This window comes from Balaenoptera physalus (assembly GCF_965194825.1).
Source record: "Balaenoptera physalus genome assembly, chromosome: X".
NCBI lineage: Eukaryota > Metazoa > Chordata > Mammalia > Artiodactyla > Balaenopteridae > Balaenoptera > Balaenoptera physalus.
Genome location: NC_138903.1, coordinates 108,266,874 through 108,773,527, shown reverse-complemented (window position 1 = coordinate 108,773,527; position 506,654 = coordinate 108,266,874). Strand labels below are relative to the sequence as shown.

General features: G+C 38.2%; 4 protein-coding genes, 3 long non-coding RNA genes and 5 pseudogenes across 39 annotated transcripts in view; 6 read left to right on the top strand and 6 right to left on the bottom strand.

Moving 5' to 3' along the window:
* SH2D1A (SH2 domain containing 1A) overlaps nucleotides 1–44,861 on the bottom strand; it is a 174,336-nt gene extending 129,475 nt beyond the window's left edge. Inside the window, exon 1 of the mRNA XM_082446850.1 lies at nucleotides 43,469–44,861. The gene's annotated coding sequence lies outside the window, so the exon portion shown is untranslated. The remainder of the gene's footprint in view (nucleotides 1–43,468) is intronic.
* A 4,155-nt stretch (nucleotides 44,862–49,016) lies between these two features.
* On the bottom strand, nucleotides 49,017–49,360 carry LOC309652299 (thymosin beta-4 pseudogene; annotated as a pseudogene). Its single transcript has one exon. The product of its transcript is annotated as a thymosin beta-4 pseudogene (transcript).
* A 40,092-nt stretch (nucleotides 49,361–89,452) lies between these two features.
* STAG2 (STAG2 cohesin complex component) lies at nucleotides 89,453–207,429 on the bottom strand. 6 transcript variants are annotated; one of them, XM_082446801.1, is made up of 35 exons: nucleotides 206,367–206,385; nucleotides 205,944–206,074; nucleotides 165,923–166,066; nucleotides 162,636–162,714; nucleotides 159,267–159,431; nucleotides 153,624–153,720; nucleotides 148,575–148,651; nucleotides 145,261–145,465; nucleotides 143,144–143,295; nucleotides 140,624–140,697; nucleotides 139,371–139,494; nucleotides 138,472–138,570; nucleotides 138,296–138,375; nucleotides 132,777–132,884; nucleotides 131,711–131,822; nucleotides 127,115–127,232; nucleotides 126,586–126,689; nucleotides 125,448–125,540; nucleotides 125,210–125,299; nucleotides 124,423–124,626; nucleotides 122,809–122,879; nucleotides 122,394–122,481; nucleotides 122,221–122,301; nucleotides 119,526–119,618; nucleotides 117,062–117,236; nucleotides 112,924–113,063; nucleotides 111,355–111,456; nucleotides 109,188–109,336; nucleotides 107,445–107,573; nucleotides 103,579–103,802; nucleotides 100,642–100,831; nucleotides 100,441–100,551; nucleotides 96,904–97,030; nucleotides 95,847–95,924; nucleotides 89,453–91,374 (listed from the first exon to the last, which is right to left on the bottom strand). In XM_082446801.1, exons 3-35 carry the CDS (start codon nucleotides 165,964–165,966, stop codon nucleotides 91,351–91,353), a joined length of 3,807 nt encoding a protein of 1,268 aa, XP_082302927.1. In that variant the 5' UTR covers nucleotides 165,967–166,066; nucleotides 205,944–206,074; nucleotides 206,367–206,385; the 3' UTR covers nucleotides 89,453–91,350. The 6 variants fall into 6 exon arrangements, with proteins under 6 accessions (XP_082302927.1, XP_082302926.1, XP_082302929.1 ...); XM_082446800.1 differs by lacking the exons at nucleotides 205,944–206,074; nucleotides 206,367–206,385 and adding an exon at nucleotides 206,934–207,429; XM_082446803.1 differs by lacking the exon at nucleotides 205,944–206,074 and having other exon boundaries at nucleotides 206,367–206,457.
* LOC309652828 lies at nucleotides 148,665–151,004 on the top strand. The gene is made up of 2 exons (XR_014258901.1): nucleotides 148,665–149,510; nucleotides 149,867–151,004. It is a non-coding gene; the product is annotated as an uncharacterized lncRNA (long non-coding RNA).
* Nucleotides 206,517–358,764, top strand: LOC309652823. The gene is made up of 3 exons (XR_014258895.1): nucleotides 206,517–206,612; nucleotides 215,634–215,687; nucleotides 354,057–358,764. It is a non-coding gene; the product is annotated as an uncharacterized lncRNA (long non-coding RNA).
* XIAP (X-linked inhibitor of apoptosis) lies at nucleotides 239,448–283,809 on the bottom strand. Of its 4 annotated transcripts, none has more exons than XM_082446834.1 (8): nucleotides 283,692–283,809; nucleotides 283,299–283,425; nucleotides 258,575–259,483; nucleotides 257,368–257,467; nucleotides 255,622–255,700; nucleotides 253,754–253,796; nucleotides 250,004–250,183; nucleotides 239,448–243,957 (listed from the first exon to the last, which is right to left on the bottom strand). In XM_082446834.1, exons 3-8 carry the CDS (start codon nucleotides 259,449–259,451, stop codon nucleotides 243,764–243,766), a joined length of 1,473 nt encoding a protein of 490 aa, XP_082302960.1. In that variant the 5' UTR covers nucleotides 259,452–259,483; nucleotides 283,299–283,425; nucleotides 283,692–283,809; the 3' UTR covers nucleotides 239,448–243,763. The 4 variants fall into 4 exon arrangements, with proteins under 4 accessions (XP_082302960.1, XP_082302957.1, XP_082302958.1 ...); XM_082446831.1 differs by having other exon boundaries at nucleotides 249,983–250,183; nucleotides 283,692–283,807; XM_082446832.1 differs by lacking the exon at nucleotides 283,692–283,809 and having other exon boundaries at nucleotides 249,983–250,183; nucleotides 283,299–283,627.
* Nucleotides 246,202–249,975, top strand: LOC309652822 (annotated as a pseudogene). The gene has a single exon. The product of its transcript is annotated as an uncharacterized misc_RNA (transcript).
* Nucleotides 267,138–271,429, top strand: LOC309652740 (partitioning defective 6 homolog beta pseudogene; annotated as a pseudogene). Its single transcript has 2 exons — nucleotides 267,138–267,153; nucleotides 268,242–271,429. The product of its transcript is annotated as a partitioning defective 6 homolog beta pseudogene (transcript).
* Nucleotides 271,573–272,197, bottom strand: LOC309652817 (glycine cleavage system H protein, mitochondrial pseudogene; annotated as a pseudogene). Its single transcript has one exon. The product of its transcript is annotated as a glycine cleavage system H protein, mitochondrial pseudogene (transcript).
* LOC309652826 lies at nucleotides 283,949–299,410 on the top strand. Of its 2 annotated transcripts, none has more exons than XR_014258898.1 (2): nucleotides 283,949–284,075; nucleotides 284,368–299,410. It is a non-coding gene; the product is annotated as an uncharacterized lncRNA (long non-coding RNA). The 2 variants fall into 2 exon arrangements; XR_014258899.1 differs by having other exon boundaries at nucleotides 283,971–284,075; nucleotides 285,733–299,410.
* A 24,916-nt stretch (nucleotides 358,765–383,680) lies between the features above and the next one.
* Nucleotides 383,681–494,005, top strand: THOC2 (THO complex subunit 2). 19 transcript variants are annotated; one of them, XM_082446796.1, is made up of 41 exons: nucleotides 383,681–383,797; nucleotides 402,930–402,988; nucleotides 407,332–407,423; nucleotides 409,570–409,621; nucleotides 412,460–412,543; nucleotides 413,680–413,750; nucleotides 414,616–414,737; nucleotides 415,280–415,413; nucleotides 424,040–424,206; nucleotides 427,337–427,387; nucleotides 433,885–433,977; nucleotides 436,979–437,134; nucleotides 437,737–437,909; nucleotides 439,161–439,356; nucleotides 452,809–452,850; nucleotides 453,291–453,421; nucleotides 453,519–453,620; nucleotides 457,712–457,796; nucleotides 458,429–458,522; nucleotides 458,930–459,010; nucleotides 460,926–461,022; nucleotides 463,043–463,160; nucleotides 464,155–464,334; nucleotides 465,156–465,320; nucleotides 469,434–469,709; nucleotides 470,969–471,110; nucleotides 471,568–471,725; nucleotides 472,668–472,796; nucleotides 473,545–473,676; nucleotides 473,764–473,948; nucleotides 474,451–474,629; nucleotides 474,877–474,979; nucleotides 475,651–476,081; nucleotides 476,286–476,344; nucleotides 477,753–477,884; nucleotides 482,703–482,840; nucleotides 483,187–483,256; nucleotides 483,339–483,496; nucleotides 485,410–485,486; nucleotides 485,962–486,001; nucleotides 493,166–494,005. In XM_082446796.1, exons 1-40 carry the CDS (start codon nucleotides 383,727–383,729, stop codon nucleotides 485,981–485,983), a joined length of 5,007 nt encoding a protein of 1,668 aa, XP_082302922.1. In that variant the 5' UTR covers nucleotides 383,681–383,726; the 3' UTR covers nucleotides 485,984–486,001; nucleotides 493,166–494,005. The 19 variants fall into 19 exon arrangements, 18 of the variants coding, with proteins under 18 accessions (XP_082302922.1, XP_082302919.1, XP_082302911.1 ...); XM_082446793.1 differs by having other exon boundaries at nucleotides 485,956–486,001; XM_082446785.1 differs by lacking the exon at nucleotides 493,166–494,005 and adding an exon at nucleotides 491,093–491,230 and having other exon boundaries at nucleotides 475,654–476,081; nucleotides 477,849–477,884; nucleotides 485,956–486,001.
* LOC309652182 (tyrosine-protein kinase Fer pseudogene) lies at nucleotides 491,022–505,926 on the bottom strand (annotated as a pseudogene). Its single transcript has 2 exons — nucleotides 505,864–505,926; nucleotides 491,022–491,698 (listed from the first exon to the last, which is right to left on the bottom strand). The product of its transcript is annotated as a tyrosine-protein kinase Fer pseudogene (transcript).
* Between the last annotated feature and the right edge of the window lie 728 nt (nucleotides 505,927–506,654).

Genomic DNA, 506,654 nt, shown 5'->3' with positions numbered 1-506,654 from the left:
GAAATGTGGCTGGTATGACTGAGAAACTGAATTTTAAATTTTATTTAATTTTAATTCATTTAAATTTCAACTTAAATAGCTACATATGGCTAGTGGCTACCATGGACCAGCACAGGTCTAGAGTTATCAAACTCTCTGGGTTCAAATCCCAGAGCTGCCTCTTATTAGCTGGGAGACTTTGGCAAATTATTTAACATCTCTGTGCCTCAGTTTTTTCATCTGTGAAATGGGAATAATAAGGATTCTCACAGGACTGTTATAAGGATTCTAGGAATTACTATGTATAAAGGGATTAGAGAAGTATCTGGTGCTTAATAAGTGCTATATATAATTGTTTTCCAATTAGAGACACTCAGTAGAGCAGCATTCCCACAGCCACTGAGAGGCCTCTGCAGAGAAAGACCTTTCTCTGCTACAGAGATAGCAGGTAGAACTCGTTCATGCTTCTTAAACCAGACTTCAGAAGAGATGCATTTCAAATCATGGCCCTTCTCCTGAAAGACTGGGAACAGTGTGTGTGTGGTAGGGTACAGAAGGAAGTGCTCAACCCTAGTCACTGTCTGCAACTAGCTCCTCATCACAGACACACAGAACGCTCCTTGTCCTTCCAAGCTCATCCCGTTACGGGTATGTGAGAAAATTCAGACAGATGTCAGCATCCTCAGTATTGGGAGACAGTGAGGTGTAGCCATGGAAATCTGAATTCCAATCCCAGCCTAGCCATTAACTTACCAAGGTGAGGTTGGGCAAAGGACTTATCTTCTCTGATCCTCAGTTTCTCCATCTATAAAGCAGGGGTATATTAATTCCTCTCTTCCAAGATTGGTATGATGATTGAAGGAAATGATATAAGCAAAGCACTTAGCACAGAACGTGGTAGCTACTATTTTTATTATCCATTCCTGTATGTTGGAATGAGAACCAATCTAAAGTAAATAAGTGAGTGAAGTTCTTTCACAATCCATCACCAACAAATCTCTGAGCTCAGTTGGGGATAAGGCAGTCTACTTCCTATTGCCCAAAAAAGTGGAAATTAACTGTAAAGCCAGGGCTAAAACCCATTCCTACTGCCTCCTAGCCCCAGGCCAGGCATGCACCACAGAGCCCTTTCAAAGGGCTGCTAATTTCTGATGGGGTTATAGAGTGGTTTTTGCATCAATCACTCTCAGTGTAGGAAACAGAAGTGCAAGTTACTTCATTAAAAGCACTCACATATAACTGGATACATTTACATATTAAGCAGGCAACTGAGACTCTAATCTTTCTATTTTATGTACGGCTGTAATCATTACTCAACATCAGAATGCTTGTTAAATACTCAGGATACTACAGAGAACTCTCAAACCTTTGCTAAGTACAGGTGATGATTTGAAAGTGCTCCCATTCACAAGCTGGATGCAGTCTTCCCTCTACATCCCTTGCACCCTGGTGACCATGTGTACAGGCACCCCTGGAGCGCATTCAAGTTGACCCGAAGCATAGACAGAGATATGACTACGGGTCTCTTGGGCCTCTGATGTTTGATGTATCTGATTAGGTAACTATTACACATAGGGAGCAGGTCTCTATTGTTTTGTGCATCATGTTGTTGGTTTGGAAATGGAGCAGAGAAGGGAGACAGAAAATTCCAGCGCTCTGAGCAGCACAGGGACTATTGAGGGTCCAGCACCATCTGCAGTTGTGGGAAGGTCAGTAGTGTGGCTCAGCAGAGCAAAGGAAGGCAAACTGAGTGCCTCTGAGAAACTTGGCCTTCTTATAACGCTGTTGCATCAGACCAGCCCTAAATTCAGCCCTTCCGCTTGAAAAATAACTCCAATTCAAAACCCAATCCAGACAAATACCAAACCAGACAAAGGTGTTATAAGAAAACTATAGGCCAATATCCTTCGTGAACACAGGCCCAGAAATGCTCAACAAATTATCAGCAAATCGAATTCAGCAATACATAAAAAGGATAATACCTCATGACCAAGTAAGGTTTATCCCAGAAATACAAGACTGGTTAAACATTTGAAGATCAATCAGTGTAATTTGGACTTCCCTGGTGGTGCAGTGGTTAAGAATCCGCCTGGCAGTGCAGGGGACATGGGTTCAAGCCCTGGTCTGGGAAGATCCCACATGCTGCAGAGCAACTAAGCCCGTGCGCCACAACTACTGAGCCTGCGTGCCACAACTACTGATGCCCGCATGCCTAGAGCCCATGCTCCACCACAAGAGAAGCCACCTCAGTGAGAAGCCCGCGCACCACAACAAAGAGTAGCCCCTGCTCGCCGCAACTAGAGAAAGCCCATGCACAGCAACGAAGACCCAACGCAGCCAAAAATAAATAAATTTATATTTAAAAAAATCAGTGTAATTTACCATATCAAGAGAATGAAAAATAAAAACCACGTGATCATCTCAATTCATGCAGAAAAGACATTTGACAAAATGCAGATCCATTCATGATAAAAACTTTCAGGAAACCAGGAACAGAAGGGAACATCCTCAACCTGATAAAAGGAATCTATGAAAACCCCACACCTAACATTACACTAAATGGTAAAAGACTGAAAGCATTCCCCCTAAGGTCAGAAACAAGACAAGGATGTCTGCTTTTGCCACTTCTATTCAAATTGTACTAGAGATTCTAGCCAGGGCAATTAAGCAAGGAAAAAGAAATAAAAGACACAAAGACTGAAAAGGAAGAAATAAAGTTGTTTTTATTCACAGACATCATGATCATCTACCTACAGGATCCCAAAGAGTGTACCAAAACTGCTAGAACTAATAAGTGAGTTTAGCAAAGTTATAGGACACAATATCAATATACAAAAATCAATTGTATATCAACTAGAAATTGAAATTTAACAAGCAGCACAATTTACAATAGCATAACAAAAAGGAAATACTTAGGGATAAGCCTAACAAAATATGTGTAAGATTTGTATGCTGAAAACTATAAAATATTGATGAAGTAAATTAAAGAAGACAAATAAATGGAGAGGCGCACCGTATTCATGAATCAGAAGACTCAATAGGGTCAAGATGTCAATTCTCCCCAAATTGGTCTATAGATTCAACACAATCTCAATCAAAATCCCAGCAGGCTTCTTTGTAGAGATTGACAAGATGATTCTAAAATTTCTATGGAAAAGCAAAGGACATAAAAGAGCCAAAACATTTTTTTAAAAGAACAAAGTTTGGGAACTCCCTGGTGGTCCAGTGGTTAGGACTCTGTGCTTTTACTGCCAAGGGCCTGGGTTAGACCCGTGGTCAGGGAACTAAGATCCTGTAAGCTGCGAGTTGTGGCAAAAAAAAAAAAAAAAAAAGAGAGAGAGAACAAAGTTGGAGGAACTATACTCTGATTTCAAGACTTACTATGAATCTACAGTAAACAAGGCAGTGTGGTATTGGCATAAAGACAGGCATATATGGAACTTCACTGGTGGCGCAGTGGTTAGGAGTCCGCCTGCCAATGCAGGGGACACAGGTTTCATCCCAGGTCTGGGAGGATCCCACATGCCAACTAAGCCCACGAGCCACAACTACTGAGCCCTCATGCCACAACTGCTGAGGCCTGCACACCTAGAGCCCATGCTCTGTAGCAGGAGAGGCCACCACAATGAGAGGCCCGTGCACCGCAGCGAAGAGTAGCCCCTGCTCACCACAGCTAGAGAAAGCCCGTGAGCAGCAACAAAGACCCAACGCAGCCAAAAATAAATAAATAAAAATAAATAAATTTTTTTTAAAAAAAGATAGACATATACATCAATGGAACAGACTAGAGGGTCCACAAGTAGATCCACATATGTATGGTCAGTTGATTTTTGACAAAAGTGCAAAAACAATACAGTGGGAAAAAGATAATCTTTTCAACAAATGGCAGACTTCCCTGGTGGTGCAGGGGTTAAGAATCTGCCTGCCAATGCAGGGGATATGGGTTCGAGCCCTGGTCCAGGAAGATCCCACATGCCTCAGAGCAACTAAGCCCATGAACCACAACTACTGAGCCTGCGCTCTAGAGCCCGTGAGCCACAACTACTGAGCCTGCGTGCCACAACTACTGAAGCCTGCACGCCTAGAGCCGGTGCTCCGCAACAAGAGAAGCCACCGCAATGAGAAGCCCGCGTACCACAACTAAGAGTAGCCCCCGCTCGCTGCAACTAGAGAAAGCCCGCGCACAGCAATGAAGACCCAACGCAGCCAAAATAAATAAATAAATAAACTTATTTTTTTTTTAAATGGCACCAGGACAATTTGACATCTATGTGCCAAAAAATGAACCTCAACCCTTACCTCATATCATATACATATATAAAAATTAATTCAAAATGGATCATAGACATAAATGTAAAAGCTGAATCTATAAAACTTCTAGAATAAAACATATTCAAAATAAAACTCTGTGACTTCTGGTTAGGAAAAGATTTCTTAGATACGACCAAAGAAAGAATGAACAATAGAAGAAAAAAATTAATACATTGACTTGCATCAAAATGACAAACTTCTGCTCTTCCAAAGGTAGGCTTAGCAAATGAAAGGTGAGCCACAGACTGGGTGAAAATATTTGCAAAACACACATCTGATAAGGGACATATACCCAGACTATATAAAGAACTCAAAACTTAATCATAAGGACACAAAAAACCCAATTAAAAATTGGGCAAATGATTTGAATAGACACTTCACCAAGGAAGAGACACAGGTGGCAAATAAGCACATGAAAGGACCCTCAACATCATTACTCATTAGGAAAATGCAAAGTCAAACTACAATGAGGTAAAATTCACATCTATTAGAATCACTAAAATTAAAAAGACTGTCCAAGTATTAGCAAGGATGCAGAGCAACTAGAACTTTTATGCATTGCTAAGGGAATTCAGAATGGTACAGCCAGTTTGGAAAGTTTGGCAGGGTTTTTTTGTTGTTGTTAGGTATACACTTACCCTATAACCCAGCACTCAACTCCTAGTTATTTACCCAAGAGAAATGAAGATATATATTCATGTAAAAACCTGTATATAAATATTCATAGCAGCTTTATTAATTATCACTACAAGCTGGAAACAACCCAAATGTCTATCAACTGATGAATGTATAAAATTATAGTACAATCATACTGTGGAATATTACTTGATAATAAAAAGGAATGAACTAAAACATGGATGAATCTCAAAAGCATTATGCTAAATAAAGGAAGTCAAACTCAAAAGTATACATACTATATGATTCCATTTATACAATATTCTGGAAAAGGCGAAACTACAGAAATAGAAAATAGATGAGTGGTTGCCAAAGGTTGGGTATGGGGCAAGGGATTGACTGCAAAGGAGCTCAGAGAACTTCTGGGGGGGTAATGAAAATATTCTATATCTTGATCGTGTTGGTGGTGACACAACAGTAGACGTTTGTCAAAACTCATTGAACAGCACTTTAGAAAGGAGAATTTTACTGTATGAAAATTATACCTCCATAAACCGGACTTTAAAAAACATGAATCATATTGTGAGCCTATGGTAGAGAAAAGGTCTACCAAGCTTGTCTTCCTTAGCTTGTCTTCCATACTGAAGGTATGCGTGTTTGGGAGGAATGTCTCACATTCAGGAAGGACCTCCATCCTTGCCCTGCTTGCCAGAATGCCATCCTTGGGAGGTTTACCTTTTGATTAACAGTTGGGCAAATACTATTTAGGGAAGAATGGAGGAAAGGGAGGAGAGTCAGCGTTGCACAGTTTAGGGCACAGGTTTTGACATCAGACCGATGTGGGTTCAAATCCTAGCTTTGTTATTTCCAACTTCTGTGACCTTGGGTGACGCACTTAATGCTTCTGAGCCACAGTTTCCTCATTTCTAAAACAGGAGCAATAATACCCAGTTATCTCCCTGGGTAACTAAGAAGCTCAAATAAGTAACATAAGTGAAAGTGCCTGACACCAGGTGTAACATAGTGATAGGAGATAACATGGGAAGTAATGTATATGAAAGTGCTTGATAAATGATAACCAATCTTATTCCTAAATCAAAAGATGATGTGCAGTAGAAGGAGAGCAGTCTGGCTGGTAGGAAAGTTACGTGGGAGGGGTTACTGCCTCCCACCTGAAACCACACTCAACCCTGCTCTCCACTTGTGACATTACCCATTCAGTGGGTGACCTCTATTCTGGAATTTCCGGGACAGCCACAGCTCTGGTCCATCCGCTCAGGGGACCACATGTCAGAGTTGGGGAAAAAGGGGGACTGTAGTTAAGGGACACATTCCTAGCCTCTCCCTTCCCCACCCTCTTCTTTTCTTTCCTCTGCACCCCATCAATGGGGATTCGCTGAGACTTCTTTCATATGAAATCAAACAGAACTAGGAAGGTAAATCTCCAGGGGGCAGTGGGGGGGGGGGAGAAGGCAACAAAAAACCCACCCACCTCTGTACAATACGTTTGAACACCAAGTAGAAATTGTTGAGAGATCACCGCTATTCCAGTTATCTGTGACGCGCTCCCCTCCCCGCCCATACCTTCTCCCGTCCTCCCTCCCCCTCTGCCCTCCCCTCCCTTCTCCAGAGGTGGCTATGGTTGAAAAAACATTTGTCTCCCAGCTGATCAACTGGGACTGAGAGGAAGGCAAATGAATTATTTCGGTTCAGCAGCAAGTGCGAGCGTGGGTTTTGCAGCACCCGCCCCCCCTTTTTAATTAATGAACAATCCGGCCCATTGCCGCTCCCGTAGGTATGCAAAACAGCTTCTTCATTTGAAATCCCTGTTGTTGAATGTACTCCGTGGGGCACAATCACATTGCCGCCCCCTGTTTTGCATAAGAAACCGCTGTTTCCAAGATAAGAATCTTTTCATTTAGCCGTCATGAGCTCATCCTTTTTCCTGTGCATTGTGGCTCTGGCTCCTTTGAGTCAATACCCAAACAATGACTGCCTGCGCTCGCTCCGGCATCCTCCTGCCCCCAGCCCCTGAAGACAGAAGGCTGTGGCCTCCGGAAGCCTGCCTAGGCAGGCAACCCAAGTTCTTTTCAGGCCTCAGATGTCAAGAGGGCAAGAAATAAGAAGATTCGAGAGCTCTGAAAATCTTCCTCTGGCTTCAAAGCAGACCCTGGGAAAGAAACCCTGAATGGCATGGTGTGTATGGCAGGGGGCGGACAAGCCGTGCCCTGGGATCGTGAACTTAAACAGCCTGGGAAGTCTAAGGACAGGGAGTGAGGCACCCACCAATGTGCAAAGCTGCTCAACCACTCCTCCTCTGTCCCTGATCATCAGACTGCATCCTGTCCCTGCCCCTTGGTGTGTAACAACACCCGGAGCAAAAACCACACAATGGCGCTGCGCTCCAATCAGAAACTGGAAGGGGCCTCAGATTCTGTGGAATCCAAACCCTTTCCTCCTTCTGCATGTAGGTAAATTGAGGCCCGGGGAGGGGGAGCACCTTGCCTCATGACACTCAGATAGTTAGTTGAAGGGGTATGTGCTGAAACCCCAGTTTTGATGCTGTTTATTCCACCACACATGGCTGCCTCTGGAGGGAATCAAAAACATTTGTGTACAAAGCGCTGAGGAAAAAGATAAGATAGAAGATTAACTGAGATCACGGTAAACTACAAAGCCTATACAAACAGTAGGGGTTTTATCGTTAGCCTCCTCATTTGTAGGAGATATTTTCAAAAGATCCAGGAGAATAGCAAAATTTAACCTTTACCAGTGAGAAAAAATTCTGCAGAAGACAGTGAGTTTCCAGACAAAATGTACGTAGTCACTTTACTTGGCGGAATGGGGCTACATGGCCGCATCAACTCAGCACTCATTATCCCCCCTTCAGGGGGAGGAAATAGCGCAACAAAGAAGTTTTAATCAAACCATAGATAACGAACATGTATCCAGAAGGAGGCCAGGTGCACTGAGGCCGGCAAGAAATGGGGAAGACTAAGGCCGTGCCTTCAGAGAGGTTGAGAGGATAGAACGTTTTGTCTCTGCAATTTGATCATAAATCCCTTCAGGGCAAAGCCTATGTATCCTTGGTAACTTCTAGCATAGAAGAGCTCACAGTAGGAGTCTAATCTATCCCTGATGATTGGTTGGTTGACTAGGAGACACAAGACCTCCCACGCTGACTCTGACGTGTTCCCAGCATTGCTTTTTCTCCATGTTTGGTGGAGAGGAAACTTTATTACATTTCAAACAAACAGTTCCCCCAGGGCCCTGAGAAAGCTCCAGTGATTCCCAGTGCGTTTAGCCCTCTGTGGCCCTCAAGATGGGAGGGAGGCGTTTTCCTCCTAGGCACCAGAAGAAGTAATGTTTCAATGCCACGAATGATACTGCTGAGAAAAAACCACTGCATGGAGTCAGAAGGAAAGATTTCCCTCACCTGCTTATCAGTTTGGGGGAACATAAATCTTATATCATAGATCTAAAAGGAGCACTAGAGCAAAAGGCAGGAGACCTGGGTTCACATCCTAACATGGCCCCTCACTAGTGTCAGGGAGGAGGAAATTTCCCTCTTCCCCTTTTGGTTCTTTTAGTTGGTCAAATAATTTAAATGACATAAAACAAATTAATAGGAGGAGAAAATCAGATTTAATTTTGTGCATATGGGGGCTCCATAGGACTATGAGGCCCATAGGACAGTCAGGTAAAATAGGGTATATATGTCATCCTGGACTAAGGAGAAGGGGGTAAGGGTCTGGGACTTCAAAAGGAAGGAAGGCAATTCACAGGAAGATGAAAAAGAGCAAATGTTTGTAAACAAATGTTTGCTGGGCCCTACAGAAACAGTGGGACACAGAGGGAAATTTTAACAAACAGACTTTGCTAGGTTCCTCCCTCTCCACCACACCTAGTTCATATTATGCTGTAGTTATCCGTGGTGATGTCTCACTTCCTACAACAGGTCCTCTATGTAAATTCTTTTAGGCAGTTAGAGGAGAGGTCAAAAGTTCTTCCTGAGGGTTTTGGGCCTTGATTGTTTTCAGCTCAAAATAATCTGCATGCCAAAGTGGCACATCTTGGGATGGCCTGCCCTGAACCCCATCAGTAGTTGTGAGATTTTGGCGAATCACCTCTCCTCTCTGGGGCTCAGTCTCCTCATCTATAAAATGAGGGCACTGACTAGACATTAGTTTCTCAAACTGAGTTTTGGAAGTCTAACTCTTTTCAAATGTGGGGCCAAATAAATATTTTTTAAATGTTTTTTAAAAATAAATAAAAATAAGTGAGCTGTCTAGCCATGAAAAGACATGGAGGAAGCTTAAATGCATATTACTAAGTGAAAGAAGCCAATTGAAAAGACTACGTACTGTATGATTCCAACTATATGACATTCTGGACAAGGAAAAACTATGGAGATGGTAAAAAGATCAGTGATCTCCGGAGGTGGGGGTGGGGACAGATGAACGCAGAGCACAGAGGACTTTTAGGGCAGTGAAAATACTCTGATTGTTATTATAATAATGGATACATGTCATCATACATTTGACCAAACCCATAGAACGCACAACACCAAGAGTGAACCCTAAGGTCAACTATGGACTCTGGGTGGTGATGTGTCAACGTACATTCATCAATTGTAACAAATGTACTAATACTATGGTGGAGGATGTTGGTAATGCGGGAGGCTATGCATGTGTGTACCTTCCTCTCAATTTTGTTGTAAACCTAAAACTGCTCTAAAAAATCAAGTCTATTAAAAAAAAAAGAACCACTGGACTGAATAAGTGTTTCTAATTATAATATAATATTTCATGATTCTATGAAATCCAATTTGTGTTCATGGAATCTGCTTTAAAAGGAACCAGGGTGTTTGCTATTTAAGACAACTCCACTTCCAGTTAACTTTGGTGAATTGAACACATGCACTTAGCTCCTTCCTGAGACCCCACAAAAAAGGAATTAAAAGGCCAAACACCATGAGGACAAAGGAAATGGGAAGAGAGGCTACAACAGGCAAGACAACACCCTCCCCCCACCTACCTCGAACAAAATGTGGAAACTAGAAAATGGATAAACGAGTAGTAACTGATTTAGCAGACTAAAGAAAGCTGAAACCTAAGGAAGCTATTTGTACTGCAAACCCCAAAAGTCTCAAGAATTAAATGTACCAGGTATCTCTGAAAGTGGGAGTATGGAGTTGGAATCAGGATGATTGATTGAACATATTTATAAGGAGCAGCTAGTTCCCAGATCCCTTCCTCCATCTGAGTAAAGGATGAGACACTTAAACCAAGCACGAGATGACATTCTGAAAATAGGGATTAAGTTAAAGTCTGCATTCTGATCATTGAGACCTCCGGTCCCTTTCCTTGGCTCAGTTCCCCAAAATACTGGCAGCCAAAGTTTACACACTCCAAGTTGGAGATTGGAAGATTCTACTCTGGGAAACTGACTGAACCCAGAGAAATAAAACAGAGATTATACTGGAAAAACAGGCAGTTTGTCAAATTATGTAGGGTCTTGTAGGTCATATTAGAGTTTTTGGATTTTAGCCTTAGGGCCGGAAAATCATCCAAGGGTTTTAAGAAACAGAACAGCAAGATCAAGTTTGCATTTTTAAATGATTAAAAAGGAGCTAGTGTGGATGTTCAAAGACAGAGGACTCTGGACCACGTATTGGCCAGTTTCAATCATGTTAAAACACAATTGCTTACTTTCCCTTTCCATCTTCCCTTCCAAGCTTGGAGGAGTCAGTGGCAGTGAAGAGAGCTGCCACGTGGAGACACATCAGTGGTATGCCTGCTGGTGCCTGAGGATATAGTGCTAGGGAGGGATACAGGAGGTGCTGTATGGAAGGATGTCAGTATTATCCCCAGTGGCACCCAAGGGCATGGGATGGTAAGGGGGAGAAGAGGGGAGCTGCACAGAGATGCATTGGAGGTGTGCCTGTTAGTGCCCAAAGACATGGGTTGTTGAAACAGTATAGGATGCCGCATGGAAGCACATTGGCAACGTGCCTGCTGATGTCTGAGAATGCAGAGTGCTGGTGGCAGGGCGCAGGGGTGGTAAGTGGAGGAGAAAAGCTAGTGTAGTTGGGAGACTGGTTGTATTAATTGAGCGAATAACTGAGGATTATATTGAAGATAATAAGCACCAGGTTTCTTACTGTTGGAGAATATAGAAAAATCATGGAAAGGAGCAAGACCAGACTGAACCCCAAGATTCTGAGTTGAAATTGGAGGTTTTGATATGAACCCATGCTTTTTTAACATTTATACTCAGAGAGATGGAGAAATGTATTTATCTATGTGTGTGTGTGTGTGTGTGTGTGTGTGTGTATTCTAGGCCCTCTTACAGACTAGCTCTATCTATAAGAGGACCTAGAGGCAATGACAGCCTGTTAGCAATGAGCACACCAAGTACCCAGATCATGGTTTATATGTACCACCCTCCACCAAAGAAAATGAGCAAATACTAATGGGAACATGTCAAAAGAATACAGCTACCACCTTGGGAGAGGCTCCCAACAGTCAGATCTGGGACAGTTTGAGCATCAAAATAAATGATAGTAATGGATTACAACCGATTATATAAAATTGGAATCCATGAGTCCATATTGATATAAACGAATGAATAAATAAATGGGGAATGGGGCAGACTGTATTTTACAAAGAAGCCCACCACAATATATTCTATCCTACATGCCACTCTTACAATGTGATGTTAACAACTTTCCCACTGAGTGGTAAATGCTATGTCCCCTCCCCTTGAACCTGGGTGGATACGTGTAACTTCTTTAAACAAGAGAGTACAATGAAAGTGAAGCCCTGTGACTTCTGAGGTTGTATCAGAAAAAGGCCATGCGCTTTCACCTTACTCTCTTGGGATGCTTGCTGTTGAATCTCAGTCACAATGCTACAATGGAAATCAAGCAGCCACATGGAGAGGCTTCATGTAGTGGCTCAGGCTGACCAACTGAGGCCCTAGCCAAAAGTCAGCACCAACTTGTCAGCCATGTGAGTGAGCCACCTTGGAAGTGGATCCTCCAGACCCAGTCGACTGCACTGGTTGATACATCACCTTGCCCAGATGCAGATTCCTGAACTAGATCAATGATTATTGTTTTAAACTACTAAGTTTGAGAATATTTTGATACACAGCAATAGATAGTTGGAACAGGAGAGAATCCCATTTTTTCTTTATAGTAGAATGCCAACTGATAAGTGTAGAAAGATTGATGGAACTAGAAAATCACTATTTGGCCACCATGACAAATAGTGGTTGATTCAGGAGGCTAAGGGTGGCTGGTGGAGGATTGATGAGGAACAGGACGTTGGCATAATCTGGGAATATCTCCCCACAAAATACTAGTTACAAAGAGAAAAAAGTAGTGTCCTTATGGTGGAGAAACCTGCAGACACCAACGTGACCAGGTGATCAAGGTTAACGGTACCAGTGACAGGACAGGTTGGCATTGTGTGCCCTCTGATGTGATGCACTGAGAAGAGCACAGCATCACTTCTGGGATATTCCTGCCAAGAAAACATGGCCTGCGTCTAGTCCTAAGGAAGCATGTGGGTCATCCTACAAAATGTAAAACCAGAAGTTTCTAAAACTGCTAAGGACGTGAAAGATAGGAAAAGACTATGGAACTATTTCAAATTGGAGGACCCTGGGGACTTCCCTGGCAGTCCAGTGGTTAAGACTCCACCTCCCACTGTAGGGGGTGCAAGTTTGATCCCTGGTCCGAGAACTAAGATCCCACACACCGCGCAGCATGGCCAAAAAAAAAAAAAAAAAAATCAAATTGGAGGAGCCTGAAAGATATGACAACTCAATGCAACACATGTTCCTGGATGGAATCCTGGACCAGAGAGGAAAATGAAACATTGCTGGGTCAGTCTGGGGACTAGAGAAGGAGAAAGAGAGCAAGTGAGCACAAATGCAGTGAAATGTTAACACTTAGGAAACTAGATGAAAGGGATATGGAAGTTCTTTGTACTGCACTTGTGACTTTTCTGTAGGTTTGAAAACATTTCAAAATACATTATTTTTCAAAACCACACAATTGCTTATTTTACCAAACCATTTCAGATCAAAGGCTCATTGCTTAATTTCAACCTCTCAACCAATTGTATTCGTCAGGGCAAAGAGGTAAAGATATGGCATGCCTAACCCCAAACCACAGGTATGCAAATCACATTGCTAACCAGGCCCCAATTCATACTAATTCATCAACATTTCCATGCCCAGTGCTGCATCAGCTCTCTCAAGTCCAACTGAGACAGCAGGGTTTGCAGACTTCACTTCCAATGTCACAGGTGCTCATTGCACAAAACAGCCCCACCCCTGCTGTGATGTAACAAAGAGGTACTCCTTTGTGGTAATAGTCTTTATCTGTCATCTGTTAGTCTTTGGCAAAAATGTAACATATCTCTTCAATGTCCCTCTGATTTATTTTCTGCATCACTCTTCCTCTGTCACCTCATTCTCTGCTCCTGCTGGCCTGATGGCTTAGGGGGTAGTTTTGAGGCTCGCCCTCCTCAATTAGCATCCTACATGTAGGATCTTCCCTGTCTTCCCCCCAAAGTGTCCTGCCCCTCAAACACATAAGTTTTGTTTTGTTTTGTTTTTGTTTTTTTATACATTTATCTATTTTATTTATTTATTTTTGGCTGCATTGGGTCTTCGTTGCTGCACACAGGCTTCCTCTAGTTGCAGTGAGCAGGGGCTACCCTTCGTTGTGGTGCGCAGGCTTCTCACTGCAGTGGCTTCTCTTGTTGCAGAGCACAGGCTCTAGGCGTGCGGGCTTCAGTACTTGTGGCTCATGGGCTCAGTAGTTGTGGCTCACGGGCTCAGTAGTTGTGGCTCACGGGATCTAGAGCGCAGGCTCAGTAGTTGCGGCGCACGGGCTTAGTTGCTCCACGGCATGTGGGATCTTCCCGGACCAGGGACGAACCCGTGTCCCCTGCATTGGCAGGCGGATTCTTAACCACTGTGCCACCAGGGAAGCCCAAACACATAAGTTTTACAACAGGGATATCCAAATAGTAGCTATATGAAAGAAATTAGATAATATGAATAATTATAGAATACAAATTAAACCACAATGTGGTTGTCATTAATTGTAAATTAGTACAGTCTTCATGGCAGCATGATGGTAATATATATTGAGGATCATGAAAATATTCATGCCTTGTGTCATGCATTTTGATATAATAACCCTACTTTTAGAACTTTTCCCAGAAAGATTATTCAGAAGCTAAAAAGAGTATTATTTGTGATAATGAAAAGATGCAAATAATATAAATGTGTGGTATTCATGTATTCTTTCAACAAATATTTACTGAGAACCTACTATGAACCAAGTATACAATAGAACAGAGTCACGTTTAAATATTATGATAAATTGACACAACGAAATGCTACATTACTGTTAAAATACTGAGTAGAAAAGAAATATTCATAGGAAAACGTTCATGAAAATGTAAAGTAGAACACAAAATTTTATTTATTTATTTTTAAAGCAGCATTATTTTTTTAATGTTTCTTTCTTTATTATTTATTTATTTATTTATTTATTTTGGCTGTGCTGGGTCTTAGTTGCGGCACACAGGATCTTCGTTGCGGCACACAGGATCTTCGTTGCGGCATGTGGGATCTTTACTTGCAGCATGCAGACTTCTTAGTTGTGGAATGTGGGATCTAGTTCCCCGACCAGGGATAGAACCTGGGCATTGGAAGCATGGAGTCTTACCCACTGGACCACCAGGGAAGTCCCAGACACAAAACTTTATAAACACTATGTAAAACTGTGTACAAACTGTAAATTATAATAAATCCAGAAACTTCATTAGATGTATAAGTATCTCATTTAAATGCTCACAGAAACTCTAGTATTATTGCCCCCATGGCACAGATTAGGAAACTGAGGCTCACAGGGATTATGAAAATACAATACTAGAATGTTAGTTCCAGAAGCTAATGTTTTTGTCTGTCTTGCATCCCCAGTGCCTAAAACAGTGCCTCGCATACAGCAGACACTCAATAAATAGTTCTTGACTGGCTGAAGTGACTGAGCCATGATTTGGACCCAGTTCCCCTATCTGAAATAAGAACTTCACTCAAATAAGCTAGACCCACCAGGACCATGGGGGAGTGAGTACAGAAATGGGTTTAGGTAGCTTGAGTCCTTCCTTGTGTCGTGTGGGCCTCACAGCCAGGCCTCTTCTTTCCTTTCTCGTTTACTGCCTGCCCTCTGGTGGAGGTACTAAGGAGTAGCAGCAGTCAAGGAAGAAAGGGCCAGGGTCATCACTGATTGGACAGATTACCTATGTCTTATCTATATGTAATTAACATCCAGTTTTGTCTGTTTCTTTGTGGTATGGAGACAGCTACACAGATTTTCACCAAATTTGCAGGCTATGTTTAAGATGGTGTGATTTAGAATGCATTGTATTGACAAAACTAACTTTGGGGACCCTGAAGGGTGCCTTGGTTATTTTTTCCTTTCTTAGTGAATTATGTGGCCCATCATTTGAAAGGTTTGTATGAGTTAAGAAATGTACACCTTATGAATTTTGCTAAAATAAAATGTCATGGATGAAGAGGACATTCCAAAATTGCATTAGTTTTTCAAACTTATTAATTTTAATTTTGTTTTTTCTCTGAACACAAAGAAATTAAATACCACAAAATTCACACCAAAGATTTGTAATAAATATTAGCTTCACGTCACCAAGAGCATTTTTAAATGAGAATTTTAAGAGAGATGGAAACCCAATTTGAAAGGCATACCCATGTGAGGGCCAGTTGGAAAGATAGGCTCTTTCAAGGGCACATGAAAGTGCAATGAGAAGAATGCTTGGTGGACGATCAGGAGAATCATGTTCTTTCACGGCAGTTGAAACCAAAGTCCAGTTCAAAGAGACACTTGGCCACTGATCAGGAGATATGTGAGCTGTGAATTCAGATGCTTCTGCTAGAGAAAATAGTGCCTTTAAATTTGAGCTCCAAATCAATTATGCCAAGGAATCTACACCAGTTCTATGTCTGGAATCTGAAAGGAGAGCCTAAATGTTCCAATGAAAAGGTCATGTCGGAGCCAATTACTAAGCCCCCAAAATTGCTAAAATCTTTATTAATGAAGCAGCATCCAGAATTCCAAGATCTTTAAGATAATATCAGAGCTTAAACTGTATATTTCCATGGGGTGCAGTAGAGAGGAATCAGTATTTAACTCCCCCAAACCACTCGTTCCCTCAAACTACCCCTTCATCTTTTAAATGCCTGAAATACCGAGTATCTTTCTCCTCATGGCTATTAATAAATCACAAGCACAGATGCTTCAAATAATCAACGTTGTTTTGTGATGGAGCTACTTCTCATACAGGCAACACTATGTAATGTGTTCCTGAGTGGTTAGCAACAGGGATCTACACAAACCTCACCAGAATATAACAATACATATGACCTCCAAAGAAACTCATTACAAAGTTAAAAATTATTACAGCTCTGAATTAAATATTTCAGTTAGAGAAAAGTATTACAATTCCAACATTCATGTTTTTATTGTTTCTATTAAACTTTATTTAATGATAGTTAATAATTAACTCCCAGTGACGCACTGGGAGTTTCCTAGAGTCTCTTTCTTTCCTGGCACTTATAATGAAGGCTTGTAGAGTTAACCCCGGGTTTTCTCTCTTATTGACAAAAAGAGATCAGCCTGTTAAGCACTTGGAAAGCCCTCCCCTCTGACTGGCACAATGCTTGACAAATAGTAAATACTTAATAAATATCTGCTGAATGAATGAATGAATCACCTTTACTATATGAATTGGGGTTTTTTGGTTGTGAATAACAAAATCCAGTTCTGGTTAACTTAGGGAAAAAAGAGGGATTTAACTGAAGGATAGATACAGGGGAGCAAACAGGTTTAAGAAAAGGCTGGCGAACCCAGCTCTCCAGAAACCAGGCAACTCCAGAAGGTGTTGAGCAAGAACTGCTTAGCATTTTGTCTAGTCTCCATCACTCTACTCACTAGCCAACTCCAAGTGGAAGCTTCTAACTGACCCAGCTTGGGTCCACATCACTGCTCCTGAGTTAGGAGAGGACAAGGTATCTTTAATATTCCTGCCAGACTTTATCCATTACATATAGAGAGAATGTCCCAAAATGAAATTGACGTCCTCTGGCCAAAAGTAGGTAGAATGGATGCAGGAAAGGAAGGAGAAAGGAATAAAGTATTTTTCTAAGGGCTAAGTAAGAAAGTACTTAGGAAGAAAGTACTTAAAAAAGTAAGTTCTTAATAAGAAAAATTACTAAGTAATGTTTTTAAGTATTGCCCTAGAGGTCAGGCCTCCTGGGACTCTCTATGGGGGACAAGTCATTGACCCCAAAACAGGGAAATTACTTTCAAAGGGATATTAAAGTGAGAGGGGCTTTTGCTATCCAGTATCAATATAATGCAAGGAACTGAGAGGAGGTTTCATTGCTTCAGAAGAGTTGATACACTATAAAATGTAGGCAGGTACAATGACCTTTACCATGTGCATTCTCAGTAGGGATACTGAGTAGACAAGAGGCTGTGACCTGAAAGACCTAGTCATAGTTTGTAACTCATTTAATGATCTTTATTTAGTAAGACTTAACCACTCTTGGGCTTTAACTTACCCATCACCAAAATGAGGTTAATAATACTTGCTTCACCCACTGTATTAGTCAGGGTTTGCGGGAGAAACAGAACCTATAGTGTGTGTGTGTGCGGGTGTGTGTGGGTGTGGGTGTGTGTGTGTGAAGAGAGAGAGAGAGAGAGAATGAATGACAGAGAGAGATTGATTATAAGGAACTGGCTCACACAATTATGGAGGCTGAGAAGTCCTAGGACCTGCAGCTGGTGAGCTGGAGACCCAGGAGACCTGAAGGTGTAGCTCCAGTCTGGAAGTCAGCAGGCTCAAAACCCAAGAAGAACCAGTGTTTCAGTTTGAGTCCAAAGGTAGGAAGAAACAGATGTCGCAGCTCAAAGGCTCAGGCAGGAGGAGTTCTATGTTACTCACACAAAGGTCAGCCTTTTTATTCTGTTCAGGCCTTCAATTGATTGGGTGAGGCCCACCCACATTAGGGAGGGCAGTTTGTTTCTGTTTCTCTGGAGAATGCTGACTAATACAGATTTTGGTACCAAGAAGTGTGGTACCTCTGTAACAACTACGTAAAATGTGGAAGTGGCTATGGAACTGGGTAATGGGTAGAGACTGGAGGAGTTTTGAGGTGCAGACTAGGAAAGGCCTAGATTGCCTTAAAGGGACGGATGGTAAAAATGTGAATGTTAAAGACGATTCTGGGGAGAGCTCAGAAAGAAAAGAGGAGAGCTGGAGAGAAAGCCTCCATCTTCTTAGAGAACACATAAATATTCATGAACAGAATGTTAGTAGAAATATTATTAAAGTTCATGGTGTTGAGGTCTCAGAAGGAAAGCAAGAAACAGGTTATTGGAAACTAGAAGAAAGGTGATCTCTGTTATAAAGTGGCAAAGAATCTGGCTGAATTGTGTGGAAGATAGAATTTATGAACAATGAAATTGGCTATTTAATTGAGGAGATTGCTAAGAAAAATGTTGGAGGTGTGGCCCAGGTCCTCCTGACTGCTTATAGTAAAATGTGAGAGGAGAGGGAAATTGAAGAAGTTGTTAAGCAAAAAGGAATCGGAACTTAAGTATTTGGAAAATTCTCACCCTGCTCATATTGCAAAATATGAAAACGGATGTTCTGAGGAGAACATGTACGGCGTGGCTAGACTATCACTCAATAAAGAGATGTTGGGATTAAACAAGCAGAAACACTGCCAGTTCCCACTGAAGGGGGAGAGAGGCTTCAAAAAGAAAGAAGGCCGTTGAACTTCTTGGGGTCTATAGGGTGGGATCATAGAGCTATCTGGCTGTGAACGTGTGTTATCCTTCCACAGGAGAGAAGAATGACTAGAGATCATTAGGGCCACCACTCCCACCACAGTCCCAGGGGACAAACTTGATTCCTCCTCAGTTTTTGAGGGTAGGCCCACCTCTCAAGTTTCAACAGACCAGGTTGCCACAACCTGGAGCAGAGCCACAGGGGCTGGAACACCACCCAGCAGAGCTTCAGGGGTGAGAACACCACGTAGGGCCGTGGGGACAACACTGCAAACCCCAGTTGGTCTGGATGGCAGGCTTATTTTCAAACCTCAAGGTCTAATGGAATTTGCTAGCTTTCAGACCTGCTTGGGACCTGTCACCCCTTGCTTCTTTCCTATTTCTTCCTCTTGGAATGGAAATGTCTGTCCTGTGCCTGTCCCACTGTATTTTGGAAGCACATAACTTGTCTGGTTTCACAGGTTCACAGCTGGAAAGGAATTTTGCCTCAGGATGCTCATACCTGAGCCTCACCCATATCTGATTTAAATGATATTTAGATGAGATTTTGGAATTTAGAGTTGATGTTGAAATGAGTTAAGACTTTGGGGGCTGGCTATTGAGGTAGGATGAATATATTTTACAAGTGAGAAGGACATGAATTTGGGGGGACAAAGAATGGAATATCATGGGTTGAATGTTTGTGTCCCTCAAATTCTTATGTTGAAACCCTAACCCTCAGGGTGGCTGTACTTGGAGATGGGGCCTCTAAGGAAGTAATTAAAGTTAAATAAGGTCATAAAGATAGGGCTTTGATCTGACAGGATTAGTGTCCTCATAAAAAGAGACACCAGAGAGTTCTCTCTCTCTCTCTCTCCCCATGCACACACCTAGGAAAGGCTGGGTGAGCACAGAGGAAGAAGGCAGCCATCTGCAACCCAAAGGGAAAGTCCACATCAGACACCAACCTTGCTGGCACCTTGATCTTGGATTTCCAGTCTCCATAACTATGATAAAACAAACTTCTGTTGTTTAAGCCACCAAGTCTATGGTATTCTGGTTTGGCAGCCCTAGCAAACAAATACACCCACCATGAAAAATGTTGAGACAATCAAATAATTTAAGAGATACAAAAGTGCCTTGTGGGGAAAATAGTTAAAATAACTGCATAGGTATAAATATCATTGTTTTTATGTCTATAATTCAAATAGAATAGGCTACACTGACCATCAGTTGTTACAGAGGAATCTCTGAAAGACCTAAGTGTGAAAGACGACTACATTTTCAATGTTATTATCAAAATATGTACAGGGAACATTTCAAATCAGTGGGGAAAGCATGAATTATTCAATGAATTGTGTGGGACCATTTGGAAAAAAATAAAGTTAAACTCCCACTTTATGCTAAACATATAAAAATTCTACTTCCTTTTAAAATCTACATTTTATAAAAAGCTCAATAAGATTAGAGGGAAATGTTGAAAACATTTTTATAATCTTGGGATGGAAAATATCTTCTTAAGTTTCAAATTCAGAAGCCATAATGGAAAATATTAACAGATCATACTATGTAAAAAATTTCAAATTCTGTACAGCAAAAAATAGTGCAAACAAATTTAATGGACAAGCAACAGACTGGGAGAAAATATTTGCAGCATATAAAACAAAGGATAAATATCCACCAAATATAAAGAGTTTCCACAAATTAATAAAACACCAACTATACAATAGAAATATAGTCAAAAGATGTAAACCGGCAATTCTTTTCATTAGAGGGTTTTTAATACAGTCACAATGTTGTGCAACCATCACCACTATGCAAATTCCAGAACATTTCATCATCCCAATAAGTAACCCATTCCTCTCTACCCCAAGCCCCTTGCAACCATTAATCTACATTCTACATAAATCTACAATCTACATAAATCAGGGATCCCCAACCCCAGGGCCACAGACCAGTACCGGTCCGAGGCCTGTTAGGAACCAGGCCACACAACAGGAGGTGAGCCGCGGGCAAGCAAGCAAAGCTTCACCCGCCGTTCCCCATAGCTCCCCATCCCTCACATTACTGCCTGAACCAGTGCTCACATTACCCTCTGAACCATCCCCCCACCCCCGGTCCACGGAAAAATTGTCTTCCACAAAACCCGTCCCTGGTGCCTAAAAGGTTGGGGACCGCTGACATAAATGTATGGATTTACCTATTCTGGATATTTCATGTAAATTAAATCATACAATGTGTGACCTCTCGTGTCTGGCTACTTTCACTTAGCATAATGTTTTTAAGGTTCATCCACATTGTATTATGTATCAATACATACATCATTTTTATGGCTGAATAATATCCCATTGTATGGATATACCACATTTTTTCATCTATTCGTAAGTTGACGGACATTTGGGTTGTCCAAAAACACAAGTTTTTGTGTGAACATATATTTCTAAATCTCTCAAATATATACCTAGGAGTGGAATTGCTGGGTCGTTTGGCAATTCTGTTTAATTTACTGAGGAGCTGGCAAACTGTTTTCAACAGCGGCTGTACCATTTTAAGTTCCCACCAACAATGTAAGAACATTCCCATTTCTCACATCCTTGCTACAACTTGTTATTTTCTCGGATTTTTTGTTTGTTTGATTTTATATAGCTATCCTAGTGGGTATAAAGTAGTATCCCATTGTGGTTTTGATTTGCATTCTCCTAAAAACTAATGATATCAAGCATCTGTTCATGTGCTTATTGGCTGTTTGCATATATTCTTTGGAAAAATGTCTATTTCTTTGCACATTTTAATTGGTTGTTTTTCTTTTTGTTGACGAGTTGTAAGAGTTTTTATATATTCTGGATGCTTATCAGATATATGGTTTCCAAATATTTTCTCTCATTCTGTGGATTGTCTTTTCACTTTCTTGGTATTATCCATTGCAGCATAAAAGTTTTAAATTTTTATGAAGTCCAATTTATCTGCTTTTTTTTCTTTTGTTGCTTGTGCTTTTGGTATCATATTCAAATAACCATTGCCTAATCCAAGGTCACAAAGATTTACATCTGTGTTTCTTTCTAAGCGTTGTATAGCTCTTACATTTAGGTCTTTGATCCATTTTGAGTTAACTTTTGTATATGTTTTAAGGTAGGGGTCCAGCTTCATTCTTTTGTGTGTGGGTATCCAGTTGTCCCAGCATCATTTATTGAAGACTATTTATTCTCCATTGAACAGTTTTGGCAGACTTGTCAAAAATGAATTGACCAAAAGTATGGGTTTATTTCTGGATTCTCAAATCTATTCCTTTGGTCTCTATGTGTATACTTATGCCAGTACCACATTGTTAAGATTACTGTAGCTTCATGGTTTTGCTTTTTTTTTTAAGATTTTTTAAAAATCTATTTTAAAATTTATTTTTCTTTATTTATTTTTGGCTGGTTGGGTCTTCGTTGCTGCGCAGGGGCTTCCTCTAATTGCGGTGAGCGGGGTCTACTGTTCATTGTGGTGTGCAGGCTTCTCATTGCGGTGGCTTCTCTTTGTTGCGGAGCACGGGCTCTAGGCGCATGGGCTTCAGTAGTTGTGGCACATGGGCTCAGGAGTTGTGGCACACGGGCTTAGTTGCTCCACGGCATGTGGGATCTTCCCGGACCAGGGCTCAAACCCATGTCCCCTGCACTGGCAGACGGATTCTTAACCACTGCGCCACCAGGGAAGTCCTATCCTTCATTCTTTTAATATGAGAATGTTAATTAGAGAATATTAACATCCTCTAATATGGCATATTACATTGTTTAATTTTCATATGTTGAAACCACCATTGCATACCTTGGATAAATTCCACTTGGTCATGGAGTATAATCCTTTTAATATGCTGCAGGATTCAGTTTGCTAGTATTTTGTTGATGATTTTTACATCTATATTCATAAGGGATATTAGTCTGTATTCTTCTTTTCAGTGGGATCTTTGTCTGGCTTTGGTATCAGAGTAATACTGGCCTCATAGAAGGAGTTAGGAAGTGTTCTCTATTGTTCTATACTTTGGAAGAGTTTGAGAAGGGTTGTTGTTTCTTTCTTTAGTGACTTTTCTGAACTAATTTTGTAAGGTTGGTATTCTTTGTCATGTGTGGCCACTGAACTCCTTCTTCCATACACTTAGTGGTCAGCTAGTGATTTAACAGAGAATTCCTTAAATGCCTGGAACTACAGCAACAATCTCCTGGTCTGTGCAGAGGGGCTCTGTGTGTGTTGTGCTGAGCCATCAACTAGCAATCAGGCAGTTTACAGCTCTGCCTGACCTTCCCTCCCTGTTTCCAGATCCTCGAGGTGAGCCATAGGTGAGAGCTTACAACCTTCTCAGATCTTTCCTGAGCATCTGCACAGCCTTGGGCATACACGTGGCCTTGTAGATTCCCAGGAATACATAGCTTTTCAAAGCTCTTTTCCCCCAAAGCATCTCATTTCCCAGCCTCTCCTCCCAAGCTTTTCAGTTTTCTATTGTTTGCTACTACAGTTATCCCTTACTCCAGGGAGCAGCAGCTAAAAACACTTGCCTTTAAATATTTTCAACCAATATCCCCTGGGTAGCCACCTTAGCCCTGGGAAAGTTCCAACTTAAGTAAAATTAACGCAAGCCTTTTGAGCTAATCCTCCAGGGAGATACCAGATAGGTCAAAATATTAACCACAGTTCTTTGAGAATAAGGTCTGTTCTACTTCCTCCAGTACTGGGTGCTTGTACCAGGAATATGGGCTCTTGTCTTCAAGGCCACTGCCAAGCTTGGGGTAGGGAGTGGTACCAGGGTAAGTTTAAATGCCACAAATCTCTCTTACTGAGATTCAGATACAGTTTCTTGATTAAGTATTCCCCTGGTTGTTGTAAGTATTTGTTTAGTTTTCAGAGTTCTGAAAAAGTTTATTCTGACGGCGTTCACAGGTTTTTTCATTGTTTTTATGGAGGGATGGACTTTTGGAGCTCCCTGTTTTGCCATTTCACTGATGTTTCAGGCAATTCTTAAGATGAAAAATAGGTGATCACTCGTCATGAATACCAGGTGTTCAACCTCATTAGTTATTAGTGAAGTGCTGATTAAAATGAAGTTATCCTTGGTCTATTAGTTAGCAAAAACTAAGAAGATGGAGAATATCTAGTATTGACAATAATGTGTGAAGAAATAGGCCCTCACATGCTATTGGTGGTATATGAAATAATAACTTTTAGTGTGTAGTTCGTAATAATCTCTCAAATTTTTCAATGTGAATTCCTTTTAACTCAGTAATTCCACTTCAAGGAATTTAGCTTATGGATTCACTCACACACATGCATAAAGATATATTTACAGGGATGTTTTTTGCAAGATTGTAATAGTGAAAATCTGAAGGCAAACAGGGGTGCCCAATAGGGGAATGGTTAAGTAAATTATGGCATCACAGACCCTGCAATATACACCCTATGGTGACAGAAATTCCAACCTAACATCATCGGCAATTGGCTTCTTCTTCTGCCCAAATCTCAGATGGGGAGGCCAAATATTCTTATCTTATAGTGTCGGGGGGAGGGTGAGAGAATTTGGGACTTGGAGGGGAGAGCAAAATCCGACAGCAAAATAGCCATGTAGAGGGAAATGGGGCATTGAAGATGAGTCCCTTGTCTCCACTATTGTTCTGATTCGATATCCTCAGATTCAGCCCATGAAAGCAAGTAATAAACCAAGATGTGTAGTATAATCCCATTTGCCTGTGTGTGTGTGTGTGTGTGTGTGTGTACTGCATGCATGTATATGTATTTATGTATGTATGTATGTAAATTCACTTTAATAAAAGTGGATGGAAACACACAAACTAATAACCGTAGCTACCTCTAAGAAGAGAAATGGGGGAATGAGGAAGGAATGAAGGACTCTCACATTTTACTCTATGTAACTCTATGTTATTTGAACCTTTAGAACAGCAGTGAATTCAGCTCACTAAAAAAAATCATCTAGTTCAAAAACTTGTTTAAGATAAGCTTTTAGACAACATTAACACACATTGGGATGGGGGAAATCAGTAGTAGCCCCATTACCCTAGCAGCAACAAGCATAATTAGAGAATGCCAGAGCCCAGCGTGAATTTATAGATCACAACCTCAAGAGATGTGACTCGCCCAAGTTGACATAGTGAGTTAGTGACAAAGTTAAGTGTACAACCCAGGTCTCCTCAATGCCATAGGAAAACTGTATTCGAAAACCAGAGAGAAAACTGGAAATGATAGTAGGAACCAGTGAACCACTAAATCTGAGACGTGTGCCGCCCAGTCCTCCATCTCAGTGAACAGTGAAAGAGAGGAGGACAGAGGCTTGTTACGACACCACGGAAGGTATCAGGTTGGAGGTGTTCAAGAAGAGGCTGTGCATTTTGCCTTCTCGGAGGCCTCCAGTGCTGGTACCTGTCACTTAGAATTCCCCCAAAGAGCTGTTTGACAATTAGAAAAGGAAATTAAGCGCTTCAATGGTATCTGCGGAGTCACCGACTTTAAAAGAGCCCCATGCCATGTTTAGCTCTTCGAAGCAACAGCAGTAACAAGCTGTTCTCTCTCTTCGAGGTATACCTTTTTACTAATTGTTTTACTCGGAGAAGCTAGGAGGGGGGTGGCAGAATCCAACTCTGGCTCATTTGAGTAAAAAGGGAATTTACTGGAATGGTCTGGTCGGTGGTACACTGGTAAATATTTAACAACCAGCTCTTCAGAAAAACAACAACAAAAAATCTGACTCATACGGTTTACTTATTTTCATCATATAAATACTCCCACCATGGCCAATTGCAAGCTACTGATGTGACATTATCTGATTCCCAAAATTCCTGAAAAGTTAACAATAGGCCCTCAGAGCTGATAGGGAGAAGCTCACAGGATGGAAGGGAGACAGAAGAAGGTCAGCAACTAGGCAGTACCAGAGGGTCTTCATAGCAAGAACTACTCAACATCACAGTCGGGTCACCACCATATTAGCCTCTCTACGCAGACCTCTATACTGCCCCGACCACCTCTCATAGGCTTTATGCCCTGTAGGGGGAAAGTCACTCATTCACCTCAATATCCATAAACTATGCAATCCAAAACTAATGCTCATGGCCACACACTTACATCTCAAAATACCCTTACTTCTGGGCCCCAGTTCATACTTGCAAGCCCCAAGTTGCAAGGTCCCTTCCTGCTAGCTCCTAAGCTGTAGAAAACGAGTTTGTAACCAGAAATTGGGGCAACATCTAAATTCAGGGTTTCTTACTGTTTTTTGTCTTTTTACAACATTTTCTTATGGAAAATTCCCACACACATATAGAAAGTAGAGGGAAGAGTACAATGAACCCATGTTCTCAATAATCATCAACTTATGGCCAATTTTGTTCCATCTATATTCCCATTCTTTTTTTTTATGGAAGAAAAGCGTCACAAGAAAGATCAGAAGAGTGGTTAAGACTGTTACTTGGAATTGGAATAACCTGGTAAAATAATAATAGTTACAATTTTCAGCGTAACTATGGGTTAAGTGCTTTACATAAATTATCTTGTCAGATCTTCACGACAGCCCTGCTAGATTGGCATTATTATCTTAGTTTTTCAGATGAGGAAATTAAGGCTAGGAAAAGTTAAAAACTTGCCCAAAGTCAAAAAGCATTAGCAGAGTCAGAATTCAAACTTGGAAGGTTATAAACTATATTGTACCAAAGTGTTCATGGTGCTTGCCTCAGGATGGCAGAATTGTGGGATTTTACTTTCTTCTTTTTGCTCATTTTCCCTTATTTCTCTGGAATTAACATTCCTGGGCAGCATATCGGTGCAGACACGCTGGTGGGCGCTAAGATGTTTTCTTTCACAGGCACAACTGGTTTGCTGCCAGTGCGTCCCTTTGAAGCAGCTTCAAGAAAATGCAATTAAGCAAGCTTCTGGACTTTTTTTGTGGGGTCTGTGAGGAGTAGAAGTGAGCTCAACAGCCATCATGGAGCTATTGCTATCATGTTCCCAAATGTGGTCTGAGCTCAGTGGACTACGTTCAGATAAGCATAGCATCCCGGCCAAAGAAAGAATCCCTCCAACTCTCTTCCACACCAGTCTGTGTGCACGATTGAACCCAATGCCAATTTGACTGCATCCAGAAGACTGACCAGGAGAGTGATTAATATAGAAACCACGTTAATGGATCAATGACTGAGCACCTACTCTGTGCCAAGCCTTAAGGTATAGTTCCTGCTGTCAAAAAGCGGACCGTGAGGACCAGCTGAGGGAACTGGGAAGTATGTCTAGTCTGAAAAAGCGATGGCTCCAAGGTAGAGGGAAGGAACGAGGTCAAGCAGAGTCTGAAGCTTGTTTTAAACTCTTGAAAGGAACGTTGTATAAAAGAGGAATTGACTTATTCTACCTTATTCCAAAAGGCAGAATAATTCATACCTTGAGAACACAGCAAAATGTAGTCCACAAACAGCACTGGGAAGGGCTATAGTTGGAAATTTGCTAGGCCCCCTGTGATGGGATATAAATAATTGAGGAAAGGTGAACTTCTGGATTGAGCTGAAGGTCTGGGGATAAACTAAGCTGGCAGACATGTGATGAACATCTCACTTCTGTCCACCCAGCATCTGCGTCCCCTGCACTTCTTAGGATTCTATTGTACTGCCAATCACTAGCACACAAGGATGCGCATGTGACCCGAGCTAGACCAACTTAACTCCCTCTTCTAGGAATCTGACTCAAGGGGAGACACATAAGTGCCGAAAGAGATGGGAGTTGTGTAAATCAATGATAGCGCTCTAAAGATGTGGTTCATGAGTCCCCACTCAGAAGCTTCTCTGGTTTCTATCCTCTTAGTGCCTCATATGTGGGCTGCAGTGAGAACGTGGTGAGAGCAAAAGTGTACCTCACTCAGGCCCCAGTTATCAAACCTGGAGGAGACTGGGTCTCAAGAAGAAGGCAGCTGCCCAGTTATCAGAAGTGGGACCTGAACTCGAGGCTGGCCCAGAAGCAAGAGTGACCTGAGGAAGAGTGTCAGAGTGCTGGCTTACCATCACCGACTTCCCTCTGGCCTGTGGTCAGGGTGGGTCCTAGAGCCTGGGACAGAGCTGACACTGTAGCTCAGGAACTGGATGATCCCCTAGTAAATGGTCCCAGCAGGGGGAGTGCATCAGTCAGGGTTTAATTCAAGAAGCAGAGACGCTAGGAGTGGCCCTAGCCACTAGGAGCCACTATACCTACGTATATATCCTGTATATGTAGGTTATATGGGTTTGCTACAGAGATTTGACATTATATAATTGTGAAAGCTGGTTAAGCATTCTCTGGATCTCTATCAGGCTGTGGTCTTTGCATCGGATATTCCAGCTTGAAGTCCACAGGGCAGGCAGTTGGCAAGGGAAGATGGATGTGAAATGCAGCAGAGCAAGGACACGCTGAAACCCACAAGCACAAGCTGAAGCCCGGGAGGACAAACCAAAACCCGCGTCAGTTCTGGTCGCCACTGACTTTGGTAGTATGGGTGTCCTGAGAAACACACACACCTGTCCCAGGAGTTGGAGATGCTGAAGAGAGATCCGTGGGAAGGTGGGGCAGTGGCAGGACCAGACTTTGCCTCATACCAACGAAGTGAGTCAACAGGTGAGCAACATGTATGAGCTACAAAATGGCTACCGCTTCACACAAGAATCTGTCTTCCCTACACAGGGAAGGAAATTCTGGGAAAGGTAGTTCAGCTTAGCCAAGTGAACATGCACAGTAAGGACAGAAGTAGAGGCTGGAAACCAGGAATGGCCTGATGGGTAGACTTCAGGCTAATAAATGTTACAGGAATAACTGTCAAACAACTTGAGTTATCTGATAATTGTTTTGACTATATCATAAGTCAGGAAGCTCCTCATCTCTGGATGTATTCAAGTAGAGATTTACAGCCAAAATATTTGGAATACTTAAGACAGCTAGGATCCACACTTTGTTTTTATTTATCTTATTTATTTTTGGCTGTGTTCGGTCTTTGTTGCTACGTGCAGGCTTTCTCTAGTTGCAGCGAGTGGGAGCTACTCTCCGTTGCAGTGTTTCGGTTTCTCACTGCAGTGGCTTCTCCTGTTGCAGAGCATGGGCTCTAGGCACACAGGCTTCAGTAGTTGTGGCACGTGGGCTCAGTAGTTGTGGCTCTCATGGCTCTAGAGCGCAGGCTCAGTAGTTGTGGTGCACAGGCTTAGTTGGGCATATGGGATCTTCCCGGATCAGGGCTCGAACCCGCGTCCCCTGCATTGGCAGGCGGATTCTTAACCACTGCGCCACCAGGGAAGCCCCACACTTTGTTTTTAGAACAAAAAACATCATTCATCTGGTAGATGAATCGGAGGTAAGACTTAAGAAAGGGAGACTAGGGACTTCCCTGGTGGCGCAGTGGATAGGACTCCATGCTCCCAATGCAGGGGACCCGGGTTCGATCCCTGGTCAGGGAACTAGATCCCACATGCATGCCGCAACTAAGGAGCCGGTGAACTACAATTAAGGAGCCTGTGAGCTGCAACTAAGGAGCCCACGAGCCACAACTAAGGAGCCTGTGAGCCGCAACTCAGGAGCCCACCTGCTGCAACCAAATAAATAAATAAATGAATAAATATTAAAAAAAAAAAGAAAGGGAGACTAGCTAGAAAGCTATGTCAGTAACATGGGGGAAAGGTCATGAGAACTTGAACTGGGCCTTAGTGGTAGCCATGCTGTGGGGAAGAATGGATTTGGAAGACAAGTAGAGGGAGACTCAAAAGGACTTAGCAATGGATTTGAGGTAGGACAGTGTATTCATTTCCTATTACTGCTGTAACAAACTACCACTAATTTAGTGGCTTAAAACAACAGAAATTTATTCTATTATAGTTCTGGAGGGCAGAAATTCGAAAGGAGTCTTATGGATCTAAATTCAAGGCTTAGGCAAGGCTGGTTCTTTCTGAAGTTTCCAAGGGAGAATCTGTTCCCTGCCTCTTTCAGGTTCCGGTGGCTGCCAGCATTCCTTGCCTTGTGGCTGTGTCACTCCAATCTCTGCCTGCACGGTCACATGGCATTCTCCTCTTCTGTGTCAAATTTCCCTCAGCCTCTCCCTTTTAAGGACACTTGTGATTATATCAGACTCACCCGGATAATTTTCCCATCTCAAGATTGTTAATCAGGGCTTCCCTGGTGGCGCAGTGGTTGAGAATCTGCCTGCCAATGCAGGGGACACGGGTTCGAGCCCTGGTCTGGGAAGATCTCACATGCCACGGAGCAACTAGGTCCGTGAGCCACAACTACTGAGCCTGCGCGACTGGAGCCTGTGCTCCGCAACAAGAGAGGCCGCGATAGTGAGAGGCCCGCACACCGCGATGAAGAGTGGCCCCCATTTGCCACAACTAGAGAAAGCCCTTGCACAGAAACGAAGACCCAACACAGCCAAAAATAAGAAATAAATAACTAAATAAAATTTTTTTTTTTAAATGTAAAAAAAAGATTGTTAATCGTATCCGCAAAGTCCCTTTGCCATACAAGACAACATTCACAGGTTCCAGGGATTAGGGTGTGAATATCGTGTGAGGAGCAATTATTCACCTATCACAGGTAGTAAAAAGAAGGAAGGCAACTGTAACTCTGGGACCTCAAATCTGCATGACTCAAATCATGATAGAATTATTAACACAAGTAAGAATATCAACAAGAAGTGAAAACAGTTTGGAGGAGAAGTGTTTAGTTTGGGCTATGTCATATATAATATGAGGGATTGATGGGACATCCGTATGGAGATGCCCAGGAAAAAAAAACTAGAAGCTTTGGAAAAGTATCTAGGCTAAAGATAAAGACTTGAGAGCATCTACAGAGATATGATAGAGGAAGAGTATAAAGCCTTTGAAGGTAGGGCTTAGACACTTATAGTTCTATCCTTGGTGTCTAGCATGGGGTTTGGCACATAGTAGATGCTCAACAAACGTTCATTGAATGAATGGATGAAAGTAAGCTCCCAGAGGAGAATGGCAGGGATGGGTAGAGAGTATGGATGAAGGAGTGAGCTTTGGCTGGAAGGAGAAAGCTTTCTTCTTTGAAACAAGAGGTAATAAAAGGGGGAAGAGGAAGCTATGCAAACTAATTTTGAAATGGACAGGATATATTGCAAGATCTCACTGGACAATTTGGGGATTACAAAATGGAAGGTGAAGTCATCAGTAAGAAATGTGACTGGGATTGGATTGAGGTTTGAGGAAAGTAAACCCTATAATGTCAGGACTTGAAAGGACCTTGGAGAGTATCTACCCCATAGCCCTCATTTTACAGATAGGGCTTAGAGAAAGGAATGTATTTTCTTGGGTCACCAAGCCAAATAGACTTTGGTTCAATTCATGCAATAAATATATATTGAGGGGACTTCCCTAGTGGTCCAGTGGGTAAGAATCTGTGCTCCCAATGCAGGGGACCTGGATTCAACCCCTGGTTTGGGAACTAGATCCCACATGCCACAACTACAAGTTTGTAGGCCGCAACTAAGGGTCTGCATGCCGCAACTTAGAGCCTGCATACCGCAACTAATACCCGGCACAGCCTAAATAAATAAATACATACATACATACATACATACATACTAAAAAAAAAAAAATATATATATATATATATATATATATGTATTGAATGCTGACTCTATGCCAGGCAGAGCCTACGCCAGGTGTGGCAAGTACAGTGGAGAACAAGGCAGACTTAGGCCCTGGCCTCATGGAGCTTTTAGGATAGTGGGGAAGACAAAGTAAGCAGGGTGCTAAATGCTATGGTGGGAAAAGCTTAACTTGCTTAGGGGAGCATAAAGGAGGAAGCATGAGGGTCAACAAGAAATGAATAGTGCAATTGGTGAACTGGAATACCAGCCCAGCTGAGGGTAAGACGGTATCTTGGCTGTTAACCGGGTAGCAGTTTCATGACTTAAATGATATTTATAATTCCGAGGAGAAGAAAAGAATGCAACTCCCAGGACCTTGACTTGGTCCAACATTCCTTTGTACTTGGCTCTTTTCTTCACGTTCCTCAGGCAGACCAGAGCCACAGGACGGGGAGCACTTCAGTACATTGAGTGGTCAACTGGTGGACTAAATCCTATACATTTGAGCAGATGAACAAATAGGAAAAAAAATTCAAAAGCTTTGTTCCACTTGTCCAAGGACACCCAGGATTAAAGAAGCTGACAGAGCAAGGATTAACTTCCCAAAGAAAATGAGGTTTGCAATGAGATTTGATGTCCACAACAGGCAAGATTAACAGAGAGGGCAGTCCATTTTGTTCCACTCCTTTAATATGTCATCACATCTCTCTTACGGCCAGTTGTGCCAGAAGCCAATAATAACTTAAGGCAATTATGTTTTGGAAAAGAACAAATTAAAAGTGTAAAAAAAAGTATATACCATTTATCTAGCGTGAAGTGAAACAATTAAACTTCTATTACTTTTCTAATTAAATTCTCCCTAGCCCCTCACTTTACCTATCATTGGAATACACTTCTGCCCTCTCTAGGGTGTGTCCTCTCACAAGAGTTCAACAAATCTCAGGGGTACATATTCATTTCAAAAGGTCAGTGCTGGTTTCTGTTGCTTTGAGGAAAGAAAGCTGGAAGCCTGCTCGGTCCACCTAGGAAATGTTTTCTTCAGCTGTTGTCGCTGTTTCTACAACATGGCATTGCTAGAGTCCAGCAGTCCAACCCCATCCCTGGTGTCATGGTGGTTGAAGCTTGCACAGGCACAGAAGCTTCTCTGGGTATTGGAGGGGGTGGCAGCAGAAGTGTTATATTCAGGTGTGGGCAGGGCACGCCACCCATAGGCCTCAGCCTCAGAGCCTGTCAAGCCGGAGTAGTAGCAAGCCTCCATCTGCATTCAGATGAAGAAGCCAGAACACTCTGCAACTCTTTCTCTTGAGGAGATGAGTTAAGTTTCTCAAGGAAGAGGGTTAGAATGCTGGAGGGACTTCAGAACAAGTACTGGGGGGACATGAGAGAGAGAGGGGTTGAGAGAGACAATGCAAGGGGACACCCCTCTTCTGAAGGCCTAAAATGGTGAGACTTCCTCCCATTCTCTTGTGTAGTTCTTGTGAAAGATAAAGCAGAGCTTCCCGACCGACGGGCCTTGGCACACTGGGTGCTGTCAATGGGTGAGAAGTGGGCAAGAATTTTTTATCTTTTCAGGGTTTGGAGCAACCAGACAGGGCTTGGGGGAGCCAGAGCCCCCAGGCCAGTCACCACCAGCTGCTAGCAGCCTTGATAGAGTTTTTTTTCCTTCAGAAGACAGAGCCTGTAGAACAGAATCTGGAATTTTGTCCTACAGTCTTCACGGGCAGCCAGCACTAAGGGCGCTTCCGGCTGCTCCACTGTTTCTCGCTGAGTGCACCCGGGACAGGGGTCTGAAGGAGGTTAGGGGAGAGAGTGAGGAGGGGAGCTGCTGGGTGGCACAGCTCCAGGTACCAGACTCAAATCCATGTCTTCACACGCCACATACTTAACGTCTGTTTGATACACCCTTTTAGTTGCATCCAAGTTAGCCACATGTGACTGCATGTGTGTGCTGCAAATTGTAGCATCATCGTTATTTTGAAATACCGCACTTGACATGAAAAGGTTCGATTGGAATTGAAATCCATTTGTGTCCTCATAAGATATTTCATCATAGTATTTATCAATGAAAGAAAATGAAAAGCTGTTAGACTCTAAAGATAATTTCAACTGTTGTAAATTTTGGAATGACTGTAAAACACAGTTTAAACTGTCTTTATCACCTACTTGTGGGAACAAAATTCCTTGTCAGTGGTGACCTGGAAGAATTCAAAGAGTCATCACTAAAATCTTGATAGGGAATTGTTCATAATCATTTCAAGCACAACACCAGATGTAAAATGTTATATTGAAGGAAGCAACCTCAAGTTTTTCATGAAACATTTTTGAAAATATTTTACTTATAAGTTTGACATAAATATTTAATATCTTCTTGAATATTTTCTATTCATTTTTCTAACTGAAATTGAATGATACAAACAAGTAATGAATGTTTTCCCATATAGACACCCACAAATCCCCTCCAGCTTACCCCCAGGTGCCATACAAATGTAATCACTTTCCATTTGTGTTGTGATGTAAAAGAGTTGGGAAACACTGACATAAAGTCACATTAAAATAAGAATAAGAAGAGAGAGAGTTGCTTAAACCACTTTATTAATCAGGACTCATTTAGTTGTAAGTGGTAGAAGTTCAACTCAAACTAGCCTGAGCCAAATAAGCAATGGGGGTGGGGGAGTACCTTTATTGACTCAAGAACCAAAAATGTATAAATGGCAGGGATGGAGCTGACCTCAGTGATGACTGGCTGAAGGGACACAAATACCATTAGCTGGCTCTCGCTCACTATCTCTAGATCTCCATTTCTCTATTTCTCATTGCTGCTTCTCTTGGAATGTTTACTTTTCTACCTCCTGCTGTCAGATTTTCTATGCAAGGTAGGGAAGAAGGCTTTAAACAGATCTTGGCTTATATCTTTACAGCTCGTATCCTATATTAGTATGAAAAATTCTGGGGAAGGATTCTGATTAGTCCACTTCAGGTCAGGCGGTCACCTCTTGACTAAGGGTACAGGATCTGTTAGCAAAAGAATAGTCACTGAAGGAATCATGACTCAGATAGCCCTCGAATTTTTGTTTTACAAGACCTACAGTGTAGTTCAGTATGCCGCTGGTCTGGAAGAGACAGGATTGGAGGGTTTCTGGAAGGGAATTGTATCAGCTTACAGATTACCTTCCAGGATTCCAATTGTTATAGGGCTGAGAGGGCACCAGTCCTACCTGGGTTAATTATTAGGTGAAGCCACCAAATAGCCTGAGAGGGAAACTACAGATGGACAGATGGCTCCCCTAGCATAACAGACTTTTGGATTAACATCCCCGATTTCTCCTCTGTATGGTAGCAAGGCCCTTGCTACACCTGTGTGTATCAATTAGGATAAGCTAGGATCTGCTAGGGTAACAACCCTCAAATCTCAGTGGCTTAAAATAACAAATATTTACTTCTCACTCATGCTTCATGTCTGTCATGAGTTGGCAGGGCTCTCTGCTCGTTAAGATTGCTCATGGACCCAGCGTGATGGAAAGAGAAAGCTCCAGAGTCCTACCATTGGTAACTAAGTGCTCTGGTCTAGAAATGACATATTACCACTGTCTTATTCAGCTTGGGCTGCTATAACAGAAAACCATAGACTGGATGGCTTAACAGAGATTTATTTCTCACAGTTCTAGAGGCTGGGAAGTCCAAGATCAAGGTGCCACCTGATTTGGTTCCTGATGAGAATTCTCTTCCTGGCTTACAGATGGTCTCCTTCTCACTGTGTCATCATATGGGAGGGAGAGAGAGCATCTCTCTTGTGTCTCTTCTTTTCTTCTTCTTTCTTTGTTATTCATTACTTTACTCTTTTTTAATTTTTTCACATCTCTTCTTATAAGGGCATTAATCCCATTCATAAGGGCTCTGCTTTCATGACCTAATTACCACCCAAAGGCCTACCTCCTAATACCGTCACACTGGGGATTAAGGCTTCAATTATGAATTTTGAGGGGACACAAACATTCAGTCCATAGTAACTACTCACAACCTACATGGCCCCACCCAACCCCAAGGAGGCCAAGAAGTGAAATCCTACCATGTGCCCCAGAGAACCTGAAAAACTTGGTTAATAGCACTAATGTCTACAACACTGGTTTACAACTGTACATATTGGAAAGTGGGTGGTTAGAACTTACCAAGAATAATTACACGAGTAACTAATTTCTCAGGATTATTGTACCTGACCTTAGAAAAATCCAATATGAAAAATGCAAATTATTAAACCAGATCAAGTATGGGTTACTTATTCACAATGCATGAATTATCTAGTTTACAAAAGGATTCAGCTTAGAATCTCCTTAAAACTTTGATCTTTTTTAACACAGGTAAATGTTTATTTAGAGATCATTTACTAAAGAATTCTGCAACCCTTGTGTTGAAACTTAGGTTAATTCTTATCACAAACCTTTGAATTTTTACTGTACCTTGCCTATCTCAGTGTTTCTAGGACATAACATATAAATGAATCCATAGGTTCTCTGGGGTGAGTTGTAAAGGGTTCATGGTTAGTTAAACTCCAGGAGAAGACTAAAAGGCACAGTAAAATCAAAGCTGTGACATTCATTATACAGAGGGTAGGACAAGAGTAATCTCTTCCTCCAGCTGTAAAGTGCCCCTTTTTCTTTTCAGAAGTGGCTGGTGGGATTTTCCAAGGAGACTCCGTAGTTGACATGTTTACACATTAAAATGAATAACAAAGACCTGGGGAGAAACTTTATTCCCACAGCAAAGTTGTTATAACAATAACCCAGTATTAGCATACGGCCATGCCTGCACTCAAGAGGACACCCCACACCACTATAAAACAAGGGCAAGAGCACGCTTCTCATCCGGTTATCTTTGCCAGTGAGCCTCAAAATCATCAGCAACCAATCAGCAACAGCCAAACTTTGCTACCTCTGGCAAGGTGAGCTAAACAAAGCATTCAATCAACCTCCCTGCACACAAACTTTCAATCAGCCCCTGGGGCTGCTGCTTTATCTACTGGTAAGCACTGGGCCAGCAAAGTTGGAGGCCTCCAAAAGTAGTAGAAAACTTGGCACCAGTCCTCATGGAATTGGCATTCCACTTGAGAGAGACAGATGTGATATGAAGAAGAAGTTTAAAAATCACTATGTTGTGCACCTAGAACTAACATAGTGGCATAGGTCAATTATACTTTAATTAAAAAAAATCTCTGTGATGCAAGAGGCAATGGCCATGACACTGGGGACCCAAAAATGAAGAGGAAATGCTGTAGGTAGTGTAAATGAATAACTCTACTAGTGTAAATGAATAACTGATCACTAGAAAGTGATTCCTGCACGTATCTTTATGATAACATTTATTACACTGTGTTGAAATTGTCTAAAAAATTTTGTAATTACAAGTATGAAAAAAACAGCCTTCATCCACACAGGCAATACTACTAACCTACCAGGAACACAAGCACCGCCACTGCCCTATTGCCTCATCCTCCAACCCCTGAACTTGGCTGCTTTGCCCTGTGTGTATCTGGAAGATTGTGCCGCAAGTATGGGTCAAATTAAACAAGAAAATCGGTGGGAGTTCCTTCCCAGGAAAACTCAGCAATTTCTTTGGAGGCTGAGGTACCGGGAGAATCCTGACATCAGGAGTTACAGAATGTCTGACATTCATTCATTCCTTTACTTAGTAATTCATTCACAAACGTTTATGAACACCCATTAATTGCTAAGCCACGTGCTAGGCATTGGACAAGACAGACGTGGTGGTCTCTGCCCTTATGGAGCTCACATCCTGGTGAGGAAGACAAATAAACTGTCCTTTCTCCAGGGGATGGAGAGAGCCCACGTGACAAATGACCTTGTCAGTGCTGACCAGAAAGTTCCAGACTGGGTGATGAAGATTACATTTCCAGTGAATGTCAAAATTGCAATTATGTTAGGCATTAAATCTAGGTTTGGTATCATAGGCCTTAGCACGAGTGACGCTATTTTGGGCCTGGAGCTTTTCTTTTTAACAAGGTAGTGGAGAGCCTTGCAAACCATGAAATCAGAACTTGGACTTTATCCTAATGGCAGTAGGAGTGGGAGTGAGTTTTTCTAAAAACAAATGGCTCCTTCCTCTACACCGTGTGCCACAGCCATACATCTGACAGGCTTGTATTTTGTGGCTAAGAACCATACATTTCCACTTATGTTTTATGACACAATAACTTGCAAGACAGGGAAAGAGCCTCAGTTGTGCACCTCTGTGGTAGAGACTTCTCACGCTCATTGATGTCTGATTCTCCTCTCCTTCCAAGCACATAGGAGATTACACTTCTCCATCTATCATGAACTTGGTCAGGGCCATATGGCAAGTTTGGCCAGTGGCTTACGGGCTGAAGTGGCATGTATCACTTCTGTAACAGAGTATTTAATTACTTGTGCAAGATCCTCAAACTCTCTTTCTTCCCATATTACACCAACTAAGGTTAAAACAACCAGATGTTTAAGAGGGTACGATTATTGGATGGCAAAGTCGCCATCAGTCTGGAGGGAATAGTTACCACATAGAGGTACAGTTGCGCTAGGAAGTCCCTCAGACCTACATTGGATATGAGAGACAAATACATCTTTGTTGCATTAAGGCACTAACATTGGGAGTTATTTGTTACCATGTCATAACCTAGAATATCCTCAACGAATGTCCCTACAGACTTGGAGGGACAGGAGGCGGCAGGTGGCCAGCTTTAACCAAATTGTCCATTCTTCTCCTTTGCCTAAGAAGCAGCTGACTCCCTCCCTCCCTCCCTTCATCCTTTTTTCTGATGGATTTTCTGTTACACAGAGACACTCTCCCTCCATTTCCCATCTATACCCACTATACAAAATTCCTCGTGTTAAAACAAATTGTTCTAAAACTCAATATTTTAAGATGCTTCTTTGAAATATCCTGTACTTATATCAAATAATGAATGAAAACTTGCTAGACAGTGAGCACTAATTTTCAAATTTAAAAACCAATAGAGAGCCCCTTCAAGTACCACCCTCTTTCTTATTCATATTCTTCCTTATTCATTATTCTTCCTATTCAGTAAACACCTCAGCTTGGGCTTCTTAGCCAGCCAAAACACAAGACCAAAAAATGTAAAGCTAAACAGTTGCCTCCATTGTACTAAGGGCAATTAACCAAAACAATTGCATTTCTGGCAGGTACTGGTAGAATGGAAATAGCATCATTGGAATAAAATATTGCCACAGAGGTGCCTGTTTTTTATAAGCAAATGTGTTGGCAAGACCTATTCAGCAACAGGCAGCTTTTATGAAAGGCAGCATTGCAGGTTATCAACTTTTGTTCCATTTAAACTATCCAAGGTTGGGAACATGAACAATGGAGGAAAGAGTCAGTTGGACTCTGCCTGTTATGATGGAAAGTTAGCAAGGTGCCTAGAATGAATTGTGAGGTCTAGGAATTTTTTGAAAATATTGGTGCATAGAAGTTGAGAAGGTTGTTATTTACAAAAAACAAGCACAGAGCTTGGAAACTGGAAATGTGAATCCGTCTTTAATTCAAACTGCTCCTTCCTGGGGAGAGGTTGGGGAGAACCCTTGAATGGGCCCTTCAGTTCCATACATGCGAAGCAAATAATGATACTTTGTTTGTTTTGTTTTGTTTTTTGGCTGCGTTGGGTCTGCGTTGCTGCACGCAGGCTTTCTCTAGTTGAGGCGAGCGGGAGCCACTCTTCATTGCGGTGCGTGGGCTTCTCACTGCATTGGCAGGCGGATTCTTAACCGCTGCGCCACCAGGGAAGCCCAGATGCTTTGTTCTTGAAGGAAACTATGAAGCAACCTGAATGAAGATGTTTTTAGACTGATGAACTGAGTTCTGTTGGGTAATGTAAACTGTTGCAAAAATCGTTGGGTGTAGTTGAACTAGAGTTACCTTATGTTTCTGCAGGTTTTTGTTTTGTTTTCTTTTTTTGCCCTGGGGAACTGTCCTTTGCCTTATAACTACTGCTTATTCTTGTGGAAATATATCTTCACATACAGGAGATGAGAAATTGAGCCTGAAAGAACAGACAGGAATGGCTCTCACCTTGCAGAAGAGATAGAAAATAAAATGGGATGGAATTAAATGCTAGCTTCCTAATTCTGGTCATTGAGGGCTAGATTATTTGGACAACCCTCCTACTGAAAACAACTGAAAACCCTGGATAAAAATATAAAAATTACCATCTTAAAAGCATAAAAGACCCAACAAGACAGTGTGGAACTACCAGACCAAAAGTAAAGGGAAAATATTCACCGGAGAGGTGAATAAGAACAAAAGGAACTTCTTCCCTGGGGGTTTTTGACAATTCCAAAAATTTCAAATTTTCACATTGGAAACTCACAGAACAAGTGGCAGCAGGACAGAAGTCAAAGCCCAGAGCCTTCACAAACAGGAGACTCTCCCCACAATAAGCTTGGACCCCAAAATGCTACACCCTCAGGGAAATGGTGAACCAGAATTGGGACAGTCCTTACATAGGATACAGCTCAAATCTGACTCTCTGGGTCATTCTGAGAACTTCAATCCTTGAACTAGACTTAAGTCAGTCCCATATTGCTGGTACCCCCAAGTGCCTAACAGAAACAAATCCATATCCTCTTCGGAGGAAGACACCTTTACTCTTTTTTTTTTTAATTGAAGTATAGTTGATTTACAATGTTGTGTTAGTTTCTGGTGTACAGTAAAGTGACTCAGTTATATATATATACATATATATATATTCTTTTTCATATTCCTTTCTATTATGGTTTATTACAGTATATTGAATATAGTTCCCTGTGCTATACAGTAGGACCTTGCTGTTTATTTTATAATTAGTTGTTTGTATCTGCCAATCCCAAACTCCTAATTTATTCCTCCTCCACCGCCTTTCTCCTTTGGTAACCATAAGTTTTTTATATCTGTGAGTCTGTTTCTGTTTTGTAAATAAGTTCATCTGTGTCATATTTTAGATTCCACGTATAGGTGATATCATATGGTATTTGTCTTTCTCTTTCGGACTTACTTCACTTAATATGATAATCTCTAGGTCTATCCATGTTGCTGAAAATGGCATTATTTCATTCTTTTTTATGGCTGAGTAGTATTCCACTTCATATATATGTGTGTGTGTAAATATATAAATATAAATATATATAGACCACATCTTTATCCATTCATCTGTTGATGGACATTTAGGTTGCTTCCATGCCTTGGCTATTGTGAATAGTGCTGCAATGAACATTGGGGTGCATGTATCTTTTCGAATTAGAGTTTTCTTTGGATATTATGACCAGGAGTGGGATCGCTGGATCATACGGTGGGTCTATTTTTAGTATTTTAAGGAACCTCCATACTGTTTTCCATAGTGGCTGCATCAACTTATATTCCTACCAACAGAAAACACCTTTACTCTTGATCTCAAATTATTCTTACAAAAAAAATTAAATACAATGAGCGACACACAGTCCAAGATGACCAAGCACACAAGGAAACTAGACTCCAAGAGCAAGAACCAGTAGAAATAACCAACAAAATCAACATTGCATTTTAAACAAAGTGCAAAAAACATGATACTAAATAGGCTGCAAAAAGGACACTTGTTTATAGTAGGAGAGCTGAAACAAGAAGGCAGAGCATCACCTTGTTTGACCTCAGCTGGGAACATGCACATCAAGTGACTCAAATTTTTTGCCACTCTGCACATGTCCAGGAATGCCCACAAAACACTACAAAGTATTGATTTTGCGGTTACAAATAAATTTTAGCAAGTAGGTGAATTTGCAAATATGGAATCCACAAATAATGAGGATTTACTGTATTTCATAAGAGTTCCATAGAGAGAGGAGAGAAAGATTGGACAAAGAGAATATACAGGAAAGTAATGACTGAGAATTTTCCAGAACCTATGAAGGAATAAACAGATTAAAGCAATAAACAGATTAAAGAAACCTGATGATTCACAAGCAGAATACATATAAAGAAAGATACTTCTTCACACATCACAGACAGCACAACTAAATGTACAATGGTCCTGGGGTGGTTCATGGATTTTTAAAAAATGTGTAAAGGACATTATTGGAATAATTGGGGAAATGTAAATGTGGACTTAATATTTGGTAATAATATTGTATTAACATTAGCATCCTATAATAATTATTTTGTGGTAATACAGGAGAATGTCTATGTTCTCAAGAGATACATACTGAAGAATTAGGTGTGAAGTGTCATAATATCTACAATGTACTCTTAACTGGGTTAGTGTTAACAAGAAAGAGAAAAAGAAGAGGAAGAAAAAGGAGGAGAGAGGAAGAAGAAAGGAGGAAGAGAAAGAGGGGAAGAAAATGAGAAGAAGAAAGAAAATGTAGCAAAACATTAACAGTTAGTGAATCCAGGTAAAGAGTATACAGGCTGTCAATTTCTCTGTAGGACTGACAGTTTTGAAAATTAAAGGAAAAAACTATACAAACAAGAACAACAATAAAATAAAGCAAAATTTGATATTGAGTGAAAAAGGAAACAATAAGAAAGTAATGATGACACTGTTCATTTTTTACATGTACTTTTTGGTAATTCCAATTTAAATTTTGAGATGAAATAAAGACATTTCTAGACAAGCAAAACCTAAGAGAGCTTGCTAGCAAGAGACTCACACTAAAGGAAATTCTAAAAGACATACCTCAGGCAGAAGGAAAATTATTCCAGATATAAAACCTGAGATTTAGAAAGAAATGATGATCAAAAAATATATATATATATATGTATGAGTACATAGGTAAGTGTAAGTGAATATTGACTATATAAAATGATATTAATAATTCTTATGGAGATTTGTGAAAATTAAATAATAACATTTAGTAACATGATACATTTATCCCAACAAGAAAAACACAGGCTAATTTCACTAACAGAACCCAATATGCCATAGTTGGATATAGTCATGAGGTATAGTGAATATCAAATATGAGTAATGGAATTTTTTAGCATAGCAACTTGTTTAATGTATTATAAAAGGAAGAGCTAAAAGGAGAAAGTTTAAAATACAAGGGTTTTAGGATTAATATTATGTGAAGCAAAATTCATTTTAAGCATGAGTCTCTAGAAAAGGCAAATCTTTTTTTTTTAGATTTTTGTAACATTTTATTTTGACATTATTTCAGACATAAGAAAGTTGCAAGAATGCTAAAAAAGAATTCCCATATACCTTTCACCCAGATTCCTCAAATGTAGATGTATTACCACATCTCTCGCTCTTTCTCTCTCTTTATTTACACACACACACACACACACACAAAGATAACTAGAAAATGTCCATATGCTTAGGAATTTGAAAATAGACTTCCAAACAACCCAAAGGTTAAAAAAGGAAGAAAGAAATCATAAATTATATTAAAATAAGAAAATATATTGAACTGAATGATAACAAAAATTCTAAGTATCAAATCTTGTGGGATTGTCCCACCAACAAAATTAAACAGATATTGATAATTTACCTTATTTGCTTTACATCTTTATTTATAGTTTAAAGTTTTCTTTGTAAGAAATAAAATATTACACATATATCCCTTTACCTCCTTCCCTTCCCAGAGGTAACTACTACCCTGAAATTGGTGTGTATATTTCCCATGTATGACTTGTACTTTTACTACCAATAAATGCACTCATAAACAATAAATAACTTTGTAATATCATTTTTTTTTAACTTGTGGGAAATATTGCTTACAGCAAACCTTTTTAGCCTTAAGTATTAGAATGAATCACATTAAACTGCCAATATTTGATCATCATTTTCCTATAAAAAAGACAATTTTATATAGCCCAGCCTAATATATATATGTATATATGTATATATATAAAAGGCTGAAAATCAATGAATTAAAACAAAAACCAAAGTGCAGAAGAAAGAGAAAAAAATAGAGACTAGTGACATAGAAACTATACATAAAATAGAAAAAATCAACAAATCCAAATTTTTTGAGATTAATAAAACTGGCAAAATTTTGGTGAGATTATTCAAGGAAAAAAGGAAGAAGACATAAATAAGGAAGACAAGATCAGAAATGAAAAGTAGATTTCATGCATATGTTGAAAACACTTTTAAAAGGGACTTCCCTGGTGGCACAGTGGTTAAGAATCCACCTGCCAAGGCAGGGGACACGGGTTTGATCCCTGGTCCAGGAAGATCTCACATGCTGTGAAGCAACTAAGCCTGTGAGCCACAACTATTGAACCCACGTGCCACAACTACTGAAGCCTGCACACCTAGAGACTGTGCTCTGCAACAAGAGAAGCCACCGCAATGAGAAGGCCACACACTGCAACGAAGAGTAGTCCCTGCTCGCCACAACTAGAGAAAGCCTGCGTGCAGCAACGAAGACCCAACTCAGCCAAAAATTAATTAATTAATTTTAAAAACACTTTTAAAAAATAAGTAAGATAAAAATGACTGAAACTGACTTGAGAAGAAATAGAAAATTTGAACAGATCTATAACAAGTAAAGAAATGGTATCAGTAATCAAAAACCTTCCAGGAACTTCCCTGGCAGTCCAGTGGTTAAGACTCTGTGCTTCCAATGCAGGGGGTGCGGGTTCGATACCTGGTCAGGGAACTAAGATCCCACATGCTGCAGCATGGCCTAAAAAACAAACAAACAAAAACAAGGGGAAAAAAAAAACCTTCCAATAAAGAAAAGCCCAGGACCAGATGTCAATACTGGTGAATCTTACCAAACATTTAAAAAATAATTAACACCAACCCTTCTCAAACTCTCCCCAAAAAATAGAATTAGAGAGAATACTTTCTAATTCTTGAAGCTAGCATTACCCTGACACCAAAGCCAAACAAAGCCGTCACAAGAAAGGAAATTTACAGACCAACATCCTTTATGAATATAAATGTAAAAATCCTCAAGAAAATAGTATCAGACCAGATTCTGCAGTGTATCAGAAGGATTATAAACCATGACCAGGTGAGATTTATCCCACAAGTGCAAGGGTAGTTCAACATAAGAAAATCAATCAATGTAGTAATACGCCACATTAGTAGGATGAAGGAAAAAGTCTACACAATCATCTCAACTGATGCAGAAAAAAATTTACAAAACTTAACACTCTTTCAGGATAAAACACTCAGAAAACTAGGAATATAAAGGAAATTTCTCAACCTGATAAAGGGCATTTATAAAAAATTAACAGCTGACATCATACGCAGTGGTAAAAGACTGAAAGCTTTCCTCCTAAATTCAGGAACAAGACAAAGATATCTCTTCTCCACTGCTATTCAACATAGTACTGGAAGTTCTAGTCAGGTCAATTTGGCAAGAAAAAGAAAAGGCATCCAGGACTTCCCTGGTGGTGCAGTGGTTAAGAATTCACCCACCAATGCAGGGGACACGGGTTCGAGCCCTGGTCCGGGAAGATCCCACATGCAGCGGAGCAACTAAACCCGTGTGCCACAACTACTGACCCTGCGCTCTAGAGCCTGCAAGCCACAACTACTGAGCCCACGTGCTGCAGCTACTGAAGCCCACGTGCCTAGAGCCCGTGCTCCGCAACAAGAGAAGCCACTGCAATGAGAAGCCTGTGCACTGCAATGAAGAGCAGCCCCCACTCGCCACAACTAGAGAAAGCCCACACGCAGCAACGAAGACTCAACGCAGCCAAAAATAAATAAATAAATAAATTAAATAAATCTATTTTTTAGAAAAAGCTACAGTTTAAAAAAAAGAAAGAAAAAGAAAAGTCATCCAAATTGGAAAGGAAGAAGAAAAATTTATTCACAGATGACATGATCCTGTATACAGAAAATTACAAAGACTACAGAAAAATCTGCTTAGGCTAATAAATAAATGCAGCAAATTTGCAGAATACAAGATCAACATCCAAAAATCAATTGTATTTCTATGCATTAGCAATGAACAATCCAAGAAGAAAATTAAGAAAACATTCGCATTTATCATAGCATCCAAAAGAATGAAATCCTTAAGAATAAATTAAACCAAAGAGGTCCAAGACTTGTGTGCTGAAAACTGCAAAACATTGCTGAATAAAATTAAAGAAGACCTAACTAAATGGAAAGACACCCCATATTGATGGATTGGAAGGCAATATTGTTTAAGATGGCAATACTATCCAAAGTGATCTGCAGATTCAAAGCAATCCCTATCAAAATTTCAAAATTTCAAAATTTCCTTGCAGAAATGGAAAGGCCAATCCTCAAGTTCATATGGAACTGCAAAGGACCCTGAATAGCTGAAACAATCTTGAAAAAGACAAAGCTGGAGGACTCACACTTCCTGGTTTCAATACTATGAAGTTACAGTAATCAAAAACAGTGTAGTATTGGCTTAAGGGCAGACATACAGACCAATGGGACAGAACTGAGAGTACAGAAATAAACCCACATATCTCTGGCCAATTGATTTTCAACAAGGGTACCAAAACCATTCAATGGGGAAAGAATAATCTCTTCATCAATTGGTGCTGAGACAACTGGATAGACATACGCAAAAGAATGAAGTTGGATCCCTAACTCACACCATATATAAAAATCAACTCAAAATATATCAATGACAAATATAAGAGCTAAAAATCTTAAACTTCTTAGAAGGAAACATAGGAGTAAATCATGTTCATTAGCAATGGTTTCTTAGATATGACACCAAAAGCACAAGAAACAAAAGGAAAAAATAGATAATTTAGACTTCATTAAAATTAAAAACTTTATGCTTCAAAGAATACCAGCAAAAAAGTGAAAAGAAACCCTAAAGAATGAGAGATAAATATTTGCAAATCATATATCTGATAATGGTATTGTATTCAGAATATATAAAGAACTCTTAGAACTCAACTGCAACAACAACAACAAAAAAACAATTAAAAAAATGGACAAAGAACTTGAATAGACATTTATCCTAATAAGATATACAAATGGCCATGTAGCATATGAACAGATGCTCAACATCTTTAGTCATCAGGGAAATGAAAATCAAAACCCCACAATGAGACACCACTTCACACCAACTAGGATGGCTATTAAAAAAATAAAACACAGAAAGTAACAAGTGTCGGTGAGGATGTGGACAAATAGGATCCCTCATACATTGCAGATGACCATATAAAATAGTGTAGCTGCTGTGAAAACCAGTTTGATGGTTCCTGAGTCAGTTAAACATAGAGATAGCATATGACCCATCAACTCCCCTCCTAGGCATATGCCCAAGAGAAGTGAAAACATTCACACAAAAGCTTGTAACAAACCTTCATAGTAGCATTATTCATAATAGCCAAAAAGTAGAAACAACTCAAATGTGCATTGACCAATAACTGGATAAACATAATGTGGTATATCCACATAATGGAATATTATTCAACCATATAAGGGAATGAAGTACTGATACATGCCACAACATGGGTGAATCTTGAAAACATTACACTAAGTGAAAGAAGCCAGACACAAAAAGTCATATATGATTCCATTTATATGAAATGTCTAGAATAGGCAAATCTATAAAGATAGGAACCAGACTAGTGTTTGCCAGTGTGGCTTATGGGAGAGAGGAATGGGAAATGACTAATTAATGGGTACAAGGTTTCTTTCTGAGGTGATGAAAATATTCTGGAATTAGACAATAGTAATGGTTGCACAGCACTGTGGATATATTAAAAACCACTGAAATGGTATACTTTAAAATAATTGAAGTGATGAATTTTATCTCAATTTTTAAAAAATTCCTAGGGCCATTAACTCTGATTATGCTAGACTTAACTACTGATCCAATATGGTGTCTGGCACCTATTATATGCTCAATAAACATTTATTGAATGAATGCTCAAGTGAGTAAATGAATAAACAGAAATACCCATCAAGCATACTAGATTGTAATCTCCTTCAGGACAGACATTTTTGTCTGTTCTGTGTATTTTATTCACTGCAGTATTTCCCAGTGCCTGTAACAGTGCCTAGCATGTGGTCAGTATGCAATAAATACTTCCTGAAGGAATGGATAAAAGAGTTTTGCTGATCTCTTATAGGGGCTATTGCCTGGGTGGGATCACAATAGTCTAGGGTCTGATCCTCACTTCTGGAGGTCTAGAAACTTGGTTCAGTCAGGGTACCAAGACTTGCTCAGTCTCTACAGAACTACTGCACACTAATCAAACTGGCAGGAAGTTCTTTTTTGTGGTAGGGCGCTGGTGAAAAGAGTAACTTGAACAAATTATTATTTTCTTAAATCAAAAAGAAAACTGCCATCTTCTTCCCTGTAGAGGAGATTCAGAAAATTCTGCTGGATCACATTCATTCAGGGAGAGTGTCTTGAAGAGTGCCTCTCTCTCAAAGGAGAGGAGTGGAGCTAGCTAATACTCTAAATAAAGGGATAACAGGATCTTTCATGTCCTCACAACATCTGCCCCTCAGGCACGCAGAGCTGGGAAAAAGACCATAGAGCGTAGAGCCTTCTGGGGTGGAAGGGAATGAGAAGGGAACTGCCCACTTTCAGATTCTAAGTTCAGGAAACCTGTCAAGTTAGACCCAGCCACAAAGGCCCTTACCAAAACAGTGCCCTGTTTCTCCACCCCCAAGTCAACACAATTATCAGTCTTCTCAATTTTTTTCAATCGAAGAGATAAAAATGATCTCAATGTTGTATTAATTTGCATCCCTTTGATTACTAGTGAGGTTGAGCATTTTTATGTGTCCATTGACCATTTGGGTTTTTTTTTTTAATGAATTACTCTTTCATATATGTTGTGGAAATAAAACCACAGCCTTGGAAATTTTGAAGTACGGCTTTTGTCATGGATCAGCATGCAAGAAGAAACGAGAGGGATTGAGTGAAACCAACCAGAATTCAGCAACTATCACACTCTCAGATCTTAGCACATCACTTCTACATTTCTTTTCAAATGAGTACAAAGATCTATCCCCGTATCTTTTCATGTATTCTTTTGGGATCCACAGGAAAGGGAGGCCATTGTGCTCACAAGTAAACATATTTCAAAAGGTAAATGTACATTTGAAAAGCAGTTGAAGTATACATTTTGAAAACAAGGGCAGTCAAAATAAAGATGGCAAAATATTCATCTGAACAGAGATTCAGATTATGTATTTGAGAAAAGATTCAGTCTTGGTCCAGAAAAATAAAGGAGATTAAAAAAATAAAGTATTAGAGGATTTTTAGTTGAATTTTTTTAACATCTATAATACTTGACAAAGTTATTTGATTATGGAGAGACTAATCAGGTAATCAACATCCACTGGCCATTTTTAAATTCTGGTGTTGGGCTTTTTCTTACTGGATTTAAAAGAGCTCTTTATATACTAAGTAAAATTTCTCTTTATCATAAATGTTGCAAATATTTTCCACAGATCATTGTTTTTATTTTAGTTTTCATGTGCTATTAGGAAGCTATACATTTTTTTTCAGGTTTTAAAACTTTTTATTTGTATATTTAAAAAGTGTGCATTCCAATAATTAAAATCATTTGAACAACAACAAAAAAATGGCACTCCGATTAAACTGCATTTTATAGTCCACAGGACACCGTGGACCGGCTTGCTTTTTACTCTAGATTTCACTGTCGTCCTGCCCAGCTTCCTCCTGCACCAACAAGCAAGTTCTTTTCCTTCCTTGCCAGCCAGACAGGCAGATGGGAGAGGCAGGCGCAGCCTTCGTTGTCAGTAGTTGTCCATTCTCTGATGTGAAAAGAGGCAGCACAGTCATTTAAACTTGATCCAACCTCTTTGCATCTTACAAAGTTAAACAGCTAAAATAAGTAAAATAAGAAGGCAATGCTTGTGGAATGTACAGTGCATATTGGCGGCGCACGCCTCATTACAACTCGCCTGCTTGCTTCTCCTGTTCAATCGTTTCTTTTGAAGGCAGTGGATTTTTCTCTTGCGTTTCTGTTTTCTTCAATTTCTACTTATCAAATTTCTCTGTCTCAGCCATATCAGGTTTATCAGACATGGCTGCCGAGGAAGCGGAGCGAGTTGCCAGCGAGCGAAGTCCGGCTTGTGCGGTGGTTGCCGCCGAGTAGGAAGCTATACATTTTTTGTTGTTTCTGAGTTTAGGATAATATCAATACCTATATTTTCTTCTAATATTTGTTTTAATATTTAAATCTTTGATCCATCTGGAATTTATTTGGAATAAGGAATGAGGTAGGGATCAGTTTGCCCCCGCCCCCCCAAGGCTAACTAATTGTTCCGACATCGTTTCCTGAAAAGTCCATCCTTTCTATACTGGTTTGAAATGCTACTTGCATCATGTAATTAATTTCCCAAGAGATTTGGGTCTGTTTCTGAACTCTTTATTCTAATTTATGAATTTTAAGTGGAGTTCTATTTTTCCAGTTACCATTTTATTTCTGCTCACCACTCTGAATATTCCTTTCCTGATATCATGGTATCTCTAAGACCAAGTCAGAAAACAACTTGGTAAGCATGAAATGAGAATAAAAAGAAACACATGGCTCAGGAATATTTCATCCAAGCTATATGTACCATCCTTGCCCAACAAGAGAAAACACCTCTCTAGTGATCAGTGGTATACAAAGCCCTTTTGAGATCTAGCTCTTGTCCCTTTCCAACATCATCTCTGGCCACTTCTCATCCTCTCCTCCCATCACCATTTGCCTATAAGTATCCAAAACATCTTGTCACTTCACATCTTCTTGTCTTACACTTGCTATTCATTCTGCCTGGGAGCTCTTCTCTTCCTTGTCCACCTGGCAAAGTCCTATTCAAACCTTTTACACCCAGTCACACATATAAATTGTCTGTCACTCCTCCCACCCCATGATGTCCCTTAAAAGAGTGAACTCTTTGAGTCAGGGACTATCATATTCATATTTGTATTTCCGATGCCTAAAACAAGGAGCACACAGATGTTCAACTAATGTTTGTTGAATGAAAGAGTTAATTCAAATCATGCCAAAGTTACCATTGTTAGAGGTGTTTTTCTTTTCTTTTCTTTTTTTTAACATCTTTATTGGAGTATAATTGCTTTACAATGGTGTGTTAGTTTCTGCTTTATAACAAAGTGAATCAGTTATACATATACATATGTCCCCATATCTCTTCCCCCTTGCATCTCCCTCCCTCCCACCCTCCCTATCCCACCCTTCTAGGTGGTCACAAAGCACCGAGCTGATCTCCCTGTGCTATGCGGCTGCTTCGCACTAGCTATCTATTTTACATTTGGTAGTGTATATATGTCCATGCCACTCTCTCACTTCGTCCCAGCTTACCCTTCCCCCTCCCGATATCCTCGAGTCCATTCTCCAGTAGGTCTGCGTCTTTATTCCCGTCTTGCCTCTAGGTTCTTCTGACCATTTTTTTTTTTTTAGATTCCATATATATGTGTTAGCATAAGGTATTTTTTTTTCTCTTCCTGACTTACTTCACTCTGTATGACAGTCTCTAGGTCCATGCACCTCACTACAAATAACTCAGTTTCGTTCCTTTTGATGGCTGAGTAATATTCCATTGTATATACGTGCCAGGTATTTGTTTTTCTCTTTCTGACTTACTTCACTCTGTATGACAGTCTCTAGGTCCATTCACCTCACTACAAATAACTCAGTTTCATTCCTTTTGATGCCTGAGTAATATTCCATTGTATATACGTGCCACATCTTCTTTATCCATTCATCTGTTGATGGACACTTAGGTTGCTTCCATGTCCTGGCTATTGTAAATAGAGCTGCAATGAACATTGTGGTACATGACTCTTTTTGAATTACGGTTTTCTCCGGGTATATGCCCAGTAGTGGGATTGCTGGGTCGTATGGTAGTTCTATTTTTAGCTTTTTAAGGAACCACCATGTGGTTCTCCATAGTGGCGGTATCAATTTACATTCCCACCAACAGTGCAAGAGGGTTCCCTTTTCTCCACACCCTCTCCAGCATTTACTGTTTGTAGATTTTTTGATGATGGCCATTCTGACCGGGGTGAGATGATATCTCATTGTATTTTTGATTTGCATTTCTCTAATGATTAGTGATGTTGAGCATCCTTTCATGTGTTTGTTGGCAATCTGTATATCTTCTATGGAGAAATGTCTATTTAGGTCTTCTGCCCATTTTTGGATTGGGTTGTTTGTTTTTTTGATATTGAACTGCATGAGTTGCTTGTATGTTTTGGAGGTTAATCCTTTGTCAGTTGCTTCATTGGCAAATATTTTCTCCCATTCTGAGGGTTGTCTTTTAGTCTTGTTTATGGTTTCCTTTGCTGTGCAAAAGCTTTTAAGTTTCATTAGGTCACATTTGTTTAGTTTTGTTTTTATTTCCATTTCTCTAGGAGGTGGGTCAAAAAGGATCTTGCTGTGATTTATGTCATAGAGGGTTCTGCCTATGTTTTCCTCTAAGAGTTTGATAGTGTCTGGCCTTACATTTAGGTCTTTAATCCATTTTGAGTTTATTTTTGTGTACAGTGTTAGGGAGTGTTCTAATTTCATTCTTTTACATGTAGCTTTCCAGTTTTCCCAGCACCACTTATTGAAGAGGCTGTCTTTTCTCCATCATATATACTTGCCTCCTTTATCAAAGATAAGGTGACCATATGTGCATGGGTTTATCTCTGGGCTTTCTATCCTGTTCCATTGATCTCTATTTCTGTTTTTGTGCCAGTACCATACTGTCTTGATTACTGTAGCTTTGTAGTATAGTCTGAAGTCAGGGAACCTGATTCCTCCAGCTCCGTTTTTCTTTCTCAAGATTGCTTTGGCTATTCGGGGTCTTTTGTGTTTCCATACAAATTGTGAAATTTTCTGTTCTACTTCTGTGAAAAATGGCAGTGATAGTTTGATAGGGATTGTATTGAATCTGTAGATTGCTTTGGGGAGTACAGTCATTTTCACAATGTTGATTCTTCCAATCCAAGAACATGGTATATCTCTCCATCTATTTGTATCATCTTTAATTTCTTTCATCAGTGTCTTATAATTTTCTGCATACAGGTCTTTTGTCTCCTTAGGTAGGTTTATTCCTAGATATTTTATTCTTTTTGTTGCATTGGTAAATGGGAGTGTTTTCTTAATTTCACTTTCAGATTTTTCATCATTAGTGTATAGGAATGCCAGAGATTTCTGTGCATTAATTTTGTATCCTGCTACTTTACCAAATTCATTGATTAGCTCTAGAAGTTTTCTGGTAGCATCTTTAGGATACTCTATGTATAGTATCATGTCATCTGCAAACAGTGACAGTTTTACTTCTTCTTTTCCAATTTGGATTCCTTTTATTTCTTTTTCTTCTCTGATTGCTGTGGCTAACACTTCCAAAACTATGTTGAATAATAGTGGTGAGACTGGGCAACCTTGTCTTGTTCCTTATCTTAGTGGAAATGGTTTCAGTTTTTCACCATTGAGTACGACGTTCCCTCTATGCCTACTTTCTGGAGGGTTTTTATCATAAATGGGTGTTGAATTTTGTCAAAAGATTTCTCTGCATCTATTGAGATGATCATATGGTTTTTCTCCTTCAGTTTGTTAATATGGTGTATCACGTTGATTGATTTGCATATACTGAAGAATCCTTGCATTCCTGGGATAAACCCCACTTGATCATGGTGTAAGATCCTTTTAATGTGCTGTTGGATTCTGTTTGCTAGTATTTTGTTGAGGATTTTTGCATCTATGTTCATCAGTGATATTGGCCTGTAGTTTTCTTTCTTTGTGACATCTTTGTCTGGTTTTGGTATCAGGGAGACGGTGGCCTCGCAGAATGAGTTTGGGAGTGTTCCTCCCTCTGCTATATTTTGGAAGAGTTTGAGAAGGATAGGTGTTAGCTCTTCTCTAAATGTTTGATAGAATTTGCCTGTGAAGCCATCTGGTCCTGGGCTTTTGTTTGTTGGAAGGTTTTTAATCACAGTTTCAATTTCAGTGCTTGCGATTGTTCTGTTCATATTTTCTATTTCTTCCTGGTTCAGTCTCGGAAGGTTGTGCATTTCTAAGAATTTGTCCATTTCTTCCATGTTGTCCATTTTTTTTGGCATATAGTTGCTTGTAGTAGTCTCTCATGATCCTCTGTATTTCTGCAGTGTCAGTTGTTACATCTCCTTTTTCATTTCTAATTCTACTGATTTGAGTCTCCTCCCTTTTTCTCTTGATGAGTCTGGCTAATGGTTTATCACTTTTGTTTATCTTCTCAAAGAACCAGCTTTTAGTTTTATTGATCTTTGCTATCATTTCCTTCATTTCTTTTTCATTTATTTCTGATCTGATCTTTATGATTTCTTTCCTTCTGCTAACTTTGGGGGTTTTTTTTTTGTTCTTCTTTCTCTAATTGCATTAGGTGTAAGGTTAGATTGAGATGTTTCTTGTTTCTTAAGGCAGGATTGTATTGCTATCAACTTCCCTCTTAGAACTGCTTTTGCTGCATCCCATAGGTTTGGGGTCGTGTTTTCATTGTCATTTGTTTCTAGGTATTTTTTGATTTCCTCTTTGATTTCTTCATTGATCTCTTGGTTATTAAGTAGTGTGTTGTTTAGCCTCCATGTGTTTGTATTTCTTACAGATTTTTTCCTGTAATTGATATCTAGTCTCATAGCATTGTGGTCGGAAAAGATACTTGATAGGATTTCAATTTTCTTAAATTTACCAAGCCTTGATTTGTGACCCAAGATATGAGCTATCCTGGAGAATGTTCCATGAGCACTTGAGAAGAATGTGTATTCTGTTGTTTTTGGGTGGAATGCCCTATAAATATCAATTAAGTCCATCTTCTTTAATGTATCATTTAAAGCTTGTGTTTCCTTATTTATTTTCATTTTGGATGATCTGTCCATTGGTGAAAGTGGGGTGTTAAAGTCCCCTACTATGACTGTGTTACTGTCAATTTCCCCTTTTATGGCTGTTAGTTTTTGCCTTATGTATTGAGGTGCTCCTATGTTGAGTGCATAAATATTTACAATTGTTTTATCTTCTTCTTGGATTGATCCCTTGATCATTATGTAGTGTCCTTCTTTGTTTCTTGTAATAGTCTTTGTTTTAAAGTCTATTTTGTCTGATATGAGAATTGCTACTCCAGCTTTCTTTTGATTTCCATTTGCATGGAATATCTTTTTCCATCCCCTCACTTTCAGTCTGTATGTGGCCCTAGGTCTGAAGTGGATCTCTTGTAGACAGCATATATATGGGTCTTGTTTTTGTATCCATTCAGCCAGTCTATGTCTTTTGGTTGGAGCACATAATCCATTTACAGTCACTGTAAACACTGTTCATCACTGTTTGTTTGCTCTTTAGTTCTTCTAGGTCCTTGTTAAAAGTTTCTTGTATTTCCTCCATTCTATTTCCAAGATTTTGGATCATCTTTACTATCATTATTCTGAATTCTTTTTCAGGTAGACTGCCTATTTCCTCTTCATTTGTTAAGTCTGGTGGGTTTTTGCCTTGCTCCTTCATCTGCTGTGTGTTTCTTTGTCTTCTCATTTTGCTTAACTTACTGTGTTTGGGGTCTCCTTTTCGCAGGCTGCAGGTTCACAGTTTCCATTGTTTTTGGTGTCTGTCCCCAGTGGCTAAGGTTGGTTCAGTGGGTTGTGTAGGCTTCCTGGTGGAGGGGACTAGTGCCTGTGTTCTGGTGGATGAGGCTGGATCTTGTCTTTCTGTGGGGCAGGTCCACGTCTGGTGGTGTGTTTTGGGGTGTCTGGGGCCTTATTATTATTTTAGGCACCCTCTGTGCTAGTGGATGGGGTTTTGTTCCTGTCTTGCTAGTTGTTTGGCATAGGGTGTCCAGCAATGTGGCTTGTTGGTCGTTGAGTGAAGCTGGGTCTTGATGTTGAGATGGAGATCTCTGGGAGATTTTCGCCATTTGATATTACGTGGAGCTGGGAGGTCTCTTGTGGACCAGTGTCCTGAACTTGGCTCTCCCACCTCAGAGGCACAGCCCTGACGCCTGGCTGGAGCACCAAGAGCCTGTCCTCCACACGGCTCAGAATAAAAGGTAGGAAAAAAAGAAAGAAAGAAAGAAAGAAAGAAGAAGATAAAATAAAATAAAAGTTATTAAAATAAAAAATAATAAATAAATATTAAGAAAAAATTTTTAAGTAACAAATGGACAGACAGAACCCTGGGACAAATGGTAAAAGCAAAGCTATACAGACAAAATCACACACAGAAGCGTACACATACACACTCACAAAAAGAGAAAAAAGGGAAAAAAATATATATCGTTGCTGCCAAAGTCCACCTCCTCAATTTGGGATGATTCGTTGTCTATTCAGGTATTCCACAGATGCAGGTACATCAAGTTGTTTGTGGATCTTTAATCCGCTGCTCCTGAGGCTGCTGGGAGAGATTTCCCTTTCTCTTCTTTGTTCTCACAGCTCCCGGGGTTCAGCTTTGGATTTGGCCCTGCCCCTGCGTGTAGGTCGCCTGAGGGCGTCTGTTCTTCGCTCAGACGGGATGAGGTTAAAGGAACAGCTGATTCGGGGGCTCTGGCTCACTCAGGCGTGGGGAGGGAGGGGTACGGATGCGGGGCGAGCCTGCGGCGGCAGAGGCTGGCGTGACATTGCAGCAGCCTGAGGCGCGCCGTGCGTTCTCCCGGGGAAGTTGTCCCTGGATCACGGGACCCTGGCAGTGGCGGGCTGCACAGGCTCCCGGGAGGGGGGTGTGGAGAGTGACCTGTGCTCGCACAAAGGCTTCTTGGTGGCAGCAGCAGCAGCCTTAGCGTCTCATGCCCGTCTCTGGGGTCCGCGCTGATAGCCGCGGCTCGCGCCCGTCTCTGGAGCTCGTTTAGGCGGCGCTCTGAATCCCCTCTCCTCGCGCACCAGGAAACAAAGAGGCAAGAAAAAGTCTTTTGCCTCTTCGGCAGCTGCAGACTTTTTCCCGGACTCCTTCCCGGCTAGCACCGAAGGCCGAGCCTCAGCTCCCAGCCCCCGCCCGCCCCGGCGGCTGAGCAGACAAGCCTCTCGGGCTGGTGAGTGCTGGTCGGCACCGAGCCTCTGTGCGGGAATCTCTCCGCTTTGCCCTCCACATCCCTGTGGCTGCGCTCTCCTCCGTGGCTCCGAAGCTTCCCCCGTCTGCCACCCGCAGTCTCCGCCCGGGAAGGGGCTTCCTAGTGTGTGGAAACCTTTCCTCCTTCACAGCTCCCTCCCACTGGTGCAGGTCCCGTCCCTATTCTTTTGTCTCTGTTTTTTCTTTTTTCTTTTGACTTACCTGGTTACGTGGGGAGTTTCGTGCCTTTTGGGAGGTCTGACGTCTTCTGCCAGCGTTCAGTAGGTGTTCTGTAGGAGCAGTTCCACGTGTAGCTGTATTTCTGATGTATCTGTGGGGAGGAAGGTGATCTCTGCGTCTTACTCTTCCGCCATCTTGAAGCTCCTCCTCTGTTACAGGTGTTTTTATACTGCCCTGAGGTGGTTTGCATTCAGCAATTTTTCAGAAAAAAGTTTACTGCAACCAATATATCACTCCTTCCCACCCCATCCCATTGGTCTAGTACACTTTGCTGAACTGGGCAGGGGTGAGGATGGGGACAAAAGAGGGAAAAGGGGGGAGGGGAAAATGAGCCGCCTCCTTAATCAGCAGAACCATATTAGACAATATCAGTGGAGGATAATAGGGTTCTAGTTCCATGTGTATTTTTCTGAATTCATTGCTAGTGTAAAATAAGGCATACCATAAAAGCAGCAGGGTATCAATACTGTAATAGCAGGGTATTGAAATTCTTATAATGGAATTAAGTCAGATATGGTGCCGTTTTGATTGGACAAATAAATTAAATAATTTAACTGTTTTCTTATACTGATAGGTACCTTATGGTATAGTTTTGAAACTAGAGACAGTTTCTCTCATAAAATAATGTTCATTTGGGCCCAAAGAGACCTTTATTTGCATGAGCTACATTTCTAAAAAATAAAAATTTTAGTAGCAAATGTGAGCTTTAAAGTCTTCTCAGAATTTTACTAAAAATATGGCTGACATAGAAAAGTACTTACGCATTCAAATCCCTTCTCTCCAGGGACTAGTCATTTTAATCTGGTTTAGACACACAGTCCTTGGAGTCAATTGTACTGTATTATAAAATGACAAAGGTTGACTTGAATTCTGTCAAATTGTCCTCCAAGTTCTCCGTGTAATTTTTTAATCTCAATATTTCACTTTAAAATTTTTCCTCTTGGTTTATCAGCATACTTTTCACCATATACAACCACTATCTAATTTTATAGAAAGAAAAGAAGGTGAGGTTATTACCAGGTGATGAAGACATGGTTGATTTGTGTTAAAACCAGCAGTGAAAACTCCATAATTCATTTTGTTTCTCTTAAACATATTTCTTCGAAGTGGAATATATAAAGACTTCCTTAAAACCTAGTGTATTTACTTTGCATGACCTTTTCTGATGGTATTTTTCACAGAATGATGGAGGAAATAGGAAGGTTTATCTGGATAAATTGCTTTGAACCAGTCAAAGCAGGCAATCTAGCCACTGAGTTATTTCCCCCCTCTGATGATTTGTTTGGAACAGCTGAGGAGGGATGAGCAGTCGCTTTGTATATTTCACTTTGGCAGAGCTGTTCAGCCTCCACCACTGGTCTTATTAGCAGACATCAATCGGCAGGTGGCTGGGATGTCATTGAAGAGAAGGGAAGCAGTGTGATGTGGTAGTGGTAAGCCTCTCTCTGACATGGTGCTCATGGTCCGTTTTTACTTTCTATCTTGGTCTTTTAAAATGTCCTATGTTTACACTGTCATAGAATAAATAGAACCATGACATATTTTACCAGCTTTCCCCCACCCACCATCTTTTATGTGGGTAATCTGATCTCATTAAACTGAGACACATTCATGCTAATCCCTGATGTCATCACCATATCTTACAACAAATACTATTGAACACCATCTTGGCCAGGCTTGGTTAATAATACCCCAAAGCAAGGACTCTAATAAGAAATTTCCTGGCATCAGACCAGCCAGAGAGCTATTTTGGGGTGGGAGGAAGAGGCTACACAGATGACTGGCTCTTCTGGCGGAGTTAGAGTGTCTTTTTCTCAGTATATTCCCTAATCTTGATCCTTCAGTCAACTGAAGATTTATTTATAGGATTCTGCAAGAATGAGGAAACTTGGTATGAGTATAAGCCTTTATAGGACTTTAAAAATAAAACAGAGGATCACATAAAATAAAAATTAAAAAAAGAAAAAGAAAAAGACAACAGAGGGTTTAATCTTTGCCATTAAGACTTTTACAGAAGCTTTCTGGGAACCGAAGTTAGGGGAGACTTCAGAACACTTGGCAACAACCTGAACTAAGTGAGGTAACTTCCAGTGGCCTCTCACCATCTCATTCTACACCTCATCATTCACCTCCACAGACCCCCAAAGGGGCTATTGCCCATACTCTATACTCAAGATCTTTTCGGATTTCCCATCCAAGTTTACCAGTCTCTAGGATAAGATAAACCAATCTATGCTAAGGTATGCTTGATCATACAGTATTCCAAAGAGCAGTTGCACTCAAATAGGGTAGTCCAGATAGCATATGCTTTTTTCAAAAGGAATTTGTGGAGCAATGTTCATAAAAATGACCAGAGGGGATGAGATTGTGTCTTTTGGCCCACCTATGGTGGGGCAGGACCTGGAGGTGCTGGGCTTAATTAGATCACTGCTGCACAGATTTCTTCAAACAACTTCCTTGTTGAGACACAGTAGTTGGACTTTTAACCCTATGCCCTTCCATAGCCCCTACAGTCTTCATACTATATAAGATAAAACTAACACCAGTATGCATTTGCCCCATTAATAAGATGGACCTTGAATCAAAAGATAAACAAAAGTTTTAATTCTAGACATGAACTCCAGTAGAACTTAACATCTGTACTACTTGATATTTAATATTATACTCCCTTGTAGTGTTGGTTTATTTTCTCATAGACACATCTTCCTAACTCAAGTGAGGGCTGAGACCATATCCAATACTTCTTTTCTGCCCATGGTACTTAGCCAAACCTATGCACAAAGTAAATATTCAATATTCTTTGAGGAATTGAAGCAATATTTGATGCTTAACTCTAAGAGGATGTTCAATATCACATGGTTTGTGTGCTTGTGTGGGTTTCACACAACAATCAGATCTCTTCTTTCTGCTCTGCATTATGGTTATCACCATTTCCTTTAGTAGATAACCTGTGAGGTGCCTGCATAGCTCACAGCACTTCTTGTTTCTCTCAGTACTATTCTTCTACTTATATGGATAGGAAGCCACGCTTACAGTGTGTGACTCTGCCTCCATGGTTTCAGTTTATTAGACTAAGTGTCATGTCTGCCAGAGTTAGCCAATCAGATTTTTCTCTCTGGCGAATTTTTCATGGGGCCTAGAGTCAGACAGTCAGTCTCTGTGTAGACAGAGAAACCAAGAAAGTCATTCTGCAAAGAGAAGCAAAGATGAGAGGCCAAAAGAGAGTATGCTTCCTGGGTTCCTTGCTGGCTTTCTGGTTCCTGGTTCTAGTTTCCGCCTGAGACCCACCTACATTCTTGCCTGTAGATACCATGAGGCCTCCACCATTTCCTTTTTGTAAATGACAATGTATAGGTTTTTTGCTTAAGCTGGCTTGAGACACTATTTACTATCTAAAACCAAAATCTTACCCAGTCCACCTTCCATTATCCAAGTCTACCAAAAGGGAGTGAGGCAACTAAACTGGTTGGCTGGCACAATTTACACATCTAGCATTAGAGAGCAGGCTAGGTGGTGGAATGTCTTGTGACTTGTTACACGCGTAGTAACCATTCAGAAATCCAAGAAGTTGTGATCTAAGGCCCAGCCATCATTTACAGACTCAGGGGACATGAAGAAGCCCTAGTCTCATTACCAAAGCATGCTTCTTGTATTACGTGGTTTAAAAAAAAAAAGGTGGATGTGGTTTATGATCATGTTTGAAGCTGTTTAATTTTTTAAATGCAGAATTTGATACTACGAAACAACACGCTAAGAAGAAAAAAATTGAACTATCTCACTCAAAAACTAGAGTTTAACTGCAGCTCACATCTATAGGGAAGAAGGGAAGAAATATATCTGGTGTCCTGTAACTCTCACCAAAGGTGGCAAATATCAGTTCCATGTGAACTGAACATTGGCTAATGACTAAAGGATAACCTATGTTAGAGAATGAGTTTGTATTAGGCCAACCATTACTATTTCATTATAATACGCATATTACTATTGAGGTATTTTCCTTAAAATTTATACTAAGTACCCCGAGGCGAGTCTGCCTACTTCTTTCCTTAATTGTGTTCCATCACCTTACTTTCTAGTCCATATCTAGAGCAGTCCTTTCATCTTTCTAATCTGACTTCTGTTGAGCCTGTCTTGCCCCAAAGGCAACACTTCTCTACCAAAACCCAGCATCCTTCTTTCAAATTGAAGCCTTCTTTTTTTACCCCCAGCTTTAGTTATTTTTAAGTTTTTTTAGTAATTTTAGATATACAGAAAATTTTTTTTTAAATTTATTTATTTATTTATATTTATTTTTGGCTGTGTTGGGTCTTCGTTTCTGTGTGAGGGCTTTCTCTAGTTGCGGCAAGTGGGGGCCACTCTTCATCGCGGCGCGCGGACCTCTCACTATCGCGGCCCCTCTTGCTGCGGAGAACAGGCTCCAGACGCGCAGGCTCAGTAGATGTGGTTCACGGGCTCAGTTGCTCCGCGGCATGTGGGATCTTCCCAGACCGGGGCCCGAACCCGTGTCCCCTGCATCGGCAGGCAGACTCCCAACCACTGCGCCACCAGGGAAGCCCGATATACAGAAAATTTGTACAGAGAATTCCCATTTACCTCCACTCAGTTTCCCCCAAGGTTACTATCTTATATAACCATGGTACATTTGTCAAAACCAAGAAACCAACATTGGTACGTTACTATTAAGTAAACTCCACACTTAGGTTTCACCAGTTTTTTCCACTAATGTCCTTTTTCTGTCCCAGGATCCAATCCAGGAAACCGCATTGCATTCAGCAGGCCTTCCTTTTAATCTGCAATAGACAACCAGGAGCTTGAAGGAAACCCATCTTTTGTGCTTTGTTATAGCAGAGTGATTCTCACTTTTTACAAAACCATAAAGATATCAAACTGGAAAGTCTGCCTAGTAAGAATGTTTGCTGGTTTCAGAGAATATCATCATTCCATTGGTTTTTCCTCCTCACTGCTCCTGAGATCCTGCCTCAGCAACTTTCTTCAACATTTAATGTGGCTTCTTCCATCAAACAATGTTTTCCTTAAAACTTAACAATTTTCACACCCATACCTAGGGGAAATTAGAAACAATGAGTAACCTCCAACAATCGTTTAATAACTCAAACGATGCCCTACCTCTGCAGCCTTCTATTCTCTAAAGAAAACCAGAGTCCTCCCTGGTTCTTCTCATATCCGCTCTTAGTCAAGTTCGTTCATCTCTTTCTAGTATCTCTCTTTCCCCACTACAGGTGCACTCCCCACTTACTGTCGCCCCTATTAATCTTAAAAGAACCCAGCTCACAAATGGAAGAGATTAGTGTTTCTTGGGGCAGGTATGGGGTGTTAGTGAAAACACATGCTGCTATGGATAAAAATCATCCCAGAACTTTTTCAAGTCACATAATCCAGGAAAGTTCTGGAGCAGGGGAATTACTGAATGTCAACTGTAGGGGTGTACTGAAGTATTTGGCCAAAATCTCTCAGCTATGGCCTCACTCTTTTAAAGGCCAAATGTCGACCTCAATATCATTTCTGCCATCCTGGAACACGTGCAGAATGGAATCATGTATGTTACCATCATTTATAATCAGTCTCCAAATGTCAGAAAAAATGAACAAAGAATATCACCTGCATTTATTTTTAATAGCTAAACATTTATTTTCAAATATAGGTAAGCATTCTAGACGTCAGTTGGAGTGAAAAATTTCCTTATATGCTTTATATGTTGAAATCTCTCAGTCATTTGAAGTATAAATGCATATTTATCATGGCAGGAGTAAAATGCTATGATACTTATTGATGATTATGAAAACTTTCAATTTTATGTTCAAAAATAATTATTAGGAACTTACAGTTAAATAGGGAAACATATGAAGTCAACACAATTATTAAGAAAACCTGAAGTGACCAAATAACTTTAAAAGTATCGTCTTCTTTGAGCCAATAATTTTTAAATTAAAGAGAAAAATAAAAATTAGATACCATATTCTAACCTTTGTAGAGTTGTCTTTTGTATTAGCATTCATAACAGTAAGCAAAATAGCCTTTAAGGACTATATTTGATTTTTAATTATTTAATTATAATGAATGTTTTAAGAAAAAGCCTTATTTGAAAATCCTTCATGGTGTATGAAGCTGTAATAAAAGCTAAATGTCAACTTTTCCATCTCAAAATTTTATAATGAAGAAAATTTTCAAAACCATGCACAACACCCATGATAAATTGTGTTCTATCCAAATGTAGTGATGAAGATTGTAGTGACTATAAAGAGAAGGTATTAGAGACAAGTGAGATAGCCAAAGATTGATTCTCACTAAGCAAACTTCAAAACAACAGACTTTACAGGAATGCTTTCAACTTCTTCATAATTTTAGGTCTATGGAGTTCAAAAATCTAAACAAAACTTGTTGAAATGATGCTTATAGACTACCAACGATTTTCAGTAGTTGAAATGGAAGGATTTTGAGATGTGCCCAAGCTATAAGTCCCAGGTACAAAGTTTCTGCTAGAAATTAAGTTACTGGAAAACGTTTTTTTCTGAATTATATTCTACTGTGCACAAAATGATTAGTGATACCATTAGATGTGCTATTTTTTAAGTTTTGTGCATCATACACTTGGACATGCAGAAACACCCAGAAAAAATTTTTTAATCAGACAGCACAATGGATTAATGCTTTTGTTTTACTTGCTTACAGAATCAGCTATTTCTATGTTAAAAAAAAAAAAAAAACTACCTCAAATCTTAGTGGCTTAATAATATAACAATCACTTATTTAGCTCACAATTTTTTGGGTTGGCAGTTCAGTCTGTGCTCAGCTGGGCAGTTCTGGTCTCAGCTGAGCTTCTTCATGTGTCTATGAGCAGTTGTGGGTCAACTAGGTAAATCTGCCTCTGGGGGTTGATTGGATATATACATGCAATGAATACTAAGATATAGGTGGAAATTCATAGATGATTTTAATACCTTGAGTCAATTACATCACTCCATTGTCACATTTCTAGATCCAAAAATTAAAGGCAAATTTTCTCAAATGATTTTAAAAAACAGCAAGGGCTGGTTTCCATTCCTGCTAAGATGTATACACTCCATTCTGTCTCTCTCACTGAATGCAGCTATAAAACCTGTACAGAATGCATGGAACAGCTATTTAAGAACTCTGTAAAGTAAGTGCTAGCACACATCTTGGAAAATAAGAATTCAAAGTACCACCAAATTGGCACCCCTAAGCAATCCTGTGATGGCAGGGGAAACAGCACTGACAGTAGCAGTAGCAGGGACCCATGGAGGCCTAATACTCTCAGAGAGGGGAACCTTCCTCTTCAGGAAGATGTAGTACCAAAAGGGTGAGGCAAACTACCATTGCTTTTTTTCTCTTTACTCCAGACATGGACACAATCACAAGAGGTACACGGCAGAACAGGGTAACGAAAGTCCCAGCTTTCTGTCCAGAGGACCGAATAGGGGAGCCCTAGGAACCAGAAAGGACCAGGGAGTTGGTGGAGAGGGAGGGACTCAGGAAAATGACACTAGAAAGTGGTTTATGGACTCCTTATAGAACTATACACCAAAAATAAAGTAATTTTACTGTATGTTAAATTGAGAAATAGAAGAAAAATAAGATAAACACTATTTAAAATAAAAATTAATCAAAAGATATTACTAAGACCAATGTCAAAGAATCTACTGCATATGTTTTCTTCTAGGAGTTTTATGTTTTCAGGTCTTATAATGAAGTCAATCCATTTTGAGTTGATTTTTGTGTATGATTTTTGTGAGATAGTGGTCTAGTTTCATTCTTTTGCATGTGGCTGTCCAGTTTTCCCAATACCATTTATTGAAGAGACTATCCTTTCTCTATTGTATGTTCTTTGCTCCTCTGCCATAAATTAATTGTCCATATATATGCAGGTTTATTTCTGGGTTCTCAATTCTGTTTCATTGATCTATGTGTCTATTTTTCTGCCAATACCATGCTGCAGCCACTATAGAAAACAGTATAAAGAGAGTCCTCAAAAAATTAAGTATAGAACTACCATATGATCCAGCTATTCCACTTCTGGGAGTTTACCCAAAGAATACAAAAACACTAATTTGAAAAGATATATGCACCCCTATGTTCACTGCAGCATTATTACAGTAGCCAAGGTATGGAAACAAACTAAACGCCCATTGACAGATGAATGGATAAAGAAGATGTGGATGGTATAGAAACACACACACACACACACACACACACACAGAATGGAATACTACTCAGGCATTTTAAAAAGGTGAAATCTTGCCGTTTGCAACAACATAGTTGGATCTTGAGGTTACTATGCTAAGTGAACTAAGTCAGATGGAGAAAGACAAATACTATACAATTTCACTCAGATGTGGAACAAAACCAAAACAAAGTAAGTCAACAAACCAAACCGAACACAAACAAACACATAGATACAGAGAACAGAGTAGTGATTACCAGAGGGGAAGGGGGTTGCAGGAGGGTGAAATGGGTAAAGGGGATCAACTGTGTGGTGATGCGTGGAAACTAAACTCCTGGTGGTGAGCACACTGTAGGGTATACAGAAGTCGAAATGTAATATTATACACATGAAACATATAATGTTACAAACCAATAACAATAAATAAATAAAATTAATCAAAAGGAAGAAAACACCAAGGGCATACAAAATATCAGAAACAAAAACATAAATGAGGGCAGCAATCTTAAAATGGCATCTAAAAAATCTTAAGAAAGCAAAACTTCCAGTTTCCAGTCCAGCATGAAAGAAACTTGTAAGTCTCCACTAGGAGGGAAAATAGTTCTTTTCCCATATTTGATACTATACATTTGGGCAAAGAATTGGGGAGTTCATGAGGAGGCTATAAAACATTTGAAGATCTCACTGAGGACATCTGTGAGTTGTTTTGCCAATACTCATTCTTTCATTCATTTATTCTCTCACTTAACAAGTATTAGCTGAGCACCTATTATGTGCCAGGCGTTATGTAAGTTGCTGAGTTTATGACAAAGTTCAAGACACAGTTTCTGGCCTAAAGGATCTCAGAGATTACTAACAATACAGGTCCAGTTTCCAGTCCAACATGTAAGGAACTTAGAAGTCACCTCTCCAACCTAACAAGTAAAAGGCTGAACAGACTGAAAACTCAGCAACTCTTCTTAGATCCGTGACAGAAATGATGTCACAGGGCAGACTGCTGCTCACCAAATGGGAGACACTAATGGGTGAATGCAGGAGAATCACAACTTACCTGAGCAGAAACTTCCGTGGGAACCAGTGCTGGGCAGGGAAACCTAAGCTATAATTGTCGAATTGCTGGAGGCTCCGTGTGGCCAAGTCTGAGAGTTTAAAACTGCAGGGGGTTAGATTGTTTATTTCAGATTTTTCTTGTTTCTTGAGGTGAGATTGAATTGCTATAAACTTCCCTCTTAGAACTGCTTCTGCTGCATCCCATAGGTTTTGGGTAACTGTGTTTTCATTGTCATTTGTTTCTATGTATTTTTTGATTTCCTCTTTGATTTCTTCACTGATCTCTTGGTTATTTAGCAGTGCACTGTTTAGCCTCCATGCGTTTGTGTTTTTTACGGTTTTTTTCCTGTAATTGATTTCTAATCTTAGAGTGCTATGGTCGGAAAAGATGCTTCATATGATTTCAATTTTCTTAAATTTTCCAAGGCTTGATTTGTGAACCAAGATGTGCTCTATCCTGGAGAATGTTCCATGTGCACTTGAGACGAATGTGTATTCTGCTGCTTTCAGGTGGGATGTCCTATAAATATCAATAAAATCTGTCTGGTCTATTGTGTCATTTAAAGCTTGTGTTTCCCTATTTATATTCTGTCTGGATGATCTGTCCATTGGTGTAAGTGGGGTGTTAAAGTCCCCCACTATGATTGTGTTACTGTCGATTTCCCCTTTTATGGCTGTTAGCATTTGCCTTATGTATTGAGGTGCTCCCATGTTGGGTGCATAAATATTTATAATTGTTATATCTTCTTCTTGGATTGATCCCTTGATCATTATGTAGTGTCCTTCCTTATCTCTTTTTTTTTTAACATCTTTATTGGAGTATAATTGCTTTACAATGGTGTGTTAGTTTCTGCTGTATAACAAAGTGAATCAGTTATACATATACATATGTCCCCATATCTCTTCCCTCTTGCATCTCCCTCTCACCCTCCCTATCCCACCCCTCTAGGTGGTCACAAACCACTGAGCTGATCTCCCTGTGCTATGTGGCTGCTTCTCACTAGCTATCTATTTTACACTTGGTAGTGTATATATGTCCATGCCACTCTCTCACTTCATGCCAGCTTACCCTTCCCCCTCCCCATGTCCTCAAGTCCATTCTCTACATCTGTGTCTTCCTTATATCTTGTAACAGTCTTTATTTTAAAGTCTATTTTATCTGATATGAGTATTGCTACTCCAGCTTTCTTTTGATTTCCATTTGCATGGAATATCTTTTTCCATCCCCTTACTTTCAGTCTGTGTGTGTCCCTAGATCTGAAGTGGGTCTCTTGTAGATAGCATATATATGGGTCTTATTTTTGTATCCATTCAGCCAGTCTGTGTCTTTTGGTTGGAGCATTTAATCCATTTACATTCAAGGTAATTATCGATATGTATGTTCCTATTACCACTTTCTTAATGGTTTTGGGTTTGTTTTTGTGAGTCTTTTTCTTCTCTTGTGTTTCCCACCGAGAGAAGTTCCTTTAGCATTTGTTGTAAAGCTGGTTTGGTGGTGCTGAATTCTCTTAGCTTTTGCTTGTCTGTAAAGCTTTTGATTTCACCTTTGACTCTGAATGAGTGCTGGGTAGAGTAATCTTGGTTGTAGGTTTTTCCCTTTCATCACTTTAAGTATATCCTGCCACTCCCTTCTGGCCTGCAGAGTTTCTGCTGAAAAATCAGCTGATAACCCTTGTGTGTTATTTGTTGGGGGATTCCCTTGTATGTTATTTGTTGCTTTTCCCTTGCTGCTTTTAATATTTTTTCTTTGAATTTAATTTTTGTTAGTTTGACTAATATGTGTCTTTGTGTGTTTCTCTTAGGGTTTATCCTGTATGGGACTCTCTGTGCTTCTTGGACTTGGGTGGCTATTTCCTTTCCCATGATAGGGAAGTTTTCCACCATAATCTCTTAAAAATTTTCTCAGACCCTTTCTCTTTCTCTTCTTCTTCTGGGACCCCTATAATACGAATGTTGGTGTGTTTAATGTTGTCCCAGAGGTCTCTGAGACTGTCCTCAATTATTTTCATTCTTTTTTCTTTATTCTGCTCCTCAGCAGTTATTTCCACCGTTCCATCTTCCAGCTCACTTATTTGTTCTTCTGCCTCAGTTATTCTGCTATTGATTCCTTCTAGTGTATTTTTCATTTCAGTTATTGTGTTGTTCATCACTGTTTGTTTGTTCTTTAGTTCTTCTAGGTGTTTGTTAAACATTTCTTGTATTTTCTCGATCCGTGCCTCCACTCTATTTCTGAGATTTTGGATCATCTTTACTATCACTACTCTAAATTCTTTTTCACGTAGGTTGACTATTTCCTCTTCATTTATTTGGTCTTGTAGGGTTTTACCTTGCTCCTTCATCTGTAACATATTTTTTGTCGTCCTTAAAACTGCAGGGGGACCCAGCCATCAGGGGTCCCCCAGACTTTTGTGAGTTTTACCTCCTGGATCTCTACCAGGTTCTCATAGTGAATGTCAGAGAACAATCCCCTCCTGCTTCCAGCAAGGGGAGGGGAAAAGGAAATACGCTGGAGCATTCTTTTCTCCTTAACAAGCTCTGCCCTCAGGAGAAACTATTTAATAACTAAAGCCTAACTTGCTGGGGTTTTATCAGAGCCTAACTGACCTGGAGAAGGGAAATAAATACAGCCAACTCTAGCCTTCCACCTGGGAAAAAGGAAATACCCAACTCCAGTCCACTCAAGCCATCTTGTCCCACCTAGGGGGGAGAAAAAAAACCTGAGAAGCACATGTGAAGTTCACAGTCCAGAGGGACAGGTCTCCCTTAAAGTCTGAGATCTGTCAACCCCCAAAAAATGCACAACCTAAAAGGTGAGAATTATGTTTTATTTGGAGGAATTTCTGAGGACTTAAACCCAGAAGACAGCCTCTTAGATAGTTCTGAGGGACTGCTCCAAAGAGGTAAGGGAGGAGCCAGGATATATAGGAGTTTTTGCAGCAAAAACCAGGTAGTTGGAACATCAAAAGATTGCTGTTAATTAAAGAAAACCAGACATCTCAAGTTAATGAATTTAGCACTTTTCTAAGTATAGAAAAATGTAAGAGTCTGGGCTCATTGAAATCATTCCTTTGATATGCACCTTAAGGGCAAGTATCCTGCTTTTCTCTATCCTGAATCCCCTCAGGGGACACAGTTGAGGGTGGCTGCAGTGGCTGAAGGCTTGATGGCATCTTTTGTTTACTGATATTGCAGGCAACATTCTTCCACAGATCTAATACAGGACTATAGAGTCCATCCCCTTCCCCCACACCCTACCACCACACCACTAAAGGCTTATTTACAGCCGTTCCTTTTACACAGTACATCATACCTGCCTATCAAGAAAAAATTACAAGACACTAAAGGGCAAAAAAACAGTTTGAAAATATAGAGCAAGAATCATAATCAAACTCAGACATGGCAGGGATGTAGGAATTATCAGGCCAGGAATTTAAAACAACAATGATTAATATGCTAAGAACTCTAATGGATAAAGTAGACAGCATGCAAGAACAGATGGACAATGTAAACAAAGAAAGAACCAAAAAGAAATGCTAGAGATCAAAAACACTAACAAAAATAAAGAATGCTTTTGATGGGCTTATTAGTAGACTAGAAATGGCTGAGAAAAGAATCTCTAAGCTTGAGGATATCTCAATAGAAACCTCCAAAACTGAAAAGCAAGCAGATAAAAGATTGAACCTACCCCCCAATATCCAAGAACTGTGGAACAACTACAAAGGATGTAATATTTGCATAATGAGAATACTGGAAGGAGAAGAAAGAGAGGAAGGAACAGAAGAAATATTTGAAACAATAATTACTGAGAATTTCCCCAAATTCGTATCAGACACCAAACCACAGACCCAGGAAGCTTAGAGAACATCAAACAGGATAAATGCCAAAAAAACTACACCTAAGTATATTATTTTCAAGTTACAGAAAATTAAAGATAAAGAAAAAACTCCTGAAAGAAATCAAAGGGAAAAAAACCACCTTACCCATAAAGGAGCAAAGATAAGATTTATATCCAACTTCTCAGAAACCCTGCAAGCAAGAAGAGAGTGAGTATATTTAAAATGTTGAGTGAAAAAAAAAAAAGAAAACCACCAATCTAGAATTCTGTACTCTGCAACAGAATCCTTCAAAAATGAAAGAGAAATAGATACTTTCTCAAAAAAAAAAAATTGAGGGAATTTGTTGCCAGTACACTTGCCTTGCAAGAAATGTTAAAAGAAGTTCTTTAAAGAAAAGGAAAATTATAGAGGTCAGAAACTCAGATCTATATAAAGAAAGGAAGAGCATCAGAGAAGGAATAATTGAAGGTAAAATTAAAACTTTAATTTTTATTATTCTTAATTGATCTAACATATAATAGTTTGTCCAAAATAATAATAGCAACACTGTATTCAACTATTATGCCTGTGTGTATGTGTGTGTGTGTACAGGCACACCTTGGACATATTGCAGCTTCAGTTCCAGACCACAGTAAAGCATATATTGCAATAAAGCTAGTCTCACAAATTTTTTGTTTTCCCGGTACATATAAAAGTTATGTTTACACTATAGTGCAGTCTATTAAGTGTGTAATAGCATTATGTCTAAAAAAACAATGTATATACCTTAATTTTAAAATATTTCATTACTAAAAAATGCTAATCATCATCTGAGTCTTCAGCAACTCATTATAGTAACATCAAAGAGTGCTGATCATAGATCATCATAACAAATATAATAATAATGAAAAAACTTGAAATATTTCAAGAATTACCAAAATGTGACACAGAGACACAAAACAAACAAATGCTGTTGAGAAAATGGTGCCATAGACTTGCTCGATGAAGAGTTGCCACAAACCTTCAATTTGTAAAGTACATAATATCTATGAAGTGCAATGAAGTGAGGAGCAATAAAATGAGATATTTATATGCTTATGTATAAGTGAAATAAATGACAGCAATAATACAGAAGACCGGAGGGATGTATTAGGATTATCTTGTTATTATAAGGTATTTGTACTACCTGTGAAGCAGTATAGTCTTATTTTAAAGTGAACTTGGATTCTTCACAAATGTATATTGCAAACTCTAGGGCAACCACTAAAAAAAGTTTTAAAAAAAAGTATAACTGATATGCTTAGAAAGGAGAGAAAATGGAATTATATAAAATGTTCAATTAAAACCATAAAAGGCCAAACAAAGGAGAAGACAAAAATAGGAACAAAGAACAAGGATAACAAGTAAAAAACAGTAACAAATATGGTGGATATTAATCCAACTATATCAATAATCACTTTGAATATCAAGAGTCTAAATGCAACAATTAAAAGACAGAGATAGCGTGGACTGAAAAAACAAGACCCAACTATATGTTGTCTACAAGAAGCCCACTTTAAATATAAAGACACATGTAAATTAAAAGTAAATGGATGGAGAAAGATATACCATGCTAACACTAATCAAAAGAAAGTAGGAGTAGTTATATTAATTTCAGACAGAGCAGACTTCAGACCAAGGAAGGTTATCAGGGATAAAGAAGGGCATTACATAATGATAAAGGGGTTGATTCTCCAAAAAGACATAACAGTCCTTAATGTGTATGTGCTCAAAATCAGAGCATCAAACCAGTGAGGCAAAAACAGATAGAACTGCACAGAGAAATAGATGAACCCATTATCATAGTTGGAGATGTCAACACCCCTGTATCAGAAATAGATCCAGCAGGTACATGTAAAAGTATGAAATTAGAACACTCCCTAACACCATACACAAAAATAAACTCAAAATGGATTAAAGACCTATATGTAAGGCCAGACACTATCAAACTCTTAGAGGAAAACATAGGCAGAACCCTCTATGACATAAATCACAGCAAGATCCTTTTTGACCCACCTCCTAGAGAAATGGAAATAAAAACAAAAAAAACACATGGGACCTAATGAAACTTAAAAGCTTTTGCACAGCAAAGGAAACCATAAACAAGACGAAAAGACAACCCTCAGAATGGGAGAAAATATTTGCCAATGAAGCAACTGACAAAGGATTAATCTCCAAAATTTACAAGCAGCTCATGCAGCTCAATAACAATAAACAAACAACCCAATCCAAAAATGGTCAGAAGACCTAAATAGACATTTCTCCAAAGAAGATATACAGATTGCCAACAAACACATGAAAGAATGCTCAACGTCATTAATCATTAGAGAAATGCAAATCAAAACTACAATGAGATATCATCTCACACTGGTCAGAATGGCCATCATCAAAAAATCTAGAAACAATAAATACTGGAGAGGATGTGGAGAAAAGGGAACCCTCTTGCACTGTTGGTAGGAATGTAAATTGATACAGCCACTATGGAGAACAGTATGGAGGTTCCTTAAAAAACTACAAATAGAACTACCATACGACCCAGCAATCCCACTACTGGGCATATACCCTGAGAAAACCATAATTCAAAAAGAGTCATGTACCACAATGTTCATTGCAGCTCTATTTACAATAGCCAGGACATGGAAGCAACCTAAGTGTCCATCTCGGATGAATGGATAAAGAAGATGTGGCATGTATATACAATGCAATATTACTCAGCCATCAAAAGAAACGAAATTGAGTTATTTGTAGTGAGGTGAATGGACCTAGAGTCTGTCATACAGAGTGAAGTAAGTCAGAAAGAGAAAAACAAATACCGTATGCTAACACATATATATGGAATCTAAGAGAAAAAAAAAGGTCATGAAGAACCTAGGGGTAAGACGGGAATAAAGACACAGACCTACTAGAGCATGGACTTGAGGTTATGGGGAGGGGGAAGGGTAAGCTGTGACAAAGTGAGAGAGTGGCATGGACATATATACACTACCAAATGTAAAATAGATAGCTAGTGGGAAGCAGCCGCATGGCACAGGGAGATCAGCTAGGTGGTTTGTGACCACCTAGAGGGGTGGGATAGGGAGGGTGGGAGACGCAAGAGGGAAGAGATATGGGAACATATGTATATGTATAACTGATTCACTTTGTTATAAAGCAGAAACTAACACACCATTGTAAAGCAATTATACTCCAATAAAGATGTTAAAAAAAAAAAAAAGAAATAGATCCAGCAGGCAAAAAATCAGTAAGAACAAAGTTGAACTTAACAACACCATCAACCAGCTAGATATAATGGACATCTATAGACTACTTCATCAAACAACAGCAGAATACACATTATTCCCAAGCTCACATGGAACATTCATCAAGATAGACCACATTCTGGGCCAAAAACCACACCTTAACAAATTTAAAAGAGTAGAAATCATACAATGTATGCGTTCAGACTACAATGGAATTAAGCTAGAAATCAATAACAACAACAACAAAAAGTAGATGGAAAATTCTGAAATACAACCCATTTCCAAATAACACATGGGTCAAAGAAGAAATCACAATAGAAATTTGAAAATATTTTGAACTAAATTAAAATGAAAACCTAACTTGTCAAAATTTGTAAAGTACAGTAAAAGCAGTGCTTAGAGGGAAAATTACAGCATTGAATGCATATATTAGAAAAGAAAAAAGATGTAAAATCAATAATCTAAGCTTCCACTTTAGCATACTAGAAAAAGAAAAGCAAATTAAATCCAAAGTTAGCAGAAGGGAAAAAATAATAAGAATTAGAGCAGAGGGACTTCCCTGGTGGCACAGTGGTTAAGAATCAGCCTGCCAATGCAGGGGACACAGGTTCGAGCCCTGGTCTGGGAAGATCCCACGTGCCTTGGAGCAACTAAGCCCGTGTGCCACAACTACTGAGCCTGCTCTCTAGAGCCCATGAGCCACAACTACTGAGCTTGCATGCCACAACTACTGAAGCTTGTGTGCCTAGAGCCTGTACTCCTCAAGAGAAGCCACCGCAATGAGAAGCCCGCACACCACAATGAAGAGTAGCCCCCGCTCGCTGCAACTAGAGAAAGCCCACATGCAGCAACAAAAACCCAACACAGCCAAAAATTAATTAATTAATTAATTAATTAATTAAAAAAATAATTAGAGCAGAAATCAATGAAAACAGGAAATCAACAGAGAAAATCACTGAAACCAAAAGCTGGTTCCTTGAAAAGATCAATGAAAGTGATAAGCCTCTAGCCAGGCTAATTTTAAAAAAAGAGAGAAGATGCAAATTACTAATATCTGGAACGAAAGAAAGAACTATAGATCTGATAGTCATTAAAAACGTAACACAGGAAGGCATACCACCAACAACTTTATGCCAACAAATGTGATAACCTAGATGAAGTGAACCAATTCCTTGAAAGATACAATCCACCAAAAGTCACGTTAAGAAGAAATAGACGATCTGTGGTGGGAATGTAAATTGATACAGCCACTATGGAGAACAGTATGGAGGTTCCCTAAAAAAACTAAAAATAGAACTATCATATGACCCAGCAATCCCACTACTGGTCATATACCCTGAGAAAACCATAATTCAAAAAGAGTCATGTACCACAGTGTTCATTGCAGCTCTATTTACAATAGCCAGGACATGGAAGCAACCTAAGTGTCCATCAACAGATGAATGGATAAAGAAGATGTGGCACATATATACAATGGAATATTACTCAGCCATAAAAAGAAACAAAATTGAGTTATTTGTAGTGAGGTGGATGGACCTAGAGTCTGTCATACAGAGTGAAGTAAGTCAGAAAGAGAAAAACAAATACCGTATGCTAACACATATATACGGAATCTAAAAAAAAAAACAAAAACAACAAGGTTCTGAAGAACCTAGGGGTAGGACAGGAATAAAGATGCAGACGTAGAGCAAGAAGCAAGAACTATAATCCTGCAGCCTCTTGAAAAAAAACCACATTCACAGAAAGATAGACAAGACGAAAAGGCAGAGGGCTATGTACCAGATGAAGGAACAAGATAAAACCCCAGAAAAACAACTAAATGAAGTGGAGATAGGCAACCTTCCAGAAAAAGAATTCAGAATAATGATAGTGAAGATGATCCAGGACCTCGGAAAAAGAATGGAGGCAAAGATCGAGAAGATGCAAGAAATGTTTAACAAAGACCTAGAAGAATTAAAGAACAAACACCTAGAAGAATTAAAGAACAAACAGAGATGAACAACACAATAACTGAAATGAAAACTACACTAGAAGGAATCAATAGCAGAATAACTGAGGCAGAAGGGGTGGGGAGGAACAATATAGGGCACGGGGAGCAGGAGGTACAAAGTATTGTAAGATAGGCTCAATATGTATTGTACAACACGGGGAATATAGGGAATATTTTGTAATAATTGTAAATGGAAAGTAACTTTAAAAATTGTAAAAAATAAAATAAACTTTTAATTAAAAAAAAGAAGAAATAGACGATCTGAATAGGCTTATATCTATTAATAAAATTGAACCAATAATTAATAACCTTTCAAAACAGAAAGCACTAGGCCCAGATGAATTCTACCAAATATTTAATACCAATTCTCTACAATCTCTTTCAGAAGATAGAAGCAGAGGAAATACTTCGTAATTCATTGTGAGATGAGCGTTACCCTAATACCAAAACCACACAAAGACATTAGAAGAAAAGTACAGACCAGTATCTCTCATGAGTATAGATGCAAAAGTCCTCAACAAAATATTAGCAAATCAAATCCAACAATGCATAAAATGAATTATACACCACAACCAAGTGGGGTTTATCTCAGGTATGCAAAACTGGTTCAACATTCAAAAATCAGTTATTTAACCCATCACATCAATAGGCTAAAGAGGAAAAATCACATGATCATATCAGTAGATGAAGAAAAAGCATTCGACAAAATCCAACACCCATTCATGATAAAAACTCTCAGTAAACTAAGAATAGAGGGGAAATTTCTTCAACTTTTGTAGAAAGCATATCTACAAAAATCTTATAGCTAACATCACCCTTAATGGTGAGAAGCTTGGAGCTTTCCCACTAAGAACAGGAACAAGGCAACATGTCCCCCTCACCACTGTTTTTTAACATCATAAACTCTAGCAAATGCAACAAGACAAGAAAAGGAAATAATAGGTATACAGATTGGGAAGGAAGAAATAAATTGTCTTTATTCCAGATGACATGATTGTCTATGTAGAAAATCTGAATGCATAGACCAAAAAAAGAAAAAAAGAACTCCTGGAATTAATAAGTAATTATAGTAGCAAGGTTGCAGGATACAAGGTTAGTATACAAAAGTAGTCAGTTGCTTTCCTATATACCAACAATGAATAAGTGGAATTTAAAATTTAAAATGCAATGTCATTTACATTACCACACCAAAAAATGTAAAACTTCGCTATAAATCTAACAAAATATATACAAGATCTATATAAGGAATACTATAAAACTCTGATGAAAGAAATCAAAGAACTAAATAAATGGAATGATATTCCACGTTCATGTATAGTAAGACTCAATATTGTCAAGATGTCAGTTCTTCCCAAATTGATCTGCAGATTCAATGTAATCCCAATTAAAACCCCAGTAAGTTATTTTGTGGATATCAACAAATTGATTCTAAAGTTTACATGGAGAGGCAAAAGACCCAGAATAGTCAGCACAGTATTGAAGGAGAGAAACAAAGTTAGAGAACTGACAGTACCCAACGTCAAGACTTACTATAAAGTAGTCAAGACAGTGTGGTATTGGTCAAAGAACAGACAAGTAGATCAATGGAACAGAATAGAGAGCCCAGGAATAGATCCACATAAATATAGTCAGCTGATCTTTGACAAAGGAGCAAAAGGAATACAATGGAGCAAAAATAGTCTCTTCAACAAATAGTGCTGAAACAAGTGGACATCCACATGCAAAAAAGAAAAAAGAATCTAGACACAGACCTTCAAGAAACTAGCTCAAAATGGATCACAGATCTAAATGTAGAATGTAAAACTATAAAACTCCTAGAATATAACTTAGGAGAAAATCTAGATGATCTTGGATTTGATGGTGACTTTTTAGATACAACACCAAAGGCACAGTTCATAAAAGGAAGGATTAATAAACCAGACTTCATTAAAATTAATACTTTTCTGCTCTGCAAAACACACTGTCAAGAGAATGAAAAGTTGATTCACAGACTGGGAGAAAATATTTGCAAAAGACATATCTGATAAAGGATTGTTATCCAAAATACACAAAGAAGTCTTAAAACTAAATAAGAAAACAAAAAACCTGATTTAAAAAAATGGGCCAAAGACCTTAATAGCCATCTCACCAAAGCAGCTATACAGATGGCAAATAAGCATATGAAAAGATGCAACACATCATATGTCATCAGGGAAATGCAAATTAAAATAATAATGAGATACCGCTACATATCTATTAGAATGGCCAAAATCCAGAACACAGACAACACCAGTTGCTGGCAAGGATGTGGAGCAACAGGCACTCTCAGTCATTGCTGCTGGGAATGCAAAATGGTACAGCCAGTTTGGAAGACAGTTTGGTGGTTTCTTAAAAAACTAAACATACCCTTACCATACAATTCAGCAATCATGCTCCTTGGTATTTACCCAAAGAAGCTGAAAACAGGTCCACGTAAAGACCTGCGCACAGATGTTTATAGCAGCTTTATTCATAATTCTGAAAACTTGGAAGCAACCATGATGTCTTTCAGCAGGTAAATAGATAAACTGGTACATTTAGACAATGGGATATTATTTAGTGCTAAAAACAAATAAGCTATCAAGCCATAAGAAGACATGGGAGAATCTTAAATGCATATTACTAAGTGAAAGAAGCCAATCTGAAAAGGCTACATACTGTATGAATCCAACTATACGACATTCCGAAAAAGGCAAAACTATGGAGATGGTAAAAAGATCAGCGGCTGCCTGGGGTTGGGGGTGGGGATGAGGGATGAATAGGTGGACCACAGAGGATTTTTAGGGCAGTGAAAATACTCTTTTTGATACTCTAATGATGGATACATGTCATTATACATTTGTCCAAACCCATGGAATGTACACCACCAAGAGTGAACCCTAATGTAAACTATGGACTTTGGATGATAATCATGTATCAGTATAGATTGATTGATTTTAACAAATGTATCACTGTGGTGCAGAGTGTGGATAATGGGGGAGGCTATGCATGTGAGGGGGCAGGAGGTATATAAGAAATCTCCATATCTTCCACTTAGTTTTGCTGTGAACCTGAAACTGCTCTAAAAAATAAAGTCTATTAAAAAATATTCAGAAAATATTTTCTTCAAGCCGTGCACAAAACTGACAGTGCTGAGAAATTAGTGTTCCTGCATCATAATGTCAAAATTTTTTAATGTGAAAAACCTCATTTTTAAACAAAAATTTAAAATAATTTTTCAATAAAATTTTGGATTTACTCTTCTATTGCAGAAGTTTTTTCTACGATAGTGTTATTTAGTTTTGGCCTTAGCTTCAGGAAAATATTGTTTTTAACATGTGGCCATTTAGCATTTTGCCTAAGTGTATATTCAGTGCACCTCTAGCCACCAAGTAAACAAGAACAGCAGAATCACTAGGAATATTTCACTTAACCCATTGTAAGTTTTCTGATTCATCCAATGGGCACGTATTCTAGCTCCTCCTCAGTTTAGGTGTACCTTCATAACTTAATATCACTTTTAAAAAATCAAAGTCACCATTTTGGGTAGACATTCCCCAACATTTATCAAGTTCAGCACTAACAATCTTATTCAGTAAGTCAATTCATACGGTTACCTGGGCATACCTTCTACAACTAGTTCCTCTTCGGTGGCTGGCTCATCAGGAAGTCACACTGTTCAAAGCTAAATCTTTCCTGCTGTTCTTTTTTCATGGCAGACTTGGTTACTGCTTTAAATTTTTTCCAGCCTAAAATTGCTATAGTGTTGCTCTCTACTTTAGAATTTGGGGATCTGATTCATCTGTGTGCTAAAGCAAATCCCAGCTTAATTCTCGAGACTTATATTGGCCCTGACAGTGAGTATTCCCTTGGCCTGCCTTCACACTGAAGGGCAGTGGCTTTCTACTCCGGGATGGGTTCTTGTTTGGGTCATCTTTTACTTAGGCTGACTTTTAAAACACATGGCCCTGTACTTTGGCAGACACAGACTAGTTGTGCTCTAAGGACTTGTCAGACTGCATACCCTCAAACCCACAGTTGCTCAACTTATCAAAAGCTCTGCTGAGAGAAATCAAATTTTATGGAGGATTGCCTGAAGGCTATGAAGTCCATCCATTTCTCTGGTCTAAAATTTATCCCTGGATAAAAGTGTACCCCTGAATACAAGAAAACTGTATCCCTGGACTGAATTGCTTTGGCCCCGACTTAACTGCTTTTTAAAAAATTGAGATATAATTCACATACCATAAAATTCTCCTATTTAAAATGTACAATTTGGGCTTCCCTGGTGGCGCAGTGGTTGACAATCCGCCTGCCAATGCAGGGGACATGGGTTCGAGCCCTGGTCCGGGAAGATCCCACATGCCGCGGAGCAACTAAGCCCGCAAGCCACAACTACTGAGCCTGCGCTCTAGAGCCCGTGAGCCACAACTACTGAAGCCCGAGAGCCTAGAGCCCGTGCTCCGCAACAAGAGAAGCCACGGCAATGAGAAGCCCAGGCACCGCAACGAAGAGTAGCCCCCACTCGCCGCAACTAGAGAAATCCCGCGTGCAGCAACAAAGACCCAACAGAGCCAAAAATAAATAAATAAATTTATTATAAAAAATAAAAAATAAATAAAATGTACAATTCAATGTTTTTTTAGTATATTCACAGAGTTGTGTAACCATCACCACAGTTATTCTTTGGAACATTTTCATCACCCCCCTCCAAAAAAAATCCCATACCCATTAGCTGTCACACCCCCTTTCCCCTCACCAACCACCACCATCATCCACTGCAAACCACTTCTCTTTTCTCTTATAGATTTGCCTTTTCTAAATGGTTCATGAATGGAATCATCCAATATGTGGTCTTTTCTGACTGGAGTCTTTCACTAAGTATATTTTCAAGGTTCATCCATGTTGTAGCATGTATCATTACTTCATTCCTTTTTTTTTTTAATAAACCACTTTACTGAGATAATATATCACACAATTCTCTCATTTAAAGTACACAATTCAATGGTTTATAGTATATCCACAGACTTGTGCAACTTCATTCCTTTTTTATGGATGAATAATATTCCATTTGTGGATATGCCAAATTTTACTCATTCATTCATCAGTTGATGGACACTTGGGTTCCTTCCACTTTCTGACTATTGTGAATAATGCTGCTGTGGAACTACTTTTTTTTTTTTTTTGGCCATGCTTTGTGGCTTGTGGGATCTTAGTTCCCCTACTAGGGATCGAACCTGGGCCCCTGCAGTGAAAAGAACCAAGTCCTAACCACCGGACAATCAGGGAGTTCCCTGGAATTACTTCTAATGAATTGCACTTTAGCATTACACTAGTAGCTTACACTGAGGGATGTCACAAGAAATATACTAGAAATGTGAGATTTTTGACAGTAAGTAAAATTTATTGCCCAGGATCCTATTTATAAGAATTCATAAGAGTTAAGCTTAATCTGAAAAACTGGTTTTGGTTTAGATGCTTAGAGACACTGAATCCTGTAACTATTTTTTCACTCTTGGTGTTCACCTTTAGAAAGCTCGGAAACAAGTTTATGGCCCACTTCTAGCAGGTATAGAGGACCTTGATTTTGTACTTGTAATTGTCTTTTGTCCTGCTTGCTTGCTTATTTTTATATTGTTGTATTATCCTTTTATGAACAGCATGGGGTATAAACATTAGTGGCCATTTAGCCCCCTCTACAAGTCATGACTAAACAGAAACAAGGCCTTGAATATTGAGAGAAAGCAAACTAGAAGTCATTTGGGCAAGAGGACATTATACACATCCTCTTAACTTTCAATAACTGCCTTCAAGGCAGAGGTGGAAAATCGTAAGTTACGAAGACATAAATTAAAAAATCATTTTACCTTTATCCACATTTTCTAAAATGGGATCCTAGAAATAGTAGAGGTTCTTCAGTTAAATGTTTTCTACCAGAGAGTCAAACTACCTACGGAACTCATTTGTTATTTTCATCCATTTCACATATAGGGGTTCCATGTACAATTTCAGTTTACAAAATAGTTCTAAAATGTTTGAAAAATCCCTGGGAGTGAGAAAAACAAGAGACAGGGAGTTGGAAAACTTGGGTTTGCCCTTAACTTGCTTTGTTATTCCCTGGGCATGCTTTCTTCTGTGTAGAACGAGGTGAGTTGGATTAGAAATTTCTGAGGTTCTTTCCAGCTCTGCCACTCTATGATAAGTCACAAAAATTAAATAGCTTTCTGAATGCAGCCACACTACCAATTATTTAACAAGGCAAAATCTTATTTAAATAGATTGCATTGATTTAAGTTTGAGGAGTTCTGCCATAGGGGAAGTGAATAAGGCATCAGTGGTGTTCTTGTTGCTTTTTTACTTAAACTCTTGAATTAAAACCATATGTAGTTTTTAAAACAATGGTAAATTAAGTGGTCTTCCAAAACCGTATACTGTCTGCATACGATCAGTGAACTACCTAGTCTCTTTATTTTGTACTAGACATATTGTTAACCTTCCTTGTTTCCACGGACCACATAGTCCTAGCTTAAAGCTAGGGATAAGTGATTCTTTCTTCCCTCTCCCTCTCATCTTCTCCTCCCCTCCTCCACCCTTCCTCTCTGCTCATTCCTTCCTGTTCAACATTTTGCTATGGAGATTTTCAAACACAGAAGTTGAAAGATTTCTACAATGAACACTCATATACCCACCACCTGGAGACTACAACATTTTAACTACACATATCTATCCATCTAATCCAGCTCATCCATGAATTACTCTTATTTTTGGTACGTTTTGAAATAAGACAGCAGTTCATTTCACACCTAAACACTTCAGTATAAATATTAACTAGAGTTAAATGTTTGTTTATGGTTTTTGTTATTAGGTAAAATATAAATAACGTGAAATGCACAAATCTTAAGTCTAAGCGTTTGAGTCACACAGGACAAAGTTTATCCATCACCACATATTGTTCGCTTGTGTCACTGTCCAGTCAATCCTGGCCTCTACACAGTGGAGACAACCACTGTTACGATTTTTTCCACCATTTCTTTTTATTGCTGAGTCATATTTACTGTATAAATATACCTTGGTTTACTTATCCATTTTCCTGTTGATGGAACTTGGGCTATTTCCAGTTTGGGGCTATTATAACTAAAGCTGCTATGAATATTCTTGTTCAAGTCATTTTATAGACATATGCTTTCACTTCTCTTGGGTGAACACCTACGAGTAGAATTGCTGGTTCATAGGGTATGTATGTGTATGTTTAGTTTCCTAAGAAACTGCCAGACTTTTTTCCAAAACAAAATAGCAGTTTCACTTTCTCCACATCCTTGCCAATATTTTATGCCGTCAGTCTTTTTGATTTTGACCATTCTGGTGGGTGTGTAGTGGTATCTCATTCTAATTTGCATTTCCCTCATGACTAATACTATAGAACACGTTTTTCATGGGGTTTTTTTCCCCACTTGTCTATCTTTCATGGTGAAGTGTGTGTTCAAATTTTTGCCCATTTTTATTGGGTATTTATTTCATTTGAGTTGTCAGGAGTTTTTTTAAATATATCCTGGATACCAGTCCTTTTTCAGACATATGTTTTGTATTTTCTCCCACTCTATAGCTTGCCTATATATTTTCTTAATGGTGTCATTTCAATAGCACAAATTTTAAATTTTGATGCAGTCTATTTTATCAATTTTTTCTTTGGTAAATATTGTTATCTATGTCCTAAGAAACCTTTGCCTACCACCAAATAACAAAGATATTCCCCTCTGTTTTCTTTCTTTCTTTCTTTCTTTTTTAAGATACTGATGATGTATTTTGTTTTGTTTTTTTTTATAAATTTTATTTATTTATTTATTTTTGGCTGCGTTGGGTCTTTGTTGCCGCGCGCAGGCTTTCTCTAGTTGTGGCAAGCAGGGGTTACTCTTCGTTGCGGTGAGCAGGCTTCTCATTGCGGTGGCTTCTCTTGTTGTGGAGCATGGGCTCTAGGCACACAGGCTTCAGTAGCTGTGGCACACGGGCTCAGTAGTTGTGGCTCGCGGGCTCTAGAGCCCAAGCTCAGTAGTTGTGGTGCATGAGCTTAGTTGCTCCGTAGCATGTGGGATCTTCCCGGACCAGGGATTGAACCTGTGTCCCCTGCACTGGCAGGCGGATTCTTAACCACTTGCCACCAGGGAAGTCCCTCCCCTCTGTCTTCTTTTAGAAGCTTTAGATCTAGAATCCATATCAGATTGATTTTGTGCATAGTATGAGATAAGGGTTGAGGTTAACCAGTTATTCCAACACCATCTTATCCAGTAAGATAGCAGAATATAAAAGTAAGATACAGAAATGAATAGCCTTCATATACACAAGCAATAATAGGGGAGATAATGGTAGAGGAAAACCCCATTCAACTTGCAATAATGAAGATAAAATACTTAGAAATAAACTTAACAAGAAATGTGCAAAACCTATGTGAGGAAAACTTTAAAACGCTCCTGAAAGATACAAAGTAGACTTGAACAAATGGAAAGATACTCCTTGTTCTTGAATAGAACAGCATAACATTATAAAGATATCAGTTTTCCTCGTGTTAATTTTTAAATTTAACGCAGTAAAATACTAAAAAGTAGTTGCAAAAAATGACAGAACTTCTCACTGTCAGCCTGGATAACCACATAGGAGTGACATCCTAACCTAGAACAGCTACCTTGGATTATAGAAGAGCAGGAAAAAACCCTCTTATGTAAGCCACTGTATGTAAGCCATTGTTAGATCTTAACAGCAGGGTATCCTGCACCAACTAGTACAGATCAGGTACCTTAAAGCGGCATGCTGCCAAACAAAATAAAGTATTTGGCATTGCCCAGTTCAGAGGTGATCATGGAGAATAAAGAACAAGGAAAAACTTCCAGAAGGAGGATAAGGAAGACAAAGGATAAGGAAATCCCATCCAGAGAGCAGAACGAGAATCTGACCAAAGGACTTCCTCCACTGCCACCCTTCTCTCTTCTGAATGCGGGTCATTGCGGTTATTCTGTCCATGCTGCGCTATTCTATATTGGGTGTTAGAGGATATCCATCTGTATCTGGACCTGATGGAGAAGACTGAGCATAACGCAGAGAAACTAAATTGTGAGTTGCATGTAGTAACTGGATAGGACTTTGGATTGTTTCCCTTGGGGAACGGGGCAAGCACGTCCTAAGAATGGCAAGAGGGATATACACGGATGGCCAGAGGGGAAAGTCTGAGGCAGAGAATGTCAGTGGTCAGCCAAAATCCATTCCTCCCTTCTTCCTGGGCATATGGCTAGGCTACATTTTCCATCCCCCTTGCAAGTTAGGTGTGGCCATATAACAAAGTTCTCTCTAATGAAATGTGAACAAGAAGTGATGTGTGCGATTTTCAGGCGCACATCCATGATCTTTCCCCACCTCCTGTGGGCTAGAATGGCGATGACCAAACAACCTTGGAAGCCATGTATTAAAGATGTCAGAGTTGCCTGCCATTAGCCTGTGTCTTTCAACAACCACATAGAGAAAAGGCACCTGCCAATTTGGAAGAGCTGTCCTGAATTGCTACCAGCGGGAGAAAATTTATGTATTAAACCAGTGAATTGCTATTGAGTCTCTCCTTGCAACAGCTTAGCCTTCTGAAGTTAATACAGAGGCCACTGGGGCTCTCAGAGCAGACAATTCGTAACAAAAGGCTTTTGAAGGTGCTAAAATCCTAAGAAATGCCAGATAAACCTTTAAATGCTATGGAAGGGCCAGTTAAATGTGTCTACACTTATACTGAAACTTGGTACAAAGGACACTGGTCCCAAGAGATTTAGAATCAGAAAATGAATCTGACCCAAACAGGTTTTGGCAGGCGTGAAATCGAGTGCCACGCTCTGCTCCAAGCTTAATCTGAACACCCCATCCAAACCTCTCTCAACTCACTACCAAAGCCATTTGCAAAGGAGTAGATGATGAAATTGGTTGCTTCACTAACAAGGAAAGCCAGGAAATCACTGGCAAGTTTCCATGTGGCATAAGCCAGACCCTGACAGCTATGGAGGTTGGGGGCTTCATATAACAGTTATAAGTTTAGTTACTATTGCACAGGCTATGGGAAAGCCACATGGGAACACCCTTCTGTCGGTTCCCTGAGAGATGGCTGCCAAAGAAATGCATCCCCAGAACTCCACCAAAAGGGTGCGATTCTCAACCTGCCATCAATGAGTTAGCTTGGGGCACAGAGCGAGAAACTGTGATTTGGAGGAGGAAACAAAGCTCTGTAGATAGGTTAGAGAGAATATTGGTAAGGAAATCCAGCAAAATGAAGGTCACTGGGACATGGAAGAGTTTCATTGGAGTGGTAGGAAGGAAGGCCTGATTGGAGAGCTTTCAAGAGAGAATCGGAGAAGAGGAAGTCCAGACAGCAAAAGGAGAAAAACAGGGCAGTGGCTAAAGGGAGATGTTTAATCCAGGGAATGCTTTTTTCCCTAGTTTTGAAGATGGAAGGTTTGCATGTTGTTAGGAATGATCGAGTTGAGGGGAAAACTGATAACGCAGGGAGGGGAGAGAGGGAAATCCAGTGTCTTAGATACAGGGACAGTTTATCCACTGTAACAAAAGGAAATGCAGTGTATACAAATAGAGGCAAGTAGCTGGGTACATTTAGTAGCACAAAGATGAAGAGAGGTGGCTTAAGAGCATGCACTGTGGAGTCAGATGACGGGTTCAATCTAAATTCCATCACTTTGGAGTTATGTGCCTTTAGGCAAGTTGATTTAACCTGTGCATCATTTCCTTATCTGTAAAATGTGGATAATATCAACTAGAAATCTGATGCAAGAATTAACTACCAGTGAAGTGCTTTGAATAGTTTGGCATACAGTAAACATCCAACAAATATTGGCTGTTATTTCTTCAAAATTAGTTATAATTTTGCTATAAGTACCGTAAAATTATTTAAAAGCTAACTTGCCAAAGATTCACTAAACTCCTCCCGCTTATCCTGAACTTAAGATGAAAGAGGTAAAATAAAAAGCAAGTAAATTTACTGTAGCTGACCCTCCATTTTAAGTTTGCTCGATCAGCCCCAAACTGACTTCTACTGAGGAACCTACTTCTCAGGAATTTAATACAACTACACAACTGAAACTGTAGGAAATGTATTATTTTTCTCAATGGTAGAATAAGGCCTAATGTGACTAATCCATATTAGTATACAAATCAATTTATTACACAGCTCATTTAAAGGCACATTACTACTATTATCTTGGATATTTGCCAATTCTGAGAACACTGCATTTAACAATGAAGTGACCAAAGGTACAGCTGTGAATGCCCTTTTTCTTTTTTAAAGCTGATGTGAGGTAGTGGGTGGCCAACTATCTTCCAGTTTTGCCCCACCCACTCCTAAGTGGCTACTAAATAGTTCTTACACCCATGATGGCCACTTTTTAAAAAACTGAAGTACAGGTGACTTACAGTGTTGTCCATGATGGTCATTTATGCTGTCCCCTTTGCCTGGAATTCTTGGCCTTGGTCACCCTGCCCCCATTTCACCTAGCCCACCTTTCAGCTTTTAAAATTCAACTCAAATAGCAGCTTTATTCATAAGTCAAAAAGTGGAAACAACCCAGATGTCCATTAGCTATTGAACAAATAAACTGTTGATACACACAGTATGGATAAATCTCAAAAACAGGCTGAGTGAAAGAAACCTGGCACAAAAGGATATTGTATGATTCCATTCATATCTAGTTCTAGAACAGCCAAATTTTATCTATGGTGGAAAGATAAACAAGAGTTGTTGCAGAGGGGATGAAAGCAGAGATTGATTGTTAAGGAGTACAAATGAGCTTTCTGGATTGATGGTAATGTTCAGTATCTTTGATAGGGGTTTGGGTTAAACAGCTGTAAACATTTGTTACAACTCAGCAAATATATACTTACAGTTTGTGTATTTCATCATATATGAATTTTATACTGAAAGGAAAACATGGTAAATATTAAACTCCTAATGATAAATGCTGGAATATTTAGGGGATAGTGTACCCATGTTTGCAATTTACTTTTTTTTAAATTACATGAAAAAGACATATTGATAGATGGATATATGGTAAAGCAAGAATGTAAAATGTGTTCACTGTAAAATTCAGTGTTGCTGCGTGAAATTTTTCATAGTAAACCGCTGAGGGAAAAACTCAAGTGTCAGCCTTATAGGAAGCCTCCCAGAGCACACCCACAGTAAGTGCCCCTCCTCTGGGCTCCCATAACACCCAGTAAAAACATTGAACTTACCCCATTTTATTAGTTCTGCATCTGCACCCCAACGCCCAGCAGAACTGTAATTAACTTGAAAACAAAATCTGTCTTCTTGGTCTCAGCAGCTGGCACAAGGCTAGGCACACAGTAGACAGTAAGATTTGTTGACCTGAAGTGATGCTTAGTGAACTCATCTCCTAGTTTCCTTATAATCAAAGACCTTGGCTCATTTTCTTTTGCTGACTCATTACAGCTCCCAAAATAATCTATCTGACCTGGAATTCATCCATGTGAATCCTTACAAGTTCCCTTTTTGGCAAGATTTTGAAGACATCCCTTCTGGTTAATCCTACTCCTCTTCCCCAGTCTCTCAACTTTAACAACTATTAACTAGGGCTTCCCTGGTGGTGCAGTGGTTGAGAATCCGCCTGCCAATGCAGGGGACACGGGTTCGAGCCCTGGTCTGGGAGGATCCCACATGCTGCGGAGCAACTGGGCCCGTGAGCCACAACTACTGAGCCTGCGCATCTGGAGCCTGTGCTCCGCAACAAGAGAGGCCGCGATAGTGAGAGGCCCGCGCACCGCGATGAAGAGTGGCCCCCACTTGCCGCAACTGGAGAAAGCCCTCGCACAGAAACGAAGACCCAACACAGCCAAAAATAAATAAGTAAATTAAAAAAAAAATTAAAAAAAAAAAAAAAACTATTAACTAGTAACTATCGATGGGCTCAGGGCTCAGATTTAATTTATATTCTTTACAGAAGCCAGCTGGATAGATATTAAGGACTATGTTGACTCATACTACTCAATTCTATAGCCACCTGGACCCCTTAAAGATGCTCCATTTCCTCACCATGGCACAATGAATATGTGCCATTTTATCTTTATGCAATTATCTATGTAATCCTTATGTATCAAATAGTTTCAATACTGCCAGGACTTAATGCAGCCAGACTGTCTGGGCTTGAGTGCCAACCGCATCACCTACTAGCCATATAACCTTGCCCAAGGTGTTTTAACTTTTTTGTGCTTCATTTTCCTCACTGCCTCCTGATTAAAAAAAAAAAAAAGTCGAGGGGAGGGACAGGGGTGGTGTAGGGGAGGGGGGATGATAATAACATGTTTCACCTGTTGTCATGAGCCTTATTAGTAAGTTACTGCATGTAAACCAAACAGTGCCCAGCTTTTAGCTGTCATTTAGTATGTTCAGTTCCACATCACCAATGGCAGAAGACTGGGCTTATAATATCTACAAAGTAGCCTAAACGACCAGTGTGCCAGTGTTACATTGATATAAATCATTTTTTAAGAGTACAATGCAGGGTGGTGACTATAGTTACCACCTGTATTGTATATGTGAATGTTGCTAAGAGAGTAGATCTTAAATGTTCTCACCATATACACAAAAAATGGTAATTATATGAGGTGGCAGATGTGTTAACTAATCTTTGTGGTAATAATTTCACAATATATGCATGTATCAAATATTCACGTTGTACACTTTAAACTTACACAATGTTATATGTTAATTACATTTCAATAAAGCTGGGGAAAAATGGGGAAAAAAAAAAGGGTACAATGCAGGGAACTCCCTGGCGGTCCAGTGGTTAGGACTCGGTGCTCTCACTGCCATGGCCTGGGTTCAATCCCTGGCCAGGGAACTAAGACCCCACAAGCTGCGTGGCGCGGCCAAAAATTTTTTTAAATATTAAAAAAATTAAAGAGTACAACGCAAATCTTAACACTTTGAAGACTAAGAGTTTTCAATAAGAATTCAATTAGTAAATTCTTTTTCAATTATGGGCTTTCACTCACCTCCAAGCATCAGTCCCTTATCTAAGGGAGGTTTTACACACACACAAACTCTTTCTCTCTCTCACTCTCTAGCTCAGCACACCCTGCTGGTTTCCTTCCTAGCACTTATTACAAGTTTAATTATTTTATTTGATGCTTTCCTTATTTGTTTGCCACACTAGATCTATGAGGGAGGGGCCCTGTCTATCTTGTTCACTACTAGATCTCTAACACATGCCTTAGCATATAGCGGGCATACTCAAATGTATCCTGGATGAACAATGCAGATATTTTAAAGAGCGTTTAACTCATACCAGATAAAAATTAAAGTAATAATGGTCACAGGTTTCTATTTTAAAGTAATAACCCAATTAGGGATTTAGTCTCATTTAAAAAAACATACGATTTATTAAAAATATAAAATGGCAATGCTTTCTATAAATTATTCCCACCCAAACATGTTAAAAGATATGATAACAGGTACACTTTCTAAACCATTTATAGCCACCCTCCTCCTTCAATTACAAAAGATAAAACATACAACATACTGTAGGTTTATTTTTATTCAAAAAGTTACTGTCTCAAGACATAAATACAAATCAGAAAACAGTACAATTAGGACAATAGAATGTGGAGGACAACAGGTTAGAGTAATATATAAAACATTTTTAGCTGGTTGAAAACAAAGCTGTAAGAACTGCTTTCACAAAGAAGTACTCCTTTCAAGAGTGAGAAAAAAAATCAACTTAGGTTTAAAATCATATATACAGTCCTCTCAGCAGTTCTAGTAAATGCAGTGGTGTGAAAAACAACATAGGCAATACTTTTTTGCACATAACAATATTTGTTGATGGAAAATCTGTTAGACAAGTCTGATTTCATTTGTTATTAACCATGATTTAATAAAATAATTGTATTTTATCATGATCTTTAGCTAACCTATGGTTTTTGGCTACCACAGCCCAATGCTTGTTGATTTCTGACTCTAAGAACTGGAAGCCTTTTGGTATTCACCCATCTGAAGATATTCTTGTATTGCAAGCATATTAAGGCATGGAATGATTAAAATAATATACCTCAAGAACTGAGAGACGACTGACAAAAGATAGATACACATGTAATATAAGTTAATATTTTGTTTTAAACGATGTCTAGCTGCCTAAGCCTCGCAAAATGAGTTGATGTCAAAATGGCAAGTAGCCACTTTCTGTTTTAAACTAATTTGTGAAAGGACATAAAATGAAGTTTAAAGCTTAGCTTTCAAAGAATATTATGGGTTATGAATTCTATTATCCCATCTAATTTACATACAGAGGAAATGTACTGTAACCTGTTAGAAGTATCTTTAACCTGAAGACTGCTTGCAAAGACAGATAGATAAAACAATATAAAATACAAATTTAAAAATCATTTTAAAGCATGAACACTCATGCTTTTCTATTTTTAAACATTGTTAAACTTTCAATATATTTCTGAAACCTCATAATTTTAAGTTGGAATTTAAAAGTAAGAAAAAACTAAACAAACTGCGCAATTATAAAATCAGCACCAATTTATATATATATATAATTTTATTTAAAATTTAGATCCCTATTCCCACACTCTAATAAGCTGTATAATTTTTGTTTAGAATTTTTCTGCAAACATACTACAATAAGCTTCTTTTATTTGGAGACAAAATACAGTGGCACTACTGGAAGGAATATCACAACATTACATTTTTATCTTAAAGGACAAGCAAACTTTCAGGGTTGATAATGGGATAAGCATGTTTGAGACTGGTTACCTTCTGGCAGTTCACTGCATCTGGGTATTTCTGAAAAGTATAGAGAAGCTCTTGGATTTTAAAAATATCTTAAAATACATTTTAGATGAAAAAATTGTAAAAGTTCTGCTTATAAGTTTACTTTTCTCCACAATTACAATATTTTAAAAGAAAGCTTTGTTGATTGATGTTTCAAGCATTTAAATTTAGAATGCTAAAAACAATTCTATCCTATAATTTCAGGGTAGGGGAATAAATTCATCCTTAACTTTGTTTCTTGGATGTAAACAAAAATCCAGCAGAGGTCATCATTACTTAGTACACCCAGTAAATAAATGTGAGAGGATTCATGTCTGTACCAAATGCCTCTTCAGATTGTTATATTTTCTTTAAAAAAAGCATGAAATAATTGATTCAAAAGCCAACTAACAGCGCATAAATAAAATATTTACTTTCTAAGAAAAACTGTAGCTTATCATCAAATTGTTTACTTGTCCTTTACTTTTTTCAGGCAAACAAAACTGCCCCTCAAATGCACTTGATCTTGGTAAGTATAAGCACGTCATATTCTCCTTAGAGAAAAATCTGTACAGAATTTCACTGTATCTACCACACTTTATTTTAAAATTTCCTCTTCCACTTAGAAAATGACTTCACCACAGATTTAATTGTGTACTGGTATTAAAACATTGACACCCCAAGAACCTAATGAGAGAGAGGAAAAAAAATCTTGTTAAAATTGTCATTCATTTCTTTGTAAAATATATTACATTGATACTTGGTAATATTAAGTTTAATAACATGCTAAAAATCACTTTGAAAAATTCCCCTCTCCTCAGATATATAATTCTAAAATTGTAATTACCATTAACATATAATGAAATAACATCAGGCCTAATCACAATGCTACTTACCTCACGAATATAACTAAAAGCAAAGATCATGTCTCATTTATATGTTTATACACACCCCTAATGCCTAGATAATGCCCTGAACATAGGCACCCGACATCTGTTGAATGAACAAATGAATGTGCTTCTTGACATACACTTCTGGCACAAGATGTATGGCAAACTCAGTCATTTGCACTGTGAAGTGGTTATAGTTTTTAAAAAGGCATTTGAACATGCAGACCAAAAACATCCTAAAACAATATAAATATGTAGAAAACAGGAAGCTTTCTGAGTGAATGAACAGGACTACAAATTTTAAGAAATCAAATAAGTAAGGTAAAATCTGAGCAAACAAAGTTATATTGATGCTTTTCATTACATTTCAGTTGGGAAAAGAATGTTAAGTAAAATCTAATAATTACTTGTCACTAACTTAAAAAAGTAAAAGCAGGTAATAAATGGAGCAACTCCCTCTCGTTCATTAAATAAGATATAACCTTCAGTTGTATATACTAAAAGTTAGGCTCTTCAATTAAAATTCCAGCACTTACTATGACAATTAAGTAATATTTTAAAATACTATAATAAACTAGTAAAAAACTGATATTAAAGTCAGAGGTAATGAGCTAAGACTGAGATTACGAAGGGCTATTACTTGTAAATTATTAAACCTCACTTTAACAAAAGTCATAGAACTCATGAATTGTTCTGATCTGAATTGAAGGAATTGTGTATTTTCAGACCAGAAAACAAAGATCTATCTCATTGCAGGCTCACTGTAGTAAATTATCAAGTAAAGTGTTTGGAATCCCCAGTAATGAAAGCAATAGAGAATTAATGTACCCCATTTCTTACCTGTCATCCACCAAAACCACCACCACTACTCACCCCTTGCCCGCCCCCACCCAAGTTTCAGGGTTCTCCTTTTTTGGTTAGAGTCAGAATTTGGGTGATTAGAATGTTTCCACCAAAGAGGCCTAGGTGATACGTGATGTTTAAAGATCCCTTCTAGCCATAACACTCTGTGACTCTGGGTAAAGGAAGATCTAATGGTGAATGAAAGGATAAAATCTTAATTAGCAATTTTAGTGTAGAGTGTGGCATGAAGATGAACTCAAGTTCTTTCCAAACCAAGTGCCTACCTAGAAATGGCCTGAACAGGTTTTTTTTTGTTTTCTCCTGTGTTTGTACAGACTAGGTTATAAGTAGATTCTTCTATTAGAACAGTTAAATTAGCTCAATTATACCAAATCCTTCTTTTACCAATTTTATACTACAGATAATTCTAATAAGTGTCTCAACACAGAAGAATGATATTAGTGATACTTATTCTCTTTCTGTGCTAACATAAGCTACACCTGTTTCTGGTGTTAACATTAATGACCACTTAAGCATATACTTTAAAAGTACCAATAGCAAGCTTTGGTGTGTTGAGACAATACTGGCCCACTAGTAGCAGAAAGCAACCACTGGCACAATGGGATAAACCAATGGTGACACTGTTTCCAAATATGAAACTAAATAAATCATAAATCTAGAATGTTGTATATATGCAACCCCAAACTGATCTGCTCAGAGTTTTCATATTACCACTTCTGAATTACATGGATAACATGTTACGAAAAACACATTTAGGATTTATTTAGTATCTATACTAGGATGCTAGTATCTATAGTAAGATGCTTTGGGTTACTTCAGTTAAAATTAGAGAATCTTAGAACTGAGTATAAAAGGATTTAAAGTCCCAATTTTACTATTGTTTTGATGACTCATTTATCATAGGCTTGAGTAAAAACAGACGTAAGCTATTGTAGAAAAGCAAATGCAGATTTTTACATTTAAAAATTTCTATTATTCCACTTCTTAAGTTATTGTTGAGATAATGAGGTAAAGTTTAATGTATACTTTAAAACAAACTAGTATTAACTTAAATATTTATACATGGTCAAAGACAGCTAAAGATACCTGCACTTTTAAAGATATTGAGCACTCAGTTATGTGACTGCTGCCATCATGTGGTAACACTATAAAACTACAGGTACAGACGCATGTGCTCATTTTCCCAATTTTCGGAGAAGCAGCAAAACTATCCTCTTAGTTATAACATATTCAATAAACACAAGAATGCCAAAATTTTTCTATAAATAACAAATAATTATTAGGTCCCTATCTTTGGCCTCACTCAGATTATAGTTTTCCCTAAATGTTAAATGTCAAAAATGTACACACATTTACATTGCTGTTCAACTACTGTAGTAACCTGAAGTGAAGAGCACCTTTTTGCAAATCTAGTAAGAGACTAAGGAAACAAATGCCTACAGTTTTCCTGACTTTAGATGAACACATGAAAAAATAAGGAGATCTCTGCCCACATCAATTTTGACTACAGTTAATCATTCCAATTTCTAAAATATTTTTCTTGGTATTTCTTCCACAGTAGAGGCAGCATGAGATTTTTAAATCAAAAGGAAATCAGGTCAAATTACTACTCTGACACTAAGTTGTATAAAGTTGTATAACTCTGAGCAAGTCACTGAACCACCTCTTCAGTCCAATTTTCTTGAGTGTAAAAGTGGGATCCCACCACCTTTCTTACAAGGTTGCTGATTAGATCAAACTAAATCATGCCTAGCATAGTGTCAGGCACAAAAGTTTTCAAATACTAGCTTCCATCCCTTTTCACCTCAAAGTGATAGTACAGTTGGACTAGAATACAAACCCCTTGAGAGCAGGGGGAGCATCTTATTCATTTTAGTACCAATTTCCAACTCGATAAACTGCGGAATTAATGCATTTCATCATATCTGCTTGAAAAGATCCTCTTTTATTCCTCATCACAATCACTACCTAAATGTTTTATTTAACCAACTGGAAGGTACATACTGCTAGATTATAAGGGAAACCACATACTTCAATAGGCACTTAAACTACAGACTTAAGGGTAGGCCTAGGTCACCTAGATTACTCAAATTACGGTCTTGTTAGAGATGCAGAATGTCAGGCCACACTTCGGACCTACTAAAGCAGAACCTACATTTTAATAAGATCTCCAGATGATTCATATGCACCTTAGAGATTGAGAAACACTGGTTTAAAGGATCCCAAGGTGGCTTGTCCAAAGATTTCTATACCCGCTGATCTATGAAATATTTGTCTTTTAGCTCAAATAGCTGGCCTTATTAATATAAATATGTTAGCATGAGTTAGTTTGTCAAAATTCTTCCAAGAGCTATCTGAAAGCAGATATGAGGCAAGAAGAGGGCAAGGAGAGAATGGCAGAGATAGGGGCACAGAAGGCAGGCCTCAGAGGATGATACAACAGTCACATGAGGCAGGAGGTGTTAGAAAGAAGGAGCATAAATGGGTAGACACTGAAAAGTGAGATAGAAGGGCACTTAACCGATTTATTAATTTGACAAGTAAAACTAAACACCTACTAAGATAGGCAAAACTCAAAATGAATAAACTCTTCACTGCCTGGAGTTCAGTCTATTGAGTGAAGTGTAATATCTTATTTCACTACACCAATCTGGTAGTTATCAAAATAGAAGTATATACAAAGTGTTATGGGAACTGAGAATAAAGTATCTATCTAAAAAGGTTAGGAAAAACTCCGCAGGTAATGTCCAAACTGACTACTGAAGAAAGAATTCACTACGAGGAAAAGGAAAGGGGCAATTCTGACAGAGAGAAAAGCTTTTACAAGGTCATGGAGTCATGAAAGAGCATAGTGTGTCTGAGAGAAACTATAAGATTTGAACCAAGGCATTCTCAGGGAGAACATGGTAAAAGGGACTGATAGAAGAAACAGAATTGACAATACCTAGCAATAACCAATTATCTCAATCCCCTTATCTTTATTACCAAAGCCTCTGTTCAAGTTCTATTTTTCACCATGCCTTCATATTATGATTATGACTATTATGATTATTTTTCTTCTCATTCATCCTATCCAAGGAAATCTTTCTGAAACACAATTCTGATCATGCCGCTCCCTCATTCAAAATCCTTCAATACGTAACTCAAGCCTACAGGAAAAGTCCAAATTCCTTAACATATCACGTCCCAGTTGGCCAGGGATTCAAAGGCACTTTGAATCTGTTACCACCACTGCATAACCCCTCCCCAACCCTACCCCGAAATCCTTCCTGCCTGCCTCTTTTCCTCCTGTCCAGTTGTTTTTATCCATTCTCAATGTATCGTCCCAGCTCTTCAACCTCAGACTTAGGGACTGCCTATTACTTTTGATTTTATAATCTTGAGGCATATTTAAATTAAACCTACTGATTCATCCATAATTGAAGCTGGATCAAAGAAATCAGGCTTAAGTTCTGTTCTCTCTCGTCTGTTCTTTGATGGTGGCTAAGGGAGAAAAAAGGAAGTTAGTTGACAATTGTCATATCTATAATAAGCCAAATAGTAACTGAAAATATTGAAATTATCACTAAGTGTTCACATGGTCCATGTAATTGCAATTGTACCCTACAATATTTCAAATTCTATATATTCAAACTACAGACTGTTTAAACATGCAAAACCAATTCATTCATGGAAAATTATTCTGAAAGATGAAAACTGGAAAACCAATTTTTTTGTTTTACTTTAAAAATGTCTCTCTCAACTTTCCTTTCAAGATACCGAATTACGCTATTCTGAAGAGAAGCCATATTTAATTATTTCTTCCCTTTAAGGAGAATACACCAAGGTATACTGAGAAATGGAATCAGAAGACCTGGCTTATAATGAATCTCAGCTTTACTGCTTACTAGTTTTGTCTCCTTGGATAGGCTGTCTAAGCTTCAATATCCTCAATGCTTTCAACCTACCTCACAAAGCTGAATGAGCTGTGTGGCAAAATGAAATATGTACAAGCATTCTGTATACAATAAAGCCCTAATTGTATACATGATGTAATTATCAAAGAATATATCCTCATATATATTAAATTTCCAAGTATTTTACTTTATTATCTGATATGGAAGTTGATCTCAATAACAGGGTAGATCATATTAACAATGTATTATTCTGATAATGGTAAAAAGATGGCAAATTATAAGGTGATATTATACTTAGTATACTATTAAGCAAAAAAAATCCTTTAAATCTATGTATTCCTAAATTAATCTGAAAGTTCATCATCTTAAATTAGGTCCTAACACCCCCCACTAACCTCACCCTCTTCCTCAATCCCTTCTCACGTATCTAAACTCCTGGCAACTATTTTATTTAAGAATTTTGCAAAACTTACTTTTCATAGCAAGTATTTCTCTCCTCTAGTAAATATCCAACTTAATTTCCAAAAAATCTAAATAGAAAATCCTACAGAATCATTGTATCTTACCAAGTCTATATCCATGGTGTCGAAATCCATCCCCTCATTAAGATCTTCAATCCTCCCTTCTGAGGACATCATAACATCTTCAACAATTGGCTCCTCATCATCTTCCATTAGGCTTGTACCACGCCGACTAGAGAAATACAAAACAAAGTCAAGATCTGAACCAAAGTTGTGACTATTAATATATTGGCAGCAACTATGTGGCTCTGTCTATTCAAGTGTAATGGAAAATGATGGAATTAAAGGTCAGGGAAAATGATTAGGCATTGATCATGTCATCAATGATGTCAAAACCCCAATGTTCACTTGTCTAAAAATGCTAAGGAGTTATGTTTTTTCGATATTACTTCAATATATTTAGCTTGATAGTTCTGATATCCCATTTAGAAGCTCAATGAGAATTTCCCACATGGGAACAGACAAGATACCTCAAATCCTTTTTGAAAGTAGGCAGGGTACAAATTAATAAACAAGTATAAAACAGAGACCAAAGAAATGGCATTTTCAGAATACATATATTTTCATGAACATATAATGTTAATTTTACCCATCACTCACTCACTCACTCAGTACCTAAAATGTACCAGGCACTCACTCACTCATTCACACAGTGCCTACTATGTGCCAGGCTTCTACTGTGTCCTATGGATGCAAAATAAAAGATGAATAAGACATGGTTCCTGCCCTCAAGGAGCTCACAGTCTACTCTGGGAAACAGAGATAATTAATTATGACAAAGTGTGATAAATATTTCAAGAGAAATATGCCTTTAGTGTTATAAAGATATACTGAAAGAGGAGATTAATTCTCCTTCAGGAAGAAATGAGCAACATTTATGCTGAAACTTGCATTCTGTATCCTATAAAACTCAAAACTGAGACATATATAGAAAAGTAAAATAAAAATTAAGACCAAAAATTCTGTTATCACATTATTAAAAGGAAAAAACTCAAATTTCAAGTTCACAAATTAGCCCAGATCAGCATAAAAGAGTCAACAAAATAGTGAAATTGAGGGTGACTTCTTATTCCCCAGTTTGGCTAACATTTCCTTCTTTTCTCACTCATTTAAAGATTCCACCTCAAAAATCAATTATTTATTGAATGCTTGCTTACAATTTACACGATACCATGTTGAGTCTTAAAAGATAAAGATAGCAAGACGTGATGTCTAGTCCAGGCTACCTGGACAAATATGTTGACAATGGTCCCTATTTCCCAAGAGTTCTGGATAGTAAGTGACAATTTTACTATATTTGGTGGAGGCAACTGTGAAGGGGATATGTGTGCTTTGGGGACCACATATTATAGAAAAACAGAAATTCATTCAGCACTTCATTTGAAGTATAAGAAAGATATATGTGATACAAACTATGAGAGAGAGAGGGAGGGAGAATTTGGAAGTGTTTTCAGTTATAGGGCAGATACCATTACAGAACAATTGTTGTAAAACAAAAATATTTTAAAGTCTCAGGCAATAGAACACTTATGGTACAACAACCAAAAGGATCTTCTGGTAATAATTATTTAACTGGGATAATTTCTTAGTCACCTGAGGAAGTTTATCTCTAAGAAGAATTAAAACTAACTACAAACATTGTATCTATATGAGACGATGGATGTTCACTAAACTTATTGTGGTCATCATTTCAGGACGTATGTAAGTCACATCATTATGCTGTGCATCTTAAACTTATACAGTGCTGTATGTCAATTTTATCTCCATAAAACTTGAAGAAAAAAAGTTAATCCATCAATCTACAAACAAAAGAATAATGATAAATGGTACTGAGTAATGAGATGCTGTGGAAGATCTTGGGCACCAGTGGGAAAGTTTTCAGGGGAGACATTAAGGACCAAATGATTGCATGGCAGAATTCTGAAGTGTTTGGACTGGTGACTGGTCAGAAGCTAAGAAATCACTTGTTGAATTCAGCGTGAAATAAGAACATATATTAAAGGGAATGTGGCTATAGAAACAGAATAGGGGACAGAATCAAGGGATAGTATAGAGAATGAACATATTAGACATACTCGGATCAGAATCTATAGATGTGATAAAGTATACCTTGTCTGTAGAGGTTCTTAACACCACTACAGATAACTAAAGTGAATTTAAATAGACTACCACTCATGTGGTAAATGATCATTTCTTAAGAAATATAGGTAAAATTCTCATCATTCAAAAACCAATAAAATGAAACAAAATATAAATTTAAAAAAGAAGGTAACAATTATTATCTCCCAGCATTAAAACATATACCACATTATGTTACAAATACAAAGCTTTCAAACTAAAAACTTAATCAGAATCATCAGATCTTCCCCCTTTGTACCCGTCATCTAAAGACTGCTTATATGCCATTTCTTTTGGAGCCAAAGCTAATAAAGATTTATAAAACTCTCATACAGATTCCAGTAAAAACAAGTATTTGAAAATTAAACTACAATTTTTTTTTAGCATTGGACATTTACTCATTCAATGAACATTTACTTAGTACTTTTTAATGTGCTGAGCACTAACAGGAAACGAAAGTAGTCCCTATTAAGTGGTACAAACTATTATGTATAAAATAAGCTACAAGGATATATTGTACAACACAGGGAAATGCCAATATTTTATAATAACTATAAATGGAGTATAACCTTAAAACCTGTGAATCACTAAACTGTACACCTGTAACTTATATAATATTGTACATCAACTATACTTCAATTAAAAAAAGAGAAAGAAAGAGGTCCCTGCCCTTAAGGAGCTCACAGTCTAGAGAAAGGGACAAATTCATAAACAAATTACAATACAATGTGGTAAGTGCTATAAGAAATAGGAGTATACATAGTGTTATGGGAGCATAGATGACACCACAGCTTCACATAAGGTGACACCTGAGCTTGTTCTTTTATGATGATTTTACCAGTTGCCAGGGAATAGGATATGATACTAAAATGTAGGCAGGGGCCATATTTAGAAAGATCTTGCATGCCATGAGCTAAGGAGTTTGAACTGTATCTTGCAGGCAATGGGGATCCATGGAAAGGTTTTAAGGAAAAGAGTTACATTATCAGATTTTTATTCTAGAACAGCAATTCTTGATGGCAGTGTGAATGATGGAGTGGTGGTGAGGGGAGTGAGGGAAGGGGTTGGTGAGAGGATAAATGGGAGATTTGAGGGAAGAAAACAAGTTAGAAAGCTAATATAATAGTTCAGGTGAGAGATGAGGGCCTGAACTAAGGTAGGGATCAATTAAGATGTAACAAAACTGAATTTTTAGCTATAGTTCTGTGTACCAAAATAAACAAGGATTCATATTTAAACTTTTCCAACAGATCAACCTACGATCAGTCCTTTAGCTAACTAGTTAATATTTAACTTTAAAAGTTTTTTTTTTTCTGTTGGAAAGACCAATTTTTAGTTCCTTGATTATTTCAGCTTAGTTACTCTAGAGAGTTTGCTGAAATTTTTAGATAAGGCACACATTAAAATATGTTAAAATGAATTAGTGAACTTCCTGTACTCAGACAATAAGGCACTCTCACTTACATGGCATGCTGAAGATTAGTTCGCAGTTTAACATAGCTCATTGCTGCTCTCTCCTGCTGTTGCCTTGCTTCCTCTTGTTGTCTTTGAGCTAACATCCATGTTACCTGCGTGCTTCAAGGAGAATTTTATTCTTCTTTTAACTTAACTTTTTTCTATGTAATTAATAAAGTTATAGTACAGAAAATGATCAAATGTACTTACTTATAATCAAGAGGAGTTTGATGATGTTCAGTCTGCATTGGATAGACACTCATGAAACTGTCCTCAGGTCGTAATCTTTTAGGCTCTCTCATAATTGTTGAGGTGAGTTGTGGTGTCTGCATCATAACTGGGGTGTGCAGTGTTTGTTCTCTGCTTAGCCACATACTGTCACTACTACTGCTTTCTTCAGCTGAGAAAGAAAATTAACAGCAATGAAGTTCAGTCACTAATTTTGATTAACCAAGTGTCTGATACAATGTGTTCAGGTCAAAAAACATCTGTTTGCTTTCCACATGCTAGAGCTTGGAACAGAAGGATACAAAGGTATGTAAGGTGCAGTCCCTGCCATGCCTTTACAGCCTAGATGTGGAAAAAGAAAACACAGGCAATTATAACACAGTGTGGTAAGTGCTAAAAGAGAGGGAAGCACACGTAGAATGGGAACAATGAGAGGGATCAGAGCCAGCTACCCAGAAGTTACTTCTGACTAGAGTAGATACTGTGTGGACTGTGAAGTCTCCTAGGCAGGGGGGAGGACATAAGCAAAAGCACCGAGGCATGAAACAACAATGACTGAACCATACTAATTTGCTGATATTCAGCAATTTTTGACCTGCAAAAATGGTAATTTCATATGGTTCAAACTAAGAGTTTAGTACTCCTGGAGTAGGCAGCAAAAGGTAAGGCTGAATAAAGAGACAGGTATCAATTTATGCAAAGTCTTATAAGCTGTGCTAAGGTGACAGGAACTACTGCTGAAGGTTTTACGGGAAGCAATGTGGTGAGTTACATGTTTTAGACAAAGTATGTAGTGGTAGTGTGGAGGGTGGACTTAAGAATATAAAGACTAGTAAGCAAACAGGCCACTTAGGAGGTTAACTGTGTAGACCAGGTGAGTTAGAGGTTCAGAACGTTTTAAAATTTATAGTGGCATGCAGGGAATACATCTTTTAATTTGATAACTTTTCTATTTAAAAAAAGGAAATTTTGGGCTTCCCTGGTGGCGCAGTGGTTGAGAATCTGCCTGCCGATGCAGGGGACACGGGTTCGAGCCCTGGTCTGGGAAGATCCCACATGCCACGGAGCAACTGGGCCCGTGAGCCACAACTACTGAGCCTGCGCGTCTGGAGCCTGTGCTCCGCAACAAGAGAGGCCGCGATAGTGAGTGGCCCCCGCTTGCCACAACTAGACAAAGCCCTAGCACAGAAACGAAGACCCAACACAGCCAAAAATAAAAATAAATAAATAAATTTAAAAAACAAAAACAAACAAACAAACAAAAAACTCCTTTAAAAAAAGGAAATTTTATTTTAACTTGCTATCAAGCCCTAACTATTTTAACTGGTCAGGGACACTGTAAGAGATATTTCTCCACAGACTGGGATATTGGGACTATATGATCAATCAAGTCCAAATCTAAGTTACAAGTTTAAGTTACAAGTTACAAGTTTATGCATTTATATTATTGGACAAAAAGTACTAAAACCATTAATCCATGTGGCAATTTAACAATATGGCCCCTAAAAAAATAAATAAAATTAAAATATGGCCCCCAAATCTTTGACACTCCTCACATTAACAGGTGGGGGATGATGTCCCATTCCCTTGAATCTGTGCCCTGTGATTGCTTGGTCCATAGAATATGATGGAAGTTATGCTATGCCAATTCCTGGCCTTAAGAAAATGGCAGCTTCCAGAGTTCTTGTCTCTTGAGACAGTTGCTCTTGGAGCCCAGTCACATGCTGTGAGGAAGCCAAATAGCCACATGGAAAGGACATGTGTAAGGTGGTCCTGGCAGACAATCCCGCTGAGGTCCCAGCTGACAGCCAGTATCAGATACATCTGTAAATGCAGACGCCTCCATATGATTCCAGTCACCAGCCTTTGAGTATTCCTAGCAGAAGCACCAGACATCATGTCCCTGCTATGTCATAAGTTTTGGGGGTAGTTTGTTACTCAGGAATAACAGCTGGAGCAAATTTTGGCAACTATGCTAATTTGTTTAAAGTTTCCTAAGGAGAGGAAAAAAGTTCCCAGACCCATTTTGAACCAACCCTGGAGTACTAAGAGTCCAAGAGATTCAAGTGTCATAATGTATTCTTAACCCTAAGATTATAGACAGCAACTTATATTTCTATCAAGTTCTTTATGATTAATGCTCTTCTTCATAGAAATTCAAAAGTTGGGACCTCTCTGAATCTGTTGCACCACTTAAACTAGATGATTTGATCTCTTAGGTAATGATTAGCTCTAAAATATTGAGTCCATATCCCTATACATAGAGTATAGTGCAGTGATTTAAAAGCAGGTGCTCTAGGGCTTCCCTGGTGGCGCAGTGGTTGAGAATCTGCCTGCCAATGCAGGGGACACGGGTTCGAGCCCTGGTCTGGGAGGATCCCGCGTGCCGCGGAGTGGCTGGGCCCGTGAGCCACAATTGCTAAGCCTGCGCGTCTGGAGCCTGTGCTCCGCAACAAGAGAGGCCGCGATGGTGAGAGGCCCGCGCACCGCGATGAAGAGTGGCCCCCGCTTGCCGCAGCTAGAGAGGACCCTCGCACAGAGATGGAGACCCAGCACAGCCATAAATAAATAAATAAAATTAAATTAAATTAAAAAAAAAAAAAGCAGGTGCTCTAGAGTGAGACTGCCTGGCTCTGCTGCTTAATATCGGTGTGACCTTAGGGAAAAGTTACTTAACTTCTCTGTACCAGCTTTCACATTTGAAAAATGAGTATGCACCTAAAGAGTTGTAAGAACTGCATTTATGTATGTAAAATGCTTAGAACATGTACACATAATTGGAGGACACATTGTTCAAGATATTATTTAACAACACATATCTCAAATTTAAAAATAAGGTGACCCTTAATGACAATTCAGTCATTAAGGTTTACGGTAAACATAAAGGACAAATATAAAGAGAATAAACTATATTCTTACTGAGTGCAAGCTGCATGCCTTCAACCACTTTCCGTTTTCCTGTAGATGGCTTTGATTTTTTACTCCGCACAGTTGACCCCCGACTGCTGATTCCACTAATGACTGACATGGTGTCATCATCACCACCAGCTAGCAAAGAATTTCGGTATGACATCAGTGGAAGCCACACATCTTCTCTTCGGAGTGACATCTGAAAGGTCATGAACTTTTCCAAGTAAACATACCTTAAAAAGGAGTAGAAACCATTAGCTTTGATACATTAAATTGACATAGCTTTTTTTTTCCTTTTTGTTTATTCCTATAGGCTCACACACTATATAATGGAACACACAATGATTTAATGAGAGTTAAATAAAAAGTAAATTAGAATGAAAATAATGGTTGATGGGTCTACATTTCCTCAAAGCATACAGTAACAATTGAAGGATTATTAGTGTTCTCTTTCTCGAGACGTCTCTGTTCTATCCTAACTTTTACAAGTCCTCTGTTAGAAGAACAAACCTGAGTCATATTTCTGGAAAGAGAATTGGATTTAAAAATTACACAACTTGGGTTCTAGTCCCAGTTCTACCAACCCCTAGCTGTGTGAGCATAGGCATATTACTTCACTACTCAATGTAAGACTCATCAGTACATTGATGAACAATTTTGTCTCTATCAAGATTCTCACATTAAATGAAATAATTCATAGCATTTCAGCTTATTACTTGTTGAGCATCTATGTCCCCAGGCAATGGGGATAGATACAAAGGTCAATCAGATATGGTCCCTACCTGCACAATATTTTCAGCCTGATGGAAGTCATACATCTACCCTTGGATTCAAGTATCACAAGGATTTTATGACTTATATATAATATAGCAATCAAAAATCAACTAACATTTGTGTGACTACTGTGTACTAGGCATTTTCCTCTTGGGTTCTTTAACTTTACTCTTACAGTCTTGTGAGGGAGACATTCTCCCCATCTGACAGATAAGGAGAGAAAGGATAAGAAAAGTTAAGTAATATATCCATGGTCATAAAAATGAGAAAGCAGTATAACCATGATTCAAATCCCAGGCTTTTGACACTAAGAGTTCAGTGCTTTATTGTGTAAATTATGCTTCACACAAGTTTCATCAACTAACTGTAAAGTGCAAACCAAATTTTGCTGTCATAATAATGGCTAATTCGAATCAATTCAGAATTACCAGTTTTGAACACCATAAGAGAAAGGATAGGAGAGATGAGTTACAAACATACTGCTTAGTGTTAGTTGTATATATTGTAAATATATTTCAGCTACACACAGTAGTACAGTACGCATCAAAGTGTGGTCTGGAAGTTGGCTATTAGTCTGAGAACTTACCAGCCTGACACAAGATGTGCAGTCTGAGCCAAAATATACTCACTAGTTGAGAGATTTACAACTATGTATCCACCACAAAGCTTAACAGAACATTCCAGATAAGCAGCCCTCCCTGATGCTATTTCCCTTTGTCCTCTTTCCAGCCACAGAGGTTGCCATTAACCTGAACTTGTTATTTTTTGTCCCCATTTGTAATGTTTTAATACCTACTTGTCTGTAAACATCATAGCACCATTTTGTACTTAGCTTTTTGAACTCAACATTATAATTTTAAAATCTAACCATTTTGGAAGAGTGACGTCAGCTAACACTATGGTGGCAATCATTTTCCAATAATGTAAGTGTATCAAATCAACATGTTGTACACCTCAAACTTACACAGTATTATATGTCAACTATATCTCAATGAAGTCAGAAAAAAATTTTTTTTAAGATGAACGAGATCTGAGGGTCTAATGTATAACATGGTGGCTACAGTTGATGATACTGGGTACTTAAATAGTACCATATAATTGAAATTTGCTAAAAGAGTAGAGCTTAAGTGTTCTGATCAAAAAAATGGTAAATATGTGAGGTGATAAATATGTTAATTAACTTGATTATGGGAATCCTTCCACAATGTATATGAAATCATCACGTTGTACACTTTAAATATATTACAATTTTATGTGTCAATTACAGCTCAATAAACTTGAAAAAATTTTTTAAGATTTTAAAAGCAGATCAATTGGATTGTGTGAATCTTATTTCAATCCCAATTCAATCAAATAAAAGTCATTGATGACATCTGATACTAGAAATTTGAACAATGGGTTTTTAATGAAATTAAGGAATTGTGTTTACTTTTTAAAAATCTAACCATTTTGACCACTGTATAGTATTCCATTGTATATTAATCTATTGATACCATTTTCTAGTTGACAGATGTTTAGTCAGTTTTGAGTTTTTCCCTATTCAAACAATGCAACAGTCAAATACTTTAATAGTTATCCTTCTACACATGTGTAAGAGTTCCCCTAGGGTATCTACCTATGAATGGAATTACTGGATCATGAGGTAGGGAGAATCTTAAACTTTACTAGACATTGCCAAATATCTCCAAAGTGGTCTTGTACCAATTTACTCTGCCACCAGCAATGTATAAAAGCCTCTATTGCTCCACATCCTTGGCAATACTTGGTATTATCAGACGTCTTAAGTTTTGCTAATATGCTAAGTGAGAAATGTTTGTCTTTATTGTTTTAATTTTTATTTCTCTAATTAATAGTGTCAATGCAATTTTGGGGGGGGCGGGGGGGGGGGGCGCACTGCACAGCTTGTGGAACCTTAGTCCCCTGACCAGGGATTGAACCCAGACCCTTGGCACTGAAAGTGTGGTGTCCTAACCACTGGACCACCAGGTAATTCCTCAATGCAATTTTTAACTGGGATAAATTTATACATAATAAAATGCACAGAAATTAACAGTAAAGTTGGATCAGTTTTGCAAATGAATGCAGCCATGTAGCCCATACACCTATCAAGATACAGGACATTCCCATGACCCTACAGAGTACCCTGTATCCCTTTTCCCATTCAGTCTCCCCAACCCCAAGAAGTTAACCACTATTGTGATTTCTATCACCGTTTTGTCTGCTTTAGAATTTCATATAATATCTATACAATGTTTTCTTTTCAAAGACTTTTTTGACGTGGACCATTTTTAAAGTCTTTATTGAATTTGTTACAATACTGCTTCTTTTTTATGTTTTGGTTTTTTGGCCGCGAGGCATGTGGGATCTTAGCTCCCCAACCAGGGACTGAACCTGCACCCCCGGCAGTGGAAGGTGAAGTCTTAACCACTGGACCACCAGGAAGTCCCCAAGATCTATACAATCTTTAAAAGCAAAATACTGGTGGGCTTTCAGAAGACATTACCTATGAGTTATTCATATTCTTCTGTCTTTTTATACCTCAAAGCCCGGGGTTGGGGGGTGGGGGTGGAAGAGATGAAAGAAGATTTTGAGACTTTAATTCCATTTGTTGGGCTCTCTTAGAACGTAAGTCACCATTTTAGAAGACCAAACCATAAAAGTATCCTGTTTAAATGGCCTGTTGAGAACAGGACTTGTAGTTAAAGTACAAAGATAAAAGAGGGGGACTTCTACTTTCCAGTGTAGTCACGGCTCAGGACACAGACTAAGATGCTCCTGATGGATCAGTGATATTATTATCTGTTAAATGCTCCTTCCTTAGTTAGGCTGAGCCAAGAACTCAAATAGGAATACACAAAGTATTCCAGTTACACCTCTAAAGCCACAACTACACTGTAAGGGGAACTCACAGAATTAAAATGGAGTATTATGCATAAAACAGTTATAATCCTTAAATTATAAAATTTCTGAAGTATAAAGTTTTTTGTGCATTAATGCAATCCTACAAATCTAATCTAATCTGAGAGGGAAACCGAGCATAACAATTAATCTTTAAGAATTCCAAAACAAAATTAAATAGAGTATTTCTAGCAAATACATACACTGTTCTTTTGTCTTGTCGAAGTAGTTTAGAAGAAAATTCACTGAGAATATCAAGAAATGCCAAATTTAAAGGTGGATGGCTCTCTCCTTGTGGATTAGGCTCTTTAAAAGCAAATTCTATGCCATCTCTGCAACAAAAACAACAACAAAAAAAGACAAATATTTAAAGGACTACAATACAAAATTGAATAACTTAGGGAATTTCTCTATACTTTCATCCCACTACTAAGATGTTTCCCTTGTCATGCATTTAATCTGAGGAATAGAGAGAATAAGGAGGCTATAGTGCGAGAATGAGCAAATATATTTACATTTGATGCCACTTTTGCTGTTTGTTTTGGTTTTTATTTTTATTTTTTGGCGGGGGTGGGGGGAGTGGGGGGCATGCTGCGCCACGTAGCTTGCAGGATCTTAGTTCCCCGACCAGGGACTGAACCCTCGCCCCAGCAGTGAAAGCGCCAAGTCCTAACCACTGGACTGCCAGGGAATTCCCAACTGTTACTTTCTTTAAAACAAAACAGACACACACATACACACACCAGCTGGTCTTTATTTAAAATGTGGTTTGGTATATCTACATTCTCTCCTCAGTTCTCTTTTCCATAGAAAATAACCCAAATCCTTTCACATAATGATCAGTACATTTTCTATATTTTTCAAGACACAAAGGAGATCAACTATAACACACAGGATCAACTTAAAAATAATGACTCAAGACTATCTGTAATGACCCACTGAAGAGTAAAGTTTAAAAATTAAACTCCACTCAGGGCCCACTTTATATTTATTTAACAATAAATACCTCTATTAATCAAGACAACTACCCAACATTATATATATATATGAAGTAAATAATATATTACTTCTCAAAATAATTACTACATGTGTGGTCCTTAAATATTACCTAAAATTCTCATCCAAAGTATTAAAAGGCATAAAAAGAAATTTGAGACTTTTAGAGCAAAGTGAAAAGGAGAGAGTAAATTAAAGTTGAGGAAGGTATAGGACTAACAAAGAGCAGAACAATTTCTGAAGGGAGACATTTAACACTTCATAATTAAGTAAGCAACAGGAATTTTAAAAAGACACAAAACAGAGCTTTCAATGAAACAGAGCCCAAGCCTCTTGATTTCTCCAAAGGCAAGGCTCTTTATCCACAATAAAGACATAAAGGGTATTAATAACCACATGTTGGTTATGTTAGAGCTCTAAAATATACTTAAAAGTATAATTGATCACTAAATTACATGCCTAAAATAAAATCAGATGATTTCCAATTTTGATAAGGCAAAGAAAACATGCAGACAAAATAAAGATTGTGGCTCAAAACAAGAGAAAAGGTCACTACAAAATAGAGAACAGAACCAGAAACAGAAAACTTGAAACAAAGAAATCAAATCTCAAAAAATTATCTACCCAGCAAGAGAGATTATGACAAAAACTGTTAAGAGAGATTCTATAATACCTGATGAATATATGTTGCTTTTCTTCACGTAATTTATAAAGATTTCGTATGGTTTTAATTAAAGCAAAGACTTTTCTATAAAAGGTGTTTTAGTCCCAATTCATGTGTTAACAGAGATAGCACTATAACTGGTTCTTAAGAAAGGAGACATGCCACAGATTTGTAAACAAGTAATAAAGCATCAATTGAACTTGGTTATTCTAAACAAAGGAGCAAGATACAAAAAAAACTTCATGATTAACAAACAGAAGAGCTGAATAAAATATTTGGAAATTACTTGTGTAGCATAGCAATGGCCTCTCTCGTTTTCAACTGATCGAGTCCAAAAGTTAAAGCAAAACGTCGAGCAAGTTCTTTTATGCCGCTGAATGTTGAGGATGACCTATCAAAATTATAGCCATTTTCCTGTATCATTTCATTAAAAAGCTGTTTGGAAAGAAAGAAAGCACGTTAAAGTTTTTTAATAACTATGGATTATTAACATCTAATTTAAAAATACTACATTTTATATTTAAAATATACTTGATGTTCTATAAATAAGGCATTGTACTTCATTCTAAAACATGGATTTTTAAAAACATGATACAAATGACCAAAATTGTAGCACTTCATATATTCAGACTAGAGGTAGTTATTGACATTAGAAACTCCTTAGATTAGTTATGACAGAATTCTTTTCTGCCGGTATTAACTGGATATTAAAATAGCATATAAAAATATAAAGAAAAAGGAAACCAACTAACAACTATGCTCTTATTGACATTTAAATGATGGATGTTCACATCAAGAACTTTCATCATAAAGCAAAACAAAATACAATCTTTCAACTATCAAGCTGCCAAGATTTTTAACAGATAATGGCTACTACTTAAGAATACAGTGCAATGGGCGCTGATCTGCTGGGAACATAAACTGAGATAACCTTTCTTTCTACAGAGCAATCTGGCAATGTGTAGTGAAAGCTTTAGAATTTTCATGCCCTTTGAGTAAGTAATTGTTATTATCAGACTTTATCCAAAAGGAATGATAACAGTAATATTTGTATACAATACATAAATACAAAAATGTTTGTCTTAGTGCTATTTATAATGGCAAGAATTGTAAAAAACCTCAACATCAAACGAGAAGAGATCTTGGTTAAATTATAGTCCTTCTATAAAATGGAATACTACACAGTCATTAAAAATGCAGAGGAAAGTATTTAACGGCATGAAAGTGTTCAGGATTTATTAATAGGAAAAATTCAGGATTTCAAGACAATGCACAATATGATTTTTTATTTTTGTAAAATAAGATTTCATGTAGGCATAAAAAAGATTAGGAAGGTAAAAATTAAAACATTGTTAAGTGAAAAAAATTAAGGATAAGTTGTATTTTTTCTAGTTTTCCTATATTTTCTAAACTTTCTACAGCAAACAGCTATTATTTTACAGCAAAAGTTATTTAAATGCTGCCTTTAAAACCTTTAAAATTCTATTAATTTTAATAAAGAATATCAAAATATGCAAATGAAATTAAGAACTTTCATACCTAGATCTCTAAAAAGCAAGAAAGTTTATCAAAGTGAAATGGGTTGGGTTATGTTCTGCATGCATTTGGTCTCTACAGACAAAAGTATACAAAGCAAATGATTTTTGCCTAATTAAACATGCCTTGACACTGCCAAAATGAAAATGACTGGTGCATCTTGATTATAAGGTTGATAAATGCTCATTAAAATACATGTGCAAATGTACAAAGAATAAAGTAAAATTCACCTGAAACCTACCAAAGCAAGTTAACCACAGCTAACATTTTGGTGATTATTTTTTCCAAATAGGTACACAGAGATGTGCACAATTTTATAGAGATGCTATACTGCAATCTTTTTTTTATTCTCAAACTATATATTGTAGAGATCTTTACAAATTAATGAATACAGACCTACACCAATTTTAAGCGCTACACAATGGCCACTGCAGAGAAATACTACACAATATATTCATCTAATATCCTATTGACAGGCATTTGGATTATTTTCTAATTTCTTGCTATTATAAATAACTTTGCAATGTATAATCTTCTACACTCATTTTTGCAAACTTATCCTATTTACCACTGTGGATGAACTTCTAAAAGTAGAATTGCTGCCTCAAATGGCATACACATTATAAATTTTGACATATATTGCCAAACTGCCTGCCAGGAAGGTTGAACCGATATACCTTCCTGACAGAACCTGTTTCTCCCATACCTTAGGTAGCCACCTAAGGTTTTGCCAATCTTGCCAGTCTCAAAGCAAAAAATGATCTCACTTGTACAATGTCTACTAGTGAGATTGAGTATTTTTCATTTCCACTTTCATGAACTGTCTATTGCATCCTTTGCCCAGTTTTCAACTGTTACCTTGAAAACTATTAAGTGCTTATTTTGTTAGCCTAAACCTGGTACTCTTCATGTCTTACCTGTTGCAAACTGAGAATAAGGGTCTTTGCACACTGAATTTTGTCTATCTGCCTTGTTTTACTCATTGTTTCTTTGATGATATCGCCATAGTCATTATAATACTAGAAAAGAAATTTGTACAAATTAGGCCTTTGTCTCTTAAAACTATTGGACAATAAGACTAATTTTAGGTTAGTCACATAAGCATATCACAAGAATGTTATTTGGCTAGAATTATGCCTTCAAAGACACGAAAGAATGTTACTAAAACTTCATTATAATCTTTAAACACATAATCCCTAACATCAGTAAATTCAGAAACATCAGACAGTTAAGATCTAATCACATTAAGCTCCACAGTTGGTTTTAAGGAGGTATATTGTTTAACAATAATTAAGTTATACAGATTTTCAGAAATAAAACAAAGGACAGAAACAAAGTTCTTGTGCTCTTTGTGAACTATTAAGACAATGAATGTAATCAGTTACGTTCATAACTTATTCATTGCTAATGGCATGTAGTTCATGAGCAGTTTCCAAATTTATTGATTTGGCTTATAGAAACTAACAGCCTGTTAACAACATTTAAAAGAAAACTTACTGTATCTGGCATTTACATTACACACTGCACAGGAATTTTTTTTCTAATTTAAGATCTTGTTTCAAAATGCATACATTAACAACTACCAGAGATAACAGGATAACCATGCCCCTATATGACTAACAAAATTGACTTTAATCTAGAATACCTAAGTCTAAAAGTTTAAAATGTGCAAAATGACTTCAAAAACAACCTTAGTTTAAAAAAAAAAATCTAACAAGTATCAGGCCAAATAACTTAAGTTCCAAAGTACTTTATTAATGGTTCTATCATATAGGAAAGTATTCTGAAGAGAGAATTAACTAGGTTTTGATAAATGTATTACATATTTTATCCTGTAAAAGCAAAAGCTTAAAAAATGTTTACATTTATAATTAGATTTTACTTGAAAAAGGATTACAGAAAAATCATCACACCGTATTTAGTCACATTCTGTTAGTACAATCAACAATATCCTTTCTACTACTACTTAAAAGTTAAAGAATCTCACATATATTTATGACAATTTGTGAATAACCCACTGTGACTCAAATCAGATTTTCAGAGCTTAAGGAACCTAAGCTATCACAGTGGAACAGATGAAGAAACGCAGGACACAAAAGGTATTGAATTACTCGAGGTCACAAGCTGCATAGCAACCAAGCCAAAACTGTATTATCTAGTTCTCTGACTCCTAAACACTTTTTTATGTTACATCAAGCAGGGGAGGGACACCATCCTGCTGTTTTAAACTAAATCACAAAAGCAATTTCTATTAGTGACAGTTAACCTAAGACAAGCTGTTTGTAATATTCCAAACACAAATGAACTCAATAAACCCAAAATGTCCATTAATGGAGGATCGGAGATATGAGAAAATTTACTGAAAATGTTAAATATTTCAAGAGATTTCTTTTACACTAGAAAAGTAATTTACTATTAAAAAATTCAATGGCAACCAAACATAAAAGCGACGTGAAAATATCTCGCTATCCATTTTTCAACTTTACCTTCATATACTGCTTAAAGATATCTGCAGCTGTATTCATCTCCACCACAGTATATACAATTAGCTTACAAAATGCTGCAAGTAAATTTCTCCTTTTGTGCAGAGCTTCAATTTTACTGGCTTCATCTTCCTGCTGACCATCTGGGGAAAAAGGTTTCCAACGTTAAGCCATCTGTATTTTACTTCAGCCTTATGCGTGTGTGTGTGTGCGCGCGCGCGTGCGTGTGTATGTGTGTGTGTGTGTATATCAAATTCAATATAAAACATCTTTATTTTGGAGAATTTGAAAAATTAGGGAAAAAACATTTAAATAAAATAAAAATTATAATCACTCAATATCTTCATGAATGACCAGCCCACTTATTCCAATACACAAAATTTTTGTGACGTCAAATCAGAAGGCTGTTTAGTGAACATGGAACAGGAACAAGTGGAGTGAGTGAGAGGAACTGATGTTTAGTGAAATCAGGCTAAGCTTGCCTAACACATTAATCTACTTCCCTAGCAGGATAGTTTGACGATGAGACCTGCATATTCAGTATCTGCTGGGTAAGGCTCTTTCTTCCCTAGGGGCAGACAACCTCAGAAATTCTCCTATCCCTTCTAAAGATGACCCCACCCAACCTCAAACCCAACTTTTATTGACAGATACTTCCTTTATACATATTACAGATATTCAGTTAGACTGGCCTAGAAACCATTCTGTCTTTTTAAGGTAACTTCACATATATCTGCTCTGATCCATTATGTGAGATCTTGATATTCAGTTATCAAAGGGACAAAATTATTTCCAAATTCACAGTTGAGAAAGCTGGATTACAGCCTCCAAGTATTGCCAAAGGATTTTCAAATTATTTGATACTGTGCATAAAATTGTAATGAAGCCTTTTACATAAAAAGCTATGCAAAGAATTTTCCTCTTGACAAATTTTACAAATGAAATTACTTACATAAAAAATACTGTGTATAAAATAAGAACTCTTTTTAAACAAGTATTTATTTCACCCTGTCTCTGATAATCCTTGATAACTGCTAGTAAGTAAAAACCAAATTTTAAGAATAGGAATTTAAGACAGACCATCCGAAAAGTTTCTGTTATCAAAAGTGCCTATTCCAGAATGCCAAAGTCATTTGCTTAGACACCTAAAACGTACTGTTCATTCTTTTAAAAGAGTACACTGAACATACAAGCTAACTTTTTCTTAATGACTCTGTGATTATAATGGATTTCTATACAATATTGTTTCCAATCATTGTTTGGTACTGTTCTCAGGAACTAGAGGGATACAGACTTATTCCCCCTACAGACTAAGTTACCCAGATATTAAGAGTTTTTTGAGCCCTGATTTTTAGGTTTCTTCACTTCTTACTTATCAAAAATTAGCCACCGTTTTCTCTTGTGGGGATTAAAGAATGTTAGAGAAGTGTCTAACACACTGGGCCTTTCACAATGTCAGTTACCATTATTATTATGTGTTGCCAGTGCCTCTAGAAGCATTCCCTATTTTATTCTCCCCTTCTAGTCTGATGTGGGCTAACAAATCAAATAACCATGGGTCTACAATACCAGGGGTTAGATGAGTATGAAAAGCAATGGAAACTATCATATGCAGCTGGTGGGAGGATAAAATAATAAAACCACTTTGGAAAATAATTTGGCAACTTGTGGTCAAGTTTAAGATGCACACAGACTATGTAATCTAGCAATGCCACTCAGGTATACAGGCACACCTCGGAGATATTGCAGGTTTGATTAGACCACTGCAATAAAGGGAATACTACAATGAGTCACATGAATTTTTTGGTTTCCCAGTTCATATAAAAGTTCTGTTTACACTATACTGTAGTCTTACAAAGTGTGCAATAGCATTATGTCTAAAAACATGTACATATGTTAATTAAACACTTCATTGCTAAAAAAATGCTAATCATCTAAGCTTTCATGCGAGTTGTAGTAGTAACATCAAAGATCACTGATCACAGATCACCATGACAAATATAATAATGGAAAAGTTTGAAATGTTGCAAGAATTACCAAAAAAAAGACACAGAAACATGAAGAGAACAAATGCTGTTGGAAAAATGGCACCCATAGACATGTGTGAAGGGTTGTCACAAACCTTCAATTTGTAAAAATACACAGTATCTACGAAGTGCAATAAAAGGAGGTATGCCTGTACACTAGTAAAGCATTTGCACATGTGCTCAAGGAGATGAGTATAAGAACATTTTTGTAACACTATTTATAATAGGAGAAAAGATGGAAACAACCTAAATGTTCGTCAATATGAAAATGGATAAAGTGTGGTTAATTCATATGACATAATATTCAGCAGTCAGGATGAATAAGCTATAACCACATGTCAATACTGACAAATTTCACAAATAATGTTAACTCAAAAAAGCAAGATGAAAAATAAAATGTTCAACATGATACCATTTATGTGGAAGCTAGCAACAGAAAATAAACTTTATATTGTTAAAAGATACATAAATTCCTAGTAAAATAAAATTAAAATGCAAAGGCATGATAAACAGCAAATTCAGGATAGCAGTTATCTCTAGGGAAAAAGAATAATGGGATGGGGAGGGATACAAACAAGGGCTTCTTTTGTATCTATCTATTCCTTTAAAAAACAAATCTGAAACAGAGCAAAATTTGACAAATGCTGGTGGTTGGTATATACAAATGTGTTACATTTTATTCTTTTCCATAGAACTGGAATACACTTCATTTTTAAAGTGGAAATAGAAAAACACGAAGTCCAAGGAGGTAAGACAAAGTGTAATTCCAGGAAGCTCCCAGAAAATTTAGGAGTATTGGCAAGCTTATTCTCATTCCTATTTCCTATGATCTAAATGAAGTTGAGGTAGTCCCCAACTAACAAAAGGGTTATAGACCAAAACCAATTTTGTATCAGTTTTGGGAATATAACTATGTTTTCCTATAGAAGTTTTAAAAACTCCTACTCATCTTTTAGGATCCATTTCTGATGTTAGCTTATTTCAATGGTGTTTTGACTCCTACAGAACAGTTAGAACTTCCTCTACATGCCCACAACACTTTGTACCTACCTCTATTACTTATCAAGTTACATTATAATTACTTGTTTTTAGATACGTCTTTTCCACTTGAATTAAATTCTTAAAGGAAAAGACCATGTCTCATTTTTTTTATATTCATAGCATCTAGTATACTGCCTGCTGACCAATAAATGTCAAATGAATGTTAAAAATAAAGTGTAACTAAACCAAGAGCTGAAAGTGAATGGTGGAAAATTCTAAGTATATAAACTTTAGTACATGGATTTTGATATCTGTTTTGGCTACTTAGGTTTCTCAATTCTGTTCTGGTTAAGTTTTTAATACTTGAGAACAAAGCTCTCTATTGATAAAAAATAAGCTACAAGCCATGTCTAGAATTATATATAGTTAAAGCTTTGCAGTGATGTGTCAGTTTATGTATGGACATACACATACTGATGTTATATATCCTTCAAGTTTAACTTCAAATTGGAAAAAAAAAAAAAACACCCCAGAAGAAGTCACCAAATACTGTTTTTCCACGATTTCTTGTTCAAGTAAGGCATCTGTGTATGCAATTAGGGTGCGAAGAGTAACTTAACACTAGGCAAGGCTGGTTTGATTATTTACCTGTAACATTCTATACTGCCCCAGACTTCTACAGAAAAATTATGCTATGAAAGTATACAACAAAAAGGTCATTTATAGAAATACTTTATCCTGCTCTGATTACTTGAATATTGGTATTACCAATGATTAAGGGCAAAGAGAAGTAAATTTTGTTGAGTACCTACCTACTACATGCCCAGGCACTATACTAGTCACTTTGCTCAATTTAATTAACTTGTACAGTTCTGTAAGGTAGCTACAAATTAGAAAAACAAGCTCACAACTAGTGAGAAACAAAGATTTGATTCCAAAGCCTATACTCTGTGATACCACATTGTCTTTACAATGTTACAAGCAATGAACACAAATTGCACTGGAAAATGTACCTGTGTTTCACATTTTAAGAATAAAATATCAAACAGTAGTGTAACACTTTACATTGCTGTTAATTAAATTTGATTTATAGTAGATACACAGATTTAACAAAAAGATGGCAATAAAATTACCTGCACTGTTATTGTCATCATCCTGTTCAATGAAGACATGATCCAGAATAAAGCTGAGCAACTCAGACTGCAATGAAGAATCAGGGGTGTAAACTAATGGCTCTAACATGTCACGCCCTCCTGACATAATCTGATGGCTGAAGATCATCAAAATATCACATAGAATAGTGAAGGCCTAGTATAAAAAAAAATAAAAAAAAAATAAAAAAAAAAAGGATAGCATGCCATAAACCAAATTTTCTCACGAACTGCCGCAAGTAACTTACATATTTAATGTGGAAATAAAATCCAACTTTCTATATTTGAAACTCACAAGAAAAAGCCATGTCTAGTATTTTCCTAAGATTTTAAAGGTGAAGAGTATAATTTTTTCAACAATAACTACTGATATTTGCATTGTGATTTACTAACTGCAAGATAATTTCACAAATATTCTTTTTAGTTTTCAGCAATTTTCTTTTAATTTTTTAAGTGATTTGTACAATATGTTAACATCATCAAAACATGCAATCAGGACTCGATCTCAGGTTTTCTGACTCCAAACCCCACCCTTTACACTACACCACACTGTCTCATGGTATACATTCTCAAATATCAAATAATGTATAAACCTGGTACCATTCTTTTCTTCTATGGAAGAAAAACACTTATACCAAGAAGATGAATATCTCCTAGAAGATCTCTTAGAAGAGAGATCACAAAATCTATAGGACTTTTTAAGCACTCTCATTGTCAGTATATGTGATGATTAAGTAAAAAAAACATAACCAAGTGTAGGTCTGCTTACTAATCATCAGGCAAACCTGACAGTATAATAAACATAAGGCTGAAGTGGGACTTCCCTGGTGGTCCAGTGGCTAAGACTCCATGCTCCCAATGCAGGGGGTCTGGGTTCGATCCCTGGTCAGGGAACTAGATCCTGCATGTCGCAACTAAGAGTTCGTATGCCACAACTAAAGATCCCACGTGACACAACTAAGACCTGGCACAGCTAAATAAATAAATAAGCAAACAAACAAATAAATAAATAAAGCAATAAAGCTGAAGTTATATCTTTTTTTTTTTGGATGAAGTTATATCTTGAGGAGCTTTATAAAAACTCTGCCAGGAGTTTTAAATAGAGTCAAACACTGGTAAAGGTAGTCAGAAGGTAACTGGAAAAAATTTAATTATTTGTTGGGAAGGGATAAGGAAAATAAAATTTTGTGATCACAAAGTCAACAGAAAATTACATTTAATGGAAGACTACTACTAGAAGGACAGATTATAATATAGAGCTCAAAGCAGATTTTAATAATAGCTTTGCCTTTTTGGAACTAACCACATTTATTTTTTCTCTATGCTTTTACCTCTTCTTTTGGTCTCTTCCTCTCATTTTACTACTATAGTAATAATTTATACCTATCAAGATATCTGAGTTTACAAAAGCTTTTGCAACATACACAGTAAGGATACACAGTGATAAGCATGGTGACATTTACTAATTAGGTGAACTGACAGGTCTTGTGAGCTAACCAGGACATATTCCTGGAAGCTGTTAGGAAGACTAATACACAGGCTATTTAATGACCAAATAATTAATCTCCAAGGCCTGAACAACAGATTATATATAAAGGAGATTACACACAATAACCCATAAGGAATTATGTGCTAACACTGTAAGAAATATGGAATATTAAGCTGAGTATCTTGGTGGCCTATGAAAATATATCAAGTAATACTTCATATATTAAGTTTGGATCAGTGTATACTTCATTGAAATTCTATTCTAAGACATTAACTATAAACTCATTTTACTACCTTCTGAAAGTTTGTCCCTCTTATCTGAATTGTAGAGAAGAAAATGTCCCAAGTCCTTTATTGTTACAGTTCAAAACTAAATAGGCTTTTGGTCCCAGGATCAGAAGTTATTTTACAGATGGGAAAACTACCCATGGCACCAAGTAACAATGTATTTCCAGATTGAGAAGCTTGGCAGCAATGGAATCAAGAGGGCATATGTGGTGGGAAGGTAACACTCTGAAGACGGAAGTGATTAAAATTTTTATTTCAAAGTCCACACAAGAAAAAATAACCCACACAATTGGGATGGGCAGGAATGCCAACATCTGATAATACTCTCAGAGATAACTAAACCAGATGGACCTTTCCTCCCTGAGGCATACCTGTTATACTTGTTGCTTTCAGGAATAATTTATGTAACTGCATACACCTACTTTGTATATATGGGTCTGTTTACCATGTGTGGCATAAAGAAACAATAACACAGAATAACTGCAACATGAGGGTAATCTATAATGCTCCACATGGAATTAATGTTAATCTATTTTTTGAGCATGGTATATATACAGATACAAGATATTTCTACTTTGCCCAATTTCAGTATTTCTTAAATTTTCTATATTAGTTCAGATATTTATTCAGGGTTGCTTACAAAAGACTGCTATCTATAGTAATTACTAACCTGTTCTTTAACGGTGGTATTCACGTTGGTCAGGTAATGCTGACATATCTGACAGAATACCCTCATCTGTTTCTTTAAACGCAGCAAGTCCTCCTTGAAAAAATTTAACATGAGCATTTTAAAATACTGTATTAAAAACTCATTCAGTATTTAAGATATTTTAAATTACATAAAACATCACCATATATTTAACTATGTTATTAACTCTGCTTGTACATTAGATTTAAATTCTTTATTATTTATCAAAAAGGAAAACAAAAACCACTTTTAAAATCTCAACAAATTGCAGCCTTAAAAACACCAGGTATATTCATGATAATTAGCTGACATTTAAAAATATTGTTTATATCATCTTTAACTCAGCCTTTTTCAATTTCCATTTCTCTGTTCATTCTGTAATACATTTAATTTACTATGTACTTAATATTGTAGGCCTAGTACTTAAAATCCTCAGACTATTAGTACATGCATATCATTAATGAATATATAAATACTGGTAGTGTAGTAAATATATGTTTTCACAAAGCTGAGTGTTAGACTATTCACTCAAAGCCAAATATCATCACATAGAAAAAGCATCTGTATATAAGAATAAAATTTTATCAAAAAAAAAAAATACCAGGTATATTAACGGATAATATCCTACATGATCTGGGTCCTTTAGAATGAGAAAACTTATATGACTATATATGGCTATCCATATAAATCCACTACCTCAGAATGCTTAACAAGTAAAGATTTATGTTCCATCCTCGCTTTGTAATTTGATGGGTGGCCGACTGATGAATGGAATAAAATAAATGATAAAAAAGGGACAGCATGTTTCATTTTTCATTTGTAGGATAGTGGTTGTGCTTTTTAAAAACAGAGAGGGACCAAAGAAAAATTAGTTTTGTGGTATTACTCCACTTAAGAAAAAAAAAATTTTAAGTGTCTCATAAACCTACACTAAAAGGATGAATCTTTTTTTTCTTTTTCTAAATTTTTTTTAGAATTTTTTCTCTTTTTCTAAATATTTACACCAGTTACTTTAAAATAGAAAACTACTTTATAGGGGCTTCCCTGGTGGCGCAGTGGTTGAGAGTCTGCCTGCCGGTGCAGGGGACACGGGTTCGAGCCCTGGTCTGGGAAGATCCCACGTGCCACGGAGCAACTGGGCCCGTGAGCCACAACTACTGAGCCTGTGTGTCTGGAGCTTGTGCTCCGCAACGAGAGAGGCTGCGATGGTGAAAGGCCCGCGCACAGCGATGAAGAGTGGCCCCCGCTTGCCGCAACTGGAGAAAGCCCTCGCACAGAAATGAAGACCCAACACAGCCGAAAATAAATAAATAAATAAATAAATAATAAAAATAAAGGAATTCCTTTAAAAAAAAAAAAAAGAAAACTACTTTATAAAGATCAGCCACACTAATTTATTTAAGGCATAACCTCTGGCCTGTCTCCTGATACTGGATGCCAAGCGATAGAGTATCAGTACACATTTGGTATATGTAATAGACAAGTTAAATAAAAACAGGTTTAACTTAGAGATTGATTTGGTGAAGAAAACTCAACCAAGCTTCAGTAGAAATAATTTTTGCATTTAATAACCATTTTTACCCTCTTTCCTCTACTAAAAGTATTACCTTTTTTCCCATGTTAATTTTTAACTCAATGATTTTGATTTAGGTGAGCAATCATATTTGCTAATACAGTCACTGTTCCTACTACAAGCTTGATATTGAATTAAACTTTTTGGGTGTCTGACAAAAAGTACACTATTTTAACAACAGTACTACATTGTCTTTTCAAGGGGGAAAATATCCATTTGTAGATATAATTGCATCTTGTGCTTAAAAACCTCAAAAAAATTCTAAAATTATTCTGTGATTTTATGCAAAACAAACTGATCATCAAGAGGATTCCTTTTTGAGGAAAATAACTATGAACAGCTAATTCTATAGCTTACAGAAATTACTTAATATTTATAAAAATGTGCCCAAATAATATTTTTTTTTCTGAGTATAATTTATTTATTTATTTATTTATTTAAACATCTTTATTGCAGTATAATTGCCTTACAATGGTGCCAAATAATATTTAAGGCAACATCTACTACTACAAGTACGAAGTTTAAGTTTCTAATTTACAAATGAAAAAGGCAGTACTGTTTAGTTCAATTACTAAACACATCAAGGATTACCATTACAGATAAAAATTCGAAAGTTCTATGACCTAGTAGCTGGCACATTACACTCAACCAGAAAGTGATTTATCATGAATTTGGAACATCAGTACAGAGATCCTGAGTATGAATAAGGAGATCCCAAAACAATACAAGGCATAAGATCTAGGGACAGGTGGTTTGTAATAATTAATTTATATAACCCAATAGCTGTATCTGTAAGTTTCAAAGGCTCTTGGTCATGATTTACAAAATCTGTAGTTCTTTATGTACCCAGCACTTTTGAGAATGATATGGAAATCCATAAATTATGCCACGTAGAAATGTGATTTTTAAAATTTAGAATCATACCCTAAACAAAACATATGTTCTTTCACTGAATATACATCAAACTACAAATAACTGTTTTTAAAAGTACACATGCCTAAATAGTAGATTAGAAATAATCAAGATTTTATTGAAATGTCTTATGTTTAAGTTTGCTGAAAAGTTAATGCTATTTAATAAAGACGCCACTGAACCACCACAAACCTTTGTAGAGCTGCTTTCAGTTATCTTTGCAAGCTGCCAAAGGATTACATAGTGAGTGCATTGCAGTGCGTGAATAACAATCTATAAAAGAACAAAGAGAACACAGTTAAATTTTAAACGTCAAAAGTCTTCTTTCTCAAAGTTAAATATGTAACATGTAAATAAATAAAAACCTGTTCAGGCATGTCTCCATTTTCAATTCCGGTTTTCAATAGTTTGTAATTACAAGCAAACAAATCCCACTTTGAAAGATCATGGGCACTGTAAAAAAGAATTAAGTTACATTAAAAAGTTAAGCTTAACCACATTTGTTCTGGACTTGACTGTTAACAGAATACTATTAAAGTAAAATGTAGTAAACTTTCTAACATGCGCCCACAAGAACAACAAAAAAAATGTGTATTTTTAAAAAGTATATTAGTTGATAATTTGTTGTTCCCCGATTCACAACATGACTCTATCAAGTACTTTTTCCCCAAAAGCACAAGAAATCCAGCAAAAAATTTGACACTATAATCCCAAAACATGCAAGTTGGTTCTGATTTTGCTACAGTTTTAAGAAATCAGAAACTTTAAGATTCAACTTACTTATGAAAAGCAGTGATTCTCTTCAATGTTGACAATACCTGATATGCATCATCTTCATCAGGTTCTTCACCCTATGAATGTTAATTATATCATATTAAACATTAATAACCACAAAAGTGAAAAATCTTAGGCTATCACATTGGTGATTTCCACACCTTGAAAATAAAGAATAACCTAATTAAAAACCACAAAATAACTCTGTCATTCAATACTTAGACCTGGCCAAATTTAAAGCAAGGTGGCCAGAATAATGGGTCAACACAGAGTTGTTATAACGGATACATTATACCCAAGAGAGAAAAACTGAATGACATTCTCCTTTTTTCCTTTAAGTGATCTTGACACAAAACAATGAAGACATCTACTCTTTCACCGTAATAAATGCATTGGGACAATAAAGAGAAATATATTAGAGGACAAGCAAGAGATCATAAAAGATAATACCTAAAGGACAAAATCTACTAAGTAAATGAAACATAGTGCTCAAGAAAGATATATCAGACCAATTAAAATTAATTTGGAAAAAATCCTCTGCATAAGGACTAGATATACTAATCCTTTTTCTGGGTATCAACTTTCCAATTTAGAGTAACTTAAGTTTTTGAAAATTTTATGAGTCTCACTATAAGAAACTTACAAATTTTTAAAAATACTATCGAACTTACTGTATTAAACCCCAGGTCTCTCAAAAAAATGCTTGTTTTTCACCATCAATTTTTATACAAGGTAAGTAATTAAACTTAATTAACAAACCATAGCTTGATTTTAAATTAACTTGTCCTAATCAGAATCATATCCGGCTAAGAGTAGAGCCATTACAATTTTTAAGAATGTGATCATTGTACATCAACATATTTGCACAAACCTCCAATTAAGCAAAACATAGTAAGCATGAAATGTTATACACAGAAATAAGAAAGTTTAAGAAGTAACTGCTAAACAAAATAACTGGAAATTACAAAAGTCCATATCATTTTTGCAGCATTAATGACCAAAGTGATGTGGAAAAGGCTAAATGCATTAATTTGAGAATCACAACTTTTTACTTTATGCAAATCAATTAACCTGTTAAGTGTACCTTTCCAGAAAAGATAAAAATCACAATAAAAATACAAGTGTATTTGACTACCACACTTAAGCCTCTTTGGAAATACAACAGAACAACAAAACAACAAAATCGACAGTGGCTATAATTTATCAAGGCTTTATAATATAAAAGACCATAAATAAACTTCCAAAATGTTAAGAAACACCCTAATTTTTGAGGTTACATGGCCACAGTCTAGCTCAACTTTTCTGTTCTGTTAACACCCTGTTCCCTAACAGCCTCTTGTTCAACTAAACCCTGGAAACTTCCCAGATCATTTCTTTAAATTAAAAAAAGGGGAAAGATGTTAGCTTTGCTTTCACCTTCTCTTAGTTGCAGATTCTTGCCACCTTCCTATTTTGGTGGATGAATAATAGTATCACGATGAATCATAGAACAAAAAGTCTGAATGACTTTTCAACATACTGCTAGGGATTATCACCAAGACTGGTGACTAATTTGGTTCCGGGGGGTGGGGTGGGGGGTGCGCAGTGGGGCACAGCTGACAAAATACTTGTAATATATACCTCTTGCAGAAAATCTTCAAGAAGCCGGTTAAATTTATCAGCCAACTCGTCTATCAGTTGACTTCTTGAAATATCTACTCTGTTGAAAATTGTGAACTCTTCATTACAGAGTGCGTGATAAGTTTTAGAACACGCTTCCAAAACATCAGTATCTGTGTGCTTCTCTACAATATTCCGGATCTGTCGTAATAAGGCATCCAAATGCTGCAAAATCAAAGTTTTCTTCATTAAAACTAAGGTATATATGATAGGCATAAAATGACTACACAACCGGGATGAAAAGCTTCAAACACAGTAACTTTACAACCAGTAGGGCATACATTAAGTTCTTCTAGTCATAATAAATGCACTGACCCACCCAAACTTATTTCCCCAACTTCAACAGGAATAATATTACCTATCTCACAGGGCCTTGGTGAGATGTTAATACACATAAATACATATGTTCCTGGAACACAGTAAATGTATTCAATGGATATTAGCTGCTTTCATTTTGCAATTGTTATTATCCAGTTACCCACCCCTAATCTCCATAAATGATCAGTGATATAGTCACATAATGGCTAGCAATGATGGTACAGATATGGGCATGAATCAAAGGGAAACCTCATTACTGCCATTCTCTAAATCCACCTTATCTAAAATATATATGGCATACAAGATACAGGTTTCCTTTTACATTAAAAGTTACAAAAACATATTTCAAAAAATATAAATAAACAATATGATGGGATGAACTAAGTTAACAATTTTTCTCCAACGTTTTTTATACACAGAAACACCATACCTTTTCTAATCGTCCAGTGGTATATATTTCCAAATCAAAGTATTGTGGCAATTGCAACAAGTTAGTCACCTTTTCAGCATCTACAGAGTACTTCGAAATAAAAAAAAAAAAGAAAATCATGTCAAAGACATCACAATAATGGTAAGTAAATATTATGATAAGTGCAAAATTCTGTGTGGCACTTCCAAACAAAACTTGTAATTTCTTAGCAACACTCCTGATACTGACACAAACTTACTTTAGCTAATAACTGAGGAAGGGCCACAGCAAAAAGTTCAGTGATTTTTGTCCTATCATCCAACTGGGTCTTCTTCTCCTTTGCTGTTAGCACCTAAGGTAACACAACAAAGTTTCTAAGTATTTATTAATAAGCCCACTGACACTGTTAGGTGCTCAACTTTAAGTTAAGATATCCAAAATAAGTAATGAAATGACATTTTAAATGATGGATGCAAGAATTTCTACTATAAAACTTGAAACCCAAAAGTAACAAAGAGAATAGCTTGCACATTATATTTTTAAAAAATAGCAACACTTTGAATAGGTCTAGAGACAAAATCAATACCCAGTTAGATTAACTAACTCTACCTTTGGATGAAAGGAGAAGCAGTTAGGAAATGTAGTTTAGGAGCTTATATAATAATAGGATTGAGTAGGATTTCAGTCTACTATAAGTTGTGCCATGATCCATGAGTTATGAATTCAACATAAGTAACGACCAGCAATTAGAAAAATAAGAAAAAAAAAAACCACGACAAAATAGAATGCATCACATAAGTTGCAGTATTGTTTGATGAAATTGTTTCAGTTATACACAAACACATATATATAGATGTGTACTAGGTCACAATATAAAAATGTATTTTTGTGCTTCACAAAGTTTGAAAGCCTGTGCAACTTTGGTCTACAATACAAATATATGTGAACTTTGAAATAATGCATTAAAATCAAATCCCAGGAAATAGGAATTTCCCCCATTTTAATGAATGATTATCCTGTTTTTATTTCTAACTTTTATTAAAAGAAAAAGAAAGCAAATCTATAAATAAACCAAAACAGACAAATACACCATTCTAAAATGTTGCACAACATGCGGTCTTAAAGGCAGGGACTGTCAACCACTGTATCTCCTGTAGTTACTGTCAACCACTGCATCTCCTGTAGTTAACTAACAAAGTATCTTATGGAAGGAACATGGATTTCGCAAATTGCTAATGCTTTAAAATTTACTTCTAACACATATTTATAAGCAAAGATCGCCTGAAAAATAAAATTTAAGATTCAAAAATTTGATTATATGGTTACAAATAAGAACTTTAAAAAAGATATTGAAAAAGAGACATATAATTTAGAATACTGAAAATATGTTGGCATACCCTTTTTCCTGTCCCTCTCCCCACAGGAGGATGACATTCAGCAGCTTGTCTAATGGTACAAAGCATTATTTCAATCAGAGCACTCTCTTGTCTGTCCGTTAGCGCTGAAAAAAAAAAATCAGAAAGTTAACCTATTTCTTTTCTTTATATGCCATTTATAATATTACATAACAGTTCCTTCTGCCTGTGACAGAATCTGACCTAATGTACTAAAGAAAATCCCATTACTATATCACAAAAAGGATCAGAACAAGTTAAACCTTCCTAAGCATTACAAATCTGTAAAACACTGCTCCACAATTTGAGAAATGAAAATATGAACAGATACAAAAAAATAAAATATAATAAAACAAAATAAGGAATATTGACAGCAACTACATCTTTCTACATAATATTCATGTGTATGAAAACAAAATTATTCCAAGACTTTGAATCATTATTTTAATGCTAAAAGATAAAGAAATGGAATAAGTAAACTCTATTTTCAAAATTATCTAACAACAAAAATACCATAATTAAACATCCTTACCTTCCTCTCCACTAAGTGGCTCCTCCAGCAACAAGCTATTCATACATTCCCAGTCTTTCAGCAGCTCAGTAGCACAGTCCCACATGCTATCCACAAGGTATGCTGCGTGCTCATGTAACTAAAATTTAAAAAGAGCAATGTGCTCTTAGACAAATATCATACTAGCCTTAATCAAAAGAATGGAAGCTTTGTTGACACCATGTGCAAACTCAAACAACAATTTGTTTTTTGAGGTCAAATGGAAGAAAGGACAGAGAAGAACTGCCTTAGCTTTGCTATGTATAAGTAAACCCTGCTAGGTAGTAACATTTCTCACAATAATCATTAAATCATTCACATGAAAATTATTTTTGAAGAGACTATATGCATGCATATTTAGTACCTGACTCAATACAGTCATCCTTCTGTATCTAAGGAGGATTGGTTCCAGGACCCCTCGTCAGATTCTCCGAGGATGCTCAAGTTCCTTATATAAAATGGTGTAGTATCTGCACATAACCTACACTCATCCTTCCATATACTTTAAATCATCTCTAGATTACTTATAATACCTAATACAATGTAAATGCTATGTAAATAGTTGCCAGTATATGGCAAATTCAAGTTTCGCTTCTTGGAACTTTCCGGAGTTTTTCAAAAAATATTTTCAACCCACTGTTGGTTGAATCCCCTGTTGGTTGAATCCACAGATGCAGAACCCACAGATATGGGGGGCCAACTGTATTACACGGGTGAACTACTCTCAGTTATAAAATATACTACAAATTTATTGTAACTTAATGGGAGTTGTAACGATTACTTAAAATACAAAATACATGATTACTTATCAATTCAATATATAACTAAATCATTTCTCTTCATTCTGTGAAGCTTAAAAAGGTTCTACAGCTTCCCAACTCATTTTAGGGGACAAGCATTACCATGATACCGAAACCCATCAAAGACATTACAATTAAATATATATATATACCAACACCCCGCATGAACATGGAGGAAATGTTCTCAAAAAATTTGCAAACTAAAACCAGCAATATATAAAAAGTATAACAGATCATGACCAAGTAGGGGTTATCCTAGGAATGCAAGGTTGATTCAACATTCAAAACAACAATCAACATAATTCATCACATTAATGTAATGAAAGATAAAATAATCATCTCAAGGGATGAAGAAAAAAGCATTGGACAGAATTCAACATCCGTTCATGATAAAACGTCTCAGCACCCACACACCTATGGATAATTAATCTTTGACAAAGGAGACAAGAATATACAATGGGGAAGAGACAGTCTCTTCAGCAAGTGGTGTTGGGAAAGCTAGACAGCCACATGTAAATCAATGAAGCTAGAACACACCCTCACACCATACACAAAAATAAACTCAAAATGGCTTAAAGACTTAAATATAAGACAAGACACCATAAAACTCCTAGAAGAGAAACACAGGCAAAACATTCTGACATAAATTGCACCAATGTTTCAGTCTCCTAAGGCAATAGGAATAAAAGTAAAAATAAACAACGGGACCTAATCAAACTTATAAGCTTTTGCAAGCAAAGGAACCCATAAACAAAACAAAAAGACATCCTACAGACTGGGAGAAAATATTAGCAAATGATGCGACTGAAAAGGGCTTAATTTCCAAAATATACAAACAGTTCATACAACTCAATATCAAACAAACAACCCAATCAAAAAATGGGTGGAAGACCTAAATAGACATTTCTCTAAAGAAGACATACAGATGGCCAATAGGCACATGAAAAGATGTTCAACATCGCTAATTATTAGAGAAATGCAAATCAAAACTACAATGAGGTATCCCCTCACATCAGTAAGAATGGCCATCATTAAAAAGTCTACAAATAATAAATGCTGGAGAGGGCGGGGAGAAAAGGGATCCCTCTTAACACTGCTGGTGGGAATGTAAACTGGTGCAGCCACTATGTAAAACAGTATGGAGGTTCCTCAAAAGACTAAAAATAGAGTTGCCATATGATCCAGCAATTCCACTCCTGGGCATATACCCAGACAAAACTATAATTTGAAAAGATACATGCACCCCTATGTTCATAGCAGCACTATTTACAATAGCAAAGACATGGAAACAACCTAAATGTCCACTGACAGATGAATGGATAAAGAAGATGTGGTATCAACAGATGAATGGATAAAGAAGATGTGGTACATATATACAATGGAATATTACTCAGCCATAAAAAGAAACGAAATTGAGTTATTTGTAGTGAGGTGGATGGACCTAGAGTCTGTCATACAGAGTGAAGTAAGTCAGAAAAAGAAAAACAAATACCATACGCTAACCACATATATACGGAATCTAAACAAAACAAAACAAAACAAAAGGTCATGAAGAACCTAGGGACAGGACGGGAATAAAGACGCAGACCTACTAGAGAATGGACTTGAGGACACGAGGAGGGGGAAGGGTAAGCTGGGACAAAGTGAGAGAGTGGCAAGGACATATATACACTGCCAAATGTAAAACCGATACCTAGTGGGAAGCAGCCGCATAGCACAGGGAATCAGCTCGGTGCTTTGTGACCACATAGAGGGGGTGTGATAGGGAGGGTGGGAGGGAGGGAGATGCAAGAGGGAAGAGGTATGGGGATATATGTATAGCTGATTAACTTTGTTATAAAGCAGAAACTAACACACTATTGTAAAGCAATTATACTCCAATAAAGATGTTAAAAAAAAAAAAAAAGACTCCACGCTTCCACTACAGGGGGCATGGGTTCGATCCCTGGTCAGGAAACTAAGATCCTGCAAGCCCTGTGGGGCAGCCCAAAAAAAAAAAAAAAAAGAGAGAGAAAGATATGTGTGTGTGTGTGTATACACACATACATACAATGGAATATTACTCAGTCACAAAAAAGAACAACATAATGCCATTTGCAGCAACATGGATGGACCTAGAGATTATCATACTAAGCAAAGTCAGTCAGAAAGAGAAAGACAAATACCATATGATATCACTTATATGTGGAATCTAAAATACGACACAAATGAACGTATCTGTGAAACAAAAACAGACTTACAGATATAGAGAACAGGCTTGTGGTTGCCAAGGGGGAGGGGAGGTGGGGGAGGGAGGGAAGGACTGGGAGCCTGGGATATTAGCAGATGCAAACTATTATGTATAAAATGGATAAACAACAAGGTCATACTACAGCAAGGGACCTATAGTCAGTATCCTGTGATAAACCATAACAAAAAAATATGAAGAAGAATATACATATGTATAACTGAGTCACTTTGCTGCAGAGGAGAAATTAAACACAACACTATAAATCAACTGTATTTCAATAAAATTAAAAAAAACTTCTCGGGCTTCCCTGGTGGCGCAGTGGTTGAGAATCTGCCTGCCAATGCAGGGGGCACGGGTTCGAGCCCTGGTCTGGGAAGATCCCACATGCCACGGAGCAACTAGGCCCGTGAGCCACAACTACTGAGCCTGCGCGTCTGGAGCCTGTGCTCCGCAACAAGAGAGGCCGCGACAGTGAGAGGCCCACGCACCGCGATGAAGAGTGGCCCCCACTCGCCACAACTAGAGAAAGCCCTCGCACAGAAACGAAGACCCAACACAGCCAAAAATAAATAAATAAATAAATAAATAAAACTTCTCAGCAAAAAAAGGTATAGGAGGAAACATCCTCCATATAATAGGTAGCTACACAACACCTATAACTAACAACGTAATTAATGTTGAAATATTGGATGCTTTTCCCCTAAGATCAGGAACAATCCAAAGCTATCCACTCTCACCACTTCTATTCAACATTCTACTGGATGTCCTAGCCAGTACAGTAAGGCTGGGGAAAAAATGGCATAAATGTAGGAAAGGAAGAAGTAAAATCATCATTATTTGCAAATGAGTTGATTGTATATTATAGAAAATACTAAGAATTTTATTAAAAGCTTACTTTAAAAAGTGAATTTAGCAAAATTGCAGATAAGAGGTCAATATGCAAAAACCAACTGTATTTCTATATATAGAAACAATTAGAAAATCTAATTAAAAGGCCCTAACACTGATTAAATAATACACATATACTAAAAATGTATGTTGGGCCCTCTCAAATTCTGGTGAACAGGTAGGTTTTCAACCTAACGGAGACCTAAAAGAGCTGATGTTAAATGTAAATCTGTATCTGCAACAACAATAATAATCACAGGTACCAAATATTGAGAACTAACAAAATGCTAGGTCTGTGCTAATAGTTTTACATGGATTATCTCGGCGTTATCTAAGAAATTATTATCCACATTTTTATAAGGAAAATGGGCTTTGAAAGATTAAGTAACTGAATCAAAGTTATACAAATAATAAGTAGGGAAGCCCAATCGGTAATCAGGTCTTTCTGGCTCCAAAATTCATGCTCTTAGCACTACATATAAATATACTATTTGAGTATCTTACTAACATAGAAAAAAATTTTTTTTGGTGTGGAATTGGTAGAACTCTATTTTATCCAACACTCATTGTGATATTTGGAAGATTTTAAGATTTACATCATTTGAACCCCACCTCCAAATTGTTTTGAACATAAGTATAACATGAACAACATCAACTAACCTCACTTTCCAGAAAGAAAAAAACCAATGTCTTAACAAGGTTGGCATTTGGACCTTGTCGTCCCCTTCTTTTCATCATTCCGTCCTCCTCTGGATCTCGACGACTGAAGAGCCTATGATAAATGCAAAATACTTACTTTTAAAACAAACAAAAATTTCCTAATTTAAAAAAACTGTCTGAATTCCATATTTAAGCATTTAACAAAGGAGTACATGGGAGCTGGGTAGGTACAGTATTTTCCAACTTTATACTAAGTAATTGCTATAAACCTTTTTCATTTCACACTTGGTGGTACTTCTAAATCCTTTTAAATTAACTTCTCAAGTTAGTTGCATTGTGAATTATTTCTTTTTAAAACCCTTACTGAATTTTAAGCAAGCATTTCTTTTTATAGAAGTATCACAATGACTAACCTATACCATTTATGCACATAAATCTATAATAAACATTCTTCTCTTTAAAAATGACATCTTTTCCTTCTATCCTTCTTGAACAATTTATCCCAAAGTCTGAACTCAGTGGCCTCTTTCTACGGGTATCATGATCATTCTTCCTTATAAACAACAAAAGTTATCAATGGATAACAATGAATAGAAAACTGTAGTGTAAATGTTTTACATCATGTACTCTTTCTAATAAATGCTTCACCCCAAATGAGCATTTTAATAAAATTTTTAAGATTTTACAATCTTAAAATCTTACAGTTTAGTCCATGTGGTTCAAATTGTTCTCTTTAAAAGCCATTACATAACATTTGCTAAATATTTTCGGTGATTAGATATTCACACTATCTATACTACCTAATCTGAGGTGTTAAACAGCAACATAAAAGTAAAGAGACTAAAGGATTCTTGTGGTTCTTATATCAAACTGTTATCAAAGTACTCGAAGTAAAACCTTTTATTATTTTGAAAAATTTTTTGTAATGTAAAAATAGGCTTAAGACCTGTACTGAATAATTTTTAATAAGTTATATTTATATATTTTTTAATATAAATTATAACACAATAAATTACTTCCATTAAAGTATACTTTAGAAAAATGAACAACAGAAATACAGATTTACTTTTTGTAGAGAAATTCTCCAGCTGCTACTGCTACTGGCCGATGAGCTGAATAAACCAGATGATAGACATTTTCACAATCTTCTGCAGTAAGAACTTCTTCACTACTCCTAAAAAGAAATAAGCAATAGCAGTTTTCAAAGTAATGTTGTAATTTTAAGCATACTGATTACAAAAATTCATATTCATACATTAAAAAATAGTACACTTTCACTTTTAAACTTGTGTTTAAAAAAAAAAACCTTCATTAAGAAGTTCTGTTGAAAGAAGAAATCAACCTTATTTGATTATCGTCTATCAGTAAAAGCATCCCCTGACAAAACAGCTGAGTATTTTGTTAACACCTACGATCAATGGGAGGTAAAATTAGAGTGAATACCGAGTATAATGAAACATATACTAAGAGAAATAACAATGTGACAAATATGCTAAAGGGAAATGAAGACAAAATAATATAAACTAACGTAGGAAAAAAAGTGGTGGTATGCTAAGAGCTTAGAGTTAATAATCACAGAGAACATTTTGCATGTATTTCATAGTAATATTAAGGAAAGAGACAATATTGCAACATTAAAATATACTAACACCCCAGTTATCTTACAATGAAGAATAATACTTCATTCACCATGTACTAAACACCATATAAGGCAATGCAAAAGCATTTTAGCAAATAATTAAAATTTAAGTGCCAAAGACCTTTACAATGTATCATTAAAAAAATCTTACTAAAATGCAGTGCTCATTTGACTGACCTTATTTTAAAAGAACAAAATAAACCTAACAAAATCTTGGTAAATCAAAGTCATTATTAGGCCCATCAACCACAGTACCCCAGGGTAAACCTTGTTGGGTTCTTCCATAGTGGGACTCTGCATTTGAAGTCCTGACCTCTGGCACCTCTTTCCCTCCTAATATGCTTTTAGTCTACTGTGAGATAAACAATCTAGGTTTTTACCACTACATGTAAATTAGGAATCATAGGACCACCATCAGAGAAAAAAGCCTAAGGATAGTAGATGGTTAGTTCAGGAGCTCAGATCCTTTTTGGTTTTCTGCTGTGCACAAGGTTTCCAGAAGTCTGATGTCTAAGGAAATATTACTTCTTTTTGAGAAAAATGAAACCAAAATGTTAAAAGTTTCAAAAGCACTTTAATTTAAATTAACTCGATGTGTAATACTGGATCATTTTTGGAAAAACCACTTGTGCCATCTTATAATAAAATATATACATATACATATATATTGAATCAAATCTGTGAAACTATAGTAAATGTGTAGTAGTTCACTCATTTTAACCAATAAGGAATGTTCCTGACAAGTTTCAGTTATTAGGTATATACATGGCTGAATCAACAAAAATGGCCATTACCCTTCATTAAAATACCAGAAACAACAAAAAAAGATGTCCACAGGGTATTACGGAGGAAGAGGGGAGAAGCTGTAGAAATATAAGTAGGATACTATTATTTTCTTATTTACTTCAGGATTCTTTCAATATTTTTATAACATGCATATAATAATTTATAATTTTTAAATCCAATTAAAGAAAAATGCAACAGTATAAGTAGAGCACTATTATTTTCTTATTTACTTCAGGATTCTTTCAATATTTTTATAACATGTGCAAATAATTTTTTTTTTAAGGGAACGCTATTTATTTATTTTGGCTGTGTTGGGTCTTCGTTTCTGTGCGAGGGCTTTTCTCTAGTTGCGGCGAGCGGGGGCCACTCTTCATCACGGTGCGCAGGCCTCTCACTGTCGCGGCCTCTCTTGTTGCGGAGCACAGGCTCCAGACGCGCAGGCTCAGTAGTTGTGGCTCACGGGCCCAGTTGCTCTGCGGCATGTGGGATCTTCCCAGACCAGGGCTCGAACCCGTGTCCCCTGCATTGGCAGGCAGATTCTCAACCACTGCGCCACCAGGGAAGCCCCAATTTATAATTTTTAAATCCAATTAAGAATTAAAGAAAAATGCAATTGTTAAGACTGCTCAAAATCCCCCCAGTTAAGTGAATTCTCAGAAAATGTCAGTGTATCTAGAGCTGCCTTCTTTTTTTTTGATTTTTTTAAATTTAATTTTTATTTTATATTGGAGTATAGTAGATTTACTATGTTGTGTTAGTTTCAGGTGTACAGCAAAGTGATTTAGTTATACATATACATATATCTATTCTTTTTCAGATTCTTTTCCCATATAGGTTATTACAGAGTGCTGAGCAAAGTTCCCTGTGCTATACAGTATGTCCTTGTTGATTATCTATTTTATATATAGTAGTGTGTATATATTAATCCCAACCACCTAATTTAAATTTTGAGGTAGAGCTGCCTTCTTTTTAATGACTGCAATGTAGTCCATTTCATATAAATGGGGTTAACAACCATGCTCCTCACAGAGGACTGCTGCATTAAATGAGGTAACCCCTATGAGGTGCTTCTATTAGTTATTATATATCAATTTAATTCTTCCTCTATTAATAATCATCTAGAATATTTCCAAAATTCTATTACAAATAGTACTATGTTAGAGAATGTAAGCATTTTATATTTTGAATAGATACTGCCAAGCTTTGCTCCAAAGAGGTTCTACCAATTCATAGTCCCATCAGTAACGTATAAGGGTCTGTTTTTGCATAGCCTTACCAACATAGTGTATTACCAAACACATTTTGTATCTTTGTCAAGAAATAGGTAAAAGATGGTCTCATTTTAATATACATGTCTCTAAGTACGGCTAAACATCTTTTCATATGTTTAAATTTTTATTTTCTTTTCTGTCAATGATGTGGTTCCTAACTTTTGACTCTTTTCCTATTGGGTTTCTGTTCTTGTTATTGATTTATTGAAAGTGACTCCTATGATGCAAATATTTTGCCCAGTCTGTCATTTGTTTTCTGAGTTTGTTTATATTTTATGTCATATACACATTTCTAGTCTTTTTTTCTTCTAGTTTTTCATGTAGTTAAAATTCAGTATTTTTTTTAATGTCTAGGTTTTATGTCATGCTCAGAAAGATATTGCTCAGTTTACATATAAAATATAAATGTTTAATCCTCCCCTAAGTTTTCATCTAGCACTTTAATGGTCTCATTTATCTACATTTAAACATTTCATCCACCTGGAAATCATTTCTATATAAGGTCAAAATATGAATCCAATTTAATTTCCCCCCAAACAGAACCTGTCACAAAACCATTTATTTTCTGATAGGAAACAACCCTTACCCTACACTAGGTTCCTGGATGCAGTTAAGTTTGTCTCTATTCTTTATTCAGTGCCACTGATTTCTGTCTACTCACATACCAGTGCCAAAATTTAAAAGTTACTATGGTAGGGGGAGGGAGGGATAAATTAGGAGTTTGGGATTAACATATACACACTGCTATGTATAAAACAGATAACCAGCAAGGACCTACTATATATATGTATAACTGAAACACTTTGCTGTACACCTGAAATTAACACAACACTGTAAATCAACTATAGTTCAATTTTTAAAATTAATAATAATAATAAAAGTTACTGTGGTTTTACAATATGACTTAAAATCATACCGGGTAGTCATCTCTCATTAGTTTTTATCAGAATTTTGCTGGCTACTCTTACATGATGACTTTTCCATACATACGAGCATCAGAATTAGCATGCTATGATTTTTTTTTGAAAAGGCCCTTTTGCAATTATTTGGATCATGTTAACAACCTAAATGTCCATTAATAGATGAATGAATAAATAAAATGTGTTATACATACAATGGAATATACTGAGTCTCCAAAAGGAATAAAATTCTGATACATAACCTAACATGGATGAACTCTGAAGACATTATGCTAAGTGAAATAAGCCTGCTACAAAAGGGCAAATATTGTATAATTCCACTTATATGAGGTACCTAAAATAATCAAATTCAGAGATAAAGAGTAGACAATATGACTTAAAATCACACTTGGCAGTCGTCTACAGAGTATCAGTATGGGAAGATAAAAAAGGTTCTGGAGATGGATAATGGTGATGGCTGCACAACAATATGAATGTACTTAATTCCACTGATCTGTACTCTTAAGTATGTTTAAATGGTAAATCTTATATATATCATCACATCTTTTTAAAATGGAAAAAAGTGAATTCCATCACTTTTACATTTTAACATAATAGAATACGTTTTAAATTCAGATTGTTTACAGATAAGTTTCAGTAAATACTAATTTCTAAAAGTGTGACAAGGGACTTCCCTGGTGGTCCAGTGGTAAAGAATCTGCCTTACAATGCAGGGGACACAGGTTTGATCCCTGGTCAGTGAACTAAGATCCCACATGCCAAGGGGCAATGAGCACGCCACAACTACTGAGCTCTCGCACCTCAACTAGAGCCTGCGTGCCGCAAACTACAGAGCCCATGCACTCTGGAACCCGTGCGCCGCAACTACAGAGCCCACGCGCCCTGGAGCCTGCACGCCACAACCAGAGAGAGAAAACCTGCACGCCACAATTAAAGAGAAACCCACGCACCACAACGAAAGATCCCACATGCCTCAACGAAGATCCTGCATGCCGCAACTAAGACCCAACACAGCCAAAAATAAATAAGATAAATAAATAATAAATAAAATCTTAAAAAAAAATAGAAGTGTGACAAAATATGATAGGCATATTTAACACATTCAAGTGTTTAACTTTATTTCAAGAGCATCTGAAGACAGTAAAATTGAAAGGAAACTAGTCAAGAGAATGAGAACACATGAATTCCTAGCTCAGAATTTTCTAGTCCAATGGTTCTCTCTTCCTGTTTTCTCAACTTTACATGAAAAAATTAAACTTCTTGCTGTAAAACCCCAAGTTATTAAAATTTACATCTAGATAAATTTAAACCAAGTATTCTAATGTATTATTTAGATAACTAGACATTAGCAATATGCAATAAATACATACTTACTGTTGGACTTCCCTGGTGGCCCAGTGGTTAAGACTCTGCACTCCCAATGCAGGGAGCCCGGGTTCGATCCCTGGTCAGGGAACTAGATCCCACATGCATGTTACAACTAAGAGCCCGCATGCCACAACTAAAAGATCCCACATGCTGCAACTAAGACCCAGGGCAGCCAAATAAATAAAATTTTTTTTCTTTTTTTTTTTTCAAAATTAATTTATTTATTTTATTTATCTTTGGCTTCGTTGGGTGAAGACCCAACTGCTGCACGCGGGCTTTCTCTAGTTGCGGCGAGCCTGGGCTACTCTTCATTGCAGTGCGCGGGCTTCTCATTGTGGTGGTTTCTCATTGCGGAGCATGGGCTCTAGGCGCACGGGCTTCAGTAGGTGTGCCACGCAGGCTCAGTAGTTGTGGCTCGCAGGCTCTAGAGCGCAGGCTCAGTAGTTGTGGTGCCCAGGCTTAGTTGCTCCGCGGCATGTGGGATCTTCCTGTACCAGGGCTCAAACCCGTGTCCCCTGCACCGGCAGGCGGGTTCTTAACCACTGCGCCACCAGGGAAGCCCTAAATAAATATATTTTTTTTTAAAAAAAACCATACTTACTGTAAAACAAGAGTGAGTAATTTTATTGCTTGTACTGCAACATCATATTCTTTGTCAAGGGTCATAGACACAATTCTATCCTAAGGACAAAAATAATTAAAATATTCTTAAAGGGAAAGCCAGAAAAAATACTTTCAAATAATAGGTAATTTTTAAATACTTCGAGTAATACTAACCTTGAACCGACTGGTAAATAGCTCCAGTTTGGAATTAAGCTCTTTGTTATAATAAAGCCCTTGTAGAGCAGTGAGACATTTGAGTCTTACCTCACCTTGCTGAATGAAACAAGAGGAGAAAATTTATTAAAACTCTGCATATTTTCAACCTGAACATTCAAGATACTTACAATATTTTCTACTTTAAATATGTTCTATACAATAGCATTTCTTCAGAAACTCTCATCTTTGATAATGCAAAAATAGGAATCAATACATAAACATTTAAAACTAAATACCTTTGGAGTTACTACTGCTGTAGGTCAAATGAAAATTTTTTGAAAAGTTTTTCAGAGCAATACTATTGTGAAAGACGATAGTAGCATATTTCACAGTAAGTTTTCCTTTACAGAAAGTAATATTTGTAAGGAATATATACAAAGAATTTCAAGGCTTGTGAAGAGGCAGACTAAGAGAAAGGTAGATTAATTAAAAAAAAATAAAAAAGGTCAGAAGCCAAGTTGTAATTTATAATCTGGCTAAGATACATGTTTATCAAGAGAATCAAAATTAAAGAAATTTTAAAATGTATATAGCACTTACATATTAACAGAGTAAGAATTCTTCTTACTGCTCTAAGAAATGTCTCACCACCACCACCATCACCTACATGATCCAATTGTTTCAGTACAAAATTTTCAAGATTGAAGGCTAAATCAGTGGCCAAGATTCAAAAAACTAGGGGACTTTATGTGATAGAGACCATATTTTCATGGAGCGGACAGAAAAGAATAAAGGAGAGAGGGCTATAGGAATGTGCTCCCAGTTATACCTACATGCAGATAAGTCACTATGAATGAGAGCAGCAGATAGCTATGCCTATGTGTAAAAAGAAAAGCAGTCTATAAGGCATATCTTACCTTATCATGCATAGTCCAACCAACATATTTTAAATAACTGTCATTAAGAAAGGCATCACTATACATTTTCATCCAAATGCCAATTTCTTCAATGCAAATAGCTCGGATTTCAGCTATTGCATCCCTGCATGGAGGAAGGAAAATTATGCATATTAGTGCCAGTATACCACAGGACTTGTGGTTTATTTAAGCAGCGCCAAATACTTCATACCTACTATGAATATACCACTACCTTAAGTATTACTGGGGATTTAAAAGCAGAATTCAAGCATGGCCCCCGAATGCCAAGAGCTTACAGTCTAGTTGTCAAAGCATAATTATCACCATATAAATATTTAAAGTTAAATAAACCTACAAACAGAATCCAATCCCCACCTTTTATACCATGCCATACCCCAGCCTTTGTTCACACCTCCTGGGCATGGTGTGTTCAGACAGCAGGAACACCAGTCTGGTTAGAGAATATTTTCCAGGTGAGAATTAGGTACACCTAATATTGAGGCCAAGCTCAATTTGGATTTGAATGTCAGACTAAATTATTTTGAATTCATCCTGTAGGTAATGGTAAGTCATTCGTGGCTTTTGAGCAGAAGAATGATGCAACAAAAGAACATTTTAAGACAACTGCAATAATCTCTAGGCATGAGAATGATGAGGGAACAGACTAAGGTAATGGTGACAACAGAAATAAAAAGGTAAGAATAGACAAAGGGATATTACAAAGGAAGTATTAACCTGATCCAATAACTGCCAAGTTAAGGAAACGACGGAGAAGTTAAATAAACATGCCACCAAAATTTAAAGAATAGGTTACAGCAGAAATGGTGGTAAGATTACCTATTTCTTTCCTCTACTCATTCAAAATAAGGGAAACATCTCACTTAAATCTATCCAGCTTTTCCCACTGAGTCAGCTTTTCCCACTGAGTCAGGAATCAGAACGTACAGTCTCTACTAACATAGTACCTCCAAAATCAATTAAGTATTTTGTACCCTGACTCCTAATAACAGCAGTAGCCTCCATTTTCTGGGCATCTACAAGTCAAGCACAACATTACCCCATTTTTCAGATAGAAAACAAAGTTGAGAGCAGTTAAGTAACTTGCCTAGAGTGTCTCAATCAGTGGAAGAGCTTAGATTCTAACACTGATCTTACTCTAACATGATTTCCACTAAATTTATATTGCCTAAACCACTAAATATCCAAACTTGAACAGAATAAGAGTTACATTAAAAAAAACTGTCCTGACTTACCGGTATCTATGTACAAACACTCCCTTAAATATTGCATTCATCATATTTTCTATTTCATCTTGATTTTCTTGAAGCTGAAAAGAACACATCATTTCTTTTCAATTGTAATGGAAGAGAACCAAAAGGACATCTAAAAGTTGTTACAAGCACAAATGCAGGTTTCTCCAGTGTTTTGGTTATTACACCCAATTCCTTTTTTTTTTTAACATTTTTATTGGAGTATAATTGCTTTACAATGGTGTGTTAGTTTCTGCTTTATAACAAAAATATGGAACACTTCACGAATTTGCGTGTCATCCTTGCGCGGGGGCCATGCTAATCTTCTCTGTATCGTTCCAATTTTAGTATATGTGCTGCCGAAGCGAGCACCCAATTCTTAATTCCACTAGACAAAGTGTCCACATACAAAAATTAACAGCTGTTGTCTATCAGGTAGCCACAGTCCCTTGATACTTGGAATATTTGTACTTGGTTTTTAATGTTTGGCTGGTAGACTAATTTTTAAAATGGTCACATATTTTCATTGTATAAATGTACATAAAGAAATCTGTTATGTAGTTTATTATAATACATATCTATTATATAACATATAATCAAGAAAGCATAACAATGTTTCATTATCTTGGTGTTTAGCATCTGAAAAATAAGTCATGTTAACTAGTACCTGCTCAAAGAACAAAAACGATTTGAGTAAAATAACTTGGCAAAAAATTTGTCTCCCTGCTAAATATTTTTGAGGGAAACAAGGCTCACTTGAAATAATCAACTAAATATTTCAAATCTTGGTTGACTTATTTACTCCCATATATTTTCAATTCAGAGCTTGAGAGTTAAGAGAAAATTGTTTCAGAGCTTGAGAATTACAAGGAAAATCTTTCACACGCTAAGTATTAATTAGCTTTTAGATTATGTTCTGTTTCTGTAAAATGTTTTTTTTCTTTTCATGAATATAATCTCACATTTCCAAATAATGCTAACAAGGGCATGCACTTGTATGCATTAGCACAGTCAAAGGCACAGGTGGTCTTTCAACATGTTTAAAAACTTAACCCAAGCTAGAAGTATTAATATCTTATATTTGTACAAGAATTTTAAACTCAAAACCCGTTTTTACCTATATCCACTCATTCTATGTTCAGAATCTTTAGAATCAGGCCATAATTTCATGCACTATGTGCATCTAATAAAGCATCCAATGCAATTTATTAACTAAGTTAAGGGGCAAAAAGGTCAATTCTTCATTTCAACTACAGTTGACCCTTGAACAACGCAGAGGCTAGGGACGCTGACCCTCCACACAGTTGAAAATCCAAATAAAACTTATAGTCGGCCCTCCGTATATGCAGTTTCTCTGTATCCACAGTTTCTCCACATACAAGGTTCCACAACCAAAGATTCAACCAACCGTGGATCATGTAAGTACTGTAATATTTACTACTGAAAAAAATCCAAGTATAAATGGATTTGCACAGTTCAAACCTGTATTGTTCAAGGGTCAACCGTACGTGAAAAAGATGAGGAGTTTAGGCATGGTGGAAATGTGGGCAAGATTTTTCTGGCTTTTCTTGAGCAGGGGGCATTTTAAAAAGTTATTGGCTATCTCAGAAATAACCAACTTTTAAATTATAGTTACCCCTACCCTCAAAAAAATGTCAAACTCAAGTAAGTAATTTATGGAATACCACGGCAAATATTTTAACTCAACTGCATTACTAATATTTCTGAAACATGAGACTTTGCCTGTTAGAAATAAAAATAAACATCCCCAATATCAGATAGCAAAATATTACATCACCAATGAAGGAGGAATTTAAATCAAAAACACAACATCAAGGGAATTCCCTGGCAGTCCACTGGTTAGGACTCGGCACTTTCACTGCCAGGGCCTGGGTTCAATCCCTGGTCAGGGAACTAAGATCCCACAAGCTGCGCGGCATGGGGGCAGGGGAGACAACAACAACAATGACCAAAAAACACAACATCGAAAGATTTTATTTATTATTATTTAGCATAAAACTGAAAAAATATATTTTCCTCACTCATAGTTGAATTTGGTGGTCATAATGTTAACCAAGTGCCTCTTACACTACAAAAAAACCAAAAACACAGATTATGACAGCATAAATAGCTTATAAGTTATTTTTCAAAGTGACTTTACATAAGTGAAACCTCATTTCATCCTGACAATAAGCTGAGGGAGGAAATTAGGAGAGATATTTTCACAGTAGAGATGAATAACACTAAAGCATTAATAAGCAGCTTGTCAGACTGGCCCAGGACTCCTTATGTGAAGCCTTGAACTCTTAATCCTAGTCCACACAGAAAGAATATATACACAGAAGGTATTGTTGGCATGAATAATCAACAAAAATAAGTTAGATGTATAAACAACCTGAAACATGTTGTTTAAATTTTTCAAAAAAAATTATCTGATGAACTAGCAAAGTTATATCATAATTAATGGTGACCAAGTTAGTTACAGATTAATAGCTTAAATATTCAGTGCAAAAGTGTACGTACCTCTTTCCGCTTCTGTAGCAGGAGTTCTAGCCTCTCATTGGCTCGTTTTCCAATCATTTTGTTCCGTTCTGCCTCATATTGTCTTTGTGTATTATCCATATTAATGCTAAGATTTAGTGCCACATTCACCAAAGCTGTCATCAACTTCATAGCTATTTTTAAATGGAAAATGTTGAACTTAGTCTCACAGATACAAAAATTTACAAGTTAAGATCAAATTAAGAGAAATTAAAAACAAGATGGGCTGTTCCGCTTCTAACAGAAAAGAAAAATATAGCTGCTACAAACGACAACAACGATAGTAAAACAACAGCTAATATGTATTGAATACTTACTATATGTCAGTTACCTATGCTAAATACTTCTCATGGATTAACTCCTAATCCTTACAACAGCCCTCAAAGTTAAGTATTATCCTCATTTCATTCATGAAGAACCTGAAGCTCAGGGAGATTAAGAAATTTGCCTCAGACTACACAGTTCATATACATAGTTAAACCAAGATTCAAAACTAGGTAATCTGACTCTAGACTATGCTCAAATCCCACTATACTATGATATATATGTCCCCTACAATGACCTTTTCCAGAGACCACGATTCACCTTCTAAATAAATTTTGATTCATACAGCAGTCATTTAGCTATCCAGTAACCAAAGGGGGAGGGAACTTAAGTGCTTTTTATCAAAGTACAGTGTGTAGAAATGTTGGACAGTTTTATCAGTACTTGATTTCCTTTAATTTTACTCTATTACATATCATCATAAAGACAATGGTGCGATTATGAAGGACAGATCTAGATAAAAAGTCAAAAGTACAAAGAGTAAAATATCACTCAATAAAGTGCTTTTTATCAGAGTTCCTCCAGATCTCTACCTTCTGTTACTGAACTCTTGCTACTGAGACAAGACTCACTACCTGTGATTTCAAACTTATTAACTGAAATATCTGAACACTTTATGCTTAATATAGCTTAGTCTAGACTATGTCTCAGACCTGGTTCACTGCATGATAGAACACCACAAAACTAAACCTTAATTTGTGGCTATTGGCTCTCTTTAAAAGAAATTCCCAATCTTCTGCTCTGAGCTATTCCACACCTTCAGCAAACCAGTTTGTCATTCTGATCTAAAATTACCCACCTTACCCCATCATATATGTTTTAATTTACTTTAACTGTTCACAAGTTCTTAACATCAAAGCTACCTAAATTCACAGAGCAAGATCACGTTCATATTTTGTGATCTAAAAGCAAAACCTACAGGGAGATTGTATGCATTTTATTTTTTTTTAAATGGAGGGCTGAGCAGAAGTACATCTTTAATCATAGCTTTAATTCTCTGGGGAAATACTCTAAAGGAAAAAAAATCCCCACACTTAGAGAAAGAAAAATTTTTGTAGAAATCAAAATATTCTATCATTAAGGCTTAGAATACTATAGTAACAATTAATGCCTAGTTGATTTATTCAAACTCAAACCAAAAAGCACATATTCAATAATAGTACTTTCAGCACAAAAGAGAAACCAAAACATTTTATCAACATCAACACTAAAAATCACTGTTCTAGAATTAATCATGTGAGCCTTAAAAATATAACTCATTTCATTAAAATTTAAAGATCAAAGAATTTGACTCAGCCTAAAGTTACTCAGAAGCGTAAGAAAAATCAGCTTTTTGTGGTGTGATTAAATAAGCATCATCCTGTAGTGACCATCATACCAGGAGGGACTATGCTAGCAGAGACTATGCATAAAGGTCATTTAGAACTACATATCCAAAATGACTGTTCCCCAAATTTGCTGTCAGTACCTTCCCTGATAAAACATATTTCAAGAACCCAACAGATCACTATGCCACAGAAAGGGAAAAGAGGTGGATAGGAAACAAGTAGGTTTACCACAAGAAAATTAATTGTAGTATGCCTTCAGAGAATCAAAACTGAAAATATCACTCCATTCCCAGTAATTCGTGAGGGCTGAAGGAGAGGGGAGAGTGTCCTCTTAGGTGCTACTTAATAAACAAAATTAATTTGTCACCATTATTTCATTTCTTTTAATGAAAATCATTTTCATCTCTAACCTAAGAAAATGCACAGAAAATATTTCTAAATACTGACCTGCCAGGGTGCTTGTGTGTCGAAATGCTCTGACTTGTGAGTCAGACAATCCTGTAAGAAGTGAAATGACCGTATCCATCATGTACTCATCATATATGATACTATATTGACACTGCCGTACTAATACGCCAATGAATTCACAGAAACTGGATTTGAACTTCTTCCACTGAGGACCAGCCATGGTAAGTGGATAATCTCCACTATCCTAAAACAGAAATTTTAAACAGCAATTTCATTTAAAACACATGACTTAATAAACTTTTACTTTTTTTTCAAATACCCTAGGCAGAAGCTAAAAGACTCCTTTATCGGACCTCCCTGGCGGCGCAGTGGTTAAGAATCCGGCGGCCAATGCAGGGGACACAGGTTCGAGCCCTGGTCCGAGAAGATCTCACATGTCACAGAGCAACTAAGCCCGTGTGCCACAACTACTGAGCCTGTGCTCTGGAGCCCACAAGCCACGACTACTGAGCGCACGTGCCACAACTACTGAAGTCCACATGCCTAGAGCCCATGCTCTGCAACGAGAAGCCACCGCGATGAGAAACCCGCGCACCGCAACGAAGAGTAGCCCCCACTTGCCGCAACTAGAGAAAGCCCACATGCAGCAATGAAGACCCAATGCAGCCAAAAATAAAATATAAATAAATAAACAAATTTATTTTTTAAAGAAAGACTCCTTTATCTCATCTTTCTTCTGTAATAAATCCTCAAAGTAGGCAGAAGAATAATATGCAAAGGTAGAGGTACCTTTGAACACATCTCTTTTATTTAAGATCAAAATGGATGGGACTTTCCTGGTGGTCCAGTGGTAAAGAATCCGCCTTACAATATGCAGGGGACACAGGTTCGATCCCTAGACAGGGAACTGGGATACCATGTGCCGCGGGGCAACTAAGCCCGCGAGCCACAACTACTGAACTCGCGCCTCAACTAGAGAGGCCGCATGCCACAAACTACAGAGCCCATGTACTCTGGAACCCGCGCTCCACAACTAAAGAGAAGCCTGTGAGCCGCAAGTAAAGATCCCACATGCCTCAACAAAGATCCCTAATGCTGCAACTAAGACCCGATGCAGCCCTAAATAAATAAATAAATAAACAAATAAATAAATAAAAAATCTTTAAAGAAAACAAAATGGATATTCTGAATTCACTCTAACCAATGAAAACATATACCAATTACATACCAAAATAAAAGGCCTCTCCCATCAAACAAAACATTATTCTGATAAGCAAAGATACGGTTACTAAATTTCTATAAAACAAAACCAAACCAACATCAAACCAAAGTTATATGTTTTAATGGATTCAAAATGATGAAATCACATTCTCAGCCAGTCTAATGGATTGATGTATGAGTTATAAATAATTGAAGGATTACAATGTATGTTTTCATTAGCTTCAGGACATCAAATAGTCAGCAGATGCAAACAATGAGATAATTTTTTAAAAAATGGAAATGTAGCTAGAATGACCTGGAAAGACAGGTACTCAGGTACTCCTATATATAAGATGGGGCATTCACCAATGAAGATACATTGAGGTCCTCCATAAATCATTAAAAACAAGCAAGTCATAAAGATAAAAACAGAGATCAATACTACACAGAACCTCTAAAAGTAAGAGTTTCTGACAAGAATGTCCTAGAAACTTAAGGTCATTTTATCAATATGGTTTAGTAAAATTTTTAACAATTAAATTTTGTCGTTAGAGCCATACATTTTTAAAAATTTTAAGTCATGCCATAAACAAGTTGAACTATGTCTGATCTGAGAATAAGGTCCTAATACTTCACAAAAAGGTTTTCTTCCACATTTTCTGATTGGCTCATTTAGTGTTATATTGAAAAGTGTCATCTTAATTGCTGTTAGCAACTTGGTTTGCTGATATTTTCAAATCTTATTTCAGGATTCTTGTTTCAAATAGCTGTTTAGAAGAAAGAAAGTTCTCACTAAAACATTTAATATCAGAAGGTTAAAATAATACCATTCCTCATAATTATATCTCAATTACTTAGAGACTGATTAATAGCACTTAGTGATCATCAAAGCCATTTTAACAACTCTTGTCTATCTTTTAGAATGATAGTTGAAAGCTCCTTCATCTGAGCAAGCAAAAAAAAAAAAAAAAGATCAAATAGAACTCAAATGAGACAAGGCTTTCTACTTGAAAATTCATGGTGAAAAGCTTTAAAGAGTAAAACTACTGGTGCTGGAATACAGCTGTGAACAAAACAAACAAAAATCCCTGCCCTGAAGGAGTTTATATTATAGTAAATCTAAATATGTCTTCATTGGCAACAATACTTCAAAGACATCACTGTGATAAAGGTTCAACTAAAGTCTAAGCTACTACTTATTATGGATTTGTATTATTCTTACTACTCATATTTGAAACATAAATAAGACTTTAAACAATTTTATATATATATATATATATATATATATATATATATATGTATATGTATGTATGTATGTATTTTCCTTTGCCTAAGCTTCCACCTGGTTCCCCAAGTATTTATCGAATCTTCCTTCTACAACATTCTAAGGTATGTTTGTAGGCACTTAATTTTATTCTTCCTTGAAATTTTAATTTTTTGACAAATAGAAACAGCTACCATTTATTAAGTTCTTACTATATGCCAGGCATTGTAAAATGCTAAGGAATTTTTCAAACATTACTGCATTCAATTTTCATAACAGCCTTATAAGTATTTTTAAATTTACTATTTATTTATAAATTTATTTATTTTTATTTATTTATTTTTGGCTGCGTTGGGTCTTCGTTGCTACGCGCGGGCTTTCTCTAGTTGCGGTGAGCGGGGGCTACTCTTCCTTGCGGTGCGCGGGCTTCTCATTGCGGTGGCTTCTCTTGTTGCAGAGCACGGGCTCTAGGAGCGTGGGCTTCAGTAGTTGTGGCACACGGGCTCAGCAGTTGTGGCTCGTGGGCTCAGTAGTTGTGGCTCACGGGCTCTAGAGTGCAGGCTCAGTAGTTGTGACGCACAGGCTTAGTTGCTCCGCGGCACGTGGGATCTTCCCAGACCAGGGCTCGAACCCGTGTCCCCTGCATTGGCAGGCGGATTCTTAACCAGTGCGCCACCAGGGAAGCCCTTATAAGTATTTTTAGCTCCATTTTACAGATGATGAAACTGATGCTAAGACAATTTGCCCAAGGTCACATGGCCATCATTTGATTGGATTTCTACTGCCAAAGCTCTTACCCACAACACTAATATTCAGAATTTAATACTCTGAAGAGTAAATCAAGATCAAGATGCATAAAATTATCATAACATTTAGGGTAATAACTTACCTCATCAAACTCTTCAGTCATTTTTCGAATTATTTCAGAGTTCTGCATATGTCTAAACATTTCTGCTGTGACAACACCTGAAATTTGCAAGTGTAAGAAGTTAATGGTAAATTTAAAAAATAACTTCTAAGTCCATCTCTAACACTAAAATGTCTACAATCGCACAATAAGGTGTACTTCAATATCACCTGATCTTTACCATGTTACTCAACCCTATAAAGCACAAATGCCATTCTCAACATATACAAGAAAACAGCCCCACACTTCTGACAGCTATCATTTTTTCCTAGAACAATCAGCCTTAGCCATTTCTACTTGACTTACTTTACTCATGCCTAGAATGACTAAGACCCTTTAATATAAAGCATATGTCATCAAGCATGAGGCAGCAGCCAGGGTAACATTTAAAACCTTGAGGATGAACCTGAAGAAAATAAGGGAAAGAGTAATAGGTAGACTTCACTTTAGCCAGGTTTCTTTACTAAGTACAACAATATGTAAGGCAACTACATGCCATCATCCCCTCAAAGGGCTTCAAATAAACATAAGTAGTAAGCTGTAGTTCCTGCTCATCCAGAAGCCTGTAATCTAGTTGTAACTTTAAACAAAGAATAATGGGGGGGGGGAGCAGAGAGAAAGGGAAAAATAAAGTATTAAAGTTAGTACATAATAAATGCCCAAATGAGTTGAAAAGCCAAGAAAGGCTATAGCTCAGACAAAAGAAAAAGATCTGGATAAGTAGGTGTTTCTTATAAGGACATTTAGAGTTTTAAAGGAGGATGGAAGAGGCGAGGAGAAAAGATGCACATTACAAGAAGTAGTATAACTGTATCACTTTGCTGTACACCTGAAATTAACACAACACTGTAAATCAACTGTATTTCAAAAAAAATGTAGTAAAAGTTAGCCAGGTATAGGTCAAATATCAAAAAAGGGGTTTCTAGGGCTTCCCTGGTGGCGCAGTGGTTGAGAATCCGCCTGCTAATGCAGGGGACACGGGTTCGAGCCCTGGTCTGGGAAGATCCCACAATGCTGCGGAGCAACTGGGCCCGTGAGCCACAACTACTGAGCCTGCGCGTCTGGAGCCTGTGCTCCGCAACAAGAGAGGCCGCGACACTGAGAGGCCCACGCACTGCGATGAAGAGTGGCCCCCGCTTGCCGCAACTAGAGAAAGCCCTTGCACAGAAATGAAGACCCAACACCACAGTCAGAAATAAATAAATAAATAAATAAAGCCAAAAAAAAAAAAAAAAAAACCATTAAAATGTCTGTTCTTTAAAAAAAAAAAAGAGGTTTCTAGGAAAAAGTTATGAGCAGGAGACAATGCAAGAAGAAGTCATACAAGAATTTCCACTGATGGGGTGTCAGATTTTTTTTAAAAAAAGAAAAAATGTAAAAAGTGAATTTCCTAAACCACATTTCTAATGCTAGATTATTTATTCTTTGCCAGTCTAATCACTATGAATACCATAAATATAGTAACATCTAAAAGAATGTCTTGGGGCTTCCCTGGCAGTCCAGTGGTTAAGACTCCACACTCCCAATGCAGAGGGCAAGGGTTCGATTCCTGGTTGGGGAACTAAGATCCTACATGCAGCACGGCACAGCCAAACAAAAAAAATTTTTTAATTTAAAAATAAAAGAATGTCTTGGTACAGGAACATGAGATTTATTATAAAAGTTAGATATATTTCAATTGACCAAGCTCTATTTTATATATGCATGCACATGTGTGTGTGTGCGTATAAATTTAAAAACAACAATAGAACATCATACTCTCTTTCCAACCCCAAATCTGAAAAGAACAACCGCTATGTGAGCTCCCTCTCTATGGGCATGCAATCTGAAGACCTTCCAGTAGCGTAACAAAACCAGCAGGAGTAGAATAGGAACTAACAACCATTGAGCCGCCTATGCACCAGCCACTTCAGCCCTGGTAACAAGCCTATATAGGAGGTACTATAATCCTGGCTTTACAGATGAGGAAACCGATGCTAAGGCAAAGAGAAGTTAAATAATTTGTATGAGATTATTAGTCTACATCTTGCTGCCCAGCCCCAGGTGAGATCAATTTCTACTGGTACTGTGAAAGAGCCCTTACTTACCACATTAAAAAACCAAATGATTGTTTAAAAATATTAACAAATTTGAAAGAAAGCATGATTTCCCTGACTAAAGAAGCACATTCTCGAAAACCTTTCGAGGGGTTTTTAATTTATATCTAGAGCCGTGGATGTATCTCCAGAACCTTCTCATACTTTACACCCAGGTACTGTAAATTTGGCAGTGCTAGAGAAGGACAAATAACTCAATCCCTGAAATAATTTCTACGAAATAAGCATTTATATATAAATAAATCTCAAAGTAAACATACTGCATACATTTTGACAAACTTCTAAAGCTCCTCCTCTCATCTCATAGACCATATAACAGCCATAAACCCAAATATAAGCAGAAAACAAAATAGCTGTCACAAACTCTATGCATATAATAACTCCTGAGGCAGGTGTAAAGAAGCCATCAGGACATCAGGCCAGTTCCCACTGCCTTAAAAGTGTGGGGGACATGAAGCAAGACTGCTTTAAAAACTGGTAAACTGAAAAGTGACAGCTGACCAGGAAAGAAAGAAGGAAACAACACTGGCCACAGAATCACCAACCACAGAGCAGTCTGAAGCCATTCAGTGTAGGGCCAAACATCTCTCCACATACCTCAATACTGCAGAAGGCATAACTACAGTAAAATAACTGACGCTCATAATAACAATCCTAAATCCACAGGAAACGGTACACTGTATATACTTAAGCATGTTTCTAACTCATTTATAAAAGAATTCTACCAAAATATTTTTGAGTATGTTTTGTAAGTACTTAATGACCTTAACTTTGATTACATGGTAAATTCCTCTTTATGGAGCTTCCTTGCTTCTAAAATAAATATTATAGCAGTGTTTAAATCTACCTATGTTTTCAACACCTTCAATTTTTAAAAATTTTCACAACCTTGTTTGTGACAAGGTATGTCCAAATGTTTAATGGGCAAGCTCCTGATTTATAAATACAGTGATGCCAGAAAAGGAATGTATCTGATAAAGGGGAATGCTCTGACTATGGCTTTGTTTTAAAACTGCAATTCAGAAGCCTAGTTAGGAAACTAAAACTGATCAAACTATGGTATAATAGGTAAGACTGAATATAAAAATTAGAATTTCAACTCATTAAATTATTTCTGGCACCTGTTCAGTTGTTCTGCAATCAACCTTCCATTTTCAAAGAATCTAAAGAGAAAGGACATTGCCCTTGATTACATAACACCACAAAGAGGTACTTGTACCCTTCTACTCCAGAAAGATGGAATGGACATAGACAAAAAAAAATAACATCAACATATCTCATTTTCTAAAGAGTTAATCTGGTTCATCATACTGTCATTACTACAACACTTCCTCTGAGCAGATTCAGTAGAATTTTCTAATACTGATTTACAGCTACCTTTAGCTAAGAAGTAAACTAGGCAACTCTCTGCACTCTAAAGACAAGACATTAAAATTTCTCAAAAACGGCCATATTAACGGCATTATGAAGACCATAGACTCAAGAAGTTAATAAATTTGTCTATCAGGCCTCACATATATAACATTTAATATGCAGACTGCACTGAAAGTTGTGATCGACCTCATAAAATGCATCGGTTCTTAAAATGTTACTTGTTTTCCAATTCCAATGACAGGATTTTTAAAGAAGTTTTGTAGAATTAAAGGAGTAGACATAAGTAAATTGTTTCCTGGGATCTCTTTTCAGATTTGTTTATTAAATCAGTCATTCTTTAGCACCTTAATTTTTTAGATCTACTTTTAGGCAATCTTCCCTCCTCCTAACCTCTAATGCCCATGTTTTTGGTGCCATTTTCATTAAAAAATGTAATACCCTTGGAAAACTCTGTAACATTTATTAGCCTGTGCATCTTCTAGAATTTCAAGGATGGGCCAAGTATTAGGGAGACACAGAATAAATCAGAACCTGCCCATGATCTTGACTAACTCATTTATTGATCCAGATCAGGATGTATGACTCCCCAACTTACACAATTTTGTCTCCCTGGCCAAATGTGTGTGCTACATGTTTTTGTCTCAGGGAAGACATTTTATATTTTCCCTACTCTTACTTCAAAATCTTTTAAAATAAAGTATAAACACTTTTAAAAAGACCCCGCTCCCCACTCCAGTTTCTCTACCTTTTAGGAAAAAAAACCTGTAAGTGTCACCAATACCTTACTTTACTTACTTACCTACTTACTTGCTGTTATTCATGGCACTTTTTAACTCCCTACACTTTACAATTCCCTGCCACTTGAACCTGTATCTCTTCATTATCTTCCTCCTCCCTTCTTAATCCATTTCTTTGCTCCTAAAACCAGATGCTGAAAGTGGGAAATATATCTAATAAAGTAACATAACAATTATAAATTGCCAAGTTTTTTTTTTAAGTTTTTTTTTGTTATATTTATTTATTTTTTAGAGAGCTCCTGACTTAATTATTTATTTATTTACTTTATTTTTTTGGCTGTGTTGGGTCTTCGTTTCTTTGCGAGGGCTTTCTCTAGTTGTGGCAAGCGGGGGCCACTCTTCATCACGGTGCGCGGGCCTTTCACTGTCGCGGGCTCTCTTGTTGCGGGGCACAGGCTCCAGACGCGCAGGCTCAGTAGTTGTGGCTCACGGGCCTAGTTGCTCCGCAGCATGTGGGATCTTCCCAGACCAGGGCTCGAACCCGTGTCCCCTGCATTGGCAGGCAGATTCTCAACCACTGCGCCACCAGGGAAGCCCAATTGCCAAGTTTTTAGTTAACTTTCACATATGAATATAACAGTCTCAACAGACTTTCTCTCTTTGTTCTTTGCTCTTTTTTCCTTACATAAATTTTGTATGGTTATAATGCAAATAACTCAGTATCGTGGCATTAGTTTCCACATAAAGTGCTAATAATCTTTAGATGAAACAAAAAAGAAGAGAACATTTGAGAACATTCTGCTTCCAAAATAAATATATCTTACCTTTACAGCCTGAACACTGAATAAAAAAGTTGATGAGGTCAAGAAGCGCTATATCTCGGTCATGCTTGTATGACTCTATCCAATCATCTACCACCGACTACAGCAGAGGGGGAAAAGAACCATTAGTTTTTCCTAACGTTCTAAGAGTTAATTAAGTCAGATTAAAGTCGTTAAGATTCAACATTAAGTGGTATCACATTATTTCAATAAATACATACACTTGTATACTAAAATGTAAAGTTAAATTTTAACAATAAAATGGAATCAAATTCAGTAAATTAATCACCTGATTGTACATAAATGATCCATCTTCCTTATTTTTGCATTAAAAGGAATCTGAAAACTAAATATGGGACCCAACTCTATAAACTGAAATTTCTTAGTGATATTATAGATATCTTAGAAAATACTGATATTTGACTAAAATATTGTACTAAGTAATATCTAAATATTAACACTGCAATGGAATGAAAATTTTACAAAATTTTTAAAAAGAAGTGAATGCCTGGGTCAATGAGGAAATGCAAATAAAATAACACCTTTCCTCAACAGTGAGCACTAATAGTCCCATATTAATAAGAAATAAGCATCAAAAGAAAGTAGGATAGTTCACGGATCTGGAGACTTAATATTGTTAGATGACAGTACCCTCCAAATTGATCTACAGACTCAATGCAATCCCTATCAAAATCCCAGCTGGCTTCTTAGCAGAAATTGAAAAGTTGATCCTAAAATCCTTAGGGTAATGCAAGGTATCCAGAATAGTCAAAACAGTCTTGAAAAAAGAACAAAGTTGAAGGACTCACACTTCATGATTTTAAAACCTACTACAAAGCTACAGTAATCAAGACAGTACAGTACTGGCATAAGGACAGATACATAGATTAATGGAATAAAACTGAGAGTCCAGAAATAAACCCTTAGATTGATGGTCATTTGATTTTTGACAAGGATGCCAACCCAATTCAATAGTGAAAGACTAGTCTTTTCAATAAACAGTGCTGGGACAACTGGATATCTGTATGCAAAAGAATGAAGCTGGACCCTATCTCACATATACACAATCAAAGACCTAAATGTAAGAGTTAAACCTATGAAACACAGAAGTAAATCTTCATAACCATTGAGTTAGGCAAACCCTTCTTATATATTAGACCAAAAGCACAAGAGACAAAAGAAAAAATAAATTTGACTTATTCAAAATTAAAACTTTGTTCTTGAAAGGACTCCATCAAGGAAGTGAAAAGACAACCCACAGAAAGGGAGAAAATACTTGCAAATCATATATCTGATATGGAACTTGTGCCCAGAAAATATAAAGAACTACAATTCAATAATTTTAAAAAGCCAAATAACCCAATTAAAAATATAGGCAAAGGATCGGAATAGACAGTTCTATACAGAAGATATACAAATGGCCCTTAGCACATGCAAAGATGCTCAGTGTAATTGGCCACAAAGGAAATGGAAATCAAAACCACAATAAGATACCACTTCACTCCCACTAAGATGGCTATAATAAAAAGTACAGACAATAATAAATGCTGGCAAGAATTTGGAGAAATGGAATGCTAAAACACTGCTCGTAAAAAAGTAAAATGGTGCTGCTAGTTTGTAAAAACAGTTTGGCAGCTCCTCAAAAGGCTAAAGAGTTAAGTGACCCTGGGACTCAACTCCTAGGTATTTATTACCCAAGAGAAATGAAAACGTTATGTCCAAACAAAAACTTGTACAATAATACTCATAACAGCATTATTCACAACAGCCAAAAAGTGGAAACAAACCACAGGTACATCAAGGGATGAATGGATAAATAAAGCATGGCATATCCATACAATGGAATGTTACTTGGCAATAAAAAAGAATGAAGTTATAATACATGCCACACCATGGATGAACCTTAAAAACACGCTAAGTCAAAGAAGCCACTCAAAAATGACCATATATTTATAGGACCTCGTTTATATGAAATGTCCAGAATAGGCAAATTTATAGAAAGTAGATTCATGGTTGCCTAGACCTGGGGGCAGGTGAGGAGAAAGTGACTGCTAATGGGCACGAGGTTTCTTTCTGGGGTATTGAAAAAATTCTAAAATTAGATTGTGGTGATGGCTGCACAACTCTGTGAATGTACCAATACTAAAAATCATTGAATTTACACTTTAAAAGGGTGAATTTTATGGTTTGTGAAGTATATTTCAATATAGCAATTTAAAAAAAAACAGAACTAAACAATAAAAGCAGCACTGTATTCCTTCGTGGACAAAAGAGGAAACCACAAAACAGATAAAAACAATTTTTAAATAAACAAAATTTTAAAAATTAAGATGATAAATTACAGCTAATATAAAAAACGGAAAGTCAGGAGGGAAAATGTTTTAAGTTATATACCAATAAATACGGAATTTGGGTATGAACTGAATGAATAAAATATGTACAATTTGATGTACAAAAAAGATAATATGATCACATGAAAAAGAAAAGAAAAAGAAAATATTATTTAAGAATCACCTGGCTCATAGAGATTTACTGGACATATTCTAAAATGTTGCTTAATTTCTAGATTTCAGTCCTTTTCTATATTTTATAGCAGCTTGTGTATGTTAACCAACTCAATTTATGAAAGAAATGTTTCTAAGATGATCCCCAAATATGATATGGGCAGTATCAAGAGAATATATTATGTGATATGGGAGTTTTAAAACATGGCCCCAAGTTGTTTGACATTGCTCCCCAAAAAGAAGTGAGGTCTATGTCCCCTTCTCCAGAACAGAGTGCAGCAGAAATGATGCTTCCAAGAGTAGGTCATAGAAGGCTATTCAACTTCTGCATTGGGTTCTTGCAGCACTACAGAACTAGACACTTCCTCTCAGGATAGTCTCTCCAAACCCAGAAGCCATACTGTACGAAGCCAAAGCCACGTGGAAGGACCATTTGTAGGTACTCCAGGTAACAGTTCCAGCTGAGCCCAGCCTTCAAATCACTCCTGACTAGGTACCAAACATGAATAAAGAAGTCTCCAGATGATTATAGTCCCTAACTGTTTTTGTCACCTCCAGGCATTCAAGCTATCTCAGCTGAGACCCCAGGCATCATGGACGGAAGCACAGAAGAGACACCCCTATTTACCTCTGTCTGAATTCTAGATCCACAGAATCACTAAGCATAATAAAATGGTTGTTCTTTTACATCACTGAGTTTGGGGTGGTTTGTTATGCAGCAATAGATAACTAGAACAAGGGCTATTCTCATCAATAAAGATACAAAAATATTTAATGAAATCTTACAAAAAAATCACATCACATCAAAAAGTTATTCATGAAGATCAAGAAGAGTTTATACTAGAGTTTATATAAGGTGCTGTAATAAATACAAATAAAATACAAATAGTAAAACTAATACAAGCTATCACAATGAAATATATTTAAAATTTTTAATCATCAAATAGTATACTAAAAGCTCATTGAATAAAATTCAACATCTATTATCTAATAGAACTAGGGGCACATGCATGATTTCTTCTTTCTTAAAATTTAAGAACTATTTTAAAACCAACAGCGAGTCTTGTACTTATTCACTCTCACTCATAATCACCGAAATAGGGATATCCTGGGGATACAAAAAAATGAATAATACACAGTCCCCAATCAAGGAATTAACAATCTAGAAGCAAATACAGACATGTGCATAACTATAATACAATATACTAAGTGCTATACTGGAAAGAGAAAAATAACAAATACATTCAAGGGGAGAAGGAGATAGAGTCCAAAAATGTTTCCCCAAAAAAGAGTGACATTTGAATTAGTCAATCCTGTGATATGGAAGGGAGAAAAATAAGACTATTCCAGGCAGTAAGAAAAACAAAAAGAAAGGTCTAGGGGCAGAGAACATATGGCGGCTAGAGAACAGCAAGTATGCCATAAGGAAATCTGGGCTGGAACTTTTAGATAAGGAAGAACTCTTAGAAGTTTGTAAACAGGAGACTTCCTTGATCAAATTTGGTGTTAGAAAGATAACACAAGTGGGAGTACACAAAACAAACTGGAGGTGGAGAGATGATTCAGGGAAATCAATGGAGAGATACTACGGATATACTGCTTTTAAGCGGGAAAGCACACTTAGAAATAGAAAAACAAATGGCATAGAGGTACAATCTTAACATATGACAAACCATAAGCAACACAAAAATAAGGAAAATGTTCACTCTTTAAACACTGAGATATGATTAACAAAAAGAAATATAAAGCTAAGCCCTCACATTTTCTATTAAAAAAATTCTGATGAGCCAAAAAGTTTAAAAAAAAAAAAACAAACCCTACAGACTAGACAAAAATAGAATAGCCTAATTAGCTGCAGATATAAGTTGAGATTTCTGATGTTAACAAAAATGATAAGATATTAGAAAAAAAATTAATGCATTTAACCACTTAGAACAAAATATTATAGAGAAAAGTATAATATAAATATAAAAAGGAAAGTAATGAAATGGTATACAATTTAACAGAGATAATTTATCCCTTCAATAAAAGTAACCAAAAATGGGAACCAGAGAGGAGGATAATTTTTTAAATTAGGAAATGACTAAATAAACCATAGCACAGTAATATAATAAGACATTATTTCTTTCAAAAGTGTACACAAAATAATCATTTAAAACATTAAACAAGAAATAAAATCCACATCCTAATCACAACCATATGAAAGCTAACCATATATGGATAAGTGACAGTGAATTCGAATTTAAGAAAATACGTTGCACTATACAATTGGTGATAGTTCAAAAGCTAACAATTCTTTTTCATTTTACGTGTAAAAAATGTGCCTTATTAGTTCCAATTGATATTTTAAAATTTATTTACAAAACCATATTTAGATAAATGCACATTTATAATCAAGATTTACATTTCAGTTATTCATTAATAACAAAAAGTTTAATGGCTAGCCTTCCCTAAACCATCCATGTGCACCTTTTGTTGATGAAAGTTAATTCCATGAAGGAAAAAAACTATTCCCTATAGCTTTTATAAATTAAATAATAATTTCATTAAGCGTGTATATTGAGTATAGTGTTGATTCACTTTTTTAAAACCATATGGGTTTAGCCTCCAGTGTAAAGCTGAAATGCTTCTACTGTCATAAAATTATGAAGAAACAAAATTAGGATGATTTGACATGGATATGACTCCAACTCTGTACTCTTCTGGTAAGAAACAGCACAAGTAATAAAATTTGTAAAAGACAACAGCGATCAAAAGAATTCACTAAAGTGGACAGTGATTACATTAGGTCACTCAGCCAAGAATTCTGTATGTGCAAAGAACTTCATGCTTTAACAGCCACTATATAAACTCAAAGGAAATTGAAATGTCACAGTCAGGGTTTACATCAGCATATTTTTTGACATATTTTTTATTATATGCCATTAAAAGAAAATAATGCAGCAGAAAATGACTCAAGACACAGCTTAAAGGTCTTATGTCTGAATAGATAGATCCGTTTTCTGACTAGTTTGTTGTTTTTTTCTAATACGCAGTATTAAAAATTTTTTAAACACAATTAGAAAAATCAGGGATATATTTTATATAACTCACTTAAGTTCAAAATGTACAAATGAACCAGGAAGAACACAATAAACATTACCTGCATAGCACTCTTGCCCATTTTAACAACTTCAAACAACATCATGTTTTCCACTCCATTCTGCTGGTGATGACCATTCATTCGGTTTGGACCAGAAGGAGGTTTTCCTCCTCCATTTCCACCTTTGCCCTTTTCTCCTGGGCCTTTTTTGCCTTTTTTACAAGTCTGCATAAAAATACAAGTTGCTTAAGTTATATCCTTATCCTTGAGAGTTCAAAATAAAGCTACATCAGGAGCAGCTGATAGCGTGCATAATTATAAAACACTTAAACCTGACCTAAAGGGGAGTGCCATACACATGCGTCATAATAAAATGATATGGTTGTGACAGCCTCTTTGTGGTATCAATTTTTTTAACTTATACTACCATATACCTCATGTGACCCTGCAGTTAGGAGCACAGTCTCTGTAGACTGACAGACTGCATAGGTCCCAAATTTCTATTCCTGTTAGCTGAGTGATCTTGGGCAAGTTACTTAACCACACTGTGCTTCACAGAGATTTTCTAATTTGTAAAGTGAGGATAAAAGTAAAAAAAAAAAAAAAAGTGCCTACTTCATAGGATTGTTGCTCTAAGGTGCAGACTGTAGTGGGCAGCAAGAATAACAGAACTCTATGAAATAGGTAACTCGTAATTAGTTCAACGTTTTAACTTGATGTCTATTGTTAGTCTTATAAATCATTGCAGTGCATTGACGAAGGAATTCTAAACAGTATGAATAGGTATATCAACCTCTTTCTTGTTCTGGGCCTTCCCTCCAACACTTATTTATCATGAAAGTTCAATTAATGAACACTATGGAAATGAAGCCCCTTTATAAGAAAGTTAACATTGGGTGGAGGGACTTCATAAATCAGCGAAAAGGCTGCCTACATGCCTCAGATATAAAACCCCTCCAACAGCATTTATACCTTATTATTAAAAAAAAAAGTCACTCCCCAACTCGGAGTCCTCATTTCTAAAATGCCAGAGTTCTATCAATATCTTTACAGGTTAGAATAGATGATTTTGAGGGTCTCTTTTAGATCTACACATTTCTATGATCTAGAGCAACAGTCAGCAAACTTTCTGTAAAGTACCAGATAGTAAATATTTTAAGGCTCTGCAGGCCACATACTGTCTTCTGTCACATATTCTTTATTTTTACTATCCTTTAAAACTGTAAATACCATTCTTAACTCGTGGGTAGTACAAAAACAGGCCATAGTTTGCAGATCCCTATCTATAGCCAGATCTACAAATTTATTTCCACTGACTGTATGTTTCTATACTTTGTTCCATAAAGGGTCCTTTCTCCTTCTTCAAGAATCTAAAACCACCCTACTCTTACGAACTACTTCAGGGGCTTCCCTGGTGGCGCAGTGGTTAAGAATCCGCCTGCCAATGCAGGGGACACGGGTTCAATCCCTGGTCCAGGAAGATCCCATATGCTGCGGAGCAACTAAGCCCGTGCACAACTACTGAGTCTGCGCTCTAGAGCCTGCAAGCCACAACTACTGAGCCCACGAGCCACAACTACTGAAGGCCACGTGCCTAGAGCCCGTGCTCTGCAGCAAGAGAAGCCACTGCGATGCCCTTGCACCACAACAAAGAGTAGCCCATGCTCGCCGCAACTAGAGAAAGTCCATGCACAGCACTGAAGACCCAACACAGCCAAAAATAAATAAATAAAATTTATTAAAAAAAAAAAGACTATGAGGTAGTATACTATAGTGGATTAAGAGTATACCACCTTTCAACAGATGTGGGCTCAAATCCTTAACGACTAAGCTTCTCTAGACCTCAGTTTCCTATCTATAAAAATAAAGTTTTCTAATCTACAGTGTTGTTCAAATATTAAATTAGATAACATGTAAAATTATTAGCACAGTGCATGGAACATACATAGTATAGGGTCAAAACATTATTATTGTTATAATAAATCATTGATCTGACGCCTAACACCTCATCACAGCAGTGGCTACTCTATTCAGATGCCACTAAAGACTTATCCCAGCTTGCAAATTAAAGCCAAAAGCAGAGTTTCGGTTTTGAAAGATGATTGCAGAACAAGGAAAAGTGGTTTTCTAATGAATAAGCATATACTACCCACTAGAATTATGGCTGTCTTTGGATAGTCATGAGTTAACATTTGTATTCATTCACATTCTCTCCCCTCCGCCAAACTACCACTTTTTAAGGGACTAAGAATGCATACGAAATTATGAAACACATGGATTATGTGCACTCTGAAAAGATATTCCAAGGACTAGTTAAATAAATTATGTTCCATACATAAAATGGGATCCTATGACACCATTAAAAATTACAGACAGGAAAAATTCACTGATAGGAAAGCTGCTGACAACATGCCATTAAGTTTTAAAAGCAAATGAAACAGTTTGCACAGTATGATTCCATTTAAGTAAAATTCTATGTGCATTTTTATATATAGGTGTATATATACATGTGTATGTTCATCAAAAATGTTTACATATTTAAAATGGGAAATTTTTACTTTGCTCATTGTACATTTCTGCATTATTTGGACTTTTTAAAAGTAAATGTGGATTGACATATATACACATATGTATAAAATAGATAACTAATAAGAACCTGCTGTATACACAGAGAACTCTACTTCACTTCGCTATACAGTAGAAACTAACACAACATTGTAAAACAACTATACCCCAATAAAAATAAATAAGAGAATCATCAAAAAAAAAAAAAAGACCGAGAAAAAAAAAAGTAAATGTGTCATGAGAAAATATAAATCCAAAATTCATTTTGGCAAAGAAAATGCTGAACAAAAGCAAGTCATCTTTTGCACAATGTATTTACACATGCACGGAGTCAAATGTACTTTCCAAAATAGCAAAATGATTTAACCATTCACTAAGTTACCCACACCTCTCAGGCTACCCACTCATACTCTAAACTTGCATTCTATTGACTCAGAACTTCACTTTGTTAGTTTTTATCCTTGACATTACTTATAAAGAGTCACTGTCAACAGTAACCCATTAGACTTAAACGCTTGTAGGTTACATTTTTAGGGTGCTTTAGAATAAGAAATTTACTGATTTGCTTTATATTGGACTACTCACGTACAAATAAAAATAAAGCCAACAGAATATCACATTTTGCTTAGCATACTATGCTTTATAAAATAAACTACTAGAAACAATGACGTATTAATTTCAACTTTATAGTAGTAGAAGTGTTCAAAGGCTTGCCATACCAGTCAGGGCAAAAAAGCATTTTTAAAAGACAACAACATCTGAGACATAACTAAAACAACTATATATAGTATATAATTGTATTTATTCATATATGTATATTTATGACCGTAAGAACCAAAATAAAGACACATATTCTATACTTACTTTTCCTTTGCCTTGCTTTTGGTTTTTTCCTTCAATGTCTTCAAAATCTGTGTCAGAAGAAAAATGTGTTTCTGACTCCCTATGACAAAAAGATAAGCAATTATTTAAAACCTTCCTTAGAAATGTAGATGGAGTTTCTAAATTTTGCCATATTTTCTAAAAGAAAGGCTTGGTTAACTCATTACAAAACTATATTAGCATTAAATGTAATTAAGATGCTTTCCCAAAGCAACACATTGTAGCATATTACCAAACATTTAAAATTATATAACACAAAAACATTAATCTAAAACACAAATGTCTAAGCATGTTTTTATTTTGTTAATTTTTAACCAAAGCATAAAAAGAAAACCAGGGGCTCTCAAACTTTTAACTCTAGGAACCGTGGTGTTCTATTGGAATGGCTGGTTTCATTTTCTGATTCAAAGACCATGGTGTTCAGGTAAAACTGTATTTTAGCACTAGGTATGGGATAATCTTTATTAGGGAATTTTAACAATATTAAGGATCTTATGACCTTTCCTATATCACACAAAAATATTTCATAATCTAAGTGTAACTATACAAAACATGTATTTCTGAAAGAATATACATAAAACATTTTTACAAACTAAATCATTTGAAACAGGGTAGGGAAGTGTGCTAATTGATCAAAATCCTTTATGAAGCAAAAAGCTGTTGAGCTATAGTCAAGAAAACTGGTTCTAGTTAATACGGTACTAGGAAACTGTGTGATCTTGGACAACTGACAACCACTCTATCTTCTCATCTACAAACAATGTTTATGCAGGAAAGAATGAAATCTCTGAAGTCTCTTTAATCTCTAAAATATAGATATATAGTTCTAAGAAACTGTCCCTCATTTTGGAGTAGGAGGGGTGCTTTGTATAATCTGGATTTTCTAAGGCAAAATGGAAGTAAACCAATTTAAATACACATGTGTGATGCTTCCTATATATGTAAACATGGGTCTATCTATCTAAATAGTAGTAACAGACCCACACTTAAATGCTTAAGGCAAGGCATACTGAGTATCAATATTTGGGTCACAATGGATTTTAGAACTGAACAACACACGTAAAAGATAAAGGTTTTACCATTTTAAATGTGTAAAACTATTGTCGGTTTTGTTTAAAATAAATAGAATCAAAGTGTAAGACTATCTTTCTAAAGCTAGTCTTCTCTAACTAGATTTCTTCTATTTCCATTTTTATTGCTATAATAACCAGTTGTCCAGAGGCTGTGAGTTAGGAATACTTTATAAATCTAAAATAATGGTTAAGATGCTAGCAGGGGAAAAAAATTACTATTTATAGCACTTACCTACGAAGTTATTTAAACAATGTATTGAAGATAGTGGCAGTCCTAACTATGTCCTATAATGTTGGAGGAAAAGAGCCTGTAATAAACACCATTTCCCATAGTTAATGCACCAAAAACTGAATGACTACTTAATATTAACCTTGAAACTCATGCCTCTTACATCTTAAGAAGACTGTTGTCATCAATAATCTTCCCACATGTCTATATGGCTTTGCAAAAAAAAATCTGAAAATGGTTTTAAACATCCTAGTGTGTAAGTAGTCTTCTTTCTTCCCCAAGATATCTGTGGGACACTAGCTCTCTTAGAGAGCTCAGTAAATGCTCTAAGTCTGCAATCACTAGTCTTTGCCAACATTCTGATGGCCAAAGAGTAATCAAAGGCTCAATTACATTCTTAATCCTCATCTCCAGGCTATCCCAACTAAAAGAATGAGCCACTAGAGGCTTAATTACTAACTGGAAAACCTTCTGAAGAAAACTGAAGTGAGTAAATGGGGTAAGAGCCTAAAATATCCCCAACCAGAGAAGAAATATTCTTGTGAGTCTGTCTTTCTCTAATGCTTCCTTCTGTTTTTAAGATCAAAAGAACAACAACAAAAACCTATCCTAGGTGAAATTAACATATGCTAATATGTTTACGGGGTATACTGGGTTCACCTTTTAGTGGCTGGAAACTTCATGAGCCATCCATCACATGACTGAATCTTCCACTCTTTTCTCTTTACCCTGCCCCCACCTCACATACCCAATCAAATACTGTCTATTCTACCTCCACAACATCGATTCCCTCTTATCCATTATCCTATTTCAGGCCCTAATTACTCGAGATATTCTAATGGTCAACAGTCTAGTTTATAACGCAAACCTTTTTAATTACCTCTCCTGTATTAATGTATTTGAGAAATTTCATAAGATAATTTTATAGTAGTCAAACCAAAAATTAATTTTTTTCTCAGACTATCCCATATCTTCCCTCAAACAAAAAGAAAAACAAGAAATTTTCCTCAAGAATCTAAAAGTAGAGTCAATATGAACTGGGATTAAAATCACATTAAAAGTCATACTTTGAAATATTGGCAATATCCCAGCAGACCCTTAACACTCTGAAAACAATAAAATTATTTTAAAAATGAAAATCTATAAAACATCAAAAGCAGACACTGGCCACCATTATGTACAAGGATATCTGCTGTTTTCAAAATTTTTAGCAACCAGACTCTGTTTTTAAATCAAGTCTTATAAAGACCCTAGATTGTGGTATATGTGTGCGTAAAGTTAATGGGGTCCACGAGCAGTTTAAAGGTTCACTCTTCACTTAGGTACCTCATGAAACTGGAGCTTAGTATGAAAACCACTACTGCATATAGCAGCTCAAATTCTTTCCTACATCAAAACACCAAAGAGTAATGAGAATAAAAGCTGAATAAGGAGTATAGTAGCTTTTAAGACAAGGGTAAAGAAAATAGCTATGTTGAAGTCACTTTATGGACCAATGAGCATATAATTTGTTTCTGGGGGGTAAAAAAAAAAAAAAGGAAAGCATGTCCTACCCTCCTACATTCGTTGTAGCCTGTCATTTGATTTTAAACAGAAATCTGACATTACATCCTAAATACTATTGCATGGTATATATTCCTTACTAATGAGAACACTTAACATTTTAAGAATTTCATGACACTCCCTTCAAAACAGTTGCTATTGTAAAACCAAGTATGGACTCAAAGAACTGAACAGCAAAAATAATAAATTTTCCAGGATCTGAATTATAAAATATACTACAAAAAAAGGCATGGAATTACTGTTACAGAACCCAATAGGCATTGATATAAACTATTTCCAAGTATGCATGCTATTTTATACTGAAACATTATATCTTCTCAAACAGAAGTAACTTTAACTGAAGTTAATACAGTTCCCATTTTGTGGAAGAAACAAGTATTTAGAAATTATCATAATATACTTACTGAAGTAGATTAAAATCAGTTGGTATTTCTGGAGCTGCTATCATTTCTTTATCATCTTCTGGAACGCCCCAATGTCAGAAATATATTCATATATTTACGTGGGTAAAATGATGGTTTGCTTCTTTCTTCTAAGACAGACAATTCCTTTAAAAGGGACAGGGGGGCGAGGGGCGGGGGGAGAACGCCATATTTATTATAAACACACCAAAAATATTGGGAAGGGTATCTACCCCAAAACTAAATTTCCAAGTGTCTGCTATTGTGTTTTAGTAAATAAGGATTTCTTTCCCTTGCATTTGACTGCTTTTTCTAGATATGGATTTGTTACAACTGTTGTAGCCCCACGACAGTAACAACAAATACAAAGAAAGAAGCTTCTATTACAATTATTTTTTTAAATTTGTTATGATTCTCCAGCCTGGCTTAAAAAGACAGATGCCCTAACTAGGAACAGAATGTGACTTTTACTCATCCTAAAATTTTTATGACAAGTTTAAACCATAATACAAGACGCCTGAAAATTCTATAGCTTTCTGCTTATGATGTACAGTACAGTTAAAAGGAGCTAATAAAAAAAATCTAAGATATAATTTTAAAATACTTTAAAAACAGGTTCTTCTACCACAGAAGAAACATATGGTCCAAAAGCCTGGCTTATTAATAAATAACTACATTTCATGATAATACCACCTGCGTTGAACAGGAAAGGGGAAAAAATGTTAGCTCTGATCCATTCCCTCAAGGAACTTATAATCAATTTAAATACGAATAATGTCATATGGACAACAGATGAATGCCATCTGTGACCAAAGTAAGTTTGGCCATAGGAAGATGCAGTTCCTAAACAAGAGAGTGACCTAAAAGCAAATGACAAGTCTATAACAAAAAAGAGAAAATAGACTGGGTTTGAAGCTCTGAATCTTATGTATAACTTTCTTTTAAAATTTTATGCTTTTATTTCCAAGCAAATCTCATACTTGGTGGCCACCTAAAGACTAAACATATCCAATTAATAATAAATATTCAAATATCACATAGTGATGAACTTCTAATGATCTCTTCCAGCAGAGTAAACTTTATACAAGAAACTGATCATTCAATTTTTCCATTAAGTTTAAATCTCTAAAAAACATCATAAATGGCTACTAATATATAATTAATATACAAAAGTTGAAAACACTGCATTTGCTTGCTCACTCTAATTAAGCTACTATGAATAGCAAAATAATGAAGAGGAGAAACAAGAATCAGTAATATACAAATTAAGCCCTAATCAAGGGTTGTCTATACCACCAATTTGAGTTTCTTTTTTTTCTGAAGAATGCTCATACTGTAAAATCTTTATTTAGATATCACTGTTAGTATAGTCTTCTCACACTAAATCATGGTCCCAGGATTGTTCCCCTCCAAGACCACTAATTGTTAATTTGGTTTTATTTTTATTGCAACCTAAGGAATTATCTAAGTAGTATATCAGAGTTCTGAGACTTGCCATCACATGTAGGATACACTCTAGCCTCCTAAAAGTCCCAACTAATTTAAAAAAGAAAACTGTTTTTTAAAAAGAAAACAATTTTGTTTTTTTAAGTGAGCTGGAGAGGTAGAGAGATAATAAGTTCTAACCAACACATCAGGTCATCTAGATGGCAAGACGGAAATAAAGAGCTTGCTGTGTCTGTCTGCCTACCTGCCCCCTCCCCTCTCTCTCTAAGTATTTTATAAAACCAAACTTGATGCATTCCTTAAACATACAGTTTTTAAGCAGACTTTAAAGATAGTTCATAAATGTATTCTACTAAAGGACATAAAGAATGAATCAGCTCTGAAAAGCAGAGAGCACTAAATAAAATAGGTACTGTATGATATACTACATTCCTCTAAATAGCACAAAATTAATTTCTAGTGTACAAGAAGTCTTGCCAGGTCAAATTATTTTTCTCAAAGTACGGCTATACTAACATGTACTTGGTAATTAGAAACCAAAGAAAACACAAAAGAAAAACAGAATTTATAAAGATGTGAGTCTCCCAGACAAGGTGTCTGTATTTTAAAAAGAAATATCATGCCAGGGTCTGACAGGTTTAGAAAAAATTATTAAACTAGCCAACTCCCTATATCCCAGTGAAACACCTGTTTTTAAAAGTTTCTAAATATTAAAAATCCATCCAACCAAGTAAAAGTATCTACCATGTGCCAAATGCAGCAGTGGGCACTGGGCATACAGTAGTGAACAGGAGAGCAATGATCCTTGCCCTTATGGAACTACCTGTAACAGTAAATGTGAAAATATATTTCTAGGAAAAGGCACCTACCTCTATTGCAACCTATTATTAAACATAATATTAAATTCCATGTATCTTGAGTTTTTACTACTGTAATCATGCTCTAAATAACCAATTTGCCACCAAAACAGTTCTTCATAGCTCAAAAAAATTATATATATTTAAGTTGTTTTGTAATTTAAAGGGGTAGGGGGAACGAAGGATATGTTAGCATTGGTTTGCGTTTTTTTTTCTTCAAGAATATAAACTTTATCTGCAGGAAGAACTTCGAATTTTTCCCTTTTTATTTTAAATGTCTACAGCTATACATAAATACAATTTGCTTCCCCCAAAGATTTTCATTAAAAAATTCACAAACAAGGTCTTTAAATGTACTTAATGCCATTTGACCTAAGTTGGGAATCCCCAAACTGTAAGAATACATAATGCTCAAATAAAAGTATAAGTTTAATAATCAAACTCACCACACCATTTCTGGCCTACTGTATGTAGGTTATTAATTTTTAAGAAATATGCTCAAAGATCACAAGGTGGAGCTCTCACCTAATGTCAAAGAAAAACTGAGATTTTTAGCATTTGTACCAATTCTCTATAACTACCATAAGAGAGTTAACATTCCAACAGCTTTGGAGGATAAAGCACAGAAATGAAATTTGCTTTAACTCTCAATCACTATTACCCTTTTGGGAAAAAATATATCCACTAACAACTAGTTTCTGCTTCTCCTTACTGAAAACTAAGCAAACACATTTATCGATAGGTTGAATAACATACTTTAAAGTAAAACCACTTCCTTAGGTTCAAGTGTGTAATACACTGCCATTAAAGATTTATTAAAATTAAAAAGTAATAGGTGATTATATATATTTTAATTCTATACCTTAAATTCAAATAAACGCTCTCAGCAGTACTGCTTTTGATATAAACAGAGATCTAAAAGCTGAAATTTGATCACCATACTTTTCAAGTTATTTATAATGAATCTATGTTTAGGGCCTGTTACTCAGTTTAGAACCCGAGTTAACTAATTCAATAACAAAAAAACTTTCTTCTTCCACTTCTGAAAACCTGTTGGATACCTACTACTCTAGCACATAAACACAAATATATACTAAATATATATAATTATGCTTGCATCCTTAACTCCAAAAAATGACTTAATTAAAATTATCCACCCACCGCCAAAACAGTAAAAATACACAAAAAACAACTCGTTATTCTTTGATATTGTTTTAAAAACTTAAAGTAATTCTGACTTCTTTTTATAAAGAAATGATTGTTTCAAAGTTCCTTTAATTCAATCCCAAGTGGTTTCAAGATAGAAAATAAAAAGCTACAAAACTAACAAGGTCCCTCAGAACCCACATGTTATTGGGGAGTGGGGGGAGCACTTAAAGTAGCTGGTGTATTAATTCTTTCCCTAAAAATGCAGAAATATTCAACTGCTAAAAGCTAGTAAATTCAGCACATATACCACACGTCACACCCTTATCTTAACACTAGCCCAAAAGGGTTACGTTCTTCTATCTATAAGGATCACATCTTGGAAATGTATATACCCTTCTGAAATGCCACCATCATTATAACGCAAACACTTAAAAATACGAACTACTTAAATGCCCAGCCATGGATTAACTTACGGTACAAAAATGTAATTCATATTCATACACTGAAACTACATATGATGACTGTGTAGCAACATGGGTAAAGTTTGATAAGTTAAAAGCCTTATATTAGGATACAATATTAACCAAAAAACAAAACAAAGGAAAACAGTTAACATATCAGAGTGGTGAAAATGTGGTTGATTTTTAAATTTTTAATTACGATGTTATTGTTAGTAAGAAAAAAAGTAAATTATGAGGGTGGAAATTTATTTTTCAATGTCTTCTCTTAAAATCTGAACTGAGAGGAACTACAAAACTATCTCTGCTGCTAAAACCTGATCTATTCATATTTCAGATACATAATGTCAAAAAGTTAAACATCTACAAAAAGAAACTGAGTTCTATCATAAAATTATCTTTATTATGTTCACCTACTCAAGATTAGCAGGGAACAGAAACTTTCATATGAACTCCTGACAAGACCCAAAGGTATGTTCCTTTTATTGGCTTATCTACTTTCTTAGGAGATAGCAGACAGAAGTCTGTCATTTAGGATGAGACTGTGAAAGAAAAGGGAGACTAGTTCCCGGAGGTATTTAATCAAAACAGGAAAGTCACTATCATTCCATATGTCAAATGATACATGGCAACTTTGAGTACATAGGTAGGGCAAGAAATGAAAAAAGCCTTTAAAAAAGATTTCTCCTTGCTCAAAAAGATATTTTTCCTCCCTCTGTTTATCTCCCTAATTTCTGCTAACAGTCTCCTAAGTAAACGACAGGGTGAAAAGAATGACAAATCAAACAATGATCATGTATATTCAGGCCAGCAACACAATTTTAACCTAGGTGTTTCTTGATAGCATACTCACATTACACCTACCACATAAATCATTTGCAAATATATTTTCCTTTCCACAAACTAGGAAGGAGTCCTAAAGAATTTCTAATGGAAGCACCTGCTCTAGTGCAGGAATAGGTAATCTGGAGAAGGTAGGACTAGAAGAAATCTAAATACGTAAAAGAATTAATAATCCTGTCTACATTTCCCAACTAACCGTAGGAGAGGTCAAATATCTGCCCTTACAAACTTAAAAAAATACAGAAGAAAGGGAAGGCCAAAAGTAAAAAAAAAAAAACTTTCTAAAATAACTAAGTAGACAAAGTGAACACACCTAATGCCACAACACTTCAAAAACAACTTTTACTTTCAGGAAGAGGGGAAGGAGCAAGCTGGGGCAGTCTACACACATCTGGCATCACTATACACTGCCAGAAACTAAGCCAGATAGAACTGGAAACATCCACCTGTTCCCCTCCTATTTTTAAATGTATGATAGTATATGCTCAGCAATCTTCCTTATTTTCTTGTCTACCCACATTCCCCAAAACTTTCCAAATGTGACTCAAGTACTAACCACAATTAGGATCACCTGGCCCAACCTACTCAGCTTGCCCCAGTTCTCGACCATCAGTTCTGATTTCTGTAGAAAATCTAGCACTCCATCGTTAACTTCACACACACAGAGTGCTACCATTTTGAGGAGGGAGGAAAGGGGGGAGATAAGAAAAGGCTTCTGCCTTATTCCTGCAGACCCACTACTCTATCACTCTGTACTCAGTCGTACCCTGTGCCTTAGTCATCCAAGGATCAGTACTCTGCCTTGTTCTTGCGGTAATATATCTACCAGCTCCATCCCAGGAACTGGAATCCTGCCCCTAAACCTACCCTAAAAAGTCTCCCTGTGTCTCTCCAGTTGCCCTAATCCAAATGCCACAATACTGTCCTCCTCTCATCTGTCTACCATACTGACACTGACTGCTGCTAGACACTGGATACCATATCATACCTGATACCATATCATACCTGATACAGTGGACATATATAAACTATCTAATTCCAAGTCTGCTACTTCCCCAGTTTGCCTAACCAGCTGCTGTTGAATAGACATTATCTGGCCCTATCACAAAATAAATATCAAAACAGGTAAATATTTGTTTTATCATATACTATCACCTCAAAAATCATACCTCAGGACTTTCCTGGTGGCGCAGTGGTTAAGAATCTGCCTGCCAATGAGGGGACACGGGTTCAAGCCCTGGTCCAGGAAGATCCCACATGCCGCGAAGCAACTAAGACCGCGAGCCACAACTACTGAGCCTGTGCTCTAGAGCCCATGAGTCACAACTCCTGAGCCCTTGAGCCACAACTACTGAAGCCCACGGGCCTAGAGCCTACGCTCCGCAACAAGAGAAGCCACCGCAATGAGAAGCCCATGCACCGCAATGAAGAGTAGCCCCCACTCGCCGCAACTAGAGAAAGCCCGCGCGCAGCAACAAAGACCCAACGCAGCCAAAAATAAATAAATAAATACATAATCATACCTCAGTCTGCAAGGTCAACAGCTAAATCATGAATCATTTTTTAAAGTACTGTCAATGTTCACTCTTCATCTCACTTATAGTTGAATATCATACTCTGAAGTTAGCCTTCTGCAGTAATTTAAAGTATGTATGTGCTCCACTGACATAACTTTCTGTATGTTAAGACACGAGTAAACAGCAGCAATTACTACTGGGTGCAGTGGCTTTCGACATTTCAGAGGTGAGACAAAATTAGCTGGTATAAATGAATGTCTAGATCTGAAAATCAAATTTACATCAACGAGCTAATTTCATGTGTTAACACTTGTGTAAATGGTATTCAGCATGATATAAGCACAGTGCATCATTACCATCAAATCCACTTCACACTGGGCACCACTGGCTCACTGGCAGATTTCAATCAATAACGGTTATCAAGGCAGATTTCATAACAAAGTTGATGAAGACAGGATAATCCCGCCCAGATTTTGAGGGAAATCCAAATTTTTATTTCATATACTCTGACTGATTACACCAAAAAAACTTTCACATTTATTCAAGGCACTAAAAAGTATCTAAATGAAATCTTGAGTGTTTATTAATAACTCACATGAAGATGGAGACACAATTCAGTTAATAAACAAAGTGTAAAATAAATCATTTTATAGAGGACAGTGGGAAATTTTAATCTAAAATTTAGAACTGCAGTTACTACTACCAAGCACAGTATTTTTTATTCATTTTATTATGGCAGCAAACATAACACACATGCTACATATTTAATACCTTTTTTTTTTTTTTTGGCTGCACCATGTGGCATGTGGGATCTTAGTTCCCCAACCAGGGATTGAACACGCAACCCCTGCAGTGGAAGCGTGGAGTCTTAACCACTGGACCACCAGGGAGGTCCTATATTTAATATTTCTTGTCTCTTCCACTTCTGATTAGGTAACACTTTATTAAAATACCTAGCATTCGCATCCACTTGATATAAACCACCAACCTTCCTACTAACTAACATCCACAGTACACAATTCACAGGCTTGAATTATATTCATATTAAAGTTCAGAAGTCATGTTTTCACAATAAAGTTTATGAACACAGTATAGGTACTTCCAATTTCTCATTTCAAATCTAAAAGGCTGGTAATTCTACACAACGACAATGACAGGAGGGTCACATGTATGTTGTACTCCAAAATTATTTTAATTCTCTCTAAACTTAAACTTTCCTAAATAAAGATTAAAACATGTAAATTACTTTTTAAAAACTAAATCTAAGCCAGATAAAGACACTACAAAGAACGACAGACCAATATCCCTGATGAACACTGATACAAATATCCTCAACAAAATATTAGCAAACCAAATTCAATAGCATATTAAAAGTTATTATACACCATGACCAAAGTAGGGTTTATTCCCGGAATGCAAGGCTGGTTCAGCACATGAAAATCAATTACTGTAATGTACATATTAACAGAATGAAAGGCAAAAACCCCTCATGATCATCTCAACTGATACACAGAAAGCATTTGATAAGATTCAACACCTTGGGACTTCCCTAGTGGCACAGTGGTTAAGAATCCACCTGCCAATGCAGGGGACACAGGTTCAAGCCCTGGTCCGGGAAGATCCCACATGCCGCAGAGCAACTAAATGCATGTGCCACAACTACCGAGTCTGCGTGCCACAACTACTGAAGCCCACGCACCTAGAGCTCGTGCTCCTCAACAAGAGAAGCCACCGCAATGAGAAGCCCACGCACCGCAAGAAGAGTAGCCCCCGCTCGCCGCAACTAGAGAAAGCCCGCGCGCAGCAACGAAGACCCAACACAGCCAAAATTAAATAAATAAATAAAAAGATTCAACACTTTTTCATGATAAAAACACTCAACAAACTAGACAATGAAGGAAAATACCTCAACATAATAAAGAACACTTATGAAAAGCCCGCAGCTAATACCTAAAGGTAAAAGCCTAAAAGCTTTCCCTCTAAGATGAGGAACAAGGCAATGATGCCCTCTCTCTCCACTGCTATTCAACATGGTACTGGAAGTCCTATCCAAAATAATTAGGCAAGAAAAAGAAATAAAAGCCACCCATATCAGAAAAAAAGAAGCAAAATTATCTCTGTTCACGGATGATACAGTCTTACACGTAGAACACTCTAAAGATTTCACCCCCACCACCAAAAAAACTGTTACAATAAACAAATTCAGCAAATTGCAGGATATAAAGTCAACACACAAAAATCAGTTGTGCTTCTATACACTAAAAACAAACAATCCAAAAAGGAAACCATTCCATTTACAATAGCACCAAAAAGAATATTTAGGAACAAACCTAACCAACGAGGTGGAAGACTCAAACACTGAAATTTATAAAACACTGCTGAATGAAATTAAAGAAGTCACAAATAAATGGAAAGACACTCCATGTTCAGTGATTAGAAGGCTTAATATTAAGATGTCCATACTACCCAAAGCAATATACAGATTCAAAGGAATCCCTATCAAAATCCCAAGAGCCTTTTTGGGCAGAAATAGAAAAATTCCTTATAAAATTCAAGGGACTCCAAATAACCAAAACAGTTTAGGAAAAAAGGAACAAAGTTGGAGGAAACACACTTTCTGACTTCAAAATGTATCACAAAGGTGCAATACTAGCATAAAGACAGACATACAGGGCTTCCCTGGTGGCACAGTGGTTAAGAATCCACCTGCCAATGCAGGGGACACGGGTTTGATCCCTGGTCCGGGAAGACCCCACATGCCGCGGAGCAACTAAGCCGGTGAGCCACAACTACTGAGCTTGCACTCTAGAGCCCATGAGCCACAACTATGGAGTCGGCGTGCCACAACTACTGAAGCCTGAGCGCCTAGAGCCCATGCTCCACAAGAGAAGCCACCACAATGAGAAGCCCACGCACTGCAATGAAGAGTAGCCCCCGCTCGCCACAACTAAAGAAAGCCCACACGCAGCAACAAAAGACCCAACACAGCCAAAAATAAAATTAATTAATTAATTAATTAAAAAATAAAAAGACAGACATACAGACCAATAAAATAGAATGGAGAGACCAGAAATAAACCCTTGAATACACATTCAAGTGATTTTTGACAAAGGTGCCAAGACCACTCCATGGGGTTTCTCTTCAAAAAAACTGCTGCTGTGAAAACTGGATATCCACAAGCAAAAGAATGAAGTTGGATCATTCATTATCTCACACCATATACAAAAATTAATTCAAAATGGATTAAAGATCTAAATGTAAGACCTAAAACTATAAAACTCATAGAATAAAACTTAGGGGAATACTGAATGTGCTTAAATAAACATAATAAAGACAATACTCATTAAAAAAAAAAAAAAAAAAAACTTAGGGGAAGAGCTTTATAACACTGGACGTGGCAATGATTTCTTGCATATGACACCAAAAGCACAAATAGACAAATGGGACTACATCAAAACTTTTACACAACAAAGGACACAACCACCAGAGTGAAAGGCAACCTATAGAATGGGAGAAAAGATTTGCAAATCATACCTGATTAGAGGTTAATATCCAGAATATACAAAGAATTCCTACAACTCAACAACAAAAAAATCAAATAACACAAATTTAAAAAGGGACAAAGCACTTGAATTGAAACCAAATCAAAACTACAATGAAATACCACTTCACACCCTCTGGGATGGCTAGAATAAAAAAGACATAACAACAAGTGCCTGCAAGGATGTGGAAAAAATTGAACACTTGTGCACTGTTGGTAGGACTGTAAAATTGTGCGACTGCACTGGAAAACAGTCTGGAGGTACCTCAAAAATTTTTAAATAGAACTGCCATATAATCCAGCGAATCTCCACTTCCAGGTATATATCCCAAATATTTGAAAGCTGGGTCTCCAAGAGATATCTGCACACCCATATTCATAGCAGTAAATTCACAGTAGCCAAGAGGTGGAAGCAGCCCACATGCCCATTAACAGCTGAATGGATAAACAAAATATGGCATATACATACATTGGAATATTATTCATCCTTAACAAAAAAGGAAGTCTTGTCACATGCTACAACATGGATGAACCTTCAAGACATTATTGTAAATGAAATAAGCCAGTTAGTCACAAGAAACAAATACTGTACGATCCCACTTACATGAAGTATCTAAAGTATCAGATTCATAGAAACAGAAAGTAGAATGGTAGTTACCACATTTTGCGGGGGTCAGGAAAGGGGAAGGTGTTTAATGGGTACAGAGTTTCAGAATTGCAAGATGAAAAAGTTATGGAGATCAGTTTCACAGCAATGTCAATTTACTTAACACTGCTGAACTGTCCACCTAAAAATGGTTAAGATGGTAAACTTTACGGGTTTTTTTTACCACAATAAAATAATTTAAATTTAAACCCTTTTATCAAGCAAGTGTCTCTTGTATCAAATACTCACAAGATTTTACCAATCACTTGAGAACACCCTTCTAGTGAACAAGCATACTATACAACATAACTACTGATATCTTTTAAAATGTAATTTTATAAATTAAGACACTGACAATTGATATCTACACTCAGAGTACTGTATTTGTCTCCTATTTATACAGTAAAAAGGAAACAAAGCTTGTATCTTTATGGCAAAACAATCAAAGAAATATCTAGCTTTAAAAAAAAAATCAACTCTACTTAATGCAGTGTGGTGACCTAAATGCGAAGGAAATCCAAAAAAGAGGTGATATATGTATATGTATAGCTGATTCACTTTGCTGTACAGTAGAAACTAACACAACATTGTAAAGCAACTACACTCCAATAAAAATTATTTTTTAAAAAATTGAAGTATTTGGTTGAACAATGTAAGGTAGTCTCAGCTATATCTTTACTCTGGTAAAGAGTTTAGCAGTTTCTTCTAAAAACCATACAGCTCACCACAAAAAAAAGAAATGATAATTATGTAACGGAATAGAAGTGTCAGCTAAAGCTACTGTGGTAATCATATTTGCAATATATAAATGTATCAAATCAGCACACTGTATACCTTAAACTTATTCAACGTTATATATAGATTATTTTGATAAAAATTTTTAAAAATTAAAACCATACACGCATTTGCCATAAAAACCAGCAATCTTATTTGTGAGCATTTATCCCAGAAAACTGAAAATCTATGTCCATACAAAAATGTGTACATGAATGTTCATAGCAGCTTTATTTGTAATAGCCAAATACTGGAAACAACTCTGTTATAGGTTGAATTGTGTCCCCCCCCCCCCCACCAAACTCCTATTTTGAAGTCCTAACCCCCAGTACCTTGAAATATGACTTTATTTGAAGTTAGGTTCTTTACAAAAGTTACCAAGTTAAAATGAGGTCATCAGGATGGGCCCTAATCCAGTATGACTGGTATTCTTATAAAAGGGGGAGCTTGCAGACAGACACACACAGTGAGAATGTCATGTGAAGATGAAGGTGGAGACCTGGGTGATGCTTCTATAAACCAAGAAACCCCAAAGGTTTCCAGCAAACCACCAGAAGCTAGGGAAGAGGTATGGAATGGATTCTCATTGCCCTCAGGAGGAACCAACTTGGCTGACACCTTGATCTTGGATTTCTAGCCTCCAGAACCGTGAAACAATAAATTTGTTGAAACCCCCTAGTTTGTGGTGCTTTGTAATGGCAGCCCAAGCAAACTAATACAAACCCAAATATCCTTCAACGGGTGAATGGTTAAACAAACCATGGTACGTGGAATATGAGTCATCAATAGAAAGGAATTAACTGTTGGGATGCAATAACTTGCATGAATCTCAAGGGAATTACTTTGAGTGAAAAAAAGTCAATCTCAACAATATATACTGTATGATTTCCACTTATGGAACAGCCTCCAAAATGACAAAATTATGGAGAACAGATTAGTGGTTGCCAGGGATTAGGAACAGAATAGAAGAAGGTGAGAGAGGGGGATGAGTGTAACAATAAAGGAGTAGTATGAGGGATCTTTGTGATGATGGAACAGATCTGTATCTTGATGGTGGTGGTGGTTACATCTATCTATACATGTGTTAAATTGCACAAAATTAAAAACACACAAAGACAGTCACACAAAAAAGAACACATATAACTGCAAAATCTGAATACACTGTGGATTGCACCAATGTCAATTTCCTGGTCTTTATATTGTACTACAATTATGCAAGACGTTTCCATTGGTAGGAACTAAGTGAAGGATATACATGGGACCTCTCTCCTGTTTTTGCAACTTCCTATGAATCAAGTATTAATTATACCAAAATCAAACTTTAAAATGTCTAATCAAAATCCTAGAAAAGTTTTTTTTTCCCCAAAAAAATCAACAAACTGATTCTTAGATGAAAAGGTAAAGGAATCAGAAAAGCCAAAACAATTTTGAAAAAGAACAAATTTGGCGAACTCACACTATACACTGTATCAAGGCTTACTATAAAGCTACAGTAATCAAGACGTTGTAAATGGTGATTATGACAGATCAATGGAATAGAGACCTCAAATAGACCCACACACATATGGTCACTCACTTTTTGACAGAGGCACCAAGGCATTTCAATGAAGAAAGACTGTCTTTTCAAACGACTGTATATCCATTTGCCAAAAAAGCTCCTTAATCCATACCTTGTACCATATGCAAAAATTAACTCAAAATGAATCCTAGACTCAAATGTAAAAACCTTCAACTATAAAATTGGGTGGCTTTTTTAAAAATAGCTTTCTAATATGATTTTTAAAATTTATTTACTTTATTTATTTATTTTTGGCTGCGTTGGGTCTTTGTTGCTGCGCGCGGGCTTTCTCTAGTTGCGGCGAGCAGGGGCTACTCTTCATTGCCGTGCACAGGCTTCTCATTGCGGTGGCTTCTCTTGTTGCAGAGCATGGGCTCTAGGCGCGCGGGCTTCAGTAGTTGTGGCACGTGGGCTCAGTAGTTGTGGCTCGCGGGCTCTAGAGCGCAGGCTCAGTAGTTGTGGCACACGGGCTTAGCTGCTCCATGGCATGTGGGATCTTCCTGGACCAGGGCTTGAACCCGTGTCCCCTGCATTGGCAGGTGGATTCTTAACCACTGCGCCACCAGGGAAGCCCTAAAATTGGGTGGCTTTATTTGTAATCACCAAAAGGTGGAAAGCAACCCAAATGTCTTCAACTGGTGAATGGATAAGCAAATTATGTTATATCCATACAATGGAATACTACTCAACAGTAAAAAAGGAATAAACTTCAGATATATCGCGTCAGCTGAATCTCAAATGTATTCTAAGTAAAAGCAGCCACACTCAACAGGCTGCTTATTGTATGATTCCATTTATATGACAGTCTGGAAAAGGCAAAAAAACCTATGGATGTTAAATAGATTAGTGGTTGCCAGGGGCTCAGATTGGGGAAAAAGAGCAACACACACCAAGGAGTTTTGGAGGGATTCGGGGGTAGAGATATTGGAACTGTAATATATGTTGCTGTGATAATGGTGATACAACTATATACATTTGCCCAAACTCAAAGAACTGTACACTAAAAAGAGTGACTTGGACTTTATGTAAATGATATCTTAATAAAAAATTTTTAAATCTGTGTCCATCAGTGCTGTCCCCCCCCCAAATGCTTTCTTCCAATTAATTTCTTCAATATCTATACTAGAACACCAGAACTATCTGTTTTAACCACTTAAACAATATTTAATTCAATGTTGCTCTGGTCATTTTAGTCAATTAACACATAAGCTGTCCCTCATACCAACTGGTACATGATTGCAGATTTTGACCAAAAGCCATATGCATTTGTAATATTAATAAATAATATTAAAATTGGCCTCCATACACAAAGGTTATACCAATTTGTACTTCCACCAGCAACCAACCTATGTATGGGTGTGTTTCTGTACAGCTAAGAGCACCGTTAAGACTTCCAAATTTTTGCCAATCTGCTAAAATGAAAAATGATAATTCAGGTTATAGGTAGGTGAATCTCCCTATACAAAATTTTACTTCACAAACTCAGAAACCAAACATACATTTTCAATAAATCCCTTGTTATTCAAAACCTGTAAACCAGAAGATTTGGATAATGCAGTATTTGCCCACTAATAAAAATCAGGAACCAAATAGGTCTGGCTAAGAAGCGATACTTGTAGTTTTAATTTACACTTCTCTAATTTCCTTATACTTAAGAGCCATTCTTACTGTCTTTTCCATAAACTCTCCCTGCTCATGTCATTTGCCCACATTCCTAACGGGCTGATGACCTCTTTCTTGCTGACTTCAAAAAGCAAAACATTCTCTCCACTGCTTCCAAGGAGACAGATCACTTCCTGCTATAATGGCGTCTTTGCGCAATAGTTATTACATACTGCCCTACCATCTCTCCTAATCTGACCTTGTCCACGAGGGCTTTATCTTCCAGCCCGCTCACCTCCTTATCTACTCCCATTGCCACATACAAAGGATGTTATTATCTTTTGCACTTGAGATTTCTCAGATCAGCCATCCCTGGGCTAACTAGCTCACTACTCTCCATGCTTCTTTGATGCACTACCCACCCCCACCCTTACACATTTTTTGTGATTTGCACGTTTTATGTCTCCAAGTATGTAAAAAAGAAAAAAAGGAATTTAGTTGCAGAGGGCTTTTTTCTGTTCTCCTTGTTATTTCTATATTAGACACAAGAAGAAAAACACCCTCACGCCACCATGGTAAGACCAGAAGTCTTACCAAAATACTTAAGTAATGAAATGGTTTCCGTAACACATCATTGACTTCCCCTGAACACTCATAAGATTATTTTCTAAAAGATTAAAAGTCTTGCCCAATGTCACACAGCTAGTCAGAGATAAAACTCTGGGCTTGAACCTGCCTTCTGCATGTTTGCTTCACAAATAGATGGGTGCCCTGTTAGGATAATCCACATATCAGCTCTTCAGAACAAATGAGATTATGCTCTTAAAGTCCTGTGAATCAGTCAATTTCAAATATAAGAGAGGTGTTAGTTTCCCTCCTCTATGTTTACGTAAATGTCTAAAACTATCACATAGGAAACTCCTGAAATATCTTACACACCTTGTTCAATACATGCAATAAAAACAATATTTTTTCCTTACACTTGTGTACACAAAATGATCTCTAGCAAATCTTGAGCAGCAGAAAATCCCCAACAGCTACACTTTACCATCAATCTTATAAAGCAAATAGGCACTTACTGTTTGTAATTGTATGTCCCCAAAGGGGAACAGTAGCTCCACCACCATACTTATAGGTGATCACGTAATAAATAATGGAAAATTCTATCTATAAGAGAGTGCTTCTCTTAAATTCCAGTGGGCATAAGAATCATATAAACGCTTGTTTAAATGCAGGGTCACAGGACCCACAACTAGGGACTCATTCAGTAGACCTGTATACAAGTGTCAGGCATCTTATATTATTCACAAATCCCCTATGTAGGTGGGTCCAATCCCACTTTAAGAAAAGCTGCTGTTAAGTCATGGAATAAGCAACTTCTGATATACAGAATGACCCAGTTTTAGAGACAGAGAAGGCATGAGTAGTTAGGGAAGAAAAGCAAACACACTTCCCCCTTCCTGCTTGGGCCACTTAATCATCTGAACCTTATTCACACAAATGCCAGAAACCCACAGCTCAATGATGCATTTCCCCCAGAATGTCCTTAAGAAGCTTCCTAAAGTCTAAGCCACCAGTGGTCACCATACCACTCGTCTTTCCACAAGAAAGAAATGTGCCTTTCCTAAAAGATACTGCCCAAGTTTAAGCTAACCACGATTGAAATCTCCACGAAGTTTATTCCATATAGACTTCAATTTGCCACTGGGATCTTCTTCTTTCCAATTTCTATCTTCTACAGAAACACCAGGAGCTGCCAGTTTCTAGAAATTCTGAATAACCCAAGACAAAAGTTTACTCAAATGGAAAAAAGCATTAAAGAGTATATTTCTAAAACTGTGAGTTTAAGAAAAATACAAGATAGCCTCTTTGGACACTTGTTATATTTTAACACCACCAAGCCCCTTCGCAATCCTGACCAGATCCTGCAAAGACCACAAATCAATGCTTTTTTCATTAATGAAATTGAACCTACGGCTGCAATCACAATTTTTGTTTCAGTATTCCATGAAAAGTGCTCATTCCCATCTCTGCTTCTCCAACCTATAACCATAACTGCCCCCTTCTACTTAACCTAAAATCGTTCTTTAAGGCCCAATTAAAATCCTAGCACAGTCAGTTCCTGGTATCCTTCCAACTTAGCTATCCCTCCCAACCCTATCCCCTAAATCCATTGCCTAACTGCCGTTTTCTGTTTACCTAGCATTTATTTCAGCCTTTGAACAATAAATTATTCTAATAACCATAATAATTATCCTTATTCTATTAAATTCTCTCTACTCCAGCTCTTAATGAATTGCTCCTTTCAAGTGCAATACACTTATAGTTAAATTCACAAAATTAAGAATTTCAATTCAAATATTACTAAGCACCTCTGTACTAGCACTGCGATAGCCCTGATGATAAAAATAACAGGCACAATTTTCAAAATGTAAATAAAAGGGTAAAAATGAATAAAACATGAACTCCATTTAATGACCTTAATGCTGAAGTCTGTAGGGTTGACAGGCACTAATGTCTGCAACTTACTTTGAAATCCATCAAAAAAAAAAAAAAAGGATGATCAATGGATAGAAGGGAGCAATGGTCGGGTGGATATTTGACAAAGCAAATATAGCAAAATGTTAAAGGTAGAATGTAGGTGATGGGTATATGGGTGATTGTTGTACAATTATATATACTGGAAATTTTTCATAATAAAATGTTGGGGGAAATGAATAAAACATAGTCATCCCCCACCTCATGAGTTTACAATACAGTGAAGGTGTCACATAAGCAATTACAATTGAGTACAATGAAAGTACACTGGGGACTTCCCTGGTGGCACAATGGTTAAGAATCCGCCTGCCAATGCAGGGGACACGGGTTCGAGCCCTGGTCCGGGAAGATCCCACATGCCGCGGAGCAACTAAGCCCGTGTGCCACAACTACTGAGCCTGCGCTCTAGAGCCCGCAAGCCACAACTACCGAGCCCGCGTGCCACAACTACTGAAGCTCGCGTGCCTAGAACCCATGCTCTGCCACAAGAGAAGCCACCACAGGGAGAAGCCCGCACACTGCAACGAAGAATAGCCCCCACTTGCTGCAACTAGAGAAAGCCCGCGTGCAGCAACGAAGACCCAATGCAGCCAAAAAATAAATAAATAAATAAATAATAATAAAAAAAAAAAAGAAAGTACACTGGCATTGGGAATTCCCTGGCAGTTCTGTGGTTAGGACTCCACACTTTCACTGCCAAGGGCCCAGGTTCAATCCCTGGTTGGGGAACTAAGATCCCACAAGCCATGTGGCATGGGCAAAAAAATAAAATTAAATTAAAATTAAAAAAAGAAAGTACACTGGCATAAATATGCACAGGAAGCCCCAGGGAAGTGGCTCTTAACTGGGTAAGAGGAGCTCGGACATGGTTTCCAGGTGACCCCAATCTAAATCTAGAATGATATGCACAGTATGCTGACAAGTGGATGCAGGAGCATTCTACGCATTAAAAACAGCTCAAGCAAAGAAACATGGAGGCATCAAACTCGTGGTATGTTATGGCAACTAAGAGCAGTTGGATACTACTGCAATGCATGGGGTGTGTGGGGTTGGTTTGGAATGCCCTGGTCAACTCCTTCTGAACCTCAGTCACTACCCTCCCCTCTGTAAGGCACATTCCCTGAAGTCTCTCAGATAATCACTACCTCTTTCTGTTCCTAATGACCCTGTATTTTTAATGTTTTTGTTTCCTTAATTACCTTCTGTATTGACTGTTGACTCTTTGAGGACAAAAACTGCATCTTATATACAATTCACTCTGAAAAGATACAACTGACCCTTGAACAACACAGGCTTGAACTATGCGGGTCCACTTATATGTAGATTTTTTTTTCAGTAAATACTACAGTACTACATGATCCAGAGTTGGCTGAATCTGCGGGGCGGAACCACAGATACAGAAGGCTGACCACGGTATTTGAGCATCCGCAGATTTTGGTATCCACAGCAGGTCCTGGAACCAACTCCCCACAGAAACCGAGGGACAACTGTAGAGTAAAGTCTATTCTTTTGACATAAAATATGCCCTCAATCACATCCCCATGAACTTCCCACATGATAACAACAAAAAATATCTAAGCTAATGTATTATAGAGAAATAATTACAATACCACTTTTTCTGGAATAAAAAACACTAAATTATATGTATGTCCTATGCCCAGAAAAATTCTGCATTTTTAAAAGGCACAGGGAGGGACTTCCCTGGTGGCGCAGTGGTTAAGAACCTGCCTGCCAATGCAGGGAACACGGGTTCGATCCCTGGTCCGAGAAGATCCCACATGCCATGGAGCAACTGAACCCGTGCACCACAACTACTGAGCCTGCACTCCAGAGCCCGTGCGCCACAACTACTGAGCCCGCGCGCCACAACTACTGAAGCCTGCGCACTCTACAGCCCTCGTGTCGCAACTACTGAGCCCACCTGCTGCAACCACTGAAGCCCGCGCACCTAGAGCCCGTGCTCCGCAACGAGAAGCCACTGCAATGAGAAGCCCGCGAACCGCAACGAAGAGCAGCCCCCGCCAGCCACAACTAGAGAAAGCCTGTGCGCAGCAACGAAGACCCAATGCAGCCTAAATAAATAAATAAATAATTGTTGAAATAAATAAATACATAAATAAATAAATAAAATACATAAGAGAGACAGACAAACACACAGAGAATCTACCCTTAACTGGAAACAACTGAAAAAGCAGCATTCTGGTAACTTTTCAAACCACCAAGACCATCATACCATTTATCCAGGCAAATTCTTTCTAACAAGCTTGTTTTAAAATCAGAATATAAATGAGAAATGCAAGAATCAATGGTGCACTGTGTCTTGTAGTACTCACAGATAAATGGAAAAAGAGAAGGAATCAAACTAACACCTAAACCAGTCTTTTTTATGGAAGCAATGAAACAGAAAAGAACACACATACCATAAAATATATCAACCGTAAAGTATATGAAGTAATTCGGAAGGCAGAAAGCAGTAAAGTATTTGCTTTGCTGATTGACAAGACAAGAAAAAGTAATGGGCAAAAAAGATTACAATGGATGGTTTCCCTCATAATACTGCAGTGGGACATATATCTGGGGTTTAAGCCCAAGAACTTGAAGATTCTCAAATAAATCCATTAAGGTACAAAAGTAGTTATATAATATATAGGTCTACTTGCGGTGGCTATCACGTTCAAGAACAAGGAGAAGGAAAAAAAACCTAAAATTCCATTGCAAAATGCAATGGGTTGAATGATAATGTGTGCTGAGAGTTTACTAAAAGAATAAAAAGCCAATAGTTGAGATTACTTAAAGTGTCCACAAAGTATAAGAAACATTATACTGGACCCCGTCATCTAGGTCAAACCCGCTGAATGTTTTAAGGGCAATCAACGTCCTTCAGTGCACACTACACAGGAAGCATATGACCTTGGTTCCCACAAAATGACACACGAAATTACCTTTAAAACACTTAGAATAATCATATAGCATCCATTACACTAATAAATCACTTTTTCTCATTTTTCTTCCCAGGCTTTGTCCGTATGTGCATGCCTGAATGTCTAGGTGTAAAAATTTTAAAACTATAACCACAGAATGGATGTAACTGTGCATAATTTTTTATCTCTATATGCATTTCCACCATTTCTGTAATATTCGTAATAACTACTACTAATAGTTTCAAGAAATTCCACCACATGTGATGTACTATAACCTACTTATTTATTGTTAGACATTAAGATTGACCCCAGTATTTCATTACAATAACTAATACCGCTTCCTGTATACATACTTTACGTTTAATTATTCCCTATCTTATCATTATTAGATCCAAGTAGATCAACACTTATTTTAGGGCTCTTGGTTAGAGATAAGGTGCATGCCTACAATTTTTTGCTATTTGTAAAGTGAGGAGATTTGCACCTGTACTTTGCGTGGTTCCTGCTTAAGGATTTAAAATGACAGATTTGGGCTTCCCTGGTGGCACGGTGGTTAAGAATCCGCCTGCCAGTGCAGGGGACACGGGTTTGAGCCCTGGTCCGAGAAGATCCCACATGCCACGGAGCAACTAAGCCCATGCGCCACAACTACTGAGCCTGCACTCTAGAGCCCGCGAGCCACAACTACTGAGCCTGCATGCCACAACTACTGAAACCCGCGTGCCTAGAGCCCGTGCTCCGCAACAAGAGAAGCCATCGCAATGAGAAGCCCACGCACTGCAACGAAGAGTAGCCACCGCTCGCTGCAACTAGAGAAAGCCCGCGCGCAGCAACGAAGACCCAACGCAGCCAAAAATAAATAAAAATAAAATAAATAAATGTATTAAAAAATATATTTAAAAAATAAATAAAATAACAGATTTATCAAGCACTTAGCTTAGTGCCTAGCACCCAATAAAAATCAACAGGTAGTAGTAATAATATTGAAAACTTCATATCCACTAACGTTTAAGATCATTAACAGCTGTTCATATCAATTTGTATGAATGTTAAATAAAACAATGGTAACGTTATCGAGCATATTCCATGTGTCAGGAACTTAACATACTACACTATCTTTGATTATTTCAAGGTAGGTAATATCCTGCCCATTTTATAGATGAGGAAACAAAGAAGTTAGGTAATTTCCACAAGGTCACAGTTAATGAGGAAAGAAGTCATAGGATTCCAACTTAAATCTGCTAGGCTCTAAGGCTTATGTTCTTTCCACTATCTCAAGCTGCCTCAAAATACATTTAAATGTTTTTGGAAGCTATTCACCATTACAAACATAGATGTGAATCAGAAAAATATTAAGAAACCCAAATACCTTTGTTATCAGACAGCCAGTTCATCCAGTAGCATACACATCTCCAAAATCAAAGACAGGGAAGACTAGAAACAATACAGATCCAATCTGAGGAGAAGACCTGGGTTAGAATCCTGGCACATCAGCTTTGTAATGTTAAATTCATATATATATATATATATATATACATACACACATATACATACACATACATACACACGGGTGTGTTTACATATATATACACACATATATATATGTGTATATATATGTATGTATATATATAGTTTAGAATCTTTAAGGCTTCTTCCTGATCTAAAATTCTATGGTTCTAAAGAACACAGAACCAGAACACATAAGATGTATGTTCTAGTGTTTACTAATTCTAGTTGTGTGACCTTGGGCCGTGTTGTTTGGCTCCTCCAAAAGGGTAATTCCTCATTTGTAAAATAGCATGAATACCACAAGACCTCCCTCCCTAAAGGATTATTATGAGAACAAAGTGGAAGTGCTATGTAAACTCTACAATGCCCTAAAACTACGATGGAATCATCACTACTATTACATTTGACTAACACACGTAATGACCAGCACACTCAGAATTTGGTATTAGGTAATAGGTTCAACACAGGAGAACACAGTGAAAGCAAACATACCTCCCCCTCCGTCAATCCCCCTACAAGATGGTGGCAAAACGGCAATATAGTTTTCTAACTACTCTTCTCACCTGCTTCAGATTTCTTAAATTTTGCAACTTGTAAAAGAAACTTGTCTAAGTTTGGAGATACACCAAATCAGATGCTTAAGAGTAAAAGCTTGTCTTAACTTGTGAAGATAAAACTGATAAGAAAATATGCTAATAGTCATAGCTCACATGATGAGTTCAGACATAGTTACACACAGCAAAAAATTTACTTAATGATCTTTGGAGACTGGTGCCTTTTTAGCCTTATATCTAATTTCTTGTATTCTATAGTAACACTGACAAGCCTCTCAGATCTTTTTCCCACTTCTCAAACTGATTAAAAAAATAAAAAAACAAAAAACTCTGAGACATTCTTAAGTTCAGAAGTTTAGTTACATTCACAAGTAGGACTGAATTTATTTCTGAATATTTCAATCATATCCAGCTAAATTAGTGAATAATTCATTCATTCAACAAGTATTTCTTAAGGACCTACTATATACCAGGCACTGTTAGAAACACTGCAGTTACAGCATTAAACAGTAAAGCCCCTGTTCCCATGGTGCTTAAATGCCAGTAGGGCAAAGACCACAAAGAAATAAGAAAATACCAAGCAGTGGTAAAGCTACCATGAAAATAAAACACGGTGATTGGGTTGAGAGGGGAGCAGGGATCCATTCACTACATTTAAACGTAATATAACATGCATGATCATTTTAACTAAAGCTATAAGTAATACATTTTATGTTCCTAACTAAAGTCAGTCCTAATCCCCAAAAAAATGCTTGCAAATTATTCTATATTTCCACTTGCCCTGAACTTCTCTCCCCAGACCTGAACATTTTTTCACTACAAAGCTGCTAATGTATCTTTAATCACTCTAAAGTTAGATAGTCCAGAACATTCTCAGATATCTAAAGAAGAGTATCTTTTACCATTGGTTTCACAATGCCTTGACACTGACAAATTCTCAGTAGGGGAAGTCTATGAACTTACTATCTGGAAGTAGTCTATGGACTGACTACTACATGGCACAACCATTAATGCAATAATGTAATTATTTTTTTTCAAAGAACGACGTCGAACAGCCAATTTCACTATATCTACCCTGATCATGACTAAGAATAATCATTACTATTAAGAAACAGGCTGAGGGCTTCCGTGGTGACGCAGTGGTTAAGAATCCGCCTGCCAATGCAGGGGACACAGGTTCGAGCCCTGGCCCAGGAAGATCCCACGTGCCGCGGAGCAACTAAGCCCGTGCGCCACAACTACTGAGCCTGCACTCTAGAGCCCGTGAGCCACAACTACTGAAGCCTGTGCACCTAGAGCCTGTGCTCCGCAACGAGAAGCCACCGCAATGAGAAGCCCACACACCGCAACAAAAAGTAGCCCCTGCTCGCCACAACTAGAGAAAGCCCGCGTGCAGCAACAAAGACTCAACGCAGCCAAAAATAAATAAACTAATTAATTTTTTTTAAAAAAAGAAAGAAAAACAGGCTGAACTACTAATAAAAACTTAATTTCACTGTCGGCTGCATTGCTAAGAAGATTACCCTGCAGTGAGAAAAAAAATCTGGGCTTTTCCCACTGGTTCTCTCATACTCCGTTTACAAAACACTTGAGCACAGCTCATCCACAAACTGTCCACTGAATGCAACTTAACATTACTGGGCTAGACAAGTGGATGGATAGATTATTGCAGGTTTCCTAAGCAAGTGCTGTTCGTAAATTGAAATGAACTAACACCACGAATAAGGTGAACAGACATTACAAAACAATACACAAATCCAATTTAAAATAATTAGATACTTCTATTGAGACTTAATACTAAAAACCATCACTACCAGTAATTAACCAGAAAACTACTGTATACTCATAATTAAAAGGCCCTCAGGTTAAACTTAAGTGTTGGCTGTCACATTCAAAATACCTTGCTCAAAAATAAGGGGAAATGTTCATTCTAGCTATTAATCAAAGAAATGCAAATTAAAGGAATCTGAGATACCACTAGCAAAACTGCTTAAAATAACATCTCCAAAGCAGGGATAATGTGGTTACCACACACAGCAACGGTGGGACTGTAAGGTAGGTACGACCCTACTGGAAAACAACACACCTTCACTTACAAGGAGCTTCAAAAAGTTCATACTCAATGACAGCATGATCCCACTGCTGGACATAACTAGATAAGGGGAAAAAACAAAGTTACTCATAGAAGCTGTGCCTTCTAAAACAGAGGAGGAAAGAGACAGACAAATGTACAGCAAGGAAAATAATTAGGTACTTGATGGTATGGCACACACACAAAAAGACAAAAATGTGTAGAGCTAAACTGGTTCTGAGACCCAATTCCAATGTTGTCTTGGGGGCAGGGGTGAGGGGGTGGGGATATCTCATACAGCACCAAGTAATTCTCCAGACATCAGCTGGGAGTTCTGCAATTCAGCTCAATTCTGACACTGTCTACCCAGAGACTGCATCAGATTCCACAGGTTTAAGGGTTCAGTCCTAACAGAACTGCCCCAGCCCAACCCCACTTCAGAGGGCAGTCTCAAGTCCAGGTTGTTACCAGTACTTCTGACCGACTGGCTATAAATTAGAGGTTCCTAACGTGAATGAAAAATGTTGCCTGCCATATCAGCAAACAAAGGATGCTATGGCCATCAAGCCATCAGCCACTACCACTGCCCCGATGGTGAGCCCTGAGGGAACTCAGCATGGAGACAAACGGGCTTCCCACTGCCAAACCCTCAGCCACAGCAGCCACCCTGCAATGGTGCACCCTGAGGGGACTGAGGACGGGAAAGAACAGGATAGTGTCCCTAGATAAGGTGCCTATCAAAGGAATGACTTCAATGAGCCCAGATTCTTGCATCTTCCCATACAAGAAAAGTGCTAAATTCATTAACTTGAGATGTCTGGTCTTCTTTAACTAACAGTAATCTTTTGATGTTCTAACTACCTGTTTTTTGTTGCAAAACTCCTATTTATCCTGGCTCCTCCCTTACCTCTTTGGAGCAGTCCCTCAGAGCTATCTCAGAGGCTGTCTTGCGGGTTTAAGTCCTCAGAAATTCCTCCAAATAAAACATAATTCTCAACTTTTAGGTTGTGCATTTTTTTTGACACTAAGAACCCCTCCTTGGGTTCAATTAATTTGCTATAGCGGCTCACGAAACTCAGAAACATTTTACTTAGTAGATCACCAGTTCATTGTAAAAGGAACTCAGGAACAGCCAGATGAAAGAGATACAGGGCAAGGTACAGGGAAAGGGCGAGGAAGCTTCCAAGCCCTCTTGGAACTCGCCATTCTCCCCAAATTTCCACAAGTTCACCAAACCAGAAGCTCTCTGAACCCTTTCCTGTCGGGTTTTTATGGTGGCTTCGGGATTGATTAAATCATTGGCCATTGGTGATTGCATTCCATGCCCCCAGAGGTGAGGGTGGGGTGGGGGCTGAAAGTTCTAACCCTCTAACCACAGCTGGCTCCACTAGCAACCAACCAGTCCCCACCCTAAGGTGCTTTCTAAAAGTCACCTTATTGATACAACAAAAGATACCTCTATCACTCTGAACACTGAGGAAATTCGAAGGGTTTGGGGAGCTCTGTGCCAGAAATAGAGAAGACCAAATATATACTGCTTATAAACCACAATAGCACAATAGCCCTACGTCACATCAGAGTCAAAAATATATTCCAGATGCATTAAATTTTTAAATGTGGGGGGGGGGGTGAAACAAAAAAATTTCCATGTGGTGGTAGGTTGGCGAGTAAGGTGCTGCAGGGGATATCAGAATATGAAAAAGCATTTGATGTTTTGTATTCTTTTTACTTTAACAATATATACATTATTACGACCATATAAAATATACACATGGCACTCTGTACTTGCCCTTTTGTAACACTTACCATACTTAATTGTAACTGCTTATTTAATATCTTTTTTCCCTACTAGACTGTAAATTCTGAGGGCAGGGACCAGGCCTGCCTTGTTCACTGATATCCCCAGTGCTTAGCACAGTGCCTGCCACTTACAGACACTCAAATATTTGTGGAGCAATTCTACTTCTCAGTATACACACAAAAGAACTGAAAGTAGAGACTCAAACAGATATTTGTATACCATGTCCATGGCAGCATTATTCACAACAGCCAAAAGGTGGAAGCAACCCAAGTGTCCATCATGGATGAATGAACAAAATGTGGTATATACAGAAATGGAATATTATACATCCTTAAAAGGGAAGAAAATTCTGACACATGTTACAACACGGATGAACCTTGAAAACGTGCTAAGTGAAATAAGCCAGTCACAAAAGGATAAATATCTATGCTTCCTCCTACATGAGGTACCTAGTCAAATACATAGGAACACGAAGCAGAACGCTGGTTACCAGGAACTGTTTGAGGGCACAGGGGAGATAGGGAACTGTTTAATGGGTGGAGAGTTTTATTATGGAATGATGAAAAAGTTCTGGAGAGGGATGGTGGTGATGTTTGGACCACTATGTGAATGTAACTAATGCCATTAAGCTGTATACTTAAAATGGTAAAATTTTATATTTTACCAAAATTTTAAAAAATAAATAGTTTTGGATTGAAGCAAGTAGAATTATGAGTAGTTTTTTAGACTGATAACAATAATTTCTCTTTGAAATATTATCCCAAGAAGCAGAAAAGTGAGAAAATTTCGTAAGATAGTCACGTCTGGCATTATTTCTACCCAAGATAGTTTTTCCACAAAATTTGAAGAAAAGTGAAGTGGTTGCCTACACACTTATCTCATATAAAAGAACAGAGGAAAAAAAGAAAAGGTATTCCTTTTCAAAATAGACTCCAGCAAATCCAATCATAATTTTCACAGCTATTTTGAAGAGGACATCAAATTGCAGTATATTATCTAATACCACTCATATTTAAGTACAATCAATTCTTTGATTATCCACAGCTCCATACAAAGTAACTCCAGTAAAATTTTCATTGACTTTTCAGAATGCAATAAGCCAGATATGCCCTCCCTTCTTGTCCCAGACCACTTCCCAGCTTAGTCTGGTAACCTGGGACCCAGGGTGGAAGAAGAACCCAACTCCCAAGAGATGCCACAAAGAAAACAATCTACATAAGGATAACCACTGATTATATCAGCTTTAAAGATAATTTCATCTTGACATAATTGAAACAACAGTTTTTATACTGTATACAATTTAAAAGCATCTCCCAGATGGGAGAACATGCCATCTGGATTCTTTTCAAATTTTAGATGCTTATGGATTTTATGCTACATTTTCCTAGATTTTCTCCTATATCCCTGACCAGTCTATCAATGTTCCTACTTCTTCCTCCTACCCAATTAATAATAAGGTTTTCATTCCCGGCCTTCTGCTCCTCTTCATTTATAACTTCTCCCCTCTAAAGACCAATGTACAGTATGCACAGGGATCCCTAAGGTCTACCTCCTACTCTTATATCTGCTGAACTCCAGTTGCACTAATATCAGCTTAAGATTGAAATATCTAAAAATACAATTTTGTCTTTCTCTCAAAAATCAGCTACCATTTAAATGCAAGAGTATGGTACAGTGTTATCACTACCATGTTCCAACTACATACATTATTGCAACAAATTTTATGAGAAGCAGAAAGAAAGAAAGAGGTATGAATTCCAAGACATCAGAAAATAATGATTTTATGTGCTATCAAAATATTAACTAAAACAATTATTTAAAGTTTCAGTACATAGCAGTTCTCTTTTTTTTTTATACCATACATACATATTTATGTACATATTATGGCAAAGCTAGGAATCTTCCTGTATGAAGCCAACTCCCTGCTTCACAGCTCCACACTGCGCACATCACAAATACACTATAAATGGTCAATGAACAAATCTTTAGGCAAAATGAGGGGTTGAAAGTTAAGACAGTAAGAAGCTGGAAAGCAGACCTCTACTAAGAGATAAAAGGCTTCACAGAACCTAGAAGATGACCTGAGGGCACATACTCCTCCCGGAATTCAAGGCAATTCATGAGAGCAGACTTCTAAAAACTACAACATGAGCCTGCACTGCCTCCCCACTCCCACCCCAAAACAGCCCCAAGCACAATCCTCATCACATCTCTGTTTCGGAAAATGCCCATCTTGGTCCCTTAAGATTAAATCAGTCTAATTCAGGATCAGCTTGCAAGTAAGCCTAGTGGGTCTCGGGATACCACATAATGCATCCACTCAACAAATATTATACAACCTACCTATGTCCCAACCACTGTTCTAGGTGCTGGGGTTAAGGCAATGAACAAGACAAATATTCTTGCCCTCAATGAGTTTACATTCTAAGGTGGGGAAAGAGATAACCCACATAAAACTATGTTTGATAATGAAAAGAGCCATGCAGAGAAATACAGTAAGGAGAAAAGGAAGTGTTGGGGGCAAAAGATATTTTACATGATATGGCCAAGGAATACTTCACTGAAAGGCTAATTACTTGAGTGAGCAAAATGTCCTGAAGAAATGAGCAACCGCACCAGACAGAGGGAACAGTAAATACAACGGCCGAGAGGTGAGAACATATTTGGGCAAATTACTAAATTTCTTTAGGCCTCAGTTTTCTGTAAAATGAGTACAATATCCCCTATACAATGTAAGATGTAAAAGTAGTATATTACATCAAGTATCTGACATACAGAATGTACTCAATAAATGAAAATATTACAGTTATCTGGGGGCCTATCATGCCAGCAAAACCCTAGGCATATTGTCTGGCATACAGAAAACACTCAGAAAAGTATTGTTATCTAATCCCCATAATGACATAAGGCATGCAGGATTACCCATTTTATAGCTAGGAAACCTGAGGATCAGAAATTTTCCCAATCCTCTGCTGACCTATAAAATTCTTATTAGAATGAGCAAACATACTTCACGATTAAAGAGAGGATTTAAAATAAATACACTGCCAAGATGAGGAAACCATTCACATTAATGTCAACAATCAGCAGTATGGTACTGTAGTGCTAAGAACATGGGACACTAATCAGATTGCCTGGGCTCACATCAAGTCTCCACCGCTTTCCTAGGTATGTGTCCTTGTGCAATTTTACCTTTTTGTTTTGCACCTGTTTCCTCACCTGTAAACAGGAAACAATAGCAGTACCTACCTCAGAGAGTTGCTGGGAGCATAAAATGGGTTTATTTTTGAAATCACTTCTATTTCAGTGCCTAGCATATGGAGTTATATAGTATTATTAGTAAAAGCATAAAAGTAAAAAAAGGAAATCATCATCAAAACAGTTCTACTTTCCATGGAGAATTTTAGAAATTGTACAGATACTGGAGATGGAAATGCAACAGAAAAGGGGTGCTGGAGAAAAATGAAAATCAAAACAGAACAGAAGAACATAAAAGTAGCATCATGATGTTATCTGGATTTAGACCAATTTACCTGAACAGATTTTGCTCCCATTAGTCCTTTAGTAGGAACACTACTAGTGAGACATATGCCAACAATGCTTTGGATAACGTTTTGTTTCATAGTTTATTTTATAAGAAGTTTAATTCCTTAAAATTAATTCAGATGTCACTTTACTGGGGATTAAAACAAATTCAATGTAACAAACTTTATCATCTTCCCCCACCCAACCCTCTTCTTAAGTGTTATTTGATGCTTATTACAAAATACGAAACATATCACATCTAACTTCAGACTGAGAATAATTTATTCCCTATCAGCTCTTGGTAGAAAATAAGCCTTTCCCCTACCTAATTTCCAAAAGTTTTCTACTTTGAGAAGTCTAACTTCCTCAGTCTCATCAAGTTAGGATGCTTGCCCGCTCTTACTCTTCCCCCCCGCCAAAAGTTATCACTACACGAATCTATAAATCATCCCACTGGAAGGCAGTGTATCACTGTGTAAAGAAGTGTGCTGGAATTAGGCAGAACTGGATTCAAAAGTAGGCTCTGCCACTAACTAGCTGAGTGAACTTGGGCAAGTCACTTAACTATTTTGAACCTCAGTAAATGAAAATACCACCAACTACCTCACATGGTTGTTTTAAGAAATAAAAATTAAATGTTAGGGAGACTTGCTGTGTAGTAGATCCTATAAATGGTATCCTGTAGATACACAAAGTTTATCATTAATGCAAAGCCAACTAGAGGAAACTGACTATTTCTCTTCCAACATACAGGTCTTGAAGATGAGATATTAATAATGTAATTATAATGTAAGGTTACTTTTCTAGAAAACCTAAGGTTTTAATTAGCATTTCAGAATCTGTATGATACATATTACACAATGAGACAAGAATTCAAAATCAGATAAAAACGTAATTCCTTGTCTGAAAAAGGTAAACTAGTTCTAAGACATAAGTTTGGATATTCACCAATATTGTACATATAAACATTACATATTTATACACACAAATAATTATCTCTCATGTTAGGTTTGCTATTTTTCTGCAGCAACCTGGGTAACTGTTTCAGTCTAACTTCAAAGGTTTAGGAACTAATTCCCTACTAAACGATCTTTTCTAATATAATCCTGTATTGTCCAGATAATCCCTCTGAAATTTTTCAAGTATATTTAGAACACCCAAATATGAATGCAACCACTGAATACTCCTCAATGAATAGTAGCACTTTATGCATTGACATGTAATCAAAACTCAAAAAAGTACATATACTCAAACTGGAAAAATCCATTTGTCATTGACAAATTTGCTTTTCAAAAACATACCTTCAAGCTTCTACTTCCCTGCCAGCCATGGCTACCACCACTTCCTCAATTCTCCTGCCAGGAATAAAGTCTGAGGAATGTCTTTTGGCCTGAATGAGTGGTGGAAACAGGGAGGGACATATCCCAAAGGAAAAATATTATGGCTTTGCTAATATTTCCTACATTTTCTCTACTTCTTTAGCATAGAAAGGAAATTGTCAAAGGTTCATGTTCCCAACTATCTTTAATACTACTTCTTTAAATCACAAAAAAAGGCCTTTTTTAGTAAGAGAATATTAAATGTGTTCTTTGCAGTAACATTCTAATCACCATAAAGTTTGCAAATTAGTTACAAGGCAGGAGATACACTGGTGAGTGTGGAAAAATTCTTGCTTTTGAAAAGAGAAAAACGTTAGAAACCCAGGAAAAGAGGGTATCATATATCCCAATCCTGAAATGGAAATACTACTTTAAATATACCAAACCTACACCATCATATATATGTAGAGAATGAATTTAATGAGTATCATATACTGCTACAAAGACATTTCAAGCTAACACTCCAACAAAGAATCCAAAGTCAAAAAGCAAAACACAAGCATGGATAAATTTAAGTTCCTATTTAAACGCAAGCATTTACAACTTGAGGTAGAGAAAGACACACAAGAGTCCCATATAACAGAGTGATTGTTGATTGCCTCTTTTTCTTTTACACAGAAGCACAATATCACTTTAGAAGGTCTCAACCTTTGGATAACAGTAACTGGTTACAGGGAATGATCATGGGTTCCTTTAACTTAGCTTATTAACAACCACCGAAGACTGAACTGAAGCATTGCAATGCTACATCAACAGTCCTTAATTGTTATTTCCCCCCCAAAGCTTTTCAGAGTAGTCCTTATTTTTAAATACTTGTCACTACTCTTAAATTAAGGACACTATCAAAACTGCATTGATGGCTACTGGTTTTAGCTTAGTATTCTTTAATATACAGTAATCGCAGTACATAATGTTTCCAAAATGGGTTAGTTTTAACCGTTTTGGGGTGATAAAACTCAACTGACAACATTGACTGAGGGCAGAGACTATGTAGTTTACCACTGTATATCCCACCCCTGAAGGCACTTTAAGTACCAGCTGAAAAAACAACGAATGAACTCTTTTGAGAACTTGAATAAATGCAGTTATACATTTTGTACATTAATTTCACAGGGTTCTCACACCTCCACCCTATCCATGGGCCCCATATTAAAACCCAGCAATAGCCTTTTTTAAAAACCAACTGTATTAATTTCTGTAATAAATCAAATCCACAAAATAACCTTTTGTTTACCAGTCATTATGCGGCCCACAAATTCCTTCCTCTGGTCAGATATGCAGTCCCCGCCTTCCAACTTCACGATGGCTTTAATGAACTAAATAAATGACTTTAAGAATTGAATAGGCCTACTTAATAGCCTCTCAGTTGTTTATAAGATAGTGATGCCAACAAAACTTACAAAAGTGAACTAGCTACCGGAAAAAAAAACAAATTCCTCAATGAAATATTAAAATAGCTAAGTATGAAGTCCTCTTAAGATCAGCTGTCTACTACTCACCCTCACTAAAAGAAAAAAAGAGGGAAAAAAAATCTTATTTTACAAAATAGTAAAATCTGTGATTATGCTGAAATCATTTCACCAAATGTTTGAATCATTTGGGGGGGGTGTACCACAAACATAAACAGGCTGGGAATACAAAGCAATTGCAAAAGTCACCAAAAATAAAAGAGAACTATTAATTTTACGAAATGACACATCAATCTCCAGAAGACTTAATTTTCAAATTATGGTACAGAATCAGTTTAACTTCGAATAAGTCTCTAAACTAGACCTTTTTCTTTCTTTTCTAATACTACTTCTCCTTAGTCACAAAACTGTGTCTCTTTCAGCTTTCTTCTCAGAAGAAATGTTCCATCTAAGAGCCCCCATGAAATATCATACAATTCACATTTCCTCCTAAGAAACCCGTAAAGGGAGTCTAAACAATGTAAGGAAAACAAATACAGATGTAAACAGTAAAAGTAGTTATCATGGAGTTTTCTGCTTTTATTTAGGAGGACCTCACTCAGAGAAGTTGCTTTTCAACATTAAGACATCATCACTTAAGTCTTAAGAATCACTTGAAAAAAGCCAACTGGAAATTCTACTGGGTTTTTAAAAACACTGTATCTTGTCTTTTACTGTCGACCCCATACCAATAAAAACTCCTCCAAAAGAGTAAAAATAAACAAACTCTAAGAATATGGCAGTGTAAAGTAATTTAAATCACGTTCATGCCCAAAGAAATCTCCATAGGGGTTTCGAATCTCTTCCTACCACTTACTAACTGGGCAAGTTACTTGGCCTCCTATGCTTTGGTTTTCTCTTCTAAAAAAGGGGGGGGTTTGTTAATTAGAGTCATCATACATCCTAGTTACTCTGGGACAGTCCTAGTTTATACTATTATCCTAGCATGCCATCCAGTTAGTGCCCCCTTTCACTCTCAACAGTATCCTGGTTTGAACAAAAAATCATATGGTCGTCCTACTTCAGAGGGTTATGAAGACTAAGTGAGCCAATACACATAAAGCATTTGTAATAGTGTCTGGCACACAGTAAGAGTACAGTTAGTGTCACCTATTGTTAATGTTAGTCACTGTCAAAGACTTCTTATTAAAGGCTTTGAATAATAATGAACAGAGCTCCTACAATATTCTTTTTTACAAATGAAATTATGCATTTAACTTCCCACATTCAATATTCAATTCTTTAAAACAACTAAGTAGCACTAACTGCTTGAAATCAACACTGACCAATTTATCCCACAGAAATGGCAGTATCAGCAACTGCATTCACTTTTTATCAAATGTAAGTTTTAAGTAGAGGCTATATTAGGGTTACTGACAGGAAAGAAATCATGAAAAGTAAAACCTTGTTTGGCACCAAACCAAGTCCTTTAATATTCTAGCAGCCTTTCTCAACCAGGGTTCCTCATGTTATTAACCACAGAACTCAGAAAATGATTTGAGTGACAATTTCCTGAATTCTCCCAAGAACAGTACATAGCTAGTATCTTTCTAGATGCACTGGAGAGAAACTAATTTATTATATACAATGGATGCCTTGGGGCATAATTCTGTGGTAGAACACCAGTGGTATTCTTGGACTACAAAGGGGAAAATATGGATGAAAAGACTCAATATTGAGTCTGAGTAGAAGACAGTATCACCTGGAAAAAATATTTCCTACAGAATGAAGCTTAAGGAAATGATTAACATAAAATATATAAATTTGACTCATGGCTGTGAAAAGCACTAATATTTTTGGTTTTACCCCATCTCCACTGATTTATCTTAGGCCAGCTATACGATATCTAGCATTCCTTCAGATTAGAAAAGTTCTAGTTATAGTTTATGAAAAGCAGGAAGGAGAAAGAGGAAAAGCAAAGAAAGCTGAGACCAAGATTCTGATCACTAATGAACCAAATAATCCAGGGCAGCAATATTAACTATTACCTGATAAAAAATAAGAACAAGAAATTTTAATTAAGTGAAAAGATGAACTAGAATAGAAAGTAGAAACAGAGAAGGTACTAACACTTAGAAGAAAATATTTTTAAGGTACCATTAAATAACAAAACAATCCCCCTACAGAACCAGAGCAGTGAATTATGAGAGTCACCTAAATTCTCTTTTCAAATCACTCGATAAACATGCTGAATGATTGGGGAACTATTCTCAGACACGTTTAGCTCCATTCTATATAGAGCTTAAATGACAAAAGAAAAAGAAATCAGTGAAACCACTCTATCTACCATAGTATGACCCCCCAAAAATCAAGAATACAATTCAACATATTATCCCATCTAAAAATATATATATATTATTCCACAAACTTTTGTATAATGAGCATACTCAAACAAAACTAAAGCTCAGATTTATTTCAACTATTTCAACTATAAGTATAAAACACAATTTAGACCGTTCATCAGGCAGCAACTCATCTAACCCTACATTAAAAATCTGCATTAACCCTGTACTATACGTGAAAAAAATCTTCATTTTGTAACAATGAAAAGATACATGCTTTCTAGTGATAGATATCCCAAGACCTAACAGAGTTAAGAGAAACTACTGAGTTTAACAAAAAAGTACAAAGGTTTTGAGGCCAGACTAATATGGGTGTGAATTCAGGCTGTCAATTATTATCATGTGACAAGTCATTTATTCTCTGAGAGCCTCAATTTCCCCATCTGTAAAATGACAACCATCTATCTTGCAAGGTAGCAGAGAAGTTTAAACAATACCTGTTAAAACACACAGTACAGTTATTGGCATTTAAAAGTCACTCAAATGGCAACTAAATTAAGAGTTTCTTAGACTATCTCAGGATTCAACAAGTTATAGGTCAAATCCCACTACAACAAATGTTATTCATGCAAAAGTGTAAATAGGACCTACTTTTTCCCCCTCTAACAACATTCAACAGAATTTGAACAATATTTTTTTTTTTTTGCGATCACAAGCTGTTTATATTTACGAGTGTTTGGGTGTTCCTGAAGGATTTAAAGGGATACAGCAGGGAGCCAGTCGCAAAGATTGAACAATATATTTTTATAAAGGAATTTTACCTTTGAGTTGTACATTAGATTATCCAGAGTTTACAGAAATCGCTCTAGTTTGTCTCATCAAGCCTAGTCGTGTATTTTCCAATTAAAATAAAAAAGAACAGACCATCAACATTATTCACCCTCCCCTCATTTGGGGGAGTGGGTGGGGCTTAAGACAATTTCAATAATCTCTAGACTAGACCAACCATATGTAAAGATTTGTTTTCTTCTGGCTAGTACCAAAGATAGAGCTATAGCAAGCGTACATTAAAAATACAGTTCAGGTAGCAGATTACCATAGCTGCTAAAGAGATGTAGTTTTTTTAAAAAATGCACATATACAAAAATTAAGACTCCACCAAGCAACACCACTCATACTGACAAAATATAAAATTTGGTTAAATTAAAGGCAAAGTAGGCAACTCAGGAGACTGAAAAATATCAAGCTGACAATTTTGTTTTCTCACGTATCTTTGGCAAAGAGAACACGCAATAACCGCCACTCATGATAGCCGGAGATATAGAAAATTATTATACAGGAGCAGTACTGAACCACAAATTAAAAGTCCTAAATATGTATCAAATGTAGAAATTACACAAATAAAATACATGTAAAGAACTTTTAAAATAATCTGTATCTTTAAAGTTTCTTCTTTACTCTCTGATAATTAACGGTGTTTCAATATATACTGACACCCATAGATAACTGGGACTATCCCTTGCCTTTGCTATGCTCCCCAACTCCCAAAATAGGTATAGGATAGTGCTCCACTACACAGTAAACTGTTGTGTTCAAGTCTTCGAATAATCTAATAGCGATGTCAAAGTACTAACACAGACCAGTTTTTTTTTTAACATGTGAGACCAAAATGTCACATTAAAGATATGAACCGTATCCCACTGAGATGTAATAGATCACTGTGTCCATCTAATGTAAATTTTAAGCTCGAAAGTTAACTTGCAGCATCAAAAACTGAAGTCTTCCATCTATTACAAAGAACCCAAAGAAGAATATGCTATTCACTGTTTACTCCCTTCCCACACATGACTGTGGGTGGCATCAGTTAAACATGCAGAGTATTAAGCATTACTTAACTGTCCAAGGTGTATTTTCACATCTAACCCTATATTCCCAAAGGATAGTTTGAGCCTGAGCCTGTCCCCCACCCCAACCCACCCATTTTAATTCATAGGTTCTCAGGAGACCACCGACGTCATTAAGGTTCAAAAAGAAAACAATGAAAAAATAATGTATAATTTAATTTCATTAAAATCTTGAGTACTTGGGCTTTTAAAAAAAAATCCTAACTAGACTTCAAAGTTACCAAACTCATAATTTGTTGGTTTAGTAGTTTAGCTCTTGCCTCACAATAAAATAAATCTGAAGTCACAATCCTCAACATTTAAGATTACTCGCATACAAGAGTTCAAAATACATAATCTATCTTCTCTTAACATCCTTCTAAAGCTAAAATGATGAATATGAAATATACAAACAGACTAATATTAACAATTACGAAATGTCTGTCCCCAGCCTAGGGTGGAATTTTTGCTTTAATAATGATTAGGGAACACACTTCGCCAAATACAGAAGTTAAATATCCATTATTTTGGGTTCCCTTTAAAACTCTGACATATGTTCAAAAATACATCTTATAGGGTGCAAAAACCTGCCACTGAACAACACAAAATTGCAGAAAATAAGGCACTTAACTTCAAATGATCTACAAATTCTTTGTAGGAGCAATTTACAAATATACTAATTAAGGAGACCGAGGGTTTTAATGGCAACGCACTTTTACTTTACTGTTGTTGATGGGTAATGGTCAGATGTCCTTAATATAAAACATTAAAATATTTTACATATCAACTTTTAACTATTTACAGCATCAGATGGTTAAAAGTGAGGGGAGGGGAGCTTTAACTCATTTTGTATGTAAACGTTCATTTTCAGATCAATTTTTTAAAAAACCACCCCACCCCCACTGCCTGTCTCTGATACCTTAGGATGCTATAGTTATTTCACAGTGGGAAAGAACAGGTAAGAAGTAGATTTCTTTTCCAATCCTCTTCTCTACCCATTCATTAAACACCAAATACTGAAACTGAATTCAACTCCTACCTCGATCTTCTTACCAGGAATGCTCCCTAGGGCACCCGAATCCCTTCCACTGTCACTTATTCCAACTGCCAAAGCCCCTCCTATTAATAGTAAATCCCTTTCATACTGACTCACTGGAACTCCAACTTAATGAAATAGACACCAAGCAGAATTTACAAAATTTGCTAATGGAATTTTCCTATTTTCAAAGGATTAAAAAAAGAAACTAAAAGTAGAGCACATTCAGACTAAATTACAAACATTTAAAGTTCAACCAATTTATAACCATTTATCTTGCTTATTCTATACTGGTTCAATTTAAATATTTTTTGAGTTTCTAAGTCAGACATTGTGTAATTACTTATACACAAGGCCAAGTTTCCCAGGCAAATAATATGTAAATATAAACTTAAGTCATTACACCAAAATTGCAAGACAATCTGAATGTTTTTCTTCCGAATTTTTTCTGTTTAATTATGGAAACGTTCAAGTACACGCAAAAGTAGAGAGAATAGTACAATGAGCTCTCCTGCACTCATCACCCAGCTACAATCAACTACTCAAGGCCACTTTTGTTTCATCTCTACCTCCCACCTCTCCCCCAATTATCTTCAGAAAAGAATTAAGAGGAAGACACTGTGCTCAGTATGTACAGAGAAAAATCCAAAGATAAAAAAGTATCAAAGACTAGCAAGAAGTCAAGAATCTAACAATGTAACTGTACAGCCACCCTATACAACTCCTTGTTAGGTGGTAAATTTTTTTAAGAATTCGGATTTTGTTTAAAAAAGGGAAATACCCATCTTTAAGAATCTAATAAAGCCAATATGATCCCAAGGACATATTTAAAATTACATCTAAAAGGGTAAATAAGAATATGTGATGAAAATGAACTTAAGCATTTACAATTAGCTTGCATTCACGTAGCACCTTGGCTCAAAACTAAAAAAAAAAAAAAGACTATTTAACATAATGTGTCATAAAATTACAATTCAACCACTTGAAAAACCGCTGAACACTTATGCCTTAACTGGTCCCTCTGATTCCTAATTATAGATTGATATCAGTGTAGAAAAAAACCCAGGCATTTTAACGTAAGTGGTTTAAAATGTTCAAAATTACCCCACCGTTCACTGGAAAACATATGAAATCAAGTCTAAACTACCTGAATTGTATGTCATTAAAGAGAAGTGTATCCACTTTCCAGGGCCGATTTTTTTTTTAATAAGTTCACATATACCCTTAAACGCAACGCGCTAGGCTACAGATAGAATTAGGAGACCGCCTCCTGCTTTTGCTCCTAACCAATACGCAGGGAGAGAAGGTTGGCAGGAAAGTGCTGCGAGGACAGTAACAAACACCAGCAGCTCCCGAGCAGGCCCTGCTAGAGCCAGGAATGACGCACTTCGGTAACCCGACTCTTTCTCCCCTCCACCCCCGCCCCCAGCAGCGGTGCTGACACCGCCAACAGCCCGGAGTAGGAAAAAAGACAACAGAAAAAAGGCAGAGGTTGGACCGCACCAGGTTTCATCAAGAAACCTCGATTATTCCTCTTTCGACACTAACCACTAGGACTAAACAGGAAAAGAAGCTTCGTGCTTAAGCAAGTCCCATCATGGTGGTTTAAGAGTCACTAAATTAAGCTGATAATGAGCCCAATCCACAGAGACAAATACAGGGTGTGGCTGCCGTGAAATACGGCGGTCCGTGGGAGAAAAGGGGTATGGAATTTACACTCCAGTGTGAGGGGAAGATGGGGCTCTACGAGGGGGGGGGAGGGCGGCCCGCGCATTTTAAGGAACCATTTCAAACCAACACGAGCTCTTCGTTTACTTAAATCTAATCGTACACATCAAAAGTTTCTAATAGATATATCACGTAAACTGTAAATAACCATTTAATCAAATACCATGACCCTCAATTAACAAACTACATCCAAGAGAAAGGAGGAGGGGGGGCGGTAGGCAACAACATATAAAACATTTCTAGGCCACGGAAGAGAAAGTCTCACAAACCAGATGAAACTACTAATGCAATATTAAAAATTAAAGCTGAACACTGCAGCACGAAAAATCACACGATAAAACCCATTACAGTTCATGATTAAAAATAAAATGACATATACACCAAGGGGGAGCAGAAACTAAATGTCGAAAGTACAGCGGTTTATAAAAAAAACTGAAGGCAAAACAAGACATTCTCGCGACGGGGGAAAAAGGGGCAGAAATCAACAATACGTTTACGAATGTAGGCCAGAAGAAAATGAGAACGGGGCTCAAAGTTTTGCGGAACTACTTGATGCTGTTTCCCACACCTTCTCTCTCCCATGGCCCATCCGACCCTTTCCGTCCTAAAATCGCCGTCCACAAATCACCGGGTACGTGAGAGAAGAAAAAATAAAGTCGACCCCAAGCAAGAATAAAAGTGTGGAGGGAAAAAGCAGAAGCTGCCTACCTGGGGCAAGGATCAGCTCAGTTCGTGCCTTGAGAAAGACAGTGCGGGTGGGGGTGGGAACGAAAAGCAGCACTAAAACTAAAACAAAAGTGGCGCCAAAACCCCCCAACAAACAGCCTTCCACTCCCGCCCTTCCCCCCTCCTCCCATGCCAGGCAGGCAGGGCCCCCTTCGGGGCAAGGTCTGCACGCGGGGGCCAACACCGCCAGACCCCAACCTATTCAGAAAATTGTTGCCCGAAGAAAACTGACCGAAGTCGGGCCTCGGAAGGGATGGAGAGATCGATGCCAATCGCTTTCCCCGGCAGTTCCCCCACCACGCGCTGGAGATGATGGGGCGGGGGAGAAGCAGAGGGGCCCGTCACATGAATGTTGTTCCCTCTCTAGGAAGGGAGGAAGAGAGGGAGGGAGAGGAGGGAGGGAGGAAAGGAAGGAGGGGAAGGGAGAAGGGAGGGGGCACGAGGGAGGGGTGTGATCAGAGTAGATTTTCCCTCGCCTCCCTCGGTCCGAGGCCCAAATATACACAAGCGAGCCTCCTCGCCTCCCCTCCCCCCTAGGTTCCCAGCACCACCATTTTGCTCTCTTCCTTCCCCTCGCCGCGATGCCGCGCTCTCCCCCACCCCAACCGCGGCCGCCCGGCCTTCCTCCCCCACTACGGCTCGCACCCCACCCCACCTCCAGTTCGGGCTCTCCCAGGCTTAAGAGCCTGCCGGAGAAAAGGCACCTAAATCTAACACTACACCGAGAAGCAGAGCCTCCATCTTGCGCTGCTCCGCGTTCTCCATTTTGGGCCACCCATGGGGGGGGGGGTCTCCGTAGAGGCCCCGAGGGAGAGTGGGGCGAGGGAAGGAAGAGAAAACCTTCAGCGAGGGTAGTCGAAAAGAAGAGTCCTGCGGTAGAAAGCCACTCTAGGAGTAGGAGGTAGGGAGGAAGGGGGGCTGGAAGTTCCTTGGTAGTGCTGAGGGAGCCACTTGGGGGAAGAGGGGAGAAAGAAGGGCTGGGGGTTACGCGGGGACGAGGAGGCTTCTCCCCGCCTTCACTTGACCGCCCGCTCCACGGCGGGCCCCGCTGGAGGCAAAGGAAGAAGAGAGGAAATTAAACGGCAGGAGTGCCCAGTCTCTTTCCCTCCCAACTCCTCTCTCGCGCCCTGTTTCAACCACACGCGCCTCACGGTGGGCCCCGCGCCCTCCGGGTGCCCCTCCAAACTTCTAGAAGCTTCGCCTCCGCCATTTTATAACTTACCTCCCCCCTCAGCGTATACAGAGGCAGCAACGAGACTGTTCGCCTCCCCCACTCCTCCTTCCTTCTTTCTCAGGCCGGGGGCTTCTTCACCCCTGGGCTGGTACAAGATATTTTTCCCTTCCTCTTCTTTACACCCTCGAATTCTACTCAGGGACGGAAGCTCCCGCGGTTCTAGAGCGGTGGGGGGTTTTGAAAGTGGCGGTCGGATCCGGCGGGTTTTTTTTTTTTTCTCTCTCTCTCTCTCTTTTTTTTTTTTTTTTTTTTTTTTTTTTTTTGGTGGCGCTTCGGGATTGTTTGGGGTGTTCGCTCTTCGGCGACTTGGAGGCGAATGGAACGCGCAGGCGCCATCTGTCGGCCGCGAACCCGCGCCCGGCTCCCGTTGGGAGGGAGCGTCATCTAGCGGCAGAGAGTCGCCACTGCAACGCCTGGCCCCCTGCCCTCCCACCCAGCGTCCTCCTCCCAATCTCCAGCCAATCGGGGCCGACTGCCTCCCGGGTTCAGCGTCTCCGACGCCGCCTCCCAACGAGGCGCCCGCAGGGGCGCGCCGCCGAGTGGGGTAAACAAGGTGCCGTGCCCGCGCCTGACTTACTCATTCGTTTAGCAGCGCTTCCGCCGCGCAGCCGGTCGCGCCGCGTTTCCTCTTTCTTTATGGGGGGGGGGGGGTCGAGGGGAGGGCGGTAGGAATGTCCGGAGGAGCCCCTGTGCTGTGGGAAATCGGAAACTGGGCTCGCTGGGGACTCGTGCTTCGGTCCTTTCTGCCCCCCGCGCAGCCCGAGGTGGCAGCCTAGTCGGGCATCACCCTCCGACGTCCACTTCTGTGACAGGCCCCAGCGAGAGGGCCTTCGGCCCTAGATCCCGGACCCTTGCTTCACCGCGCTGCCTACTCCTTCCCACCGAAAGAACTCAACTCGCGTAACTCCGGCACCTGATCCTAAGTGATTTAGGGGGGTTGTTTTTTGAGTTTTTTTGTTTTGTCTTGGTTTGCTTGTTTTTTGCTTCGGGTGTGGAGAGAAAGCGAGCTGATTCTCTACCGGGAAGACCTGGCACTGGAGAAAAAAAAAATTTTTTTTTCTTTATAACACTAGTCCCGTCTCCCAGAAAACGTGGTCTGTCTCTCTCCAGGGTCTAGGAGACTTAGGGAACTGGGCTACTAGGCTAGGCCGGGCGCTGGACCAATTTATTCTCCACTCTTGGGGCGGAGGGGAGGAACAGGACGGAGCGAAGTGGAGGGAAATCGAAATTCGGGCAGAAGGAGTCGAGGAGCACCTACCCGGTGTTTCCCGCCTCCCCCGCTTATCCATAGTCTTCCTGGAAGCGTGGGTGGAGGCGGCCTCGCGACTTCGTTAAGAATTTTGGTTCGTTCTTATCCTGCCTCCTCACCCCTCCCTCAAGGTGTTTGAAATGCGAAAGGATCCCCTATCCCTCCTTCGACCTCAGTTAACTCTCTTTATCCTTCTTATTTATTTTTCTGTTTGTTTCGAATCCAGTGTCCCGGACCTTTGACCGCCGAAAGCTCTCTACGGGGGGGGGGGGAGGGCGGGGCTGTAGGATCAACTCGGGGACGGCTTGTCCTCCGAAGCGCCGCTTTTCCTAGGACGGGAAGAAGTGACCTATTACAGTGTTTCCCTTGCTGTTACAAATTTATACAATAGTGTTTAGTTAATAAGAGCTGTTTGTTTCTGTTTCTTTTTTTTTAATTTTTAGTTAAGCTATTTTAATATTAAATTAGATTTCATTTAGAAGGAAAAAATGTATTTAATAACAAGACAAGTTTTCCAAATGAGAAATAATGCAAGCCCCGTGTAAATCGTGAATTCACCCGATATCGCTTCTAAAACATTCCTAATGCAATATAATGATTATTTTCAATCCTTAAATTATGTCCTTATCACGCCTGTGTCTTAGGATAGGAGAGAAACTCTGTGTTCACAGGTTTTTTAAATTTTTTTCTGCAACTTTAAAAAAGAGTTGTATATTTAATCAACTGAACAATAAAAGTTAAACAGAAACATCTAAATATCAATAACAAGAAATAAAATCTGAGACATTTTTACTTACCTCAGAAACTTTGGGGAGTGGAATACTGTTCAAAATAAATTTCCGTTTCTTTTATAGACCATCTTTGGTAGAATGTTATTCAGTTTTTAACAGATTCAAGTCACAGAATGATGCAGCTAGAACATTAAATAGGGAGTAGTGGAAAATTTACAGTTATATAAGTTAATGCAAAATTCCACTTAAAGTAATAGAAAAATTGGGCTCTGTACCAAATCATTTTACATTAATTTAGTTCAATTGTGCCAATTTAATATCAATTGATATTAAATGATTTCCGTTTTAGTATTAGCTGAAAATTACTGATTTTCTGGTCCAAACATCACATTGATAGTATCTGGTACAAATAGTTTTTCATTTATTTTATAAATTAACAACATTCTCAGCTGATTGTCTATGTAGCAACTGAGACTTCTTTAAACAATTTTATACTTTGAACAAAGTTGAAAAGTTCCTCTGTTTAGTAAACTTACTTTCATTTTGTAAAAAATACCACTGAAGAAAATTAATAAGTGTAACTGGTGTAACATCAGAAATTTTATAGCAAATATATACCAATATTTGAGAATGTTTCACAGTAGCCCCTCTTTTTTTCTAGAGTTCATTCAAAAAATATTTTTTAAACTGTCAATATGTGCAGACCACAGTGCTGTGTGCCCCAGTCCTATCTGAGAAGTGGAATTTATTTCCTAGGGTACTGAAAGACCAAGAGTACACCCTTAGAATTTGAGGACAAAGTGAGAAAATGTCATCAAGTGAACTATGTAACTGATGTAAAATAAGCTTTAATCTTAATTATTTGTAGCATGTCCTTCATGAGATAATATTGTAACGGCAGACGCTTTTGGTGCCTGATAAGAAATACTGAGAAAGTAAAGTTGAATAGTTAGAATATTTGATACTGTGTAAGGGGCAAGACAGTATTTGATGCAAAAATATTTTGTTATTTAGAAATGCGTACCCCACTGTGTAGCAGAGATGATCCTCCAATCTTACCACAGTCTGAATAAAGCATCCCACAATTCTCTTTGCTCTGACTCCATGTAAATGGAGCAAGCTTCTGATTATAATTAAGTTTTCCAGATAGTCTCTTACTTTACGCAGCATACATATATTTTTTTTTTACTGTTTTTTTTTAAGTATTTATTTATTTATTTATGGCTGTGTTGGGTCTTCGTTTCTGTGCGAGGGCTTTCTCTAGTTGCGGCGAGCAGGGGCCACTCTTCATCGCGGTGCACGGGCCTCTCACTATCGCGGCCTCTATTGTTGTGGAGCACAGGCTCCAGACGCGCAGGCTCAGTAATTGTGGCTCACGAGACCAGCTGCTCCGCGGCACGTGGGATCTTCCCAGACCAGGGCTCGAACCCGTGTCCCCTGCATTGGCAGGCAGACTCTCAACCACTGCGCCACCAGGGAAGCCCTATATTTTTTGTTTTCTAACACCATTCTGTATGTTACCTAAAATCCAGAAGCCTAAAGATGAATATGTTTGAGTCCACAGAAATTTAAAATTATGTATATCAAAATACCATAAACAAAGTCAAAAGATAAACTGTAAGTTGTGAGGAAATATTTGCTACATGAATGAAAGAGGCTCATTTCCTTATATACAAAGAACTCTCACAAATCAATAAGATAAAAATACTCCAGTAGAAAACTGAACAAAGGATATAAACTGTCAACTTATTGGACAAGAAATGCACATGGCTAGTAAATATATAAAATATATAAAATAGTGCTCAACTTCATTCACCACTAAGACATGCAAATTAAATACCACTTTTACCAGATTGGCAAGAGATTAAAAAAATTTTTTTTAATTTATCTATTTATTTATTTATTTTTGGCTGTGTTGGGTCTTCATTGCTGCACGCGGGCTTTCTCTAGTTGTGGTGATCAGGGGCCACTGTTCGTTGCGGTGTGCAAGCTTCTCATTGCGGTGGCTTCTCTTGTTGGAGAGCATGGGCTCTAGGCGCGCAGGTTTCAGTAGTTGTGGCACACGGGCTTCAGTAGTTGTGGGTTCACGGGCTCTAGAGCGCAGGCTCAGTAATTGTGGTGCACGGGCTTAGTTGCTCCGCGGCATGTGGGATCTTCCCGGACCAGGGCTCGAACCCGTGTCCCCTGCGTTAGCAGGCAGATTCTTAACCACTGCACCACCAAGGAAGCCCTTAAATTCTGATAATACTCAGTGTTGGTGAGGAACTAAGAATTCTTATATACCATTGGTGGGAGTGTAAATTGTTTAAAAAAAAAGTGTCATAACATGAAAAATTGACCTAGCATTTCCATTTCTAGGAATCTATCATACAGAGATGCTCATGCAAATTATACAGAGATTATGTAGAAGATTTTCATTATAGCTTTGTAATAAAGAGAAACTGACAATGATAGAAATGGCGTCATTAGGGGACTGGTTAAGGAAATTGTGATACATCCATACAATAGGGTTTTATGCCCACCATTAAGGCAATTAAGTATGTATTTATCTACTGATACACAAATATGTCTAGGATGGGTTAAGTGGAAAAAAAATCAAGTTGCAAATAGCTTGTATAGTATGATCCCATTTGTGAATATGTGTACTTAACAAACACATATATGTGCTTGTATAGGCATAAAACATTCCTGAAGAACATACAGGAAACCTAACAGGTTATCAATACCTCTCAGGAAATAGGTGGTACAGGGTTCCAGGGCTTATTATAATTTAACTTTTCACTTTATACATTGTTATGTTAATTTTATTTTATTTATTTATTTACTTTTTACAGTGAGCATGTATTACTTAGGTAATCTTTAAGATCTTGTACTCGTTACTCCAGACAACAGTTTGGCAGTTTCTTATAAAGTGAAGCATACAGGGCTTCCCTGGTGGCTCAGTGGTTAAGAATCTGCCTGCCAATGCAGGGGACACGGGTTCGAGCCCTGGTCTGGGAAGATCCCACATGCCGCCGAGCAACTAAGCCCATGCGCCACAGCTACGGAGGCTGCGCTCTAGAGCCCGGGAGGCACAACTACAGAAGCCCGCACACCTAAGAGCCCGTGCTCCACAACAAGAGAAGCCACTGCAATGAGAAGCCGGCGCACCACAGCAAAGAGTAGCCCCCGCTTGCCGCAACTAGAGAAAGCCCATGCACGGCAACAAAGACCCAACTCAGCCATAAATAAATAAATAAATAAATTTTAAAAAAATAAATAAACATACACTTACCCTATGACCAGCAATCTTACTCCTGACCATTTATCCCAGAGAAATGAAAACTTATGTTTACACAAAAACCTGTACATAAATGCTCATGGCAAATGTACTTTAAATGGCCAAAATCAAGAAATAGTCCAAATGTCTATAAACTGGTAAATGGCTAAACAAACTATGGTACATTTATACCATGGAATACTACTCAACAATGAAAAGGAGCTATTGATACATGCAACAACTGAGATGGACCTCAAGGGCATTATGCTGAGTGGAAAAAGCCAATCTCAAAGAGCCACACAGTATGATTCCACTGTATAAATTCTCAGAATGATAAAATGATAGTGATGGAGAACAGATTCGTGGTTTCCAATGGTTAGGGTTGGGGAAAGGGTGTAACTATTAAGGAGTAATGGGAGAGAGTTTCTTTGTAGCGATGGAACAGTTGTGTATCCTGTTTGTGGTGATGTTAACTTAAATCTACACATGTGATAAAATTTTATAGAACTTGGGACTTCTCTGGCAGTCCAGTGGTTAATACTCCTCACTTCCAATGCAGGGGGGCGGGTTCGATCCCTGGTCGGGGAACTAAGATCTCACATGACCCGCAGCATGGCCAAAAAAAAAATAATTTTATTGAACTACACACAGACACACACACACACACACACACACACAGACACACACACACACGACTGTATGAAAAAACTGGTGAAATCCAAATAATGTCTGTACTTGAGTTAATAGTATTGTATCAATGTCAATTTCCTGGGTTTGACATCATACTGTGGTTATGTAAGCTGTTATCGTTGGGAAAAGCTGTGTGAAGGGTACATGGAATTCTCTGTATTATTTTTGCAACTTCTTGTAAGTTCTAAACTATTTCAAAATAAAAAGTTGTAATAAAAAATTTAATGCTGGTAATAAAAGAAAAAATCTCTGGTTAGTAGAAAGGTAATTACTCCATTATAAATTAATAGATTGAATTTCTCATATACAAATCAACTTCTTGTGAACTGAGGTATAATGACAATTTCTGGAATCCTTATCAATATTCTATGAACTTATATGATTAAGGGCTTGATACTTTGATACTCAGGAGAAGACTGTGGACTGTGGTGTCAACAGGAACTAGACATACCAATAAGCCTTATCTAAAATGAATAGCTGGTACCTACTGAGACATCTCAAATGTTATGTTACTGAATTTGCTGATTTTTTTTCTTACTTTGAATAACATACAATATTTCCAGTATCAGTTAATGGAACTGAAGCTATATCTTTATACGAGAGATTCAATCTCTCACATCCAACCCTTCCTACTTCTCGTCTGAGCTGCAATAATAGTCCTATGCCCAGTTTCTTTTGCATCCAATCCAATCCTGATTAGAATACTCTACCTTACTTCCTTACTTTTATGCTTACTTACTTGCTTCTTTCTTCCTCCCTTACTTACTCTAACTCATTCACTTACATATTCTCTTATTGGCTCACCTGGCCAACAATGCTCCGCAAACACTAATGTGCTTAAGAATTACCTGGGAATCTTGCTAAAATGCAAATTCTGATTCAATGAGCCTGAGGCTAGGGCGGTACCTCAGAGTCTGCATTTCTGACAAACTCCCAGTTCGTGCCCAGCCCACGCTGCTGGTCTAAAGTCCACACTTTGAGTGTGAGGGCCTGAGGACCAAAGTACAAACTCTTTAGGGTAGTTTTTAGTGCCTTCCACAGAGTCTTCTCCAAATCTCATCACTCATAACTGTGAACTTTGCAGTGTCTGTATGGGTCACTGTTGTATCCCCAGTGCTTAGTATTGAGCCTGAAACAAGATAGGTGCTCAAAAAACATTAGATGGATGATTGAAGGAATGAATGACTGAACTAAACAACAATTCCCTGCTCATATACCGTACATTCTAAGCAAACTAAATTACTTCCCATTTTCCTAGAACTTTCCCACGTATACCTTTTCTCTCACTATTTTCTCTCCTTTCCTAAGATTTGCCCCCATTCAAATTCTCTTCATCATTTTTGTTTTTTTGTTTTGTTTTTTGCTTTTTTTTGGCTGCACCTCATAGCTTGTGGGATCTTAGTTCCCCAACCAGGGATCGAACCTGTGCCTGAGGCAGTGAAAGCACAGTCTTACCAATGGACCACCAGGGAATTCCCAAATTCTCTTCATCTTTAAATGCCCAGTTTAAAGGAGAAAAATCTCCATAAAGCCTTCCCCGATGTCCCAGTACGGAAATGATCTCTCTCATTTTGCAAGCCTCCTCCCTACCAGATTTTGAATGCCTTGCAAATAATAACGATAGTGTTCATGTTTTGTTCACATTTGCTATAACCACCATGCCTAGCACAAATGTTAGCATATAGTAGAAAATCAATGTTTATATTAAACTGAAATGGGAGAATAAAAGAATTATCTAGATCAACACTATGTATTAGAACTTTTTGCAATGATGGCAAGTTCATAATCTGTGCGGTCCAGTATGGTAGCCACAAGTAGCTACTGAGCACATGAAATGTGGCTAGTACAACTGAGGAACTGAATTTCTTTTATTTAATTAAAATGTAAATGGCCAAATGTGGCTAGTGGCTACATATTGGACCATGGCTATCTAGATAATTGTAGTTACAATTGTTCTTCATTCAGCAGTATTTACTGAGTACCTCTGATGTGCCAGACACAAAATAGGCTAGGAGCTGATGATACAAACATGAATAATTCATGGTCCTTGACCTCAAAGAGCTTGCAACCTATTAAGAAAAGACAGGATCAAATAAATCCAATCAAGTGTTAGAGGTGCTATTATAGAAGATTGACAAAGTAGAATGTGTGTACAAAGGTGAATATGGGCAGGAGTCAGAAGAGGGTTTGTAAGCAAAGTAAGAGTAGTATTCATCAGGTAAACAAAAGATAAAAAGCTTTGCCCAGGGAGGAGGGCAAACAAAGGCATGGAAGTCAAAGCAGAGAGACCCTCTCCTGGAACTACAAGTAGTTCGTTTGATTTACACCTAGGAATTGGAAGGCAGAGAGCTCTATTAAAAGGAGAGCTGGAGAAGTTTGTGCTGGAGTCATAGGCAGGAGCCCAGTCCCAGAGGGTCCTTGGAATGCCTTGCTAAGGAAGGAGCCGGGTATCCCACAGGCCATGGGAAGACATGGAAGCCACCTGCTCATTTTGACATTTTAGAAAGATGTCTCTGGAAGACAGATTGGAAAGGGTTAGACAGTCTGAGAGGTGATGGGGCTTGGACTAAATAAGCAGTGGCAGTGAAAATGTAGTCAGGATTTAGATAGGGTATATGTGCTTTTTAGCTTGAAATAAGATGATAATTACAGTGAACATCTTTGTTTTGTCTTTATTTGACAATCCATTCGATTTTCCTCTTTTTTCTTTTCTTTCTTTTTTCTTTTTTCTTTTCTTTTCTTTTCCTTTTCGCATACAGAGACACAGCCTTCACTGAATGGCCAGATCTCCATGGAAGCAAAATCGAAACGTGGTATGACTATCTGGAAATTTCAAGGAAAAAACTACTTTCTGCTTAAATCATTTGAGAAACAGTAGCCAAAATAACTCATTCCTATCAGCAGCTAATACTTTCATCACTTAATGCTGCCACTGATCCTAGCTATTTGTATTAAGTAGTGAAACATATCATAGGATTTGTTTACGTAGACAGATGACATTTGCCTTATTTTTTGAGCGCCAACATTTAATAAACAACAACAAAAAAGACATCATGGCACAGGCAGACCTATCAACTCAAACTTATGGATTACTTTAAGGGTCCTATTGTGATGCAGGATTTTTCAATATGTTCAAGAGACATTTATCATTTCAAATCCATATGCATTTAATGGTTACATTATTTTTCATTTTGTTTGTTGCCGTTGTGGAACTGTTGCTGGGTATTCACTTTTATAGAAATAGCAATTTTTGGAAGCAGTAGCATTGTTGTTAGCAGAACAACACACCAACACACCCACCCCAAATAAACATTTTTAGCTATTTCCCTATATTGCAGAAAGTGATTTGGTTAAATTTAGCATTGCCCAGGGACTTCCCTGGTGGTCCAGTGGCTAAGACCCCGTGCTCCCAATGCAGGGGGCCCGAGGTTGATCCCTGGTCAGGGAACTAGATCCCACATGCCGCAACTAAAGATCCCTAAAGATCCCACGAGCCACAACTAAGACCCAGCGCAGCCAAATAAATAAATAAATATTTAAAATAAATAAATAAATGAATAAATTTAGCATTGCCCAGAACCTCCAATAAGACTCTCTTTTATTGGCATGCATGCAAATTTATAAAGCCAAGGTCATATTAGTAGCTAAGAGGGACACTAACTTTAATAGCAACAAAGGCGACTCCTTGAATTTAAGTGCAGTATTTCTTACTAGTAACTACCAATATTAAGTAAAATTCAAATTCTAGAACCACTGTCAACATTTGATGTCTATCATTGGTAGCAAGTTTACTGTTATATGCTGATAGCACTTCTAATGTTAGACTCTAGAAATTAATGCTAGAATTGCTTGTGGAAAGATTAAGAGGTGTGAAGAAAGGATGAAGGGAAATTTGCAAAGTGGAAGAGGGCTAGAGATAGAAACTTGGGAGAAAATACATTTTATCCCCAAAATATAGACAATACTGGATTAGATTCTGGACCAAACCTTTTTTTTTCTCTTTTTAAGCTATAAAGGGCATTATTGGGGCAATTGGCAACATTGAATACAGTCTAGTAGAGTATATAATAATTCTGTAGCAGTGTTAATTTCCTAATTTTGATAATTGTATTGTAGTTACTTAAGTGGATGTCTTTATTCTTAAGAGATACATACACACTGGAGTACTTAAGGATAAAAGGGGCATTACGTCCGCAACTTATACTCAAATGGTTCAGAAAGAAAGGTAAATACATTCTTTATATACACGTTATATATTATGGTAGCATGCTAGAACCTGCCAGCACCAGCTCCCTAGAGCTGATTGTATACATGTCTTCCCAGCTCCAGTTAGTGACCTCACAGTGAGAGCTTGAAATCAGCCATGGTGAGAGCATTTACACCATGAAAATCAGCAAATGCTATAGATCAGGGCTGTTTTTTCCCCTGGAGAGCCAATTGTTAAAACATATTTGCCATGGATCAAAATCAAAGATAACGTCTAGATTCATGAAATTTTTCTGTTATTATAATTTGCTTTTAACCTGAGTTGATACATTCAAAAAGATCTAGTGCTGCTAAATACTCAATAATAATAATAATAATAATAATAATATTTCTAATATGTCATCCTCTAATCACCTGAAAATATCTTTCAAACTTATCTTCCAAAAAAAGTAGGTAAATATATACATTATCTTAGTTTTGTAGTTATTTATTGTATACTGTAAACTAAAAGCGATCACATATCTAACAGTAGAAATCAATTTAGTTATGCCCAAACACTGCTTGCCTCCCAAGCGTCTGAATTCTTCCTGGCACTTTGTGAAGCCTCATGTCTTCCATAAGGTCTCTCTTGAATACCACATTCCACATTGGTCCCTTCCTTACCGTTCATAGAACTGTGTGGAAGGTACATAGAAGAGCATCCAGACTACCCCTCTCGTTTGTCAGAGGAGAAACTGAAGACCAAGAGACTCACGTCCCCAGTATAACACAATGTCCGGTGACAGAGTGAGGAGCACACCGTCCTCCTCTCTTCCCCAAACCCTGAGCTATTTCTCTCCGCCACTAGAGCACACACTTGCCAGACCAGACTTAAATATTAGATCATAGTCTTCTGCTTCCTGGCCAAACTTAGTATGCTTACTCCCTCCGAGAGTAGGAACATCTGTCTAGCACAGTAGATGCTCAATGAATAAAATTTGGCGCTCAATAAGCACTTGATATATCCATTAGTTTGGAATGCCTTTCGCGTACTCTTTTTTTTTTCAAAGATGCCTTTTGATTTATTTACGAAGCTATAAAACCTGACATGTATTTTCTTAGAGCTGTAAATGAAGAGCTGGCTACCAACAATGAAAGTAGATGACTTGTTTCCCAGAGGGTGGGACATCCAAATGTCTAGGTGCCGAATTATAAAATGAGATCGGCCTTGGAATCTTTATTGAGGTTTTATTCTTTGAGATTTAAATATGGTTTATAGAACACTTTGAGAATCAATTTAAAGTCACTTTACAGGGCAAAACATTATAGCCATTTAGGTATTCTTAAAGGAGAAGTGTATTAATTAGTAGCACAAGAAAATGCAAAAACTAATGGCTATCAGAAGTTGTCTGTCCCTATTTATAAAACATAACACTTTCTTACAATCTTCAGAAAGAGAAAATGATAAAATTTGAATACATTTTCAAAAGGACTACCAGATGGAACTTAATGAGGTTAGTAGTCTAAGATCCCAATCATCGGAGACTTTTAACTGGGGTATTTATTCCTTTATGAGTTGTTGAAACATTCTTAAGGTTTACAGCCTACCATTCAGTAAGTTAAGACCAATAAAACAGCCACTTGACCAATTCAGTCGTTTCCCAAGAAGAAATAACAAAACAGAGTTTGAAAAGACATTCATTAGTTACAACTGTTGTGACATAGACCTCAAAACCTTTGAAGTATAGTGATCAGATTTTTTTATACATAGTAGAAAAATTGTGTGCTGTTTGATTTGAGGTCAGGTTCTATCCTTCAATTTGCAGATAACAGTATGTTAAAAATAAAAGGCAATCAAAAATTAATTAATGAGGGACTTCCCTGGTGGTCCAGTGGTAAAGAATCCGCCCTCCAATGCAGGGGACGTGGGTTCAATCCCTGGTTGGGGAACTTAAGATCCCACATGCCGCGGGGCAACTAGGCCCATGTACCTCAACAAGAGGGCCTGTGTGCCACAAGCTACGGAGCCCACGCGCCCTGGAGCCCTCATGCCACAACTAGAGAAGACAAAACCCGCACACCACAACTAGACAGAAGCCTGCACCACAACAAAGAGCCTGTGCCACAACGAAAGATCCCACATGCTGCAACTAAGACCCAACGCAGCCAAAAAAATAAAGAAAAATTTAAAAATTAATTAATGAGACCAGTATTTGCTGTCGTGCCATCATTATTTCAACCAAATTGTGATTTTGATGCTCAAGAGGATAGCTGCAAATGTTTAGAAAGTCACAAGCACTGTTGATTTTGAAGACACTGGAATGGATAAAACACATACATAGTTCCTTTGCCTGTGAAAAAGAAATCAGAGCCATATTTCCTAAAAATGTATCTTTCTAGAAATAGTTAATTAAAAATGGAGAAATCTAAAGAAATTCTCTCATATATGTACACAAGAAGACACGTACAGGCTTCCCTGGTGGTGCAGTGGTTAAGAATCCGCCTGCCAATGCAGAGGACATGGGTTCATGCCCTGGTCCGGAGGATCCCCATGCCACGGAGCAACTAAGCCCGTGCGCCACAACTACTGAGCCTGCGCTCTAGAGCCCGTGAGCCAAAACTACTGAGCCTGCGTGCCACAACTACTGAAGCCCGCGTGCCTAGAGCCCGTGCTCCACAACAAGAGAGGCCACCGTGATGAGAAGCCCGTGCACTGCAACGAAGAGTGGCCCCCATTTGCCGCAACTAGAGAAGGCCCGTGTGCAGCAACAAAGACCCGACACAGCCAAAAATATAAATAAATAAATAAATAATTTTTTTTTTTTTAAAAGACACGTACAAGGATGTTCATTGCCGCACTTTTTATAATGGAAACAACCTAAATGTCCATCACAAAAGAGTAGATGTATTGCAGTATATTCATATGATAGAATACTATGCAGTGGTGAAAATGAACTAATGCTACATGTATCAACATGGATAAATCTCAAAAATGTTATGTTGAAAAAAGCAAGGTGCAGAATAATACTAACACATCATGCTTAGTTTATTATGTTCTAAGTGCTTTGTATGGTATCAACTCATTTAGTCTTTAAAACAACCTTACATTGTAGGTATTATTATGAATTTCCATTTTATAAATGAGAAAAATGAGGCACAGAGAGATTAAGTAATTTGTCCAAGGTCGCACAGCTGGTAACATGTACAGCAGATATTCTAGACTACCTTTGGCTCCAATGTTTGTGCTCTTATTCACTGCACTATACTACCTCTACTACTGATTGTATGATACCATTTAATAAAGCTTAAAATATGCAAAACGATGTTCTATACAGTTTATGGATAGACACATATGTGGTAAAAATATGAAAACATGCATGGAAATGAAAGGCATCAAATCCACAAATGTGGCTCCTTCTGAGAAAGGGAGACGGTAAATGAATGGAGGCAGGAAACTTCAGCTATATCCATAAAGTCTTATTTCTTTAAAAAAAAAGATCTTCAGTAAATATGGGAAACATTTAAGATTTGACAATGCTGGGTAGTGAGTACAATGAAGCTTATATTATTCTCTATGAAGCTTATTATATTATTCTCTCTCTATATCTTTATTTGTAAAACATTTCATAATTTTTAAAACAGAAGTTTTAAGCAGAAGAAATGAAAAGGTATATTATAAAGCCAGAGTATGTGTCTTGGATCTCCAATGTACTAAACAATTCTTATTGTAGTTTTAAATATTTATACAAATAATGCAAAATAAAGATTCTGTGAAATTCAGAAACCCTTTTTCATTTCAGTTGAAATGCACTTGGATATTTAATAAAAGCTCAGTGATACAATCTAAAAAAATTAGTTTCTACAGATAAAAGTAATGTAACTTCACAATAAAATATTATTAGCATACATTCATAAGCACAACATATACAGTATCTTGAGAGACCATGTCCAAATTCAAACCAGAAGTCCACATAACCATTTTGGAATACAATACTGTTGTTTATACATTTAAATTACATTGTTTAAAGAAAGTTGTACTTAATCAAGGAAAAGGAAGGATTCTGAAAACAGCTTTCAGAAGTATCCTGATAAAAGATCAGGTTTGAAAAGATGCATAATTCTGTTTGAATAATAGGACATTTTATTTGTGTAACAACTAATCCCACGTTTTAATTTAAAGGTCAAGTCATTGATTTGGAGCGAGACAGAGGAGAAGAGAGACTGTTCTATCTCCCTGTTTATAGACATTCAGGTAGTTACAGGAGACCTCCTAAAATCTAAGATGAGGTAACTTTCTCTTAATTTGGTGGAAAGGGGGTTTCTGGTTTTGTTGACAACAGAAAGAAACACTTTTATTCTTATTTTCCCCTCTTTAGTAAAACAGAAAATCCCACAGATTTCATGTCAATATCTCTTCCCCTAGAAACACAGACAACAAAGTCAAGAGAGCGGATATTTTATAAATATTCGTGTAGTTTTTTCCCCCTTTTAATTTTTTTTCTGCCTTCCTCTTACTTACACATTTCAAAGCACATTTTTCCTGTCCAGAAGAATTATCCCCATCCTTTAACCTGGGAGTGAGAGGAATTTTCCACTGCAGATGTTGTTGTCTAGCTACTGTGCCCATGAATTATGTTTCTGAAGCATTGATTGTCAATGATTTCCAAAGCAGTATTCACTCCACACTCTGGGGGTCAGACAACTTTTAGCACATCCTCAAAACTTGAAAGGAACATGGGGTTAATTACCATGTTTATGAGACATTTGTTGCCTCCTCTTTCTTCCTGTATGTGTGTGAGCTCACCCCTTTGGTGTGGAAGATCTGAGAAAAGAAGGTGAGAAGGAAAAATCAAAAAATGATAATACCTTTAATTTCTAACAAGGAGCTCCAAATACTGTTATTTTATAATGTTGCATTTGTCTTTGCAAGTGTGAACTGTGATGGGGGAGCTAAGGGGAAGGACTGTGCCCATCATTTAACCTTTCAGTTTCATTATCTGTTAACTGGGAATAATAATACAGGCTTGACATACTTTGGTTCTTTGAAGATACATTTAATAATAAATGTAATAAATGAATATTCTCCTTTTTAAAAATCAGGACATTAAAAAGATAAAGGTGGGAATTCCCTGGTGGTGCAGTGGATAAGACTCCGTGCTCCCAATGCAGGGGGCCAGGGTTTGATCCCTGGTCAGGGAACTAGATCCCACATTCATGCCGCAACTAAGAGCTCTCATGCCACAACTAAGGAGCCCACATGCTGCAACTAAGGAGCCCGCCTGCTGCAACTAATACCCCGCACAACCAAATAAATAAATAAGTAAATATTTAAAAAGAAAAAAGATAAAGGTACAATCCTTGCATTAATAAGTATTCTCCAGAGAAACAGAACCTACAGGATCCATATCTGTATCCATAGCTATATCTATAATCTATATCTATATCTATATCTATATCTATATCTATGTGTGTGTGGAGAGAGAGAGAGAGAGAGATTGATTATAAGGAATTGGCTCAACACAATTATGGAGGCTGAGAAATCCCAAGATCTGCTGTTGGAAAGCTAGAAACTCAGGAGAGCCAACAGTCTAGTTCCAATTCGAGAGCGAACAGGCTTGGAGACCCAAGAAGAGCTGATGTTTCAGTTTGAGCAGCTCAAACAATCAGGCAGCAGGGAGGGTCAGCCTTTTTATTCTATTCAGGCCTTCAACTGATTGGATGAGGACTGCCCATGTTAGAGAGGGCAATCTGCTTGACTCAGTCTACCAATTCAAATGTTAATCTCACCCCAAAACATCCTCACAGACACACCCAGAATAACCTTAGACCAAATAACTAGCAACCCCATGGCCTGCTCAAGTTGACACGTAAAACTGATTATCACAGTCCCCTTGGCCACCTCCCCAACTTGCTCCCCTCCCTTCTTCCCATAGATAACTATTTTTGAGTTTGATGCTCATTCTTCCAGATAAATCTTTTAAATACTTCTACCTAAATAGGTAGAGAAAAATACATAGTATTGTACTGTAGTATTTGACATAAATGGTATCAGATCATACATATCCTTTTGTGGCTTGTGGTTGTCATTCACGTATGTTTTTTGTTTTTGTTTTTTTTTTAATTTATTTTTGGCTGCGTTGGGTCTTCATTGCTGCGCACGGGCTTTCTCTAGTTGCGGCGAGCGGGGGCTACTTTTCGTTGCGGTGCATGGCTTCCCATTGCAGTGGCTTCTCTTGTTGCGGAGCACAGGCTCTAAGTGCACGGGCTTCAGTAGTTGTGGCACACAGGCTCAGTAGTTGTGGCACACTGGCTTAGTTGCTCCATGGCATGTGGGATCTTCCCGGACTAGGGCTCGAACCCGTGTCCCCTGCATTGGCAGGTGGATTCTTAACCACTGAGCCACCAGGGAAGTCCAGTAATTCTTTTGATGGGAGAGAACTAAACTAGCTTAATGAAAACTGATTGTAAAGTTTTAAGCTAGTCTTTTTGGTTTGTGTGTAATCTTATGAATTGATGCTTTTTGATAAAGATTCTTGAGGTAGAGATGGTATGGCAAGAGGCCAGCTCTCCACCCAAACAGGGCTTTTCAGAGTGGCTGTACTTTAGAAAGAATCAACTTAATTCTGGATCCAGAACTCATTTCTGCATATCCAGGACCTAATTTTTTCAGTGAACCCATCGTGATACCGTGTTTCCAATATCCAAGTACTGTTGAAGCCACCTCAGGTATAAGTAGGTAGATTCTTCTTATTTTACATTTTCCAGAGTACTTCATGTTCTTTTTACAAAAATTTCTTCTCAAAGTCTTTGGGATCACACCAGATTATTTGAGCCTTTTGATGGCTGTGACTCCTAAATTAGGTTGTCGTTCATAAATATGAGCTTTGTTTTTTCAGAGCTCACAAACCAAAATACTAATTTTTAAATTGGTTTTTAGACCTGGGTATAAGTGAACAAACCCCCTCATTCTATAAGTAGGTACTATTATCCCTGTTTTACAGATATGGAAACTGAGGCTCAGAGAGGTTAAGGGAATTTCCCCCGGGTCACAAAGCTCTGAAATGGTCGAGCCAGGATTCAGCCCCAGGTCTGGTTGACTTCAAGTCCAGTGCTTTTTCCACAGTATACTGCAGGTTTTCATGACATATTTTCTTTCTCTATCCCCAACTCACTTTGCAACAATATGTATGTATATATTTGAGGCATGTAAAAGGTCAAGTAGATAACAAGTAAAGCTACCATTTATTGTCCACCCATTCTATGTCAAGCACTGGGCTAGGCATGGTACCTTATCTGTAAAACCTCATAACATCCTTCTAAGGTAGATATTATGATCTCCATATTACAGTTGAGAAAACTGAGGTTCAGAGTTTAAATGACTTTCACAGAGAGTGCCACGGCAGGATTCAAACTCATATCTATTAGGGTGCAAAATGTATGTACTTTCTACTACAACCAAGACCTTTCAGTATATTATTGTATTATATTTCTATGTATTATTAATATCTTTATTCTGGTCAAGCTTATATCTTTCTTAGGCAGCCTTTGTGTCCCTCTCTAGCTTCCCTTAATAGTAGGTTTCATTTCATGTCTTACCTTAATGGGGAGGAGTTGAAGGAAGAATTAAACTCTTACTGTTATCTAGTGCCTTTTTTATTAGACTGTTGCATATTTTTTCTTAATAAAATTATTTTGCTTGCATTTTTTAAACTGCTGACAGAACATCAGTAAACAGAAAATTTATCACCTGTGAACAATTCTCTGTTCTTTTCCTTAATATAATTTGGGTCTTTATCAAAGTATGTTTCTAGTTCTATAAGCATTTTTTTATCTTTAAAAAATGGCTAAAACAACAGAGCAAGAAGAATCACTCATAAATTTCAGGAGTCATTCATTCGTTCATTTGTCCACCCATCCATTCAACTCATATTTTTAGAGTGCCTATTATGTGGCAGGCACTATGTTATTTTCTGAGGATAAAAAGATAAATGTGACATAATTTCTCTTCTCGAGAAACTCACAATCAGTGGGGGAGACCTATAGGTAAATTGACAGTTACAGTACAGAGTGATGAGTGCTGTGCCTGAGCGAGAAAATAGTATAGTGCTTTCAATAGTAGATCCTTGGGCCACCTGGGTTCATATCCTGGCTCCCTCATTTACTAGCTGTCACTATAAGAATCTACTTCATACAGCTGATACAAGAATTGAGTTATTCACGTGAGTGATCAATAAATAGTATTATTCTGATAGCCATAAGCACTGGGTGATATTGCAACACAGAAAAGGGGCACCTAACCCAGATTGAGAGGGGGGTCTGGGCAGCAGTCCTAGAGATTGAGTCTTGAAAGAAAACTGGGAGTTACCCAAGCAGAGAAGGGGACAATGGTTTTTGACACAGAGTCTAGCATGGGCAAAGGCACCAAGACATAAGGGGATACGGCATGAGTCGAGGAACGACAAGAAGTATAGTATTGCTGAAATATAAAGGACAAGGGCAGGGGGGCAGTAGAGTGAGATTAGACAGGGACCAAATTGTGGAGGGACCTTGTAATCAGTGCCAAAGAGTTTGAACTTAATCTTGAGAGTGATAGAAATCCATGAAGGCTTATAATGAGGGGGCTAACATCAGCAGATGATTCTGGTGGAATCATGGACGATGGACAAGGGGGCAAGACTAGTATCAGGGAAACTTGTTAATAGGCTGTGACAATAGGTCAAAGGAGAAATGATGAGGGAGGCCCTGGACTAAAGCTATGGCAGTGTAGATAGGAGCATGGGACAGAGTCAAGAGATATTTAGGAATTGTAAGAAGTAGCAGCACTTAGAGGCCATTTGGATAAGGTAGGTAGAATATGTGAATCCTTATTTCTACCATTCACCCAGATAGGAAATATAGGAGAAGCAGTTTGGGGAGAGATTTTCTTTTTCTTTTTTTTTTTAAATAAATTTATTTATTTATTTATTTATTTATTTTTGGCTGTGTTGGGTCTTCATTGCTGCATGTGGGCTTGTTGCGGTGCACAGACTTCTCATTGTGGTGGCTTCTCTTGTTGTGGAACATGGGCTCTAGGTGCACGGGCTTCAGTAGTTGTGGCACACGGACTCAGTAGCTGTGGCTTGCGGACTCCAGAGCAAAGACTCGGTAGTTGTGGCACACGGGCTTAGGTGCTCCGCGGCATGTGGGATCTTCCCCGACCAGGGCTCAAACCCGTGTCCCCTGCATTGGCAGGCGGATTCTTAACCACTGCTCCACCAGGGAAGTCCGGGAGAGATTTTCTTGACTTCAGTTCTGAATGCTTGCAAAATAAAATCTAAATTTCTTAGTACGGCATTCAAGGTCCCCCACGATCTGGCCCCAAATTATATTTTCAACTGTATCTCATGAGTATAGCTTTCCCCAGTCAGATTACAGAAAGTGGTCCTTTCAGGCTGTTTTCCTAAACCCCTGCCTACTTCAAACAGACATAGACACAGGTAATGAGATAATGTCAATGAGATAATGTGATTTCTCTCTCTCTCTCTATCTATCTATCTATCTATCTTTCTATCTATCTATCTATATATATATATAACACAAATGATGAATAAAGAGGTGACATTTCAGCTGTATGATTGTTAAAAATGACATCCAGCGAATTATACCTCCCTGTGCTCATGTCCCTTCACAATGTGATGCTACGACTCCTCCTATCAAGAGGTGAAGTCTATTTCCTCTCCCCCTTGAATCTGGGCTGACCGTGTAACTTGCGTTGACCAGTAAAATGCAGCAAAAGTGACATTCTGGGATTTCTGAGCCTAGGCAGGCCTTAAGAGAACTAGCAGTTTCTGCTTTTGCTCTTGGAACCCAGTTGCCATGGAAAAAAAGCCCAGGCTACTCTGCTGGAAAGAGGCTATGTGGAGAGAGAGGCCATGGGGGAAGAGAGACCACGTGGAGAGAGAGGACCAGGTGTGAGAGTGTCCCAGCTGAGCCCAGCCCCCAGATGACCCACCTGCTGACTGCAGCCACACAAGTGAGCCCGAGAGGACCAACAGAACTGCCCAGCCAACCCAAAGAATCTTGGGAAATAATAAATCAGGTTGCTTTAAGCCACTCAGTTTAGGGGGAGTTTGTTATGCAGCAATAGGTAAGTGAGACAAACTGGCAATGGAAAGGTGAATAAGGAATCCTCCAGGAAGATAATGGAAGCAAGAGCTTTCCAGGCAAAGTGAATATAATGAACCAAGGCACAGAGGAGTCAAAGTGCACGACCTATCTCAGGAAGGGCAAGTGGTATTGTGTGGTTAAAGGAAAACAGGAGGTACACTGCAGGGAGGAGCTGATGAAAGGGGAAGCTGGATGTAAGTCTGGAAGGGAAAAGTCTTGTTACCAGTTGCAGTTTAATGTTATCGTATCTTAGAACATCACACAGGAATTGTGCTTCTCTTGTATTGTTCCTTTCCTCTGTGAACTCTTTTCTCCCAAACCTCCTCAAAGAAATTGTTCGGTCGTTATCTAGTTTCTTCAATGTCATCATGTAGAGATTACTAAGAAACACTTTCAGAATTTAGCTGCCTGCCCAGTGGGTAAGTTAACATTGCCTTTCATTTTTGCTAAATTTTCTTTGCTGTTCATTTATTAAAGAAGCAAACATTTATTGATTTCCTAGCATATGCCAGGCACTTGGGATTCAGAAAAAGTAAGCCACCGTTCTTACCTTCTAGAAGTCTGTAGTCTATTGGGTGAAATTGACAGGCAGTAGATTACAATACAGCATACTTAGCCCCAGAAAAGAAGGAGAGGTTTTCATATAATTATTATTATCTAAGACAATACTGTATTTACAGAAAGAATTGCCATCAAGATCCTTCATATGTTTCTGAAATAATAGACTCTAGGTTTTTAAGTGGCCATGAAACTGTGATTGGCTTAATGCCACCAGATTTGGTAAGAGACCACCTGGAATACTTGAATGTCAAAGTAAACTTTGCGCCAAAAAAGCCGAATTACATATGGCCAGACTCCCTTTTCAGTTACTATGTAATACTTTTCTGAAATCCTCATTTTTAAGTTCTTGTTATTTTTCTTTCACTTTCTTCTTACAGCCTAGGACCGGTTCATTCATGTATAATTTCCCAGGCATTTGGAGGTCTTGGAATCAGTTCTGTGCTAATATTCACAGCCTCTGGATCTGGAGCTCTTCATTGCTTCTTTCCCCCTTTTTGCTTTCAAGAATACTGTTTTTCAATCCCCTCCACCCAGTTTCTTTTCTGGCTCATTAGAAATCACTGTATAGCCCTTTAATTCTTTTATAGTGTACCTAGCTGACAGTTCCATTTTGCCGTGTCTTTGCAAACCTCTAGGAGAGCAGCCCTTCACTTTCTCCCACGTTTTCCCCAATGTGGTAATCTTGATCTTGTGTCTGCTAAGTTATGAGCTCTCTCCTATTCCACGCTGGTGCTGAGATCCCTAACTCAGCCTCCAGGAAATTATTTTCCTTTTTGCTTGGATGATATCCTTCGTCTTTGTGGGGATGGAAAATATCATCCTGTTGAGCCTTCAGGATGTTGTTTGAAAGAATGCTGTTATTTGCCAGGAATATCCGTACAGTAGTTGGACTTCCAGCATATACATTATTCATTATTGTTCAGCCACACCTAGTCTTGCGTATTATACCAATAGGATACTAGGCAGAGATTTGACTTTGACCCGGAATTCTTTTCAGTTCTATATCAAGGTGTTTATTAGTTTGATTCTATCTGAATTACCTCATTATTGACTCACACAGGATAATTTAATTGGAGACTCTTTTAATACTTAAACAGATGGGCTAAGCTGGTTTTTCCCCTTTTATTCCCTCAGGATAATAATTATCTAACTGAGAATATCAGTGGCTACAACTAGAGTCTTTTGCATCTCACTTTGGTCTTATCTACTGCTACCTTTTTGGTTCAAATATATATTCAAAACCTAGACTTAATATTTTTCTTCATTTCCAAAAAAAAATCTGTATCTACATTTGCTGACACTTGATACTCTTAGTGTGAAGATTTAACCTTTATAAGATTTATTCATTTCTCCAAACAAATCTGAAGCAGTCATTTCACAGTGATGGCACCTGGGTTAAGACAAATTTCTGCCCAGACAGCAGCATGATTTCCTCACCCTTATTCATAAAAATAGAATTCTATAATAAAATAATTAAATAGGCATTAGGAGGTACAGTTATTTGTTTTTTTTACTTGAAGTATAGTTGATTTACAGTGTTTCAGGTGTATAGCAAAGTGATTCAGTTATACATATATATATAAAACATGTTCTTTTTCAGATTCTTTTCCGTTATGGGTTATTACAAGATATTGAATATAGTACCCTGTGCTATACATAAGTCCTTGTCTACAGTTGTTGTTTTTTTTAACATCTTTATTGGAGTATAACTGCTTTACAATGGTGTGTTAGTTTCTGCTTTACAACAAAGTGAATCAGCTATACGTATACATATGTTCCCATATCCCCTCCCTCTTGCGTCTCCCTCCCTCCCACCCTCCCTATCACATCCCTCTAGGTGGTCACAAAGCACCGAGCTGATCTCCCTCTACAGTTGTATTTTTTTTTTAATTTATATTTTTTATTGAAGTATAATGGACAAATTATATTAGTATCAGGTGTACAACATAGTGATTCATTATTTTTATAGATTATACTCCATTTATAGTTATTATAAAATTTTGGCTATATTCCCTGTGCTGTACATTACATCTTTTTATCTTACTTATTTTTTTTTAAACATCTTTATTGGAGTATAGTTGCTTTACAATGGTGTGTTAGTTTCTGCTTTATAACAAAGTGAATCAGCTATACATATACATATATATATCCCCATTACAGTTGTATTTTAAAGTTCATATCTTAGACCAACTTTGTCTTTTTCTTCTTTAATAAATTTTACCATTTCTTTTTTTTTAATTTTTAAAAAAATTTATTTATTTTATTTATTTATTTTTGGATGTGTTGGGTCTGTGTTGCTGCGTGCAGCCTTTCTCCATTTGTGGCGAGCGGGGGCTACTCTTCGTTGCGGTGCACAGGCTTCTCATTGCAGTGGCTTCTCTTTGTTGCGGAGCACAGGCTGTAGGCGCACAGGCTTCAGTAGTTGTGGCACATGGGTTCAGTAGTTGTGGCTCGCAGGCTCTAGAGCACAGGCTCAGTAGTTGTGGCGCACGGGCTTAGTTGCTCCGCGGCATGTGGGATCTTCCCGGACCAGGGCTCGAACCCGTGTCCCCAGCATTGGCAGGCGGATTCTTAACCACTGTGCCACCAGGGAAGCCCTAGACCAACTTTAAAGAGAAATAAATATTGTACAATTCAGCATCTTTTTTACTAATTTGTAAACTAAATCCTTTACATGGAATGTTAAGTTGTAACCAAAAACCTTTTTTTCTTCTTTTCTGATTTATCAAACTCTGGTTCTGGGTCAGTCAGTCTTCAGGGTCCAGCTTTCTTCTCTTTATCTCAGCCATGGGTAGTTTGTCTCTTTGCCTATGCTATTTGAGTGGGGCCTAGAAAAGACCTGGTTAACTATTTTAAAATTGAAAATTTTATTGCGATAATTGTAGACTTGCCTACAATTATAAGAAATAATACAGAGAGATCCTTTGTACACTTTGCCCAGGTCTTCCCAGTGTTAACATCTTGTAAAACTGTAGTATTATATCCCAATGGAATATTGACATTGATGCAATCCACTGGTCTTATTCTGATTTCCCCAGTTTTAATTGTACTAATTTGTGTACGTGTGTTTGTGTGTGCATGCATGCATGTTTGTATTAATTTATATACAATTTTATCACCCGTGTAGATTCATGTATCTACCACCACAGTCAAGATACAGAACAGTTCTACACCACAAGGATTCCTCAAGTTGCCTTTTTATAACCACACCCACCTCCCTCTGATCTCCCCTTCTCATTATATAAAAAAAAGTCTGTATTTTGTATCTTTTCAAAACATACAATGGCAGAGCTACTAATAAAATCTATTTCTTTTGATTTTTAGTTCAGTGACCTTTACATCTTGTTTCTTACACGTCCCTTTTTTGGAAGAGCACTGGCTAGGCGGTCAGATTAGTGGCAACCACTAATCCGTCCTCCATTTCTTACATTTCGTCATTTCCAAAATGTTATATAAATAGATAACTTTTCAAAAGTTTTCTGCACTTAGAGTGAGAAGCATATGCAGTGCTACAGTATTTCAAGAACGGTAAAAGCCCTCTTTGTGTTTTTTACTCCATTTGAAGGAAAATATTTCCTACCAGCAAAGTAAAAGAGTAAAATTGACCCAGTCTCTGGATATTTTACTCTGGTAAAGTTCTAATTTAGTGACGGTAACTGAAGCCCTTCAGCATGGGCACTGCTTCAGGCAGTGGTTTCTATTAAAGGAAACTCTGCCCCCTGCCCCCACCAGGCAGTGCAGACAGAACATTGGGGTTGGGGGGAATGAAGGAAAGCTTTTGCCCGAGATTCAGATGTTGAAATTGTAACACATATTGATAAATGACAGAATTCAAAAGGCGCTTAAGAAAAGTTTGATTTATACTCATAGTCTCAGATTCCATTTCATATTCCATCTCGGAACCAAACGTTCAGAAGAAGTGTGCTTTCCTTTGAACATAAAGATGCCACTGTGAATCCAAGGGCATTACGAAATATACGCTTGACGTTGTTTTTCCTGTGATGCGGAGCAATACCACGTTCTCTTGCTTCCTTCTCTCAAATGGCAAAATGGCAAAAGGAGTTTGTGGGAAGGCTGCCCAGGTTAGGGGTCAATGGTTCTTTTCTCATGTGTTCTCAGTTGGTTTTGTTGTTCTAGGTTTCCCCTTACTACCCAGATAGACTTGGATGTTGTCACAACATCTTGCTCCCATCTCCCCTCTTGTTTTCTGCTTGGCCAATCCTAGCCTCTTTCCTCCCCCCACCCAACAACTCAACATTTGGATTTCAGCATCTCTTTTCCTCTCCTGCTGTGGAGTCATCTAAAGAATTTCACCTGCTGGGTGTTTCCAACAGGCCAATTAAAATGGGGGAGAGGGGAGGAGGGAAAGAAGAGGAATAAGAACAGCAAAGATGAAATTATCAAGTATTAAGCAAAGCGAAGAGGGACCTCCTGTTTGGTTTCAGTGAAGCCACTGAGCTGATCTTTTACAATCTGTTGGGACTGGCGTCAGAGAGGAGATAAGTGAGCCAACTGAAGTGGAAAGATTGAGAATGAAGGTAGAGAATGATCTGGAAAACTAAACTCCCCCAAAGAAAAGACTTTAAAAATCCTAAAGCCAAAGGATTAGTGGTCTTTACTACTACTGTGGGTTGTATTCTAAACATTTTAGAGGCGACTGGTATCAGTGGCTAAAAAATGTAGCAGCAACTTGAGAACAAGGAAAACCTACCTGAACTGGGTCATTTTAAATACTTGTGAAAGACTGAGTAGAGGAAACCAGCCTGAGAGACTCACTGTGGTGTGTAATTATGCACTTTGAAAGCGCAGTTCATCCATGGATCTCAAAGCACATTACCAACTTTAATTATTTTTCATAACACCTCTGTGAGACCATTATTTCCTACAGACAGATGAAGAAACTGTCATAGAAAGGGTACCAGGCCCTTTCAATCACACCATGAATCACCTGCTGAGTTGCTCCTGTTCTTGATGTGTTATTTGAATTAATTGACCATTTCCCAATGAAGAGGGAATGCTTGAGCAGGACTTTGAGGGAATTTTGGCTTCTAATTTTTCCTTAGAAGCAATGGAGGCTGAATTCCTTTTAAGATAAAATGCTGTTCAAAGAGTCATTATTTAATGGAATGTGTATGGAAATATATTAAAATATTATTCAAGACACATGCCAGAACACACACAGAAGCCTATAGCATAACAGCCCAAGTGGGTACTTTTGTCCTCCATTAACCTTGCATAGAAAACAAAACAAAACAACACAACAACAACAACAAATATATCACATACAATCATAAAATTTTAGTATCTGAACAGCCTTCAACAATCTCAGGTCCTGTAGCTTTGGTCGCACCACTCTCATGAAACCTGCTCCAATTATTGGGCCACACCCTCATTTGTCCTTCTTTGTTCCTGTAATAATGTTAGTCTATACCACACAATCTAGCTCTGTATCACGCTATGTTTACACTCTTTTGTTCCTTTGATTTGTTTTGAGTTAAACAACACCGTGGTTACCAATGGTCGCTGCATTATGTTTGGAATGGGGGAATACCTTGTGAATGATGAATGTAAATCTCTTTCTGCTACCAAGACTATAAACTGCAGGAGGACCCAGCCTGGGTGTTACTTTCTTCTATCACTTATCTCCCAGAACTTCTGTGTACACCCGCAAGCAATTAATACACACTGTTGGTATGATTGAATAGGATTAAGAGACACTGGTGGAGGTCAACGATGAAGTGAAACAAGGTTTCATTAAACGTATTAAACAAGGTGGCTTAATTTGAATATGTATTTCAAATAAAAAGAAACTTGTGTGAGCCTTGTATATACCGTCCAGCCTCAGCAAAGGCTTAGAAAAGGTGATGGTTGCCTGGTGAGTGAATATCCTTTCCTTTATACCCCAACATACCTCACAAAACCTGCTTTAGAAAAAACTTACCGGTTTCGTGCTCAGAAATTCAAAACCCATCATACCATCTTGAACTTCTCTAATCTGTAGGGGGAAAGAAAACCAAACTGATCCAAAATTTATACCCAAGGAGACCTAGCACACACAAAATGGCCTTGAGGATTCCCAGCAAATGCCTTTAGACCTCTCATTCAAAACCTCCATTTTTAGTCTTCAGATATGTCAGACTTTCTTGATTCTGAGCTCTGCACATGCTTCTCTCCTAGGCAGAAATCCCTTCCGCCACCTCCTTGACTACTGCAAGGGCCCCGTACTCCAGAATACTGCCCCCCAACACCCTCCCCAAAGTTTGAATTAGATACAGTTCCTATTGCCCTTCAGTGATAGGATGGACTCCCTAGCATCTAGCACAGAGCCTGGTACGTAGTAGGTGTTTAATGTTGGTGCATTAAAAGAACAAAAATGAAATTTGTAGAAAGTCAGTATTGATTCCAAATTGTATTATATTTGTCAATGCACAACTTTTAGATGAGGCTTTCCCACTCCGTTCATTTACTAATTTGTTCTTTCATTCCTTCAGTCATACATCTATGTATTGAAAAAATTAACTCTGCTTATTAATGGACTAGACAGCATGCTAGTCATTGGGAACATAGTGATTAGGAAGACATGGTTCCTGACCTCCAAGGTTTGCCTTGGCAACATAGTGAAACATTCTCTTCCTCATTTCCAAATTCTTAAGATCAGAAACATAGTTAATCAATTTTGTTTTTTAGAATTACTTTAATTTTTCAATTCTAGTTGAGTAGACATGCTAAGGACCACATATACCTATTTATTACTTCTATTTGGCTTTGTGGTTTGGTATCATATGGCCAGCCAGGTCTTGCTGTACAAAAAAAAGCCTGGATTTGGACGTATACACTCAAAGTTCAGACAGTGAGGCTGCCAATTTAGCTAATTCATGCCAAAAATTAGCCAGAAACATATTCACTGCCTATAAGAACAGCTCGACTCGTGATTCACCATATGATTTAGGTGAGTCAGGTAACCTCTATGTCTGGGGTTCTTCAGCTGTAAATTATAGAGGTGCTGTGACTATAATGAATGAGAGACACAACGGCATAGTGCAAGAGTACCAGACCAATTATTTTATCCTCCCTGAATTTATCTGTTTTATATAGTCTTATTTTCATATGTTAGAAAACAGAGCTGGCCTGACTGACCAAGTAAATCTATTTAAGGGCCACTTGAATGGCAGAGTTTATGAACACAATTTCCACAATTGTACAGCAACAATTTCTCCAATTATCTCTGTGCCATTACCCATACACTTCTGATTTAAACACAGGAGTAACCATGTAGAGAGTGGAAGGCAAAGAGATAATGTATGTAAAGGATTTTGAGAGCCACGGAAATGGTCAAGAAACTGTATAAGTGAATTTCATCACTATACATCCTTGATTAATCAGATACTGGTCCACAACTGTTTCATTTTGTATGAAACTAACCCATAATTAGTAAACTCTAATTAGAGGAATGATTCCTTGGGCTTATATAGTTTATACTTTTTGAAGCTCTTTCATGTACATTTACTCATATGATCCTTGCAACAATCCTCTGAGGCAGGTGGAGCAGGGATACTTATCCCCATGTATTAATATTTTTGTTACATTTCGTTACATATAAATGACCATACATTGATTTATAACTCATACTAAGTATAGGTCTTTTTACTTAATTCTTTTTTTTAAATTTATTTATTTTATTAAAAAAAATTTTTTTTTGGCTGCATTGGGTCTTCGTTGCTGTGCGCGGGCTTTCTCTAGTTGCGGCAAGTGGGGGCTACTCTTCGTTGCGGTGCACAGGCTTCTCATTGAGGTGGCTTCTCTTGTTGCGGAGCACGGGCTCTAGGCACGCAGGCTTCAGTAGTTGTGGCACGCAGGCTCAGTAGTTATGGCTCGTGGGCTCTAGAGCGCAGGCTCAGTAGTTGTGGTGCACGGGCTTAGTTGCTCCGCAGCATGTGGGATCTTCCCAGGCCAGGGATCAAACCCGTGTCCCCTGCATTGGCAGGCGGATTCTTAACCACTATGCCACCAAGGAAGTCCTTTACTTCTTATATGAGCTATAAGAACATAATGTATCTGAAATATTTACAGTAGAAAACCAAGAAAGGCATAAGTACAGTACATTCTTTTTAGTAGTCAAATAACAAACAAAAATCTAGGTGAAAGAAAAACAAGTTTTTCCAGGTGAGTCAGGTCATTCTCTTAATGATTAACACAGGCCTTTGTTAAATTTCTGCTAGGAAATCCCTGCACAATGTTTATTTAATGAAAAATAAAATAATTTTTAGCAAGTTTTTCTCCACTTCAGATTAATTTTACGGGGGAAATTTGGGGTCTTTGTTTTCAACTTAAGTTCCTCTGAAACATCAGTAATTGTTCATGAACATACTCGTGTGTTCTTTTTTCCTTCCTCAATCCAATTGTCAGTAATCTGGCAGAAGGAGAGCCTAATCACTGCCAAACAAAATTCCAATATTTAATGAGAAAATACATTTTTGATGCTTTAGCCAAAAATGCAAAGTCCCTTATTTAAGCTAATGGAATTCAAAAGGAATCCCTAGTACCTAGTAACGAAATAAAGTTAAAACACAACACAGACTTAAAAAAAAAGCTCAAAAGTTTTTGTAACAAATGGACATTTATAATTTTGCATGTAAAAAATATTTTTGAAACATAAAATTCTCTGAAACAAGAATTAGATTTTGAAGCAAGATCATTTTTTAAGTACTATTACCTCAATTAATTATACCCTAGTCTTTTTTCGAATATTTAAATTCTTCTGGGGAAATAAAAGGGGGAAATAAAGTTTGGTTTCTCTTGGGTTCTTATTCCTTATTTGTTTTGAACCAGTATTCTTCTACTATTTACTCATAAGCCTAAAGTTAACAAGCATAGGCCCGTGCAAAAGATTTCTTATGCTGTAGTCACTAGTTATGGTGCATATAGGGTCTTGGAAATATCAAATTAAACAGAATAAGATTGGAAAAAAAAACTCTAAACAGACCAAATCTATACAAAGCCAAATGGCTAGGTTATGGAAGTGTTTGTTATAAGCAAATTAGTAGTTTGCAGGAAAAGAAAAGAAAACTAAGTCTGACTTTCATCTAGCCTTTATCTACCTTAAGATTTTTATTTTGGATACAGTTAGAGACCAATATTGACCTTAGTGTGGATTTATGCAACTCTGAAGACCTTTAGAGACCTAAAACCACTACAAGAATTTTCTTTTGTGCCACACTTTAAAAATTTCAGACCTAAAAAAAGAATTCAGAACTGCTACTTATTATGAATTAGAGAGGCTGACCACTTCCAACTCTATCATTTGTAGATTAACTGCTCACATTTCACTGAAGCTTTGGCTCTTTCTAGAAGTGCAGGTCTGTTCTGTACAATTTCAACTAATTGCTGTCACACTAGTGCTTATAAGTGAGACTTCAAATACTTAACCCTTTCACTGCTTGATTGGAGGACAGTTTAATGGCAATGAGCAATGTGAGGCTATTCTGAACTTGGCAGTGTAGGGGCTGAAGAATGATTTTCATTATCAAATTCAAAGAGTACTGTATGCAAGAAAATTTTGTTGAAAAGTGGAATCAGAAGTGATTTTCAGGATGTTGCACTTTAAGTCTTCGCATTTTGGTAGCAGGAGAAAATACAGGACTGGATCAACAATGAGTTACAAGGAGAAGAAAGGTTGAGGATGACAGTCATCTGCAGAGAGCTACATCAATTTAACTTACAGGTTTCAGCCATTTAGTTATCTCTGGATTCGGACCCCATACCATATGCCAGTGGTTTTCAAACTTTAGCCTGTATCAGAACCACCTAGAGGGTTTGTTAAAACACTGACTGCTGTATTATATACCGCAGAGTTTCTGATTCACTAGGTTTAGGTTGGGGCCCAACAATTTGTATTTCTAACAAGTTCCCAGGTGATGCAGGTGCTGCTGGTCCCCAGACCACACTTTGAGAACCACTAGGTATCCATACACCATGCAGTTAGCCTACCTTTATTTTTTTTAATTTTAAAAATTTTAAATAGAAGTTTAGTGGATTTACAATATTTTATTAGTTTCAGGTGTACAACACCATGATTCAATATTTTTAGATTATACTCCATTTAAAGTTATTACAAAATAATGGCTATATTTCCCTGTACTGTATGATATATCCTTGTTGCTTATTTTATACATAGTAGTTTGTTTCTCTTAATCCCATACCCCTATCTTGTCCCTTACCTGCTCCCTCACCCCTAGTTTGTTCTCTGTATTTGTGAATCTATTTGTTATATATTAGTTTTATTTTTTAGATTCCACAAATAAGTGATATCATACAGTATTTGTCTTTCTCTGACTAATTTCACTAAGTATAATACTCTCTAGGTCCATCCATGTTGTTGCAAGTTAGCCTATCAACTTTTAATAGGCACCACATTTACTCTACAATCTATAAGCAAACTACAAATGAAATAGTGAGACGATCATTTAAATTTTTTTTTTTCTTTTTGGCTGCGCCACGTGGCTTGTGGGATCTTTAGCTCCCCGACCAGGGACTGAACCCGGGCCACGGCAGTGAAAGCGCTGAGTCTTAACCACTGGGTGCCCAGGGAACTCCCTAGAAGTACTTTTTAAATGATAATATCAGTTTTGAGGGGGTTTATTTACCTTAATCTTCAAATAGGGTGAAAGGGGGAATAAAGTTGCCTTTAATTCTTATTTAGATGTCCATTAAAATTTAGCAGTAATAGCAGTGCTAAAAATTCACAATTTAAAAAATGTTCTAATCTGGTATAGGTATGTAACAAGGTAATTACAGGAGAAATAATATAATGTCTAGGATTTATTCTAGAATGTATCAGCAATAAATAAATAAATTAAATCTAAAAATAAATAAAGGGAGGGAGAGTCCTAGATGAAAGAAGACTGGCAAAATGTTATTTGTTGAAGCTGAATGATGATTACCATGGGGCTCATTGTATTTCCCTTTCTACTTTTATGTAAGTTTGAAAATTTCTGTAAGAGAAAGCTTTGAAAATTCACATCTTCATCAATATTCATTGAAAGTGTAGTTGACATGTACAAAATGTGGACTGCATTTAAAACAAAGTCTTAATGGTGTATCTCAGGTAAGAGTGATAACATAGTCAAGGATTCAATAATCAGTCACTATACAGACTAGGCCTGAAATACAAATCTCAATTTAGGAACTTCCATTGTGGGCAGGCAGGGGTAGGGGAAATAGCCCTCTTCTAAATTTCTCTCTCCCTTTAAAGATCCTTTATTCCCTCACTTTTTATTCCACCAGATTTGCTTGTAGCTTCTGAAACTCTCTGGGCAGCTGCCTCTACAGACTCACAAAAATCCTTCTCTGCTGCCTGCCTCAAAGGGGCAGTGGCTTCTTAGGTCTCTTGATTGTTCAAGCCTTGTTATGGTGACTATACTATATCTTGAGTCAACCAGGCCAATCTTTGTGGGGAGGGGGGGGTTGATATTTTTACACATGTTAAAAATTAACTTTTCATGCACTTATAGAATTCTATAAATTAATGTGAAAGCAGATGTCTTTTTTTTTTTAAATATGATCTGACTTGATGTGTACCTTATTGCCTGGCCCAATGGCATAGGATATATTTAGGAGGTTACATTTTAGTATTTTTAAGTATTTTATTTTCTTCTGAGAAAATGAAACTAAGTAATAAGATATCATTTTAAAGAATACAGCTTTATTGAATAAGTTTTATTCACAGAAAAATAAGCTTTAATCTATGATGACTGCCAGATTTTACAGTAGAAAGCAATTTTCTTAGTTTTCCATACTGATGGAAAGGTTTCTACTAAATGAAAACAGCCATAAAATTATATTCACAAATATAGTACTCTCTCTCACACATTTCACATGATTATTCACAACACTAATACAATGACATAAGAATCAGTCATGTTGTCAGGTTAGATAAAGTATAACAGTAATGAAAAAAATGCAAACTCTTCTAACAAAAATTACATTAAAGCCTTTGTTACATCAAATAAAAAATGCAAATTTGTTGCTAAGTATAGACAGAATGACAAAATATATAGTAATTTTAAATGTTGCATCAATGATACACAAGAATGTAATAAATGCCAAAAAATCTATATGCATTTCTGCAAACTTTAGACTTCAAAATAGAATCTTACCGCCCAAACATTAATGCAGTATTGTACAATTTGAAGCTATATGTATTTAAGATTGTCCTATTGTATTAGTTATAAAGTATCATTTAATATGCAGTGAAGGTTATGGTATACAAGAAAAAATAAACATTTGAGACCTCCCTGGAGAGGTAGCTTGAAGTTTTTCACCTTCAAACTATGTCCCAGTCTGGGCTATCACTAATTAGCTATATAGCTTTGAACAAATCATTTCACCTTTCAGCCTCAGTTGCCTTATCTGTAAAACAAGAGGGATGAATTTAGATACTCTCTAAGGTCTCTTCTAGCTCTGACACCCTATGATTCTATTATGCTGCAAATGAAATTCACATTGTGCTAAGTGTACAAGAGTCAAACTGAAACTGATTATCAAAGTGGGAATAAGCCAACTGTTTCTATTAGGAAAGCTCAACTAAATTTGGTAAGAATATTTTTTTCAAGTTATTAAAACAGGAATTTAAAGATTTTTAAGGACTTGACCTACCTGTTCATTGTAATTTGCATCTTGACTATGACAAACAACAGAAAAGATGAGTAACAGTCACTGAAAGAGTTATCACCTAAGTTTTAGCCCATATTTCCAGAGTCAAGGCATATCCACGGAAGGTAAAAGAGTGTTAGGTAGGGAATTAACATTTATAACAGGTAATTTACACATATGGCCTCCTTGAACTCATAACTTTGTAAGACACGTACTATTCTCATTTCACAGATGAAGAAATGGTTACCTCTTTTTTTCTTTTTTAAAGCAGATTTGGCTAAAAATAACCATATTTGTCAAATATTCCCTCCTGTTTTCTTATTTTTCTAATGGAAATGATACACAACCTATCCTACTTCTCCCACCCCTCCACCCCTTTTCCCCATATTCAACAACTGGGTGAGCAGGAAATAAAACAATGATTTTGGTCTAAAGGGTACGATATGTGGAACTAATGCTGTGGTGGTAGTCTCCATTCAGAGTTCAAAATACCAATTTTATCCACTAAAATGAAAACAGGAAAAAAACTACCAACATTTAAATAATATAACAACAAAAGATCGTAATACACAGGGCCAAATCACATCATATACATTCACTACACCCATCCTACCCCATCTTAGCCCCAAACCAAAGGGAAAAAAAAATAAAAACAAACAAAAAATCTAGTAGGAAAGGCAATACAAAGCTACTAATTAATAAACTGGAATTTATTTTATAAACACTAAACCCATTTCTCAAAAATTAAGACAAGGCTTTTGATCAGCACACCAGATTATTACGAATAAAGATAATTATTTATTACAAAACAACTTGACTCTTCGCATGACTAAAATGTAGTAAAATAGGTGGTGCCTTTTGAAATCTTAGAGTGAACTTTATACAGAAAAGGAATGTCTACATGTAGATACTGAGAACTATTTTGGGAAGGGGAGGCAGAGATTTGGATCTGGCTATATTTTTGACCTTGCAAGTGATCATTCTTTGCACAATTAGATGGGAAGGATCCAGGGCTTTTCATAGTGCAAACACAGACAAACACTGGTAAGTCTTTAAAAATTTGATTAGAAGTTGGAGTGCTGAGTGATTTAAGAACCTGAAGCAACAGCATTTCTAAACAATTCTTAAAATAAACTTGTTAGCCACATCAGCTTCATGTATTAAATTTCACAACTCATGGGGAGAAAAAAGGTCTTGCTTAACTCTAAACATACAAGTTTTAAAAGAGTTTTAATGAACTGAGGCTTCCAGAACTGGAAAAGCCTTATGTTAAAACAATTCAGTCCTTGGCCAACAACTAGATTGAACTAACTACCTGACTTGGAGCTGACGTGTCCTGGAAAACACATTTTTAAAACTTTAACACTTTTCTCCCCTTGTAATTTAAGTTTAAATTTAAAGCTTAGACTATACATGTAAAATTTAACTTAATGAATATATAACTAAACCTAAGTAGAAGAAAGTGCAAAGGTAAAGAACTGAGGATTTACATAGTAAAACAAAAACAGGGCAGTCATTATTTGATTTTAAAAATTCTCATTTAAATTTGCAGTGCTTTAAATGAATATCAAAGTAGTAATCAACAGAGGTTAAGAGACCATAATACTCTTTCTCTTAGAAAATACAACAAAAATATAACTTTTAACAGTTCCACTCTCTAACTTTTCTCTACAGTAAAATGCCTCACTCACCTCTACAACAGGTTGTTGTGAGAATCTCTGCCTGGGTGTTCTATGAAGCATTTTTAAACTTTCATTTTCTTTTTTAATATATACTGGTTCTTATTCAAGTTTTATTTTCTCTTTAATATTCAAACAACTATTCTTCTTTTCATGTCAATATTTTATAATTTCCAAGAGGTTTTTAAGTATCTTGAGAGAACATTTATTTCAGAAGTATCTACTACTATTACTAGACAAGAAAACAAAAAACTTAGGTAAAGACTTGACATTTTGTCCTATATACATCTTAATCATCCTAAAGGTAAAAACGCACATGAAACTTTAAGATACAAGATGATATGAGAATCTCAACATGGAAAGCTGTCACTATAACTACGAGCAGTGTACAAACATGCTTCTACTTTTACCTACATAAGCTGACAGATGTTTAAAATACTGGGTTAACGAAGATCTTTTAGTAAAGTGACTTAGGCAGGCTTAAACTAGCAAGGATTAAGGATGAATCCTTACTAATTAATTGGAAGATCTGAGACATATTTTATATTTCATTTTACAAAATCAGGAATATTTATTTTGAAACAAGAGAAAAAGACATGGTCTACCTGTCAGAAAACTACCACTCAGAAATATTTTTCATCCACAAAGCAGGAAAAACATATAAACATTTAAATTTCACATTGGCACCAAAAAGGTTAACTGCCCTGCCTTCTTGGATTAGAAAAACTGATGCTGAGCAGTAAGTAGTTTTGCAGGCGTTTGAACATGCCTAAGCCTTTAAATCAGTAAAATACTTTCTAAAAATTCTGATTACAAAAGTAATACAGACTTATAAAAAATTCAAACAGAACAAAATAAAAAAAGTGAAAGGTCCCTCCCTGTAAAGCCCCTCTGGGACCCATCCCCCCCCCCCAAAGAAACCACATTTAACAGTTTGGTGCCTGTCTTTCCAAATCTTCTGTTCTATACGTATATAAAACACACACACCTCACTTGGCTCATTCTATACAGTGTTTTGCCACTTGATTTTACACTTAATATACCTTTGACATCTTTCCATGTCAGTACATGTAGGCTAGATGGTATTCAATCATTAAATACCCTTTTAACAATGGCAAAACCATTTTTAAAAATCATCCACCCAAGTACATGTGTATAATTTTAAAAGAAAATGGACAAAATCCTAAAACACAAACATCTAAAAATAATCTCTATCTTTCTACCAGTGTAGAATAGTTCATTCCTTTTTCACACAAAACAAATTATGTGATTGGGGAGATTAACTCTAATCTGTACGTTTACAAAGAAGGCTCCATTTGTTAAGCCTATCTAAAAAGGATGAAAAAGTCAGTTGATTAATTCACTTACATTTAGAAATCTAAGTCAGTATACTACAAATACACATTGTGATCAGTTATAATAATATGATGCTTCTTAGTCTAGGGTTTCAATTAAATAACAGTGAAAAAATAGGACAGATAATACAGCTAAAATCCTGAAAAATCCAGAAATTCAAATTTTAGATTGCTAACTATAACATCACAGTTTACATTTTTTTCCTACTTGGTAGCAAATGCTAATGGAATTCAATGTTGATTTCTTAAAGTTGGTTCACATCACACATTCAATCAGGGTAATAAGAATATAACACGTCTACTGTAGTTAGATTAAGACATAAAAATTTTTTGCTTGAAAGTAATGACTGTGTAGCACATGGGACATTTGTCCACTGCTTCAGCACACTGTTTACAAGTGACCAGATGTCCACAAGGAATAAAAACTACAGCAATATTTCTATCCATACAGATTTTGCAAAGCTTCTCCTCTTGCAGGAGCCTTAGCTGCTCTTCAGTACTAATCTCTGTACAAAGAGAAAAAAAAAGTGTTAATTTTAGACTTTCTTAGTTGTTTAAATTCACTGAAATAATGTGAACCCCTACTATGTGCTAGACACTAATCAAGTGTTGGGAGATAGGATGACTCACATATGGCATCTGCTCTTAAGTAGTTCGCATGCTAGTGGGAGAGAAAGACGTGAGCTGAGGCTACGGAGGTAAGCACATAGTGATAAGTGCTATAATAAAGTTACATACAAAGTGCTCTGGGACAAGACCACAGAACAAGTTCTTCTGTTCAGACTAGCTGGGGAAGGCTTCACGGGTTGGCGGCTGTTGGATGGGGGAGGGGGAAGTGGAAGAGTGACATTTAAAAATAGCAATTCGCTAAGCAGAGAAACAAGGCTTAGGTAAAAGGAGTAGCATATAGAAAAGGCATGGCTTATTCCAGAAATGGAGGGATGGATTCGAGGGCCACTTCTGAAGTGGGACAAGTAGGATTTGGTGACTGGATTTGAGGGATGAGGAAGAAAGGAAATAAAGTCGATTTCAAGATTTCTAGCATGGCTGACAAGGGGATGGTGATGCCAATAGGAAATATAAAAGGAGGTACAGGTTTGGGATTTTCAAGATTTTTTGAGGTGTTTGCACAGCATCCATATAAAAATGTTCAACAGGCAATCGGAGAGTCAAGTCTTGAGATCAGAAGAAGTCAGGGCTAAAGATAGAGATTTGGGTGTCATCAATACACAGGTGGCACTGAAGTTCTTGCTTAATTCAGCCTTTGTCAAACTAAGTTTTGTGAAATGTTAACTAATATGCCATAGAAATGTGTTTCACTGTCATATATAACTATAATGACAACAACATCAACAACAGCAGCAATTAACAGTAATATAGCACTTCTACTATGTGCTAGGCACTATTCCAAATGCATTACATATTATAACAACCTTTGTAATCACTGTATACCAGTGTATACCAAATTTAGCCTCACATGAGAATCACTTGGGGCATTTTTTTAACAATAGATTCCTTGGCCCCATTCACTGAATCTAAAATTTATGGGGTTGAGCACACTGGCATTTGGGAACCATGACTATCAAGTTCAGGGCAGTGTAACAAAGCATATATGCCCTCTTAGAAGTTCAAAATGCATTTCCCTATTTAACTACAGAGTTCATTTTTCATGGCATCTCTTTTAACATTCTGGGAACACTATTCTGAAAACAAGTTTGGGAAACAGTGGTCTAATTTTATTCAACAAATACTTACTGAACACTTAGCTAGGTTCTAGGCATTAGAGATAGAACAATTAACAAATATATAGACCCTGGGCTCCCAATCATTCATAGACAAGTAAGGAACACAAGCAGACAGGAAATTATAATACAGTGTGATGATAAAAAGTAATTATACTGTGTTACGAAGAACACAGGAAGGGTGTCCGTGCACACACACATAAAGGGGAGGCCTCCCAGAAAAAATTATACCTAAACTGGGTCCTAAAGGATGAGTAGGAGTAAAGTAGGAGAGGGAGATGGCCTTGGGGGACAGAAGCAATGGGAGAAGAGGGTTCTGGGCAGAGGAAATGACATAAGCAGGCGCCAAGGAGAGAGACAGAACTACGCCTGCAAGTGCACAGGTAAGGCTTGGGAAGAGAATCTGAGGGGGAAATAGCATGACATTAGGCTACAGAAGGTTAGCAGGAGCCTGATCATGAAGGATTTGGCAACCCATGTAAAGGAGTTTGGACTTGACACCGAGGACCCCAGGAGCCAGTGAAGAGTTTTAACCTGGAAAAAGATATCAGAATTGCTTCAGAAAGGTTTTCTTGATTAGCGGTGGAGAAAAGGATTATATAATATGTTTTTTCTTAAAAGGCAACTTCCTGGGCATAATCAAAACTCAAACATGGAACACAGAGATAAGAAGATAAACTGCCTGCCCCCAAGAAGCTTGTCTAATGGGCAGGAGAGAAAAGAAAACAGTTCCAAAATGATGTTACAATTGCTTTAACAGCAGAGAGAGTAGAGGGAGCTGCAAACTCTGCTATGGGTATTGGAGAAAACTTCAAAGAAGTGACCTTTGAGCTGAGCCTTGAAGGATGAGTTCAAGAAATGGATTTAAGGAACTGGGGGTGGAGTGGGGCATCAGATGAGGTATACAAACAGGAAAAAGGCATTCGGGGCATAGGAAACAACAGAAGTAAAGGGATGGCATTATAAACTGATTTATATGGAAGCATCTGACCAAAAAAGTCGGAATAAAGTATATATTCATGCCATCACCAAGACTGTGGTAACCAGTGCAAGCTAGCCTGCCAGAGGAATATGGAAAAGCAGAGTGACTTGGTTAAGGGAAAGCACTTGAGATAACAGGCTTTCTGCTGCCGTCCATAAGCAGAGGGACTCGGCGATCATGCAGCAGAAGCAGAAAAAGGCAAATGAGAATGAAGAACCCAAGTAACTTCATGTTCAATCCTCTTGCACTTCTCCTGTGTGCCTGGAGCCAGTCCCACCATGCTAGAGTTTCCTCCTGTAGTGCTCACAGGTCCCAGCACGGCATTCCCTTTGCCCTGAGTCTACAGCAGGTCTCTTTTGTGCTTCCTTCCCTTCAGGTAGTCTCTCTACACCTGGGCCAGTCCTGGGGGTAAGGGGACTACCCCTTCCCAGTGTTTTTTAAAAGTAGCTTTGTAATTCCAAGAAAAATAAAAAAAAGGAAGACAATTAAGTAATTTACACATTACTTTTGGATGTAATGCCACAATGAATAAAAAAGGACACTGGATCAGATACCTCTAGTAGTCGAATTTACAGAGACAGAAAGCAGAATGGTGGTTGCCAGGGGAGGGGGAAATGGGAGTTGTTGTTTAATAGGTAAAGAGTTTCAGTTTTGTAGATAAAAAGAGTCCTGGAGATTGATTGCACTACAGTGTGAATGTACTTAAAACTACTGAACTGTACACTTAAAAATGGTTCAGGAGGTAAATTTTATGTGTATTTACCACAATTGTTTTGTTTTTGGCTGCGCTGCGTGGCTTGCTGGATCTTAGTTCCCTGACCAGGGCTGGAACCCAGGCCCTCAGCAGTGAAAGCACCAAGTCCTAACCACTGGACCACCAGGGAATTCCCCACAATTTTTTAAAAAGTAAAAAAAAAAAAAAACAAGAAAAAACAGGAACACTGGACCAGAAGTCAGGAAACCTGAATTCTACTCCCAACTATCTGAGTGACCTTGAGTAACAGCATATCTGCACTTCAGTTTTCTCTGAAGTAATGAAAATTTTATATGATCTTTAAGGTTCCTTTCATTCCGATTGTTTGTGATTCCATGTTTGCAGACCACAATGGATGAAATGTCATGCCTACCAAACAGATATCATCAACTCCACTTTTCCTACCTTATTTCAGGCTTGCATACAGACACTTACTTGAGATGGTGATGGTCTGGGCATTCTTTCCAGACTAATAGTTTACCTTTGGCAATTACTTCCCTCTAGCCTTTAGAGTAACTATTGGGTTCTTTCCTTTCCTGAGGTACCTTTCCCCTTCTACTTCCTACAAGGCCCCCTTCTAGGTCGGGAGGTTCTGGCACATAGCAATAAAGGCAACAGCTAGATAATCTTTGATGTTATTTGCTAATATTTTTACTACATTATTTTAAACCACTTCTAGAATAAACTGATGTTATTAATGTTCCTATCAGAGCAGATTCATGTGGAAAGACAGACTGATAAGAAATGTGTATGGTTTATTTGATTTTTACATTATGTTCTGTAATATACACATAAGGATTAAAGCAAGTGCCTTAGCACACACATGAAGTAAAGGGCTTTATATCATACTATGTTGTTTTTAAAAAGAAAGAAAAAAAGATACTAATTTGGTACTATCTTTAGAAGATGGGGGTATTCTCTGTCACAGAGCCAATGGGATAAAAACTAGTATTGAATCTAGGATTTCTCAATGAGTAACAATAACATTGTACTTTTTTCTAATAACTTCCATCTGCTTTATTTCAATTAGGCCCACCCTCTATTTTGTATAGAATTAGAAGATTCTTAGTGCCAGTCTTTCCTCATCAGCTTTTGGGAAGAGAAATAGACAGCAGTCCTCCATGAGAAGACAGCCTGTAACAATTACTTGCCTCTCAATTTTGTGAGACTAAGGAGCGATCAACTGATGAATTCTAACCTGTGCCCCTGAGAGCTGGCATTTGTTTAGGCTCTCCTTCCCACACTACCCTGGCTTGTAGTCTCAGTAATAAGAACCCCCCACCAACTCCTGTTGGATAGAGGACAAACATGCCCCAATGCACTCTGTCCCTTGTTCTCTTCCTACTGCAACCCACTAAATCTTTCTGTTGTAAACACCTTCAGGTATAAAAACTAACACCTTATCGTCAAACTTAATTAAGCTTCAGTTGTAGTTACGGGGAGAATGGCACAATCATTTGTATCACAAGTAAATGGTTTGTTTCACCATCACCAAGACACATGGAGCTATTATAGGTTTTAAATACATGCATCTTTAAGGAAAATATGCTTTCTGCTGAATCTTTTACATCAACTAATGTAATTTAAAACATCATTAATGTTATACTGTTTTATGACTTATGTAATTATCTGAATAATGTTTCAAAAGCATCTGAAATAACCTAAAGATCAAAAGGGTCTTTAAGGTAAAAAAGAAAAAAGAAAAAAAGTGAACTTTTAGGTTCATTAGCCCTTGGAGAATTCTCATCTTTTGATACAGGTGGTCAAAAGCTTAGAGTTATAATAAAGTACCCCAAGAATGTATTCAGTTTGAAACCTTTTCTTTAACCTCCAATGTTGTTGGCAAGCTCTAGAGTAGCTGTCATCCTTAAAGGAGAAACTTGTATTTTTTATCTTTTTTTTTCCTAAAAGGAGGTTATATACTTCTCTTCTACATTATTTAATACACTTTCTATATATGATTCATAGTATTAAGATGCCATTAATTCAAGTTCTATTTAGCAATATGACCCCTTTATATATTTACATCATATGAAAAGTTGCAGAACACTCTAAATCCAAAGAGTTTCAACTACAAAACTTATAGTCTACACACAATGATAAAAGTTAGTCTTTGTTGTTCTTTATCTAAAATAGAGCACAAACTCACACTTTTAAAATGAATGGATCACTGGATCTTACTTGGACCCTGAGTAGAACAAATGAACTGTAAAAACAGTTTAAGACAATGAGGAAAATTAAAACCAACTGAATTTCAGATGATATGGAATTACTGTTAATTTTGTTAAGTGTGACAATAGTATGTTATGGGCTAAATGTCTGTCTCTCCAAAATTCATACGTTGAACCCCTGACCCACTGTGTGATGGTACTTGGACGTGGGGCCTTTGGGAGGTAATTAGGTTTAGATGAGGTAATGAGGATGGGACTCCATGATGGGATCAAGGTCCTTATAAGAAGAGGAATAGAAAGCGGAGTGCTCTCTCTCTTGGCCATGTGAGGACTTAGAGAAGGCAGCCATCTGCAAGCCTGGAAGAGAGTCTTCACCAGGAACCAAATCTGCCTGCACCTTGGTGTTGCACTTCCCAGCCTCCAGAACTATGAGAAACAAATGTCTGTTGTTTAAGCCACCCAGCTTACAGTACTGTTATAACAGTCTGAGCAGATTAACACACAGTATTAAGGTGACGTTAAAAGAAGTCCCTATCTGTTAGATATTTATTGAAGTATTTATAGGTAAATGATATATAGGATGTCTGGGATTTACTTTGAAATACTACAGCAAAGAAAAAAAGGTGGGGGAAGAAGTGAAACAAGATTGGAAAAGTGTTGACAATTATTGAAGATGGTCAATGCGTACGTGAGGGTTCATTATACTACTCTCTCCACTTTTGAGTATGTTTGACATTTTTCATAATAAAAAGTTTTAAAAAACATTTATCCTAAGGGGAATATGAGAGGAGGGAAATGAATGGGCCACAAAGTCATGTAAGATACTATCCATAATGAAGTGATGTTAGGTGTGTTTTGCTTTTTAAAAACAGGCATGCGTACCTTTCTGTAATGAAGTCTGACCTGATTCATCTTGTGTATTGTCTTTCTGAGCACTCACTAGATCTGCAACCAGAACCTCAAGTGATTTATAGTTGCTCCCAGATGTCTGAATTTTTTCCTCCATTATTTTCTTAATGTCCTTGAAACTGAATCCCATTCGTATAGCTTCTTGTACCATAGGATTTTGGAATATGGTATCATCTGAAATGAAAATTGGTGAGGAAAAAGATCATAGAGTTTAATTATTTTCATTAACACAACTCAACAGCAAAGTATAATTAAAAAGAAAAATTTAAGCAACAAGCAAAAAATCAAAACCAGGGACTCCCCTGGTGGTCTAGCAGCTAAGACTCTGTGCTCCCAATGCAGGGGGCCCAGGTTTGATCCCTGGTCAGGGAACTAGATCCCACATGTTGCAACTAAAAAAAAAAAAAAAAATCCCGAGTGCCGCAACTAAGACCCAACGCAGCCAAATAAATAAACAACAACAACAATAAAAAATCAAAACCAAACCACCAAACCAAAGCTGCTTTGGGAAGAGGATTTAGAAATACTTGGGGCATTGAAGAATCACTTTCAGAATCTTAAAAGTTGAAAATGCAATGAGTATGTATTTTGTAGCATTATGAATTGAGATTAGGTGCTTTAAAGACTACATGAACAGTACAAGATAAGGTAAAACAGATAAGAAAAGGGTTAAGTGCTTCAAAAATCTGAAAAGTGTGGATGTCTTTAGTGAATCACCAGCAATTATTTTGAAAAAATCATGGGAAATAGAGGAAGACCCAGTCTTTGACCTTGAATGTATCAGTTTCCTATCTCTCTGACTTAGTTTCTGCAGCTGGGGGTGGGGGGTGGACTAGATAAGGCAAGAAAGTAAATAGAAAGTCACTTTAATGACACTCAAAGTAGGAATACAGATTGTGTAGTGATGTGCTAAAAGAGGAGACTTCTCCTCTTACTCATCAATTCTACTCTTTGGTATTTTTTTTTTTTCTTTTCCATGCCGCACAGCTTGCAGGATCTTAGTTCCCCGACCAGGGACTGAACCTGGGCCCCGGCAGTGAAAGCGCCAAGTCCTGACCACTGGACCGCCAGGGACTTCCCCACTCTTGGGTATTAAAAATGAGTACATATATCCACCAAAGACATACACAAGAATATTCACAGCACTGTTATTTGTAACAGGCCCAAACTGGAAACAACTCAAATGCCCATCATCAGGTGAATGGATAAGTAAATTCTGGTATATTCAAATATTACACAGCAAGAAAGAAAAATGAACTACTGCCACAGACAACATGGATCAATCACATAGATATGATAAACAAAACATCATCATAATGATGAACCAGAGACAAAAGAGTGCATACTGTATGATTACATTTTTAAGATGTTCAAATCTCATCTATGGTAACAGAAGTCAGAATATAACTTGAGGGTGGATATTGATTGGGAAGGGGCCTGAAGGAGCTTTCCAGGGTGGTGGAAATGTTCTATATCTTGATCTGGGTGATGGTTAGATGGACCTCTACCTCATACCATATACAAAAATTAACTCAAAATGGATGAAAGACCTGAATGTAAGAGCTAAAACCATAAAACTCTTAGAAGAAAACACAGGTGACCTTGGATTAGGCAATGATTTCTTAGATATGACACCAAAAGTATAAGCAACAAAAAACAGACAAATTGAACTTCATCAAAATTAAAAAGTAATATGCTTCAAAGGACACCAACAAGAAAGTGAAAAGACAACCCACAGAATGGGAGGAAATATTTGCAAATCATATACTTGACAATGGACTTATATGTATAATGTATAAAGAACTAAAATATAAAGAACTATTACAACTCCATAATAAAAAAAAAGTAACCCAACTAAAAAAAGGGCAAAGGAGATGAACAGACATTTCTCCAAAGAAGACATACAAATGGCCCATAAGCACATAAAAAAATGCCCAACATCATTAGCTATCAGGGAAATGCAAATCAAAACCACAATGAGATACGCTTCACACACCACTAGGAGAGCTGTAATAAGGAGACAGACAACAAGTGTTAACAAGGATGTGGAAAAACTAACTGAAACCCTCATACACTGCTGGTGGGAATATAAAATGGTGCAGCCACTTTGGAAAACCGTCTGGCAGTTTATCAAAAGTTTAAACATAGAGTTACCACATGACCCAGCAACTCCATCCCCAAACATATACCCAAGAGAATTAAAAACATATGCCCACACAAAAACTTGAACACAAACGTTCATAGCAGCATCAGCATCATTCATAATAGCCAAAGAGTGGAAACACCCCAAATGTCCACTGACTAATGAATGGATAAACAAAATGTGGTATTATCCATATAAAGGAATATTTTCCACCATAAAAAATAATGAAGTACTCATATATGATAAGGGTTGAACTTATATGACTGGATGAACCTTGAAACCACACATTATTATTCCATTTATATGATATGTCCAGAATAGGCAAATCCATAGAAACAGAAGTAGATAAGTGGTTGTTTGTGCTTGGGGGTCGAGGGGCTGCAATGGTGAATGACTGCTAAGGAGTATGGGGTTTCTTTCTGGGGTTATGATAATGTTTTGCAATTAAATAGTAGTTATGGTTGTACAACCCTGTGAATATACCAAAACCCACTAAAGTGTATACTTTATACGGGTGAAATTTTTGCTGTATGAATTATATCTTCATTTAAAAACACTAATCCTAAACCAGAGCAAGAGTCTTACTAGTCATAAAAGGAATAGTATGCAGTATAAGGATGATTATTATCAAGAAATGTTATAGAATCTCTGTTTCTGGATAATTTCAAAAATACAGGCTTGAAAAAATGATTTCTTAAACTACCATTTATGCACATTACAAAACCTTAATCAAATAGTATCAAAGTGGCTCTCCTTCTCTAGCATACGTATGAATATATATAGTATTCCCTTGCCTTCTAATCCTTAAGATACTAAATAGATGATGTTATGAGTATAGGGAGTCACCTATCATCAGACACCAGACATATTCTAAATTAAACTTTACTATTTTTGAAACATGATGCCTAGGTTGAGAATGAGATCTGTAGTGTGATGTAGGATTCAGAAGACCTTCTTTACAGTCCTAGTTCCAGTAATGCTTTGTAATGTAACCGTGGGCAGGTCACTTAACCTCTCTGTTTCTTCATCCGAAAAGTGGGATAACAATATCTTCTTTGTTTCACATATCTTTCTCTGCACACTTTAGTTTTTAAAGATGTCTATGATGAGTAAATAATCTTTGTGATAAAAATCCTCTACCTCTCTAAAAGGTAATAGGAGGTAAACAAACCAAACCATACTCCTTTGTGAAGAAGCTGGGGAAGGCAAAAAGATGGCATGGAATAAGGAAGCAGGAAGGTTAGGGCTGATCATTGTGATGGCACATTAGTAGAGCACTGGATTCACAATCCTGGCTAACTAAAGAAACCCCATTGACAAAAATACACTTAACGCTTTTTGTGATTTTAACAGAAATAACAATGGACAGCCTACAGCTGTTCCTCTCAAACTTGGAAAAACTGTCTAACCTCTGAACCAATGTTCCCAGTATATAAATATCCAACTTAAATTTATAGGCACTTCATTAATTCTTAAGTCTATAGCAATCTCATCTCAAAGAAATATACCTTGAAAGAATCAGTTTACCCTTCCACCTTATAAATAACAAGTATAATAAATTGGCAATGAAATTAAAGTATTTATTTAATAAGAATATTTACCAATTCTTTTAGTTAATGATGGTGTTTTTTCAGCAGTTCTCGTCTAAAATAGAAATATGAATTATAAGTTAGAATTCCTTTTGGTAGAAGACAATTACTTCAATTTGAGAAGTTATGTTAATCATGAGTTTATAAATTAGCTTTATTCCAGTTCAACATATGAATATTCACAAGAGGCATATAGCCTGATGAAGCTAGAAGTTAAAAGATCATCTAACCCAATCCATTCACTTTACAGACAAGAAGCTGAGGCTCAGGGAGATTAAACAACTTGATCGAGGCAATACAGTTCATGGCAGGGCCATAATGGCAACTCTTGTGTCTCATTCTAGTCCAGGGCTCTTTCCACAAAGTACTGATGCCTTGGCCACCCCAGGCCACACTATCAATATAGATACCTTTTTGATATTTTAAATACTGTCTGTGAAAAGTTAAAGACTAGTAGTACAAAACACATTATACAAGTCTAATTTCAGAAGGCTGAGGGATTTAAGTGTTTTAGTTCTTCAAGCCCATTTTCGCCTACAGTGATACTTAAATCAGTTCATCCTGATTCCCTTTTCACAAATTTGCTTTCGCTTAAGAAAAACAAGCACTCTTCAAGATCTCCCCTTTAAGCTCACCATACATTACTGTTTTACTTTAAAATTTTTATTTTATATTGGAGTATAGTTGATTTACAATGTTGTGTTAGTTTCAGGTGTACAGCAAGGTGATTCAGTTTCACATATACATATATCTATTCTTTTTCAAATTCTTTTCCCATTTAGCTTATTACAGAATATTGAGCAGAGTTCCCTGTGCTATACAGTAGGTCCTTGTTGGTTATCTATTTTATTTATTTATTTTAATAAATTTATTTATTTTTGGCTGTGTTGGGTCTTCATTGCTGCGTGCGGGCTTGCTCTAGTTGGCGGCGAGCTGGGGCTACTCTTCATTGGGGTGCATGGGCTTCTCAGTGCAGTGGCTTCTCTTTGTTGCGGAGCACAGGCTCTAGGGGCGCGGGTTTCAGTAGTTGTGGCACAAGGGCTCAGTAGTTGTGGTACAAGGGCTCAGTAGTTGTGGCCTGCGTGCTCTAGAGCACAGGCTAAGTAGTTGTGGTGCATGGGCTTAGTTGCTCCGCGGCATGTGGGATCTTCCCGGACCAGGGCTCGAACCCGTGTCCCCTGCATTGGCAGGTGGATTCTTAACCAGTGCGCCACCAGGGAAGTCCCAGTTATCTATTTTAAATATAGTAGTTTGTATATGTTAAACCCAAACTCCTAATTTAGCCCCCTCCCCACCTTTTCCCTTTGGTAACCATAAGTTTGTTTTCTAAGTCTGTGAGTCTGTTTCTGTTTTGTTAAATAAGTTCATTTGTATCATTTTTGCTCACTGACTTCCTTTTGGTCACACATACCTTCTTTTGGTGTCTTAACACCTCTATCAAGCCTTCTGCCCTGGGAGCGATTCTGTTTCTTCAGGTGATTTTGCATAACTCTCTTCTGAACCATTATATTTTGTTTAGCGATGTAACAGAGTTAATATTTTTTAACAACTACTTTTTAAAGACTGTTTAGGTACACAGTAAAATTGAGGAGAAGATACAGAGATTTCCCATGTACCCCTTGCCCCAGCACATGTGTTCCCTCCCTCATTATCAACATCCTTCCCAGAGTGGCACACTTGTTAAAATCAGTGAACCTACACTGATACGTCATAATCACCCAAAGTCTATAGTTTACATTAGGGTTCACCCTTGTTGTTTTACATTCTATCACCATACATTATTAATCTAAAATACTATACTGTGAATTTTATACCAAGAAATCATTGCAAAACAAATTATGTAATATTTGAAACTATATATTCTACAATATGTGACTTACCAGAGACTCCTCAACTGAATGGGTTAAATGAATATTGTTTATGTATTCTTGTCCCTTCTCTTCTAACAGATATCTACACCTAAACAAATAAAAGGTTAAACTTTAGTAGCTCATAAATTAGTAAAGTATAATTAAAGCTATAACCTCCATCATGTTAATTCCATTAACTTGCTTTTTGATATTTCTAAGGAGCCACAAAATAAAATGTTACTCAATTCCCTATCAAACTATCATTTTAAGGTTAAAAAAATGTTCCCTTTGTTATCCTAATATGCTAATGTCAGTAGAGCAAAAATATCAACTTGAGAACTTTCAGCTTTTACGCAAGTTATTAAATTAGCACCTTGACATTTAAAAACAAGTTTTAAGTAATCTTAATGAGATTTAGAGATTAACCAATTGTACATTTTAAAGGAATTCTTTAGGCTTTCAGCCTTTCCTTTTAAGGCTGTTTAAGGTTAAGATTATTTTCAAATGATCATTCTGAAGTTTTAAGTTGTACTATTTTGTAGGCCAAAAATTCACATCACTGTACACTGTACACATCTGTGTACTTTAAAGAGGCAAGATGGCAAAGAGACGTTTAGAATATGTCATCCTTCTAAGATGCCACTGAGTGTAAGCAGCATGATTATATTATATACTACCACTGCCAATTAAATTATGACCCACCACCAGATGTGTCCTGATTTCAGAGATCTGAAAATGTGACCAACTGTGTGCCTTAGAATCAGTGAGATTCAGTAATATTTATTAGAGGGCGTGATGGATTCTTAAGGAATCTCCTTGGGAACATGGGCTCTCATGCCCAATAGAGCCTACTTCCCGCAGTGGATAAGAATCTGCCTGCCAATGCAGGGGACACGGGTTCGACCCCTGGTCCAGGAAGATCCCACATGCCGCAGAGCAACTAAGCCCGTGCGCAACTGAGCCCGCATGCTGCAACTACCACAATGAGAAGCCCGCACACCGCAATGAAGAGTAGCCCCCGCTCACCACAACTAGAGAAAGCCACACAGCAACAAAGACCCAACGCGGTCAAAAAAATTTTTAAAAATAAAAAAAATAAAGAGCCTACTTCCAACAACAACAAAAGCATACATTCCTTTTTTTAAAAAAAAGTAATTAATTAATTTGGCTGCATTGGGTCATTGTTACTGCACGGGGGCTTTCTCTAGTTGCGGCAAGCAGGCGCTATTCTTCGTTGTGGTGCGCGGGCTTCTCATTGCAGTGGCTTCTCTTGTTGCGGAGCATGGGCTCTAGGTGCATGGGCTTCAGTAGTTGTGGCACACAGGCTCAGTAGTTGTGGCTCACAGGCTCAGTAGTTGTGGCTGGCAGGCTCCAGAGCGCAGGCTCAGTAGTTGTGGCGCATGGGCTTAGTTGCTCTGTGGCACGTGGGATCTTTCTGGACCAGGGCTCAAACCTGTGTCCCCTGCTTTGGTAGGCAGATTCTTAACCACTGCGCCACCAGGGAAGTCCCATACATTCCTAATTTGGTGTTTAGAAATAGAATCATCTGAACATCATAGATATGATACATAAGTAATGAATGGTCACTGGAGAAGGCTTAGGTGTTTTTTTTTAATGTATATAAAGTAGGTGACCCCATTTTTATAAACCTGGTGCGAATTTCAAATGTCAATTGGTGAAGGCAAAAATAGCTGACGTGAAAAGTTATTCAAGTCTTCCCACTGCTTATGTACTGTCCAACTTGCCTGTCACTGAAGGAACATTTAAATACCTTACCCTGGATACCACCTAGCATGTTGTTCCCAAGGGTCTTCACTGGGCTTCCAATCAGTTAGCCCTCCTCCACAGTGAAAGCACTTTACTTTATCACCTTCACCTAAGAAACACACAAGTAAAAATACATGTATTTGTGCAATTACAAGCTTACCCCAAAATATCCTTTTAAATACTATAAAATTAAGCAATTCTAAATTACATGAAAGTCTCATAGCTTAAAAGAAGATATCTGAACTCACATCTAAGTAACAGATAAGATCATTTGAGGAGGAAATACATACTAAATTCACTGATTCAATTTGAGGTATTTTACAGAAGACAAAAATAAAATTTCCCAATTTTTATGTGAAAAATCACAATTGCTTTAACATATGTCATTTGGGGCCATCAATGCTACATTTACTTTTTCAAACTGTGAAACTTTAACAATAAAGTTCAGCATAATGAAATTACAGGATAAGTTTCTCTAAGGTTATAGCTATATGACACTAAACAAACTTTTAAGATTGTTATATGATACTAAGTAAATAAAATATTGAAATAACTTATATTTTGTATTTTGGCACTATTCAATCTTAAAGTAACTGGGTCAGATACATAACGGTATAATTTTTCTGAATATTCCTGGAAGCCATCACACTAATGGCCCTTCCTTCCCTACTGACATGTCTACAGCAGTCCATTTGAAAAGTGCTCATTTTAAGCAATAAGGCACCTTTCGAATATACAGGGCAGCTTTCAAATATATAGTCTATGTACAAAAGGCAGGTATCAATTTTAACATCAGCCAAAGTAAACTCCCTAATGTTAACTCTTCTTACAGGGTTGTTGTGAGGCATAGGGAAAATGCATGTAATATACGTATTGAGCACATATAGTAGGTGTGCAATAAATTATAGTTAGTATTACTCTCAGACCTATTCTTCTATCAGGGATATCTATCATCTTTTGCATGTCATTCTTCTCCAAGACACAATTACATAAAGATAAATATGACTCATAATATGGTAATCTTTTCCATGTAAATTCAGTGGTTATATTACAGAGTCAACATAAGGGTTCACAGAATAATACTAATATAAATAATGATGTCAGCCTACACCTAAATATTTACCAGTTCAGGGGGCAAATAGCATCTATTTACTTTTTAGGAGCCCTGGGATAGTTGGAAAGTTATTTATTAGCCTAATTTTATAATAAAGTTTACCTAAAGCATAAAATCCAGCTCTTGCAAGCTGCTCCTTGTTAACTGAGTATATCCACGTCCCAAATGTAATGATCCGTGCTTCGTAATCTGCCATGGCTGGATTTCTTGGAGGATTTGTTGAATTTGGGAAATTCCTATCAGAACTCACGACATCAGATTCACTTTGAATATTAAAATTCCGGCCCAATACAAAGAAGCAATTAGGAAAGTGTCGCCTGTGTTCTGACCATGCACGATCACAAGGTTCCCAATTTTTCAGTTTCCCGCCACAACAAAAGCATTGTACTTGATCATCAATACCCGTGTAGTAGAGTCCAGCACTAGCTAACTCTCTTGGGGTTAAGTGGGCATAGTCTGGCCAGTTCTGAAATGACTTTAATCTAGCTTCTTCACTACACATGGCAGGGTTCCTTGGGTATATGGTGTCTGATAAATCTACAACCTGTCCAGTTCTCAAAAGATAGTCTGCGTGAGTCTCAGATGGCCTTTCTAAAACAAAATGATTTCTGTTTCCCAGATAGTTTTCAGCTTTGTACTGACCATTTTGGACACCAGGATTTGTAGGCTGTGCAGCATTATTTTCGAAATAAAAGCCATTGATAAATCTGCAATTTGGGGATACTTTCCTGTGTCTTCCAACTGCTGAGTCTCCATACTGCCATCTATCTACTGCTGCATGACAACTAAAGCACCGCACGGTGTCTCCTTCACCAGTGTATAGAAAACCAGCTCGTGCTAGTGTTGATGCTGAAACAGGACTACTACTTGGAAAATTAGCAAAAGTTTTTAATCTATTAAACTCTTCTACAAATTCTTCATCCTTACTGATGTCTGCAGGTACACAAGTTTTAGATCCTTCAAAACTGTTAAAAGTCATCTTCTCTTGAAAATAGGACTTGTCCACCTTTTCTAAAAAGAGAACATTACATTAGGAAATCCAAAAATGTCAAACACAAGCAATATACTTTTGATATTAGGAGTTAACAAATTACCCACTGATGACACAATCTTTAAGAAACATTCTAATTCTAAATACTAGAATTCTACATTACCACATGATTCAGGTTATAAAGTAAAAACTAGCATTTTTGTTTTCTCTTTTAGAGGAAAGTAATATTTAAGCAGGTAGATCAGAACTATTCATTTTTAAGTGCTTATTTTACATAAATATGAAAACTATGTGATGCAGAATATATTAAAATTATTAACCATGCAAAATCATTAATTAGGAAAAACACGAAAGAAGCATAAAATATGCAGATTCTTAAAGTCTATGCATAATTGTTATAATGGATCATTGTATATTCAAGGCATCTAAGTTCAGTTTTTACAATTAAAAAAAAGAATGTTCAGAATATTCTTTATTGATTAGCAAAAGATAAGTTTTATTCACAATGTTGGTTCCAATGTATTCTTTAAGAGCATCAAACGTTTTTGATTTTCATGTATAAACAGAGTCCATTTTTGTTAGAATTGGATCATTTCAAATGTATATAATACTGCCCTCTAGAGGGTGGCTCAGGAAAAATACTAAGTACTTGTAGACCTTAACTGCAGTTACTTTTGCTATCAACTGCCCACGGTCAAGAAACAATCTGTTCAAATGGAAGAGAAGTACTATTGCAGCCTCATTAGAGCTGCCAAATTACAGCTGTGTAATATTTAACCAAGATAAAATACTAAAAGGAACTGGTTGGATTATGAGAAGAGTGGCCAAGATAATTTATCCTCCAAACCTGAACTCTTTTGAAAGTGAAAAATGATGCTACTAATAATTACATTGGGACAAGAGGCACAAATCAGGGTTGCCCCAGGCAAACCTGGTTCTCTAGAACCTCACACTGTTCCTGACACTGTGTTCAGTACATGCTTGCCAAATGCAAAATGAAAGAATGGTCACAATGACTCTGTCTCTACTTCATATGTATAGTAACTGATTTCTTGGGAAGAATTAGCAGCTCTTTTGGCCTTATGTTGGCACAATATGTCTTGGAACATCATCTCTCTTGGAGTTAATGTTCAACAAAAGGCTTCTGTCTTGCAGGCTGGCAATGGACTTCAGTCTTTCCTGGACCCAATTTACAATGGTATGAATTCATATACACCTCAAGAGCTGAGTTATATCTGCATACAACAATTTTTGGAAGACAGTCTCCATGATTTTTGATTATTGTTTCCCAGATGTCTGAAAACATTCCAACACTAGCTTGAAGACTCTTTGTTGAATCAGCATAAGCTAGATGACAAAAACCATGGTTCAAAGAAACCAAGGCTGGCTGATAGGCTAATGAGATAAAATAGGGATATGTGTAAAGTCTTATATTCTGACTTAAAAAATCTGTGGTACAACTAAAGGAAGATGGAATCTTGGTTTGGAAAGAAGTCATGTGAAGGGAAACCTCCAGATTAAAGTCTTGGGATTTGAGTTAATTACAAACTCATCATGAGCCAACATTACATGGCAGCTAAAAAACTTGAAGTAACTTCAGTCTGCATTAACGTCCAGGTGTGCAACATCCAGATTCAGTTCTGCTACATACTGAGTATTATTTTTAATTCTGAACACATTTTAGAAGGGACATTAACAAAGTATAACGTCCATAGAGAGCAATCAGGATGATGAAAATGGTATCCTATGAAGAATAGTTGGAAGAGTCAAGTATTTATCTCAAAGGGAAAAGAAAATTGTAGGGAGAGGGGTGTAGAGGATAGAATAACTATCTAAAAGGCAGAAAAGGGATCCAAATTCTGTTTAGCTTGAGGGCAGAATTAAAGTTAATGAATATAATTAAAGCCAGTAGATTTTAACCCAATACAAGGATGAAGAGCTACAACAATCAATATCAGTATAAAATGGATTGGGTTGTCTTGTAGCTTATGAATTCCTCTCATCACTGGAAGGGACTTTGGCATGGACTAGGAGACAGGATTAAACATTTCTAAGTCTATAATTATCCTGAAGAATAAATGCTGAATATAATCTAAAACATATGAAAGTTACCTTCTCTGAGGTGGTTAAGTTTTGTTTCTCAGGTCAACCAAAATAGAAGTGTAAAATCAATGATCTATTCTCATTTCATAATAGTGAATATTTTGCATGGTTCAAGTAGTCATCCCATTTCAGATAATATTAGATAAAGCTCCATCATTCAACACTAGCAGGAGAATCTCTATTTGAAGCTTTCAAGTGGAGACCTCATCTTCCCAGGGGTTATTTCCATGCTAACAGTTTAGATTTCACTGTTTTGAAAAGCAGATATTTATTCAGAAGCACTCAACTGAAAACTACATATACATTATCAGAGTGTGAGCTTTTGGAGAAGGGTGAGAAAACAGAACTACCAGAAAGGTTAAGAGTAAAAGAGAGAAAACCGATTGACAAAAGACAGAAACCTTGGGACTGGAGGAAAGCGCCAAAAGAAAGGGATGGGAGATGATTTTTAAAAAAAAGTATTTAAGTGAAATGCAGGTGGGGAAGATGATATTTAGAAAATAAGTATATGAGGGGCACAGGAATTGTGAATACAGAAGAAAATGAGGTATGAATACTAGAGAAGGTTTTGGATGTGAAAAGGTCTGAGTGGAATAAAGTATGCTGAGGTAACTTAAGGCCTCTTTGTGAAAGCACATTCAGGCTTTGTACCAGGTAAGGAGAAAAGTAAGAAGGCACACAGAGAGAAAGATGTCCAAGAAAGCTTTGACATAAAGGGGCCAGGCAGTCAGAAATCTTGAGGGAACAGTGGTTGGGAAAAATGGCACTCTGAAAGCCAACACTGGCATAAAAAGAATCAGCAAGCGGTGGTACATGTTTATATGAGGGGTATGGAAGATTTCAAGATGGTGAGATGTTGTGTTTAAAACATAATTATAATGATGACCCAAAACCTATGGGATGCAGCAAAAGCAGTTCTAAGAGGGAAGTTTATAATAATACAATCCTACCTCAAGAAACAAGAAACATCTCAAATAAACAACCTAACCTTACACCTAAAGCAATTAGAGAAAGAAGAACAAAAACCCCGCAAAGTTAGCAGAAGGAAAGAAATCATAAAGATCAGATCACAAATAAATGAAAAAGAAATGAAGGAAATAATAGCAAAGATCAATAAAAACTAAAAGCTGGTTCTTTGAGAAGATAAACAAAATTGATAAACCATTAATTAGCCAGGCTCATCAAGAAAAAAGGGAGAAGACTCAAATCAATAGAATTAGAAATGAAAAAGGAGAAGTAACAACTGACACTGCAGAAATACAAAGGATCATGAGAGACTACTACAAGCAACTATATGCCACTAAAATGGACAACCTGGAAGAAATGGACAAATTCTTAGAAAAGTACAACCTTCCAAGACTGAACCAGGAAGAAACAGAAAATATGAACAGACCAATCACAAGCACTGAAATTGAAACTGTGGTTAAAAATCTTCCAACAAACAAAAGCCCAGGACCAGATGGCTTCACAGGTGAATTCTATCAAATATTTAGAGAAGAGCTAACACTTATCCTTCTCAAACTCTTCCAAACTATAGCAGAGGGAGGAACACTCCCAAACTCATTCTATGAGGCCACCATCACCCTGATACCAAAACCAGAAAAAGATGCCACAAAAAAGAAAACTACAGGCCAATATCACTCATGAACATAGATGCAAAAATCCTCAACAAAATACTAGCAAACAGAATCCAACAGCACATTAAAAGGATCATACACTATGATCAAGTGGGGTTTATCCCAGGAATGCAAGGATTCTTCAATATACGAAAATCAATCAATGTGATACACCATATTAACAAGCTGAAGGATAAAAACCGTATGATCATCTCAATAGATGCAGAAAAAGCTTTCGACAAAGTTCAACACCCATTTATGATAAAAACACTCCAGAAAGTGGACATACAGGGAACCTACCTCAACATAATAAAGACCATATATGACAAACCCACAGCCAACATCATTCTCAATGGTGAAAAACTGAAACCATTTCCTCTAAGATCAGGAACAAGACAAGGTTGCCCACTCTCACCGCTACTATTCAACATAGTTTTGGAAGTTTTAGCCACAGCAATCAGAGAAGAAAAAGAAATAAAAGGAATCCAAATCAGAAAAGAAGAAGTAAAACTGTCACTGTTTGCAGATGACATGACACTATACATAGAGAATCCTAAAGATGCTACCAGAAAACTACTAGAGGTAATCAATGAATTTGGTAAAGTAGTAGGATACAAAATGCAGAGAAATCTCTTGCATTCCTATACACTAACAATAAAAAAACCTGAAAGAGAAAATAAGACACTGATGAAAGAAATTAAAGATGATACAAACAGATGGAGGGATATACCATCATGTTCTTGGATTGGAAGAATCAACACTGTGAAAATGACTATACTAACCAAAGCAATCTACAGATTCAATGCAATCCCTATCAAACTACCAATGGCAGTTTTCACAGAACTAGAACAAAAATTTCACAATTTGTATGGAAACACAAAAGACCCCGAAAAGCCAAAGCAATCTTGAGAAAGAAAAACAGAGCTGGAGGAATCAGGCTCCCTGACTTCAGACAATACCACAAAGCTACAGTAATCAAAACAGCATGGTACTGGCACAAAAACAGAAATATAGATCACTGGAACAGGATACAAAGCCCAGAGACAAACCCACGCACATTTGGCCACCTTATCTTTGACAACGGAGGCAAGAATATACAATGGCGAAGAGACAGCGTCTTCAATAAGTGGTGCTGGGAAAACTGCACAGCTACATGTAAAAAAATGAAATTAGAACACTTCCTAACACCATAAACAAAAATAAACTCAAAATGGATTAAAGACCTAAATGTAAGGCCAGACACTATAAATCTCTTAGAGGAAACCATAGGCAGAACACTCCATGACATAAATCACAGCAAGATCCTTTTTGACCCACTTCCTAGAGCAATGGAAATAAAAACAAAAAATAAACAAATGGGGGCTTCCCTGGTGGCACAGTGATTAAGAACCCACCTGCCAATGCAGGGGACATGGGTTCGATCCCTGGTCCAGGAAGATCCCACATGCCGCGGAGCAACTAAGCCCGTGCAGCACAACTACTGAGCCTGCGCTCTAGAGCCCGCGAGCCACAACTACTGGAGCCCACGTGCCACAACTACTGAAGCCTGCGTGCCTAGAGCCCGTGCTCTGTCACAAGAGAAGCCACTGCAATGAGAAGTCTGTGCACCACAATGAAGAGTGGCCCCCGCTCGCCGCAACTAGAGAAAGCCCACGCGCAGCAACAAAGACACAACGCAGCCAAAAATAAATAAATTTGTTTAAAAATAAATAAATAAACAAATGAGACCTAATGAAACTTAAAACCTTTTGCACAGCAAAGGAAACCATAAACAAGACAAAAAGACAACCCTCAGAATGGGAGAAAATATTTGCAAATGAAGCAACTGACAAAGGATTAATCTCCAAAATATACAACAGCTCATGCGGCTCAATATCAAAAAAACAAACAACCCAATCCAAAAATGGGCAGAAGACCTAAATAGACATTTCTCCAAAGATATACAGATTGCCAACAAACACATGAAAGGATGCTCAACATCACTAATCATTAGAGAAATGCATATCAAAACCACAAAGAGGTACCACCTCACACGAGTCAGAATGGCCATCATCAAAAAATCTACAAACAATAAATCATGGAAAGGGTGTGGAGAAAAGAGAACCCTCTTGCACTGTTGGTGGGAATGTAAAGTGATACAGCCACTATGGAAAACAGTATGGAGGTTCCTTAAAAAGCAAAAAATAGAACTGCCATATGACTCAGCAATCCCACTACTGGGCATATACCCTGAGAAAACCGTAATTCAAAAAGAGTCATGTACCACAATGTTCACTGCAGCACTATTTACAATAGCCAGGACATGGAAGCAACCTACGTGTCCATCGACAGATGAATGGATAAAGAAGATGTGGCACATATATACAATGGAATATTACTCAGCCATAAAAAGAAACGAAATTGAGTTATTTGTAGTGAGGTGGATGGACCTAGAGTCTGTCATACAGAGTGATGTCAGAAAGAGAAAAACAAATACCGTATGCTAACACATACATATGGAATCTAAAAGAAAATGGTTCTGATGAACCTAGGGGCAGGACAGGAATAAAGACCCAGAGGTAGAGGTTGGACCTGAGGACACGGGGAGGGGGAAGGGTAAGCTGGGATGAAGTGAAAGAGTAGCATTGACATATATACACTACCAAATGTAAAACAGATAGCTAGTGGGAAGCAGCTGCATAGTACAGGGAGATCAGCTCGTGCTTTGTGACCACCTAGAGGGGTGGGATAGGGAAGGTGGGAGGGATACGCAAGAGGGAGGGGATATGGCGATATATGTATACATATAACCGATTCACTCTGTTATACAGCAGAAACTAATACAACATTGTAAAGCAATTATACTCCAATAAAGATGTTAACAAAAAAAAAGCAAAACACTCAGTTACAGGTAACTTGTTACAGCAGCTATAGGAAACTAACTCACGTTGTTTCTATTTCTTTTTGGTTAGACACTGCCTAAATGTTGAGGATTTCTTTTCATTTCTCTAGTTACGTTCCTCTTTGGACAACTGAGTATAATTTAACCAACTGGATTTCATCTAACATCTACATCTGTCAAGCAACTGGGACTGCTAACATATTACCAGTGCATGTTAGCCAAGTGACACCTATTTAAAATAGGACTCAAATTACTTTTATAGCATAACAAGTTGATTTTAAAATTTACGACTGTTTTAAAGCACAGAAAACCTTTTATTCTAAGAGGGAAAGATTTAAAAATTCCTGGGGAGGGGCTTCTCTGGTGGCGCAGTGGTTAAGAATCCGCCTGCCAATGCAGGGGACACGGGTTCGAGCCCTGGTCCGGGAAGATCCCACATGCCGTGGAGCAACTAAGCCCATGCGCCACAACTACTGAGCCTGCGCTCTAGAGCCTGTGAGCCACAACTACCGAAGCCCACGCACCTAGAGCCTGTGCTCCGCAACAAGAGAAGCCACCGCAATGAGAAGCCCATGCACTGCAACGAAGAGTAGCCCCTCCTTGCCACAACTAGAGAAAGCCCGCACGCAGCAACGAAGACCCAATGCAGCCAAAAATAAAATAAATTTTTTTAAAATGTTAAAAAAAAAATGAAGGCTTAATAAGCTTCAAAGAAAAAAATAAAACATACATATACCTGTACATATACATACACACAGTATACGTGTGTGTGTGTGTGTGTGTGTGTATTTATTTAGCCTAGTCAGCTGGGTAAAGATAGCCATGGGCATGTGCCAAGGAGAGGAGACTGACTGCTTCTCTAGCAATAATGCGGGAATATGGGGAGTTGGAGGGGAGAAAAAAACACACAGAAAACCCACTTACCTGGTATTTGCACACAATACAAAAGTTTCTATTTCCCTCAGGTTTTTATTATTAAAGTTGTCAAATATATAGAACAAAGGTTATTTTAAATGTGAAAAGGATATAAAGTAGGATGTACATCTGACTGCAACTGTGTGAAAATATATACTCATGGACAAACCTGGAGGTAATTTTTAATATACGGGTAAAATATGTTAGTTAAAGTGACAGGATTATAGGTGACCTTTTTCTCCAAAATGTCTTTAATAATATTTTTACTTAAAGTCTCTCCGGTTAGCACCACTGGCCTGGGTCAGGAGCCTGGTCATGGGGAAGGCAGCCGAGAGCAAAGAGGTGGATGGGCTAGTTGCCCCCCATCCTCCTCCACCAGGGTTCTGCAGTCACCAAAGCAGAGGGAGATAGGATGGAGTTGTGTCTCCACTTGCACCACAGACAGGCTGCCCCAGCCACCCTGTGGAGCTCAGCATTGAGACCCAAGCCACCTCTGCAGGTGCGTTTGGTGAGTTGCAGGCTCCTGGGCTGCAGCCCCTGCACTCAGCATGACTGCGGCTGCCAGGGCATCCTAGAGAAGAGCAGGTTTGGCACAGAATTTCATCAGTTTTTGATAGAAAGAGCAAAACTTGGACATTTTGAGGAGTTTTATGGATTACTGCAACATGTTCATAAGATACCTAATGTTGACATTTTATTAGGCTATACAGACATCCAGGGATACTTACTATCTATAAATAAAGATGATAATTATCACATAACTGCTTCAACAACCAACCTGCTGCTTAGGATTTTTACACAGAAAAAAAGGAAGAAGCAAACAGTGCCTTTGGTACAGACATGCTAATGAAGACGGAAAATGTTTTAACCAATGTTCTGTCAACCACAGAAAAAAGCCAGATCTAGTAATTGGTATGCACCAAGACTTCAGATGTGTGTCTTCTATTACAGATGTTGACATTACCCCAGAAACACACCATAGGATTAGTTCATCTTTACAAACACAACACTGAACATTCCCTACGGACTCTATAGCTGGGATGGTTTCATTCTAAGGGAGACACTACATGGCTTAGAGAAGGTCCCAGGGATCTTTTGTGTGTGTGTGTGCGCTATTTTTGTTTTTTTAATTTTTGACCATGCTGTGTGGCATGTGGGATCATAGTTCCCCGACCAGGGATTGAACCTGCACTGGAAGCACAGAGTCTTAACCGCTGGACCGTCAAGGAAGTCTCTTCCTCCCCCCACCCACCCCCCCGCCAGGGATCTTTATATCCTGGCTTATTCCAGGAGGTCTGGCTCGCAGCACAGGACTATATTGGCTGCTAATGATGAAGTGTTAGAAGTTAATGGTATAGAAGTTTCAGGGAAGAGCTTTGATCAAGTAATAGGATGACTGCAAACAGCTACAACCTCACCATAATAGAAGGCAAGTAAACAGGAGAATAACGTTAGGAACAGTAGGACTTCTGGCAGCTCTAGCCAATCTACTGATAATAGCTTTCTTGGCTATCCACAGCAGATTGAACCAAACATTGAGCCAAAGGATGAAGATGACATTATTACTGAAGACAGCGGTGTGCCACACTAGATTCCTAAAGCTGTTCCTACTATCAAAAGACTGGAATGGTTAACCCAAATAGAACAAACGCAGTTTTGAGTCTGGACAGAATAGTTTTATTCCGTCTAATTAAATGAGTTTAGCACCCCTAGCAAATGGTACAAATAGAATTTGAAACACATGTTCCAGATCAAAAACTCTTAGAAGACGGAACAATCATAACATCATGAAACCATCGTTTGAATGTTTTCTGAGTGAGGATGTCACAGGACTTGTAAATTTGGCTAGTTTAAGAACTTTTAAACCTCCGAGCCAATGACCTGGAATAGGCATGAGAACAATAATGTTGTAAGTTTAAAATGTTCTTAAAATAAATAGAAACAGAAAATAGATTAGTGGTTGCTTACAGCTGGGAGAGGAGGAGAATGGGGAATAACTGCAAATGGTTACTGACTGGGTTTCTTTTCGGAGTAATGAAAATATTCTAAATTATATTGTAATGGTGGTTGTGCAACTCTGAATATACTAAAATCACTGAACTGTACACCTTAAAATTAATTTTATGGTATGTGAATTATATCTCAATAAAGCTGTTTAAATGCTTTTCAAATAGTAGTTTGGTAATTGTTAGTACAAACTTTGGTGGATCAGAGTTGATTTTAAGTCTAAAACAAAGGGAGCTCTGCTAATCAAATTATATGCTTTTGATATGGAAAACTAGATGCTACAGTACATTTTCAGAACTATGTGAGAGGACTAAATTATTTCTGTTTGAAGTGGTTAAATATTTAACCTGTTACAAAGATTCCAGTTAGTTTTTCCTTTAACCACATTCTTTACATTTTAATGTGAAGTCTGATTCTCTTTTGGTACTCTGAGGACCTCAGTTCTTGTGTACCCCGTATTTTATTTCTTAATGTTGTTCTTTTGTTGCTGATTGTTACAAATCATTTTCTGAAATGCATTATTTTCTAACTTCTAAGAAATCAAACCAATTGGCTGTTCTTAGGAGTTTCATTCCACATTATGAAGCACTGAAGCTATGTTCCTAAATTATGAAATTCTGTGACAGTTTTTCACATTGATGTTTGTCCATCCTATAGATTATATATTTATAAAATAATTCCAAATAGGTATAACTTATGTTTTAAAATGTAGTTAATTTCATTGACTCTGGTAATATAGGAGACACTCTCCTTTAATTCTTATCCTCATTCCTAATCTCATTGGAAAGCATTCCTTTTGTTTTGGGTGTATGTATCTGTATATATGTTGGTAGGCTTTTGAACTTTTTTAATGTACATATGGTCCCCAACTTACAGTGGTTTGACTTATGATTTTTCCAGTTTATAATGGTGCAAAAGTGATACGCATTCAGTAGAAACCCTACTTCGAATTCTGATCTTTTCCTGGGCTAGCACAGTCTGATACTCTGTAGTGATGCTGGGCAGCACGGCGAGCCACAGCTACCAGTCAGCCCAGGAGGTCACGAGGGTCAATAACTGATATACTCATAAATTTTCTGTACCTTACAACCATTCCATTTTTCACTTTCAGTATTTGATAAATTACATGAGACATTCCACACTTTATTATAAAATGGCTTTGCGTTACATGATTTTGCCCAACTGTAAGCTAATGTAAGTGTTCTGAGCACACTTAAAGTAGGCTAGGCTAAGCTATGATGTTTGGTAGGTTAGGTGTATTAAATGAATCTTCAGCTTATGATACTTTCAACTTAGGATGGTTTTATTGGGATGTAACCTCATTGTAAGTTGAGGAAGATCTGTATTCAAGTAGTGCAAATTGTTCTGGATATAAAGTGCACTTAGATTAAAAGGTTTTTACACACAGGACAAGCCTGTGCACTTTTTTGTGCAAAGATTTTGGATTTTCTTCAGTGGGATTATTCTGGGAACACTGCCTACACTTTAAGAGAAAGCTGTGGTATTTACCACTGACAAGTAAAGTTTATCTATATCATTTTCATTAGGCTATTTATTTCCCACACATCCACTTAGAACAAGTAAGTGTGAGGCTGCGAACTTTCATTCTTTACCTGATTTCTTTGGTATTTATCATTGTACAATGTGCATAAGCACTACAGTATGCATGTACATAGAAATTAAGAATATTATGACGTTCCCTGTGGTTTATAGATAATTCCCCCCAAAATTATTAATTCATCTTATAATAGGGCTAGTATGGATGCCTTTGTAACAGTTGTGTGCTATTAAAACAATGAAGGATCAAATGATTCCCTTTTAAAGAATAGCTTCTCTAAATGGTTAAAAAAATATGAAGAAATAAATTCTTGATTAATTGAAAAAAAAACCTCTAATGTTAAAGCAATAGAAAAAAAAATCCCATGCAGGGAAACATTTTTGTGAGATTTAATATCAGAACACTACTCAGAAATGTATTTAAGTATTAAGCTTTCTAATAAAAATCTTACTTGAAATGAAAATTAACAGTAATTTCTTAAAGTGACTACTATTTGGTAGTCAATTATTACAGTGTAAGTAATTTTTTTTAAGAAGTTGAATATTTTATTATTAAACTGTTTCTTATTTTCCTGCAAGGCTGTTGCTTCACTGTATTAAAATAGCACCAGCAAACATAGTATATTGCAAAATTAAGATAGTAATGTTCTTCACTGGACGCTATACAACTAACAAACTTTTCTCCACTGTCATTTATTTCCAGTGGCAAGTTCATTGAGTATTTTGACCCAAATCCAGGGATGGCTGTAAGCAAGTTACAATATTATATAAGGTTAAGATAACAATGTTATCCTTGAATTACATAATTTTTATAACTAGTTTTACCACAGATAATTTCAGGAATTCTGAGTATTATAACTGGACACTAGCCTAAAAATCACAGGGTGTTGTGAAAAAGATGCATAGTGTTTATCTGAAATCATCAGGAAGTTAAGGGGTATTTTCTTCAGGCAACATTGTTTCAAGTAGTTTCTTTTGCTAAAAGTTGCTTTTTAAAAATCTATCCACCACTAATTTAAGACAACTATGCTAGATTAAGTTGTTTCAAACTAGTTTATTTAGGGGTTCCATTTTCACTCCTCAATAGATTTTATGTATTTCTCATATGCTTCTTCACTCATTAGTTCATCTAGTTCTGAAGGGTTACTGAGTGTCATCTTGATCAGCCAACCATCTTCATAACAAGATTTGTTGACAAGTCCTGGATTTTCTGCTAGAGCTTCATTAATTTTAGTTACTTCTCCTGATAGAGGAGAATAGAGTTCACTAGCAGCTTTCACACTTTCCAAAGCACCAAATTCCTCTTGTTTGTTCAATTTTGTCCCAACTTCAGGCAGACTACAGTAAACAACATCTCCCAAAGCTTCCTGTGCAAAATTGCTGATTCCCACTGTTCCAACACCGTTTTCTGTTGTTACCCATTCATGTTTGTCTGTGAATTTACGACCCGACAGCAGAGCGGGGCCGGTGCGCAGCGCCCGGACGGCGCCCGCCCGCAGTCCCCAGGGCCGCAGCGGGCAGGGCGCGTTGGGCGCAGAGATGGCGCGCAGGCTGCAGATCGCGGCCCGCACGCTGCGCGCCACTCGCAGCACCATGTTCGCAGGGGTGCAAAGGGTCTCCGCACAGCATCTAGAGCCCAGTGTAAGTAATTTAAAAAAACAATCTATCCCATAATATCATAAGTTTCAGTTATCACAGCATCTTAGAACAAAATAAGCAGGCAGTTTTATATGTGTACAAGACACTGAAGAAAGTAATTTTGAAGATTAATATAAATTTAATTATTTAAGATGGTATACTAGGGAACTATCTCTGATGACTGAAAGTTAACAATTACAAATACTTATTATATCTTTTTAAGACAAAGTAGCACCTGAATAACAAATCACTGTTCTTAACAAATAAGCAGCAAAACCTTTAGTCTTTTTCTATTGAGCTCATAGATCTCTACAACCTGTGTTTCACCCTTATGGTCTCTGGAAGAAATTCATTCAGTCACTGTAGACTCATTTAATGAACTAAAAATACTTATCGTCCCTGCAACCAAGGGCTTTGCTAATCTCTCATCATGAAAAAGCATTTCTTAAGTAACTATATTGACGTGGCACATTAAAAGGGAATTAAATGATTGTTATGGGTTGAATTGTGCCCCTTCAAAACTATGTTGAAGTCCTAACCACTGGTTAGGAATGTGACCTTATTTGGATATAGGGTCCTTGCAGATATAATCAAGTTCAGACAAGGTCATTAGGATGCCCTCATCCAATATGACTGATATTCTTGTAGGAAAAGGAGAAGAAACACAGGGAAGATGGCCATGTGAAGATAGAGGCAGAGACTGGAGTGATGATGTATTGACGAACCAAGGAACACCAAGGATCAATGGCAACACCAGAAGCTAAGAGAAAGCCATGGAACAGGTTCTCCCCAGCACCTTCAGAGACAGCATGGCCCTGCCAACACCTTGATTTTGGATGTCTAGCTACCAGAACTGTGAGAAAATTAATTTCTTATTTTTTTCTTTTTTTGGCTGTGCCACGCGGCATGTGGGATCTTAGTTCCCTGACCAGGCATCAAACCCGGGCCTCCTGCAGTGGAAGCGTGGTTTTAACCACTGGACCATCAGGGAAGTCCCTGAATTTCTGTTGCTTTAAGTCACTCAGTTTGTGGTACTTTATTATGGCAGCCCTAAGAAACTAATATTGGGTTGGCCAAAAAGTTCATTTGGGTTTTTCCGTAAGAGCATACGGAAAAACCTGAAAGAACTTTTTGGCCAACCCAATACAATGATGTTAAAAATATGACAAAAATTAAGCAAACAATATAACCCTATTAGCTCCCACTGCAGTACTACCATGCTAACTGAAACACATTATGTAATTAAATAAGGGCATCTGTTAAAAACTCAGAAAACATGTTTTTAGAATCTCATCTATGACATCTTTCCTGATTCCTCCATTCAGAACCCTAGTAGAATGACTACTCTTTGTGCCCTCACTATATCCTCTAAATAATCTGCTGAGGGGGCTTCCCTGGTGGTCCAGTGGTTAAGACTCCATGCTTCCACTGCAGGGGGCACGGGTTCAATTCCTGGTTGGGGAACTAAGATCCCGCATGCTGCGCAGTGCGGAAAGAGAGAGAGAGAGGGTAAAAGAAAGAAAGAGAGAAAGAAAGAGAGAAAGAAAGAAAGAAAGAAAAAGACAGAAAGAAAGAAAAAGAAAAAGACAGAAAGAGAGAGAGAGAAAGAAAGAAAAAGGAAGAAAGAAAGTAAGAAAAATAGCTGAGGAGCCAAGCTGTACTAGAACAAGACTGAATAATTTCTGCATGTGTGTATGTTTGTAGGTATACCTATATGTACGTTGTTTGAAGGAAGGTCCTTTATAGCAAGGGCTCTGTCTTATCACATTTGTATTCCCAATGCCTAAAGCAATGCGTGACACACAGTAGTGCTTCATCAACGTTGGGCAAAAGAATGAATGTTGGAGCACCTCTATTAGGTCACTGCTGTCACTATCCCACATCCCACCCACCACCTCCACTGGACTCTTTAGATCACTGTGAGGACTAAAAATTGGTAATGTGCCATTGTGCCTAGGAAATGTGACCGAACTAGGAAATATATGCATACCAAGCAAACAGTACAACTCAGTGATAAAAACCTATACTAAAATCACATTTCAAAAATATAAGATTTGTAAAATTTTTCATAGTAACATCATAAAAATCTTATATGTGCTAACCCAAAACACCATCATAATTTAAAATTTATCTTAACATTCTCTCTTTGCTCATTATACGTAGAAATATTGTAAGATTTTTCTCATCAGTTGCTTTTTTCCCCTATAGAGGATCCAGCATAGAGATCTTGTCAAACAAGCAACATTCTCCTTAACCCAGTGGAGGTCAATCCCTTTTTTTTTTTAAGATTATTATTTTTTAGATTTATTTTTGGCTGTGTTGGGTCTTAGTTGTGGCATGTGGGATCTTTCATTGCGGCGCACGGGCTCTTTGTTGCGGTGCATGTCTTTCTCTAGTTGTGGTGTGCGGGTTTTCTTTTCTCTAGTTGTGGTGCACAGGCTCCAGGGCGCGTGGGCTCTGTAGTTGTAGCGTGGGGGTTCCAGAGCGCATGGGCTCTGTAGTTTGCGGCACGCAGGCTCTCTAGTTGAGGTGTGCAAGCTCAGTAGTTGTGGCGTGGTGGGCTTAGTTGCCCCGTGGCATGTGGGATCTTAGTTCCCTGACTAGGGATCGAACCCGCGTCCCATGCATTGGAGGGCAGATTCTTTACCACTGGACCACCAGGGAAGTCCCTCAGTCCCTCTTTTAATGATCTTAAAGTGTTAGTTCCCTGCTTAGAAATAGCATTTTGATTTACAAAGCTGTAGTATCTAAGAAATGTATCTACGTAAAAATGTGACATAGTATAAAAAAGCTGTATTTTAAAAATGACATGCCCTAAACAAAAAGGGTATATATATATATATATATACACATATATATGTGTATATATATGATTTTTAAAATTCAGCTTTTATACTATGATACATTTACATAAAAATTCAACTTTTAGGACTTCCCTGGTGGTGCAGTGGTTAAGAATCCGCCTGCCAATGCAGGGGACACGGGTTCGATCCCTGGTCCGGGAAGATCCCACATGCCGTGGAGCAACTAAGCCCGTGTGCCACAACTCCTGAGCCTGAGTTCTAGAGCCCACGAGCCACAACTACTGAAGCACGTGCGCCTAGAGCCTGTGCTCCACAACAAGAGAAGCCACCGCAATAAGAAGCCCACGCACAGCAACAAAGACCCAATGCAGCCAAAATAAATAAATAAATAAAATTAAAAATTCAACTTTTAGCCAAATCGTTGATTTATACTACTAGGTTCTTCAAACTATGAGGCATATTTTCATTTAACTTTAAGTTAAATGGTCAATAAAACATTTTTGAGGTTAATTACATTCAGTCAAATCAAAAGTTCTCTCCCTAAAATTAAGCACTAGAGCCATTCAAATAACTGAATGGCATTAATGAGCACTTAGCCCATAAGCTCAGTCAATAACATCAACTTATTAATACTGCTGCCTACAATATATGCTTGATCACGAAGCCTACTTCTGTAAACACCTGAAAGGCCATGCTGATAATCCACAAAGGGAGTATCAATTACATGTTCTATACTTAATTTAGAAAGTCATAGTAATACTTAAATTTGAGCCCAGACCTCCAATGTTTGCCAAATTATTTATAATAATTAACTCCACAGGTACAGTTCTCTCAGAATGGACCCACAGTAAGGTATTCCCTCATCTTTTTCTTTGTTTTTTTTTTTTTACTCTCATCTTTTTCAACAAATTGCAGGAATGTGTTCCCCAAAAGAATGTTTTGCATGAAGAATACACGGGTTTGGGCTCAAGAATTCACTCAAGATAATAAAAAGGCTCAAGATCACTAGTATCCCCTCCTCCATTTTACTGAAAACTGTTCAGAACTTAAAGACAATTTATAGTGCTCGTTAATCAAGTCTTTGATTCAAAAACAAACCATCTATATAACCCAAACTGTAGATCCATAACACAGATTAATACTATTTATGCCTATTCAAAGTCTAGATTAAAACCTTTGCTAAAATCAGAACAGGCAGAAAAACAAAATCTCATGATGGATATCAACCCAATATTTAATACAAACAACTGTTTTCCTTTTTAAAAGAGAGGGGAAAAAAGAATCCTACTATCCAGGCTGTGAATACTTTAATATGTTTATCCTTTAAGAACCTTTTCTGTGTGCATGTAACACATGCACGTTATAAATATTTCTAAAGGGGATTTATAGTATATGGTATTTTTATAATTTGCTTTTTTCTATTTAATAATATATCATAAGCATCTCTCCACATCAATTTTTATCTAGATTAGAACATTATTTTAAATGGATGACTAGTACCTGACTGTATGAATGTATTTATCATAACCTCACCAATTCCATATTGCTGAACATTAATTTTAGATGTATATTTTTAAAAAGAGAAAATACACACATGACCAAATAATTCAAGAGGTACAAAAGCTGCATCCATTCCACCCCTTATACCTTATACCTCTGGTTCCCTTCCTAGAAGCAGTCACTCTTACCAGTTTCTTCTGCATTCCTCCAGAGATAGGTTTTAAAAAACACAAATGTCGGACTTCCCTGGTGGCGCAGTGGTTAAGAATCCACCTGCCAATGCAGGGGACACGGGTTCTATCCCTGGTCCAGGAAGATCCCGCATGCCGCGGAGCAACTAAGCCCGTGAGCCACAACTACTGAGCCTGCGCTCTAGAGCCTGCGAGCCACAACTACTGAAGCCTGTGCGCCTAGAGTCCGTGCTCCGCAACAAGAGAAGCCACCCGCTCGCTGCAACTAGAGAAAGCCCGTGCGCAGCAACGAAGACCCAATGCAGCGAAAAATAAAACAAATTAAAAAAAACCCTCAAATGTTAACATATTCTATATATATACAGTTATGCACCTTCATTGCTGGACATTTATAAAGCTAACAATTTTTTGCTATTATAAAGAATGTTGGAGTGAATATCCTTCTGTTTATTTGCTTTTAACAGCAATATTAAGTGGTCTCAAACAGGAGTGTATCCTATCACCAGCTATTTTAAATCTATCTTGTTTCTGACTAAGAATAGTCTTAAGAAAAAGCTTGAAAGCACTTATTAATCTACGATGAACATCTCTATAGAAAATAGACAAATTTATAAATGGCAAATACTAATGGCCAACAAACGTATGCAAAAATGTTAAATATCATTAGTAATCAAAGAAATAAACACTTTAAAAGATACCATTTTTGTCCTGTTTGGCAGAGATTGCCATCACTACCAACAGTAAAAATCCAGCAGTGAAAGTATGGGACAATAGGCACTCTTGCTGGTGGAACTAAAAACTGGTACACCTTTTCTAGAAAGCAATCTGACAATATATTCTAAAAGTCTTAAAATATATTAGTTTCTGAACCAGCCATTCTAGTACTAAGCATTAACGCTAAGGAAATGATCAGTATATATAAGGATGTTCAATACAGTGCTATTTATAAAAACAAAAAAACTCAATTCTAACAAAAGAGAACAACACTTTGGTAATGTGTATACTACAGGTTGTAGAAGAATACTAAAGAACACAGATATGTGTTCATGATGTTGTATTAGGTGAAATGAGCTGGTTATAAACCAGTACTGTTCAGTATGATCCCAATTATAAAAAATACCAATATAGAAAGACTTAGGCTAAATTACACATCAAAATTCTACTGTGGTTATTATCTCTGTGCACTGGGATTACTGGTTTTTATTTTCTTCTTTGTGGTTTTCTTAATTTTCTAAATTTTATCCAGCAAATATATTAGATTCTAATCAAAAGAAAAAAGCAGTTGGACTCTTGATTAGTCAAGGTGCCTTATATAATTCTGCCCAGCAGGCTGGGGGTGTTATTTGGCTATTTGCCATGTGACAATGCTTCCTTCATCTGTGAATAGACTGGCCCAGTAAGCTATCAATAGCGGGGCCTGCTATTGCAAGGTTTTGGCTCTTCCTTCACAGAAGATAATTTTTATAACTTATTACAAGGAGAGGGAAGAATATACTCTTAGGTCCTTATCTTTTTGCCTATCCTGAGAATTTCTGCCAACTTGATACTTTGTAATATTACTGTCAAACATCAGGTTAAAAAAAAAAATACAGGTCAACTCCCAGAGGTAAAAGCAGTAACCAGGTCATGTCCACAGTGGTTGGCCATGAACACATGTCTTCTGGTTCACTGCCTGGGTGGCAGTAAATCATTAGCAGAGAGGGCTGAGAAACACAGGTAATAATAATACCTGACTGCTACTTATCGTTAACTTGAGTTGAAAATAAAAGATTTCATTGAAAAATGTTCAGAGCGATGTCTATCGCTGGAGTTCTAAACTTGTTCACTCAATGCCTTAAAAAATAATAAACTGGACTTCCCTGGTGGTGCAGTAGTTAAGAATCCACCTGCCAATGCAGGTGACATGGGTTCGATCCCTGCTCCAGGAAGATCCCACATGCTGTGGAGCAACTAAGCCCGTGCACCACAACTACTGAGCCTGTGCTCTAGAGCCCGCATGCCACAACTACTGAAGCCCATGTGCCTAGAGCCTGTGCTCCGCAACAAAAGAAGCCACCGCAATGAGAAGCTCGCACACCACAATGAGGAGTAGCCCCCCTCTAGCCACAACTAGAGAAAGCCCGTGCATAGCAATGAAGACCCAACACAGCCAAAAATAAATAAATAAATTTATATAATAATAATAATAATAATAAATTAATTTGGGGGACTGGTAAGAAAGGAGTCTCCCCTGATCCTTGGTCAAAAAAAATTTCCCTAAAATAATTTTTACAAAAGGGCAGCTCAGAATCAAGTACACTGAAAAGTAAAATCATTATATTTTGTAGACATCCACAAGCAAAACTTGTTCAACATAATTTACTTATATTTGTAATGAACAGGATAATAGAAATCACTCTTTCATTTTAAGATAAGGAAACTAAAGCATAAGGAAGTTAAATGAATTGACTAAGGCCATAGAACCTGGAACTTATTCTGTTTGATACTCATCCAGATAACTTATTCTGACAGAGTGATTAGGATGCAGTACTGAAAAAAATCAGATGGTTCCACAAGTGCTATTCTGAAGTTCTTTTGATGGATGATTTGGTGAATGGGTGCTACCTACCGTAGATCTTTCTCAGAATTAAGTATTCTCTTCCATGATCATATTGGGATCTCAAGCAAGTGCTGAAACAAGTGCTTGATAAAAGCCAACATCTTTTCTTTTTCCCCAGTAAAAATATTTTGTCCTATCTAAAAGACTCTGTTGTCTATAAGCAAACATTTAGTAGGTTTGTCTTCCATTGGGCTTGAGTTAAAAAATGACAACAAAGTAAAGGAAACTGCCACAAGTGACTATAAGGCAAATTAAAACAGTACAACATACTTAATGAATGCTCACGTGTTCTAAACACTATCTATAAACTAATTTTCATTTCCTTTCACCCCATCATTTTAGCTACATGTATTTTCTCTAATCTACTAAAACATGCTGAATTGAAACTAAGTTTCTAATCCTATTTGTTTTAACAAGGTCAAAATTTAAACATGAGCTTGTGTGATTCCACAGCCCATCCTCTTTTACCATGTTACCTCTGATAATAACTAAAATATGTAATGTGCTTCACGATTTAGAATTTTTTCATATATGGTAGCTAATTTAACCTACACAGCACATCATACCGCCTTTTGAAATATGAGGAAACTGGTTTTCTGACTGGTTGTTACTCATCAAAGATCATGTGGCCTGTAAATGACAGTAAAAAAAGCAAACCCAGTGATTATGACCAATATAAGTACAGGAAATTACTATAAGGATTACTGGCAGAAAGGGTAGTCCAGTGAGGTAGAAAATGTTAGGCTCTGTACCCTTTCAAGGCTTAAAAAATTAGGTGGAGCCATACAAAGGTATATCACATAGCAATATATGCTGAGAAGCCTGTGTTTTGAGGTCAACAAAATTATTACAGGAACAAGCATAAAAGTTCAAACCATATATAAGTATTTATAGATATGCCAGGGAATACACAGCGGCACCACCTTTGCCCAGTTTAGGAAATCAGCCTTAACTTACTCAGTTCAACTTCTGTCTGACCATCTGAGTTCAAGCTACTCATAGTCTATGCAGGTAAACCTCACTTTTCACCAAATCCCATATCCTTGAGAATATATTATAGAAGCAGATCATAATAGTGAATCACATGTATCCATAACAAAGACTGGGTACCAATCACACCAAATCAAATCTCAAAATGTATTAAATAGCAGAGCTACAACTGTACCATAATTAAAAATAATAAAAGTCCACACCAAGTCCTACAAAATGGACATAAATATGCTTTTATCACACAAAGGACAATCTATTAAGTATACACAAAGTAGATAAAACATATAACTCTTAAGTTTGGCCTCAAATTCTTATGGTAGATACATTTCTTTTATAATATATAATATTCCAAATGCTCTTTTCATGTTTTGAATTAAGTGGAATAAATATACTTAAAAATTTATGAGAAAGAAAAAAGAAACATGGAGGCAACGAGGTTGAGTGATTTGCTCACAATCCCACAGCTAACTGGAAACAAAGCCAACACAAGAACTCAGGCTTTCAATCTAGTGTTCTTTCCACTGTACCACATGACCTCTAAGACATGAAAATAATATTTGTTCAATTCAATGTCAACTTATGTTACCACTACTGTTTTTATCTCCTCAAATCTACTCACACAATGACCTTAAACAGTGCTACAGATTACATTCTGTAATATGTAATACTATTACCAGATTAGACCACAGAGACAAACCTTGAGAACTGACAGCTCATGATAATCTCCCATCCTCAAAAAAACAAGGGCATCTATTTTGCCATATTCATCTTTTGAATTCTACCACATAGTACAATACCTGGCAGATATAGTAGGTGCTCAGTAAGTTGTTTCTTATTTTTTAAATAAATCATAGCACTTTTTTTTTTCTGTAAGCACCAGCTACCAGGCTTAAATATGAGACCAAACAAAAACAGTGAAATATCATTAGTTCATATTTGGAGTCTCTAAGCATTTATAATATAAACAAATGATTTACTAAACAAGTTAATGTTTACAACCAAATATAAGGGGAACATTTACATTACTAAAATATTTCAAGCACTATACAAGTTAACTGAGACATTAATTACAATAATTCTTATCTATTGAAATGGGCCTAACTAACCTTTAGTCAGCATTACTTTGTCCCCCTCGTTGGAGTCATCGAATGCACCAGAAAGCAATAAAATTACAGGTGTAGTACAATGGGCACCGGACTAGGACCTAGACTCTAGTACAAGCTCCGTTAATGATCAGATATATAACCTTGGGCAATTCACTTTTTGTGTCTTAACCTGTTCATAAAAACAAAAGAGCTGAACTACTAATCACCAGGGAACTTTACAGTCTTAAATTTTTTTTAATGATTCCTACCCATAAAGATTCTACGTTCAGAATTTTTTCATTGTGCCAAATTTGATATCCTGAATGTTATAATTTGCTACATAATTCAATAATTAAAAGCTCAGCACATTTTCTAAAAATATATAAAGACTAATATAATATTGTTACCTTCTCACATTCGGGGCAATAGGAGCAAACCAAAGAGGAAATATGAGCATCCAATAATCAGGCCTGCTTTGCCAGTTGGGCTGACATGAACCACTCTGGATTTTACAATACAAATCACTGATACATAAATACATATATGTATATAAATATATATACACATACCATTGATACTTGCTTATACTGATATACATATGTGTGCAAACTTTAAAACTTGTTTTTAGTTATAAAATCAATACTTGTTTATGGTTAGAAATTCAAACAGTACATTAGGTCACATTTGAGGTGCAAAGTAAAAAGCTTCCCACGCCCCTCCACCCTCCATAAGTAACCACTGTTAACATTTTTCTTGTGCATCCTTCAAGAAGTTATCTGAGCATATACAAGTAGATGTGTGTGCACATACAAATCTTTTTAACCTAAACTACTGCCACTTTCTTCTGGCTTCATAAGCATGTTAAATACATTGAAAGAAGGTAGAACAGTTGTATGGCACAAAGTTGTACATGCTTCACAAATGTGCACTGAATACATTTAATTTTCTTGCTTGGAGGCTATGTGGAGCAGTTGTGCAGAAAGAGCAGTGAGCAAGGAGCCAGACAACCTGGGTTCTAGTCTAAGTAATGGAGTAGCCTTAGGCAAGCCATGAAATATTCCTGTGCCTTAGTTTCTGCTTTTGTAAAATATCATGCTTGGACTAAGATCCCTTCCAACTCTAAAATGTTGTAATTCTAAAATGGCCGTCTGTTACAGTGTTCTCTTGAACTGGATATAACAAATGTTAAGTAAAAAAAGAGAAGAAAGAAACACTAATAGCAACCTCCAATCTTACAAGAGTAAATTTCTATGTGTCATTAACTATCAAGGTAGTACATTTGTGACATAAGTAGTGACGTAGTTATATTTGAAAGCAAAGTAGTAGATTATTAAAATCTGATGCGTTTTTACAAAGTTTTGATTGACGTTTTTCTTTTTTTGGAGGTGGAGAGGGCTGTTGCTTAGTGTCAGCAATAACCACTCCCCCTCCTCCCGATTAGAAAACAAGGGTATTATGGAGTTAAAATAATGAAACTGAAAGTTAGACTGAATTTTGTTTTACTCACAGAATATGCTGGGGAGGTGACAAGGGCAGCAAAGGTTGGAAAGAATTACTAGCTAATTTCCTCTTCCGGAAGGTCTTTGGCTCCTATTCTTTCGGTTCACACGGCCTCCCCAGACACACTCCACCCAGCTCCTTACCTGCCACAGGCGTCAGAATGGGGTGGGGGGGGGGAGTCCCCTTTGATCATTAAAAAAAGAAAAAAGTTCTTTGACTCGATTTACCTTAGGGGTCACGGGGTTTACGGAGGCACCCGGGCGGCCTGAAGCCACCCACGCCTTTCTTCCGCAGTCCCGGGAACCTGGGCACCGGGCTCCGGGCTGGTCACCTGCGCAGGGCAGGGGCTGCCTTCCCGCCCTCCCCCGCAGCGCGGGGCCCGAGGGGAGGGAGGGGAGAGGAGAGAAGGAAAGGGGAGGGAGGAGGAAGCCCGTACGGGCAGTACCCACCGCGCCAGGAGAGCCGGCCTGGATCGCCCGCGGCGCCCGGAGCAGTGCTGAGGGGAGGGTCCTGGAGGAGGGGCGGCCCGAGCCCCAATATGGAAATGCCAACCCCTCTCGGCGGTCAGGCCCCAGCCTGGAAGGAAACGGAAGTCCCTTCGTCTCCCTCACTCACACCCACCAGCCCGCCCACTCCCCGGAGAAACCCCGAGTCGGGGAATCCAAAGTGCGTCCACGCCAAGGCCTCAAAGAGACAAGGCACGCGGGGCGGCCCGTCCGTTTCCGGCCCCCGCCGCGCCGCTGGGCCCCCCACGGTCTCCTGGCCTCAGCCCCGCCGCTAGGCCAGCCTCCCGCCCAGTAAAACCCCTCCTTCTTCCCCCTCCGCCATTTTCGAAGTTACACCTCCAGCCCTCGCTTAGTGCTGAGCCCGCCCGGGACTCCGCCGAGGTCCTGCCACTTCCCCGGGCCGGAAAAGGGTAACCGGGACAAACGAAGCCCTGTTTGCCCCTACACCCCACCCCCTAGCTGGAACCAGAACCTGACGGAGCGGGTGCGCATGCGCAATAGGCACCGCGCAGTCCCCGCCCCCAGCTCGAACGTTTCCGCTTTTAGTCTTGAGGTGATTTTTCCCACGGCTTTTACCCGCTGAGCTCCGGGGTGGAGGAGTCGGGGAATAGAGATAAAAGGATGAAAAGACAGAGAAGAGAGCGAACATGTTGAGTTCTTGCTACAGACCAGGCACTGTGGTCGACGTGTTCTGTGTTGTAATTTTGACAACCCTCTAAGGTAGGCACTCTCATATGAAACCCATTTTAACAGAGGAAATTTGAGGCCCAGAGAGGCTAACTGCCCCAATAGCACGCAGCTAATAAACGAGAGAACTGAGATTAGAATATGACCTGTATCCAAGGAGGGAAGGTGAAAGGAAAAAGGAAGACAGTCAGTGGGAGCGGGAAAGGGATTGGAAGATGAAGGGAAAATGAATAGGGAAGAAAGAAAGCAGAAGGAAGGAAAACAAAGGAAATCTGTGTACATAAAATGCTGATCATATCCTGGATTTATTTCAAATATGCTGTAGGAACCGACAGATGAATCAGACTGACAGATGAATTGTGTTTCAGAAACTTGGGCTCCCTTACAGGCTAGTGTAGTGAGTTGAGAGGTTCTGAATGAAAATGTTTCATGTCGAGGGGAAGATCATTAAGTATCACCTGGATCCTCAAATGATGCTGACCTTCATGAAATTATTATCCTGATAAGTCAGATCATTGTCATTTCTCTGCTCAAATCCCCTCAAAGTAAAAGCCACAGACTTATAATGGCTTACAAAGGCTGTGGTAGCCAGCCACCAAGATGATTTCCAACGATCCTTATCTCTTGCTCTTCACACCCTTGGGTACTTCTCTTATACAATGAACCAGGGCTGATCTGTTTAACCAAGAGAATATGGTGGGAGTGACAGTGTGTCATAAAGGCTAGGTCATAAAAGGCATTGTGGTTTCTGCCTTGCTGTTTCTTGGATTGGTTGCTCTGGAGGAAGCCAGCTGTCATGTCATAAGGATACTCAGACAGCATTTGGAGAGCACGTGGCAAAAGACTGAGTCCTCCCCTTCTTCTCATCTCCTCCTCCCCCACCCAAAACAAACACCAACTTGCCAACAATGTGAGTGAGCCACCTTGTAAGAGGATTCTTCAGGATAAGACTTCAGAGCCACAACCTCCCAGCCAAGCCACTCTTGAATTCCTGTGTATTGTTTATTACTTATTTAATAAATTTACTTATTTATTTTTGGCTGCATTGGGTCTTCATTGCTGCGTGCGGGCTTTCTCTAGCTGCGGCGAGCGGGGGCTACTCTTCGTTGCGGTGTGCAGGCTTCTTGTTGCGGAGCATGGGCTCTAGGCAGGTGGGCTTCAGTAGTTGTGGCACACGGGCTCAGTAGTTGTGGCACGTGGGCTCTAGAATGTAGGCTCGGTAGTTGTGGCGCATGGGCTTAGTTGCTTTGCAGCATGTGGGATCTTCCCAGACCAGGGCTCAAACCCATGTCTCCTGCGTTGGCAGGTGGATTCTTAACCACTACGCCATGAGGGAAGCCCCTGTGTATCGTTTTAAAAAGCTAAATTTTAGGGCAATTTGTTATCAGACAGTAGATAACAAATACAAAAGCCCTACGCAATCAGGATCCTTCTTACTGTTATGTCCTCATATCCTATTACTCTATTCCCTTGTCCTTTTAGCTTTCCTGCCTCAAGGTCTTTGTACTTGCTCTTTATTCTGCCTGAAACACTTCCCCCAGATGTCTCCATGGCTGTCCTTCACCCCCTTCAAGTCTTTGTTTAGTCGTCACTTTCTCAGTAAGACCTACCATAACCACCACATTTAAAATTATAATTTCTCAGGACCTCCCTGGTGGTCCAGTGTTTAAGAATCTGCCTTCCATTGCAGGGGACGTGGGTTCGATCCTCAGTCAGGGAACCAAGGATCCCACATGCTGAAGGGCAACTAAGCCGTGCGCCACAACTACTGAGCATACAAACCACAACTAGAGAGCCTGCCACAACTACAGAGCCCACGCACTCTGGAGCCCACACACCGCAACGAAGATTCTGCATGCTGCAATGAAGACCCAACGCAGCCAAGAATAAAATAAATAAATAAGTATTAAAAAAAAATTTTAAAGGGACTTCCCTGGTGGTGCAGTGGTTAAGGATCTGCCTGCCAATGCAGAGGACACGGGTTCGTGCCCTGGTCCAGGAAGATTCCCACATGCTGTGGAGCAAGTAAGCCTGTGTGCCAAAACTACTGAGCCTGTGCTCTAGAGCCCACGTGCCACAACAACTGAAGCCCGCACACCTAGAGCCTGTGCTCTGCAACAAAGAGAAGCCACCACAATGAGAAGCCCGCACACTGTAAGGAAGAGTAGCCTCCACTCGCCACAACTAGAGAAAGCCCACGCACAGTAATGAAGACCCAACGCAGCCATAAATAAATAAATTTATTTATTTAAGAAAAATTTATTTATTTATTTATTTTTGGCTGTGTTGGGTCTTGGTTTCTGTGCGAGGGCTTTCTCTAGTTGCAGCAAGCGGGGGCCACTCTTCATCGCGGTGCACGGGCCTTTCACTGTCGTGGCCTCTCTTGTTGCAGAGCACAGGCTCCAGACGCGCAGGCTTGGTAGTTGTGGCTCACGGGCCTAGTTGCTCCGCGGCATGTGGGATCTTCCCAGACCAGGGCTCGAACCTGTGTCCCCTGCACTGGCAGGCAGATTCTCAACCACTGCGCCACCAGGGAAGCCCTGGAACAGTTCTTTGCTCAAAATAATAAAAAGTTTTGGGAAAATGGAATTATGAAATTCCCTGAAAAATGGCAGAAGGTAGTGGAACAAAAGGGTGAATACATTGTTCGGTAAAGTTCTTGGTGAAAATGAAAAATGTGTTTTTACTTAAAAACCAAAGGTGGGACTTCCCTGGTGGCGCAGTGGTTAAGAATCTGCCTGCCAATGCAGGGGACACGGGTTTGAGCCCTGGTCTGGGAAGATCCCACATGCTGCGAAGCAACTAAGCCCGTGCACCACCACTACTGAAGCCCGTGCACCTAGAGCCCATGCTCCGCAACAAGAGAAACCACCGCAATGAGAAGCCTGCGCACTGCAACAAAGAGTAGCCCCCGCTCGCTGCAACTAGAGAAAGCCCGCGTGCAGCAACGAAGACCCAGTGCAGCCAAAAATAAATAAATAAAAGAGAGGCTCTTGGCTGGGACTAATGGAGGACTCCTGGAGGGCTCATGCCAAGGAATACTTCCCAGAACTTCTGCTGCCAGTGTCCTTTTCCCCACGGTGAGCCACAGCCACCTCCTGCCTCTGCAGGAGACCCTCCAACACTAGCAGATCTTTAGTGCTTCCACAGTGGAAAAGCTATGAACCTCTACTGGACTGGGAAATTACATTACTTAGAGAATGCAGAGTGCAAGAGTGCTGGAGACCTAGATAACGTGATCTTCTCTAAGGTGAAATAGAGGAGGAGCTTCAAGATGGCAGAGGGGTGAGACGTGGAGATCGCCTTCCTACCCACAAATACATCAGAAATACATCTACAAATGGAACAACTCCTACAGAACACCTACTGAATGCTGGCAGAAGACCTCAGACCTCCCAAAAGCCGTGTGGCTGACAGGGTCTTGGTGTTCTGGCCGGGTATCAGGCCTGTGCCTCTGAGGTGGGAGAGCCGAGTTCAGGACATTGGTCCACCAGAGACCTCCTGGCTCCACATAATATCAAACGGCGAAAGCTCTCCCAGAGATCTCCATCTCAACGCTAAGACCCAGCTCCACTCAACGACCAGCAAGCTACAGTGCAGGACACCCTATGCCAAACAACTAGCAAGACAGGAACACAACCCCACCCATTAGCAGAGAGGCTGCCTAAAATCATAATAAGGTCACAGACACCCCAAAACACAGCACCGGACGTGGTCCTGCCCACCAGAAAGGCAAGATCCAGCCTCATCCACCAGAACACAGGCACTAGTCCCCTCCACCAGGAAGCCTACACAACCCACTGAACCAACCTTAGCCACTGGGGACAGACACCAAAAACAACGGGAACTACGAACCTGCAGCCTGCGAAAAGGAGACCCCAAACACAGTAAGTTAAGCAAAATGAGAAGACAGAGAAACACACAGCAGATGAAGGAGCAAGGCAAAAACCAATCAGACCAAACAAATGAAGAGGAAATAGGCAGTCTACCTGAAAAAGAATTCAGAGTAATGACAGTAAAGATGATCCAAAATCTTGGAAATAAAATGGAGAAAATACAAGAAACATTTAACAAGGACCTAGAAGAACTAAAGAGCAAACAAACAATGATGAACAACACAATAAATGAAATTAAAAATTCTCTAGAAGGAATCAATGGCAGGATAACTGAGGCAGAAGAACAGATACGTGACCTGGAAGATAAAATAGTGGAAATAACTAGTGCAGAGCAGAATAAAGAAAAAAGAATGAAAAGAATTGAGGACAGTCTCAGAGACCTCTGGGACAACATTAAACACACCAACATTCGAATTATAGGGGTCCCAGAAGAAGAAGGGAAAAAGAAAGGGGCTGAGAAAATATTTGAAGAGATTATAGTTGAAAACTTCTCTAATAGGGGAAAGGAAATAGTCAATCAAGTCCAGGAAGCGCAGAGAGTCCCTTACAGGATAAATCCAAGGAGAAACACGCCAAGACACATACTAATCAAACTATCAAAAATTAAGTACACAGAAAAAATATTAAAAGCAGCAAGGGAAAAACAACAAATAACATACAAGGGAATCCCCATAAGGTTAACAGCTGATCTTTCAACAGAAACTCTGCAAGCCGGAAGGGAGTGGCAGGACATATTTAAAGTGATGAAAGGGAAAAACCTACAACCAAGATTACTGTACCTCGATGGAAATAAATAAATAAATAAAATAAATTTTTAAAAAAACTGAAGGCACTTTTTGGCCATCCCAATACAATAGCCAAGACATGGAAGCAACCCAAATGCCCATCAACAGATAATTGGATTAAGAAGATGTGGTATACATACAATGGAATATTACTCAGCCATAAAAAAAGATTGAAATATTGCCATTTGCAGCAACATGGATGGACCTAGAAAATATTCTGCTCAGTGAAATAAGTCAGAGAAAGACAAATACTATGTGATAGGACTTACCTGTGGAATCTAAAAAATAATACAAATGAATCTATATACAAAGCAGAAACAGACTCACAAACTTATGGTTACCAAAGGGGAGTGGGAGGGGAGGAGGAACAAGTTAGGGGCAAGGGATTAACAGATACAAATTACTATACATAAAATAGATAAGCAACAAGGATTTACTATATAGCACAGGGAATTTTTGACCCAATATCTTGTAATAACCCATAATGGAATATAATCTGCAAAAAACAAAACAATGAATCACTATGCTGTACACCTGAAACTAACACAATATTATAAATCAACTATACTTTAATAAATTAAATTAAATTAAATTACAGCTTCTCCTCTTAGCACTCCCTGTCTCCCTTCCCTGCTCTACTTTGTCTTTTTCCCATGGTATCTTTCACTTTCTAACATGCTATATGGTTATCTTATTTATTATGTTTATTGTATGTCTCCTTCCTCCCACCCCTGCTAGAGTATAGGCTCCAAGAGGATGGAGATCTTTGTTTTGTTCACTGATATTCCAAGTGCTTAGAACAGTGTCTGGCACAGTGTAGGTACTCAGAAGATATTTGTTGAATGAGTGAACAAAAATTTCATAAACATGCCAGACCCTTGGTAAATACCTGTTGGGTGAATTGTCATTTGGGAGATATGAACACCAAAGGCAGATATATCTGGGGTATGGTGCCTAGATTTTATATTTAGGGACACATAGAGCTCTGAGGTTAGAAAAAACCCAATCTATGGAGAGGTTACTCTAACCTGTTGAAGGATTTTTTTGGTAATTGTTTTTGGTTGAGGAGAAAGCAAATTTACAGAGGGAAAGAACAAAGCTATATTAGTCTGAACCATATGAAACTGCCAATGTTCCACCATTGCTAAATGTCCCAAACAGCAATTTAATATGGTTCAACCTAGTAGGAGAAAGGAAATTTGATGGCATAAAGACTCAGAGGAAATGAGAAAGAGATGGGATCAAGCATGAGTAGTGGCATTAGCCTTCAACAGGATAAAGGACACATACTAGAGGCTCAAGGGCATGAGATGTAGGTAAGGAGAGAGGAATGTTGAGAGTGGTTACCATACCTCAGTGGTGGCTGGCTTCTATGGAAAGTAAAATATGTAGTTATCTGCTGAGGGAAACAGCAGAGGTTTAGCACTGTAACACTTTTTGCAAAAGAAGTTATAAGTGAAAGTCCAAATAAATAAATGTAGAAAAGAATTGCCTTGAGTGAACGGAGGTGGGGTGAGCCCTGACTTCCAGGCCTTACCCTTGGAGCCATCAGTTTTATGTACCTTCTTCTGGCAGGAAGGGGTGTACATCTGCGTAGGATTACTCTTGACTCATCCTCAGGAAACAGCTTTTGTGAAGGTCATTCATGTTGAACAGCACCTATCGGCAGCACCTGCCCCTCAGTCTCCTGACTCTTGCTTGGGTGTCTTGATTGCTAACCTCTCGTACCCTCCTTGTTTCCACTAAGACTGTGACTGTAATTTCCTCTCTTTGAGCAGTCATAAAGGTGACTGCCCTGATCTTGTGCCAGCAAAACTAGCATCTCCAACCAGTCCTCCCTTTCCCTTCTCTGCCTTTATCTGCCAGGGACCCAGTCATAGAGAAGAGACCTGTTGCTTGTCTGGGGTGGGGACAGAGGAGCACAGTCTTGTCTCAAGCTAATGGAAAATTCCACCTGGGCTTTCTATTTATGAATCTAGTCGTATGTTTGTCTATTCAGTCTGCAAAAATCCAACAATCCAACAACAAAGTCAAGGTCAGGATGTTGTCACAGTGTGTCTGGAGTAGGGTAGAAGTGAAAGCTACCGGAGTTGAGATCCAGGAGAGAGGCTAGCATGTTGGAGGGGTCATCCCCCAGAGCGGTTGTGGGATTTGTGTTTAGAGTGGAAGACTGAGCAAGAGGCCAAAGACGTCAGTGGATGTGAGGTAGTGTACTGAATATAGATAGATAATAATAGCATTTGCTGAGTGTTTGCCATATGCCAGGCACTGTCTTAAGTGCTTGGCACACTTTATCTCTCGTAATACTCTCAGTAACCCTATGAACTAAGTGTTTTTTTTATTCTCATTTTGACTCAGACCCTAGAATGGTGCTTGGCATATAAAGGGTACTTAAGCCAGATCAGGTCGGTCCTCCACCTGAAACCCTGCAATGGCTTCTCACTTGGTAGAGGCAAGCACAGGGTGCTGTGGGAGCCCAGGGTGGGGCTCTGGACTGGGGGAAGAGAGGGCTGCACCAGGAATTCAGTCTTGAAGGGCAACCAAGAGATAGCTAGGTGAAGCAGTGAGAGAAAGGCATTCTAAGCAAACATATCAGCATGTGCTAAGTCACGGAAGTGAAACCAGACAGCATGCATTTAGAGAATGGCAGTTAATGCCTTTTGGCTGGAGTGTAGCTGCTAACATTTATTGAATGTTTTATACGTTCACACTGTGTTAAATGCATTACAGAGATGATCATTTTACAGATAAGAAAACTGGGTACAGAGAGGTTAGGTTGCTCAAGGTCTCAAAACTAGTAAGTGGTGGAGGTGTGGGTGGGTGATGATGGGGGGATGGCTGGAGCCTGACAGAGAACTGAGGCTCCAGAGAGGTAGCCAGGGCCTGGATTCAATCCTTGTGTATTTGGTTGCTTGGGCTGCCATAACAAAATACCACAGACTGGGTGGCTTACACACTAGAACTGCATTTTCTCACAGTTCTGGAGGCTGGAAGTCTGAGATCAACGTGTTGGCAGGTTCACTTTCTTTTGAGGTCTCTCCTCTTGGCTTGCAGATGGCCGTCTTCTCCCTGTATCTCTACATGGTCTTCCCTCTTGGTCTGTCTGTATCCTAATCTCCTCTTATACAGATGTCAGTCATATTTGATTAGGGCCCACCCTGACCACCTCATTTTAACTTAATTACCTCTTCAAAGGCCCTGTCTCCAAATACAGTCACATTCTGAGGTACTGGGGGTTAGGACTTCAGCATATGAATTTTGGAGGAATAGAATTCAGTCTGTAACACCTTGCACAGCACATTAAATAATTTGGCTTCTATCATATAAGTCAGTGGTTCCCAAATGGGGTGATGAATTGGAATCACCTGAAGAGCTTTTTGAAACCACTGATTTGGGGACACTCCCTCCTCCTGTGATTCAGAGTCAGTGAATGTGGGCTATGTTTGGGGAAGATGTAAAGCTTCCCCATGCTTTCCAGTTGATTTTGGTGCTTTCCAAACCTGCTTTCCAGCCAGGTTTGAAAACCACTTCTGGAAGCAACAGAACCATCAAAAGGTTTTAAGTAGGGTAGTGAAATGATGAGAGTTGGGTTTTAGAAGAATCACCCTGGTGTAGTAACGTAGAGAATGGATTGGAGGGAAGTGGTGGTGAGATGACTTAGGAGGCAAGTGAGTGCAGTAACCAGGAAATGAGGAAGGTCCCAGCAGAGGCAGTGTCAGTATGAACGGAGTGTAAAGGCATGATTTCAAGAGCTGTGAAAAGGGGATATTTGTGAGAGGAAGAAGGGGGAAGCTGAGTATGAGTCATGTCTTCCCATCTAAGACAGGTCCCTTTAAAGACCCTTCACAGAAGCCTTATGGAGCTTGCACCTACACCTCGTTGACTATTCCTGGCTGCAAGGGAGAGCGAACAGTGTATTCTTTTTTTGTAAAATTTATTTATTTATTTGTTTTTATATTTGGCTGTGTTGGGTCTTTATTGCTGTGCGTGGGCTTTCTCTAGTTGCAGCGAGCGGGGGCTACTCTTCGTTGCCGTGCGCGGGCTTCTCATTGTCCTGGCGTCTCTTGTTGCGGAGCACAGGCTCTAGGCGCGCGGGCTGCAGTAGTTGTGGCTCGTGGGCTCAGTAGTTATGGCTCGCAAGCTCTAGAGCGCAGGCTCAGTAGTTGTGGCACCCGGGCTTAGTTGCTCCGGGGCATGTGGAATCTTCCCGGACCAGGGCTTGAACCCATGTCCCCTGCACTGGCAGGCAGATTCCCAACCACTGCACCACCAGGGAAGCCCAAACAGTGTATTCTTTTATCTGGGTACATTTCCACCCAAAATAAATCAGGGTTCTGTTAGGAAGGAAAAGAGAGTGAATACTGAGTAGACAACTAGCTGTCTTTGCCTCCACAATATTCATGGATTGGAAAACTCAGTATCATAAAGTTATTTTCCCCAAGTGAATCTAAACTTAGATCCTGTGCATTTCCAATAAAAATCCCAAGAGAAATTTTAATGGAATATGGCAAACTAATTCTGAAATTCATATGGAAGACCAAGCAAGCAAGAATAGCCAAGACAATTTTGAGGAAGAGGAACAAGGTGTGGGGACTTGCCCTTCTAGATATCAAGACTTATTGTAAAGGCTATAGTGATTTAGACAATGTGATGGTCCACACAAAGGCAAAGAGACCAATGAAATAGAAAGGAATGCCCAAAATAAACCCACATGTTTCCATATGGAAACTCGATGTATGACCAAGGTGGCATTACAAATTGGTGAGGAAAGAACGGATGGGCCAGTCAAGAAATGATGCTGGGCTTCCCTGGTGGCGCAGTGGTTAAGAATCCACCTGCCAATGCAGGGGACATGGGTTCGAGCCCTGGTCCGGGAAGATCCCACATGCCGCAGAGCAACTGAGCCCGTGCGCCACAACTACGGAGCCTGCGCTCTAGAGCCTGCGAGCCACAACTACGGAAGGCCGTGCACCTAGAGCCTGTGCTCGGCAACAAGAGAAGCCACCGCAATGAGAAGCCCGCGCACCACAACGAAAAGTAGCCCCCGCTCGCCGCAACTAGAGAAAGCCCACGCGCAGCAACGAAGACCCAACGCAGCCAAAAATAAATGTAAAGAAAATGAATAAATTTACAAAAAAAGAAATGATGCTGTGTCAGGGACTACCCTGTGGCTAAGACTCTGCACTCCCAATGCAGTGAGCCCAAGTTCGATCCCTGGTAGGAGAACTAGATCCCACATGCCACAACTAAGAGATCACATACTGCAACTAAAGACCCCGCATGCTGCAACTAAAGATGCCACACGCCACAAAGAAGATCCCGCATGTGGCAATGAAGATCCCGCATGCCGCAACTAAGACTCTGCGCAGCCAAATAAATTAAAAAAAGAAAAAAAAAAGAAACGATGATATGGTTTCTGGGCTATGTTTTGGGGAAAAATATATTTCTCTACTTCACATTCTATAAAAAAAAATCAATTCCAGGTTGATTAGAGACATAAATGTAAGAAGCAAAACTTTTACATTTTTAAAGAAAATTTAAGAGAATATAATTTCATCATAGGGTAGAAAAAGATTTCTTAGGCTAGTAGTTTTCATGCTTTTTGCTCTCATATCTCTAAAAGAATTTTGAAAAATTGTGCATCCTCTTTCACGTGTTTAATATGACATAAAAATGTTTTCATTATACATTAAAATAATTACAAAGGATATAATTTCCAATATATTGTAAATGTTGGCATAAAGACCAAATCCATGGTTATTTTATTTATTTATTTTTTAAAATGTATTTATTTTATTTATTTATTCTTGGCTGCGTTGGGTCTTCATTGCTGCACATGGGCTTTCTCTAGTTGCAGTGAGTGGGGGCTACTCTTCTTGGCGGTGCACGGGCTTCTCATTGCGGTGGCTTCTCTTGTTGCGGAGCACAGGCTCTAGGCACACGGGCTTCAGTAGTTGTGGCTCACGGGTTCTAGAGCTCAGGCTCAGTAGTTGCGGTGCACGGACTTAGTTGCTCCGTGGCATGTGGGATCTTCCCAGACCAGGGCTTGAACCCGTGTCCCCTGCATTGGCAGGTGGATTCTTAACCACTGCGCCACCAGGGAAGCCCTCCATGGTTATTTTAAATGAAATCAAAATACTATAGTGATTTGATACTCATGTCACCCACTTGAAAATTAAAGGAATAAGCTCTTCTTTAACAGCCAGAATATTTATATCTATTTTTGTCTTTACTTCATTTTTCCATTCCACTTCCCTCATAGAATTTTATCTTAATGTGATATATTTTATTCTTTTTTAAAAATTAATTAATTAATTTTTATTTTATTTTTGGCTGTGTTGGGTCTTTACTGCTGCCAGTGGGCTTTCTCTAGTTGCAGTGAGCGGGGGCTACTCTTCGTTGTGGTGCATGGCCTTCTCATTGCAGTGGCTTCTCTTGTTGCAGAGCACGGGCTCTAGGCACACGGGCCTCAGTAGTTGTGGCACGCAGGCTCAGTTGCTCTGCGGCATGTGGGATCTTCCCGGACCAGGGCTCGAACCCATGTCCCCTGCATTGGCAGGTGGATTCTTAACCATTGCACCACCAGGGAGGCCCCATGATATATTTTTTTCTTAAAAGTCTTTTATTTATCACCTTTTCATAGTTCTTTGCAGCAAAAATGTGAATATAAAATAAAATTTTAGCAAATGTCCTGTAAATATAAGTTTTCAGCTATTAAAAATTTCTCTGAGGGACTTCCCTGGTGGTCCAGTGCCTAGGACTCTGCACTTCCACTTCCGGGGCCACTGGGTTCAATCCCTGGTTGTGGAACTAAAATGCTGCAAGCCACGTGGTGTGGCCAAAAAAAAAAATTTCTCTGGATTGAGTTATTGTAACAATTATTATTGGTATAAAATTGCTCAAAACATAATTTTTTTATAAATTTTGATAAATGAATTGAAAGCATAAAAAGTCCAATTTTATTGGAAATGCACTCTTGAATGAGCTGGATTTTTTTTCCTCCCATGTGGCTATGGATGAATACTATTTGTTGCTAGAATGAGAACTCAGTTTCAATTCTATTTCTGTTTTGATTTTTATAGATATACACACTGAGAAACTTGTTCAAACATATAAGAATATAAGAATATAAATAGTAGTGTAATAGCCATGTAATTTGATTATTTGAACACTTTCTGAGTTGTTTGCCAAAATCACATAGTGATCTATCAGAAATGTCTTTTTTTAGGGACTTCCCTGGTGGTCCAGTGGTTAAGACTCTGAGCTTCCACTGCACGGGGCACAGGTTGGATCCCTGGTGAGGGAACTAAGATCCTGCATGCTGCGCGGCACGGCTAAAAAAAAAAGAAATGTCTTTTTGTGATCTTTTGTCTGACTACCTGATTAGATTTTCCTTCAAATTGGTTGAAAGCAAAGGACTGGCAACCACCTGAATTGCAAAAAGATTTGTTACTCTTTCTCTAGAGCCATTTACTTTCTCAGTTTCTAGGAACTATACCAAAAAGGCTTTTTAGATGACTAGTAACTATACCTATTTACTTTTTCTCTTAGAGGTAACTTATTTAACCTGATATGTTCAGAAAGGGTTGGAAAAATAAAAATATTGTTAATTTGAATGAATTTTTGCCAATACAGTATTTTAAAATAAAATGCTTCTGTTTTATCTTGTGTTTTAAATATATTATCTTCAAAACTTTGGGGAGGGCTTCCCTGGTGGCACAGTGGTTGAGAATCTGCCTGCCAATGCAGGGGACACGGGTTCGAGCCCTGGTGTGGGAAGATCCCACATGCCATGGAGCAACTAGGCCCATGAGCCACAACTACTGAGCCTGTGCATCTGGAGCCTGTACTCCGCAACAAGAGAGGCCATGATAGTGAGAGGCCAGCGCACTGTGATGAAGAGTGGCCCCCGCTTGCCGCAACTAGAGAAAGCCCTCGCACAGAAATGAAGACCTAAGACAGACATAAATAAATAAATAAATAAAAATTAGAAAAAAACAACAACAAAACTTTGGGGAGCTGCCGATTTAAGTTTAGTCAGTTTATGTAAAATGCCCACCATATATTCTAATTGGCAGTGTCAGTTCTATTCATTAAAAAAAAAGTCAAATGAGACTTACTTCGTTTTAAAAAGTCTGAGTTTGAAACTCAAATAAAAATGTGTTGATGCATCCCTTGTAACGAGCTATCTCATTTCTGAATTCTAAGATAGATGTTGCCTAGATGAAATAACGCATTGCCATCTTCAGTATTTCTTACCCAGGCTCTTATTGCTTTGTTCTCATGGACCTCTCAGGAGCAGAGAAAGACACAAGAGTTTGATTAGAGGAGACTTCCTCAGCATCAGTAGTTTTCTACATGTTATTCCTTTCCCCTAACATGTTATTGTGGAAATTTAAAAACAAATAGAGAAGTTGATAGAATTGTATACAAATGTCCATATCCTCGGCACCTAGATTCTGTAATTAGCATGTTGCTATGTTTACTTTATTACCTGTCTTTCCATCTACCCAGCCTTCTATCCATCCATTAACCCATCTTATGTTTTTAATGCATTTCAAAGTAAGTTTCAGGCATTAGTACACTTCACTCCTAAATACTTCAACATGCATATTATTTGCTCTTGTGGGGTTTTTTTGTTTGTTTGAGGCAGTCAATCTTCATTCCCACCCCAGAAGCAACTACTGTTCTGATTTTCACTATGAATTCATCTTCCCTGTTCTATAATTTCATATATACACAGAATGTACACTTTTAACACCAATATTTTGATTTGCCCCTTTGTTTGTCTCACCAGAGGTTTTATACTTGGGACAATGAACAATACTAAGATTCAGGTTGGGGAAAAAGGATACAGGCATTTGTGAAAAGAAAGATGGAAAAAGAGACCCAGAATGAGGCCACCACACAGGCATTCTGAAATATTTCATTTTAAGAAAGAATAGCTATGGAAGTTGAGGATCTAAAAATCGATTCCTTCAAAGCCATCCATACTCTTAAATACCTTAGAAAGTTTTCACATACCCCTAGGGAATGTGTACCTTAGACCAAAGATCACTACCATAGACAAGATAGATAAAGTACAAAATGTAAAGGAAGGATACAAAATTAATGCACAGAAATCTCTTGCATTCCTATACACTAACAACAAAAAATCAGAGAAATTAAGGAAACACTCCCATTTATCATTGCAACAAAAAGAATAAAATACCTAGGAATAAACCTACCTAAGGAGACAAAAGACCTGTATGCAGAAAACTATAAGACACTGATGAAAGAAATCAAAGATGATACGAACAAATGGAGACACATACCGTGTTCTTGGATTGGAAGAATCAATATTGTGAAAATGAGTATACTACCCAAAGCAATCTACAGATTCAATGCAATCCCTATCAAATTACCAATGGCATTTTTCACAGAACTAGAACAAAAAATTTTACAATTTGTATGGAAACCCCGAATAGCCAAAGCAATCTTGAGAAAGAAAAACGGAGCTGGAGGAATCAGGTACCCTGACTTCAGACAATACCACAAAGCTACAGTAATCAAGACAGTATGGTACTGGCACAAAAACAGAAATATAGATCAATGGAACAGGGTAGAAAGCCCAGAGACAAACCCATGCACATATGGCCACCTTATCTTTGACAAAGGAGGCAAGAATATACAATGGAGAAAAGACAGCCTCTTCAATAAGTGGTGCTGGGAAAACTGGACAGCTACATGTGAAAGAATGAAATTAGAACACTTCCTAACAGCATACACAAAAATAAACTCAAAATGGATTAAAGACCTAAATGTAAGGCCAGACACTATAAAACTCTTAGAGGAAACCATAGGCAGAACACTCCATGACATAAATCACAGCAAGATCCTTTTTGACCCACCTCCTAGAGAAATGGAAATAAAAACAAAAACAAACAAATGAGACTTAATGAAACTTAAAAGCTTTTGCACAGCAAAGGAAACCATAAACAAGATGAAAAGACAACCCTCAGAATGGGAGAAAATATTTGCAAACAAAGCAACTGACAAAGGATTAATCTCCAAAATTTACATGCAGCTCATGCAGCTCAATATCAAAAAAACAAACAACCCAATCCAAAAATGGGCACAAGACCTAAATAGACATTTCTCCCAAGAAGATATACAGATTGTCAACAAACACATGAAAAGATGCTTAACATCACTAATCATTAGAGAAATGCAAATCAAAACCACAATGAGATATCACCTCACACCAGTCAGAATGGCCATCATCAAAAAATCTACAAACAATAAATGATGGAAAGGGTGTGGTGAAAAGGGAACCCTCCTACACTGTTGGTGGGAATGTAAATTGATACAACCACTATAGAGAACAGTATGGAGGTTCCTTAAAAAACTAAAAATAGAACTACCATATGACCCAGCAATCCCACTACTGGGCATATACCCTGAGAAAACCATAATTCAAAAAGAGTCATGTACCACAATGTTCATTGCAGCACTATTTACAATAGCCAGGACATGGAAGCAACCTAAGTGTCCATCATCAGATGAATAGATAAAGAAGATGTGGCACATATATACAATGGAATATTACTCAGCCATAAAAAGAAATGAAATTGAGTTATTTGTAGTGAGGTGGATGGATCTAGAGACTGTCATACAAAGTGAAGTAAGTCAGAAAGAGTAAAACAAATACTGTATGCTAATGCATATATATGGAATCTAAAAAAAACAGTACAGATGAACCTAGGGGCAGTGCAGGAATAAAGATGCAGACGTAGAGAACAGACTTGAGGACACAGGGGGAAGGGGAAGCTGGGACGAAGTGAGAGAGTAGCATTGACATATATACACTACCAAATGTAAAATAGATAGCTAGTGGGAAGCTGCTGCATAACACAGGGAGATCAACTCGATGCTTTGTGACGACCTAGAGGGGTGGGATAGGGAGGGTGGGAGGGAGGCTCAAGAGGGAGGGGACATGGGGATATATGTATACATATTGCTGATTCCCTCTGTTGTACAGCAGAAACTAACACAACATTGCAAAGCAATTATACGCCAATAAAGATGTGAAAAAATATGTAAAGGAAAAATGATTAAATTTGACTGTATTAAAATTTAAAACTTCTGCATAAGAATACATCCCATAAACAAAATGGAAAGACAAGTTATTTGCAACATGTAAGAGATACATGATTAGCATCCAAATAAAGAGCTTCTTAAGAAAAGTAAAGACAGGGACTTCCCTCGTGGCACAGTGGTTAAGAAGCCTCCTGCCAGTGCAGGGGACACAGGTTCAAGCCCTGGTCTGGGAAGATCCCACATGCCGTGGAGCAACTAAGCCCTTGTGCCACAACTACTGATCTTGCACTCTAGAGCCCATGAGCCACAAATACTGAGCCTGCATGCCACAACTACTGAAGCCTGCACACCTAGGGCCTGTGCTCTGCAACAAGAGAAGCTCCCACTCGCTGCAACTAGAGATAGCCCGCAAGCAACAACGAAGACCCAATGCAGCCAAAAATAAATAAATAAATTTATTAAAAAAAATTAAAGACAAACAGCTCAACAGAAAAATGAACAAAAGATACAAGTAGACAATATATAAAATGAAATATGGTTAATATGAAAATATGTTCAATTTCATTAGTAATCAGAGACATGCAGATTAAACAATAAGAACCCAAGAGGGATGAAAAGATATGTCTACAAAAGACTTGGCAAGAATGTTCTTAGCAGCCTCATTTATAAAGCCAAACACAGAAAAGACACAGTGTCCATCACCAGAAAAATGGATAAACAAGCTGTGGCATACAATGGAATTCTACTCAGCAATAAAAAGAAACAAACCAGTGGTAGATGCAGCAACCTGAATGAATCTCACAAACATGCTGAGTGAAGGAGATTTTCCACGAAAGAGTACATATTATATCTAGAACAGATAAAAACTAATCTGTCATGAAAGCAAAAACCAAAACAGAATAGTGTTACCTGGTGGGAGTGGGACCAGGGATTGACTTGGAGGGGAATTAGGGAACTTTCTATGGGCAGTGGTAATGTTCTATATTTGATGGAGGTTTGGGTTACACAGGTGTATATGCATTTGTTAGAACTCAGTGAGTATATAATTATGGTTTGAACATTCCACTGTAAATAAATTTTACCTTAAAAATCTGTAAGCAAATGTCAAACTCTTATTAATAATATGCATGCTGAAGTGTTTAGGAGTAAAGTATACTGATGGATTCAATTTACTTTTAAATACATTACAAAATATGATGGATTGAATTATGGCTAGAGGGATGGATAGATATATGATAAAGCAAATAGGACAATATGCTCATATAGCCACCACCTGAATTCACTACATACTTAAAAAAACTTTACTATGTGTTTAAATTTTTTTCATAATAAAATGTTGGGGAAAAAGCAATAATGTGACACTTACACCCATCAGATTGGCATAAATGAGAACTGACAGTGTTGTGTGAAGTTGTGGTGAAATGTAGTGGAAGTATGAACTGATACAACCACTTCAGAGAGTAATTTAGCAAAATTTAGTAAAGCTACAGATGCTCATCTTTATGACTCAGAAATCCTACTTCTGAGTATATAACCTAGAGTTTCATGTGCCCAAGAAGATATGTGCAAAAATGTTCTTTGCAACATGATTATCATGTTTTGAAACATTTAAAATACTAAGCTGCAAGAACAGTGCAATGGATATCCGCACACCCCTTATCAATTGTAAGCATGTTGCCACATTTGCTTTATCTATGTGTAAATATACATTTTTTTTCCTGAATCATTTGAGAGCAAATTGCACTTAATTCCTAAATACTTCAGCATGTATTTCCTAAAGCAAAGGCATTCTTCTACATAACCACAATACATTGATCACATTCAGGACATTTTAATGTTTATCATTATACTATTACCTAATTTACAATCCATATTCACATTTCTCCAATTATTGTAGTAATCTGCTTTAGTGTTGTTTTTTTTTAATTTTTTTTTTTAGATTTATTGATTGATTGCTATGTTGGGTCTTCGTTTCTGTGCTAGGGCTTTCTCTAGTTGCGGCAAGCGGGGGCCACTCTTCATTGCGGTGCGCGGGCCTCTCACTACCGTGGCCTCTCTTGTTGCGGAGCACAGGCTCCAGACGCGCAGGCTCAGTAGTTGTGGCTCACGGGCCTAGTTGCTCCGCGGCATGTGGGATCTTCCCAGACCAGGGTTCGAACCCGTGTCCCTTGCATTAGCAGGCAGATTCTCAACCACTGCGCCACCAGGGAAGCCCTGCTTTAGTGTTGTTTTAAACGCCATCTAGAATCCACTCAAACATCACACATTGTATTTAGTTGTCATTTCATTTAGTCTCTAATCTAGTAAAGTTCCACTGCCTTTTTTGTGCCTTTCATGACATTGACTTTTTTGAAGAGTCTAGGCAAATTGGGGTTTCTCTGTTTGTTTTTAGATTTTAGAGATTTCATTTATTTATTTATCTATTTATTTGTATTGAAGTATAGTTGATTTACAATATTATATTAGTTTCAGGTGTACAACATAGTGACTCAATATTTTTATAGATTATACTCCATTTAAAGTTACTATAAAATATTGGCTATATTCCCTGTGCTGTACAATAGGCAAATTGTTTTTGAAGAATATTCCTACATTTGGATTTGCAACATTTTTAAAGAGTAAACATTTTATTTCAGAATTGCTTTAGATTTAAAGAAAAATTGCAAGCATAATACAGAGAGGTAACATATACCAGTACACAGTTTTCCCTATTATTAAGTTCTTGTAAGTAGGATGGTACATTTGTCACAATTAATGAATCAATACTGGTACATTATTATTAACTAAAGTACATATCTCGTTCAGATTTCCTTAGTTTTTACCTAATGTCCTTTTACTATTCCAGGAACCCATCCAGGTTACCACATTACATTTAGTTGTCATGTCTCCTTACACTCTTCTTGGCTGTGATATTTTCCTGAACTTTCCTTACTTTTGAGGAGTACTGGTACAGTACTGTTTTGAGGAGTACTGGTCAGGTACTTTGTAGAATGTTCCTCAATTGAGATTTGTCTGATATTTTTTCTCATGATTAAACTGGGGTTATGTGTTTTAGGGAGGAAGGACATAGAGGTAAAATCTCATTCTCATCACACCATATGAAAGGTACATGTTAGCAACATGACTTACCATGTTGATGTTGATCTTGATCACCTGGCTGAGGTAGTATTTTTCAGATTTCTCCACTGTAAAGTTACTTGTTTGTGACCCTTTCCATACTATACTGTTTGGAAGGCTGTCACTATGCTTAGCCCACACTAAGGAGTGGGTAGTCATGCTCTACCACCGTGAGGGTGGAATATATACATAAATTATTTGGAATTCTTCTGCATGGGATATTTATCCCTTCTCTTCCATTTATTTATTCAATCATTTATTTATATCAGTATAGACTAATGGATAAATACTTCTTTATTTGGTTGCTCAAATTGTTCTAGATTTGGCTAAAGGGAGTTCGTTCAGCTTCCTCCTGGGTCCCTTTGATATACCTCCATCATCATTGCATTGGTTTTTTATTTCTTTGTTTTTTAGCACTTCCTTACTTTTTGGCAATACAAGATGGTCCAGGTTCATCTTGCATATTTCTTGGCCCATTCCTAGAATTAGCCATTTCTCCAAGGAGCCCTCATTCCTTCTATTGGTATTGGAAACCAAGGTCTGGGTGCTAGGTGTGCTTGTTGCTACTGGATTGTCATTGCTACTAGGCTCTCTCAACTGACAGATCAAGGAGATATATGTATGTATACTAACCCATGTATATGCACATATTTATAAATATTTCTATATATAACCATCAGTATCTGTATTAAGCTAAAGATAAGTTCACATTGATGTCTCCAGCTCTAATCCATCACCACATGGCTCATTCTAGCCTCTCCTCTTGCTTATCTGTACTCTCTCACTCCAACAGCAAGAAACATGTCTCCTACTATCCACTTTCCATTTACTTATTGTTCAATCCCAGTATACATGTACAACGGTTTCAGAATTGTTAATCCATATCCCCATGGGAAACAACTTTGCCAACCAGAGTTCAGTGCTTATGAACAGTTCATTTTGCCTTTAGTCTTACAGACTTCATTCATTTCCCAAGGTACTTAGGTTAGCACCTTTCCTTCATCCTCTTTAGCGAGGTTATGTCATACATTTGAAATACAGCTATATTTTTTTTTGTCATAGTCTGCACCCCATTCTGGGATTCCCCTGATCTCCTAAATGATTTTTTTCTTAATTTGCATACATCGTTTCACTCTTTGTGCTCTAAGATTCTAGGGGTTTTGACAAATAATAGCCCAAAGCTGGAAGCAGCCAAGATACCCTTCAATAGGTGAATAGATAAACTGTGGTACACGCTTACAATGGAATCTTCTTTTGCAATAAAAAGGAATATACTATCAATCCACACAACAGTATGGATGAATCTTAAAGGCATATAGTTAAGCAAAAGAAGCCAATCTGAAAAGGCTACATACTGTGTGATTCCAACTATATGACAGGAAGGCAAAACTATGGAGACAATAAAAAAGGTCAGTGGTCCAGGAGTTGGGGGGAGAGAGGGATGAATAGGCAGATGTTGGTTTGAAAATTGGCCCTCGTACATGGAGAGCAAGGAGAGACCAAAGCAAGAGGCAGACCACCCCAGATTGGTACGTGGTGGTTTTAATAAGCAAGGGAACTTAAACATGAGGCTTGTCTTGGGTGGCTACAAGATGAGTAGATCTCCGCACCCTCTGGCCAGAACGTTAAAAGTTTACATAGAGGTCTTAACTGGGTTCAGTCATGTATACTGTCCAGATGGTCTCAGCAACACATTACTCTCTCAGGGGTATGTCTTTGAAAATGGCTCCCACTGTGGGAATGGTGGTCAGAATGTACATTCCAAGGACAGGGGAGGGGTGAGGAGCATCTGATTGCCTGGGTCCAGCTTGTGAGGTCAACTGGCAGTCACATCACCTCAATGACCTCCAACAGCAGAGAACAAAGGATTTTTAGGGCAGCAAAATTACTCTGTATACTATAGTGGTGGATATATGTCATTATACATTCGTTCAAACCTATACAATGTATAACACCAGGAGTGAACGAACCCTAACGTAAACTATGGACTTTGGGTGATTATGCTATGTCAATGTAGATTCATCAGTTGTAACAAATGTACAGTGCTGGTGAGAGATGTTGATAATAGGGGAGGCTACGTATCCGTGGGGCAAGGGATATATGAGAACTCTGTACTTTCTGCTTCGTTTTGTTGGGAACCTACAACTGCTCTAAAAAATAAAGTCTATATAAAAGGGAAAAAAATGAATGGAGGGTTATACAGGTATTTTATTATTCTCTATACTTGTTTGTATGTTTGAAGTATTCTATAATAAAAGGAAAAGAAGATGCTTGTATACAGGCATTTCTTCAGGATTCAAAACAATGTTGAATTATATGCAAATGTTCATAGCAGTTTTATTAATAAACTATAAACAAGTTGTCCTGAGGAGCTGAGCTGCCACTACAGATTTTACGTTCTGCAGCTCTGTTCTGAAGGAGTACGTTGGAAAGCTCCACACCTAATCAAAACCAGGGAGGGAATGCAAAACTATCTCATGACAGCCTCCCAGCGTGGGTAGGGAGGCCAGTGGGAGATGGCCTCGTAATAGCTCCTTACAGGCCTCCTGTCCTCGTGTGTTCCAGGCGGATGAAAGGCATTCTGCCAAAACTCGGATAGTCCAAGCCTTTGCCTCTGTGGTTATGAGCAACGTTGCCATGGCAGAGCCATCTCCCTAATAAGTCTATTTCTCTATTGACAATGGATTGAAACAGTAGCAGCTGGATGAGTGGAAGGGCTCAGGCCTCTTTTGAGGAATCTGGCATTGACCTGGATTGATCATGATTTGGAGGAAATCCAAGTTCAGATTTTTCAGGTAACTGGATATGTTAGTTACTAGAATCCTTGTGTTGCCCTAGAATATGAATCACTTCCCTTTGCCAATACTTTGCTAAGGGAGAGAAGGAATTAGTGGCAGTTCACAAGTTTAGCCTTTGTATTAATTGCAATATGCTTTGCATTCTATTGTATTGTTCTTTCTTTCTTTTTTACACAGAGTGTAGGTTCCTTTTTCTCAATTCTTTCTTTAGGTGTTTTTTTTGTTTGTTTTTTGTTTTTTTTTAGAAATTCCTGAGCAAAGATCTCTTTCTGTGTGAAGGAAAGAGCTCTTAACTGGTGGTTGAGCCTGAAAAACAGTTGCAGGCTGGTTTCTATCCACAGAGAGCACACTAAGTCAACAGTTCTTCAGGCTGGTGTCTGAACAAGGCCTATTCCTGTTTGGGTATGCCACATGTTACAGGACATTAGGAAAATTAAGACTAACATTCAAAAAGTCAATAAGCTGCAGGAAGCCTGTGGACTATTTAAAAAATACCTTATTGGAAGCCTGAGAAAATGTATGCCAACGGTCAAAAATACTAGGCGCCTGGGAAATGAAATATGCAACTTGGTTAACTGGCAAAGTCAAAGAGGCTATTGTAAGGGGGAAAAAGGGGTCTTTCAAAAAATGGAAATATAGTTTCTAATGAGGAGAACCAGGAAGTCTAGAAAATATGGCAGCTCAGATACAAAGTAGAAATTACATGGCCTCAAAAAGAATGGTGAGTTCTTTGCCAGGGACTCTAAAGCTCCTCTCTGAAATACATCCAGGAGAAAGCCAGCTAGAGAATCTGTGGGATTACAAGGATTTAAAAGGGATTTGACGTGTGGTAGGAGCCTGGGAGGTGGAGGTTTCAGGTTGCTGGTGGCTTAAATGAGAGGGCTTTGGGTGAGGCCCTGGAGAGGTGATTGAATTAGAAAAGTTTTACCTTTCCCTCTCTCTCAGTCTCTCCTTTCCTCCTCCTATTTCATTCTCTCCCTAGCCTTTTCCAGAATTGGCTTTGCTTTGCCCCTCTTTGCTTTTTTTTTAATTAAATTAAATTTAATTTATTTTTTATACAGCAGGTTCTTATTAGTTATCCATTTTATACACATCAGTGTATACATGTCAATCCCAATCTCCCAATCCATCCCACCACCACCACCACCACCCTTGCCACTTTCCCCCCTTGGTGTCCATACGTTTGTTTTCTACATCTGTGTCTCAATTTCTGCCCTGCAAACTGGTTTATCTGTACTATTTTTCTAGGTTCCACATATATGCGTTAATATACGATATTTGTTTTTCTCTTTCTGACTTACTTCACTCTGTATGACAGTCTCTAGGTCCATCCACGTCTCTACAAATGACCCAATTTCGTTCCTTTTTATGGCTGAGTAATATTCCATTGTGTATATGTACCACATCTTCTTTATCCATTCATCTGTTGATGAACACTTAGGTTGCTTCCATGACCTGGCTATTGTAAATAGTGCTGCAATGAACACTGGGGTGCATGTGTCTTTTTGAATTATGGTTTTCTCAGGGTGTATGCCCAGTAGTGGGATTGCGGGGTCATATGGTAGTTCTATTTTTAGTTTTTAAAGGAACCTCCATACTGTTCTCCATAGTGGCTGTATCAATTTACATTCCCACCTGCCCCTCTTTGCCTTTAATGTCCTTTTTCTGTTTCTCCTTGACCAGATCTTGGTCATTTCCACATTGTGGTGCCTAGGGAGACTGCAAAACACTTCCAACTGGGCTTACCCTGTAGGCACACAAGTCCTCACCTGAAATCGGTGCTAAGAAATTTCTGCATCTAAGTAGCTCTGATCAGGAATAGGTGAGGAGCAAATAGTTGCAAAGTCCTTTGCTTCTTCCTCTCCTGTTGGAGAGGTTAGACGACTGGTCACCCTTGGCCTGGTAGGGTTTAGCTAGGGGAGGCTGACACCTGGTGGTCACACATGGGAGGTGCAGAAGAGTTCATAATAGCCCCACGCCTTTACCATTTACTTACCATTTATTGAGCTATTTGCTTTATATGAATTATCTTATTTAAAACTCACAACAGGGCTTCCCTGGTGGCGCAGTGGTTGGGAGTCTGCCTGCCGATGCGGGGGACACGGGTTCGGGCCCTGGTCTGGGAAGATCCCGCGTGCCGCGGAGCGACTGGGCCCATGAGCCACAATTGCTGAGCCTGCGCGTCTGGAGCCTGTGCTCCGCTACAAGAGAGGCCGCGATGGTGACAGGCCCGCGCACCGCGGTGAAGAGTGGCCCCCACTTGCCGCAGCTGGAGAGGGCCCTCTCACAGAAGTGAAGACCCAACACAGCCATAAATAAAAAATAAAAAACCAAAAAAACAAAACAAAAAACAAAAAAAAACCTCACAACAAACCTGTGAAGTGAGTATCATGATTTCAGCTTGACACATGAATGATTTATCTAAGCATTTATGAACTGATTTAAGCAATGGGGTCAGGGTTTTTTTTTCCATTTTTCTTTTCTTAGCTCCTGGGACAGTACCTGGCTCATAGTAGATTCTCAGGAAATATTTATTGAAATAATATTTTTTACTTATCAACATCATGAAACATTAATTCAGAGGGCAGTCTCTAAGTAATAGAGTTGATTTGAATATTGTGCCACCCACCAGATAAGCCTAATCTCAGTCTGCTGCAACTCTTGCTTAAATACCTTTCCCCAGAAATCTCGCCACCTCAGATACTTGGAGACCAAGTCTGCTGCGAGAAATATTCAAATCTATTGAAACTCTACTCAACTACAATCATCCTACACCCTCTGTCCTGGGCACCACGAGGCTGGGTCTCTGTCCAAACGTAGACATTTCAAGTTGAGAAACCACCAAGAAACCACAAGGTTTAGTCAGCTGAGACTGTTCAAATGCTGCATTCTTAGAATCCCTGTGAAACATTAGGTGCCCAGGATGGATGCTTGCTGATAAGAACACTGAAGTTGCCCAGGATAGCGGCCAATGTATTAGAGAGGAAGACTGTGAGTCAAGTGACAACATATTCAACCAATGAGAAAGAGAGAGAAAGAGAGAGAGATTGGCCAGGAGGCTATTAGACTATCACAATGAAGAAGAGAAAATAGATGGAATAACTTCAAGGAAGCAATATTGAAAGAGTTATGGCTTGGAAGTAGTGATGAGGTAGGAGGAGAATGCCAACTGTAATATGTGGAGAATGAACGAGCAGCCTCCACTGGAGGGAGATGCAGGGGGAGTGGTATCTTGAGGAGAGAACCATGTTTCATTTAAGGTCAGAAAGTGAGAGAGTTTCCATGGAAGAGAGTCTATCTTTTTTTAAAATATTTATTTATTTACGTATTTATTTACTTATTTTGGCTGTGCTGGGTCTTAGTTGAGGCATGTGGGATCTTTTAGTTGTGGCATGTGGACTCTTAGTTGCAGCATGCGTGCAGGATCTAGTTCCCCGACCAGGAATCGAACCCGGGCCCCCTGCATTGGGAGTGCAGAGTCTTACCCACTGGACCACCAGGGAAGTCCCAGTCTGTCTATCTTTGAATGGGAATTCCCTAGGGCCAAGTGGAAAGGTCTGGGAGGGAGAGGTAAAGTGGGAATTTGGGTAGGTGAGGAAGCACAGAACAGGGTGGAGATGAAAGGAAGAGATGATCAAGGGGCTTTATCTTGGATGGTGGCAAAATATGATAGGATGTAAAGAAGGGTGGTATTAACTTTCCTCAAAGCTAAAGCAGGCTGAGGCCCTTGGCTATGATGGGGAACTGGGACATTTGGAGTCATCATTGTGAAACTTATCAGGGAGGGGTCGGGAGCTATCAAGGTAGAAGTGGTGGTTGCAGAGATAAAAGCAAAACCATCTGAGTGATTAAGTTGGCAAGTAGAAAAGGCAGGGATAGGAAAGTGAGTATTGCCTTGAAAAGGCTGAAGAGTGAAAGCTCTACACATTGGCTGACCCCAATTGAAAAAGAAGGGTATTTTCAGAAATCAGTAGGTGCCCCACAAGAAATGCTATGCTCTTAATCCCCCAAACCTTATTGGGCTCTTTCCTTGTCTAGTGATTTCAGCATCTACTTAGATGACAGCTTTCTAAACTTTCTTGGAAGGCTCTTGGTGCTTCCTTTTAGACATCTCTTGTTGATCCTCATGGACTCCATTAAGGTCTGTGCCACTTGAGACCACAGATCGACCATGTCTATCTCTCGAATGCCCCTCTGTTTCTGTCTCTGCCCATTTGGCATGTTTTCATCATGAAAGTAAAGGAACGGGAGCAGTTGAAGATCCAGAGAGACTCTGAGGTGAAGAAGGAAATTGAGGAAGCTTATGTTGAAGTCCTCATCCTTTTCTGTACAATGGAAGGCATGGTTGTTGGCTGAAGGTGAGGAGGGTAATTCATACCTCATTCGGTTGTTGTGAGCATTAAACAAGATAGTGGATGTGAGGCATTTAGCACAGTGTGTAGCTCAATAAATTGGAGTTTTAAAAAGCTCCCTGTGGAGAAGTCAAAGTCCTGGCTGGGAATGGCAGTAGTCAAGGCAATTGATGAGTGTTGGGCAAGGTTCAGCACTCAGCAATGGATTAGTGAACAGATAGGAGCTGGGATCCAAATAAGGAGAGACCAGCAAGCTACTAAAGCTCAAGGAATAAACTGAGGATTCATCACATTGTATAACCTTAAGCAGTGAGTTTTAAGTGAAGCACAGATCCTGGCAAACCATCTGCTAGGCAGGGGGCTGCCTTAGACCCAAAGGTTATACCTTTCCTGGGTTGAATTTCAAGGACCATTCATTATGACCCATTAGGGTGTCTTGAGAGCCTGACTTTGTACAGAATCCAGAGAGTATGATTCAGAGAGTTTCTTTAATAACACTTAGTAGGTAGGAAGAGGGAGTAGAGAAATTGGGACAGGGCAGGGAACTGGCAAAAGGAAATGTGAATGGGGGAATTTAGGGTAGCAGAAGGCATATTGTTGGAGTGTTTGATAGTGGGATGAAGCAAAAAGAGAGAGAGTGTTTTGTAGGAAACAGAAAAACTACAAAAAAGAAGGGAAGGAGATAGAAAAAAAAGTTATATATCTGTTTACTCTCCATCAAATATAGTACCTAGAACCCAAGTAAATAATTGCTAGAAATTTAATTCTAAATGAGAACACAGTAACTCTTTAAAATATGAAGTGAATTTATTCATAGAAAATGGATTAAAACTATACTATTAAAATTAAAAAGATGAAAAAACAGAGCAAGCAGGATTGATACAAGACATTACCCCAGGAATTTTTTTAAAAATAAATTTATTTATTTACTTACTTATTTTTGGCTGCATTGGGTCTTCATTGCTGCGCGTGGGCTTTCTCTACTTGCGGCGAGCGGGGGCTACTCTTCCTTGTAGTGTGCAGGCTTCTCATTGCAGTGGCTTCTCTTTATTGTGGAGCACAGGCTCTAGGCGTGCGGGCTTCAGTAGTTGTGGAACATGGGCTCAGTAGTTGTGGCGCACAGGCTTAGTTGCTCCGCAGCATGTGGGATCTTCCTGGACCAGGGATCGAATCCGTGTCCCCTGCATTGGCAGGCGGATTCTTAACCACTGTGCCACTACGGAAGTCCCTCCCCAGGAATTTATTTATTTATTTATTTAATTTATTTATTTTTGCCTGCATTGAGTCTTCGTTCCTGCACGCAGGCTTTCTCTAGTTGCAGAGAGCAGGGGCTACTCTTCCTTGCGGTGCGTGGGCTTCTCATTGTGGTGGCTTCTCTTGTTGTGGAGCACGGGCTCTAGAGCGCAGGCTCAGTAGTTGTGGCGCATGGGCTTAGTTGTTCCGCGGCAAATGGGATCTTCCCGGACCAGGGCTCAAACCCGTGTCCCCTGCATTGGCAGGCGGATTCTTAACCACTGTGCGACCAGGGAAGCCCCTCCCCAGGCATTTAAAAAATTCTTTCCCTCTTAGAATAAAAGGTTTTCTGTGCTTTAAAACAGTCGTAAATTTTAAAATTAACTTGTTATGCTATGAAAGTAATCTCAGTCCTATTTTAAATAGGTACTACTTGGCTAACATGCACTGGTAATATATTAGCAGTCCCAGTTGCTTGACAGATGTAGATGTTAGATGAAATCCGGTTGGTTAAATTATACTCACTTGTCCAAAGAGGAACGTAACTAGAGAAATTAAAAGAAATCCTCAACATTTAGGCAGCGTCTAACCAAAAAGAAATAGAAACAACGTGAGTTAGTTTCCTATAGCTCCTGTAACAAGTTACCTGTAACTGAGTGTTTTGTGTTTTAACATCGTTATTGGAGTATAATTGCTTTACGATGGTGTGTTACTTTCTGCTGTATAACAAAGTGAATCAGCTATACATATACATACATCCCCATATCCCTTCCCTCTTGCGTCTCCCTCCCACCTTCCCTATCCCACCCCTCTAGGTGGACACAAAGCACCGAGCTGATCTCCCTGTGCTATGCAGCTGCTTCCCACTAGCTATTTATTTTACATTTGGTAGTGTATATATGTCCATTCCACTCTCTCACTTCGTCCCAGCTTACCCTTCCCACTCCTCGTGTCCTCAAGTCCATTCTCTATGTCTGTGTCTTTATTCCTGTCCTGGCCCTAGGTTCTTCAGAACCTTTTTTTTTTTTTTTTTAATTCCATATATATGTGTTAGCATACGGTATTTGTTTTTCTATTTCTGACCTACTTCACTCTGTATGACAGTCCCTAGGTCCATCCACCTCACTACAAAAGACTCAATTTTGGTTGTTTTTATGGCTGAGTAATATTCCATTGTATATATGTGCCACGTCTTCTTTATCCATTCATCTGTTGATGGACACTTAGGTTGCTTCCATGTCCTGGCTATTGTAAATAGAGCTGCAATGAACATTGTGGTACATGACTCTTTTTGAATTATGGTTTTCTCAGGGTATATGCCCAGTAGTGGGATTGCTGGGTCGTATGGTAGTTCTATTTTTAGTTTTTTGAGGAACCTCCATACTGTTCTCCATAGTGCCTGTATCAATTTACATTCCCACCAACAGTGCAATAGGGTTCCCTTTTCTCCACACCCTCTCCAGCATTTATTGTTCATAGAGTTTTTGATAATGGCCATTCTGACTGGTGTGAGGTGATACCTCATTGTAGTTTTGATTTGCATTTCTCTAATGATTAGTGATGTTGAGCATCCTTTCATGTGTTTCTTGGCAATCTGTATATTTTCTTTGGAGAAATGTCTATTTAGGTCTTCTTCCCATTTTTGGATTAGGTTGTTTGTTTTTTTGATAATGAGCTGCATGAGCTGCTTGTATATTTTAGAGATTAATCCTTTGTCAGTTGCTTTGTTTGCAAATATTTTCTCCCATTCTAAGGGTTGTCTTTTTGTCTTGTTTATGGTTTCCTTTGCTGTGCAAAAGCTTTTAAGTTTCATTAAGTCCCATTTGTTTATTTTTGTTTTTATTTCCATTTCTCTAGGAGGTGGGTCAAAAAGGATCTTGCTGTGATTTATGTCATGGAGTGTTCTGCCTATGGTTTCCTCTAAGAGATTTATAGTGTCTGGCCTTACATTTAGGTCTTTAATCCATTTTGAGTTTATTTTTGTGTATGGTGTTAGGGAGTGTTTAATTTCATTCTTTTACGTGTAGCTGTCCAGTTTTCCCAGCACCACTTGTTGAAGAGGCTGTCTTTTCTCCATTGTATATTCTTGCCTCCTTTATCAAAGATAAGGTGACCATATGTGCGTGAGTTTATCTCTGGGCTTTCTGTCCTGTTCCATTGATCTATATTTCTGTTTTTGTGCCAGTACCATATTGTCTTAATTACTGTAGCTTTGTAGTGTAGTCTGAAGTCAGGGAGTCTGATTCCTCCAACTCCTTTTTTCTTTCTCAAGATTGCTTTGTCTATTCGGTGTCTTTTGTGTTTCCATACAAATTGTGAAATTTTTTTCTAGTTCTGTAAAAAATGGCAGTGGTAGTTTGATAGGGATTGCATTGAATCTGTATATTGCTTTGGGTAGTATATTCATTTTCACAATGTTGATCCTTCCAGTCCAAGAACATGGTATATCTCTCCATCTGTTTGTATCATCCTTCATTTCTTTCATCAGTGTCTTATAGTTTTCTGCAAACAGGTCTTTTGTCTCCTTAGGAAGGTTTATTCCTAGGTGTTTTATTCTTTTGGTTGTAATGGTAAATGGGAGCGTTTCCTTAATTTCTCTTTCAGATTTTTCATCATTAGTGTATAGGAATGCAAGAGATTTCTGTGCATTAATTTTGTATCCTGCTACTTTAGCAAATTCATTGATTAGCTCTAGTAGTCTTCTGGTAGCATCTTTAGGATTCTTGATGTATAGTATCATGTTATCTGCAAACAGTGACAGCTTTACTTCTTCTTTTCTGATTTGGATTCCTTTTATTTCTTTTTCTTCTCTGATTGCTGTGGCTAAAACTTCCAAAACTATGTTGAATAACAGTGGTGAGAGTGGGCAACCTTGTCTTGTTCCTGATCTTAGTGGAAATAGTTTCAGTTTTTCACCATTGAGAATGATGTTGGCTGTGGGTTTGTCATATATGGCCTTTATTATGTTGAGGTAAGGTCCCTGTATGCCTGTGTTCTGGAGAGTTTTTATAAATGGGTGTTGAATTCTGTCAAAAGATTTTTCTGCAACTATTGAGATGATAATATGGTTTTTCTCCTTCAATTGGCTAATATGTTTTATCACATTGATTGATTTGCATATATTGAAGAATCCTTGCATTCCTGGGATAAACCCCACTTGATCATGGTGTATGATCCTTTTAATGTGCTGTTGGATTCTGTTTGCTAGTATTTTGTTGAGGATTTTTGCATCTGTGTTCATCAGTGATATTGGCCTATAGTTTTCTTTTTTTGTGGTATCCTTGTCTGGTTTTGGTATCAGGGTGACAGTGGCCTCATAGAATGAGTTTGGGAGTGTTGCTCCCTCTGCTATATTTTGGAAGAGTTTGAGAGGGATAGGTGTTAGCTCTTCTGTAAATGTTTGATAGAATTCGCCTGTGAAGCCATCTGGTCCTGGGCTTTTGTTTGTTGGAAGATGTTTAACCACAGTCTCAATTTCAGTGCTTGTGATTGGTCTGTTTATATTTTCTCTTTCTTCCTGGTTCAGTCTCAGAAGGTTGTGCTTTTCTAAGAATTTGTCCATTTCTTCCAAGTTGTCCATTTTATTGACATATAGTTGCTTGTAGTAATCTCTCATGATCCTTTGTATTTCTGTAGTGTCAGCTGTCACTTCTCCGTTTTCATTTCTAATTCTATTGATTTCAGTCTTCTCCCTTTTTTTCTTGATGAGTCTGGCTAATGGTTTATCAATTATTTTTATCTTCTCAAAGAACCACCTTTTAGTTTTACTGATCTTTGCTATTGTTTCCTTCATTTCATTTTCATTTATTTCTGATCTGATCTTTATGATTTCTTTCCTTCTGCTAACTTTGGGGTTTTTTTGTTCTGCTTTCTCTAATTGCTTTAGGTGTAAGGTTAGGTTGTTTATTTGCGATGTTTCTTGTTTCTTAAGGTAGGATTGTATTGCTATGAACTTACCTCTTAGAACCGCTTTTGCTGCACCCCATAGGTTTTGGGTTGTCGTGTTTTCATTGTCATTTGTTTCTAGGTAGTTTTTGATTTCCTCTTTGATTTCTTCAGTGATCTCTCGATTATTTAGTAGTGTATTGTTTAGCCTCCATGTGTTTGTATTTTTTACAGATTTTTTCCTGTAATTGATATCTAGTCTCATAGCGTTGTGGTCAGAAAAGATACTTGATAGGATTTCAATTTTCTTAAATTTACTAAGGCTTGATTTGTGACCCAAGATATGATGTATCCTGGAAAATGTTCCATGAGCACTTGAGAAGAAAGTGTAATCTACTATTTTTGGATGGAATGTCCTATAAATATCAATTAAGTCCATCTTGTTTAATGTATCATTTGAAACTTCTGTTTCCTTATTTATTTTCATTTTGGATGATCTGTCCATTGGTGAAAGTTGGGTGTTAAAGTCCCCTACTATGATTGTGTTACTGTCGATTTCCCCTTTTATGGCTGTTAACATTTGCCTTATGTATTGAGGGGCTCCTATGTTGGGTGCCTAAATATTTACAATTGTTTTATCTTCTTCTTGGATTGAACCCTTGATCATTATGTAGTGTCCTTCTTTGTCTCTTGTAATAGTCTATTTTAAAGTCTATTTTGTCTGATATGAGAATTGCTACTCCAGCTTTCTTTTGATTTCCATTTGCATGGAATATCTTTTTCCATCCCCTCACTTTCAGTCTGTATGTGTCCCTGGGTCTGAAGTGGGTCTCTTGTAGACAGCATATGTATGGGTCTTGTTTTTGTATCCATTCAGCCAGTCTATATCTTTTGGTTGGAGCATTTAATCCATTTACATTTAAGGTAGTTATCGATATGCATGTTCCTATTACCATTTTCTTAATTGTTTTAGTCTTGTTATTGTAGGTCTTTTCCTTCTTTTGTGTTTCTTGCCTAGAGAAGTTCCTTTAGCATTTGCTGTAGAGCTGGTTTAGTGCTGCTGAATTCTCTTAGTTTTGCTTGTCTGAAAAGCTTTTAATCTCTCCATCGAATCTGAATGAGATCCTTGCTGGTTAGAGTAATCCTGGTTGTAGGTTTTTCCCTTTCATCACTTTAAATATGTTCTGCCACTCCCTTCTGGCTTGCAGAGTTTCTGCTGAAAGATCAGCTGTTAACCTTAGGGGGATTCCCTTGTATGTTAATTGTTGCTTTTCCCTTGCTGCTTTTAATATTTTTTCTTTGTATTTAATTTTAGATAGTTTGATTAATATGTGTCTTGGCGTGTTTCTCCTTGCATTTATCCTGTATGGGACTCTCTGTGCTTCCTGGGCTTGATTCACTATTTCCTTACCCATATTAAAGAAGTTTTCAACTATAAGCTCTTCAAATATTTTCGCAGTCCCTTTCTTTTTCCCTTCTTCTTCTGGGACCCCTATGATTTGAATGTTGGTGCGTTTAATGTTGTCCCAGAGGTCTCTGAGACTGTTCTCAATTCTTTTCATTCTTTTTTCTTTATTCTGCTCTGCAGTAGTTATTTCCACTATTTTATCTTCCAGGTCACTTATCCGTTCTTCTGCCTCAGTTATTCTGCCATTGATTCCTTCTAGAGAATTTTTAATTTCATTTATTGTGTTGTTCATCATTGTTTGTTTGCTCTTTAGTTCTTCTAGGTCCTTGTTAAACATTTCTTGTATTTTCTCCATTTTATTTCCAAGATTATGGATCATCTTTACTGTCATTACTCTGAATTCTTTTTCTGGTAGACTGCCTATTTCCTCTTCGTTTGTTTGGTCTGGTGGGTTTTTGCCTTGCTCCTTCATCTGCTGCGTATTTCTCTGTCTTCTCATTTTGCTTAACTTACTGTGTTTGGGGTCTCCGTTTCGCAGGCTGCATGTTCGTATTTCCCGTTGTTTTTGGTGTCTGCTCCCAGTTGGTAAGGTTGGTTCAGTGGGTTGTGTAGGCTTCCTGATGGAGGGGACTAGTGCCCGTGTTCTGGTGGTTGAGGCTGGATCTTGTCTTTGTGGTGGGCAGGGCTGCAGCTGGTGGTGTGTTTTGGGGTATCTGTGAACTTATTATGATTTTAGGCAGCCTCTCTGCTAATGGGTGAGTTTGAGTTCCTGTCTTGCTAGTTTGGCATAGGGTGTCCAGCACTGTAGCTTTCTGGTCGTTGAGTGAGCTGGGTCTTAGCATTGAGATGGAGATCTCTGGGAGAGCTTACGCCATTTGATATTATGAGGGGCAGGGAGGTCTCTGTTGGACTAATGTCCTGAAGTTGTCTCTCACACCTCAGAGACTCAGGCCTGACACCCGGCCGGAGCACCAAGACCTTGTCAGCCACATGGCTCAGAAGGAAAGGGAGGAAAAAAAGGGAAGAAAGAAAGAAAAATAAAATAAAATAAAGTTATTAAAATAGAAAAATATTATTAAAAATAAAAAAAGTAATAAAAAAAGAAAGAGAGAAAGAAAGAAGAGAGCAACCAAACCAAAAAACAAATGCACCAATGAAAACAAGCGCTAAAAACTATTAAAAAAAAAAAAAAAGGACAGTCAGAACCCTAGGACAAATGGCAAAAGCAAAGCTCTACAGAGAAAATCACACACCAAAGCATACACATACACACTCACAAAAAGAGAAAAAGGAAAAAAAATATATATATATATATAAAATAAAGAAGAGAGCAACCAAATCAGTTAACAAATCTACCCATGATAATAAGCTCTAAATACTAAACTAAGGTAAACATAAAACTAGAAACAAATTAGATGCAGAAAGCAAACCCCAAGTCTATAGTTGCTCCCAAAGTCCACCGCCTCAATTTTGGGATAATTCGTTGTCTATTCAGGTATTCCACAGATGCAGGGTACATCAAGTTGACTGTGGAGATTTAATCTGCTGCTCCTGAGGTTGCTGGGAGAAATTTCCCTTTCTCTTCTTTCTTCACACAGCTCCTGGGGTTCAGCTTTGGATTGGCCCCGCCTCTGCATGTGGGTCACCTGAGGGCGTCTGTTTTTCTCCCAGACAGGAGGGGCTTAAAGGAGCAGCTGATAACGGGGCTCTGGCTCATTCAGGCTGGGGGGAGGGAGGGTTACGGAATGCGGGGTGAGCCTGCGGCGGCAGAGGCCGGCGTGACGTTGCACCAGCCTGAGACATGCCGTGTGTTCTCCCGGGGAAGTTGTCCCTGGATCACGGGACCCTGGCAATGGCGGGCTGCACAGGCTCCCGGGAGGGGAGGTGTGGATAGTGACCTGTGCTTGCACACAGGCTTCTTGGTGGCTGCAGCAGCAGCCTTAGCATTTCATGCCTGTCTCTGGGGTCCGCGCTGATAGCCGTGGCTCGTGCCCGTCTCTGGAGCTCATTTAGGTGGTGCTCTGAATCCCCTCTCCTCGTGCACACTGAAACAATGGTCTCTTGCCTCTTAGGCAGGTCCAGAGTTTTTCCCGGACTCCCTCCCGGCTAGCCGTGGCACACTAGCCCCCTTCAGGCTGTGTTCACGCAGCCGACCTCAGTCCTCTCCCTGGGATCCGACCGAAGCCCGAGCCTCAGCTCCCAGCCCCTGCCCACCCTGACGGGTGAGCAGACAAGCCTCTCGGGCTGGTGAGTGCTGGTCGCACTGATCCTCTGTGCGGGAATCTCTCTGCTTTGCCCTCTGCACCCCTGTTGCTGCGCTCTCCTCCGTGGCTCCAAAGCTTCCGCCCCACCCACCCAACCCTCCATCTCCGCCAGTGAAGGGGCTTCCTAGGGTGTGGTAACCTTTCCTCCTTCACAGCTCCCTCCCACTGGTGCAGGTCCCGTCCCTATTCTTTTGTCTCTGTTTTTTCTTTTTTCTTTTGCCCTACCCAGGTATGTGGGGAGTTTCTTGCCTTTTGGGAAGTCTGAGGTCTTCTGCCAGCGTTCAGTAAGTGTTCTGTAGGAGATGTAGTTTTGATGTATTTGTGGGGAGGAAGGTGATCTCCATGTCTTACTCCTCCACCATCTTGAAGCCACTCTCAAACTGAGTGGTTTTAAACAACAGACACTTATTCTCCCACAGTTCTGGAGGCTGGAAGTCTGAAATCAAGGTACCAGCAGAGTCACGCTCCCTCCAAAGCTCTAGGGAAGAATCCTTCCTTGCTTCTTCTTAACTTCTGGTGGTTGCCTGCATTCCTTGGCTTGTTGATGCATCATTCCAGTGTCTGTCTTCACATGGCATTCTCCTCTCTGTGTGTCTGTGTCCAAAATTTCCTCTTCTCATAAAGACACCAGTCATATTGGATTTAGGGCCTATCCTAACACATTGTGACCTCAGCTAAACTTGATTACCTCTGCAAAGACCCTATTTCCAAATGATGTCACATTCACAGGTTTCAGATGGACATGAATTTTGGGGGACTCTATTCAATCCAGTACACAGGGGAAATGTACTCTCTTGAGAGCTGGTACCACCAGGGCAGTACGTGTACCCTGTGTTTCTAAAACTACCACTGGGGATGACAGAGGAGTGACTGGTAGAGAAGCCAAAGAGGAAAGGCAAAGAGTTAATGAGAGTGGTGAAAGGGAAGTTCCTCGCTACTTGTTTGTTATCCAGATTTCTTAGTATCTGGGCGGAATGAATGTTTGGGAGGACACTCTGGCCCACAAGTTGAAGCTATTGATGTGACTGATATAGGAAGAATAAAGTATTGTGTATGAAAGCCATAGTTACTTCAGAATGAACCTGCTCTGTGGAGGAGTGCGTTATGCTGTTCCAGCGGAAATGGGCATATTGGTTGTACTGCTGATGGGATGTGTAGCATCCACCCAGACAGGGACCCATATCCTGCCACCACTCAGCATATTATAATATGTCCCCTTCCTGGAGCTGAACCTATAGCTAAAAAACCACGAGGCCTGCCCCCATCCAAACTCAGACGAAGGCTGACACACATAACACTTCTTAACCCTTTAGGACCATCTTCACCCTATATCTCACTGCTAGTCAATACATAGCTAGCTAGGCAGCCCATGTAAGTGTCCCTAGCACTACTCTGCAAGCCGAAGTGAAAGCTCATGCACTGGCCACAGTACATACACAGCTCACCTTTACCCTATGTGGGGACAGCCATATCTCATGAAAGCCTAAACCCATTGAACCTTCAATACACCTTGACATTGTCCTGCTCCGGTCACTGTTCAGTGCTCAGACCCATACATTGCTCAGCAAATCAGGAGCCAGCTCTTACTTGAGAACCGGGCCTCCACCCACGTATCTTTAAAGTTTTCCAAGAAATAGCCATCTGTCAGGCCAGAACCCAATGCGTAACACGCCAAGGGCCAGATTCAAACCCAAACAAGAACAAGAGCCCAACAGACAATACAACCTCAGAGGGTGTATAGGGCTAAGTCAACACACCCCCATTTGGCATACCAGGAACCATCAGAACATGAGTCATACCCAAGCCATTGCTCAGGATACTCTGAGAAGGGCCTCCCCAATCAGACCTGGACAAGGATCCCTGCCCAGTGTTTGGTAAACCATGAGACAGCCCCCAGCCATACCCCATGCCCCCACTTGCTCAGCAGAACAAATTGTGATGCTGGTTCCAACACCGGCTGAAACAACTGCCTGCAGGGCTGTACCCTGCCTGGAACCCTACCCAACAAGGCACAGGACATCCTTGCTTAGACCAGGCTTTGTGCACATGCCACCCCTCAGAACAGGGACTGCATTCTCAGCTGCTCAGGGTAACAAATGAGAGACATGGTTCAGCCTGGGACCTCACCCTCAGCCCCCTGCAGTGTGCCTGGCCCCAGCCGCAAGCCAGAACCCTCTCTTCTCTCTCTTCATTTCTCATATACTCCTTTCCTACTAGGTCCTTCCCCAATGCCCCCCATTATAACCTGTGACACCTCTTCCATCCCAAACACCAAAGCCAGCCCTTTCTACTCCTCTTCCTTTTCTTTTTATAAATTTATTTATATTTATTTTTTTTGGCTGCGTTGGGTCTTCGTTGCTGTATGCGGGCTTTTCTCTAGTTGTGGCGAGCGGGGGCTACTCTTCGTTGTGGCGCTCGGGCTTCTCATTGCGGTGGCTTCTCTTGTTGCCGAGCACGGGCTCTAGGTGCGCGGGCTTTAGTAGTTGTGGCTCGCGGGCTCTAGAGCACAGGCTCAGTAGTTGCTCCGCGGCATGTGGGATCTTCCTGGACCAGGGCTCGAACCCGTGTCCCCTGCATTGGCAGGCGGATTCTTAACCACTGCGCCACCAGGGAAGCCCCTCTACTCCTCTTTCTATTCATATCAGAGCCAAGCTTTAGAAGAGCAGTCTATAGTCACACCTCTACCTCCTCACTTCCCATTCACTCCTCTACCCCAACTGCCTCCCCACCCCCCGCCCCGAAAGCTGGCCTCTGCCCTCAGGAGTCTCCTGAGATCACCAGTTGCCACATCCAAAAGGTGCTTTTCCAGCCTTCACCCATTGTACCTGGTTGGGGGATCGGGCACTGCATCCCAGCTTCCTCCGTGAAACTCTCTCTTGCCTCAGGTCCCTGGATACTGCTCCTGCCTCTCGCCACTTCTCTGCACACCCCTTGTGCCATCCCATGCCCCATGGATGCTGTCCTCTGGGCCCCTGAGGACCTCCCCCCTTCTTTGCACAACTCTCAGGTGTCCCTCCCCGAGAAGCTCTGGCAGACGCAGCCCCCAGCACCTGGACTCGCCTCTCCAGCACAGTGTGACCGGCATTCGGGGCGAACATCTCTCCGCCTCTAGACCTTAGGTCCTCGCGGGCAGGAGCACCCTGCTTCTCACCTCCGGGTCCTCACGACAGGGCTTGGTGCCTGGCTCTGAGCCAGGGCTCCATAAAACCGGGCACCTCTGGAGCTGGAGGCCTGCGTGTTTGGAAGCACAGGGAGCAGCGGGGCCCTGCGCAGGATCCCTGCGCTCCCCGGAGCAGCAGGAGGGGAGGCGCCCCAGCGCCAGCGAGTGGCAGCAAGGGCCACCTCTAATAACCCCGGTGAGGGCTCCGTGATGTTTGTTGAGTCAGCTGAGAGGCGTCGGTGCAGACTTAGCCATCAGGAGAGGCCTGAAGGGCCCTTGAATTCCGGCTGTTAGTAGAGACAATTTGGCAGGCAGAAGAGCCAAGGCTGCATCAGCGGCTTGGAGGCAGGAGCGCCCAACTGCAGTAGAATGAGCAGGAGTGGCCCTGCAGTCTCAGGTCAAGTGCAGGGCTCCGATGACTTCTGGCCACTGAGGGGAGCCGGGCCCCTCCCTGCAGGCAGAGCCCGGGCCCTCTCCACAGGAGCGGGCGGTCCACATTCCATCACGGGGGTCAGGGGCGGCCTCGCCCCCTTCCCCGCGACTGGGGGGTTTCCCCAGCAGCCAGACTTTCCATTTTCAAAGCGGGACAGAGCCCTGGGCAAACCGGGACAGGTGGTCACCCTCGGTGGCATTGGAAGGAGTGTCAGTCTCAAGCAGGGCTCCCTTCCCTTCTGCTGTTGGGAGCAGAGGACATTAAGGGGGCTTTGGTCAGAGTCGCAGCCCCACCAGGACGTACGCAGTGGGACTGTGCATCTGCATCTGGCCTGCAGGGGTGGTGGTGAGGGCTGCCTGGAGGTGGCATGGGTTGGGCCCTCTTCTGGAGGGCTTATCTTGGAGGAGTTGGGTCTCAGCTCTGGTTTGGGGTCCCTGTGCTTGGCAGCTATGCTGTGAGGGTTAATGCTGTACTAACCCTCTGTAAGGGCCAAGCCTTATGTGCAGGCTGCATATAATGAGAAATTCGATAAGCCTGAAATTAACCCTGAGCTGCTTTGCCAAAGTTCTTAACTGGTAGTGGTCCCTGGCCAAAGTATAAAATGTATTGATTACTAGTGTGACTTTGTGACCATGGGTCCCAGGAATTTCAGGGCACTTTGCACTACAATGTCAGCATTGTTTTACTTATTTTTAATTGAAAATAAATTCACATAACATAAAATTTGCCATTTTAAAGTGTACAGTTCAATGGTTTTTAGTGTAATCACAATATTATACAACCATCACCGTCTAATTCCAAAATATTTTAATCACGCTTAAAAGAAACCCCATGTCTCCCAATTTCCCCCTCCCTCCATCCCCTAGCAACCATTGAGCTACTTACTCTCTGTCTTTATGCATTTTCCTATTCTGGACATTTCATATACATATGGAATCACAATATGTGGCCTTTGTTACTGGCTTCTTTCACTTAGGAAAACACTGTCAAGTTTCCTCCATGTTTGTAGCCTGTGTCAGTACTTCATTCCTTTTTATGGCTGTGTAATATTCCATTTACAGATATACCACATTTTGTTCATCCATTCATCAGTTGATGGACATTTGGGTTGTTCATCCTTTTTGGTTATTATGAATAATGCTGCTATGAACATTGATGTACAGGCGCATCTCGTAGATATTACGGGTTTGGTTCCAGATCACTGTGATAAAGCAAATATCCCAATAAAGTGAGTCACATGAGGTTTTTTGGTTTCCCAGGGCATATGAAAGTCATATTTACGCTATGTTATAGTCTATCAGGTGTGCAATAGTATTATGTAAAAAAAATAATGTACACACCTTAATAAAAAATACTTTATTGCTAAAAAATGCCAACCATCATCTGAGCCTTCAGTGAGTCGTAATCTTTTTGCAATGGTAATGTCAAAGATCACTGATCACAGATCACCATAACAATTATAATAATAATGAAAAGGTTTGAAATATTTCGAGAATTACCAAAGTGTGACTCAGAGACATGAAGTGAGCAAGTGCTGTTGGAAAAATGGCGCCAACAGAATTGCTGGATGCAGGGTGGCCACAAACCTTCAGTTTGTAAAAAACACAGTATCTGTGAAGAGTAACAAAGTGAAGTACAATAAGATGAGGTGTGTCTGTACAAGTTCTTATGTGAACTTATGTTTTCCATTTTCTTGGGTATATACCTAGGAGTGGAACTGCTGGGTCATATGGCAACTCTGTATTTAACTTTTTTAAGAATTTGCCAAACTGTTTTCCAAAGTGACTGCACTATTTTACATTCTCACCACTATGTCTGAGGGTTTCCATTTCTCCAGATCCTTGCCAATACTTATTTTTCACTGTTTTTTGTTTGTTTGTTTTAAAATTATAGCCATCTTAGTGGCTGTGAGGTAGTACCTCCTGATTCTGGTTGTCATTTCCCTAATGCCTAATGATGTTGAGCATTTTTTCATGGCTTATTGGCCATTTGTATGTCTTCTTTAGATAAATGTTTTTTCAGATGCTTGGCCATTTTTAAATTGGGTTATTTGTCTTTTTATTGTTGCACTGTAAGAGTTCTTTATATATTCTGGATACTCAAAGTGTTTATTTTTCACAATAGTGAGATTGATTATTTGCACCTGGTTTTGATGCCACACACCCTATTCCTACCCAGGGCTCTGGGGTCGAACTTCTGTAGTCCCTGATCTGAGAGAGAAAGTGTCCTGCCATGGCCCTTACAGAGGACACTTGGAGCTTGCCCCTGGCCTCTCCACACTCCTTTCAAACAGCCTTTGCCTGTGACGCATATCCTTACTTTCTAGCTCTGTTGCACCCTTCTCCTGTAATAAACTGTACAATTGTAAGCATTGTCATGTTGGGTCCTTTGGGTCTTTTTCAGCGACCCAACCCTGTTTAACTGCTGGAACCTTCAAGTAGGGGAGTTGTGGCTGTTTGTTGCCTGGAGATTTTTGGAAGCAGGAGGATTGTAGAACTAACCCACATCAGCATGGTAGGAAAGAACTGCAATGTGCCACCTAGGCAGAAGACATCTAGACACGAGAGAGGCCCAAGGCCTGTCTGATTCCAAAGCTCACACTTTTCATCACTTGTATTTACTGCCTTTCTATCTCTTTGTTAGGGATTCCTGTCACAAAGGAAGTCTTCCCGTTTTATAGCCTATCTCTCTTCTCGGAACTGATGCTCGGAATGTTTTTTCCTTCCTCCCTCTGTCCTCACCTCCCTCTCCTGTTCCCTCCCTACCCTTAGTCCCTCCCCCTTCCTTTCTTCCTTCTCTCTCTTTCTTGCTTCTTTCTTTCATTCCTTTTAAAATTTATTTTCCTTTCTTCCCTACCTTCCTCCTTCCCTCTTTTCTTTTTTTTTCTTTATTTTCCTTCTTTCCCTTCTCCCTTCTATCTCTCCCTCCCTTTTCCTCCTTCTTTCATCCCTCCTCTTCCTCCCTCTCTCCCTTCCTCCTTCCTTCCTCCCTTCCCTCCCTCCCTCCCTCCTCATCTATCATTGGGTTTCTCCCATTGTCTATTCTGTTATCTTGCAGCCCTGGGTCAAAACCTCACTTAACCCACGACTTGACAACATCTTGGAAAAACTGGACCCTAAGTTTCATTTTAGCCTCCTGCCAGCAGCATTGCTGAACGGGCATGGAGAACACTCCCTAGCCCGCCTCACAAGTATCTGACAGACAGGGTGAGATAGCAAACCAAGAGCTTTGCCCACGAGAGGAAAGTGATGGGTATTTGCCCCCCAAATCCATTCTCCACCTTTTCCTACCTTGCCCTATGCCCCAGGAGGCTACCCCTTTCATGGTCTGTATCATATGAGCCCCCTTGCCCTCTGGCTTCTGGTTAGGTTTGGTCAGTGGCGAGCACTGACATGAGATTAGAGGGTGAGAAGAAAGAGAAGTCAGGGTATTTATTCTCTCTGTCCCCTTCCTGCCCAGCGCTGGTTCTGGAAAGGGAAGCATTCCTCACTGGCCACAACTGCTACTAGGCAGCCCTCTTGCCCCACTCCATTTCTCACCAGGTTCTAGTATTACTTCCCTCTCCTTGCCTCTTCTGGTCGAGGGGTGATAATGACTTCCCTCTGTTGCTTCTCCCTGAACACATTAGCATCCCTTATTGCTTCCCTTATTCTTGCCCACATTTTCATTCAATTCACCTCAGATAAATTCTTTGAGTGTGCCATCTATTCTTTTGCCAGGACAAGAAATTCCTTGCAGGGCAAGGAGCTGCCCTAGAACTGGGACCAGGACAGTGCCATCTGCATTGAGCCTGGGGCTCTCCTCCCCATCAAGTGACAGTACTTGTCAGAGCCATGGGCTTGGGTCCTAGAAAAATAGGCAAATACACATCTGAAGTAGGGGTGCAAAAGACCTTTATTCTTTCTTACAAGGCTCTTGGGATTTTTGTGAAAAAGTGAGGTAAGAAGGCCAGGCTTTACTAGGATTACCAGGCCCTAAACAAAGAGGATGGTACAGAATCACTATCTACTCCTGCTTACCCTGACACACTGGCTTGTCTCCGGGGGTGGGGAGGGTGCTCAGGTGCTCTCAAACACAGTCTTCACGGCAATAAACAATCATATCTGAATCAGAGAGAGTGATGAATCAAGATGTCATTTTAGTCCTTAGTAGGGCAGGGTGAGTACTGGGTGTTTCCTTTGCCTGCATTGTTCCCAAGCCAGCTATATGGCATCCTTCATGACCTCCTGGAATGACAGTAATCATCTAAGAAGATGACTATTGTGGGTCTCCTGGCCTGTGTTAATTGTTCCCATGGCCAGAATTCAACCATGTCTGGGCATGTCTCATAACCTGGAGGGGCAAGCAATACAAAGATATTTTTTGCATCAGTATCAAATTGCACAGGGCACCTGTGTAAAGGAGGTTTGCATGGGCACCTGGGGAGACATGAAAATAAAGAAGATGGTACCATATTTTGCTTAGGTGTTGATTCCCCTGCCCAGCCTCAGAGACACATGTTTGAGCCCTAGAGAGAGAGAGGCTAACGGCATAAGCTGATGGATCTGGCTCCCAGCAGAGGTGTAATAGCATGGGAGGGGAGCAATATAAAGAGCCTATACTCTTGACACAGATGTTCTTATGTGGTGAAAAATTATGCAAAACTTGGAAATAAGGCAAAAGGATGTTCTTTCCATGTCACATTGGAGCATTGTCTAAGAGGCCTGCCTAAAGATTAATTCTCTACAGAAATGTGTTTTGTTTGACTTACTATTTACTATTGATTATAGCCAAGTCTCTGTGAAGTCTCTGTTAACTTGCAGACGTCTGTTTGTAGAGATGCAAATGCTTCTGTCAAGTAGAAAAGATGGCTTCAAAGGTAACAGTTGTATTTCCCTGTAGGACATTAACCAGTACTGTTTCTAAATCTAACTTTGTAGTCTTATTTTAGAATTGTTTCTTTGAGTGCCTATATGCACTTTCTTTCAAATTCTCCTTTGAACCAACTTACCATACTGCTGTTTCCTCATTAATGAGTTAAATAAAATATTTATAGGGGCTTATTTTATGTTTTGTACAAGTCATATTTTTAACTTTCTAAAAATTATACTTTGCCAGTGAACACTGGTAGCTATGACAAAAGTGAGACACTCTTTATGTGTTTAATTGAGCAATGGATATCAATGAGAGGGCTGAGGCAAATGAGGAGAACGGCAGGTGCCATAGAGTAACCATAGCTGAAAGATAGGTTCACGAGGACGTTAGAAATACCTCTTGGGAACTCCCAGACATGACTTGGTGAAACAAATACTTTACCTAAATTTCCTGGTTTCATCTTGATTGTGACGGCAAAAGGAAATCAGAAGAGGGAAGCTGCCCAAGTTCCACTGCGCCGTTATTTCAAAACCTTTCCATGAAAACTTCTAATTGGATATCTTTTTGCCAACTCGAACTCAACAGGTCTAAAACTGAACTTATTTTTCCTCTCAAACTTACTTCTACCATTTTCCCTACTTCTTGAATGGCACCTCTGCTCACCCAGTCCTTCAAGCCAGAAACTGAAAAGTCATCCTGGGCTTCTCCAGATTCTACATATAATCAGTATGGCCAACCTAAATAAAGAGGTAAACTGAGGCAAGCTTGAATTACCAGATATTGAGTTTATTCGGGAATAACAGAGAAATCGCAATTCAAGAAATGCAGGGCTTCCCTGGTGGCGCAGTGGTTGAGAGTCTGCCTGCCAATGCAGGGGACACGGGTTCGAGCCCTGGTCTGGGAAGATCCCACATGCCGCGGAGCGACTAGGCCCGTGAGCCACAATTGCTGAGCCTGCGCGTCTGGAGCCTGTGCTCCGCAACAACAGAGGCCGCGATAGTGAGAGGCCCGCGCACCGCAATGAAGAGTGGCCCCCACTTGCTGCAACTAGAGAAAGCCCTCGCACAGAAACGAAGACCCAACACAGCCATAAATAAATAAATAAATAAATAATTAAAAAAAAAGAAATGCAAACTGTAGCAAGCTACAGGTGAGTCCCTTGAGGGTTTGGGGTGGGCTGCATTCATGAGCAAGGAGTGCAAAGGGGGGGGGGATGTCTAGCCAGAGATCAAGCAGCAAGTTCACTGGCTTGAGGATGGGGATAGATATTCATTGGTCAGGAGATAAGTCTCGGTCTTCTGTAAGTCAGGCATTTATGGGAAATCAGTCTCTTGGTTAAGTTTCGTTCTTCTGAGGGCGCATGCGAGATTCTCCATTTCCTATCCTCCGGTTCCATTTTACGTTGAAATCCTTTCACAGTACCCAAGTCTTAACTAATTCTATCTCATAAACATTTTCCCCTTCCTTTTCTATCTTCCTGTTACTGTTTTCTCAATTCAGTTCTTTATCACCTCTCTCGCTTGATGAGCCTCCTCACCTGACTCAGGTTCCACCTTTCTTATCACTCATCCTGCCAGTCTAGTTTATACAATGTTGCGAGTTTTGTCTCATTAAAAAAAAAATTATAATCATGTTACTCCTGTGATTAAAACCCTTAAAGGGAAGCAGTGTAGAAGTAGAGTTGATGCAACTTGATGACTGAGTGAGTTAAACAATCCAGGGTGTGAAAAAAATCTTCAACATTTTTTACTGCCTATGGGGTAAAGTCCAGATCAGGCTCTTAGCACTAAGGCAATTTATATCCTGGTCTCAACCTACTTTATCAGCCTCATCTCCAGACCATCCCTAACAAATACCCTATACTGTGACTACATTGCATTTCTCACCATGCTCTTCATGCTTCCTTGCCTTTGTGCTCGCTGTTTCCTTTGTCCTAAATGACCTCATCTCTCTTCTCTGCTAGGTATATTCCTATTCACTTGTCAAACTCCTCCAGGTGGGACTCAGTGTTTCCTTAAATTTTGTACCATAGATGCCTTAATCCTGATGCTGGTAGCCCATGACCAGCTTGCCTGTCAACGGGCAGTCACATCTTCTCGATGACCTCCTCCACCATGTAACAACTAAAGGCAATATCTGACCCTAGACAGGATCCTGTACTGGTGGGGTGGGGATGGGGGGGAATACTGTAAAAGACATTATTAGGTCAACTGCTAAAACTGGAATATGGGATGATAGATTAAAGTATTTTATCATGGGACTTCCCTGGCGGTCCAGTGGTTAGGACTCCATGCTTCCAGGGCAAGGGGCACAGGTTTGATCCCTGGTTGGTCAGGGAGCTAAAATCCCGCAACCTGCACGGAGTAGCCAAAAATAATAATAACAATAATCAAGTATTGTATCAATGTAAATTTCTGAAGTTCATAACTGGATTATGGTTAAAGTAAGAGAATATTACCATATTCTTCAGAAATATGAACTGAAGTATTTAGGGGTGAAGGCCAATGATATATAATTCTCTCAAATGGTTCAGGAGAAAAGATAGACAGATAGATAGGTGGAGCATGCACATGATAAAGCACATGGGGTTAAAAGTTAACAATAAGTGAAGCTGGGGTAAAGGTGTTGGAGGAGGTCATCAAGAGGATGTGACTGCCAGTTGACCTTAGGGCTGGACCCAGCAATGCGAGGCTCCTCACCCCCTCCCCTGTCCTTGCTTGGAATGTACATTCCGCCCACCGCTCCCATAGCCAGAGGTGATTCAAGGCCAGAGCCCTGAGAGAGCGAGGTGTTGAGACTACCTGGACTGAATAAGTGACTGAACCCAATTTAGGCCTCTATGTAAACTTTTAAGATGCTGGCAAGCGAGTGTGGAGATGGACTTGTCTTGCGACCACCCAAGACAACCCTCCTATGTAAGTTCCCTTGCTTATTAAACTTCCACCAACCAGTCTGGGGTGGTCTGCCTCTTCTTTGGTCTCTCCTTGCCCTCTGAGTACAGGGGGCCGGTTTCAGATTTCACCTGGGGAACTCCTGAGGTTTCGAATCAGCAAAAGGGTTTATAGGTGTTCTTTACACTATTCTTATTCTAGCACTCTTGCTGTAAGTTTGAAATTATCTCCAAATAAAAAGTTTAAAAAAAACAAACAATAATACCTTTATCAGAGTACTTATATTATTATATTGTGACTGTGGCTCCACTAGTCTGTGAGCAATCACAGATATGAACTATGATTCATCATTGCCAGGGAGGACAAACAGTAGGTATGCTATGCATGTTTGTTGATTGACCATAAGCGTTAGCAAATGAATGCCCCGCAAATGGTGTACTGATGAGGGTTATCTCCTGGGTGATGTGTTCGATAGAGGTTCAAGCAAGTTAAGAAATCTCTGCTGGTGCTCATATCAAAAGCATTTATAGGTTTCTTGATGTTATCGCCTCTTGCCTTCAGGGGTTGGTTTGATATTACAGGCATACTTCTGCAAAGGATATATATGGATTCCTCAGTTCTGAATATGTTAAGCCTTTCCTAAAGTAAAGCCCAAACAATGTTGTGCAGGCTGTGTTGAAATTTACCATTTCCTGTTATTTCTATAATTGATCAGACACCCTGAAAAATTCGTGAACATTCCCATACCACCTTCACAAAAAGGTATGATTGTAAGCCCCAAAGAGGTCACATCATTCACAGAGGTAACTGTCCAATGCCTGCTCCATTATATCTGCCTCTAATTAAAAGAATGACTCATCAGTATTCCATGATGGTTAATTGTTTTTAGTACTGCTTTTGACTATCAAGGAACCATAATTCAACCATTCATTAAATAAAAAAAACATTTGTTGAGTATCTACTATTTGAGGGGTATTGTCCTGGTCACTGAGGATATAGCAGTGAACAAAAGAGTGTCCTGGTGTCATGGACTTTACAGTCCAGTAGGGAAGACAGGCATTAGGCAAGTAAGCACATCAGAGATTACCTTTGTAAAACTCAACATTTCAAAAAATATATAATACATTCCTGGGCATAAGGCTCAATGTTCCTGGAAATGATTTCTTTAGAAGTTGGAGTGTATACATTTAGTGGTTTCACAAAATTATCAGTTAGAGAGTCTATATATCTCTTCCTTGAATTGAAAATTAGTGCTGTTAACATTAATAGAAGTAATGGAATTAATTCTTCAGGAATTTTCTCAGTAGTATATGAATGAGCCTGTGTCAGTTAACATCCAGTGGGAATAGATGGCACACTTAAATTTTTTGAAAGAATCATTTAATAAAGCAACTATTTACTAAATTTAGGTAGGGTATAGAGAATCCACAAGTGATATTCCAGAACCCAAGGCTAGTAAGGCTGTTAACACTCTTAAACCTGAAGCAGCAAAGGGAGGGAGTGGTTTCTTGAACTTGAGTGGGGGGAGAGCAAGAGCTAGGTGGCTAGGGTTACCTGACAGGAAAAGCTACAACTTTCAGGTGAGGGAAACAGCCAGCCCGCCTCCAGAAACCTCTCAGGGAAAAAGTCATAGAAATAAGTATCCCAACTTCATTCTTCTCCATCCTTGCCATTTCTTGCCAGTCCTTTCCATTGGCCAAGCCCAACTGGAAGTTAGAGGCAATGGAGCTTACCGATGTATATATATGGGTCGGTACAGAGCAGAGCGGAGAGCTCATCTAGAGGAGCAAATCATTAAAGGGAATGCAGCACAGGTCCCTATTACTCTTTTCTCATCACAGCCCAGGCCTTGAACTGTTTGCCTCAATCTACATTACATTTTATTTTCTGATGGATTTCTGACCTTACCATCTCATAACCCCCTTTTCTTATGTAAAACTGAAGATCATCTTTGGAAGCTGAGGCTTGTCACTGCTTCCTTTTTTTCTAAATTTACTTATTTATTTATTTTTGGCTGTGTTGGGTCTTCGTTGCTGCACACGGGCTTTCTCTAGTTGAGGCGAGCAGGGGCTACTCTTCGTTGCAATGCATGGGTCTCTCACTGCAGTGGCTTCTCTTGTTGCAGAGCACGGGGTCTCGAGCACAGGCTCAGTAGCTGTGGCACACGGGCTTAGTTGCTCCGCGGCATGTGGGATCTTCCTGGACCAGGGATCGAACCTGTGTCCCCTGCATTGGCAGGCGGACTCTTAACCACTGCACCACCAGGGAAGTCCCTGTCACTGCTTCTTACTTGTGACTTCTGGCTTCCCTTCCTCCCTCATCCCTTTGACCAAGATGTTTTCCTCTGCCCTGGGTAAACTTGCCCAGTTCATTCTGGAACACTATTTGAACAAAGGCCCTCAGAGCAAGTGCCCCTGCTATATTTGCTTCAGCCCTGTGAGTGGTGACTGGATGTGACAGCTGAGATGGGAAGCACTTATTTGTGTCAGACTAATAACTCAGTCATCACTCCAGTTCTGTTTACCTCCATCCCCCTCTCTTGCCTGACAGCCACACCTCTGAGTGGATTAGTAGATTAGGACTCCAAACAAAGGAGTTCAAAGATACCTCATTAGAGGTGAGATGAGGAGTGACTGGGGAGACTATATGAACTTGAAGAACTGGTATTTCTTGCCCATGTTGGATGATGAAATTTTTTTAAAAGGCAGGCTAGTAAAGAGTTCTGGCATGCCTGGGAAAGATAAACTCCAATTTCCATCTCGTGGCTACTTTTGGAGCGGGAAGGCAAAGAGATCCAGAAGTACAGAAGGAGCTCCAACTGGGGCTATATTTTATTTCTTAATAACTGAAATTCTGAAGCATGTATAAGAAAATGCTAGAATTTCATAGTGAATGGTGGGGTGCTAATTATGAAATTCTTTGTACTTTTCTCTATGTGGAGATTACAGTTGAGTAGAGGAGAATGGGGGTGGCTGCACCCCAGACATGACCAAGGAAAGCAGACAGGATGGAAAGAACAGTGCAGTTGCCTGTCTCCTGGTGTCTCGGTGGTATTCTGGAGAGTGTGTTACTTCAGTGCAGCCACAGGCAGAGGCTTCATGGGGGCTCTGGAATCATGGTGACACTAGTAGTTTGGAGACCTGATGATTTTTTTGTTCCTAGCTCTGCTCTACAAAGGAGGTAGTTCCGTGTAGTAGTTAGGGGCCAGTCTGATAAAGCCAGCCTGCCCGGGTTCAGATCTTGGTTTGGGCACTTCCTGGCTGTGTCACTTTACCCCTCTGTATTTGTTTCCTCACCCGTAAAACGTGATGAGAATGTCAACCCATATCAAGAGGTTGTTGAGAGGAGTATGGCCACAGACTGAATTTTATGCTATTTTTATGCTATTATTCTCCCAGACAAGCTGAACTAATGGGAACAATCTTCTAGCACAGGGATTGGCACACTTTTTCTGTAAAGGGCCAGATAGTAAACATTTGAGGCTTCATGGGCCATCTTCTCTCTGTCCCAATTACTCAACTCTGGTGTTGTAGTGAGAAAGCAGCCATGGACAATATATAAACAAATGGGTGTGGCTGTGTTCCAATAAAACTTTACTCATAAAACAGGCAGTGGAAAAACAAAACAAAACAAAACAAAAACATGCAGTGGGCTCGTGAGCTGTAGTATGTCAACTCTTTCTGTAGCGTATTTTATATTATTTTTTAGTATTCTTTTCCATTATGGTTTATTACAGGATACTGAATATAGTTCCCTGTGCTATACAGTAAGACCTTGTTGTTTATCCATCCTATATATAGTAGTTTGTATCTGCTAATCCCAAACTCCCAATCCATCCCTTCCCCCACCTCTCTTCCCCCTTGGCAACCACTAGTTTGTTCTCTATATCTGTGAGTCTGTTTCTTTTTTGTTATGTTTACTAGTTTGTTGTATTTTTTAGATTCCACATACAAGTGATATCATACAGTATTTGTCTTTCTCTGTCTGACTTATTTCACTTAGCATAAAGCCCTCCAAGTACATCCATGTTGCTGCAAATGGCAAAATTTCATTCTTTTTTTATGGCTGAGTAGTATTCCATTGTATATATATACCACATCTTCTTTATCCATTCCTCTGTTGATGGACATTTAGGTTGCTTCCATGTCTGTGGCATGTTTTAAATGCTTGGATGCTCCACTTATCTCTCAAAATGATGGATGCCCTAGGCTATTTGGGAAGAGTGGCACACATTCCTACGCCCTGGTTGGACCCTTGCAAAACCTGTACTGTGCCTCCCTTCAAAAAAGGAAAAAGTATGTTTCCTTAACACAAGTTGGGACCACATCTCCACCTTCCTAAGTAGAGCCTGCCTGTGACCCTCCAGTTTAATTACCCCAAGACTCAGGACTTATTCCCTACCAAGAAGCTTAAAGCAGTCTCACTTCAGCCACACCATTGTTACTTGAAAAAATTCTCCATCCTTACTGAGGAAATATGGAAAATCTCTGACTAGGACACTTAAAACCTGCCCAGAATTCAGGGTGCACAGTCCACAAGAATTCTATCATAAATAATAGCATGAGTCAGCCATTAGTTATGTAGGGACCAGACACACACTAAGAAGGACACTGTCTAAAAAAGGGCCAGTTTGAAAACTACCACTTCCCAGTGTGCCAGGGGCCAGCCATAGTCCATACCATTATCTCTAGCACATACCCCAGGAAACATCATCAGTCAGGATGACATAATGGCACAACATCACTGTCAAGGACAGGACCCACTTACATACCCACAGGCAGCAATTCCCAAACTGGTTTGTGCCCAGACCAGGGTTTATGGCCAACCGTCATCTAGACATACTGTGAGACAGCTGCTTCCCAGAAACATGATCAGATACCCCTGAGGGGGGTTGGCCTTGCTGAGACCAAGATATGGACACCTCCCCACTCAGCACACCCTTGCCTAACCCAGTCCATAGTGCAAGATTAGGAATTTTCCAAGACAGACTCGGGCCATACCCAGATACACAGACCCCAGCTCAAGACCATGCAGAATCGTCTCAGCTTACTCCCAGGACTTTATGTGTTCACTTGTTGGACACAAGGTCCCCAAAACAGATATCAGACCCAACTCAGTTCCAAACCCCTTTGAATACATATACCAAGCACAGGGACCCCAAACCAGAGCTGAGACCCAACTCCTCCAAGATAAGCCCTCCAGAAGAGGGCCCAACCCATGCCACCTCCAGGCAGCCCTCACCACCACCCCTGCAGGCCAGATGCAGATGCACAGTCCCACTGCGTACGTCCTGGTGGGGCTGCGACTCTGACCAAAGCCCCCTTAATGTCCTCTGCTCCCAACAGCAGAAGGGAAGGGAGCCCTGCTTGAGACTGACACTCCTTCCAATGCCACCGAGGGTGACCACCTGTCCCGGTTTGCCCAGGGCTCTGTCCCGCTTTGAAAATGGAAAGTCTGGCTGCTGGGGAAACCCCCCAGTCGCGGGGAAGGGGGCGAGGCCGCCCCTGACCCCCGTGATGGAATGTGGACCGCCCGCTCCTGTGGAGAGGGCCCGGGCTCTGCCTGCAGGGAGGGGCCCGGCTCCCCTCAGTGGCCAGAAGTCATCGGAGCCCTGCACTTGACCTGAGACTGCAGGGCCACTCCTGCTCATTCTACTGCAGTTGGGCGCTCCTGCCTCCAAGCCGCTGATGCAGCCTTGGCTCTTCTGCCTGCCAAATTGTCTCTACTAACAGCCGGAATTCAAGGGCCCTTCAGGCCTCTCCTGATGGCTAAGTCTGCACCGACGCCTCTCAGCTGACTCAACAAACATCACGGAGCCCTCACCGGGGTTATTAGAGGTGGCCCTTGCTGCCACTCGCTGGCGCTGGGGCGCCTCCCCTCCTGCTGCTCCGGGGAGCGCAGGGATCCTGCGCAGGGCCCCGCTGCTCCCTGTGCTTCCAAACACGCAGGCCTCCAGCTCCAGAGGTGCCCGGTTTTATGGAGCCCTGGCTCAGAGCCAGGCACCAAGCCCTGTCGTGAGGACCCGGAGGTGAGAAGCAGGGTGCTCCTGCCCGCGAGGACCTAAGGTCTAGAGGCGGAGAGATGTTCGCCCCGAATGCCGGTCACACTGTGCTGGAGAGGCGAGTCCAGGTGCTGGGGGCTGCGTCTGCCAGAGCTTCTCGGGGAGGGACACCTGAGAGTTGTGCAAAGAAGGGGGGAGGTCCTCAGGGGCCCAGAGGACAGCATCCATGGGGCATGGGATGGCACAAGGGGTGTGCAGAGAAGTGGCGAGAGGCAGGAGCAGTATCCAGGGACCTGAGGCAAGAGAGAGTTTCACGGAGGAAGCTGGGATGCAGTGCCCGATCCCCCAACCAGGTACAATGGGTGAAGGCTGGAAAAGCAACCTTTGGTGCTGAATAGTGGGCACTACAGAAACCCTGATATGAGTGCGGATTTCTTGTTGTATGATCAATGATGATATGATGATTCTGTCTGCCTGGGGGTTATCACATTCTGTTCTGATTCTTGGCCTGTGAATGGTTCTTCTGTGGAATAGCAGCTTGGTTTGCATGTGCTGTGCAGTGGACGTGCATGGGCTCTGTTCTCAGCAGTGGCCGCCATGTTGTTTGTCATGTTACAGCAAGGGTGAGTGTTTGGGCCTCAGGCCTGGCTTTCCTATGGCACGCTTGGCATATATATATAGAAGGCACAGGCCCAGTCTTAGTGAGAGACTGTCTCCTGGTGATGCCTGTGTTGGCCCTGATGCAGACCATGTAGACTATGGCTCCCTCCTATTTGCTGAGCCATGGGATAAGGATAGGAGTTGGCCTGGTCATGTGGTGTCTCCTTGTGTTCTGAGCCATTCTGTGGGCATGGGCTCAGGTGTGAGTGTGGTCTGTCTCCTGGCTCACAGGCTGATGTATGTATGTGCGTGAATCCTGTTATAGGCAGAAGCTGCATAGGAGTTTGCTACTATAAATATATCTGCTTATACGTATAAACCCTCATTTGAGAGATCCTCTCTTAGCGTGCTGAAGGCTGCTCTGCTCCAAGGCTCGCTGTGAAGCAGGAGAGAGTTCCCTGTGATTTTAGGTTTTTTTTTTTCCTTTGGCCGCACCACACGGCTTGTGGGATCTTAGTTCCCCGACCAGGGATTGAATCTGCGCCCTCGGCAGTGAAAGCACAGAGTCCTAACCACTGGACTCCCAGGGAATTCCCGATTTTAGGCACTTTTAAGGAAAAAAGAAACAGCTTTAAAACCGGGTAGAAGCACACAATATTTTTTCCTATGTTCATCAGTGGGACAAAACTCACCCCTCCCAGCCTGCATTGCCAAGAGAAACCAGGAGATATTCATCGATAACCAGTGGAAGCCAGAATGGCTGGTTTTGCAGGATTCAAGCAACTGGGGGAGTGGGGACTCCATTTTCCTGTGGGGAGAGGACATACATCCCAAGGACAGGGGTTGGGGTAGGTTTGCAGGAAAGACTCCCGAATGGGGAATAGCTTTAAAGGGGAGAACTATGAGCTAGGGAGGGAAAAGAAGGGAAGAGTTAGGAAAGTTTCCTAAATTATGTGCCACTGCACACAGGCGTGCCCCTTCTGGGTTCTATGGGTCCTGAGGTATTGCCCTCCTTAGTCCTCAGGACGGCCATGCAAAGACTAGTGCAGCAGAGCCTCGAGACAAATTGTCTTTGGCCATGAACCGCCTATCCATTTATGACAGTGTGCCCTAAATATCAGTTTTTATGAGTACCATGAAAAGAAAAAGATTGGGAAGCACCAAATTAGGAAATACGGAGTGTCCAAGGCACCACTCCTGATTTGCCCACTAGCCTGACTGAGCTCTGAAACATGCACCTGAAACCTAAAGTCAAGAACTGCTTGAGGGGGGCTTCCCTGGTGGCGCAGTGGTTAGGAATCCAGTTGCCAATGCAGGGGACAAGGCTTCGAGTCCTGGTCCCGGAAGATCCCACATGCTGTGGTGCAGCTAAGCTCGTGCACCACAACTACTGAGCCTGCACTCTAGAGCCTGCGAGCCACAACTCCTGAGCCCACGCGCCACAACTACTGAAGCCCGCGCGCCTAGAGCCTGTGCTCTGCAACGAGAGAAGCCACCGCGATGAGAAGCACGCGCACCGCAATGAAGAGTAGCCCCCGCTCTTCGCAACTAGAGAAAGCCCGCGCAGCAATAAAGACCCAATGCAACCAAAAATAAAATTAATTAATTAATTAATTTAAAAAAAGACACGTGAAGCTCTAACCATAAAAGAAAGTACTGATGAGTTTGAATGCTTTAAAATTAAGAAATTCTCTTCATCAGAAAATACCATAAGATGAAAAGTTAAGTCACAGAGTGGGAGTAGATATCTGCAATAAATCTACTAGAAAAAGGGCTGTTTTCCAAAATGAATAAATAACTTCTACAAATCAGTAAGAAAAAAGATAGAAAATACAATAGAAAAGGCTAGAAACTTGAATAGTTACTCCACAAAACTGTACATCCAAATAGATAAAAAACATACAAAAGTTATTTAACCTCATTAGTAGTCAGTAATTAGGAAATGCAAATTAAACCCACAATGCAATACTATTACATACTCACTCAATTGGTGAAAATTAAAAGCCTGACACTAATAATGGCTGACAAGAACATGGAGCAATAGTGGGTCTTTTAAATCATTGCAGCCACTTTAGAAAATTGAATGTTACTATTTACTGAATTTGAAGATATACATATTTTTATGATTGAGCAGTTCCACACAGGTATATATCCAGCATAAATACATTCTTATGTACCCCAGGGTGTGTGTGTGTGTGTGTGTGTGTGTGTGTGTATGTGTGTGTGTATGTGTGTGTGTGTGTATAGAAGCTGTCCCTCAAGAGTAGAATAGTTAAAGAAAACATACCATATTCATCCAGTGGAATACTATATATCAATAAAAATGAATAAACTATAGATATAAGCAAAAATGGTGTGGAGAGTTGAGTTGTTGGTTCTTGCTTGGGCACTTATATGAGTGAGATTTGTATCATGGCTTACATGGGCAGAGATAAAGTTAAGGCCACGGTCTGAGAGGTCTTTCCAACTGTGCTTAATGGTGGTACGTGGCTAAGCTGTGTTTTGTATTGACATACTTATAAGCCAAGTACTTAGGCTGAATAGTGGTAAAGATTTAGGCTTTGCTTTGGCCTAGGGCTGGTGTGCTAAGCCCTGATATGTATATGGGTATGGACCCTACCCCATCCTTGGTGAAAGCTGCCTCCTCTCATGCAATCATAGTGTGGATTTAGGCTCTTTGCTGAGAAGGTACTTATAGACACTTAAAGTATGTTGAGAGGTTGTATGGCTATGGGCTTGGTCTAAGATGGGGCTGACTCTTGGGTTGGTGGATCTGGTTACCAGTATCGTTAGGGGCAATAACCTCTCTGAGTGCTGTGGCGGTTACTATAGCACTGTGCCTGACACATGGTGGATGTTCAATAAATATTGATTTAATGAATGAAAGAATGAGTGAATGATTGAGTGAAGTGCTGTATACTTATACGAACCCTGTTCCTGGCCTGTTCTGTACCTTGGTTTGACAAATGGTGGTGTGGTCATGGTTTAGTTTAGACTTGAATTCTAGTGTGCTTAACTGTGGTTTTGGAATGACTGTGGTCTAGTGGGAATCACGGCATACATTTAGACTTGTATATTTTGAGCCCTGTTATGGGTAGGGACTATCCTTTGATGAATCATGGTATGGATATAGAACTTAATCTGGACAGGAGAAATCCTACTGATCTGGTATGTGTTAGAAGATTTTCTGCTTAATGATTTGGGGAGTGGAGATCTGCATAAGGGTCCTGAACTAGGCAGAGGGCCATCCCCTAGGTCACTGGCTATTGTGGTTAAGGAATGTGAGCTGTATGAGGGCTCCTTTGTGTTGGGTTCAGACACGGTATATAAAGGAATCCTGGACTGAGCAGGGACCATGCATGGTTGCTGGGTTGTGGTATGCATATAAGCTCTGCTCTTGATAGAAAGAGATGATTTGGTAGGAAAAAAATCAGTCAAGAAAAAGGGATTGTTCAAAATAAATGTGATGCAATATCACTTAAAAATACTGCTGCAAAAACTCTAATAAGATACTAACAAAGAGAACACCATCATGCATTAATCACGACCCAGTGGAATTCATTCTAGAAATGTGAAGATGCTTCAGTATGATGAAATATATTAATGTTATAACATTTATTTTATTAAGAGGTGAAAGGTAGAAAACATATGATCCTCTTGATAATATGCCCAAAAAGGCACCTGAGAGAATTCAATGTTTCTTTATGGTAATATTTGGTAAAAACTCAGTGAAACAGGAATAGATGGATATTGCCTTAATATTATAAAAAATGTTTTGACCTCAAAATAAGAGCCAGCATCATCTTTCATATTTTTTTTTCTGAACTACCTCCTGTCTGCTCTTTTATGGTTTTAGTAGCAAGCAACTGAGTAAGCCCTAAAGCAAACTGTTACAGCTTAGAATTAAAAAACCTTTAAATTTCAACAACCCCCTGGAATAGAGAATAACCTTTCAATATCTGGCTCTGACTGGGAGGCAGGGATGAGGTCGCTACAGACGAATGTGTTGTGTAAAACTGTGTAAATAAAGCTGCCCTGGAAGCTCTTTGGCAGGCTGAATTGGAGCTGGATTCCCTGGCTAGAAGTGGGGCAGCTGGCAGAGCAGGAAGGTAAAGTGTTCCTTTTTGTGTGGGCTGAGAATGTGAGAGAGAGTGTCACCGTAAGATTACAAAACTTAGAATAGAGAAGTGTTATTTAATGAATGGTCTGGGCTGGTGGCAGTGTGTGTGTGTGTGTGTGTGTGTGTGTGTGTGTGTGTGTGTGTGAGAGAGAGAGAGAGAGAGAGAGAGAGGGAGAGAGAGGTGAGCACAGAGCCTATCTAATACTTGAAATATTGAAAAGATACCACAAGAGTCAGAGCATGAGGAAGCTATACTGGAATAGCTAAGGATCTCAGCTCTTAGTCACCGTTTTTCTTACCGCCTGGGTTTCTAATATTAATAGGGTTTGCTAGTTTCAATGATATTCTTTGACTCCCACCTATGACCTATGTAGCAATCATTGAGCTTATTCTACATTTCTCCTTTGCTCACATTTTGAGTTGTATTTCTACTTTGTCAGAGAATGTTCTTCAATTCTTATCCTCATATTTGTCTTAGATTTATAATTAAACCTATCCAATTCTCCTTATTTGTTCTTCTGCCAAACTTTTCCAATCATCTCTTGGATGGAATATGACCCCTAGTAGAATCCTCAGAAAGAGTTCCTGCATAAAAATTTTCTTGAGTTCTTAAAAGTTTAAAACTGATCCTTGGGACTTCCCTGGTGGTGCAGTGGTTAAGACTCCACGCTCCCAATGCAGGGGGCCCGGGTTCGATCCCTGGTCAGGGAACTAGATCCTACATGCAGGCCGCAACTAAGAGTTCACATGCCACAACTAAGGAGTCCACGAGCCGCAACTAAGGAGCCTTCCTGCTGCAACTAAGACCCAGTGCAACCAAATAAATAAATAAATATTAAAAAAAAAACCTGATCCTTGGCTCATACTTTTTTTACCTGAATTTCTTTAAAATGTTTCTTTACTCTTGACTTCCTTTCTATAATCCTGGCAAGTAGTTTGCTGCCATCTGATTTTCTTTTTTTGTAGGTTACTCATTTTTTTGTTTTTTGTTTTGCCTGTAGACCCAAAGGATTTTTTTTCTTTATCATTAATGTCTGTTTTACTAGACTATGTCTCAGAGTTGATGGTCAATTTTCTCAGTTACACAGTGGGCTCTAGAAATATGTAGAATCAGGTGTTCTTTTATTTCCATAAAGTTTTAAGATTATAATGTTAAATATTAGTTCTGTTCCATTATTTGATTTTTCTTTTTAAGAGATTCCAGATATATCTATCAGTTTCCTCTTTATCTCTTTATTTTGTTTTGGTTCGTTTGACTCTTTTTCATTCTCATTGTTTCTTTCCTTTATTGTATTTTCCAATCATATCTTTTCTCCCTTGGATATTTTGTAATTTAGTCTTCTGAGATGATTCTGTCTTTTTCTTCAACTTCTTTCCTGAGTTCAGTCAGCACTCCACATTTTCTTGTTTGTTTGTTTCTGAGTTTTAAAATTTCTGATTCATAATATTCTTTCATATCAGTAATTGCTTGTTTAATGTATTTAATTCATGTTTTCTCTGCTTTACCATTGTTTTTATTGGGGAGTGATTATTTTTATCAGCTGAAAAGTTTTTTGTTTTTTTTTCAGGCATGCCACTGGCTTATGAGATCTTAGTTCCCCGACCAGGGATTGAACCCGGGCCATGGCAGTGAAAGGGCTGGGTCATAACCACTGGACTGCCAGGGAATTCCCTCAGCTGAAAAGTTTTTATTCTCACTTTTATTTTTAGAGTAGCTTTGTGCAGATGTTGGGTTCCTTTTGCTAATCATTATAAACTGTACTGGCAGTTCCTGGTTCAGCAATAACAGCGGATGCTATATGGAAAAAAGCGTTTGGATACCTTATTTGATTTATTGGTTCAAGAGCACCCTCTTCTGTTGATACAAGAAAGTACAATTTCTTTAATAAATGGTGCTGTGGGGGAGGGGTCATTTGAATTTCTGATTCTGTAATGCTCTTCCTCTAGTGGATACTTCTCCATTCTCAGTTACTGCCTTCTTCCTTCTCAAGCCTTTTGTCCTGTGCAATTTTCAGGCCCTTTCCTTTTGACTCTTAGTGCTCTGATCACCAGGTCTCAACCTGTTCTTAGTATTTACTTAGGGTGGGACTTTCTCCAGAGTGTGAACTCTAAGTGATGTTAATCATGTTTTACCACTGCTGGTACCCTGCAGCAGCCCTCTCTCTTCCTCACAATTCATGTGAGTGCCTGACATTTCATATTAATGGAATAATATAATATGTGGTCCTTTGTGACTGACTTTTCTCATTTGGCAGAACGTCTTCAAGTTTCATCCATGTTGTAGCAGGTATCAGTAATTAATTGCTTTTCACAGTGAATAATATCCCATTTTATGGATATACCATAATTCGTTTTTCCATTATTCAGTTGATGGACATGTGAGTTGTTTCTACTTTTTGGCTATCATGAATAATGTTGCTATGAACATTCATGTACAAGTTTGGTTCTTTTCCTTTTAATAAATTTATTTATTTATTTATTTAGTTAGTTAGTTAGTTAGTTAGTTAGTTTTGGCTGTGTTGGGTCTTCGTTGCTGCACGCAGGCTTTCCCTAGTTGCGGTGAGTGGGGGCTACTCTTTGTTGCAGTGCGTGGGCTTCTCATTGTGGTGGCTTCTCTTATTGTGGAGCACAGGCTCTAGGCGCGTGGGCTTCAGTAGTTGTGGCACATGGGCTCAGTAGTTGTGGCATACTGGCTTAGTTGCTCCGTGGCATGTGGGATCTTCCTGGACCAGGGATCGAACCCATGTCTCCTGCACTGGCAGGCAGATTCTTAACCACTGTGCCACCAGGGATGTCCCTCATGTACAAGTTTTTGTGTGAACATGATTTCATTCCTCTTGGGTATATACCTAGGAGTGAAATTACTGGAGCTTATGGGAACTCTGTTTAGCATTTTGAGAAATGGTCAAATTGTTTTCCAAACTAGCTGTACCATTTTACATTCCCAACAGCAATGTATGAGAGTTCCCATTTCTGCACATCCTTGCTAAAGCTTGTTATTGTCTGTCTTTTTTTTATTATGGTCATCCTAGTGGATGTAAAGTGATATCTCATCGTGGTTGTAGTTTGCATTTCCCTAATGATGAGTGATGTTGAAAATCTTTTCATGTCCTTATTGGCCATTTGTATATCTTCTTTGCAGAAATGTGTATTCAGGCCCTTTGCTTTATTGTTGAGCTTTAAGATTCTTTATGTATTCTGGATATAAGCCCCTCGTTAGATATATGATTTGCAAATATTTCCACCCATTCTGTGGGTTGTCTTTTCACTTTCTTGGTGGTGACTTATGCTGTACAAAATTTTAAAATTTTGATGAAGTCCAACTTATCTATTTTTTCTGTCATTTGTGCTTTTGATGTGATATCTATGAAACCATGGCCTAACTCAAGGTCACAAAGACTTACTCCTATAATACTTCTATAATTTGTTTTTGAATACTCATTTTGTATCCAGCAACCTTGCTAATTATAGTAATTTACTGTATTTTCCTTTTGATCTTCTATGTACGTGAACATATTATTTGAAAATAATGGCAATTTTAATTTTTTTGTTCCAGTCTTTTATTTCTTATTGTTGCTTTCTGCCCAGCATAATGTTGAATAGAAATAGTGATAATGGATATCATTGTCTGATTCCTGATATATAAAGCGAAAGCTTTCAATATTTCTCTTTTAAGTTCGATGCTTGTTGTAGGGGTTTTCTTGGGGTTTTTGGGGTTTTTTTTTTGCCACACTGCATGGCATGCAGGATCTTAGTTCCCCAACCACCAGGGATAGAACCTGTGCCCCCTGCATTGGAAGCCTGGTCTTAACCACTGGACCCCCAGGGAAGTCCATTTCTGGAAGTAGGTATTTCTTTTAAGATTAAGGAAGTTCCATTCTATTACTCATAAGATTAAAGTTCCATTCTATTACTATTTGCTTACAGTTTTTCTTTATCATTTTATCAAACGCTTTTTCTGCATCTACTGATATGATCATATAATTATTCTTTCATCAGATAATGTGGCAGATTACACTGACTGATTTTTAATGTTAAATCAAGCTTACATTCTTGGGATAAACCCAATGTACTCATTACTCCTTTTTTATATTACAGGATTCAATTTGCTAATATTTTGTCCAGGATTTTGCTACAGTGCTCATGATACAAATTAACCTGAACCTTGTCTTTTTTAAACTGTCTTTTTTTGGATTTGATATCAAGGTTAGCTAGAATCAAAATTAAATGGAGAAGGCACCCTCCCTCTGTTAACTACTCTCTGGAAGACTTTGCATAAATTGCAATGTTTTCTTCATTGAATACGTGGTAGAAATTACTTATGATGCCATCTGGGCCTGAAATTTACAAGACGCTTTTTTTAATTACTGATTTTATTTCTTTCATACTTATAGGTCCACTTACTTATCTATTTTTTTCTTGAATTAGTTTTGGCAAGTTATTTTTTCTAGGAAATTATCAATTTCATGCAAAACTTCAAAGTCATTGGTAAAAAGTTCCTCATAATATTTTCTTATCTTTTTAATATGTGCACACCCATAGTTATGTCTTCCCTTACATTCTTAATATCAGTCACTTGGGCTTTTTGTCCTTTTTTTAAGATCAATCTCACCAACAGTGAGATTTTCATATGTTTATTAGTATTTCAAAAAAAACCAACTTGGGAATTCCCTGGTGGTCCACTGGTTAAGACTCCATGCTTCCACTGCAGGGGGCACAGGTTCAATCCTTGGCTGGGGAACTAAGATCCCGCATACTGCGCAGTGTGGCCAATAAATAAATAAATAAATATTGATAAATAAAAATTTAAAAACCCAACTTTTGGCTTTGGCTTTGTTGATTTTCTCTATGTATATTTGTTTTCTACTTCATTAATTTCTACTTTTAACTTTATGACTCTCTTTTTACTCTATCTGGGTATGTTTTCCTGTTCTTAAAATTTCATGACGTGGATACTTACCTCAATAAATTTCAGCCTTTGTTCCCTTCTAATATATACATTTAAAACAAATTTTCCAGGACTTCCTTGGTGGTTCAGTAGTTAAGAATCCACCTTCCAGTGCAGGGGACACAGTTGGATCCCTGGTCAGGGAACTAAGATCCCACATGCCACAGGGCAGCTAAGCCCGCACGCTGCAACTACTGGGCATGCAAGCCACAACTACAGAGCCCATGTGCCCTGGAGCCCATGCGCCACACTAGAGAAGAGAAAACCTGTAAGCCACAACTAGAGAGAAGCCCATGTGCTGCAATGAAGGGCCCATGCACCACAACTAAGACCTGATGCAGCCAAAATAAATAAATAAATAAATATTAAAAAACCACAAATTTTCCTGTAATTATTGTATCCCACAAGTGTTGATATTCAGTGCTTTTGATATCAGTCAGTTTGAAATATTTTCTAATTTCCATTACAATTTCTTCTTTGTCCCATAGCTTTTTAGAAGAATGTTTCTAAATTTATGGACATTTCCTAGCAATATTTTTGTTATTGATTTCTAGCACAATTTCACTGAGATCTGAGAACATGATCTGTAGAATATAATCTATACCATTTCAATCCTTTGAAATTTGTTGAGATTTGTTTATGATATTTGTAAATGTTCCATGAATGCTAGAAAAAAATATATATATTCTGTAGTTGTCTGGTACAGTGTTGTATACATGCTTAATAGGTCAAGTTTCTTAACTGTGTTGTTCAAATATTTTATATCCTTACTAAATTGTTTTTGTCTACTTGTTTAATCAGTTACTGAGAGAGGTATGTTAAAATTGTCCTGTATAATTAGTTAGTCTATTTCTCCTTGTAGTTCTGTCTATTTTTTCTTTATATATTTTGAGTTCATATTACTGAGTGCAAATATTTAGAAATGTTATATCTTCCTGGTGAATGGGGTGACTACATCTTTAATATTTTTTAAATGTAAAGTCTATTCTGTCTGATATTAATATAGCTTATATTAGCTTTCTTTTGGATAGTGTTTGAATGGCATCTTTCCCCATATTTTTAAACTTTCAACCTTTCTGTATCCTTTTCTAATAGATGTGTCTGTTGTTTAAGCATGTAGTATATGTATGTGTGTGTGTGAATTCAGTCTAACAATCTTCATTTTTAACTGAGGAATTTAGTCAATTTGCATTTAATATAATTTAATGTGCATGCATTAATCTTTTTAATGTACTGTCTCTTAATACCACTTCTTCTGTGTTCCTTTTTATTGTTTTTCCTCTTTTGGATTAGTTACATTAAAAAATCATTTACTTCTCATTCCCACTAGTTTCGAAGTTACACTATTAAAAAAATATTCTTTTGGTGGTTACCTTAGAAATTGTAACATGCACCTTGACCTATCAAAGTCTAATATCAATCTTTACCTTTCTCCTTCTCCCAGACAATGCAAATACCTTAGGACAGTTAAATCCATTTAACTCCCTCCCAACTTATGTGGTATCATTGTGATTAATTTTTTTTATTGTGGTAAAAAAACCACATAACATTACTTTACCATCTTAACCATTTTTAACTGTACAGTTCAGTAGTGTTAATTATATTTACATTGTTGTGCAACAGATCTCTAGAACTTTTTCTCTTACAAAATTGAAACTCTATGTTGTCATTTATTTTAGTACTATATATGTATAAATTTCATGAGACTTTATTATTGTTATTTTATCCAGTGTTTATTTAGTACCCATATATTTACTGCTTTTTTTGTTCTTCATTCCTTGCTATATTTCTGAGGTTCTATCTGAGATCTCTTTCTTTTTGCCTGAAGAACAGTGTTTAAAATTTCCTTTAGTAGGTGTGTGCTGGTAGTATACTCTCTCAGGTTTTGTTGGTCTGAAAATGTCTTCATTTTACTTTCTTTATTGAAATACATTTTTACTGGTATAGAATTCTAGAACTCTAAGTTGACGGTTACTTCCTTTTAGCATCTTGTAGATCTCTTTTCACTGTCTACTGGCTCCCAAAGTTGCATGTGAGAATTCAGCTATCATTCTAATTATTGTTTCTTTCAGGGTAAAAGATCTTGCTTTTCTGGCTACTTTTAAGATTTTTCTCTTTGCTTTTGACTTTTGGAAGTTTTCCTCTAATATGTCAGGCATGAATTTATTTTTATTTTTCCTGCATGAACCTCATTCAGCTTTTTAAATTAGTAGATTGATTTCTTTAATCAGTTCTGAGAAATTCTCAGTCTTTATCTCTTCAAATATTCCCTCGTCCTTTCTTTTTCTGTTTTCCTTCTGAATTCCCATTAAGTGTGTATTAGCCCTTCTCACAAAATCCTGTATGTATCTCACTCTTTTTTTTTTTTTAATAGACTCTATTTTTTAGAGCAGTTTTAGGTCCACAGCAAAATCAAGCAGAAAACACATTAAGTTCCCATATACCCCTTCCCCTGACACACACACAGCCTCCCCCACTATCAACATCCCACACCAGAGGGGTACATTTGTTACAAACAATGAACCTACACTGACACATCATTTATCATCCAAAGTCCATAATTTATGTTAGGGATCACTCTTTGCGTTGTGCATTTGATGGGTTTTGACAAATGTATCCACCATTTAAGAAAATTGTAAAAAAAAAAAAAAAAGAAAGAAAATTGTATTTGTTTTATTTTACCAATATGTTTTTTTTTAATTAAAAAAATTTTTTTCATTTATTTAAACATTTTTTTGGCCATGCCACACAGCATGCAGTATCTTAGCTCCCCGACCAGGGATAGAGCCCATGTCCCCTGCAGCAGAAGCACAGAGCCTTAACCACTGGACCTGCAGGGAAGTCCCTATGTGCACCATTATAGTATCATACAGAATAGTTCACTGCCCTAAAAATCCTCTGTACTTCACCTATTGATCCCGCCCTCCCCCAAATTCCTGGAAACTACTGATCTTTTTATTGTCTCCATAGCTTTAGTCTTTTAGTTGGATTCATACAGTACATAGGCTTTTCAGATTGGTTTCTTTCACTTAGTAATATGCATTTAAGATTTCCCCATGTCTTTTTTTATGGCTTGATAGCTCATTTCGTTTTAGCACTAAATAATATTCCATAGTCTGGGTGTGCCACAGTTTATTTATCTATTCACTTCTTGAAGAACATCTTCATTGCTTCCAAATTTTAACAATTATGAATAAAACTGCCATCCTCTTTTTCTGTGTTTCTCGTATTTTGATTCAGTTTTGAAAGATGTTTTCACCTGTATAGAATTGGCATAACTTAGTTGGGAATTACTCTTTTTGTACCTTTTGGATCTCTTTCCATTATCTTCTGGCTCCTTTGTCTACAGTCAAGAAAAAAGATTTATTTGAACAATTTTCTTTTGGTTTCTTTTCTGGTTAATTGATTCTGTCTTTAGCTGTGTTTAATCTGCTCTGAAACCTACCTATGGAGATCTTAATTTTGGTTATATTTTTCACTTCTATAATTTCTAGTTGGTTTGTTTTCAAATCTGTACTATCACTTTTATAATTTCTAGTTCCTTGAGAAACATTTAAATAAGGCTTTTATCAGTATCTGGCACCTTGCAGTCTGTTTCTATTGCCTGTTGTTTCTGATGATTCGTGCTCATTCTGTGTTGTTCCTCACTGTGTACCTGGTTATTTTTAATTGTGTTTTAATATTTGAAGAATTATTTATAGAAATAATTTGAGGTCTGGAATAATATTTTTTCCCAGAAGAGACTTGTTTGTTCCTTTCCAGGTGCCTGGGGGCACTAAGAATATGAGATTATCTTAATCCAAGTTTAAACCTTGATGTTTTCTTTTTTTTAAATTAAAAAAATTATTTATTTACTTGGTTGCACGGGATCTTTAGTTGCGGCATGCAAACTCTTAGTTGCAGCACGTGGGATCTAGTTCCCTGACCAGGTATCGAACCTGGGCCCCCCTGCATTGGGAGCATGGAGTCTTAGCCACTGGACCACCAGGGAAGTCCCCAAACCTTGATGTTTTCTGAGCCATTCAAATGACAAAGTCAAAATGTATACTTCATGAAGACTGATTTACTTCTGGTTCATCCTTACATCTAGAATATAGTCCTCTAGTTTCCAAGCCCAAAGCAAGGAATAGTTTACCTCAGATTCCAACTTTTGTACCCCTAGCTCCATGAGGCCACCAAAAGAGCAACTCAGCTCCTCAGGTACCTCTTTGGAATAGGCAAACACCCTTCAGATAAAAGCATCCCTGTGTGCTTTGCTAACCTCTCTGGGTTTCTTGCCTCTCTCAAATCTCACCTCAGTCATGGCTCACTTGAAGTCATTAGCAGTCTGGAACCAAAGCTTGAGGACTTTTTGTTTCCCCCTTTCCAGCGTGCAGTCCTCTGAGTTCCTGCTCCAGAACAGGGTGTATGTTGCACTAGGAGTCCCCCTTTGGCTGGTACTCAGCTCCAATTCAGCTTCAGCAGAGCTCCAAGTCTTCGGTTCCCAGTGTCCACCCATAAGCATTGTTTATCTATCAAGTGTTTCCTGGGTTGGGCAAATGAGCCCTGGAGGAAAGACTACAGTGGGATCCTAGTGGTGTGGTATGTGTGTGTGTGAGAGAGAAGTGTGTGTGGGGGGCAGTTATCCAGAGTCTGGGGTCTATCTTCCTGGTGGCTTCAGGTCACTAACTCATTGTCTCATCTGCCCCCTCAGTTAAGGAACACCTCTACGGGAATTCCCTGGTGGTCCAGTGGTTAGGACTCTGAGCTTTCACCGCTGAGGGCCTGGGTTCGATCCCTGGTTGGGGAACTAAGATCCCATAAGCCGCGCGGCCAAAAAAAAACGCAAAAACACACCTCTACTACATTGGCAAATGCCTATGAATAGAAGAGGCCCTGGTTCACTTCTTGTGTTCTGACCACACAGTACCCTCACCACTACCTCCCCACCTCGGGCTCAAGCTACCATCGTCCATCTAGACTTAACTGGTCTCCCTGCTTCCACCTTTGTCCCCTCATAGAAATGACGGTGATCCTTTAAAGGAATAAATCAGACATGACACTTCTTTATTTAAAACTTCCCAGTGGCTTTGAAACCCACTCAGAATAAAATTCAAAGTCCTTCCCATGACCTACAAGGATTTACATAATCTGGCCCCTGGTTACCACTCAGATCTTATCTCCTGCACTTCAGTCACACTAGCTTCCTTGCTGCTCCTTAAGCAAGCCAATCATGCTTGAGCCTTAGGGCTTTGTACTTACTGCCTGTAAAGCTCTTTACCTTGATATTCACATGGCTGGTCCATTCACCTTCTTTACGGTTCTGCTCAAGTTTCAGCTATCAGAAAGGCCCTCCCTGACCACTCTATATAAAACAGCTTTCCTCTCCCTTCAGTCTCTATCTTCCTATCCAGCTTTATTTTCTTTTAGCACTTGTTATATGTTTATTTGTTTTTTAAAACATTGTTTTCTTCTCCCACTAGATTGTAAGCTCCATGAAAACAGGAACTTTTTAAATTTTATTTTAAGTTTTTGGCTGCCCCATGTGGCATGCGGGATCTTAGTTCCCTGACCAGGGATTGAACCCATGCCCCCTGCATTGGAAGCACAGAGTCTTAACCACCTGACCGCCAGGGAAGTCCTGGGACTTTTTAAATTTATTTTTTATGTCCAACATCTTAGACAATGCCTTGCACATTATAGGTGCCCAATAAATACTATGCTAATGAAGATATTGTGTAAAACCTATATAAAGGAAACTAAATTGTTTCCAGAGAGACATCAAAGGACTGAATTTTGCAAAGGTATTAACTACTCCTAAGTTGATTTGAGAATTTATAGCAATTCTGATTTTTAAATCCCACAGTACTTTTTGGATAGTTGAAAAAAATGATCTTAAAGTTTCATGTAAGTAAAAACACGTAAGATTATTTAGGAAGTTTATAAAAAATTTAACAGAGGGAAGTCTAGATCTACTAGATATTAAAAAAATTGTAAGGTGACAGGGGCTTCCCTGGTGGCACAGTGGTTAAGAATCTGCCTGCCAGGACAGGTGACCCAGGTTCGATCCCTGGTCCGGGAAGATCCCACAGGCCACGGAGCAACTAAGCCCCTGCGCCACAACTACTGAGCCTGCGCTCTAGAGCCTGCAAGCCACAACTACTGAGTCCATGTGCTGCAACTACTGAAGCCCACGTGCCTAGAGCCTGTGCTCTGCAACGAAGAGTAGCCCCGGCTCGCCGCAACTAGAGAAAGCCCTCACACAGCAACGAACACCCAACACAGCCAAAAATAAATAAATTAATTAATTAATAAAAATTACATTGGCCCCAATACCCAGGTGCATAGCCACTCATTATTCCTATCCTCTACATCTATAAAAAAAAAATAAGTCATAGTAATCCATGCACTAGAATTCTACATAACTATTAAAATAATTAGGAAACTTACCATTGTAAAGTTGTTTACCGTTTAAAAATTAATAGATTTTATTTTTTAGAGCAGTTTTAGATTCACAGCAAAACTGAGCAGAAAGCACAGAGCATTCCCATATATCCCTTGTCCTCTCCCCACTCAAGCTCGACCTCCCCCATGATTGACATCCTGTGCCACAGTGATACATTTGTTACAATTGATGAACCTACACTGACACATCATTATCACCCAAAGCCCATAGCTTACATTAGGGTTCACTCTTAGTGTTGGACATTCTATGTATTGTAAGGTTTTTAAAAAGCAATTGCGGAAGTAAAACAAACAGCATGATTTCATTTTTGTAAACAACATTATATATAAATATATCTGTGTACATATATAATGCGTGTGTAAAATTTGAATCAGAATTTCCCTGTTTTGGAAATTTGCCTAAAGCTCAAAGCTGAGGACAATAGGCAACATATACCTCCACTTTCTAAAGGGTGGACCAAGGACCTGTCAGGCAACCCCTCCAGCACACACTAAAATATAGAATTGATTCTTCAACTATCATCGTTACCACCTCACCAAGTCCATATGAAGAGAAGATCAGAAATCTGAGGCAAATTCATTGAAATACAAACCAGATGCCAGATTCAAGAATTGATAGCCTAAGGTGATGAGTGCTCTGGTTTTCCCCTTCAAATGTGGGGAATCCAAGAGAACTCTTCAAAAACTAGAGTGGCTGCTGAGCTGTAGAAATTTGGAGACTGTTAGTTTGGGTCCCCTGGGGAGCAGATGCTGAGAGTGAGTTAGGAGCGTTAGAAGCTTATTAGGTGGGTACATCCTGTGAAAGGTAAGGGGAGGGGAAGAACTGGGCAGGGAAAGCTTCAGATGATGATACAGATCTGACACCTGTGAAAAGAAATGGGGGGGATAGAATTGAGCAGGGAGAGCCTGCAGATCATGATGCAGATGTGACACCTGTGAAAAGAAAGGGGGAAGAAAGTAGGATTGGGTAGAAAGAGCCTGAGACCACAGTACAGATCTGACAAAGTTTCAGCCAACCCAATGGTGAACTCCAGAGGAAAGACTGCCTGTTAGAAGAATCACATGTTGGGCATAAAATGGACAGGTCCTAGTACCCCTGCCATGCTCAGTCATTGGCTAGAGGATGCCCAGAAAGAGCATCTCAGTTTAAACTGCAGCGGATCCTGAAGGTGCTGCAGCTTGGGGCTGTCAGCTACCTTCGCTCCTCGCAGTTAAATGGCAACTTTGTTCTTGATGAGAGGTCCTAGCGGTGCTCCTCCATGCCTGCCACAGAAGATTTCCCTGGGAGCGCCACCAGAGTTGAGGGTGGTGAACAAATTTTTGAGAACTTGACATGTGTCCCCTGGAATTTGGGGACATACATGAACATGGAGAATGATTCCCACTTCTCCCCCCAGAGAATGCTGCAGGTGGGAGTGCTGGCTTGAGGAGCCTATGACAGCAGGATGAGGAGAGAAGGCAGAAGTGGGGTAGATGGTACTTCCATTGTTAGGTGTGGTGTGGATGCACGAGTTTCCCAAGAAACAAGCAGGTACCTTAGCATGTAACTAGACTCAAGCTGTTGTGAATGTATCCTGCTTTCTTTCTTCATTCATTCATTCATTTATTTATTTATGGCTGCTTTCTGCACTCATCCATCCCTCCATCCATCCATCCATCCATCCATCCATCTATCTATCTATCTATCTATCTATCTATCTATTTATTTATTTATTTATTTATTTATTTATGGCTGTGTTGATGTAGAGAGCCACCTGGCAAGGACCTGAGACCCTCAGTCCAACAGCCAACAAGGAACTGAATCCTGCCAACAACCATGTGAGTGAGCTTGGAGTGGATCCTGTCCCAGCTGAGCCTTGAGATGAGACTGCAGCTCCTCCTGACACTTTGACTGCAGCCTGTCAGAGATTCTGAGTGGACACCTTGATTGCAATCTCACAAGAGATCCTGAAGCAGATGACCCTGTTAGGCCATGCCTGTATCCTGACCCAAAGAGACTGTGAGATCATAAATGTGTGTTGCCACTAAATTTTATTCTTAAAAAAGAAGAATTCAAGATTAAAAGCAATAAACAAGACAAAAAGGGGCATAAATTGTCCAATCCTTGATGAAGAGATGAGCCATAAATCTTTACGTACTAAATTATTATAGCAGCTTAAGATTTAAAGCAAAAACTCTTAGAGACACAAGAGGATTTTGATAAAAAACACAGCCATAATTGGAAATAATGATATACTTCTTTCAGAATTTAAGTGATCAAGTAGACAAAAAATAAACTAGAGAATGCATGATTTGATTAATATAACCAACAAGCTTAATGTATAATCTTATATATATCCCTATGCATCTAAAAATGTAAATTATTTTCTAATGTCCATCGATTGTGTGCTTCATCACAGAGGAAAAACTTCATAAATTTAAGAGACTTTTAGGGGCTACACTTTCTCATTATAACCCAGTAAAATTAGAAATAAATAATAAAGGAAGGTCAAAATATCTTTAGTACTTGGAAATAGAGAAACATTCATTTAGTCCTAGATTAAAGAGAAAAGCAAAGTGGAAATTATCAATTTTTTAGGAAGTAACAAAAAGGCGAATACTTTATACCAAATGCTATGGGATCACCTAAAGCTTTATTCAGAAGAAGAAAATTTATAGCTTTAAATCAGGAATCACAAATGTGTTCAAGGCCTAGGTAGGTGACGTAGATGTAGGAAGTGGCTAGGTGTAAAAATAGAGGTAGGGCCTTGTGGAGAATTAGAAGGTACATGACTGCCCTAAAAGCACTGAAGTCCACCATTTTATATGCTTTAGTATTTATTTATTTTTTATTATTATTATTTTTTTGGTTGTGTTGGGTCTTCGTTGCTGTGTGCGGGCTTTCTCTAGTTGCGGTGAGCGGGGGCTACTCTTCGTTGTGGTGTGCGGGCTTCTCATTACAGTGGTTTTTCTTGTTGCAGAGCATGGGCTCTAGGCACGTGGGCTTCAGTAGCTGTGGCTCTCGGGCTCTAGAGCGCAGGCTCAGGAGTTGTGGCACACGGGCTTAGTTGCTCTGCGGCATGTGGGATCTTCCCGGACCAGGGCTTGAACCCGTGTCCCCTGCATTGGCAGGCAGATTCTTAACCACTGCGCCACCAGGAAAGTCCCTGCTTTAGTATTAAAAAAAAAAAAAAAAGGAAAATATGTAAACTAAGTAACCCACTAAGAACACAGTTTCTAAGCTGCAAAATTATCTAAAAGAAAACAAATAGGGAATTAACAAGGATAAAGCTCAAATTAGTGAAACGGAAAATTGTCACAGGTTGCGTTCTCTGGGAAACAGATGCTGAGGCATTAAGGGTCCAAAAGCTTTATTGAGGAGCAATATCTGTGAAGAAGAAGGGGCAGGGACTGTTGTCAGACTGTAATGCAGACTTGACAAAGTCCCTGCCAGTTAATTGGGGAGCTCTAGAGCAAAGACTACCCATTAGAAAAGTTCTGCTTTGGGCAGAAGAGGCTCTGCCCCAAAGCCTGCCAGGTCATTAGCTGTGGGCATCTGGAGAGGAGTGTGACCCTCAGCTCAAAATCTGAGGTGGACTCTGAAGGTACTAACAGCTGGTGGCACTCCTTGCAGCTGGACAGTCAGTCCTTTCTTGAAGTGGGGTCTGAGCAGCACCTCTCTATGTCTGCCACAAAAACAAACAAAAACGGTATTTAAAAAAAACCTCAGACTTCCCTGGTGGCGCAGTGGTTAAGAATCCGTCTGCCAATGCAGGGGACACGGGTTCGATCCCTGGTCCGGGAAGATCCCACATGCTGCAGAGCAACTAAGCCCATGCGCCACAACTACTGAGCCTGCGCTCTAGAGCCCATGAGCCACAACTACTGAACCACGTGCCACAACTACTGAAGCCTGCACGCCTAGAGCCCATGCTCTGCAACAAGAGGAGCCACCGCAATGAGAAGCCTGTGCACCACAATGAAGAGTAGCCCCCGCTCGCTGCAACTAGAGAAAGCCCTCGTGCAGCAACGCAGACCCAACACAGCCAAAAAACAAATGAAAACAAAACAAACTTCATAAAATCCAAAACCAAAAGTTGGCTTTAAAAAAATTAATTCAGTTAATTAAAGCTTCCACCTTTTTCTCTGTATGTGCAATTTGCAAAATTGTTCTGCAGTGGAATACACATGCACAAATCTGGCAAGAGTAGACTTTTAGGATTTGTTAAATGATATATCAGGCAAAACCAAGTAGCATTCAAAGAACTGTCTTCCATGGGGGGGCCTTTAAATCCCATGTCTTTAAAAGTCACACTTTTTTTAAAATTTAATTTTTATTTTATATTGGAGTATAGTTGATTTACAATATTGTGTTAGTTTCAGGTGTACAGCAAAGTGGTTCAGTTATACATACACATATATCCATTCTTTTTCTCATTCTTTTCCCATATAGGTTATTACAGAATATTGAGGAGAGTTCCCTGTGCTCTACAGTAGGGCCTTGTTGATTATCTATTTTATATATAGTAGTGTGTATATGTTAATCCCAAACTCCTAATTTATCCCTCGCCACTAAAGTCAAACTTTAGATGCCAGCCTTCCTTCCACTGCCCTGTAAACGAGGAAGCACTTTTTAATGACTTGGAATGAAGAGAGGGCTATTCCTATAGAAAATAAGAGAGGAATATTCTGTTAGTTCGAGGTTTCAGTGTCCCCTAAGATCAGGAACAGTATTTTGGGGAGGGCTGGGCTGGGTATGTGGACGTGCAGTGGCACCCCTGAAGATCCAGAGCTTTGGTGGACCCAGAATGCTCCAACTGCCCAACTCACTGAGATTTCCTGTCAGTTTCTACACTGGCTTGACTGGGCATAATTCAAACAGGAAAAGCTCGCAGTCGTTCCAATCTTCTGGAGCTCCGTGATAACATTTAATAACAGCCAATGAGATTTATTCCATACATTGTATTAAGGAATTTCTTCAAGGAATTGTTAAAATATGGGGTCCAGTTGTTCTGTTAGTACTCCTACATGTTTTAACTAAATTAGATTCTAGATAGTCAATGGATCCATAAATTGCACTTGGAGATTCAGCAGAGTAACTGTTCAGAACCTTTGACCTAATGGCAGAAACAGAAGAAACTGCATCGTCCAGTATGGTGACCACTAGCCTCATGTGGCTTTTGAGCACCTGGAATGTAGCTGATCTGATTGGAAATATGCTGGAAGTGTAAACGCATGCAAGATGTCAAAGACTTGGTGTGAAAAAGAAGAAAGAATGTGAAATACCTCATAATCTTCATACTGATAAATATTGATAAATTTTGGATATATTGTAGCAAAGATATTGAGATTTATTTGACCTGTTTCTTTTAACTTTTTAAATGTGGCTACTGGAGCATTTAAAATGCACACTTAGCTTACACTTGTGGCTCACGTTATATTTCTATTGGACAATGCTGTGCTAGATATTTACTGTAGTTTCCTGAATTCCTTTTTTTTTTTTTTTTAATTTATGGCTGTGTTGGGTCTTCGTTTCTGTGTGAGGGCTTTCTCTAGTTGCGGCAAGCGGGGGCCACTCTTCATCACGGTGCGCGGGCCTCTCACTATTGCGGCCTCTCTTGTTGCGGAGCACAGGCTCCAGACGCGCAGGCTCAGTGATTGTGGCTCACGGGCCCAGCTGCTCCGCGGCATGTGGGATCTTCCCAGACCAGGGCTCGAACCCGTGTTCCCTGCATTGGCAGGCAGATTCTCAACCACCGCGCTACCAGGGAAGCCCCCGTATTTTTTTGACTCATTCTGAGTTCCAAGCAGCACAGGAATAATGGCAAACCCATCCTTATTGCTTGCTATGGCTTTAACAGTATAAGACCAATGTATGTCAATACTGTGTTCATCTTCAGTTCTACAGAAATCTTCTGATTAATAGGGAGGTCATACAGAGGTGTCCTGTATCTATCCACACTGAAAAGTGCAGAGACAGAGGGGCATGTGATGGGAAAGCCATAAGCCCGGGCAGCAGCAAAACCCGCAGTAAGTTATCCTGAGCAGGGTGTGATAATGGCTCCAGCGTGTCTTTTTTTTTTTGTTTGTTTTGTTTTCAATCTGCACTATTTTATTTATTTATTTATTTACATCTTTATTGGAGTATAATTGCTTTACAATGGTGTGCTAGTTTCTGCTTTATAACAAAATGAATCAGTTATACATATACATATGTCCTCATATCTCTTCCCTCTTGCGTCTCCCTCCCTCCCACCCTCCCTATCCCACCCCTCTAGGTGGTCACAAAGCACCGAGCTGATCTCCCTGTGCTATGCGGCTGCTTCCCACTAGCTGTCTATTTTACATTTGGTAGTGTATATATGTCCATGCCACTCTCTCACTTCGTCCCAGCTTACCCTTCCCCCTCCCCGTGTCCTCAGGTCCATTCTCTACGTCTGCGTCTTTTTGTTGACCGACCCTGTGAAAGCCAACCTTCTAGCTGTGCATTCAGCTGAGGTCCTACGGCTAGCTGCGTACCACTGTGTACCGCCGCATCACTTGGTGGGACATATGGTGCAGGAGGAGGAACCCAGAGGCGGCGGCGGCGGCAGGAGCGGCATCAGGAGGGACCAGGCACCGCGAGCCCGGCCGGGGAGGAGGAGGAGGAGGAGGTGGCGACAAAGGAGGAGGAGATAGCATCCGGGGTGGCGACGCCGGAAGATGGGGCTTTCCGCGGCTTCACCAAACCCGGAAAACCCTAGTTCGGGTCCCGGATTTACCGCCTCTCCTTGGCCGGGCTAATTCCAGCGAGCCGCCCCCGCCGCCCCCTTCCCTCAGCTCCGAGTGACCCTGTCCCCGGGCTCCGCGCCCGCCCAGCGCCGGCTCCCCAAAGCCGGTATTTTTTTTTGGAAAGAAACAATAAAATAAACTCCTGGCTAGCCAGACTAAGGTACGAAGGAAGAAAAGGAGGACGGGAGGGAGGAAGGGGGTAAAATATTAGTAATGATAAAGTAGACAAAAAAAGCACACAGATATATAGGATATTAAAAGATTTTTAAGAGAATATCGAATGTGAATATATCAAAGGAATGGTTGATTTCCTGGCAAACCATAAACTACCAAATTTAACGCAAGAAATAGAAAACACGAAGAAAGCAATGACTATAGAAGAGAATAGAAAGTCAGCAGGTTCAGTCGGCTTTACAGCTAAGTTCTAGCTAACCTTTAAAAAATCAATAATTTTCATGTTATTTCGCCCATTCTAGACCAGTGTTTTTCAAAATATCTGAATGAAATACCAGTTTTTTAAAAGTTACAATTATTGTGGATATATACTTTTGTAAAATTCAATAACGATAACTAGAAAAATGAAATAATAAGCAAGGCAAGCCCAACTTTTAAATTTTAAGATTCCTCAAAAATAAATTACATTTTACATTTCGATAAATATAATCAAGACAAATTTAACATAAGGACAAAAAATAATTACAAAACTGAATGCATTATTCATTGATGAGTCCACTGATCACTGCTTGGCTGTCACAGCGATGTCAAATTTCTATAAAGGTTTTTAAACCCTCTCAAGTTTCTGTACTTATCTCATTATGGATTGGTAACAAACAGTTCAGGGGCTGGCGGCAGCCCTCAGATCACAGAAAAGATGGAAAGATCCCAAATTCATTTTGTAAAGCCAGCATAGCCTTACATACGGTAATATGATATTAAAATATGATAATATTTGTACAAAATATATACTTAGAAATTCCAAATAAAATAATAAACAGAATCTAGCAGTGTGGCAAAAGAATAACACACCGTGACCAAGTAGGGTTTATTTCACAAAGGCAAAAATGATTCAACAATAATTCATGACATGAAACAATTAAAAAAGAAAACCCATAGTATTGTGTCAATAGAAACTGAAAAGGCATTTAAAAATCCAGCAGCCATTCCTAATAAATATTCAAAGTAAAATAGAAATTAAAAAGAAACTACTTAGGGACTTCCCTCGTGGCACAGTGTTTAAGAATCCGCCTGCCAGTGCAGGGGACACAGGTTCGAGCCCTGGTCTGGGAAGATCCCACATGCCACGGAGCAACTAAGCCCATGTGCGGCAACTACTAAGCCTGCGCTCTAGAGCCCGCGAGCCACAACTACTGAAGCTCGCACGCTTAGAGCCCGTGCTCCGCAACAAGAGAAGCCATGACAATGAGAAACCCGTGCGCCACACCGAAGAGCAGCCCTTGCTCGCCGCAACTAGAGAAAGCCTGCACGCAGCAACGAAGACCCAACGCAGCCAAAAATAAATAAATTAATTTTTAAAAACTTTAAAAAAGAAACTACTTAAATATGATAAAGATTGCTTACCAAAACTCAACAGCAAACATTATACTAAATGATCAATAAATGACGAAATAATAAAGTCATTTTTATTAAAATCACGAATGATAGAAGGATGCTATCATCGCCATTATTCAACATTGTTTTGGATGTTATAACTAATCTAATAAAATAAGAAAATGAAATAATATGTGTAGCAGACTGTTAGTTATCTTCAAAAATCCGTTCTCTTCTTTCTTAGAAATACAGTTTTAGCTAAGGACATGGCTGAGATAGTACGTTTCCCAGTTTCTATTGAAGCTAAGTGCAGCCATATGACTGTGTTTGCACCAGTGGAATATGTGCAGATGTGATGAACTCAGTGTACCGCTCAATTGCTTAAAAGGAACTTGGTAACCCTAGACTTTTCTTCCACGCTGTTCCCCACAGGCTGGAATATAGAAATAGCTGTAACTCTGCTTCAACCATGCAGATGAGTACAACACCCTGGTAGATGGCAGGGCAATAAGATGAAAGGAACATGGGTCACTAATAACCTGGAGGAGCAAGGGTGTTCCCCCAGCCTGGACTAGTCAACAACTGTGTAAGAAAAAAAATTAACTTCGATCTTATTTGTACGACTATATTTCTCTCTCTCTCTTTCTCTCACAGGTGTGTTTAGCTTATACCACAACTAAAACAACAGAAATTCACATTAGAAGAAAAATGGTTGGGAATTCCCTGGCGGTCCAGTGGTTAGGACTCTGTGCTTTCACTGCTGAAGGCTCGGGTTCAATCCCTGGTCGGGGAACTAACATCCTACAAGCCACATGGTGTGGCCAAATAAAAGAAAGAAAGAAAGAAAAAAAAATGGGACTTTCCTGGTGGCACAGTGGTTAAGAATCCGCCTGCCAATGCAGGGGACACGGGTTTGATCCCTGGTCCGGGAAGATCCCACATGCCACGGAGCAACTAAGCCCGTGTGCCACAACTACTGAGCCTGCACTCTAGAGCTCATGAGCCACAACTACTGAAGCCCGCGTGCCACAACTACTGAAGCCCAAGCACCTAGAGCCCGTGCTCTGCAACAAGAGAAGCCACCGCAATAAGAAGCCCACGCACCACAACGAAGAGTAGCCCCCACTCGCCGCAACTAGAGAAAAGCACGCATGCAGCAACAAAGACCCACCACAGCCAAAAATATAATAAATAAACAAATAAATAAATTTATTAAAAAAGAGAAAAAAGGCAAATTATGCTATTTAAAAAATTATATTCATAGAAAACTTAATTGTTTTACAAAAACTATCAGAAGTAATACAGGTTTTTGGCAAGGTGGTCAGCTATATGAAAATAAGCAGCAACCAATAGTATTTCTTTATGTTGTCAATAACCAGCTAGAAATAATAATGGGTAACTATTTCATTCACAACACTGACAAAAATTTGAAGTACCTAGGAATGAAGGGAAGAGGAAATGACAGGACTTATATGAAAAACATTATAACTTCTTATTGAACAACATAAAATAAGATCTGAACAAATGGAAAGGCACAATATCATAAGAACATTAATCATCCCCAAATGATAAATATAATACAATTCAAATATTAATCCCTATAAAGTCTCATTGAAATGGATACAATAATTATATATAATATATATAGTAATTATATAATAATTAAAATAAATTATTATAAAAGTCGATATTTTATTTATTCTTTTAAATGAGTTAAATATTCATATGGTTCAAATTCAATAGTTACCAAGAGGCATGCAGTGATAAAGCTCCCTTCCACCCCTCCCCTCAGCCACAGAGGCAATTTAGGTCACCAGTTTCTCCCATATATTTTCAGAGATATTTGAATCAGTTTTTTACACATTTGATACACATTGTTCTTCATATTACTTCGTCTTAACAATGTAACTTCGAGATGTACACAAAGAGCTTGCTTCTTGCTCCTTTGTGTATACAGAATTTCACTTTATGGCTATAGCATTGTTTAACTAGTCCCCTATTACTACAATATTTCAATGAATAACAAACACTGTATATACAATTTGTATATTTCCAAGTATATGTAAGATATGTTTCTGCACATAGAATTTCTGAGTCAAACAACATGTACATTTTAAATTCTTATAGATATTGCCAAACTATAAACTTGTATCAATTTATAATCCCACCAACAATGCATGAAAGTGACTGTTTCCCTGAACTCTCACAAAAATAGCATTTTATTAAACTTTTTGGTCTTTGTTATCTGTGAGGTGAAAAGGGTATTTCACTGTGGGTTCATTTTGTACTTTTCTAATTATGACTGAGTTTGAACATGCTTTCACAGGTTTAAGGGTCATTTGTATTTATGGTTTTATGAACTGTATGCTCATATTGTTTACTCATTATTCTACTGGGTTATTCATTTTCTTATTGATTTTGTTGTAACTCTTTATATACTACGGAAATTTGTCCTTTGTGATATTAGTTGCAAGTATATTTTACCAGATATTAAAAGTACTGTAAAATCTCCATATCAAAAGAGTACAGCATCAGTACAGGAATAAAAAATAGATCAGAAAAGTATAATTGTCCAGAAACAAAATCCAAATATGCATAGTAAACTGACAGATAAGAAAGCAGCACTTTAATTCAATGATTTGATAAATAGATGTTGGCACAATTGGCTATCCACATGAAAGAAAATAGAGCCATGCCCCTATATCATACCATATAAAAATATAATTCACATGAACAGTTTTTTAAAAAATAAACTTATTTTTAAAACAATTTTAGGTTTATAAAACAATTGCAAAGGTAGTATAGTTTCCATATACCTCGCACCCAGTTTCTTTTCTTAATATCTTACAGTAGTATAGATGGTATATTTGCCATAACTTGTTCACAATTAATAAAGGAATATCATATATTTTTATTAACTAAAGTTCACTTTATTCAGATTTCCTTGGTTTTACCCTAACATCCTTTTTCTCTTCCAGGATCCCATCCAGGATACCATATTATATTTAGTAGTCATATGCCATTGGGCTCCTGTTTTTTTTTTTTAAAAGGCTGCCCACTTTTATGTATGTATGTACTTATGTATTTATGTATTTATTTATTTTTGGCTGCGTTGGTTCTTCGTTGCTGCGTGCAGGCTTTCTCTAGTTGCGGCGAGCGGGGGCTACTCTTCGTTGCGGTTTGCGAGCTTCTCATTGTGGTGGCCTCTCTTGTTGCGGAGCACAGGCTCTAGGCGCATGGGCTTCAGTAGTTGTGGCTTGTGGTCTCTAGAGCGCAGGCTGCGTAGCTGTGGCGCATGGGCTTAGTTGCTCTGTGGCATGTGGGATCTTCCCGGACCAGGGCTCGAACCCGTGTCCCCTGCATTGGCAGGCGGATTCTTAAACACTGCGCCACCAGGGAAGTCCCTGGGCCCCTGTTGATTGTGACAGTTTCTCAGACTTTCCTTGTTTTTTATTACCTTGACAGTTTTAAGGAGTACTGGTCAGGTATTTTGTAGAATGTTCTTCAATTCGGGTTTGTTTTCTCATCATTGGACTAGTGTTATGGGTTTGGAGGAAGAAGACCAGAAGCAACATGCCATTTCATCACATATCAAGAGGACATACTATCGGGACTTCCCTGGTGGTCCAGGGCAATTGACAGAGCAAGGAGATATATGTGGGTACACTAATGAGAGTGTATACACATATTTATAAATATTTCATATGTAATAGTTCGTATCTGTATTAAGCTAAACATGAGTTCACACAGATGTCTCCAACTCTACTCCATTGCCACATGAATCGTTCTAGCTTCCTCCCACCTTACTGATCTACAATGTTGGATGAACAATTTTATCCCCCCAAATAAAAAATATCTGAAGAAAACTTGGAGAACATTTATTGGGGTCTAGAACATTTTGAGGGGTCAAGGAACCTTTCTAAATAAGACACAAAATCCAGAAGCCATTAAAGAAGATAGACATGATTGACTGTACAGTTTATTTGTTTTTGGCTGCGTTGGGTCTTCATTGCTGCACACGGGCTTTCTCTAGTTGAGGTGAGCAGGGGCTACTCTTTGTTGCGGAGCACCGGCTCTAGGTGTGCGGGCTTCAGTAGTTGTGGCTCGCGGGCTCTAGAGCACAGGCTCCGTAGCTGTGGCGCATGGGCTTAGTTGCTTCACGGCATGTGGGATCTTCCCAGACCAGGGCTTGAACCTGTGTTCCCTGCATTGGCAGGTGGATTCTTAACCACTGTGCCACCAGGCAAGCCCTGTATAGCTTTTTTTTTTTTTAAGTTTTTATGTTTCTAAACTACATAAAGTCAAATGACACATTTTAGACTTGGAAAAAGTATTTGCAACACATATATGTAGGAGTGATATTCCTAATACACCAAGAGTTCTTATAAAAGCCTGATTGAAAAAAATGGGCAAAAGATATGAATAAACAATTCACGAAGAGAAAATCTAAACGGCCAACGAATGAAAAGATGTTTAGCCTCCCTAACGGTGATGGAAACAATTACAGTAACAATGAGATACTGTTTTCGTCCTTTAGACTTAAAAATTAAAGGAGTAACAACATTGTATGCCATCAAGGACTGGGGAAAAGGTCACTCTCAACTTTCCTGGTGGGAATTGAGTTACTGGAACCCTTTCAGAGAGAAATCTGGAGGTAGATTTTAGAAGCAAAAATATACATACGTTTTGACCTAGCAATCCTTAATTTCGGAGTCTATCGTATATAAATAGAAATACTGGTTCATTAAGTTAAAAGTCCAAGAATGCTCTTGGCAGCATGGTTTGTGGAGACAAATCTGGAAACTACCTGAATGTTTAGCAATAGGAGAATGGTATATCTATACTATGGGATATGATACAGCTATTAAAATATTAATTAGATATACAATTTATTGGCCTGAAAGAATTTCCATAAAGCAACATAAAATGAAAAAACATTATTGCAGAATAGTGCATATGGCACGATCTTTTTTTGGGTAACAACCAGCAATAATGACAACAAAAACCCTCTATATGTATATTTTTTAGTATAAACAGAGTCCAGAAAGAAGATACATTCGGTTGGGTTTTCCGAGAATTAGACCTTGAGGTAAGGATTTGAGTGCAAATAGTCTATTTGGGAGGTGATCCTAGGAAGCATTGGTAGGGAAATAGAAAAGTGGGGCAGGAAAGGATGGAAACCAATGCAGGGTGCAGAGTGAGCAGGTATGGCTGTGGGCACCTGGCGTTCAGTCCGACTGGGGATTTCTAGGTGACTGTGGAGCACACCTCAGAGTTGTCTTACCTGGGCAGGAGATGAGGAACCTGGCACTACTCTCTTCCAGTTCAGTCAGGATGTGGCATCATTTCTTATTTTGGCTGGGTGAGGGAGTTTCAGAAGCTTCCACTTAGCCATTTGTATTATAATGGCTTTTACTTGTTATGTGAGGGAATAATTTGAGAGTTCTTCTAACTGCTGAATATGTCTCTTCCAATAACACACTCAGGGACCAGAGAAATGACCACAGAAGGAGTGTGGATCCATTGGATTCACTGTGAGACTTGGGCCAGGACTGCACTTCCTACCAGGCCTCCGTACATTCTGCTGTAACAGGGGGTCCCGTGATGGTACTTTGGCTTCCCTGATATCAGTGTCCCCAAAGTATGGGTATTCCTCTTTCCCCACTATATAGTCACACTGATAAATGGCCTAGGGCTTGTTGAGGCAGAATTGCTGGAATCATAACTGGATATATTTGCTGTGGTATTGCAGGGTCTCTCCTCAGGGGGAACTGGTCTTTTCTTCAGTTGATCAGCTCTGGGTCTGACAACCCGCTTGGGGATGGAAATTAGACAAAGGAACATGATTTTTCCATTGTGGGTAACTGACATCAGTGTAGCGCAACTATTTTTGGTTTATTTTTATTTTTATTTTTCAGTTTTATAGGCAATACCCTTGTTGAGTTCTGCTGGGGGCTGAATTGTAACCCTGCAAAATTCACATGTTGAAGTCCTAACCCCCAGTACCTCAGAAGGTGACATATTTGGAGATAGAGCCTTTAAAGAGGTAATTAAGGTAAAATGAGGTCATTTACCATTTGGGTAGGCTCAAATCCAATATAACTGGGGTCCTTATAAGAAGAAGAAATTAGGACACCGATAATACACAGACTGAGGGGGGCCATGTGAGGACACAGGGAGAAGACGGCCATCTGCAAGCCAAGGAGAGAGGCCTCAGAAGAAACCGATCCTGCCAATAACTTGATCTTGGACTCTAGCCTCTAGAACTGTGAGAAAGTAAATGACCATTGTTTAAGTTACTATGTCTGTGATATTTTGTTATGGTAATCGTAGTGAAGTAATACAGCTTGCCATCTATATTGTTCCTAGGAATGCCACAGTTTATTAGTCATCTCTACAGACTGCTACAGGTTAAAGCCCCACCTTCGCCATTCCAGATTTGCTGTCCATTATGGTTATTACACTCACCTTGATTCTGATAGTTAACTGCTGCCACCTGGCCTCTGCTATTCTAGACTCCTATCATCCTTGCTGACACCAAGGAGCCTAATTACATAGCAATCTACCCTATCATGAGCCCTGACCCATAGAAGACAGCCACCATGGAGTTCTTCAACAATGCCAGTAACATATTTCTTACTGCCTTAACAAAAGAAGTGTCCTCTGGGCCCTCCCAGGGGACACTGTCAACTGGTATGTTTTCTGGTCTTACATAATAAAGCCATTCTAGTTTGTCCACCTCTATGAGCTTTTGGCCCTTCTCTCTGTACCCTGTCAAGGCAGTTCCAGCAACTCCGCTTCATTTACTATATAGGCTTTGTTGTTTCCAAGTTTCAAGGAGCCATTCCAGCAGCATACGAGGACTGGCTCCAGGTGTCCTTGGCCGGATGTTAATCCTGAGTTATGGGAGAGTGTTCCAATATCAATAAACTCTCCCATATCCAGCTTTAAATTCCTCCCTGGTCCAGTACCCTCCAGATCCTTCCCAGGTTTAGTCTCCTGATTCCTACACATACATATTCACCAAGTGAATAGTCTCTTTTCTCTCATAGCAGAAACACTATTTCCCTGCTTCAGTCATGCTAAGAATTGTCCCTAGCTATTTGTCTATAGAAGAAATGTGCTAAGGTGAGAGCAGATCTTGAGGAAGACAAGCATCATCCTTCCGTGTAATTCTACCACCCTCACAATCAAATCTGGGCCTGATTTTTAGCCTAGACTGCCCTTTTCTGGAAGAGACGAGAAAAGATAAAAGTTCCTATGAAGGTCTTCGGCTCCCATACTGTTCCTCAATTTAATAGTTGGCTGACCAGACCTATCATTTGCTTCTTTTAGGGTTTCAAAGGCTATTAACAATAGCAAACCAACTCCCTGATTCTTAAAAAGTTTCCATCTTTCAAGTGCTAGAGCTATTGTACAAACCAGTGCATTTCCTTCCGTTTGTACCCTATCACAATCCAGCATAGGTGACGGTCTCACCAACTGTGATTCTATTCAATACAATATGCCAGGTGTTGGGCTGCACCCCACAGGCCTACAAGGACTGTGCTTGCCCAGCTTCAAGACAGAAGAAGGAGCCTGGAGTCAGCAACAGAGACATCAATTGTTTAATGGGTGGGGGAGCTTACATGTCTGAAGCAAGGTCCTGGAGCGACACCCCACCGTCATGTATGGTGCATGGTGGGCAGGACATGGCAGCAGTCTTCGCTCCGGGGGAGGGGGAGATTGCCAGTTATAGGGGAATTGAAGTCAGGTGGGCTCATTAGTTACCAGGGAAAACAGCAGAGGGGCACACCCCTTACCTCCCCTTTGATAAGATCAATCACTAGCTGGGGCCTGGTGCAAGTACTTAGGAAGGTCAGTCACGTGAGTAGGGTGTAGGTGAAGCAGGCACTGGTCAGGCAGGGGATGTACAGAGAGCAAGAGAACAGCCATCTTGAGTGGCCTGACTATATACGAGGGATTACCAGCACCAGTAATGAGGTCTTTGTGTTCATCTGTTCTACAAGTGATCCAACTCCAGAATCCCATCCTGAAGGTCTACTTCAAAGGACTACTTCTGTACCAACTGTCTTACTTTGGGTGAAACAGAGCCTGAGAGAAGTATTTGAGAGCAAGATATTTGGAAGATAATCCCAGGAAGCTATGGAGGGGAGTGGGGAAGTGAGATAGGGAAGTCGTGAAAAACAATAGGAGGTCTGTTAATGAACAGGTTAGTGCTGTGGGCAACTGGGACTGGATGCCATGGGGACCTCAGGAAGACTAAACAGAACATGCCTCAGAGTTTTCCACCCAGGGAACAAGAAGCTGGGATATTTTTTCTCCACTCATGTCCATCATGGATTGAGGGTTGCTCCTATGGGCTTTAATTCCCTGCTACTTCTGGCCTGCTGTGTACACTGGCTAAGCACCCTCCCGTGGCAAGAAAGTCCTCAGGCAGAGAGTCGCAGGTGCTTGCAGTAAGAAGTCATTGGCCTAGATGGAAACAATGAGTGCCCAGGGGATACTGGGAGGGGCATCAGCACGGGGTGGTAACCTTTTCTTTATATACACTTGCATCCTTTTTCTGGTTACGGCGAGCATGTTCCTCTGTGCTCTGGATGCCAAAGGGCGGGGAGACGGAAGATTCCCTCCTTTAGACTTTGAAGTGGGAGGTTTGGTACTGCAGTCCACCGATGTGGTACACACTGGGGATTTCCCCTCCATCCAATCAATTGGATGTTGAACAGAAAAAAAATTCCACTGCACACACCTTTCATGCTCAAGTTAGGTCTCTGTGACATTCTCTCACAGCCCCTTCTATTTTTACCTGCTTGTCACTCAGGGATGCTTTTGTCCACATGTAACGGAATATCTAACTTTATTTTTCTCATAGAAGGCTGGAGGTCAGGGGCTGCTGGCATTTATTCAGCAGCCCAACAGTGTCAGGGCTGATCGCTTTGCAGTTCTCTTGGCCTTTCCCTCAATATCACTAGATGACTTTTACAGCTCCACGTTCAAGGCAAGTCTAAGGAAGACTAGGAAGGGACAAGGCCTGTATCAGGAAAGAAGCTGCGCGTTGGTTTCCTGTGATGGCTATAACACGTCTCTGCAAATTCAGTGGCTTAAAACAACACACGTTTGTTATCTTACAGTTCTGGATGTCGGAAGTCTGGAATGGGTCTCACTAGGCTAAAAAGCAGTGTTGGCAAGGTTGCATTCCTTCTGGAGGCTCTAGGGGGAGTGTCTGTTTTCTTGCCTTTTCCAGCTTCTAGAGGGTGCCCGTATTCCTGGGCTGGTGGGCCCCCTGCCATCTTCACAGCCAGCGATCACATCACTCTGACTTCTGCTTTTGTCGTCATATCTCCTGCTCCGACCCTGGCCCTTGGTCTGCCGTATTTAAGGATCTTTGTGATTACATTGGGCCCACCTGGATAACCCAGCATAGGCTCCCTATTTTAAGGTCAACTGATTAGCAAGATTAATTCCGTCTGCAAACTTAATTCCCCTTTGCCATGTAACCTAACATATTCACAGGTTCTGGGGATTAGGACGTGGTGTGCATGGGGGGACGGCCGTCATTTGCTTACCATAGCCCACTTTGGCTCATTGGCCAAAATTCTGGCTGGAGTGGGAGTTGGGTTAGCTGAACAACAGCGTCTGCCCTACCTTGCTAACACTTCTCACAGTTTGTAATTACATATTTATTGTATGACTTTCTCCCCTAGTAGACCTTATATTCCATGAGAGCAAGAACCATGTGTTTTGTTCATCGTTGTATTTTCAGCATATAACACAATACCTAACACATAGTACCAGCTCAGTAAATTTTTAGTGCATAAAGAAATGCATGAACAAGTACACAGACATGTAGACAAACACACACACACATATGAAAAAGCACACTATGGCATTTTTTGGTCATAGCCAAGAACTGGAAACAATCTATGTATTCATCTATAGAAAAATGGTTATACTACAAATCACTGATTTTTGAAAAGTAAATCCCTGGTGCATTTCTACAATGGAATATTCATCCTTTATAAACAATGAGGCTGATCTTAAACGTAGTGACATGAAAGAATGTTCATGATTTATCATTATGGGAAAACGTAAGTTGCAGAACAGCATGTACTTTATGACCCTGTTTGTGTGATAGAGACTAAACTGAAGCTTATTGCCCCGGGGAAGGAAGAACACAAAGAACCACGAAGAACAGAGTCAAATTCTTGGCTTTGAATTTTTCCAGGAACACACACCAAGCACATTTGTGCCTCATGGTCTTTGTACTGACTGTTCTTTCTGCCTGGAATACTCTTCCCTCACATATTAACATATTAATATGAATTAACATTAATATTTACATATTAATAGCTTGCTCTCTCCTTTCATTAAGGTTATCTTCTTAAAGAGGCTGGACTTGACCACCCTGTCTTAAATAGCATGCCCCATCACTCTCCATGCCTTTGCTCTGCTTTATTTTATATGACATTATCTGTTTGTTTATTATATCACTTCTCCACTCAAATGTAAGCCCCATGAAGCCAGAGGTCTAGGTGATTCTGAGGCGGGTTGCTGAAGTACGTCAGCTTAGTAACCACTTCTAACTCTTAGGGCAGTGATTCTCAAAGTGTGGTCTCCAGACCAGCAACATCACCATCACCTGGAACTTGCTAGAAATGCAAATTCTCAAACCTCACCCCAGACCTACTGAATCGGAAACCCTGGAGCAGGGCGCAGCAGTCTGTGTTTTTAACAAGCCCTCCAGGGGATTGTGATGCCTACTAAAGTTTGAGAAGCACTGACTTTGGTTTTGTTTTTCAGTCAGCATCCCCCCAGCTCTCGTCTAGATATCTTTTCCAGGTAGAAAGATATCGAAATGATGATGCTCTAAATGAGATAGGAAGGTTGAAATTCTGTGTTTAACTTACCTTAAATTTAACTCAAATTTTTCTTAAACTTTACTGTCTAGAAAAGGAGCTGCCAGTAAGTATTTTTGGCTTCACAGGCCATACAGACTAAGGCAGCTACACAACTCTGCCATTGCAGTGTGAAATCAGCCATAGACAATATGTAAATGAATGAGCGTGGCTGTATCCCAATAAAAGGTCATGTACGGACGCTGAAATTTGAATTGTTGGTAATCTGGTGGCATAATGTATATATAATATCCCATTAGTTTGCATCTTTCTACATTCATTTTGCCACCTCTGTAAAATGCTTGCCCATTTCTCTTGCCGTTTTTCCTATCTGCTAAAGGGGAATCATTCCAGTGGGCAATAACGTGGTCGTTCACTTTGTATGGAGGAAGGTGAAGCCTGATATATGGACATGCAGTGAATCCTGAGAAGTGGCAGGTATCTTGGCTCATTGGCGGCATAGAAGGAACAATGCTGGAATACCAATGGCAAGGAAGTCTGCAAAAGAGATACATAGATGGACCCCTGGGAGTGGGCTCAAAGTGCACAAATATTTGTGTCTCACTTTCATATCTGCCAAAGAGCATTCGCTGCAGAAGATATTAAAAAATAGCCAGGTGGATACATCAACTATACTTCAATAAAAGAAAACAAAACAAAAAAAACCCTGCAAACCCAAAGAACAAAAAACTCCCCAGCCAGGTAGATAAGCCAACCTTTCTCCTTAGCCACTCAGTACTCGTGCAATGGGCCCATTAATAGATGGTTATGCCACCACGGAGGGAGACTATGCCTGGGCCCAGCAGTGTGGGCTTCACCTCTCCAAGGCCAAGAAACTGGTCGATGTTTTAAACTTATTTTGAAAGCTTTAGAAACCAGTGTGGATTTGAGTACAACTGCGGACTTCATGTCCAGGTTTTGTTCCAACCTTTGTCTTCCTAAACAAGTACAGATGGCAGCTACACATATAGCCCGTAAAGCTGTGGAGTTGGACTTGGTTCCTGGAAGGAGCCCGATATCTGTGGCAGCAGCCGCCATTTACATGGCCTCACAGGCATCAGCTGAGAAAAGGACCCAAAAAGAAATTGGAGATATTGCTGGTGTTGCTGATATTACAGTCAGACAGTCCTACAGGCTAATCTATCCTCGGGCCCCAGATCTGTTTCCTACAGACTTCAAATTTGACACCCCTGTGGACAAACTATCACAGCTATAAATTGAGGCAGCTAATGTGAAACTCCTATGAACACTGAACTTTGCCTGTTGTACATAGCCTATACAAAGTGCTGGATTGAGCCTTTAATAAGAAAAAACGAAAGACATGGTATGCATTCCAGGGCTAAATATTAATTGCTTGGCATTCATATGTATATACTAGTGAAACATATCTAATGATTTAAATTTCTTATTGAATTTGCTTTCTTTTGTAGCAATCTAGGAAACTGTATTTTGGAAGATATTTGAAATTATGTAATTCTTGAATAAAACGTTTTTCAAAACTAAAAAAAAAAAAAAAAAGTTAAACTGCCACTGCTGAGTGCCCAAGAAGCCAAAGGCAGAGAACAACAGTGAGCTCTTTATATGGTACCAGTGACTGAGGGGACACTGGCCAGCCACCTTATGGCAAGTTAATTACATTGGACCCCTTCCACCTTGGAGGCGACAGTGAGTTGTCCTTAATGGACTCAATACATACTCTGCATTTGGGTTTGCCTTGCCTGCCTGTACTGCCTCTGCCTAATTCTACTGCCTCCTCATTTCCTTTACAGGTTTCACTCTCCAGTAAACCGTTTGCACGCCTAACTCGGTTTCAGCTTCTGCCTCCTAAAGAATGCAATCTGTGACAACTTCTTTTCTAGAGGGAAATAGGACACTTGTAATGCGTGGCATGCACTGAATGATGATTACTCAAATTATCACCCACGGTGGCTTGAAATGAAATACAAGTGGAGGGCAAAGCTTTCGGAAATCAAGTGGCTAGAGCACTTAGTCCCCATGGTGACAGTGATGATTGCAATGGATGTGGCTAGGGCTAACTGCTTCTGATGCTCATAGAGAGCTTACACAGAAAAGAGCACAAATGAAAAGCCTTGAATGCACAACTCAGATCATAGTGGAAAATCAAAGAGCCCAATGCCACCATTAAAGTAGTCTTTATTCTCCTGGAGCTGCAGGACGGATATGAAGATCATGCACAGGGACTGATTATAAATGTTGGAGAGCTATAGCATCAATTAAAGTTACAGCCTTGCTAGGACTCCGAGGCTAAGTTACTGGCACTCCTGGGGAAAGAACAGGAGCCTAACACATTGGATGGAAATATTTGGGTATAAACAGATGAAGCTGAGAAAAATGCAGACTCCAAGTCCCCTTGAACTTTCCTTGCCAGTGGAAGCGGTCCTCTCTTCCTTGTCTAACAGTACCAGCCTTCCTCTGCATAAAAACCTTTTTGTGATTTCCACTGGGGTGTTTGCCTCACAAGGAACGCTGATTCTCCTTAGGACCAACTCGCACAACACTTCATTGCCTGCACTCCCATAAGAATCATTAGATTTTAGTATGGCCTGTAATGCCCAAGGAGAAGGGAATGTTGAAGCGTATCTATTATGGACGGCCTGATCAGTGCCTACCTCCGACTACACTCATAGGAGGACTGTGTAGTAGAGTTTTCTGGGTTGTAGGATTTTCAGGGGTTTTTTTTTGGCTGTGCCACATGGCATGTGGGATCTTAGTTCTCCGACCAGGGATCGAACCTGTGTCCCCTGCATTGGAAGCGCGGAGTCTTAACCACTGGACCACCGGGAAAGTCCTGGATTTTCAGTTTTAAAACCGTGATAGTCCCAGGAAAATTGGGACAAGTTGGTTACCCTACTGGGAGGACACTGTACACTAAGCCTCAAGATATACATTGATGAGAGGAGCACTAGCATTGTTGAAAAGCTCCGTGGAATATCCTCTGTAGGTCAGAGATGATGGCGAGAGATGCTTTAGTGGAACTGGGCTCCCTGATTTCTGTAGGAATAATAGGGTCTAAGTGGTAGAGTGCAAGTCATGGCACTTAACAGGCAGAACTAAGGTGGGTGCAATTAACATAATAAAGCACAAGGATAGAATGTTGTCATTGAATGAATGAATGTTTTGACATTCATCTGTTGGAGTGGATGATTGTTTATGGAATTCTCTAGGGATGAAATAGATGTGACCTATAGAAGCAAAAAAAAATTCTAGTTTTTTTAAAAAAAAATAAATTTATTTATTTTTGGCTGTGTTGGGTCTTCATTGCTGCTCGCGGGCTTTCTCTAGTTGCGGCGAACAGGGGCTACTACTCTTCGTTGCAGTGTGCGGGCTTCTCATTGCGGTGGCTTCTCTTGTTGCGGAGCATGGGCTCTAGTCGCATGGGCTTCAGTAGTTGTGGCATGGAGGCTCAGTAGTTGTGGCTCTCGGGCTCTAGAGTGCAGGCTCAGTAGTTGTGGTGCACAGGCTTAGTTGCTCCGCGGCATGTGGGATCTTCCCAGACCAGGGCTCAAACCCATGTCCCCTGCCTTGGCAGGTGGATTCTTAACCCTTGCTCCACCAGGGAAGTCCAAAAAGTTCTAGTTCTGATGGGCAGAAATTTTGCAGACTCCTTAACTCTTACTCTGTTCCCAGATCTACTAAGCCAGTTCACAGATCTGGAGCCCCTTGATTAAGGGGGAGGCCAGATCTCTTTGAGAAAGGACCCTGCTGCTATGCTGTCACAGATGTAGTCTGCACATCTTCCAAGTCCTTCCTCAGACTGGGACCATGACCAGAGAAAAGGAAATATCTAGAATCTTCTGACAGTTATCAGATTCTGGCTCTGATTTCATGCTAATTCTTGGAGGCCCAGTATGCTACTGTGGTCCATCTCCAGAGTGGGGACATATGGAGTTGGGTGATAAATTAAGTCTTGGTCTGAGTTCATTTCAGTGGGAATCTCAGCAGAATTACCACACATTTTTTCTGACCTGCTGATCCATGGAGGGAGGGCTTTATGATAGGAAGGGTCAAGTAGTATCCCCTGGAAGTGTACTTTCCCCTCCTTTCACCCCTACTGCCAAGAAAGTAAACCAAAGCAATACTGAATTCCTGGTACAACTGAAAAGACTAGAGCCACCACCAAGACTTGAAAATTGGAAGTGTGATGATTCCAACCACATGCCCCTGTATAACTTGCCTGTTTGGCCTGTGGGGAAAGCCATATAAGTTTTGTGGGATGCTGGGTTATTGTTAATTTAATCAGGTAGCGACACCAATCACAACTGTGGTTCCCACTATGGTATTTTTACTGGAGCACATCAACACAGCTTCTGGCACTTATTGCCTTAGCAAATATTATCAGTAGAGATAATCAGACATAGTTTGCTCTCACTCTTACCTCAGGGCTATCTCAAACTATGCTGTTTTCTGTCATAATCTACTCCAGAAGGAAGTTGGTTGTCTTTTTATCCCACAGACATAATGCTGGTCCATTACATTGATGGCATTATGCTAATGAATCTGAGGGGCAGGAAGAATCAAGCCCCCTAGATGCCTTATGGCCAGAGGATAGGAGATAAACCCCATGAAATTTCATGGGCCTGCTACATGGATGACATTTTTAGGGGTCCAGTGATCCAGGCAATGTCAGGCTCTCACTTCTAAGGAGATAAGTTGGTTTTTCCTTGTACAACCCACTACAAAGAAGGAAACCAATACTTGGTGGACCTCTTTGGACTTCAGAGGCAACGTATACCATATTTGGGCATGCTGCTCTGACCCATTTACTGAGCGACCTGTAAGGTTGCCAATTTCGAGTGGGATCTGAAGCAAGAAAAGCTACTGCAACAGATCCAGGTTTCAGCGCATGCTGTCCTGTTACCTGGGCCTTAGGACTCTGCACACCCAACGGTTTTGGAGGAGTTAGTGGCAGAGATGTTCTAGAAGCTCTCTGTTCTAGAAGCGGCACAGCATAGACCCTTAGGGTGTCTAAGTAAGGCCATGCTTTCCCTACTTGACAATTACTCTCCATTTGAAAGGTAATGTCTAGATTGCTACTAAGCCCTGGTAGTCATTGAATTCCTGACCATAGGACACCAAGAGACTATGTGACTTGAACTGCCCATCATGAACTGTGTGTTTTCTAATTCACTCAATCATGCACATAGTCATGTGCAGCAGCATTCCATTGTTAAATGGAAATTGTGTATGAAATCAGATCCTAGCAGGTAAAAGTAAAGTGAATGAGGAAGTGGCTCAGACGCTCATGGTGCTTGCTCCTACTGCATAGTTGCCTCTCCATCAGCCCCCACATACGGCCTCAAGGAGAGTTCTCTACGATCATTTAGCAGAACAAGAAAATGTAGGCCCAAAGGTTTATACATGGGTCTCCATGGTAGGTTGGCACCTGGCAGAGGTGGGACACAGTTGTCTGACAGCACTACTCAGAGATGGCCCCTAAAGACAGAGGTAAAGGAAAATCCTCCCAAGTACTACATCTGATTGTCTATTTGGTGGAGAGAGAAATGCCCTAATAAACTGATGTGGATTGATTCAAGGGCAGAGGCTAACGAATTGGCTGGATGGTGAAGCGTGTGGAAAGAAAAAGATAGAAATTTGGTGATAGGTAGGCTTAGTAAAGAGGTAGGTGGATAAGATGAACTGTTCTGTTGATGTTAGCCTCTTCCTTCAGCTGCCCTAGTGCTGGCTTAGTAGGCCCATGTACAAAATGGCCATGGCAGCTGGGATGCGGGATATGTAGAGGGTCTTCCCTCACCAATGCTGATGTGTCTAACATCACTTTGAATTGGCAACCTGCTTATCAGCAGACCAAACACTGAGGCACCAACCTGGCACCATTCCCCAGGAGGACCAGATAGTCATCTGTTGGCAGATTGGTTACACTGAACCCCTTCCATCACTGAGGAATAAGCCAGTGTCTTCACAGGAATAGAGGCATATTCTGAATATGGATTTACTTTTCATGCTTGCAATGCTTCTGCCAGCACCACCATGTGGACTCACAGGATGCCTGATTCATCACCATGGTATCCCACCTAAAGTTGCTTCCAACAAAGGAACTCAGTTTAGCATAAAGGAAGTGTGGCGATAGGCTCATCTGTATGGAATTCATTGGTCTTATCACGTGTCCCATCACCCAGAAACCACTGGCTTGATAGAATGATGAAATTTCCTGCTGAAGGCTCAGTTATGGCACCACAGCTTGCAAGTTCGGGGTAGTGTCCTAAAGAACCTAGTATATGCTTCAAACCAGTGGCCAATATATCACATCATCTCCCTTGTAGCCAGAAGGTATGGGTCCAGGATTCAAGAGGTAGAGGTGGGAATGACCCCTCTCACTGGAGAAATATTTGCTTCCCATCCCTATATCTTGGACTCAGTGGGTTAAGAGGTTCTAATGCCCAAGGGAGAATTGCTTCCACCAGGATTCCTATGTTTTAGAAGCTGATACTGCTCTCTGGCCATTTTGTGCTCCTCATATTTTTGAACTAACAGGCAGACAGGGGGTCACTTTATAGACCAGGGTGGTCTATCCTGATTACCAAAGGCAAATTAGGTCGCTGCTACACAACGGAGGCAAGGATGACTATGTCTAGAACCTAGGGGCTTCACTGGAGTGCCACTTATCACTCCCTTGGCCAATGAAAACTGGTAACCCAGTCAAGCTAAGATTATAAGAATTCAGATCCTGTGGAGATGAAGGTTTAGGTCACTCCACCAGGTAATGTATCCTGTCCTACTGAGATGCTGACAGAGGGCAAGGGAGTGGGTGGCAGAAAAAGGAGGCTATGATTATCAACTTAGAGCTTGCTTCCAGCCACAGAAGCAGGGACTATAGCAGCTATGTTTTCTCTTCTACTTTATATGAAAAGCACTGGTGGTGACTAATATTTTAGATTTCACGTAGGAATATGAATGAATCGACATCACCCTGCACTGATACAGTAGCTGATGGCGCTTTGTACGTTTCATTTGAGGGCATGGGTTTTTCATCTGGACAAAGGGCAAGAGTGGTGTGGAGGGGCAAAAGAAATGGTCAGTGCTGGAAATTCTATTTTCCCTTTCAAAATCCACTTTCTATCCTTCTCCATCCTGCTCTGTCCCCTGACCCATACTAACTGCATTTTCCAGGCTCCCTTGAATTATGGCTTGCAGTAGTCATCAGCCAATGGGAGGTATCAGCAGGAGATACAATGGTAAAAGGAGAGAAAGGTCAGGGTATTTATTCCCCAGACTCCTCCCTGCTGGGATGTGAGTTGGCAGTTATTCTTCTACAGAAGGCCACAGTTCCTGTTGAATGTTCCTTTCCTTATTATTTCATTTTTCCTTATTTCCTTAGTTTTTGGGAACCACTCCCTCCCCTTGCCCCTTCAGGCTTAGGGTTGCTAATGTCTCCCAGTATTGCTGGCCCTGAGGTGCTTCACTATCCATTTTTGGTTTTCCTTAATCCTGCCCACACTCCTGTGCATGGTTCCTTTATTAAACTCTCTTTAATTATCCCCCATGAGTATGTCATCTGTCTCCTGTCATGAACCCAACTGATACAATCCCTAATATTTGTTTATATGTACCTCTCTCTCTTTTTTTTATAATCAGTCTTGCCAGAGGTTTGTCAGTCTTATTAGACTTTTCAACCAAACAATTTTGGGTTCTATTGATTTTTTTTTGGATAGTTTCTTTTTATTAATATTTTCTATTTAAAAATGTCCTTATTTCTGCTTTCTTTCATTTATTCTGTATTGTTTTTTGTAACTTCTTAAATTAGATGCTTAGCTTTTTAATTTCCAGCCTTGTTTCTTTAATAATACAAAGGTTGAAGAGCATAAATTTCTTTCTAAATACCACTTTAGCTGCAATGCATCATTTTTTCATTACTTTTGATATGTAATATTTTCATTATTGCTCTGTTCTAAGTATTTTCTAATTTTTAGTATGACTTTTTTCCTTGACCTGTGATTTACTTCAAAGTATGTTTTTACATTTTCAAACATAGGGGTTTTCTTTATCTTTTTGTTATTGATTTCCAATTTAGTTGCACTGTGGTCAGTAAATGTGAACTATATGAGACGGATTCTTTAAAATTTGTTGTCATTTGCTTTTTAAAATCTAGTATATGTTTAACTTTCATAAATGTTCTGTGTGCTGGACCACCACTCGATGACACATTGCCTTTATGTGAATTAGGAAAATGTGCCCTTTCTTCCAGGTGGATACAGCAGCACACCTGAGCATGGGGTCTGGCAAGTGGAGCATGGGATAATTTTTTTTTTTTTAATTTCTATTTATTTATTTATTTATGGCTATGTTGGGTCTTCGTTTCTGTGCGAGGGCTTTCTCCGGTTGTGGCAAGCGGGGGCCGCTCCTCATCGCGGTGCGCGGGCCTCTCACCATCGCGGCCTCTCTTGTTGCGGAGCACAGGCTCCAGACGTGCAGGCTCAGTAATTGTGGCTCACGGGCCCAGCTGCTCCGCGGCATGTGGGATCTTCCCAGATCAGGGCTCGAACCCGTGTCCCCTGCACCGGCAGGCAGATTCCCAACCACTGCGCCACCAGGAAACCCAAGGGATAAATTTTTGATCCTCACTTGTCCCTTTGGCTAGGTGCTTTTGATCAGTGTGCAATCTGTACATGGTGCCCCATCCATGTGTTATTATAAAGGATGTTTATTTTCCAGTTGCTAGGTACAGCGTTCTATGTATATCTACTAGATCAAACTTGTTCATTTGATGTTCAAATTTTCTACATTTTTACAGATTCTTTTTTGTCTGTTTCATCTATCAATATCTAGGAGAGATGAATTAAAGACTCACTGTGGTAGTGGATTTGTCTATTTCTCTTTGTAGTTCTGTTATATGCTTCATAAATTTCAAAGTGGTTGATTACATTCAAGATTAGAATGGTTACATTTTCTTGGTGAATTGAAATTTTTATCAATATATCATAACTGTCTTTAAATTTGGTAATTTTTTTCCCTTAAAGTCTGTTTTGCCTGATATTAATCTAGCTATAACAGCTTAATTTTTGTTGATCTTAGTATTTGCCTGGTGTATTTTCCCCATTGTTTTTACTTTCAAACTTTCTGTGTCCCTGTGTTTTAGAGATGTCTCTTAAAAATAGCTAGCCTTCTTTAAACCCAGACTGATAATCTTTACTTTTAACTGGAGCATTTAGTTCATTTACATTTTATGCAATTTTTGATATATTTAATTTTAAATTGGTAGGTTTAAACTTCTTCCTCTATTCTCTCTGTTCCACTTTTCCAAAAAATTTCCCTACCTTTCTTGCCTTTTTGGGATTGATTGATTCTTTTTCTCTTTCTCTCTCAATTTTTTTCCCCCTCAGATAGTTTGGAAGATATATAATATCCTTATATGTTTGTAGTGGTTATCCTAGAAATTTAATATGTATACTTAACATAACTAAGTCTTTAGTTAATAAAAACCCATTACCAATACTCAGCATTCACGGGACAGTCCCACAAAGTGTACGGCTTTCGCATTCATTATTTATTTTATTTATCTTGTCTTGTTTTGCTTTTATGTGCTTCCTTCTTGGTCCCATTATCTGTTGTCACTGAGATAATAAAAAGATTGCTTGACCTTACAATTACCTAGAATCAACCAATCACTCCATGCATCAGGCTGTCAATATTGAAACTACCCAATCCCTAGCCTTCACCACAGACCTCAGTCCCTGCCTAGTCCTCTGGTACCCGTGAGCCAGTGAAATCATCAGGGAACAGTACTCCCAGCTGCTGAGACAATACCAGATGCTGATAGCAAAGAAAAGGCAAGCCAACAAGGATGCGAAAGATATGATAGCTTTGCAATCTTATGGAGCAAAAAGCAATTAGCTGTGAGCAATTCCTAAAGGAGTTATCATACCATGTAAAAATAGTTCTGCAGGCTCTGGGAGAGGGGAAGAGCAAGGCCTCAAAGGGCATCACTGCAGTCAGGTCATACCACATTTGTGGCATACTGAGTAGTATGCATACTGCACACAGTTCAGTGTTTGGAAGAAGAAATCACTGTGATACAGTGGCAAGGTAAGCCACAATACAGCAGAATATTATAGCTCAGTGGCTCTCAACAGGGGGCTATTTTACACTCCAGGAGACATTTAGCAATATCTGGAGATACTGTTGTAACAACTGGCGTGGGAGGTGCTACCGACATCTAGTGGGTCCAGGCTAGGGATGTTGCTAAACATCCTACAGTGCACTGGATTCCCCCTGCCTTCTGCAAAGAATTATCTGATCCCAAATGTGGATAGTGCCCACTGCTGTAGATTATACAGTGAAGTATACATAAGCAGCAGGATAGTTCTTCTTGTATCACAGAGGCCATCCTGTAACAATGATTTCCAACTCTTTAGGGAGGATGATGGTACGATGAAGATTCGCTATACCATTCTGTTCACTTTAAAAATATTTCATAATAAGAAAAATGAAAAGATCAGAGGGAACTCATATCTCTGAACCTCCTTGAAGTGGCAAAAGATTTTTTCTGAGATGTCACTGAAGCTGAACGGTGTATATTTTCTAATGGGTGGCTTTAGAATTTCAGAATCAGACAGGACATTAGGAGACTAGATATAGCTGATGAAAAACAATCATAAACAATGTAGCATTTTCCCCAACTTATCCTAAATACAGCCTATCCCCTGAACAGTTTTTCAATGCAAATAAACCTGATCCATTTGGTAAAACTTGCCAAATTTAGATATTAGTTCTAAAGTTCATACATTAATATATGTGTGATAGGATTTCTTCATTTCATTTGTCTGTATTTTCTAAGTTTTCAGCCAAACATGTATTTTTAAAACCTCTTTATTTTGAAAAGTTGCACAAATAGAACAGAGAATCTGTCAGTCCTTCACCCAGATTCCTAAAATGTTAATATTTTACATTTGCCTCATCATCCTATCGTTTTTTTCTGAAATATTTTAAAGTTGCAACATGGTTCCCCATTATCTCTAAATACTTCATATTTTCTTAAATAAGGACTTTCACATAACCACAAAACGAGCATTAAACTCAAAAAATTAACATTGATACAATATTATTACTTAATCTACAGATATTCAAATTTGGTCAACTGTCCCAAGAATGCCCTTTTTAGCAAAATAAAAAAAAATTTTTTTTTCTGGCTGCGGATCAGTTGTTCTGTTGTTTTCATTAATCTGGAAGAGTTCCTCAATCTGTCTTTGTCTTTAGTGACCTTGATGATTTTGAAGAGTGCAAGCCAGTAATTTTGTAGACTGTCCCTTAATATGGCTTGTCTGATGTTCCCTCGTGATTAAATTCAGGTTATGCGAATTTTGGCATGATGAATACTACAAAATTGGTTAGTGTTTTTCTTAGCACCTCATCAGGAGGCATATGACGCCCATTTGTTTAATACATAAGGATGCTTATATTCATCAGAGTTAGGAGGGTGTCGGCCATGTTTTCCGACCGTAAAGTTTCTATTTCGCTCTTTGAAATATTAAGTATCTCGTCGGGAGATACTTTGAGACTATGTAATGTAAACAACTCGTTTCTCTTCGTACTTGCGCCCCCTAGTTTTGCCTAAGGTTACAATGACAGCCGCAGACACGGTAGCTGTCAGCCCTGATGGTTGCAAGTGTTTCCCAGGGCCGATTTATCTTTCTCCTAAGATTGTATCCTTCGGATTGGCAGAATGCCTGGCACATAGTAATCGGCTGCCTCTTCCCCAATTAATTTCTTTGATCCCAGCTGTTAGCGGGGTGTATTGTAATTGATCTGCTTATATGTTTGTCTTCCCCACGGACTGAGCTCGTTGAGGGTAGGCATCATGGCTTATTATTTCTCTGTCCCCAGTGTCTAGCACATATTAGGTGCTTTAAAAAACACAGTTTTGAATTAGTGGTCTGGAGTAGATGCTACGGAAGAAGATAAAGGCTACGAGTTGGCCTGGGGATGGCATTTTTCCTGTTCTAAAGGGAAGGGGGGGCAAGGTTTGCAGAGGGGTCGGGCGGCGTAGTCACTCTGCGACGGGACCCACGGGTCCCAGCCACTTGGTTGGCGACAGGGCCTCGGGCTTCCGCAGGGTGGGGTGGAAAGTGGGGCGGGAAATCGAAAACCGAACTCGCGGCTCCCGGCATTCCCCGTGGGCGGTGCTCCCCTTTGACCCCTCGCTCGCGTGCTACACATCCGGGCTTTTGCTACTAGTGTGGGGAAGATGGCGGACGCAGCTGTCGTGGTTCCCGTAGAGTGGATAAAGAACTGGGAGAAATCAGGGAGAGGCGAATTGTGAGTGTCCGGGCTGGAGGCGGGCGCACGGCCGGGCTGGGCTCGGGCGTCAGCCTTGCTCTCATATCTGGGGGGAGATGGTGGGGGGGAAGAGGTGTCCCCTCCCCCATCCCTGTGGCGGGTGTGGATGGTTGGCTAGGAGTTTTGAACTCGGGGAGGAGAGGTGCTGGTAATCGCCGCCAACCTCCTGCCTTCCCCGACTTCCCAGAAAGCCCCGCTGCCCGCCGGAGCTTGTCTTTAGCCTCTTAGCAGAACTCCCGTTTTGTTCCTACGGGTCCCTGCGCTTTCGTTCCGTGTCTTTTTGTCCCCCTCTTCGCTTGAGCTGACTTGGCTCCTTTCTCTTTACGGGGCCGCGCCGGGAGGGTTCGGACTTTCAATCTGTCCCATTTCTTTACTCTGCACCCGTTCGACTCCGCAGTTTGGAGCCCGGCGCCTCCTCTGCCCGAAGTCCGAACCGTCCCGGACTCCCTCCCTTCCTCTCCGCCCGCCGCCGCGAAGCCCGGGGCGTCGGGAAGAACCCCGCTTGGCACCTCTCGTCCTCCCCGGGAGCGGTCTCTCGGACTGTCCCGGCCTCGCGCGGCGCCGCTGCCCGTGGGCGAAGTGTAGCAAGGATTGCCGCTTTCCCCGAAGACCTACCGGCATTTCTTTGCTCCGTCTTTTCACCTTAGAGAGCCTTTTCGGGTTGGAATCAACTTTCGTCATTAAATGTTTCCTAAACCCCATTTTGTCCTGAGACTGTAACTAATTTTGGCAACTCTCCAAGGTTCTCGTGTACCTAGAATAACGCGTTTCCTGTAGTCCCAAAACTTGGGTGTTTTTTTTTTTTTTCTTTCAGTAATACAGAAAACAGTGTTTTGCCATAACCGCGGTTTCCTTGCCCCGAATTTCAGCTCTCCCTGTTTCGGGGGGAAAATTCGTTTAAGCGGCGGAATAAACCCCAGATTTTAAAATAAATAACTTATTGCGAATTTCTTTCTCTGAATCGCTTTATTAGTTAAAGCTCAGCCCTGTATGAGATTAACTCCTGTTAGCCGTTTTTGCCGTGGTCGCGCGCCGACCCCCGTAGTCAGTTTACGGTTGCTGGTGCGAAAGATACGGATCTTTGAAACTTCGTTACTTGGAACGGCACGCGGGGAATGCGTTGCCCGATCTTGCGCGTGCAATAGCGCCAGCCTATATGGCCCTCCCCACCCCCCTGCCGCGCTTGCACTGCTTCATGAAGTCTTAGTGTGAGCGCTAGCATTGGATTGCCTGGGTAAGCGGCAGTTTTAGCCACTTAACTAGCCGAGTGACCTTGGGTAAGTTCCTTAACCACTTTGACCGTTTCCCCTTGAGTAAATTGGGAATAATAAGTACTCAAAGCATTGTTGTGAAGACTAAATAACGCCTGTAAAGCACTTGCCTTATAGTAAGTACTCAAGTGATAGCTATTAAAAGTAATATTATTATTCCAATCTTTAGATATTTAAACTTCTTTGGACAGCTTTTGCACTTAAAGTCTGTACCACTCAGGTTAGCAATTAATTAGTCTGACTCTTTCCTGTATACTCTTGTACTCTAACGAATTGAGAGACCCTTGAAGAGTGGGGACTGTCTCACGTTTCTTTTGGTTCAACCCTCCCGTCCCCGTCCTCCCCCCACCCCCCATAGCCTTTCTAGCATATGCTTAGAGAGCTTATTTTGTTAACTGACAGAGAAGTCTGTTTGATAAGCATTCATTTTTAACTGTTAGGAACATTTTCCAAATCCTTGTACGTGCTAGTTAACAAATAGCTATCAAGTCTCTTGTGTGCAGGGAAGGCAGGATGGGAAGTTACCAAAGCAAACCATCATTTTCATCTATATTAGATTAGGATAACCCCCCAAAACGGATAAATCAGTTCATTTGTTTTGTTTACTTTTAAAGCCAACTTAGTTATTTAGAGACTGTCATCTGTAGATTGCTCAGCTTCTTCCTTCCAGCTAACTGTTTTTGACAGTTTTACTATGACTCCCACCTTAGAATGAGTGGTATTCGGGCTAGGAAATTCTGCTTGGCTTCTGACTGGCAGGGGTTGGAGAAAAAGTCATGTAGGAGGTCGAAATACCTAGTCAAAATGGAATTTTGGATTCACTTTATGTATATTTACATGATCCATGCTACCCATCATAATTTCTGTGTTTGAAGAGCTGCTTCAAAACTGCTATTAGGACTTATGTTTATGTAGTTATTGCATGGCTTGTGGAATGTAGTTTGAACTATAGTAGATCCAGATCAGTTTAGTCAGTTTTATAACTCTGTTCTGTTACATGAAGAGAGTTGTGTGACAATAATGAAATAGTTTAAATAGTTGTTAGTTGTATGAAATAGTCAAACAAATCACCATCCAGTGCTTAGTCTTCATTTATTGGACCTCTTTTCCCTCTTTGAAAACTTTGTTGCATATAGTCTAACTTTGGAATTTTTGTATCTTGCTAAAGATAGAGTTAGCATTTTCATTTTATTAGAAAAAAATGGTATTATAAATATATTACAAAAAATACTTTCTTTTGTCTGAAAAACAGCTTCTTAAAATACAAACCAGCAACTGGAAATGTTAAAAAAAATAATGTGCCACCAAATTATTAATGAATCCATTTATATATTTGGCTTTTAAGATATGACCAGTATTTAAAATTATATCTTGGGTGGATTTTTCCTTTTTAATGAGATAAGTTAGCAGATGAGCTTTAACTTGACTGAAAGTTACCTTTTTAAAAAAATGCATGATATGTTTCATGAGGTATTAGTTCATTTCTTGTCTGTCTCTTCTTAGCAGTGTAAGTCTATTCTGGGAGTTGTAGTCAACTTCAGCGGCATAGTGAACATATGCAACCGTGTGGGATACTTTGTAACTTTGAGAGGGCAAATTCTTAATTGTGCCTCATGAAAAGCAACTGTCTATCAAGATGGAAAGTCTTGGCTTTGAAGAATAAATTTTGTTAAGTAACTAGGGAGAAAAGGAAAACTATATTTTGCCTATCTGAATGGTCCATCACATACTTAGCTAACCTATTGTTTCCAGAGATACTGATTACGTTTTTAATGGTAAATTACAGAACTCTTAAAATGATCTTTTCCAAGAGATAGCAAAAGGACAGAGGACTACCAAAACATAATTGTCCTTTCCAGTAACACTTAGATCTGCTCTTCAGAGTTTCACATCTTAATGCAAACTCTTAGAAATTCTGCGGCATATGCAAGATAAGGATTTAATCACTTTAATTTTGGAATTAGAGCTTTAGTTTCTTGATGATTTCATATTAGCATAGGGTTTGCCATGATTAAGCTAATAAACTTGCATGTACTGGTAGATCCAGGGGAGAATTTTGGTTTTAGTAGACATGATTAACACAGTGAGCTCAGCATTTCTTTGTGTCACAAGCAACCTTAATGGAGGATTTATATTCCAAGCTCTTAATCGGAAGATGTTAGCCTCATGTCAATACTTAGTTTAATTTTGAAATACTTATATTTGTTGAATATCATCTATTTGTCTGTTTGAAGAACTTAATTCTTTCTTTAAAAAAAATTATACATCAATTAGAAATTTTTGTTGGGTGTTACCTTATTAATTATGGGTAGTTATAATAAAGTTTTAAAATTTAATCGCCAAATGTTTTGGTTGCCATTCTTTTTCTTCTTCTGCTACTAGATGACTTGACATATTCCAGAACTTATGGAAGTACATTTGGATGTTCATTAAATGTTGTCTGTCCTGAATTTTTTGGAGGGAAGTTGGAGGAGGGAGTTTATAGCAAATAATCATTCTAAGAAACTTTAGTGTTAGTATTTAAGTCTTTTTTTTTTCTTCAAAAGGTGCTCTAAGTTCAGCTGAAGCTTTATCTGAAACCATTTCTTTATGTCTTACTTTTCATTTGGCATTTGTTTTCTCATTTGACCTGTGTTCATGAGTCTTGGTCTTATTTCCCTGGTAAGAGAAATTCATTCTTCAGAAAATGTTGTAGCAGTATCAGGACATTTTTCCAGGCTACTGCTTTCTTTGTTTGTTAGAAAAATTAAATTATTCTTTAATTAAGGTAGAGTGAGTGCTATTAATGTACTTGTGTGCAGGAACTTCTGTTGTCTTTTTTAAGATTTCCTGTTCCCTTTCCTCCTAAGTGCATATTTTCATTTTCTTAAATGCATCTTTCAAGATAAAACTACATGTCCCAATATTCATTTTTGCGGGTTATGTCTCTCTTCTATCAATGATAACAGAGGTAGCACTTGCTTAACAAAATTTAGCCTTTTCTGTTGTTTTGTTTTTAAGAATTAATTGAAGCACAGATTGACATCAATTTTTTATATGTAGAGCCAACTTTGAGATGTTGAACATAATCAAGTGGTGCAGGCTTGTGTTGTGTTTCTTTTTTTTACTGGAAAATAGGACCAAGTAAGATGGAAAGCCAAATACTCATGTTAAAGAGTATTTGCAAAATAACATTAAGTTCTTGGAAGAACTTAAGACATTTCATTCAGTTTAAGTTTCACAGATATTTGACAGAAAGTATATTCTTTGTTCTCAGGGGCCTGAGATAGCATCTCCACAGTAGCACCAAACTGTTATAAAAGTGGAAAAAATGGTAAACTCAATTATTTGGAGGTTATTAAAGGACTAAAATAATCATTTGAATTTGTACCGAGGCAGAATATTTGATTATTTTAAAAACCACATTAAAACGGGCAACTGTTGGAGGTAGTTTTGTTTTCCTCCCTTTAAAATTTAGGATAGAGAACTAAAACTGTGTAAGAGGTGTAGTAAGACATGCAACATTCAGAAACAGGTACTTAGGATACTTAAGGATACTTCTGTTAGTGAATTACTTAGGGGAAGAGCCGGGACAAATCTACCGATTGGGGGAAAATTCTTAGTGATTGTTTTTAGTTTCCTCCAACAACTAAGGCAGAAGTGTTTTATACTAGGGAAATAAAAGTATCTGCTATGCAAGCCTTATCATAATAACCCATCAGTGATTCCTTACACAATTTGAGCAAATCTTTGAGATGCTTATTAATAGTTCATGATGACATTATCATCTGCATCCTTTAATGAATATGTTTGTGGCCTTGTGACTGACAAGATGAAATTACATTTCAATGATTTTTAAAAATTATGTAACAATGACTGTACCATTAGATTAAGTGGGATTTGGAACACTGACATTCCCCCCTCCCCACTGGAAGGATTATAACAAAAGACATTTGCATTAAGCTTATTAAAACAAATAGAAAATGAAGCTATTGAAAATGTGAACAAGCAAACACATTCACTGTAAGAAGGAGTATTTGACCTTGCTTTTTAGTGGCCTGGGTACAAAGGGAAAGATGAGTTACTTGATTTCCCTTGCATTCTTCTGTCAAAGATGCAGTATTTCCTGCTACTACATTCTAAAGGGAAACGAACCTCTGGGGACAGTGAGAACCACAAGGGGGAATTGTTTCAGTACTTTATAGCAAATATTGAAGCAGCCTTGATGCACCTTCTTATATATTTACTCTTAACAAAAAAGGAGCTAGGTGTCAGACATTTTTAGGTTATATTCTCTGATGATAGTCTTGAAGCAGATATTTTTGTATTGCCTAATGTAATGAAGATTGATTTTTTTTATTTGAGATAAGTTTGTGGTAGGTTTAACTTATTTTGAGAAATTAAAAGCTTACCCACTGTCTTAACACATTGGAAGGCCTATCTGGTTCTCAGGAGAAGTAGATGAAAGTGCTTGGGGTCAAACTTAAATCAGCTTATTTAACCATTTCTAAGGTGCTCTCTGAAAATTTTTTTTTTGTTCTTTTAATAGGAATTGGTTAAAAACTAATAACTAAATGAGATTTTCAAACTATGCAGATTTAATTTAGTAATTGTTCTCCAGTGGCAAGGTACTTTTATTCTTTGGTTTTGAAAATAATTTTGTGAGCCCTACAAATGAATTGTTGACTGGGAAAAGTTTATTGAACCGTACCCTGCTCATTCTGATGATGAAGTATTGAAATAATCAAAAGACACAGAGAGGTGAACTGCAAGGGCATGCATAATCGGCAAAGTAGATAATCTCTCTGCGGATGACTGTAATGTGGCATCATATTTCACCTTAGATGTGATATATAAGCATATTCTGTAAGTTTTAAAGTTACTTGTTTTATTGACTATGGAAAGAGCATTGCTAGACATAAAAGAGTGAGAAACACATGCATTCATTGGTTCTCTTCTTTTTCGTTAGAGCTTTGTACAGCTTGTAATAAGAATATTTCTTTTTCTGAAATGTGAAATTAAAAAAATACAGAAAAGTGCATAAAATCTAAATGTAGAGCTTAAAGAATCACTGTAAGATGCACACCCATGTAACTCATATCCAGCTCTAGTCAACACAGTCCCCCTTCCTGATTGCACCCTCTTTATCTCCCCTGTGGTAACTGACATTTATGGCTTTCTCTAGTTTTTATTTACAGTTTTGCTACCCAAATAAGTTTAAGTTTGTTCTTCTTGAATTTCATATAAATGGAATCATAGAGGGTGTATTCTATTGTATCTGGCTGCTTTTGCTCAACATTATGTCTTTAGGATTCATTCATATTTTTGCAAGTATTTGCAGTTCTTTGATTTTCATAGTTAAAAGATACTCCATTGTATAACTATACCACAATTTATCTCTTAGGCTACCGATGAACAATTTTATTGTTTTGAGTTTTTGGCTGCTGCCAACAGTGCCAATAGAACCATTCTTATACAGGTATCTTGGTGTACACAGCATGTGTTCTTGTGGGATATATACTGAACTGTAGAATACATACATTGTATGTGTGGCTAGGTTCTAGATTGTGATTAACTTTAGCTCTGCTAGATACTGCCGAACTATTTCAAAATATACTCCCACCAGCAGTGTATGAGAGTTCACCTTCACATCCTGGCTAACATTTAATATTGTCAGACTGTAAAATTTTGGTCAATATAATATGTATCTAATGTTATTTTCTTGGGGCTCATATTTTCATAGGCATTTTTTCCCAATTTTTAAAATTGAAGTATAGTTTATTTACAATATTATATTAGTTTTGGGTGTACAGCATAGTGATTCAGTATTTTTGCAGATTATACTCCTTTATAGGTTATTATGAGGCAATGGCTATAATTCCCTGTGTTATACAGTATATCATTGTTGCTTATCTATTTTATATGTATTAGTTTGTATCTGTTAATCCCATACTCCTAAGTTGTCTCCCCCTCCCCTTGCCCCCCGTCCCTCTCCCCTTTGGTAACTACAGGTTTGTTTTCTATATCTGTGAGTCTGTTTTGCATATGCGTTCATTTGTAGCATAGGAGTCTTTTTCTGTGTTATTGGTCATTTGGATTTCTGGTTTATTGTGAAAGGCCTCTTTATATCTTTTCCTCATTTTTCTGTTGGATTGTTTGCATTTCTTTCATTGATTTGTAGGAGTTCTTTCTATAGTCTGTATTTGTCCCCTTTGTGGGTTACATTGTATGTGTGGCAAGTATCTTTTGTTATTCTTAGGCTTGTACTTCCACTCTTACGGTGGTGACTTTTGATGAGCAGAAGTTCATTTTAATGTAGTTAAATTTATTAATCTTTTACTTTCTGATTAGTACTTTTTTGGGTTTACTAGTTTCTCTCCATTTTCAGGTTAATGAACTTATCCTATGATTTTCTGGAAACATTATTTTGCTCTCCCTTTTTAAGTCTTACCTAACTGGAGTTGATTTTTATGTGTGCTGTGAAGTAGGGGTTGCAATATATTGTTGTGGTTGATGTATATGAAGAAAGTTCAGCCTCACACATAAATAGTTGGCAAAAGGAGGAGAATTTTAGTAGCCTTTTCAGATAATTGTAGATATTCTTTGATATCATGTCAAAATTTGTCAGGTGGTAGTTTCTTAATGGTTTGTTGCAATGCCAAATCCAAAACCGTATCAGTGTACTTTTTGTACTTTGTTAAATTGAAATCCAATTTTCTCTCTTTTACTTGGAATCTGTCTTTTACCCATGCATTATTTTGCAACATCATGCATTGGTCAGTTGGAAAATATTGGTTCACTGAATGATGCAGCACTTCCAAATATTGACACAATACATTGTATAATATAAAAAAAAACCCCACATTCTTTAGTATCATCACTGAACTTATCAGGAAAGTTTTTATGAATTGGGAACTAGCCAAGTCCGTGGTGCCAGATAAAAGTTTTCCAAAATTCTAATTTTTGTTTGAAACCTTACATTTTATCATTGGCAACAAATACTCTCAGTTGTTTTCCTTGAAGTGACTGGCTCTCTTGGTTCATTTTTGAGAAAATGCCTGCCAAAGACCCAAATCCGAATAACCATAGTTTGTCAGTTCTTTCAAGTAAAAATGGTGTTCTGTGAAAAAGCAGCTAGTTCAATTCAGAATACAAACAGTCGTATAGGTGATTTTCCTGGAGACAACCATGATATTTTGGTGTGTGACAGAAATGTTTTATGTATACTTTCCAATTTGTCACATAGAATATTAAAAATACGTATTTTTAAAAAAGGCATGTTCTCAGGGCTAGGATTTATTAAAATTAATAATTTTCACTACTTCATTAAGGGCATTTTCTTTACTGTAGATACAAACACATAACATCAGATAAATCTTAACACATTTTTAAGTGTACAGTACAGTATTGTTAACGATAAGCACAGTGTAGTACAACAGATCTTTAGATCTTTTTCATCTTGCATGACTGAAGTTTTATACCCATTGAACAGCAAGTTCCCATTTCTCTTTCCCCCTAGCCCCTGGCAACCACCGAAATTCTACTTTTTGCTTCTATGAGCTTGATTACTTTAGATACCTCATATTAAGTGGAATCATGCCATATTTATCCTTCTGTGACTGACTGACTTAGCATACTATCTTCAGGACTCATCCATGTTGTAGTACATGACAGGATTTCTTTGTGCCTGAGTAATGTTCCATTGTATGTATACACCATGTTTTCTTTATGTATTCATCTGTTGATGGACATTTAGGTTGTTTCTATCTCTTGGCTATTGTGAATAATGCTGCAGTGAACATGGGAGTGCAAATACCTCTTTGATATCCTCTTTTCAACTCTTATGAGTAAATACCTGGAAGTGGGATTGCTAGATTGTATGGTAGTTCTATTTTTAATTTTTTGAGGAACTTCCATACTGTTTACCATTTTACATTCCCACCAACAGTGCACAGCGTTTCCAGTTTCTTCGTATCCTCCCTAACGCTTATTTTCTGTTGGTTTTTAAAGAATTAATTTCTTTAAACAGGTGTTTTAAGGTTCACAGAAAAATTGAGAGGAAGGTACAGAAATTTCCCTTACCCCCTGCCCCCGCACATGCACAGCCTCCCCAATATCAACATCCCCCACCAGAGTGTTAAATTTGTTAACAACTGATGAACCTACATTGATACATCATAATTGCCCTAAATTCAAAGTTTACCTCTGTGTTCACTCTTGGTGTTGTACATTCTATGCATTTGGACAAAGATATAATGATGTGTATTCATCATTATAGTATCAGAGTATTTTCACTGCCCTAAAAATCCTCTGTGCTCTGCCTATTCATGCTTCCCCCTAACCCCTGGCAACCATTGAACTTTTTACTGTCTCCATAGTTTTGCCTTTTCCAGAATGACATTTAGTTGGAAACATATACTATGTAGTTTTTTCAGATTGGCTTCTTTGACTTATTAGTGTTCATTTAAGGTTTCTCCATGTCTTTTCATGTCTTGATAGCTCATTTCTGTTTAGTGCTGAATAATATTCCATGGGGTCAGTGTACCAGTTTATGTATCCATTCACCTACTGAAGGATATCCTGGTTGCTTCCAAGTTTTGGCAGTCATGAATAAAGCTGCTATAAATCCATGTGCAGGTTTTTGTGTGGACATAAGTTTTCACCTCCTTTGGTAAATATCAAGGAGAGTGGGATTGCTGGATTGTAAGGTAAGAGTATGTTTAATTTTGTAAGAAACCACCAAACTGCTCCAGTGTGTCTGTACCATTTTTCATTCCCACCAGTGATGATTGAGAGTTAACGTTGCACCACATCCTCACCAGCATCTGTCGTTGGCAGTGTTCCAGATTTTGGCCATTCTGATGGGTGTGTAGTGGTATCTCATTGTTTAAATTTCCATGTCCCTGATGATATATGATGTGGAACATCTTTTCATATGCTTATTTGCCATCTGTGTATCTTCTTTTATGAGGTGTCAGTTAAGGTCTTTGCTCATTTTTAAATTGGGTTGTTTGTTTTCTTATCGTTGAGTTTTAAGAGTTATTCGTATATTTTGGATAATAGTCCTTTATCAGATGTCATTTCTGGTTTTTTTGTTGTTGTTGTTTGTTTGTTTGGGGTTTTTAAATTATGACCACCCTTACAAGTGTGAGGTGATGCCTTATTGTGGTTTTGATTTGCATTTTCTCTGATGATAAGTGATGTTGAGCATCTTTTCACACACCTATTGGCCATTGGTATGTCTTCTTTGGAAAAATGTCTATTCAAATTCTTTGCTCATTTTTAAATCAGATTTTTTTTTGCTATTGAGATGTAGACGTTTCTTAAATATTTTGGGTATTAGCCCCTTATCAGATACATGACTGGTTTGCAAACATTTTTTTTTTTTTTTTAGAAATTTCATGTAATGTCTGAAACATTTATATTAACATATTTCCATACAAATAACCCAATGAAAGTTTAGTATTAGTTGTTTTGTTTGTTTTTTTATACTGCAGGTTCTTATTAGGCATCAATTTTGTACACATCAGTGTATACATGTCAATCCCAATCGCCCAATTCAGCACACCACCATCCCCACCTCACCGCAGTTTTCCCCCCTTGGTGTCCATATGTCCATTCTCTACATCTGTGTCTCAACTTCTGCCCTGCAAACTGGCTCATCTGTACCATTTTTCTAGGTTCCACATACATGCATTAATATATGATATTTGTTTTTCTCTTTCTGACTTACTTCACTCTGTATGACAGTCTCTAGATCCATCCACGTCTCAACAAATGACTCAATTTCGTTCCTTTTTATGGCTGAGTAATATTCCATTGTATATATGTACCACATCTTCTTTATCCATTCGTCTGTTGAGGGGCATTTAGGTTGCTTCCATGACCTGGCTATTGTAAATAGTGCTGCAATGAACATTCGGGTGCATGTGTCTTTTTGAATTACGGTTTTCTCTGGGTATATGCCCAGTAGTGGGATTGCTGGGTCATATGGTAATTCTATTTTTAGTTTTTTAAGGAACCTCCATACTGTTCTCCATAGTGGCTGTATCAATTTACATTCCCACCAACAGTGCAAGAGGGTTCCCTTTTCTCCACACCCTCTCCAGCATTTGTTGTTTGTAGATTTTCTGATGATGCCCATTCTAACAGGAGTGAGGTGATACCTCATTGTAGTTTTGATTTGCATTTCTCTAATAATTAGTGATGTTGAGCATCTTTTCATGTGCTTCATGGCCGTCTGTATGTCTTCTTTGGAGAAATGTCTATTTAGGTCTTCTGCCCATTTTTGGATTGGGGTGTTTGTTTCTTTGATATTGAGCTGAATGAGCTGTTTATATATTTTGGAGATTAATCCTTTGTCCGTTGATTCATTTGCAAATATTTTCTCCCATTCTGAGGGTTGTCTTTTTGTCTTGTTTATGGTCTCCTTTGCTGTGCAAAAGCTTTGAAGTTTCATTAGGTCCCACTTGTTTATTTTTGTTTTTATTTCCATTACTCTAGGAGGTGGATCAAAAAAGATCTTGCTGTGATTTATGTCAAAGAGTGTTCTTCCTATGTTTTCCTCTAAGAGTTTTATAGTGTCCAGTCTTATATTTAGGTCTCTAATCCATTTTGAGTTTATTTTTGTGTATGGTGTTAGGGAGTATTCTAATTTCATTCTTTTACATGTAGCTGTCCAGTTTTCCCAGCACCACTTATTGAAGAGACTGTCTTTTCTCCATTGTATATCTTTGCCTCCTTTGTCATAGATTAGTTGACCATAGGTGCGTGGGTTAATCTCTGGGCTTTCTATCTTGTTCCATTGATCTATGTTTCTGTTTTTGTGCCAGTACCATATTGTCTTGATTACTGTAGCTTTGTAGTATAGTCTGAAGTCAGGGAGTCTGATTCCTCCAGCTCCATTTTTTTGCCTCAAGACTGCTTTGGCTATTCGGGGTCTTTTGTGTCTCCATACAAATTTTAAGATGATTTGTTCTAGCTCCGTACAAAATGCCATTGGTAATTTGATAGGGATTGCATTGAATCTGTAGATTGCTTTGGGTAGTATACTCATTTTCACAATGTTGATTCTTCCAATCCAAGAACATGGTATATCTCTCCATCTGTTGGTATCATCTTTAATTTCTTTCATCAGTGTCTTATAGTTTTCTGCATACAGGTCTTTTGTCTCCCTACGTAGGTTTATTCCTAGGTATTTTATTCTTTTTGTTGCAATGGTAAATGGGAGTGTTTCCATAATTTCTCTTTCAGATTTTTCATCATTAGTGTATAGGAATGCAAGAGATTTCTGTGCATTAATTTTGTATCCTGCAACTTTACCATATTCATTAATTAGCTCTAGCAGTTTTCTGGTGGCAGTTTTAGGATTCTCTATGTATAGTATCATGTCATCCGCAAACAGTGACAGTTTTACTTCCTCTTTTCCAATTTGTATTCCTTTTATTTCTTTTTCTTCTCTGATTGCCGTGGCTAGGACTTCCAGAACTATGTTGAATAATAGTGGTGAGAGTGGACATCCTTGTCTCGTTCCTGATCTTAGAGGAAATGCTTTCAGTTTTTCACCATTGAGAATGATGTTTGCTGTGGGTTTGTCATATATGGCCTTTATTATGTTGAGGTAGGTTTCCTCTATGCCCACTTTCTGGAGAGTTTTTATCATAAATGGGTGTTGAATTTTGTCAAAAGCTTTTTCTGCATCTATTGAGATGATCATATGGTTTTTATTCTTCAATTTGTTAATATGGTGTATCACATTGATTGATTTGCGTATATTGAAGAATCCTTGCATCCCTGGGATAAATCCCACTTGATCATGGTGTATGATCCTTTTAATGTGTTGTTGGATTCTGTTTGCTAGTATTTTGTTGAGGATTTTTGCATCTATATTCATCAGTGATATTGGTCTGTAATTTTCTTTTTTTGTAGTGTCTTTGTCTGGTTTTGGTATCAGGGTGATGGTGGCCTCATAGAATGAGTTTGGGAGTGTTCCTTCCTCTGCAATTTTTTGGAAGAGTTTGAGAAGGATGGGTGTTAGCTCTTCTCTAAATGTTTGATAGAATTCACCTGTGAAGCCATCTGGTCCTGGACTTTTGTTTGTTGGAAGATTTTTAATCACAGTTTCAATTTCATTACTTGTGATTGGTCTGTTCATATTTTCTGTTTCTTCCTGATTCAGTCTTGGAAGGTTATACCTTTCTAAGAATTTGTCCATTTCTTCCAGGTTGTCCATTTTATTGGCATAAAGTTGCTTATAGTAGTCTCTTAGGATGTTTTGTATTTCTGCAGTGTCTGTTGTAACTTCTCCTTTTTCATTTCTGATTTTATTGATTTGAGTCCTCTCCCTCTTTTTCTTGATGAGTCTGGCTAATGGCTTATCAATTTTGTTTATCTTCTCAAAGAACCAACTTTTAGTTTTATTGATCTTTGCTGTTGTTTTCTTTGTTTCTATTTCATTTATTTCTGCTCTGATCTTTATGATTTCTTTCCTTCTGCTAACTTTGAGTTTTGTTTGTTCTTCTTTCTCTAGTTTCTTTAGGTGTAAGGTTAGATTGTTTACTTGAGATTTTTCTTGTTTCTTGAGGTAGGCTTGTATAGCTATAAACTTCCCTCTTAGAACCGCTTTTGCTGCATCCCATAGGTTTTGGGTCGTCGTGTTTTCATTGTCATTTGTCTCTAGGTATTTTTTTATTTCCTCTTTGATTTCTTCAGTGATCTCTTGGTTATTTAGTAACGTATTGTTTAGCCTCCATGTGTTTGTCTTTTTAACGTTTTTTTCCCAGTAATTCATTTCTAATCTCATAGCGTTGTGGTCAGAAAAGATGCTTGGTATGATTTCAATTTTCTTAAATTTACTGAGGCTTGATTTGTGACCCAAGATGTGATCTATCCTGGAGAATGTTCCGTGCGCACTTGAGAAGAACGTGTAATCTGCTGTTTTTGGATGGAATGTCCTATAAATATCAATTAAATCTATCTGGTCTATTGTGTCATTTAAAGCTTCTGTTTCCTTATTTATTTTCATTTTGGATGCTCTGTCCATTGGTGTAAGTGAAGTGTTAAAGTCCCCCACTATTATTGTGTTACTGTCGATTTCCTCTTTTATAGCTGTTAACAGTTGCCTTATGTATTGAGGTGCTCCTATGTTGGGTGCATATATATTTATAATTGTTATATCTTCTTCTTGGATTGATCCCTGGATCATTATGTAGTGTCCTTCCTTGTCTCTTGTAACATTCTTTATTTTAAAGTCTATTTTATCTGATATGAGTATAGCTACTCCAGCTTTCTTTTGATTTCCATTTGCATGGAATATCTTTTTCCATCCCCTCACTTTCAGTCTGTATGTGTCCCTACGTCTAAAGTGGGCCTCTTGTAGACAGCATGTATATGGGTCTTGTTTTTGTATCCATTCAGCCAGTCTGTGTCTTTTGGTTGGGGCGTTTAATCCATTCACGTTTAAGGTAATTATCGATATGTATGTTCCTATGACCATTTTCTTAATTGTTTTGGGTTTGTTTTTGTAGGTCCTTTTCTTCTCTTGTGTTTCCCACTTAGAGAAGTTCCTTTAGCCTTTGTTGTAGAGCTGGTTTGGTGGTGCTGAATTCTCTTAGCTTTTGCTTGTCTGTAAAGCTTTTGATTTCTCCATCAAATCTAAATGAGATCCTTGCCAGGTAGAGTAATCTTGGTTGTAGGTTCTTCCCTTTCATCACTTTAAGTATATCATGCCACTCCCTTCTGGCTTGCAGAGTTTCTGCTGAGAAATCAGCTGTTAACCTTATGGGAGTTCCCTTGTATGTTATTTGTCGCTTTTCCCTTGCTGCTTTCAATAATTTTTCTTTGTCTTTAATTTTTGCCACTTTGATTACTATGTGTCTCGGCGTGTTTCTCCTTGGGTTTATTCTGTATGGGACTCTCTGCGCTTCCTGGACTTGGGTGGCTATTTCCTTTCCCATGTTAGGGAAGTTTTCGACTATACTCTCTTCAAATATTTTCTCTGGTCCTTTCTCTCTCTCTTCTCCTTCTGGGACCCCTATAATGCGAATGTTGTTGCGTTTAATGTTGTCCCAGAGGTCTCTTAGGCTGTCTTCATTTCTTTTCATTCTTTTTTCTTTAGTCTGTTCCGCAGCAGTGAATTCCACCATTCTGTCTTCCAGGTCACTTATCCGTTCTTCTGCCTCAGTTATTCTGCTATTGATTCCTTCTAGTGTAGTTTTCATTTCAGTTATTGTATTGGTCATCTCTGGCAAACATTTTTTTTTTCCATTTCGTAGGTTGCCTTTTCATTCTTTTTTTTTTTTTTTGGCCGCACCGTGCGGCACGCAGGGTCCTAGTTCCTTGACCAGGGATGGAACCCGTGCCCCCTGCAGTGGAAGCACGGAGTCTTAACCACTGGCCCACCAGGGTAGTCCCCTGCCTTTTCATTCTGTTCATTGTTTCTTTGCACACAATTTTTAGTTTGATGTCCCACTTGTCTGTTTTTGCTTTCATTGTGCTTTTGGTGTCATATCCAAGAAATCATTGCCAAGACCTATGTCGTGAGGCTTTCCCCCTGTGTTTTTTTTCTAGGAGTTTTACAGTTTCAGGTCTTATTTTTATGTATTTGATCTATTTTGAGTTGATTTTTGTGTATGATGTAAGAAGTGTCCAATTTCATTCTTTTGTATATGACTATCCATAATGCTCTCTAGTGACTTTTTCAGTTTAGTTGTTACATTCTTTAGCTCTAAAATTTGGTTCTTTTAAAATTTTCTGTCCTTTTGTTAAAATTCTCATTTTGTTCATGCATCATTTTCCTGAGCTCATTGAGCATTTTTATGATGGTTATTTTAAATTCTTTGTCAGATAATTCATATGACTCCAATTCTTTAGGATCAGTTTCTGGAGACTAATTTTGTTCCTTGTTTTGGGCCATTTTACCTGTTTCTTTATATTCTTTGTAGTTTTGTGTTGGTATCCTTGCATTTGAAAAAACACTCTTATCCCAGTCTTTATGGACTGCTTTAGTACAGGGAAAGGCCTTTACCAATCAGCTTGGCTATGGATTCTGGGGGCCTCTGAAATTTTTTCTCTGGATATGTCTTCTCTGGACTCATGTGTAGATTGCAGATGAGAGGGATTTTCCAGTTTCTCTTTTTCCAGAAACCGGCACTCTCTTGCATTCTCTGGTGTCCATCTGTTGTACCATGGGTCCTGTGAAGCAGCAGCACACCACCCAGCTCTTTTTGTTCTTAGTGGCTCCCAGGCAGCTAGAGTATGCTGGGTGCCATCAGTGCCCTAAGTCAGGCTAGACAGAAACCAGTCTCTCAGGCAGTCCCCCCTCCCCAAAGGCTGGGCTGTTGGACACTCTTCTTTCTCCCTTGAGGGAGAGATTGCCAAGCTGTTGCCCACTCCCCCCCCCCCCACCCCGTCAGAATGTTAGATGTATACATAGTCCAGTCTTCTCTTTCCCTCCTCAGGGAGAATTTGGGAATTGGGAGTTTCCTCCCAGTTGTGTGGTGTTGTGCCAGAAGGAGGGACTATGGTGAAAGAGTGTCTTGTGTTTTCCTGCGAGCTTTGATGCAGCTGGTTTAGTCCTCGCCTGGGGTGCAGGAGCCTCTTAACTGGTTTCTGAATTTCTCGTAAAGGGAATTGGGTATGTGTATTGTTGAGTTGTGTTTCTATGGGAGGAAGGAAGGCCTGGGGCTTCCTATTTTGCCATCTTGCTGAGGTCACTCCTATCAAGGACATTCTTAAGTGAAACTGGCTTTTGTTTGTGAATGGTCATGAAAGATATAATGAAACAGTTTGGTGACATCTTACATGAGACTGGCTATATTCTTTCCTTTGATTTCTTGATCATGAAGAATTCAATGAGACAGTTTGGTGCTACTGCCTTGATAAATGTTAAGGTGCTAACCGTCTTACCTTCCTTTGCTTTTGAATTATTAGGGCAAATGTCATTACAGCAAAAAAAGGGAAATGAAATCTTAGTATTACTATGAATATAGTTTTGACCTTGCAGAACTCCAGAAAGTGTCTTGGGGATCAGGGGTTTGTGAACCACACTATCAGAACTGCTACTTTATCAAATTATAAGTTTTTTTCTATTCCTGATTTTCTAAAAGTCTTTTAAAAAAATAATGAATGGATGTTGAATTTTGTCAAATGTCTTTTATGCATAAAAGGACTTTTAGAAAATTAGGAATAGAACCTATTCCTGAATTATTGTGTGATTTTAAAAGTCAGTTTAATGTGGTGAGTTAATTTGAACCAACTTTGTGTATTTGGGATAAACCCACGTTAGCCTTGATGTATTTCAGTGTTTTTCCATTTATATATCTATCTCTATATATTTAATAGTACACATGTTTAAATACTATAAGTCACTATTATTATTATTCATTTAATTTTAAATTAGAATTACCTATATACTTAGCACTTTTTCCCCTCATTTCTTGCTGCAACTCTAAGGTTCTATCTGGGATCATTTTTATCCCGCCTGAAGAATGTCCTCAAGCATTTCTTTTAGTATGTGAACTCAATTTTTATTAGTCTGAAGTTCAGTCCTTATTTTGTCTTTTCTTGGAACTGTGTTTTTTGGGTATAGAATTTTAGGTTGACAGGTACTTTGTTTTAGCACCTTGAATGTATCTTCCAGCTATCAAGTGTTCTTGTTGAGAAGTCATGAAGATACTGATTGCCTTTTTTTCCTCAGGTGCTTAAATGATTTTGTCTTTGGTTTTCTGTAGTTTTACTATGATATGCCCAGCTATGGATTTCACTTCAGTTCTGGAAAACTGAATTCTTGGCTATTGTTTCTTCAAATACTGCTTTTGCCCTGTTCTCTCTTCTTTCTGGAATTCCAATTAAACATACCTCTTTTCACTGTATACTGTATATCTATCCTTTGCTGTATTTAAATTAGTGAAGAAATATTTACCATACAAGTATCTTTTTTGAATTTTGAATTTTATGAAAAAAATGTCAACTTTTTGTTTTTAAACTTTGTTATTGGAAAAAAGTCTCAGATGAGAAAGTAGATATAATAACTCCCCAATGAAATCATCAACCAACTTCAATATTTATCAGCTGCTGGCCAGTCTTGTTTCATCTATAACCCTACCCATTTCCCCATACTTTTGAAGTAAATATTTCATCGGTAGATATTTCAGCATCTATCTTTTAAACAGTTATAAAATATTCTAGTTGACTCATAAATGTTAATTTTTAAAGTATTTGAAACAGGATCCAAGTAAGGAGCCATACACTGTGATCGATATATCTCTTAAGCCTTTTTCACCCTGAGGATCCCACACCATCTTTTATTTTCCCTTGTAATATATTTGTTGAAGAGACTGGGCCATTGTCCTATAGAGTTTCCCACAGTTTGAATTTAAGTTATTGCCCCCCCCCCTTTAAAGACAACTTCATAGATGGTGGTGTATTCTTGTATATCAGGATCAGGAGGCACATGATATCTGATTGTCTCTTGTGATGTGAACAGCCATTAATAGATGCTTAGATCCTTTAATTTATTAGGGACCTTAAAATGATGATGTTCTAATTCTACCATTCCTTCATTTGTTAGCTGAAATACTAACAGAGGCATTTCTTATCAACTATTCGTTCATATACAAAAGGCAGAATAAGTGCTTGATTTTCATTCTTTATTTACCAGTTTTCAAAATAATGACTTGATTCACTAGCATCCTCCAGTTCTGACCAATTAGGGTTTATAGGTTTGTTTTATTTAAATTATAAACTAACGGATTTAAAAATATCGGATACATTTCCAGATATTTTTAGTTGACATAATTTGCTCTATAAGGATTATCTATGTTAGAATTAGAAATTAATACAGATTATTTGTTTCATTCTAGTTTGCATTTATGCCGGATCCTCACTGAAAATAAAAGCCATGATAGTTCGACTTATAAAGGTAAGACTTTTAAAAGTATCATAGGACTTCCCTGGTGGCGCAGTGGTTAAGAATCCTCCTGCCAATGCAGGGGGCATTGGTTTGATCCCTGGTCCGAGAAGATCCCACATGCCATGGAGCAACTAAGCCCGTGTGCCACAACTACTGAGCCTGCGCTCTAGAGCCCGTGAGCCACAACTACTGAAGCCCGCGCACCCTACCACCCGTGCACCACAACTACTGAGCCCACGTGCCACAACTACTGAAGCCTGCACAGTCTAGGGCCCGCGTGCTGCAACTACTGAGCCTGCATGCTGTAGCTACTGAAGCCTGCGTGCCTAGAGCCCATGCTCTGCAACAAGAGAAGCCACCACAATGAGAAGCCCGTGCACCCCCATGAAGAGTAGCCCCCTCTTGCCACAGCTAGAGAAAGCCCATGCGCTGCAACAAAGACCCAACGCAGCCCCAAAAATAAATAAATAAAAGTATCATAGCTATTATTTTTGGCTTGGTCAAAATTAATAAATATCCTGTTTTCTGTTAAATTTTATGAATAAAAGCAAAAGGTCTAAGATATTCACATTATATAAAGCTTTTATATGAATATATTAGAATTGAGATTAAAACTATAGTTATAGTAAGACTATATATCTCTGTGTATGGTTGTCTTTTGACCTGCATAATAGTCATATAATATTGCTTGGCTTTTATAATTGTAACATGGTATATTTACCTACATTTCAGCAGTTGCTAGCTGTAGTAAAACTTATACAGGCTAGGTATCAATCATAAACAGAAGAGAAGAGCTAGCACGGAAAAAAAAAACTATTCTGATCTTTTTTGCACTAGGAAACTTCCAGAAACTGAGGTTCAGTGTTCTTACTAAAGCTGGTTATGTTTAGGCGGTATCTGGGGATCTTGTTAAAGGTAGTGTCATGGAAAACATTAAAAGGAACGGAGTTGTTTACTACTGCATATCACAAATATGGTTTATTAAGTAAAATGTTATTAAACAGGGTGTAAATTTTTAGTTATGTTAATTTTAAAGGATTTGCTATTTAACTTTCATTAATTTAAAATTAGGTATATGGATTTAGAAAAGGAGGGGCAAAAACAAAAGCAGTAATGCCCAGTAAGTTTAAAGCATTTTCATATGTAGCTTTCATTGGGGATAGAACCCATAACATTTTTTTTTCAAATCTGGAAAAATAATTTATAGTCAATATTCTATTTTAAATAAAAAATTATTAGATAATTTTCTGTAGATAAGTTTACTTTTATCAAAAATTAAATATTACCTTAATATGAGAATATATACTTTTTGAAGAACGTTTGGGTTTCTGAATAGAAAGCATTTTTAAACAAATGAGTAAGCCATTTTTCTTTCTGTCATTTGGGTAAGACTTGTTAACATTCCTAGTCCAATCCCCAAAGTTATTTTCCAATCATCCTGCTTTTAAAATTGCATGATCATTCATAAAGATTTCTGAGGTTGATATAATGCCTTCTTTTTTGAATAAGTCAGTTGACTGTCAGAAATGTAAGAGAGTAAAAAAAGATTCCTTTTTAAAAGCATTTGGATAGTTATTTTTTTCACGTTATGTTTAAAACAAGTTTCTAACTTCTCAGTTAACTTGGATCTTGTTTGCGATTGAAACCTTAAGTAGATAAAATAAGAAAAAGAATTCTCAGAAAAACTATAAATAGCGTAACAGGGTGATTACTCTTCCAGTTTTAAATGGGACTGTGTGGATGTTTAATAACTATCAGATTATTGTTAATTTGCATGGTTGTTCTGATTCATGTATGAAACCCCAAATAGTAGGAGTGTGGCCTCATTGGCTCAATTGCAGGTGTTCTCTCTTGCTTGCCCTTGCCTACTTCCTCAACGCATAACACTCTTTGGCTGATATCTGCCAACAATCAAGCTTTGGTCTGAGGGCCCCAGTGGGTAGTCCATGCAGGGAATTGAATGTTGTTTCTTCAGAATTTCCTTCGTCTATCTCAGGAGGATTGAGTTTGGGTGGTGTTCCTTGTGCCCTTTCCCTTTCTGCCTCTCCCTCAAATTGATTTCATTTCAGGCGGGCAGTTTCCCTTGCACACGCTGTTTCTCCTTGTTCTTTTTATAAGTCTCTTCCCCACCTCCCGTAAAATAACATTGTAAGGATGGCTGATAAACATGAGTAGTCTTAGTGATATTCGACATAACCAAGAACTAGTGTCTAAAATGTTCAAATTCCACAAAGAATGTCTAGAAGTCCCTTTTACTTGTGGCTGTTCTTAAAGCTGCTTTTTCTGAAACGTTAGCATTTATTCTTTTCTGTGTAATTATAAGGGTTGTAAGTTTTCCTCCCTACCGTAAATGTAAAGTTTTTCAACTTTAGTGTAGATTTTGCAGGGCTTTGTGGGACTAGCCTTGGTGGTCTTTAAGACACCACTTACTATTTCTGTGGATAAAATACGACAGGACTTCCTAGCCGCTTAAATGGGCATTTAAATAACATGTGAATTGGGGACTATCTTTGCTACTTTGTGGATTACATTGTGATTGTTTTTATGTCACTTAGTGTCAGCAAGATGACCTGGGCCATTTGTTCTCTACTTTAATCTCCTTTGATTAAGATTAGAATTCCCTCAGCCCCTGTGAGTCCATATTCTTATGGGAATTTAGTTTATGATGCTCAGCTGTTTTGTGTTTCTAAGAGTGATTGCTTTTTAAAAAATCTTAGTTATCTGGATAACTTCAAATGGCTATTATTTGTTATAAAAGCATTTTATTAATGGAAATTGAAAGCATGAAATTGACCTCATATTCCTACCATACTAACAGAAATTTTTCCTTTGAATTTTAGTTTTTATATAGTTTACTATAAGCATAATGAAGGCATATTTGTGAAAAAGGTAGGATATATTTAATGGATTCTTCATAAGGAATTGGGATAATCTGGCTATATTTCTTTTGTGAATAATTTAATGGATAAATTTATTTCATTGTAAAATACTATTTTCATTGTTTAAAGGGGGATTGATAAAAGTTTTGATTTCTGTTATGTTCCTTTTTTGTGGCTAGTAGTAGACCAAAGGAGAAGATTTTTAAATATTTGATTTCTCGTTTAAATTTTTATTTTTTGGCTGCGCTGCACAGCTTATAGGATCTCAGTTCCCCGACCAGGGATTGAACCCCGGCCGCAGCAGTGAAAGCACCGAATCCTAACCACTAGAACACCAGGGAACTCCCAAATATTTGATTTCTTAACTTGTTATATTGCCCTGAAAGATTTTTTGATTTATTTCAAAAGTGGATTATAAATTGACTTTATTTTACATTAATGTTTTTAGAGCTACTTGTTTTCCTACTTTTAATGAGAGGAAGGAGATAAAGATTTTAGTGTATGGGACTAAAGAAAAAGGTGGCTGGAAGGAGGTGTTCACCTGACCATTAACTCCTCCCCCCTCCCCAAATTCCTTCTTCAGGAAAGGGAGGCTATGCTAATTAATAGTGAATGAGACTACCGTACATGTGGTTGACAGTTCTCATAGGAGTGATGTTTTATGTGTGTATGTACATATGTAATTATGATCATCCCTTAGTATCTGCAGGGGATTGGTTCCAGGAGCCCCCTCTGATACCAAAATCCAAGGATCCTCAAGTCCCTTATATAAAATGGCATTGTACAGTGACTAAAGTCAGCCCTCCATATCTGTGGATGCAGAACCTATGGATACAGAGGGCTGAATGTATTTTAGTTTGAATTCTGATGGAAATAGAGGAGAAAATGAGATTTTGGGGAGAAATTTCTCTGACAGTAGGATATGGGTAAAATTAAATTTTATATTTACTGCTATTCCTTATCTGTTGTCAGTGTAGCCCTGCGATTAAATTGACTATAATCTGAATATAGTTAGAAAAATCTATGAATCTCCTGGCGAGAAGAATGGTTAGTTTATATTCACTTGCTAGAGTTCTATGCAGTCATTAAAAATAATTTCGTAGACTCTGGTAGCACGAGAAAATGCTTTTAAAAGTGTTTGTCAGGTAATCAGAATACCAAATGATGTAAACTATGAATGCAAGTATGTAAAATATGTAGACATATAGAAAAAGATTGGAAGTGCTCAAGCAGTAGTTATGTTATAGTAGTGGAGTCAAGGTTAACTTTTTTCTACTCTTTAAGTATTGTGTTTTTGTGAAAATAAAAGGAAAAAATCTGCTAGAGAAAAGCATTAGAAGTATAGTTTTCTTAATCATTATTGATGTTTATAATAATTCCGAGAAGTAGGAAATACGTAGATCTTCCCCTAGAGAGTCTACCTTTCATGTTCAAGAGACTGTGTCATTATACTCTTTCCTTTATGTTTGACAGATTTCCAGCAAGCTCTTTATGAGTTATCATACCATGTCATTAAAGGAAATCTAAAGCATGAACAGGCATCTAATGTTCTTAATGACATTAGTGTAAGTATATATATGTTTTTTAAATTTGATAATTGTTACATATTTCTTTCTGCCTTTGATGCAAGGATCCCTGAAGTGTATAACTTGTGTTTCATTTTATTCAAAATTATAATAGTGAATGTTTTAAGATAATATTGGTAAGCCATTGTTGCTAGACAGAAATATAGGTATTTTAATCTTTTTCTCTGGTTGTGAGTAGAGCAGGAAATATTATGTAAGCTGGGAGGGCAAAAAAAAAAAAAAGCTCCTATAAAAAAATAATTTGGTTAGACTGTTCTCCCAGTATAGCATAACAAGGCATTTTCTTTTGTTTGTGGTTATGTTTAGAAATTAAATGTATTTTAAAAATTGAGGATTAAATTATCTTAAATTGAGGTTGTATGATTCTAATGTTCACTTGATGCTAATTTTCATGTTGTTTGTTGTTTGCTTTAGAAAATAATAACTAGATTTTCCCCTAACCTTTAAGTGGTTATTCTGTTTCACTCTTTTATTTATTAGAGAATTTAAGTTAGATTCAGACCAGATACTTTCCATGGTTGTTTGGTATTTGAATTGAAAGATGAACTCTCAAATTGTAAGGGTGTTTATTGTAAAGCAGGAGTTAAGTTTCATTTTATTACAAGTGGTGTATTATTCTATTATTATTAGGCTGGGTTTTATTACACTTGTATAAATAAAATTATCTGCCCAGTTGAGAACAGCTTTCATAATAAGTATTATTGAGGTGGTACCTGGAGTTTCTTGATGTCAGTATGAATTTCCCCTGTGCTGCTTTAAGCTTCTGTGGCCTTTTTCTTTGTATGATTTTTGTGCTTTCCTGAGGATGGTCTTAAGGACTTTCTATGTTTAGTAGTTGTGATTTTTTCCCCCATCATGTTGAGATGTATTTGAGCAGTAGAGGTTCAATATGAGTTTCTCTTTTACCTCTAAACTGTCTCTATCTGATTAGCTTGTGTTGGAGTAGTCTATTTCTTCAACAACTAATATTCCATGTTTGAAAACTCTTGTCTTGCTCTATTGTTTTGGAGCACTTGCATTCAAGTAGACATAGCCAAATTTCATAGCCCTTAAGAAGAGACTAATGTCTGATCGGCAATTAAGGTTATTTCATTCTGTAAATTGGGCATCAGTATAGGGTTTAGTGTGTTAATGGAATTTGATTCTAATACTTTTCCCATTTATTGAAAATGAATAGTCCAAATGAACTTAATGTGTGTTTTGTTCTTACTTAGCTTCCCTTTCTTTGAGTCCTTAGTGATATATATACTTCTGCAGCTGAATTCTTTGTCGTGGCTAGATTCTCATAGTCCTATATTGCACTGTCCCATATCTTAGCCACAGAAACATATCTTGTCTGTCTCTTACAGCTACCAGTTTTTCCTTTAGAATTATATTTCTTTCCTTTACTCTCTGAAAATAGGCTAATTTTAGGGTTGCTATAGTGCCAGCAAACTAATTGCAATAATTGAACTATGATCCTTACTAATGGAAAATGGCTCTAAAATTGGGTGTGGGAGTGGGAAGTCAGGAGACAAATCTAGGATAAATGCTGAAGTATTCATCCAGAAATGAGGGGAGAGTTTCGGGTCAGTTTCTCCAAAGGCTGCAAACATCAGTGCATAAAGAAAATAAAGATAGATTTTTTGGTAATTATTTTTATCTTCATATTGCATTTTTTAGATTTTTGTTCTGATAATACTATGATTTTTGCATAGATCAGTGTTGACTCAGGCATGAGCACAACATTTAAAGTTCTAGATGAAAAATGTACCATATTTAACAGTCTTGCTTTAGGTAGGTGTAAGGTACTCCAAATTCCAGTGGTTTCTGACATGAAACTTCACTGGAAAAATGTTAACTCATTTGTGTTCTTTATTATTTCCTGAGGTGCTTGTTTTAAGTTTCTTTTTTTTTTTTTAAACACAAGTTATTTCATGGTAGACATTTAAACATTTTTTCCAACCATTATCTCCCTCTTAATTTTCTCTATATTATGAAACTTGAAAACTTTTATTATTTGTCAACATAGTGGTATTAGGGTTTTGTTTTTAAATTTTACTGAAGAGTGTTATTCTGAAACCATAATAATTGCTAGTGTGCTATTCTAGTATTTACTATGAATAATTGTATTTTTTAAAATTAGGAATTTTGTGAAGATATGCCCTCCATTCTTGCTGACGTATTCTGCGTATTAGGTAGGTATTAATAAGCCTTTATTTCACCTGTAAAAAGTGTTGTTTGGTAAATTAATGTACTGTGTTAAATAAAATGCTTTCTTTCAAACTAAGGATTTTACAAATGTTTCTACAAATCTAGAATATATTGGTTTTTTTTACTTTATAGGGAATATATATTATAAGTCAAATGTGAGTACAGTTACTATTTATAAGCTAGCTTTAAATAGTTTTAGTTTATAATTCAAATAGTTTGAGTTTTTCAGAATGTATCTTTATATAAAATTGAGCTAAATTAAGTCATTTCAAGTAAAAAAAACCAGGTTTTCTGAGGTTAAGTTAGTCTGAATTATTCAGATTTTAGTAACCACATAATATTATTCAATGCAGATTATCAATGAATGTCAGAATCTCAAACTTAGGATACTTAAGAGGTATTTACTTTACTATTGTACTCTTCTGATTCTTCTTAATTTTAGAGAGAGCAAGAAGAGCCAAAGTAATCAAAAGTACTTTTGTTCTGAGGATGAGAAACCAGCTTTGGAAATAGCAACTTCTCTGTTTGTCCAGAATAAATAAGAATTCATGCAAGATAAGAAAGGAATATTTCTTTGACTTAGAACAAAAGGTAGTGTCCCTCCATGGGAGGCATGGATTTAAAAAATAATGTATATTACAAATATATTTCTCTGATTTTAAATCTGAATTAAAGTATCTTTGAGCACAGTTTTCCTCATCAGTCTTATGCATTCTGTAACTTTGATCTGTTAGAAAACATTACCAAACATTATAATATTCGCTTTAAAATATGACTTCTCCTCTGAGAGTTTGTCAAGCTGGAATGAATTATTTTAGCTCGTTAATCTTAACTCTTAGAATTAGATAGGTTACTTAAATGTCTTACTGAGAATCCCAAATTTGATTGCAACAAATCTAAATGTCTGGTCCTTGATCCTTCAGGACGTTTAAGATTTTATAACAACAGTAAGGTTGGGAACAGGTCAAAATGTGTGTGGACCGTGAGTGATAAATGAAAAGACCATTGATTGGTGACCGTTATGTCCCCTTTTTGTTTTGTTTTCCTGGCGTAATTATTAATTGTGCCTTCTTTCAATCTTCAAACTATCCTGGTTTAGATGATAAAGTATTTGTTCATGCTATCTATTGGATTGATTGATTTATGCCAACAACAAAAACCTTTTAAGCTTAATTTTTAGAGCAGGCACTAAAGATGTTATATTATGTTACTAATAAATATAACACGAGACAGGTTTCAATTTAGAAAATTGTTTGTTTTTACTATAAATTTTTAAGACTTAAAGAGTGATTTGTAGGTACCATTGTGTGGAAGCTGTTGTTCATTGATAGTGTCAGGAGTACATTTTATATCTTTCTTTGGGTAATCATCAATTATCAGCTTACTAGTAAGTTCTAGTAATTTCTTTTTTTTAATTGACTTATTAGGATATATTTTCCCTTCATAGTTATTTAATTATATAATATGAATTATTATTACAAGTCATGGCTTTTTACTAGTAACATGAATTCATGAAGATGATGTTTGGTTGCTCTTGGGAAATTTCTTTTAGCCTATCCAGTCCATTTTTACAAGCAAGATTAGGACGGCAAACTTGGAAAGAGAATTTCCCTCACCTGCCCCCTCACTCACGTACCCCCACCCTTGGCAGAAAAAAAAATGATCCAAGGGTGACCCCAGACCAAGGTAGGGGAATAGGAGTAAGAACGCGAGCTACCTCTAATAATAATGATGATGATAATTATAATGATGATCACAGTAATAATAATGTAGGTGCCATTTTGGAGCACCTTCTGTATGTTAAGCATTTAATTTCATTTTAATCCTCACAGCAATTTCTGTAAGGTAGAGATATGGATCAGAAAATCAAAGCTCAGAAAAGTGATTTTTCAAGGCCACACAACTAGTATGAGGCAGGGTTTGAACCTGGGTCCTTTTGGTTCTAGAGTCCATGATCTTTCTAGTATATCATGTTCTCTTTCTAATATTTTAACAGTTATAAGAGGAATCAGTGCTGTACTTCCCTGGTTAAGATAACAGTATCCTTTAAAAGATTAATCATGTAAGGGTGAGGGGGCCTGAGAGCTATATTAACCCGAAAGGAGAGTCTGATGTGACTTGATGCACTGATGGGACCTCTGAGCTGGGCTAGGTGGTTGGTGATACTGGGCCTAGAGTTGGAAATGGCTGAGGGCTTTTTAGGAAAATCAGAGGGAAATTAAAGAAAACTTATTAGGTGCTGATTTGGGGTTGAGGAGTCAGAAATAATGAATGAATAATGAATAATGAATGGTTTCATAAGTTAGAACAAAAAGAATAAAGAAAACAGGGAAAGCATAATTGGGATAATAGAGCCCTATATTGATTATTGAGATAGTTTAGCCAAGAAATTTACTGAGGTCCCATTAAGCATTTGCTAACATGGTCAGAACCCAGAGAGTTGTATCTTAATCAGGTCCGATGGCTAAGAGGAGAGTAGACTTTACTTGAAGAGGATGAACCTGCTACCCAAATGCTCTCATCCTGGGGACTTTGGAGGTGGATCTTAGGGACTGCAGGGCCTTTGAGGGTAGATAGATATTGGTTAAAAGAATAGGCCCACTTTAGTCCTGACCCCTCAAGATCAGTATCCTTGAAGTTCTAGGCTGAGGAGGGACCAGAAGACTAGATAATGAGGAGACAACTAGGAGTCCCTGGAAGGGATTGTTGAGATACACACGGATTAAAAGTCTTATTGATAGATTGAGATTGTACTGCAATTTACATTGTATAAATTACACCCCGAAATTCCCTTAATACGCTTGAGCTGACTGTGTGCTTAGCTGTAGTGGCCAGAATACTGGGAGATGGCACTGTCCAAGAAGGAAAAGTGGAGAAGGGCCAGGAAAATGTGGATGTGTTCAATGGTAGGTCCTCTTCTCTTTTGATTCTTAGTGATGGCAGTAGAAAGTAAACTGAAGCAAAGCAGTTGTAGGATGTCTGTCTGGGGGAGCCCTGGAACTCTTAGAGGGCAATTTTTATTACATCACTAAAATCGGTGCCTTTTTCTATAGCACATTCTAAATATGAATTGACTTTAAAAATAAGGTAATGGTGTGTAATCAGTTAAAACAATAATCCTGAGATCAATTTTGTAATCCTGCTAATCCTGGTTGAAGTTTTTGATGCTTAGCACTTAGAGCTAATTGTTTATTTCCTCTATACTTTAGATCAGAAAATTGTTTGACAAATTTTTTGAATAATGTACTGAAACTCAAGGAGGTCTCAGTTTTTTAAAAAAATATTTCAGTAGGAAGAAAATGAAAATCTTGAGTGAAGTTTTGTTTGCTGACTAGAATTGTAATTCAAAATAGGATGTTAAAAATATCTTTTAATACAGTTTTCATAGAGTTGGTGACCAAGTAGCTTGGTTAGAACATGGTACCAAGGTGGCCAAAGTCAAGGGTTTGATCTTCATGAGTAATAGGATCTTTAGTATTAGAAGAGATCTTTGTTGTCACCCAGTTCAGCTTTTTACCTTAGCATCTCTGACATGTGGTTGTTTAAACTTTGCTTGAATGTTTCCCTTTTTTTTTTTTTTTGGCCGTGCTGCGTGGCTTGTGGGATCTTAGTTCCCCAACTAGGGATCGAACCCTGGCCCTTGGCAGTGAAAGCACCAAGTCCTAACCACTGGACCGCCAGGGAATTCCCAAATGTTTCCATTTTTGAAAACAGTATTTTTTGGAAGCTTTGTTGCTTGCAGTGCCTTAGCACATAGCTCCATGATCAACTTACCATTTTATGGCTATGCCATTGGTCACAAGGTCAGTTTTTCAGTATCAGGAGAAATTATAAATATTTATAAATTATAAGTATTTATAAATCTTTAAGTATTCATATGCACATGAAGGCCCGCTTATGCTTACCACAGTTTAAATTTTTTCCCCAAATTCAGAATGAGGCATTTTAAATTTAGCTAGTTTTAAAGAAAACAGGTATCGTATTATAGTTCTGGAGTCTAGAAAAATCAAACTTTCATCTTTCTTTTTCTTTGTCATTATAGATATTGAGACAAATTGTTTAGAAGAAAAAAGCAAGAGAGACTATTTTACACAATTGGTATTAGCATGTTTGGTAAGTTTTAAAAAATACTTTCCATTTCTAAATTTTATGTGGAATGATTGTAATCACAGATAATCATGTTAATGGAGGAGGATATTGACATTCAGTTGACTATTCATTATAAGGTGAGATTTGGGTTTTGAAATGGAATGCTTTGTAAAATTAGACATGCTAATTTTTTTCTACGAAATAGGCATGCTACCATATCACTTAAACTATCTATGCATAGAAAACCTTTGGTGATATTCCTGACCTAGTAAGTTCCTAACTAAGGAACAGGTAAGCATCTATCAAGTGAGTAGAAATGATATGGACAGCTTTTAAACTGAACAATTTTTCATAAACTATTAGGCAAGGAGAAGAAGAACGGAGGTAGTTTAAAAATAATTAATTCTAGAGCTCATCATAATCATTGTCTAGCAAACCATTTTATGTTCATAAATTTAAAACCAAGGCGGAATGCCATTACTCAGACCTGGAAGAATGTCCTTGTCTTTGCTGCAAGGACAGACAATAGAATTTGACTTAAACAGTAGAAACCAAAGAAGGCTGAAATGCTGCATTATCTTAAAGAAAATTCAGTTGACAAACTCAATTTTAATCAGAATTACATCTGTAGTTCTTGTCATTTGTAGGTTGTGTACAGCATGACATATAATTTTTAGTGAATTTTTTAAAAGCTGTATGTTTCAGTACTTGGAGAGTCATCATTTTTGTTAGATTGAAGTTCCAAGCCTTTTAATAAAGTTGTTGATGTATATATATAAGGTGATTTTAATATTCTTATTTGGGGAAATTATTTTGAATATGTTTTAAGATTGTGAATGCATAGTTGGAATGCTGAGGAGTAAATGGCCTTTAATATTTTTTAATACAGTATTTAGTTTCAGACACAGTTCTAAAGGAACGCTTGGATCCAGAAACATTGGAATCGTTAGGACTTATCAAACAATCACAGCAATTCAATCAAAAGTCAGTTAAAATCAAGACAAAACTCTTGTAAGTACAAGTATTTTTATGTTGCAGATCAAGTACCTGAGCATGTTTTTTAGTTCTCATGTTGAATACTAGAAGTTTCTAAAGGCGTTTTGAAGATTTTTGTTGTTGTTGCTGTTAGCATGTGTCTTGTGTTTTTTCCTTTTAAGAGTAGCCTACGGTTATTGAGTCAGCAGTGAACTTTACCTGTGTGAAACCAATGTTAATTTTTTTCCATGTTAGAAGTTAAAATAATACTCAATGCTTTTATTACTACCAATAAAATAATTTACAACTGTGGCTTTAAGGTATATTCTTGTCAATGATGGAAATAGTGTTATGTTATTAGCGATATCCTTTCCTTGTGTAATTAACATTGGGGTGTCCCTTAAGAATCACTGTTATTTTCTATCCTAAAAGATAGACAAAGAGGTAAACTTTCAACAACTGTTCTTATGATTGTTTTATATAAGAGAGTAAGAAAATTCAATGAGAAGAATACAATACTCTTATGCAAGCTTGTTAATTGAAATTAATTTTATCTGCTTTATGATGTTTAATTTCAGTTATAAGCAGCAAAAATTTAATTTGTTAAGAGAAGAAAATGAAGGTTATGCCAAGCTGATTGCTGAATTGGGGCAAGATTTATCTGGAAATATTACCAGTGATTTAATCTTAGAAAATATCAAATCTTTAATAGGTAAGACGTATATCTATATATACTATGTGTTGCTAAGATAAATTTTTTTAACTGTTGAAGAATATCCATAAAGACAAAACTAGTGCATTCCCTATAGTTTTTTGTTTTTAAATTAAGAAACGAGAGAAGTGTCTAGCTTGTACTTTTAAGATTATTATCAATAATAAAAAAATTTGGGATGATATTTGTAAGAAATCTTTTTGTTACTCTTACCTTCGTGTTTGTATTAGTTTCTGCTCTCTAGTATTTCTATCTTTAATTTTTAAGTATTTTCCAGTAATTTTATGGAGGGCAGAAAATAAGTAAGCAAATATGAAACTTTAATAAAATCTTCGGTGAACTCTTGAAATGTGGAGATGTTTAGTTCTTTTGAACTTGATTTTAAAAATACCGAGCAACTTTGATACACATTTTATTTTATCTTTACAACAGTCTGTTAAAGTAAGTGCAGATGTTGTAAAAGTGTAACAAATAGGAAAGTGTTACTTTCCCTACCTTTTAAATAGAATTTCTTTAGCATTGTTCTTTTTATTTGCATTGAGCATTTGGAGGAAATAGTTGGCTTCTATAGAAAGGAGGAATGAATGATAGAAAAATAGGGTACTCCTGATTTTTCAAGAATGGAAAGAATTTTTGCTATTTTTTAGGTGTTATGCTATCTCAGGGAAGATTTTGCAACACCTAGATGTCTTAAGTTTTGAGACCTGTTGGAAAAGTCATATTTCCTGCTTCACTGGTTATATTTTAGAGGATGCTTATGCTCAATTCTCAGTTCTTCCTCTGTTTTTGAAATTTATGGATGAGAAAGAGAGAGGAGGTGTCCCAATCCTTATCCCCTTTCTCCAGTGGGGACCCAGATAAAACCAGATTTACTACAGTAATTTTTGTTTTTAGCTTAAGCTTTTGGTGGCCAACAGGTATAGCGGTAAGGAGCTTTTAGTTTAAATTTACCCTTTTCTTTGAAGTAAGTCTAGTTCTGGCAGCTGATTTAGTCTCTTTGCTACTTTCTTCCATTGTCAAATTAACACCAAGACTGGCAGCCCTCTAAGGCTGCAGGTCTCTTGCTTACCTGTGTAGCAGTGACCCATTAAAAAAAAATCCTCCTGTAGGGTTTCCTTTCTGTTCTTTCCAGGGTAGGCTCTACATTTTTCCTGCAGAATTTTGATCTAGTTTGAGATGTTTGTCAGTACTGCCTTGCTATAAGTTTGTCTTTCCTTATATACTGCCATGTACTCTCTTAAGATGGTATTCCCCACAAAAAAATTCTCTGCTGTATAAGGTTCTCACTTTTTTTTTTTTTTTTACTTTATCTGCTTATTTGTTGATATCTCTTGTCTGTCCTTGTTTCTTCTATTTTTTTGTCCTTGTGAGTTTATACTTTTTTAGTCCTTTGTTATTTTGGGAACATTTCAAAGAGGGATTTTCTTGAAAGTGTGCTTTTATCTAACTGGGAAAAATGTATACTGTGTACTTTCTTTTCTTGAACTATGTCCCCATAGAGAACAGGTTATGTTACTGTCTCTGAAGAACAGTGTGACAGTCACAACTGCAAGCTCATAACTCACATGGATATTCCATGAGTATAAACAATTTGATTTCTTGGGCCAAACCTCTGTTCTAGTCCGTCAGGTGTACTGCAAAGCACGCTAGCCCAGAAACACTCAAATGCCACCTCCTCAGTGTAGCCTTATATGGCCACCCCCCACCCCGACACTCCCTGTGGTTCACTGTCTTTCTTCTGAGCACTTAACACCATATAATGTGCACCGTATTTTATGCCACACCCCCACTGGAATGTAAGTAAGCTCCATGAGGACAAGGGTTTTTGTCTGTTTTGTTTAGTACCTCTAACCTCAGTGCCTGGTACGTAGGTGTTGGATAAATACTCATCAAAAAACGAATGAATGTTTCCCCCTTTCTAGTAGAGTTTATAGTGATTCTTAGCCTCTTTTCCCTGACATGGAGGATTTGAGAAAGTTCATCTTCCTGGCTTAGTGTTTGTTTCTCTTTGGCTAGCTGATTCCCTCCTCCCCCATTGTCTGAGAAAGGAATTTTTCATTGACATTAAAGTTGAGGTTAAGACTTCAATTCCAGTGAGTACTCACTAAGAGGTAGAATTTATCGGATTCCCCCTCAATGCAGACTTCAGGTAGGCCTTGTCTCATCTGTCCAGAGCAGTTCACTAACATAGCATCCTGCTTTTCATGGCATCTTTGGATGAGTTTCCTCTTGTTTATTCCCATTGCTTTCTCTTTAGGAGCAACCTAGACAGATAATACCTTATACAAAGCTATCTCAGGTCTGATCTCCTTCACCAGCCATTGGCAGAACTGATATCTGGTTTGGGAGGCATGCATTTTTTTAAAAATAAATTTATTTATTTATTTGGCTGCGTTGGGTCTTCGTTGCTGCACATGGGCTTTCTCTAGTTGTGTCGAGCAGGGGCTACTCTTCGTTGCGGTGCACGGGCTTCTCATTGCGGTGGCTTCTCTTGTTGTGGAGCAAGGGCTCTAGGCTCGCAGGCTTCAGTAGTTGTGGCACGTGGGCTCAGTAGTTGTGGCTTGTGGGCTCTCTAGAGCTCAGGCTCAGTAGTTGTGGCGCGCGGGCTTAGTTGTTCCGTGGCATGTGGGATCTTCCTGGAACAGGACTGGAACCCGTGTTCCCTGCATTGACAGGCGGATTCTTAACCACCGCGCCACCAGGGAAGTCCCGAGGCATGCATTTTAGATACACTTATATTTCAGGGTACTTGGTCTGATCAAGAGAAATCCTTATTTATCATTCTATAGTTAAAAGGTGGTCATTTGCTCCCTAAAAGATTCTGGCACATCGAAGTGTTTATGTCCTAAATATAATAAACAGTATATCCTATCAGATAGCCTTGGGCTGTTTACTGCAAGAAAGCAAGGAATAGGAACCATTATGAGTCTGCCTGGTGTTTGTCTGACAGTAAGCTTGAAAAACTTAATAGGAATGGATAGTGATTATTAGTCCCTTGAGCTGCCATATCATAGATGCCTCTCAAATGATCCCTGCATCAAGATGGCAAAAAGCATCTTTTAGAAATTAGAGGAAAGGATATCAGAGATGGACTCTTTGGCCGTGCCACGTGGCTTGGGGGATCTTAGTTCCCTGACCAGGGATTGAACCTGGGCCCTCGGCAGTGAAGGCACGGAGTCCTAACCACTGGACTGCCAGGGAATTCCCAAAGATGGACTCCTTTGATTGCTGAACTAAACTATAAGCACTCTACTCTTCTGAATGCCCTTCAAAAAAGTAATAGCTAGGTATTCTTTTATTTCTTCTAAATTAGTGGTCAGCAAACCTTTTCTGTAAAGGATGAGATAGTAAATATTTTTTTCCTTTGTGGGTCATATGGTTTTTGTTGCAGCTACTCACTTTTGCCATTGTAGTGTGAGAACAGCCATGGACAACATGTAAATAAATGAGTGTGTCTGTGTTCCAGCACAACTTTATTTACAAACATCGAATGGATTTGACCCATAGGCCATGGTATGCTGATCGCTGCTCTAAATCAGAAGTTCTGGCTAAAAATTAGTCATGGAGCTAGCTTACTTGAGTTTGTTTGTTTGTTTATTTATTTATTTATTTAGCTGGCTGTGCTGGGTCTTAGTTGCGACACATGGGATCGTTGCCATGTGCAGGATCTTTGTTGTTGTGTGTGGGATCTTTAGTTACGGCATGCGGGCTCTTAGTTGCGGCATGTGGGATCTAGTTCCCTGACCAGGGATCGAACCCAGGCCCCCTGCATTGGGACCGTGGAGTCTTATCCACTGGACCGTCAGGGAAGTTCCGAGTTTGGTTTTGGAGACTGAAAATGGTTCTTCCTGGTTTTGGGTTTAGTGGTCCAGGATCTTTTTGGCCTTGGCTCTCTGATCCTTTCCTTCTCACCCAGAATCAGAGCCCTCTTCACCAAACCTCAGGACCTTCATTTGTCGCCTGGTGTCCAAGATTGTAGATTTGGCTGGAGATGGGGAAGGGTGGGGTGAGAGTCTCTCCTCCTTCAGTCTCACAGGTCCTCTTGGTTGCTTGTTAAGTGACCAGAGAAACATTAAAAACAAAATAAAATCCCAAGTCAAATGATTTTATTCTTTGGTAGATTATGGGACATTTAATCACTTTGACTACATTATCTTGAGTGTACTTAGTATTTTGTCTTTGGATCAGTATGGATATAAGAGCCATTAAGCCTTGAAGCTTCTTATCTTTTTGTCAACTCTCTCCTATCCCTTGGAAAGGGAAACCAGTTGACTGCTTCCTTTCCCTAAGGTTTTGCTTTACTGGAGTTTCTTTACTATACACTAGTTATGAAGAAGTTGTTTATCTCTACTATGAAAAAGAAGACAGCAATTGGTGTTCTCAAGCATAGTTGTTTTTACAATTATACTTTTATTTTGTTGGGTGCATTTCTCTGCATCTTGGCTCTCTGGTTCTTGCCTTGAGATGTGCAGTGTTTTGCAAATACTATTTCTTAGAAATGGTCTAGCATAAGTTATTAGCCTGTTTTAGTTCATTCAGGCTTCTGTAACAAAATACCACAGACTGGGGGGCTTATAGACAACAGAAATGTACTTCTCACAGTTTTGGGGGCTGGAAGTCCAAGATCAGGGTGCCAGAATGGTTGGGTTCTCATGAGGGCCCTCTTCCGGGTTGCAGACTGCTAACTTGTTGTATCCTCACATGGTAGAAGGGGCAACGGAGCTCTCTTTTTAAAGGGCATTAATCTGATTCATGAGACTATGCTCTTATGACCTATTCACCTTCCAAAGGCCCCACCTCCTAATACCATCACACTGGGCGTTAGAATTTCAACATATGAATTTTGGGGGTACAAAAAACATTGAGACCATGGTATAGCCTGTTTCTAAAGTAATTCTACATGCCAGAGCCAGATCATGTCCTTTTGTTCAAAACATGGTTTTTCTTTGTCTTGTAAGGTTTATTCTGTCAGGAACATGATGGTTGACGCTATCATTCTGTTTTCTTGTCTGAAATGTACAGGCTGGACATCTCTTCCAGTCATGTTTACAATATTACCTTGGCCTTTTTGTTTCTGTTAAGAATCTCAATTTTACCTATTCTTAAAAGAACCATTGTCACTTTTATCATATTTTTGGCCTCTAGTTGCAATTACTTGCTCTAATGTACTGGCCATCTTGTCCATCTTTGGGGAGCCTTCAGTTACTTTTCAGTGCATTTTTTCAAAGATGTATCATCCAAAAGGTGTGAACTCTCTTCAAGGGTAGGGAAGGCATTTTATTAATCTCTGTATCACAAGAACCTGGCACATAGTGGGTAGTTATTTAATGTTTATTTAAATGAAGGAATGAATCCATGGCCATTACAGGTCCACCATTTAAAAATGTTTCCGCTTCCGATATGATTCCGTTTGTTCCTCAAAAGGCATGTGTGTGTGTATATTCCTTAATGTAGCTGGTGGTAGAGGTAGGGAGCTAGGCTTATGATCTATCTCAAGATCACATGACTGTTGATGCTTGGGCTGGATAAAAGCCTTTTTTAAGATGTTTGAGCACAAGAGTGTCTGTTCTACCACAGCTGCCATTAGAAAAAAATTATTTTGGACATTTCAAGCTTACTTATTGTTCCTAAAATCTTGTATGTGAAATAGCTTAACTGTTATTTAGCAAATCTCTAAGGTTTTAAAAATGGTTTTCTAAGTCCTTGGTTTGGCTACTTTTTCCATATTATGTAGCATAGGTCATTCCAACTGATTGGACTAACTTATGGCACCCGAGACATATAATAGAAAATTCCTAAGCCAGTTTTTCTTTTGTGAAAGATACAAAGGTTGTTATCTATTATAAATAAAAGTTGCATCCCTTTTGTGTAGGTTACTACCTTAAATTGCCTCTAGAAAGAAACTGGTAGTTAGTTGACTGTACAGATCACTGTTAAAATAGCCTTCATGGAATAATACTGTTTAAACAAAACATAATGTCAACGGTTCATATTGTAGCACATTGAAAATATAAACTTTAAAGCAATGTGAATGAAACACATTTCCATGTAACATGTTGCTGTTCTAGTCCTTATTCACAAGTTTTGTGGATGTAGCATAATGGGTAATTATAAGCCAGCCATTTTTTCAAAAGTATATTCAATGTATCTTTTGTCCTCTCTGACAGAGTAGAGCATTATTCATTTTTATTTAGTTGATTGAACTTTTATATTTAGTAAATATAGGAGCAGTTATAAGGTTGGAGAATTTGCTAGATCTTCCATAATCTGTTGTCAGTGGCTTTTTTTTTCCAGCTTTATCTAGGCATAATTGATATACAATAAAATGTGCATGTTTGAAGTGTACAGTTTGAGTTTTAACACATGTATACACCTGTGAAAACATCACCACAATCTAGATAATGCACATTTCTATCACTCCCCCCCCCGACCCAGTTTCCTCTTGCCCCTTTGTATTTCATTCCCCCCCGTACTTCCTCTTTTCTCCTCCCCAGGTAATCAGTGATCTGCGTTCTAAACTATAGATTAGTTTGCATTTTCTATAATTCTTTTATAAATGGAATCATATAGTGAGTTTTTTTTCTTTTTGGTCTGGCTCATTTCATTCAGCATAATTATTTTGTAATTCATCCATGTTGTTGCTTGTATTGGTAGTTCTTTCCTTGTTATTGTTGAGTAGTATTCCACTGTATATTCTACAATTATACTGTACTACAGTTTGTTTATCCATTCACATGTTGATGGATATTTCAGAGTGTCCTATTATAAATAAAGCTGCTGTGAATATTTGTGTACAAGTCTTTGTATGGACATAGACATTTTTTCTCTTGGGGTAAATACCTAGGAATGAAATGGCTGGGTCATATGGTAGGTGTTAAGTTTAACTTTTAAGGAAACTGCCAATTTTACAAAGCAGTCGTACTGTTTTACATTTTATATTTCCACCAGCAGCATTTAAAAATTCCAGTTGCTATTTTGGAGTCACTTGTACATTCATAAGCCATACTTTTTGGGGGTGCAAGGACAGGCAAAAATATTTAGAAGTTTTCTTCCCAGAACTTTAGATAAACATCTCTTTGGAGAATTCATGAAAGTCTGGAGCTCTTTTCAGTAAGAGATGATCACTGTGTTGGTCCTTTCTTTCCTTAGTATGAGAGAAATGGAAGAAAATGTATTCTTAACTTTGCATTTCATAAAAAGAGGAAAGAAATACTTCTTGTATTTGGAGAGTTTGGTTTTCTAAGTGATTGCTAAGATACTGCAAATTAGACATTAGTTTTATAGCATTTAATATACTTAAGTGTGGAGATAATAGAAGTAACTCTGGAAATCATTAATAGGATATATAAGAATTTTCTTTGAAAAATCCTCTAAGTCATCCATAAGGTATAGTGTTTAGACCTAACATCTCTCCCTAAGTTAACACAGTTGTTCTTTTTCCTCCAGCGTTAGAAGAAATCAGTGTTTATTTGCTTGCCCCAGATGAAGTGGTTAGCTTGCATTTAGGGACTATGCCTAATGAAAAATACGTAATTAAAAATACTAGAATTCCATTCAGCTTGATGCACAAGGCATGAGGGAACTGATATAAACTGAGGGAACAGCCGATTGATATGCTCACTCTGGGTCATAAGCATACATTATATTGAGAGGAATGGTGGGTGGAATTGACTATATCATTTAAATTCTCTCTTGTTTATTTTGCTATGTGTAAATGGTTGCATTCTCAAATTAAATGCACATATGATGTGACTGTGCTGTAATATAATTATGGTAACAGCTGAAGCTGAATGCAAATAGAGGTAATAATGTATTAAGGGTAGGGTGGCTGATAGGAATGTTTATTAAATTCATGTCTATTGGCCCTTTTTAGCTTACCCTAGGAGATTAGCAAGGATAAGTAGCCATCGGTACCTATTAAGTGCTTCTTTCCCTTCCCTTTCCTGCTATACGTAGATTGTTTTCTTCCTTCTCTGTTTGCTTGTGTTTTGTCCCCAACTCCTTGTATTCTCATCTCTTTAGTATTAGCAGTATACCTGTTTTCCTTTAGAGTGCTGCCCAAAACTATGAATGTACCATTACATTTTGTAGTTTTGTTGTATATGTAAGATAAACTAAAAAATGATTATAAAAATCATGCTCTACTTTCATGAACCTGAACTTTTAACTCATTTGTCAACATTCCAAACACGTCTGCATAAAACATAAAAAAACCTTTAGTTGCCTAACTTGTAAGATGTATTGTTTGATTTTCATATTTTGCTAAGAATTAAAAATGTGAATCTCTTTCACTAGCGTGAGTAATCAAGAACTGATGAGATGATGTGGCATAGAAGAAATTTCACTTGACTTAGTGTCACAGGTCCTGGGCTCCAGCCTAAGCCCTGTCATTAACCCACTTTGCAATCCTGGGCAAGTCATATTTCTCATCTGTAACATGTGGGGAGTAGCCGTGATGACCTTGAAAATTATGAAGATTTCCCTCTGGGGCAGGGGAAGCAAACTTGTAAAAGAAGTTGTTTTTAAAAACATTTTTATTTTATGTATGTTGTCCCTGAAGGTTAATGGCTTTTCTAGAAATTATGTATAATCACTTTTGAATTTGTGTATATCTCATCTGTTGCAGGATGCTTTAATCTGGATCCCAATAGAGTTCTGGATGTCATTTTAGAAGTGTTTGAATGCAGGCCAGAACACGATGACTTCTTTATATCTTTATTAGAATCTTACATGAGTATGTGTGAACCGCAAACACTGTGTCATATTCTTGGGTTCAAATTCAAGTTTTACCAGGTAAAGAAAAATATGTGTGTGTGTGTGTGTGTGTGTGTGTGTGTGTGTGTTTGTGTTTATGTGTGTATGTATGTTAATTTTGTGATTTTATATGTAAAATTTAATTTGAATTTTATTTCTTAATGACTGGTTTCAGCTCAGCCATTCTAGCAGAGGGGATAGAAAAAACTACATTAGTGGTATGAATGATGTGATGTGAAAGCCTAGAAGAAAGCATAATGCATTTTTGCCTTGAGAGAGATGGAGTCAGGGAAGACTTCACAGATAGAACCTTTTTTAAACCTGGTCCTTGAAGGATGAGTAGGTGTTTGTTGAGAGTTGTCTGTGCAGAAGTAACAAATAGTGTGTCAGTGAAGACGTGGCAGTATGAATGTACGTAACATATTGAAGAAATGGTACATAGTCTCATGTGGCTGGATAGTAAGATGTGGGGAAAAGAAGGGACAGGAAGTGAAGTTGGAAAGGTTGGCACAACTTTAGATTGTCAAGGGCCTTGAACACTGTGTTGAGTTAGAATTTTATTGTACAGGTAGTTACCATTGGAATTTTTTATGGATGTGAATAAATTCTTGAGGCATATCTTACATCATTTTTCACTTAAACCACTACAGTAGTTATCTTGCAGATCTATGCCTCTGATTATTTCTCTTTCAATCCACCTTTCATATTATTACTACTGTTACATTCTGAAAGAGATCTAATTGACTCACTGCTTAAAAACCTTTGCCTGCAGGATGAAATTCAGACTTCTAAATGTGGCAGAAAAGGCTCTTCACCATCTAGCCCCATTCTTTCTTTCTAGCCTCATCTTTAATGATTTTTTCCCTCAAACCTCATATTCTAGTCATATTCAATTACTAGCCATTTCCTGAACTTAGGTAGGGGCATTGCTATGTTTGGACCTCTGTTTACATACAGTTCTTTATAACTAGAAAACTGTTCTTACCCACCCCCTCTCGCCTATCTTTTCTTCATCTTGTAAACTCTTATTTATTCTTTAAGATCAAGTGCTACTTGCGCTATAAAGTTTTGGTGGGCACTTCACCCATGCATAATTAGTCACTTCTTAAACTCTGTTCTCATAAAACTTGACACAGGCTTCTAGCATTTATCAGGTTATATTAGAATAAACCATGTCTGTCTCCTTTGCTAGGTTGTTAGTCATTTAAGATGGTCTATATTTTACTAACTTCTCTGGATTAATTTATTGCTTAGCCTATAGTAAATGTTCACTAATTACTACAAATGAGTGATCTATGTTTTAGGAAGATAACTCTCTGGATAGCATGGAGGATTTTAACGTAATAAGGCCTCTGTTGCCTTTTTGGTATAGCTTTCCTAATTTGTCTACCTGCCTGGGATATTCAACTAGTCAAGAAATACTCATTTATTGAGTTTTTAGGGTATGTTGTTGCTTTGCTAAGCACTGAGGATACTCTGGTAAAGAGTGTCTATTCCTGTCCTCTGGAGCTCAAGTTCAGCATAGTAAGACAGTTTTCTTTTAGGATTCTCAAATATATACCACCTACTGCCTTTGCTTATCTTCAGTTTTCCATTTCTCTGGAATGCTCCAGAAGAGAAATTAGATCAGAACTAAAAGCATATAGCTTTTTGATACCAAACAAGATGAATGGCAAGGTTTTGGGGCAAGAGCATTTCACCTTTGTTCAAAAATTAGTGATGGCAGATGTTCCTATTCCCACCAGTAGCCAGGGAGTCCACTCTTAGTACAGAGAAAGAGAAGTTCAAGTGTTTCATCACATTTTAAGAGGCACCTTGATTGCTTTGGGTTTGAGAACATGAAGCCAACTGCTGAAGTGACAGGGTAGCTGAAATTTAACTTGGGCATGATTAATTAGAATATAGGTTAGGGCTTTGGAGACTGAGGGTTTCAGAGCATGTTGCAGTGAATATGGATGACCTACTGCTTCATATCAAGTATTGTTGAATGTGAGTTTCAGAATTAAAAATTTTTATATGAAAATATTCCTCATAATGGTAACACTTTTTGAGCTGAATTAAAATACCCATGGGGGTTGACCAATGTTAGGATGATCGTTTTTTTAGTAGATCATGGGGCCTTTGTCTTATATGAGAAATACCCAACCAAGAAACATTTGATTTAGAAATCACCTATTATTGGAAAGAGTAACCCTTGTATTGCTCTGTATAGCACCATTCCCTTATTTCTATTGCCTGAGCTATCTTGTTTTGAGAATCTGCAGTCTTAAGGACCACTGTGGGCAGGGGAAGAAATGTCAGGGATTTTAGATAATTTGTGGTCTTGGGAGGTAAAGTAGGAAAAGCCATGAAAATAAAAAACTGCTTAGGGCATGTAACCTGGGGAATTGGCTCCTAGGCGTGTATGCTCACCCTGTGTATTGGTCCCTTGCCTAACTCCACTCCCCCCTCCCCCCTCCCCATCACTACCTGAAAATGTTTACTCCCACTGACCATAACCCATGTTTTCACCAGTTGGAAATTATTTGGATTAACAGGCTTCTTTTAATTTTTTTCCTTAATGCTTAGGACTTCTAGGCAAAGGTAATTATTTCTGCTATGAAGTCAGTGAGAGTGATTTTAATTCTGGTTTCAACCTGGGGTCAGCTATACTGGATGTTTTGACTTGGAAGGGTGGTACGGATGTAAAGTTTTAGGGCACATGACCAATTTGGAAAATTGGGCTGGTACGTCTGTTTGATTCTCCTAACAGGGATTGCTACAATAGAGGGTTTAGGGACAGCATGAAGGTCAGCACAAAGGGCAGGAAGAAAGGAGTACTAGAAAGTATGAGGGTATTGAAAGACAAACTTGGCTGGAGTTGTCTTGCCACAGGAAAGAGGAAGGAGATGATGACTCTCACCCTTGATTTCTGGATTCAAAACACAGTAATAGTAGTAATAGTACCATGGTCAGGCACCGTTATAACCCAAAATTTATTCATTTAAGAAATATTGACTGAGTACCTCTTATGTGCCAGGTAGAGTGTTGTGGGTAGGAATCAGGAATTCAGTTTTGGGCATGTTAAGTTTGAGATACCTGTTAAAGATTGAGATATCCAAGTGGAGATGTTGAGTAAATAACTGGATATTTTTTTTTTTTTATAAACTTATTTATTTGTTTATTTTAGTTTTGGCTGCATTGGGTCTTCGTTGCTGCGTGCTGGCTTTCTCTAGTTGCGGTGAGCGGGGGCTACTCTTCACTGCGGTGCGTGGGCTTCTCATTACGGTGGCTTCTCTTGTTGCGGAGCATGGACTCTAGGCACGCGGGCTTCAGTAGTTGTGGCTCGCGGGCTCTAGAGCACAGGCTCAGTAGTTGTGGTGCACAGGCTTAGTTGCTCCGCGGCATGTGGGATCTTCCCGGACCAGGGTTCGAACCCGTGTCCCCTGCATTGCAGGCAGATTCTTAACCACTGTGCCACCAGGGAAGTCCCAATAACTGGATATTTGGATCTGGTGTTCTAGAGAAAGGACTGGGCTAGAAATAGAAATGTGGGTGCCAAAAGCACATAGATGATATTTAAAGTTGTGATACTGGATGAAATCATCAAGTTGGATATAGAGACATAAGAGAACCAAGGGCTGAGCCTTGGGGCACTCTGATGTTAAAGGGCCTGGGAGAAGAGGAGGAACCAGCAAAGGAGGTATAGAAGGAACACATACATATAAGGAAAGAGGAAAACAAAAAGAATATAGCATCTTGGAAGCTAAATGGAAGAAGGAATGATTAATTCTGTTAAATATCTCTGATAGGTCATTTAAGATGAGGACTAAAAAATGGTCATTGGATTTATCAGCAGGGAGGTCAGAACTAGCCATATTTGTAGAGTTTGGGTGGTGTTAAGAGAGAACGGGGAGAGTGCTATTGGAGACGATGAGAACAGACAACTCTGTAAAAGAGTTGCTACAAAGAGGCACAGACAAATGGGGTGATAGCTGGTAGAGGAAGTGAACTCGAGATTTTTTTTTTGAAGATGGGAGAGAGAATACATTTATATGCTGACGGGAATGATTGAATGGAAAGGAAAACTGGTGATGTAGGAGAAAGAGGAGAGAATTATTGGATCAGTGTTCTTGAGTAGGATAGAGAGAATGCAGTTTATGGCATAAGTGATGGATGGAGTTTAAATAGGAGCATAGAGAATTCATCTGTAATAACAGGTGGAAAGGCAGCATATGTGGGTACAGTTGTTGGTAGGTGGGTAGATCTGATGGTGAGAATTTATAGAAGTCCTATTGATTGCTCCAGTTTTCGTGCTGAAATAGAAAGCAGGGTCATCAACTGAGAGAGGATGAGAAAGGAGGTATTGGAGCTTAGGAGAGAAAGTAGGAAATAGTTGTGTAAGAGAGTGGGAGAGTGAATGGACAAGAGAAATAGAGTATGATTGGCCAGCAGTATTAAGGACCCACTTAAGGGTGGATGTGTGAAATTAGCACTTTGAGGAGTTGTAGCTATTGGTAATATTAAAGTTCAGGATATGGAGTGAATGGCTGACATAGGGTACAGGAGATCTTTGGAAGAGTGGAATTCAAGGAACTGAGAGACCAAGATGATGGAAGAATCACTAACGTGTATTTGAAAATCTCCAAAAATTAAGAAAGGAATAGAGTTGGAGAAAGTGACAGTGAATCAGAAGCTAAGATCATTCATTGCTAAGTGAAGGGCAGTGACCCAGGAGTCCACAGATGACAACAATAGGACATAACTAAAAGTGGCAGAGTAGAGAACTCCAGAGCTCTGTCCCTTCATGAAAACAACTAATGAACTGGCAAAAAAACTGAATTGACTTTTACAGAACTCTGGAATTTAGTAAAAACTTAAGACAACTAAGGAAAGGTTTGGTGAAGAAAGAAGCTGCTGTTTGGGGTAAGAGAGCACTGTGATATTTTAAATTGCCTGCCTACTATCCCTCACACCCAGATTGATGGTGGCTGTGAAGATAGAAGTCTGCACTCCTAGTACAGATTGCTAATGCCAGAGGATATAAAGAATTGTTTTCAAAGAATTCAGCCTGTCTGGCCGCTACCTGAAGGACTGGTGCAAGGGCCTGTCTTTCTTTCGCCTGATTGGGAGCATCCCTAGGGCTGGGGTGGCTTTTGCCAAAAACATTTGAAGACACAACTATTGGCTTTAGCAGTCTGGAGTAAGAGACAACAGTCAGACAAGCAATAGAGAGACTGAAAGCCTGGGAAGGAAGAAGTTGGATAAGGAGATACACAGGGGAATAAGGGCTTTAGAAAAATTCCTGTATGTACCACGGAATCAGAAAAAAAAAAAAAGGCCAAGCACATGCCCAGAACTGGATGCATGCTCAGAAAAGGGCTGAGAAGACCCTAAGCTTTTTCCTCTGGCTGGCCTTTAGGCTCTACACAAGCAGGAAGTGAAGACTAAGGCAGAATTGTAAATGGCCCGGCTAAGTGTTGAGGAGTGCCCTAACATAGAGCCAATGTGCAAAGACTGGAAGAGTATTTTTTTCTTTTTTCTCTTCAGGCCTTTAAGAAATGCAAAACACTAGCTGACCACTAAGCTAAAAAGAAACAGATTTCAGTGGCCACACACAATAATAGTATAGACTTTACAAAATGAGTTTAGAGAAGTCACTAAACAAACAACAATAAACCACAGTAAGCAGCATCAACAAATCCCATAGAGGGGGCAGAATCTGATTTTCAGAGTTGCCACACAGTATTCAGTATTCAAAATGTTCAGTTTTCTGCAAGAAATAATGAGTTATGCAAAGAAACAAAGTAAGGGTCATTCATAAGAAAAAGGAAATTAATAGAAACTATCCCTGAGGAAGCCCAGGCAATGGACATCCTAGATAAATAATTTAAATCAACAGTCCTAAATATGCTTATTATCTATAGGAAACCATGGGGAAAGAACTAAACCAGGAAAGCACTGTCTCACCAGACAGAGAATATCAATAAAAAATACAGAAATTATAAAAAAAAAGGAACCAAACAAATTCTGGAGCCAAAAAGTGTGATAACTGAAATGAAAATTCGCTAGATGGGTACAACAGCAGATTTGAGAAGGCTGAAGAAACAATTAGACAACTTGATAAGTTAATTGAGGTTGAAAGGAGCAGAAACAGAAAAGAATGAAGAAAAATGAACAGAGATCTATAGGACACCATCAAGTGTACCAATATGTGGGGAGTTCCCTGGCGGTCCAGTGGTTAGGACTTGGCGCTTTCACTGCCGTGGTCCTGGGTTCAATCCCTGATTGGGGAACTGAGATCCTGCAAGCCATGCAGGCGGCCAAAAAAAAAAAAAAATACACGTGTACCAATATGTACTTTATGGAGTCCCAGAGGCAGAGGAGAGAGAGAAAAGGACAGAAAGTGTATTTGAGAAAATAATGGTCGAAACCTTCCCAAATTTGATGAAAAATATAAATCTACACATCTAAGAAACTCTAGGAACACCAAGAGGGATAAACTCAGAGAGATCCACACTGAGACACATTATAGTCAAATTGTTGAAAGACAAAGAGAATCTTGAAAGCAGCAAAACAGATGTGACCCATTGCATACAAGAGATCCTCAATGAGATTGACAGCTGATTTCTCTTCAGAAGGCAATGGGATGGCATATATAAAATGCTGAAAGAATGAAACCAAGAATTCTATATCCAACAAAACTATCCCTCAAAACTGAGAGATTATGATATTCCAAGGTAAACAAAAGCTGGGGGAGTTCGTTGCTGGTAGACCTGCCCTACAAGAAATGCTAAAGGGAGTCCTTTGGGCTGAAATGAAAGGACACTAAACAGTAACTAGAAGTCATATGAAGAAATAAAGAACACCGGTAAAGGTAACTACATAGGTAAATATAAAAGCCAGTATTACTGTATTTTTTGGTTTGTAGCTCCTCCTTTTTACTTATATGATTTAAAAGGCAAAGGAATAAAACAACAATTATAAATCTAATTGGCACACAATGTATAACAGTATAAAAGGGGGAGGGATAGAGATTTATAGGTGCAGAGTTTTTGTATAATATTGAAGCTAAGTTGGGACTTCCCTGGTGGTCCAGTAGTTAAGACGCTGTGCTTCCAGTGCCGGGGACGCGAGTTTGATCGTTGGTCAGGGAACTCAGATCCCACATGCCATGCTATATGGCCAAAAAAGAAAATGAAGCTAAATTGATATTAATTCAAAATAGGTTGTTATAAGTTTAAAATGTTAATTGTAAGACTCAAGATGACCACTAAGAAAATACTTTAAAAAATAAATAGAAGAGGAAAGGAGAAGGGAATCAAAATAGCACACTACAAAAAAAATCAAACACACAAAAAAGACAGTAATGGAGGAAATGAGAAACAAAAAATAATATAAGACATATAGAAAACAAATAACAAAATGGTGGAAGTCCTTCTTTGTCGCTAATTATTTAAATGTAAATGGGTAAAACTTCGTAATTAAAAAGCAGAGTTTGGCAGAATGTATAAAAAAGCATGATCCAGACCCACCAAGGTCACGTGACTTTTCTGTACTGTTAAAATTCATTGAAATGAGAGGGGAAAAAAAGCATGATTCAACTATATGTTATCTATAAGAGACTTACTTTAAGATCCAAAGATATAAATATGTTGAAAGTGAAAGTATGGAAATAGATACCCCATGCAAATAGTATCCAGGAGAGAGCTGGGGTGGCTATATAGACTTTAAGACAAAATTTTTTATAATAGATAACAAAAGGCATTATATATTGATAAAAGGGTCAACCTATCAAGAATGTAACACACAACAGTTAATAAATGTATATGCACCAAACAGAGCCTTAAAATATATGAAGCAAAGATGAACAGAATTGAAAGGAGAAATAGACAGTTCTACAATAACTGTTGGATATTTCCATACCTCACTCTCATTAATGGATAGAACAACTAGACAGAAGATCAGTAAGGAAATAGAGGACTTGAACAACACTGTAAACCAGTTAGGCTTAACAGACATATATAGAACACTCCACCCAACAACAATAGATTACACATTCTTCCTGAGTACACATGGAACATTCTCCAGGATAGACCTTATATTAGACCACAAAACAAGTCTCAATACATTTGTAACATTGAAATCATACAAAATATCTTCTTTGACCACAGCAGAATGAAACTAGATCACAGGTGAAACTAGATCCCAGCAATAGTGAGGGATAGTGAGTGATAGGAAATTCAGAGCTGGGTGGGCTTTAGGGAGCATGGAGGGAGAATAGTCTGAAAACAACTATAAAAAGCAAAGATGATTCATACCCCATCTCCAGGCCTAGTAGTGTGAGGGGTCTGGGGAAAATAGCCACCACTTGACTGGGTTACAGTGGGAGTGGTGTTCCTAGTGAGTCTAGTCTTTGTTCAAGTGTCAAGGTGAAGGGGGGAGGAGAGGTTTAGAGGATGTATTTAGAGGAGAGGTTCAGGATATAGGGGGGTTTGCTGAGGATGGATCATGAATTCCAGAGGATTCCATGGAAGTTTTTTAAGAATGCTATGGATAGGTAGGATAGGACAGAACAGGGATTGTGCAGAGCAATATGAAGATCAGTTTACGGGAGTTGACATTTGTCCTGAGAGTCGGGGGCTTCTTGTGACTCATTTAAACAGAGATAATGGGAAAAATGAGAATATTCCTGGTGGATTCAAGTCAGGTAGCGAGCTTTTGTGGGTTTGCTCCGAAAGTGTGACCACCATTTGTTTTTAATGGGAAAATGTTTTGATACTAAATAACCATTTAAAAAACATTTAGAATCAAACTATTGCTAAGTTGAAGACTTATCTGCCTTAAAAATTACAGTGAAACCATGCCTTTTTTATATGATATCTATTAGTTTCGTTAGCTTCATATATTATGTACATAACACCTATCACAATTGTGGGGGGGGCTTACTTACAAAGATCTCATTTTCAGTGTTGAGTAGAAGCAGAACATAATGTATTGTCACTGTTTGCTTTTTATTTGCATTTTGCCATTTAGTAATTGCTAGTTGTCCTCACGTCATTCTTCTATTCATCTGACCCCAAGCAGTTTAAAAATTAGGGAAAAGTCTTCTTGATAGCATTCAGAGATCCTTCTGTTTCTCTGTAGGGTCCATAGGGCTGACCTGGAATTGGCCGTTCCTTGTTTAAAATGTTGAATTATTCATGTGTATTAAGTATAGACCCCTGTTTTGAAGGGGAAATCAGCTGACAAGCAGATATACTTAGCATAAACCCCAAGGAATAAAAGAATAGGAAGAAAAGTATAAAGCAGACACAGATGGTTCCGTACTTCCAAATTTGTCAGTCTTGTCTATCTGCATCTCCACTGAGAAGTACTTGAAAAACCAAGTTAAGAAAACACACATATAAACAGAAACCCAAACTACATATTATGCAGTATAAAATCTCATTCTGTTCAAGTTTCAGATTTTATTCAAATATCAGCATGTATTGTAAAATGTGTCCATTTTTGAAACTGCTTTCCTTGTGTTCATCAGATGTGCCAGTGTGAAAAGGGACATTCACATAATTATCTTTGTCCTGAATTTGGATGTTATTTATGATCAGGAAGAGCAATGAAGCTTATTGTTGACGTAGAGTTATTTGATCTAATTGTTCTTAATTATTGGTAGATAAATGGATATGATTTTAGTTGTACTTTAGGCACTAAATAGAAACTTTTCTTTTGTTTTTCAAGGAACCAAATGGAGAGACTCCTTCATCTTTGTACAGAGTTGCAGCAGTACTTCTACAGTTTAATCTTATTGATTTAGATGATCTTTATGTACATGTAAGTCCAGTGGGCTGCTAAGAATATTTGGTTGTTCATCCCAGGGGTGGGGAAGATGAGTAGGCAGCCATATATATAGCACTCCAGGATTGGTTCTAGGCTCTCAAGTCTTAATTTTTGAAGCCCTATTGCATTACTGCTTTGTGTTTACTTTATAAAGCGAATGAATTTAGTTCATTGGAACCATGGAAATGAAATACCTTTTGTCACCGTTACAGAATTCAAGGCTGGCTATGAAGTTAAAGTTCTTAATTGTCGTCAAGGCATATCTCATGGAGAGCGAGGCCAAGTTCTAATCAATGTGGTTTTAGACTTCTGTATTATACACAAATTAGGGGAAATATGAGATTACCTACATAGTTCTTCCTTCTCACCCAAATGTTAATTTTAGGCATTCAGTATGAATGGGGAACTTTTCGTATACTTTTAAAAAAATGGCTTCTTTTGTGTTTTTACTAGATAATAAATGACTGGTGTTGTGCTTTTATTGCTGGATCTAGGATTTAGAGGAGTGTGTATGTGATTATGATTTATGATCTCTAGCAACAGCTTAGCCTGTCAGTTTGAAAACACTAGGTTTGTAGCATAGAAATTCCTGTTTTATTAAGTTGTGCATTAGGATATCTATGAACTGTCCAAAGCTGACATCATCTTCACCGCCTTTGAAATCACTTTCTTGCCTGTCATTGCATATTGTGGTTACAGAGTTGAATGAAACTTGATCACTACCTTGGAAGCAGTCATACTCTAGCAAGGGAGAAAACATTTTGCATTATACAATAAGTACTTTATTGGAAGTATTCACAAAGTGCTGTGAGGGCCCAGAATAGATAGTGACCATCTCTGTCTTGGGGGGATTTTGGAAGGCTTTTCCAAACTACTGATGTTGAACTGGGAACTTGATAGATGAGTAGGTGTTGGCCAGGCTTAAAAGGTGGGAAGCTTTGTAGGTAGAATTAACCTAATATAAAGGCAGGAGGTTTGAAAAGGCTTCACCAGCACCTTAGAGGAACAGCAGGAAGCTCAGAGTGGTTGGAGCCTAGGGTGGTATGTAGGGGAAATGAGGAGGGAGAAAGAATTAGGTTGGGGGCCAAACTGTGAAGGGCTGTTAAGTGCCATGGTAAGGAGTTTGGATTTTTTTTCTTGTTGATAGTAGAGAGCCATTCAAGATTTAGAGTAGAGAAGGGATGTACAAACTGAGAACATGGAAAATTGGTCAGAAAAAGGAGAATCTGAAGACGTAGGTATGAGTTTATAGGCAAGTGTAGACTGGCAGGACAAATGGAAAGTACAAAAATGATGATAGATTTATTACTGATATTTTGCAGTTTAACTTTAAATATAAGCAGATTAAGTGTTCCTTTTAAGGTGACAGAGATTTTCACATGGGATTAAAAACCAGTTTATTGTTTACATGAGACATCTAAAACCTAAGGACAAAGAAAGGTTGAAAGTAAAATGGTGGGAAAAATATACTAGGGAAATTATTATTGTCAGATAAAATAGAGATAGTCACTTTATAATAATAAAGTTCTGTTTACTGGGAAGATATAATCATTGTAACTTTATGTACACCTAATAACATATTCTCAAAATACAGAAGACTAGAAATTGAGAGAACTATAATTAAAAACTTAGATTTAACCCATTGTAATGGGAGATTTTAGAGGCAATTGCAGTAGACTAGGTAAAAGATGAGGACCTGTGGTAGATATGTGATAGCTATATAAGTAAAGCAATAAAAATGGGTTTGATTGCCAGTGGAGAGAATAAAGAATGAGAAAAAGTCTCATTTACCTCCTTGTACCAGTCCATAATGCATTTTCTCCCACTCCCCTTTTTTGATTAATGGGATAAAGTCTGTAGTATGTAGCTTAATAATTTCACTGTCTCCTTTTATTATTTACTGATTGTTTACTTTGCATTAGACTTAGCTACTGAAATAGATTATGCATTTCTAGGGACAGGAATGCTTCTTTTATAGCTCACCATAGTGCCTAGCAAAAGCTACTAAGTAATAGTTTGTTGGTTAGTGTCTAGGTTATTTTATGAAATGTCCACATTAGCCATCTTCCACTCATACAAGATGGCTGAACTTGAGATACTTGATCCTTTGTTCATAATGGAGGGTCAACTATCCACATATTACCTTTTCTTTTGTAATAAACTAGAAACTAGTTTGTGACTTAAGTCAAATAGGTATCTAGAAAATGAAAAGTGAGATGTCAAGCTGTTCATAATTTTTCGACTTGAGATTTTTCATTTATTTTTTTACTTTTTTTTTTATAGATATGGAAAGTTTATTTCTAGATCCCATGGAAATTTAATGGAGTTTGTAGAGTTTTTTTTTTTTTATAACTAGAAGAAAATGTGTGTATTTTCTAAGCATGACAACAGAAGCAAGCAATAATAAAGGAAACCCGTATAAATTATCAGGGCTGCTCTGAGAGCTATACCCATAAATATAATCTTTTTCTTTTTTGCAGGTTCTTATTATCTATTTTATACATATTAGTGTATATATGTCAGTCCCAAGAGATTTTTCATTTAGAGGAATCAACTTTGCCCCTTTATGTCAATCAGTAGTTTACCTCTCCCAAATTGGATCCGTATGTAGCACTTTATTTAATTTGGAGTTTGGCCTTTAAAGGGGAAATCTGTGATATTTTTAATGGAACAGGTACACATTTTCTTGGGTAAACTAATAAATTCAATGGTAAGCATCACTGTTGTAGTATTATATTAATTTAGGACCTCTGACAGACAGAAGAGATGAAGCTTTGAATTGCTACCTGAGTTTAAAAGGTGTACAAAATTCAGGTACTTAATCCTGTCAGGTTATATGAAAATAATGGAGAGAGACCTATTTAGAAGGGAAATTATGGTCATAAATAGGCCAGACTTCTTATTTAGTTTTATCAATAGAGAGTAGATAGTGTTTGCATTTTGTATGTGCAAATAGTATTAGCTGTTTTATGAAATTTTAATGAACCATTTTTAGCTTCTTCCAGCTGATAATTGCATTATGGATGAACACAAACGAGAAATTGTAGAAGCTAAGCAGATTGTTAGAAAACTTACAATGGTTGTACTGTCTTCCGATAAAATTGACGAACGAGAGAAAGAAAAGGAAAAAGAAGAGGAGAAAGTGGAGAAGGTATATAGTTTATTCTGATAAAATTAACATTGTCTTCTGGATTTAGAATTACGAAATTTAACTTGTGATGGTTAATCAACTTATGGAAGGATAATTTCTTAGTTTTGATTGTGGTGAAACCTGGTTTTTGGAATACTAATTTGCAAAGGTGGTTTTGTTTTTAATCTGATTGGCACCTTCCCAAAAGAGGCTGCAATGTTTTTTCTTATATAAATTTCAGAGTGTATTCTAAATAAGGTAACACACGTATTGACTATATTTGTGTTCTGTGTATTAATGTCTCAAGTCCTAAAGGGATTCTCAAAGATTAATGAATTCTAGTTCCCTGTGGCACAATAAAACATTAAGTAGGACCTAATTTAATTCCAAGTCTATAAACTGTCATGCTTTGGCTGCTAAATGAAAAAGCAGATCCTGTTGGTTTTTTCCAATCACTAAAAAACCTGATTGTACTTTCAGGAAAATACTGTTGCAGTTCCCATGAATGGCAGCTGTTGACATACATTCTTGTATTGTTTGGCTTAATTTTTAAAATGAAAAATATATAAAGATTTATTGGTGTCTGTATTCTGAGTATCTTTGCTGTAATTATTCCTTTTTAGCCACCTGACAACCAAAAACTTGGTTTGTTGGAAGCCTTGTTAAAGATTGGTGATTGGCAGCATGCACAGAACATTATGGATCAGATGCCTCCATACTATGCAGCTTCACATAAACTAATAGCCCTTGCTATTTGCAAGCTTATTCATATAACTATTGAGCCTCTCTACCGAAGGTATGTTACTGTATGCTTTACTAATTGAGGTAGAAATAGTTTAGGACTACAAAAAAAATCTGCATATTTATCTTGTCTCCTCAAACCAAGCATATATTTTAGTATGTTTTACCAGAAGATAAGAACTATTCACAGAGCATATCAGTTTGGCAGGTATTAATCAGTGACTTGTGTCCTGTCTTCTAGACCAGGTGTTGCAGAATTTGTGCTGCAGTGTTGTCTAAAAACTGTATGTTAGACTTCTAGGTTGGGTTTGCTCCGTTGAGAGTGCAAACTCCATTCTTCTGTTTTTGACTTTTCCTCCTCTCTTGGGGGGCAGAGAATTCCTAAGGTTTTTACTTAGTGTAATTTTCCTCTATCCTGGGTTGAGTGGCTCTGAGTGAGGACTTTGCCTCTCTGCTTGCCTTATCTCTCCTGGCATATAGGCTGCTGTCCTGGAAATTGCTAGTGCAGCCTCTCTCATCATCCCTAGTTACTGTGTCGACCAGTCCGCTAGCCCTCAGCCTACTTGCAGGATACTTAGGAGCAGTACTGGCAGCAGCTCTGGCTTCAGCCCCACAGATCAGAGCCTGCCTCAAAAGCCCCAGCCTTGTGACTCGTGCATAGCTGCTGGCTGCTGCCTTCAGTGCCACCTGGGCTGTGGACCATGAAGGCTTCTTCTCAGAGAGTGACCCCTGTGACTCCACAGCGGGACACCTGCTCAGCAGGTGAGAACTCTGGGCATGCTGTCCTTTTTAGTGTGACACACCCTCTTTCATTATGCTGCTCACCTTCCCTACCACCACCTACCTCATATTCAGTCTAGGTAGTGGAAGCCAGATTGAGAAATGTTTATTAACTTGAATCAGTGTTGTTATATCCATATTTTTCTGTTTCATCTTTGTGTCTCTGAGGTCCATCCCTTGTTCCCCATTCCCATATCCAGATTCCTGATATTGGCCAAAGTTAACTAAAAACAAATTCATATGATGTATGTTAAATGTTACTTGGAATCTGCATTTCTCTGATTTCCTTTTCTTATGCAGTTAATTTGAAACAGTCTCTTAAGCTCTGATTTTTTTTTTTCAAATGAGTATTGTTTTTGTCTTTTTCTACCAGTTAAATTATTTGGTATAATGAAGTTAGGCACAGTTGAAATAGAGAAAGCAAATATAAGCAAGAAAAGTTTTACTTACTGATTAATATGACTGTGTTAACTTAAAATGGGGTATTGTATAGTTATATATATATAAATTTTCCTTCTTTTTGTAGAGTTGGCGTTCCTAAAGGTGCTAAAGGCTCACCTGTTAATGCTTTGCAAAATAAGAGAGCACCAAAACAAGCAGAGAGCTTTGAAGATTTGAGGAGAGACGTCTTCAATATGTTCTGTTACCTTGGTCCTCACCTTTCTCATGATCCCATTTTATTTGCAAAAGTGGTGCGGATAGGCAAGTCATTTATGAAAGAGGTTAGTAAGATTTTTTTTCTTCCAAGCAGAAAACTAAATTATGGAATGAAACTGTTCTGAGTATATTCTCTAGAAATAAAAAGAAAGTAAACTTAAGAAAAGGTTATGTTGGGTAAGGTTTGGGGAAAGTCAGTTGTGTCCCAACCATTTATATATAAAAACTTAAATCCAGCCAGATTATTAGTCAAGTCCTCCAGATAGGAAAATATGCTTTGGACATGTGATTGCTTTTTGAATCCCCTTATAAATAGTGGTTAATTCAGCATTCTTTCCTCTTGCTTTTCTTCTGCTCAGTTGTTTTCTTGGCTGCAGTTTTGAATCATTGCCATTATTTGTGTGAAGTCCCTTCAACCTCAGACTGTTCAGGATCCATTCTTTTATTTTTTTTAGTAAACTTTTTATTGAAATAAAACATAATACAGAAAGCACACAAACCATAATTGTACAGCTCAGTGACATTTTCCAAACTAAACACCCATGTGTCCACCATTTAGATCAAGAAATAGAACAGTACTAGCACCCCAGAGTTTTCCTTATATGCCCTTCTAATCACTACCCCAAGGGTAACTTTATGTTATTATTATTTTTTTTACTGATGTATAGTTGATTTACAATATTGTGTTAGTTTCAGATGTATATAGCAAAGTGATTTGGCTCTACATATATATGTATATATATATATATTCTTTTTTTTGGATTCTTTTCCATTATAGTTTATTACAAGATATTGAATATAGTTCCCTGTGCTATACAGTAAATCCTTATTGTTTGTCTATTTTATATATGGTAGTGTGCATCTGTTAATCCCATACTCCCAATTTATCCCTCCTCCCCCTTCCCCTTTGGTAACTATAAGTTTGTTTTCTATGCCTGTGAGTCTGTTTCTGTTTTGTAAATAAGTTCATTTGTATCATCTTTTTAGATTCCACATATAAGTGATATCATATAGTTGTCTTTCTCTGTCTGACTTACTTCGCTTAGTATGGTAATCTCTGGGTCCATCCATGTTGCTGCAAATGGCATTATTTCATTCTTTTTTATGGCTGAGTGATATTCCATTGTGTGTGTATGTGTGTGTGTGTGTGTATATATACCTATATCTATATATCTAGATATAGATATATATACACACACACATATATATATCTATATAGATATATATATAGATATATACACATACACACACCACATCTTTTTTATCCATTCATCTGTTGATGGACACTTAGGTTGCTTCCATGTTTGGCTTGTTATTATTTTTTAAAATTAGCTTCGAGTTATAATTTACATACAATAAACCTCACCAATTTTAAGTGTACAATTTGATGAGTTTTGACAGATGTATACAGTTGTGTGTCCACCACCACAATCATGATATAGGATATTTTCATCATCCCAGCAAGTTCCCTCTTGCCCCTTTGCCATCAATTCCCTCCCTTCATTGCTGGTTCCTGGCAACCACTGGTAGGCTTTCTGTCACTGTGGTTTTGCTTTTTCTAGAACTTCACATAAATGGGATAGTATAGAATGTACTCTTTTTTTTTGTCTGGTTTCTTCCACTTAATGCTTTTGAGAGTCATTTCAGTTGTTGCACATGTCAGTAGTTCTTTATTGCTGGGTAATATTTCATTATATAGATATAACGGAGTTTAGCCATTCACCAGTTGATGGGCATTTGGGTTGTTTCTAGTTGGGGGCTCTTATAAATAAAGCTGCTGTGGATATTCTTCTACAAGTCTTTTTTTTTGGGGGTGCAAATGTTTTTGTTTCCCCAGGAATGGGATTGCTGGGCCATATGGGTAAGTGTATGTTTAACTTTTTGTCAAACTTTTCCAACATGTGTGTACCATTTTGCATTCCTGGGAGCAATGTATATGACTTCCATTTGCTCTACATCCTCATCAACACTTGGTGTTGTCAGTCTTTTAAATTTTAGTCATTCTGATGGGTGTGTAGTGCTATCTTTTGTGCTTTTAATTTACATTTCCCTGATGATCAGTGTTGAGCATCTTTTCATGCCCTTATTTGCCATTTGTAATCATCTTTGTTGAAATGTCTATTCAAATCTCTTGCCCATTTTAAATTCAGTTGTCTTTTATTCTCAGTCTGATTTGCCTTGTCATTTTGTTTACTGTCTTTTGAAAAGCAAAAATTTAAAATTTTGATTGATTCCTATTTAACAGCACTTCTCTTTTATAGTTTGCTCTTTGTGTTCTCAGAGATCTTTGCCTAACCAAGGTCTTAAAGCTGAAAAGAATACACAATTTCTTTTCAATTGTAAAGCAACGTAAGCAAAAGAATCTAGAAATCGTTACAAGCACAAATGCAGTTTTCTCCAGTGTTTGGCGATTGCACCTAATTTTAATTTTTGACTACAGTAACTATATAGAAAATTTAACAACTGTTGTGTATTAATCACTTGAGACCTGAGATGTTTGATTTGGCTTTAAATATTTAGCTGGTAGATAAATTTTTTTAATGTTAACAAATTTATATTGTGTAAAGGTATGCTGAAGAAATCTGCTAAGTAGTTCATTACTATACATAATATTTATTATATAGCATATATCCATATAAAAAAAGAAGTATAACAGTGTTTCATTATCTTGATCCTTATCGTCTGAAAGGGATGTCATGTTAACTAGTACTTGTTTTTCCCATTGCATCATATTGGGAAGCATGTGAAGTCAATTTGTCCCATTACTGGTGATGTTAACATCGATCACTTGGTTAAGGTGATGGCTGCCAGGTTTCTCCAGTGTAGTTATTCTTTTTCCCTTTGTTGTTAATATGTATCCTGTGGGGAGGTACTTTGAGACAATGTAAACAGCCTCTTTCTCATCTTACTCTTACCCACTAATGGTATTCTTTTTTTTTTTATGCTCTTCTTTTTCATTGAAAAATCTTAATGTTCAGATCTCTTGTTCTGAAATTCTTTCTTTGGCTACAAGTATCATAAACTTGTAAGCAGGAGACCAAACATCAAACTTGTAGAAGTCCCATATACAGACATATGTATAAGCATGTACAGATACAATATTGTTATCAAGATACACAGGTGCTAAAGCTGTTACTCTTCCACTCTGCCATCTCCATTGCAGCCCTCATTTATCTCTGTTCTATCACAGTTGTGTCTGGTGCCTGCCCCTAACTCTAGTCTCTATTTTTGCAGAGGTAGAAGGGCAGAAGGGAAGCAGAAAAAGTTTATTTTGATCCCAGTGTGGGAAGAAATCTGTCTTCTCTCATTGCTAAGGTTGTGGTAGGAAAAGTGAATCTTTCCAATAATCTGACTTAGAATTTTGGTTAATTTTTTTTACCCTAAAAACATTTCACTATAACAAATCATTATGTGTTTATAAGTTTAAAAGGCTTATGTTGCCTAGCTACGAATTTAACCCGAGTTTATAAGATTGCTTCTAAAGGGGGAATATGACCTTAGTTCCAAATAATGTATTTACAATTAACAAATCTTTAACAAATCTCTCATTCATAAGCTTGAGGTTGCTTGTATATTTAAATTATGCATATTTAAAAAAATAGCTTATGTTAGATATCACTTAACAGAATAGTCTTTTCAGCCTATAGTTATTTGAAATCATTTATGTCTCTGATTGTGTGTGTGTATGTGTATGTGGTTATGTATTTCTGAAATTTGAGGTATGTAGTATAGGACTGTCTAGTACAGTGAATCTCAAACTTTACATGCATCAGGATCACCTGGGGGTCTTCTTAAAATACAGATTGTTGGGCTCCATCCTCAGTTTCTGATTCAGTAAGTCTGGGTGGGACCCGAGAATTTGCATTTCTAACATGTTTCCAGGTGCTGCTGATCCAAAGAGCAAACTTTGAGAACTGTTGTTCTAGTATATTAACCAATTTTGGTCCTTATTTCAGGCTTAAAAGAGGGAGGTGGCTCTGTAGAATATTTCTATGTGAATGCACACGTTTTGCTATCTTTAAAATTTTCTTTAATTATAAAGCACAGCTTTAACACGCTCACCTGACATACTTAAATGTTTTTGATAGCACCTACACACATAAAGATGAATTCCTTGGTGCTTTTTTGCATCCAGCTGATGTTAGTGGATTAAGTTGTTTCTGACAGTGATTACTAATATTGAGCTCTTAACCTGTGTCAGGCCCTATTTTAGAACATTACATGCACCACCTCATTTAATCTTTACCAAGCCTTTTGTGCTCTAGGTTAAGTAACTCGTCCCAGGTCACACAGCTAGTATGGGACAGATATGCGAGTTCAATCCAGGCAGTCTGGCTTCAGAGGCCAAGCTCAAAATCACCATGCCCTACTGCCTGTACAAATGTAGTGTGTCTAAAATTGAAGAAATGATTGGTTGTCTAAATTTTTCAATTCTTGAAATTCCTTGCTATTTTAAATTATATCTGTATCAGTGGTGTTTTATTTTATCTCTGCAGTCTCTGTTTTCATCTCATTCTGTGTATCTCATATCCAAGCTTTTCTTGTCTTACTGAGTTCATAATATTTTTTTCTATGACGATATGCAGATACTTTTGGAGAATCTGTGTCTGTCCTCTGTGTTCTACTTTCTTCCAGACTAAATTCATTTGTCTTTTATATGCTTTTTTTGGGCTATTTATGTTTCCATAGTAGCCACAGCATTTCTTGTCATCTTAATATGGACAACTTCTTTCTGATATAGTGTGAGTGAATCCTCACACCCTTCCTACCTTACATATGACCGGATCCTTCTCCCCTCAAGCTACAGTTTGAGTATTGGGTTCTCTTTTCAATCTTTTCTGTAGTCTGGAATAGGGGAGTGAATAAGCTCAGTGAGGCTGAGTATAGTCCTCATTTAGGGAACCTCTGCTTTGTCTTCTGAGATCCTGTTACCCATCCTATGCTAGGCATGCCCAGCCGAGTGGGTATCCAACTCCCTTGGGGTTTGATTCTCTCATCCATCCGAGCACAGTTCCTTTGAGAGACAGCAAGCCTTAGCAGCCAGAATCCTGCTGGGCTTCTACTCACAAGGGTTTTTCCTCAGGCTGCTTATTTACCTTGCAGGCCACATTGCCTAAAGGATTTTGTTGACTTACCTTCCTTGCTCGATACTTCTGGGGATTGGGTTAAGGGCAGGCGCCATACCACACTGTCTGTAGTTCAGAATCTTATGTGTGTTTGTGTGTGCATCGCCTTGAAGTTAATAGCATAATTTCCTCTTTTTTTGCTTAGTTGGTGGTGAATTTGGGACATTAATAAAAACAAACAAATAGGAAGACGTACTTTGTTCATTGCATTAGGGATTGGGGGAGAGAAGTTCTGTGTTTACGCTTCACTCTGTCATCTTAATTCAGTTATCTCACTGTCTCTTTATATGGCTATTTCTTATGTTGGCTTTTGGTAAAGAGCCAAAGTGCTCTAAATTGATTCACAGATAAAGCTTAGAGAAACCTAGAGTCAAAGGGTCAGGATATACCTTAGATTTGGTACTAGATGATATTCGGAATAGTTGTGATTATGATAATTGTGGTAATGTGGAAGAATGTCCTTATTCTTTTTTTTTTTAATTAATTTATTTTTCCTTTTGGTTGCGTTGGGTCTTCGCTGCTGCGTGCGGGCTTTCTCTAGTTGTGGCAAGCAGGGGCTACTCTTGGTTGCGGTGTGCGGGCTTCTCATTGCGGTGGCTTCTCCTGTTGCGGAGCACGGACTCTAGGCGCACGGGCTTCAGTACTTGTGGCTCGAGGGCTCTAGAGTGCAGGCTCAGTAGTTGTGGCACACGGGCTTAGTTGCTCCATGGCATGTGGGATCTTCCTGGACCAGGGCTCGAACCCCTGCGTTGGCAGGCAGACTCTTAACCTCTGTGCCACCAGGGAAGTCCCTGTCCTTATTCTTAGGAGATGCACACTGAATTTTTTTGAGATAAAGTATCATGTCTGCAATTTTTTTGGTCAAGAAAAAAAGGCAAAATGTTAATTGTTGAATCTACATGGTAGATATATAGGTGTTTATGGATAAGTATACTATCCATTCAACTTTTATGTAAACTTGAAATGTTTCATAATAAAAATTCGGGTTCCTAGGGAGAGAATGTACCTTAATACCATTGATCCTGAAACTCTAGTTTATGAACCAGCTACTTTAGAATTTTGACTTGATGGTTATTGTTTTTTGTTAGCTATTAGGGGAGGGAGTGTCTGTGATCCTGCTTCAGTCCATTTATTTCTTTTCATAATTGAAGATCTAACCTGGTTGTGTGGGTTAGAGCTCAAAATTAATATTCCTTTTGGATGAAGGTATGGGATTCAATCAAGTACAGTGGAATTACACCATACCTGTGCTTAGTTTATGTGAATGTGGCCAGACTTGTTCCATCAAAATACTCAGTGTGTATGTCTAGGAGTAAGGGTGAAATTGGAGAAATTTTTTTCTTTCATCTTGGTTCAGTTTCTCAGGTGTCTTAGAGAGTATCTCACCACATTCAGTTAGTCTAGTTTTTAAACTGTGTTTTCGTGTGACATGGCCCCCTAAATGCAAGCCAGTCACTTTATTTCATGTTCACATCTCATGGTCACTTAGTGATTTCTCCTAATATTAGAGGGGAAAAACAGAGTCTTGAGTTGGACTGAAATGAAAGATAATGTGTCTGTATACTTTATAGATGATGTAAGGGATTTTTTTAGGGTAATTGTGAGTATATGTAATTTTCACTTTATGTGTTGACTTTGGAACCTACCTTGCCCACAGATTCTTCATTTAAGGCTGTCCCCCTAACCGAGTAATTAAAGCATTAGAAATTGGTAATTAGGTGAACTAGTTTCATCAGGATGAGCTGCTAGCTACTTGCTAGTAATGTGACCTTAAGCTGGTCACTTTTCTAAGCCAGAAATTCGTGGTAATAATATTTGGCTTATCTAGCTCCTGGGGTTGCAATATGGATCAAATGAGATATGTCTAAACATGAATTAGATACTAATAATTAGGTATTCAATTTTAGAGAGTTAAAAAAATAGTTGTCATGAATTTTTTAGATCATAATAAGTTATCACTTATGTAAGCTATCACTACACTAGCTTTTGATAATTTTTTAAAAAGCGTTAATAATATACTTTAATCTATTTCTGTCTTTAAATATAAGGTGCCACTTCAAAGTAGCAGTTTCATTTCCCTCAAGAGTAGATTTGATTTTATGTAGGAATGCCTTTAGCTCTTTACGTTGTAGTGATAGATGTTTTTTCCCCTCTCATTTTTGAAATTTGTTATAAATTAGTAACAAATCAAAGAATTTTTATCAAATAAAGGAAATTTTTGTTGCTGGGGTTTCATGAGTGAACTAGTCAAGGGTAGTATGGACACATATCTCCCTTTTTTTTAAAAAAATACATCTTTATTGGAGTATAATTGCTTCACAATGCTGTGTTAGTTTCTGTTGTACAACAAAGTGAATCAGCCATATGCATACACATGTCCCCATATCCCCTCCCTATCCCTCCCCTCTAGGTCGTCGAAAAGCACCGAGCTGATCTCCTTGTGCTATGCTGCTGCTTCCCACTAGCTATCTATCTTACATTTGGTAGTGTATATATGTCCATGCCACTCTCTCACTTTGTCCCAGCTTACCCTTCCCCCTCCCCATGTCCTCAAGTCCATTCTCTATGTGTATGTCTTTATTCCTGTCCTGCCCCTAGGTTCATCAGAACCGTTTTTTTCTTTTAGATCCCATATATATGTGTTAGCATTCAGTATTTGTTTTTCTCTTTCTGACTTAACCTCACTGCGTATGACAGACTCTGGGTCCAACCACCTCACTACTAATAACTCAATTTCGTTTCTTTTTATGGCTGAGTAATATTCCATTGTATATATGTGCCACATCTTCTTTATCCATTCATCTGTTGATGGACATTTAGGTTGCTTCCATGTCCTGGCTATTGTAAATAGGGCTGCAGTGAACGTTGTGGTACATGTCTCTTTTTGAATTATGGTTTTCTAAGGGTATATGCCCAGTAGTGGGATTGCTGGGTCATATGGTAGTTCTATTTTTAGTTTTTTAAGGAACCTCCATACTGTTCTCCATAGTGATCAGTTTACATTCCCACCAACAGTGCAGGAGGGTTCCCTTTTCACCACACCCTTTCCAGCATTTATTGTTTCTAGATTTTGTGGGATAATGGCCATTCTGACTGCTGTGAGGTGATACCTCATTGTAGTTTTGATTTGCATTTCTCTAATAATTAGTGATGTTGAGCATCTTTTCATGTGCTTCTTGGCCATCTGTATGTCTTCTTTGGTGAAATGTCTATTTAGGTATTCTGCCCATTTTAAAAAATATTTTAGATCCTGCATGCTGCAACTAAGAGCCCGCATGCCACAACTAAAGATCCCGCATGCCGCAACAAAGATCGCGCACGCGGTGACAAAGATCCCATGTGCTGCAACTAAGACCTGGCACAACCAAATAAATAAATAAATATTAAAAAACCAAAAACAGTCAGAACCTTGATTATAATTCTTATTGTCCAAATGGAGACAGACACTGCTATCATTGGTACTCTAGAGTTGGAGCCCAAGTTTAATCTATAACACCCTTGCTATTTAATGAGTCTGAGCAGGGAAAAACTGTTAGGATGTTTATATTAGTACTTGTATTATCCCCTATAATGATTGGTTTGAACTCAGGTCACTTTAGCTATTACTGAATATCTTCATGTGGCAATTCTAATCAAGGTGTAAAATCATAGTTAAGGTAATAAATTACAAATAAGATCTTAATTTTTCCCGTTAGCTATGCTTTTTACCTAAGAGAGGTATATAAACATACAAGGATAGGCAGATATTAAGTCTATTAGTAGGCAACTGTAGACTCGATGTACAAACAGTGTAGTTTTAAAAAAGTACATTTTTTACAAGAAAGGAAAGCAGAATTTTTAGTGTGGACCACATACTTGCTGTAAACAATTGATTCAACTGCTGTACCTCTTCTCCAAGGCTGTTTCCTGAAATTCAACCTCAGTGTTCAGTTTCAGAAAAAAAAATTCATAGTGTGTGAAAGAGAGGTAACATTTAAAAGTTACCCTGGGATAAGAACTGAGAGCCAGCACATATGGTCATCCTGTGTGTGGGTGACCATATTATTCATTCTTTGGCATCTTAGTAGAGATTTGTATTGACTAAAAAAGAAAGGTGGTGGCAGATAGTACTTTTCATTTAGTATCCCTTCCTGTGTTTTCATAAATGATGTATCAGAGTTAAGGGGTTATTTCTAAGTGTTTTGTAAAGTTTTTAAGAGTTTCTGATTGAAAGTTCAAAAGGCTTTGAACCAAAACATTGAAAGGTGATTCTGTTATCTCTTCTCCAGGCTTGGTAAACTCAGGTTCCCATAACTTTACTTTTTTAAAAAATATTAATTTATTTTGAATTTTTAAATTTAATTTATTTTTTATACAGCAGGTTCTTATTAGTTATCTATTTTATACATATTAGTGTGTATATGTCGATCCCAATCTCCCAATTCATCCCACTACCCCTTTCCCCCCTTGGTGTCCATATGTTTGTTCTCTACGTCTGTGTCTCTATTTCTGCCTTGCAAACAGGTTCATCTGTACCATTTTTCTAGATTCCACATATATGCGTTAATATACGATATTTGTTTCTCTCTTTCTGACTGACTTCACTCTGTATGACAGTCTCTAGATCCATCCACGTCTCTACAAATGACCCAATTTCATTCCTTTTTATGGCTGAGTAATATTCCATTGCATATATGTACCACATCTTCTTTATCCATTCATCTGTCGAGGGGCATTTAGGTTGCTTCCATGACCTGGCTATTGTAAATAGTGCTGCAGTGAACACTGGGGTGCATGTGTCTTTTTGAATTATGGTTTTCAATGGGTATATGCCCAGTAGTGGGATTGCTGGGTCATATGGTAGTTCTATTTTTAGGTTTTAAGGAACCTCCATACTGTTCTCCATAGTGGCTGTATCAATTTACATTCCCACCAACAGTGCAAGAGGGTTCCCTTTTCTCCACACCCTCTCCAGCATCTATTGTTTGTAGATTTTTTGATGATGGCCATTCTGACTGGGGTGAGGTGATACCTCATTGTAGTTTTGATTTGCATTTCTCTAATGATTAGTGAAGTTAAGCATTCTTTCATGTGTTTGTTGGCAATCTGTATATCTTCTTTGGAGGAATGTCTATTTAGGTCTTCTGCTCATTTTTGGATTGGGTTGTTTGCTTTTTGATATTGAGCTAAATGAGCTGCTTGTAAATCTTGGAGATTAATCCTTTGTCAGTTGCTTCATTTGCAAATATTTTCTCCCATTCTGAGGGTTGTCTTTTCGTCTTGTTTATGGTTTCCTTTGCTGTGCAAAAGCTTTTAAGTTTCATTAGGTCCGATTTGTTTATTTTTGTTTTTATTTCCATTTCTCTACGAGGTGGGTCAAAAAGGATCTTGCTGTGATTTATGTCATAGAGTGTTCTGCCTATGTTTTCCTCTAAGAGTTTTATACTGTCTGGTCTTACATTTAGGTCTTCAATCCATTTTGAGTTTATCTTTGTGTATGGTGTTAGGGAGTGTTCTGATTTCATTCTTTTACATGTAGCTGTCCAGTTTTCCTAGCACCATTATTGAAGAGGCTGTCTTTTCTCCATTGTATATCCTTGCCTCCTTTGTCATAGATGAGTTGACCATAGGTGCGTGGGTTTATCTCTGGGCTTTCTATCCTGTTCCATTGATCTATATTTCTGTTTTTGTGTCAGTACCAGAGTGTCTTGATTACTGTAGCTTTGTAGTGTAGTCTGAAGTCAGGGAGTCTGATTCCTCCACCTCCGTTTTTTTCCCTCAAGGCTGCTTTGGCTAGGTTCCCATAACTTTTAACTTATAGGTTATATTTTCCTATTTCTAAGTTATTTTGATGGGTCTTATTTAAACCCTAACAAAAAGATTCTTCTATTAGAGTAGTTTTAAGACATAAATGTGTAGTTCTTAGCCTATTACATGGCATGTAGTACTCAATGAATGATAGTTAATAAGGACGGTGACAATAATGCCATAATTTACTTAGATGTAGTCTAAGTCACAAATTTAAATATTTTTCATTTTTTTCCCTTTTCAGTTTTTCCATGGATGTGGCGGGGGGATGGTTCAGGTGGTAATGCGAGTGATGGGGAGCAGCAGCTGAGGCTTCACTCGCTCGCCTGCTGCTCACCTCCTGCTGTGCGGCCCGGTTCCTAACAGGCCACGGACCGGTACTGGTCCTCGGCCTGGTGGTTGGGGACCCCTGCTCTAAAGTAGCATTTGAAACATTCATGGGTTAGAAGTACTAAAAATAGGACATTAGTAATAAAAAAGTAATTTATCTAGTTATATCTACGACTTACCCCAGCCTTTATTTCTGAACTCTCCAAAAGCCCCTTCTTGTTGAACCTGCTGTTTTTTGGGGGGGACGGTGCTCAGTAGTGTTATGCAGCTCCGTTAGCTGCTCTGTTGTTACAGGGCAAGATTGGAACCTGCTTGGGGTCATTTATAGCTGATGGTCTGTGTAGACATAAATGTGAGTGCTCAATTTTATTCGAGCTTAAAAATTCAGTTCCTAACCGTACATTGATAAGTGTAGTCTTGATCTTAAAGAGATCCTGAAAGATAGTAACTTTGTCAGTTCCTCAAAGATAGGAACTCCCTCCTGTTCATCTTTGAATTCCCAGTGCCTGGCACATAGTAAACAAATGAATGAATGAATGAATGAATGTCTTTTGTCCCTCCCCATCCTTTCTTTCTTCAACTTCTGCCTGGCCATTCAGTAAAACTTTCAGTATTCTATTGTGGGAATGGAGAGTTTTGTATGTGCTCTGAATTAAAAAGCAAATTAAGTTAAACTAAATGGAAAAGAAAGCATCAGGGGAGTGGAATGTGTGAAGAAAATCACTTTTACATGCATGTACATCTTGTTTTTTTTGTTTGTTTTTTTTTTGTTCATCTTGGTTATAATTAGCCTTTGATAGAAACCTTTTCTTACTGCTCTTCTAGATAGTTTCCTTGTGCTTTCCATATTTCTTTCTCTCTTTCAAATTTTCCTGCTTGTGAAATCTAGAGAATTGACAAATAGACATTAGAAACTAATATAAGTATCTAGTAAGAGGAATTAGGACAGCTTAGTAACTAAGAAAATGTTTTATTTGTATGGAGAAAACTATGTATAGCTTTATTAGGTTCATGTGAATCATAGTATACTAGCAAAGGAGTAGCTTAACTGCCTTTATCCCCAACACAATACCCTATAAACCGGATTCTTCCAATTATGACATACCGTTATTTCTGCCTCCCAGTGTACACGCAGTATGCCACCAGAATTACCATCCCCCTCCAACAAAATAAAAGCAACTATATAGTTTGTTTTCTGCCAGGCCACTCCTTCATAACCTGACTCCTTATTTGCTGACCAGGATGTATGTTGACTTAATAATCGTTTCTGTGAAAGGGAACCATATCTTTTTAACCTGCCAATTAAAAAAGTGTGATTCTGTATGTTTTCCCATCAAGGTAACCTGGCCGTCCCTGAATTAGTCTTATGTGAAAATGTTGCACGGAAGTTACACTTCCCTGTAGTAACACCCATTAAATTACTCAAGCATGAAAACATACACGCACAAAATATCCTTATCTACCAATAAGGTATGTTAGCTGCATATTAGCTTTTCCCTTTCTCATACTTGGTATTGAGCTAAATACATTCCAGAAATCTAGATTGTCCTTGAGTATCAGTGCTTCACCTGTCCTTTTGGCCTTTGCACACTCCCCCAACACTCCACCTGCCTATACACACACAAATGTTACAATTTCATTTTGAATGTATACACAGCGTTGTCAAACATGGCACTTCAGCAGCCCACCTGCGAATCACTGATAAAATAATGACCCAGGCTTTTTCATTCAGTCTGTCCAAGTTAGGAAGTGGTTTGGTCTTTGTCAGCAATGGTATTAATATTTTGGGCCTATTTCTTAGGGCTTAAGTAGTGGTGAATTAAAACATAGCTTTGGATTTCTTTGGGTTTAATTTTTGTTGTCGTTGCTTTAGTGTTAGATTTTACCAATTCTGAGGGGGAAAACTAGAACGTCTGGAAGGAGAAATGCAAATGCATTATAACTAAATTGTGCTGGCTACAATTTTATAATAAATACTCAGATCAGTTTTAGGATGCTTTGGTTTGTGGTAATGAGGTTGAGAAAAGAATTGGCTTATAAAACTGGCATTTAAAATTCATGAATGTCACAAATTTTTTGGAGGTTAGAAATGTAGATGAGAATTTAAAATGTTAATTGGTAATACTGACTGTATGTAAAATCTACATGTGTGTAACAAGTAGCGAAATAATTCACAACTACATGCAAGTTAATTGTTTTTCAAATTAGAAACGAAATTGTGACAGCATAATCTTAACCTTTTTGCATTTTATTTATAGTTTTTTTTAATTTTAGTTTCAGTCTGATGGAAGCAAACAAGAAGATAAAGAGAAGACGGTAAGAGACTAGAAAAATCCAATGTGTCTGATGTTTGTCTAGGTACAGCATACTGTAAATTTTACTGTGAACAAGCTTTAATCACCTATGTGAATAACTATTTTATACTTTACATGTTGAATGTAGCTTTTGGCATATCGTACAAAGTATCTTTTAAGATTGACAGCCTCCTGTTTTTGAGTATTACCATGTTGAGAAAGGAAAAGGGATAAAAAGTCCCTCATTCTTGCTACCCCTTTCCTTCCCTCACCTCATTTGCTTTCTTAGATGGAGAAACACAGATAACCATTGTGAAAAGTACAGTGATAGTGTGGGGAATTAGATATGGTGTGTTATTAAATCAAGGAATGGCAATATTTCCAAGGCTTACATAAATTTGTCTGGGGGGGGGATTAATATGCATCTCTTAATTGAAATAATTTTTCCTCCATTTTTCGTAGGAAGTTATCCTTAGCTGCTTGCTTAGCATTACTGACCAGGTATTACTTCCATCTCTTTCTTTGATGGACTGCAATGCTTGTATGTCTGAGGAACTGTGGGGAATGTTTAAAACATTTCCATATCAGCATAGGTAAATACATAGTATTTTTGTATTTTTAGCTACTATTCTAGTGCACTAACCTCTAAGTGTTTAACTTTTCCTAATTCTTCATCTCATCATTTTCAAGATATCGTCTGTATGGCCAGTGGAAGAATGAAACTTACAACAGTCATCCACTTTTAGTAAAAGTTAAAGCTCAAACAATAGACAGAGCCAAATATATCATGAAGTAAGTTTTAATTTATTTTTCTTCTTAATATCTGGATCTGATTTACTTTTTTTCAGCCAGCTCATGTCTGAGCCTCAGTTTTGAGGAAGCCCAGGAGTATTTGCTAATGGTGTAGCTAATTATATACTATACATAGAGTGACTATCAATTTTTGTGGTTTTTAGCTCATTTTGACTACCATGTTAGTTTTTGTAGTTGTCATGTTTGCACAGCTATAAAATCTAATAAAAATCCTCTTTAGGATGCATTATATTATAGGATGAGGTTTTTTTTTTTTAAAGGAGAGCATACTGTGTAGCCTTTGCTCAATTTGCATAATACATTCAGTGGCTTGTACAAGGTAGTCAAAGTTCTAGGAATTTCTGTTGAAAGTTATAATAAAGATTTCTTTTTTCTTTTTGGAAGATCTAGTAGAATCATGCAGAACTATCTCCTTAGGGAGTCAACTTTTGAAAAATTTATAGTTTTTTCATTTGTGTGCTTTATTTTCATATCATTAAAAACACAAGAGTGATGTTAATCTATTGATACTTCCTGATAAACTGTTTGAAGTTTAATTATGAAAATTGTATACTTCAGATCAGTATTGGTTTAGATACTAATTACACTGCTGTATTGCAAGGGTTTTCAGCCAGGCTGTTTATTGTTATTTCTTTTACATTTGTGCAGTCGTACAGTTATTCTAATTAGAAGTAGTGCATTCACTAGTTTAACTAGATTTAACAGTATGCAGTGACACTTTCTTTCTTTTTTTTAAATAAATTTATTCATTTATTTATTTTTGGCTGTGTTGGGTCTTTGTTGCTGTGTGCGGGCTTTCTCTAGTTGCGGCGAGCGGGGGCTACTCTTCGTTGTGGTGCATGGGCTTCTCATTGTGGTGGCTTCTCTTGTTGTGGAGCACAGCCTCTAGGCATGCGGGGTTCAGTAGTTGTGGTTCACAGACTCTAGAGCGCAGGGTCAGCAGTTGTGGTGCACAGGCTTAGTTGTTCCGTGGCATGTGGAATCTTCCCAGACCAGGGCTCGAACCCATGTCCCCTGAATTGTCAGGCAGATTCTTAACCACTGTGCCACCAGGGAAGCCCCCAGTGATACTTTCTTTGCTGAATGATATTGTTGTAGGTCACAGTCTACCAGGGAAACAGCTGTGTGCACAATCACAGTCTGGTTTAATAGATGCTTTTATACAATATGTATAAAGTTCTATGGGATGATAGAGAGGAGAATGAATATTTCACCCCATGGAAGTTGGGGAAGGCATGGAAAGAGATGATATTAGAACTGGTCCTTCCGAAAGAGTTCCAGGCTTAAAAATTCCCCAAGTAGAGTTTCTAGCTTAACAACAACTAATATTTTTGAAGCCATTACTATGTGTGGTGGGCGCTGAACTAAGTGCTTTATATGGATTATTTAATGATACATTAAATTTTTTTTTGATAAATTTATTTTATTTATTTATTTTTGGCTGTGTTGGGTCTTCGTTGCTGCACGCGGGCTATCTCTAGTTGCGGTGAGCAGAGGCTATTCTTCGTTGCAGTGCGTGGGCTTCTCTTGTCGTGGAGCACGGGCTCTAGGTGCGCGGGCTCAGTAGTTGTGGCTCACGGGCTCTAGAGCACAGGCTCAGTAGTTGTGGCGCACGGGCTTAGTTGCTCCGCAGCATGTGGGATCTTCCTGGACCAGGGATCGAACCCGTGTCCCCTGCAATGACAGGCATATTCTCAACCACTGTGCCACCAGGGGAGCCCCGATACATTAAATATTGAATCTGTCTCTTCCACTCTCTACCACCACTAACTTAGTTCTTTTATCTGGAGTGTTATAGTGCCTTGTATTATTCTCTTTCTTCAAAATCCTTTGGTGACTAAGCATTGCCTGCAGGTTATATGTCAGACTTTATGGCTTGGTGATATAAGAGAACCTTCATGATCTGTCTCTCCCTATTTCCATCCTCATTTCCTGCCAGTTCTACCTCTAACTGTACTGAGCCCACTTATGTTTCCCTAAATGTGCTATGGTCTCCTTTTCCTTTGCATATATTTTTTGTTTCTTTTGTTTGTACAGGTTTTCCCTTACCTCTTTTTCCTCTCTCCATCTGGTGACCTCATCATTGGACAGTGGGCTCCAGTGTCACCTCTGTGAAGCCTTCCATTGCACATACCACCAAGCACAATTGATTGTTCTTTATTTGTGCTACCACTATCTCATATGCATATAAATACTATCATACCGCTTATGTATATTGCTATGATTATTTTTCTTTTTAAAATTATCTAATATTTTGACTAGTTTATAGATTCACATGGTTTAAATTGTAGTAGATATGAAAAGGTAGACAGTAAAAAGTCTCTCACCCTGTCCACTCAGTTCTCCCAAGGAAAAAAAAAGTGGTCACTGTTTAGTTTCTTATTTATCATTCCGGCTATTTTTATGTATATGCAAGTGAATACAAATATATTATTCCCTCCCTTTTTATACTACTGATAGCATATAATAAGTACTGTTCTATAAGTTGCTCTATTTGTTTAAGAATATAAAAATTTTAAAAGTGGTTTTAAATCTACCTCCCCAGCTGGACTGAGCTTGAGAGCAGGAGCTGCTACTCATCCTTGTATTCCTAGTGCTTAGCACTTTGCCTGTCACAGAAGACATTAATATGAATTAATGAATAAGTAAATTAATACAAATGTTTATCACAGAATATGTGCAGAATTTTTAATGTACTTGGATTTTTGTTATATTTGTAAGCTCAACTGTTTCACCAGCCTTGAATAATATGATTTTGATATTGATTGAACTTTTTAAGTTGAGAATGGAATGTATTAATTTATTGCTTGGGAATTTCACAAGTTTTGATTACTGTTTAAAACATGAATTTGCTATAGGACATCCAGTAATTCATGCCACAAATGTTCATTGATTGTGTTCCATATGCCAAGCACCATGGTTGCTTGAGAGGAGGACGTAATCAAGATAATATTCCTTTTATTTATTTATTTTTTTTGGTGTTGGGGGAGAGGAAGCAGAAGGGAGTGGGATAAAAAATATGGAAAGGAAGGGTTGGCTTTGGCAGGTAGGAGGGCTTGCCTGAAATAGTAGGGTTAGAAGTAAGGGCAGGTGGTGGTAGAACTTTATTTGTGCTTCAAATAAAGCTTCAAAGTAGAACAGAGTATAGCCAAAGTTTAAAACTGATGGGTCTCTCTTTTCCATGGGAAAAAAAGAAACTGGGCCATGCAGAATGGGAAAGGGAAGCAGTTGTTGATGAAATAATTTTGATTGATGGATCAGTTTTGTCAAAAGAAGTTTCTTAAGATAATTATATCAAGTTTGTCACTTCCAGAATGGTCACATTCCTTGAATTGTCAACTAAATTCATTATTTGCTTCATTATATTTTCACTCTAGAAAGCTTCCTGTCACTTGTTAGTTTTTCAGGTTTCTAGATTTATTATGTAGTAATTTCATCAGAAGAGTTAAAGATCCTGTGTAATAATTGTTTTGAATTTGTAAGCATTTCGTAGATATAAATTTCCAAAAGGTTAGTAAAAGAATACTGAGTAGAGGGAGAATTAAAGAGGAAGGACAAGAGTAGAATTGATTTTTCAAGAATTGTTTACTTTGAATATGAAAACCAGAGAACTTCTTGTATCAAGGAGTGCAGCGTTAGCTATCACTCTGTTAGGGTCACTGAGACAGATGGCATGAGGCATTTCAATGTATTACACCAAATTTGATATCTTAATCCCTAAACTGATAATGAGCCCTTCTAAATCTAAAATAATTATTCTCTGTAAGAAGAGTTTTATGTACTTGTAGAGTACGTTAAGAGTTTTAATGCTTATTAGACTATTACTATAAAATGAACCACGTGTATATTGTAAATGTTAAGCATTAATATAAAATTTTAATACCCTCTTAGAGAATGCCTAATCAAAATAGCCCAAGTCCTGTAGTAAAGCATATGATGAGGGTGGTTGTTTACATGGATCCATTTTGGATATTTGGGAAATAAATTTTTTTTCGTGATGTAACAAAGCTACCAACATTAAAAGGGAAATTACTTAAGATGATCCCTGCCACCTTTTTCTCCCCTTGTAGGCGTCTAACCAAGGAAAATGTGAAGCCTTCTGGAAGACAAATTGGGAAGTTGAGCCACAGCAATCCAACCATTTTGTTTGATTATGTATGTTTTGAGGTTAATACTATTTTCAGGGATTTTTCTTTTTGTAGTCTTTAAATCAGCACAAGTGGAAATAGAATGATGTAGTTTAAAAATGTTTGATAGTTTTAGGGGACAAAAACTTTAGCAAATGAAACATTGTATGGTTATTCTAAAAACAAAATTTAGTATGTAATATATTTAACACATTGATCTACTTTTCTAATAATAAGTGACAGTGCTGCTGTTATTAAACAGACTAACATTGTCTTGTGTACCACATTTTCAGTTATAAAAACATTAATAAAGTGATGCATTATTTGTTGTTTTTAGTTTTTAGAAACATTTGAACAGCATTTCATTGTGATTCAGATGTAACACTTTCATGTTTAGAAAGAGATTTCTAAAACACATTATAATTCCAAAATTCAAGTTTGGATGCACTGGAATTATTTCCTAATTGGAGATTGTAGCCTAAGAAAATATTTTCTAAGGAAATGATAGAATAGTAGGTTTTATATAAATACACAATGGAAGGAAACTAATTTTAAGCATTATTTCTTTTAAAAAAAAAAGTGTAGCCATTATTTAGTTAGCACAGTAAAAGTTCTCTTTTGATTAGTCAATGCCTTTTATTCTTTGTTGCTGTCTTCCAGATCTTGTCACAAATACAGAAGTATGATAACTTAATAACACCTGTAGTAGATTCATTGAAATACCTCACTTCTTTGAATTATGACGTCTTGGCCTGTATCCTTTCAGGTGAAGTAATAACATAGATTTCACGTTTCATAGACCTTAGTGGTGAATGTTTTATTTTCATTCTAAGTTCCTTTAGCAACCATCTGAGGTTGATTCAGTTGGCTGATTGAAAGGTTGACCAGTTGGGAGTTTGTGTGTGTGTCTGTGTTGTATATTGGGAAAGACAATGTTAAGATTACTAAATATCTTTTATATAGTTAGAATCTGCTTGCTGAAAGCTGGAAAAGAGGCTAAAAAAGAAAAGTTGGTACTACAGTGAGTGTATTTTTCCATAATTGGTAATAAATCGGAGCTAACAATTTACTTTATTTTCCAAGGGGTGGCTTTTTGTTGTTGTTGTTTTAGCGGTCTTTGTTAGGGATGTGTTGACAAAATTTTTTCTTAATATATGAAAGATTGTATCATTGAAGCTTTAGCTAATCCAGAAAAGGAGAGAATGAAACATGACGACACAACCATCTCAAGCTGGCTTCAGAGTAAGTATTTTTATTTTTCCAAGGATGAAATTTCCATCTGTTGTCATTGCTATGCTATGTATTCTGTTACCTATGCTAAGAGCCTATTTGTCAAGTGCTCTTGAGAATATCTAGCCACTCAGCTTGTTCTACAGAGGGTTCATGTCCTTGGCTGTGTAAGGAGGTTCATATGGTACTTAATTCATTTTCTAACTCAAGAAGCCAGTATTGGCTGTGATAGCATTTGGGCAAGCATTACTGGGGAGATGAAAGTTCCCATCCATTCTATTATTTTAGAAGAATTAATCTTTTTTTTAAGATTTTTTTCTTGATGTGGACCGATTTTAAAGTCTTTATTGAATTTGTTACAATATTGCTTCTGTTTTATGTTTTGGTTTTTTGGCTGTGAGGCATGTGGGCTCTTAGCTCTCCAACAGGGATCGAACCTGCACCCCCTGCATCTGAAGGTGAAGTCTTAACCAGTGGACTGCCAGGGAAGTCCCTAGAAGAATTAATCTTAAGGGAACTATTCTCCCTTCTCTCCTTTCTATCCTGAGGTTCCAGTCACCTTAAAAGAACAAAAACTTGGTTGTTTAACAAAAAGCCCTAGCCTTGTTTTTTTTCCTTGTACCTTTGATTTCTAGCAGCCAGTTACATTTTCTTTCAACCTGTTGTGTCTCTGATAGCTGAATCTTGCAGTAGCTCCCCATTGCTCTTTGAAGTCTGCAATCTGTAATAAATCATACAAGTAAGTTCTTTTGGAATCAGGTCCTTTCTGTGCTAGCCTCATCTTTTGCCCCTCCCTAATATTCTAGGTTCCGTTAATGCTGAACTTCTTGCACTTTCCATGGCCTTTTGCACATGTTATTCCCTCTTCTTGGGGTACCCTTCTATGCCCACTCATCTCTTCCAACACATTTTCTACTTATTCATTAGATTTCAGCTTAGAGGTCACTTTCTTTGGAAAGCTTTCCCTGTTAACAACCCAAAAGTCAGAATAAGGTGCCCCTCTTCTGTACTTCTGTGGAACTTTTTATTCATCATAGTTATTTTAGTTTACTTTTCTATATCTCTCTGGACTGTAAGCTCCTTGAGGGCAGGACCTGTGTTTTGTCCATTGTCCTTTAGGTGCTCAGCAAATAATTGTTGAAAAGGCTGCAGATCACTTGACTTTACTGGGGTCTCCTCCTTTTTTTTTTTTTTTTTTTTTTAAATGTCACGCCGTGCTGCATGCGGGATCTTGGTTTCCCGACCAGGGATTGAACCCATGCCCCCTGCATTGTGCGTGCCAAGTCTTAACCGTTGGATGGCCAGGGAAGTCCCTCCTCCTCTTGTCTTGAGTGGGGTTTTCTCCCTACTAATGTGATAAGGACTCTTGGCTAAAATTGGTCTTTTGATTGCTTCTTGGTCTGGCAATGTTTCCTTGCCCCTCCACAACTAGTGGCATGTTCCTAGATAAAATGAGATTTTTTTGTGTGACTCAGACATTTGAGGGGCAGGTGTTTTGTTGATCATTCAAGTTTACTGAGTCATCTGCAGGATTTTGTTGTGGCCTAATTAACGTCACAGGTTATGGAATCAGGCTGTATAAGTTTGAATCACTGTTCCACCTCATACCAACTGTGTGTCCATGAGCAAGTTACATGACCTGTCTGTTCGGAATTTCCCTCATCGATAGGTTTATACCAACCTGAGGTGATTACTGCAAAGGTTAAATGAGATAATTACATAAAGAGCTTAATAGACTGCTTGGCATATGTATGGTCAATAAATATTAGCTATTATTAATTATAAAATTCTGTTCAGTGGCATCAGCAATACAATTTTTCCCACCTCATTTTGTTTTGGAAATTTCATTGAAATGACACTTAATATTGTGCTTTTTGTTTTATGAACTGTTTTTTAAAAAGCCCTATTCTTTTTTTATCTCATATAGGTCTGGCTAGTTTCTGTGGTGCAGTTTTTCGTAAATATCCAATTGATCTTGCTGGTCTTCTTCAGTATGTGGCTAATCAGCTAAAGGCAGGCAAAAGGTATTCATAGCAAATTATATGTAAATGAAATTCAATAATTAGAGTACTTCTGCTGGTACTGAGATACTGACATTGCTATTATGTTGAAAAACTGTTTGTTGGTTGTAGGCTTAAGAACAGTAATTGCTCACTTATTTATGTGGAATTCTTTAATTAAAAGAAATAACTTAAAATATACAGAAAGAAATGTAATATTTGGCTATATGTGTAACTCATTAAAGAAACTAACTCATTTTGACTACCTGTTAGGCTTTTGAATAAATGGTTGATATGGTATATTGTAAATCCTCTTATGGCAAAACACATTGCACTATTGATTATGCTACTGGACAGTAATTGGCCTTTACATTGAACATTTGGTAGGAATGTGTTTATTTTGAGGGTATATATAGTATCTTTAAAACACAACTATTTTTTTAATTTAAACTTCAGAGATAGGTAACACTAATGCACCTTTTGGACATTGTCTTCTTTTCTTTATAAATACTGAGTTTTATTATTTTATTCTGGACCAATATCAGTGCTTAGAGTTTGAATTAGAATGTATATTAAACCCCATCAGCAATACACTGACTAGACTCAAAGAACTGGAAATGGTTTTCAAAAGCTTTCTGGTAGAAAGCAAACAGAAATCTGTAAAGCTATCTGGTGCTCCAAACAAGTATTACCTAAGTAATTCTTGACAGATTATTTTGGTTTAGGGAAAACTTAAAAAAAAAAAATTAGGTTCGGGATTTAATCCGCATATATCACTTGCTTTATACTCATTTATTGGCCATTCGTATACATTTTACTCTTCTGTGTCTATATAGGCCAGGAAAACATCACATTACTTTTAAATATCTAGTTCAGTTTTCTGTACTGTGGTATAGTTTTTGTGACCATCTAATGAAAAGATTGTTTAAAGGAAAAGCAAAATATTTCATTGGTACTTGTTGCATACTTATTTGCATGAGGGCCCTCTTGTTTTCAAAAACTATGTTTAGAGAAGCAAGGCAAGTTGAGAGAGTAAGCACTTAATAATAATCTTAGAAAACTGTTCCTTTGTGTATTAACTTGTGTCTTGGGTATACCTAGCTTTACCTTTCTTTGGAAAAACATCTGTATTTGTTCTGTAGGAAAGAATGTTTTTCCTTATCTTCATTACTTAACAAATTAAGGAAGATCTTGGAAGTCATAAGGTGTTATTTCCATTGACAGTCCTAAACTTTGAGAATTCAAATGAGTAACTGTTGGCACAGTAATAAATATGCGTAAGGCAGGCCACTAAACTGTCATCTTAGGCTCAAATATCACAACTTGGAATTTGCATTTCCTTCCTTTTTTCCTTTCTCCTCTCCCTCCCTCCATTCCTCCCAAGTGTGTGTGATTGTTTAAAGAGATGGCTCTATACTATCAAAAAATATATATTGAGCATCCTGTACTGGAGGATAAAAAAAAATGCTATGAAGGGCATTATTGGGTTGGCTGCTAAAAATGAAATATGACCTGTATATTAGATAAAAGTATTGTATCAGTGTTAGGTTTACTAAAATTGATAACTATTGCTGTGGTTATGTAAGAGAATAGCGATAGTCTTAGGAAACACATTAGCAATTTTAGGGGTAATTAGGAATTTTAGGTGCCTCTAAAATGATGTTACTTACTAGATAAGTTAATCTCAAATAGTTCAAGAAAATTGTGAGAGAGTGTGTGTGTGTGTGCATGAGAGAGAGAGAGAGAGAGAGAAGATGGGGGAGAGAGAGAGAAAACAGAAATGATAAAGTGAACGGGATGTTCGCAATGTTAAATAACAGGTGAAGTAGGGATAAAGGCTATGTGGGTGTGCTTTGTACTATTCTTATCTTTGTATCCTATCTGTAAGTTTGAAATTACTTCCAAGTAAAAAGTTAAACATATTACATGGCCCAAATATTTATATACAAATAATTTAGGGATTCTTAGTATATTAATTACAATTCATTTTTACTTTTATGTTTGAAGTTTCAACTATAGACTATTTCTTGTTTTTCCTAAATAGTTTTGACCTGCTTATATTGAAAGAAGTGGTACAAAAAATGGCAGGAATAGAAATTACAGAAGAAATGACAATGGAGCAACTAGAGGCCATGACTGGTGGAGAGCAACTAAAAGCTGAGGTGAGAATTGCTCTTTTTGTTTAGTGACTCAAAATTCAAAATGTATGCATGCTCCCTTTTAAAATCGCATCAAAAAAAATAAAATACTTGGGAATAAACATCACCAAGGAGGTGAAAGACTTATATGCTGAAAACTACAAAACATTAATAAAGGAAATTGAAGATGATTCAAAGAAATGGAAAGATATCCCATGCTCTTAGATTGGAAGAGTTAACATTGTTAAAATGGCCATGCTACCCAAAGCAATCTACAGATTGAATGCAATACCTATCAAATTACCCATGACATTTTTTACAGAACTAGAACAAATAATCCTAAAATTTATATGGAACCATAAAAGACCCAGAATTGCCAAACCAATCCTGAGGAAAAAGAACAAAGCAGTAGGCATAACCATCCCAGACTTCAGACAGTGTTACAAAGCTACAGTAATCAAAATGTACGCATGTTCATAATAAAGAATTTAAACAGCACATAAGTACATAAAGCTAAGTGTCAAAGCCATACATACCCTCCTCTTACAATCGCCCCCACCTCCCTTTTAAAAATTGCGATATACTAGTTATTTTAACCTTTTTAAAAAGCTGAAACAAAGTGTAAAAGACAGTAAGTAATACATCTGGAGGGAAATAAATATCAAATCTTCTGTGGTCCTTGATACCCCAACGGGCATAAATCTGAGCATAGTTACTCTGTTGTTGACTCTGCTCCACACTGACTGAAGGATAATCCTTTATAAGGGACTGCATGGTAGAAAATGGAAAATATGTAGAAGTTTAAAGACAGTTGACAGTTATCTTTAAGCCAGTGACTAAAGCCAGTGGCAGTAATAGTGTCAGTAAAATAAATTTGTAAAGAGAGGGAAGGAATGTAGAGTGTGTGGGTTTGTTATCTTCAGGATTGTAACCAAACCCTTTCTGTGTTTTTTCTTCAAATCAGATGGCATGTGTTATGTACTGGTACACTGGTAAAGTTATGTCTTCTCTTTTGCAGGGTGGTTACTTTGGCCAGATAAGAAACACTAAAAAATCCTCCCAGAGATTAAAGGATGCACTATTAGACCATGATCTTGCTCTTCCTCTCTGTTTGCTTATGGCTCAGCAGAGGAATGGGGTAATCTTTCAGGAAGGTGGAGAGAAACATTTGAAACTTGTGGGAAAGCTCTATGATCAGGCAAGTTAAAGTGGCCTTTGTGTTTCTGTGGGTTTTTAAATCTTGATAGTGGAAAATATAGAATGTGATACAATTTAAAAAATGTCATTTTGCACATCATATATATATCATATATATTATATACAATATATAATATGTAATTATATAATTATATATATAATAGACATTCTGGAAATTGGGACTCTTTCTGTGCAAATTATGATATTTAAGAGATGGATCTAGGGGATATAATAATATGTATAAGGTTTTCAGTTAAGTAGATAACTTTAAGTTGTTTGCTCTCATCTTTTCTGATCTCTGGAAATCTGGAATTTCAGCCACAACAAAGTAGATATGATCTTCATTTATAAAATATATTTTTAAATATTAAGCACCAAAACCTATGGTTAGCCTACAAAATGTGTTTAACTATCACCAACTATATTACAAGGAAATAAAAAACATCACGCATATTTTATAAAGTTTTCGACTTTTAAGGGCCAAGAAAATTGACTTGCATATACATAAAATTGTTCTATGTGATTTAGATAAATATATTCTGCTACTAAAGGTGGTGAACAATAGCTTGGAACTTGAGACCTTTGTTGACTATTAAAGTCTTAGATTAGTCAACTTTTCAGGACTTGGGTATCTTTTTTGTAATATGATTATATGATTAAGTTTGTAGATTGTCTCCAAAGTTCTTTCAAGTAGTAAAATTTGAATTCTTAATTGTTAATCAAAATATTGTTAAAATATATCTTAGTCATTTTGGAAAATGTTATGTTGGTTTAGTAAAATGGTAGCACATTTGTGTTTTTTGTCTTATTTTTTAAATTTAGTGTCATGATACCCTGGTACAGTTTGGTGGGTTTTTAGCGTCTAATCTAAGCACAGAAGATTATATAAAGCGAGTGCCTTCAATTGATGTGCTCTGTAATGAATTTCACACACCCCATGATGCAGCATTTTTCCTGTCTAGGCCAATGTATGCACACCATATTTCGGTAAGTATAAGTATCTTTGCTGCCATTCAGGAATGATTCCACATTACTACTTAACTTTTATTTGTAAATGCATTTTAATTTGACATAGATATAGATTATGAGAGAATTGCTCTTTTGTTAATACTCAGCTCTGCACAGTGGGCAATGAAAATATCCCCTTTAAAAAGTAAGTCTTACTAGTTCTATAATTTTACTGTTACTACACCACCAGTTGTCCAAGTTGATGTCTTATGGGCCCTCTAGAACTATAGTTCTCCAACATTAGTGCAGCTCATCAGGGAATTATTAGAGAATCACCAAGGAAGGATCTTAAAAAAAAAACTCAACCCCATGTCCATAAATTCTAATTTAGTAATTTGAATGGTACCTGGGGATTTTTGTTTTGTTTTTGTTTTTTTAACAAGCACTAGATGATTCTGATGCAGGCGAATGTGGTACGTCATTCTGAGAAACACTCCTCTTGAATACAGAGAATCCTGTTTCCTCAGTGACAGTATCACTGTCAGATAGTTGACTTGCTATTACACATACTGCCTTCAAAGAAATAAAGACTGACAGACTTAACCACCCCCAAACATTCTAAATACTCTTGCACTCTCTGTTGTGTAACTTCTAGGAAAGGTATATTCATGGCTCTTGTTTTATTTCTCTCCACCTAAATGAAACAACTGAAAACAAACAACAACAAAAAGCAAACTAGAGCCCTCCCAAGCAGGGTATCCCGTTAGTGACTGTATTGAAATTCAAGTAAGGATGTGGGGGAAGAGGACACAACCCTCCCTCCTTTTCTCTATCTGCCACCTGGACTCTTCCCTTTAAAGCAGTTACCTCTAATAGGAATTTACTTTTCCTTTTCCCTCAGGGCCATGGTCAGTACTCTGTTTGGAAACTGTGGTACTTCCCCACTCTGACTGGAGCCCAAGCATATTCTTCATTTTTCTGTAGGCTTAGATTCTGGCCCTTCTGTTTATCTGTTGTTGTTTTTTAAGTCTGTACTATGCAAGGCTTTCACTACAGATTTTGGGGAAGATCTTGTTCCCTTATCTTTAAGTAGGCTCCCTTCTTGTTCCCAGTGGGGATACAGGGCTGTGTAGTAGAGTGGGGGAAAAGGTGCTGAGAAATTTGGGATCTAATTGATCATTTAATCAACCATCAGCTGTTAGTGTTTACATATCAACTGCTACAGTCTCACACTTAACCTCTAACAACTAGCTAAATGTTAATTGATTCAGTTATCACTTGTAATACTGTGCTGTACTCTCTAGAGGGAAAAAGGGAATAAGGGAGTAGGATTGGGCTTCTTCTCCTTTAGACTCTCTCAATCCAGAAAATTGTTATGCTCTCTTTGTGTAGTTATGTTTTGTGTTGTCGCCCCACCCCACAGTAGATCAGTCTCAGCTATACAACAGGGGACCTGATTTCTTGAAGGACTGAGGTGGGAGAATTGCTTCATCTCAGAAATTCTGACCTGCCCTGTGCTATACTGAGAAGTGACACACTAATCAGCGCTATTGAACCCTAGCAAACAGGAACACCTGGTTGCCTGAGGTTGGCTGAACTTTTCCAGGTCAGAAAATGGAGCAGGTCATTCATACCAACAGCTACTTTTTCCGTAGCCTGTGTAAAATATTGTGTCTTTGTCATTTAAGAGATAAAAACATCTAAACAAAGAAATGTCATTTTCCTTTCAAGTTTGAGGAGAAAAACAGAGAACTATACAGAGGTGGCTATACAACCAGATCAGGGGTAGGCCACATGCCACCCCCTGGAAAGGGAATTCCTCGGCAACCTTGGTTACACTGGATTGGGCATCCAGGCTTTCCTAGGGATCCTTACTTTTGCCTCTTGGGTGAAAGCCCCTCTTGAAGAACCTTTGATGAGAGAGTATGAGTATTAGAGGGCTGCTAGGTCCCTTCCATAAATTGACTATTGGCAGGCTCTCATGGGAATGATTTAGCCAACCAAACACTGCTCACATTGTTAGGCCAAAAGCTTTTTGAACAGTAATTAGAAGTACAGCAGGGAATTCCCTGGTGGTCCAGTGGTTAGGACTCTGCACTTCCACTGCAGGGGGCATGGGTTCGATCCCTGGTTGGGGAACTAAGATACCGCATGCTGCGTGGCACGGCCAAAAACAAAAAAAAGTACAATAACAGTGGATATCATTTCTCTTCCGTAGGTCTAGTTCCCCAGGTGACTTTTTAGAGCTGTTATACTTATCCATTTGACTGAAGATGTGAGCTTGAAGAAGGGTTAAACTGACTTTAGGCAAGGAAATATTTGTCCTAGGCAAATATGCAGTATAGCCGTCTTTTCTGATCAAGCCTATTTTTCTTTTTCAACTAGATAGGAATGAGGGGGGTGCCTGGAAATAGAAGTCACAGATTCAGAACCAAAGGATTAGGGAGACTGGGGCTATCATATAACACTGTCATACCTATAACCTAATTTTCAGTTTTAATTGCTGAGAGCCACCTTGCAACACTGGTCTGAAAGAAAGGCTTTTCCCCTAGTTCATATTCTAAATATGACCAAATCAGGTAGATAAGCTAGCTATCTTATGCAGGTAGTTTCATCACTGTTTTATTCTGTGTTTTGTTAGAACCTCAACAGATGTCTTTCCGTTCACATAGATTCATATTAGTTGCCTTCAGTAGGACCCACCCTCAAAAATTTAAAAGCCTTTTCTTATCCCAGCTGCTATTCTCTCAGGTCTCTGGTGTAATTGGGACCTCTCTCCTAAGTAATGTTCTTTATACTTATAGCTTTGCCACCTATGTGGCCTCAGTAGTTACCAGCATGCTCTCTAAAATGGGGAAAACAGGAGATAATTTTTCCCACTTCTAAAATAATTGTATGATTCTCAGAGCCTGCTTGAGATACCTTGTAGAACAAAGAGTACTTGGTGTGCCTTCAATCCAGTGAGCCTGGGGTATGGAGCACTCAGGAGGGACGGCAGCTGGACTGTAAGGAGCCAAGACTCTTCTCGCCTATCACGATGCAGAACTGGAAGTGGAACCTTTGACTTCAGACCTTCTAGTTCTGGGTTCCATGTTTAGCACAAACTGTAAATGATTTAAGTGCTTTCTAGCATAAAGAAGAAGCTAGTTTTAGATCTCCTCTTAGGTTCATCTTCAGGGATGATGCCTAACCCAGACAGTTTTCTGGGTGAGAGCTCTTTCGTCTCACAGAGACTGAAGGACGTGAGATAATAGCAACAACTCCACTTTGTATTGTTTTCTTTTTTGTTTGACACACATTCTGTGAACTAATATGTAGTCCCTCCCATTGTACTAACAGATTCTTTTTCTCATACAATTAAGGATATGGCCTTCCTCTGACTCTCCCCCAAATTAGGATAAACCAATCAGGCCAAAAAAAGCTGTGTTTCAGTCAGTTCCCACATGCTTTAAACTCCAGTATGCCATAGCCATTCAGAGAAAATCATAACTTAGCTTAGCAATAGGGTTACCAGTTGGTCCTGGTTTGCCTGAGACTTTCCCAGTTTTAGCACTACAGTCTTGCATCCTGGGAAACCCCTCAATCACTGGAAAACCTGGACAGTTGGTCCCCCTACTTAGCGGTCTTATGGTAACGTTCTCATAACCATTCTTTGTGTTGATCCAACTTCTTAATTGACAAATTGTAACAGATGATAGGGGCTACATGTAGCGATGAAACATTCTGTTTTGGTTGGCTGTTACTAGTTCCATTCTGCCTCTTTACTAGTGTTAAGACCCTCTACTTGGTTCCCTTGAATATCTCAAAAGCAGGAGTGGAAACCCTGCATGTTCAATCCTTGATGCAACAGCAAGAGAGAGTAGGGTGGGGGAAATGGACAGGGGGCCCACATATCCTATTCACTTACTCAACAGGTCAGATGCAATAAGAATCTTCAGAAAAGCTCATAGTAAGCACATAGGGCTAAATATTGAAACAGCTTCCAGGGATGATTTATCTTAAAAGAAATGTTGTTGGTAAGAAATTAGAATTCCTACAACAGTTTTGATTGGTCATCTTCTGATTCTTGAAAAGGGAACCTAGGTTTTTATACTATGAAAATCAGTGCTATAAATTATATTGTATGTGTGTGTTTTTACTTTTTATCTCCAGTCAAAGTATGATGAACTTAAAAAATCAGAGAAGGGAAGTAAACAGCAACATAAAGTTCACAAGTACATTACATCATGTGAAATGGTGATGGCTCCTGTCCATGAAGCAGTGGTTTCCTTACATGTTTCCAAAGTCTGGGACGACATCAGCCCTCAATTCTATGCCACATTCTGGTCATTGACAATGTATGACCTTGCAGTTCCACATACCAGCTATGAACGGGAAGTCAATAAACTTAAAGTCCAGATGAAAGCAATTGATGACAATCAGGAAATGGTAGGTTTTTGTTCTAGTAGCTCAAGTACAATAACTTCATGGTATTGATTCAACATTATCCATACTTTGGAATTGTATTAGCTCAAATTCCTATCCTGTTGTTACATAATGTTTTTCTAAGTGGGTTTAGAGGTTATCTCTCCATGGGTGGGGCAGGGGCTTGGTGAGTACATGCAGGTTATGACCAATCAAAAGGTATTTGAGGGCTGTGTTAGCAACTTAAAATGATCTACTTAACTCCAATTGCAAGAGCAATAGGATTTCCCAAAGGAGAATTCTTTAGGAGAAAGCTTTATTGAAGAGGTGAGTCTTGAACTGGATAGGCCTTGAAGATAGGTTAAGTTTGGAAATATGGAGGCAAATTGGCGACTGTAAAGCTTCAGCAAAGGTATGAAGTAGTCTAAGGTTTAAAGAGACCACTTTTACTGTGGCGATTGGGCTTAGTGATAAATTTGAAAGGTTAGGTTGGGGCCAGGTGATGTAGAGCAATGAAAGTTAGAAAGGAAGGCTTGAGGGACTTCCCTGGGGGTCCAGTGGTTAAGACTCCGTGCTCCAAATATAGGAGGCCGGGGTTTGATCCCTGGTCGGGGAACTGGATCCTGCACGCATGCCGCAACTAAGAGTCCACACGCAGCAACTAAAAGATCCCGCGTGCTGCAACGAAGATCCCACGTGCCTCAACTAAGACCCGGCGCAGCCAAATAAATAATTATTTTTTAAAAATGCACTTTAAAAAAAAAAAAAGGAAGGCTTGATAAAATTGAGAACTATTTTAGATTCCTCAGTGGGGAAGCGATAATGGTAAAAATGGTACTTTAGACAGATTGCTCGTGACAGTGATATGAAGGATACGTTTGATAGGGCAAGGGACTGGCATTAGGCGGGAGGCCAACTAGGTGGCTTTTTGGGTAATTCATTATGAAGTACTGAGAGAATAGACTATGGTGGAGGTAGTGGGAATGCAAAAGACTTGTAAGCAGTTAGAATATTGGAACAGAGAAGGAAGGATCAAAGATGACTCCGTGCCTCAGAGTAAAAGTACCAGTGTTGAGAAGGTATCCTGTTTTGATAGTGTACGAAGACTGACTTTGTCTCGGATTTGTTGAATGGAGGTCAAAGCACATCCAAGTGGACTCCTGAACATCCCTGTTGAAGTAATTAGTATAAGATATCAGCATTTATCTCTTCAAATTTTTTAATTAAAAGAAGGAGAGGTGATGTGCCTGTAGTTAGAAAAGTATCTAACTTGTACTTTGTAGCCTCCAAATAAAAAGAAAAAAGAGAAGGAGCGATGTACTGCCCTTCAGGACAAGCTTCTTGAAGAAGAAAAGAAACAGATGGAACATGTACAGCGAGTGCTACAGAGACTGAAACTGGAAAAGGACAATTGGCTTTTAGCAAGTAAGTTGTTGGAATTGTTACATTTCTGCCACTGCTACATTAAAAAAGCAAACTTTTATAACTTTGGAGGTATTGAAGTGTATTATGTTTGTATTTCAACTCAGTGTTCACTATCCCATTCTTTGGTTATTCATTAACGCAGAGTCGACTTCACATGTTCACTGAAGGAACAGATTTAATTTGCTGGTGAAATTAATTAACTTAAAACTACAATATTGGCAGCTTATCATTCAACTTTTCTGTATAAAATCTTATCTCTGGAGAAATTATAGGTAGAAAAATGTCCACAGAGTGAAAATGAAAGTCTTATCCCAGGCATGACCTTTTGGTTACAAACTATAAATAGTTTGTGGTTTTATATCATTCTCTACACTAAAGTTTATGTTGTCATGTTTAGTGGCCTTGAGGCACTTGAGGAAGAAGTTTACCACTTAATATATTCTTCCCTTATTTTTAGAATCTACCAAAAATGAGACCATCACAAAATTTCTACAGCTGTGTATATTTCCTCGATGTATTTTTTCAGCAATTGATGCTGTTTACTGTGCTCGTTTTGTTGAATTGGTACATCAACAGAAAACTCCAAATTTTTCCACACTTCTTTGCTATGATCGAGTAAGTTCTTTTTATTGCAACCTTTAACACAAAGTCTCACACAAAGATAGCTAAACATTATATATAATCTATAGAGGTATTATTGTGTGTTTGGTTAAAAGCATGAACTCAAGAGCCAAGTGCCTGAACTTGAATCCTAGCTCTGCTACTTTCTAGCTATATGATCTTTGGCAAGTTTTTTTTAACCTCTCTGTGCCTCAGTTTTCTATCTGTAAAACGGGATAATACTACCTGCTTCAGAAGATTGTTGTGAGGAATAAATGAGTCACTATACACAAAAGCACTTTGAGTAGTGCCTGATATATAATAAGCACCCCTAGTTAATCCATTAACTCAACATTTGGGTTTATATGTTTGTCATAATAGGTAGAACTCTCTTCTCCATTTTTAACCTTCACCCCCTCAGGAAACAACGAAAAAGCTTACACTTTTGCACATATATAAAAGCAGGGATGCTTTTCAATATGGTCACATTCACAGATTTTTGCATCTGGCTTTTTTCATAATAATAAATAGCTGCATTTTGTGGTTTAAAAACATGATGTATGTTACAGCCTCTCAGCTGCCTATTTCTAGTTTCTATCAGCCTCGCCTCTGCTTACTGTCCCCTTAACCCCAGTAATATCTATGGCTAAGTCTTTGTTAAAGAAGTTATGTTGTAATAATAATGATAGTGTTTTTCTTCCCTCATTGTAAATCAGCTTTCTTTATAAAAGTGGTTTTTTTGTTGTTGTTGTTATTGTTGCTTTATGAATGTGCTATTTCCTCACAAAAGCCAGAATCTTTAAAGGTCTCTGGAATTGTGAATATAAAAGGGGAAGATGCATTTTGACTAAACTTACCTGTTTAGTTTATTATGATTTGCTATTACATGATCTTTTAATATTTTGAACTAATTTTGACCTTGATTTGTTTTTATTTTTCACACATTGTTTTCTGTAGGTTTTCTCTGATATAATTTACACAGTTGCAAGCTGTACTGAAAATGAAGCTAGTCGATATGGGAGATTCCTTTGCTGCATGTTAGAGACTGTGACCAGGTGGCACAGTGATAGAGCCACATATGAAAAGGTATGACAAATACTCTTACCTTTTACCCATTTACCATGTATATAATGACCGCTTCCAGTAAGCTCTGGGTTCAGTTTTAAAAGGGAAGCTGAGGCCTTCCCTGGTGGCGCAGTGGTTACGAATCCGCCTGCCAACGCAGGGGACGCGGGTTCGAGCCCTGGTCCAGGAAGATCCCACATGCCGCGGAGCAACTAAGCCCGTGCGCCACAACTACTGAGCCTGCGCTCTAGAGCCCGCGAGCCACAACTACTGAGCCCGCGTGCCACAACTACTGAAGCCCGCACACCCTAGAGCCCGTGCTCCACAGTAAGAGAAGCCACCGCAATGAGAAGCCTGCGCACCGCAACGAAGAGTAGCCCCCGCTCACTGCAACTAGAGAAAGCCCGCGCGCAGCAATGAAGACCCAACACAGCCAAAAATAAAAAAGTAAAATAAAAAATAAAATAAAATAAATTAAAAAAAAAAAGGGGGAAGCTGAGTTTAAGATTCAGTTGTAAAACAATGTATAAAATTTAAGCACAATTCATTCATTATTAAAAAAAAGCTATATTTTTATCCTATCTCAAACTGACATTTCAAATTAATGTCATTGCATAAGGTGAATCTTTCTGTGAAAACTACCTATCATTCAAAACACACATTATGTTTTCACATGGAATCATTAATCTAGTCTACTTAAGTTTCAGCTTCCGCTATTTTGGAGGACAGAATTTTTCTTTAAAAGTGACAGCCTATTTTTTGCCCTTAGGAATGTGGAAATTATCCAGGATTTCTTACTATATTACGGGCAACTGGTTTTGATGGTGGAAATAAAGCTGATCAATTAGACTATGAAAATTTTCGACACGTTGTACATAAATGGCATTACAAACTAACCAAGGTAAGAAAAAATTGTATTTCTCAAAGGTGGTTTTTTCTCTTCATACTTATACTTTTTTAATAACAGATCTTAAAATGTTTGTTGTAGGCATCGGTACATTGCCTTGAAACAGGCGAATATTCTCACATCAGGAATATCTTGATCGTGCTAACAAAAATACTTCCGTGGTACCCAAAAGTTTTGAATCTGGGTCAGGCTTTGGAAAGAAGAGTGCATAAAATCTGCCAAGAGGAAAAAGAGAAGAGGCCAGATCTATATGCATTGGCTATGGGGTAACACAATTATACTTTAATGTGATTTATGAGACTAGATTACAGAAGGATTCTGAAGACTTTAAAATGTCTTACAGTGTTGAAGTTTATCTTCTGCCTTACTTCAGGAGATTATGGGAGATTATGCAATCTTGTTCCCACAGGCTGGTGAGAGTTGTCACTTCTGATTATCAGCTTCCGGTCTATACTGGATGATAGTTTCAGAAATCATATATAGTATATCCTGGTTTGGAGGAAATGTAATTTTATCATCAGTTGAGTTATCAAATCTTCAATAGTGGAAAAAAGGCATTTTAGTTGAAGGATTAGCTTACATTGAAATTTTTAAGAAAGCATCTAGGTTCTCTTATAAAGACATTCAAGAACTTACTGAAAATTAATATTTTTTATTCTCTGGAATCAAGTAGCAGAGTGAATAACTTGCTAATTTTATTCTTTTAAACCCCATGTTTGTGCCTTTTGATTTGTATTTGTATATTTAAACACTTTGTGCGACTTTCAGCTACTCTGGGCAGTTGAAAAGTAGAAAGTCATACATGATACCTGAAAATGAGTTTCATCACAAAGACCCCCCTCCGAGGAATGCAGTTGCCAGTATACAAAATGGGCCTGGCGGTGGGCCGTCTTCATCGTCAGTAGGAAGTGCATCTAAATCGGATGAAAGCAGTACCGAGGAGACTGGTATGCTTATTTGTAGAAATTTATAAGTAATACATTTTGTTTCAGCAAACTGAAATGTTTTGTATCACATGACAAGTAAAGTGCTGGCTTAGTGTTACTTTATTATTCCCTAAGTAGGAGTATGTAACTGTCAAGAAGTGATCAGCCCTTTGTTTCTTTCTGTCTAGTCTCTATAATCATTTTGCTGTGCAATTGTAGCTTATTTACATCTAGGGGCTTGTCAAATAAAACCTTACCTTTATTTCAGATAAATCAAGGGAGAGATCTCAGTGTGGTGTGAAAGCAGTTAATAAAGCTTCTAGTGCCACACCAAAAGGGAATTCAAGCAATGGAAATAGTGGCTCTAACAGGTAGGAACACTGTGCTGTATGTCAAAATTCTGAATTCTTATATGATTAAGCAACCTCATTAGACATGAATGACAGAGGGTGATAGATGAATACTATGGAAGTCATTTTTGTTGGACTTAGAAATTTTGTCTATACTGCTATTTTGATGATGTGCTTACCATTCTCATGTTTCGTATAATGCTGAGACTGACTTTGTTTCCTCTGCTGGGATGTGCAGGGGAATGTATGTGGTGAAGTTAAAAAAAATTTTAGGATTGAGTGTTTGCTGTGTACAATCTGGGTAAGAATAATTAACATGAGAGAAGCCTACTTATTTAGACCAGTGATCCATCCAGCCAAGTAATCCAGTTCCTGATCGTAGCACCCTTGGTTGGCTTATGGGATAGTTTTTGGTTGTTACTTTGTAATCCTCAAAGGTTATGAACATGTACAATTAAAGGGCCTAACATCACTTTAATTATTCTTTTTTAACCTGCTATTTGTGAATTTGGTTATTATTTACTGGATAAAGAAGTACTTCCTTTTTACTTGTCTTAAAGTTGTCCTTTAGTTTTTAAAGGGCTACTCATAGTTCTAGAATTTTTGAAGTCAGTAAGAAATGCTTTATGATTTATAACATTGAATATATTTTATGACCATTTGTCTTAAAATGTCATGTTTTTATTCTTAAGCAGCAAAGCTGTTAAAGAAAATGACAAAGAAAAAGGGAAAGAGAAAGAAAAAGAGAAAAAAGAAAAGACTCCAGCTACTACTCCAGAGGCCCGAGTACTTGGTAAAGATGGTAAAGAAAAACCGAAGGAAGAACGGCCAAGTAAAGATGAAAAAGCAAGAGAGACGAAGGAAAGAACACCTAAGTCTGACAAAGAGAAAGAAAAATTCAAGAAGGAAGAAAAAGCTAAAGATGAGAAATTCAAGACCACTGTCCCCAATGCAGAATCAAAGTCAACTCAAGAAAAGGAAAGAGAGAAGGAGCCATCCAGAGAAAGAGATATAGCAAAGGAAATGAAATCAAAGGAAAATGTTAAAGGAGGAGAGAAAACACCAGTTTCTGGGTCCTTGAAGTCACCTGTTCCCCGATCAGATATTGCAGAGCCTGAAAGGGGCAAGTTTGATTTATATTTGTTTACCTTTGGTTGTTGTAATATAAAGTTGGTTCTTGTCTTGTTATTATGGCAAGTTATCTAGGGACTTTAGTAGGGGGAACTAATACCTGATAACCTTAGAAGTTGGTGATTTTTTTTTTTTTAAGTGTGTGGAAAAAAGTGGAAGCATACCTTATTGTGACTATTTCTTTTCATCCCAACAGAACAAAAACGTCGCAAAATTGATACCTACCCTTCTCCATCACATTCCTCAACAGTAAAGGTTAGTATAGCCTGAGGAAGGCAGCGTCCATGTTAGGCTCACCTGTTTGGAATACGTGTCCTGACTTCCTTCAAGTCTTGTGCCAAGTATTCACTGGAGCCACTGGAGGTTTTATATTGCATTAGAAAATGAATTTTTTACATATTGGTGGACTGATATTTTTTTCCTATTGAGTATTTTTCTTATAAAAATATTAAAACTTCAAGGACCTAGCACTAATTTTGTAGTGTTTCAAAGTGCAAGAGAAATTTTACCCAGAAGTGCCTCACTGCTTTAAGCAGTCTTTTTTGGAGTGCAATGGTAGCTACAAGCAAATGAATCTTTTCAGCAGAATGAAGCCTATTTTTCGGCATAAATATTGAAGAATATATAGCACTGAAGACTTCCTGGATGATACAGGATAAACAAGATACCTCTGAATTCATCAAGCTTCTTGATGAGCATCATACCGATGTGTGCCTTCTAAGAAGGAGTCTTGAAAGGAGTTCCATTTTAAAGTCTCCTTGGTGATCAGTTCTCCTGTAGTTGTGTATATTCAGTGAGCATGCAGCTTCTGTTGTATCTTCCCTTGGAGGTTTGTTTATACCCATTGGGTTCCCAACAAGTTGAACCTTGCGTTACGATAAAAGCAGATGTGGCATCCAATCCTACCACCCAGCAAAGAGAAACCCCAGGCATTCAACTGCAGCACAAAATCGTGGGTGTAGCCTTCTTGAAGACTCAGGGTAGCCATTCCTTGCTCCATATTTAATTTTAATTCTAAACTCATCTAATTTCATGGAATCTTTGAATTTGCAGTACGTTGAACTTTTAAACCTGTGAGTTAACTAATTCTTCATCAAGAGCACTGTGGTTGAATACTGTAATTGATTTCATTTTCTTTCTTTTTTTAAATGCTTTTTTTTTTTTGTGGGAGGTATGAGATTCATCGTTAGAGGCACTTTGCAAAAAAAAAAGTGATTACTCTTTTATAAATACATTTTGTTTTCTTGTTAATGTAATGCCACTGAGTTTTCTGGCTAGGATAAAATGTGTATATATTTATGGTGGAGTCACAAGTAAAGGAAAATTTGAAACCTCCCTATTAAAGAAAAGCTATGAAAATATAAGGCAACATTGTTCTTCCACAGTGATCTCCACTATTTTAAACTTTTTGTGGAGAAAAAATATTTTGCTTTCTTAAGCCTCTTACCATTATCTGTAGTTTAAATACAGTGTTATGAAAAATGTGGCATTGACATTTATTTTAAAATTCTGAGCAGAGAAAGATTTTTGTTTGTTACAATGAGTACATATAATTTAGTTTTTTTTTAAACATTACAATTCCATTACATAGTTTTGCTTTTGTTTTTTACTGTTGATACTCATATAACAATGACATCACGAGATTTATCCTCACAAGAAGTAGCTGGTTTATTTCCAGGTTACAGCCATACTTCCCAAAGTTCCTCTGGGTTCTGAGAACTATGCCAGCTCACCTGTCATCTCCATTCATTTTCTACAGGACAGTCTCATCGAACTCAAGGAGTCTTCAGCAAAGGTTTGAGTCTTTTAAAATCATCATGCCTAAGTAAAACAAAGAAAAATTCTTTACTTCATTTGTTTAGTAGGTACCCTCACCCTAGTAAATTCAGTAAGCTAGTGGAATAAACTTTAAAAATACCTATCACAAACTGAAACAGTGGATGACAATGGTCCCTTTTAATGAAATTGTTATAAAATGTGTGTAATGTGGCAACCTTTCTATAATCTCTCCTTGCTGTTACGCATTATCCTTTTATGCTTCAAAATCTGAAAGTAAGTTTAAGATTTGAGGAAGGAGTTGTTGGTTTCTTTTGAGGAGTAGGCTTATTTAATTTCTCAAAACAAATCTGTCAGGCTGTTTTCTGACTTTTTTAGATAACCCAAAAAGCCAAAAAATATATCTGATGCATTCACATAACTGTTCTAAAAACTGAGCCCATCTCAACCCATAAAAGTCTATATCACCTCTGCTGAGCTACCTTTTTGGTAGTTGTAGCATATTATCAAGAAATATGGTTAATGTAAACTAATCATTCTCCTGGAGGGGAATACTCAACTTGATGGTTGTGTTTACATGTCAGTATTAATTCTTGCCTATTACTCTACTTTCTTGAGTATTCTGCTACTAAAAATAATGTGCAGTTTGTGTATCTTATTACAGAGTTCATTCATTTCATGGTTATAGTTGAATTGTCCAATGTTCATGTTATTTTGTCTTTATTATTATAAAATTTGTACCCTGTTTCACTTTGATTTTCTACTTTGCCTCCTCTTATATCTGCTGCTAAGTATGATTCCTTACTGGTGGACCAGTAAAAAATGATATTTTGAAACAAAGCCAGTTGACAGTACTAACTGCTTTTAGAACTATTAGCTTTATAATGAAATGTCTGTGGCTATTGGGCAAGTAAGCACTAATTTTTAACAGCTTAGATTAGCTAATGTGCCTGTGTCCTAAAATTGTAGCATTGTTTTTAGAATATACTGTATTAATCAAGAGAATCAGTTGTACTGTGAATGCTTTCTTTTAAGGTAAAACTTTTTATTTGCTAAATTGAATAATGTATTCCAGTATAGTAGGTTTTCATAACCAGAGTGGGATTGTGTATGTATGTCAGTCTTAACCATCAGTGGCTTGTGTGGACTATTTTAAATTCATGGGTTAACAATGTTACCTTGTGAATATTTATTTCCTGAAACATATTTTGAAGCAGTTGAAAACCTGCTGTTATAGTTAACTGGATTTTCTAAGCAATGATGAAGATTATGATTCCTTACATTTGTGAAAGCCTTTTGAAAATAAAACATATGAGGTAAACATATGTTATCTCATTTCATACTCATCACAGTGCTGTGAGGTGGGTAGGGCAGGTGGCAGTGTCTTTTTTTAACAAATAAGAGACTAAAGTTCTTGATCTTTTCCCAGTGGCATATAACTTGTTAGTACCAAAACTTGGACTAAAATTAAGGTTCCTCAAGTGTTCTTACCACAATGAAAACAAAAACTGCAAAAAAAAAATATGGTTCCTTGATTGTTAGCACCCATTTCAATAGTAGTTGAACGGATTCTTAACTTCTTTCGTGTGTTTGTCTTATTTTTTAAATTATAGTGATCCCCCCGCCCCACTTAAAAAGATGGTGATTTTGTGGGCATTTAAAATTCAATAGATTTATTCCACATTCAACCAGAAAATTTTGAAAATGGCATATGAATACCCTTGTAAAAATTGCAACTCATACCACTTTTCAGATCCTTAGTGCTTAGTATGGTACCTGGTAATATGATTAGGTATTCAGTAAATATTTGAAATGAACTCTTATGCCTTTGGACTTGGTAAAGCATCCAAAGTTTACTGGTCTGCATAGTAGTTGATGTTGATTTTTTGTGTGTCTAAGAAAGTTTAATAGCATATGAATGTCTTAGAAAAAAAATTTCACTGGACTTTGAGTGCTCTCTAAAATTAATGTTCTATAATTTAAACTTTCTGTGGTAGCTTTTACTTTTTAGAGGATTTGAAAGGTATGTGTCTGTTTTTTCAGGTTACTTTGTCATCGTACATATAAAAATGTTTCCCTGCTCTAGTTTGACCTTTTAGTTATACTTTGCCCCTAGGATCCTCTTTTTTACTAAACTAGTTACTATTTTCACTTTGTAATACACATGGACTTGGCTTTTCAAGTGGGATTCTAGTTTAGTATCCAAATCTTTTCTGTCAGTTCACCTTCTACCCCCAGTTTTGAGTTGGCGTATTTATAGTTTTGGTTAGTTGTGTTTTCACCTGGCAATCTTAGCAGTTACATTTGATAAAGTATGAAAAGCATGCTCCTTTAAACCAAGCTTCTCTGTAATTTCAGAGGGCAGCAATAACCACCTCAAAATAAAATTCAGCTTTTAATTCTGTTCATCATCTTAAAACAAGGATTTACAACCAACCAAACGTGAGCCTACATGTGAGGCCATCTTTATATATTGTAGCCTTAAAAGGGTCAGTGTGGCAGTGGTCTCTTAAACAGATTTTGAAGATCAGTCAAATTGTTTTTTTGGATCTAATGATCTCAATGTCAAGGATAAAAGCCAATAAAAAACAGGATCCAGTAGTATCAGGAATAAAAGCAAATTAAAAAAAACCCAAATCCAACAACGCTACATGCAGATCAGTTTAACAAATCATTAATTTTATTCATCAAACATGTATTGAGTACTCACTATGTGTACAAGACACTAGGAAGTGTGTAAAAGTAGAAAAGGCACATTAGCTCCCCTACCATCCTATAAACTATGTTATGGACAAAAATAAATGACATGAAATTAATTGGGAATTCCTGCCACAAAGAAAGGTTAATATAAAATAATATAAGAGTTCACTGGACAGTGATTTGTGGAGTTGAGGGAATGTTGAACTGCTGATGGCTTTCGAGCTGTCTTTGAAGGCAAAGTAGGAGTTTAAGAGATTAAGATAAAAATGAGCAACCGTTCTGGTGAAGAGAACTGCTGGGAAGTACAGGGTGTTAGGGAGCAGCGGTAGCCACAGCCTAGAGTACATTGGGTTACTCCATAGTAGGGTAGAATTGTGCAAAGATTGTGAAGAGCTTGGAATACCCAAGCTAAGGAATATGCATTTTATTCCATAGGCAATGAGAGACTGTATGTTTTTGTGGAAAAGAGTATTGTGATCAGAACTATTCTTAGAGGGGTAGAAAGAAGGAATAGAATTGGTACATTTCTAAACTAAGAATTTCTAGGATTCCCAATTCCTTGCAATACAGAATTCAAGTTAGGTACACTTAAAAACTTCATTCTTGTGGAGGGGTGTGTGTGTGTGTGTATGTGTGTGCACGTGCTTATTTGTAATCACAAACAAAAAGATTGTTTTACTGGAAGAATTAAGCAATACTTCCCTAATATAAGTCTTCTTTGAGTATTGTAATAACATACTACTTTCTTTGTCTTGTTAGTTTCATAAATAGTATTGACTTAAGATGTGAATAAACCTCACAATTAGAAAATATTAAAGTGTCATTTAGGGCATATACCCGGCAAGAGTACCTTTTGGACAAGCACTTTATGATTGTTTCTCATTCTCTTGCTCTTTGTTATTAACAAACATTTTGTCTATTTCAGTTGATCATCAACTTTTAAACACTGGAATTTTAAAGAATCTACTTATGCATTGCTATGGCAGTATTTCTGAGCAAACTGAATTGAAAATATTTGGTGGTGTTAAAAAAACAAGTGTTAATTTAATTCTCAAACTGATGGCTGTCTTTTTTCATGTATTCCTTTGAATACCAAAGGATTTCTTTGTGTAAAAATATTTGACTTTTGACTCACTGTTCTTTTCATTCCCAAGTTACATCTAGAATTGTGTAGTTATATAATGAGTTATATTCAGTATTCTGCTGCCTAATATTTTTAATGTCTTAAGTTAAACGTAAGCTTGTAGCACAGTTATAAATGCCGTAAGGTTAGGTGTCTGATTATTTCCTTAATATTTTGTTTTAGAATGGATTTCCATATTTACAACTTGCATAAGTAAGGTTACCTCTTAATTATTTAGAATTAGCATATCCTTGATCTTTGGCTGTTTTATTGTCTATGGGCCTTTCATTGGAGAAAGAATAGGCAAAAGAGAATATTGGTTCATCATTTTTCAGTCTGAGTTGTTTTATCAACCTCAACTGACAATATGGCTTTCTGAGCTATTTAGAACCAGTAAGACAAATCTTACAATCAGTTGTGATTATTTGACAGAAATTGGAGCGCTTTCAGAAGTAGAGAATATGCAGCCTTTACTATAACAGTAATTTAGGATAATCTATGCATGGTATACACTGAGGCAGAAAAGACTTATTAGTAAAGTCAAGGCTAGGTTTTATTTTATACTTTTGCTCACTGTCATCGATTGCTTATCAGTGGATGGTAAAACTATTTTAAATTTCCATGATTGTGTAGAGCTTTGTATTTTTTTGTTTGTTTGCAGTAGAGAAAGTCCAGTCACTATTTTTCACATATGGACTCTTGTAATAATGGTGGTTATGGGTCTTCACAATAGAGCTATATAAGGAACTGTAGCTTGTGAATTTACTAATAAAGATCTCAGTTGAGGCAGGAATGAACTGGTTGAGTTTAAATGATAATTTTTATAAGGTCAAGAATTGAATTCTTTGCATAATTTGTGCCATGCTCTTTTATTTTACCTCTCATAATCCAGACAACTGACCAGTTTTGACTTTGGGTCTACTACCAAATGTCTTTCATTAAATAAACAATCAAGCAAATGATGCCAATACTGGAAAACTAATAATCTTTAGTAATATTGCCTTAATTTAACAGCTCTACATTAATCATACTCCTCCACCACTGTCCAAGAGTAAGGAGAGAGAAATGGACAAGAAAGATTTGGACAAGTCGAGGGAAAGATCCAGAGAAAGAGAAAAAAAAGATGAAAAGGACAGGAAAGAGCGGAAAAGGGTTTGTAATTTTTTAAAAACTAGTTTGGAAAGCTCATTATCATGTACGGTAGTGTGTTTGTTGCCTTTTTTAAAGTACTAGTTTGTTGCATGACAGTCTATTATTTAGTGTTTTAACTGGTATTTTTACCCTAAAGTGTGTTTGAATCTTCTACAGTAATAAGGATCTTCAGCCTAATAATCTCTACTAGCTCTGCTTGTCTTTCGTGTCATTTTACCAAGTATGTGAAAGCACCGCAGATATTCTCCAATGCTAGTTACTAGCTATTCTCTTCTTGTATAAAAGTAATACTTTAAAACAAAAACAAAAACTCTTGATCAATGTAGTTCACAATTCTTGGTTCTAGGATCACTCAAACAATGACCGAGAAGTGCCACCGGACTTAACCAAGAGGCGGAAAGAGGAAAATGGAACAAGTAGGTAGACTTATTAATACTTCCCAAGCAGTCATCAAACTGAATTGGAAAAGGCTTTCATGATTTTCTTTTATAATTTTAGTGGGGGTTTCAAAACACAAAAGTGAGAGTCCGTGTGAGTCTCCTTATCCAAATGAGAAAGACAAGGAAAAAAATAAGTCAAAATCTTCAGGCAAAGAAAAAGGCGGTGACTCATTTAAATCTGAAAAAATGGATAAAATCTCCTCTGGTGGCAAAAAGGTAAATTACAAGAACAAAAAGAACAATATACTTTTTCTTAGAAAATCACCCATTAGAAAATTTAGCAAATACTGAGGTTTTTTTGTAGTCAAGTAGTCTTTTGTTTATTATTTGGGGGCAGGAAGAGGAGGCTTTGGGGGAGGGCAGGTTATCTTGGAAAACTTGAGCCAGTTCAGTCCCAAATTACTGGGAGGGTGGAATTAGTTTACCTCAGAAATTCCTTTCCTCTCCATTCCACTCCCAGCTACTTCTTTTCATTGAGTTTCAGCCTTTCTTTTCGTGTTTTCTTTTTTCTCTGACAACAGTTCTTTTAGTTTCTCTTCATTCATGAGGTTAAAATATGGTCACATGTATTCTCCCTGATCATCACACCGTTGTAAAGTCTTTATTAATTCTGATTTTTAAACACATTTTTATAGCATTTTCTCCTAATAAACTTATGTGGTCACAACTTGTATTTGGTTTTAAAATTAAGTATAGTGTGCATTCTCTTAGATACTAATGGATGATACTAAGAATACATGTGATGCATCTGCCATAAAGTAAGCAAGCCATAACTAAAGTGTAAAGTGTTTACAGAGCATCATTATGATATGTATTCAACATATATGCCATATATTCATAGTTCCTAAAAGCAGTTTTGGAAAATTATAAGGTGATAGGTTTAAAAGGGAGGCTGCTCCTTTTAAATAAGTATTTTTTAAATTGAGGTAAAATTCACATAAAATTAACCATTTTAAAATGTACCATTCAGTGGCATTTAGTATATTTGCAGTGTCTGCACTCATCATCTCTGTCTAGTTCGAGAACATTTTCATCACCCCAAAGGGAAACCACATACTCATTAAGCAGTCATTCTCCATCCCCGCCCCGCCCCCCCCCCCCCCCCCGGCAACTACGAATCTGCTTTCTGTCTCTATGGACTTATCAAAAACTTTGGCTATTTCATATAAGTGGAACTGTATTATAATGTGGCCTTTTGTGTCTGACTTCTTTCACTTAGCATAATGTTTTTGAGATTCTTCATGGTGTTACATGTATCAGTACTTCATTTCTTTTCATGGCTAAGTAATATTCCATTGTACGAATATACCACACTTGTTCATCCATTCGTCACTTGATGGACTTTTGTCTTGTTTTCCACCTTTTGGCTATTGTGAATTGTGCTGCTATGAACATTGGTGTGCTGCTATGAAGTATTTGTTTGAATACCTGTTTTCAATGATCTTGTGTATATACCCAGGAGTGGAATATCTGGGTTATATGGTAATGCTATGTTTAGCTTTTTGAGGAACCGCCAAACTGTTTTCCACAGTGGCTGCACAGTTTATATTTCTACCAGCAATGTATGAGGGTGCCAATTTCCCTACATCCTTGCCAACACTTGTTATTTTCTGTTTCTGTTTTGTTTTATTTTTATTTATTTAGTTTTTATTGTAGCCATCCTAGTGGGTGTAAAGTAGTATCTCACTGTTGTTTTGATTTTGTATTTTCTTAATGACTAATGATGTCGAGCATCTTTTCATGTACTTGTTGGCCATTTGTATATCTTCTTTGGAGAAATCTATTCAGATGCTTTGGCCATTTTTTAATTGGATTGTTTGTCTTTTTGTTGCTCAGTTGTAAGAATTCTTTACGTAGTCTTGATATTAGACACTTATGAGATATATGATATGCAAATATTTTCTCCTGTTCTGTAGGTTGTGTTTTCACTTTCTTGATAGTGTTCTTTGATGCATGAAAGTTTTTACTTTTGATGAAGTCCAGTTTTGTTCTTTTGTTGCTTGTGCTTTTGGTGTCATATTAAATAAGTTTGAAGAAAAATTTATGACTGGTGAGTGATGAAAAGAGATTTTGAGCTGATTTTTATATTTGGTTTTCCCTTCCCCAACTAATTCCACCATTCGTTATAGGAGTCCAGGCATGATAAAGAAAAGATAGAAAAGAAAGAGAAACGGGACAGTTCAGGAGGAAAGGAAGAGAAGAAACAATATCCTTTTCATCTTATTGATGTTTTTAATCAGTATAATGGAAAGCTTTGATACTGGTCTTATTTAGAATTGTACCCTTGTAGTGTGTGGTCTAAATGCCCAAGGACTTACTACCTTTTAAATGGTCTCTCCAGTTAACCCTCTCAAATGTACAAAACGTGGAAATAGGAGACTTGATTGTTTTTTAAACTTCTTTGGTGACTGAGATTGTTTTATGCCACCAAGGGATTTAAAGTCCCTCTGGCTCTACCACCGAGAGGAAGAAAGGGAACAGAGAGTCCCTTGGGCTGGGGGCATGGGGAGTATAGCAGGGCAAGATGATGTGGCAGATGAGAAGAGCTGGTAGAGTTTGAGGCTACCAGGCTGGTAAGAGCCAATTAGGCCTGCAAGCTGAGGGATTATAGTAAAAGATGAGACAGCATTCTTTTTTCCCCCCCAAAAGTTGTTTTCCCTTAATTTGTCATCTACTCATAAGTCCTCGGACAAGCACAGATAATGAAGACTTTCAATCAAGGTGAGTGTTCTCTCACCTCTTTTCATTTAAAGATAGAAATACAAAATGAGGTCTGATAATGTTGAAGAAACTAGATCCATTTTGCAAGATACAACTAGAGTTTTTCACCTAAGTATAATGGTCAGGTCTTTGGGTAAAGATGCGAGACAAGATTCCCGGTTATTTTTAAGCTGTTTTCATTTTAAGCTTGCTGTTAGCTACACCGTTTTTTTTTTTTTTTTTTTTAAAGCACCAAGATGTGTTTAAAAACATCTGGCCTTCTCTTCACCACTCATTCCCATCTTCTCTGGATAGTTACTTTTTTAAAGTACCTTGTAGGTGGTGGTGGTATCTGCGTTTTACAGGTGAAGAAACTGAGACTCTTAAGAGGTTAAGTGGAAGAGGGTGACAGAGATATTAGCTGAGACAGCCAATATGCAAACATAGGTCTTCTTGCCCTCCAGTGTTCTCTGATCTTCTTTTTGCCTTTCATGCAGACACGTTATCCAGAGATTTTTTGTTTTAAGTTTCCTGCCTCTCTTTCTACCACTGCCCATGTTTTGCAAAGCCAAAAATATGGTCTGTGCTTTTAGTTCTGGAATTTAAAATATGCAACTTTGTTTTCAAAGTAGTTATGCCTTATGTGAGATTTTAAAAGTGTTTTATCCATCTTAAATAAATTGTATGTGGACAGAGTGTTCAGAACCTTAATATAATCTTTTTTGAGCACTCAGATCATCATTTGAATAGTTATTGTTTGGTGTGATGCCTTAGGATTATTGAGGTGTGTGGGATGATTTGCCCTCTGCATTTAATGGTTCGAGATGGCTGTATTTGAAGTTGTTGATTCTTTTATAGCCAATTTTCTTGTTTCTATATTAGCTGTCACTTTTTAATGATATCAAGTATACTTGCTTTCTCTACCCTCCTCCTAATATTATTTGCTGCTTCTAATCTTCTATGAAACCGGATAGATAGCCAAGGCTGTTTACAGTTGTTTAAGAGTGAGAAATATCTGAGAGCCTGTTTTGTATAAAGGTGTGAGCTTTAGAGTATGGATTTTGTCCTATTTATTTTGGCTGCAAAGCAGGGATTTGAGGTTGCCAGGTAGGTAACTTCTTGACAAATAGTGTGCTTTTTCTGTTTTGTTATTTTGTGCTTGTTATCTAAGTATTAGAGTAGGGTGGATGAGAGTTATGAGAGAGCATTTAGAATTCAGTAGATTTTTTAAAATTAGAAAGATTATAAAAGAAATATTATTACCTATTCTTAAATTCTAGCCATCACCCACCCTAACCACTAGCTGTCTTCCCTAGTGAACCATAAACTCTTAATCTTCTTTTTTTATTCTTCACCATAACCTTCGTTTCAGTTTGGCATTTTGCTTTTTACTTCTTGCTTTCACCTGGTCCCCTTATTAAAGAAAACAAAAAAACTCTGCCTCTTATATCTTCATTAGCAGTGGGCCAATCATTGTCGCTGACAATTTCATTGTGATTTTGTACATCTCTCTTTACTCTCTTCTTGGGTAGACTCTTTGTGAGGCACCGGTTGATTTTTCCTTTGTTTTGGCTGTTCTGTGGCTGTCTTCTGTTGGATACCTTCTAGGGTTGGTCAAGTCTTTATGTGGTTCTTCCTTTTCATTTAGAGGTCTCATCATTTCTTATTGGCACCATTTACCTTTAGGCTACTTCAAATCTGCTGCTCCCTGCTCCCTTTTTAATTTATTTTATATTCTACAGAAAGGAGAACTGCTACACATGTCACATTTCCATGAGTCAGAGATGTCATTAATTGTAAGATTCATTGTTGGTTTCTAGAACTGTTTTTTTGAGAAAAGTGGATAGAGAAATGACATTGATTTGTATGTATCACCCTGGTTTCAAAAACATTAAAATGATCATGTTAGAGTTAAGAAAATACAATATATAAATGTGACCCAGATTAAATTCCTTCCAGAGTCTTCTTTTCCTGTTTCATAATGTTTCGTTGCAAAATCCTTTTTGCTTGTTCTCTGTATCTCCTGTTACTCGTTTTTGCTAATGTCTTCGTCCAAATTCATCTACTCTTTCCTTGATTTAGTCTCTTGAACACTACTAGCTGCTTTGCCTTTAACCGTTTCCCCTAGTTTAATCTTCAGAAATTCCTGTCTATGAAAAATTTCCACTTAGAAGCATTCTTTAGCTTCGCAGTTGTAAATTGATATGTGTGGTCCTCAATTCATTGAGTTCAGCTAACTTTTGAGAGTCCTTTTGTGAACCAGACACTGCTAAACTGAGACTTGCTTCTAGGTTTTGAGAAGCTCAGTCTTCTCGCACTTTGATTCTGGATTCTTGGTTCTTGATTTCAAAGAATATTAGCAATTAACTCTATCCTATCCATCTGTATTTGTAATATACTACATTCCTATTCTAATACTCCAGTGAAGCCTAATATATTTTACAGGTCCATCTCTCACCTCTGGTCTCTTACGTGTAACCTAACTCTTATCGTTTAAACCCAAGGTTGCAAATTCTCAGCCCTTAGGCAGAATGTGGCTTATTAGACATACCTTCTTGGCCTTGCACAATATTTAACATTAAAGAAAAGGTTGCCTTTAAAAATCAGAAGAGTTGACAAAATCCAAATTTCATTTTATTTTGAAGAACTGGAACATCTGGCAACATTGTGTCGTGATTTCTGCATGGCGACAGTCAGCTAGACCTGCCTAGGTGCTTGTCCCCCTTAAATAGAGTGGGTCTTTTTTTGTAGTTTACCTCATTCAGGCCCCACCCAGCTCACTTCCATTTGTTTCCATTTTATACTAGCCCCTGTAAGCAATCGATTTTGTAATTCCTGTTCTGAGTCTTTCTTCTTCAGTCCATACTTGGAAACTGACCTCCTAACTGCTCAAAGTTTGCTTATTTTAGGAATGTGTTACCATGTTGAGGCACAGTCCTAGATGCTGGTAATAATATGTGTTGGAGTAGGAAGTGTTTAATTAAATTTCTTTCTCAGTAGTTTCCCATTGCTTACATGTGTGTGTCAGCTTGCCTATAGAGTCCTAGTCACTGATTCCTATGTATATATGAATGTGTTACATATCCCTCTCCTTAGATTGTGGTCTTGTTGAAGGCAGTAACTTCATCTCTTCCTTCTAATCAAACAATCAAGTATTTTTCTTTATTACCTGCTATGTTTCAGATACTCTTAACTTTACATGGAGAGCTTTGTACAGAAGTATTAACTATATCTCTTTGGAATTGAGGAGAAACATCACTGACTTTTTTTGCCCCCAAAAGAAGGTTCAGTGTATTTATAGCATTTGATAGTATACTGTTTAAGAAGTTGCTTCGTGTGCTGCAACATATTTTTTGAGGGCAGGTTTATTATGCTTTCATCTGGGTCTGTATGTAGCAATCATTAAATGTGTAAAAAAGTCTTGTTAGGAGATTGAAATGATAGACCCAAACTATTTTTCTCTTCATTATCATCCTTTAAAGTATCAGTGAGTTCTGTACACTGATATTCATAGGCACCAAACAGTTGGAGAGAACAGGAGGGATTTTCTATTTCCTTTCTTCCACTTAAGGCAGACCAAATTTTCACTCAGGTGCTGTGCTGTTCTTTATCTGGACGTAGGCATGAGCACTTCCTAAAGGCTCCCGTGCCACATTTACCCTTGAGTGTGACACATATTCCTCACACACACATTTATCTTGAGAGGCACCCCTGGGTATGCTGAGATTCAGTTCAACAGAATCCTAGTTTTAACTGTTCCAATTTTATCCACTTGGAATACCTCAAGAAGTGTGTTTGCTATGATAAGAATTGCTAGGCAGCAGTTTAAGGGTAAATGAAGGGGTAAAGTGGAATTAGGATGGCTGTCCCTATGTCTTTCTCCTGTAACTTCTTTCTTCCTTGTAAATGTTCATTGGACTCTTCTAACTATCAACTTAATCCATGTGTGCCTTTGTACTTGGCATGTGCGTGCCTGTGTGTGTATGTGTACACGTACTAGGATTAACCAGGAATAATTTATTAATTCACTGGGCTTGTATTTTATAGTTTCTCTAAATAAATTTTGTTGCCATCCAGAGGGTTCTTTTATGAGGAGTCTGTGAACTATTGAAACATTTCTTAGGACCTTTTTGGTGAATTTGATCATAAAAATAGAAAGTGTGCGTGTGTTTATAAAGGCATAGCTCTGATAATAAGGCTGATTTTCTATTTGCCTTTCTTCTCTATTTTGATCACCAGTGTAGCTGCTCTTTCACCCAGACCTAACGTTTCAGACTTCGTTCTTGCTGTCACAGCTGTCTATAAAGTAACATCATTTAAAATCAGCTGCCTCAACTCTGAAAGGGTACTCTTTGAGGGCATTTTTTTTTTTGAGAAAACTCATGCATAGTTTTCTGATGCCCTGACAAAGGAGGAGGGCATGGTGGAACAGAGGGAAATGACAACCTTACTAATACAGCAGGGCCTGTTTCTGGCAAAAAGCAAAGAAGGAAAAAACCCAGGTTGTCCAGATAATTCCCAATAGGAAGTGATGTTTACAAATGTAATCTTGTCTTAGCATAGTGGAAGGCCACCTTTTGTTGGAATGTATCCTGCACAGATGGTATTACCAATGCAGTTTATAGCACCGAGAGAGTAGAGGTGTCTAGAATGGAGGACAGTCAATTCTGAACTGAGCCTGAAGTAGAAACCCTTTGAGAAACATCAACAGTCCTAGGTGTGAAAAGATAGATTTGAGGGATCTCTTGCATTTAGAACCTGTGCTTTCTTATTACAGTGGTTAAAGTTGCACATATTTAAAAAAATAGTTAATAAACAATAACCTTAGAAGAATATTCCAGGTAAGGTGATATAAACTTATTATTAATGAGAAGAAAATATTACTCTGCTGGAAGATAACAGTCCTGAAGTCTGAATTTGGTACTGTTTCATCACTATGTGACTTTCTTCTTGATGGCAGTTCTTTCTGAAGTTCACTGAACTTGGGGTGGTTTTCAAGTTTGTAATCCCAAGACTTCATTATTTTATAAATATGTTCTGGTTACTGCTGAGAGACTGACATCCAGTATCTTCTTTCCACTTGCTCTTGTGCTTGCTGATTTGTCATTCCAGGGTATGGACAGGCCCCTAAGCTGAAGGTCTCCCAGAGGAGGATGCCACAGCTCCATGCGTCACTCTCAGAACGATATCTCCTATAATTAAGAGCTTCTGGTGCTGTCCATTTAACGGGAATCTGCTTTAAATCAGAAGATGAATACACACCACCATCCTCTTGACGAGACATTCCAAAGTCACTGATTTTCAGAACATTATTTTCACCTCCAGGCAGTTTCTTGCAACAAGGTCCCTGTGTATACAATTTTTACTCGAGATTCGCCATCCAGAAGCAGCATCTAATGAAATTTCACTAACTGTTTTAGTTCATCCTTCTTTCTCAGAAAGGAGAGGAAATCACCTCCTGGAACCAGTTCCTTAATCATGTAGATAGGCTGTATTTGTGTGCGAACTTTGATAAGTTTGACAATATTGGGATGATTATATTGCTTGAGGATTTTGGCTTCTTGTAAAAATTTTAATTTCAGTTCCTGGGAAAGATCATCTTCACATGTTTTAACAGCAATAGCAGTTTTATCCTTTGATGTACCCTTAAATGTGTCATCAGAATTTCCCTTGCCCAGTAATTGTGACATCTTCATGATTGAGAATGCATTTTTTAGTCTAATTATGATCATGCTGGTACCGTGATTCTCTTTATTGGAACATTGACTTTTTTTGCATTTAAAAAAATTGAAATGAAATTCTTATAAAATATGCCATTTAAAAGTGGTTTTTAGTATATCCCTGTGTTGTACCCATCACCAGTAATTCCAGAACATCTCCATCACCCTCAGAAGAGACCCTGCATCTGTTAGCAGTCACCCCCAATTCTCTCCTTCCTGCAGCCCCTGGAAACAACTAATGTATTTTCTGTCTCTATGGACTTGCCTGTTTTGGACATTTCATAAAAATGAAATCATGCAATATGTGGCCTTTTGTTATATGTGGCTTCTTTCACTTAGCATCATGTTTTCAAGGTTCATCCATGTTGTAGCATGTATCAGAACTTGATTTCTTTTTATAACTGAATACTATTCCATTGTATGGTTGTGTACCACATTTTGTTTATCCATTCATCAGTGATGAACAGGAACAATGATTTTTAAGTATTAAAACTGTAAGTTCAACATTAATGTATCTATAATTATAATTGGTAATGTCAAGATTATACATGGTGTGAACAGAATACTGTATAGAAACGATATGTAAATTATTTGTCAGCATATCATGCAAGTGTGATTATTTTTTAAGGCCCTTCTAGCTCTGGTTTTATGAAATATGTGAATGTAGTATTTTCATCAATAAAGTTTAATGCTTTAAGCATTAGATTAAAATTTGAATGAGAACAATGTTAGGCAGATATGAAGTTATTTGCCACATGTTGTAATGATCATGTTTTGAATTTATTTCAATATGCAGTATTTGAAAAATGTCAATACATAAAGGAAAGGAAATGAGTATAATTAAGTCAATATATTTTTAAAGCAATTTTTATAATTTAGCAGACATTGCATCTTAATATAAGTAACTATTAAAATCATGTCCTTGTGAAAAATGTGATGTCATTTTTCTCTTTTTTTGTTGATCATGTAAAATTGGTTCCTTTTCATGGTTATGTGTTCTGTTTACTTTTGACAAGCTATTGCTTGTCCCTGTGGAATTCTATTTCATTTTTTCCTCCCTCCCCTCCCCCCACTCCCCCTTTCCCTCCCTCACAGACAAAATGTTCTGTGGTTTGTTTTTTTTAAATTCATCATAATGTGCCTATCTTTAATGATTTCTGAGAATAGGCAATAAGAAATACACAAATATTTCATCCTTATTTAGGGACTTAATTCAAGCCTTTGTTATTGACAGAACTCATTGATTTTCTTAAATCTTCCTTCTTTCCTCCCTCCCTCCCTCCCTCCCTCCCTCCCTCCCTTCCTTCCTTCCTCCTCCTCCTCTCCTCCCTTCTTCCCTCCCTCCCTCCCTCCTCCTTTCATCTGTCCCTCCTTCCCCCTTCCATCCATCCCCTCTCCTTCCTCCCTGCCCCCCCCCCACCACTGCCTTCCTTATCTATCAATATAATCACTTTGTTTCTTTCAGGTGAGATTGGAATGAAACTGTTCAGCTGTGACCAGAAATTTATTTTCCTGAGTAGATTGCCAAGAATTATGAATGAAGAGGGCCTACTTACATCTCCTTAAATTATTCAGTTATCTGCTTTATTGCTCCCTGCCGAAAACTTAAAATTGTTAAGTTGTGCATTATCGTATTTAACTTGTTGCTTAGTTTCTACATGTTTATTTTCAGTAAATGGCTGAAAGTGTTAATTTCCATATTTTTAGCACAATGTGCTGCATACAGTTTCCAACAAGCAAATAAGGTTACATATGTACAGAATTTCTCTTTAGGTTAACTAAATATCGCCTGAGTTTAGTGTTTTTTTTTTTTTTTTTTTTTTCAATTTGAAATGCTTCCTTTTCATTGTTTGAAATGGAAAATAAACAATTATTGAACCATTTTGAATTTACCTCATTTAAAAACTCAGTTTTAATTTATTATTTGGCCTGTTTTTAATATTAGTAAAAAAAACAAAGTGGGAGCAGTGTCTTATGCAATGCCTAAGAATCATTTTATATACTATGTGTATGACACTAAAACCTGTTTGAAAAAAAAAAAAGGTACCAAAAAAGAAAAAGAAAAAGAGTTACCAGCACTCACTTGTCCCTTGCCATTTTTTCTTGTAATTATGTTAGAAAAATCTGGGCAGGGGGATCGAAAGTTAATTGTGTTTTAATTCTACAGCTACAGGAGCTTTGTATTGCTTAACTTTCATCTGGAAAAGTTTCACAGTGACATTTTTAAAAGAAAGGTTTTTTATCTAATGAATTCTACCCATGTAACCCTTTTTCTAAATAAACAATAGTTTTCTCAAATGATTGTCTATCATTGTGTATATTGTTGCTTATTCAAAATAACTTAGCAAAGATAAGATTCCTAGCTCGCTCTTCTTATTTGTGTCTTAGTCCATGGACTACAATGTTTCCAAATGACAGACATCTTATCCAATAATATGAGAAAATCCTATTTGCTTACCTCTATACCTGGGGTAGACAGTGGGCTGAAATGATGCCTAGAATTATTCATTTATTCTTCAGTTCCTTGGAACCAATGATACCTATGCAAATTAATTATTTTTTTAGAGAATGACAATAAAGGCTTTAATTTTTAAAAAGATTGAGACATTCTGAGTATATTTTAGAATTGGCAAACGGATATAAATCTTGATGCCCCTTTTCAGGTAATTATAATTTGCAAAAATTGATGAGCACAGTGATTATTTATGGGAGAGTGATCTATTCAATGACTGTTGTGCACCCATAATGTGCCTGGCATTAAAAAAATGATACATTGTTAGAATGATTTTTACAATGAGAAAATAACGATGGTTCACCTCAAAATCATTTGTTAGAAACATATCAGGGAATAGCTTTCCAGTTGTTATGTTGCATTCACATTTTAAAGATTTCATGATTGTGAAAATTTGCTGCTACTTAGCATCAGAATCTCTTCTCTCTCTCCCCCAAATTATTGAACACAGGTAACCTTTGCTTTTGGCCTTGCTAGAAATGCATTGAGGATGGAAAATGCTAACTTTGAATTTAACTGAGCAGAAATAATTTATGTCGGAAGAAGAAAATCTATTCAATAGCTATTTTAAAGATTTTCTGTTCTACATACACAGGAGTATTAAGACCTAACTCCTGTACATAGAGCACTTCCAGTTTAACTTGAGAAATAAAGGACAAGTGAGTGCTGTTGGGGGTCAGCAATCATTCTGTAAGGAGCCAGATAGTAAATATTTGAGACTTTGAATAAATATTTGAGACTTTGTGGGCTTACATGGACCCTTTCGGACCTCCTCAGCTCTGCATTATAGTGTGAAAGCAGCCATAGATGATATGTAAATGAATGAGCATGACTGAATTCCAGTAAAATTTTACTTACAAAAAACCTGCTATAGAGAATCCTATGAAAGATTTAATCAAAAAATATTTGAGTGCCTCTTAAGCACCAGAGGTACAGCCTTGAGCAAAACAAACTTTCTGCTCTCATGGAAGTTCATTCTAGTCAATGGAGGCAAACAACAAACATGGGAGGGAGGGGAGAGACCTTCAGGATGGTGGAGGAGTAAGACGTGGAGATCACCTTTCTCCCCACAAATACATCAGAAATACATCTACACGTGGAACAGCTCCTACAGAACACCTACTGAACGCTGGCAGAAGACCTCAGGCCTCCTAAAAGGCAAGAAACTCCCCACGTACCTGGGTAGGGCAAAAGAAAAAAGAAAAAAACAGAGACAAAAGAATAGGGACGGGACCTGCACCAGTGGGAGGGAGCCGTGAAGGAGGAAAGGTTTCCACACACTAGGAAGCCCCTTCGCGGGCGGAGACTGTGGGTGGCGGAGGGGGGAAGCTTCGGAGCCATGGAGGACAGCGCAGCCACAGGGGTGCGGAGGGCAAAGCGGAGAGATTCCCGCACAGAGGCTCGGTGCCGAGCAGCACTCGCCAGCCCGAGAGGCTTGTCTGCTCAGCCGCCGGGGCGGGTGGGGCTGGGAGCTGAGGCTTGGGCTTCGGAGGTCGGATCGCAGGGAGAGGACTGGGGTTGGCTGTGTGAACACAGCCTGAAGGGGGCTAGTGCACCACAGCTAGCCGGGAGGGAGTCCGGGAAAAGGTCTGGAGCTGCCGAACAGGCAAGAGACTTTTTCTTGCCTCTTTGTTTCCTGGTGCGCGAGGAGAGGGGATTCAGAGCGCCGCTTAAAGGAGCTCCAGAGACGGGCGTGAGCCGGGGTTATCAGCGTGGACCCCAGAGATGGGCATGAGACGCTAAGGCTGCTGCTGCCGCCACCAAGAAGCCTGTGTGCGAGCACAGGTCACTCTCCACACCTCCCCTCCTGGGAGCCTGTGCAGCCCGCCACGGCCAGGCTCCCGTGATCCAGGGACAACTTCCCCGGGAGAATGCACGGCGCGCCTCACGCTGCTGCAATGTCACGCCGGCCTCTGCCGCCGCAGGCTCGCCCCGCATCCGTACCCCTCCCTCCCCCCGGCCTGAGTGAGCCAGAGCCCCCGAAGCAGCTGCTCCTTTAACCCCGTCCTGTCTGAGCGAAGAACAGATGCCCTCAGGCGACCTACACGCAGAGGCGGGTCCAAATCCAAAGCTGAACCCCAGGGGCTGTGCGAACAAAGAAGAGAAAGGGAAATCTCTCCCAGCAGCCTCAGGAGCAGCAGATTAAAGCTCCACAATCAACTTGATGTACCCTGCATCTGTGGAATACCTGAATAGACAGCAAATCATCCCAAAATTGAGGCAGTGGGCTTTGGGAGCAACTGTAGAACTGGGGTTTGCTTTCTGCATCTAATTTGTTTCTGGTCTTATGTTTACCTTAGTTTAGTATTTAGAGTTTATTATCATTGGTAGATTTGTGTATTGATTTGGTTGCTCTCTTCCTTTTTTTAATATATAGGTATATATATTTTTCCTCCTCTTTTTGTGAGTGTGTATGTGTATGCTTCTTTGTGTGATTTTGTCTGTATAGCTTTGCTTTTACAATTTGTCCTAGGGTTCTGTCTGTTTTTTTCTCTTACTATAGTTTTTAGTGCTTGCTATCATTGGTGGATTTGTTTTTTGGTTTGGTTGCCCTCTTCTTTCTTTCTTTTTTTTCTTAAATTATGTTTTAATTTTTAATAATTAAAATTTTTTTTATTTTAATAACTTTCTTTTCTTTCTTCTTGCTTTCTTGCTTTCTTGCTTGCTTGCTTGCTTGCTTGCTTGCTTGCTTGCTTGCTTTTTTCCTCCCTTTTTTTCTGAGCCATGTGGCTGACATGGTCTTGGTGCTCTGGCTGGGTGTCAGGCCTGTGCCTCTGAGGTGGCAGATGAGTTCAGGACATTGGTCCACCAGAGACCACCCGGCTCCATGTAATATCAAATGGCGAAAGCTCTCCCAGAGATCTCCACCTCAACGCCAAGACCCAGCTCCACTCAAGGACCAGCAAGCTCCAGTGCTGGGCACCCTATGCCAAACATCTATCAAGACAGGAACACAACCCCACCCATTAGCAGATAGGCTGCCTAAAATCATAATAAGGTCACAGACACCCCAAGACACACCACCAGATGCAGTCCTGACCCCCAGAAAGACAAGATCCAGCTTCATCCACCAGAACACAGGCACCAGTCCCCTCCACCAGGAAGCCTAACCAACCCACTGAACCAACCTTAGCCACTGGGGGCAGACACCAAAAACAATGGGAACAAAGAACCTGCAGCCTGTGAAAAGGAGACCCCAAACACAGTAAGTTAAGCAAAATGAGAAGACAGAGAAACACACAGCAGATGAAGGTAAAAAACCACCAGACCAAACAAGTGAAGAGGAAATAGGCATTCTACTTGAAAAAGAATTCAGAGTAATGAGAAAAGCCATAAAAGGGGAAATTGACAGTAACAGAATCATATTAGGGGATGTTAACACCCCAATTTCACCAATGGACAGATCATCCAAAATGAAAATAAATAAGAAACACAAGCTTTAAGTGATACATTAAACAAGATGGACTTAATTGATATTTATAGGACATTCCACCCAAAAACAACAGAATACACATTTTTCTCAAGTGCTCATGGACCATTCTCCAGGATAGATCATATTTGGGTCACAAATCAAGCCTTGGTAAATTTAAGAAAATTGAAATCTTATCAAGTATCTTTTCCGACCACAACACTATGAGACTAGATATCAATTACAGGGAAAAATCTGTAAAAAATACAAACACATGCAGCTAAACAATATGCTACTAAATAACTAAATAACTAAGAGGTCACTGAAGAAATCAAAGAGGAAATCAAAAAATACCTAGAAACAAATGACAATGAAAACACGACAACCAAAAATCTATGGGAGGCAGCAAAAGCAGTTCTAAGAGGGAAGTTTATAGCAATACAAGCCTACCTCAAGAAACAAGAAACATCTCAAATAAACAAACTAACCTTACACCTAAAGCAATTAGAGAAAGAGGAACAAAAACCCCTAAAGTTAGCAGAAGGAAAGAAATCACAAAGATCAGATCAGAAATAAATGAAAAAGGAATGAAGGAAACAATAGCAAAAAACAGTAAAACTAAAAGCTGTTTTTTTGAGAAGATAAACAAGATTGACAAACCATTAGCCAGACTCATCAAGAAGAAAAGGGAGAAGACGCAAATCATTAGAATTAGAAAAGAAAAAGGAGAAGTGACAACTGACACTGCAGAAATACAAAGGATCATGAAAGACTACTACAAGCAACTATATGCCAATAAAATGGACAACCTGGAAGAAATGGACAAATTCTTAGAAAAGTACAACCTACTGAGACTGAACCAGGAAGAAAAAAGAAAATATCAACAGACCAATCACAAGCACTGAAATTGAGACTGTGATTAAACATCTTCCAACAAACAAAAGCCCAGGACCAGATGGCTTCACAGGCGAATTCTATCAAACATTTAGAGAAGAGCTAACACCTATCCTTCTCAAACTCTTCCAAAATATTGCAGAGGGAGGAACACTCCCAAACTCAGTCTATGAGGCCACCATCACCCTGATACCAAAACCAGACAAAGGTGTCACAAAGAAAGAAAACTACAGGCCGATATCACTGATGAACATAGATGCAAAAATCCTCAACAAAATACTCGCAAACAGAATCCAACAGCACATTAAAAGGATCATACACCATGATCAAGTGGGGTTTATTCCAGGAATGCAAGGATTCTTCAATATACGCAAATCAATCAATGTGATACACCATATTAACAAACTGAAGGATAAAAACCATATGATCATCTCAATAGATGCAGAAAAAGCTTTCAACAAAATTCAACACCCATTTATGATAAAAACCCTCCAGAAAGTAGGCATAGAGGGAACTTACCTCAACATAATAAAGGCCATATATGACAAACCCACAGCCAACATCGTTCTCAATGTTGAAAAACTGAAACCATTTCCACTAAGATCAGGAACAAGACAAGGTTGCGCACTCTCACCACTATTGTTCAACATAGTTTTGGAAGTTTTAGCTATAGCAGTCAGAGAAGGAAAAGAAATAAAATGAATCCAAATCAGAAAAGAAGAAGTAAAGCTGTCACTGTTTGCAGATGACATGATACTGTACATAGGGAATCCTAAAGACTCTACCAGAAAACTACTAGAGCTAATCAATGAATTTGGTAAAGTAGCAGGATACAAAATTAATGCACAGAAATCTCTTGCATTCCTATACACTAATGATGAAAAGTCTGAAAGAGAAATTAAGGAAACACTCCCATTTGCCATTGCAACATAAGGAATAAAATATCTAGGAATAAACCTACCTAAGGAGACAAAAGACCTGTATGCAGAAAACTATAAGACACTGATGAAAGAAATTAAAGATGATACAAACAGGTGGAGAGATATACCATGTTCTTGGATTGGAAGAATCAACATTGTGAAATGACTATACTACCCAAAGCAATCTACAGATTCAATGCAATCCCTACCAAACTACCAATGTCATTTTTCACAGAACTAAAACAAAAAATTTCACAATTTGTATGGAAACACAAAAGACCCCGAATAGCCAAAGCAATCTTGAGAAAGAAAAACAGAGCTGGAGGAATCAGTCTCCCTGACTTCAGACTATACTACAAAGCTACAGTAATCAAGACAGTATGGTACTGGCACAAAAACAGAGATGTAGATCAATGGAACAGGATAGAAAGCCCAGAGATACACCCACTCACATATGGTCACCTTATTTTTAATAAAGGAGGCAAGAATAAACAATGGAGAAAAGACAGCCTCTTCAATAAGTGGTGCTGGGAAAACTGGACAGCTACATGTTAAAGAATGAAATTAGAACACTCCCTAACAGCATACACAAAAATAAACTCAAAATGGATTAAAGACCTAAATGTAAGGCCAGACACTATCAAACTCTTAGAGGAAAACATAGGCAGAACCCTCTATGACATAAATCACAGCAAGATCCTTTTTGACCCACCTCCTAGAGAAATGGAAATAAAAACAAACATAAACAAATGGGACCTAATGAAACTTAAAAGCCTTTGCACAGCAAGGGAAACCATAAACAAGATGAAAAGACAACCCTCAGAATGGGAGAATATATTTGCAAATGAAGCAACTGACAAAGGATTAATCTCCAAAATTTACAAGCAGCTCATGCAGCTCAATATCAAAAAAACAAACAACCCAATCCAAAAATGGGCAGAAGACCTAAATAGACATTCCTCCAAAGAAGATAGACAGATTGCCAAGAAACACATGAAAGGATGCTCAACATCACTAATCATTAGAGAAATGCAAATCAAAACTACAATGAGGTATCACCTCACACCAGTCAGAATGGCCATTATCAAAGAGTCTACAAACAGTAAATGCTGGAGAGGGTGTGGAGAAAAGGGAACCCTCTTGCACTGTTGGTGGGAATGTAAATTGATACAGCCACTATGGAGAACAGTATGGAGTTTCCTTAAAATACTAAAAATAGTACTACCATACGACCCAGCAATCCCACTACTGGGCATATACCCTGAGAAAACCATAATTCAAAAAGAGTCATGTACCACAATGTTCATTGCAGCTCTATCAGCTCTATTTACAATAGCAAGGACATGGAAGCAACCTAAGTGTCCATCAACAGAGGAATGGATAAAGAAGATGTGGCACATTTATACAATGGAATATTACTCAGCCATAAAAAGAAACGAAATGGAGTTATTTGTAGTGAGGTGGATGGACCTAGAGTCTGTCATACACAGTGAAGTAAGTCAGAAAGAGAAAAACAAATACTGTATGGTAACACATATATATGGAATCTAAAAAAAAAAATCGTCTGAAGAACCTAGGGGCAGGATAGGAATAAAGATGCAGACATAGAGAATGGACTTGTGGACACGGGGAGGGGGAAGGGTAAGCTGGGACGAAGTGAGAGAGTGGCATGGACATATATACACTACCAAATGTAAACTAGATAGCTAGTGGGAAGCAGCCACATAGCACAGGGATATCAGCTCGGTGCTTTATGACCACCAGAGGGGTGGCATAGGGAGGGTGGGAGGGAGATGCAAGAGGGAGGAGATATGGGGATATATGTATATGTAGACCTGATTCACTTTGTTATAAATCAGAAGCTAACACACCGTTGTAAAGCAATTATACTGCAATAATGATGTTAAAAAATATAAAAATATACATGGGCCACACTCTTCAAAATGTTAAAGAAAAAAAAAGTAAACAAAAAAATTTGATTTCTGAGTGAAACTAATACCCCAAGTGAGGCCAATACCCCCAAATGTTGTGTACACTTTAGTCATGAATTGGCTCTGAAAACCTGTCAGGCCACACAGAGAAGGTAATGTGGTCAGTTACAGGAATTACACTGTCCGTAAATAAAAAGCCAGTCGTGATGGAGAATAACATTTTCTGGCAGTGAAGCCTAAAGAAACTTCTCCTTTGCATTCTCATGAAGAAGTGGTCCTGTCTTTTCAGTAAATAAAAGAAAGGGATGTATCAATATCTTGTAATGGCCCTGAATGTTAGCTGATGGCCAACACCTCAGCTCATTCAAGTTAAGGATATCTCTACAATGACACCAAAATATGTATCTCAGGCACCCAGGTCTCTGATGCTTTGGTTTAGTCCAGGAAAACATTTTTGAATATTTGGGACCAGGTTCTTAAACTGGGATTTATGATGGCCTTACTTTTTATAAGCATGTTTGTAAAGATCAGAAAACTCATGTGATCATTGTTTGGTTTCCATGATCCCAGCAACCCAGCAACATAAGATCTCATTAGTTTAAAAGCTGTGCCTGGCCTTTGATTTTTTTTTTTTTTTTTACATTTTTGTGGATACTGATCTCTAAAGGTTGCCTCTTAGGTAGAATGAAGCTTATAATATTACAATATTATAATATTCTATCTTATCACATAATATATTCTATCTTATTACTTATCAGAAGCAAGTTTAAATGTTTAATTTTTGTAATTGAAATTTTTAATGACATTTCTAGGTATCCTGTCAGGGCCAAAGAGATTTTATTTGGTGTAAAGTTGAGAATAAAAGGATGACTTCTTTAAAAGATGCTAATTCATGCTAATTGAATACAGATTTTATTGTAGTTATAAACACAAATTGACGTGATAATTGAGAATAACAATAGGAGAGGTATTGGAAATAGTGACTAAAGGAAGTGTGTGGCAACCTGAGAAGATACACATTAGTGTAAGAAGAATTGCTCTTTGTTTCTGATTCTTAGGTTCTGTTTTAAGCTATAATGACCATTTCTACATGGGTCAGGCTAACAAAGCTTAATTCCTTTGATGTGGTGTTAAATGGAGGTGTTTAATGGAGGAAGAAGGAAAGGAGAAGGTTTTGATTGAGCACAGAGCACATAAACTTGAGAAATGCATCATTGCAAATGGGAAATAGCCTTCCTTTCAGGGATAGGAGCTAGAAAATGATCTGGTACTTAAACTCTAACTTAGACAATGTCTGGTTTTTGTCAGATGACAGATGTCCTTGGACTTGAGTATCAGACTGATAAAGAGCTATTCCCCTGTCCTCACAAAATTTTAACCAGAATGGTATTATTGTACTATATTCAAGGCTTTCAGGATCCTTATTTCAATGCAGTGTGTATCTTCTAGGGTTACAAATATTATCATCAAAGAACATTTATGAATTGTAATTAGGTATACCACTGCCAGGTACTATTATGCAGGCACCTTTTGTGCTTTCCAGGACAACTGATCCAAGACATCAATAATACAGACAAAAGATCATGCTTACAAGATATACAAGCAAGAAATGAGATGTAAAATGAGTAAGGTATTCATACCACATGCCATCTGAGGTCCAGTTACATTTTAAGATGATGGTGAGTACTCAGAGTAAGAATGACCTCAGACTATGTGTGATTTGGGAAGTTTTGTTCTCAACAGGTTGATCTGGGAAGACTTCATGAAGGATTTAGATGTTCAGGAAGCCAACCTATTTCTACTCAGATCTAGAGGGTGTAGGTCTTTTTGGATCTGGTTTAATCCTAATTTGGCACTGGAGGAGAGAGAATGTTGAACAGGTTGAGAATTCAGACCAATTTTGGTAGAGCGCAGAATCCTTGAAGCCAACCTGTTATCATACTAGCTCAGGATTGGATCATACCTCTGTATACTATTCCATGTTGCCTCAAGACTTTTTCAGTCTTTTTTCATGACTAAGCCTGACGTCACCAATCCTTCTATCACCTTAATCCGTGTTAATCATATTTTCTGTATATTTACAGATCATTGAAAAGTTACTGCCTCGAGGTCAAGATGATTTTCCTTGTCTGTTTCCTCTGAGTGGGGTGAGCTCCACTTACACTTCCTCACCTGGTCTTCACAATGCCCTTTTGTTCATGAATTAAATCTCACAATACATGTAAAGCGTGTAAAGAGGACCTAGTACATGGCAGGTACTCAGTAACTGTTAGCAATTGTTATTAGTGGTAATATTTATGCCAGTATGCAAACTGGGAATCATCAGAATCAGAATTAATCAAAAACATTAGGCTCCACCCCCCACTCCAAATATACTGAATCAGATTCTCTTGGGGATGCAGGCCTGGAGTAGTTTTTAAAAACAGTCCCTCAGGTGATTATAATATGGGGATGATATCTGGGAATTAACAGAGTTTAACGAGCTTACAATCCCAGCATCTTTAATCTTCCGTCAATTAGGGACAGAACCCATCCAGAGGCTATTTCTGGGGGAGATAAGTGTATTAGGCCTCAGGGAAAACCCATCCTTAGCAAGAAATATTTTAAAATAAAGAGTAACAGCCTCTGTCCTGGGATCAGAGTTCAACTCTGCTAGCACATGCTGCTCTTGTTCACTCTGACTCCCCTGCCTTCTCCAGCCTCCCTTCACTGACCTTGCTGGATCTAACCTCTTATTAGCCTAGATGTGAATCGTCAGCAAGCATCTACTACCAAGGTAAGCAGTTTGGAGTTCAGACCTACTTTTGATACCACTTAAACCTTCTCCTTTGACTCTTATCTGCAGTGGTTCACTTTTCTATGATTGGAGTTGCATTCAGAGCTGGGTTTTGTCCTCTGTTCTTTACTTTTCCTTGCATAATATTCTGATGTTGGTGAGTGGGGGGTCATATAAACATTTAATAATTCAATGCTATAAATTTCTCTCTAACCCCTGCTCTAGCTGCATCTCACAAATTTGCTGTGTGGTATTTTCATTTTCATTCAGCTCAAAATATTTTCCAACTTCCCTTGTGATTTATTCTTTGACCCATGTGGTATTTAGAAGTTTGTTGCTTAATTTCCAAATATTTGCAGTATTTCCAGATATCCTTCTGTTATTGATATATAGTTTAGTTGTGCTGTGGTCAAAGAACTTACTTTGAATTATTTAAATCCTCTTAAATTTACTGAGACTTGTTTTATGACACAGCAGCTGGCCTACCATGGTGAATATTCCACATGCACTTGAAAAGAATGTGTATTCTGTTTTAGTCGGACGCAGTGTTCTATAAATGCCAATTAGGTCAGGTTGGTTGGTGGCGTTCCAAATCTTCTGTATCCTTGCTGATTTTCTGTCTGCTTGGTCTGTCGATTACTGAGAGAGGTGTTCTGAAATTTACAAATTTAATTGTGATAATTATTTCTTCTTTTAGTTTGTCAGTTTTTGCTTCAAGTATTTTGAACCTTTGTGATTAGGTGCATGCTCATTTAGGATTATATATTCTTGGTGAATTGACCCCTTTATCAAAACGAAGTATTCTTCTTTACCCCTGATACTATTCCTCATTCTAAAATCTACTTTAATATTAATATAGCTTCTCAAGCTTTCTTTTGATTGCATTTGCATGGTATATTTTTTCCATCCTTTTCCTTTATATTTAAAATGGATTTTCTTGTTTTTAAATCCAATTTTACAATCTCTGCCTTTTAATTGGGGTGTCTAGACAATACATTTAATGTCATTATTGAATGGCTAAATTTAAATCTGACATCTTGCTATTTGTCTTCTATTTGTCCCGTTGTCTCTTCCTTTTTTACTTTTTTTTTAGATGGATTGTGCCTCTTTTTCCTTATTGGTAAATTGAGGCTAATAATGACAACCATTTCATAAGGTAGTCCAAAGGATTAAGTGAGATAATTTATACAGTGGTGCTTGGACCATATTTATATAGAGCTCAATAAATGGTTGTTTTTAAAATCAGAGGATGGAGATTTCCTGGGGATATCAACTCTCCAGAGGTTTTTGGTTCTAGGCCTGGTATGTACATATATGGGTGAGGTAGGTAGCTGTCTATAGGTATAGTTTAAGTGGACACTGAAAGGCCCTGGTTCCAAAATATCCACCTTACTGGATAGCTGTGGTGTATGAAATTCTCACAGTTAAGCACTTTACAAGCACTTCTGGAGTTGTGCATATTCATTAAGCTAAGGCATTGTGGGAGGAGGCAATCAATTCTCTCACTAGCACTGAAGCACAAAGGATTTCCGGTGGTAGCGCATCATGCTCCCATATTCCCTAGGAAAGCACTGAGAGATTCTACCTAGGCAAAAGTCAGAGAAAGGGACGTGGCCTGATCTTGGGAGAGTGCCACAGTAGGCAACTCAGATGGCTACTTCAAGGTGAAAGGAGAGGTGGGAAAGTTGCCGAAAAGGACCTGGCCCACTTGGTGGTTTTACCTTGGGCTGATCTGTGAAGTTAAGCTTCTGGGTTTTGTATTTGCTTGTTTCCTCCAGTTTCATTGTAGGATTATGTCACAACTGATATTTAACTTTTTGATTCTTGCAATAGTTGACTAGCCATCTTGCCCCTTATGGCTAGTCCCACCTATGGACCCAACATCCGTGAACAGAGTCCTTTCTCTGTATCCCAGTTTTTCTAGAGTTGGTGTCCATATCTCACATACAAGAAATCATAGCTGAGTCCCTACTATCTGATGCTCAGCCTGCTGTCCTCTACCTCAACAAGCATGAAACTAGGGGTTGTGTTAGCCTTGAGGGGTTTAAGAGAGGTTAAAGACATTGGGCAGGATTATTAGGGGAACAGATGGTATTATACCTAAGCTTGACCTTTTGGGAAAGTTTTCTTTAAATTGCTCTGCAACAGGAAGGGAAAAGGAGATCCTTTTATTCTTCCCTCCTGTACTGTGGCCTATTGTTAGCAGGCTCCAGCCTGCAGACTGATACCAGCAGTTCCCTGGTTGAGGTAGATTTACAATCTGTAGGCTTTCGTGAGCTGGTCTGAGACCCTAACTACCCTTTGTTCTTATGAGAAAATATGTTCTGAGTTTCAAACTGTTGACTTACAGATAAATTTTGGAGCGCAACCCATTGATAAATTAGAGCTGACCGGTAGGCTAATTCATCCATGCTTTTTTTCACCAGGGAGCCTGAGTAAATGAATTTCTAGAGTGGTCTCTATATAACAGTGGGTGCCACTCCTTTTCTATACCTCTTAATAAATAGCAGTG

Coding starts and splice junctions, on each gene's coding strand:
- XIAP (XM_082446831.1), bottom strand. CDS start 259,451: ATGACTTTTAACAGTTTTGAAGGATCTAAAACTTGTGTACCTGCAGAC. Junction 253,797..255,621: donor ATTCAGTTGAGGAGTCTCTG/GTAAGTCACATA, acceptor TTTCTATTTTAG/ACGAGAACTGCTGAAAAAAC. Junction 250,184..253,753: donor ATCATTAACTAAAAGAATTG/GTAAATATTCTT, acceptor TTTTCATTTCAG/ATGATACCATATTCCAAAAT.
- STAG2 (XM_082446800.1), bottom strand. CDS start 165,966: ATGATAGCAGCTCCAGAAATACCAACTGATTTTAATCTACTTCA. Junction 132,885..138,295: donor TTACTCACTCTTGTTTTACA/GTAAGTATGGTT, acceptor ATTTCTTTTTAG/GAGTAGTGAAGAAGTTCTTA. Junction 91,375..95,846: donor CTTCAATTATGGATGAATCA/GTAGGTTTAATT, acceptor CTCTCTCATTAG/GTTCTTGGGGTGTCAATGTT.
- THOC2 (XM_082446782.1), top strand. CDS start 383,727: ATGGCGGACGCAGCTGTCGTGGTTCCCGTAGAGTGGATAAAGAACTGG. Junction 457,797..458,428: donor CAACCATTTTGTTTGATTAT/GTATGTTTTGAG, acceptor GCTGTCTTCCAG/ATCTTGTCACAAATACAGAA. Junction 483,257..483,338: donor GAAAGAGGAAAATGGAACAA/GTAGGTAGACTT, acceptor TTATAATTTTAG/TGGGGGTTTCAAAACACAAA.